This window comes from Lissotriton helveticus, chromosome 2_1 (assembly GCF_964261635.1).
Source record: "Lissotriton helveticus chromosome 2_1, aLisHel1.1, whole genome shotgun sequence".
Classification (NCBI taxonomy): Eukaryota; Metazoa; Chordata; class Amphibia; order Caudata; family Salamandridae; genus Lissotriton; species Lissotriton helveticus.
Window position 1 is genome coordinate 1,319,852,535 of NC_136059.1, and position 576,716 is coordinate 1,320,429,250.

Genomic DNA, 576,716 nt, shown 5'->3' on the forward strand with positions numbered 1-576,716 from the left:
GCAAAAAACAGAACACATATATATAAGCAACACATAACATTCCTTTTTCATTTCAACGGCACACCCTGGATCCTGATTGCACTGCTTAGAGCCTATTTGTGAAGTAAGAGGCCTAACAGACATGCTGCCTAAGATTCCCTACTAGTACATATGCTAAAGCCTAACTGACTTTAAGAAAACATGTATTTACATATTTTTAAACACATCAACTAAGCAAATTATTCACCCAGATCCATTTAAAATCAAGCTTGACTCACAGTGTGATCTTAGGCACATGACCAGGATGGTACATGTAATCTACCATGTCTGTCTCTGCATGCAATATGTGTGTCTGTGCTCATACTATTTCACTGTCTCTACTGGCAAAAAACAGACCGCATATATATAAGCAAGACATAATATTCCTTTTTTATTTCAACAGCACACTCTGGATCTTTATTGCACAGCTTAGAGCCTATTTGTGAAGTAAGCGGCCTAACAGGCATGCTGCCTAAGATATCCTACTAGTATTTATGCTAAAGTCTAACTGACTTTAAGAAAACATGTATTTCCATATTTTTAAACACATTAACTAAGCAAATTATTCACCCAGATCCATTTAAAATCAAGCTTGACTCACAGTGTGATCTTAGGCACATGACCAGGATGTTACATGTAATCTACCATGTCTGTCTCTGCATGCAATATGTGTGTCTCTGCTCATACTATTTCACTGTCTATACTGGCAAAAAACAGACCACATATATATAAGCAAGACATAACATTCCTTTTTCATTTCAACGGCACACCTTGGATCTTCATTGCACAGCTTAGAGCCTACTTGTGAAGTAAGAGGCCTAACAGACATGCTGCCTAAGATTCCCTACTAGTACATATGCTGAAGCCTAACTGACTTTAGGAAGACATGTATTTCCATATTTTTAAACACATCAACTAAGCAAATTCTTCACCCAGATCCATTTAAAATCAAGCTTGACTCACAGTGTGATCTTAGGCACATGACCAGGGTGTTACATGTAGTCTACCATGTCTGTCTCTGCATGCAATATGTGTGTCTCTGTTCATACTATTTCACTGTGTCTACTGGCAAAAAACAGACCACATATATATAAGCAAGACATAACATTCATTTCTCATTTCAACTGCACACTCTGGATCTTCATTGCACAGCTTAGAGCCTACTTGTGAAGTAAGAGGCTTAACAGACATGCTGCCTAAGATTCCCTACTAGTACATATGCTAAAGCCTAACTGACTTTAAGAAAACATGTATTTCCATATTTTTAAAGACATCAACTAATCAAATTATTCATCCAGATCCGTTTAAAATCAAGCTTGACTCACAGTGTGATCTTAGGCACATGACCAGAATGTTACATGTAATCTACCATGACTGTCTCTGCATGCAGTATGTGTCTCTCTGCTCATAATATTTCACTGTCTCTACTGGCAAAAAACAGCCCACCTGTATATAAGCAAGACATAACATTCCTTTTTCATTTCAACGACACACTCTGGATCTTGATTGCACAGCTTAGAGCCTATTTGTGAAGTAAGAGGCCGAACAGACATGCTGCCTAAGATTCCCTACTAGTACATATGCTAAAGCCTAACTGACTTTAAGAAAACATGTATTTCCATATTTTTAAACACATCAACTAAGCAAATTATTCACCAAGATCCATTTAAAATCGAGCTTGACTCACAGTGTGATCTTAGGCACATGACCAGGATGTTACATGTAATGTACCACGTCTGTCTCTGCATGCAGTATGTGTGTCTCTGCTCATACTATTTCACTGTCTCTACTGGCAAAAAACAGACCACATATATATAAGCAAGACATAACATTATTTTTTCATTTCAACGGCACACCCTGGATCTTGATTGCACAGCTTAGAGCCTACTTGTGAAGTAAGAGGCCTAACAGACATGCTGCCTAAGATTCCCTACTAGTACATATGCTAAAGCCTAACTGACTTTAAGGAAACATGTATTTCCATATTTTTAAACACATCAGCTAAGCAAATTATTCACCCTGATCCTTTTAAAATCAAGCTTGACTCACAGTGTGATCTTAGGCACATGAGACACATGTCATGACACACACACAGAGAGAGAAATGACACACAGAAAAAGAGAGATTATGCACGTGCAAAGTGACATGAGACACAGGCACAGAGTATCTTTTAAGCTAAGAGAGGCAAACTGTTAGAAGGCACAGGTGACATTATTGAAAAATGTGAAAATGTAATTCCTTATTTCACACAGACACTCAATGTGATCCTTGACCAAAATTTAAAAGCCAGACATTTTACCAGAAAACATTTTCCATAGTTAATCGTTTTTTGACACAAAGCACAGCCCATTTCAATGACCACTACAAAACAAAGCAGAAACCTAACTCATTTCCAAAATACATTTCCAATATGCACCGTTCAATTTTTTAACAACATTACAAAAAACATGACACACAATTCAAGAATAAAGAAGCACAATATGCTTCTTAATCTTCCCCATACTGCATACAGCAGTCTATCTTCATTAAATTAATCATATATCAGATAACACACAGGCACAGAGTAAGGTGAGACACAAGCACAGAGTACCCTTTAAGCTAAGAGAGGCAAACGGTTAGAAGGCACAGGTGACATTATTGAAAAATGTGAAAATGTAATTCCTTATTCCAGACAGACACTGTGTGATCCTTGACCAAAATTTAAAAGCCAGACTTTTTACCAGAAAACATTTTCCATAGTAAATCGTTTTTGACACAAAGCACAGCCCATTTAAATGACCACTACAAAAACAAAGCAGAAACCTAACTCATTTCCAAAATACATTTCCAATATGCACCATTCTATTTTTAAACAGCATTAAAAAAACATGACACACAATGCAAGAATAAAGAAGCACACTATGCTTCTTAATCTTCCCCAGAGTGAATACAGCAGTCTATCTTTATTAAAATAATCATTACTCACCTTTAAAAATGCTTTGGAAGATGTAGAACAGTGTCAGTCACACACACCAGATTTTCTTAAGCAGAATCCCAGAATAATGCTTCTGTCACTGCAGCCTCAGAATATTGGCACAGATTCCCTCTCATTTCAGGCTCATATTCTTGTACATAACCAATGAAAATGCTTCCCACACAAATTCAAAACCAAACTGCACATTTTAATTGGCTGTATATTTCAACACTTTGAAACTCACATAATATTCACCCATCACCCCAGTGCTCATTCACCCTGTTACCATGGTAACTCCCACCTAACTCAGCACACAGTTGAAAAGTTCATCATACTATGTTGCAAAAGAATCCAGCAAGGGTGTTTGACCTCTCAATGTACTAGCTAATCATGTGCAATGTTTCTTTAAATGACTTTTTATCAACCATTAAAATGACTTCTTTCAACAAAAAAAAGCATGCACCCTAATTTTCAGTGGTGAATTTTAAGAAAGCACCAATCATTTCTTGTTTTTCAAGTGCACTGAATCTCAACCACTTTTTTCACAATTCCTACTTTCAAACTGCCATTTCATTTCCACAACTCATCTGAATACAAGCACATCTACCTTCAAGATGCCAAAAGTCTGGTTTGTGGGTCATAGCTTTGTCTACTGGAGTGAAAAATTTGCAAGTAACAGAGGTATTTACAACCTTGATTTACCAAATGTGGACATAGTGTGGATTGGACAGAGAGGAATAAGAAGTCACCAATTGATACCATTGATAAAATCATTTATGCATCTACCACACCCTGACCTCATAATTGTGCACTGTGGTGGCAATGACCTGGGCACTTTGACTGGGGTAGGTCTGGAAATGATTTTAAAGGACATCTTTGGGCTATTGATGTCACTTTTTCCAAAAACTGCCTTGGTATTTTCTAATATATGCCAAAGGCAAAAATGGAACTGGTCCAACCAATGTTGTACACAGATTGAGAAAGCAAGGAAACATGTGAATAAAACAGTTTCTGCTTTCCTCAGAGACTATGGTATGGGTTCCATTTACCACAACAACTTGCGTTACAACATGCAAGGCATCTAAACGAGAGATGGTGTACATTTTACAGATGAGGGGAATAGAGTCTTCCTCTTGAATTTGAGACTCTGCATTGGTACCTACTTGTAGGTACAAAAAACACCCACATAACACAACAGCTCTTTTCAGAGCTACCCTACCTCTAAGCACTCTAAATTATTTTTTTACTCTAATTGTTTACACTGTTTTTCCCCGTGGTGTGCTCAGGGTGTGCCTACCGGTGAGCGTACATGGGAACGCACCCAGCGCTTACCCCGCGAACATTTTAAAAAAAAGTTGTTTTGCCTTTCAGGGCCCTTCTAGGCCCCCCTCAGAAAACCTAGGGGGTCAGGGGGTGTCTACCCTGCCCCCTTTTAATAATTTCCCCCTTTTTATTTTCACCTCTGGTGTCTCGATTCTACCAAGACACAAGATGGCGGACTCTCCGGACTGTTTAGAATGTTGACAGACACCCGACAGCCAATCAGCTTTCCGCTCATGCACTCCCATAGCGCGCGGGGTGCGCTCCCCGGTACGCGTACCGGTGAGCGCTCGGAGCACGCCTATAGATATATATGTGTTTTTTAAGTTAATTTTCAATAAAAACACTGGAGCAATTTTCACCAAATATAGCAAAGGCACTTCTGCATACCAGTCCCTACAATTTTGCAAAGTTTGGCGTAATTCCGTTCAGCGGTGCGGGCTGTAGCCTTGTCAATTCTCGGCCCCCACTTCACGAATCCCCCCGAAACTTGCAGGGAAGGAGCGGAGTGGAGCTGGCCAAAATTTTGGAAAATTACACGTAAATTCCTCAACCGGCGCCAAAGTTATTCCCAATAGAATGTTGCGGATTTCCTATGGTAGCTAGGTCCTAACTATAACTACCTACTGGCGACCGCCAGTAGGTTATATATATATATATATATATATATATATATATATATATATATATATATATGTATATATATATATATATATATATATTTCGCAACCCTCCAACTTATCCAAGTCGAAAAAGGCGAGCACACTGGAATCCGATTGAAAAAATATTTATTTGCAAACCCCCCTTCACCCCTGAAAAAGGTAAGCATTGCGTTTAACATAAAAGGTTTCCGTACATTAGCAACATTTGATTTAAATAATGAATCAAATGTAGATACATGAACAGTAATATACAAGTAAGCAATGGCAAAACAATTGGTTTGATGTTTGTATGACGTGGGTCGGGCTTGTGGAAGCACACAAATGTCAAACCTATTGACTCTTCAAATGCTTGTTTGCCCATCAGCACTGAGATGTGAGTCCAGAAAAAAGGATGTGAAAAACTGATCCCATAGAAAAATAGATTTGCTTTCTTTTCTGTAGCATCCATTTTTCGATGCTTGTTGTCTCACCAACTCATTTTAGATGTAAAAAGGTCCCTCTTGTTTAGCAACGGAGGAGAAGGGACACATCCAAGCAGCCAATAAAAAAGTGGAGGGACTACAATAATCCTTTGGGCTTATCCAAGAGATGATTTACAATGTCTCATGCCAATGTCTGGATCAGGAGAAAAAAGATGATAGTAGAGGGAGGTTGCCCTGAGACCCTAAAAGTAAGTGCAGAATAGATTATGATTGACATGAACTGCATATCTGCCATACATGACAATCCTAACAAGTATTGGCAAAGCCAATAGGTCTCACATGTTCGAGATCTATTGGCTTTGTCAATTATTTTTTAACCATGTTGTAAAACCCTTGCACAAAAGGATTAATATAGTGTAATATATTATTTATTTCATAATGCAATATATATTTATACTATAATATCATCATAAATCTATGCTAGCTGTCGTATGGGGTGATATGATATGGCATGGTATTTATGGTATGGTGTGGCCTCTCATTATGTGGCATGGTATGGCTTGTTAGTGTACAATATGGTTATAGTATGGTATGGCATGGTATCGTATGGTATGGTATGTATGACATGGTATGGTATGGTATGTATGACCTGTCATTGTATAGTATTGTATGGTATTGCATGTCATTACAGTGTATGGTGGTGTATGGTATGGTATTCTATGGTATGGTGTGGTGTGGTGTGGCATGGTATGGCATGGTATGACATGCCATTATATTATATGGTATGACATGGCCTGTCATTGTGTAGGAGCATAGTTAGGTGTGGTATGGCTTGTCATTGTATAGTATTATATCTGATGTTAAGGCATTGCCTGTCGTTGAATGGTATGGTATGGTATGGTACTGTATGGTATTGTATGGCCTGCCATGTTAAAGTATGGTATGGTATGTTGTATGGTATGTTTGGGATTGTATGGTATGTTCTGCTAGTGTATAGTAAGGTGTGGTATGGTGTGGACTTTAATTGTATAATATTGTATGTCCTTTAATTGTATGGTATGGAATGTTATAGTATGGTATGATATGGGAATAGGAATGAGATGACCTTTCCATGTAGGCCATTGTATGGTATGGTACATACCTTCATTGTATAGTATGTTATGGTATGGCCTGTCATTGTGTAGTATGAGATAATATAGAAGTCTGTGTTACAATGTACACATTAAACTACAGGAGGAAGTGCAATAGAAGCATCCAAACAAGTAAAGAGATGCTTTACCTTCACATTAGAATGTTTTATCCTAACCCAAATTATGCAAACATCGACCAATTTGAAACACACCCTGTGTTTGCTTAAAACATTTGAATCATGCCCAAGTCATCCTATAAATCATGAGACACGTACCAGAATAGCACTTTGTTACAAGCTAAACTGGTGAGTAGTGAATAGTGATAACATCAAGCCATTATGTATTTTGAAATCATTGTTAAAAGCACCATTAACAACCTGTGGGCTGCTGGTGTTGTTATGCTGCAGCAAAGAGTAAAAGGGGAGATGACTAACAGGAAAAGAAAACAAACATGAATACGGAACATGAGAGGTAAAAGCAACAGCGCAACCCAAAAAACAGGAAGCCATACTTGCTCCATGCTCCAAGGGATGGGGCACAAATAGAAAGCGAAACAAGCACATGCTGACCAAACCGGATCCAGAAAATAAGACTGACAATGAATCTAACGAATGGTAGCTAGGCTGTCTCTAAACACTAAACAAAATGTCTCACAAGCACAGGTGGTAGATGGTAAATCTTATGAGTTATAGTCTTATTTACTTATCCTTTGTACTGTTGCAATTCGGTCACACAGTAATGTCTGCAGGTTTGCCAATACACCTTACGGAACAAAATTAAAAGCACCTAGAAGGCTGACTTAAAGCAAGTACGCACATACAGTGTGCAGGGGAGAAAACATGCTACATGCTGCGGTAGGTTCACAGATGTGCTGCAATTACGAGTATTCTGCCTTAAGGAAGCACGGTTTTGTTGATGCCCAATATAGTCACTAACCAGGCAATAACACTCAATCTTACAACATGGAACGATGCAGATGAGGCCTGAAAAAGAAGAAAACAACTTTTATGTATGGCTCAAGGGAAGACGGGTAAATTGCAAACTCATTGTACACTTGCATTCGCTAAGGTTCAATTTTAAATTTTATTTTTTCAGACATGCAAATTATTCCAAAAAGCCTATAAATGTGGATGGTTTAAACTCGAATGGATTCATCCATTCGAGCTTAAACTGACAACCACATCATTTCGTACACATTGTGAATGTAGCTCAGTCCTCGACCTTCACACAACAGTATTCTGCGTGTTCGTCTTTACAGTAACATTCAGAGTGAGAAACAAGTCTGCACAATGCTTCGTGCTGTGGGCATAAGTCATGGCGGAATTTTCAGCAGTACAGATGACCCGGCCCACTGTGTAAAATCGGCCTACTTATTTGGAGTTGGCGCGGGCAGTGGAGTGCAAAGGCTGCCACAGCCTTAAGCAAGGGAAAGCCGACCTTGTCAATAACACCAAAACCATCCAAGGCCTCTGTTCAACCCTGCCAGGCAAAATCTCTACCCTCCACTTTGCCACTTCATTACTCACCCAAAAATCTCTACATACGTTCAGAGGTAGGTAGTTGCATCTTGCCAGTGATGTGTGCTTCACCAAGAAAAGCACTGTAGTAAGGTCAGTCACAGACACCCTCAGGAATGAAAGTGTAAAAATGGTATTCGCCCTTGAACAGTGACCTTGCTATGAAGTACTTGATTTAATTGGGTCAATGTTCAGGAACCTGCACACCTGTAGGAAATATAAGACCCCAACACATCCTTGATAGAGATGCTGTGGGAAGTTGGCCTGATATATGATGCTCACTAGTTCTAGTGATCACCTTGTATCAGTCCAAACAACCCTTGTGGTGATTAGTTGTAAGTCAACCTTATAGACCAGCTATCCTAATGGTAGCATGGACAAAGCAGTCTTAGGCTAAACTCTTTTGGCATGTGAAGCCAGCTGTTTTACCACAATATAACCCCTTGAATACCAGATGAAAGGACACCACACAGGTTGTTATGAAAATAAACAGTATATTTATTAACAACAACACCTCTGAACTCTTTATGAGGTCAGAGGGCTAAGCACATGACAATCTCTTAAGAAAAATACGATAAGTTGCACAAAATTACAATGGTGCCCTAGGGGCACGACAAACCATATACTAAGTAAGTGGAATGTGAAAGTCGATAAAAGGAATGGAACTGTCCAGAGGCTATAGGATCGATGGGACCACGCTACACTAACTCTAGGTAAGTAATAGGAGGCCCACGGAACGCGTGTACAGAGTGTGAACTCACACGCGAGATGCGTAACAACGTCTATGGACAGTACAGTTCAAGTAAAAGGTGAGCACGGACAATCCTGACTAGTTAGGACAAAAACGACTGTGGAACTGGACACTAGGACAGTTAGACTACCCTTGAGCACCAAAATGCTCTCGTTACCTCACCCACGGGCTGCGGGTGCATAGGTGCCAAAGTGTGTCGGGTTCTCGCGTTGAAGTCAATGGAGCCTGAAAGAAAAGATGCTGCAGGCGACCAGGAGGAAGATGTCCGGTGTGATCCAAGGGTGGATCGGTGAAGAAGAGGACCTGAAAGCAGAGGGGACAGTGTTCAAAGTCACTAGCCAGTGACCGGTGTGGAACCAGGAAGGAACCAGATGCTGTCATCGCGATCAGGTGAAGAGTGGACGCTTGACTCTGCAGCCACGTGGACCAGGAGGTGTCTTCGACAACCAGGATGGAGGCACGAGCTGTCCCACGCAGGCTCTCGCTGTCGGCGGTGTCGGATCCGGGATTGGAGTCAACAGGCCCCGGCAAAGGCAACCCACGCGGTGAGTGTAAAAGACGTCTGGTGCGGACTAGGAGAGTCCGGGGTGCCCCTCTTTTGGAAGGGAGCAAGGGCCAGTCTGGAGCAACCAGACCAGCAGTAAAGATTCAAAGGTGCGTTGTCTAGGAGGCCACTAGCCAGCCGGCAAATGACCAGACAATGCGTCAAGCAGCAAACAAGCAGAAGGGCCCCACGCAGATCTCGTGGAAGCTGGAGGGCTGATCTTCGGTGCAGGGGCTGCTCGGGGCTGGGGCTTCTCAATCCCCAAAGCACTTGGTCGAGTTTACCTCGGGAGTTGTGCTGGAAGCGAAGTGCAGGTTCGTTCAAGATGGCCGGTCCCACGTGTCTCGTCGCACCCACGGGTCTCAGCTTTGCTGTAGAGGTGAGTTGAGGTCGGAGAGGTCTGGGAATCCGGTTCTCGTCGGGCTCTGAAGTCTGGATCCTCGAGGGAAGACGACAAAGTGAAGCTGCTGGACGCTTGATGGTGCCTGCAGTTGCCGGGTGGACACTCCTTGTCCACAAGGGAGATTCTTCAGTCTTCTGTGGAGCAGAACGTCGAAGTCCAAAGTTTCTTCTTGTAGAATTGTTCAGGATAATCTAATTTGGAATGGGACCAGCTCCTACCTTTATCCTGCTAAAGGGGGCTGCACTACTGACTAGGTCCCTCCCCTGGGTGGGACAAGGAAGGGGGGTGGTTACACCCCCTATCCTTTGTCCGGTTTCCCGCCAGGGCTGGGGCTGGAGTGCCCCAGCCACTGGTTTGAACCGGTGTATGCACAGGGCACCTTGTGTGCCCCAGGCATGTCTCATTCCTTTCAGGCCTATCCTACCCAATACACAGAATCCTGTCTGGGGTGGTGCTAGCAGCTCCCAAGGCAGGAAACCCTTTGTCCAAGCCGCCCTCGCTAGAAGGACTCCCAGCAGCAGGAGGTCAGACTTGTGTCTGTGGTGGCAGTATCCATTTTGTGATGCCAAGGCTGGAGTTAACTTTAACCGGGGTTCACAGTTACATACATGTCGTGCCCCTCTAGAAGGGTGGAATGCTACCCCCGTCGCCAGAATTGGCGAGGGGGTAGTATTCCAATTCGTATGACACCTTACTCGACATGTTTTGATAATGTTATACCAGAGCTAGCATTTAACCGCGAGGTTGATAATGCACTTAAGAGTATATGGTATAGCGTTATCATAGAAACATCTAAAGGACTTGGTTCCGAAAGCTGTAGACAGGCTCAGCTCATGCTAGAGCACCATCTCACATAATTCCAAGCACTCTGCCTTCAGGATTGATAAGGCCTGCCATAGGAGTGACTGATAGGAGTATATGTGTTCATTTTAGGGTTAGATATAGGTATACTATATCTATAGCAAAGGGTGATTACACCACCTTGCCCCAGCTGTCATGCAGCCAGTTGTGTCAGTTTTAGATGGCCAGCCAGGGGTGGCATAATACATGCTTCAGCCCCTGGTAGGCCCTGGGTACACCTATGCCCTGGATACCTAAGGTACTCTGTACAGGGACTGATAAGGTGGCTCAGTACCAATTAGATATGTACCTAAGGTACATAGAGTTCATTTTAACAGAGAGAGCAGGAAGCCTGGGGTCCTGAATAGCAGGATCCCAGGCCAACTAAGTCAAAAACCAGCAAAACACTAGGCAAAAAGTTGGGGGCAACCATAGTCAGATATCCATCTTCCTACAGATGCTATATCATATTCATTCATACATTCAGTTACAGACAGAATGACTAGAGTCTGGTCCTCATATTGTTGATCTGTGAGGGGGAACCTTGATTTCTAGGAGTGTGTGAAATTTAAATTATGCCCACCGAGAATGGAAAACATCCAGTTTTACGGAGTTTGAAAAGTGTGTCTGGATTTCAACGTCACACAAGTCTTTTCTCAGAGATTTTGTCGGGTGCCTTCTTGAGCAAGATTTCTCCCATTTTTGGAAATCAGCTACTTATTGTTTCCAATATACATATAATGGACCATAGGTAAGGCCCTTGCTTCTGATTAGGATTATTTTTTCTCTAGCTTAGTTGACTCCACTTGGCTCAGTGGGTTTACACCATATTTTAGTGTTTCTCCCGCTCAGGACCATTTTGGTCTCGCAGTGATCTGACTGGGATGCTTGCTTTCAGGGAACTACTTTTTTAATCTTTAAAGGACTCCATGGCAGTACATGTTGTTTTTTAACTTTATTCCCTTTGTTATCCTTCTCCTCGCCTTCTGTGTTGCTTCCTCAAACACCCAGCCTACACATTCCTACACACACCCAGCTGTTTGACTTTTTAATTAGAACCCACCAATTCCTTTGTTGTCCCCTCCCTTGCTCTTGCTGCTAGGCAGAGTTTTTATCCATCCACACCAGCCTGTCCTACTGTTTATTTATTTATTTATTTTGAGGCCCCTCAATTTGCGGCGGGGCCACTCCTTTTGTAAAATGTGCATTTGAGCTCGTTATTCATTTTTTAATGTACCGTTCCAAAACTGGTGTCACCATCTTGGACCAGCAAATTAAAAAAGCAAAATGGCTGCTGCATCATGATGCATGCATAAGCATGCATCATCACACATGCTTCTGCATGCATCATGATGTACACATGCGCACACATCATGAAGTACTTGTATGCTATCATCATCATGTATCCACCAATTTGCGTTTTCACACGTACCATGACAGATGTATGCGCATGCATCACGATGCATGGTGGCCATTGTGAATTATACTTCCTTTAATAAGAAATTCATTCCAAAATTGCCAAACATGCATGTGTCTTCATGCATGCTTTTGCATGCCTGTCCAAACAAACCTTTGCAAAGCCAATAGCTCAGCTGTTTTTTTCGCCGATTGGCTGTACCAATAGTAATCATTTACTACTTCACAACCTTAATTTCCAAAGATTCTGAAGTTTAAAAAACACTTCACAAAGTTTCAAGGCAAAAAGTTGCATCATCGCGCATCCGTACTGAGGGCCTGATTGTGATGACAGTGGGACTGCCACTGAGAGCCCGTCGGTGGTGGTCCCATCTCCATTGTATTGAGGATTCCCACTTGCCACATTCGGATGGGTGGCGGATGAGTGGCGGTCAGAGAGACTGACCGCCATGGATCCGACGGGCTCAAAGAGCCTGTCAGACCGTCGGAGGGAACTTCAACCCTACAATGGTGGTGGTGCCTGCCGAGCACCGCTGCAGGGATTAGGATGTCTCTCCCCACTGGCTGTTTCATGGCGGTTTACCCGCCATTCAAAGGCTGGCAGAAAGGGACATTGGACCCCGTAGCGGGCCCCCTTCCCCCCTGGCCCTCAGCTTTGGGTTTTGGAGGCATATCCCTGAACCATGTGCTGAAGCCTACAGCACCCACTGCAGTCCAAATATAGACATTGCGACCTCTGTGGTGGTGGTCGCATCCTAGTGCCTATGGAGGTACCACCGAAAGCCGGGTCGTGCGGTCTATTTTATGAAAGGATGGCGGTCGGACATGAGGCTCCTAGTTTCATGTTTAGAAGATAATTCCTATGCCTGCAAAAACAGGAGTTTGCTCAGGGCTCAGAATTATGACTTTTCAGAAACACCTGCACCTTGTGATTTTCCCCTGATGAATTCGGCAGGTCAAACCCGCCGAAATTTATATGGGAACAATTTAAAGAAAGCTACCATACATGCAGACAAAGATGGTTAAACACCTCTGTTAGCGTGTAATGCCCCATTTTACCATCGACATTTCAGAATCAAAGGTAATTACCACACAATAAATATCTCACCCCTGGGTGAAGGCTGCTCGCAGAGTGTGCCAATATTCCTCGCACCCCCTTCCCCCTATCTGCACCACAGAAGTGCCATATGTAACATGCTAATACAATAATCACATTTTATTATATAATACGTAATTGCTATATCTCATGACGCAAACAATTGTGGTGGGCAAGACTGCGTTGGGGGCGAGGTGAGATAGTGGGTGCGAGGCGTACAATGGCACACTCACCCGCAACTGCGTTCTAATATTGACAATACAGAAGGGGTGTTTATGTACACGATAAGGCGAGAACACGTGTACTGAAGTGAGCAACAAAATCAGTTTGGCTCCCGAACCAATTATACAAAAATAAGAGCACGCAAACTGCATCCCCACACTGGAAGGAAGTAATGTGTTTTTCAAGCTGAGCCGGACTTTAAAATTGCATTCGCCACCTTTAATACATTTGCACACATATTAAAATTCCACTATGGCACGAGGCGCAGTGTTGAGGTGGTTCACATATTGTTCTTCCAGTAATCTTCATAAATATCAAATCAATGAATGTTCTTTAATGCAACGCGCTGACCAGGGAATTGAACGGCGTCGAAAATCCATTTGTTTGAAGAAGTAATTTTATTGCACAGCTTCGGAGATCAAGGGAACCGTTTATCATAAATGTCAACCATCAAATATTTCACCGGAAGTAGTATTTGTGTTACTAGTGCTGTGGAGGCTGTGGGCTTCACACATACAAACACCTGCGCACCTACAACAATTACTTTTAGAGGCAACAATCTAGCCCCTTTGAATTAGAAAAGCAGTTCAACAATCAGAACATTTCAGAGTCCAGACCAAACTGCGAGACCAGGGTTCTCTGACCAGAAACACAAAATATCACCAGACCGCTTTTAGCTTATTCGGGCGTTATCAGTGTAGTGCAGGGTGTGTTCTGTGGCACAGTGAGCACGGGACCCAGCCTGGGCATACTTGTCACACTTGGGACTTCCCACTGAGTAACACAGAAAGGTGGTGGATAGAATGATCTCAAAATCTCAGCCCCTGGCAATCACTCCGGCTGCATTCCAGTCCACCATTTTCACCACTATGCCACTCAGTCAGTGACCAGTTTATGCAAATCATTCAGAGGTGACCTGGCCTGGCACTTTGGCCTGGCACTTCGGGCTGGACTGTTCCTATTAGATCAGGACCAAGCCTGTGTTAGATAAGTTTGTTTCTGTCTGAAGGGTCATAGTGGCAGTTCAAGTATTAGTTAAAAGGTGCAGGGAATGCAACAGTCGCTGGCATGTCATCCAAATGATTATCGGTGGCAGGGGCAGCTCCTCCACTATGGCGGAGGAGCGTTGCCCCACTGCATTTAAGCAGTGAGAAACATAAAATAACAGTAACTTAGAGTTATTGTCATTATATGTTTCCTGTCCTGCTGCTTTGCAGCGTTGCGGGTGGGCGAGGCTGCTCTGCTCTCCGAGCAGGACAGGGAGGAGTGGTGTGCCCACTCCTAAGTACCCAATGACTGATTGGTCGGCACTCTCGGGCCGCCCAAACAGTAGGGCAGACCAAACCAGTCATGTGCTCTTTCCTGTTCGCCATGCAGGCTGCATTACAGCCTGCATGCAGAACATGCCCACCCCTCCAGCTCCTGGCTGAGCGTCGTGTCACGGCAATCAGACCAAATTCGCAACACTTCATTACAGCATTGTGATTGGCTTAGGGTAGAGAGCCTGGCTGCCTGCTTCCTGTTCTTGTCGGAGGCAGGAGAGCAGGAGGAGAGAAGACGCAGGTCTCATCCTCGAGATACGTTTATTTATCGTTTTATTTCCGATACCAACACCGATCCCACCACCCGCCCAACACCCAGCCCTCCCTACCCCCCACCCTGCCACACGTGAGCCATGCCAGCCACGACTGATCCGTGGCTGAGGTTTGTACAAGTATTTCACCCATCATTGTTGTGTATTCCTAATTAAGGAAGAGCCTGCACTCAATTCAGGTTTTCAGTTGCTGTTCCTGGGCCATATTTTCTTCCCCATTCCCCGGTTTCCTCTGCTTTCCATGTGTTTCCATTATAGTGCAGCTAATCTGAGGCAAGCAGCAACGTTTCTGTGGTCTACAGTGTTGGACTGGCCTATAGGTGCAAACAGGCAGTGCCTGGTGTGCTGGTCTGACAGATAATGTGTGGTCTGGCTTTTTGGCTGTTTTGGGCCTGTTTTATGGTCAGGTGGGACGTTTTATTACTGTTGCTTTCCCTAACATTACGTCTTTTTTTAGCTATCTGCTTCGCTAAAGGGTACACTTATATTTTGGTGCTCGGGCCTATTTTTTCTCCCAGTTCAACCCTGATGGCCTACACTGGTGTATCATTGTTTTGTATCATCCATTGTTTTGTACCATCTGTCTTGCTCACTGCCGCTATAGCATCATGTTGAAGCTACTTGGAATGGTTCCGTCCATAATGCAACTACATTTTTGTGTTAGGGAAGCTTGCGCTGCTTCTGCTGTTATACTGCTCCTTGTACATATGGAAGCATTCACTGCTGCTATACTTTCTGTGCTTGTCCTGCATGTGTAATACATTTTTCTACCTTCTGCTGTGCTATTGTTCCTGTTGTGTGTGGGTGAAATATTGGATGCCATTTATACAAACTGCACCTGTTGTGTGTATTTGAATGCTTGGGAGGTTCACTGCCTCAGCTAGGTGTTCTTCTGCTCCTTTGCATGTGAGGGAAGCTTGCACTGCAGCTTAAGCTTTCTCCTTTCTGTTTGCAAATCGAGTTTGCATTGTTGCTGTCCATGATGCACAATTACACAAAAGGCTTGCAATAGGTGATAAGACATTCCACAGCTTTTTGATTGATCAATGCTTGTCTTTTTAGACAAAAATCTCTTAGCGACCAAATCTCATGTCATTCGTCAGTCGTTTGTGCAGACCATTTTCTCTCTGCTCTTATCTCGATAAGACCTTACTTTAAATAAAACAGCAATCTAAGGCCATTTACATTATGGCTAAATGTTAAGTTCAAGGGTCCACGAAGTTTATTTTCTTCATCTTTTATTCAATCAGCCAACAAGATCGGAAGTTTCAACTCCAACTGCTATATTAACATTACACTTGGCCCAAGTTCTGTTCTATTGTTACTATAATAACATCCTATTCACACTCCTCAGGACGCATCATGGGTGTGAAGGAACACAAAAGAAGGAAACACAGACGTAAGTGATAGCACATCTCCCTTCCTACCCTTCCTAAAGATAAAAAAATATTATTCAGTTTAAAGCATAAACTGAAATGCCACAACCTACCCAGAAAAAAAACAAGAAGGAAAACACATTAAACACATTACAGGAACAAACAGCAACAGATTAAACAGAGTATGTCAGAGATGGACAATAAAATGACCTAGGTAAAGAGACTAATACAGTTCATAGTCTCTTAGATGTAAAGATCTTACTCTGTCATGATAACTCCTATAATCAGCCATGTCACTGGCAACCGTGACATCAGCTAGAGAATCACTGGATTCACCAGAAACACGTGATGGTGATATATATGGTCAACCCCAGAGAGGGTTATGTTCAAGTCCCTGTGCATAGCCTTTAAGGCCCTCGATTCTGAACGCCCACCTTCAACTATGCAACTCTTCCATCGTTACATCCCTGCCAGAACTTTAAGATCGGCTTTCCAGGCTAGCTTGGTTGTTCCCAAGTTTAAAAGAGCTACCTGGGAAGGTAAGAGTTTTGCAGTGGCCACTGCCAAACTCTGGAATACGATGCCACTAACACTCAAAACTTTAAAAAATCTATACGCATTTTGGAAAGCTCTTAAAACTTGGTTATTCAACGACTAGTTCATTATGCTTTTCCACCTCTCTTGCTTCACTAGATCTGTTGTTATTCTCTACTCAGACCCACTTTGATTTGTTAGTCAGCGCCTAAACACCCGCGGGTAGTAGTGCGTTTTAGAAATCATAATTTCATAGATCCCTAATTAGTGTTACAAGTAGATCCCTAAGTGCTTTTCCTTCAGTGTCCTATTTGGCTGAATGAGACATGCTCCACACCTCCCCGTCACTAAGTACAACCGTATTTTTCTTATATTTGATGATGCGCTTTGGTCCATTAAAGTTTGATTTACCTTTGGTGGTCCAACTCGGTTTCTTCTAATAAACGGATTCTCCCACCCTCCATTTTCGATTACTCACAGCATGCTGATTAAAAAGCCCCCTTTTGTATCTACTCTGATAATGTACAACAACAAGTGAGTTTTCTCCATATGTATCTCTCCTGCACTTTAACCACAATGGGTTAACCTAAGAACTTGACAGTGTGCCCTACAGGCACCTAAGTGATGAAACATTAGTCACAGCATTAGGAGTGTTACAGTGTGCCATACTTTCCCCCTCAAAATCGACCTGAGAGGCAATTTCATTTAGAGTGTAGATTGTGCACATGCTCTTACATGATAATTCATGCTTTTTACAAGACCATTGGATTGAGCAGAATATAAGGCACTGCGATGATGCACAATGCTAAGACCGTCTCTACTTTTCTGGGAGGATGGTGTGGGTATGAAATCAGATACAAAAACATTGCTTTAGAATTCCATTACACATATGGTGATCACAGAACTCTCAAAGCAAGCTGAGACCCACTTCAATGTATAATCACCCAAAACCAGAACATATCTCTAATTGGGTCGCAGCAATTCAAGTGGACCAATTATATCCAACGCTCATTTCCTCCAAAGTTCATCAGGAATTTGAATAGTGGACAGAGTAGCTGTCCTCACAGACTTGGATTTATTACTGCTGGGACACTTAACACAATCCTTAGCTAGGCTCCCGGCATGTCTATCTAAACCAGGTCACCAATAATGCTCTCTTACCCTTGCTTTCATCAAGTCCCTTCATAAATGTCCTTCATGAGCCAAATTGATAATCTTGCCCCATAATCTAACAGGAGGGCTCAAACAAACTCCTTGGTAAAGTTCACCATTCACAATGCTCAATTTGTCTTTTATATTCCAGAAAACTTTGATATCTTCTTCCACAAACTTAAGATTGGGCCACCCTGCTATTACATTGTCAATTGCTACCTTCCTTACATCATCCTTAACCACTTCTGATTCCCATTCTGACCTGGAAAGTGCTGTTTCCTTGACCCACATAACAGGAATATCAGTTTCCATCATAACCAATCTGTTCTCTGGTAACCTAGGTAAACAATTTGCAGGAATATTTTTGATGCCTGGACGGTACTCTATACGAGAATTGAACTCAATGAAGCTCTCAAACCAACTTTTAATGTGTGGAGCAGTAGTGTCAATGTTCCTGAAAGCCAGTGATTGAACCAAAGCCCTCTGATACATTTTTAAAACGAATGGCCTTCAATAATAAAAAAGTTAAAATTATGTACTTCCCACATACCAGCCAAAGTTTATTCTTCAGTAATAGAATAAAGCTCCTCAGCTACATTGAGTGAGCGAGAAGTGGGGGCTACAACATTTTCTTCTCATTCATCATTTAGATAAGGTTTCAAACTGTTGTCAGTCGTCACAATTGTTTTTTTTAAACATCACAATGGTCAAAAGTTGGCATTTTAACAATCTCCCACTTAATGCTCTTAAAATCTTCTTTACAATCTTTGAACCAATCAAAAGTAATACCTTTATTTAGCTGCAATCTTAAAAGTTGTACAATACTAGCCAAATTTGGGACAAACTTGTTGCAATACTCCACCAGAACTAAAAATGACCAGTCCTGACCCTTGTTCCTTGCAGAGGGTGCTGAGATAATAGCATTGGCCAACTCCAGTTTGGGACTGATTCTATCACCTGATATAGTATAGCCAAATAAGAAACTGTTCCCACTCTAAATGTGCCCATTCCCTTTTTAAGAGTAAGGAGTAAGTCCTCTTTCTCACAATCTGACCAACACCTGTCTCAATGTGATGTCCTGACTTTGTCTGTCTCTCCCATACACTTAGATATCATCTTGGAAAAACAGTAGTAAATCAGTCCCCTTAGGCACTTCCTTCGTACATCTTTGAGAGCAAGTAGCTGCAGAAGCCCGCCCAAATGGCATTCTTACAAATGTAAACACACCCAAAGATGTGAAAAAGAGAGAGAATGCCCTAAAATCTTTGTGCAGGAGCACCTAGTGGTAAGCAGTTGAAAGATCCCTCACTTTGAAAATACACACATCCTTGAGTAATGGAACAGCTTCTATGATATTTGGCAAAAGTTGGTGTTCAACCCAGAGACACCGATTGAGATCTCTCAGATTAACACACATACATAGCTTTGTGTAATTGTCCTAGGAGCCAAAACAATGGGGTGGAATAACTCTGAGGTTTCTATACCTTCTATAACCCCCATGTTTAATAACTTACCTACCTCTTCCAGCAACAGCTTCAACATAAGATTTGGAGATAAGATTGTTAGAAAGGTGGTTAGGGCTTCCACACTTAAAAGATTTAAACTTTGAAGTTTCTGTAAAATTAAAGTCATGTGTAAGGTTAGAATTAACCCTTGGCCCATCATAGGTCAACTTATACACAAAAGTCATGTAGCCTTCATTTATGTCCGCTTGATTGATAACGCTCTCCACGGTGTGTTGTCAGGATGCACATTTCTCTGACTCTAACAGAAGCATGTTCCATGCTTTCCACAATGTCTACAACTTCCTTCAATATGAGATTCTTGAGCAATAATGTTTCCTGAACTTGGTATCATTGGTGCATCACATCAACAGATTCACACAAGTTAGGGCCAAACATTGAAGCAACATAATTTCCCAACTTTTCTTGCTTAGTTTGAGTCATTGTGAATATAATATTTGTCTCCCCATAATTATATTATTACATAGCCGAAACTTTTTCTCCAACATCGCCACCAACATTTCATGTAAATCTCTAGGATACCTCATTTCCATTCCCTATGACAATTTCATCCAAACTTTCATAGATATTAGGCACCTCTATACCACGGTAGTGTAACAAGACTCTTGTTTCCTTGCTGGAGAAAACCTTTCTCCACCAATCACTATCAAAAAACAAAAAGTTGTTTCCATTTTTTCTAAGGTAGTAACAGTTCATCATATTCAAACAGGACTCTTGGGGATTGATAGATGCCGAAACAAGCCATTCTTCAATAACTCTGTGGAAATGAATAAAAAAATAACAAACTAAAGGAATAAACTGACACAACTAGCTAAATTAAAAGGTTAAATTAATAAACTATTATAATATGATAAAACAACAATCACGTTCAAGTTCAAATAGAAGATTTGTAGATTACAGTTTCCAGTGTAGTGTTCTCTTCGGGGCAAGTCTTAGTGCAACTTAACATGCATAAAGGAGCAAGGAACAAGGTTTGAGTTGGCGAAATGCAAACTTTAAGATTAAAAACTTTAACAATTGGTACACATTTTTTGTTGAAAAGATAGTTTTGTATCTGTTCCTCTTTACAGTCCACCACAGTCAAGAGTAGAACTCCAAAGGTGTATCGGGGTAAACATCGCATATGATTCCAGTCTACTTTAAGGAAACCAGCAGTGAGGCATCACATGATTGCATGATCATAGTGTGTGAGTATGCAGGTCACTGCGGCATCCTGCTTCGTTCCTGAGTCAATTATGTGATCATTCCTCAGCTGTATTCCAACCCACGATTAGCTCTCAGATAAACACTGGCTCACGTGAGAGGGAGTACAGTTCAAAAAGAGACTGTCACAAAATTATCCTATGCTAAAAAATAATCTGTGCCTCAGGCTGCCTCGATGTAGCCTGAATGTAGAAATACTGTCACAAAATCCATCCAATTACCAGAAGTGAAACTTACTCACATTCAGATCAGCCAATGGAAATTTCACCTGTTTAAGTTCAGACACTACAGATCACTAAAATCTCACTCTGGGTTGTTGAGGGATGTTGGTGGATAGGTCAAATTTAAGTTCAAGGACCCCACAAAGTTTACATTCTTCAACTTTTATTCAATCCAACATCAAGATTAACAGTTTCAAATCCGGCTGCTATTTTACCACCACACTTGGCCCAAGTTATATTCTATTGTTACTATAGTAACATCAGGCTAACACTCTATAAGACTTGTTATGGACATGAAGAAACACAAAAGAAGGTAACACAGACATAGGTTATACCAGTAATTGTGTTTATTTTTTAGGGGGAAGGTGAGGTGTTGCAATGGAAAACACTATGTGAAAGTCTCAGAGGGTTCTGAATGGGCTAAGATGGCCAGTGGGGGAGAATTAGTTCAAGTCTTGTGACTGAAGGGCAGAGAAACAGTGGCAAAGGGATTGGTATTGTCAGTGATAGAGCAGAATTGTTATCTTTCATCTATTTATGAGAACTTTACACAGAGATGATTTGCAAAACCATTATGCGATAATGAAAAAAAATGTGTGTTAGGATCCATGTAACAAGAAACATACACATGAAGTTTCCTTTATTTACTGCAAAGGCAAAGTAGCTCTCAGGAGGCGCACTCTTAGTGTGCCTCCTGATGGCAACCCTCTGGCAGGGGAAAGGGTGTCCCATGGACCCCCAGACATCCCCTTGCAGGTGTGGGCAGTCACCACCTGCGTGCATGGGGATCTCTAATTCCCTTTAAAAGTGCAGGCGGGTTACCACCTGCACTGTGAAAACTGGGAGCGGCTGTACGCCACTGCTCCAGTTTTCACATGAATGCCCTGCTCCCAGGGCAGCATGAGTTTGAGACTGCCCTGGGGGCAGCACATTCATGGTAATACAGTGCATTTCCCTTCATTGCGCCGGGCGCACTCTTCATTGCACCTGACGCACCCAGTGCAATGAAGGGGAATATGCTATTATGTGCTTTTGACAAAGATTCTTGCAAAATGATATGTGAAATAATAGTGAGTATTACAATTTTTATAGGAACCCTATACTTACATTAATTAATTGCAATTCATGGTGAAACAATATTAATATGCTTAATTTAAGAAATTAACGTACTGTTCTATGCAGTGTGAGATTCAGATTCTAGCACAAATTTATCGTATATAAGCTGTATTTCATAAAGGCCTCAAACTTTGCTTCCTTTCCTAGTATGAACTTATGAACTGAATAGTCTGAAGCCTATGGGAACCTTTCATAAAGTTTCCACTTGTGTGCTAACACTCAGTTGTCTCCTTTCACATTTGTAGCTTACTTGACTAGATTTTAAACCAAAGTGTTACTCACTAGAGTAATGCTTGAGGAATGGACAGACACAGGATGAGGGCATAGACTTGCCTACTTTCCAAATGCTATAAATGATTATGCCTAAACTACTCGTAGTTCTTAGGAAATTTCGAGCAATGGATCACTTAATTCTTCCGGATCTGTCTAGTTTTTACTTACCACATCATCTCATCCTATCAAGAGTGACCAATGGGACAGAGTGGTCTGACAAATTTGATGATGTCAAGGGGTGTAAACTTGGAATAAATGGAGTACAATTGCCCTCAATTTGAACATGGGTGCGTCATCCCTTTACCAATCTTGCAGTACAGAGACTGACGATTTGGACTTTCAGAAACAACACAAACTGTGATGAAATACTGCCTTTGCTGCCGGCTGGTATGCTATTGTAGTGAAACCTTTTCAGCTTAAAGAGTTGGCGTCAGAGCAGCTGTGGCACTGAAGCTGCAGTGTTGACAAACGGTGTTGGATCTAGCCCTGATCTCTTGACTGGGTGAGAGTATTCTGCTTAATTCAGAGACTCTGTCCCTCACCACCCCTTGTTGTAAATATTTTTGTCCGCCCTAAGCGTGGAAGGGTATACTCAGACATGAGTCCCTTGCTCATTGCACCATCAGGATTCAAGCAAGCCGGGCCGAAGACGGCTGTAATGCCAGAAACCGGTCCCCGGAAGCTTGTTTCCTTCCCAGTGTAAGAATTGGCTTTTGTAGTCTGGTCTGCCCTGTTCCCATGATGCACTGGGCCAGGGACAGACTAATTTGCATACAGCCAGGTTCTGAAACTGGGATGGTGCAATGAGCTAAAAAACAGTGTTGGATCTAGCCCTGATCTCTTGACTGGGTGAGAGTATTCTGCTTAATTCAGAGACTCTGTCCCTCACCACCCCTTGTTGTAAATATTTTTGTCCACCCTAAGCGTGGAAGGGTATACTCAGACATGAGTCCCTTGCTCATTGCACCATCAGGATTCAAGCAAGCCGGGCCGAAGACGGCTGTAATGCCAGAAACCGGTCCCCGGAAGCTTGTTTCCTTCCCAGTGTAAGAATTGGCTTTTGTAGTCTGGTCTGCCCTGTTCCCATGATGCACTGGACCAGGGACAGACTAATTTGCATACAGCCAGGTTCTGAAACTGGGATGGTGCAATGAGCTAAAAAACGGTGTTGGATCTAGCCCTGATCTCTTGACTGGGTGAGAGTATTCTGCTTAATTCAGAGACTCTGTCCCTCACCACCCCTTGTTGTAAATATTTTTGTCCACCCTAAGCGTGGAAGGGTATACTCAGACATGAGTCCCTTGCTCACTGCACCATCAGGATTCAAGCAATCCGGGCCGAAGACGGCTGTAATGCCAGAAACCGGTCCCCGGAAGCTTGTTTCCTTCCCAGTGTAAGAATTGGCTTTTGTAGTCTGGTCTGCCCTGTTCCCATGATGCACTGGGCCAGGGACTGACTAATTTGCATACAGCCAGGTTCTGAAACTGGGATGGTGCAATGAGCTAAAAAACGGTGTTGGATCTAGCCCTGATCTCTTGACTGGGTGAGAGTATTCTGCTTAATTCAGAGACTCTGTCCCTCACCACCCCTTGTTGTAAATAGCAGTGTTGACAGAGGCAGGAGATTCTGTCCATGAACTGTAACTGGTCTTTTGATATTTGCTGAATTTTCCTAAAGGGCTGCTATGAGACTCAACAGATTTCAGGCTAATTCACTAATCTTGAAATAATAAAATCTCCCTCGGCTGAGGAACATAGCTCCTTCATATCTGAATCTCGCAGAGTTTGCAAATGCACATTAAACCTGATCTAATTTAATTTTAAGCTCTATGCTATTCACTGAAACTCAAATAGAAATATATAAAACACTCTGCTGGTTCTGATTCATGTATTTGTTTGTGACTACATTTATTTGGTGATTAACTAAGAAGTGGGTTTATTTGGAAGATTGCCCCCGATACTGAATGCTAGCAATTATCTTCTTACAGGTCCAGGCATGATAATTGCTCATCCTCTACATATTCCAGTCCCTTTCAGCACAGAACAAGATCCATTGGAGGACTTAGGAGATTTTGATGGTAGCTAAGGTTAATCTGGGATAGGATAAACTAAAATAAATGAAATTGTTTATGAGGCCCAACTCAGTAACGCTACAACAGTTTTCCCGTTAGCGTGTCGGATGGTTTACTGTTTGAAAAATCTGGGATAGAAAGGTGGATGTGTAATAAGATCAAGAGCACTTGTTAACCACGGGCTTACCTGAACAAAGGAGGAGGTCCTGACACACTGCATTGCGCCGTGAGGTGAACGGCATTTACAGCACTTGGCAAACGCCGTGAGGGGAACGGCCAGCACGCTCACAAACCGGAGCGAGAGAACAACATTACCCAGAGGCCCCAGCCCAGGCGCCTGGCAGCAGCGTCATCAGGCGGCGCCTGGGCCACAAAAGAGCAGCCGGTGCCCCGCAGCGCGGGACGCACTTGTTAACCACGGGCTTACCTGAACAAAGGAGGAGGTCCATTACAGATTTGCCCATACCCCAAGTTCAGCAAAATTTGACTGAATGGCAGTTCTGAAGACGACGAGATGCCGAGACAAGTGGGGTGAGTATCAAGAGGGTTGTGAATTACATGCTGTTTAAATGTGTCACTAATGACAATTGGTAGATAATTGTTGGTGTGCTTTATGTTGAATATGGTATTGTTGTATTGAAGTTGTTATCAGGTCTGAAGTGGCCTAAGATCCCAATATATACCACTCAGGGTGGTCTCAGTAGGGCATACGCTGAGTGTGCTTTTTCAAACGTGCTGCGTGTGAGACATCATCGGCAGTACCACAAGGAAGGCAACTTTGTGCGGGGATTAAAAGAAAAACAGTGTTGCGGTTTTTCTCAAGTGCAATGAGTTTCAAATTGTAAGGATTTTTAGGCAAAGTCGCAGTGGTCAAGATTTTTCTTAGGTTGGATGAATAAATTCTGGCTGTATGGCGATCTATAATTTATTTTCGTGAAGCAGACAAGAATTTATTTGTGTTTAGTGGGTTGTTTAAGATCAGAGTTGAATAGGATGAATTGTGAAGGAGGGGTCAGTTGCTGCAAGGAGTTGGTGTGACGTCATAAAGTGTCGTGCTGCGATAGGCCAGTTGATGTATAGCCGCGCGGAGATTGGTCAAGGGTGACAGAGAGAGCCGCGCAGTGATTGGGAGCTAGAACGAAAATAAGGAAGTGTATTTCCCTGGAAATACGCATGAAATTATTGTAAAGGACATTACATATTCCCTTTGGATTCATCAACATTTTAAAGAGTTTAAAAACATTGATCCATGGAGACATTATACCTACTAGAAAAGTTGCACCGATAGCACCTGAAGTTGTGCCTGCTTTGTATATGACTTTAGAGAAAGGATATCATACATGTACTTGGTTAGAAAATTGGATGAAGTACACTGAGAAAGATGGACTTTTAGCTTCCCCTCAACATGGTACCTTTAACATAGAAATTCCTTAGAATTTAAGAAGACAAATAAATTATATTAAGTCACCACTAATACCTATGCAATTCAAAGCTCTTGGAGAATGAGAACATGAGGCTCATCAGAAAGAGAAGGAAAAATACCAGGGAAGGCATAAAAAAACCTTAAACAAGTTTGTAGAGGCTAAGTGGGATGCACAGCAGAAAATGTGGAGCAGAAATATTGCAGAGGGAGCACAAATGCATCCTGTATTAGTCGCAGAAAAGAGTGAAGAAGAAAAATGTAAGGAGAAAAAGAAACATCTTGAAAACTCTCAAGCTCTCACGTTAAATAATGAGAGTTATGATGAGATCAATGAGGGATTTGTGAGAGAATTACTGATAAATCTACCTCCACCCAATGACGAAGAACAGTCACAGACAGGGTCAAATTCACTTGTGGGAATTCAACCAGCTGCACCTGCAATACCAAATAGTTTAAATCCAGTAAATCCTTTTCTGATTGAAAAGCAAATGCTCAGAGGAGTAGGGTTTAGTAACCCCATGATACCAAAAGCTCCAGAGGCTCTTTCAGTTCCAGTAACCATAGGACCTGTGGTTTCTTTATATCAATCAGGTATGGGAGGCCAGCAAATACATGCCTTAACTGTTCCCACTGGATTGTGGGGAAGCCAATACCATTGCAAAGGAATTGGGTTGAGGTCAAATAAATTGCCATTTGACATTTCCGAATGTAGATACCTTTCAAAAGGGAATGAATCAGGAGCTAGTGCAGTGACCATTCAAAACGTATCTAATAATGCAAAATCCCATTATCTAATAATGCAAAAGGGATTACAGAGACTCCTAATAGGGGGCCAAAGGCTATTGCAGAAATGACTTTACAAATGGAAACTTGATGTTCTGAAATTCGTGTCACTCCACAGATAGAGGGAACCAGTGGAGAACCCACAGGAGTGTAGTAAATTAAACAGTAAGGCCTACCCCAACGGAGCTCGGTGATTGGATAAAGGATATTGCTTCTTCTACTGTTGACAAGGGTGAAAAAAACAGGAAACTTCAGGGATGAGTAATTTAAGCGGAAACTCACTTGAGGTAGCTAAACCTAAGGTGGAACTAGAAGAAAACATTTTGGGACCCATTAGTCCTGGAAGGATTGTTAATTATCGGGATGATGAATTATTGTTCATGTGTAAGGAGATATCTAGGAGAGCTAGAACTACTCATGAGTAATTGGCTGAGGTTGCATAGAGGGAGCCTGTATTTGCCTGTTTCCGCCATCACCACAGCCTGTCAGGAGCCCATATGCTCCGCTGCCTGGCACCACTCTTGCCACTGTTGCTGAGTTAGCGAGGGGGCAGGAAACTACAAGCCCCAGCTCGCTCTGTGGCAAGGACGCCGCAGCTGCATCACTTCATGCCAGTAGGCACATTTACACTGGCAAGTACTACCGCAGAGCGGGAGCCCGAATTTGCCTGTTGCTGCCATCACCACAGCCTGCCAGGAGCCCGTGTGCTCCGCTGTCTGTCACCGCTCTTGCCACAGTTGCCCTGTTAGTGGGGGCAGGAAACTACAAGCCCCAGCTCACTCTGCGGCAAGGATGCCGCGGCTGCATCACTTCGCGCCAGGAGGTGCATCTAAACCGACCAGGGCTTCCGCAGCGTGGGAGCCTGTACTTCCCTGTTGCTGCCATCACCGCAGCCTGCCAGGACCCCGTGTGCTCCACTGACTGTAACCAATCTTGCCACTGTTGCTGTGGTAGCGTGGGGTCAGGAAACTACAAGCCCCAGCTCGCTCTGTGGCAGGGACGCCGCGGCTGCATCACTTTGCGCCAGGAGGTGCATTTTCACTGGCCAGGACACCCGCAACAATGGAGCCCATATTTGCCTGTTGCTGCCATCACCACAGCCTGCCAGGAGCCTGTGTGCTCCACTGCCTGTCACCACTCTTGCCACTGTTGTCGGGTTAGCGTGGGGCAGGAAACTACAAGCCCCAGCTCGCTCTGTGGCAAGGACACCGAGGCTGCATCACTTCACGCCAGGAAGCGCATTTAAACTGGCCAGGGCTCCCGCAGTGTGGGACATGAGCGGGCTTGCCTGGTAAAGCCTAGGCCAAGGGCGGGCCCGTCTGCACCCGTCCGTGGCAGGACAAGGCTGGGCTGGAGCCATCCCCCTCGGTCTCAGGACCTGATAACCTTCGGTAATGAGATATATTGCATCACAAAAGCTTTGGTGTCCTTAAAAATATTTGCGGAAACATGGGGAAAAGGAAATTAGCGCTCACCAGAGGAAAGTTATCGACCAAAAGTGTGCCTATTACCACATTTTTGAAAAATGCCTTGGGGATGATTAACAGTAGGATATCTCAAGTTGAAGAAGAACTTGCGGCCACAAAAATCACTTTAGTCGCTGTAATACAAGAGTCCTTACCAGAGGGTGGGATAGACCCTTCAGCGTCAATGAACAAAGGGAGAGAGAAAGACTCTGTGTTAGAGACAATTAGCCTCAGTGGAAAGAATATAATTACCTTACCGGACATGACTAACCCTTGTGTCTTAATGTCCTCCTTGGACATCTCTATGCTATCTAATGCTACCGATTTGGTCTCTCCGCCAGCTCAAAATTTGAAACAACTCCACCAAACAACTAATATACCTCTAGTTAATCGTGCAATTAAAGTAAAACCTAAGTCAAAGCCAAAAAAAGCAGGAAAAAATGTAGGGGTGGCAAAAGGCCTGGGGGGTACCTACGTGGAAACCCACATCCAAAACCACCAAACCTGGAAATTCTTTTTGAAAAATTGCATGGCAAAAAAGATAACATCGAACGCTGATTGATGTCAGAAATCAAACTAGTCCAAAAGAACGTTAATTATTTAACGGATTTGGATTCTGAATTACTGCCACTAAAAACATCAAACAAGGCACTTAGTCAAAATGTATTAGTTGAGGAACAGAAAGAAGGTCCAGGGATTCCTATCTGACCAGGCAAAAATCAACCAAGGGTGACTCCCCCGCACTATTTCAAGGGCCCGCCCAAATACACAACCTCGTCATGAAACAAGGGCTAACAAAGACATAATATGAAATCTCTGAATTCAGCAAAAGCAAATCAGTCGGACAAAATGATTAGGACCTATTATCCAATTAATAACACTGCGGACTCATTACATTTACCTCCACAGGCGACTCCACATGTTATTATACTGAAAAATGTTCCAAAATTATCGTACAATAAAAGGGAAACACATGAGTCATTAATACATCAAGTTGTACATTGGATTTCTGCAAGGACTAACTTTAACACCAACCTACTACAACACAATATCATAATGTTGAGAAGAGTGAATTGGATGGTAGTTCCAGGAAAATTCTGGAAAAACATTGATCACCCTTTTTTTAAAGATAGTTCAGCGATGAAGATAGATGTTTTAGTTCCACCGGAAGAATGGATAACATACTTCGAAAGTATTTTTAACCCAGGAGCTGCAATAGTTAATAATAAGGAAAAGAGCAATTTTATCATAGTTGAGCCCTTTAGGTCACTCCTGTTAATCCTGGAAGAGATTAAAACAGCCCTAAATAAAAGTGCTAATGGCAAAGCTGCAGGACCTGATGGGGTTCCTATTGATGTTTTTAAACACAACATCAACTTTTGGTCACCCAATTTATTAAATGTTTTTAATGCAGGGTTAGGTGGAACCCAACCAGTATCCGGGGTAGAAAGCATAATAGTACCCATTTTTTTAAAAAGGGACAGAGGAAAGGCCAATATCCCCTCTAGATTCTACCTCGAAATTGATGGATAGAGTCTTGCTAGGAAGATTGGAAAACTGTCCCTCTGAGAACAACATCCTAACCAAGGTCTAAATTGTTTTAGAAGGGGTATTGGGATGGTGAAACAATGTGTGAACCTGGATTTATTGGTAGGAAAATATACCCTAGCCAAGGAAGGAGCTTTACATCTCTGTTTTGTTGAACTTACCAGCACTTTTGACCTGGTTAACCATGTCAAATTATGGCAAACATTGGATGAGTTAGGCGCCCCCAATGACATTGTTGTTAACCTATCCCAGATTTATACCCTTTTAACATCTAGAGTGCGGTTTGGTAAAAAGGGTGAATGTACCCCAGACATAAGGGTAACCCGCGGGATATGACAAGGCTGCATTTTAGCTCCCCTTTTATTTTCATTATATATAAATAATGGTGATTATTTTTTTCAAAATTTAAAGGTAGATGCTCCAAGGGTAGGTGCCCGTCCCACCCCAGTACTTTTATACGCGGACGACGATGTCCTGATTTCAGGGACAGCGAAAGACCTGCAATGTCTTATAGAACAATGTACGCATTTCATGACTGAAAAAGATCTACAGTTGAATCTTTCAAAAACGTTTGTAATGACCTGCGGTAAAAATAGAGTTAGGAATAGACAGCATCATGTGGGCAGCACTATAATTAATAGAGTCTCAAGTTTTACATATTTGGGTTTACTGTTCAGTAGGAATGGTATCTGGGGCTCCCATATAGAATAATCTAATCTGAAATTTTTACGAACAATCGAGGGCATTTTTAGATTTTCCACAAAAATAGGAAATAACCCCATAAGGGAAATCCTTGCCCTATATAGGAGTAAATCTATCACAACTGCAAGCTACGGGGCAGCAATAAGGGGAAGGGCCAACACTACCTCTTTACAAACCCATAAGGGGCTCATTATGATGGCAGGCGGATATCAGTCTGCCCGCCATCAAAACGGTGCTGTGACCACCCACCGCACCTGCGGCCGTCCCACCAGTGCAATTAGGATGCATCCAGGCCTTTTAACATTTCAGACGGTGCTGCTGGCTGCAGCACCGTCCACAATGTCAAAAGACCATGCACAGCATTTCCCTGCACCATGTGGCAGGCACCACATGGTGCCTGCCACTTGGTGCATGGAACTGCAAGGGGGTATGGACCCCTAAAGCCAGTCTCGGACTGTCTTTTTGCGGCGGGATAGCTGCCGCAAAAAGACAGGTGGAAGGGCATACCATAAGCACCGCCGCAATGTTGCCCTGGTTTTGGATTTCGCAAGGTGGGCGGAAAAGGACTGCCTTGCGGAACCATGGCGGACTGACTTTTCATCCACCGCGGAACCATTGTGATTCCCACCGCCATCCTAATTTGGTGGTGGGAATTTTCAGTATGATGGTGGAAGGACCGCCACAGCCCCCACGTCGGAGGTGGTCCTTCCTTCATCATATTGAGCCGCTAGTTCCTAAAATGATTGTTGGCAGTTCCAAGCTCCACAACTAATTATATAATCCATAAAGAATTGTCCACTTCTTATATTAGCGACCATATAGGTATAGCAGGACTTACCCTATGGCATGGGATATGGATGAAAGAAGAGACAAAGTTTACCAAGGACCTAATTATGGATTGTCTGGCCCTTGATAACAGTAGGAAAATACCCTGGCTAGAGTATATCTACACCATCCTAAAAGGTTGTAAGGTAGCTCTAGACCGAAAAGTGCTTTCATATATACAGGGTTACAGTAAAAAGAGCTGAAAACACAGTTTATTGCTTCTATGGAATCGGTACAAGAGGTTGAAGCAAGTTTAATAGAAAGTATTATCTCTTACTGTGAGCGCCCTTTTTCTATGAACACACAACCATATCTTAATATGGTAAGAAATACTCAGCAAAGGTTTTACTTATCGAGGCTCAGGCTTGGCACCCTACATTATTTAATTGCATTCCCCAGATTGGGAAAGTGGTGTCATAATCTTCCGAATCGTCCATGCAATGGAAAATCTCTTCAGTCCAAGCTGCAATTCAGTCCAAGATGCAATTTATACTATTCTGTACCTTTTACAGGGCAGCTGTATGGGGAAGGGCCAACCATACCTCAGTAAATTTGTATTGAAACCACTGTTTTTAGCTAATAACTTTTATCACTATAAACAAGCTTTTAATTTCATCTGTAGTCTGGAAAGTGTGAATATCACGAATACAGTTGTCAGTTTTATACAAATGTCTATCAGGAGTAGAAAGGATCACTCCAACCTAGATGATCTAATTTATGAACAACCTGATGATTGAACTTGGAGTTGAAATGCCCTCTTAACTCTGGTGTATGCTACCATCTTGTACTCCATGCACTTTAGGAGAATCCTCTCTAGCAAACGATGATTGTCATAAGAAAGTTGAATATCTTTCTTCTGCTATATACATAATGCACTATCTTGCACTTATGGACATGCAGTCTGCCCATATGAATATGAAATTTGTTGTTTTTAAAGTGTACGGTTTTAAAAATGGTTTTAAAAAGGCTCCTATCATCAAAAACTGTGATTGACTAATTATCCGGAATTATCAATTTAAAATAGACTGTGTATATGAATGTAAAACATATTTGACTTAGCACACATTTGAATGCTTTTAGAAACGCAAATTGTTTTTTGTGATTAGAATGCTTTTATGGTCGTATACTATGTATCGAATAAAGCTTTTTTAACTTTGATTTTGGCACAGAAATATGGGGTGGATATACAGAAATCCAAAACATTACTAAAAAGGTATCAATTGGATTTCAGTGATAAAGATCTTGAGAGTCAACACCCATCAGGAAAAAGATTACAGATCATAGACTTACTGTAGACACTTATGAAATGGAGCGAGTTAGAAAGATGGGAAGGCAGATAGGCTCAAAAAGAAGGAAGCCAAGAGCAACCATGCCAATGTATCCAATGTTTGAGGGGGAAACTGGAAATTCAGAAACAAAAATATTTCCAATGAGAGAAGTGCCAGGAGGGGGGTATGGTCATTTTCCCTGGACTACACCAGATATATTGTCTCTTACAAATGATTTTCTGAAATTGAGAGAAAAAGCAGTTGTAAGGCATAGAAAAGTTGAGATATTTATGAAGGTTTCAAAGGCTTTATTAAAGGATTGGTTTGACATTGCAGTCCCAAGTGATGTATGGACTGAGTGTAAGATTGCACTGGATTGGCCAGAAACAGAAACTGTAAGAGATTTGAAAACTGGTGCACTGTCAACTGAAGTAATGAAAAAATATAATCAAGTCATTGCTTAACTGAAAGGAAAAATTTCTCTAAAGGAAACTCATTGGGTAAAGATTGAGAGGGCAATTCAAGAACTGAAAGAGACAGTGCATGCGTTTTGTGAGAGACTTCTCCAGGCATTTAAACAGTATAGTCGAATGGAAAACGTGTCAGGGAAAGGTATGGGACATTTTTTATATCCATTTGTGTATGGATTAAGACCCAGAATAAGTGCGACTATACAGCAGCATTTGATGTGTTGGCAATGCAAGCTCATAGGTGAGATTCTGTGGTATGCAAAATATTGCGGCGATTAAGTGAATTCAAAGCATTAGAGATTGAAAGAAAAATTGATGTTGGCTCAGATGAAGGCTGCAAAGAAAGGTTAAGTGGGAGTCAGTACTGATTGTTCTGTTATAGTGCATAGAAATGGTCTGACGAATGGCAGAATGCGAGGAGTCGCAGGAGGGCAACAACAAAATGTGCTGACTCAGGGTAGAGGAAGAGGAATTTCAATAGAAATGCTGAAAAAGACTTATCCATGTCATATTTGTGGCAAGTTCGGGCACTGGAAGCAGAGTGTAGGTTTAATCCACTGAATCAGATGATGTGACAACTAACACAGGGTAAAAATACACCGGCTCAAGCAGGTTATATGATGCAGAATCAGTAGGTTTACAAGGCAGAAGAAATTAAATTTTATTATGCCACAAGCTCTGATGGCCCACATGAATGGTCAGGTACAGAATAGGTACAGAAATATTATATGAGCATGGGATTCTATACAAATTACCAAATTGACACAAATCCAAAGGTTACCCTGCAATATTTATTACAAATTGATGAGAGTGATTCTGATTTGTCCCAATGATGGTGCCCGAGAGGGGGGAAGGAGGAATGTGTGCTTAGAGCATCCTTAGAGGTAGTCCAGAATGGTCCTTATGTGGATAACAAGGTGAATGGAACATCTATTTCACTTCTTGTCAACACTGGTGCTACCCGTTCCACTGTGAGAACAGCGGAAGTTCCCAACCTACACCGCTCAGGAGAAAGAATCCAAGTTGAAGGAGTTTCAAACTGATTAATGTCAACCCCTGTGACTGAACCTGTTGAGGTAAAAATTGGATCGTTTGAGGATATGAAAAAAATTGTGATATGCGATTCTAGTCCAGTAAATCTTTTGAGTCGAGACGTGTTATGCCAAATTGAATTGCCCTATATACTGTACTCCAAAAGGAATAGAGTCCACACCAATAATGAAGAGATTGTACTTAAAATAGCAAACCAAGAGCCTGAAATTGGGAGGTTATTCCCCTTACTAATCAGTGATGATTTACCCCTAGAATTCAGAGACACCGTGCTACCTGAGGTTTGGGATTTCATGGGAAGGATATTGGGCTTTTTAAAGGAGTAGCTACAATATGAATCACTTTGAAACCAAATGCAGAATTTCCTCTAATTCCACCATAAAATCTGAGTCCCGAGACCATTGCCAGTATAACACCTCTGATTGAATCATTGTTATAACAGGGACTTTTGAGAGAGATCATGAGGAGCCCATGCACTTCACCTATTTTGGGAATTCAGACACCAAACGGGAAGTATAGGATTGTGCAGATTTTGCTCAAAGTTAATCAGATTGTGATACCATGTTGTCCAATCGTGCCCCATCCAGCCTTTCATACTATATTAGATTCCCTGTGAAGCTGAGTGGTTCTCTGTGATTGATTTGTGTCCAGTCTTTATAGTGAATACACTTAAGCTTATTAATTAAAATAAGTATTTATTGCATGACTTAACCGGACACCACAAGATGCATGTCGCACCACGGCATAAAAGGAAAATTAACTGCTATTCCAACGTTCATACTTTAAAGATACACAATACAGTAGTGTGCAGCGCGAGGTAAACTAAGCGCGAATTTACATTTTAAAAGGAAACACCATCTGGTTTCTGCCTGTCCTCGTGCTCTACCAGCCGGTCGAGTCTCGAGAACAAGCAGAACACTACAGTCTTCTTCTCCATTCCCTTGCACCAGGATAGCCAATTTTTATTTGCTTTCCAGTTCGGAGACCATGTCTTGTGATGGTGCCGAGTTCCACAAGCAGGAGTATCTACAATATGAATCACTTTGAAACCAAATGCAGAATTTCCTCTAATTTCACCATAAAATCTGAGTCCTGAGACCATTGCCAGTATAACAGCTCTGATTGAATCATTGTTATAGCAGGGACTTTTGAGAGAGATCATGAGGAGCCCATGCACTTCACCTATTTTGGGAATTCAGACACCAAACGGGAAGTATAGGATTGTGCAGATTTTGCTCAAAGTTAATCAGATTGTGATACCATGTTGTCCAATCGTGCCCAATCCAGCCTTGATACTATAATAGATTCCCTGTGAAGCTGAGTGTTTCTCTGTCATTGATTTGTGTCCAGTCTTTGTAGTGAATACACTTAAGCTTATTAATTAAAATAAGTATTTATTGCATGACTTAACCGGACACCACAAGATGCGTGTCGCACCACGGCATAAAAGGAAAATTAACTGCTATTCCAACGTTCATACTTTAAAGATACACAATACAGTAGTGTGCAGCGCGAGGTAAACTAAGCGCGAGTTTACATTTTAAAAGGAAACACCGTCTGGTTTCTGCCTGTCCTCGTGCTCTACCAGCCGGTCGAGTCTCGAGAACAAGCAGAACACTACAGTCTTTTTCTCCATTCCCTTGCACCAGGAGAGCCAATTTTTATTTGCTTTCCAGTTCGGAGACCATGTCTTGTGATGGTGCCGAGTTCCACCAGGGTATACAGAGAGTCCTTCCATTTTCAATCAAATACTGAAAAAGAACTTGGAATCATTGGTAATGCCAAATCATTCTGTTCAGGTACAGTACGCTGACGATTTGTTGGTAGTGCCAGGTACTAAGGAGGCTTGTATATGTGACACCATTGCATTAATGAATCATCTGGCAGTGAGTGGACATAAGGTGTCATCAACAAAGTTACAGTTTTGCAGAATGGAGGTCCTTTACATATGACATCACATTCAGAAAGGAGCCAGAAAGGTGTCACAGGATCAGATTACTGCCATTCTGCAGAAGAATTAGCCCAGCACCCAAAAGGAAGTGTGCATGTTTCTGGAAATGGTTGTCTATTGCTGCCAATGGATTCAAAATTTCTCATTGACTGCTAAGCACCTTCAGAGGCTTACACACAAGGATGTGTCAGATCCAGTTCCATGAAACGATGAATGCATGTGCTCTTTTAATAAACTGCGAAAGGGTTTGTTTCAGGCTCCAGCATTGGGAATGTCCAACTTTAACAAAAGCTTTACTCTGTTCTCCAGTGAGCGCAAAGGCTGCCCATTATCAGTTCTAATGCAGATGCATGGAACTGTGCGTAGACCTGTTGCATACTTCTCAGCTACATTAGATCTTTCAGCTACAGCCTTGCCTGGATTTCTAAAGGCAGTTGCTGTCACCTATGTGAGTTTGGAACAGTTTGAGAGCATTGTGCTGGGTCATCTGCTGAAAGTGCATGTACCACATTCTGCCGAGATTTTGCTTACCTATACTCGAATACAACTTCTAACAAGCAGCCAGTTAACCAAGTTCGAGCAAGTGAGTCTGGGTGCCGAGAATGTGTCATTGGTGTGATGTACAAGTTTGAATCTAGCTACATTGATGCCCTTACCCGGAAATGAGATTGTGATTCATGAAGCAGATCATGATTGCTTGAATGTGCCTGAATTATGTACCAAGCCCCGTCTGGACATTCTAGATGTCCAATTGCCTGAATCGGATCATGTGTTGTTCATAAATGGGTCAAGCTTGAGAGATGCAAGAGGAAATTTGAGAGCTGCATATGCCATTTGTACAGTTAACGGAAGCTTCGTAGTTGCAAGTAGTGTATTCATCCCAGGTGGCTGAGTTGATCATGCTAACCAGGGCTTGCAACATTACTGAACAATTGAGAATCACTATTTTCACAGACAGCCAATATGGTTTTGGGGTTGTCCATGATTTTGGGCAATTGTAATCTCAGCGTGATCTCATGACCTCTTTGGGTTCACCCATCTGAAACCTAGAGAGTGTGAAAAATCTATAGTCGTTATAGTTGCCCGCCCAGATTGCAGTGGTAAAGTGTCCAGCCCATCAACAGGAAAATTTTTATGTGATGGTCCGTAACCACTATGCCGATGAGACCACCCGCTATTGCGCCCTAAATTCTTACATCTTCAATGGAGATCCATTAAAAGAACAAACTGATATCACAGAATGCAGGCTGATATTTTCAATTGTGGAAACATTGGAAGAAATAAAAGCTTTACAGGATGAAGTGTCAGAAACAGAAGGACAGGGATAAATTAAAGCAGGTTGCACACAAAGACAGGAAGATGAGGTGTGGGTGTACACAGATGGAAGATCAGTTTTACCTGATCATTTGTTTCCACCAATGGCAAGAAACTATCATGGACTCACAAATGTTGGTAGAGATGCAATGATGTGTCTTTTCCAACCGACATGGTTCAATCCCCAATTCCGAGCTGTTGCTGAGGTGTTCTGCCAGAGGTGTGTGATATATCAACAACAAAATTTGGAAAAAAACACTAGTCACAATGAGTCATGTAGGAAGATCTGAAGGACCTTTTAACTGGAAGCAGCTCGCTTTTATTGAGATGCCCCCTTGAAATGGACTGAAATATGTTCTAGTTATTTTGTCTGATCTCTTGTTGAGTGGAATCCTATCCAACCAGGCATAATGACAGTTTAACTGTAGCTAAACTACTTCATAGAGAGCTTATACCTCGGTTTGGATTTCCGACCTCTTTGGAATCGGAGAGAGGGACTCACTTTAACAATGAGGTGATGCAAATGCTTTGTGCAGCATTACAAATTGAGCAGAAGTTACACTGTGCCTACCCACCAGAGGCGTCTGGAGTAGTTGAGCACGTGAATGGAACACTAAAGTCCCACTTGGCAAATGTGTGTGCATCCCCGTCTCTGAAATGGCCTGATGCTTTGCCCTAGGTGTTCATGAGTTTGAGAAGTACCCCAGACAGCATAACTGGACTGTCCCCCCATGGAATCATAATGGGGTGGGCTATGGGATAGCCTACAGTCCCAGCCAATCAGCTAGTGATTTTAACTGATGATTTGGTACTCGATTACTGTAAAGGATTGGCTGATGTGGTCTGTTCTGTGTCTCAGCAGGTTGGAGAAGCTGCCAAACCACCACAACAGATGCAGTGCCATGACCTTTGTCCTAGTGACTGGCTCCTAGTGAAGAAACATGTGCGCAAATCATGTTTGAAGCCTTGTTGGTGTTGGCCATATCAAATGATCCTTGCTACCACACCCGCTGTCAAATGTGGTGGTCTGCCTAATTGGCTACATGCTGCCCATACTTCTGAGTCCCATGCCCCCTTGAAAATGAGGTACCTGTAGTGGATGTGCCAGTGGTTACATGGAGACGTCAAACATAGGTCAATCCCAGAGTAGAGGGGGCCCCAGCTACTGAATCTCGAAGCACTGGTTCAAATGAGGGTCCGAGAGAGTCAGTTCCTGTATGTACGAGGGTCATACAGAAGAGGACCTGACTAGGCTAAGCGTTGACCTGACTTGGCAGTGCACATGAGAAGCAAGTGATAAATAGACACTGTTGCCCCAAAAGAACAAATAGATTGAGGGGAATCTTGGCAGAAGGCAAAGTACCCCTAACTGTAATAGAGGTCTCAAGTCAATCTGCACAGAGTGATACAGATGATGAGAGACCAACAGTGAGAAAGTCGAAAAGAGCTAAAGTACCAAATCGGAACTACGCTGCACCTGAATGGACAGATCTAGCAGCTGCTAATGATTTGGGGAAAGCATATCAAGCTTTCTGTTTCAAGGATATAAACTCAAAAAAACTACCTTGAGAGACTGTTGAAATAAGGGAATTCTTCTTCAAAGCAGAAAAACAATGAAAATGGCCAAAGAATAACTGAAGAGACAAAATACACCGGATTAATGCAAAACATGAAACCAGATGAACTGTAACAGTGGGAGAAACAAAGAAAATATTGTTCCAAGAGCTCTATAGAAATATTTTCCGCAAATCCTGCTTTATAAAGCATTCTAAAAATTTGACAAATAAACATGAGTTCCCATTCTGGAGAAATGGGAGATCCAAACCTGGTTTCGTTAAAATGCAAATGCATATGTGCTTGCTTTTTAGCTGTTTTTTCTATAATTATTGTGTTGTTACTTATTGTTTTAAATCTTCATCATCATCATGTCTATGTGAAGCATGGCATTAACCGTACCCCTGCTACTAAACTGTTGGAGGAAAAGAATGATGAAATTATAACTAATGACCTAACTGATAAAACTTTGCATCATGATCAATCTATTTTCTTTAAATGTCTTTACTAAACTTCTGTATGAGTACGTCAACACTATGGATGCTAGAGAATGTTATGTGTACATGCATTTACCTACTTTGGTATCCAAGGGAGTGACTTATCATCACCTTCCCCTAACTTATGGCATTTCCTGTAGTTTATTCTATTGCAAGGGGCCATTTCAATATTATTACTCTAATTAAGATTTAATCTTTTCTGAAATACTAATTAAGAAAAATAAGAATACTTTACTGCATACATGAACTGCTCAATCGAACTAAAAGAAAGACAATGTGGGCACTATGATGAATTGAAAGCCATAGAACAATCTAGGCTAAAGCTTATGAAGACATCCGCCTTATAATCGTGACATCAGATAAAGATAAAGATAAGAGTGTGATGGCTCAATTCGCCATCAAAAGGGGAATTGACAGAGCAGAATTGTTATATTTTATCTATTTACGACAATTGTACACAGAAATGATTTACAACAACTTTACATGATAATGACAAAATGTGTGTTAGGATCCATGTATCAAGAAACATACAAAATGAAGGTTATTTTAGTTACTGCATCGTAAAAGCATGCAGAATGTTAGAGGTAGTTTTCTAATAACATACCAGAAAATAAGTTGGTGTTAAATCTCTTATTTTAGTAACATGTGATCTTATGCTTCGGTAAATGTGATAAATAAACAGTAACACAGAAGACTTTTTAGGTAAGAGTAAAGTTGCTTCATGTGTAAAAAAATGGAAGTTAATGTTAAAATGTGTAACGTGAGCACTGACATTGACAAGACAAGTAGATGTTACATAAAGTTATGTTATAACTTGCATTTCGTGAAAGCTCATTTCTGATGTGCTTTTGAAAAAGAGACTTGCAAAATTATCTGTGAAATAACATTGAGTATTAAACATTCTATACATACCCTATACCTATATACATTAATTTCAATTCATGTTGAAACAATATTAATATGCTTAATTTAAGAAATTAACGTACTGGTCTTTGTAATGTGAGATTCATATTTTAGCACAAATTTATCATGCATAAGCTGTATTTTATGAAGGCCTCAAACTTTGCTTCCTTTCCTAGTATGAACTTATGAACTGAATAGTCTGAAGATTATGGGAAACTTTCGTAAAGTTTCCACTTGTGTTCTAACACTCAATCGTCTTCTTTTTCTTTCACGTTTGTAGCTTACTTGACTAGACTTGCAACAAAAGTGTTACTTCCTAGAACAATGCTAGAGAAATGGACAGACAAAGGATGAGGGGCATAAGCTTGCCTACTTTCCAAATGCTACAAACGATCGTACAACTAAACTACAGTGGTTCTAAGGAAATTGCAAGTAATGGATAACCTAATTCTTATGGATCTGTATACTTTGTACTTACTACATCATCTAATCCTGTCGAGAGTGACCAATGGAACGGAGTGGTCCCAAAAGTTTGGTGATGTCAATGGGTGAAAACCTGGAATTGAGTATAATTGCCTAAATTTTTAACAAGGAGGCGTCAACTCTTAACCCATCTTGTGGTATAGAGACTAAAGATTTGGACTTCCAGAAACAACGCGAACTGTGACAAAATACTTCGTTTGCTGCCGGCTGGTATGCTATCGTAGTGGAACGTTTTGGCTGAATGGGTTCGTATCAGAGCAGCTGTGGCACTGATTCTACAGTGTGGACAGAGGCAGATTATGCTGTCCATGAACTGGAACTGATCATTTGATATTTGCTGAATTTTCCTAAAGGGTTGATATGAGACTCAACTGATTTCCCGCTAATCTTGAGATAATAAAATCTCCCTCGGCTGAGGAAGATAGCTCCTTCAAATCTGTATCTTGCAGAGTTTGCAAATACTCATTAAACATGATCTAATTCAAAATTAGGCTGTATGCCATTCATTGAAACTCAAATACAAATATATACAAATATATAAAATACTCCGCTGGTTCAGCTTCTTTGTGACTAAGTTGATTTGGTGATTAACTAAAAACTGGGTTTATTTGGGATATTGCCTTCAATTTTGAATTTTAGTAATTATCTTATTCAAGGTCCTCATATGATAATTGTGCATCCTCTACATATTCCAGTTCCTTTCAGCACAGAACAAGATTAATCGGAGGACCTAGGATATAAAGTATGGTAGCTGAGGTTAATCTGGGATAATGTAAACTGAAATAAAATAACTTGTTTATGAGGCCCAACACAGTAATGTTATAACATCAGTCTGGCCTATAAGGCAATCAAGCAGTGACTCTTAGGCTGGCATCACAGGTCAGTGTGTGGGCCAGTTTTGTGCCTGTGTGTGGGCCTGTTTTATGGTCTGCTGGGGCAGTTTTTACTGTTGATTTGTGTAATTTAAAACAAGCATTGCCTGCAGAAAGCTCAAATACACTGAGTCTTCTACAGCATGCCTTTACCAGTTCAAAACTGCACCAATTACAAGCACGGGACACTTGTTTTTTAACTTTCAAGTTCACTAATGAGGGCCACTTTTATTTTGATGCCCAGCCCTATTTTCTGTCCCAGTCCGAACTTGCCCCTGATCTGAGTACTCTTCTGATAAATTGAGGTGCAATATTTACCTCATGACAGGTCTAAGTTCACAATTTGTGTCCTGGGCAAGATTTATTCGCCAGTATGAGCAGAAGATTAATTTGACAGAGTGGATGAGCAAATGTTCTTTGAAATCAGGTCTAATCATAGGCTAGACTGAACAGCTGTGTTTTAGACACTTTCTGAATTTAAGAAACAATCATGGGTCTTATCTGAGGTGTAACTGTGTGAATTTCCAAAGAGAGGAACCTAAGTGTGAAAGGATCTTCCACCAGGTTCCTTGTAGAATGTTCGCTGATATGTTGGTAGATTTTGATTGACAGCTAGCCTCGCTTTTTTATTGTGAAAATATTTTGTTAATGCCAATAAAGTTTTAACAGTTGATTGTTAGCAAATTGTGTTATATAGACACATATTTTGTTACATCTAATCTCACAGTTTACAGTAGTAGGTAAGGGGTTTGGAGCTTACAAGCTATGGGGTTTTCACTGTGATAACTCACATTAGGCCCTGTTGAGGGGGGGGGTACATTGTTTTGCAAACTGCATTTTTCTAGATATTTGTAATGTTACACCAGTATGCATGAGGGTTGCCGGTATATTTGCACTTGAATGGGTTGCATGTGGGTAAGGTGTAAAGCCACTGGTAAAGGGAACTATTTGAGACTCGGCACCTATGTGTACTATTCGTTTTTCTGATTGTCTATTTGTATTATTGGTTTAGCTGATTGACTATGCTCCCCCATGTACCTACTCTATTTTGCTACTCATTTATTACCTACAACTATTCTTTGCTCAAAAGTCTGTTAATCACTTTCTTGTTTTCTTACCCCTTGTTTTTGTAAAGCGCTCTGATATCTGCAAAGATCTTGTTCGCACTATATAAAACTTTCAAAATAAATAAATAAATAAATATAGGCTTCACTTGTTCACTGGGAAAAGTTATGTCAGACTTCATTGGTTCAATCTGTTTATCATGAAATGTTATGGCAAAGCCAGTAGGCCTGACCTAGTTATTGTGAAAAGCATGTGTCAAAGGCAGTACATGTCTATGGATGAATTGTGATTACACTGTGTTAAAGAGGGGTAACCTATGTTATCGTGATCTCTTCGGACTGAGAGGTCGGTTGCGGGGTGCTAGTATATTTCAAGAAAATGAAGAACCCGCACCCAGGTGAATTATTGCGATCCTGGCATCTTGTGGTTGTTTTTGTAGGATCCATGCTTCATCATTAGATCCTCACACACAATGCCAAGTGTGAGTGGGTGGGCACGACACACTTTGTAAGCAGGGCTCCTATAGAGTAAGCCTACTGACTCTTTGTGGCGTACTATAGGCCGAAGCAAGTCAACCTATTGATGTTTTGGGTCATAATAGCCACGAAACATCTCACTGTTTTTATCTCTGCCAAAAGACTTTTATATTAAAAGGAGCTAAAATCTGGAAGGCAATTTTAATTAATTGATAATCCCTCATTCTTAGACTAAGAGCTCGGCTTACAAACTGCGTTGAGCTCACCCATCGCACAGTTTGCAAGGGTGCCGTGTGGTATGCAGTGGTTCATGTTGATGAATTAAGGGTCGCCAGGGCTTGCAACTGCGACCGTTGAGCAACCCATTGTGACCCCTGGTGCTTTCCATGTGACCCCTGGCCCCAATTAACCTTTGCTAGGACACTCTGTAATTTTATTAGCCTCAAAACTATTTATATGCATTAACTGGCTTCTTTGCCATAAAATAAATTGTTATATGGGAGGCTCTCAAACTCGGAGGGCAGAGTCTGAGTCAACATGAGGAAGGAGGTTCTGTGGGGTGAATTTGCAACATGCACTAACTTGTGCGCATGCGCCTTCATGGACGTGGAGGCCCTCGGAACATCTTTAGCTCGGTTTCGCAGCTCAAATATGGCTACTAGTGTGCAGGGGGTCTTCTGTGGCTGTCCCAGGCCTAGCTGTTATAATTTGCAGCCACTCTTAGAGTTGGAGCATGGTAGTGACGTTGATGTGGCATGTGTGCCCTATCCCGGCGCTGAAGAAATGTCCCTGCATCCAGCCCTGGAGGTCACGCCAGCTTCTAACTCACACACAGGTAGGCCGCTGGGGAGGAAAGACATATGCAACAGAATTAGGTGCCTGCTTCAGATTTAAAGGGAATTGCAATCTCACAGGTTTCAGTATCCTGTTTGTTAGAAAATGTCCTTAAAGTCACGTCTGCGTCAATAAGCATAGATGTTTTATATGAGCAGGTTTAATGTTTAGTAGTCAAAATACATCATTATATAGCGTACCTACTCTCATCCTATCTTGCCACAGCCGGAGAGCAAGACTGATTGTTAGGAAGGAAAATATGAAATGACTTAAAAAGTGTTAAAATAGCTTACTTGTAAGTACCAGTAAGCATGCTGCTTTTAAAAGCAGTATTTAAGCATGCATACAACAACAAGCCAATTCATTAAAAGCATGCCTGCCTCTTTTCAGAATAAAAGATCTCGGTGCACAAACTGCAGGAGGCCTAGGTGTGAATGTAAGGCACTTGTTGCAGTCCGTGGCGCCTCTTTATACTGTCCCTGGTTACTGCTAGTAGGACTTAAGTGGCACAGTTTTGAAATGGGTCCCACGTTCTATATCAGGCCCTATTTTCAAATACCCAGCTTTGTAGGCATAAGCACTGATTAATTTCCCAACAGTGACTATAACAAGGTAATTGATTGCAGAGATGCAGTCCCTGTTCACATTTCACATGTTTTACTTCTTGCATTTTCTAAAAGTATTTGCTTTTTCTAGGCGCTAAATGTCATTATTTTTATTTCATGCAATATATGCCTTTTTATACTGCATACTTTTAATTCAATCCTCTCCAGATGTCTGGGTGAGAGATGTGGAGTGGGATGAATGCAATACAAGATTGTCAAGTCAATTTAGTCTTTATTTCGATTGTAATAATTATTAAATACACATTAGATCTACATTTAGAATAAATGACATAAAAAGATTCATGGTATAAAAAATTATCTTACGATCTCAAAGCCAATAAAAACATTTTGGGAAATAAATACACATTAATATATAACAACACATTATGATAAAAATATGGTTATAAATTAAAGAGAAATGAATATGAAATACATAGGCAAGGGAACACCACAAACAGATAATTGCACAACTATTGACAGTTACTGTTTGACCCTTCATTGGAGCAATAACCAAACAAGTGCGTTGTTTAGATTACAGTAGCGCCTGCCCGAGCTAAAGGTGGGACCACAATACTACACCACTGAGACTTATATTAAAAATAGGGCCTAGCAGAAGTTAATGTGCCCTCATCATAGTGGCTCGGATGCCCACATCCAACTCAAAATTTTTGCAACAGCAATCACTATGAACTCATGTGTGTTGGTCTTCAAAATCCTTAGCGCCTCAATACCAGATCTTGTGCCCAGATTCGAACAAATTGGTGTCAACCATTTGTTTCTTGGAAACTTGTAAGCTGGACATACAAATAAGATATGTGCTAATGTTTCAACCTGAGCTGGGCATGTATAACATTTATCATCCGTCAGAGAATGCCATCTACTTGTAAATGATTTTATTGGGAGGGAACCCACCCCACCCTAAACTGGTGGTACAGCTTCCTATCACTTGGTTTAGTAATGAGGTCTAAATAAACTTCAAACTTGGTGTCTTGTTTGAGCTCCAAAAATACCCCGGACAAGGTAGACTTCATATTAGATAAAAACGTATTGGTCTTAACCATATTACAATAAGCTGCCTTAAACTTCTTTTTTAGCTGGAATAGGCTGCTTGCTGGGTCCTCCCACAAGTTGCTCATCCCCATATTAATTAGTGTACTTTTATCTTATTTAACCAGGAGATCTTACATGAACAATCTGCCCCTGAACATCAGAAAGTGCTTTAGCATATGTGGACAGCTCAGGGGTTGACCAAAGCCTTCTACAGAATCCTATGAGTCTATAACATGCTGTGTCCTCTATGGTATGGCAGCCCAGATCGAAATAAAGGGGCATGAGCGGCGTTGATTTCGCCTATTAAAGCTCTCGCAAATTTGTTTTGTGCTGTAGCCAGCGGTGATACATCATCAAAGCCCCAGAGCTCTGCGCCATACAGTATTGAAGCACTGATTTTAAAATTATAAATCTTTAGGGCAGGCCTATTGGCTTAGTCTGTGAAAGCCTCTGTTCTTTTACGAGTTCACCGGCTAGTTGGGCATGTTTAAGGGCCAGTATGTCAATCTGTGGCTTCCAATTTGGTTTCCTGCCTAGTGTTATCCCCAAATATGTGAAGACATCAGTCTTTTCTAGGAGTATATTATTCATAAAAACCCTCCCTTTTATAGCTTTGTTTTTATGGAGAACAATAAACTTGGTTTTCTCCACATTAACCACTAGCTAATTATCACAGCAAAATTCCTCGAATCTAGACAGGGCAGACTGCAACCCTTTTTGGGTCTGTGAGATTATCAAGGTTTCGTCTGCGAACATGATCAAGGGTATCTTCATGCCAACTAATGTAGGAGCATCTGTAGGGTGAGAAGAAAAATAATGAACAACCCTATTATTAAATAAAGAAAACAGAGTAGGTGCCAAGACGCACCATAGACGTACCCCTTAGAAACAGGGAACCTGTCCGTGACATTCCCGTGCGGGCCCTAACGAACCTGTGAGTAGTAAGAGTCATGGAGTTTAACTAAACTTATCAATAGTTCCAATGGCATCCCCATATCCGTAAAAGCTCTCCACATATTATTGCGGTAGACCAGATCAAATGCAGATTTGAAGTCAATAAAAGCTGCAAAAATTGTACCTCCTCTGATGATAACAACACACCAGTAAATTAACATGAACCTGAAGACTTGGTCTATGGTACCAGCGTGTAGGCGGAACCCTGCCTGAAGTGGAGTCAAGATGTCATTCTCAACTATCCAGGTATGGATTCTGCGCAACACTAACCTGGCAACGATCTTTTGAATAGAGTCTATAAGGCTTATCAGCCTATAGTTGCCTCGTAGGGAACGATCTCCCTTTTTATAAATCGGGAAAATTTCAGCACCACCTCATATATCAGGGATGGATGCATAGCTGGCTATTGCATTAGCAAGTATCTGAATGTAAGTGCCCCAATTATTTTTGTCATGCAAGAACAGGTCTGCCGGTATACAATCAAGACCTGGGGCCCTACCTCTCTGGATTGATTTTAGTACAGATTCAACCATTGTGCTAACAAAATTCAGGATGGTGTCTGGGATTGGCAGTTGGAATTGATCTTTACTATTGCTAATAGCAGCAAACTGGCTCTCATAATATGAAGCCCACAGCTTGGGGCTACATGGTTAACAGATATTTGAATTGGTGCACAGACATAATATCGACTACAAAATATCGTTTGGACATAATATCGACTCCAAAATATCGTTTGGAGAAAATATCGACAGGACAGAATATCGACAGCCAAAATATCGTTTTTAAGGTAAGTGAAGTAATATCGTTTTTAAGGTAAGTGAAGTAATATCGTTTTTATTTTTAGGGTTCAGGGTCAGTTTTGGGTTTTTGGGTAAAGGGGTATTTTTAGGGTTCAGGGTCAGTTTTGGGTTTTTGGGTAAAGGGGTATTTTTAGGGTTCAGGGTCAGTTTTCAGTTTTTGGGCAAAGGGGTATTTTTAGGGTTCAGGGTCAGTTTTCAGTTTTTGGGCAAAGGGGTCTTTTTAGGGTTCAGGGTCAGTTTTCAGTTTTTGGGTAAAGGGGTATTTTTAGGGTTCAGGGTCAGTTTTCAGTTTTTGGGTAAAGGGGTATTTTTAGGGTTCAGGGTCAGTTTTCAGTTTTTGGGTAAAGGGGTATTTTTAGGGTTCAGGGTCAGTTTTCAGTTTTTGGGTATTATTTTATTATATTTTATTACTATATATATATGTTTAATAAATATGAAATAAAAAAATATTTATTTTACTTTCATTAATTATTTAATTATTATAAGTTAATTTAAGTAATTTTAAGTATATTTTAGTAATTAATTATTAATATTAATTTAATTTAACACTGTTTTTAGTAAATACGATATTTTTTACAACTATATTTTTGTAAACGATATTTTTAACTCGATATTTTTGTACTTACCTGTTTGTAGATAGAAACTCGATATTTTGACTGTCGATATTTTCTCAACGATATTTTTGATGGTCGATATTCTGTCCGTCGATATTCTTTCAGTGATCCATTTGAATTGTATCACCACTACCTCATTTACCGAACTGCCAACATTTTACTATATTTTTCACTTTACTGGCTAGAAGAAGGTCTTGCCAGCGTTTCTAATCCCAATCCTTCTTTGCTTGTTGTCGAGTTTTTTTGTACCTTGCCATAGCTTCTTTGATTTGTCCAATTACTTTTGATCTAATGGCTCTAGATAATGACTTGCAGGCCTCTCTACAAGATTTATTGTACCAGGAGGCTACCTTGGAATGAGGTTTCCAATTCGGTTTTTGGGTTTTTATAAAAAAGTTGTTAAGTTCAATAAACATGTCATTATGAACCTGCAAAGTAATAGAACTAATGTCCTCCTGTGCATCACAGTTTTGAAGGGTAGCTAGAGTATGGGCAACCACAGCCTTCATATGTTCAATAGCCCTATCATTGTCAATAATCATGGCCCATCTAACTCTCCTCATATCATTAGTGAGCATGACATCTGCTGTTACCTTCTCAGCTATCTTGTGCTTAGGGTTAGATAGACCCAAAACCTGCAATGATAGTATCAGTGGGTTGTGGTAGCTTTCATTCCGCTCCTGTGGTACCACGTCTAAAAGAGAGGACCAAAATTCTATATTAAGAAATATATAGTCTACACCCGGGGTCTCCAACCGGTCGATCGCGAGCTACCGGTAGCTCGCGGAGACCCCGGGAGTAGCTCACCTAGCCCTTCACTCTGATTGGGCATAATGTGTGGATGGGGCGGGCGAAGAGGATGACGTGATGACGCTCCTCTCCTGGAGCTTCCGACGTCTCTCGTGAGAGTCTGACGTCATTACCTACTGAAAATGCGATGGCATCGCACTGACTGCCATTGTGCGACGGGTGCCAGCGCAAGCAGTATGAGACGTGACTTCCGCCGCCAGAATCAGCCACTGCAGGTAAGCTCGTTTTTTTGTGCCTCTCCCCCCTGATTGTGCCGTTTTTCGTGCCTTTTTTGTTAAAATATGCAGATGCCTCACATCTGGTGCCCCTCTGGGCTCCAGCAGCCAGGGCCCCTCCCGCTGACCCCCGCTCGGGCTGCTCTGCTGCCCCGCTCCCTCCCTTCCCAGTAGCCAGGGCTGCTGTTTTGGCCTCCTCCTTCCTTCCACTCCTCTTCCCCTCCAGGGCTGCTGTTCCCTTGCCCCCCTCCCTGCGACGGAGCTAGTCTAACACGCTGCAGTTTATTACTTGTCGGGGATTGAAGTCCACGTTATTTGAACTAACACTGCTGCAAACGAGCACCTTTAAAAGAAGAATTCAGAACAGGAGTACTGCATCCATGTGAGATGAAGCCATCTGATAACCTAGGTGTAGAAACGTGTTGTCTGTGCCTGTTATCCAGCACCGTTTGTTAGCATGTTACAGCCCGAATTTTCAATAAAGACTTCCAAATTAAATTGACAATGACCTTTCATCTGGTTTAAAGGTTGCTGTACGTCAGTTCCTGTACGTCAGTTCCTGTAGTGTTCTGACTGCATGTGCAGTAAGGTTTGCAAGCTTCATGGTTCTGTTGAAAGAGGTGCCCTGGGTCAGGCTCTGCACAGCCACCCCAACATCCAATGAGGCTGGAACAATGTTCTCAGTGGGTTTGGTACCCAGAGGCTTCAGCTCACTAATATGACAGAGGATCTGAAAATCCAAGTATTACTGAAAAGTGGGAGCAGCAAATGAGCAAACATATTTAAACGGGGCGCGAGTGTTTGTGAGAGGTAGGCTGAGATATTTTTTGCAATAATGTGGCTCAAAGGTATATTACGTTGCAATAGTCTTAAATGTATGGAGTTTTATTTTTAATAAACGAGTTGTTGAAAATAGGTCATTGGTACATTAAAGTTGTTTTAGCCACACGAGCCCTAAAGTGTAAAATTAATATGTATTTGTTTGTTTTCTCACCCTATTTTGAATCTTGCCTGCCCTACATTCCACAGTTAAAACGCCCTACATTCCACAGTTAAAACAACTGAATGAGCCTAATTTTTTTATACATATATGTAAACTTTGAAAAGGATTTTATTTTTACATTGGTGCCTGCCACTTGGCTCACCCCACAGGTCTGAATTGGAAGATTGACAAAAGTTTGTAATCTCTTGTAAGCCATAAAATGTAACCTTAAATATACATAACAAGGCAATGTAAAGTGCTTTGTACATTTTTTTAGTGGGCTCTCCTTAACCTCCACTGACCTTGAACTAAATTTGAACAATCAGCTAAAGCTGTGTGAGAAAAAACTGGCTGAAGGGCTTCATTGGTCTCCACTTTCACAGTGTCTCCAGGTCTGGGGGTGCAGCAGCACCTGCGGCACCTCTCCTTCCAAAGCCCATGCTAACCCCTTATGTTACTTCAGGTTAACTGAGACTCAACATATTGTATGACATTAAGACAGGCATATGCCATATTTGCACTTATTATGTATGCCCCTTGAATATCGTAGCTACACTATTCCGATATACATATATGACGTGTTCTGGTGGTTCAGTGGTCTAAGGCCTTCATCATTGTAGGGGCCTGTGTTTGACCTCATAGTCGCAGGTTGAAATCGCAGCCGGCCACTCAGCCTCTCATCCTTCTGAGGTTGATAAAATTGGTACCATTGAGTTGGGTAACAATAAACATCTGCTAAATGAGAGTGGAAAGAATGGCAATGAGAGGAGAGTGACAGAGATGGAGGTCAGAGAGAGGAGGGAAGGGCAAAAGGGAATCGAAAGATTGACAGCCAGGAGAGAGTGAAAGGATAAACATGAAAAAGGGTGCAATTCAGGCAGAGCTGTAGGGGGAAACAGGAGGTAGAAAGAGTGATGGGGAGACCCAAAGGTGAGGGGGAAGTGCAGAGGGCAGCTGAGGAGAGGGTGGCGGAGATGGTGAAGGGTGTGAGACACAAAGACACCGAAACACAGAAATGAGTGGGATGCAGAAAAAGGAAGGTGGTCATTTTTTAACACAAAAGGACACTCGACTTGCTGGGACAAGCACTCACTATTTCCTCATCCAGCCCAGTGAGTCTCATGAAAGGTCCCAGAAAGGGGAGGGTGTGACTAGGGGGGTGCTTGTGAGGTGGCACCGGGCACAGTATGTCTGGCTTCGGGTTTTGTGTTTGTCACTATGTGAGTAAATCGAGTATTTCAACAGCTGCTTGCAGCTGCAGCGGTCTCTGTGTACTTTTGTGAGTACAGGTCTTTAAGCCTAAACAAATGTTTGTGAGTCTTTCTTTATGTGTGTACTTGATAGTGTTTGAGTATGTGTTTGTACTTGTGTTGGGGTGAAGTTGATGGATATAAGGATGTTGTTACAGATCCTGTCATAACACTTTCGCAAGTGCTTTATCAACCTTCCTGCTTCCTCAAATTTGCTTGAAAATGCTCAATTTATCCACTTTTTTTTCCAAAATTTTCTCGGGGGAGAACCCCCCGAACTCCTCGTAGGTCACAAATCCAAAGTCATTCCTTTTGGTGTTCTAGGGAACTCTTAAGTCAGGCCTGTCTTGGGTATTTTGTTCAAACCACAGCATGGGCTCTGATGAAATTAGGCTTAAAGTCAATGAAACTGGCCGTGGGGGGTCTCTCGATAAAATGAGCGAGTTGATTCGGGTTCAGTAGCTCACGACGATTTTCACTGGCCAGAAGTATCTCAGACTACATAAAAGGTTGGAGACCCCTGGTCTTCACGACTACTTCTCAAACCATTGCTAAAAGTATGAGAGCCTGTTCTCTCCGAATGGGACCTCCCATTGACTGCCCTAACTCCCGCTTCAAACACAGACCTTTTAGTTGCAGAGCAGCCTCAGTCCATTTTTTAATTGGACATATGGATGGAATATTCCACTGAGCATCCTCCTCTGCACTAAGATTACCATCGTCTTGATCTAAAGTCTCAAAAGAACAGTTAAAATCTCCTGCAATTATCAAATTGCTGCATCCCTAATTGTTTTCTAAAATGCTATCAAGAAGGGTAACTATGTTGGTTCCTTTACCATCCGGCAACCCTCTTGCATATACATGAATGATCAGTATGTCAGGTACATTTATCAGGTGAAGCCGTATAGCCATAATATCTGGACTATCGATAGATACTTCTTCAACCTTGGAGCCTGCTTGCTATCTTAACCAGAGAGTAAGTCCATGTGAAGATCTGCCTCTCTCTCCCCCCAGTGCTACTTTTAAAAAGTTTAAAAAGCCAGGATATTGAATTTGTTCCATTGACCGTGTTTCCTGAAATGCCCAAATGTCATGATCTTCAATAAATGCTGACCATTCTAACTTTCCGTCACATGAACTCTTTTATAGCTGCATTTCACATGGTCCAAGCATGTAAACCCCCTGGATAATTGATAGGCCCTTGCATTAATGTGTAATACAAGAATTAATTTCTGTTATATGTTTTTGTAGATTTTCCCTGAAGAAGGGTGCAAGTAGCACCCGAAATGCAATGTGAATTGTCATTAACAAGCTTGTAATCCACGCTACTTGAAATACATGAAGTTCAAGCAACTGTGCTTTTGGATAAAAGAAGAAATGTACTATGCTGGAAGAATTGTTTTCTTACAAATATTTTTTCAAATTGCTTTTACACTTTTTTTATCGATTGTACACATGTTGCATGTCAGTCTTAACTGATTGATTAAACTGTGCTAAAAATATTTTTCACTCGATAGGAGTGAATCAAGGTAGTTCAGATTCTGTCTAGGGCAGGTTGTCCTAGTTTTCATGTTCGACCATTCTATTGAGGCAGTTTTCGAAGATAATCCCGCTATATCCAGGAAACTATTGACAAGCTTGACTTTGGGTGCCCTTGTGTCATAGTATTAAAAGTTACCTGGGTGTTAGGTACATGAACATTAACCAAGACTTCGAACTAGAGACACAGGTGAGCATTGGCAAACTTGCTGAAGGGATTTTTATGGGACCTTTCTCCCTCACCTCAAAACTCATTTCCGTCCCACTTAGGCAATCACCCTCTAAAGCACTATTACTGCAAGCAAGTTCGCCCCATTCCTTTATAGGATACCTATTATGGGAAGATGGGTAGAAATTCCTTAACCTTCAATCAAACCTCTCTAAAGAGGACCCTTTATTGCCACATACATCTGATTTACTACAGCAATTACTAGTGTTATCTATGGGAGGGTTGATTTTAATCCAAATATTGGATGTGCTCATATGGAAAGTTCTTAGGTCAAATGCCAATAGATTCTGGGCAAGATCTTCAGACCTAAGTAGTAGGCTATCACAGTTAGTAGGAAGTTCCTGAGACTCTACCTTTTGGCAGAAATGATGTCATCTCTAATTATTCAACGACAATTCCTCACATGTCCGAGCCACTGTTTTTTTTTGTTGATTAAAGACTGCTCATCTTCTTTGAATGAACTGAATGATGCTTTTGGAATTTTAATCAAAAAAGACATGACCCTTTGAGTACCAGTAATAGGCTCTATTTGCCTACTGATAGTCTCCTGCGGCAATAAACTTGAGCTCCTAAGAATGGACGAATAAGACCTTGCTTGGTCAGCGGGACCCTTATTCTGATCATGGTACCCATTGCGACTGGCTTGGTTTACACCTGCAGAAACATACCGTGTAACCTGCCTTGGTTGTTGGCTAGCGTTATTTAATGGGCAGGGAGTTAGCTGGGTGTTTGTTAAGTCCTTACTAAATCTGCCTTTATCAGCGCTACTGGAAATACTATCAATTGAGTTTATAGTCTGGAGGGAAGTAATTAAATTAGCTACATTGTTAATATTAGCTAAAAGGGGAGAATCCTTGTGTAGAATAATTTTTATGGTATCAGATAGATGTTTTATCAATTCCTTCAGGTGCCCACTAACTCCATAAACCTTCCTGTCTGAGCAACTAGGTCTACTGACTGGGTGTTTAAAAGACCCAAGCACTTACATGTAAATGTACATTTACATGTCACTTGAGTTGTTATGTCAACCAATTCGTCTGGTGGCACAGTGCTTGTGTTCGATTGGACAAGCTTATTGTCCTCATTTATACTCATCAAGGGGGTGAATCTAAGGGGGTGAATCTATTTGTACATACTAAAGCAAACTCGGACTGGGATTCACTACCTAGCATAGGTTGAGAGGGAACTTGTAAGGGCGAGCCTACACTTACAGCAACCCTTGTGTCGGATCCATAGGTGTTCGCTGTAGTGACTTTTTAAACATATCAGGTATACGTTGGGAAAGGGCATAATTAGCAGCTGGAGCTATTGGTGTACCTATACCAGATCCCATAGGAGATATCAAAATCTCTTCACACTCACATATTATATTATCTATATGATTCATGACACAATTATTCCTTTTAGCCACGACCCCTTTAATCAACTTCTTAGGCTTCTTACCCTTTTCTGCCCCTCCCCTCCCCACATCGTACACAGCCTTTCTTTTACCCATACTATTTAAAGGCTATACTGCTGTTAAAAGATGATACTTATTAACCGGAAACAAGATAAATACTACAATGAATAATACACGGTTATAGCACAGTCGTAGTCTGATGGGTCAATACTGCTCCAGGTAATTCAGGGGACAGGTTCAGAGGGCAGTTGATACATAGTTTCTATGGTGAACAATAGAAAGATGGCTAACAGTACCTTTGATGAAAAGCAGAAATAACCTAAAGCAAAGTTTGGAGGTGTGACCCAGCCCAGCCTCCCCCAGTCTCTGACGGGCTAAATTGGCCCCGCCCTTGGCCCGGGCTTCGCCCGATTGCGCCCTGCAATTGATTTTAAATGCCTCTGGGCACAAGATAAAGAGGCTTTGGTGCCTCCTGGCGGATTAGCAGGACTTGCTGGGGCTTGGAGTCCCCTGGTGAAGTGTAGCAGCTGGTGGCAAGCGGCTCCTCAAATTGTCACTTCGGCTGTCATTGGGTTATGAGGATGTCCAGGCTACTTGCACATCCATTTGTTGGCCTCTCTGCAGTGGGCACAGAGTAATGGTCACATATGAGCTAATTATAATTGTGGAAAAGTATGTGCAAGAAGTACACAAGAGTAGATATATTGACAACACCGAAGAAAAAGAAAATGCTGTACCAACAGGTTAGTGGGTGAGGGATGTATGACGTTACAACGCACACTTTTACAACACATACCTTTACAACGCATTTTTTACACTGCAACATCCATTATAACGCACACCATTACAACGCATGCCATTACAACGAATTCCTTGAAACTACCTTTACAACGCATTCCATTACAACGCATACTACATTTACAACGCATACCATTACAACGCATTACATTACATTGCATATAAGGTAAGTGTTGGATAGTGTAGGGGTAAAAATTACTATTCTAACTCCAGGGGGCGCAACAGTAGGGTAAGTGTTGGATAGTGTAGGGGTAAAAATTACTATTCTAACTCCAGGGGGCGCAACAGTAGGGTAAGTGTTGGATGGTAAGTTATGCATTGTAATGGTATGCGTTGTAATGACTGCGTTGTAATGGTATGCGTTGTAGTGGTGTGCGTTGTAGTGTCATGCGTTGTAATGACTGCGTTGTAAATGCATGCGTTGTAATGGATTTTGCGTTGTAAAAGTTTCGTTGTAATGGTAGTGCGTTGTAAAGGTTGTATACCGTGGGTGAGTTGTCTGCATGGAGAAGTGGAAGAGATGAAACTAGGTACCCACAGCAGGAGTGAGGGAAAATACACTGCTGAAGAGGAAAGAGATACAGAGTTAGAAATGGAGATAAATGCTTTAAAAAAGATGTGAAGAGAAAAAGAGCATACGTATCTAATAAAGTGAGAGATTGTAGAGGAAAGTGGTATTCCGGCGAGAATGGTAATGTCCGAGATCCTCAGAAGACCACTTCACCTTCCACATAGCTTGATATTGCTTACTTGACGGTATTTTATTCAGAATTGAAATATTTTCAGAGTAAAATTGTGATTAGTTTATATTTTGATAGTGCTAACAACCATTTAAAAGCTGCTTGTTTTACGAATAGGTCCACTGTTGTCCTATATGTCTGGTTGTAATGAGGGGAAACTCACCAAGAGATTGTGGTGCATTAAGGAATTTACCATCCCTCTTTCTTCCCGCTCACCCCTGACATCAATGAGCACCTGCAGGGAAGCACAGTACCTGTCCTGTTCTACTAAATCTGTGAAACTTCTGACTAGTGCAGGGTAAGGTTTACCAGTCCGATCCCTTGTTCGGGGGTCTTCGCGGTGCTCCTCTGTTAGGCTGGCAGGTCACCTTCTTCAGTCGAGGGCATTAAACTTATGCCTTGAGCCTGCACCATTGTGGCGCCTGCTCCTGCCTCTGTTCAGGCATGCTTGGTGGGGTCGGTCCCTCCATGTGATGTGCTCCTTGCTTGCAGTACGATGTGGCATCCGGCAACGTGTCGCATGTCTTTGGAGCACATGTTGCGGTGGCAGCTTGCCAGGAATTTGTTACTCTCCTCTTGCCTGTCTTGGAACACTGGCAACTCTGTCTTGATGCAGTGTGAGGGATTACCCACTGTGTTGTCTTTGGCCCACTGCGGGGCTATGCTGGTGCACTGGAGATGTAGAGGCTCTCCCTGCTGCCTTCAACCTAGCTTCTTCTTTGTGGGGAAGTCTCTCTTTCCTGGGCGCCTGCCTGTGCCATCAGGTTTTCGAATGCGGCTCTCTACGCACCTCTGACTTCTTCATGGTCGCACTCTTCTGGTGCTTGGCATGCCCACTCACCATTGAGGGCAAGTTGTACCGTTTCCTTACTAGTGGTGGTGCCAGACAGCCACTGGGGGTTGCACGCACTGTGCACATTCTTCACATACTGCAGGTGGGGGTTGCTGTGTTCTTGGGCTTTGCCGCGCTTGTCTATTTGACACTTGTCTGGGCTGGTGCAGTTTTCCGCTTCTTGGGGTTCTTAGTGGGGTGTGACATATTTCTCCTTCCAGAGGAGAGGCAAACCACTAGGGGCACTCAGCATCAGTCCTGGCTGTGTCTCACACTGTAACTCTCCTTTTGAATTTGTTAGGTCCTGTGGGGCGGTAGGGTATTGGCTTACTCTTTTCCATGTGTAGATGTAGGTCGTGGCAGCTTGATTGATTAACGTTAGTGCCTTAGCACTGTGCAATACTTCACCACTAGGTGTCGCTGCAGCCACCTCTTCTATGCTACGGCTGTTCTCCTGATGCTGTAGGGTCATTTTGCTTATGCGAGGGGATGCAGGGATGGTTATTTCCTGCCGGTGCAGCCTCACAAGAGGATGCAGGGTGTGGTCAAGGGGAAGCAGGGTGTGGTGTAACAGGTAACCGCTAGGTGACACTGCAGCCACCATTCAGGCAATGGCAGTCTTGGACGCAGGAAGGAAATCCAAGAATGTGGCCTGCAGGCGCACGGCCCTTGTAGGGAGCCTTCCTTGGGTGGGGGGCAGCATGAGAAGGACAGTCCATTCACAGCCAGGTAGGGCTATGCAGTAGTGCAAGCCACTACCAGGTGGCGCTGCAGCCTCTCGATGTCGGCAGTCTCACTTATACCGGAGCAGATTGCTCCTGCGGGTCCTTCTGCCCACACTGGCACTGTCGGTACGGTTGGGTATTTAGAGCTTGTGGTGCGGCACTGCATTTGACCGCTAGATGGTGCAGAAGCACTTCACAGGGCAGCAGCAGCCTTCTTCATGCTGAAACAAGAGTGGGCAAAATTATTTACAACAAGGGGTGGTGATGGACAGAGTCTCTGAATTAAGCAGAGTACTCTCACCCAGTCAAGAGATCAGGGCTCGATCCAACACCGTTTTTTAGCTCATTGCACCATCCCAGTTTCAGAACCTGGCTGTATGCAAATTAGTCTGTCCCTGGCCCAGTGCATCATGGGAACAGGGCAGACCAGACTACAAAAGCCAATTCTTACACTGGGAAGGAAACAAGCTTCCGGGGACCGGTTTCTGCCATTTCAGGCGTCTTCGGCCCGGCTTGCTTGAATCCTGATGGTGCAATGAGCAAGGGACTCACATCTGAGTATACCCTTCCACGCTTAGGGTGGACAAAATTATTTACAACAAGGGGTGGTGATGGACAGAGTCTCTGAATTAAGCAGAGTACTCTCACCCAGTCAAGAGATCAGGGCTCGATCCAACACCGTTTTTTAGCTCATTGCACCATCCCAGTTTCAGAACCTGGCTGTATGCAAATTAGTCTGTCCCTGGCCCAGTGCATCATGGGAACAGGGCAGACCAGACTACAAAAGCCAATTCTTACACTGGGAAGGAAACAAGCTTCCGGGGACCGGTTTCTGCCATTTCTTGCATCTTCGGCCCGGACAGACTAATTTGCATATAGCCAGGTTCTGAGCTGGGATGGGGCAGTGAGATAAATAACGGTGATGGATCAAGCCCTGATCTTTGGACTGGGTAAGAGTGGTCTGCTTAATTCAGACACTCTGTTCATCACCACCCCCTTTTCTGAATCGTTTTTGGCCACTATAGGTGTGGCAGGGTATACTCAGACATGAGTCCCTTTCTCACTGCTCCATCAGGATTCAAGCAAGCCGGGCCGAAGAGGCTGAAATGCCAGAAACCGGTCCCCGGTAGCTTGTCTCCTTTCTGGTGAAGAATTGGCTTGGTAGTTTGGTCTGCCCTGTTCCCATGATGCACTGGGCCAGGGACAGACTAATTTGCATATAGCCAGGTTCTGAGCTGGGATGGGGCAGTGAGATAAATAACGGTGATGGATCAAGCCCTGATCTTTGGACTGGGTAAGAGTGGTCTGCTTAATTCAGACACTCTGTTCATCACCACCCCCTTTTCTGAATCGAAACAAGAGTGGGGGCATTTCGTGCAGGGTGAGCTGTAAGAGGGAAGGTGAGTGCTTTGCTTTTTCTTGGTGCCACTGCTTGGGTGTGGTCATGGGGGCACTGCCAGCTCCTCTTGATGCTGTGATCCGGGCTGCTGGCTCTTTTGCCGCTCCCTGTAAGGGTGGTGGTGGCACTCCTTATTAGTGGCAGTTGACAGGTGTTTGCAAAGAGCTCTGCGGGGCCTCTACTTCTTGTCCCATGACTTTTCCTGAAGAAGATCTCACTGCTAGTTGGGCAGTGGTACATGCCTCTCCTTGAGGGCTCAGACGCTTCTGCCATCGGTGTTTTGCCCCCAGTGCTACATAGACCTACTTCTGCGGGCTGGCAGTGGCAGTGGGTACGAGGGTGCCGCTTACTCTGGCTCATCTTCGCTCCTTGAGGAACATTGGAGTCTCTTGCAGCAAGCAATCTGGGTCAGACCCGCCTCATCACCATTGTACTGTTGTGGGTCCTAGGCCCACATGCTACTAAAGGTATTGATGCAGACACAAGCAGTATACTTAGTAAACTGGCCACAAGCACATGCACCTGGGCCCTTTTATTAGCAGGGTCACATCACTTGTGACGCTTGTGGTGGATGGGTGTGGGGTGCATGTGTGTCCACTCCCACAAGGGAGCGGCTGTCCAACTAAGGGGTCCATTAGGATGGCGGGCGGATTGCCCCCGCCAGGCTGGCGGTAGCCACCGCCAGCCAGGCACGGGCAATCCGCCCACCATCCTTCCCTGTATTCCCCCCGCCATATTAGAATGGCGGGGGGGACCACGGCGGAGCAAAACACCGCCCGCCACTTTTCCGCCCCGGTGGCATTGCGGCTGGGCGGAAAATTATTAATATGGTGGCGGTGTCAAGCAGACACCGCCAGCCATATTATGATGGACTGAGGGTGATGCCTTTCCGTGGCGGCATCGGGTCTTCACTCTGGGGGCCCCCTGCGGGCCCCCAGAGTGAAGGAGGGGGGGGGTTTGCACATGGGGGGGTACCTGTGGTACCCCCCTTCAGTTGCGTTAACAAAGCGGCAGGCACCGCGCGGTGCCTGCCGCTTTGTTAATGCAAATGCAGAAATGCATTTCTAGCATTCTGGCGGGCGGTGCTGAGAGCACCGCCCGCCACAATGCTAGAATTGCAGGATGTGCCCGCCACTGTGGCGGGCACATCCTAATGCTGGCGTCGGGACCCCCGCCCTTAAGGCGGGCGGTCCCGTTTACCAATAGGTGGCGGTTGGGCAAAGCCCGCCCGCCATCCCAATGGACCCCCAAGTGTCTGCTGAGACACTAGAACGTGTCCAGCACGACACTACAGATTTCGGCACACCTTGAAGCATTCAATTCCAAAGCTCGAAAGTGAGAAATATAGACTGCAAACATTTTTTTACATTGTGTATAATAGATGAAGATCTTATAAAATATTTGATCAAACCATCACTTTGTGCACAAAACATGGTTCAACATTAAAAACAATTTGGTTGGAGCAGAAGAATTAATATGTTATTCTCAGATTTACGAGGCAGATTTGCGAGGAAGTGCCGCAGCGCGGCACCGCTAGCCCTTTGGCTGCACCACGCTGCTGCACTTCCAAAGCCCATGAATGCAACATATTTACAATAATATGTTGCATTCCTGTGCCCTCCCCTGCGCTGGCACACAAACAGCTGCCATGCGACAGTGCAGGCACCCTTGCACCATGGTGCAAGGATGCCTGTGTCATGGGGAAATTATTTGTGCGCAGGAAGGGGCACATTCCTGCACAAAAACAATCATTACAGGCATTTTCCTCTTTCAATGCGTACTGTAGAATGAAGCACACATTGAAAAAGGAAAAAACGAGGAAATGAAAATATTTCTCCTCGTTGCGCCTCCCTATGCCTCCCCATTTCCAGATTCACGATTCCTCGTAAATCTGAAAATGTGTCTGTTTCCATGGGTGTTACGTGGGAACACCCACAGCAACACCCATGGAACACCCCTTTCATGCAAAGTGCTGAGTGTAAATATAGAGCAGTAAAATACGCCACCTCTACGTCACAGAAAGTGACGTACTGGTGGGCAGGGGGTTTGTAAATCTGCCCCCGGTGTTTGTATTTTGAAAATTGTGCAAATGTAATCAGATTAAAAAAAGCAGAAAACGTCACACATCCATAAACTGGCAAGGGTTACCAAATGTAGGACTATTCCAGTTGAGACACAGCCTTTTGCATCATGATTTTGCAGTCTGAAGGTGAACGAACGATCCAATTTAAATGTACAGATTTTTAATCTCGTGTTTCATTGAAAATTGATGTGAGCGTTCTAGGAAACCCCTAAAGACAGGTGAGTCCCAAAGTACAATGAGTAATCACGGCAATAATTAAAGGGAATGAGTTGGTCTAACAGATTTTAAAAAATGATAAATGATTCCAAGAAGTTTTAAAATTGTCGAATGAAGTTTAAATGTGAGTAAAAGAGGAACAGTATAAAACTAATTGGGAAAAGTGGCATTGAGAAAGTGAGCATTGGTTTAGAGGCAGAGATACCGCTGATTAATTAACCCATGAAATATGTTATGATTGGGGCATTATACAGCAAATGAGAGAGAGAGAGAGAGTGTGTGTATGTGTGTGTGTTTGTATGCGTGTGTGCGTTTGCGTGTGGCGTCCGTGCACATGTGTGTGTGCGCGTGGGTCTGTGTATGTGTGTCAGTCAGTTCTGTCCCAAAATATTAAACCCGTGCATATTAAAGGTCCACTGGCTCTGTGCTTCTCCTTGGTTGGTTCCAAAATTCCCAGCGAAGCCAAAATTATTCAGCAAGCTTTAACTTTCTTCTTTGGTGTTATCTGTGATTCCAGAATAAATATACTAGGAGAACACACAACGAGAGATAAAGACCCAGACCCACGCAAGTAACCAGGTCAACCTAGGTAGGAAAATGAATAAACCCTTTAAAAAACACATACAACATACTCAGATTACCACACATAACATCTCACGCAAACATAAACATATACAATAATAAACACACGCGTATTCACATGCATAGCGAGTGACTACCTATTTCCATTCAGAAGGAGTTGTGTTGGGCAAAAATAAATCCCATACCAGAAATTCTAAGGGGAATATTCCGAAGAATGTGTGATAACCATCGCAAAATTAGCTTAATGCAATTCTCCTTACTGCAGTCTATCGGGAAAATAACGCTGTTTTAACGTAGCATTCACAAGACGGTTGTACCATGCGATAGGCCACGATAACACATCAAATGTCCGCGATAAACTCAATGCGATGTCGCAAAAATGCAAAACACGAGCGCAAAAAATGTTGCAATGAGGCCATTTGCGATACAAAATTCAGCGAAAACCAGCAAAAGGACTGCAATTTACACACGTCAGGTAGGAAAAATCACCCTAAAAGTAGAAAATAAACAGACAAGCAAACGCCAAACAACAGCGAAGCACAATGGATGTTGCCGGAGCAAGTACAGAGGACAACCAGAACCCCACAAGCCCCACGGAGGACCAGCCCGGGACCTTGTGGTCAGGGAAGGCCAAGGAGAAGAAGAGTAGGAAGAAGCGGTTCAGTCCTCAGGAAAACAGGATCCTGATAACGGAGATGATAGAACACTATCAACAACTGTTTGTCACCTCCACTGTGTCATTGTCAATAAAAAATGGACTATGGCAGTCCATCGTGGACAAGGTGAATGCAGTCGGAGTGCTGAAGAGGACAATGGAAGAGGTCAAGAGGCGCTGGATTGATGTCAAGCGCAAAATCATCTGATACTCGCCAACAACCGGAAGGCAGTAATGCAGACTGGAGGTGGGAGCCCTGCGCCACAGGGGGAGCTGGACGAGATGGAGGAAATGGTGTCCATAGTCATCAGTGGGGAGACGGTGGCAGGAGTTGTGGGACTGCTCAACATGACCAGATAGAACCGCACCAGGGTGAGTGACGACCAGGGACTGGGGGGATGGGGGGAGATGGGCACAATAGCACACATGTACAATTAAGTAGAGTACATCTGCCGACTAACCATGCACCAGCCCCCAACTCCCACCAAGAGACCAATGTACCCAAGTATGCAACACCTCAGCACTGTTTAAGCATAGAAGTCAAAGGCACACCGCATGAAAAGGAGAAGGGGCAGCAAAACCAGAGCTGCAGAGGCGACTCCCCCTAAATGCAGCACACACACACATAACATGCAGAGCACCTCAACCTTGACAACAATGTAGTACAAACCGCAACACTTCAACAATAGAACACAAGACGCAACTGGTGCCCCTTGTGTGTAGCAACTGGCCAATCACATATGGCATTGCAGGAAAATGTGAGTTGATAATGTACAAGTACGAACACACATTTGTTATGTTGTCGAAATGTCCACTGTCCCCCATCAAGTAGGCAACTCCTCCCAAACAGCCACAATGTACACAGTCATGCAGTCTGTATGAAAACATGTACAATGCGACAACATACATGTGAACACAATGTTAAACTGCATCTCCCCTTCACATTGCAGAGGAAGAATCAACACCTCCTGCAGAGCAGCCCGAACCTCTCTTCTCTGATGACGAAGAGGACCACCACAGCTTCGACCCCGATGCCCTCCAATAGCTTGTGGAGAGCCTCCGCAACCCACTTCCAGGAGCAGGACAGCCCAGTTGCAACGAGGAGACCCCATTCCTTGCAAATACCACACAGCAGGCAGGACCCACCACCGCAGCTACCTCCCAGGACCCCAACAAAGAACACATGGCCTTCCAACGCCATGTTTTGGGGTGCCAGGAGAATCTGGCTGAACAGGTGCGGGTGGTCTTCGACCGCATGGCAGCCAAACTAGATGCCAAACATGGGTGTCTAAGTCCCATAAGGGACTACTCACGGTCCCTTACGGAAACCCACAGTCTGCTCCATGCCTTTCAATGGACCATGGCTGACATCGCAGGAGCCCTGACTCAGAGACTAGAACAACTGTCCAGTGAGAGTGGCTCTAGCGATGTCACACAGGAGTTGGGACACATGCGGAGGTCAATGGAGACCATGGAGTGGACGCAGGCGGAAAGAGCAGCTGCCACAGCTTCACACCAGCGAGAGGTAGCTGGGTTTCTCAATGACCTCAGGACCATCCTCATGGCATTGCTGCCACAAGGCCGGGCGCTGATGGATGTTGCTGCTACCACTACATCACATCTCTGCCCCCTAAAAGGTCAGTGCCACACAGTGCGGCAGACATTCCACCTCCAGCCCCTGAGGTATCACTGCCACACAGTGCTGAGACAGAACACCACCACCCACACGTGCGGCACATGAAACAGAGAGGACGAAGATGCGGATGAATCTCCCTTTGTGGTATGACCAACGTAGTAGCATTCTCCTCTGCCATATTACCAGTTTCTGCTTGGTTCTGCCCTCTGCATCATCACCTTCCACTGTCCCCTGATACACTCTGCGACACTCACCTTGGACTTTGACATGGACTGCCATATTCTGTTTGATCACCAATGACACAGCAATCAGACTGCGGTCTGAACACTTCCTCTTCCTTTGGACTTGTCATTCCCTGCAGGACTCTGGCTGGCCCTCCACGGGACAACATTGTAAAGTGGGGTTTGCATGGCCCTGTACTGCTCCGGCTGCAACACTCCACTGAATGTGCATTAAACATTCATAATCACACCGATGTGTCATTTGTATGATCTTGCAAGTGTGGAAGCATGGATGAATGTAGGGTCTGTGATTGCCCCTTACGTCCATGTTGCTCTGTCATTGGACTGGGTCACAGTGTGCCACATTGCCGAATGCGGTCCGGGTGGCGCCGACACAACAACAGGGGCACATGCATTAGTTACTTCCTTGTCCAGCCCAGTACGGAACCACTCCCAGAGCCCCTGGGTCATTGTTCAAACCCTTATGCTGGACTGGCATACTCCAGGCCAGCCCACTGCACTCACGCTCACACGGGGGGACAACAACGCTACATGTGTCAGGTATTTCCTGTAGTGATCTGCAGATAACAGGTCTAGTTGTCAGCATGCCACAGCCACTCCCTCACGGCTGGTTTACACTCACACCACACCCATCCAGCAGACACAACACAGGACATGTGACCCTGCCAATAAAAAGGGCCAGGCGCATGTGCATGTACTCTCTATCTGGATGTATCCGTGTGGTGTTAATGTAGGCATGAGTGCCTCAGGCCCTGCATATCTCATTCCCCAGGGCCAGAGGTAACATGATGTTGTCCGCACCACGATACTAAATCAGAGAGGGTCCATGACTTGCGGGGCACAGACTTGGTGGCACCGGATACAATGCGGCCGGCACAAGCGCACCGTGCGGGACAGTGACTTTCGGTGCACTGAGTTAGGGGCACCTTAAGTGCTGAGCGGGTGTGCAGCCTGCGATGATGCCCCATCCTGGCGGTCCAGACTGCTCAGGATTTGTGTGCCCTGCTGGACCGCAGCATAGGCCAGAGCCAGCGGGCAGCGCGGGCCTACCGCCACGTGGCGTTTCCTACGGATTACAGATTTGGTGTCACCTAAAGCGCTGAGTGGGTGTGCAGCCTGTGATGATGCCCTGTGCAGTGATATCGTCAAACAACAGGGGGCTGGCTCTGATCAGTAAGGCTGAGCTAAAAGTTAACCAACAAAACAAGAGTGCCAATATTGATATGTGTGATTAAAAAAAAAACAAGTTAATCCCAGGAACCGAATGATAAATCAGGAGCGGGAATTACTATTTAATAGTATTTTATTCGTATTATTTGCAACATTTAACTACACATTTTAATTCATAGTACAAAAAAGGGAAAACAGGAAATATTTACAATGGACACTGGAAATAACAATTCTGACATTCATTCAAGGTGCAGGCATATCACAAACAACAGTCTCATGTCATACATACTCAGGGAAAAAGGATTGGAAAAAACAACGAACAGCAAATACCAAGGTCTACAAATTTAAAAAATGTTTGTACTAAATGTTTTTATAGGTACATTCCTAAAGCTTTGCATAGTCAAATAAAGTTCATTGGAGTAAATATGGTAATGTACAGGATTAAGCAATGGGTTCAGACTGCTCAGGATTTGTGTGCCCTGCTGGACCTCAGTGTAGGCCAGAGCCAGTGGGCAGCGCGGGCCTACCGACATGTGGCCTTGCCTACAGATCACAGAGTTGGTGGCACCTAAAGGGCTGAGCGGGTGTGCAGCCTGCGATGATGCCCTGTGCAGTGATATGTCCTCTGCCACAGCGAAATCAAGACCCACAATCAAGAGTACGACCTGGTGGCCTGAGGTAACAACAAGGGGTGGTGAGGGACAGAGTCTCTGAATTAAGCAGAATACTCTCACCCAGTCAAGAGATCAGGGCTAGATCCAACACCGTTTTTTAGCTCAATGCACCATCCCAGTTTCAGAACCTGGCTGTATGCAAATTAGTCTGTTCCTGTCCCAGTGCATGATGGGAACAGAGCAAACCAAACTACAAAAGCCAATTCTTACACTGGGAAGGAAACAAGCTTCCGGGGAACGGTTTCTGGCATTACAGCCGTCTTCGGCCCGGCTTGCTTGAATCCTGATGGTGCAAGGAGCAAGGGACTCATGTCTGAGTATACCCTTCCACGCTTAGGGTGGACAAAATTATTTACAACAAGGGGTGGTGAGGGACAGAGTCTCTGAATTAAGCAGAATACTCTCACCCAGTCAAGAGATCAGGGCTAGATCCAACACCGTTTTTTAGCTCAATGCACCATCCCAGTTTCAGAACCTGGCTGTATGCAAATTAGTCTGTTCCTGTCCCAGTGCATGATGGGAACAGGGCAAACCAAACTACAAAAGTCAATTCTTACACTGGGAAGGAAACAAGCTTCCGGGGACCGGTTTCTGGCATTACAGCCGTCTTCGGCCCGGCTTGCTTGAATCCTGATGGTGCAATGAGCAAGGGACTCATGTCTGAGTATACCCTTCCACAGACGGCTGTAATGCCAGAAACCGGTCCCCGGAAGCTTGTTTCCTTCCCAGTGTAAGAATTGGCTTTTGTAGTCTGGTCTGCCCTGTTCCCATGATGCACTGGGCCAGGGACAAACTAATTTGCATACAGCCAGGTTCTGAAACTGGGATGGTGCAATGAGCTAAAAAACGGTGTTGGATCTTGCCCTGATCTCTTGACTGGGTGAGAGTACTCTGCTTAATTCAGAGACTCTGTCCATCACCACCCCTTGTTGTAAAGATTTTTGTCCACCCTAAGCGTGGAAGGGTATACTCAGATGTGAGTCCCTTGCTCATTGCACCATCAGGATTCAAGCAAGCCGGGCCGAAGACGGCTGTAATGCCAGAAACCGGTCCCCGGAAGCTTGTTTCCTTCCCAGTGTAAGAATTGGCTTTTGTAGTCTGGTCTGCCCTGTTCCCATGATGCACTGGGCCAGGGACAAACTAATTTGCATACAGCCAGGTTCTGAAACTGGGATGGTGCAATGAGCTAAAAAACGGTGTTGGATCTTGCCCTGATCTCTTGACTGGGTGAGAGTACTCTGCTTAATTCAGAGACTCTGTCCATCACCACCCCTTGTTGTAAATATTTTTGTCCACCCTAAGCGTGGAAGGGTATACTCAGATGTGAGTCCCTTGCTCATTGCACCATCAGGATTCAAGCAAGCCAGGCCGAAGACGGCTGTAATGCCAGAAACCGGTCCCCGGAAGCTTGTTTCCTTCCCAGTGTAAGAATTGGCTTTTGTAGTCTGGTCTGCCCTGTTCCCATTATGCACTGGGCCAGGGACAAACTAATTTGCATACAGCCAGGTTCTGAAACTGGGATGGTGCAATGAGCTAAAAAACGGTGTTGGATCTTGCCCTGATCTCTTGACTGGGTGAGAGTACTCTGCTTAATTCAGAGACTCTGTCCATCACCACCCCTTGTTGTAAATATTTTTGTCCACCCTAAGCGTGGAAGGGTATACTCAGATGTGAGTCCCTTGCTCATTGCACCATCAGGATTCAAGCAAGCCGGGCCGAAGACGGCTGTAATGCCAGAAACCGGTCCCCGGAAGCTTGTTTCCTTCCCAGTGTAAGAATTGGCTTTTGTAGTCTGGTCTGCCCTGTTCCCATGATGCACTGGGCCAGGGACAAACTAATTTGCATACAGCCAGGTTCTGAAACTGGGATGGTGCAATGAGCTAAAAAACGGTGTTGGATCTTGCCCTGATCTCTTGACTGGGTGAGAGTACTCTGCTTAATTCAGAGACTCTGTCCATCACCACCCCTTGTTGTAAATATTTTTGTCCACCCTAAGCGTGGAAGGGTATACTCAGATGTGAGTCCCTTGCTCATTGCACCATCAGGATTCAAGCAAGCCGGGCCGAAGACGGCTGTAATGCCAGAAACCGGTCCCCGGAAGCTTGTTTCCTTCCCAGTGTAAGAATTGGCTTTTGTAGTCTGGTCTGCCCTGTTCCCATGATGCACTGGGCCAGGGACAAACTAATTTGCATACAGCCAGGTTCTGAAACTGGGATGGTGCAATGAGCTAAAAAACGGTGTTGGATCTTGCCCTGATCTCTTGACTGGGTGAGAGTACTCTGCTTAATTCAGAGACTCTGTCCATCACCACCCCTTGTTGTAAATATTTTTGTCCACCCTAAGCGTGGAAGGGTATACTCAGATGTGAGTCCCTTGCTCATTGCACCATCAGGATTCAAGCAAGCCGGGCCGAAGACGGCTGTAATGCCAGAAACCGGTCCCCGGAAGCTTGTTTCCTTCCCAGTGTAAGAATTGGATTTTGTAGTCTGGTCTGCCCTGTTCCCATGATGCACTGGGCCAGGGACAAACTAATTTGCATACAGCCAGGTTCTGAAACTGGGATGGTGCAATGAGCTAAAAAACGGTGTTGGATCTTGCCCTGATCTCTTGACTGGGTGAGAGTACTCTGCTTAATTCAGAGACTCTGTCCATCACCACCCCTTGTTGTAAATATTTTTGTCCACCCTAAGCGTGGAAGGGTATACTCAGATGTGAGTCCCTTGCTCATTGCACCATCAGGATTCAAGCAAGCCGGGCCGAAGACGGCTGTAATGCCAGAAACCGGTCCCCGGAAGCTTGTTTCCTTACCAGTGTAAGAATTGGCTTTTGTAGTCTGGTCTGCCCTGTTCCCATGATGCACTGGGCCAGGGACAAACTAATTTGCATACAGCCAGGTTCTGAAACTGGGATGGTGCAATGAGCTAAAAAACGGTGTTGGATCTTGCCCTGATCTCTTGACTGGGTGAGAGTACTCTGCTTAATTCAGAGACTCTGTCCATCACCACCCCTTGTTGTAAATAATTTTGTCCACCCTAAGCGTGGAAGGGTATACTCAGATGTGAGTCCCTTGCTCATTGCACCATCAGGATTCAAGCAAGCCGGGCCGAAGACGGCTGTAATGCCAGAAACCGGTCCCCGGAAGCTTGTTTCCTTCCCAGTGTAAGAATTGGCTTTTGTAGTCTGGTCGGCCCTGTTCCCATGATGCACTGGGCCAGGGACAAACTAATTTGCATACAGCCAGGTTCTGAAACTGGGATGGTGCAATGAGCTAAAAAACGGTGTTGGATCTTGCCCTGATCTCTTGACTGGGTGAGAGTACTCTGCTTAATTCAGAGACTCTGTCCATCACCACACCTTGTTGTAAATATTTTTGTCCACCCTAAGCGTGGAAGGGTATACTCAGATGTGAGTCCCTTGCTCATTGCACCATCAGGATTCAAGCAAGCCGGGCCGAAGACGGCTGTAATGCCAGAAACCGGTCCCCGGAAGCTTGTTTCCTTCCCAGTGTAAGAATTGGCTTTTGTAGTCTGGTCTGCCCTGTTTCCATGATGCACTGGGCCAGGGACAAACTAATTTGCATACAGCCAGGTTCTGAAACTGGGATGGTGCAATGAGCTAAAAAACGGTGTTGGATCTTGCCCTGATCTCTTGACTGGGTGAGAGTACTCTGCTTAATTCAGAGACTCTGTCCATCACCACCCCTTGTTGTAAATATTTTTGTCCACCCTAAGCGTGGAAGGGTATACTCAGATGTGAGTCCCTTGCTCATTGCACCATCAGGATTCAAGCAAGCCGGGCCGAAGACGGCTGTAATGCCAGAAACCGGTCCCCGGAAGCTTGTTTCCTTCCCAGTGTAAGAATTGGCTTTTGTAGTCTGGTCTGCCCTGTTCCCATGATGCACTGGGCCAGGGACAAACTAATTTGCATACAGCCAGGTTCTGAAACTGGGATGGTGCAATGAGCTAAAAAACGGTGTTGGATCTTGCCCTGATCTCTTGACTGGGTGAGAGTACTCTGCTTAATTCAGAGACTCTGTCCATCACCACCCCTTGTTGTAAATATTTTTTTGTCCACCCTAAGCGTGGAAGGGTATACTCAGATGTGAGTCCCTTGCTCATTGCACCATCAGGATTCAAGCAAGCCGGGCCGAAGATGGCTGTAATGCCAGAAACCGGTCCCCGGAAGCTTGTTTCCTTCCCAGTGTAAGAATTGGCTTTTGAAGTCTGGTCTGCCCTGTTCCCATGATGCACTGGGCCAGGGACAAACTAATTTGCATACAGCCAGGTTCTGAAACTGGGATGGTGCAATGAGCTAAAAAACGGTGTTGGATCTTGCCCTGATCTCTTGACTGGGTGAGAGTACTCTGCTTAATTCAGAGACTCTGTCCATCACCACCCCTTGTTGTAAATATTTTTGTCCACCCTAAGCGTGGAAGGGTATACTCAGATGTGAGTCCCTTGCTCATTGCACCATCAGGATTCAAGCAAGCCGGGCTGAAGACGGCTGTAATGCCAGAAACCGGTCCCCGGAAGCTTGTTTCCTTCCCAGTGTAAGAATTGGCTTTTGTAGTCTGGTCTGCCCTGTTCCCATGATGCACTGGGCCAGGGACAAACTAATTTGCATACAGCCAGGTTCTGAAACTGGGATGGTGCAATGAGCTAAAAAACGGTGTTGGATCTTGCCCTGATCTCTTGACTGGGTGAGAGTACTCTGCTTAATTCAGAGACTCTGTCCATCACCACCCCTTGTTGTAAATATTTTTTTGTCCACCCTAAGCGTGGAAGGGTATACTCAGATGTGAGTCCCTTGCTCATTGCACCATCAGGATTCAAGCAAGCCGGGCCGAAGATGGCTGTAATGCCAGAAACCGGTCCCCGGAAGCTTGTTTCCTTCCCAGTGTAAGAATTGGCTTTTGTAGTCTGGTCTGCCCTGTTCCCATGATGCACTGGGCCAGGGACAAACTAATTTGCATACAGCCAGGTTCTGAAACTGGGATGGTGCAATGAGCTAAAAAACGGTGTTGGATCTTGCCCTGATCTCTTGACTGGGTGAGAGTACTCTGCTTAATTCAGAGACTCTGTCCATCACCACCCCTTGTTGTAAATATTTTTGTCCACCCTAAGCGTGGAAGGGTATACTCAGATGTGAGTCCCTTGCTCATTGCACCATCAGGATTCAAGCAAGCCGGGCCGAAGACGGCTGTAATGCCAGAAACCGGTCCCCGGAAGCTTGTTTCCTTCCCAGTGTAAGAATTGGATTTTGTAGTCTGGTCTGCCCTGTTCCCATGATGCACTGGGCCAGGGACAAACTAATTTGCATACAGCCAGGTTCTGAAACTGGGATGGTGCAATGAGCTAAAAAACGGTGTTGGATCTTGCCCTGATCTCTTGACTGGGTGAGAGTACTCTGCTTAATTCAGAGACTCTGTCCATCACCACCCCTTGTTGTAAATATTTTTGTCCACCCTAAGCGTGGAAGGGTATACTCAGATGTGAGTCCCTTGCTCATTGCACCATCAGGATTCAAGCAAGCCGGGCCGAAGACGGCTGTAATGCCAGAAACCGGTCCCCGGAAGCTTGTTTCCTTCCCAGTGTAAGAATTGGCTTTTGTAGTCTGGTCTGCCCTGTTCCCATGATGCACTGGGCCAGGGACAAACTAATTTGCATACAGCCAGGTTCTGAAACTGGGATGGTGCAATGAGCTAAAAAACGGTGTTGGATCTTGCCCTGATCTCTTGACTGGGTGAGAGTACTCTGCTTAATTCAGAGACTCTGTCCATCACCACCCCTTGTTGTAAATATTTTTGTCCACCCTAAGCGTGGAAGGGTATACTCAGATGTGAGTCCCTTGCTCATTGCACCATCAGGATTCAAGCAAGCCGGGCCGAAGACGGCTGTAATGCCAGAAACCGGTCCCCGGAAGCTTGTTTCCTTCCCAGTGTAAGAATTGGATTTTGTAGTCTGGTCTGCCCTGTTCCCATGATGCACTGGGCCAGGGACAAACTAATTTGCATACAGCCAGGTTCTGAAACTGGGATGGTGCAATGAGCTAAAAAACGGTGTTGGATCTTGCCCTGATCTCTTGACTGGGTGAGAGTACTCTGCTTAATTCAGAGACTCTGTCCATCACCACCCCTTGTTGTAAATATTTTTGTCCACCCTAAGCGTGGAAGGGTATACTCAGATGTGAGTCCCTTGCTCATTGCACCATCAGGATTCAAGCAAGCCGGGCCGAAGACGGCTGTAATGCCAGAAACCGGTCCCCGGAAGCTTGTTTCCTTCCCAGTGTAAGAATTGGCTTTTGTAGTCTGGTCTGCCCTGTTCCCATGATGCACTGGGCCAGGGACAAACTAATTTGCATACAGCCAGGTTCTGAAACTGGGATGGTGCAATGAGCTAAAAAACGGTGTTGGATCTTGCCCTGATCTCTTGACTGGGTGAGAGTACTCTGCTTAATTCAGAGACTCTGTCCATCACCACCCCTTGTTGTAAATATTTTTGTCCACCCTAAGCGTGGAAGGGTATACTCAGATGTGAGTCCCTTGCTCATTGCACCATCAGGATTCAAGCAAGCCGGGCCGAAGACGGCTGTAATGCCAGAAACCGGTCCCCGGAAGCTTGTTTCCTTCCCAGTGTAAGAATTGGATTTTGTAGTCTGGTCTGCCCTGTTCCCATGATGCACTGGGCCAGGGACAAACTAATTTGCATACAGCCAGGTTCTGAAACTGGGATGGTGCAATGAGCTAAAAAACGGTGTTGGATCTTGCCCTGATCTCTTGACTGGGTGAGAGTACTCTGCTTAATTCAGAGACTCTGTCCATCACCACCCCTTGTTGTAAATATTTTTGTCCACCCTAAGCGTGGAAGGGTATACTCAGATGTGAGTCCCTTGCTCATTGCACCATCAGGATTCAAGCAAGCCGGGCCGAAGACGGCTGTAATGCCAGAAACCGGTCCCCGGAAGCTTGTTTCCTTCCCAGTGTAAGAATTGGCTTTTGTAGTCTGGTCTGCCCTGTTCCCATGATGCACTGGGCCAGAGACAAACTAATTTGCATACAGCCAGGTTCTGAAACTGGGATGGTGCAATGAGCTAAAAAACGGTGTTGGATCTTGCCCTGATCTCTTGACTGGGTGAGAGTACTCTGCTTAATTCAGAGACTCTGTCCATCACCACCCCTTGTTGTAAATATTTTTGTCCACCCTAAGCGTGGAAGGGTATACTCAGATGTGAGTCCCTTGCTCATTGCACCATCAGGATTCAAGCAAGCCGGGCCGAAGACGGCTGTAATGCCAGAAACCGGTCCCCGGAAGCTTGTTTCCTTCCCAGTGTAAGAATTGGCTTTTGTAGTCTGGTCTGCCCTGTTCCCATGATGCACTGGGCCAGGGACAAACTAATTTGCATACAGCCAGGTTCTGAAACTGGGATGGTGCAATGAGCTAAAAAACGGTGTTGGATCTTGCCCTGATCTCTTGACTGGGTGAGAGTACTCTGCTTAATTCAGAGACTCTGTCCATCACCACCCCTTGTTGTAAATATTTTTGTCCACCCTAAGCGTGGAAGGGTATACTCAGATGTGAGTCCCTTGCTCATTGCACCATCAGGATTCAAGCAAGCCGGGCCGAAGACGGCTGTAATGCCAGAAACCGGTCCCCGGAAGCTTGTTTCCTTCCCAGTGTAAGAATTGGCTTTTGTAGTCTGGTCTGCCCTGTTCCCATGATGCACTGGGCCAGGGACAAACTAATTTGCATACAGCCAGGTTCTGAAACTGGGATGGTGCAATGAGCTAAAAAACGGTGTTGGATCTTGCCCTGATCTCTTGACTGGGTGAGAGTACTCTGCTTAATTCAGAGACTCTGTCCATCACCACCCCTTGTTGTAAATAATTTTGTCCACCCTAAGCGTGGAAGGGTATACTCAGATGTGAGTCCCTTGCTCATTGCACCATCAGGATTCAAGCAAGCCGGGCCGAAGACGGCTGTAATGCCAGAAACCGGTCCCCGGAAGCTTGTTTCCTTCCCAGTGTAAGAATTGGCTTTTGTAGTCTGGTCGGCCCTGTTCCCATGATGCACTGGGCCAGGGACAAACTAATTTGCATACAGCCAGGTTCTGAAACTGGGATGGTGCAATGAGCTAAAAAACGGTGTTGGATCTTGCCCTGATCTCTTGACTGGGTGAGAGTACTCTGCTTAATTCAGAGACTCTGTCCATCACCACCCCTTGTTGTAAATATTTTTGTCCACCCTAAGCGTGGAAGGGTATACTCAGATGTGAGTCCCTTGCTCATTGCACCATCAGGATTCAAGCAAGCCGGGCCGAAGACGGCTGTAATGCCAGAAACCGGTCCCCGGAAGCTTGTTTCCTTCCCAGTGTAAGAATTGGCTTTTGTAGTCTGGTCTGCCCTGTTCCCATGATGCACTGGGCCAGGGACAAACTAATTTGCATACAGCCAGGTTCTGAAACTGGGATGGTGCAATGAGCTAAAAAACGGTGTTGGATCTTGCCCTGATCTCTTGACTGGGTGAGAGTACTCTGCTTAATTCAGAGACTCTGTCCATCACCACCCCTTGTTGTAAATATTTTTGTCCACCCTAAGCGTGGAAGGGTATACTCAGATGTGAGTCCCTTGCTCATTGCACCATCAGGATTCAAGCAAGCCGGGCCGAAGACGGCTGTAATGCCAGAAACCAGTCCCCGGAAGCTTGTTTCCTTCCCAGTGTAAGAATTGGCTTTTGTAGTCTGGTCTGCCCTGTTCCCATGATGCACTGGGCCAGGGACAAACTAATTTGCATACAGCCAGGTTCTGAAACTGGGATGGTGCAATGAGCTAAAAAACGGTGTTGGATCTTGCCCTGATCTCTTGACTGGGTGAGAGTACTCTGCTTAATTCAGAGACTCTGTCCATCACCACCCCTTGTTGTAAATATTTTTGTCCACCCTAAGCGTGGAAGGGTATACTCAGATGTGAGTCCCTTGCTCATTGCACCATCAGGATTCAAGCAAGCCGGGCCGAAGACGGCTGTAATGCCAGAAACCGGTCCCCGGAAGCTTGTTTCCTTCCCAGTGTAAGAATTGGCTTTTGTAGTCTGGTCTGCCCTGTTCCCATGATGCACTGGGCCAGGGACAAACTAATTTGCATACAGCCAGGTTCTGAAACTGGGATGGTGCAATGAGCTAAAAAACGGTGTTGGATCTTGCCCTGATCTCTTGACTGGGTGAGAGTACTCTGCTTAATTCAGAGACTCTGTCCATCACCACCCCTTGTTGTAAATAATTTTGTCCACCCTAAGCGTGGAAGGGTATACTCAGATGTGAGTCCCTTGCTCATTGCACCATCAGGATTCAAGCAACCCGGGCCGAAGACGGCTGTAATGCCAGAAACCGGTCCCCGGAAGCTTGTTTCCTTCCCAGTGTAAGAATTGGCTTTTGTAGTCTGGTCGGCCCTGTTCCCATGATGCACTGGGCCAGGGACAAATTAATTTGCATACAGCCAGGTTCTGAAACTGGGATGGTGCAATGAGCTAAAAAACGGTGTTGGATCTTGCCCTGATCTCTTGACTGGGTGAGAGTACTCTGCTTAATTCAGAGACTCTGTCCATCACCACCCCTTGTTGTAAATATTTTTATCCACCCTAAGCGTGGAAGGGTATACTCAGATGTGAGTCCCTTGCTCATTGCACCATCAGGATTCAAGCAAGCCGGGCCGAAGACGGCTGTAATGCCAGAAACCGGTCCCCGGAAGCTTGTTTCCTTCCCAGTGTAAGAATTGGCTTTTGTAGTCTGGTCTGCCCTGTTCCCATGATGCACTGGGCCAGGGACAAACTAATTTGCATACAGCCAGGTTCTGAAACTGGGATGGTGCAATGAGCTAAAAAACGGTGTTGGATCTTGCCCTGATCTCTTGACTGGGTGAGAGTACTCTGCTTAATTCAGAGACTCTGTCCATCACCACCCCTTGTTGTAAATAATTTTGTCCACCCTAAGCGTGGAAGGGTATACTCAGATGTGAGTCCCTTGCTCATTGCACCATCAGGATTCAAGAAAGCCGGGCCGAAGACGGCTGTAATGCCAGAAACCGGTCCCCGGAAGCTTGTTTCCTTCCCAGTGTAAGAATTGGCTTTTGTAGTCTGGTCTGCCCTGTTCCCATGATGCACTGGGCCAGGGACAAACTAATTTGCATACAGCCAGGTTCTGAAACTGGGATGGTGCAATGAGCTAAAAAACGGTGTTGGATCTTGCCCTGATCTCTTGACTGGGTGAGAGTACTCTGCTTAATTCAGAGACTCTGTCCATCACCACCCCTTGTTGTAAATACTGGTGGCCTGAGGAGCAGGGCTGCATGATGTGGAGGGTGACATGTTTGCGGGCCCTGGGTTGGGGCTTGCGCCGGCACGTGGTGGGCACTCTTTGCGACTTGCTGGTGGCGGAAGGTGCGGTGTGTACAAAAGGGTCCCAGAACATAGGAAATCAAAAACTATTTACAAACACATTAGTGAAAAAACATAAACCTGAACTTCTTACACAATTGTCATTTAATTACAATGTGTAAATGTATTAAATCATGTTAGACTCATAAGATGCAATCAATTATTTGAACAGCATTAGTGCCCCGGAAAAGGGGAGGGGGAGGGAGAGTGACGGTGTTGGAAGGAGTGCAGAATGGTAGGAATTGTGACATAACATTGGTCAAATCGACCTCAGTAGACAACACAATAAATCGGTTTTAGAAAAACATTATGGACCAATGGTTCAAAAGACTATTACATGTATGTCATACATCCTAAATATTTCACTCAATGATACATAGGGAAGGAAGGTGACAGGGGGGAGACTGTCGACGTTTTGACCCACGAGTAATTGCAGGTGATTACTGGAGCCTTGTTAGGGGGTCTTCATCAGGACGGAATGGAGAGATGGGGCAGATTACTTAAATACAAAATGTAATAATGTAAACGTGGTCTTCAAAAGATCCAAATTACTCTAAACTAGGCAACAGGTTGAGTGGGTGGTTACCATAAGGTGATCAGAGTTCTGGTCATGGTACAGAGTTTTCATGATAGGCGAGGAGCATCGTGAAGGTTATTTTCTGCGGGGGAACAAGCAAACATATATTAGTATGGCATCCTGATAGGATGTCTGGAAACGTGAGCTTTCAATGGGTAGTAGCAGACTTACAAAATGACTGGTAGTCAATAAGTATTCCACAGCAGTGGAGACAGAACGTTATTTGGTCCGTGTGCAAGAATTCACTGTGGGAAATAAGCAAACAGGACCGCAAGAGGTTAGAGAATGTGGAAATTAGCTCAAGTCGAAAAATAGTGTAGAGAGAGGAGCCAACACTCACATGGATTAAGTTATCAGTGAGACATGGCAGACCCCGCCGCCAGATCGGGAATCTGCAAGAAAGAAAGGCATACGATGTAGTACTAATGCCCAATAGATGCAGTATCTGCGAGTTGGCGGTACACTCGAAATCAAGGAAATTAAGTACCTGTTTGATTAACAAGCCAAGGCGTGTCTTGTTGGTCCCGTCGAACCGATCGGGAATCTAAAGAACAAAAGAAGCCCAAGGGGCGAAGCCACCGTTAGGAAAGGGCCTTCAATTGACCGTAAAGGTGTTCAGACCAATATCACATTTGGTGGACGCTCAGAAAGCATACCTGGTATCGAAGAGCAATCCTCCGACGTAGTGTTCGTGTGGGTAGCCGGCCAAGTGCTTGGCCCCGGTATCTAGGCAACCCGGGATCATGTGACCCGGAAGCCGTAATCAGTACAAAAGACGGACTGCCATCTTACAGGGTTGCCAATTGGTTGCAGTCGACAGGTGACTCCCGGTATGAGCAAAATGCTCATTGATTGGGTGCCAGTTGCCAAGTGATAGACAACAACAATGGGTGTGTTCTGTATATCGTCAGTAGACAATTACATGAGATCGGCAAAAAGAGTAAATCTAATCTGGACACATAGTAGGTCAGGTTACTGTGGGGGTATAGAACCTAGGGAAATAATAATAAATAAGACCATAAACATACACGAACCAGCGTACCTATCAAGCATGATGGTAAAGGCAGGTCCTTTAATACGTATTACAACACATATGCGTATGTTGGAGTACAAATTCAAATACATCACTAAGGAAAAAAGGGAGAGAGATGAAAAACGTCATTGTTCACATTAACACTGGCCATATCATAGCGATGATGTGTGGTTGTACATATAACAAGATATGTGAATTAACAAAAGTGAGTCCAAAATGGTCTCAATGTCAGTGTGAGTTAGCTCAAAGTAGCTAATTGTGCAAAAGTACTGTAGTTCTCATTCAGGCCCTCTTGTACAGAGTTGAAAAAGAACATCCATTTAGACTCTCGGATGTGAAGTATGTACCCAATGTTACCGCCCCTAGGACCCAAAGTAACTTTTTCTAGGATGAGCCATTTGAAACTCTCTGGTGAGTGTTTAGCTGTTTTAAAATGATCGACCAGTGGTGCTCCTGGTACTTGACATCTAATGCGGCTGGAGTGCTGCAAAATCCTGGTCTTTGCCTTCTGTTGAGTTTGACCTATGTAGATCAAGTCACACTGACACACAATCGTGTAAATTACATTGCTGGAGTTGCACTTGGTGTGGGATTTTAATGATATTTTATGATGTTTGTACTGAAATTCCTTTGTTTGGATAGCAATAGGACAGGCTTTGCAGTGGCCACATCTGTGATGACCTTTGATTGGAGGGAGATTCCACAGGGACAGAACCGTGTTAGTCTCAGGTGGCTGCAAAAAAGATCTCACAACATGGTCCCTGATACTCTTGGCCTCCTTGAATGCATGGAGCGGGGGTGTGGTTTGTCCCATATCGTCTGAAATCAAATTCCAATGTTTATTGATAATTTTCTTGACTCTTTTGCTTTCTGTAGAAAAAGTGGTTACACACACAGGGGCATATTATCAAGGGGGTTTATCTCCTCTTTTTTGGCTTTAAAAGCAAAGAAAGCGGAGATCAAATTATCTCCCTATTACCTAGCTGTCGCTAACACCAGTTAGCGACAGCTAGTAGGAGATAGCGACCATCTTGGGCCCCGCTTTGCATGTCAGTGAAATTTATCACTAATGACATGCAAAGTGGGCATGCCAAGATGTTAGCGACTGGAAACAGTCGCTAACATCGCTATCTCCTATTACCAACTTTTGGAGATATTCGCGCTCTCCAAAAGCTAACACCTGGCCCTGAGCAGTTCTTAGCCATGTTATCCAATGGTAGGTGGATAACATGGCTAAGAGCATTAGCTCGGTAATGCATGAATATCGCTGACTTTTCAGCGATATTCATGCATTTCGGCCGATTTTTATCGCTTAGGAGATAAACCTTGATAATAGCAAGGTTCCTAAGCGATTGAAATCGCCGCAGCTCGGCGATAAAAATATTGCCGCTAAGCCAACATAGCGATAATTATCGCTAGTTGTTGGTAATATGCCCCACAATTCTCTCATCTTGTTTGTTTGATCTTTGTTTTGGTTGGAGTAGCCACTCTCTGGGGTTGTACCAAGCGCGTTTTTTCGCCCTTTTTACCAATCTGCGCGGATATCCTCTCTGTATGAGTGGATTTGATTGGTGGCAGAAGGTGAGCAGTGAGACCTGGGTGAGCAGGGGCGGCCATGCACCGCTGGACAACGGGAGGGCTTGGAGTGCAGCTGCCTGGGTGTGCAGGGGTGGGAATGAAGGGCTGGGCGGTGGGAGGGGCTGGGGTACAGCTGCCTGGGTGCGCTGGGGTGGACAGACAATGATTGCGTGTGCAATAGTATGTACTCTGCCATTCATGTATCTGGACTCTGTTTTAGATGAGGGATCTGTTTCCGATGAGGGACCTGGTGGATTGCAGTGCCTACCGTCACATGGTTGGAGTCATACCGGTGCCAGCAGGTGCGCAGTGAGGCATGGGTGCACAGTGTCAGCACTTTCTCTCCCTTTCCCTCTCTTCTTTTCACTGTGTGTCTCTCACTCTCTTTCTCTCTCTCTCTCTCTCTCTCTCTCTCTTTCTCTCTCCCTCTGTTTCTCTCTCTCTCTTTCTCCCTCTCCTTCTCTCTCCCTCTGTTTCTCTCTCTCTCTATCCCTCTCTTTCTCTCTCTCTTTCTCTTGCTCTCTCTCTCTCCCTCTCTGTCTCTCTCGCTCTCTCTCTCTCTTTCTCTCTCTCTGTATCTCTCTCTCTCTCTTTTGCTCTCTCTCTGTCCTTTGATATGCGCATGACACACCTTCTTATCTGGAATTTCGTCTTGCAGGCAGTGACCTACAGATTGTCCTGAGGAGACCCTCCATTAGTCTTCAAAATTGTTGTTTTGAGTTTTGTTGAATAAAATGTTTAGTTTGGTAATTCAAAAGCGAATGTGTGATGATCATTTTTATGACGACACATGCATGTTGCCTTTTGTGGTTGTGCGACATCAGGAAAATTATTTTGTATCTGATTACGTGAAGTTGATGTGACATGTCTTCGCCCTGGGGGTGGTGGCAGTGGGTGTTGTGGATCTATTGGGGCTCCCAGCTGCATGGTTAGTGGCTCCATGGCATCTGTTGCCTTTCAGATGTGGCTCTGGCCTGGGCTCTCTTTTCTGGTGCAGGCTGTCTTCCGACTTTACACCAGGTCAATTTCCTGCTGCTAACACACCATATCCCGTGTTGTGTGATATTATCGCCGATTTGGCTGGTCGTTGAGAATGTTACAGACTGGTGTTATCGCAGCCTTTGGCACTGGAACGCCTACTCTCCATCTCATTAGCGATAGTTGCCGGGTCATCTGTGGCGATGTTTTTTGCGGCCGCTATCGCAGGTAAACTGGTGTTATGGACTGTTAGCACCAGCTTGCGAATGGGGAGATACATTTATCGCCACTTAGGCTGCAATAAAGTGCCGATAGTTCCTTGAGAATATGCCCCTAAAAGTTCTCTGTAATCAATCTTTCTTTAGAAGAAGGGAGTTAGGTCGAGAGGGAAGTGACATTTCTGTGTGAAACATAATGCAGGAACTTGTAACACAGTTAGCTTGGGCCATGTACATGAAACTTGAAGCACAATGGGGCATATTCTCAAGAACGTGTGATAACCATTGCAAAAGTTACTTAACGCACCTTCCAACATCGCAGCTTACCGCGGGAAAATTACGTTGTGTTAAACAAGCATTCTCAACACGACTGTACCATGCGATGGTCTACAGATAATGTGTCAAATGTCTGTGTTAAAATCAACACCACGCCACAAAAATGTGAAGCGCGAACGCAAAAAATCTTGCGATGAGGCCAATCGTGATACAAAAAGCACCGAAAACCAGCGACCGGCCTGCAAATCCCACGCTTCTGGCGGGAAAATGCACATAAAAGCAGAGTAAATAAATGGTGAAATGACAACGTGCTAGCACAACCCCACAGCTGTGACGCAGAGCAAATGACCATTGTCCAAATCAGATAGGCAATTTACCACAAACAGCCACAAAGTACATCGCATTGCATTCAGTATGTAACTTGCGCAAATTTGAAAACAAATGTGGTACACACCGTGAAACCGCATCTCCTCCTCACATTGCAGAGGGACAAACAACACCCCCTGCACACCAACGTGCCATGTCCATGCTCAAACAAGAATAAAAGCACTGACTAATGTAGGGGCAGTGACTCCCCCTTAAGTACATGTTGCCCATGTCGTGGGACTTGAGACACAGGGTGCATCCCTGCATCATTGTGGAACATATCAGAGCACAAAATAATCCCTGTTGTCACTTGTAGGCCACATATGACAGCCAAAATGGAATGATTTGGGACACATGTGAAATGTTGACGAGTGGTATCCCTTAACAACTGTGACACATAGAACTGGCAGTTCAAATATATGACACCATAAGCAGCCTCACTGCACAGAGGTGACACACCCACCATCCATTAGCAAATCCCTCAATTGACAGCACAACATGTTGCACCCACACTTGTCTGAGTGAAGTGCCTGTACAGATGAGTGACATGCACGCAGGGAATGTGTATCGGAATGCTTTTATTAGCACATGCAGTACTTGTGGTCATTCAATATACTGTGCCATGACTGCTAAGGACCCACACAATGTGACGTCAACCAGAGAAGAAATTGTCAATGATGAAGTCCCTACAGGCTTTTCCTGCTGCAGCGGCAGTGAGGTGTGGTCCACCTGCCTAATCTTCATCATCATCCACGTCCGGTGCATCTGGCACTCGTATCCATGGGGCCTTGCTGCGCCCACATATGTTGTGCAACAAACAACATGCAACAATCATCTTGCATACGAGGTCTGGGCTTTACTGGAGCTTACCACCTGGGACGTCCAGGCACCTGAAATGTGGCTCCAACACGCCAAATGCGCGCTCCACGATGCCCCTGGTGCGTTTGTGGGCCACATTGCACTGCTTCTGGGTCTGTGTGTTCGGGGTTCGGAGGGGTGTCATCATCCAAGCGCAGAGTGCATATCCTTGGTCACCTGTGACAGTGCAGAGAGACATGAGTCACGACTACGTACTGCTTGATGTGTGGGCAGGCTCACTGGTACATTGGTGTGTGATATATTTGACCTAGTGATTCCTGATTGACATGTACTGCATGTTGCAGATGAGCTGCATCACTGTGTACTATGTAGCCTCACTGCTGCACCTCCCCCCGAGGACATTCACTTGTGTGCGCAGCGCGATTACATCACATGCACCCCTAGGGCACACCATTGACATGCCTGTCTGTGCATGTCTACAAGCCTGAGTACGACACAGTGATGATGCTGCGCAGAATGTGGCCACCCACATTTGTGTAGGCATATTGCAAGGACAGGGCTGACACAGATGTAGAGCACCTGCCTGGCTGCACTCGACATGCAGTTGAGGGTACATCTTTGGCTCATGCTGTGCTAATAGCAACACACACAACAGTTGGCATGTGTGATCCCTGACCCAGAGCGGGCATGCCCTCCCTCATGTACCCCTTAGGCCGACCACGCACACCAGGGGCATGCCACATAGCAACATTGTCCACTGCAAGAAGGGAGAGCTGAGCGTGTACTCGTCAATGTCCAAGGGAAATGTTGTGGAGGGTTGCGGCGGACAGTGGAAGTGTCCCTTCAGGGCATGATGCAGAGGGCAGAAGCAAGCAGGAACAGGCAAATGGCTGAGTTGAATGCTACAGACTCCACTTTTCCACCTTGTCAGTATCAGCTACATGTAGAAAAAGACAACCTCCAGCCCATGGGCCCAGATGCTAACGACGTACAAATAGAGATCAACGATGAATTTCAGGGCACACACTCAGGGGCACCAGAGCTGGAAGGGGATGCAGTCTGCGTTTAGGCCTGTACGATGACATTGACTCTGCCATGTAGAGGGCAAGACTCAGTTCAAAATGTTCGACCTATTCCACCACAGTGTGTGCCGGAGCCTGCGGTCATCAGGGGCCCACAGCCACGTGTGGAAGGCATGTGCAGCACAGAGTCAGTGGCACCAGTGCAGTTGTTGGTAGTGTTCCATCACCTCCATAAAGGTGAGCCTTTTCTCCTCCGGACTGAAGCGCGTCTTCCCCTTACTCATCTCCTTGCGTACAGTGACATGTACACTGCCATGAAGATATCAAGACTCAGTTCCAAAAATGTGACCTAGTTGGCCGCAGTGTCGGACGGAGGCAGCGGTCAGCGAGGGTTAACCACTGTCCAGCTTTCTCCTCCTGGATCTCCAAAATACGAAGTTGGAACGAAATTTGTATTAGATTTGTGGGTGACTTAGGTTGTGGCACCAGAGCTGAGTGTGTGTTTAGCCAGCGACGATGCCGTGTCCGGTCGGTAATGGACTGCATTGGATTGGTGTGAGGCCTGCAGGACCACAGTGTAGGCCGAAGGCCGCAGTCAGCAAGTGCACACGGACACGTTTGGTGGGAGTCCTATGCACAGCCTTGGTGGCACCACATTGAAGGGAGTATAGTGACAGAACCTCAATCTTAAAAAAAATTCTCGCCATGATATAATCAAGACTCAGTTCCAAATGTGTTTCCTACTTGTCTGCTGTGTATGCCGGTAGAGTACGTCAACGAGAATGCAGTTCTGCTGGCCTGTGTCGCGGAGGCCGTTGTGGTCCGAGGTGGTTGCCAAGGTCGTAGGCCTCGGTACTGGAGCTTGCACGGGCACGTGGTGGGCCCTCTCTGACACACACCGGTGTTGGCAGTTGGGCATTGAAGCCTGAGTGCGCAGGGGCGTGCAAGACGGGTTTGGGGACCAGCGGCCCAGGGTGCAGCAGGCGCAAAGGATCGCAGGCAACACCGCTCACGGCGACGACGACGGCATCATGGCGGAGTGAGAGGCGCTGCCCTGGCAGACACATTGGGCATTTCGGAAGAGAGCCACGCCCAGAGCTATGTGCTTTTTATTCACACTCCTACGCTGGCCTGGCCTCTGTGGAAAGGTTTTTTGCTTCTGCTATCGCAGGTAAAATGGTGCTATGGGCTGTTAGCACCAGCTTGTGAATGGGGCCATAACTTTATCGCGACTTTGGCTGCGATAAAGTGCTATTAACTCGGCGATAGCTCCTTGAGAATATGCCCCAATGTACGTTATCAATATTAACAAGATCTTAACTCTTCCCACACAAACACCCATGGAACTTGACACATTTCCAGATTTACAAGAAATAGAAATCGTAAACCTGGTAATGCATCTGACTGCTACGCCTTCACAGGTGTGGCGTAGGGAGGAGCAGCGGGGAGAAATCACCTCTGGTGATTGTTTATGTACAGGAAGGTGTCCCTGCGACGGAGCATGGCAACAGTTTGTGCTCCAGCACAGGGGGACCAACAATAGAACACCACTACTGATAGATACTTTAACCTTATTTTTGAAAAAGCCACATAGACCTAAACAGACGTGACTACCTGGTCTTTTTAATTCTCAGTTTTTTGTTTTTTTTTAAATATTTGAGCCATAGTTTTATTTGAATCGATTATCCGACAACATTTTTCATAATTTGTACATTAACAAAATACATTACACAATAAATCCTGCATTCTAACAATTTACATTTCACATAAAATTCCAATCACACTTTCAATATTGAATTCACACTCCAAATAACACACTCTTAGCAGCAAACACACACATTCATCCTTCTCACACTCCCTCAATTTTACAGTTTTTTATATTCAACATAAACATATTTGTTGAAAACAATGGCAAGACCTATGGTGCATAAGTAACATAATTATTGTAAACATCCAAAGAAATTAAAATAATTCAAAACACTCAATCGGTCACGACTAGCAGGTCGACGCGTTTCGAACACCCCAACTGAATGGTGTTCTCCTCAGGACCAACAAGCTGCAATGGCATAAACAGAATGAAACTCTAAATTACTCTTTTGAAAAATGTACGCTCCTACCTCCCTCTCCCACCCCTGCCAGGGGTCTCAGACTTACCTTGCTCTCTTTTGTTAGATCAGCCGATCTCTTTATCTATTGAGGACTTGATCCAAGTTCTTTAATAACAAATTGTATTGAAAAGACTCTGAAAAACTGTTCAACAAGGCTACTTCCACCATCCGATAAACATACTACCTCTTAATGCCACTTACTCATAGCCTCACGAACTTCCAAACAACTCATGGGAGACTGTTCTGTGTATACTTGACTCTGCGCCAGAAACAAAAGAAAGTCGATTTTGAATCAACTCATCTCGATGAAAAACCTTTTGATTTATTTATAAGGCTTGCATCAATCCTACACTTATTGTGATAAATTCTCTGCGGGAAAATTGACACCGCCACAGCCTCTTCCCGGCAGTGGAAACAATCACATCAGCGCCGCGCTGTAACACATAAAAAGCGGCGGAGGACGCCTGTTATTAACCGCGTTGTAGGCGATCAGCCTGCCTTCAATGCGCTATTTATAATTGCCCCAAGAAACCTTCATTTCGGGGTGGCGGTCATTTCGTTCATTTCCTGGGTTTGCAATCCACAACGCATGAAACTGCTTCCGGGTTAGTGCACTCGAGTAGTTCTTTTTTTAGCGCTCTTAGCGGAAACACGTAATTACGTTCTCTTTGTGGGCTGTTGTGATGAATGATGCTCCCGGCATTTTGGCCATTGTAGTCCAAATTGGAGATACTTTGTGTTTTCTGATATCGATAAAAGGGGGCATTTCATGAAAACACATTATAGTACCTTTTCAGAAGAGGGTTAATGGCGCATCGTATTAAATGCTCGTTGGTTGTAAGAATTCTTATGACCATGCTCGTTTTAGCACGATAAATCATAATATGTGTACTTATTCTGGATCAATGTGGCAATGTGGCTTATTAGTATGCCCAGGCTGGGTGCAGCACAACTTATTGTGAACAAGGTCCTCATCCTAGCTTGTAGATTTCGGATAATTTGTTTAGTCCATTTACTGCTGAGTTAAATTTAACAATTGATAGAGCTTCTCTGCGGGTCAATTCAACTCCAAATCTCCACCTCTAGTATCTAGTTCCACTTTTGAAATCACTGTCCATTTCAGATCTTTTTCGACTTGTTTAGTTTCCAATGGTTTACCAGGGGTGCTGTTTGTACATTTTTCCGGATCCATGATTTATGTTGAGAGATCCTGAATCTTACTTCCTGGTTTATCTTACCGATGTATAATTTCTTGCTCGGGCAAGTAATCCCGTACACCACATTTTTCGATCTACAGTTGGTGAAGGAGTCATGTTTCCAATAGATGGAATTATGTATGAACAGCGCTCCTTCTTGAGTAGAGTCACTGCATGAACACGTGCCACATTTATGGTGGCCTGTTACCGGGGGCAAGCCCACGTAGTCTCGCAATGTGTTTGGCTTTGGTTGAGCTACTGAAGCTCGTACAATCTGATCTTTTTTAAAAGCAAAAAGTGGTTTTGAAGACAACGACCTATCTACATGTTTGAACAAATGCCAATTCTGATGTAAATTTTCTTTAGGTGGTTTGAATTTGGGCAAAAAGTTGACACACATACGATTCTGTCCATAGAAGTCTTTTCTCTTCTTTCCAGCAGTGTCCCCCGTGGGGTCCACCACGCTCTTTTTATTGCTTTTTTCAGCAATTTTCTTGGATAGCCTCGGTCAATCAAGTTTCCCATCAAGTTGGTGGCGTGCAACATATATTCATCCTTATAGGTGCAATTTCTTTTTATCCTTAGAAATTGGCCATATGGCAAGTTGTCTTTTAAGCTTTTCGGATGATTACTTGAAAAATGTGTTGTGACGAGTCTGTCTTCTTCCGCATACACCTCTACATCAAGAAACGGCATTCTAGTACTAGAATGACTCATGCTAAACTTGATGTCTGCAGATCTATTGTTCAACCACTCATGTAATTTAAGTAGATCCTCTACAGAACAGAACAAGCACAGGGGGAAGCACAGAGATGCAACATATTGTTGTAGATATGTCACATCCCTATGCTTCCAAACTAACGCAGCATGGTGCAGCAAAATGACTTGCTGCACATCGCTGCATTAGTTTATTGTAAACCTCCCTTGCTATAAGTATCTGTGACGCAAGTGCAGCGCTGTGTGTATGGTGGAGGGCATGACCTTACAACTTCACACAGAGAATCATAGTGATGGCTCATCAACCCTTCCCTGCATTAGTCACAGATTCATGCCTCCCATGCTTGTTCCAAAATGTTAGAATACATTTTTTATCAAGCAAAAACATTACAAATCCATGGTTGTTAACTTCAACAATTCCAATTAGTAAAAACTACAAGTTTTAGATTCTGCACTTCACAATGTATAATATTTGAAGCTCAATTCAGAGGTTATCAGTCAAGCAGGTGAGTGGTAGGAAGTATTGATATGGTCCCAATCATAAGGCCACACACAGAGCATGGCTCAGTTGTGCCTCAGCTCAGTTTGAGATATATAAATACTAAAAGCTACTTTAATCAGTGTAGTCTAAGATAAGCTCTTGCAAATATGACCCATAGTTCTTAATTTGTGTCGGTGTTTGCCGGTACTCGGCACCGGCACTTTATTCTTAACACCAGCAAAACCCATACGCACCCTGAACCCCCAAATTACCCCTTGCACCCCTAGACCCAACCCACCTGAACCCTAAAAATACCCCTGGCACACCAAACCCCAAACCCACCCAGAACCCTAAAATTCTCCCTGACACCCCAAAACCCATGCCCACTGGAACACTAAAATTACCCCTGGCACCCCAAAACTGAAATCCACCCAGAACCCCAAAAATACCCCTGGCAATCCAAACCCCCAAACCCACCCTGAACCCTAAAATTACCCCTGGCACCCCAAAACCCATACTCACCATGAAACCTAAAATTACCCTTGACACCCCAAAATCCAAACGCACCCTGAACCCTAAAATTACCCCTGGCAACCAAAAACCCATACCCACCATAAACTCCAAAATTATCCCTGGCACCCAAAAACCAATACCCACCCTGAACCCCAATAGTATCCCTGGCACCCCAAAACCCAAACCTTGAAGCCTAAAATTAACCTTGATACCCCAAAAACCATACACACCCTGAACCTTAAAATTACCATTGGCAACTCAAATCCCAAACCCACCCTGAACCCTAAAATTACCCTTAGCACCCCAAAACCCATACCCACCCTGAACACTAAAATCACCCTTGGCACCCCAAAACCCATACCCACCCTAAAACCTACAAGCCCATACTTACCTAATACTTACATTTCAAAAGCATATCCCTTTACCATTCATGCCTTTACAACGAAATTCGATGTAAAGGCATATGTTGTAAAGGCACATGCGTTGTAAAGTTTGCATTGTAATGGCATTCTTTGTAATGCCATTTGCGTTTTAACAACTGAGTTGTACAGGCAATGCTTTGTAACATCTGCATTGTAATGGTTGTTTCCCCTATGGCGCAAAACCCCCAACCTCACGCTTTCATTCACCTCTCCCCCCAAATTTTCATTCCAAAACATCATACCTCGTTCCATCCTTCCCTAACAAGGTACCGCCCCGGCATTTTCTCAAGCACTCTGTTCTTCTCCCCCCTTCCCCCAGGGTTGTGGAAGAGCCTGCACGTGACTCCCCACCCCCCAAGTCTTCCACCACCCAGAATAAATCATGTATGGTGTTTTCTGTACCCCCTTCCTCCGTTCATTCTTCCAAACCATTGAAAGGTGATCTCTCTTACATCATAAGTTCTCATGTCACAAACAGCCAACTGTTTCCCTCAGCTCCATCATGTAGTACGCATTCTCTAATCTGGACAAGTGCTCCCCATCATCCCGGATCAGGCACCCTTCTTGCTCTTGAATAACCACAGGCAAGATCACTGTAATCCCCACATCTCACAGAAAACTCTCATAACGCTGTTCAAATTTCTGCGGGTTCTGTCTATTGGCATGTGCTGTAATGACCCCTGCCAGCTGCAGTGTGGCACAAACTCCGTCCAGACAATACAAGTCCCTGCAAAGTTCCACTTGATGGCCTCAAGGTCCCTCTACATGTGATGTAGGAGTGTCAATCCCGATAACTTCAGCAAATAGTTTTCCCCAGATGAATTAGCAGCATGTCCAGGCAGAACCATTGTGGAATTAGCTTTGTGAAGCAGGGTAGCCAATTTCCCACCGCATTACACTCTTTCCCTACCACACTACTTTGTGTCGGACGCTATGCAATCCCAGGTTCCTGCCGTATATTTGCTTATCAGCATATTTGGCTGCCCAGTGCAGCAAAGAATGTCCCATGATCAAGGTCACCGTCTTGGCCCCTGGACCGCTCTCACAGCCTGAATTAAAAGAAAAACAGCATTAGTCTGGCATCCCCCAGCCCATCTCCCCTTTCACTTCACCCCCCCTTTTGCCCGCTGATTCGTTGTTGCCCTTACTTCCTGACAAAGTGCTCACAGCAACGCGACTGCCACCTACCAATCCTCCATATGCTTTCTCATCCCCAACTGAAGTTTGCCGCGGCTATTGTTGCTTCTATCCGGAAGGAGTGGGTCCAGAAAGCTGCTTTACCTCTCCCCAACCATCGCAGCCCCATGCGTAACAGCTGTCCAACTTCCTCACCGGGCACACTCAGTCGCTCCATCCCTTGTTCAACCAGACCCACTTTCTCCTGCCCTGCTGATCAGTTTTTGAACAGCTCAGCCATAACCCCAAACACCAGGATCCATGCGCACTCCTCATGCATTAAACCTGTTGACCTTGCTGATCCCAATAGTTCCAATACTCGAAAATGCCCCCAAAAACATCCACACCATGCAAAGCCGGAAAATAGCTAATTCAAACTCATCATAACAACAGGTGGGCAGCACCACCAACAGATCTTTCAATAATTCAAAAGTTATGGCCTCCCTCGTTGCAACCCTCCCCCGCCCCTTTGATTGCCCCAACCTTTTAACATCCGGCCTATAATCTCTACCCTGGCAGGTTCAAACCCCTAATGCAGCTTGCTATAAAACGAAACACCAGTCAATTTGTCTCCAATTGTGATTGGCGATACATTTTTTTCAATGCAGAACAATATGAAACACAATACTCTCCTTTTTAACTCCTCCCGATCCTGATCATAGCCCTTCATTGCATTTCCTTCAAACGCCCCAAACTCCATCCATGCCAGCCTGTAGGATGCTGCCAAAGCTCCTTCCACCAGGCTGACGACCCTTATTCGCCCATCCGCCAGACCTCTTCTTGGAGCTGTGTCTTGACTGCGTCCGAACTAGGTGCCAGTGATCAAAAACGTTGCCACTAGAACAGGATAAAGCATACGCAATGTCATTCTTGGCTCTAGGTACATGTTGTTTGGTGCCCGGCCCTATTTTCTGTCCCAGTCCAAACTTGCACCCTGATCTGAGTACTCTTCTGATAAACCCAGGTGCAATGTTTACCTCATGATAGGTCTAAGTACATAATTTGTGTCCTGGGCAACATTTAATGGCCAGTATGACCAGGAGAATTATTTTACATGGAGAGAGTGGATGAGCACATGTTCTTTGGAATCAGATCTAATCATAGGCTAGACTAAACAGCTGTGTTTTAGGCACTTTCTGAATTTAAGACAATCATGTTCTTATCTGAGGTGTAACTGTGTGAATTTCCAAAGAGAGGAGCCTAAGTGTGAAGGGATCTTCAACCAGGTTTCTTGTAGAATGTTCGCTGAGATGTTGGTGGATTTCGATTGATAGTTAGCTTAGCTTTTTTATTGTGAAAATGATTTGTTAATGCCAATAAGGTTTTAACAGTTGATTGTTAGCAAACTGTGTTATATAGACACATATTTTGTTACATGTAATCTCACAGTTTACAGTAGTAGGTAAGGGTTTTGGAGCTTACTAGCTATGGGGTTTTCACTGTGATAACTCGCATTAGGCCCTGTTGGGAGGGGTGGTAAATTGTTTTGCAAACTATATTTTTCTAGATATTCGTAATGCTACACCTGTATGCATGAGGGTTGCCAGTATATTTGCACTTGAATGGGTTGCATGTGGGTAAGCTGTAAAGCCACTTGTAAAGGGTATAGGCTTCACTGGTTCACTGGGAAAGGTTATGTCAAACTTCATTGGTTCAATCTGTTTGTCATGAAATGTTATGGCAAAGCCAGTAGGCCTGACCTAGTTATTGTCAAAAGCATGTGTCAAAGGCAATACATGTTTAAGGATGAAATGTGATTGCACTGTGGTAAAAAGGGGTAACCTATGTTATCATGATGTCTTCAGACTGAGAGATCGGTTGTGGGGTCCTAGTATATTTCAAGAAAATAAAGGACTCGCTCCCAGGTGAATTAGTGCGATCCTCGCATCTTTTGGATGTTTTTGTAGTTTCTCACCCACAGGTGCCACCTGTGGCATGCTTCATCATTAGATCCTCACCCACAATACCTAGTGTGAGTGGGTGGGCGCAATACAGTTTGTAAGCAGGGCTCCTATTGAGTAAGCCTACTGACTCTTTGTGGCGAACTATAGGCCAAAACATGTCAACCTGTTGATGTTTTGGGTCATAATGCCCACGAAACATCTGACTGTTTTTCTCTCTGCCAAAGGGCCTTTATATTAAAAGGAGCTAAGATCTGGAAGGCAATTTTAGTTCACTGATAATCCCTCACACTTAGAAGAGCTCCTCTTACAAACTGCGTTGAGCTCACCCATCGCAGAGTTTGCAATGGTGCCGTGTGGTATGCAGTGGTTCATGTTGATGAATTAAGGGTCGCCAGGGGTTGCAACTGCGACCCTTAAGCAACCCATTTTGATCCCTGGTGCTTTCCATGTGACCCCTGGCCCCAATTAACCTTTGCTAGGACACTCTGTAAGTTTATTAGCCTCAAAACAATTTATATGCATTAACTGGCTTCTATGCCATAAAATAAATTGTTATATGGGAGGCTCTCAAACTCGGAGGGCAGAGTTTGAGTCAACATGAGGAAGGACTCAGGAGGTTCTGTGGGGTGAATTTGCAACATGCACTAACTTGTGCGCATGCGCCTTCATGGACGTGGAGGCCCTCGGAACATATTTAGCTCGATGCGCAACTCAAATATGGCTGCTAGTGTGCAGGGGGTCTTCTGTGGCTGTCCCATGCCTAGCAGTTATAATTTGCAGCCACTCTTAGAGTTGGAGCCTGGTAGTGACGTTGATGTGGCATGTGTGCCCTATCCCGGCGCTGAAGAAATGTCCCTGCGTCCAGCCCTGGAGGTCACGCCAGCTTCTAACACACACACAGGTAGGCCGCTGGGGAGGAAAGACATATGCAACAGAATTAGGTGCCTGCTTCAGATTTAAAGGGAATTGCAATCTCACAAGTTTCAGTATCCTGTTTGTTAGAAAATGTCCTTAAAGTCACGTCTGCGTCAATAAGCATAGATGTTTTATATGAGCAGGTTTAATGTTTAGTAGTCAAAATACATCATTATATGGCGTACCTACTCTCATCCTATCTTGCCACAGCCGGAGAGCAAGACTGATTGTTAGGCAGGAAAAGAGCAGAATTGTGGAAGCTAAAAACCCTACCAAGGAATTATTCGGTATCTACAAAGAAATCACCACACCTTCTCGTCTGGATACTAAAGATACCTACTCCACAGAGATATGCAACCAGATAGCCGACTTCTTTGTGGAGAAGGTAGAAAAAATTCATGCTACATTTTCCAGCAGTACCAGATCAGATAAAAATAAGGTGGAGATTCTAGATTCTTGCCCCCTTAAATCCCAGTTTACCAACTTCAGGACCCCTAATAAACAGGAACTTATGAAAATTATAAATTCTATTTGCTCTGGCTCCCCCATGGACGCCTGCCCACCGGAACAGTACAAAGCGGTCATGGAAAGCCTATTATTGGATCATATAAGCAGCATGATCACAACCTCATTCCGGGAAGGCAATGTCCTGAGAAACTGGAAATCTGCACAGGTACTACCATTAAAAAAGAAACCGAACATTCCTATTACTCAGCTCAAAAACCTGCGGCCAATCTCCCTTCTCCCTTTCTGTGCTAAGATCATAGAGAAGGTGGCCAATCTCCAACTCATGGAGTTTTTGGAGAAAAAAGCACTCCTCCACCCTTCCCAATCAGGATTTAGATCAGGCCATTCTACGGAATCAGCCGTTCTATATTCCACCGAACTGATTCGGAAACTGGTGGATGAGGGAGAGACAGCAGCGCTGGTCCTATTGGACCTAAGTGCAGCATTTGACACCGTGCTGCACTCAACGCTGCTGTCTCGGCTCTCAGACATGGGAGTAAAAGATTCGGCTCTCACCTGGTTTCAGTCATACCTCACTGACAGAACCTTCCAACTTCATTGCCCACCCTTTAAATCATCTCCCCGCAATGTCAGCCATGGGGTTCCACAGGGCTCTAGTTTGAGCCCTACCTTATTCAACATCTACATGGAGCCCCTGGCATACATCGCGGAGGAATTTGGGGTGGGCATTGTCAGCTACGCTGACGACACCCAGTTGGTGTTCAAAATAACGCCAGACAGTAGAGACCTAGCTTCCAACTTCTCTAACTGCATGTTAAAGATAGCGGCATGGATGAACGCCAACTGCCTCCGGTTAAACGGAGATAAAACAGAGGTACTGATAGTGGGGAAGGAGACCTCGGTCTGGTCGCAAGCATGGTGGCCCAGTGAGCTGGGAGAATTGCCCATGCCTGTAGAGAAAGTGAAGAATCTCGGAGTCATGCTTGACACCGATCTCTCAGGCAGAACCCAGGTAAACAAAGTGACAGGCAAATGCTATAGCACTTTAAAAGTACTGCGTAAAGTACTAGACCTTCTTCCGACCGAAGCAAGAAAGACCATAGTCCATGCCTTAATATCTCCCCATTTGGACTATGGCAATGTTCTCCTACTTGGTCTCAATCATAAGAGTCTACACCAGTTACAATGCATACAAAACGCTGCAGCACGACTGGTGCTCGGTCTCCCCAGGAGAACATCCACTAAAAATGCGCTTGCCAAGCTTCACTGGCTACCTATAAAAGAGAGGATTATATTTAAAACTCTCTGCTACGCACAGCGCATTGCCCATAACAAAGGTCCTAGCTATCTGAGAGGCCTCCTTACTATCCATAGGCCGATCAGAGATCTTAGATCAGCAGGCATGATGTTATTCAAAATCCCTCGCATCACTAAAGCTAAAATGGGAGGAAAATCCTTCCGCTATTTAGCCACCAAGCTTTGGAATGCCTTACCGATCCAGCTCCGGATGGAGCCATCGGAAACTAGGTTCAGAGCCAAACTCAAAACGCATTTATTTCCCACCGATTAACTCTATTACCTGATCTCTGGCTTCTGGACGGGTTGAATTTGCAGTCAGCGCGGGGACACACAGTTTTGTGCAGCCAGGCGCTCAATAAATGATTATTATTATTATTATTATTAAAATATGAAATTACTTAAAAAGTGTTGAAATCGCTTACTTGTGAGTACCAGTAAGCATGCTGCTTTTCAAAACAGTATTTAAGCATGCATACAACAACAAGCCAATTCATTAAAAGCATGCCTGCCTCTTTTCAGAATAAAAGATCTCGTGCACAAACTGCAGGAGGCCTAGGTGTGAATGTAAGGCACTTGTTGTAGTCCATGGCGTCTCTTGATACAGTCCCTGGTTACTGCTAGTAGGACTTACGTGGCACAGTTTTGAAATGGGTCCCAGGTTCTATATCAGGCCCTATTTTCAAATGCCCAGCTTTGTAGGCATAAGCACTGATTAATTTCCCAACAGTGACTATAACAAGGTAATTGATTGCAGAGATGCAGTCCCTGTTCACATTTCACATGTTTTACTTCTTGCATTTTCTAAAAGTATTTGCTTTTTCTAGGCGCTAGATGTCATTATTTTTCTTTCATGCAATATATGCCTTTTTATAGTGCATACTTTTAATTCAATCCTCTCCAGATGTCTGGGTGAGAGATGTGGAGTGGGATGAATGCAATACAAGATTGTCAAGTCAATTTAGTCTTTATTTCGATTGTCATAATCATTAAAGACCCAATACATCTACATTTAGAATACATGACATAAAAAGATTCATGATATAAAAAATTATCTTACGATCTCAAAACCAATAAAAACATTTAGGGAAATAAAAACACATTAATATATAAAAACACATTATGATAAAAATATGGTTAAAAATTAAAGAAAAATTAATATTAAATACATAGGCAAGGGAACACCACAAACAGATAATTGCACATCTATTGACAGTTACTATTTGACCCTTCATTGGAGCAAAAACCAAACAAGTGCGTTGTTTAGATAACAGTAGTGCCTGCCCGAGCTAAAGGTGGGACCACAATACTGCACCACTGAGACTTATATTAAAAATAGGGCTTAGCAGGAGTTTATGTGCCCTCATCATAGTGGCTCGAATGCCCCACATCCAACAGCAATCACTACGGACTCATGTGTGTTGGTCTTCAGAATCCTTAGCGCCTCAATTCCAGATCTTGTGCCCAGATTGGAACAAATTGGTTTCAACCATTTGTTTCTTGGAAACTAGTAAGCTGGACATACAAATAAGATATGTGCTAATGTTTCAATCTGAGCTGGACATGTGTAACATGTATCATCCGTCAGAGAATGCCACCTATTAGTAAATTATTTTATTGGGAGGGAACCCACCCTAAACTGGTGGCACAGCTTCCTATCACTTGGTTTAGTAATGAGGTCCCAATAAACTTCAAACTTGGTGTCTTTTTTGAGCTCCAAAAATACCCCGGACAAGGTAGGCATCACAGATGAAAACATACTGGTCTTAACCATATTACAATATGCTGCCTTAAACTCCTTTTTCAGAGGGAATAGGCTGCTTGCTGGGTCCTCCCACAAGTTGCTCATCTCCATATTAATCAGTGTACTTTTTATCTTATTTAACCAGGAGATCCGACATGAACAATCTGCCCCCAGATCATCAGAAAGTGCTTTCGCATACGTGGACAGCTCAGTGGGGGACCAAAGCCTTCTCCAGAATTCTATGGGTCTATAATATGCCGTGTCCTCTATGGTATGGCAGCCCACATCTAAATATAGGGGCATGAGCGGCGTTGATTTCGGGAGGTCTATTAAAGCTCTTGCAAATTTGTTTTGTGCTGTGGCCAACGGTGATACATCATCAAAGCCCCATAGCTCTGTACCATACAGTATTGAGGCACCGATCTTAACATTATAAATCTTTAGTGCAGGGCCTATTGGCTTAGTCTGTGAAAGCCTCTGTTCTTTTAGGAGTACTCCAGCTAGTTGGGCATGTTTAAGGGCCAGTATGTCAATCTGTGGCTTCCAATTTAGTTTCATGCCTAGTGTTGTCCCCAAATATGTGAAGACATATGGAGATCAATAAACTTGGTTTTCTCCACATTAACCACTAGCTCATGAACACAGCAAAATTCCTCGAATCTAGACAAGGCAGACTGCAACCCTTTTTGGGTCTTTGAGATTATCAAGGTATCGTCTGCGAACATGAGCAAGGGTATCTTCATGCCAGCTAATATAGGGGCATCTGTAGGGTGAGTAGAAAAATAATGAACAACCCTATCAATAAATAAAGAAAACAGAGTAGGTGCCAAGACGTACCTTTGACGTACCCCCTTAGAAACAGGGAACCTGCCCGTGACATTCCCCTGCATGCCCTAACGAACCTGTGCGTAGTTAGAGTCATGGAGTTTAACTAAAGTTGCCAGTAGTTCCAATGGCATCCCCATATCAGTAAAAGCTCTCCACATTTTATTGCGAGGGACCGGATCAAATGCGGATTTGAGGTCAATAAAAGCCGCATAAATTGTCCTCCTCTGATGATAACAACCCGCCAGTGAATTAACATAAACCTGAAGACCTGGTCTATGGTACCAGGGTGTGGGAGGGACATTGCATGAAGTGGAGTCAAGATGTCATGCTCTACTATCCAGTTCTGCACAACACTAATCTGGTAACGATCTTTTGAATAGAGTCTATAAGGCTTATTGTCCTATAGTTGACTTGTAGAAAACGATCTAACCTTTTTATAAATTGGGAGAATTTCAGCACCACTCCATATATCAGGGATGGGTGCACAGCTGGCTATTGCATTAGCAAGTATCTGAATCTAAGTTACCCAATTTGTTTTGTTTTGTCATGCAAGAACAGGTCTGCCGTTATACAATCAAGACCTGTGGCCCTGCCTCTTGGTATCAATTTTAGTACAGATTCAACCTTTGTGCTAACAAAATGCAGGATGGTGTCTGGGATTGGCCGTTGGAATTGATCTTTACTATTGCTAATAGCAGAAACTGGCACTCATAATATGAAGCCCACAGATTGGGAGCTATATGGTTGACAGAAGTTTGACTTGTATCACCACTACCCCATTTAACAAACTGCCAACATTTTACCATATTTTTCACTTTACTGGCTAGACGAAGGTCTTGCCAGCATTTCTCAACCCAATCCTTCTTTGCTTGTTGTTGGGTTTTTTTGTAACTTGCCCTTGCTTCTTTGATTTCTCCAATTAATTTTGATCTAATGGCTCCAGATACTGACTTGTAGGCCTCTCTACAAGATTTATTGGACCAGGAGGCTACCTTGGAATGAGGTTTCCAATTCGGTTTTTGGGTTTTTATAAAAAAGCTTTTAAGTTTAATAAACATGTCATTATGAACCTGCAAAATAATAGAATTCCTGTGCATCACAGTTTTGAAGGGTAGCTAGAGTACGGGCAACCACAGCCTTCATCTGTTCAATAGTCCTATCATTGTCAATAATCATGGCCCATCTAACTCTCCTCATATCATTAGTGAGCATGACATCTGCTGTTACCTTCTCAGCTATCTGGTGCTTAGGGTTAGATTGACCCAAAACCTGCAATGATAGTATCAGTGGGTTGTGGTTGCTTTCATTCCGCTCCTGTGCTACCATGTCTAAAAGAGAGTATCAAAATTCCATAATATAGTCTACACGACTACTTCTCAAACCATTGCTAAAAGTATGAGAGCCTGTTCTGGCCGAATGGGACCATCCATTGACTACCCTAACTCCCCGCTCCACACATAGACCTTTTAGTTGTAGGGCAGCCTCAGTCCATTTTTTAATTGGACATAAATCTAAGGATGGACTATTCCACTGAGCATCCTCCTCTGCACTAAGATTACCATTGTCTTGCTCTACAGTCTCCAAAGAACAGTTAAAATCTCCTGCAATTATCAAATTGCTGCATCCCCTATTATTTTCTAAAAAAACTCTCAAGAAGGGTAACTATGTTGGTTCCTTTACCACCAGGCAAACCTCTTGCATATTCAATAATGATCAGTATGTCAGGTACATTTGTCAGGCATAGCTGTATAGCCATAATATCCGGACTATCGATAGATACTTCCTCAACCAAGCAGTAAGCACCTACCTGCAGCCACGCCGAGAGCTGCTCCTGGGTGGGGAACGCTGTGTGTCTCGCCGCCGCTGTTCCATCCTCGCGGCTGGAGACTACAGCTCCCAGTGAGCTTTGCGGGCACTTCCTGCCTCCCGCCCTCTTCGTGCCCGGAGGCGCTACAAAGAACGGACGCTCCCTCGGTGGAGCGGGGGGACAACCAAGCAGTAAGCACCTACCTGCAGTCCCGCCGAGAGCTGCTCCTGGGTGGGGAACGCTGTGTGTCTCGCCGCCGCTGTTCCATCCTCGCGGCTGGAGACTACAGCTCCCAGTGAGCTTTGCGGGCACTTCCTGCCTCCCGCCCTCTTCGCGCCTGGAGGCACTACAAAGAACGGACGCTTCCTCGGTGGAGCGGGGGGACAACCAAGCAGTAAGCACCTACCTGCAGTCACGCCGAGAGCTGCTCCTGGGTGGGGAACGCTGTGTGTCTCGCCGCCGCTGTTCCATCCTCGCGGCTGGAGACTACAGCTCCCAGTGAGCTTTGCGGGCACTTCCTGCCTCCCGCCCTCTTCGCGCCCGGAGGCGCTACAAAGAACGGACGCTCCCTCGGTGGAGCGGGGGGACAACCAAGCAGTAAGCACCTACCTGCAGTCACGCCGAGAGCTGCTCCTGGGTGGGGAACGCTGTGTGTCTCGCCGCCGCTGTTCCATCCTCGCGGCTGGAGACTACAGCTCCCAGTGAGCTTTGTGGGCACTTCCTGCCTCCCGCCCTCTTCGCGCCCGGAGGCGCTACAAAGAACGGACGCTTCCTCGGTGGAGCGGGGGGACAACCAAGCAGTAAGCACCTACCTGCAGTCACGCCGAGAGCTGCTCCTGGGTGGGGAACGCTGTGTGTCTCGCCGCCGCTGTTCCATCCTCGCGGCTGGAGACTACAGCTCCCAGTGAGCTTTGCGGGCACTTCCTGCCTCCCGCCCTCTTCGCGCCCGGAGGCGCTACAAAGAACGGACGCTCCCTCGGTGGAGCGGGGGGACAACCAAGCAGTAAGCACCTACCTGCAGTCACGCCGAGAGCTGCTCCTGGGTGGGGAACGCTGTGTGTCTCGCCGCCGCTGTTCCATCCTCGCGGCTGGAGACTACAGCTCCCAGTGAGCTTTGCGGGCACTTCCTGCCTCCCGCCCTCTTCGCGCCCGGAGGCGCTACAAAGAACGGACGCTCCCTCGGTGGAGCGGGGGGACAACCAAGCAGTAAGCACCTACCTGCAGTCACGCCGAGAGCTGCTCCGGGGTGGGGAACGCTGTGTGTCTCGCCGCCGCTGTTCCATCCTCGCGGCTGGAGACTATAGCTCCCAGTGAGCTTTGCGGGCACTTCCTGCCTCCCGCCCTCTTCGCGCCCAGAGGCGCTACAAAGAACGGACGCTCCCTCGGTGGAGCGGGGGGACAACCAAGCAGTAAGCACCTACCTGCAGTCACGCCGAGAGCTGCTCCTGGGTGGGGAACGCTGTGTGTCTCGCCGCCGCTGTTCCATCCTCGCGGCTGGAGACTACAGCTCCCAGTGAGCTTTGCGGGCACTTCCTGCCTCCCGCCCTCTTCGCGCCTGGAGGCACTACAAAGAACGGACGCTTCCTCGGTGGAGCGGGGGGACAACCAAGCAGTAAGCACCTACCTGCAGTCACGCCGAGAGCTGCTCCTGGGTGGGGAACGCTGTGTGTCTCGCCGCCGCTGTTCCATCCTCGCGGCTGGAGACTACAGCTCCCAGTGAGCTTTGCGGGCACTTCCTGCCTCCCGCCCTCTTCGCGCCCGGAGGCGCTACAAAGAACGGACGCTCCCTCGGTGGAGCGGGGGGACAACCAAGCAGTAAGCACCTACCTGCAGTCACGCCGAGAGCTGCTCCTGGGTGGGGAACGCTGTGTGTCTCGCCGCCGCTGTTCCATCCTCGCGGCTGGAGACTACAGCTCCCAGTGAGCTTTGTGGGCACTTCCTGCCTCCCGCCCTCTTCGCGCCCGGAGGCGCTACAAAGAACGGACGCTTCCTCGGTGGAGCGGGGGGACAACCAAGCAGTAAGCACCTACCTGCAGTCACGCCGAGAGCTGCTCCTGGGTGGGGAACGCTGTGTGTCTCGCCGCCGCTGTTCCATCCTCGCGGCTGGAGACTACAGCTCCCAGTGAGCTTTGCGGGCACTTCCTGCCTCCCGCCCTCTTCGCGCCCGGAGGCGCTACAAAGAACGGACGCTCCCTCGGTGGAGCGGGGGGACAACCAAGCAGTAAGCACCTACCTGCAGTCACGCCGAGAGCTGCTCCTGGGTGGGGAACGCTGTGTGTCTCGCCGCCGCTGTTCCATCCTCGCGGCTGGAGACTACAGCTCCCAGTGAGCTTTGCGGGCACTTCCTGCCTCCCGCCCTCTTCGCGCCCGGAGGCGCTACAAAGAACGGACGCTCCCTCGGTGGAGCGGGGGGACAACCAAGCAGTAAGCACCTACCTGCAGTCACGCCGAGAGCTGCTCCGGGGTGGGGAACGCTGTGTGTCTCGCCGCCGCTGTTCCATCCTCGCGGCTGGAGACTATAGCTCCCAGTGAGCTTTGCGGGCACTTCCTGCCTCCCGCCCTCTTCGCGCCCAGAGGCGCTACAAAGAACGGACGCTCCCTCGGTGGAGCGGGGGGACAACCAAGCAGTAAGCACCTACCTGCAGTCACGCCGAGAGCTGCTCCTGGGTGGGGAACGCTGTGTGTCTCGCCGCCGCTGTTCCATCCTCGCGGCTGGAGACTACAGCTCCCAGTGAGCTTTGCGGGCACTTCCTGCCTCCCGCCCTCTTCGCGCCCGGAGGCGCTACAAAGAACGGACGCTCCCTCCGCGTGGCGGGACGCGCGCGGGCGTCGCCGGGCGGAGCCCGGGCAGAGGGCGGGCCGTCTAAGGCCGTCCAAGGCCGTCCAAGGCCGACCAGGGACGGGACGGGCCACGTCCTTTTCATCATGGGTAAGCGAAAATTAGTAACATCTGCGGTGGGGGAAGTGAAAGCCAAAGTTCCTAAGTACACCACCAGCATTATCACTTACCTGACTACTAAAGTGGACGAACTCTCTACCCAGATTGCGGTCACTGAGCGTGAGCTGGGCCTTGAAAGTACTCTAGTGGGCTCAGGCACACCTAATACTTCTACCATCAATTGTTTACCGCTGGAACCAAGGGTCATTATTGAGACATGCAGACCAAATATGCCCCAGTCCCCCACTGTACTTCCTATCCCAGAATTGCCAGAAACAGTGATACCTCCCATATCTGTGGTCCCTGGTGACAAAGAGAATATACCAAGCAACCAGATTGGGGGTCAACGTGCTATTTACATTACAGAGGAGGGAATTTCGTCTCTACTAGAAAAACTTTTTTCTGACAGACTGGAATCTGCCCTAATCCAGATTGCCACTGATATAACTGAGACTTTGAAGGATTGTGTTAAGGACCTGTTGGTGAAATGCGACCGTATCAATGATTTCTTAAACAAACAGGTCCCTACACCCTCCACACAAACAGTGATATGTCCACCAGCTTTACAGGTTTCTGCACCCAAGGTTGGCGGTCCCTTGATCAACATGGTCACTGATAACTCCGTGTCCAATAAAGGAAACGTTGAAAAGGGTAGATCTACGCCTATTTTGGAAACTGTGCCTAGTTCCACTCCATTGGAAAGGGCTCGAGGCTTTCAGGGGGGGGCGGTCAGTTAGGGCACCCCCAGTAAATTTACCACCAGATGCAACACCTTTTGTAGCAATATTGGTAAATGTGCCCAAACTTGCTGACGGGGAGGTAGAATCACACGAAACCCTTCTTAATCATATCAAAAAATGGTGCAATGCGAATTGTTCGGGCGAAAGTAATATTGCAGACAATATACTGACAGGCAGAAGGGTTAATTGGGTGGGCAAAACAAAGAAATGTGTGGCAGGTGACTGTGTAATAGTCAATTTTAAATCTCGCAATACAACTAGCCGCCCTTCTGGGATGCTTCTCCCCTGGACCCAGTAGGTAAGGGCGTTCGCCCTATGCCCCTGGGTTTTTTCTATCCTCCAGCACACATGTCAGTTGGCGGCGAAAAAACTAGGCCGCAGCATAATAATAACCCATGGGAAGTAGATAAAGCAATTACGCCTTTACAAGCCAATCAATGGGTTACAAAGCAATTCCAGGGGTGGAGTTACAGCTAATATTTCAAGGAATATGCCCAGAGACGATTTAATCTTGTCAAATAGATTTACGGGTCTTGCCATTCAGGCAGATACTGACTGACTAGAGCATGATCAAACAAGAAAGAAAGTCTATGGTCATGATAATGTTATTACTATTTCACCTTGTAATATATTATCTAAAGCTTGTGATGGCCCAACAGACCCTGGCCGGGGAAATGTCAGGCTACTGTCCTGGAATATTGCGGGTTTACGCTCAAAGAAGGAAGACCCGATTTGGTTCAAAATGCTAAAAGAGTATGATGTAGTGGCCTTACAGGAAACTTGGTCAAGGGACAATGGTTTTTGGTTGGATGGCTATACATCATTCTTTGTTAAAGCCCAGAGTTCCCCGGTGGGAAGGGACAGAGGGGGCCTGATGTTTCTAGTGTCCGTTAATGTAGCGGGTAGTATTAAGGAGATTTCTAGCTCCTCACACTACTTTCAGCTGTTGGAAATCCTTCTTCCAGATAAAAATAAGATAGTTCTGATAAACTGCTACAATTCAATGCAGGGGGGTCCCTGAAATTTTGTTTTAGAAGGTTTATCTTCCTTTTTAACTGATTATGTGTCAAAGCAAACCACTTTTGTGCAACTCATATTAATGGGAGATTTTAATGTTCATTTGTGTGGGTTACATTGCCAGATTGAGGTTGTTGATGGTCCTGATCACACGATTTTGCCACATTTTGAGCATAGCTCAAAGGGTTCAGCTATGGAAGATTTGTTATCATCAAATGATTTATATGAACCAGGCTTTTTTGATTCAAATGATCGTGTGGTCACATATAACGCAAGGGGAAGTGAGTCGATTATTGATTATATTTTTATGTCTTCAGGTCTTCTCCATTATGTATTCTTTTATAACGCCATAGTAAGCGGGTTCAGTGATCATAATCCGGTGTCACTAGTCATGGATGGGTCTCTGGGTTTACTCAAAGGTGCCTTGTTGGCCACATCTGTGAAGGATGTTAAGAGCAAAGATCAAGGGAGGCGACTAAAATGGTGTAGAGTGTGCCCTGAGGACTTTTTAGGTCTGATTGAACAAGAACTAGCAGGGGAACTTGACACATGCAGGGATCCAGACATGGGGGGGAAAGAGGTAGTCGCCGCCTTTGAGGCTATCTGTTCTAGAGTGGAAAACAAGCTCACAGTTAGCCCAAGGAGGGGACCGGCCCCAGTCCATGGATGGTTTGATCATGCATGTTCTAAAGCTCACTCTGCACTGTTGAGAGCGCTTAAACATACTCCTAGAGATAAGTCACTGGTAGCCAAACTGAGGAAGAACTACGCTGAGGTGGTGAAGGCAAGGAAAAAGATTATAAAAGAAGAAGCCTGGTACTCTTTAATGGATTCTACTACCCTTAAACAAAGCTCTAAATTCTGGTCAATAATTAATAACCCTCTATTTGCCCAATCACGAAATACAGATCTTGAAGTAAATATCCCTGAAGCAGACTGGCTTAAACATTTCTCTGCAATTTATGGGAGTAATGAAGTCATCGAGACATTTCACATGCCTTGCCACTCCGATTTGCTACCTAAACTAGAATTTAGCATAACTGAAGTTGAGGTAGCGATAAAAGGCTCTGCTGGGAACAAAGCCCCTGGTCCGGATGGGGTTCCTTTGGATCTTTATAAATTAAATTCAGGGATGTGGGCAATGATATTAGCGAATGTTTTTAATTGTGTACATGTTGGGGGTTTTCCCAAAACCTGGTCATGCTCAATCATAGTCCCTATTTTTAAAAAAGGACAAAGAAGTGACCCCAAATGTTACCGCCCTATATCCTTGTTGGATTCTTCTATGAAGATCCTGGGCAAAGTTTTGCTCGCTAGAATTAATAAGTGGTCAATGGATAATGATATCCTGTCCAATGCCCAGTATGGTTTCCGTTCAGGAAGAGGCACAGAGGATCAATGTTTAAATTTACATTTGATAATTTCAAAATACACAAAGGCAGCAAAGGGGTCAATTTTTGTGGCCTTCATGGACCTGTCAACAGCATTTGACCTAGTTAACAGAGCTAGGCTGTGGTCCATGTTGTTAAAACTGGGCCTTGACCCACCTCTTGTCTACTTTCTGGCTGAACTTCATAAAGATTTAAAGGCATCCATTAGAATGAACCAAGAAGGGAATCGCACAGCCTGGTTTAAATCGAGCAGGGGTGTGCGCCAAGGCTGCATGCTCGCCCCCATGCTGTTCACTTTATACATAAACTCTCTGGAGCAAAATCTTTTAACTGCTTCTGTGGACATACCGCGTGCAGGAGATACTCGTATCCCTGTTCTCTTGTACGCGGATGACGCTGCATTAATAGCCCGGACACATTTAGGTCTTCAAAGACTATTAAATACTTTTAGTGATTTTATGTCCTCACTTGACCTAGTGGTGAATAATTCTAAATCGCATGTTATGGCATTTGGGGCTGTTAAAAATAACACCAAATCCTTTTTTTGTAACGGCGAAGCGATCACTAGTGTCAAAGTTTTTACATACCTTGGAATAATTTTTGATACTAAGGGGAGCTGGCTTCCACAAATAACAGCTAAAACTAAAGCGGTGAGGAGCTCGGCAAATGCAATTTTAAGCTTTTCAAGGAGACTTGGCGGGAAACCAAGCTGTGCACTATTAGCCTTGCACAAGGCAAAAACACTAGCAATAGCAAGGTACGGAGCAGGTCTGTGGGGTTATGCGAAAAGTGAAACTATCCAAAGGGAGGAAAACAAGTTTCTTCGGTCTATGTTAGGGCTCCCCCAGTCGACAGCCACTTTTTCAGTTCATCAGGAGCTTGGATTAGGGTACATTACTGATATCCTTTCCATGGCACCTATTCTCTTATGGATTAGGGTCTGGACTAACAACAACTTAGGTCTGAATCATAAAATATTGAAGGATTGTTTAAAACTTGATAAATTCAAAGATATTGACTGGCTGTCATATATTTACAAGTGCTCAATAGAACTTGGACGCCCTGAGATTTTTTCCTCCCCTTTGGGTTTAAAAAAAGCAGACCTAGAGTGGGTCAAGCTTAACTTTTCTAAACTGAAGAGCCTGGATCGGGAGGAAAATCAATTAATCAAATCCACGGTCAGAGCCCATTTCTTGACGATTACTTGTTTAGCTATTCAACCGTACCTTGTTGTAGTAAATATTCCTTTTCACAGGTGGCTTCTGGTTAAATTACGATTTAACCAGATTTACATGGTTCTCTGTGACAGCCATGGCTGGTACAAGCCTGAGGATGCACCTGTGTGCAAATGCGATAATTTTTCCGTACAAGACAATATGCACCTAATGTTGTTCTGTCCAGTTTATAATACCCCAAGACAGAAGTATTTGGTCCCCCTATTGAAAGGTAAAGCTTTCTTACAGGCAAAACCAGCTCTCTTGTATTTACAAATGGTAGAATCACCCTTGGTTATGTTTAGTGTGGCTAATTATCTTGTTGCTGCTGTTAGGATCAGGAGGAGGAGAATGTAAATGTAACATTGGGGTCCGTGTTGGAGGTTAAACTGTTTTTATACATGGCAATTTTATCTTGTAAATATTTTAATGTTTGTTTTAAACTTTGTAAAAATAAATAAATTGTATTGTATTGAATCTGTAATGTCCTTTTCTTGATTGTAGCATGCTTTTATGATTTTTAACTAAATCGAATAAAGTGGTTTTTGACTTGACTTGACTACATCCTCAACCTTGGAGCCTGCTTGCTATCTTAACCAGAGAGTAAGTCCATCTGAAGGTCTGCCTCTCTCTCCCCCCAGTGCTACTTTTGAAAAGTTTAAAAACCCAGGATAATGAATTTGTTCCACTGACCGTGTTTCCTGGAATGCACAAATGTCATGATCTTCGATAAATGCTGACGATTCTATTGATTCAGAAAAGGGGATGGTGATGAACAGAGTGCCTGAATTAAGCAGACCACTCTTACCCAGTCCAAAGATCAGGGCTTGATCCATCACCGTTTTTTAGCTCACTGCACCATCCCAGCTCAGAACTTGGCTATATGCAAATTAGTCTGTTCCTGTCCCAGTGCATGATGGGAACAGGGCAAACCAAACTACCAAGCCAATTCTTGTACTGGGAAGGAAACAAGCTTCCGGGGACCGGTTTCTGCCATTTCAGGCGTCTTCGGCCCGGCTTGCTTGAATCCTGATGGTGCAATGAGCAAGGGACTCACATCTGAGTATACCCTTCCACGCTTATGGTGGACAAAATGATTCAGAAAAGGGGGTGGTGATGAACAGAGTGCCTAAATTAAGCAGACCACTCTTACCCAGTCCAAAGATCAGGGCTTGATCCATCACCGTTTTTTAGCTCACTGCACCATCCCAGCTCAGAACTTGGCTATATGCAAATTAGTCTGTTCCTGTCCCAGTGCATGATGGGAACAGGGCAAACCGAACTACCAAGCCAATTCTTGTACTGGGAAGGAAACAAGCTTCCGGGGACCGGTTTCTGCCATTTCAGGCGTCTTCGGCCCGGCTTGCTTGAATCCTGATGGTGCAATGAGCAAGGGACTCACATCTGAGTATACCCTTCCACGCTTATGGTGGACAAAATGATTCAGAAAAGGGGGTGGTGATGAACAGAGTGCCTGAATTAAGCAGACCACTCTTACCCAGTCCAAAGATCAGGGCTTGATCCATCACCGTTTTTTTAGCTCACTGCACCATCCCAGCTCAGAACTTGGCTATATGCAAATTAGTCTGTTCCTGTCCCAGTGCATGATGGGAACAGGGCAAACCAAACTACCAAGCCAATTCTTGTACTGGGAAGGAAACAAGCTTCCGGGGACCGGTTTCTGCCATTTCAGGCGTCTTCGGCCCGGCTTGCTTGAATCCTGATGGTGCAATGAGCAAGGGACTCACATCTGAGTATACCCTTCCACGCTTATGGTGGACAAAATGATTCAGAAAAGGGGGTGGTGATGAACAGAGTGCCTGAATTAAGCAGACCACTCTTACCCAGTCCAAAGATCAGGGCTTGATCCATCACCGTTTTTTAGCTCACTGCACCATCCCAGCCCAGAACTTGGCTATATGCAAATTAGTCTGTTCCTGTCCCAGTGCATGATGGGAACAGGGCAAACCAAACTACCAAGCCAATTCTTGTACTGGGAAGGAAACAAGCTTCCGGGGACCGGTTTCTGCCATTTCAGGCGTCTTCGGCCCGGCTTGCTTGAATCCTGATGGTGCAATGAGGAAGAGACTCACATCTGAGTATACCCTTCCACGCTTATGGTGGACTAAATGATTCAGAAAAGGGGGTGGTGATGAACAGAGTGCCTGAATTAAGCAGACCACTCTTACCCAGTCCAAAGATCAGGGCTTGATCCATCACCGTTTTTTAGCTCACTGCACCATCCCAGCTCAGAACTTGGCTATATGCAAATTAGTCTGTTCCTGTCCCAGTGCATGATGGGAACAGGGCAAACCAAACTACCAAGCCAATTCTTGTACTGGGAAGGAAACAAGCTTCCGGGGACCGGTTTCTGCCATTTCAGGCGTCTTCGGCCCGGCTTGCTTGAATCCTGATGGTGCAATGAGCAAGGGACTCACATCTGAGTATACCCTTCCACGCTTATGGTGGACAAAATGATTCAGAAAAGGGGGTGGTGATGAACAGAGTGCCTGAATTAAGCAGACCACTCTTACCCAGTCCAAAGATCAGGGCTTGATCCATCACCGTTTTTTAGCTCACTGCACCATCCCAGCTCAGAACTTGGCTATATGCAAATTAGTCTGTTCCTGTCCCAGTGCATGATGGGAACAGGGCAAACCAAACTACCAAGCCAATTCTTGTACTGAGAAGGAAACAAGCTTCCGGGGACCGGTTTCTGCCATTTCAGGCGTCTTCGGCCCGGCTTGCTTGAATCCTGATGGTGCAATGAGCAAGGGACTCACATCTGAGTATACCCTTCCACGCTTATGGTGGACAAAATGATTCAGAAAAGGGGGTGGTGATGAACAGAGTGCCTGAATTAAGCAGACCACTCTTACCCAGTCCAAAGATCAGGGCTTGATCCATCACCGTTTTTTAGCTCACTGCACCATCCCAGCTCAGAACTTGGCTATATGCAAATTAGTCTGTTCCTGTCCCAGTGCATGATGGGAACAGGGCAAACCAAACTACCAAGCCAATTCTTGTACTGGGAAGGAAACAAGCTTCCGGGGACCGGTTTCTGCCATTTCAGGCGTCTTCGGCCCGGCTTGCTTGAATCCTGATGGTGCAATGAGCAAGGGACTCACATCTGAGTATACCCTTCCACGCTTATGGTGGACAAAATGATTCAGAAAAGGGGGTGGTGATGAACAGAGTGCCTGAATTAAGCAGACCACTCTTACCCAGTCCAAAGATCAGGGCTTGATCCATCACCGTTTTTTAGCTCACTGCCCCATCCCAGCTCAGAACTTGGCTATATGCAAATTAGTCTGTTCCTGTCCCAGTGCATGATGGGAACAGGGCAAACCAAACTACCAAGCCAATTCTTGTACTGGGAAGGAAACAAGCTTCCGGGGACCGGTTTCTGCCATTTCAGGCGTCTTCGGCCCGGCTTGCTTGAATCCTGATGGTGCAATGAGCAAGGGACTCACATCTGAGTATACCCTTCCACGCTTATGGTGGACAAAATGATTCAGAAAAGGGGGTGGTGATGAACAGAGTGCCTGAATTAAGCAGACCACTCTTACCCAGTCCAAAGGTCAGGGCTTGATCCATCACCGTTTTTTAGCTCACTGCACCATCCCAGCTCAGAACTTGGCTATATGCAAATTAGTCTGTTCCTGTCCCAGTGCATGATGGGAACAGGGCAAACCAAACTACCAAGCCAATTCTTGTACTGGGAAGGAAACAAGCTTCCGGGGACCGGTTTCTGCCATTTCAGGCGTCTTCGGCCCGGCTTGCTTGAATCCTGATGGTGCAATGAGCAAGGGACTCACATCTGAGTATACCCTTCCACGCTTATGGTGGACAAAATGATTCAGAAAAGGGGGTGGTGATGAACAGAGTGCCTGAATTAAGCAGACCACTCTTACCCAGTCCAAAGATCAGGGCTTGATCCATCACCGTTTTTTAGCTCACTGCACCATCCCAGCTCAGAACTTGGCTATATGCAAATTAGTCTGTTCCTGTCCCAGTGCATGATGGGAACAGGGCAAACCAAACTACCAAGCCAATTCTTGTACTGGGAAGGAAACAAGCTTCCGGGGACCGGTTTCTGCCATTTCAGGCGTCTTCGGCCCGGCTTGCTTGAATCCTGATGGTGCAATGAGCAAGGGACTCACATCTGAGTATACCCTTCCACGCTTATGGTGGACAAAATGATTCAGAAAAGGGGGTGGTGATGAACAGAGTGCCTGAATTAAGCAGACCACTCTTACCCAGTCCAAAGATCAGGGCTTGATCCATCACCGTTTTTTAGCTCACTGCACCATCCCAGCTCAGAACTTGGCTATATGCAAATTAGTCTGTTCCTGTCCCAGTGCATGATGGGAACAGGGCAAACCAAACTACCAAGCCAATTCTTGTACTGGGAAGGAAACAAGCTTCCGGGGACCGGTTTCTGCCATTTCAGGCGTCTTCGGCCCGGCTTGCTTGAATCCTGATGGTGCAATGAGCAAGGGAAGTCCAAAGCCCTGATCTTTGGACTGGGTAAGAGTGGTCTGCTTAATTCAGGCACTCTGTTCATCACCACCCCCTTTTCTGTATCGTCTTTGGCCACTATAGGTGTGGCAGGGTATACTCAGACATGAATCCCTTTCTCACTGCTCCATCAGGATTCAAGCAAGCCGGGCCGAAGAGGCTGAAATGCCAGAAACCGGTCCCCGGTAGCTTGTCTCCTTTCTGGCGAAGAATTGGCTTGGTAGTTTGGTCTGCCCTGTTCCCATGATGCACTGGGCCAGGGACAGACTAATTTGCATATAGCCAGGTTCTGAGCTGGGATGGGGCAGTGAGATAAATAACGGTGATGGATCAAGCCCTGATCTTTGGACTGGGTAAGAGTGGTCTGCTTAATTCAGACACTCTGTTCATCACCACCCCCTTTTCTGTATCGTCTTTGGCCACTATAGGTGTGGCAGGGTATACTCAGACATGAGTCCCTTTCTCACTGCTCCATCAGGATTCAAGCAAGCCGGGCCGAAGAGGCTGAAATGCCAGAAACCGGTCCCCGGTAGCTTGTCTCCTTTCTGGTGAAGAATTGGCTTGGTAGTTTGGTCTGCCCTGTTCCCATGATGCACTGGGCCAGGGACAGACTAATTTGCAAATAGCCAGGTTCTGAGCTGGGATGGGGCAGTGAGATAAATAACGGTGATGGATCAAGCCCTGATCTTTGGACTGGGTAAGAGTGGTCTGCTTAATTCAGACACTCTGTTCATCACCACCCCTTTTTCTGTATTGACGATTCTATTGAGGCAGTTTTTGAAGATGATCCAGCTATATCCAGGAAACTATTGATGAGCATGACTTTGGGTGCCCTTGTGTCATAGTATTAAAAGTCACCTGGGTGTTAGGTACATGAACATTAACCAAGACTTCGAACTAGAGACACAAGTGGGCATTGGCAAACTTGCTGAAGGGATTTTTATGGGACCTTTCTTCCTCACCTCAAAACTCATTTCCGTCCAACTTAGGCAATCTAAAGCACTATTACTGCAAGCAAGTTTGCCCCTTCCTTTATAGCATCCCTATTATGGGAAGATGGGTAGACATTCCTTAACCTTCAATCAACCCTCTCTAAAGAGGACCCTTCATTGCCACATACATCTGATTTACTACAGCAATTACTAGTGTTATCTATGGGAGGGTTGATTTTAATCCTAATACTGGATGTGCTCATCTGGAAAGTTCTTAGGTCAAATGCCAATAGATTCTAGGAAAGATCTTCATACCTAAGTAGTAGGCTATCACAGTCAGTACGAAGTTCCTGAGACTCTACCTTTTGGCAGAAATGATGTCATTTCTAATTATTGAACGACAATTCCGCACATGTCGGAGCCACTGTATTTTTTTATTGATTAAAGACTGCTCATCTTCTTTGAATGAACTCAGTGATGCTTTCGGAATTTTAATCAAAAAGACATGACGTTTTGAGTAACCAGTAATATGCTCTATTCGCCTTCTGATAGTCTCCTGCGACAATAAACTTGAGCTCCTAAGAATGGACGAATAAGACCTTGCTTGGTCAGCGGGACCCTTATACTGATCATGGTACCCATTGCGACTGGCTTGGTTTACACCTGCAGAAACATACCGTGTAACCTGCCTTGGTTGTTGACTAGTGTTATTTAATGGGCAGGGAGTTAGCTGGGTGTTTGTTAAGTCCTTACTAAATCTGCCTTTATAAGCGCTACTGGAAATACTATCAATTGAGTTTATAGTCTGGAGGGAAGTAATTAAATTAGCTACATTGTTAATATTAGCTAAAAGGGGAGAATCTTTGTGCAGAATATTTTTCATGGTATCAGATAGTTGTTCTATCAAACCCTTCAGGTGCCCACTAACTCCATAAACCTTCCTGTCTGAGCAACTAGGTCTACTGACTGGTTGTTTAAAAGACCCAAGCACTTACATGTACATGTCACTTGAGTTGTTATGTCAACCAATCGTCTGGTGGCACAATGCTTGTGTTCGATTGGACAATCTTATTGTCCTCATTTATACTCATCAAGGGGGTGAATCTATTTGTGCATACTAAAGCAAACTCGGACTGGGATTCACTGCCTAAAATCGGTTGAGAGGGAACTTGAAAGGGCGAGCCTACACTTACAGCAACCCTTGTGTCGGATCCTATAGGTGTTAGCTGTGGTGACTTTTTAAACATATCGGGTATAGATTTCACAATACGTGGGGAAAGGGCATAATTAGTGGCTGGTGCTATTGGTGTACCTATAGCAGAGCCCATAGGAACTATCAAAATCTCTTCACACTCACATATTATAATATCTATACGATTCATGACACAAATATTCCTTTTCGTCACGACCCCTTTAATCAACTTCTTAGGCTCCTTAACCTTTCCTGTCCCTCCCCTCCCCACATCGTACACAGTCTTTCTTTTACCCATACTATTTAAAGTCTATACTGGTGTTAAAAGATGACACTTATTGACCGGAAACATGCTAAATACTGCACTGAATAACACATGGTATGGCGCAGTCGAAGTCTGATGGGTCAGTACTGCTCCAGGTAATTCAGGGGACAGGTTCAGAGGTCAGTTGATACAGAGTTTCTATGGTGAACAATAGAAAGATGGATAACAGTACCTTTGATGAAAAGCAGAAATAACCTAAAGCAAAATTCGGAGGTGTGACCCAGCCCTGCCTCCCCCAGTCTCTGACGGGCTAAACCGGGCCCGCCCTAGGCCCAGGCTTTGCCCGATCACGCCCACGCGGGTCCCGCAGTGCGGAGGCCCAATTGATTTGAAATGCCCCGGGCACAAGACACAGGCATTGGCGCCTCCTGGCGCGTTAGCAGGGCTTGCTGGGGCTTGGAGTCCCCTGGTGAAGTGCAGCAACTGGTGGTAAGCGGCTCCTCAGATTGTCACTTTGGATTATGAGGATGTCCATGCTACTTGCACATCCATTTGTTGGCCTCTCTGCAGTAGGCACAGAGTAATGGTCACATATGAGCTAATTGTAATTGTGGAAAAGTATGTACAGGAGGTACAAAAGAGTAGAAATATGGACAACGCCAAAGAAATAGAAAATGCTGTACCAACAGGTTAGTGGGTGAGTTGTCTGCATGGAGAAGTGGAAGAGATGAAAGTAAGTTCCCACAGCAGGAGTGAGGGAAAATACACTGCTGAAGAGGAAAGAGAGAAAGAGTTAGAAATTGAGATAAATGCTTTCAAAAAGATGTGAGGAGAAAAAGAGCGCATGTGTCTAATAAAGTGAGAGATTGTAGAGGAAAGTGGTGTTCCGGGGAAAATGGTAATGACCGAGATACTCAGAAGACCACTTCACCTTCCACATAGCTTAATAATGCTTCATTTACGGTATTTTTTTCCGAATTTAAATATTTTCAGACTACAATTGTTATTAGTTAATATTTTGATAGTGCTAACAACCATTTTCAAGGTCTTTGTTTTACGAATAGGTCCACTGTTGTCTTATATGTCTGATTGTAATGAGGGGAAACTCACCAAGAGATTGTGGTGCATTAAGAAATTTACTATCCCTCTCGCTTCCTTCTCACCCCTGACATCAATGAGCACCTGCAGGGAAGCACAGTACCTGTCCTGTTCTACTAAATCTATGAAACTTCTGACTAGTGCAGGGTAAGGTTTGCCAGTCCGATCCCTTCCTTGGGGGTCTTCACGGTACTCATCTGTTAGGATGGCAGGTCACCTTCTTCAGTCGAGGGCATCGAAATTGTGCCTTAGCCTGCGCCATCGTGGCACCTGCTCCTACCTCCATTCAGGCATGATTGGCGGGGTCGGTCCCTCCATGTGATGTGCTCCTTGCTTGCAGTACGATGTGGCATCCGGCAACGTGTCGCATGTCTTTGGAGCACATGTTGCGGTGGCAGCTTGCCAGGAATTTGTTACTCTCCTCTTGCCTGTCTTGGAACACTGGCAACTCTGTCTTGATGCAGTGTGAGGGATTACCCACTGTGTTGTCTTTGGCCCACTGCGGGGCTATGCTTGTGCACTGGAGAGGAAGAGGCACTCCTTGCTGCCTTCACCTTGCATCTTCTCTGTTGGGACGTCCCTCTTCCCTGGGCGCCTGACTGTGCTGTTAGGTTTTCAAATGCAGCTCTCTACTCACCTCTGACTTCGTCATGGTCGCCCTCTTCTGGTGCTTGGCATGCCCACTCACCATTGAGGGCAAGTGGTGCTGTTTCCTTACTTGCAGTGGTGCCAGACCGCCACTGGGGGTTGCACGCACTGAGCACATTCTTCACATACTGCAGGTGGGGGTTGCTGTGTTCTTGGGCTTTGCTGCCCTTGTTTATTTGACGCTTGTCTGGGCTGGTACAGCTTTCCGCTTCTTGGGGCTCTTAGTGGGGTGTGACTTATTTCTCCTTCCAGAGGAGAGGCAGCCCACTGGAGGCACTCGGCATCAGTCCTGGCTGTGTCTCACACTGTAACTCTCCTTTTGAATTTGTTAGGTCCTGTGGGGCGATAGGGTATTGACTTATTCTTTCCCATGTGTAGATGCAGGTCATGGCAGCTTGCTTGATTGACGTTAGTGCCTTATAGCAGTGCAATACTTCACCACTAGGTATCGCTGCAGCCACCTCTTCCATGCTACGGCAGCTCTCCTGATGCCGTAGGGTCATTTTGCTTATGCGAGGGGATGCAGGGACGGTTATTTCCAGCCGGTGCAGCCTCACAAGAGGAAGCAGGGTGTGGTCAAGAGGAAGCAGGGTGTGGTGCAACAGGCAACCACTAGGTGACACTGCAGCCACCATTCAGGCCTTGGCAGTTATGGACGCAGGAAGAAAATCCCAGAATGTGGCCTGCAGGTGCACAGCCCTTGTAGGGAGCCTTCCTTGGGTGGGGGGGGGGGCAGCATGAGACGGACTGTCCATTCACAGCCAGGTAGGGCTATGCAGTAGTGCAAGCCACTACCAGGTGGCGCTGCAGCCTCTCGACATCGGCAGTCTCACTTATACTGGAGCAGCCTGCTCCTGTGGGTCCCTCTGCCAACACTGGCACTGTCATCACAGTTCGGTGATTACAGGTTGTGGCGCGGCACTGCATTTGACAGCTAGATGGTGCAGAAGCACTTCACACTGCAGCAGCAGCCTTCTTCATGCTGCAGGCCGTACCGTCCTGTTGGCGTTGTGGAAACAAGTGTGGGGCATTTCATGCAGTGTGAGCTGTAGGAGGGAAGGTAAGTGCTTCGCTTTTTCTTGGTGCCACTTCTTGGGTGTGGTCATGGGGGCACTGCCGGCTCCTCTTGATGCTGTGACCTGGGCTGCTGGCTCTTTTGCCGCTCCCCGTAAGGGTGGTAGTGGCACTCCTTATTAGCGGCAGTGACCACTTCAGGCTTGTGCAGTGGTGAGGCTCATGCAGGTGATGGCCCTCGCACCAGCAGCAGAGGTGCGGGTGCTCTCTGCAAACACCTGCTGACAGGTATTTGCAGAGAGCTCTTCGGGGCCTCTTCTTCTTGTCCCATAACCTTTTCCTTGAAGAAGATCTCACTGGTAGTTGGGCAGTGGTACATGCCTCTCCTTGAGGGCTCAGACGCTTCTGCCATCGCTGTTTTGCCCCCATCGCTACATGGGCCTACTTCTGCGGGATGGCAGTGGCAGTGGGTACGAGGGTGCCGCTTACTCCAGCTCATCTTCGCTCCATGAGGAACGTTGTAGTCTCTTTCAGCAAGCAATCTGGGTCAGATCCGCCTCATCACCATGGTACTGTTGTGGACCCTAGGCCCACATGCTGCTGAAAGTATTGATGCAGACATAAGCAGTATACTTAATAAACTGGCCACGAGCACATGCACCCGGGCCCTTTTATTAGCAGGGTCACATCACTTGTGACGCTTGTGTTGGATGGGTGTGGGGTGCATGTGTGTCCACTTCCACAAGGGAGCGGCTGACCAACTAAGTGTCTGCTGAGACACTAGTACGTGTCCAGCATGACACTACAGATTGCGCTCGCACACATACAGCTGCCAGCGCAGGCACCCTTGCACCATGTTGCAAGGATGCCTGTGTCATGGGGAGATTATTTGTGCACAGGAAGGGGCACATTCCTGCACAAAAACAATCATTACAAGGAAAAATTAAAACATTTCTCCTCGTTGCACCTCCTCACGCCTCCCCATATCCAGATTCACGATTCCTCGTAAATCTGGAAATGTGTCTGGTTTCATGCGTGTTACGTGGGAACACCCAGAGCAACAACCATGGAACACCCCTTTAATACAAAGTGCTGAGTGTAAATATGGAGCAGTAAAATACGCTACGAGTACGTCACAGAAAGTGGCGTACTGGTGGCGCAGGGGGCTTGTAAATCTGCCCCCGGTGTTTCTATTTTATAAATTGTGAAAATGTAATCAGATTAAAAAAAGCAGAAAACGTCACACATCCATAAACTGGCAAGGGTTACCAAATTTAGGATTATTTCAGTTGAGACACAGCCTTTTGCATCATGATTTTGCAGTCTGAAGGTTAACGAACAATCCAATTTAAATGTACAGATTTTTAATCTCCAGTATTTCACTGAAAATTGATGTGAGCGTTGTAGGAAACCTCTAAAGACAGGTGAGTCCCGAAGTACAATGAGTAATCACAGCAATAATTAAAGGGAATGAGTTGGTCCAAAGGATTTAAAAAAATGACAAATGACTCACAGAAGGTTTAAAATTGTTGAATGAAGTTTAAATGCGAATAAAAGAGGAACAGCAGTATAAAACTAATTGGGAAAAGTGGCATTGAGAAAGTGAGCATTGGTTTAGAGGCAGAGATACCTCTGATTAAATAACCCATGAAATATGTTATGATTGGGGCATGCTACAGCAAATAGAGAGAGAGCGAGAGAGAGAGAGAGAGAGAGAGAGTGTGTGTATGTATGTGTATGTGTGTGTTTGTGTGCGCGTGTGCGTTTGCGTGTGTGCGTGCGTGCACATGTGTGTGTGCGCGAGGGTCTGTATTTGTGTGTCAGTCAGTTCTGTCGCAAAATATTATACCCCTGCATATTAAAGGTCCACTGGCTCTGTGCTTCTCCTTGGTTGGTTCCCAAATTCCCAGCGAAGCCTCATTTATTCAGCAAGCTTTAACTTTCTTCTTTGGTGTTATCTGTGATTCCAGAATAAATATACTAGGAGAACACACAACGAGAGCTGAAGACCCAGACCCTTGCAAATACCCAGGTCATACTAGGTAGGAAAATTAATACACCCTTCAAAAAACACATACCACAAACTCAGATTACCACACCATAACATCTCACGCAAACATAAACATATACAATATTAAACACACGCACATGCATAGCGAGTGACTACCTATTTCCATTCAGAAGGAGTTGTGTTGGGCAAAAGTAAATCCCATACCAGGAATTCGAAGGGGGATATTCTCAAGAATGTGTAATAACCATCACAAAATGAACGTATCCAATTCTCCTTATCGCAGTCTATCGTGGGAAAATAACGCCGTCTTAACGTAGCATTCACAACACGGCGGTACCATGCGATAGGCCCACGAGAATGCGTCAAATGCCCGCGATAAACTCAATGCGATGTCGTAAAAATGCGAAATACGAGCGCAAAAAATGTTGCGATGAGGCCAATCACGATACAAAAATCTGCGAAAACCAGCAACAGGCCTGCAATTTACACACGTCAGGTGGGAAAAATCACCCTAAAAGTAGAAAAGAAACAGACAAACAAATGCCAAACAACAGCGAAGCACAATGAATGTTGCCGGAGCAAGTACGGAGGACAACCACAACCCCACAAGCCCCACGGAGGACCAGCCTGGGACCTTGGGGTCAGGGAAGGCCAAAGAGAAGATGAGTAGGAAGAAGGGGTTCAGTCCTCAGGAAAATAGGATCCTGATAACGGAGGTGGTAGAACACCATCAACAACTGTTCTCACCTCCACTGTGTCATTGTCAACAACTATGGCAGTCCATCGTGGACAAGGTTAATGCAGTCGGAGTGCTGAAGAGGACAATGGAAGAGGTCAAGAGGCGCTGGATTGATGTCAAGCGCAAAACCATCTGAAACTCGCCAACAACCGGAAGGCAGCAATGCAGACTGGAGGTGGGAGTCTTGCACCACAGGGGGGGCTGGACGAGGTGGAGGAAATGGTGTCCATAGTCATCAGTGGGTAGACGGTGGCAGGCGTTGTGGGACCGGGACACTGCTCAACATGACCAGATAGAACAGCACCAGGGTGAGTAACGACCAGGGACTGGAGGGACGGGGAGAGATGGGCACAATGGCACACATGCACAATTAAGTAGAGTACATCTGCTGACAATCCATGCACCAGCCCCCAACTCCCACCAAGAGACCAATGTACCCAAGTATGCAACATCTCAGCACTGTTTAAGCACAGAAGTCAAAGGCACACTGCATGAAAGGGAGAAGGGGCAGCAAAACCAGAGCTGCAGGGGCGACTCCCCCAAAATGCAGCACACACACACATAACATACAGATCACCTCAACATTGACAACAATGTGGTACAAACTGCAACACTTCCACAATGGAACACAGGACACAACTGGTGCCCCTTGTGTGTAGTAACTGGCCAATCACATGTGGCATTGCAGGGAAATGTGAGTTGACAAGTACAAACACACATTCGTAATGTTGTCGAGATGTCCACTGTCCCCCATCAAATAGGAAACTCCTCCCAAACAGCCACAATGTACACAGTCATGCAGTCTGTATAAAAACATGTACAATGCGACAACATACATGTGAACACAATGTTAAACTGCATCTCCCCTTCACATTGCAGAGGGAGAATCAACACCTCCTGCAGAGCAGCCCGAACCTCTCTTCTCTGATGACGAAGAGGACCACCACAGCTTTGACTCCGACGCCCTCCAATAATCGTGGAGAGTCTCTGCAGCCCACCTCCAGGAGCAGGAAAGCCCAGCTGCTACGAGGAGACCCCATCTCCTGCAAAGACCACACAGCAGGCAGCACCCACCACCACAGCTGTCTCCCAGGACCCCCACGAAGAACACATGGCCTTCCAACGCCGTGTATTGGGGTGCCAGGAGAATCTGGCTGAACAGGTGCCGTTTGGCTTCAACCGCATGACAGCCAAACTAGATGCCAAATGTGGGTGTCTAAGTCCCATCAGGGACCACTCATGGTCCCTAACGGACGCCCACAGTCCACTCCATGCCTGCCAATGGACCATGGCTGACATCGCAGTAGCCCTGACTCAGAGACTAGAACAACTGTCCAATCAGAGTGACTCTAGCGATGTCACACAGGAGTTGGGACACATTCGGAAGTCAATGGAGACCATGGAGCGGACGCAGGTGGAAAGAGTGGCTGCCACGGCTTCACACCTGCGAAAGGTAGCTGGCTTTCTCAATGACCTCAGGACCATCCTTATGGCATTGCTGCCACAAGGCCTGGCGCTGATTCATGCAGCTGCTACCACTACATCCACATCTCTGCCCCCTGAAGTATCAGCGCCACACAGTGCGGCAGACATTCCACCTCTGGCCCCTGAGGTATCACTGCCACACAGAGCTGGAGACAGAACACCACCGCCCACACGTAAGGCACATGAAACAGAGAGGACGAAGATGCGGATGAATCTCACTCCATGGTACGATGGACGCAGTAGCATTCTCCTCCACCATATGGCCGGTTTCTGGTTGGTTCTGCCCTCTGCATCATTACCTTCCACTGTCTCCCGATACACTCTGCGGCACTCACCTTGGACCCAGACATGGACTGTCATATTCTGTTTGATCACCAATGACACAGCAATCAGACGGTGGTCTGAACTCTTCCTCTTCCTTTGGACTTTTCATTCCCTGCAGAACTCTGGCCATCCAAGAGTCAACATTGTAAAGCAGGGTTTGCATGGCCCTTTACTACAACACTCCACTGAATGTGCATTAAACATTCATAAATACACAGATGTATCATGTGTAGGATCTTTCAAGTGTGGAAGCATGGATGAATGTAGGGTCTGTGATTCCCCCTTACATTCATGGAGGAGTGGAGGAGTGTGGCTCAATGGTTAGAGCGGCAGACCCTGATGCAGAGTTCTGGCCAGGGACCAGGGTTCGATTCCCGCCTCGGCGGAGTCTCGGGCTCAATTTCCTCGGACCGGTTAATTCTCGCCTTGGTGCCTATTCTAATCATGGGCCCCACGCTGCAACTCTGGGCAATAGCTTGCTTAGCCTCCACACCAGCGGTATGAGTATCAGCGCCAGGAAGCCGAATAGGCGACACCGCAAGGTGACCGTCTGGTGACAGTGCGCTCTAAAAGTACCAGGACATTTACATTTACATTCATGTTGCTCGTGTCTTTGGACTTGGGTCATAGGGTGCCACATTGCCGAATGCGGTCCGGGTGGCGCCGACACAACAACAGGGGCACAGGCATTAGTTATTTCCTTGTCCAGCCCAGCACAGAACCACGCCCAGAGCCCCGGGGTTATTGTTCAAACCCTTATGCTGGCCTGGCATATGCCAGGCCAGCCCACTCCGCTCACGCTCACACGGGGAGACGACAACGCTACATGTGCCAGGTATTTCCTGTAGTGATCTGCAGATCACAGGTCTAGTTGTCAGCATGCCACAGCCACTCCCTCACGGCTGGTTTACACTCACACCACACCCATCCAGCAGACACGTCACAGGATATGGGACACTGCCAATAAAAAGGGTCAGGCGCACATGCTCGACACCATTTCCATGCTCTATCTGGGTGTATCCATGTGGTGTTAATGTAGGCATGAGGTCGTCAGGCCCTGCAACGTCACATTCCCCAGGGCCAGAGGTGACATGATGTCGATGGCACCACGATACTCAATCAAAGAGGGTCCATGACTTGCGGGGCATAGACTTGGTGGCACAGGATACACTGTGGCCGGCACAGGCACACCGCCACGGGACAGTGACTTTCGGTGTACTGAGGTAGGGGCACCTTAAGTGCTGAGTGGGTGTGATGCCTGCGATGATGCCCCGTCTTGGCGGTCCAGACTGCTCAGGATTTGTGTGCCCTGCTGGACCGCAGTGTAGGCCAGAGCCAGTGGGAAGCGCGGGCCTACCGACATGTGGCCTTGCCTACAGATCACAGAGTTGGTGGCACCTAAAGGGCTGAGCGGGTGTGCAGCCTGCGATGATGCCCTGTGCAGTGATATGTCCTCTGCCACAGCGAAATCAAGACCCAGAATCAAGAGTGCGATCTGGTGGCCTGTGGAGCAGGGCTGCATGATGTAGAGGGTGACATGTTTGCGGACCCTGGGTTGGGGCTTGCACCGGCACGTGGTGGCACTCTGTGCGACATGCCGGTGGCAGAAGGTGAGCAGTGAGGCCTTGGTGCGCAGGGGCGGGCATGCACCGCTGGACAGTGGGAGGGCTTGGGGCGCAGTTGGCTGGGTGCGCAGGGGTGAGCATGAAGGGCTGGGCGGTGGGAGGGGCTGGGGTGCAGCTACCTGGGTGCGCTGGGGTGGACAGACAGGTGATGACTGCATGTGAAATTGTATGTACTCTGCCATTCATGTATCTGGAATCTGTTTTAGATGAGGGATCTGTTTCCGATGAGGGACCTGGTGGACTGCAGTGCCTACTGTCACCAGCAGGTGAGCAGTGAGGCCTGGGTGCACAGTGTCGGCAATCTCTCTCACTATCCCTCTCTTCTTTTCACTGTGTGTCTCTCCCTCTCTTTCTCTCTCTCTCTTTCACCCTCTCTTTCTTTCTCTCTCTCTCTCTACCTCTGTTTCTCTCTCTCTCTCCCTCTCTCCCTCTCTTTCTCTCTTCCCTCTCTTTCTCTCTCTCTCCCTCTCTTCTTTTCTCGCTCTCCCTCTCTTTCTCTCTCTCTCTCCCTCCCTCTCTTTCTCTCTCGCTCTAACTCTCTTTCTCTCACTCTGTATCTCTCTTTCTCTTTCGCTCTCTCTCTGTCCTTTGATGTGCGAATGACACACCGTCTTATCTGGAATTTCGTCTTACAGACAGTGACCTAAAGTTTGTCCTGAGGAGACCCTTCATTAGTCTTCAAAATTGTTGTTTTGAGTTTTGTTGAATAAAATGTTTAGTTTGGTCATTCAAAGGTGAATGTGTGATGATCATTTTTATGACGACACATGCATGTTGCCTTTTGTGGTTGTGCGACATCAGGTAAATTATTTTGTATATGATTACGTGAAGTTGATGTGACATGTTTTTTCCCAGGGGTGGTGGGGTCCGGGGGGGCGTACTGGGGGTGGTGGCGGTGGGTGTTGTGGATCTATTGGGGCTCCCAGCTGCATGGTCAGGGGCTCCATGGCATCTATTGGCCTTCAAATGTGGCTCCGGTCTGGGCTCCCTTTTCAGGTGCAGGCTGTCGTCTGACTTTACACCAGGTCAGAGCAGGTGTTAATTTCATGCTTCTAACGTGCCTTAGCGCATGTTTTGTGATCTTATCGCTGATCTGGCTGGTCATTGAGAATGTTGCAGACTTGTGTTGTCGCAGCTTTTGGCACTGGAACACCTACTCTCCATCTCATTAGCTTATTTGCCGGGGTCATCTGTGGCAATGTTTTTTGCGGTTGCTATCGCAGGTAAACTGGTGTTATGGATTGTCAGCACCAGCTTGTGAATGGGGAGATAAATATATCTCTAAATCAAAAGAGAGAGTCAGGGAATTTTACATACACTATGTGAGGTGGGAACTCCTGGTCCCCGAATTAGTTTAAGAAAACAATGGAGGAGTATCCCCTCATCAAGGAAGACAGAGAGAATTCTCTGAGTATAGGGTTAAGTGCTTGAGTCAGCACTTTATGCCTCAACCCATTGTCGGATAATGCATATGCCTGTAGAAGACCCCTCACTCACCAACCTAGTTGGTGACATGCTTCATCATCGGGGTCCCACCCCATAGGCCGAATGCCCATAGGGTGTGCTTCGACACCTGACTACAGTGGAGCTGGTTAAGTTTTTCTTTCATGTGTGCATAACTAACAGAATTAATGAGTGTATTAAAAAGGGCCAAAACTACTCACTTCAAGTGTTTATTCTTGAGTGCTTGAACCCTTATAAAAACATTGTGTGGCACCTGTGCCTAATTAGGTAGGCTTTGGTGTCTAGAGAAGTATGGTGTGTTAAAAATAGAGAAGTGTGCTATGTGAAATTTTACAAAACTACTGATAACTAGGTCTACATGTTTCAACCATTGAAAAAATTCTTTGGTTTTCGTCAGGACCGTGAAGTATGAACTGGGTGGTCCGCACACGCTAAGGTGCGTCCTGCCCTAGTTCAAATAGGAGATTGCAAATTGCGATCTCATGTAAAAAGGGTGTATTTTCCTTAATCGGGAAAAAAACCTGTAAGACAAACGGGAAAAGAGAAGGTTGGGATCACATACCGGGGTAGACAAAACAATGAATTACATTTAACACATATTCCATTGGTCGAAGTCACAACCGGAGGATCAATAGATGGAGTCATGCCAGCGTTTGTGTAAAACAAAAGGGTCCATCTATTGCGTTCAGAATAAAAAGTGCATCCGTGATTTACCGGACTGTGCCTGAAGTACAGAGCCAGCGCTAAAAGGTGTCGAACTGGTTTGGCAGCTGGGAATCTGGTGTAAAAAGGGGGGCCGTGATATGGGAGAGTGATTTCTATCGTGCTGTGTTGTGGGCGGCTATACAGGTGGGTTTTTGTACGTGCAGTGGAAATGTCGCCATGGTGGATCCCAATGGCGACGTTGTTAAGCTTACGCTTGAGGCGGTGACTACCGCTTCATCGGCATCCACATTTCCAAGACAGCAAGTATCCGTCACCTGTAAGTTTCGAAAACAGAGGAAAAGTGAGCTACGAGCTGTCCAGATTGGACAGAGAAGTAAAACCAGTGGTATCGTGCGGGAGATTGTCGAGATTGTCGTCCCGCACGTAGGTCGGCTTGATTACACTTACTTGCGTTTTCTGTTCGTCTAGCGGTAAACCTACTTGGTTACTGCTGGAGGTGCCCCGTGGAATGACCAGATCCTCTCCGGGACATCGGTAAAGTAAGCCATTCGCATTTCCTGGTTGGGCGTGGCCTCGTTTCGAGATTCTACGAGAGCCAATTAGAGTGCGTTCCGGGGGAGGGAGCTAACTTCTCTGCACGAACGCGTGTTGGCTTAAGCCTATTACGCGATATCCTGGTTGTCATGGAGACTATGCTCGCTACTTGTTTTTAGGGATAGTGTGATTGTAATATCGCACGGCTTTGGGCCACAAAAATAGGTAAAAGGGATATTATGACAGAGTGATCGAGGAATAGAAAGAGAGGTAAACTGCAAGGGGCAGTCTCATTATATTCGATTGTTAATTCCGTCGGGAAAAAAGATGTATATAGCCTGCTGGTTCTACAGAGCCCCTCCTGGTTAGAAAGAGCTTGCTCGTCTATGGTTGACAAGGTTGTAGGAAAGAATGCTTATCCCATCACGGTATTCCACGGGATATTGTCGTTCAAACCAGACTTGTGGGTGGAAAGTCTGTACACCCACCTCTGTTCCTTCTCGAGCAGGCGTTGATTCAGATTGGCTCCTGGTTTGATCTGTTCAATGATTGTCCACTGAAGGTCGTCAGGTGTATGTCCCATTGTGAGATAATGTTCAGTGAGTTTTGTATTGGTTTTTTTACACCTAATTGAGCTCCTGTGCTCTCCAATACGTAATTGACTTTTCTACTAGTCATTCCCACATAGTGTAGATTGCAAGGACATGTTAGTCTGTAAATAACGTTTTCACTGTTGCAGTTAGTGTGTCCTCTGATTGTCCATGTTTTGTTGGGTTCCAATTGTAGTGTCTTGGTATTATTGGTATATGGGCAGACGCTACAACTCCCGCATTTATAGTGGCCTGTCACTTTTGGTAGACCCCAAAGGTTGGTTATTGTTTCTCTCTCTGGTGTCTCTTTCTTAGGCCTTGTGTTGACAATTGCATCTTTAATGCTCCGTGCCCTCCTGTATGAGAAAAGAGGTTTCTCCCATCTCAGGTTGCCTGTGTTAATAATGTTCCAGTGCTTCCCTATTATTTTGGTTACTTCATTGGAAATTGTGTTATATGTAGTAACACAGGTCAAGGGGATTTCGTCCACTGTTTTTGTTGTGTTCTCCAGTAGCGCTGTTCGTGGTTGATTTCGCGCTCGCTTCTGGCTTTTGTTTAGGATCCTTTCCGGGTACCCCCGGTTCCGCAATTTCTGGGTGAGGTCCTGGGCTTGCTTCTTATAGTCCTCCAATTAGCTGCAATTTCTGCGGATCCTCAGAAATTGCCCGTAGGGTAGGTTTTCTCGTAGTGGTCTCGGGTGGAAACTTTCAAAACAGAGTAAACTGTTTTTGGCAGTGGGTTTATAATGAGTGACAGTTGTCTATTTTCCGTTCTCTTTTGTGATCGTCAGATCTAGGAAGACCAGTGTGTTCATATCTTTCTCGTATGTGAACCGTAGGTGGTCATCACAGGTGTTAATCCAGTTGAAGAAAGATGTTAGGCTTTCTTCTGTACCTTTCCATATGGTCAGCACATCGTCGATGTACCTTCTCCATAGTAGGATATTAGAACTGTAGGGGTTGGTATTGCTGAGGATGTACTTCTCCTCAAAATCATGCACATAGAGACCCGCTACGCTCGGCGCAAAAGTGCTGCCCATGGATGTACCCCCAATTTGGAGGAATATCTTGTCTTCAAACTCGAAATAGTTTCTTTTGAGGGCTAGTCTGGCGCACTGCATAATGAACTGCCTAGGGGTTCTCGATGTCCACTCCTCCTTTTCTAGCGCCCTCCCAAGTACTTCCAAAGTGGCATCTTGGGGGATACTGGTGTACAGACTCTCTATATCAAAACTCACCAGGATGGTGTCATTATCCACGGTGAGTTGATCCAGAATTTGTAGTAAGCTTTTGGTATCTTGTAGGTACGTGCTGGTTTTTTGCACCAAGGTCTTGAAGAACACGTCGCAGAATTGCGAAAGAGGTCCCAGAAGGGAACCTAATCCAGAGACAATTGGTCTACCAGGGGGGGGGGGGCATTTTGTTTTTGTGTATTTTTGGGAGTGTGTAAAAGTAGGGTATCTTCCCCTCGCTTTTGCACAAAAATCTGGCTCCTGTTTTGATATATATCCTTCAGTTTCCCCATACTCCACAAGTGATTTTATCTCGCTTTTCAAATCTTCCGTTGGGTCCACTGGTAGTCTACGGTAGCTGTTGTGGTCTGCCAGTAGTCTGAGGCACTCATTCTGGTAAGATGTTCTATCCTGCACGAAAATTCCTCCGCCTTTGTCTGCGGGTGTTATTATGATTGTGTAACAGTTTCGTAGATTGTCTAGTGCAGTTCTCTCCTGTTTTGTGAGGTTCATGAATTGTTTTTTGGGGGTGGCATTTTCAACATCATTGAAGACGGCTTGCTCGAAGGTGGAAATTTCCACCGGAGTCTAATGTGGTGGTGGGGTAAAGGTGGATTTATTCCTTAGCCCGGTTTCATTAGTATCGAAATTCTCTTCAGTGTTGTTTCTTTTCTCAAAAAAAGCTTTTAATCTCAGTTTTCGGAAGAAGGATGAGAGTTCACAGTGAAGCCGAAATGTATCTAGATTCACTGTGGGTACGAATCCAAAGCCTTTGTTAAGGACAGATTCCTCGTCACTGCTTATAGGTCTGGTCGAGAGGTTGGTTACTAGGTTCTCCGATTGCTCGGCCCTGCCTGTTGCGGTTTTTGCCTGTTCTGGGTCGCATTCGGATCTTCCGGTGCCCAGTGTACTTGACCCCCCTGATTCGTTTTTTTTTTTTTTTCTTCCCCGCCCCCTGCCGTCCCGGTATAAAAAAGGCGGTCTATAGGGGTTCGGTGGAAAGAATGGTTGCTGAAAGGGTGGTTGCCATCCGTACATCGGGACATTCTGTGGGTTGTAGTAAGGGTCAGGGAACCCTTGCATGGGCATTGGGTTGAAAGCCGGCCAATTGCCTTGTCCTCTGCCACGTCCTCTGCCTCTTTGTTTAGTGTTACCTCCACTTGAGTTCCCACTAGAGTTCGACGTGTTGCTTGATGCATTACTGGAGGCATCTGAGTTATCTCCTCCTTTAGATGGTGGTACGAACTCCGGATCTGAATATGGGTATGCTTTAACCATTGAGAACCTCTTCAAATCCTTCTGGAACTTTTGCACTTTTTGTTGTGTCAGATTATCCTTATAATCCCTCATCTCCTTGTTCAGCTCATCAAGCTTCTTCTTATAACCTGTGATGGTGCTTTTTATATGGCCCTATGCCAATCGAATCTCTATCTGAATTTTTTCAGAGAGTCTTAGGGCAGTCTTTAGGATTAAGACTATCCAGTCGTGCGTGCAGTGCCATGGTATGGCTGACCAGTCTTTACGGAATGATTCATCTTCAAGAAAGATGCGGGGAGCGTTGGAAACCAATAGTCCCTTCGGTGCCATATTGTTGTTCAGATATTGCTTGAGTATCGTCCCATGTAGAATGGTCCTAATTCTATTCCTCTTGAGTTCTGTCAAGTTTTCCCAATCTTCTGTTGTGGAAATGCTCTGCGCTATGTTCGCGTCCGCAAACACAGATAGATAACTCATTATCTCCTCTATCTCGGCTGAGGTATAGGAGAGGCCCTGGTTTTCGGCCATGTTTGTGATATGTTGTGCCAGTGTTGTGTAGCAAGGAAACTATTGTGTGTATCTCTCGCAGCTGTGGGCTGCCTAAATCTCTAAATCAAAAGAGAGAGTCAGGGAATTTTACATACACTATGTGCGGTGGGAACTCCTGGTCCCCGAATTAGTTTAAAAAAACAATGGAGGAGTATCCCCTCATCAAGGAAGACAGAGAGAATTCTCTGAGTATAGGGTTAAGTGCTTGAGTCAGCACTTTATGCCTCAACCCGTTGTCGGATAATGCATATCCTTGTAGAAGACCCCTCACTCACCAACCTAGTTGGTGACATGCTTCATCATCAGGGTCCCACCCCATAGGCCGAATGCCCATAGGGTGTGCTTCGACACCTGACTACAGTGGAGCTGGTTAAGTTTTTCTTTTATGTGTGCATAACTAACAGAATTAACGAGTGTATTAAAAAGGGCCAAAACTACTCACTTCAAGTGTTTATTCTTGAGTGCTTGAACCCTTATAAAAACATTGTGTGGCACCTGTGCCTAATTAGGTAGGCTTGGTGTCTAGAGAAGTATGGTGTGTTAAAAATAGCGAAGTGTGCTATGTGAAATTTTACAAAACTACTGATAACTAGGTCTACATGTTTCAACCATTGAAAAAATTCTTTGGTTTTTGTCAGGACCGTGAAGTAAGAACTGGGTGGTCCGCACACGCTAAGGTGCGTCCTGCCCTAGTTCAAATAGGAGATTGCAAATTGCGATCTCATGTAAAAAGGGTGTATTTTCCTTAATCGGGAAAAAAACCTGTAAGACAAACGGGAAAAGAGAAGGTTGGGATCACATACCGGGGTAGACAAAACAATGAATTACATTTAACACATATTCCATTGGTCGTAGTCACAACCGGAGGATCAATAGATGGAGTCATGCCAGCGTTTTTGTAAAACAAAAGGGCCCATCTATTGCGTTCAGAATAAAAAGTGCATCCGTGATTTACCGGACTGTGCCTGAAGTACAGAGCCAGCGCCAAAAGGAGGTGTCGAACTGGTTTGGCAGCTGGGAATCTGGTGTAAAAAGGGGGGCCGTGATATGGGAGAGTGATTTCTATCGTGCTGCGTTGTGGGCGGCTATACAGGTGGGTTTTTGTACGTGCAGTGGAAATGTCACCATGGTGGATCCCAATGGCGACGTTGTTAAGCTTACGCTTGAGGCGGTGACTACCGCTTCATGGGCATCCACATTTCCAAGACGGCAAGTATCCGTCACCTGTAAGTTTCGAAAACAGAGGAAAAGTGAGCTACGAGCTGTCCAGATTGGACAGAGACGTAAAACCAGTGGTATCGTGCGGGAGATTGTCGAGATTGTCGTCCCGCACGTAGGTCGGCTTGATTACACTTACTTGCGTTTTCTGTTTGTCTAGCGGTAAACCTACTTGGTTACTGCTGGAGGTGCCCCGTGGAATGACCGGATCCTCTCCGGGACATCGGTAAAGTAAGCCGTTCGCATTTCCTGGCTGGGCGTGGCCTCGTTTTGAGATTCTACGAGAGCCAATCAGAGTGCATTCCGGGGGAGGGAGCTAACTTCTCTGCACGAACGCGTGTTGGCTGAAGCCTATTACGGGATATCCTGGTTGTCATGGAGACCATGCTCGCTACTTGTTTTTAGGGATGGTGTGATTGTAATATCGCACGGCTTTGGGCCACAAAAATAGGTAAAAGGGATATTATGACAGAGTGATCGAGGAATAGAAAGTGAGGGAAACTGCAAGGGGCAGTCTCATTATATTCGATTGTTAATTCCGTCGGGAAAAAAGTTGTATATAGCCTGCTGTTCTACAGAGCCCCTCCTGGTTAGAAAGAGCTTCCTCGGCTATGGTTGACAAGGTTGTAGGAAAGAATGCTTATCCCATCACGGTATTCCACGGGATATTGTCGTTCAAACCAGACTTGTGGGTGGAAAGTCTGTACACCCACCTCTGTTCCTTCTCGAACAGGCGTTGATTCAGATTGGCTCCTGGTTTGATCTGTTCAATGATTGTCCACTGAAGGTCGTCAGGTGTATGTCCCATTGTGAGATAATGTTCAGTGAGTTTTGTATTGTTTTTTTTACACCTAACTGTGCTCCTGTGCTCTCCAATACGTAATTTGACTTTTCTACTAGTCATTCCCACATAGTGTAGATGGCAAGGACATGTTAGTCTGTAAACGACGTTTTCACTGTTGCAGTTAGTCTGTCCTCTGATTGTCCATGTTTTGTTGGGTTCCAATTGTAGTGTCTTGGTATTATTGGTATATGGGCAGACGCTACAACTCCCGCATTTATAGTGGCCTGTCACTTTTGGTAGACCCCAAAGGTTGGTTATTGTTTCTCTCTCTGGTGTCTCTTTCTTAGGCCTTGTGTTGACAATTGCATCTTTAATGCTCCGTGCCCTCCTGTATGAGAAAAGAGGTTTCTCCCATCTCAGGTTGCCTGTGTTAATAATGTTCCAGTGCTTCCCTATTATTTTGGTTACTTCATTGGAAATTGTGTTATATGCAGTAACACAGGTCAAGGGGATTTCGTCCACTGTTTTTGTTGTGTTCTCCAGTAGCGCTGCTCGTGGTTGACTTCTGGCTTTTGTTTAGGATCCTTTCTGGGTACCCCGGTTCCGCAATTGCTGGGTGAGGTCCTGGGCTTGCTTCTTATAGTCCTCCAATGTGCTACAATTTCTGCGGATCCTCAGAAATTGCCCGTAGGGTAGGTTTTCACGTAGTGGTCTCGGATGGAAACTTTCAAAACAGAGTAAACTGTTTTTGGCAGTGGGTTTATAATGAGTGACAGTTGTCAATTTTCCGTTCTCTTTTGTGATCGTCAGATCTAGGAAGACCAGTGTGTTCATATCTTTCTCGTATGTGAACCGTAGGTGGTCATCACAGGTGTTAATCCAGTTGAAGAAAGATGTTAGTCTTTCTTCTGTACCTTTCCATATGGTCAGCACATCGTCGATGTACCTTCTCCATAGTAGGATATTAGAACTGTAGGGGTTGGTATTGCTGAGGATGTACTTCTCCTCAAAATCATGCACATAGAGACCCGCTACGCTCGGCGCAAAAGTGCTGCCCATGGATGTACCCCCAATTTGCAGGAATATCTTGTCTTCAAACTCGAAATAGTTTCTTTTGAGGGCTAGTCTGGCGCACTCCATAATGAACTGCCTAGGGGTTCTCGATGTCCACTCCTCCTTTTCTAGCGCCCTCCCAAGTACTTCCAAAGTGGCATCCTGGGGGATACTGGTGTACAGACTCTCTATATCAAAACTCACCAGGATGGTGTCATTATCCACGGTGAGTTGATCCAGAATTTGTAGTAAGCTTTTGGTATCTTGTAGGTACGTGCTGGTTTTTTGCACCAAGGTCTTGAAGAACACGTCGCAGAGTTGCGAAAGAGGTTCCAGAAGGGAACCTAATCCAGAGACAATTGGTATACCAGGGGGGGGGGGGCATTTTTTTTGTGTATTTTTGGGAGTGTGTAAAAGTAGGGTATCTTCCCCTCGCTTTTGCACAACAAATCTGCCTCCTGTTTTGATATATATCCTCCAGTTTCCCCATACTCCAAAAGTGATTTTAACTCGCTTTTCAAATCTTCCATTGAGTCCACTGGTAGTCTACGGTAGCTGTTGTGGTCTGCCAGTACTCTGAGGCACTAATTCTGGGAAGATGTTCTATCCTGCACGACAATTCCTCCGCCTTTGTCTGCGGGTTTTATTATGATTGTGTCACAGTTTCGTAGATTGTCTAGTGCAGTTCTCTCCTGTTTTGTGAGGTTCATGAATTGTTTTTTGGGGGTGGCATTTTCAACATCATTGAAGACGGCTTGCTTGAAGGTGGAAATTTCCACCGGAGTCAAATGTGGTGGTGGGGTAAAGGTGAATTTATTCCCTAGCCCTGTTTCATTAGTATCGAAATTCTCTTCAGTGTTGGTTCTTTTCTCAAAGAAAGCTTTTAATCTCAGTTTTCGGAAGAAGGATGAGAGTTCACAGTGAAGCCGAAATGTATCTAGATTCGCTGTGGGTACGAATCCCAAGCCTTTGTTAAGAACAGATTCCTCGTCAGTGCTTATAGGTCTGGTCGAGAGGTTGGTTACTAGGTTCTCCGATTGCTCGGCCCTGCCTGTTGCGGTTTTTGCCTGTTCTGGTTTGCATTCGGATCTTCCGGTGCCCAGTGTACTTGACCCCCCTGATTCGGGTTTTTTCTTCTTCCCCGCCCCCTGCCGCCCTGGTATAAAAAAGGCGGTCTATAGGGGTTCAGTGGAAAGAATGGTTGCTGAAAGGGTGGTTGCCATCCGTACATCGGGACATTCTGTGGGTTGTAGTAAGGGTCAGGGAACCCTTGCATGGGCATCGGGTTGAAAGCCGGCCAATTGCCTTGTCCTCTGCCACGTCCTCTGCCTCTTTGTTTAGTGTTACCCCCACTTGAGTTCCCACTAGAGTTCGACATGTTGCTTGATGCATTACTGGAGGCATCTGAGTTATCTCCTCCTTTAGATGGTGGTACGAACTCCGGATCTGAATATGGGTATGCTTTAACCATTGAGAACCTCTTCAAATCCTTCTGGAACTTTTGCACTTTTTGTTGTGTCAGATTATCCTTATAATCCGTCATCTCCTTGTTCAGCTCATCAAGTTTCTTCTTGAAACCTGTGATGGTGCTTTTTATATGGCCCTCTGCCAATTGAATCTCTATCTGAATTTTTTCAGAGAGTCTTAGGGCAGTCTTTAGGATTAAGACTATCCAGTCGTGCGTGCAGTGCCATGCTATGGCTGCCCAGTCTTTACGGAATGATTCATCTTCAAGAAAGATGCGGGGAGCGTTGGAAACCAATAGTCCCTTCGGTTCCATATTGTTGTTCAGATATTGCTTGAGTATCGTCCCATGTAGAATGGTCCTAATTCTATTCCTCTTGAGTTCTGTCAAGTTTTCCCAATCTTCGGTTGTGGAAATGCTCCGCGCTATGTTCGCGTCCGCAAACACAGATAGATCACTCATTATCTCCTCTATCTCGGCTGAGGTATAGGAGAGGCCCTGGTTTTCGGCCATGTTTGTGATATGTTGTGCCAGTGTCGTGTAGCAAGGAAACTATTGTGTGTATCTCTCGCAGCTGTGCGCTGCCTAAATCTCTAAATCAAAAGAGAGAGTCAGGGAATTTTACATACACTATGTGAGGTGGGAACTCCTGGTCCCCGAATTAGTTTAAGAAAACAATGGAGGAGTATCCCCTCATCAAGGAAGACAGAGAGAATTCTCTGAGTATAGGGTTAAGTGCTTGAGTCATCACTTTATGCCTCAACCCGTTGTCGGATAATGCATATCCTTGTAGAAGACCCCTCACTCACCAACCTAGTTGGTGACATGCTTCATCATCGGGGTCCCACCCCATAGGCAGAATGCCCATAGGGTGTGCTTCGACACCTGACTACAGTGGAGCTGGTTACGTTTTTCTTTTATGTGTGCATAACTAACAGAATTAACCAGTGTATTAAAAAGGGCCCAAACTACTCACTTCAAGTGTTTATTCTTGAGTGCTTGAACCCTTATAAAAACATTGTGTGGCACCTGCGCCTAATTAGGTAGGCTTTGGTGTCTAGAGAAGTATGGTGTGTTAAAAATAGCGAAGTGTGCTATGTGAAATTTTACAAAACTACTGATAACTAGGTCTACATGTTTCAACCATTGAAAAAATTCTTTGGTTTTCGTCAGGACCGTGAAGTAAGAACTGGGTGGTCCACACACGCTAAGGTGCGTCCTGCCCTAGTTCAAATAGGAGATTGCAAATTGCGATCTCATGTAAAAAGGGTGTATTTTCCTTAATCGGGAAAAAAACCTGTAAGACAAACGGGAAAAGAGAAGGTTGGGATCACATACCGGGGTAGACAAAACAATGAATTACATTTAACACATATTCCATTGGTCGTAGTCACAACCGGAGGATCAATAGATGGAGTCATGCCAGCGTTTTTGTAAAACAAAAGGGTCCATCTATTGCGTTCAGAATAAAAAGTGCATCCGTGATTTACCGGACTGTGCCTGAAGTACAGAGCCAGTGCCAAAAGGAGGTGTCGAACTGGTTTGGCAGCTGGGAATCTGGTGTAAAAAGGGGGGCCGTGATATGGGAGAGTGATTTCTGTCTTGCTGCGTTGTGGGCGGCTATACAGGTGGGTTTTTGTACGTGCAGTGGAAATGTCGCCATGGTGGATCCCAATGGCGACGTTGTTAAGCTTACGCTTGAGGCGGTGACTACCGCTTCATGGGTATCCACATTTCCAAGACGGCAAGTATCCGTCACCTGTAAGTTTCGAAAACAGAGGAAAAGTGAGCTACGAGCTGTCCAGATTGAACAGAGACGTAAAACCAGTGGTATCGTGCGGGAGATTGTCGAGATTGTCGTCCCGAACGTAGGTCGGCTTGATTACACTTACTTGCGTTTTCTGTTCGTCTAGCGGTAAACCTACTTGGTTACTGCTTGGTTACTGCTGGAGGTGCCCCGTGGAATGACCGGATCCTCTCCGGGTCTTTTTTCCAGACGGAATTAACAATCGAATATAATGAGACTGCCCCTTGCAGTTTACCTCTCTTTCTATTCCTCGATCACTCTGTCATAATATCCCTTTTACCTATTTTTGTGGCCCAAAGCCGTGCGATATTACAATCACACCATCCCTGAAAACAAGTAGCGAGCATGGTCTCCATGACAACCAGGATATCGCGTAATAGGCTTCAGCCAACACGGGTTCGTGCAGAAAAGTTAGCTCCCTCCCCCGGAACGCACTCTGATTGGCTCTCGTAGAATCTCGAAACGAGGCCACGCCCAACCAGGAAATGCGAACGGCTTACTTTACCGATGTCCCGGAGAGGATCCGGTCATTCCACGGGGCACCTCCAGCAGTAACCAAGTAGGTTTACCGCTAGACGAACAGAAAACGCAAGTAAGTGTAATCAAGCCGGCCTACGTGCGGGACGACAATCTCGACAATCTCCCGCACGATACCACTGGTTTTAAGTCTCTGTCCAATCTGGACAGCTCGTAGCTCACTTTTCCTCTGTTTTCGAAACTTACAGGTGACGGATACTTGCCGTCTTGGAAATGTGGATGCCCATGAAGCGGTAGTCACCGCCTCAAGCGTAAGCTTAACAACGTCGCCATTGGGATCCACCATGGCGACATTTCCACTGCACGTACAAAAACCCGCCTGTATAGCCGCCCACAACGCAGCACGATAGAAATCACTCTCCCATATCACGGCCCCCCTTTTTACACCAGATTCCCAGCTGCCAAACCAGTTTGACACCTCCTTTTGGCGCTGGCTCTGTACTTCAGGCACAGTCCAGTAAATCACGGATGCACTTTTTATTCTGAACGCAATAGATGGACCCTTTTGTTTTACAAAAACGCTGGCATGACTCCATCTATTGATCCTCCGTTTGTGACTACGACCAATGGAATATGTGTTAAATGTAATTCATTGTTTTGTCTACCCCGGTATGTGATCCCAACCTTCTCTTTTCCCGTTTGTCTTACAGGTTTTTTTCCCGATTAAGGAAAATACACCCTTTTTACATGAGATCGCAATTTGCAATCTCCTATTTGAACTAGGGCAGGACGCACCTTAGCGTGTGCGGACCACCCAGTTCTTACTTCACGGTCCTGAGGAAAACTAAATAATTTTTTCAATGGTTGAAACATGTAGACCTAGTTATCAGTAGTTTTGTAAAATTTCACATAGCACACTTCGCTATTTTTAACACACCATACTTCTCTAGACACCAAAGCCTACCTAATTAGGCACAGGTGCCACACAATGTTTTTATAAGGGTTCAAGCACTCAAGAATAAACACTTGAAGTGAGTAGTTTTGGCCCTTTTTAATACACTCGTTAATTCTGTTAGTTGTTTACACATAAAAGAAAAACTTAACCAGCTCCACTGTAGTCAGGTGTCGAAGCACACCCTATGGGCATTCGGCCTATGGGGTGGGACCCCGAGGATGAAGCATGTCACCAACTAGGTTGGTGAGTGAGGGGTCTTCTACAAGGATATGCATTATCCGACAATGGGTTGAGGCATAAAGTGCTGACTCAAGCACTTAACCCTATACTCAGAGAATTCTCTCTGTCTTCCTTGATGAGGGGATACTCCTCCATTGTTTTCTTAAACTAATTCGGGGACCAGGAGTTCCCACCTCACATAGTGTATGTAAAATTCCCTGACTCTCTCTTTTGATTTAGAGATTTAGGCAGCGCACAGCTGCGAGAGATGCACACAATAGTTTCCTTGCTACACGACACTGGCACAACATATCACAAACATGGCCGAAAACCAGGGCCTCTCCTATACCTCAGCCGAGATAGAGGAGATAATGAGTGATCTATCTGTGTTTGCGGACGCGAACATAGCGCAGAGCATTTCCACAACCGAAGATTGGGAAAACTTGACAGAACTCAAGAGGAATAGAATTAGGACCATTCTACATGGGACGATACTCAAGCAATATCTGAACAACAATATGGCACAGAAGGGGCTATTGGTTTCCAACGCTCCCCGCATCTTTCTTGAAGATGAATCATTCCGTAAAGGCTGGGCAGCCATAGCATGGCACTGCACGCACGACTGGATAGTCTTAATCCTAAAGACTGCCCTAAGACTCTCTGAAAAAATTCAGATAGAGATTCAATTGGCAGAGGGCCATATAAAAAGCACCATCACAGGTTTCAAGAAGAAGCCTGATGAGCTGAACAAGGAGATGACGGATTATAAGGATAATCTGACACAACAAAAAGTGCAAAAGTTCCAGAAGGATTTGAAGAGGTTCTCAATGGTTAAAGCATACCCATATTTAGATCCGGAGTTCGTACCACCATCTAAAGGAGGAGATAACTCAGATGCCTCCAGTAATGCATCAAGCAACAAGTCGAACTCTAGTGGGAACTCAAGTGGGGGTAACACTAAACAAAGAGGCAGAGGACGTGGCAGAGGACAAGGCAATTGGCCGGCTTTCAACCCAATGCCCATGCAAGGGTTCCCTGACCCTTACTACAACCCACAGAATGTCCCGATGTACGGATGGCAACCACCCTTTCAGCAACCATTCTTTCCACCGAACCCCTATAGACCGCCTTTTTTATACCGGGGCGGCAGGGGGCGGGGAAGAAGAAAAAACCCGAATCAGGGGGGTCAAGTACACTGGGCACCGGAAGATCCGAATGCGAACCAGAACAGGCAAAAACCGCAACAGGCAGGGCCGAGCAATCGGAGAACCTAGTAACCAACCTCTCGACCAGACCTATAAGCAGTGACGAGGAATCTGTCCTTAACAAAGGCCTGGGATTCGTACCCACAGCGAATCTAGATACATTTCGGCTTCACTGTGAACTCTCATCCTTCTTCCAAAAACTGAGATTAAAAGCTTTCTTTGAGAAAAGAACCAACACTGAAGAGAATTTCGATACTAATGAAACAGGGCTAAGGAATAAATCCACCTTTACCCCACCACCACATTTGACTCCGGTGGAAATTTCCACCTTCGAGCAAGCCGTCTTCAATGATGTTGAAAATGCCACCCCCAAAAAACAATTCATGAACCTCACAAAACAGGAGAGAACTGCACTAGACAATCTACGAAACTGTGACACAATCATAATAAAACCCGCAGACAAAGGCGGAGGAATTGTCGTGCAGGATAGAACATCTTACCAGAATGAGTGCCACAGACTACTGGCAGACCACAACAGCTACCGTAGACTACCAGTGGACCCAACAGAAGATTTGAAAAGCGAGATAAAATCACTTGTGGAGTTTGGGGAAACTGAAGGATATATATCAAAACAGGAGGCACATTTTTTGTGCAAAACCGAGGGGAAGATACCCTACTTTTACACACTCCCAAAAATACAAAAAAACAAAATGCCCCCCCCCCCCCGGTAGACCAATTGTCTCTGGATTAGGTTCCCTTCTGGAACCTCTTTCGCAATTCTGCGACGTGTTCTTCAAGACCTTGGTGCAAAAAACCAGCACGTACCTACAAGATACCAAAAGCTTACTACAAATTCTGGATCAACTCACCGTGGATAATGACACCATCCTGGTGAGTTTTGATATAGAGAGTCTGTACACCAGTATCCCCCAGGATGCCACTTTGGAAGTACTTGGGAGGGCACTAGAAAAGGAGGAGTGGACATCGAGAACCCCTAGGCAGTTCATTATGGAGTGCGCCAGACTAGCCCTCAAAAGAAACTATTTCGAGTTTGAAGACAAGATATTCCTGCAAATTGGGGGTACATCCACGGGCAGCACTTTTGCGCCGAGCGTAGCGGGTCTCTATGTGCATGATTTTGAGGAGAAGTACATCCTCAGCAATACCAACCCCTACAGTTCTAATATCCTACTATGGAGAAGGTACATCGACGATGTGCTGACCATATGGAAAGGTACAGAAGAAAGCCTAACATCTTTCTTCAACTGGATTAACACCTGTGATGATTACCTACGGTTCACATACGAGAAAGATATGAACACACTGGTCTTCCTAGATCTGATGATCACAAAAGAGAACGGAAAATTGACAACTGTCACTCATTATAAACCCACTGCCAAAAACAGTTTACTCTGTTTTGAAAGTTTCCATCCGAGACCACTACGCGAAAACCTACCCTACGGGCAATTTCTGAGGATCCGCAAAAATTTTAGCAAATTGGAGGACTATAAGAAGCAAGCCCAGGACCTCACCCAGAAATTGCGGAACCGGGGGTACCCGGAAAGGATCCTAAACAAAAGCCAGAAGCGAGCGCGAAATCAACCACGAGCAGCGCTACTGGAGAACACAACAAAAACAGTGGACAAAATCCCCCTGACCTGTGTTACTACATAGAACACAATTTCCAATGAAGTAACCAAACAAATAGGGAAGCACTGGAACATTATTAACACAGGCAACCCGAGATGGGAGAAACCTCTTTTCTCATACAGGAGGGCACGGAGCATTAAAGATGCAATTGTCAACACAAGGCCTAAGAAAGAGACACCAGAGAGAGAAACAATAACCAACCTTTGGGGTCTACCAAAAGTGACAGGCCACTATAAATGCGGGAGTTGTAGCGTCTGCCCATATACCAATAATACCAACACTTACTTTTTTAGCGGCAGTTCCTGGCTTTTAACCTCCGAGGCAGTATCATTGCAATCAGCACTCCAGCGCACCGGCCCACCGGCCCACCATCCCACTCCTCGCCGCACCCGCTCCGCGGGTGCTGCTTCGACGTGTGCAGCGGACACCAGCACTGAGGGGCATTGTTTGTGGCGGCAAGGCGGCTGTGGGCGCGAGGCGACTGCGGGGCTGCGAGCGTGCGGGGACTTCATTTCCCAGAAGTCCCTGCAAGACCGACGGAGAGCTTCCGGTCCGCTCTCCCTGCTGGCCCGCCCCCCGCCCCTCCCGAGGCTTTTAAAAAGGTGCACTTTGATTCAACGTGTGGGACACTTACTTTTTTAGCGGCAGTTCCTGGCTTTTAACCTCCGAGGCAGTATCATTGCAATCAGCACTCCAGCGCACCGGCCCACCGGCCCACCATCCCACTCCTCGCCGCACCCGCTCCGCGGGTGCCGCTTCGACGTGTGCAGCGGACACCAGCACTGATGGGCATTGTTTGTGGCGGCAAGGCGGCTGTGGGCGCGAGGCGACTGCGGGGCTGCGAGCGTGCGGGGACTTCATTTCCCAGAAGTCCCTGCAAGACCGACGGAGAGCTTCCGGTCCGCTCTCCCTGCTGGCCCGCCCCCCACGCCCCCTATATTACAACCTCCGCCTCCCGCAGCGCGGGACGCAGCCCGGGCGAAGACTGGGCAAAGACTGGGCCGTTTGAGGCCGTTCGAGGACTAAGAGGACTGGACTGGCCTACCCTCTTTCGCCCTTTTTCTTTTTTCCTCTATTGATTAAGTGGGGTTGATGTTGTAATCTCTTGCATTCCCTAGGAGGCTTACCCGGGTCCTTGCCCTTGTTGAACTATGTCCACCAGGATAACTCGTAGCAAGGCCGGTAAGGGAGGCACATCAATTAGTGGTCCAATGGATGATTTTATTACTCGTACTAATCTTGCAATTGACGAGGAAATTTCCAAACTGCAGACTCGTGTCTCTCTTGAGTTGGCTGCCGCTAGAAGATTATCGGAGGTAATTGCAGTTTCCAAAAAATCTTCACTGGGGCATATAGCTACGGCTGTTACCCCGGAGCGACCTGCCAAACTCAGTTCTTTAGTCCTGCAGGCAGAAGTCCACCAGGCTCCGATTTTACAACTCCCCTCCCCTGCCCTAGGGCCAGCTGTTGATGCAGGTGACTCGATCCTGCCTGTGTTGTCTCCCATGAAGAATGCCAGTTTTAACTTTTCTACCCCGGTAACTTTAAAATCACTCGCTGGCAAGCAGGATCCCAGCTCTAATTTCCCCGCCCCAGTAATTTTTAATTCTTCTAGGATTAATACAAATCTGGGTAATTTACCCAAAAGGAAAAAGACCTCCCGGTATACTTATTACCGCAAGAAGGCAAGAGTTGCGGTGGCACAGAAACCGAAATTGCCCAGTGTACCACTACCCAATATAACAGAAGGGATTATCCCTAGGGATCAGCCATATCGAGAGGGGGTTTCTGAGGGGACAGATCCTGCTTCTACCACCACCACAGTACAGGAGGGAGGCTTACTTGTTGAGGGTCGGGAAGGGAAGGATGGGGAATTCATAGGTATAGTTTGGGAAACACTCAAGAAACTTCTTTCCCCCCTTGCTCTGAGACTCTCATGCATTGAAAACAGCTTGCTGGAGATGGAGAAAAGCATTATTGCTTTGGCCACTCTTGGCTTGAGAAGTCTAGAAAACCAGGGCTTCGGGGTTGAGGACCCAACTCCACAAGCACTACATCTTCCTCCCCCTGTACCACCACCTGAACGCCCGGTTCCCAAGCCGCGAACCCTGGGTGTGAACCAAATTCCTGCTATTTTTAAACCTGAGGTCCCCACCCGTCCTTTTCCCCGACCAACTCCAAAGCCTACTACAGGCCCTCCTGTCAAACTTCCCCCCAGTGAATCTCGTCAGCAATACTCTCAGGGCACCTCTGCTAAGAATAACTTTAGAGGGGGTTACATCGATCTTCCCCCAGAGGCCAATGATTATGTGGTTGTTTTGACGGGCGTTTCTCAGATTGAAGGCGGCCATTATGAGAACCACTGGTCTTTAAAGAACAAGACAATGCACTGGCTTAATGCGAACCGTCCAATTCCCAACGGTCGGAAGAGCAGAGTCCTGATGGTGCGTCGTGTCCCCTGGGTGGGTCCTACAAAGAAATCCGCGGTTGGGGACTGTATAGTGGTGACCTTCGAGGACCCACATACAGCACGTTACATTTGCTCTTGCCCCACCAGTGAAGGTTCCCGTGTCATACCTAGGCTTTTGCCTTTCTTCTATCCGCCACCTCCCAAAAAGTCACGGGAAGACGATTGGTCCCTGGTACAGCGCCACGCATGGAGGATCCATCCCTCCAATTACCAAGATCCTTTTGTGTGCTGGAATGGTCTATCTACCCAGAATAGGTTTGGTAGCCTTGAGGAGGTAGACTGACTTGCAAGGCAACCTACCGTTGATGTAGTGGCAACGGCCTCCCTACCCCAGATTGCAGGGCTTACTGATAGTCTCATCATAGTGTCTGATCATAGTCTCGGACATATGGAAAGTCATTCAGTTTTGACTTTAGTATGTACCGATACAGTTGAGGATTGTACTGGTGGGAAAATCAGTACTTCAACAGGGGCACTGATTATTGATGAAGAGATCAAAATAGATGACCCATACCGAGACAGAGTAGTTCCCCCTTTGGCACCAGTGTCGCCTACTGCCGAATGTGATTCTTCTGGTAGTGGGCCAATTCCACAGTTGTTTTTCCTGTCATGGAACATTGCAGGGGTAGGCAAAAATCTGAAAGATCCAGAATGGGCAGACTATGTCGATTCCAGTGATTTCTGCCTACTACAAGAAACCTGGGCATTGGATATCCCGCATAGGATGGGATATAAAACCTTCGGCATTGAGGCCATCCAGTCTAATAGGGGAAGGCCATCTGGGGGATTGATCATATGGCTTAAAATTACCCTAGCGATAAAGGTTGAACCCATAGATACAGGAACCCCTGATATTTTGGCTTTAAAAATTGCATCTGTAAAAGGGGGTGTATACTACATTGTTAATGTCTACAACAGACCTACAGGGCATTCCAAGGTCTCGCCCACTTTGGAAATCCTGGACTCTTTTTTGAAAAGGGTGGTGGGCGAAGTCCCTGTGATACTGGGAGGTGACTTGAATTGCAATTTTGAACCGATCCTCGGGATTACTGATGTTTTCCAAGATGAAGATCAAGCTTATAATATTCCTCAGCTTGAAACTTCTAACTACGTCCCGTGTACCACTTTGGCGGTCCAACTACTGAGGCTAACAGTTGACCACGGTCTTAGAGCGTGCAATGGTCGCTTTCCCTCAGACCTAACCAAACAACCAACCTTTGGGAAATCAAATAGCAGGCTAGATTTTATTTTTGTTTCACTAACTATTTGGCACTTTATGATCGATTTTAAAGTATCAACAAGGGCCGAGAGTGATCATTATCCTCTGGAACTTTATATTGACGTACACATGATCAGAGATATCCCCGCCCCTACGTCAAGTGAGATAGCTACTGATGATTTATGCGAACATGCACATATAATTAATAATAATAGACGTGCTCTAAAATGGCCGCATCTTTTATCTGAAGGTAAGACCTTAGCTGCAGTCTACTCACTGTTTGATAAGACTTTTGCACCTTTAGTAGGACAACCCTTGTTAACTGATAGCTGTGATCATTTTGTTGAGTTACACAAGGTTTTCTTTAATGAATTGAGAATTTATATGTCCAAAATGCCAAGGAAGAAACAGCAAAATGTACGACTGGGATGCCATGGGAAAATCTGGTATGATCATTCATGTAAAATGGCCAAGAGGAAGCTTTTAAATGCTATTAAAAACAAATCCCAAGATGATGTTAGACTCGCCAGGGATGAGTATAAGCATGTTCAAAAAGTTTCGAAAAAAACATGGGAAGAATTAATATGGGCTGACATGTTGACTGCTGCAAAACAAAATGATAATGTTGGCTTTTGGAGGTTGGTTGCAAACGGGGGGCATGCAGGAAGACCTGTGAAGGACATGTTCATTGATGAAATGACATGGGTGACACATTTTACCAATTTGTATAAACAATATGACAGTGGTGATGAGGAGTTCCCATGTTCACTTCCACTACCTGTATGCCTTGATTTCACCCTGGACGAAACAAATAGGGCAATCAATGAATTAAAAAATAACAAAGCTCCCGGCCCAGATAAAGTACCGGGTGACCTCTATAAACATGAATCCGAAGTCTGGGCCCCCTATATTAATCGTCTGTTTAATGCTCTGTCCGTAAGTTGCAAATTTCCTGATAGTTGGCGCGCAGCAGAAGTTGTCCCAATTTTCAAAAAGGGGAATAGATCTGTCCCCTCAAATTACAGACCTATTAGTTTAATGGACATTCTGCAAAAACTCTATGCCAAACATTTGCTATTTAGGATAAATGATTGGCTGGAGGAGTCAGCTATACTTTCCAAATTTCAGGCAGGCTTTAGGTCTAAGATCAGCACCATAGACCAGGTCTTCAGATTTTGTTGTCTGTATTGGAAGTATGTTCACATTAGGAAAGGTCATTTGTATGTAGCCTTCATTGACTTGAGAGCGGCATTTGACCTTGTTCCTCGCAACTTGCTCTGGAGATCTTTAAACAAAGCCGGCCTGCCAGGAAGCCTCTTGGTCCACATAATTGAGCTACACGCTAGAAATCATGCAAACATCAGATGGGGTCCGAATGGCGAACTGACGCGTGACATCCCGATTAAGCGTGGTGTCCGACAGGGATGCGTCCTGGCCCCCACCCTGTTTTCTATTTTTGTCAACGATGTTCCTGATTATCTTAATGCTTGTAGCAATGATTCACCTCAGCTCAATGGAGAAAGGGTGCCTGCGTTGCTCTTCGCGGATGATACCATCTTAATATCCCAAACCAAGAAGGGCCTCCAGGCACTCTTAAACTCCTTTAGTAGCTACTGTGTGACCAAAGGGCTTGAAATAAACGTTGATAAAACCAAATGTATGGCTTTGAATCCTAGTAGGCCGGACAGAGGGAACCTGATCTTGAATGGGGAAACTCTAGGTACCGTGGAGAATTTTACCTATTTGGGGGTAGTACTTGACTCTAAGTTAACATGGAAGGCTCAAATCGAGAAAAGCAAGGTGTCATATGCTCATAATGCCAAACCAATAATTTGTAGATTGAATGCTAGTACAAGTAAAAGTGTAACACCTGTACTTGAACTCTTTAAATTCAAAATTCAATCTGCTGCCCTATATGGGGCTGAGATATGGGGACCTTGGGCCAGGGAGAGTTTTCAAGGCCTGGATAATAAATTTATGAGAACAATTGTAAGGGTCCCAACTAGTACACCACTAATTCCCCTTCAGCTCGATTTGAATTTTAAACGAACCGACCATCTAACTACTATAAGACCGTTAATGTTCTGGATAAGGATTTGGTCCACCCCAGAATTGATAGACTACAGGAATGGTCTTCGAGAAGTAATGAACTTACAGCCTGATTCATGTAGGTAAATTGCACTCGCAAAGGGCCAGATTCTGAGAATCTGGCCCTTTGCGAGTGCGATTTTTGCATTTGGTATTCATGATACCAAATGCAAAAATCGCTATTTAAGAAGTCGCAAATATGCGAGGAATAGCATTTAAGGAATCTCTAATAGAGATTCCTCAAATGCTATTCATGAAACATCAAGAAATAGCGATTTTGAACTTTTGGGGCCGCTATTTACCGACAGGTCAGACCTGTCGGTAAATAGCAAAAACTCAGAAAAATGCTTTTAAAAGCATTTTTCAAAGTTGCATGTTGCACACACACATGTCCTTTGGACATGTGTGTGCGCAACACCTGTCCAAAAGTGCATTTTAGGGGTGCTACAGGGTGTCCTTTGGACACCCCTGGCACCCTTAAAATCGCTATCTTAGTTGCGAGTAGCAAATTGCTACTCGCAAATCCCCATTCATTCCTATGGGCCTCTTGGCCCATAGGAATGAATGGGGAGTATTTGCGAGTAGCAAATTGCTACTCGCAAAGAAAGAACATGTAGGAATCGCTATTTAAGTAGCAATTCCTACATGAATGCCGTTTTGCGTGTCCTCAATAGCGAATCGCTATGATTCGCTATTAGGGACACGCAAAACGGCCCGTACATGAATCAGGCTGCAAGATTCTTTTAATTCCCTTCGGTGGTTCGGGCATATTAAAAAATGGCTCGTAATTCTGGGCTTGCATTCGTTCTGGGAAAACCCAGAGAACCTACCTTCCTTTGCTAAACCCATGGTAAAAAGAGCCTACTGGTCCTTTATGAATAATAGGCATGCCCATGAAAGCAGAATTGGCACTCTAACCCAAAACTTTTTGTCCTTTAAAAATGAACCTTGTTTTGAATCCTTCTTGGACGAAATAGAGCCCCCTGTTGCGAAGACTCTCTTCTTGAAATTCAGGTATGGGAATCTCATGCTGAATTCCAACATAGAGCGTTGGTCAAAGAATAAACCGGATTGTCTGAATAGTATAAGTGAGAGATGTCCTATGTGTTCAGATTTGTGCAAGGAGAATGAGGTCCACATGTTGTTTATATGCAAAGCGTATCTGAAAGCTCGGAAAAGATGGCTTAAACCCATGTGTGTACTTTTAGGAACCAGATCCTGTTTAACAGCATACAGGATATTAAAAACTAATACTGCTCAGTCTATTGTATTCAGCATTAGTAGGTTCCTCTACTCTGTGTACATTGCCCGAAAGAAATTGGGACAGATGCTTTAAGTTGGACTAATTCTAAAGACTCAACCTTGCTGCTAAATGAATGATGTTTTAAATTGATTGGTTAAAATTAATTCCGCACTATATTTTAGAATTTGTTGTTTTAAATGAATTGATGCATGTATACTGTTACGTTTTTCTGTTCCATGTATGTATATACGTGTGTCTTTTATGGCCATTCGGCCGAAATAAATAAATAAATAAATAAATAATACCAAGACACTACAATTGGAACCCAACAAAACATGGACAATCAGAGGACAGACTAACTGCAACAGTGAAAACGTCCTTTACAGACTAACATGTCCTTGCAATCTACACTATGTGGGAATGTCTAGTAGAAAAGTCAAATTACGTATTGGAGAGCACAGGAGCACAATTAGGTGTAAAAAAACCAATACAAAACTCACTGAACATTATCTCACAATGGGACATTCACCTGACGACCTTCAGTGGACAATCATTGAACAGATCAAACCAGGAGCCAATCTGAATCAACGCCTGTTCGAGAAGGAACAGAGGTGGGTGTAGAGACTTTCCACCCACAAGTCTGGTTTGAACGACAATATCCCGTGGAATACCGTGATGGGATAAGCATTCTTTCCTACAACCTTGTCAACCATAGCCGAGCAAGCTCTTTCTAACCAGGAGGGGCTCTGTAGAACAGCAGGCTATATACATCTTTTTTCCCGACGGAATTAACAATCGAATATAATGAGACTGCCCCTTGCAGTTTCCCTCACTTTCTATTCCTCGATCACTCTGTCATAATATCCCTTTTACCTATTTTTGTGGCCCAAAGCCGTGCGATATTACAATCACACCATCCCTAAAAACAAGTAGCGAGCATGGTCTCCATGACAACCAGGATATCCCGTAATAGGCTTCAGCCAACACGCGTTCGTGCAGAGAAGTTAGCTCCCTCCCCCGGAATGCACTCTGATTGGCTCTCGTAGAATCTCAAAACGAGGCCACGCCCAACCAGGAAATGCGAACGGCTTACTTTACCGATGTCCCGGAGAGGATCCGGTCATTCCACGGGGCACCTCCAGCAGTAACCAAGTAGGTTTACCGCTAGACAAACAGAAAACGCAAGTAAGTGTAATCAAGCCGACCTACGTGCGGGACGACAATCTCGACAATCTCCCGCACGATACCACTGGTTTTACGTCTCTGTCCAATCTGGACAGCTCGTAGCTCACTTTTCCTCTGTTTTCGAAACTTACAGGTGACGGATACTTGCCGTCTTGGAAATGTGGATGCCCATGAAGCGGTAGTCACCGCCTCAAGCGTAAGCTTAACAACGTCACCATTGGGATCCACCATGGCGACATTTCCACTGCACGTACAAAAACCCACCTGTATAGCCGCCCACAACGCAGCACGATAGAAATCACTCTCCCATATCACGGTCCCCCTTTTTACATCAGATTCCCAGCTGCCAAACCAGTTCGACACCTCCTTTTGGCTCTGGCTCTGTACTTCAGGCACAGTCCGGTAAATCACGGATGCACTTTTTATTCTGAACGCAATAGATGGACCCTTTTGTTTTACAAAAACGCTTGCATGACTCCATCTATTGATCCTCCGGTTGTGACTACGACCAATGGAATATGTGTTAAATGTAATTCATTGTTTTGACTACCCCGGTATGTGATCCCAACCTTCTCTTTTCCCGTTTGTCTTACAGGTTTTTTTCCCGATTAAGGAAAATACACCCTTTTTACATGAGATCGCAATTTGCAATCTCCTATTTGAACTAGGGCAGGACGCACCTTAGCGTGTGCGGACCACCCAGTTCTTACTTCACGGTCCTGACGAAAACCAAAGAATTTTTTCAATGGTTGAAACATGTAGACCTAGTTATCAGTAGTTTTGTAAAATTTCACATAGCACACTTCGCTATTTTTAACACACCATACTTCTCTAGACACCAAAGCCTACCTAATTAGGCACAGGTGCCACACAATGTTTTTATAAGGGTTCAAGCACTCAAGAATAAACACTTGAAGTGAGTAGTTTTGGCCCTTTTTAATACACTCGTTAATTCTGTTAGTTATGCACACATGAAAGAAAAACTTAACCAGCTCCACTGTAGTCAGGTGTCGAAGCACACCCTATGGGCATTCGGCCTATGGGGTGGGACCCCGATGATGAAGCATGTCACCAACTAGGTTGGTGAGTGAGGGGTCTTCTACAGGGATATGCATTATCCGACAACGGGTTGAGGCATAAAGTGCTGACTCAAGCACTTAACCCTATACTCAGAGAATTCTCTCTGTCTTCCTTGATGAGGGGATACTCCTCCATTGTTTTCTTAAACTAATTCGGGGACCAGGAGTTCCCACCTCACATAGTGTATGTAAAATTCCCTGACTCTCTCTTTTGATTTAGAGATTTAGGCAGCGCACAGCTGCGAGAGATACCCACTATAGTTTCCTTGCTACACGACACTGGCACAACATATCACAAACATGGCCGAAAACCAGGGCCTCTCCTATACCTCAGCCGAGATAGAGGAGATAATGAGTGATCTATCTGTGTTTGCGGACGCGAACATAGCGCAGAGCATTTCCACAACCGAAGATTGGGAAAACTTGACAGAACTCAAGAGGAATAGAATTAGGACCATTCTACATGGGACGATACTCAAGCAATATCTGAACAACAATATGGCACCGAAGGGACTATTGGTTTCCAACGCTCCCCGCATCTTTCTTGAAGAAGAATCATTCCGTAAAGACTGGGCAGCCATGGCATGGCACTGCACGCACGACTGGATAGTCTTAATACTAAAGACTGCCCTAAGACTCTCTGAAAAAATTCAGATAGAGATTCAATTGGCAGAGGGCCATATAAAAAGCACCATCACAGGTTTCAAGAAGAAGCTTGATGAGCTGAACAAGGAGATGACGGATTATAAGGATAATCTGACACAACAAAAAGTGCAAAAGTTCCAGAAGGATTTGAAGAGGTTCTCAATGGTTAAAGCATACCCATATTCAGATCCGGAGTTAGTACCACCATCTAAAGGAGGAGATAACTCAGATGCCTCCAGTAATGCATCAAGCAACACGTCAAACTCTAGTGGGAACTCAAGTGGGGGTAACACTAAACAAAGAGGCAGAGGACGTGGCAGAGGACAAGGCAATTGGCCGGCTTTCAACCCAATGCCCATGCAAGGGTTCCCTGACCCTTACTACAACCCACAGAATGTCCCGATGTACGGATGGCAACCACCCTTTCAGCAACCATTCTTTCCACCGAACCCCTATAGACCGCCTTTTTTATACCGGGGCGGCAGGGGGCGGGGAAGAAAAAAAAAAACGAATCAGGGGGGTCAAGTACACTGGGCACCGGAAGATCCGAATGCGAACCAGAACAGGCAGAAACCGCAACAGGCAGGGCCGAGCAATCGGAGAACCTAGTTACCAACCTCTCGACCAGATCTATAAGCAGTGACGAGGAATCTGTCCTTAACAAAGGCTTGGGATTCGTACCCACAGCGAATCTAGATAAATTTCGGCTTCACTGTGAACTCTCATCCTTCTTCCGAAAACTGAGATTAAAAGCTTTCTTTGAGAAAAGAACCAACACTGAAGAGAATTTCGACACTAATGAAACAGGGCTAAGGAATAAATCCACCTTTACCCCACCACCACATTTGACTCCGGTGGAAATTTCCACCTTCGAGCAAGCCGTCTTTAATGATGTTGAAAGTGCCACCCCCAAAAAACAATCTGAACCTCACAAAACAGGAGAGAACTGCACTAGACAATCTACGAAACTGTGACACAATCATAATAAAACCCGCAGACAAAGGCGGAGGAATTGTCGTGCAGGATAGAACATCTTACCAGTAAGCATGGGCGGATTTTGCGGATCCACGATCCGCGGATTTTGTGGATTTGCGGATCGTGGATCCGCAAAATCGGCGGATTTGCGGATCCACGGATTTGCCCTGCTGAATGAGTCACTGCATTTGAGCTTCAACTAGTTTCAGCGACCATGTGTGTGTTACTATGCAATCGCCCCGAGGGGCGCAGGGGTCCCTTGGGTGAGCTGTCCATCATAGTGGGTCAATGGCGGGAAGACGGTGCACACTGCGAGTGTGTGGGGGGGGCTTCCATGCGAGTGCACATGCACAGCTGATTTTCGACGGTAGATTTGGGAAGAAGGCACACCTGCCCAGCCTCGACGACGCTCACGATTGTTTTTGGGCTGATGAATGAGTCACTGCATTTGAGCTTCAACTAGTTTCAGCGACCATGTGTGTGTTACTATGCAACCGCCCCGAGGGGCGCAAGGGTCCCTTGGGTGAGCTGTCCATCATAGTGGGTCAATGGCGGGAAGACGGTGCACACTGCGAGTGTGTGGGGGGGGGGGCTTCCATGCGAGTGCACATGCACAGCTGATTTTCGACGGTAGATTTGGGAAGAAGGCACACCTGCCCAGCCTCGACGACGCTCACGATTGTTTTTGGGCTGATGAATGAGTCACTGCATTTGAGCTTCAACTAGTTTCAGCGACCATGTGTGTGTTACTATGCAACCGCCCCGAGGGGCGCAGGGGTCCCTTGGGTGAGCTGTCCATCATAGTGGGTCAATGGCGGGAAGACGGTGCACACTGCGAGTGTGTGGGGGGGGCTTCCATGCGAGTGCACATGCACAGCTGATTTTCGACTGTAGATTTGGGAAGAAGGCACACCTGCCCAGCCTCGACGACGCTCACGATTGTTTTTGGGCTGATGAATGAGTCACTGCATTTGAGCTTCAACTAGTTTCAGCGACCATGTGTGTGTTACTATGCAATCGCCCCGAGGGGCGCAGGGGTACCTTGGGTGAGCTGTCCAACATAGTGGGTCAATGGCGGGAAGACGGTGCACACTGCGAGTGTGTGGGGGGGGGCTTCCATGCGAGTGCACATGCACAGCTGATTTTCGACGGTAGATTTGGGAAGAAGGCACACCTGCCCAGCCTCGACGACGCTCACGATTGTTTTTGGGCTGATGAATGAGTCACTGCATTTGAGCTTCAACTAGTTTCAGCGACCGTGTGTGTTACTATGCAATCGCCCCGAGGGGCGCAGGGGTCCCTTGGGTGAGCTGTCCATCAAAGTGGGTCAATGGCGTGGAAGACGGTGCACACTGCGAGTGTGTGGGGGGGGCTTCCATGCGAGGGCACATGCACAGCTGATTTTCGAAGGTAGATTTGGGAAGAAGGCACACCTGCCCAGCCTCGACGACGCTCATGATTGTTTTTGGGCTGATGAATGAGTCACTGCATTTGAGCTTCAACTAGTTTCAGCGACCATGTGTGTGTTACTATGCAATCGCCCCGAGGGGCGCAGGGGTCCCTTCAGCTCCTGGCCACAGGAACAGCACGAGGATTGCGCTCGTGAAAGTCAAGGATGCAAAGGCCTCTATCCTGCATCACAGCTGATTTTCGACGGTAGATTTGGGAAGAAGGCACACCTGCCCAGCCTCGACGACGCTCACGATTGTTTTTGGGCTGATGAATGAGTCACTGAAGTCACAGGAAGGGCATGTTGTAAATATTTTACGATGGCGCCGGCAAGCTGCCAGCGCCATCCTAAAATAGTTACTAAATTAGCTTCAACAGGAAGCTCTAATAGATAAAAGAAAGCAGGTGCTCGAGCACCTGCTTTATTTTATCTATTAGAGCTTCCTGTTGAAGCTAACTTAGTAACTATTTTAGGATGGCGCTGACAGCTTGCCGGCGCCATCCTAAAATAGTTACAACAGGCCAGCCAGGCTTCAACTTTTGCCCCCGGAATCCGCCGCTCGCGGATTTGCGAATTCTCGGTAAATTCGCGGGAGTTCGCGGATCGCGAATTTACCGAAAATTCGCAAAACCCGCGAGCAGGACGGATTTTGCGCTCACCCCTACTTACCAGAATGAGTGCCTCAGACTACTGGCAGACCACAACAGCTACCGTAGACTACCAGTGGACCCAACGGAAGATTTGAAAAGCGAGATAAAATCACTTGTGGAGTATGGGGAAACAAAACAGGAGGCAGATTTTTTGTGCAAAAGCGAGGGGAAGATACCCTACTTTTACACACTCCCAAAAATACACAAAAACAAAATGCCCCCCCCTGGTAGACCAATTGTCTCTGGATTAGGTTCCCTTCTGGAACCTCTTTCGCAATTCTGCGACGTGTTCTTCAAGACCTTGGTGCAAAAAACCAGCACGTACCTACAAGATACCAAACGCTTACTACAAATTCTGGATCAACTCACCGTGGATAATGACACCACCCTGATGAGTTTTGATATAGAGAGTCTGTACACCAGTATCCCCCAGGATGCCACTTTGGAAGTACTTGGGAGGGCGCTAGAAAAGGAGGAGTGGACATCGAGAACCCCTAGGCAGTTCATTATGGAGTGCGCCAGACTAGCCCTCAAAAGAAACTATTTCGAGTTTGAAGACAAGATATTCCTTGGGGGTACATCCATGGGCAGCACTTTTGCACCGAGCGTAGCTGGTCTCTATGTGCATGATTTTGAGGAGCAGTACATCCTCAGCAATACCAACCCCTACAGTTCTAATATCCTACTATGGAGAAGGTACATCGACGATGTGCTGACCATATGGAAAGGTACAGAAGAAAGCCTAACATCTTTCTTCAACTGGATTAACACCTGTGATGACCACCTACGGTTCACATACGAGAAAGATATGAACACACTGGTCTTCCTAGATCTGACGATCACGAAAGAGAACGGAAAATTGACAACTGTCACTCATTATAAACCCACTGCCAAAAACAGTTTACTCTGTTTTGAAAGTTTCCATCCGAGACCACTACGCGAAAACCTACCCTACGGGCAATTTCTGAGGATCCGCAGAAATTGTAGCAAATTGGAGGACTATAAGAAGCAAGCCCAGGACCTCACCCAGAAATTGCGGAACCGGGGGTAACCGGAAAGGATCCTAAACAAAAGCCAGAAGCGAGCGCGAAATCAACCACGAGCAGCGCTACTGGAGAACACAACAAAAACAGTGGACGAAATCCCCTTGACCTGTGTTACTACATATAACACAATTTCCAATGAAGTAACCAAAATAATAGGGAAGCACTGGAACATTATTAACACAGGCAACCTGAGATGGGAGAAACCTCTTTTCTCATACAGGAGGGCACGGAGCATTAAAGATGCAATTGTCAACACAAGGCCTAAGAAAGAGACACCAGAGAAAGAAACAATAACCAACCTTTGGGGTCTACCAAAAGTGACAGGCCACTATAAATGCGGGAGTTGTAGCGTCTGCCCATATACCAATAATACCAAGACACTACAATTGGAACCCAACAAAACATGGACAATCAGAGGACAGACTAACTGCAACAGTGAAAACGTCGTTTACAGACTAACATGTCCTTGCAATCTACACTATGTGGGAATGACTAGTAGAAAAGTCAAATTACGTATTGGAGAGCACAGGAGCACAATTAGGTGTGAAAAAACCAACACAAAACTCACTGAACATTATCTCACAATGGGACATACACCTGACGACCTTCAGTGGACAATCATTGAACATATCAAACCAGGAGCCAATCTGAATCAACGCCTGTTCGAGAAGGAACAGAGGTGGGTGTACAGACTTTCCACCCACAAGTCTGGTTTGAACGACAATATCCCGTGGAATACCGTGATGGGATAAGCATTCTTTCCTACAACCTTGTCAACCATAACCGAGCAAGCTCTTTCTAACCAGGAGGGGCTCTGTAGAACCAGCAGGCTATATACATCTTTTTTCCCGACGGAATTAACAATCGAATATAATGAGACTGCCCCTTGCAGTTTACCTCTCTTTCTATTCCTCGATCACTCTGTCATAATATCCCTTTTACCTATTTTTGTGGCCCAAAGCCGTGCGATATTACAATCACACCATCCCTAAAAACAAGTAGCGAGCATGGTCTCCATGACAACCAGGATATCGCGTAATAGGCTTCAGCCAACACGCGTTCGTGCAGAGAAGTTAGCTTCCTTCCCCCGGAACGCACTCTGATTTGCTCTAGTAGAATCTCGAAACGAGGCCACGCCCAACCAGGAAATGCGAACGGTTTACTTTACCGATGTCCCGGAGAGGATCCGGTCATTCCACGGGGCACCTCCAGAAGTAACCAAGTAGGTTTACCGCTAGACGAACAGAAAACGCAAGTAAGTGTAATCAAGCCGACCTACGTGCGGGACGACAATCTCGACAATCTCCCGCACGATACCACTGGTTTTACGTCTCTGTCCAATCTGGACAGCTCGTAGCTCACTTTTCCTCTGTTTTTGAAACTTACAGGTGACGGATACTTGCCGTCTTGGAAATGTGGATGCCCATGAAGCGGTAGTCACAGCCTCAAGCGTAAGCTTAACAACGTCGCCATTGGGATCCACCATGGCGACATTTCCACTGCACGTACAAAAACCCACCTGTATAGCCGCCCACAACGCAGCACAATAGAAATCACTCTCCCATATCACGGCCCCCCTTTTTACACCAGATTCCCAGCTGCCAAACCAGTTCGACACCTCCTTTTGGCGCTGGCTCTGTACTTCAGGCACAGTCCGGTAAATCACGGATGCACTTTTTATTCTGAACGCAATAGATGGACCCTTTTGTTTTACAAAAACGCTGGCATGACTCCATCTATTGATCCTCCGGTTGTGACTACGACCAATGGAATATGTGTTAAATGTAATTCATTGTTTTGTCTACCCCGGTATGTGATCCCAACCTTCTCTTTTCCCGTTTGTCTTACAGGTTTTTTTCCCGATTAAGGAAAATACACCCTTTTTACATGAGATCGCAATTTGCAATCTCCTATTTGAACTAGGGCAGGACGCACCTTAGCGTGTGCAGACCACCCAGTTCTTACTTCACGGTCCTGACGAAAACCAAAGAATTTTTTCAATGGTTGAAACATGTTGACCTAGTTATCAGTAGTTTTGTAAAATTTCACATAGCACACTTCGCTATTTTTAACACACCATACTTCAAAGCCTACCTAATTAGGCACAGGTGCCACACAATGTTTTTATAAGGGTTCAAGCACTCAAGAATAAACACTTGAAGTGAGTAGTTTTGGTCCTTTTTAATACACTCGTTAATTCTGTTAGTTATGCACACATAAAAGAAAAACTTAACCAGCTCCACTGTAGTCAGGTGTCGAAGCACACCCTATGGGCATTCGGCCTATGGGGTGGGACCCCGATGATGAAGCATGTCACCAACTAGGTTGGTGAGTGAGGGGTCTTCTACAAGGATATGCATTATCCGACAACGTGTCGAGATAAATATATCGCCACTTTGGCTGCGATAAAGTGCTGATAACTAAGTGATTGTTCCTTGAGAATATGCCCCTAAAAGTTCTCTGTAATCAATCTTTCTTTAGAAGAAGGGAGTTAGGTCGAGAGGGAAGTGACATTTCTGTGTGGAACTTAATGCATAACTTGTAACACAGTTAGTTTGGACCATGTACATGGAACTTGAAGCACAATGGGGCATATTCTCAAGAACGTGTGATAACCATTGCAAAAGTGACTTGACGCAACTTCCAACATCGCAGCCTATCGCGGGAAATTTACTTCGTGTTAACCAAGCATTCTCAACAGGACGGTACTATGCAATAGTCTCCAGATAATGCGTCAAATGTCCATGTTAAAATCAATGCCACGCCGCAAAAATGTGAAACACGAACGCAAAAAATCTTACGATGGGTCCAATCGCGATACAAAAAGCACCGAAACTCAGTGACCGGCCTGCAAATCTCACGCGTCAGCACCATAAAAGCAGGGTAAATAAATAGTGAAATGACAACGTGCTAGCACAACCCCACAGCTATGACGCAGAACAAATGACCATTGTCCAAATCAGATAGGCATTCCCACACAAACAGCCACAATGTACATCGACATGCATTCAGTATGTAACCTGCGCCAATACGGAAACAAACATGGTACACACCGTGAAACCGCATCTCCCCCGCACATTGCAGAGGGACAAACAACACCCCCTGCACACCAACGTGCCATGTCCATGCTCAAACCAGAATGAAAGCACAGACTAATATAGGGGCCTTGACTCCCTCTTATGTACATGTTGCCCATGTCATGGGACTTGAGACACAGGGTGCATCCCTGCATCATGGTGGCACATATCAGAGCACAATAGAATCCCAGTTGTCACTTGTAGGCCACATATGACACCCAAAATGGAATGATTTGGGACACATGTGAAATGTCAAAGAGTGGTATGCCTTAACAACTGTGACACATAGAACTGGCAGTTCGAATACGTGACACCATAAGCAGCCTCACTGCACAGAGGTGAGACACCCACCATCCATTAAGAATCCCTCAATTGACAGCACATGTCGCACCCACACTTGTCGGAGTGAATTGCCTGTACAGATGAGTGACACACAGGGAATGTGTATCGGAATGCTTTAATTAGCACATGCAGTCAGTCAACATACTGCCCCTTGACTGCTAAGGACCCACACAATGTGACGTCAACCAAGGAAGAAATTGTCAATGATGTAGTCCCTACGGGCTATTCCTGCTGCAGCTGCAGTGGGATGTGTTCCACCTGCCTCATCTTCATCATCATCGTCCGGTGCATCTGGCACTCATATCCATGGGGCCTTGGTGTGTCCATATATGTTGTGCAACACACAACAGGCAACAATCATCTTTCATACGAGGTCTGGGTTGTACAGGATCTTACCAAACAATCAATAGGAACAGAATAGAACCCTGGCAAGGTTTTTTTGCATTTGGCCCTATAAAGGGTCGTTAATATTGATCAAGAAAACGGAACAACCCTAAACAAGTCAAAAGGCAAACACCATGATATATAAACAATTACTTTTATTATTTATTTTTCATTTTCTCTTTTTTTCTTGGAGTTCAAGATTGAGTGCAAACATGCTACAATTTTTTGGGGGGGAAAACATTTCATTACGTAAACAATAGATAAAACACACACATCCAATTATCAAAATATCCAGTCCCACATACACCGTTCAATCTCACACTCATAAAGACTCATTCTTCACTCATACCCATACACCAAATCTCATTGGCAACTCTGCATATAGTCACAAGATTACATTAACGCCATTAGATGAATAGATGACCAGATGACAAACAGATCATCCAACAAAGCAAAGGTGGGGGCAGGGAACACAAATAGGACTGGGGATGGAAAGAACAATCCTGTTGCCCGCAAAAATAACGCCATCCCGCAAGACGTAGTAACGACTTGCGTTGTAAGGGCTGCGTAGTAAAGGACGCACGGTGTAAACACCACATTGTAAAGGATGTTTACCCCCTCGTGCATACATAATGACCACACAGACACACTGAGTGACTTTGTGGGACTTGCTATGGGCACGTGCGCCCGGCCCCTTTTATTGCCAGGGTTGCATCTACAGAGATGCATGTGCTGTATGGTTGTTGGATAGTGTAAGGCACCATTCAGGGGTTGGGTGATGCTGGCAACAACCACAACAATGAGCAGACAATCAGCAGTACAAGGTACGGACATCATGTGCCCCTGACTTGAGCAGCACAGACTTTGTGGTCCCAGATCCACAGCGGCCAGCACAGGCACACCGCCATGGGAAGGTGACTTGCGGTGCACTGAGGTAGGGCCACGCGAGCTGAGCGTGTACTCGTCAATGTCCAAGGGGAATGTTGTGGAGGGTTGCAGAGGACAGTGGAAGGTGTCCCTCCAGGGCATGGTGCAGAGGGCAGAAGCACGCAGGAACAAGCAAATGGCGGAGTTGAATGCTACAGACTCCACTTTTCCACCTTGTCAGTATCAGCTATATGTAGAGGAAGACAACCTCCAGCCCATGGACCGAGACGCCACCGACGTACAAACAGAGAACGACCATGAATTACAGTGCACACACTTAGGGGCACCAGAGCTGGAAGGGGATGCAGTCTGCGATGAGGCAAGACTCAGTTCAAAATGTGTGCCCCTACCATGCCAAAATGTGTGCCCCTCCCCTGCCAAAGTGGACTCACCTTGGTCCTTTCTCCCCCACCCTCTGGGAGGCAGGCAGTGATAGCGGCAGCCACGTCACCTGCGGTGACACGCGAGGGCTGGGCCAGGCCCACCTATGCCTCTTCCAGAATGCCGAGCCGCAGGAGGTTGTGCTGGCCTGCCGCGCCCATCATCTGGAGCTCGGCACAAATCTCGTTTGCAGAAGGAGTCGCCATTGCCTCCCTGCCACGAATACCACAGGCCACGCTGCACGGTAGGCACAACTCTTCCACCAAAACTTTTCTTTACCCCGAAAAACCCCCAACTCCCTTCCCTGTGATGCACAGGGTCCGGAAGAGGCAGGTCACGCCACTCCGGACCCTTATATCAATCCAGCATGATCAGCCCCTTCCCCCCTACCCCCCTATCCCTAAAAGCAACACAGGTAAACACTTCAAGAAAACGCATAAAATCTGATATTTTCCCCCTTTCAAATATAAAGTTGTACCCAAACATACAAGACAAAAGCTCATCAAAAGTATTGTAGAATAAACTAAATTATTCCTAAGGTTTGTAAAGCAAAAATAGACCAGAAAGCAATCTTATAAAAGAATACAAAGGATTTTATAGAAAGTATTTTAAGCATGATGTTATCATCCATCCGAAACCTTACATTGTGTTTATATGTTCAGAATCTTTCTCTGATAAAAGTGGCAAAGCTAGTTGACGAGCATCCCAGTTGCTATCAATTGCCATGAGCTTTGTCTCCCTCCCTTTGAGTCCCATAAACACTTCCACCCCTGACCCCTCACCTCAGCCTATGTCTCAGACGTGGCTTCTCTTTCAAAAGCACTATTAAGGACTCTTGGCCTGCGTGCCCTGCTCAAGTAATCTGGCCCACATAAAACTTCGCAAAGCTGACGCAGGTCACACAAATTTAGAACAGGAGAATGTGCCATCCCGTGACCAAGTTGACAATCTTCAGGTTCAAGCAGCGCTAGGAAAAGTGCAGTAGTCAGGGATTTCTGTGGGCACAAGAGGCAGCTCTAGACATCCACATATGTCTCCCAACGCTAACAGAATTACATTCAAGACAATTGATTGGCTATGAGCACACATACGCCACAGCTGCAATCTACACCTTGAAAATCTTCAACAAAAAACACCCTTAAGAAGAACAATTAACAACAAGGGGTTTTAGCATCAATCATGGATGGATCATGTTAATAATATACTGGGTAAGCAGCCACCCTTGTTGCGCTAAATGTAGCTATCATATAATGATGAGATTACTAGGGATGCCCAAGGGTCGCTCCGCTAATCGAAATTAATCACTGTTATGGGAATGATACTTTGGAGTCTCTAAAAGGCACATCATGCTACTCAAACTGGGCACTCAGCATGGAAAGGATTGTACAGTGACAGCAACATAAAGTGCAGAAGGTGGTTTTGGAGACTTAGATAATTGGGAGGCAGTGGTGGAGCAGCATGACAAAATGGAGCCAAAACTGTTTAATCTTTATTAAAACATTGGAATTTTGGGTGCTCCATTGAAAACAATGGAGTGCTCCGGGCTTCTAATGGCCGGTAGAAGCCCAGAACTCCAATTTTCCAATGTTGTCATTCACAGCTTTTGCTGTGAACAAAGACCTCATGGAGCCTGAGGAAATTTCAATCCTATCGGGCTCCGTTAGGCCTTTGTTTTATTTGTAAGAACATTCTGCCCTCTGGAGGTAGAATGTTCTAATAGCCTAATTGCCGTCCATAGCTGGGATATACCGACATTAAAGTCCAGCTCCCCTGTTAACTCCTTCCACGCTGATGACGGAACCGCTCCGTCATCAGCCGCGGTAGCGCTGTGCTGATGACGGAGCGGTTCCGTCATGGCCCACCCGACGCGCCTGCGCGGCGCTGATTTCGCGCCTGTGCGACAAGTTCTATTGAGCGGGCGGGGCCATGACGGAACCGCTCCGTCATGAGCACAGCTCAACCGAGGCTGGTGACGGAGTGGTTCCATCACCAGCATGGGCGTGCCGCGCGGCCCCCCGCCCCCTTAGCGCTGCGGCAGAATAGCCGCCGCAGCGAAGGTGTTAAAGGTCCCAGCCGAAGTGGGCCTTTAATGCCCAGTGCAACCAACCCCATTCAGCTATAAGGCTGTAATCAACCTGTAACAACTGCAAGAACAGCGTTATTGCTCATCATCAAAACAATGGGAGCACAAATGGGACACTTTAACCATGTATAAGATACATAGATTTGATGGATATCTCAGCAAAGCAAAGGCACATCATGAAAACATGTGTAAGTCAACGGTCTCTTTTTACTTGATTCTATTGTAATTTCTGAAGAATTGATGATGTCAGGTCTTCTAGTCTGGGAAGGTGGTCTGTGACCAAACCTAAAAAGGCCCAACTTGCACACAAGAATCATGTATATTTTAGGCTAATTCTAACCTACAATTGGTTGAATTGGAAGCCATAGTGGCCCATATCAAAAAAAGAATGTGCTGCTCCATGCTCCAAAATATGGAGGGCCTAAATAAGAGTGATATATGGAGGGTACATACTAGTTAGCGAGTGAATTCATTCACTATGCCTGTGCACATGATATGTACTCTAGGATAGATTTTGTACTGATGGACAGAGACCATAAAAAACATAATCCAAAGATACAACACATAAGCAATACTTTGTCCGATCACTCACCTGCGTATTTCGCTTACACATACGAGCATGTACAGATCTAGGGTACATTACATCTTATTGCTATTTGGTTTGCACAAGCACAGAGCACAGATAAGGAAAGGTTGTGGGGGCTGGTGTCAAGGGAGGACCTAATAACTTACTTCTTTGTGACAAGTAAGATGTCGCTGAATGTCTTCTGACAGTCAGAGATATGGTCCTGGTTTGGAAAATGTTATTTTTTATGGGGGGGCCAACAGATGCCACATACATGGATTTGCCACTCTGATTGACACCAGAATCTGACCAACTAAATAAGAGGTTAGACATGTCTAAATGGAAGTGGTAGGCCGTACAACGCTCTGAAGCAAGTGTTCTGGGTACATAAGATGGACAGAGGATGTTTCCCAGATGGCTACGGGTCAGTTCCTTCACCACAATGCTTTATTTAGAACCACGAAACAATTATGGGGCAGTACCAGGACATGCAAAGAAAGTCAACTACATTAGGACTGCTGATCAGAGCACATCAGGGGCATGGCTGTATCACTAGGTTCTATATCACAATAAGAGATGATACACCTAAACAATCTCTCAGAACAAGAGCACAATAGGAATCGGATTGCAGATAAACAATGGCAAGGAGCTCTCAAACTTATACGCGAGGCGTAAAGCCATTCAAAGTCTTTCTATTCCACATTCATTTTATACTTTAAACAGCAATAACCCCAGCAATGCTTTAGAGAATCTGAGTCTGAGTGAATTTCGGGATATAGCTCAGTGATAGAGCATGTGACTGCTCCAGATCCACATGCCCCAAGTGTAAAGAGCAGGAGGTCACGTATTTTCAAATTCAAATCAAATCATATTCAAATAAGCTTTATTGCACAATACATGTCATAACAGCATTGTCACAAACGATAAAATAGTGTCATATATTTTAATATATGTAAAAACATTTAAAATCATGTACGAACGATCATAGGAGAAAATTAATTTGTCCTAATTACATTAAGACGACAAGTTTATAAAGTAGTAAGACAGCAACAGTGAAGATTATAGGCAAATGCTACGCACATTGCGCAACAATTCGATCCAGCACTCCTTTTCATATCACTTTAAAGCATTTATATCTAAATTGCATGAGTAAGGCTTCCTTCAAATATTAAAACACAACATCAATTCAGCAGGTGTGTTTCTGTCTCTTTATTCGTGAATTCTCCTTCACATTAGATAAAACCGTAGCCAACGTGTTTCGTCCTCTCTGACTTCTTCAGGGCTAACAATGATATACATGAACACAAATTATATTAACAATATTTACAAAACAACTACAATAATTTTTGTAAAAACATTTATGCACATACATACATTAACATCAAACCTCCATTACTCAATTACATTCATCAGTTTCTTGGTTCAGGAAACAGATTAAATCAACACACTCAATATTCAAGACAGGACTGCAGCTATACTCCTTTTGGTAAGAACCCTTTTTTATGTGTAGTATGTGGGTATCCTTTGGAGGAGAAACAATTGATGAGATTGAATCATGTAAATAATAGTTTAGTATTGGTGCTTCATTTCACCTGGAAGTGTAGAATGGTACCTGAAGCTTCACTATTGCATCTGGCTTTTTTGAGGAATGACGTGTACATAAATGGCATAAACATGTTCGAATTCAGCAGGGATACGAATAAAATGTGTGTCTGTGTAATTGTGATCACATCAAACGTATGCAAAGTGAATTCACAAATGCTTCAGAATCAAACTGATGAATTTAATTGAGTTATGGAGGTTTGATGTTAATATATGTGCATAAATATTTTTTTTTATTGTTTTTTTGTAAATGTTTTGTAAATATTGTAAATATAATCCTTGGTTGGGTATATCATTTGTAGCCCTGATGAATTCAGAGAGGATGAAACGCGTTAGCTACGGTTTTATCTAATGTGAAGGAGAATTCACGAATAAAGAGACAGAAACACACCTGCTGAATTGATGCTGTGTTTTAATAAATGAAGGAAGCATCACTCATGCAATTTGAATATAAATAATTTAAAGTGATATAAAAAGGAGCGAGCGCTGGGTCAAATTGTTGCACTTTGCTATTGAGGGGTTTTATCCCAGGAGGTTCAGGTCCTGTGCACCAAAAGACACAGTACATTACCTCACTTCTAGATAGGTGCAATCACGGTTGCCTTAATCCCCTCAAAATTGTTTAAAAAAATGCTACGCACATTACAAAATGTTTATAATGGCCAAAGCTCAGAAATAAGGTGCCAGCAGCACATCCACAGGTAACCATAGTTGCAAGTTTATCGGTTCACAAACAGTGTATGTGATCTAATAGTCCACATCCAGCTCAAGAACTTGGCTACTGGGATTGAATAATGGGGTGATGGATCAGTGCGCAATATTCTCAAGTCAACGCTACTTTGTCTCGGAGCACACCATGCTTTACGGTAGGGCAACATAAGCAGGGCAAACAAACATTATGTGGGAGTAAGTTTCTTCTTGATCCATGCAAGTGGGACATTTACTGTCAAGTGATGTGGCCCATTTTGCGGTGAATTACTTTAATGGCAAGAAAAACACTCTAAATTGAAAGTACAATTTGCAATCATAAGGTTTAGATATTACATCCCAATAGTGCTCTATGCTTGGCCAAGGTTTGAGTACTAAGAAGCCCCCCGTCAGTGTTGTGTTATCGCTTCTCCTGAGTGTATTTTGAATCACCAGATCCCAGTATCTTTCCTTTATTAGATATTTTGATGGAAACTGGGTACTAGATGGACATTCCCACAAATTTGCCAAACCCATGTTGATCAGGGAGTCTCTGACATCACGTAACCAGCTAATTTTGTGAAAATGGTCTGTCTTAATTATATCCCTGAGGCCATCTGCATAAGTTGCCAGTTCCGGTGTACACCATATTCTGCGTCAATACAAAATGGGGCGTTACCTAGCTATATCAATCAACGCTTTCCTGCCTAAGTTATTCAACAATGGTAGTACCGGGTGCTTCATGGTATGCTGGTGATCAATCGGAAAAACCTATTTTCTGTAGTGGCTAACTGGGTATGGTTCTCAAATCCCCAAAGTTCTGCCCCATAACCCTCTACTTTCATGTTATAAATCTGTAGCACCGGATTGACTGGCCTAGTCATGGAGGTATTAAACTTATTGTGTAGAGCACCAGCTAGATGAAGATGTTTCAATGTCATAGTGTCAATATGATGACTCCATCTCAGTTTTTTCTGCAGGATGACTCCCAGATAAGTAAATGCATTTACCTGTTCTAGTGGCCACTACTCCAAGAGTATGCCACCCCTGAATGTTCTGTGCTGTTTAAGGGTCATGAACTTGGTCTTAGCTGCATTAATTGTCAAGCCCATTATGAAGCAGAAGTCTTCAAAAAGTAGCAACACACACTGTGAACCACTTGGGGTTTTTGAGATAATGAGAGTGTCGTTGGCAAACATTAGGATAGGAATCTTTTTGCCTGCTAAAACCGGTGCAATAGTGGGGACGGTGGTTAAAAACTTTGCAATTCCATTTATAAAAAGAGAAAATAGTGTAGGCACCATAACACATCCTTGGTGCACTCCCTTCTCTATGGGAAAAGGATTTGTTATGTTCTCCTGTGAGCTCCAGTGTATTTGTGCAATGTGTTTCTCGTTGAGGCGGGCCATAAGGGAGAGCAACTCTGTGGGTATCCCCAGCTCCTGTAACACCACCCAAAGTTTGCTACAAGACACCAGGTCAAAGGCTGACTTGAGGTCAACAAAGGCAGCATACATGCTACCCTTGCCTATGACCACAGTCCGCAAGTGTGTTAGAATAAATCGAAAGATCTGGTCTATGGTGCTGATATGTTCCCGGAAGCCTGCCTGTAGTGGAGTAAGGATGTTGTTAGCGTCTATCCACTCTTGGCCCCGACAAGGTGAGCAACCACCTTTTGGATGGAGTCAATTAGGCTAATAGGCCTGTAGTTTCCTGGCAGGGATTTGTCACCTTTTTATACACTTGAATGATCTCCGCCCCTCTTCAGGAATCAGGGACAAGGGCATCAAGGGCAATCTCATTTGCCAGTAGCATAATACGCCTGCTCCATTGATCCTTGTCATGTAGGGAGATGTCAGCAGGGATAACATCAATACCTGGCACTCTGCACCCGGTTATTGCACTAAGAGCAGTGCTAATGCCAGCCAGATCTAAGACTGTGTCAGAATAATACGAGTGGGATGGAAATGGCACATTGACCACATCATCATCTCTAGCGTATTGTAATGCAAAGTGATTGACCCATGAGTCCTGAGCTACATAGTTTTGTGGCGGCGATGGTACTCCACCCCTACCTCATTTAACCAGTTTCCAAAAGCGGTGTGAAATATTACTGTCATATGCTAGTTTGAATTCCTGCCATCTATTTTCATCCCATAGATTTTTGGCATTTTCCTGCACCTTCCTATATATTTTCCTAGAATTCCATACTCTACACGATTCTCCCCATCTGATGGCTTCCCCTTGGAGTCTACATGCCAATTTGCATTCCTTATTGAACCATTGATAGGGGGCTTGAGAGGAGTCTCCATAGCCCTATGAGGTTTTAAAAAGTATGAGCGCAATTTGGCAAATAACGTATTGTGAAGTATGGTTATTGCCCCAGCTGAGTAGGAATCAATGAGGAAAGCCTCAATTTCTACTAAAGTATGCTCGGCATCCATGGCAATGTTAGACAAGGTGTCTGGTTTCTCTAAGATCATTGCCCATTTAAGTCACCGCATATCATTGGCAGTTTGCAGATCTCGAGTAATAAGTAGGTTATGAGGTTGTGTTGGTTCGCATAGGTTCTTAAATTCAAATACTGAACATAATGGGTTATGGTGGCCCGCACAACCATATCCTCAAGAGCGTGCCATCATTTAAAATTAATTAAAAGATAATTGATGGGGCTTGCATTGTGGCCATTATTAAATGTTTTTGCCCCTTGCCTATCCGAGGTGTTTCTACCATTTGACGCCCTTAAGCCTTTTCCTAGGCAAATAGCTTTGATTGGGATGGCCACTTCTGTCCCTCTTATGATTGGTAATATTTCAAGACTTGGAATACCCCACTGTGCTTCTGCCTCCCCCACCAGGTTGTGTTCCTCACTATCAAGAGGCTAATAAGTCAAGTTAAAATCCCTCGCTACTAACACTAGGGAGGTCATCTAGGGCCATTAAAGTTTCCGATTTCAGCCCCCCACTAAGCCCCCTCACATATACATTATAGACATCGATGTTACTGTAAGGGCCCATCACCAACTGAATAGCAAGAATTCCACTATTCTGAGTCGGGAGCTCCTGTATCTTGAGGCTAATGTCCTGGCAAGCCCAGATTGTTACTCCCCCGATGGGCGACCATTACCACCATGAGTAGCCGGGATACAATTATTTAGATACCCTGGATGTCTTAGAGGGTCTACCAGCCATATTTCCTGGAATGTGCAGATGTCATATTGTTCTATAAAGGTATGCCAATCGGGGAAACACCCTTGGACCTCAACCCAGCATTGTTCCATGACATATGTGCTAATCTATGTGAGGTTGGGTGGTTTCTAGCATCTTGCTAATCCCTGGATCTGCAGTCCCTGTTGTCCCCAACATCCTCTGGGATAGTTGTTTTAGATTGGTTTGTCGACACTGAGGGAGATACACCCATTAAGAGGGGTGCAACAGACTCACTAATGTGTGTTTGCAACATATGCTTCCCATAACACCAGCAAGTGAGGGTAACCTTCAATCTATCTATCGTAGTGGTAACGTGCCATGGTGGGATAGCATAAAATGAGCTGGATTAGATTGTAAGGCCATTTCTGGGTGTTATATTTAAAGCGAAAATTGGATCTGGCGAGATGTTGAGTACGGATATCAAAATTCACAAGGTTCTCAGCCAACTGACGATGTTAGACTGTCAGAGCAATATAGTCTAAAGTGGCCCTTCCGGATGAGTGTCTTTTGTCCCTGATAATGTCATCCCTTATTAGAGGCTGACAGCCCCTTACGTGGTAAATCAAGTGGGTACACTTATTCAGGAGGGATCCCTCATCTTCCTTGAGCGAACTTCCTGATTGCTTTGGTACGTTTATCATATATATAATGTTACTCGCGTCTAGAGACCCAGCAGCACTACCTGGCGCTCAAGTCATGCCAGCCCATGGGGGACGGGAATTACAAGAGGAACAGATACCGCAGTGGGATGTTCGATTTACCAATTGGTTGCCTTACTTGTATGCACCCTGTCAGGTTGTATAGGGCCTTTGTTAGCACACTTCAATAAATTACCCCTATCTGGTCTATTTATACTCTGTCTTCCTTGAGCTCCGTTGTTACCTGGGGGCTGACTTACATTAACCTTGTCCCCTTGGGAGCTAGCCATGTGCTTTGTGTGTACTTCCAGTAACATTTTTACTTGCTGCACATCAAAGTAAACATTGCCTAAGGAATCAGAGAGACTGCTGATGGATTCTTTGATTGATCGATCATCAGCACAGAGGATGAATCTCTGTAGCATTGATGGTGTTAAGAGGTCTTATTTCTCTCGCCAGATCAGTCATCTGCATGGTATATGGTCTGTGGGAAGGGTCCTCAATAGACATGCTTGACTTGCCGTCAGTACCCCTGCTATCTAAGCTATTTTGGTTTGGTTACTTGGCCCTCTTTAGTGCTGCATGTGCTGTTCTCTACGCCCACCCTATTCACCTGGCTCCCAGTGCTAAAGGGAGTATACAATGACTCTGGGTGAATTCCCCAACTTTCAGGACTCACAGGGAATATGTTTGAGGGTTTAGACGGTAGAGACCTGCTAACTGACTTTTTGAACATTGCTGGTATGTGCCAAGTGCATATGGGACTACTCAAAACCTGTGAGGTGCTATTCTTAGGTAGAGTATCACTTAGTGTTGTGTCAAGAAGTTGCTCACATTCAGATATTAAGTTATCTATTCTATCCAATACACCAACCCCGGCCGCCGGACTTGGACTCAAGGCTTTCTTTTTCTCCTTCTTGGCCTTTTTCTTGTTACCTTTACCTGTACCTCCCTCGCACACTTTCCTCTTCCCCATTATGGATCCAGATTCTCAAGAAAGGGAGCTCAAGAGTAACACTACCAAGAGACCTTCAGGAACGGCACCAAAGTAGTTTCCCACAGTGTCTCTGGTACAGCATCAGACCTTCTTATCTTGCCAGAATAATGTCGTCTTCGGGGCAAGATATCAGGGGGGTGGACCAGACCACCCTCTTCCGGAATATGACTGGCACGGATGGGCCCACCCTTGGCCCGGGCGCATCTCACGCAGTGGTGCTCCCGAGCTGCTAATGAGCGCCTCCTGGCGCGGAAGGATGAAGCGGGCTGGAGGTGGGCGTACCTGTTGGAGTCTGGGGCCTGAGGTCCTTACCTTGCTCTAAAGAATGGAGTCCCGCACAGTGGGGCTTCTGTGCTGCTGATGAGTGCCTCCTGGCGCGGAAGGATGGCGCGGCCTGGAGGTGGCCATTCCTGGTGGAGCCTGGAGACTGAGGTCCTTGCCCGGCTCTGAAGAATGGAGTCCCTAAGGCATTTTAGATTTTCTTTCAATGTGACAACATCCTCAGTAGAGGTATCTATGATGTAGAACATCCGAAGTAGCTGCACCTCGAAGAAGTTTATCTGAGTTAGTGGGGTACACCTGTAGTACTTCCTATGTCAACCCTATTGATTTGTACAATATTCCGATGAGCCCCACCTAAATACGTGCAGCACTCGGGCAAGTAATTCACCGGCTGCAAGTCCAGCCTTCCAACCACTTACGGCCTTCGCCAGCTTCCCACTGGATAGGTTTACCTATCCCTCTCCCTGAACTTCTGTGAAAGTCCAAACCGGTCTGCACCAGTACTGGTGAATTACAGTGAGTGTAACGCTTCGGCGGATGCCTCATAATAACTTTCAAATGGAAGGAGTGCTGTCATTAGATGTCTCATTAGCAAATGGTAATGACTGAAATACACATATTTTCTTTTGGTCTGGGACTGTCCTCATTTTAAATATAGCAGACGGATATGCAAACCCTACACATCATAGTCCGCTTGCGAGGCATAGATGCACAGGGAAGGCTCGAGCAGTTGTTTGGCTGGATGCAAGGAGTAATGTGGGTTGTCTGATTGTCCAACAGCCATCCGTGCATGTACAGAGAAGAACAAAGTGCCATTGAAAATGGCTATGATGGAGGGCCTGCAAATAGGTGACACAGCCAATGAGACTCCTTCCCTTGACAGGGCATATTGGGCCAACACCCAAACACAGGCTCCATGGTCAATAACTTAGGTTTGTAGATTGAAACTCAGCCGTTATTCAGCGAAGCATAAACGCATTATGTGAGAAAGGAAGTATTGCAATTCTGGAGCCTCATTTACAAGAAACTGACGCATTGGTATTGATGCGTCCTTGCACCTGCGCCAAATGTCCTTGTGACACCACGGATGTGCTGTATTTACAATGCAGGGCTCCATGGCTCAAGGTTTTAACCGATGCATCAGAATTTCTGACACATGTGTTGGCGCAAAAGTGATGAATTGCTGGAGTTGGCTATAAAACTGAAGCAACTCCAGAAATGCGTCAGAACACATAGGCGATTCCCAGTGTAAAAGCCCCGCATCGATTTTTATACACCTGTTCTGAGCAGGTGTAAGTATTTTGATGCAGTCAAGTTGTAGACTGACGCAGTGAAATGTTGTCAATTTCACTGCACCACCCTTACATGGGAACGCCTACCCTGCATTCATTATACCTGGCAGTGGTATAAAGTGACGCATTGGACCCAATCCGTCAGTTTGTCGATATGGGGCAGTGTGGGGCACGGATTGTGTCAGCGCAGAGTATAAAAAACGTGACACAGCAGCAGCAGCACAAGGAGCTTGTAAATAAGCCCCCCACTATCTAAAACACTGCAAGAAGAAAGAAACATATACATTCAGACTTATACTGCGTAAACCACGCTAGGAAGCAACAGTATATTGATCATTGTGGAGGGCAGGGTGGGATTGGTTTATAGGGCATTTAAGCAGTGCCTGATGGGCTGGGCTGGTTTTTTAGCAGTTTGTGGCCCTGTTACATGACCAGGCGGAATGATTTTTACTGTAGATTTCCTTGATTTTACCACAGATATTGCCTGCAGTAAACACAAACGCATACAGTTTCCCATACCTTGGAAAATACCCATGCAACGCGCTCGACAAGTTCAAAACTGGCCTGATTTGCAAATGTGGGCTCTTTTTTAGCTCTCTTGTTCGCCAATGGGGGACACCTTTATTTTAGTTTGTGGGGTCGATTTTTTTGTGCTATAGACTGTGGTAGAGTTTGTTAGGTAATTATCTACTTTTTGTACAAAAACTAGTTTGAAATGCAAGCTAGAACCAGGAAGATGCCTTTTTTTTATAGTTTGGTCATGGAGAGAGAAGCAGCGCAGAGTTTTCTAGTAGATAAGAGAAACAAATCAATATTGTAAAAACGATCAGTCATCTTTTGCATTTTCTAAAACACATTTGGGCAGATTTACAAGCCACTTGCAATACTTTTATGCATCATTGCATCACTTTTGCGACACAGTGACGTCGTAAACAATGTGCCGCATTGCAATACATTTACAACGTGGGGCATCTAGGGAGATGCGTCACGTTGTAAAGCTGTGCGTCACATTATACCTGCATCAGGTATAATGTATGTAGGGTGGACGTTCCAATGCACGAAAGCCTCATAAAAGTGACGCAGTGAAATCCACAAGATTTCACTGCGTCATTTCTACGATGCCAATTCCTCAAAACCTTACGCAGGCTTGAAGCAGGCTTAAGGAGTGACGCAGCACAATAGGATTAGGCATTCCTAAGCATTGCTGGAGTTGCTTCGCGCTTGCAACATGACTCCAGCAATGCGTTACCTTTATGACAACAGATTCGTGACGCATCAGTCAATCCTTGCACCACGGTGAACCTCATTGTAAATGCGACGCATCCATGGTGGCGCAAGGTTTTTTTGCGTGATGCCATTAAATTGACACATCTCTGCTAAAATGCAGAGATGCGTCAGTTATTTTAAATCTGCCCCATGACTTCTTTTCTGGAGACTCGCAGGGGCTTATTTACAAGGCCCTTGCACCACTTTTGCGTCAATTTTCCCATGTTAAAAATGACACAAAATTGGCGCAAGGGGCTTGTAAATCTGTCCCGCAATACTTTACAAGGGCAGGTTATATCAGGTTCCGAGTACTCACCTTTTTAATTTGGAAGGAATAGTACCGGCACTGCTCAGCATTGCTCCAATTCTTTAATGAGCGGTACTGGCACTGCTCAGGTACAAACAAAACAGGTACTCTGACACAAGGAGTACCGACACTTCTATATTTCTCTTTCAAGCATATGCGTTTTGGTCTTTTCATTTTCGGAATATGCTAATGCTTTGTATGCTTGGTTGGCATCCTATGTCATTAGTCAGTATAAGCAGAGACTGCCTTCACAGTACAGACTGCGGGCACCACATTGTGCTATAATACAAATCATTGGCTGCCTCCACCCTGAGACAGATAGAAGTGAATGAACAGTGCTATACTGTAGAGCCTTCTGGGCAGCGCCTTCCACATCTGAGGAGCATCTTTGTGCACTATCTCCTGTCTGTGCCCAGCCTTCAGCTTCTAAGCGCCAGAATCGGAAAGGTCAAGTTGGATGGATTTGTACTGGTTGCGAAGGGTGTAAGGTTCTCGAAAGTTCTACCTACAGCTCAATGCTCTGCTTTTGGGATGTGATCAGACTACGTGGAGACTGCATCACACTCCACTGTAGCATCACAGTCCTCTGGCGCTGTGGGTGAAGTAACCCAACTTCATTTTTGTGTACCATGATGCATACAAAGCTCGCCTAACGATATAACCGTCTGCACAGATTGTCCTCCAGGCTCGGCATTCCTGAAACATCCCTGTTAAAATGGAAAAAAATGTTGTGGCTGCGCACGAAAAATCAATTATAATCCGAAGAAAAAAACATTAGTTTTGAGAGGAGATGACTCCATTGAGTACCATTCTGAGATATATTGCTATGCAGCCACATCATTAAGGTGTTTAATGAATTATTGGATTTTTTATTAGTATGAGTAGCTTTGTCTCTATTAATTTACACATCCTGGCATTGCGTGTCACTTTTTATTTTTCTTCCCATGCCTAATTAATCATCCTCTCAGTTCAGGGTACTGTAATTTGCGTCTCTGCTTCAACTCTTTTTCAGATAATTTCACCTTACTTGAACTTACGATGACAGGAATGTCGAATGTCCTGAAATTCTAATGTTCTTTTGTACCAGGGGATAGGTGGAAAAAATAACAAAATTTGCTCCGCTTATGATTACCAGATCTGTCTGTACATGCAAGTCTGAAATTGTCTTGATTATCTAAACCTGAATGCAGATTTTTCAGGCACGCCAAAAAGTGCAACTTGCTCTTATAAGCCCCCCCCCCGCACCCCACTCCGCCCAGATTTCCATGCAAGAATTTGCTTAAGGATCACGGGGGCATATTATCAAGACAGGCGATTTAAATATCGCCGTTTTAGCGGCGATAATGGGCTTGATAATATGCTCTATGGAATTCCAATTGAAGCCCATGTTAAATGTGAAGGACATTTAACATGGGCTTCAATTGGAATTCCATAGAGCATATTATTTAGCCCATTATCGCCGTTTTAGCGGCATTTTCCGCCGCTAAAACGGCGATAATTGTATCGCCTGTCTTGATAATATGTCCCACAGCTTATATACTCCTAGTGAGTGCTAATTGGAATGTCAACTTTTTAATGGCTGGAAAAAATCCTTCCAGGCCCCTGACTAATGACTGAACAGTTTGAAACCGACTTTTGACAGCCGTTCCTGGCCACAGCTAAAGCGCCAAAGACGGGATTGCGCCTCCACTCTAAATCCAAGGGGCCTCATTTATGAGGCCGTGCGTCACTTTTACGCCGCCAGTGCGTCACTTTTTGTGCCGTGCTAGCAGCGTAAAAAATGTGCCTTGTTGCACCATATTTACAAAGTGACACATCTAGGTAGACCCCTGCGCTACATTATATCTGCGCCAGGTATAATGTATGCAGGGGGCTTTCTGACGCAAAAAAAGGTCCTAGAAGTGATGGAGTGAAATCTATAAGATTTCACTGCGTCACTTCTAGGACGCAAATTTGTCAATTTCTTACGCCTTCCTCACAGCAGGCGTAAGGCTGACGCAGGCCCTTTCACATCGGGCTTGCCCCATGTGAAAGGACACATTGCTGGAGTTGCGTCACTTTTGTGACACATTCCAGCAATGCGTCACTTTTGCGTCATACAGATACGTCAGAAATACTGACGTATCTGTAACTCCTTGCGCAATGGTGCGTCATACTGTAAATATGACGCATCGCAAGGAGGGCGCAATGAAAAGTGACACATCGCTGTTTTCACAGAGCGATGCGTCACTTTTCATAAATGAGGCCCAAGATTGCGAGCAGAAGTAGTCTCCGGGCAATTAACACACCAACAAGCAGCCATTTTAGTACATTTCATTACTTAAACGCACTTACTTTAAGGGTTAGTCTTGGTAGTATTGCGGGAACCAAAACCAAGAACTTGTGTGGCCCATCTGTAAAGTGTTAGGCACTTGAACAGAGCTGGCACAGGCACAGCCTAGAAGATGTGTTTTATGAAGTGGAGACTTCCAAGACATGCCCAAAAGTGTAAGACCACATTGTAAAGCTGACACACCTAGATCCCAATCTGAGTGAACATTTGTGTTCTTCTCTAGATCCCACCTTCTGAGTTAAAAGGTGATTTTCGAGCCCTGCACAGAGACCTTAATTCCACGCTATGCAATAACTATGACAATGTTTGGACAAAATACAAGGGGATTTATTTACAAGCCCCTTGCGCCGCATAGATGTCATTTTTCCCCAAAGTAAAACATTTCGGAAATGACAAAAATCATTTACAGATACTGTGATTTGAAAATAATGTGCTTTACAATATCGTTGTCAATAACATCATTTGTTTTTTGGAACAAATATTGTTTCCAAGAATATTGTTGTTTTTCATATCGTTTATATTAATATTCTTGCAAAAAATATTGTTTTGTAATCATTTTAATGTGTTTCAGTTAATACATTAAATTGAGGTGTTAGCATTATTGGTATAACTATTATTAATTTTATAAAATATAATTCCTCATTTTAAGTGCAGTAGTTTTTAAAAAAATGTTGGTAATTTATATTTTTATAGCGGGTTGTTCGGTTTGTAGGGGGATAGGATGGAATACTATTTAAATTATAAACATTTTTAATTCAATGCTAATTTGCTTTGTATTGTTATTTTTTATTTGATTACTAATAATGTAAATATTGTACATGTCATATTACATTTATAATTTTAAATGTAATATTAACATTTTCATTTTATTATTTATGGTTAGGAATATTAAGTTATAGTTTAGTTGCATGTTGTTGGGTTTGTAAGGGCATAGGGTGGGACATTAATTAAGTAATAAATAATTAAAAAACGTTGATATTTAGTTTTTTAGTTCTAATTAATTATTTAATTGATAGGTAATTATGTAAACAGTTTAATCCTGATTTATTTAGGTTATATTTTAGTTGTAGGGGAATAGGGTGGGAAGTTAAATAAAATGAAATGTGTTTTAATTGAATGCATTTGTAAAATTACCCATTGACCACGGGGCGAATTCCGCCACGGTGCGGGTGAATTAATGAGTGGGCGGTGGGCGTGTTTCGGATGGTCCCCCCCAGTCGTCCTCCACACATGCCCAATGTGACGTCGGACGGCCCACCGAACGGGTTAAATATTATTTGATTAATAATGATGTAAATCACTTCATTTAATAATTATTGTGTAACTGTTGTACTGTTTGTTCCTTTTATTTGTATTTAAGTTTTCTTATGCTTATTACACATGCAGCCACTGCCTTTGCAGGTAAAAGTGGTGAGGCAGTGGTACCAGGTGAGGGGGGATTTCAAAAGACGACTATGAGGGAAAATTAAATAAATAATTACTATTCCTTCGTAGTCGTCTCTCGAAATCCCCCCTCACCTGGCCCCACCACCTCACCGCTCTTACCTGCAGCGGACACGGCTGTACACATGTGTTTTAATGCTGTTATTATTTCTACATGACTATGTGGGGAAGAAAATTAATATATAATATTTTGTTAATTTAATTTATATATATGGGTACTTTATGAATTAGTAATTCATTATGCATGTATACTTTTTTATATTTTTTATTTTTATTTTCTAAAAAATGTGTATTTATTTAATGGTAAGTGTTTGTGAAATGTTGTGCAATGATATTTGTCATTTCAATTTTATTTGTTTATATAAATAATTAAAATTGAATAAACATGAAATGATTTCATAATTTTGTTATTCTTTGGTAGTTAAGGAAGTTGATGTTATAACATGTCATTTTTTTCCCTTACTTTTTAAATGTATATGTTAAATATTTTGTTAAAAATCTATGTATTAATTTCTTTATATTGTAATTTAATTTACAAAATTTTCACTAAATTAATAGAACTTGTATTCATATAAGTGATCCTTTTGAGGTGAAACACTTACCCTACTGTTGCTTGGACTGGAATAGAAATAGGAAACCTAACTCCTCCAAAATCCAAAACTTTCCTTACTGTTACTAAGATTTGAGTGTGAATAATAAATTGCACACCTCTGGTGTCCTATTACATTTATGGCGCACTTTCCCTGTTTGTGACACAGCGCACCTTTAAACAGCTGCGCCATGCGCAAACAGGAAAAGTGTGTACTATTATTTTGAATTCGCCCCTTCAAGGTAACCTCAAACTCATGCTGCCCTGGGGGCAGGGCATTTAAAGGAAATAAGGGGCAGCTACTTTATAGCTGCTGTGTATTTTACTATGCAGGTAGCAACCCGCCTGCACGTTAAAGAGATGAGAGGGGTCCTCTTGCAGGCAAGGGCAGTGAGTGACTGCACCTGGCTGCAAGGAGTTGTCGGGGGGGGGTCCATAGGGCCCTCTTGACCCTTTCCAAGGGGCTGCCATCACGGGGTTCACTGACAGTACACCCCATTTTGTGGCACACTCTCATTGCACTTCTTGACAGCTTCTTTGCCTTTGCGGTCGCATCCATAATACTTCACAGGTGCAGAGGTAGATTCCCTCATTTGGATGGGGCCATGCCCACATGCAAATGAGGGAATGTGCTCTGACAGCCCTGGAACTACATGCACGTCAGTGCTATCTCTACTATGGAAGGGGGTGCACAAATGTCTGCAGCCCCTTCTGTGATATCAAAGTGCCCTGGGGTGCACAAAGCAGACGCACTTGCGAGTTGTGCCCCCGGGGCACTTTCTATAATACCGCCCCTGGAGTCCACCACTAGTAAATGTAACTCCTCCAAAATCCAACACTTTCCCTAGTGTTGTTTAGACAAGAGTGAGAATAGTAAATCTAACTCCACTTAAGTAAAATGCTTTCTGTATTGTTGCTTAGACTGGAGTGGAAATAGTAAATCTAAACCCTCCAAAATCCAACGCTTTCTCTACTGTTGCTTAGACTGGAGTGGGACTAGTAAATGTAACTCCTCCGAAGTCCAACACATTTCCTAGGGCTGATTAAACTGGAGTAAAAATAGTAAATCTAACCCTCTGAGGTCCCACACTTTTCCTACTGTTGTTTAGATTGGAGTGGGAATAGTAAATCTAAACTCTCCTAAATTCAACACTTTCCCTACTATTGCTTAGAATGGAGTAGGAATAATAAATGTAATCCTTCCGAAGTCTGGGAATGTTATATCAAATATTTCTGGATGACAAAGGGGTCGATTCCGTTTCGGGAAAAAAAAGTCTTACGATTCGTATTTGTAGCCGTTTCCGTACGATTCGTAAAAAAACGTCGGAATTGCATAGTACGATCAATTTCCAAAGATTCCGTATGAATGTTTACGAACCGTACGAAAAACAAGCGAAGACCCGTACGACACGGACTCGGCTAGTGACCCGTACGATTTATAAACATGGCGTACGACCCGCCAAGTACGATCCTGACCAGAGAACGTAACCGCGATTCGTACGGGAAAACGTCGTCGCGTATGAGCTGTGATTTGTACGGAAAACATCGTGTATGAGCGAGCCGCATAATAAAGTAAGACTCGAACCCCACTTCAACCAAGCGCACGTGTACCCTGCCAATACATCGCGTATGATAGAGCAACACAATAAAGTACGATTCGAACCCCCATCAACCAAGCGCACACGTACCCCGCCAATACGTCACTTATGAGAGAGTTACACAATAAAGTACGATTCTAAGCCCCCTCAAAGAAGCGCACGTGTACCCCGTAAATACGTCGCGTGTGAGAGAACTTCACAATAAAGTACGAGTTGACCGCCCTCAAAAAAACAGACAAGTAACCCAAAAAAGCACAAGGAGTGGTCAAAAGAGTCACAGAACACCACTAAACATATCTCCTGTGTACAAAGCAATGTCGTGGACAGTTAAAAAATGGCAAATTGAGGGCCCAACTCAGACCCACCCCTTATGACACTCCCACCCAAAAATTCAAAATAAGCCACACCCACTAATGGACCAATAAAAAGGGCCCACACCCACAAACCATCAGCCTTTGCAACATAACCATTTTCTCACAGAGACTGACAACAAACCAACAACTGCACACATCCACCTTCACACATACCCACAATCATATTCAGACCCACACACCCCCTTCACATTCTGACCCACATTCTGACCCACACCCCCCATCCATACTCACAGTCACCACCCCATTCACATTTTCCCCACTCCATGACTGCACCAAAGAATCCAAAGTTCACTAACCAGGAGATGGAGATTCTTGCAGATAAAGTCATCAGAGTTGAGCCACAGCTGTTTGGTATATTGGTCAGACAGACCAGCATAGCAGAGAAAACACACATGTGGGATAGGATTGTCGATAGGGTGAATGCTGTTGCACCCATCAGGCGCACCAGGAAGGATTGCCAGGCCAGGTGGTACATTCTGCGGAGGATGGTCAAGCGCAAGATGGGCGAGGACCACGCCAACGCTAACCACACCGGAGGTGGTGGTCCCCGCAGACCAGAACAGTTCCAGCCCTGGGAGGAGAAAGTCATGGCCCTGCTACCACCGGTGGGAGTACATGGAATTCCAGGAGTCGTGGAGCCTGGTGAGTATACAAACAACTCAGGTAACATGGGTGGACCTCCAGCACTAGCCAGACACAGGAGGGGTGTGTGGATATGACTCTCAGCAGTGCCCAGACATGACAGGGGTGGCTGGATATGACTCCCAGCAGTGCCCAGACATGACAGGGGTGGCTGGATAGGACTCCCAGCAGTGTCCAGACATAGGAGGGGTGTGTGGATATGACTCCCAGCAGTGCCCAGACATGACAGGGGTGGCTGGATATGACTCCCAGCAGTGCCCAGGCATGACAGGGGTGGCTGGATAGTACTCCCAGCAGTGCCCAGACAAAGGAGGGGTGTGTGGATATGACTTCCAGCAGTGCCCAGACATGACAGGGGTGGCTGGATAGGACTCCCAGCAGTGCGCAGACATAGGAGGGGTGTGGATATGACTCCCAGCAGTGCCCAGACATAGGAGGGGGGTGTGGATATGACTCCCAGCAGTGCACAGACATGACAGGGGTGGCTGGATAGGACTCCCAGCAGTGCACAGACATAGGAGGGGGTGAGGATATGACTCCCAGCTGTGCCCAGACATAGGAGGGGGGTGTGGATATGACTCCCAGCAGTGCCCAGACATAGGAGGCCGGTGTGCGTGTGAGGAGCCTGTGCCTCATGGGAACAGTCCAGCCCGAACTGCCAAGCCATGCCTTTCCTGGACTGGAAACAAGCTTCCAAGGACCGGTTTCTGGCATTTCAGCCGTCTTCAGCCCGGCTTGCTTGAATCCAGTGGCAAAGTGAGCAAGGGACTCACGTCTGAGCATACCCTGCCAACTTATGGCGAACAAAGTGGTACAAAAGGGGGTGGTGATGGGCGGAGCATCTGAACCAATCAAACACTCACACCCAGTCAACAGATCTGGGTTTAATCCATCACGTTCTTTAGCCCACTCTGCCACCCCAGTTCAGACATGGCCATATGCAAATCAGTCTGACCCTGTGCCTCATGGGAACAGTCCAGCCCGAACTGCCAAGCCATGCCTTTCCTGGACCGGAAACAAGCTTCCGAGGACTGGTTTCTGGCATTTCTGCCGTCTTCAGCCCGGCTTGCTTGAATCCAGTGGCAAAGTGAGCAAGGGACTCACGTCTGAGCATACCCTGCCAACTTATGGCGAACAAAGTGGTACAAAAGGGGGTGGTGATGGACGGAGCATCTGAACGAATCAAACACTCACACCCAGTCAACAGATCTGGGTTTATTCCATCACCGTTCTTTAGCCCACTCTGCCACCCCAGTTCAGACATGGCCATATGCAAATCAGTCTGACCCTGTGCCTCATGAGAACAGTCCAGCCCGAACTGCCAAGCCATGCCTTTCCTGGACCGGAAACAAGCTTCCGAGGACCGGTTTCTGGCATTTCGGCCGTCTTCAGCCCGGCTTGCTTGAATCCAGTGGCAAAGTGAGCAAGGGACTCACGTCTGAGCATACCCTGCCAACTTATGGCGAACAAAGTGGTACAAAAGGGGGTGGTGATGGACGGAGCATCTGCACCCATCAAACACTCACACCCAGTCAACAGATCTGGGTTTAATCCATCACCATTCTTTATCCCACTCTGCCACCCCAGTTCAGACATGGCCATGACTCCCAGCAGTGCCCAGACATAGGAGGGGTGTGGATATGACTCCCAGCAGTGTCTAGACATGACAGGGGTGGCTGGATATGACTCCCAGCAGTGCCCAGACAAGACAGGGGTGGCTGGATGGGACTTCCAGCAGTGCCCAGACATATTAGGGGTGTGTGGATATGACTCCCAGCAGTGCCCAGACATGACAGGGGTGGCTGGATAGGACTCCCAGCAGTGCCCAGACTTAGGAGGGGGTGTGGATATGACTCCCAGCAGTACCCAGACATGACAGGGTGGCTGGATAGGACTCCCAGCAGTGCCCAGACATAGGAGGGGGTGTGGATATGACTCCCAGCAGTGCCCAGACATGACAGAGGTGGCTGGATATGACTCCCAGCAGTGCCCAGACATGACAGGGGTGGCTGGATATGACTCCCAGCAGTGCCCAGACATGATAGGGGTGGCTGGATAGGACTCTCAGCAGTGCCCGGACATAGGAGGGGGGTGTGGATATGACTCCCAGCAGTGCCCAGACATGACAGGGGTGGCTGGATATGACTCCCAGCAGTGCCCAGACATGACAGGGGGTGGCTGGATTTGACTCCCAGCAGTGCCCAGACATGACAAGGGTGGCTGGATAGGACTCCCAGCAGTGCACAGACATAGGAGGGGGTGTGGATATGACTCCCACTGTGCCCAGACATAGGAGGGGGGTGTGCGTAGGACTCCCAGCAGTGCCCAGATGACAGGGGTGGCTGGATATGACTCCCAGCAGTGTCCAGACATAGGAGGGGGTGTGGATTCCAGTCTGACAATGAGGAACGCGGTTTGGCGGGTACCCAGGAGATGGCAGACAACACCAACACTGTCAACCCTCAGGGGTCCCGGCGCCCTGATATGCCCACATAAAATGGTGGCCTGAGCACATGTTATAACCAAATATGAGTCTCCTTATTTCCTTTTGATAATGTTGTATACATATCATTTCTAATTGCCTTTGAATAATACCAGTTGGGATATTATATGTCTGTATATCATACTGATGTGCCCACAACGTCAGGCCTGGCTCGTGTGGGCAGGGGTGGTGGAAGTGGCTCAAGGCAGAGGTGAGAACCTGACCAGCAAGCTGCAGGGCCCGGTATGTCTGAACTCAGAAACATCATGGAGGATTACCGGCGGGACACCAGGGAGTTCAGCAATGGAGTGGGGGCCCTCATCGCTTTAAAAGACCAGAAGGCCCAGCAACCAGCCAGTCAACGCCGACAACTTGGACGGATGGAGGCAACACTGGCTGAGCTGTTGGCGGTGCATAGGGACATTAGCCACTCACTCTGTCGGATTGCTGACAACATGCAGCACCTTCCCTGTGTCACCAGGCCAGAAACATCGAGGCAAAGACTCCAAAGAGGCACAGGGAGGGAGGAGGAGGTGGAATCATCTACGGAGAATCCCAAGCATCGTCAAGGCCTGCACATGAGGGTCCCCCAAGAAAGGTGGGTCGTCCACGGAGAAGACGTTGAGAGGCAATGGGCCATGTGCATCTCCCAGGTCACCTGGTCTGGCATCTTGCCATTGTGTGCAACTGCATCACCTTATTGACTGTCTGACTCTCCCACATGAACTTGCTGGTTTCAGTGTCACCAATGATGCCAAACGCTGTGGTCTTGACTCTGTTGACTAAAACTGCAAGGCATCACATCTCCCTCTGTGAGCTTTGGATTCCCCACATGTTTGTACAGCACCTAACCCCTACTCACAATTCACTCACAAGATGGAGAATTAAAAATACTTAACACAATACGTATTGATGTTGATTCATTTTTTACGTTAGTCAACGACATACGTGTAGAGATATCTCAAAGTATGCCAGAGTGCTGAACAAACTCAAGCCATCCATTCCGTGGGATCTGAGTCTGGTTGGGACACACATAGGTCACAATGTATGATCAACTACATCCATGGAGGGAAATACTCACACGTGATGGTTAATATCTGTTGTGGGGGGGCTGGCTTGCCATACTGCTCCATCAGACAGTTACGGAAGAGTCTCATGAAGTTGTACAGGGAATGGGTAATGTGTCTGTCTCCAGTGAGCGACTTCCAGGTCTCTTTGTTGTTGTGTGCGAAATATCACCCGCATGCATTTGGACTGTGGAAGTGATGAATGTTGCACAGGGCAAGGCAGGCTGGATGGACTACAGGCAACGGGGTGTTGGACGCGAGATGTCCATATATTGTGTTTTTGGGCCAGTGGTTGTGGAGTGCCTACTGAGTGTGTCTGAGGAGTATGAAGGTGATCCTGCAGTTAACAGTGGGACTCTCAATCAATCAGGATATTAGTAAAGTACGCTACATACCTGTGAGCGTTTCAAGGGGCTGGGGGGAGGGGAGGGGACTGCTACTGATCAAAGAGTCAGGTCTTGAGGAGTTCTCTGGAGGCCAACATGTCCTGGGTCTGACATAAGTTGGTTTGGAGGGTGTTCCAGGTATTGGCGGCGAGGTGGGAGAAGGATCTTCTGCCGACGGTGGTGTTGCGGAGGTGTGGAACTGTTGCAAGGGCGAGGTTAGCAGAGTGGAGGCTGTGGGTGGGGGTGTAGAAGCTGAGTTGGTTGATGAGGTATGCTGGTCCAGCGTTGTGTAGGGCTTTGTGTGCATGGATGAGGAGTCTGAAGATGATCCTCTTGTTGACGGTGAGCCAATGCAGGCCTCTCAGGTGGGGTGTGATGTGACTGCGTTGGGGGGTGTCCATGATCAGTGGTGCCGAGGCATCCTGGATGCGTTGCAGCCGTCTCAGGAGCTTGTTTGTTGTTCACGCATAGAGGGTCTACCCGCAGTCCAGTGTGCTGGTTAGGAGTGCCTGGGTGATGCTTATTCCTGTGTCGGAGGGGATCCATTTGAAGATCCTGCAGAGTATTCGGAGGGTGTTGAAGCATGACGCGGAGATAGCGTACACTTGCTTGGTCATGGAGAGGGTGGATTTGAGGATGACACCCATGTTTTGTGCGTGGTCGATGGGCGCTGGGGCTGTTCCTAGTGATGTTGGCCACCAGGAGTTGGCCAAGGATGATGGGGTGGTGCTGAGGATGAGGACCTCCGTCTTCTCTTAATTTAGCTGCAGCCTGCTCACCTTCATCCATTCTGCATTGGCCTTCATTCCCCTGTGGAGGTTGGCTTTGGTGGTGTGAGGGGCATTGGTGAGGGATATGATCAGTTGGGTGTTGTTGGCGTAGGAGATGATGTTGAGGCTGTGTTGTCGAGCGATGTGGGCGAGTGGTGCCATGTAGATATTGAACAGAGTCGTGCTGAGGGGTGATCCCTGTGGGACGCCGCAGATGATCTCGGTGGTATTTGAGCGGAAGGGTGGTAGGCGGACGCTCTGTGTTCTGCCACAGAGGAAGGATGTGGTCCAGGCCAGGGCCTTCTCTTGGATCCTAGCGTTGTGGTGGCGTGCTGTTAGGGTGCAGTGGCACACCGTGTCGAAGGCTGCTGATAGGTCCAGAATGATGAGTGCTGCTGTTCCTCCTTTGTCCCTCAGGATCCAGATGTTGGTGGTGGTGGCGATGAGGGCGATCTCGGTGCTGTGGTTGCTGCAAAAGCCGTTCTGGGATGGTTCCAGGATGTTTTTCCTTCGAGGTGGTGGGTCAGCTGTCTGTTGACAATTTGCTCCATGACTGTCGCCGGGAAAGTGAGCTAGGAGATGTGCCGGAAGCTTTTGAGGTCATTGGGGTCCACCTTGGGTTTCTTCAAGAGGGCGTTGATCCGGGTGTGCTTCCAGCTCTCCGGAAAGGTTGCAGTCTTGAAGGGGAAGTTTATTGTCTATTGGAGATGGTGTGCGATGGCTGTGCTTGCTTTGTTGAAAACATGGTGAGGGCATGGGTCAGATGGGGATCCAGAGTGGATGGAGTTCATGGTCTTGATGGTGTTTACTTTGCTGATGTTGGACCAGGCGGTCAGGCGAATGGTGCGGGTGGTGGTTGCAGGGGTGGTGGTCTTGGCGGATGATGAGGGGGGTGTCGTGTTGAAGCTGTTGTGGATGTCGGAGATCTTGCGCTCAAAGAAGCTGGCCAGTGAATCGCACAGGTCTTGTGATGGTGGAATGTCGTTGGTGTTGGAGCTGGGGTTGGAGAGGTCTTTCACGATGTAAAATAACCCTTTTGTGTTGCGTGCGTTGTTGAGTAGGCGGTCCCTGAAGGCGGTCCTCTTGTTAGTCCTGAAGAGTTGGTGGTGTTTGTGGGAGTTGTGCTTATGGGCTGTGCAGCTGTCTGCTGTTCGGTTGTGGAGCCAGTTCTCAAACACTTTCCGAAAGGTGTGTTTTGAGGCCTGGAGGTCTACGGTCAACCAAGTTGGTTTCTTGTTGGTGTGATTGGTTGCGGAGGTCTTGAGAGGGGCAAGGGTGTCGGTGCAGTTGTTGATCTACTGTTTGAGTTTGATGGCGGCGGCGTTGGGCTTGGTGGGGTTGTTGGTTGGTCCCAGGGCGAGGCTGGTGGTCTGATGGTCCTTGGTGAGCTTGACCCAGCAGAGGCGTGGCAACTGTTGTGTGCAGTGTTGTTTGTTTGGCTTCCTTAATGTGAAGTGGACGCATCTGTGGCCAGTCCAGTAATGTTTGGTGTTGTTGTTGAATGAGACGTGGTGACTTACGGAGAACATGGGGTCCAGTGTGTGTCGTCACGAGCTGTTTGAGTCAGAGTTTTGCGAGGTTGTCAATAAGGGCAGTGGAGTTGGCGTTGTTGTTGTTTGAAGTTCATGTCCCCGAGGAAGATGTAGTCTGTGGAGGTGAGGCCGTGGGTGCTGATGAGGTGGGTGATGGTGTCGCTGAACTGTGCTCGGGGTCCGGGTGGTCTGTAGACGACAGTTACTCAGAGGGTGATGTTGGGGTTGGTGTGGTCTGGAAGTGCATATGCTCAGCGGTGGTGAGGGTGTCGTCTGTGTTGGTCGTGACTCCGAGGGAGTCCTTGTGGATGATGGTGATTCCATCTCCCACTATGTTGGTGCGGTATCTGAGGGAGATTTTGTACCCCTCTTGGATGTCAATGGTGATGTCTGTTGCAGATGTGACGTTCAGCCAGGTCTCTGTCAGGAAGGCAACGTCGGGGGTGGTTGAGTCTAGGAGGTCCCAGAGTTTGATGGCATGTTTGCAAGTGGAGCGGGTGTTGAGGAGGATGCAGCGGAGGTAGTGGGGTCTCTCTTCGATGTTTTTGTGGTCCGGATGCTATATAAGCTGCAGTTGCGGCAGGTGAAGGGCCCTTGGGTGTGCTTCGGGGTAGCCCGGTAGCAGGAGGGATTGCGCCAGGGGTTGAGTGCGTGGAGGGTGCTGGATTCGTAGTGCAGTCTGATGTAGTGGGCACTTTGTGGTCCAGGGGTTCTTGCGCTGTGCACGGTCCGGGCGCAGACGGACCTGCCTTTGCCATGGAGATGTTGCAACTGGGGCACAGACAAGCTGCGGCCACCATTAACAATGGATGGAGGAGCATATTGGAGGCGTGTGTGTGGCACAATCTGGGCACTGGGTGTTGCAGTGTCACTGGGGAAGCTGCATCAGGAATGTATGAACACATGATGGCTGGAGGTGTGAGACACCATGTAAAAGTGGCACTCAAAGACAAGGATATTTGCATAGCAGCATGTTACATGTGTATGGAAATGAAGGAGTGTCTGGTTACTCATGGGTCACTGCTACAAATTGTGAAAACAATCAACAAATATGACGGCCACAGGACCAGGCACCAAAAGGCCAAGCGGGGCACAGGACAAACAGCGTCAGCAAGGGTTGCATGTCCGTTGTGGGTATTAAGCTCAAAGAATACATACATAACCATGTATGTCAATCACAATATGGACCAAGACCTATTACAAACACCATACATGTTGAACCCGTACACATAACCACATATGCAGATTCATTGTAAAGTATACCATAGATGACCCATGCAGACTGGCAACAGATCTGCGGTGACAGTAATAGGGCACAATCTACACTTTTGAAAACATTACATACATAAATGCTGCAATTTTGTTGTGAGGCCATGCTGCTTCAGGCAATGTACATGGCCCGTAGCATTGCTCAGATGAAAATAACTGTCATGCAATGAGTGTACCTGTAATGCTGGTGAAACAATCTCCACACAACTGCCAGGGACTGTTGGTACCTTTGATCCTCGGATTTGTGCGATGCTCAAAGGGGTCCATCTCCAGATAGCCCCTTGGTCTGAGTAGGAATGAAAGACTCAAAAGGGAGATCAGGCGAGGAAAGGAGAGGATGGGAACAGCAGGGAGGGAGATCTGAAACATAGGTAAACAAGCATTACAGTGCAACTAGTCTTGGCACAAATTCACATGATACTAAGGACCTATTCTGTAACTGTTACACCTGTGTACATTAACCACAGCCACTGTATCCAATTTGTCTGCACATGTATAGAACTGATAGTACATCACAGTTTTTAACACGGACACATCAAAGGTAGCAGAGTTTGTCTCCAAAATGAAGGGGGTCTAACGCTCACCAGGCTGATTCAATGCAATTAGAACGATGTGCTCCCAAACTTACTCACAGTGTATGAATGTGGCTCAAAATATTACAGTGAATTGAATGTGTAGCAGTGCTACTCACAATAATCAAATTACTATATGGTCTCTCGCAAAAGAGATTTGATTCTATGTTCATTGAATGGAAGGATGGACTGCATTGTTGGGAGCTCTATTGTTAAAACCCCCCAGCCGTATGTTCTATGGAACCTGGAACACGGAGTTCGTAGGGTGATTTTGTTGTTAAGAATGAATTTATTACCCCTAAGAATTGTAACAGGTGCCTGGGAGGGTATTCCCAAAAATGAAAGATATTGTCATCTGTGTAATTGCGGTATACAAGATCTGAATCATGTCTTGATTGTGTGTCCTGCACTCCACTCAATACGACGAAGATATTTAAGGTTTGCTTTTTTAAAGTATAATATCTCAACAGCTGAACAGACCCGTAATTGTCTTCTATCCCCTCCATCCGAACTGATGTGTTTTAAAAAATTTCGGTTCTTTAAAGAGTTTTTAAATATTTATTAGGATTCGAACATTTTTAAGTGACTCGAGATCTTATAATATCTCGATGTTAAATTATCTATACTGCTGCTAAGGGAGGGTGGGAAATAATTGTCCTAAGAAATTGCACAGAGCACTTGCACTTTTTGTATGACATGTAAATGGTCCTTTTTAATACTTTTGGGTTAGATTATTTATATAGCTGCTAGGGGAGTTTTGGTAAATTCTCCCCCAAAGATTGCACAGAGCACTTGCACTTTTGCATGATAAGGTAGTGCCTTTTCCTTTTCCCTAAATCCTGATTACAACTGGTATAAATTCTTCTGTGTACCTCTTTTTAAATTAGGTTTTCCTGACAGCCCATAGTGTGTTTTATTTGTAAGACGTTCGTTTAAGTGACTCGAGAACTTATAATATCTCGATGGTAAATCATCTATACTGCTGCTAGGGGCAGGTGGGAAACATTTGCCCTAAAAAAAAAAATTTGCACAGAGCACTTGCACTTTTTGTAGGGGTGCTTTTGGTAAACACTCCTCCGGAAATGGCATAGAGCACATGCACTTTTGTATGATAAGGTAGTGTTTTTCCCTTTTCCCTAAATCCCGATTATAACTGTTATTAACTCTTCTGCGTACCTCTTTTTAATTAGGTTTTCCTGATAGCCCATAGTGTGTTTTAACTGAAAGAAGTCTTTTTGCATTGATATGATGTTGCCCAGTGTATAGCTGAGTCTACTGAAGGAGCAGTGTTCTTTTTTAATTGTTGGTATCTTAGTATAACATTTTACTTGTATTGTTACTCCGCATTCTTGTATGTAATGAATGATGTTTTATTTATGTACTTTATGTGGAATTCTTCGGAATTCTAAATCATAATAAATACTAATTGAATTGAATTGAATTGAATTGAATTGAATTACTATAGTCACCCATGGGAATCAGTGAGGCTCATGATTGCAATATACACATCACCTGCTAGAGCCGTACTTAGCTGATGCAACGAGGAAGGGTATTATCTAAACACAAGGAAGCCTAGCAAGAGCCAAGCATTGGCTCATCAAACTGTGCCTTACAATGTCAAACATGACAAGCAGGTGTGAGCAAATTCTACAGAGAGTAATGAGGAACAAACCCAGTAAACCACCCCTACCGTGACCATGATATGCAGCACGGCACAAGACTTGTCTGCAATTAACGGCAACCGACTGGTGTAACGGAAGTGTTAACATTACCTACACCTCTACATTCCTACGTCATCAGTTCAACATTCCTGGAATAATGGGAACAGAAAGTTGACATAAAGTTACCAAGAAGGCTTGCAATGCAGTGGTCTCCACCGGCACAGATGTTGCGACCTGACAGTGACATTACATACTGGCACAGGGGGCAATGCATCCATACGAACACACTTACTGGACAATTGTCAGAACATCCTGCTGCACACAGTGAGTTTGCAAATCCACACATAGCCTGTGGTTGTGATGTTACACACAATGTAAACCGGTCACATCCGCAATGTCTCAGGACCATGGTTTACACACATTGATGCATTGCCCAGAGTCATCAATCAACAACAGATGACTGAGAAGAAGGGTGACTGTCCAGTAATGGGAGTGTTGCAACAGGTATCTTGATCCATGTTAATGACACATGTATGGATGCTTCAACAACAAGCACAGTAACAGCTCCCACACATTCCCATAGCATACCAACCCAATTAAAATATGTTAAGATATGTTACCAAAACTGACATTTCTACAGGTCTGTGCATGGAACGGTGATTCGACACACATTGCAATCATCATGATCAATAGCAGGAGAACCCAGATGACACGAACAGACAACAGGCAGAGCGACCTGCGAAAGACAGGCACACAAGGGGACACATTAATAATATTTGCATACAGACATGGTCATGTGACAATGCATCACAATGTAGTACATATGTACAGTACAAAATCACTCATTGCACATATGCGTGTGTCATTACATCATCACTTGTGTGACACATCACAACAAACATCAAAGTTCATTGACATACAGTCAGCTGGACACACAGTATGCAACACATGCCACTCCATGCCACAAGCTTGCACACGACTACCAAGTGACTCACCATTAAGAGAAGAAGTTGCGTATGAGCTGACTCAGAATATCCCCCTCCTCCTCCTCATCACTTGCATCGTGCCCAAGCCCTTCATCTTCAACGGGTGGATGTTCCAGCTCATCAGGAGCCAGGATGAGTGGCACAGCCTTCTCAACTGCCATGTTGTGCAGCATGCAGCACACAATGAAGATGTTACACACCTTGACAGGGGAGTATGGGAGGGATCCGCCGGTCTTATCAAGGCACCGGAATCTGCTCTTCAGGAGTCCAAACGTTCACTCAATCACACGCCTGGTCTGCCCATGTGCATTGTTGTACCAATGGTCTGCAGCTGTCCTTGGGTTGCGGAGCGGTGTCATGAGCCACTGCATGTTGGGATATACTGCATCTCCTAAAAATATACAGCTTGTTGAAATGTAGGGTAAATCAATTTTGTCAGAGCAATTTCAAAAGTTAAACATACAGGACGAACAGAATATACCCACCAACAAGACATGCCAGATAGTTGCGCAGCTGCAGCATCATCTGTGGTACCCTGCTACACCTCATGATGAATGCATCAAGGCACGATCCTGGAAAACGTGCACAAACATGGGAAATCAGCATGTTAGCAAGACACACCACAAGGGTATTAATTGAGTGGTAATTCTTCCTATTGCGGTAAGCGTGCTCCTGAGCCTGTGGTGGCACCAAAGCCACATGTGTACCATCAATTGACCCAATGACATGTGGCATCCCTCCCAGGGCATAGAATTCACCCTCCACATCTCTCAACTCTTCAGGGTTTGGACATTTGATGTATTCATCAATGTGCTCTAACATGGCAGCTAAGACATCACGTAGTACACGGCTGAACATGGTCTGGGACATACCCCCCACATCTGCAATGGTAAATTGAAACTTACCTGTGGTAAAAAAATGTAGGGCTGCCATCACCTTTAGCTTTGGTGTCAGCGCAGTTGGATACCTGTGTCGCGGTTGGAGATGTGGTTCCAGCCTGTCCGTCAAGTCCTGAATCAAATCTCGAGTGAATCTGTATCGTCGGATGCAATCACATTCCCTCATGCTCTCCAAGTCAGGAAAAGGCCTTGGGAGAGTCGGTGCCCTGCAGGACATATTTTGGAAGAATTCAGAACAAATGTCATCCAAATACTATTCCAATGTACATAGCACATGCAACCTTGCTACTGCACATCAAGGTACTATGGGTTCTGGTGTAAGCAACACATCCTGGATACATGTGGCATTTTCATGGCACTTTAAAAATTACCAAGATACATCTGTTGCAATAGTAATGCACTTTACATGCACACAAAAAAAAGTGCAGGGCTGCTCTGAGTGAGCAGAGCAAGATATCACTGGAGTGACACACATCACCAGACCTGCATTAGAAGGTTGTCATCCCATACAGACAGCTGACTGCAAGGCACAGACCCAGGTCACATGGAATGTCTATTGGACATATCATACAACTTGCTAATGAGGTGTTTATGTGACCATGCAAGACCACAGCAATTGTCAAGATGCAGACATGTATGCATGTGGATCATTGATGTATGATGCCATCACACACAAAAAGACCTTGAAAAGGCACATGTGCCATGGTGTGCGTACATGTAAAACCATTTAAGTCACAACACAGACCCATTACCAATGCACCCGCAGCAGATGAATTACACGGACCCCAAACTTAAAAATCTGCATTAAGAATTACACACACAGTACATTGTTACATAGGGACTTGATTTGAGTCAAAATGACAACTGAGAAATTGCCACAGTCCCTGTCATCATGTGACAGGTTCCGGAAGTGATGACTGTGCAATCCCAGTGCTCATGTGCATGACAACATGTGCATGATGATACACAGGGGACAAGTGGAAAGTTGATGTGTACCACATAGTGCCCCATCACACATCACATGTGTCACCAGGTCATCAGACAACAATTGTGCAACATGAAATGATATGCTGTGCTATATCAGTGCCTGCCACACCTAGGGCCTAGCTCATGTCAGTATGCAATGACAAGAACTTGATAGACATCCTTGTGTTAACCGTAATGCTACATCCCTGCCATGTGTGTGCTTCGTATCACTGGCCATACATGCCCGTGTGCAACGTACCATCCCCTGCTTTGACTCCAGCGTGTGAAACGCACTGTGTAAAATGCACCGTACACCTGCATTCATATGGGCGTGTGAAATGCAGTGTGTATAATGCATCATACCCCCAGAGTGCGTGCGTGTATGCAAGACGTTTCACCATTGTAATGGTGCCATACGCGAGCGAGGCGTAACCCCAGAGTGCGGACGTGTGTGCCGGACGTTTCACCATTGCAATGGTGCCATACGCGAGCGAGGCGTACCCCCAGAGTGCGGGCGTGTCTGCGGGACATTTCACCATTGTAATGGTGCCATACCCGAGTGAGGCATACCCACAGGCATACCCCCAGATTGCTGGCATGTGTGCGGGACGTTTCACCATTGTAATGGTGCCATACGCTATTGAGGCGTACCCCCATAGTGCGGGCGTGTGTGCGGGACGTTTCACCATTGCAATGGTACCATACGCAAGTGAGGCATACCCCCAGAGTGCAGGCGTGTGTGCGGGACGTTTCACCATTGTAATGGTGCCATACGCAAGCAAGGCGTACCCCCAGAGTGTGGGTGTGTGCGGGATGTTTCACCATTGCAATGGTGCAATACGCGAGTGAGGCATACCCCGAGAGTGCGAGCGTGTGTGCGGGACGTTTCACCATTGTAATGGTGCCATACGCGAGCGAGGCGTACCCCCAGAGTGCGTGGTGTGTGTGGGACGTTTCACCATTGTAATGGTGCCATACGCGAGCGAGGCGTACCCCCAGAGTGCGGGCGTGTGTGCGGGACGTTTCACCATTGTAATGGTGCCATACGCGAGCGAGGCGTACCCCCAGAGTGCGGGTGTGTGTGCGGGATGTTTCACCATTGTAATGATGCCATGCGCGAGCAGACCGTACCACGCCATTGCGTGTATGTGTGCGCATCGTTTCACTATTGAATATGTGGCATTCGCGACGAAAAACGTACCGTACTTGTGTGGGGATCCCAGGAAATACATAGGGAACACCTAGGGGACGAGTAGAATGCCCAGAATGCAGGCTAGTTGTCAAGGAAACAGAGATTTGAGTGTGTGTTACAGGTGTCCTAAAAAATTCAGTTGGGCAAAACTATACAATGTTGCAAAATTTGTTGTTGAGCTAAAGCTCAATTTTTAAACCATGCAAATGTGTGTCAAGGCCTTATGTGGAATGGGATTGGATAAAACATAGGATGCTAAGTAATCTGGCCTATCACACTGTACTCATGATACTGAAAGCCCCTCAGCAGCACTGGTTTAAGGCTGCATGTGTCTGGGAGAGGGCACTTGTCTGCACAACATTGGAGTGGACCACACTGCTGCTGTCTCTGCATACCGTGGACTCTGATTTTGCTGACCATGGAGAGGGCACCTGCATTCAGTGAGGAGGAGAAACAGGCCCTGCTGGATGCCCTCCTACCAAAGTACAGCAAGCTGTATGGGACACCAGGGGAGCAGGTGAGTGACGACTGCACTACCTAGGACTGTGCACCTGTTGTGTGTGTGTCACTACAGCCATTGTGTATTTGTGGAACAGGCATGCAATGTGGTTTGGCATTGAGCGCCGGGTGTGTACATTGTGTTATCTCCCATGTAGTGAATGATGTAGTTAAATAGTGTTCACTGCTTACCAGCATTGTGCTAAGTGTGACATTCAATGCAATGTGAATCACACATTCTGCTGTGTCACACCTTGCATGTTTTATTTCCATGATTTACTGAGGTGTTACAGTGTTCCCCCCAGAGTGACAGAAGAATGTACTCACTGTTGTTAATGGTTTTTGGTGTCCTGTGTGGATGCTGGACAAATGCATGGTTTGAAGTCATGGACATTGAAGAGTGTGAATGTACGTTGTCACCTGGCAAAGTGTGTATGTGATATCTTGCAACATAGCTGCATGGCGTATGCCACAGCTGTAGCCATCTGATGTGACAAGTATGCAGTGTCGTGTGCATGACTTGGACAGTTAGCATGACGCCTCTGTCACATCTTTGTCAAGTGTGACATGTGCAAAGCGTTGTATACACTGTTGACACTGACAAGCAAATGATCTGTGCCAGGGTGTGTATGTGTGGTTTGCTGAGGGTTCTTAGGTGTAGTGGGAAATGTGACAGCATGTCACGTGCTGTCCAGCACCCTGCAGTTGCATGTCTTGTGCAGTGTGTGCCATGCTCAGTGAGTGGTTTGCACCCCTTATGGCATCTGTTGCCTTTCAAAGGCATGTAGTGCATTTGTGTTTGGTCACAGGTCACTTTCAGATGAACAATGATGCAAGTCCTGTCAGCATCCTATGCCCTGTTGTAATAGTCTATGTGGTGCAAGTGTGTGTCTTTGGGACATGGAGCAGGTGTAGTGATGTTGTTTCACTTTGTCTTGCTGACAGGCAACGGCCAATGAGAAGGGGGATGTCTGGTTGGACATTGCCAGGGCTGTCAGGTCTGTGGGGGGACCTCTGGCGAAAGCCGATGAACATCAGAAAGAGGTGGCAGGACATCCGGTGCTGGACCTGGCGTATTGCCCGGGTCCAGCTCAAGCTTGAAGCTCCACGCCGGCATGGCGGCCGCCGTCACCTCACCCCCCACATGCTCCGGGTCCTGGAAGTGTTTTTTCCGGACCTCCACAGGCAGTTGCAGGAGGGACAGCAGCAAAGAGGGGGTAGGTACCTGTGCGTTTGTTGTCTTGTGTGTCACATGCTACCTGCGGTGCTCTGAAGCCTGGTAACACTCCGTCATTTGGGGGGTCTGGTCAGACAGGCAATTTATGCATTGTAGTTTCAATTCCCCATATTCAGCTGATGGTCTTTTACATCCCTTCCCCTCATCAACATGTGTCCCCTGCTTTGCGTATTTTCACTTTGCACATGTACTCCTAGGGGGCAAGGTATGAGTATGCACATTGCTTAGCACATCATCATGTTGGAGGGAGGTCTGTGACACGTGTTGGTCCCTTAGCTCTTCCACGACCTGTGCACTGTGTTTGGCCTTCATGATTTTGGGCACTGATCATGAGTCTCAACCTGGTGTTCAGCATGGGTCTGCCTCAGTGGCATTTGTCCCTGGCATACTTTGTATTACTCATGTGTCTGCTACATGTGCACACTGACCATGTATACAAAATTTGGCTTGTGCATACTCACACTGGCCAGTGCCTGTGTGCCTGTTCACATTAATATGTAGTTGGTGGTTTGTTACTGATATGGATGGACAGCCACACAAGGTGACCTTGGGTTTATTCAAATTGCTGCTCAGTTATTGATGACCTGATTCTGAGTTTACACTTCTTGAGCTGTATCACTGACATATACGGAGTGATGGGGGTGTTGTGCAGGAGAGCTGTGATGGGCCTGCCTGTTTAGCCTTGACAGTGGTGAGCTGTGTATGTAATTTCTGATGTGAATTCATCACTATACGCTTACCCTGTGATGCTGGACAATGAGGTCATTGGGGGCTTTGCAGGCTATGTTGTTATCTCACAGAGATGTTTGTCACTCATAGATTTGTGCAACATGTATGTATTGGTGGTGCAACGCTGTTTTGTCTTCGTGTGCCCACTACAGTGTTCACATTTTCCATGTGGTTGAGGGTGTGTCAACAATGCAGCAATTATATTTATATACACAATTGCAGGCACATTAACTTAGGCATTGTCAGGATTTGGGAAATGTGGGCCACTTCACTTCACAGCCAGTGTGTGTTATGTACTACCAACTGTATGATCTACTGATAGATGCCCCTGTGAGGAGTGTCACAAAAAGGGGTGGTGATGGAGGCAGCATCTGTACCAATCATGCACTCACACCCAGCCAACAGGTCAAGGTTTTATCCATCACCGTTATGTTGCCCACTCTGCACACCAACTCCAAACATGGTCATGTGCAAATCAGTCTGACCATGTACGTCATGGGAACAGTCCAGCCAGATATGCCAAAACATGCCTTGCCTGGACTGGAAACAAGCTTCCTGGGACCGCTTTTTGGCATTACAGCCATCTTAAACCATGCTTGCTTGAATACAGATCTTGGTTACACGCACGCCTGGCTGAAGATGGCTGTGATGCCAGTGATCAGTCCTAGAAAGCTTGTTTCCAGTCCTGGGATGGCATTACTTGCCAGTTCGGTCAACAGGTCAAGGTTTTATCCATCACCGTTATGTTGCCCACTCTGCGCACCAACTCCAAACATGGTCATGTGCAAATCAGTCTGACCATGTACGTCATGGGAACAGTCCAGCCAGAGATGCCAAAACATGCCTTGCCTGGACTGGAAACAAGCTTCCTGGGACCGCTTTTTGGCATTACAGCCATCTTAAGCCATGCTTGCTTGAATACAGATCTTGGTTTCACGCAAGCCTGGCTGAAGACGGCTGTGATGCCAGTGATCAGTCCTAGAAAGCTTGTTTCCAGTCCTGGGATGGCATTACTTGCCAGTTCGGCCAGGACTGTTCCCATGTGGCACAGGCTCAGACTGATTTGAACATGACCATGTCTATACTGGGGTGGCAGAGTGTGCAACGGAACGGTGATGGAAAAAAACAGATCTGTTGACATACAGTGGTTCATTATTCTGACTCTCATTCAAGTTGTGGCCTGGTCTGTTACTTGTATCTTTGTATCCAAGGAGCGTTGTGTCTATTACAACTGCACAGTACTAGTCTTAAATATGTGCAGAGTTATGTGGCATGTTACTAAAGATGCATGCCACGAATTGAAATGTGTCCAAATGATTTTGTGCTCATTTGTCTGATGTGTACAGGTGACTGATATATTTTTTGGCTTTCTCCTTGCCGACAGCATCATCAACCGAAACGGGAGGAGACACAAGCACAGACCAGACAGAGGGACCCAGCCACAGTGCCAACAGCTTTGAGGAGTCCGAGGGAGGCAGTGGAACAGAGGGTGAGGGGAGTTAGGCGGCCGGACCCATTGAGCAAGACACTTCATATCATGCGGATGGCTCAGCTTCAGACTCCCAGGAGGAGGGGGAATACGCAGCAACTGCATCTGCCACCACTATGTGTGTCCCCTCCTCCTCCACACCCATCTCCACCCGTCCAGTTGGTAGGGTCCTTTTGGTTCGTGCTACCCCCCGTGTCTCCTTTGTCCCCGGCACCGCAGCCCCTGCCCCTGTCTCCCCTGCTGCCCTCAGTGCTGAGTCTGTGGACCTACTCCCGCAGATTCACGTTGGTCAGACGTCCATGCTGACTGTCCTCCATGGACAAACACATATCTTGACACAGTTGTTGTCATTCATGGAGGGCATGTCATCTGACATGTCTGATCAACGTCGGAGTTTGTCGTCCATAGACTCTACACTGACGGCAGCACTTGCCCTCCTGCAGCGTCCCACACCCCCCCTTCAGGCCCATCCACATCCCCTCTCCCATACCTGTCCACCATACACGTAGACGCACCAGATCACACACCCCAACAGAGACACCCATCACACCCGCACGGAAGTCAAAGCGCAGACCTCCAGGCACCCAATCTCAGGGGGATGTAGGCACACCCACAGGGAGAGGGGACAGACATCACACACGCAGCCACACACATATTCCACCAGAGGCAGAGCCCTCTACCTCCACTCCCATTTCGTCCCCGGGTGCAGGTGGTAGTCTGTCGGAGCTGGCAGCTGTGTGCAGCAGTTTATATGAAACCACATTTGCTGCTGCACTCTTCACTGAGGATGATTCCTCCCCCCCTGCACCCACAACACCTACCCTTCCCTCTACTGTCCCTATGGTGCTGGTCCCTGTCCCTGATGATGCCCCCCACGGGTCACCAACCCTTTGATTCTTCCGTGTGCAGGCAAGTTTGGGGTTGTGATACTCCTCTATGACAGAATTTATTTTGATTTTGTGGACTGGCCATTCGCCTTGTTACATCCTGGACTAATTTGCATATTAATTTGCTTTTATGCTGAATAAAGCATTTTATTTTCCTTTCTGAAAATTGGCATTTCAGGTACTTGCTTTGGGGGGCTGGCTCTCTAGGAATTAATGTCATGTTAATGTGTATGGATTGTGGAAGATGTCTATTTCATGATGGTGATGATTTGGACCATGGTATCTATGTGCCATCACAATGTTGCAGCAATTACTCTTTGTTTGAGTGTGTTCAGTTTGCATACAGACATAGTCCCAAAGAGTGTCCCTTCCTGAGTGACACATGAGATCTTCACTACAGGCATTTGCACAATTGTTGTGATGACTTTTGTGTATATTTCCTCTATATTTGTACGTTCCCTTCAGCAATGGCCATACATGCTCACAAATGAGTTCTGAGCATTGGTCTGTGCCAGCCATGCTACTCACTGTGCTTGGGTGTGTAGTATGTAGTGATGCCTTCAGGGAAACAATCATACTTTTTTAACACTATGCATGAAAATGTTATCAGCCTTGACCTTATGTTTCTAATTGTAATGCCGGGAATTTGTGCACACAACTCACATTTAGGTGCTTTGTATCAAAGGGTTTTCAACCCTGTTCCTTCCATGAGGGAGGACATGTTTCACCACCTGGACATTCACATCATGGACGGGATGTACATGACACTTCATTTGTCCATTTGTGCTTTATTTGTTTGGTGGGCTGTTACATGACTAGACACAATTGAGTCATGATGGAGGGGTGTGTGGGTGCCTGCAATCTCCATGGGTGGATATGCATGTGAGATCTGACAAAAAATCCACATGTGGTGTGTCACGCAGTGTGTGACAGGATACCACCCTCCGTGGAGTAGGTCACTGCTGTGAGTGATGTGTTGATATGCAGCTAGCATGAGTGTAACAGGTTAGGGATGTACACATACAGGTTTGTAGTTTTGGATGATGGTGGAAATGCACACCCCTATGTCTGGGCACTGCTGGGAGTCCTACGCACACCCTCCTCCTATGTCTGGGCACTGCTGGGAGTCCTGTGCACACACCCCTCCTATTTCTGGGCACTGCTGGGAGTCATATCCAGCCACCCCTGTCATGTCTGGGCACTGCTGGGAGTCCTACACACACCCTCCTTCTATGTCTGGGCACTGCTGGGAGTTCTACGCACACCCTCCTCCTATGTCTGGGCACTGCGGGGAGTCCTACGCACACACCCTCCTATGTCTGGGCACTGCTGGGAGTCCTACGCACACCCACCTCCTATGTCTGGGCACTGCTGGGAGTCCTGTGCACACCCCCCTCCTATGTCTGGGCACTGCTGGGAATCATATCCACACCCTCCTATGTCTGGGCACTGCTGAGAGTCCTACACACCCCCCTCCTATGTCTGGGCACTGCTGGGAGTCCTACTCACCCCCCTCCTATGTCTGGGCACTGCTGGGAGTCATAACCACCCAACCCTGTCATGTCTGGGCACTGCTGGGAGTCATTTCCAGCCACCCCTGTCATATTCAGCCACCCCTGTCATGTCTGGGCACGGCTGGGAGTCATATCCTGCCACCCCTATCATGTCTGGGCACTGCTGGCAGTCCTACGCACATACCCCTCCTATGTCTGGGCACTGCTGGGAGTCATATCCAGCCACCCCTGTCATGTCTGGGCACTGCTGGGAGTCCTACGCACACCCTCCTCCTATGTCTGGGCACTGCTGGGAGTCCTACGCACACCCTCCTCCTATGTCTGGGCACTGCTGGGAGTCATATCCAGCCCCCCCTCTCATGTCTGGGCACTGCTGGGAGTCCTACGCACACCCTCCTCCTATGTCTGGGCACTGCTGGGAGTCCTACGCACACCCCCCTCCTATGTCTGGGCACTGCTGGGAGTCCTGTGCACACCCCCCTCCTATGTCTGGGCACTGCTGGGAGTCCTACGCACACCCTCCTCCTATGTCTGGGCACTGCTGGAAGTCCTACGCACACCCCCCTCCTATGTCTGGGCACTGCTGGGAGTCATATCCACCCACCCCTGTCATGTCTGGGCACTGCTGGGAGTCAAATCCGGCCACCCCTGTCATGTCTGGGCACTGCTGGGAGTCCTACGCACACCCTTCTCCTATGTCTGGGCACTGCTGGGAGCCCTACGCACACCCTCCTCCTATGTCTGGGCACCGCTGGGAGTCCTATGCACACCCCCTCCTGTGTTTGGGCACTGCTGGGAGTCCTGTGCACACACCCCACCTATGTCTGGGCACTGCTGGGAGTCATATCCACACCCTCCTCCTATTTCTGGGCACTGCTGGGAGTCCTACGCACACCTCCCTCCTATGTCTGGGCACTGCTGGGAGTCATATCCAGCCACCCCTGTCATGTCTGGGCACTGCTGGGAGTCCTGTGCACACACCCCTCCTATGTCTGGGCACTGCTGGGAGTCCTATCTACACATCCCTCAGATGTGCGCAACGAGCCCCAACTTTAATGTCGTGTGTGCGGCTTGTATCACTATTGCAATGGTGATATACGCGAGCGTGTGACACACCGTCCCCCAACATTAATGGCATGTGTGCGGCTCGTATCACTATTGCAATGGTGATATACGCGAGCGTGTGACGCACCGTCCCCCAACATTAATGGCATTTGTGCGGCTCATATCACTATTGCAATGGTGATATACGCGAGCGTGTGACGCACCGTCCCCCAACATTAATGGCGTGTGTGCGGCTCGTATCACTATTGCAATGGTGATATACGCAAGCGTGTGACGCACCATCCCCCAACATTAATGGCGTGTGTGTGGCTCATATCACTATTGCAATGGTTATATACGCGAGCGTGTGACGCTCCATACCCCAACATTAATGGCGTGTGTGTGGCTCGTATCACTATTGCAATGGTGATATACGCGAGCGTGTGACACACCGTACATGTACACTTCCGTTGTTGTGGTACGTTGTACTCACCGTCTCCGCCGTCGTCGGTTTCTGTGCACCAGGTTGTAGGCGTACAGGACTGGGATGACACGGTCTATGGGGTTCATGGCGTGTCTGTCGCGCACCGGGGTGCGGTTCGACCGGACTCAGCTTTTACGGTAGTTTTCAGCTCCCGTAGCAATAGGGTCGTACGGAGTATCGCCGAGACGAATCGTACTTGCTGAGCCGGCAACTGCTGCCTGTTTACGGACGGACGGCGCGTGGAGCGTGACCTCGATATGAATCGTATGTATTTTTGGTTCGTATGGTGTTTGGTACAATTCGTACGTAGATATGCTTTGGGTTAAGATCGTACTTCATCGTACGTACAGGGACGTTGTAGGTGTACGAATCGTACGGGAAACACTCTCCGAACGGCGAATCGTAGGGGATTTTGCCGGATCGGAATTGGCCCCTAGGTGGGAACACTTCCACTTCTCTACTAGATGTCTACTATCATGCCCCTAAACTGACAGTGCCTTCAGCAAGCACAGGAACCCACAAACATGTCTATGGGTCCCACTATTTTTTTTAGGTATTTGCTGCTAAATCCCAGGTGTCTTGCCTCAGCTGCACAAACATGCTGTTTGGATCTCGGACAATGCGTTTGTTCCTTCATTTTGGCTGTTCCTTGTTCCTTTATGACCCTTACCTTGTCTACTCTTAGCTGGACTCCTAGTACCAGGTGTGAGCATGTCACTTCCTGTTGGCGAGGGTTGGGATTCTGGCTTTGAGTGGATGACCTGGTGGTTGAAGATTGATACCCAAAATTGTAAAAGTAATTGCTGTTAAAACCAGTTTGAATTGCTGCAATTACACATACACACTTTAAAAAGGCTGGAAAACTTGATACCAACAAACCTTAGTTGAACTCCCAAATAAGAAAGCATACAATCTTCTTTGTTTTATTGTTTAAATGAATCAACTCTTGATGTATCCTCTGATTTCAACAAGGAAAAACAGTGTCTTCTGTTGGTGATCCAAAACTAACTTGTGACACACTCCTTCTTCTCGACTCTGTGCGCTACTTCAAGAGACTACTAAGAAGGGGGACCCCTGGATAGATAAGGGCAGGTAAACAGGGGAACAACTGAAACACCTACAACAAGAACTACCTGCCCCGACCGATGAAGCAAGGCCCCAAGAAGGGGGTCCTTAAATAAACACACTGTCACCAGAGCAATTTAAGTGCAAAGAAGATCAGTCACACCAAGATATACAAAAATATAAAGTTTCATTGATTTTTAACAAGTATTTCAAAAAGATAAGATGCTTTACATAATACAAATCAGTACATCAAGCACAGAGTATTTCAAAATGTCCAATCCCACAGTCCTCTTTCATACTACACATTCAGCCCTTCACATATTACCAACACTCAACACACAGCTCCATATCTCAATCACACAATTCACCACATTCACAAAGACAGAAAATAGAAAAACTCCACAAGATGGTCCTGAGACAGAATAGTACAGCTCATCATGGCATAGGGGATAGGGGTAGATATCATCCAGCTTTCCCTTCACGAAAGACGCCAACGCGCATTTCGGTGTTTTGCCCCAGCCGGGGCTACACCTTCATCAGGGAGAAAAAGGAACAAGGAGTAGAGGGAGGGGACAAGAATCCTGTAAATATGAATAAGACAGAATATAAATACACACTTTCATAGTAGTGACTGAACTTTTTTTTTTTTTAAAAGGCTTATATAAATTCATAGTATAATGCATACATAGGGGCCGATTCTGATCCTGGATTGTTATTTTTCATACAAATAGGATTTGTATTTTTTACCATACAAATTGTAAAAGTCCCTTCCAACCCGTGTGGTACGATTCGTACGGGAAAAATACATAGAGATCGGCCCGATCCTTACAAATCGGATCGGGAAAAGCTGTATGACACAGACTTGTAAAAAAGACCATACAATTTGTAAAAAGGCTGTCCAACCCGTCAAGTACGATTTGTAACGGGTTGTCAGCATACGATTTGTATGGAAAAAGGCTTGTATATGGGGAATGACTCGTACCGGGCAACGAAGCGAACCCGTTTGCGCCTCGTACCCTGGTATGACTCGTTCTGGGGGTATGACTCTTACCGGGGTACGGGTCGTATAGGGGTATGAGGCGTTCAAGGGTCCCCCCACATACGAGGCGTGTGTATGGTGCGTACTCCAACATCGCACATGTACGCACCGTACGTACGCGATTTTGGGGTACGGTGCGTACATACACGATGATGTGGTACGGTGCGTACATACACGATTTTGGGGTACATATGGGATTTTGGGGTACGGTGTGTACGTATGCGATTTTGGGGTACGGTGCGTACATATGCGATTTTGGGGTACGGTGCGTACATACACGATTTTGGGGTACGGTGCGTACATACGCGATGTTGGGGTACGATGCGTACATACACGATTTTGGGGTACGGTGCGTACATACGCGATGTTGGGGTATGATGCGTACATACACGATGATGTGGTACGGTGCGTACATACAAGATTTTGGGGTACATATGCGATTTTGGGGTACGGTGTGTACGTATGCGATTTTGGGGTACGGTGCGTACATATGCGATTTTGGGGTACGGTGCGTACATACACGATTTTGGGGTACGGTGCGTACATACACGATGTTGGGGTACGATGCGTACATACACGATTTTGGGGTACATATGCGATTTTGGGGTACGGTGCGTACGTACGTGATTTTGGGGTACGGTGCGTACATATGCGATTTTGGGGTACGGTGCGTACATACGCGATTTTGGGGTACGGTGCTTGTACGGTGCGTACACGACCAGTACCCCTTCATCGCGTATGTACGCACCATACCCCACTTTCCATGGCATCCGTACGCACCGTACATACGCACCGTACCCCTGTAGTCATGGGGTGTACGACGCGTACATGAGGGGGTCTGTCTCGTACTGTTTTCGGGGCGTACAAGGTTTTTCGGCACTTTTTGGCTCCTGTAAAAAAAGAGCTGTACGGAGTGCCGTTTGTACGAATCGTACTTGCCGGGTTGTAAACTGCTACCGGGAATACATGGGAACGTCGTGTACAGAGCAATCCGAATCAGAATCGCTTCTATATACGAGTTGTATGGTCTTTTTTACAATTTGTATGGAGTGCGACTATTTATACGGATCGTACTTCCTAGGTTGTAGGGGCCTCCTTACAAGTATGAGTTGTATGGGGAAAACGCTCCATACCACGATTTGTACAGCGTTTTTCCAGGATCGGAATCGGCCCCTTAATATGCTCCGGGACCACCATAGTATAATACAACAAATAAGAAATCAAAAATTGAGAACTGGAATAGTACAAACAACATGGCTCATAGACAATAGAGTAATATACGGTCATCCACCCAAGATCACATACAGTCTCACACATAAGTGTTTGCACATCTACACTTGCATTCAACACAATAGTGAAATAGATGTCACACACCCATTAGAGGGGAACAAGAAATAGTTGGTCATCGGTGAGAGATCAAGGATAAAAAGGAAGAATAACGCTAATATCTGGTGTCCCAAGTAGTATTAGAGGGATCACTGAAACAATATCGATGACACAAATATAGAACTACCTAAATATCGAGAAAAAAATATAGAATACAAAAATATCGACTTGTAAGTGCAAAAATATCGAATCAAAAATATTGTTGTAAAAAATATAGATAGTCAAAATATAGAATTTTTTTCATGCTTTAAAGTAATGAAAAATTAATGAAATAAATATAATTAACTTAAACATACTTAAAATACTTAAATAACATTAAAAGTAATAAATAATTAATGTAAGTTAAAAAAACATACAAATTGATTTAATAATACATATATATATATATGAACGTAATATTAATACAAAATATAAAATATTTTTACCGTAGGATAGCGGAAAGAGTAAAATTTGCTATTACCATTCCAGTGAGTGCAACAGTAGAGAAAGCGTTGGATAGCGCAGGGGTAAAAATTACTATTCCCACTCCAGTGAGTGCAACAGTAGGGAAAGCGTAGGATAGCGTAGGGGTAAAAATTACTATTCCCACTCCAGTGAGTGCAAGAGTAGGGAAAGTAAATACTTCATATATTAATTAAAAATATATATATTATTACCAATTAACAATTAATTAAAAATACGTACAAATTTAATATAATATAATAAATAATCAAATAAAAATGCAAATAAAAATTATTTATTAATAATCATTACCTATTAATACAAATTAATTACCAATTTACAATTAATTAATTAGCAAAGGAAAAATAATTAACAATTAATTAAAAATAAAGACCAATAAATAAATTTATAAATGTAATTAATAACAATTAAATTACTTCCCTCCCTATTCCCCTATAAAACCACAACCCGCTACAGTAAATAAATTAATAAAATTACCATAATTATCAATTAATCAATTAATAAAAATTAATTATCAATTATAATTTAATTAATTACCAATGAAAAATTAATTAACAATTAATTCAAGATAAATACCAATAAATAAATTAAAACATTTAATCAATTATAATTAAATTACTTCCAACCCTATTCCCCTATAAACCCACAACCCGCTACAGAAAAAAAAATAATTAACATAATTATCAATTAATAGAAATTAATTACCAATTATAATTTAATTAATTACCAATTAAAAAATATTTAACAATTAATTCAAGATAAATTCCAATAAATTAAAACATTTAATCAATTATAATTAAATTACTTCCCACCCTATTCCCCTATAAACACAAACCTGCTACAGAAAATAAATTAATAAAATTAAAATAATTATCAATTAATCAATTAATAAAAATGAATTACCAATTATAATTTAATTAATTACCAATTAAAAATTAATTAAGAATTAATTTAAGGTAAATACCAATAAATAAATAAAAACATTTAATCAATTATAATTAAATTACTTCCCACCCTATTCCCCTATAAATCCACAACCCGCTACAGAATTAAATTACGCAAAAATTAAATATCATAAAATTCATTACGTAAAATAAATTATAAAATAAATATACACTTTTCACACATATACTAACATAATAAATACTTTAAAAAAATCGATATTATTAAAAAATCAATATATTTTACATCTATATTAAATACTTCAATATTTTGACTTTTTATATTTATGTAACTCGATATTAACTTACTTACCTCAAATTCGATATTTTTGTTGTCAATATTCTGTCCATTCGATATTTTGTCCATTTCATTCGATATTTTTGTTGTCTATATTCTGTCCATTCGATATTCTGTCCATTCTATATTTTTAACTCAATATTAAGGTAGTTCTATATGTTTTACTCGATATTATGACTGTATACCGTATTGGAGAGCAAATAAGCCATTACCTTGGATTTAAAGAACAAAATGATAACTATTCGAGAGTCCCATGAGAGACCCTAATAGTTATCATTTTGTTCTTTAAATCCAAGTTAACTCCACAGAGCAGAGCGTCTTTCCTCGATACCAAGTGAGGTTCCCCCTTCAGTGCCTCTTACTTTGTTTCAGGCGTCTGGCGGATTAAAACTTTCCCGCCTTTTGGTAGGCGCCCCTTTTTGAGACTACATTTCACCTAGCTCCCCTTTTTCATTTCTCCGGTTTCACCCATGGGTTTGGTGACGGGGCGGTATTTGTCCTGTTGTTGCCACGGCCTATTTGCTCTCTAATACTACTTGGGATCTTTTTGAACAGCCCTGGGCTTCAAGGAGTGGTTCCTCCTGGGTCCCGCACCGGTCGACTCCCCGTTTCCACTTCCGTACACAACCAGTCAATTTTTAATAAGGAATGTTGGAACTCTCCAGCTAATTATTGGTTGATTTCACTATTGGATGTTATTTCTAAATTCTATGCTTCAATGGTCCTGATTCTCCTTTTAGAGTGGGCAAGCTGATCTCTCACTCTATGAACAGGGGAATCCAGACATAACATGCAACAGTTGACTACTGTAGCATGCTATGAGTTCTCACCGGACTCACAACTAGACAATAATTAGTCTTAAGTGTTCTTTAATTGACTTTCAGTCAGCCTTTGGTCTGTACACAGGAACAGCAGCCCTGGCAATTTATTTGGCCCAGTCCCTGGGAAAAGTGCTGCCTGGCTCCGGGAGGCTGGAAACGTTTGCTTGCTGCTTTTGAAACTGGCAGCTGATATAGCAGCACCGCTGCAAATCCAGCCCCCACCCTCCAGCCTCCGGGGGAAAACCCCATGCCCGGTGCGGCCAGTCCGGCCCTGGTGGAAAGTGTTTCTCCTCGGTAAAAAGTGCTTATACCTCGGCGAAAGAAACAAGAGCATGTGAACATCAAGGATTTAATGCATGCATTTCCCCAGTGCTGAGTTGTACCCTGACTTAAAGGGCACATCAGCCCTTTCCATAGTGTGTGCAATTATCATGGTTCGTTAGACATCATCGTATGCATTTAAAAAACTGTTTACAGTGTTTTATTATTTTTTTATAAATAAATACCTACCAAGGGAATGGGCCACGATTTCTGGATCTTGGTTAAGGTATGAAGGGGTGGGAGGACCGGGGTTTTAGTGACATTAATCCCACCTCCATCTCTTTCCATTAATAGACCATTTGATGTGCGATAATGAGTGGTGACATACACTTTCAAACTAATCTGCAATTTCATAATCTTATCTTCAGGTCTGTCGTCTTCACATCCATCTACTTCAGGTGTGTCATCTTCAAGTTCAAGACTGTCATTTTCAAAGTCGCTCTGCTCAAATATGTAATTGTCGAGTGTCACCCTCATCACTCCCGAACAAAGAGGTATGAGGGAAATGTGCATTCATTTCACTAGCTTCTCATTCCACTGCCTGATTTGCAATTGCTCGACCTGGGCTGAACTACCTCAGAAAATGTTAACACGTGCTTCAATACTACAAAAGAAGAAAACAACAATTAAACTAAGCCAATTACCTCTTACAATAATACAACACAAAAATAAGTATGTGGTCTCTTTCAACTGAAACAAGCAGAATTGGCATCAAACATATCAGTGAAAAACAAACATCTCATACATTCGGGGGATGCCACATTGGCACATTTGGGCTGCATAAAGTTCTGAACAAAACAAACATAAACATGAAAATCTAGAGTTGCCTGAAAAAGTTCAATGAAAACTTATAGTTAACGTTTCAGACATCCAGCAAAATGCGAATAAATGATACTTTGAGCACATATTATATGCAGCAATGTGCGAGAACACTTTGCAATGTTTTTAGCAACTTGTGATGGGTTTGAGCTAGAATGTTCTGTTGTTAAAATATGCAGATATGCAGCAAATGACAGATTATGTGGCTAATGTGACAAATCAATAATTATGCTGAAAATGGCACAGCCGCAAAATCGCAAAATTCCACTGGCCATGGTTAGAGTTAAGTGAAAATGTCAGTTAAAACAATTATTTAAACTAGCAAAGCCACTGAAATTCACCTATAATATATAGTTAAGTCAAGTAACTACACCTTGTGCCCTAAAGTGGCTATAAAGAGTGCCACATAAATTATGTAGCAAGGTCAGGGAACACTGGGTAGCTCCTACGTTTTAGGTGGAGAGCAGCTCCTTTGTATGAATCACTTTATTCTACAAAAAAACTGACACTCCTTAACAGCTCACCTCAAATGTCTGTTTTCCTAGCTGATCTTTTAGGCATAGGATTAGATTCGAAAAACGGCATTTGAGTTGAAAAGTTTTTAAGTGTTGGTGGTGAAGATTTTCGAGTTCTGGGTTGGGAGCTGATGCACACAGGAGTAAGTCATGCTCAGGCAGAAAGGCTGAAGACAGATCCAAAGTAGGACATCAAAGGGTGTTATTTGTTATCTAGACCTTAGCGTGCATGTGCCTCACTATGAACTACAGATCAGTACTGAAATGTTGTAAGAAGCTGATGAGTATATTGACTGTTAATTATAATACAAAAACAACCGTCAATTATAATAAACACATTTCTGAGTGTCATCATCATTTTGGGACTGCTTGGTGAGTGAGCAGTGTAGTGGTCATATATATGAGTGTGCTTGAGTGGAAGACAGTGCACTGGCACAGAACTTTCGTACTGCACCTATACCATTACAAAATCAGCAGATCAATGATTACACTTTGCAATGGCTACATTATCACCTGAAGATGATAAGCCCATCCTCACTACAGGTACATTTTCGAGTGACTGTCCATCATCACTACTCCTGAGTCACTTTCCATTGGAGTGCCCCAGCCCTTCAGTTTGGTTGACACCAGCAATCTTGGTTCCAGATGGTGCCGATGCCGACAACCTTTGAAGCACAGGCAAAAGCAGTGGCAGGTGCCTGTTTCCGGCTGCTATGTGGGCTCAAACCCATTCTGAGCTTCTTTGATCCCCACATTCGTCAAGTCATTGTCCAGGCCTTATCCTTTCACAGCTGGACTACTGTAACATCCTTTTCCTGGGAGTAAACAAACCTGTGCTTAGTAGGCTACAGCTGGCTCAAAATGCAGCTGCAAGGTTGCTGTTTTCAAGTACTGCTCAGCTGCGGATGCCATTCACAAATTACACTGGCTCCAGGTGGCTCAGCGTATTCAATTTAAGGCTCTGTACATGGCCCATAAGATTTTCTTTTCTCTGGGGGCCCCCATACTAGCCAATTTGCTGATTCCATACCTCCCTCAAAGGTCCTTGTACTCTGCTGATCATAATTTAGCCTGTGTGTCACGTGTTAGAAAAGCAAGAATGAAAGGGCGGTCCTTTCTCACTAAAGCCCCTGCCCTCTGGAATGCCTTCCCTCTTCCTTTAAGGCGTATCCAGAACCACTTGTCTTTTAGGAAATCGCTGAAGACCTGGTTGTTTACCATTTTTCCAGGTCTCACTTTCACGGTTGTGGCTTTTTGATGAAACTAGCACTGGAAACACCCCATTGCTGAGGCAGCCATGCGCTTTAAAAATCATATAACATAACATGACATGGATAGGCACCTTTGATATTACACAGGAACACTTCAAAGAAAAAAAACTGAAATGTGTCTCATTTATTTTCTGCTGCATAGTGCCGGTTTGATACTCTTGACATCATCTACCAATTCAATGAGAATGAAAGATCATCCTATGAAGCCCAGAATAACAGTTTAATGGTGTACTTTCTGCCCCAAAGAAATATTGATTATGTACGCTATTTGTTTCACTCGACGGTGCAGAAACAAGACGAGATAATTGACTCCTTTGGCACGAGATTGAAGCAACGTGTATGGCTTTGTGATTTTGGCAATTACAGGAGTAAAGAACCTCTCAGAAGGCAAATTATAGCTAGCTGTCAATCTGTTGCTTTCAGACAGAATCAACTACAGAAGCTCAGAAAGCTGGTTGCAATCCCTCGCATTGCACAAATGTCCAGACATGTGGAGTATCACGCATAAGTTATGAGCCGACATAAAGTCAAGACTAAAGTGGAGGAGTCTCTGTTTCTTGTCAAAGGCATGCACATTCTCAACAGCAGCTCCAAACATCCTCGATCATGCTATCTCCCACCTACAAGAGCATGTCCTGAGTCACAGGGCACATGACATTCTTGTGGCAAAATTGAACCTTTTTAGATTGTTTACAGGAGTTGTGGCAAACGAAAAATGGAAACAAGTGATTTAATCAGGACGGAATCTACATCACTATAGTATAACGCATCAGTAGGCACCAATAGTCTTAGATACTGAATTAGGAAAGTGGCTGTTCAACTACAAGCTCTATGAACACTTGAATCAACGTCAACGTACCTCAAAATCTACACAAGACCGAAGTTTTCTCAATATGACAAAAGACGATGAAGAACCTTTAGCACTTGTCCTGTACATTACCAATCTCCTTGCACCATTATGTGACCTTTTGAGAGCCAGATAGTTTGTGGTGTTTTGAGTATGACTGCCAAAAAAAACAATGGTTCAATTAGACAAGCAGTAATTGACTCTGTGCTATCTCAGCAATATCTGGCTTCTGGTCGCATCATTCACAGCACAGTGATATCTTTCTGGTTCTGGATTGGGAGCTGATGTGCATGGGAGTGGGGTGACCCCAGGAAGAAAGAGCGAAAATGGCACCCCTGTTCCTGGCCATAGCTTGTGCACACCTCACTCTGAACGACACAACAATAAGGCTTTGGGGGACAGCCTACTGCAGGAAAGTCTGCCCCCAGGGTTATTGGGAGTGGGTGCAGGCAAAATGACTGCCTGCCCCACTTTTTGGCTTAGACCCTATTGGAGCTCAATTTCACCCAACCAGGTTTATATAGAGGACTCCTTTTGAGCTCCCTGTCACTATTTTAGGTTTCAGGTGAACTGATGACTGGTGGCAGGGAGCAATGATAGTCTTTTTTTCCCAGCAGGTTTTTAAATTCAGGGTGGAAGATGGTGCCTAGTTCCAACAAAGTTGCTGAAATAATGCACTTACTCCGTGAAGCAGGGCACATGGACCTAGAGGTGGAGGGCGGTGACGTGGCTGGCAAGTTGAGACCAAAACAGCGGGCCTCTGACCTTCATGGCTGCGAACATGATTCCCTGTTCACCACCCTGCAGGTTGTGGGTGGCCTCACCACAGGTAACAGTGTGAGGCTGCTCCGTGCCACAGTGGGTGGCCTTGCGTGGTGTACGGGGTGGGGTGGCCTTGTTGCAGGGCTTGAGAGAAACCCCCAGGTGCCCCATCGGCCTACATCTGTGCTGCATGGGCAGTCAGGGCAAGGAGGCAGACACAAGGGAGGCGTCCGCACTGAGCAAAGTGTGACCTCCCTCTGAGGAGCATGCAGCAGCCCGTCTGTGTTTCAGATGCCTGCTCGGGACCGCTAAATCGAAGCAGTTTGGCGAGTGGGAGGCCGATGCAGTGACTCCCGCCTCCCAGGGGCCACCAATGAAGTGGGAGGTTTCAGATGAGCCTCCTACTGTACAAAACACGGTGAGGAGCAGGAGGTTGCTGCAGCGCCTCCCACTGGGCAACAATTGAGCAGCAGGAGTGAGGGAGGTGAGGGCGGGACGGGAGCTACTGATCAGTTTTCTGGGGCCCCTGTGAGGTTGCGTCCCACTAGGTAGGAAAAGGGATGATGGGAAGGGGGTCCCCGGGGATGAAGGATGACCCCTGTTTGGGGCACTGAGATTGGCTCGAGAATCCAGCAAGGCCTGCAGGAATGCTAGATGGAGGAGGGTGGATCCTGTGGGGGCCCCCTGCTACACTGGGACTGGCCACTACATTTGAGGCTGCCATGCTAGACAAGAGTGAGGAGGAAGAGGGGACAGAAGGAAGGGGGCTTTTTTGAAAGGGGGAAAGGGTGAATAGGTGAGGGACATTAGGGAGTACTCTTCTAGTGGCAGGAGTGTGAGTTTTGGACTGGGCCTATGCTCTTGCTTCCCGGAGGTAGACATGGGTGAAGATAGGAGGGCATGGATGCCAGCACACCAACCCTGACAAATCTACATAAGTGTCCCCTAAGGCATTTTTTCTCAATTATTTCTTATTTGTGAATAGTCACAGCAAGTGAACATATGTTAAACAGTACATGGGATTCTTCTCAAATATCATTATTTATTCTGATCAAGATTCATTATGGCAACAACAATACTACTAACATTTCAGATCTTATTGTAAGTAGTATAAAACATCTTTTGCTTCATTTGCATGGACAAACAAATTACCATACATCACAGATTTTTCCCAAAAACATATGACCTTTTCAAAATAACACAAAGGTTCATTTGTAAGCAAATCGATGTTTAAGCGTCGACGTTTCGGTCCAATATTGGTTTAAACATTCCCCAGGAGCATCTTCAGGATGAAAACGTTGCACATCCCTAATTACAATGCAATGTAAACATAATCAATAAAAAACACTTTGTATCCCTGTAGAAAGTATTGTCTGCTCACCACAAAAGACACCCAAAAGGTGAGAATATAAGATATGAATCTTGCGACACCGTGTGTACACATATTCAACCGTCTATTTAAAGAGTGCTCCCCCAAAGTGTGACTCATAACACGTACAAGCCAGAAACCCAGTATTTATAAAAACTTACCTAATACTTCCAGCCGGAAGTTTAAATTAGCCAAGCGGACCTCAATGTCCAGAAATCTAGAAAATATTGAAAAAGCCACCTACTAATTACAAAAGAGCTTTTCCATATGCTTAAAACTGGTCTAACTCAAACACCTCAGTATCATACTCACTCTCATTCAGAGCTGGTGTTCTCAGTAGTCGACCCTATACAATGAAACCACAGACAAACATTTATACTCTACTCATAAACGACTACTCCTGAGAAAACAATCAGAGGAACCCAAAACACGAGGAACTTCCAAACTCAATTTGCAATTTGCTACACCCTGTCGTTGGACATAGAAATCACGGTCAAAGAGAAAATAATTTTCTTCTAGGGCAATTTTGGCACATTGGACAATGAAGTCTGTATTACCTGATGGGGGCGTATACGTTTCTCTAGTGTATTTCTGATCACAATAAGAGCCTCATTTTGAGGAATACTTGAATATAAACTTTCAATGTCCATTGTGATCAGGATATACGCGAGAGGGTCTGGGGGAGCACTCTTTAAATAGACGGTTGAATATGTGTACACACGGTGTCGCAAGATTCATATCTTATATTCTCACCTTTTGGTGTCTTTTGTGGTGAGCAGACGATACTTTCTACAGGGATACAAAGTGGTTTTTATTGATTATGTTTACTTTGCATTGTAATTAGGGATGTGCAACGTTTTCGTCCTGAAGATGGTCCTGGGGAATGTTTAAACCAATATTGGACCGAAACGTCGACGCTTAAACATCGATTTGCTTACAAATGAACCTTTGTGTTATTTTGAAACAGCTTATATGTTTTTTTGAAAAATCTGTGATGTATGGTATTTTGTTTGTCCATGGCGATGAAGCAAAAGATGTTTTATACTACTTACAATAAGATCTGAAATGTTAGTAGTATTGTTGTTGCCATACTGAATCTTGATCAGAATAAATAATGATATTTGAGAAGAATCCCATGTACTGTTTAACATATGTTCACTTGCTGTGACTATTCACAAATAAGAAATAATTGAAAAATAATTCCTTAGGGGACACTTATGTAGATTTGTCAATATTGTACCCAGTCCTCGAGGGATAATTGGGTGGCTCTGTCTCTTTTATAATTAGCACACCAACCCTGTCCTCTTTTTTGCAGGTTGAAGAACATCACAAATTTCCAGACTCGGGAGAGCTTGGCGCGGCTCACAGGCACTGAGGTGAAGAGATGTCGGGTCCCAGAGCGATATGACGGATGTCTGTGAGGGATCCATCGAAGCCAGCAGATGTAGGTCCAGGACAAATGCAAAAACAACAGGTGATGGACAGAATGCACAACAATGTCATACATTCACCCCAGTACAGAGGCACAGGGTCAGACTGATTTGCATACGGCCATGCCTGAACTGGGGTGGCGGAGTGAGCTAAAGAATGATGATGGATTAAACCCAGATCAGTTGACTGGGGGTGAGTGCTTGCAATGTTCAACACTCCGTCCATCATCCCCTTTGGTTTTGCTTTGTTCGCCTTAAGTTGGCAGGGTATGCCCAGACGTGGGTCCCTTTCTCACTTTGCCACTGGATTCAAGCTAGCCTGGCTGGTGATGGCTGATTAGCCAGAAACTGGTCCCAGGATGCTTATTTCAGGTCTAGGGAAGACATGGCTTGGCAGTTCGGGCTGGACTGTTCCCATGAGGCACAGGGTCAGACTGATTTGCATATGGCCATGCCTGCCTGGGGTGGCGGAGTGAGCTAAAGAATAATGATGGATTAACCCCAGATCAGTTAACTAGGGGTGAGTGCTTGCAATGTTCAACACTCCGTCCATCATCCCCTTTGGTTTTGCGTAGGGCCAGGACAACCTTGTTGGCTCCAACAGTGGATAGATCTTGGACAAACATCAGCCCATTCGGTGCAGAGGAGGGGTGGGTGATGTCAACAGTTCATATGGCCCCCCTAGACATCAGGTGCCAGCCCACTGCACAGGCAAGAACAACAGCAGCAGGACAGTCTGCGGGGATAGACCCAAGTTGGGCCACGATGGATGGCACAATGGGGGTGTCAAAGGTAGATTACGAGGAGAAGATGGGGAGGATCCTGTGAAAGCACAAATTGGGGCACGGGTGGGGGGGCACCGCTAACGCATTTTTGTATGGGTATGGACGGGGCACTGGCAGTTCCGCAAAAGAGATGGGAGCAGGAGTTGACAAACAGAAGGACAGCGGGGCAAAAGGTGGGGAGAGTGCCCGGGGCACAAGTGCCACAGGCATGTGGGAAGCAGGTGGCAGTAAGGCCGGAATGGACAGCAAGGAGCTGAAAGTTAAGCAGCTACCAAACATGAGGATGACAAAGCCTTTGAGAGCACACTTAATGTTTGCAACAAAGTAGAAAACTTGAAAGAGGAAATATCTGTAGATGTTTAAGCTTCTTCATATCCAAGCTGACCAAGAGGCTGAAGGTTCCCCTGACCATAGAGAATTTGACCACAGCATTTTTTATTTACTCCAGTGTCTACTGCGAGAAGTTTTCCGAACGTTATGTTACCCTGTTCAAATACATGACACTAATACTCAAGGTAAACAACAATGTTGATGTTCCCGTTATTGGATCCAAAATTGAAGATGACAGATTGTCATACACAGGAATGATTTAAAAAAAAAAAAAATTTAAATAAAATCTCCCCCACCAACTGAGTTGGTGGCATGCTTCATCATTGGGTTCCCAGCTCGGCTGCTGAAGGCAACCCAGCTGTGCTTTGCTGCCTGAATTACAACTGAGCTGTTTTTTTTGTGTAAAGAGATAGTGCTGGACGTGAAATTAAAAGTGCCTCTAGAATGCGCAATAACAGCCTTTATGCTCGAGTTTGTAGGGTATGGTTAAAAACACAACAGGGATAAAAGGAAGATACATATGGTCTACCTTATCCTCTCTCAAGCAGTCGACATGTTTCAGCCTCAACAGGGGTGCTGAGGCTTTCTTCAGGACCAGACTTAATGATAAGTGTAAATAATAGCACACACGCTAAGGTGTGCTGATGTGCAGTGAAATGACTGTACTGACGGTTTCCACTGTCTAGATAAATACCTGAAACAACAAAACACAACATAAACAGACATACACAATATACTAAAAGGGTGGGTGATTGTGCAGTAACCCCCTACGGATAGTGAAATATTGTTGGTGGTTAACTGACGAGTGCTGACATCAATCAGGGTATTAGGATCCAATAAAAGCCACTTCACACATGGGCATACAAGAATACACTATATATGCAAAAAGTAGGGCAAAGTGAGTAGTGCACGTAGGTATGCCACATAGTGAAGTGCAACACATGTGGTAGTAAGTGCCCCCATTGGGAGAGATGCAGTGGTGTCCAGTCGTGTACTTGAAATACTGGACAAAGAAGAGAGTCACACTAAGTGATGCTTTCAAGACCTACAAGATTACTTGTTTGCATTCACCCCTGAGGCGGAAAGCCGGGGGCACTTTCTTTCTCTTTGTGGCTTGATATTATGATTATTTTTAAAACTTGAATACGAGTGTGTTGTATGCGTGGTGATTAATACCTGTGTACAGCTGCCACCAGACTTGCGCTTTTAAAAAAACTGTGTATATTTTAACTGGAGCTATTTTATTGAATATCAGACCTCTTTTGCCGGTCCGGACGAGATTGCTTCGTCCCAGGGGCCCGACCTTGATCTCTCTCCCCCGGCGCAGCTGAGCACAGCGCTCTCGCCGGCCGGGAGAACGCGGAACCGCCATCTTGGGGGGAGGCAGGGTAGCGCTCCAGCTCCTGGACGCCTCCCGCCCTCCCTCACTACTTAAGTTCTCCCGTCCCCACACCTTACAGATTACTTGTTTGCATTCACCCCTGAGGCGGAAAGCCGGGGGCACTTTCTTTCTCTTTGTGGCTTGATATTATGATTATTTTTAAAACTTGAATACGAGTGTGTTGTATGCGTGGTGATTAATACCTGTGTACAGCTGCCACCAGACTTGCGCTTTAAAAAAAACTGTGTATATTTTAACTGGAGCTATTTTATTGAATATCAGACCTCTTTTGCCGGTCCGGACGAGATTGCTTCGTCCCAGGGGCCCGACCTTGATCTCTCTCCCCCGGCGCAGCCGAGCACAGCGCTCTCGCCGGCCGGGAGAACGCGGAACCGCCATCTTGGGGGGAGGCAGGGTAGCGCTCCAGCTCCTGGACGCCTCCCGCCCTCCCTCACTACTTAAGTTCTCCCGTCCCCACACCTTACAGATTACTTGTTTGCATTCACCCCTGAGGCGGAAAGCCGGGGGCACTTTCTTTCTCTTTGTGGCTTGATATTATGATTATTTTTAAAACTTGAATACGAGTGTGTTGTATGCGTGGTGATTAATACCTGTGTACAGCTGCCACCAGACTTGCGCTTTAAAAAAACTGTGTATATTTTAACTGGAGCTATTTTATTGAATATCAGACCTCTTTTGCCGGTCCGGACGAGATTGCTTCGTCCCAGGGGCCCGACCTTGATCTCTCTCCCCCGGCGCAGCCGAGCACAGCGCTCTCGCCGGTCGGGAGAACGCGGAACCGCCATCTTGGGGGGAGGCAGGGTAGCGCTCCAGCTCCTGGACGCCTCCCACCCTCCTCCCACCGCCAGAGGGACATGGATATAAAGAAGGGACCATCCCGTCCGCGCAGCGGGCGGGCGCAGCGGGCGCGCCTAAGGCAAGCCCGTCTGCGCCCGTCCGCGCCGGACCCGCGCCTAGCGCCAGAACCCCTGCTCCTTGTAATCCAAACATCTCCTGGACCTCTGATCAACTATTACATCTTCGGCACAATACATGTAACCCTATTACTTGCTGGAAATCTAACTGTTTGGAATCAGCGGGCTACTCCTGCTCACAATGCAAGTTTACCATCCCTGCTGTACTTAAAGCATCTCTTCCTCCCCCGAGTGTTCAACATCAGCCCCCAGCTATTTTAAAAGCTGCTTTAATTAATTGTAGATCGCTCCCAGCCCATGCCACGGATATCTGGCTCTCACTTGACACCCATAAATGGGACATACTGTTCCTTACAGAAACGTGGATCAAAGACTCGTCTAATCCGGATATTAACCTGGCTATTCCTCCTGGTTACTGTTTCACTGGCATTAACCGAGAAAACTCCAAGCCCGGGGGGGGGTCTCGCCATAATTGCCAAATCTCACTTGAAACTGAACCTTACAAAAATTCCCAATCATGGCCACATCGAAGCCGCTTACTTCACAATTTTGGACTCGGCAAGTATTATCTGTGCCGGTATCCTGGTCTATAATCCCCCTGCAGCTACCGTCTCTTCTCTCAATGCTTTGATGCATTCTATTGCTGACTTCTCTCTTAAACATTCCCATTTTACTGTGCTGGGAGATTTTAATCTCCATATTGATAATCCCTCCTGTACTAAAGCCTCCTCTCTGTTGGAAACTTTACAAGGACTTACTTTGCCCCAATTAGTTATCGGCCCGACTCACACTGCAGGTCATACTTTAGACCTTATTTTTTCTAATCATCCTGGTATATCTGCCCTGTCCCCTTCTCCCCTGACCTGGACTGATCACTTCCTTCTTCCCTTCACCATTACTTCCCTCTCCCTTCCTTCCCCCTCCTTTCTTCACAGAGACAAAGGTCGTAAATGGACCAAAGTCACGTGTGAGTCCTTAGAAGCTCGTCTTCAATTTCAATTTAACCAGCTGGAAGACCTCGACAGTGAAACTGTTAGATTTAATTCGTCCTTTGCCACGGCTCTTGATTTGGTCGCCCCTCTTGTTCCGTTGTCCTCCTCCAGATCTCGTCCCTCCGCCCCCTGGTTTTCCCCCCTGCTTCGTGAGGAGAAGAGCAAATGTAAACAGTTGGAACGCAAATGGAGACAAGACTATGATCCTTTTGCTAAACTTGCTTACAAATCTGCCCGGAACAAATTCCACAAACTGAAACGCTCTACGATGAGAGCTTACTTTTCCAATCTTATCCAACAGGCGCAGAACTCTTCTAAGACTCTTTTTTCCATCGTGAAAGATTTTGTAAACCCCCCTGCCACGAAAACCCAATGTATCCCTACCCAAGATCTGTGCAACGGACTTTCGAACTTCTTTCAGGACAAAATAACTAAACTCTCCTCTTCCTTTGATAATGCCTCTCCTCACCACCTTCCCGATATATCCAGCCCCATTCACTGCTCCTTTAATTCCTTTAATGAGCTTACTCCTGACCTAGCTTTATCCCTGCTATATAAAGTCAAGTCCGGTTCCCCTTTGGATCCAGTCCCTGCCAAAATCATGGGCAATCTTGCCCCTGTTTTAGTAAACCCTTTACTCTCAATCTGGAACTCCTCCTTGTCCCGTGGGCTTTTTCCTTCAGTTTGGAAACAAGCCAGACTAATCCCCATTTAAAAAAAATCTGGCGCAGACCCCTCGCTATTCAGTAACTACCGGCCCATATCACTCCTGCCTAAAGCTGCTAAGATATTGGAGAAAGTGGTACAGAATCAGTTAGCCCAGTATCTTGCAGCAAATCAGCTGTTACATGACTCACAGTCTGGCTTTAGAGCCGGCTACAGCACCGAGACGGCGCTGCTAGAAGTCTCAGAAATTATCAGGGAATCGGTGGATAAGGGCGAGGAGGCCATGTTGGTCCTCCTCGACCTATCCGCCGCATTTGATACTGTATCCCATGACATACTCGCAGCCCGTCTACAACAGCTTGGGATTGGGGGTACAGTGCTGGCTTGGATCAAATCCTTTCTGTCCAATCGGTCTCAGAGGGTCACGATGCACCCATTTGAATCAGAGGATAAACCCCTTCTATGTGGCGTACCCCAGGGCTCCGCCCTAAGCCCTCTTTAACACCTACATGGCCCCCCTTGCCAAGGTAGTAGAATCTTGGGGTGTCAGAGTGGTCTCTTATGCTGACGATACTCAGCTTATTTTCTCATTTAGAGACCACTCTGACTCCTGCTTTTCCAACTTCAGAAACTGCCTTGGCAATATCTGCACGTGGATGTCAGCAAATCACCTTGCTCTTAATACTGACAAAACTGAGGTCCTTTTCTTTAGCCAGAAATCTCCCCCCCCTGCTATTCTATGGTGGCCCACAGTTCTGAACCCTCCTCCTATGCCAGTACAGGCTGCCCGCAACTTAGGTTTCACATTTGATAACTCCTTGTCTGGTAAGTCCCAAGTCAACAAAGTCGCAGGGGCTTGTTTTACGAAAATGCGCATGATCAGGAAGATCTTCCCCTTCCTTCCCCAATCTTCCCGTAAAACGGTGGTCCAGGCACTTATCACATCACATTTAGACTACGCTAACAGTCTCTATGCAGGTGCCCCCCAATATCTGATTGACCGCCTGCAAATTGTCCAAAACGCCGCAGCTCGGCTCATTGGCAATATTCCTGCTCGTTCTTCGGTCAGAGCTTACCGGGATGAGCTTCATTGGCTCCCCATAGCCCGGCGCATCGATTTTAAGATCTTGATTCTGGCATTTCGTGCAATCCATGGAACTGGCCCGTCTTACCTGAGTAAACGCCTTAAAATTTCATCTTTAATTAGACATCTAAGATCCAACAGCCTTCGTCTACTGATCGTCCCAAGATTCAGGCTTTCCCGCAGCGGCGGTAGAACTTTCACCGTCATAGCTGCCAAGCTCTGGAATAGCCTACCTCTGGATCTCAGGTTCATTGAATCCGAGTCAGTCTTCCGACGTAAACATAAAACCTGGTTGTTCACTCAACGGTTATAAAGTTTTGCAGCATCTCTTATTCTTCTTAGTGGGATTCATACTGGGCTCCTTCCTCTGGGGACATTCAGGTAATCATAGCGCCGGGACACCTCCGCCGCAGGTAGCCGTGCGCTTTATGAACTTCTAAATAAATAAATAAATAAATACAAGCTGCTCGCAGAGGCGATCGTCTCTGAGTAAATCAATTACTATGTAGCGCAAGTAGGCATGTCTGAACAATACATAAACACAAAATGGCAAAGAAAAGACTGCTTACAAGAGCTACAGCGAATGGGTTGCTTTTAACAATCCCGGAGGGGGTGGACTCCTGTAGTTACACACTGCAGGAGAAATAAGGGGGAGAAAGCCTTCGGGTCAGATCATGGCTGGGATACCGAAGGGAGGAAGATCCATAGAATCTGTGATATGGCACTTACTTCATCAAGGATGTCTGTTCACCTGCAATATCTACTTCGGTCCTGCATGGGATCACAATGGTATTGGAGTGTGGCGGCAAGCTTGCTTAAAAGTTACTTGTAGGAAGCCAAGGGCATGTCCACACCCGGCATTGTAATTTGTGACGTCGGGGTGTCAGAGCATGATCCGGTTGGGAGCACTAGAATGGGAACCTGTCTGTTGGGAAAGTATGGCAGGAAGTGAGGCACAGACTGTATTGTCAGGTGCCCGTGCAATGGGAAACTTTTTTTTACAACAAATGCGGCAAACAATAGATGAATTAGGCTCATCTGGATGTGAAAAGGATAAAAATAGAACAAAAAAAAATTCATATTGGATGGTGTATAGGTCGGTAAAAGGATTTTATTAATTATATATTAATGGAAAGCGACCCACTAGGCCGTGTACAAGGCTTATATGGTGAGGACTAGCATCCAACAAGAAACCGTCTAACCAGATTGTAATAGATGGTGTGTGTTAAATCGTGCAACACAGCAGATCGTATGTAGGACAATATTAGAAGTGACCCACTTGGCACTGTGCATGGCTAGTACGGGTGGGGGGATAACCATGCTAAAAGAAAGCCTTCAATACAGTCTGTAGCAAACCTATGTGTGCATCAGGATAGTTTCTAATATAAGTGCAAACAATAAGAAAGGTAAAGAGGCAGGCAGCGAGTGAAGTTGATTAGACCCGTGAACCTATGTGGTCTTTGCTCAGGGTGGAAGTCTGTATCTGTAGTTTATATTCTACATAATGGACTCTATGATATACAGATGGGGCATATCAATATAGATGGGGACCATTTATATGTCCTTCTATAGCCCTTAGGCAGAGATTGTTCAGTGCGTTCCAGGGTATATTGTCGTTGAGGCCGTTTCTGTTGGTGGAGAGACAGTAGACCCACCTTTGTTCTTTCTCAATGAGGCGGTTCTGAAGATTGGAGATGCTGGTGTCTAGTTGTTCAATTATTACCCAGTTCAGATCATTGGTGGTATGACCTGTTTCCAAATAATGGTCTGTCATTCTGGTTGTGCTCCGTTTGCACCTGATATTGCTCCTATGCTCACAGATGTGGATTTTGATCTTACGCGTTGTCATTCCGACGTAGCGTACACCTCAGGGGTAGGTGATCAGGTAGACTATGTTGCAGGAACTTTTAATTTCACTTCCAGCACCATCTCCTTACACAATAAACCTGTTCCACTATCATTCAGGTGTCGCAGCATAGCTAGGTTGCGTTCGGCAGCCCGGCTGGGAACCCAATGATGAAGCATGCCACCAACTAGGTTGGTGGGTGAGGGTTCTTTTAAAAAACCTAGTGTTTTTTTTTATCGTTCCTGTGTATGACATTCTGTCATCTTCACTTTTGGATCCCCGAACAGGAACGTCCACATTGTTGTTTACTGATTAAACCCAGGGAAAGGGATGCTTCCTCAATGTTTCCTTGCTCTCTCTTTTGTTGGAATTTCGAATACACAAGAACCAACTGACTTTTGGCAGGGTATGGCTGGCTCCAATATGGCAAGGAATTTAGGGCACGGTCAGCTTAGGATCCTGAGGCTAAGTGGATACAGATATGTGACAGCATACCATTGGCCATGCTAAGTTCATGAAGCTGATTTTCACTTCCAGTGACTTCGCTGATAGTATACAAGCCCTCTCAGGGGCATCCCACACCCGGGGGGCAAACATCTAATGGTCATGGAGGTGGAGGGGGAGCATGTTGAGACTTCAACAAGGGAATGTGTACTCATGACTACTCCAGATCTCGGCATGAGTGATCCAAGTGCACAGGCAGATGTGCTTATCCACTGTTTTTGGAACACAGGTTGGTACAGGGACAGAGTACGGGCAGTCACAGTCGTATGTAGGCAGTCAAGGACCACACCAGCAGCAACAGTAATTCAGTAACAGACGGGAAAGAGGGGCTCGGGGACCTAGGGTGAAAGGCTCCTACTCTGGTTAAATTGGACAGGCTAAAACACTGACTGGGGTTCTACGATCGGTCACAGGAGGCAGAATTCTTGAGTGAAGGTTTCAGAATGGATTTTCAACTGGGTTAAGAGGGCCCCGGGTTCAGGGGTGGGCATATAATTTGCTCCCCCTAAGCACGGCTGCAATAATTTTAAGGGAGGTCTTATTAATGCCCGCTCACTGTGCTGCCACAGCCAAGATATACACGATTTAATCATGTGTTATGATCTTGACGCTCTTTTTATAACAGAAACATGGCTCAACGACTCCTCTAATTCCGATTTGGCTACTGCCCTTCCCCCTGATTTCACCATCTTCAGGCAGGACAGACCAATCGGGCATGGAGGTGGGGTTGCTCTCATTGTAAAAAAGTCTTCCCCGTGCCACACATTTGATTTAGGCCCTCTTAAGGGTAGTGAGAGTATCGGCTTTTCGATCAAACTCAATGCCTCTACCTCTTTTTCGGGAATCTATCGCCCTCCAGGCAATGCCACCTCCTTTCTGGACTCCCTAGATGAAGTACTTGGGTCACTCATGTTACGCTACCCTCACTTTACTCTATTAGGAGACATGAATATGCAACTGGAATCGTGCGTCAACCCACATGCCACTTGTTTCCAACATACCCTAAATATCTTTGGACTGGCTCAATTAGTGACCGCTCCTACCCATCAAGCCGGCCACATTTTGGACGGTATCTGTTCCAACTTAAGTACAATGACTACGTCCCCTCCCATTTCACAAATCTGGACCGACCATTGTTTCATTCCCTTTGACATTGAGCAACAAGTCCCAGTTTCATCAACAATAAAGCGTTCCCAACCCTCCTTCTCGGTAAATGGAGAAAGGTGACCGACCGTATTAAGCTGGATTCCCAGCCACTGGCACAGGCACCTAAGTTGGTGGGAGACATATCGGTTGATTCTCGCAACTTCCACGTCTGGAAGGATCAGATTATCTCGGAAAACTCTAATTCCAAAGGCGACCGTGTGAAGTGTCCCAGAAGGAAACTGAGCACCCCATGGTACACCCAGGCCTTAACTGAGAGCCACCTTCTTTGTAGAATAAAAGAAAGGAAGTGGAGGAAAACATACGATGAGGCTTCAAGAGCCCTCTATGTTCAGCAGAGGAAATTATACCTCTCAAGCATAAAGTCCGCCAAAAAGGAGTATTACACAAAAGCTATCAACGACGCCCATCAGAAGCAAAAAACGTTTTTCTCTATTGTCAAATCCTTCACTCACCCCAAAGCTCTTCAGCCCGAAATCCTCCCCTCTGAAACTCTGTGCAACCAAATTGCAGATTTCTTTGGAAAAAAAATTGCAATCATTCAAAAGGATTTCCCGCCCTCCCTGACCATTCCCACTCTTGGACCCCAGAAACTGGTAGGCGATCACCATCATTCCCTTTGCGGCTTCCAACCTGTCTCCCTCCAACAGACCCGCGAGGCGATTCTGGCCTGCAAATCAGGAGCACCAACTGACTCCTGTCCCCCTCGCATACTGCATCATCTAATTGAGGTAGTCAATCCTAACATCAACGCTATCATAAATGCTTCCTTAGACTCAGTGGTAGTGCCGAACGAATGGAAAAAGGCCATCGTGAAACCCCTGATGAAAAAGCTGAATAAATAGCCTTCGGATCTGACGAACATTCGCCCCATCTCACTCCTGCCTGTTCTAGGAAAGATCATGGAACAGATAGTGCACTGGGAGCTAAAAGCATTTGTGGAGAACCATAACATTCTGCACCCACAGCAATCTGGCTTTCGCCCCAGCCACTCTACCGAAACGGCCCTGATAGAACTCTCCGATTCTATCAAGTTCCTGCAGGATGAGGGAAGGAAAGCCGTCCTCATCCTGCTCGATCTCACAGCAGCGTTCGATACAATCTCTCATGTCATCCTGATTGATAGGATGCGTGAGATTGGCGTGACAGACACAGCTTTGGCATGGGTAAAATCTTTCCTGACCAATAGGTCCCAATCTGTGTCTTTGGGTCCCCACCTATCCAGCGAAAAAACCATTACATCGGGAGTACCGCAGGGGTCCATATTAAGCCCATTACTTTTTAATATCTATATGGCACCCCTCCTGGCTGTGTTAGAGTCTCATGGGATCCTTGTCACGTCCTATGCTGACGACACCCAACTCGTCGTCTCTATCGACAAAAACTGCACGGATACAGAGCTGCGGTTTCAGAATTGTCTCATGGAGGTATTTCAGTGGTTGAATACAAACCACTTGAAGTGCAACAGCGGGAAAACCGAAATCATACCATTAGGGAAAGATTTACTCTTTTGCCCTAAGGATTGGTGGCCCAAAGATTCAGAGGCCCCGCCTAGTGCAGTGACTTCTGCTCGCAACCTGGGCGTGCAATTTGATGCAACCCTCTACTTCGACGATCACGTCAGGATTACGGCCGGTTGCTGTTTCGGACTCATTAAATCTCTAAAAAAAAAATTTGACTTCCTCCCCATTGCTTCTAGGAAATCGGTCGTGGTTGCATTAATACTCTCCCGACTCGATTACTGCAATGGGTTGATGGCCGGAGTGAAAAAGTCCACTCTGAAGAAGTTGCAAAGTGTACAGCACGCTGCTGCAAGATTAGTGTTAAAACTACCCAGGAAATCTTCAGCCTCAGCATCATTAAATTGTCTCCACTGGTTGCCTCTGCATAAGAGAATCCTTTTCAAACTCTTACTAACAGTTTTTAAAGCCCTGAAAAACATAGGTCCTAAATACCTCGCCAACCGTTTTATCCACTATGACCCCGCACGCTGTCTGAGATCCTCAGGGACCAACCTCACCAAGATCCCAAGGTATAAGTACAAAACGAGGGGTGGAAAAACTTTCACAGTCCTTGCAGCAAGGGCTTGGAACAACCTGCCCGTAAACCTCAGACTGATTGAGACTGAGAGTCTTTTCAGGAAACAACTGAAGACTTGGGTCTATCAGCAATCCGATACCTATGTGATGGCAGCCATCCTCTATCATCCAATCTTACACACGCTCGCTTAGCGCCAAGATGCTCCCTTCGGAGCGAAAGGCTGCGCTTAATAAATACCCACAAATAAATAAATAAATAAGTCTGCAGAAGAACACAAAAACACAATGCAGGACAAACTCACCAAAGAGGTTACAAAGGGTGGAATAGTGGGCCCCTTTGAGGATTGGCCAAAGGCAGACTGTATTGCATCGCCTATAGTTGTGGTGCCCAAAACGTAACAGGGGCAGTTTCGCCTCATCCAGCATTATTCATGGTCCGAAGGCAGGTCGGTATATTATTTAATTCCTGAAGAAGGGAAAGAAGGGCAAGGGGCACAGATTGCTAAATGCAATGTGAAGTCAGATTTTCTGCTGCTTCCTGTTCATCTGGATGATTTTCAAGTGTCGGGCATGCCCTTTGAATGAAAATGGTATGTGGACAAGGCTTTGTGGATAAGATGTTCTATCTCATGTGCAATTTCTGAGTGTTTCAGTTCCTTCCTGCAGTGGCTCTTCACATAGGCTTATGACTCATTACTTTGATGATTTCTTTTTCGTGGCCGCTCGACAGACTGCCAGCACGCATTGGGCGTTCTGCTGGCCCCTGAAAAAACAGTGAGCCCAAGTACAATTTTGACCTTTTTGGGGATTGAACTTGATGAAGAGAAAATGGAGGTGAGTCTTCCGCAAGACAAAAGTATGCTATGCTGGCATTGTTGGTAAGCATGAGCTTCAATAGCAATTAGATACTTGCGGGTGGGGTATTGTGGGGGGACAGTAGGGGTAGAGGTAGGACATTGGTTAGTTAATTGAATTTTTAGCAATATTGTAGTTTTGTAAGGCGGTTTGCCCAGGAATAGGCTGTTAATGTGTACCTGTTTCAATAAAGATGTCTTTTCGACACTTTGCAAGATGTTCATTGTTTCTGTGCCTCTATCTCCCAATACTGTAATGATGTATGCAGCTGAATAAATACATTGCTGAGAATCGGGGCTGGCATTTAGCATGTGTGATGTTCGTGACCAGGTCGCCAACCTCCAATTCAGCGCTGGAGGTTCCAGCAGTAGTCTTCTGAAGACTTGGGTCCAAAGAAAAATGTGTTTAGGCACTATTTCTGAAGGCTGCAGGCACCCTCATCTGCTCTTTGTCATTGTTGTAGGACAAAGCCACCTTGATAGTGTGTGCCCACGGCTGTCTTACAGTTCAATCGTACATCAAGCCCTCACCCCAAGCTTATCTACAGACAGGCTTCTCCAAAAGAACAGAAGAGAAGTTCCTGAAATTTTGCCTAGGTTTACTGCCGTCAGCGGCCCACCTACCACTGTGGTTACGCCTGCAGCTACCATTAACATGTCGACTTTGTGGGAATGGCAAAGAGAACACAGAACATCTCATCGGCATCTGCAGAGAACTCTTGAGACCACTTTTTAACAACCGCTGGATACAGACCTGCAGGCAAGCGGTGCTGGCTTGCTTCAAAGGCAACGACATCCAACTGAGCTGACAAATGGTAAAACTCCTTGAAACGGCAGAAACCAGCCTCAAAATGCTGAAGGATAGCCCAAAACCTAGCAGCACTACAAAGGACCAGAGGATCAATCCACTCTAACCCTCAAAGAGTAAGCACCAGCTGGCACTGGCAAAGAAACAGGTGGCAATATGTCGGCATGAGGTGCATCCAAATACTCCTAAGCGTCCACAAACCAACTCTAGGAGAGTGTGGCCCCGGCAGGGAAACTGATAGGCACCAACATTTACTGCTTTAACCATTATGAAAGACAATAGTAGCACAAAGAGAGAGAAACACACTAGCAGCTCATCTAGGATGCAAGTGTATATGGACCCAACTGATGGACCATCCAGTCTCCATCAAACCATCTGCTGAGAACACCTAGGAACACTGCACCACACTTAATCGCATCAGCCCCTTGAGTATCGAGATTCAAAGCGCGCTTGCACTAAGGTCTCACCTGGGCCAGACATTTGGTGAGGCGGAATAAATATGCTGCATCTCTTGGTCCAATTCAAGCAGAAGGGCCATATTCAAGGCCCCTGAATTTTACCCAAACCTCATGTTGCCACCCACCAAGCCTTGATTTTAATTAGGTGGAGGTCAATACTGAAAGCAAACAGACACTTTGAACTATACTGAATAACACTGACCACATCACAGGGATAGCCCGAATTGTCAAAATAACTAATCCCTTTTTCTTTTTTAACTCAAATATGTTTTTTTTTAAGTGTCCCTTTCTATATTGCTCTTATTGCACTGGCACTTTACTATATTACCCCTCTGATGGCAACAAGGATCAACTTACAGCACATCTTACTATGACAAATATGCTGTCTAACTGAATTCATACTTAATTTTAACTTTGATGATGCGGTCTTAGTATGTTTTTTACTGAAGGATTTATTGTCTTAATATGTACGAACTTGACCTTTGTTTTATTAACTGAACTATTTTCTACATTGTAAAGGTTTTAAATAACCATGTACAATAAAGCACTACTTACATACTTACTCATCTGCTCTTTGTGTTTTTTTCATGGTGCTCCTTAATCTTGACCTCCCTCACCTTCCTCCTCCCAAATTTTCAACACATCACCTTCCTCCTCCCAAATTTTCAACACATATACAATTAACGAGAACAAGTTGGAGGTAGGATGCCAAATTTGGTTTCGCTCAGTGCGCTTTCTGAGCAAAGGCCAGAATCGCCATCATCTTGTGACTGCTTGGTGACTAAACTGTGTAACTATCATATTGCCCATCGCCGTACACCTGCCCTTTGAAGTCGGCGCCAGCCATGGGGGCAAAGACCACACAAATATCCAACAATCGTTATGCACTCGAAAAGGAAGCGGCACGGCGTTTCTATCCACAAGTAGTTGCGGCACACCATTTCTATGAACAAGTAGTTTTAATGTGTACATTAAAACTACTTGTGGATAGAAACAGCGTGCCGCTTCCTTTTCGAGTGCATAAGGATTGTTGTACACATATATATACATATATATATATATATATATATATATATATATATATATATATATATATATATATATATATATATATATATATATATAATGGAATATGTTGTATATGTCCTTGAGTGTCCCTGCAGGCTTAGGTACGTGGGAAGCACCAAGCTGCAGGGGCACAAAACGATTTTGCAACATATTAGAGCAATTAATAACCGTGACCCAATGTACCCAGTGGCTCGCCATTTTAATGAAACTCAACAAACAGATTCCAAGCTCTTGAAATACTATATCATAGACAGTATACCCTTTAATAAAAGAGGAGGAGACAGGGAAGGTGCTCTGAGAAATCTGGAAACAAGATATATTCTAGAACTTGATTCAAAACATCCAAATGGCCTCAATATTACAGAAGATTTATATACCTGTCTATAAAATGATCAGACAAAAAGACTTTAGAACTAATGAATCCTTTGAGGTCAGCTTTAGGTTAGAGTTTCATATTTTAGAAAAATCTGGCATTACAAGAGAGAAAACAATGTAAAATATGTATGACAATAGTAAAAGAGCTTTATGAAAACATGTCCATAGGTGGGGCTGTAAGGGTAGTCATCTTTTAACTGATATTTTTATGGTATTCAATTCACATTTATCAAATTCCTTTCACATATTGCACTTTATAGAGGACAGAGATTCCTGTTGCTCAAAAAAAGTGGCAAACACTTTTTGCATGAACAGTGGACCAAGAGTATAGTAGGAACTAAATACCTAGGTTAAATGCAGTCAGGATTTAAATCAGGTCAAGTGGATGTAAATAGATGTATTTTGGAAAGTATTTTATTCAAAAACTTTTTAAAGAAATATATGGATATCTATGTATTGACTTATTTATTCCCTAAATCTAATTTTATATTAACATATTTATGTATTTTTATATATTTAGTGTATATCTATTGTTTGCATCTGCACAAATGTATATACTGAAATCATATTATATTGCACTTAGCACTTTATGAAATAAGGATGTTATATTGCTTAAATGAATTTGACTGCATCAGAACAACTAACAGGAATATGGTATTTATACCACAATCTTCGAAAAAAATACTCTTGTGAGAGGGAAGGAAAAAAAAGTGAAAACTAAGCATAAAAAGAAAAGAATGTTCATGCAAATTCACGTAACGTAATGTGTGCAATGTCACTTTAATTGGTGTGATTACAAAGTAAAAAAAATTATTTAAAATCAGTCAGGTGATGTATGTATGTGTCATGTGATCAAGGCACTTTGGTGCTGAAATGCGTAACGGCCAACTGAGCACAATCTGAATAAACGATTCTGTGCACTTAATGGTGGTCCGTGCTCCTGCTTTTTTGTGGAATTGCAAACGCCGGCTGGCAGAGGAGTTGCTGCAGTATATATATATATATATATATATATATATATATATATATATTATTCCAGTTTTCCCAGGGGAAGTTTGTCTCTGCGCACTCCCGGATATTTGGTAAATAACAAGGTCATAACATCCAAATTGTAGTTCAGTCTTCAGTTTATTTTAGCAAGCCAGCTGCACCTGACGCGTTTCGGTCTCTACGGAGACCTTGCTCACAGGAAAACATTACCACATTTTTTTAGTGTGTTTAAATAAAGTGAAAAAAATTGAAATTTTTTTTGTAAAGAGTGCAAACATCCTGTCACATCACTTCCTGTTAATAGCACCGGAATTATGGGACATGCAGTCTTTCAACTTATTTCTATATCACAGAACGTTTTCGTATTTGGATTTAGCTGTAGGTAATTGAGTTTGAACCAATAATATTTCTCAAACACATTTTTATCAATTTAACCCTCTGGTGGGTATGAATTAAATTTACCACAGCCATTATCATCACATAATTAACTTGATATATAAGTTAAATCATTAAACTCGATTTTGCTCATACAACCCTCTGGTGGGTGATTAGAAATTCAGAAATTATTCATAATTTCATTCCTTATATCTCATGTTTGCAAACGAAGAAATTTAAATAATATACTTTTTAAGAAAAATTAATTAGTGAGTTTAAAAGGTTACTAAGAGAGATAGTTTATATTTGTTCCCTTTTCAATACAGTTTATTGGAGGTTCACAGATGGCAATGAAGTTCTTCATCCAAGTTGATCCCGAAGGGGTTCATGGTTCGAAAGTTCATAATATGTTTTGACTCCTTTTGTCTCATTACTTTCTCACGATCTCCTCCTCTTTGATTTGCTCCCACACTTTCAATCCCATAGAATGTTAGTTCTTTCCAGTTGCCTTTGTGTTCCTTTTCCATGTGCTTAGCCATGGCGTTACTTCTGTCACTGTTGATCGTTGCACGGACATGTTCAAGTATTCGTAATTTGAGCTCTTTTTTTGTGCTCCCAATGTATTTGAGTGAACATGGGCACTCTAGCACATAAATTACAAATTGTGTTTTGCAGTTAATCAATTGATTGATTGTCCAGGTTTTGTTGTTTGCCATTTTTAGTTCTTTGGTATTTTGGGCAATGCAGCACACCTTACAATTTGAGCATTTGTAGAAACCTTTGGACTTATACCAAGCCTTTATTTTCGTCTGCTCCTGGAAGTGGCTTGAGATTAATTTATCTTTTAAGTTTTTAGCCCTGCGATATGTTACATTCGGATGGTCTCCTACAATTTCTGCAATTTTTGGGTCCATGTGCAAAATGTGCCAATTTTTTCTCAGGATTTTAATTATGGAATAATTTGCTGTTGAGTGTGTGGTGATAAACCGGATCTTTTGGTTCTCAGTTTCCGATTTTGATTTTTCTTTCAGCAAATCAGCTCTGTTGATAATGGTGGATCGTGTCACTGCATTTTGAATTGTAAAAGGCTTGTATTTGCGTTCTTCAAATCTTTTTCTTGTCAATTTCTGGTTGATAATCCAATCCTCTTCTTTAGAGCATATCCTTTTGATTCTCAAAAACTCTCCGTATGGAATATTACGGATTAAAGATGGCTGGTGAAAACTTTGAGCATGCAATATTGCATTCGTCGCTGTGCTTTTGCGGTGCAAAGTTGTTTGTATGGCATTGTTCTCAATGAAAATTTCCGTGTCTAGGAAAATCACTTTCGATTCACTGATTGTATAGGTGAATTTGAGACCAAAGTTGGAATTGTTTAACACTTCAAAATAATTTGCAAACTCCTCCTCCGTTCCATCCCAAATCAAAAGCAAGTCATCGATGTATCTCAGCCATGCTATGGTTTTAGATACTGATACATCGTTTTCACATCTCCAGGCCCATGTCCTTTCCCAATGGCCCATCGTGAGGCAGGCATACGATGGACTAAAAGAAAAGCCCATTGCAGTGCCCTTAGATTGTCTATACAATTCATTTCCAAACAAAAATACATTTTGATTCAGGCACATTGAAATCATTTCGAGCAACATCTTGTTGTGCTCAGCAAATTGAATGTTCCTATCCATCAAGAAAGACTTGCAAGCTGCTATGCCAATTTCATTCTGGATGTTAGAATACAGGGATATTACATCCATTGCTATCAGTTTGTAAGAAGGTTGCCAAGGGGTGTCTTCCAGTCGTCTTAACAGATCCCCCGTGTCTTTCACATAAGAAGTTAAACCCTTCACATAGGGTAATAGAAAAACATCAAGATAATTTGCAATTGGCTCCAACAATGCACCTTTGGCTGATATTATTGGCCTCCCTGGTGGTTTCGTGGGGTGCTTATGTATCTTGGGAAGGAAGTATATGGTTGCCATTTTCGGGTATGGTGTCTGGAGATATTTATATTCATCAATGTCTAATAAGTTTGACTTAAACCAATTTTCCAGCTTGGTGTCTAGTTCCTCTTTAAGTTTCACTGATGGATTAGCCTTCAATTTTTCGTAATATTCCTTGTTGCGGAGTTGGGAATATGCTTCCCGCATATATGCTTCCTTGTCTTGGACGATGACATTGCCCCCCTTGTCCGCTATTTTTATTTCAATGGTGTCATCTTGTTGTAATTTGTTGAGCGCTTGTCGTTCTGCCCTCGTAAGATTGTCCTTTTTGTGAGGGATTTTTAGATGGTAAAGATCTTTTATTACACACTCGTGGAAAAAGTCTATTTTATTTCCTGGTGGCAATTGTGGATAAAATTTGGAATTGGGTTTCATCTTCGAAATACCAGCTCCTAATTGCACTGTGTAGTCCTGTATTTCTCCTCCACTTTGTTGTGGATCCTGAGTTCCATTAAGTTCACAAAGTGTTCCGCATCCCTTACTGGTAATTGCATAGTTGGTTGCGGGACAGATCTTCTCCAACTAGCCATGTCAGGTTTATCCACAAATAGTTTTGCTAACTTGATCTTCCTGATATATTTATATAGATCCACACGTGTTTCTGCTAGATTCATGCCGCTTGTAGGACAAAAATTCATGCCTCTTTTCAGTAAGTTCAGTTCCACATCGTTTAAATTTTTTGAGGATAAATTAATAACCTGTAATTCATAATTGATGGTATCCATATTTAATGATTCCATTTCTTCCTCATGTTCCGTGTCATGGTTCCCACTTGGTTTGCGCCAGTATTTTGTGCTGCGTTTGCGCCTGCCTCTTCTGGTTTGTTTTGTGGCGCCTTTCCACGGCCTCTCCCTCTTCCTCTTTGAAATGGTTGACGGGGCCCCATTGTTTTCTCCCAATTCTTTTGATGAAAAGCCATTTTCATTTCGTCTAAAAAAGGAACTTTTGCTCCAGTTCCTCTTTGTTCCTCTTCTCCACCACTTGCGCCCGGTTCTGTCGATAAACTAGAGGCTAGAGAGGACATGCTTCCCATGGTTATTATGTTTTCCAGATTATTTTGTCTAAAATGATCATATTTTCTTGCATATGTAAATATGCGACCTTCTTCGTAGTCCTCTTTGTCGCGTTGGAATTTGGACATCTTTCTTAGGCGTACACTTTCTTCGTGTTTATCGATATATTGTTCCAGATCTTCTTTGAATTTTTTCATTTCAGGATTTAGATCAAGTGTTGCCAGTTCTTTTTCTAGGTCTTTTAGTTGTTTTGTGGTTCGTTCCAGTGCAATTTCAATGTGTTTCACCAATATTTGCATTAAACCTAGCGATGAATTTAAAATAAATTCACCCCATTCACTTAAGAGTTCATTGCTAGTATCCTGATGATTGGGCATCAGGCTGATGCGTAAGCCACGAGGCACTCGTTTCACGTCTAGGTATTTTTTTAATGCTGCAACCTCCCACCATTTATTGATTTCCTTTTTGGACAGTTTTTCCCAAGTGCGTAATTTGTATTTTAAATCCGTTTTGCGGACACTACCACTTGCTCCTGTGGCCACTGTTTCATCCTCAAAACATGATTGAATTAAAGTATTCCTGGATACCTCTCTTTTATCCATGGTGAGCTGGCGACTGTTTATTAAGCTTTATGTTGTAGTTTTTCTTCTTGACAGTTTAAATTACAATTCTTAGTTGGAGATTATCCGGTTTGTTTTGTGTCAAACTTAAACCTAACCAGGTTCAATTCTGTGGTGTTTGTATTACAGAGAAAAGTTCCTCGAGTTGTACTTCACTCGAATTATTCTCACGGTGACACAAAGTTCAAAACCAACCGACTGTGAGTAATCACTTGTTGTTTCAGAAAGATTGTTTCATCAAAGCAAAACGAAGCGGTCGCTTACCGGTTTCAGGGTACTTCGGTTGACGCGCCCCCTCCGGAGAGATCGTCTCCCGTTTCCAGCCCGTCACCGTCGGCTCCCTCCGTTGCTTTAGTCCACTCAATCCACAACAATTAAAGTCGGCGTTCACCCGAGCCCTTTGCAAATCCAATCTGTTAGGTCCAAATTGTAAGGTGTGCTGCATTGCCCAAAATACCAAAGAACTAAAAATGGCAAACAACAAAACCTGGACAATCAATCAATTGATTAACTGCAAAACACAATTTGTAATTTATGTGCTAGAGTGCCCATGTTCACTCAAATACATTGGGAGCACAAAAAAAGAGCTCAAATTACGAATACTTGAACATGTCCGTGCAACGATCAACAGTGACAGAAGTAACGCCATGGCTAAGCACATGGAAAAGGAACACAAAGGCAACTGGAAAGAACTAACATTCTATGGGATTGAAAGTGTGGGAGCAAATCAAAGAGGAGGAGATCGTGAGAAAGTAATGAGACAAAAGGAGTCAAAACATATAATGAACTTTCGAACCATGAACCCCTTCGGGATCAACTTGGATGAAGAACTTCATTGCCATCTGTGAACCTCCAATAAACTGTATTGAAAAGGGAACAAATATAAACTATCTCTCTTAGTAACCTTTTAAACTCACTAATTAATTTTTCTTAAAAAGTATATTATTTAAATTTCTTCGTTTGCAAACATGAGATATAAGGAATGAAATTATGAATAATTTCTGAATTTCTAATCACCCACCAGAGGGTTGTATGAGCAAAATCGAGTTTAATGATTTAACTTATATATCAAGTTAATTATGTGATGATAATGGCTGTGGTAAATTTAATTCATACCCACCAGAGGGTTAAATTGATCAAAATGTGTTTGAGAAATATTATTGGTTCAAACTCAATTACCTACAGCTAAATCCAAATAAGAAAACGTTCTGTGATATAGAAATAAGTTGAAAGACTACATGTCCCATAATTCCGGTGCTATTAACAGGAAGTGATGTGACAGGATGTTTGCACTCTTTACAAAATTTTTTTCAATTTTTTTCACTTTATTTAAACACACTAAAAAAATGTGGTAATGTTTTCCTGTGAGCAAGGTCTCCGTAGAGACCGAAACGCGTCAGGTGCAGCTGGCTTGCTAAAATAAACTGAAGACTGAACTACAATTTGGATGTTATGACCTTGTTATTTACCAAATATCCGGGAGTGCGCAGAGACAAACTTCCCCTGGGAAAACTGGAATAATTTAACTCGTGGCTTGGTTCTGCCACGCTCTGAGCGCACCGCCCTGAGAGCGCCTGGAAGCCCGCCTTTGGACCTAACAGATATATATATATATATATATATATATTTTTTTTTTTTTTTTGGCACGCAGGTTCTACCCACCGCCACTCCACTCGTCCACGGGTGCCTCTATCGCACGGTGGTGTGCGTTAAATATTTACACAACGCAGAGAAACCCCCAGTCCTCGGGATTTCAAAAATGAGAGCACTCAAAGCCAGTATGGCGTAGGTTCACCAGAGTTTATTTTCAGAACCTCCGCAAACTCAGTCTACAAACGCGTTTCGGCGTGACCGCCTTCGTCAGTCACTGACGAAGGCGGTCACGCCGAAACGCGTTTGTAGACTGAGTTTGCGGAGGTTCTGAAAATAAACTCTGGTGAACCTACGCCATACTGGCTTTGAGTGCTCTCATTTTTGAAATCCCGAGGACTGGGGGTTTCTCTGCGTTGTGTAAATATATATATATATATATATATATATATATATATATATATATATATATATATATATATATATATATATATATATATATATATATATATATATATATATATATATATATATATCAATCAAACAAAGGATCTCTGCCAGTTTTTAGAGATGAAGAGACGCACACGGCACACAGATTGCAGGCAGCATATTTATTGAACAGTATGAGGCACCTGACGCGTTTCGTTTATCTTAAAACTTCTTCAGAGGTATCGCCTCGGTTCGTGAGAGTTCTCCATGGGTTCCAGGTGAGGTTTTATACATTTATGCCGGCCCCCTGGTGGACACACCCTTTGTGACCTTTTGCTCGGCATCATGGTACCGGAAGTCCCCCTTACGTTGTTAGTTGTATGACTCTCATTTCCTGTTTTTTCAGAGAGGGTGGAATTGTCTTCCTCTTTTTAGCAGAGTGCCTTGTGGATTGCAGTGACAATTATTTCCGCCATTACCAGTTTCCTCCACACGTGGTTAACTCGGCATGACGATTACTGCAAACCCTCGCTTCTGTGTTGTTTTTTGGCATTCTGCGCGATGATCGGTGAGGTCCTTACTGTCTGTCCTGGATCGTCATATTGTCACTTATCCAGGTCTGTGTGCCTCCCTGTTGCTTCCCAGTCTTTAATGGGACTGCGAGGGATCCATGCCCGACTCCGGTGTCAGGCGGCAGCCTGTCTCCCCTGGATTTCGGTTTGGCCGAGACAATGCTGTGGTGGTTCAGATCGGGGAAACTTACGGCGCTCTTGCTGGTGGTGCGTTTTCTCTGCGACAGAACCAGTCGCTCCATATCAAACAAAGGATCTCTGCCAGTTTTTAGAGATGAAGAGACGCACACGGCACACAGATTGCAGGCAGCATATTTATTGAACAGTATGAGGCACCTGACACGTTTCGTTTATCTTAAAACTTCTTCAGAGGTATCGCCTCGGTTCGTGAGAGTTCTCCATGGGTTCCAGGTGAGGTTTTATACATTTATGCCTGCCCTCTGGTGGACACACCCTTTGTGACCTTTTGCTCTGCATCATGGTACCTGAAGTCCCCCTTACATTGTTAGTTGTATGACTCTCATTTCCTGTTTTTTCAGAGAGGGTGGAATTGTCTTCCTCTTTTTCGCAGAGTGCCTTGTGGATTGCAGTGACAATTATTTCCGGCATTATCAGTATTCCTCCACACGTGGTTAACTCGGCATGACGATTACTGCAAACCCTCGCTTCTGTGTTGTTTTTTGGCATTCTGCGCGATGATCGGTGAGGTCCTTACTGTCTGTCCTGGATTGTCATATTGTCACTTATCCAGGTCTGTGTGCCTCCCTGTTGCTTCCCAGTCTTTAATGGGACTGCAAGGGATCCATGCCCGACTCCGGTGTCAGGCGGCAGCCTGTCCCCCCTGGATTTCGGTTTGGCCGAGACAATGCTGTGGTGGTTCAGATCGGGGAAACTTACGGCGCTCTTGCTGGTGGTGCGTTTTCTCTGCGACAGAACCAGTCGCTCCATATCAAACAAAGGATCACAGCCAGTTTTTAGAGATGAAGAGACGAACAGGGCACACAGATTGCAGGCAGCATATTTATTGAACAGTATGAGGCACCTGACGCGTTTCGTTTATCTTAAAACTTCGTCAGAGGTATCGCCTCGGTTCGTGAGAGTTCTCCATGGGTTCCAAGTGAGGTTTTATACATTTATGCCGGCCCCCTGGTGGACACACCCTTTGTGACCTTTTGCTCGGCATCATGGTACCGGAAGTCCCCCTTACGTTGTTAGTTGTATGACTCTCATTTCCTGTTTTTTCAGAGAGGGTGGAATTGTCTTCCTCTTTTTAACAGAGTGCCTTGTGGATTGCAGTGACAAATATTTCCGGCATTACCAGTTTCCTCCACACGTGGTTAACTCGGCATGTCGATTACTGCAAACCCTCGCTTCTGTGTTGTTTTTTGGCATTCTGCGCGATGATCGGTGAGGTCCTTACTGTCTGCCCTGGATTGTCATATTGTCACTTATCCAGGTCTGTGTGCCTCCCTGTTGCTTCCCAGTCTTTAATGGGACTGTGAGGGATCCATGCCCGTCTCCGGTGTCAGGCGGCAGCCTGTCTCCCCTGGATTTCGGTTTGGCCGAGACAATGCTGTGGTGGTTCAGATCGGGGAAACTTACGGTGCTCTTGCTGGTGGTGCGTTTTCTCTGCGTCAGAACCAGTCGCTCCATATCAAACAAAGGATCTCTGCCAGTTTTTAGAGATGAAGAGACGCACACGGCACACAGATTGCAGGCAGCATATTTATTGAACAGTATGAGGCACCTGACGCGTTTCGTTTATCTTAAAACTTCTTCAGAGGTATCGCCTCGGTTCGTGAGAGTTCTCCATGGGTTCCAGGTGAGGTTTTATACATTTATGCCGGCCCCCTGGTGGACACACCCTTTGTGACCTTTTGCTCGGCATCATGGTACCTGAAGTCCCCCTTACGTTGTTAGTTGTATGACTCTCATTTCCTGTTTTTTCAGAGAGGGTGGAATTGTCTTCCTCTTTTTAGCAGAGTGCCTTGTGGATTGTAGTGACAATTATTTCCGGCATTACCAGTTTCCTCCACACGTGGTTAACTCGGCATGACGATTACTGCAAACCCTCGCTTCTTATTGTTTTTTGGCATTCTGCCCGATGATCGGTAAGGTCCTTATTGTCTGTCCTGGATTGTCATATTGTCACTTATCCAGGTCTGTGTGCCTCCCTGTTGCTTCCCAGTCTTTAATGGGACTGCAAGGGATCCATGCCTGACTCCGGTGTCAGGCGGCAGCCTGTCTCCCCTGGATTTCGGTTTGGCCGAGACAATGCTATGGTGGTTCAGATCGGGGAAACTTACGGCATTCTTGCTGGTGGTGCGTTTTCTCTGCGACAGAACCATTCGCTCCATATCAAACAAAGGATCTCTGCCAGTTTTTAGAGATGAAGAGACGCACACGGCACACAGATTGCAGGCAGCATATTTATTGAACAGTATGAGGCACCTGACGCGTTTCGTTTATCTTAAAACTTCTTCAGAGGTATCGCCTCGGTTCGTGAGAGTTCTCCATGGGTTCCAGGTGAGGTTTTATACATTTATGCCGGCCCCCTGGTGGACACACCCTTTGTGACCTTTTGCTCTGCATCATGGTACCTGAAGTCCCCCTTACATTGTTAGTTGTATGACTCTCATTTCCTGTTTTTTCAGAGAGGGTGGAATTGTCTTCCTCTTTTTCGCAGAGTGCCTTGTGGATTGCAGTGACAATTATTTCCAGCATTATCAGTATTCCTCCACACGTGGTTAACTCGGCATGACGATTACTGCAAACCCTCGCTTCTGTGTTGTTTTTTGGCATTCTGCGCGATGATCGGTGAGGTCCTTACTGTCTGTCCTGGATTGTCATATTGTCACTTATCCAGGTCTGTGTGCCTCCCTGTTGCTTCCCAGTCTTTAATGGGACTGCAAGGGATCCATGCCCGACTCCGGTGTCAGGCGGCAGCCTGTCCCCCCTGGATTTCGGTTTGGCCGAGACAATGCTGTGGTGGTTCAGATCGGGGAAACTTACGGCGCTCTTGCTGGTGGTGCGTTTTCTCTGCGACAGAACCAGTCGCTCCATATCAAACAAAGGATCACAGCCAGTTTTTAGAGATGAAGAGACGAACAGGGCACACAGATTGCAGGCAGCATATTTATTGAACAGTATGAGGCACCTGACGCGTTTCGTTTATCTTAAAACTTCGTCAGAGGTATCGCCTCGGTTCGTGAGAGTTCTCCATGGGTTCCAAGTGAGGTTTTATACATTTATGCCGGCCCCCTGGTGGACACACCCTTTGTGACCTTTTGCTCGGCATCATGGTACCGGAAGTCCCCCTTACGTTGTTAGTTGTATGACTCTCATTTCCTGTTTTTTCAGAGAGGGTGGAATTGTCTTCCTCTTTTTAACAGAGTGCCTTGTGGATTGCAGTGACAATTATTTCCGGCATTACCAGTTTCCTCCACACGTGGTTAACTCGGCATGTCGATTACTGCAAACCCTCGCTTCTGTGTTGTTTTTTGGCATTCTGCGCGATGATCGGTGAGGTCCTTACTGTCTGCCCTGGATTGTCATATTGTCACTTATCCAGGTCTGTGTGCCTCCCTGTTGCTTCCCAGTCTTTAATGGGACTGTGAGGGATCCATGCCCGTCTCCGGTGTCAGGCGGCAGCCTGTCTCCCCTGGATTTCGGTTTGGCCGAGACAATGCTGTGGTGGTTCAGATCGGGGAAACTTACGGTGCTCTTGCTGGTGGTGCGTTTTCTCTGCGTCAGAACCAGTCGCTCCATATCAAACAAAGGATCTCTGCCAGTTTTTAGAGATGAAGAGACGCACACGGCACACAGATTGCAGGCAGCATATTTATTGAACAGTATGAGGCACCTGACGCGTTTCGTTTATCTTAAAACTTCTTCAGAGGTATCGCCTCGGTTCGTGAGAGTTCTCCATGGGTTCCAGGTGAGGTTTTATACATTTATGCCGGCCCCCTGGTGGACACACCCTTTGTGACCTTTTGCTCGGCATCATGGTACCTGAAGTCCCCCTTACGTTGTTAGTTGTATGACTCTCATTTCCTGTTTTTTCAGAGAGGGTGGAATTGTCTTCCTCTTTTTAGCAGAGTGCCTTGTGGATTGTAGTGACAATTATTTCCGGCATTACCAGTTTCCTCCACACGTGGTTAACTCGGCATGACGATTACTGCAAACCCTCGCTTCTTATTGTTTTTTGGCATTCTGCCCGATGATCGGTAAGGTCCTTATTGTCTGTCCTGGATTGTCATATTGTCACTTATCCAGGTCTGTGTGCCTCCCTGTTGCTTCCCAGTCTTTAATGGGACTGCAAGGGATCCATGCCTGACTCCGGTGTCAGGCGGCAGCCTGTCTCCCCTGGATTTCGGTTTGGCCGAGACAATGCTATGGTGGTTCAGATCGGGGAAACTTACGGCATTCTTGCTGGTGGTGCGTTTTCTCTGCGACAGAACCATTCGCTCCATATCAAACAAAGGATCTCTGCCAGTTTTTAGAGATGAAGAGACGCACACGGCACACAGATTGCAGGCAGCATATTTATTGAACAGTATGAGGCACCTGACGCGTTTCGTTTATCTTAAAACTTCTTCAGAGGTATCGCCTCGGTTCGTGAGAGTTCTCCATGGGTTCCAGGTGAGGTTTTATACATTTATGCCGGCCCCCTGGTGGACACACCCTTTGTGACCATTTGCTCAGCATCATGGTACCTGAAGTCCCCCTTACGTTGTTAGTTGTATGACTCTCATTTCCTGTTTTTTCAGAGAGGGTGGAATTGTCTTCCTCTTTTTCGCAGAGTGCCTTGTGGATTGCAGTGACAATTATTTCCGGCATTACCAGTTTCCTCCACACGTGGTTAACTCGGCATGACGATTACTGCAAACCCTCACTTCTGTGTTGTTTTTTGGCATTCTGCGCGATGATCGGTGAGGTCCTTACTGTCTGTCCTGGATTGTCATATTGTCACTTATCCAGGTCTGTGTGCCTCCCTGTTGCTTCCCAGTCTTTAATGGGACTGCAAGGGATCCATGCCCGACTCCGGTGTCAGGCGGCAGCCTGTCTCCCCTGGATTTCGGTTTGGCCGAGACAATGCTGTGGTGGTTCAGATCGGGGAAACTTACAGCGCTCTTGCTGGTGGTGCGTTTTCTCTGCGACAGAACCAGTCGCTCCATATCAAACAAAGGATCACAGCCAGTTTTTAGAGATGAAGAGACGCACAGGGCACACAGATTGCAGGCAGCATATTTATTGAACAGTATGAGGCACCTGACGCGTTTCGTTTATCTTAAAACTTCTTCAGAGGTATCGCCTCGGTTCGTGAGAGTTCTCCATGGGTTCCAGGTGAGGTTTTATACATTTATGCCGGCCCCCTGGTGGACACACCCTTTGTGACCTTTTGCTCGGCATCATGGTACCGGAAGTCCCCCTTACGTTGTTAGTTGTATGACTCTCATTTCCTGTTTTTTCAGAGAGGGTGGAATTGTCTTCCTCTTTTTAGCAGAGTGCCTTGTGGATTGCAGTGACAATTATTTCCGGCATTACCAGTTTCCTCCACACGTGGTTAACTCGGCATGACGATTACTGCAAACCCTCGCTTCTGTGTTGTTTTTTGGCATTCTGCGCGATGATCAGTTAGGTCCTTACTGTCTGTCCTGGATTGTCATATTGTCACTTATCCAGGTCTGTGTGCCTCCCTGTTGCTTCCCAGTCTTTAATGGGACTGCAAGGGATCCATGCCTGACTCCGGTGTCAGGCGGCAGCCTGTCTCCCCTGGATTTCGGTTTGGCCGAGACAATGCTGTGGTGGTTCAGATCGGGGAAACTTACGGCGCTCTTGCTGGTGGTGCGTTTTCTCTGCGACAGAACCAGTCGCTCCATATCAAACAAAGGATCTCTGCCAGTTTTTAGAGATGAAGAGACGCACACAGCACACAGATTGCAGGCAGCATATTTATTGAACAGTATGAGGCACCTGACGCGTTTCGTTTATCTTAAAACTTCTTCAGAGGTATCGCCTCGGTTCGTGAGAGTTCTCCATGGGTTCCAGGTGAGGTTTTATCATTTATGCCGGCCCCCTGGTGGACACACCCTTTGTGACCTTTTGCTCGACATCATGGTACCTGAAGTCCCCCTTACGTTGTTAGTTGTATGACTCTCATTTCCTTTTTTTTCAGAGAGGGTGGAATTGTCTTCCTCTTTTTCACAGAGTGCCTTGTGGATTGCAGTGACAATTATTTCCGGCATTACCAGTTTCCTCCACACGTGGTTAACTCGGCATGACGATTACTGCAAACCCTCACTTCTGTGTTGTTTTTTGGCATTCTGCGCGATGATCGGTGAGGTCCTTACTGTCTGTCCTGGATTGTCATATTGTCACTTATCCAGGTCTGTGTGCCTCCCTGTTGCTTCCCAGTCTTTAATGGGACTGCAAGGGATCCATGCCCGACTCCGGTGTCAGGCGGCAGCCTGTCTCCCCTGGATTTCGGTTTGGCCGAGACAATGCTGTGGTGGTTCAGATCGGGGAAACTTACGGCGCTCTTGCTGGTGGTGCGTTTTCTCTGCGACAGAACCAGTCGCTCCATATCAAACAAAGGATCTCTGCCAGTTTTTAGGGATGAAGCGACGCACACGGCACACAGATTGCAGGCAGCATATTTATTGAACAGTATGAGGCACCTGACGCGTTTCGTTTATCTTAAAACTTCGTCAGAGGTATCGCCTCGGTTCGTGAGAGTTCTCCATGGGTTCCAGGTGAGGTTTTATACATTTATGCCGGCCCCCTGGTGGACACACCCTTTGTGACCTTTTGCTCGGCATCATGGTACCTGAAGTCCCCCTTACGTTGTTAGTTGTATGACTCTCATTTCCTGTTTTTTCAGAGAGGGTGGAATTGTCTTCCTCTTTTTCACAGAGTGCCTTATGGATTGCAGTGACAATTTTTTCCGGCATTACCAGTTTCCTCCACACGTGGTTAACTCGGCATGACGATTACTGCAACCCCTCTCTTCTGTGTTGTTTTTTGGCATTCTGCGCGATGATCGGTGAGGTCCTTACTGTCTGTCCTGGATTGTCATATTGTCACTTATCCAGGTCTGTGTGCCTCTCTGTTGCTTGTATGACTCTCATTTCCTGTTTTTTCAGAGAGGGTGGAATTGTCTTCCTCTTTTTCGCAGAGTGCCTTGTGGATTGCAGTGACAATTATTTCCGGCATTATCAGTATTCCTCCACACGTGGTTAACTCGGCATGACGATTACTGCAAACCCTCGCTTCTGTGTTGTTTTTTGGCATTCTGCGCGATGATCGGTGAGGTCCTTACTGTCTGTCCTGGATTGTCATATTGTCACTTATCCACGTCTGTGTGCCTCTCTGTTGCTTCCCAGTCTTTAATGGGACTGCGAGGGATCCATGCCTGACTCCGGTGTCAGGTGGCAGCCTGTCTCCCCTGGATTTCGGTTTGGCCGAGACAATGCTGTGGTGGTTCAGATCGGGGAAACTTACGGCGCTCTTGCTGGTGGTGCGTTTATATATATTTAGTGTATATCTATTGTTTGCATCTGCACAAATGTATATACTGAAATCATATTATATTGCACTTAGCACATTATGAAATAAGGATGTTATATTGCTTAAATGGATTTGACTGCATCAGAACAACTAACAGGAATATGGTATTTATACCACAATCTTCGAAAAAAATACTCTTGTGAGAGGGAAGGAAAAAAAGTGAAAACTAAGCATAAAAAGAAAAGAATGTTCATGCAAATTCACGTAACGTAATGTGTGCACTGTCACTTTAATTGGTGTGATTACAAAGTAAATTTTATTATTTAAAATCAGTCAGGTGATGTATGTACGTGTCATGTGATCAAGGCACTTTGGTGCTGATATGCGTAACGGCTAACTGAGCACAATCTGAATAAACGATTCTGTGCACTTAATGGTGGTCCGTGCTCCTGCTTTTTTGTGGAATTGCAAACTCCGGCTGGCAGAGGAGTTGCTGCAGTATATATATATATATATATATATATATATATATATATATATATATATATATATATATATATATATATATATATATATATATTACTGGTACTAATATAGTTAGGATTTTTTCCCTATGGGATTTTTGAAAATTCTATGTCTAATAACTTTGGCGTTTGTGGACGGAATTGGCTGAAATTTTCTGGAAAATTTAACATTTTGTTTCTGAGCAGCCCCTGGAAATTTGGGGGGGGTTCGTCAAGGGGGGGGGCCGAGAAAAAAGGGGGGTCCCAAAACGTGTTTTTAACATTGAGTTTTCCATAGGGCGGTTGGCCTCACTTTTAGCCCGAACGGCTGAATGGATTTCCACGAAACTTGGCAAAATTGTAGGGACTAGTAGCCCGATGTGCCTTTGCTAGGTCTCAATATATGTGCTTCAGTGGATTTTGAGAAATTAACGTTCAAAAAAAGATATATATCTGTAACAGCGGACCGGGCAGCGCTCCGGTTCGCGGACTTTACGCGTAACGGAACTTCGCGTAGCGAAGCTGATTGGCTCTCCGGTGTCTGTCAATATTCTAAACAGTCCGGAGCGGCCGCCATCTTGTCTCTCGGTAGGATTGAGAGACAAGAGGAGGCCAAAACAAAGGGGGAAATGACCATAAGGGGGCATAGTAGATCCTCCCTGACCCCCTAGGTTTAATGTGGAGGCTTTAAAAGGGCCCCGCGGGGCAAAAAAAAATAATTTTTTTTTGTTGTTTTTTTGCGTGGGTAGCGCCCGGTTCGCAAACCGGGAAGCGTTCTGGGCAGCGTACTATAAGGAAAAAAGAATGATAGACTTTTCAAATACTGTATGTTAATTGATTGTTGGTTTTGTTGATTATTTTTTAATTTTTTTATTTTTTAAGCAATTATTTATTATTGTGATTGTGTTTCAAAATTTAATATCATTTCTAACATTTAACTAGTTTATGAATTACATATAAAAATGATTAAAGACTCAAACAATTTTTTAATATTACATACAATTTTATTTTTCGGATTGTTTTTCAAAATGTAATAGAACGTCTAGCATTTGACTGTCCGATATGTCCTCTTGTTGAGTGAACATAAGTTCCCACATTTGACCGTCATCATAATGAAGTAAATGATCCACAGATTCTACACATTGAACTAATTCATGGTCCCGTGATTCATCCATGAAATCTGAGTCATCATTGCCCTCAATATATTTTTCTGTGTTGTTCTCCAGAACAATTTCGAAGGAAACATTCTGCTCACCTTCCATTTTATTGCTGTAATTTGCATAAAAAATAAATATATCAGTAGAGATAGGGCACTGTTGGGTTTAAGTTCAGACAGGTACTTGTGAGTTTATAACAGAGAAGTAATCTATGGGCACTGTATGGTTTCAGGCGTGAAGTAGTACTATTAAAAAGTGCCTGTGAAGAAGCCTAAGTAAATTCATAATTATACCACAGAAACCTAAATCAATCCATAATTATAATAAAGAAGCCTTTCTCAATGTCTAACTCTTACAGAGGGATAGTATATAACTATCTGAAAATGTTTTCAAATTTATAAAATAATATCTCACCTTCTAAAAACAAGTTTAAGTTGTGAGTGAAAATTATCTTGCAATGTAGTTCAGGAAGTAGTAGTCAAAATGGCTGTGTTTCTCTCTCTTCCTTTATATATATTCAGGTACATAGCCAATCAAATGTCAGGTAAAAAAAGTAGAAAATGAAAGTAACATTTTAATTGGTTGTCAATTCCAACACTTCAGATGTGTTTTGTGAAGTAATTTACCTCAGGGTATTTAGAGAGGTCTACAGGCTAAATGGTTAAATGGAATTTGAATCAAATTTGTGAAAATGGTAGGCATTAGTATGTAGTATGAGCTAATCTATATTTGGTGAAATTGTCTCCAATCGCTTTTCTGTAAACTACTTTCCCACCTTTTTTGATGGTGCGCTTCCCAGGGAGCGACCCGGTACGCGAACTGGCGAGCGCCCCGGTTCGCGAACCTTAAGCGTTACGGGAGTCCACCATTTTGTGTTTCGCTCGAATTAAGATACAAGATGGAGGGCAAATAATGTTCAGAATGGGTAGAAGGGGGCACGGTAGACTTATCTTGACCCCCTAGGTTTTCTGAGGGTGGCTGAGGAGGCCCATATGTGCGGAAAAAAAACATTTTTTAAAAAATTTAGCGCGGTTAGCTCCTGGTTTGCGTACCTGGTAGCGCCCCAGGGAGCGTACTTTGTTGAAAATTAGTGAAAAATGTTAGAGTAAAATAATAATTGTGAGTGATCAGATGTAGGGTAGCTCTGAGAAGAGCTTTTGGGTTTATGGTACATTTAGGTACTTATAAGTAGGTACCAATGCACAGTCTTAAATTCAGAATGAAAATTCTGTTGCCCTCATCTGAGAAGTGAACTCCATCTCCTCTGTAGATATCTTGCATGTAGTAACGCAAGTTATTGTTGTACACGGAGCCCATTCCATGGTCTCTCATGTAAGCTGAAACAGATTTGTTTACATGCTTCCTCGACTTCTCAATTTGTGGACAAAATTGGTTTGACCACCTCCATTTCTGTCTTTGGCATATATTTGAATATACCAAGGCAGTCTGAGGAAAAAGTGCCATCAATTGCTCAAAGGTGTCCTTTAAAAGCATTTCCAGACCTACCCCAGTCAAAGTGCCCAAATCATTACCTCCACAGTGCACAATTAACAGGTCAGGTTTTGGCAAATGCATAAAGGTTTTCACCAATGGTATCAATTGGTGACATTTTAATCCTCTGTGGCCAAACCACTTAATTTCCACATCTTGTAAATTGAGGTTAGGTAAATTCCTGTTCTCAGCATACCTCTGAGCCCAATAGATGTAACTATGTCCAACAATCCAGACAAAAAACATGGTGAGAGAAGGTTCTCCTGCAGTCAGATGAAGTGTGGCAATGAAATGGCAGTTGAAAAATAAGAGTTTAAAATGAAAAAAACTGTGGAGTTTCTGTGTTAATGAAGCAGTAACAGTGATTGGTGGATTTTGATTGCTGAAAACAGAAAGTTAGGGTGCATGGATGAGTTGTTTGAAAGATGTATTTTGAGTGGTCAAGAAAAAATCATTAAATGAAAGAATGCACTGGATATGAGGTGCACTGAGAGTTCAGAGTTCAATTGCAACATTGTTGTGTGAACTTGCAAACACCAGAGGTCTTCCAAGAGGTGGTTGCCATGCAAAAAAGGCAGAAAGGGCAGAGGGGGGAAGGGTTTTCATTTGAAAAAAAGTGAGGGAAGAGTTTTGATTGGGTGACATGAGAGATATGTGTGAAGAATTACAGCATTTCTGTGCTTTTGATAGCTGCAGACTCTGGAGTGCATACCTTTTGCTCTGCTGAAGACAAATTGGTGTGTTTCTGAGACTGTTTTGAAACTCAAAGTATTTGCTAAGGTGAGAAAAGATTTCTTTAATTTAGATAGAGAATAGTGTGCTTTAAGGAGAAAATTATGAAGAAAGTTGTGTTTTTCAAATGTTGCTTTGTCTCAAGTGTTTTACAAATAGATTTTGTTTCTTTGAGAAAATGTAATTGGAGAAAATGTGAAGTATTAGTACTGACAGGGTGTTTTTGTGCATAGGAGCTGTGGAGTCTTTTCAAATTATGACTTGAAAATCGTTTTTGAGGAAAATGAATGGTTATAATATTTATGACAAGGACATAATGGTGTATGCTTCTTTATAGGGCAATTGAGTGTCTCTGATGTTATTTTTCCCATTTTAATGTAAGACCTTTCTCTGTGGAGCAAATTGCTTGTAAATATGCTCCCACCTGTGCATGGCAAATTTAGATTTTGAATGTTTGCGTTACATAGCCATGTTAAAAGTGACACAAACATGCTGCAAAGGCAATCAAAAAACGCTTTTATGTGTCTTAAGGACATTTTAAGTCATTTCTCCATGTGCAGTGTTTTGAAATTATGATTTGAAAATCGTTTTTGGGGAAAAGGAATGGTTTTTAAATTTATGACAAGGACATAATGGTGTATGCTTCTTTATAAGGCATTTCAGTGTCTCTGATGTCATTTTTCCCATATTACATTAAAAGACCTTTCCCCGTGGGGCACATTCCTTGTAAATATGCTCCCACCTGTGCATGGCAAATTTAGATTTTGAATGTTTGTGTTACATAGCCATGTTAAAAGTGACCCAACCATGCTGGAAAGGCAATCAAAAAACGCTTTCATGTGTCTTAAGGACATTTTAAGTCATTTCCCCATGTGCAGTGTTTTCAAATTATGATTTGAAAATCGTTTTTGGGGAAAAGGAATGGTTTGTAAATTTATGACAAGGATATAATGGTGTATGCTTCTTTATAAGGTATTTCAGTGTCTCTGATGTCATTTTTCCCATATTACATTAAAAGACCTTTCCCCGTGGGGCACATTCCTTGTAAATATGGTCCCACCTGTGCATGGTAAATTTAGATTTTGACTGTTTGAGTTACATAGCCATGTTAAAAGTGACCCAAAAACTTGCAAAGGCTTTAAAAAAACACTTTCATGTGTCTTAAGGACATTTTAAGTCATTTCCCCGTGGGCAGTGTTTTCAAATTATGACTTGAAAATCGTTTTTGAGGTAAAGGAATGTTGTTAAAATTTATGTGCGCCATATGCCCCCAAATTTCTTTTTCAGGGGTGCAGCAGGGTGTTCTTGAGACACCCCTGCACCTTTGGAAAAATTCCTAATTTGCGATGAGCTAATTGCTAATCGCAAATTGCACCTTCATTCCTATGGGCCTCCTGGCCCATGGAAATGAATGGGTAATTTGCAATTAGCAATTTGCTCATCGCAAATTAGGAATGGTAAAGAATCGCTATTTATTCCTTAAAATTCGCTATTTTGGAAATGCAAAATAGTTTGATGATACATATGGCGGTTCATCTCTAACAAGATAAGAAGCTTAGGGATACATTTATGATGACTGGCGCAATGAAGTGGACATCACTTACTTCATTGGTAGAGCTTTACATGTATTATCTCCTCTGTATTCTTCATCAAGCGTAACTTTCATCTGCAATCCTGAGTAGGCCTCACCTTAAACAAACCTCTGGATAGGGCACACCTTATCGTCATCCTGAATTAATCGTTTAAAATGCTAGGGACAGATTTATGATAGGTGTATGCCTCTTTTGCGCCACTGTGCGTCACTTTTGTGATGCAGCGGCGGTGCAAAAGATTTGCTATGAGGCGACAAAATTACAAATTGATGCATTTAGGCAGATGTGTCATGGTGTAAAAAACACCGTGCCACATGAAACTGATGCAGCAGTGATGCAAAAGATGCACCATGTTGCAAGACAGGCCTCACTTGGGGCCATATGTATGAAGCTAATTAGCATTTGCAAAGGCCGAAGTTCTGTGAATTTCGGCCTTTGCGAATGCTAATTAGACAAATGGTATGTATCAAACAAGTTTGATGCAAAATAAGGAATAGCAAAATTTGCTATTCTTTATTTTGCGATTGCACTAAAGGATTTGCAAATTTTGTGATTTCTTAAATGCAATGTATCAAACAAAAAATATGCAAAAAATGCCATTAAGGATTTGCAAATTACCACCAACTTCTAGTTGGTGGTAATTTGCGAATTCTTTTCAAAAAGCTTTTTTTCCAAAAAACAAAAGGTGACATATGACGCCCATACATGCCCTTAGGGCATGTATGTGCGCCATATGCCCCCAAATTTCTTTTTCAGGGGGTGCAGCAGGGTGTTCTTGAGACACCCATGCACCCTTGGAAAAATTCCTAATTTGCGATGAGCTAATTGCTAATCGCAAATTGCACCTTCATTCCTATGGGCCTCCTGGCCCATGGAAATGAATGAGTAATTTGCAATTAGCAATTTGCTCATTGCAAATTAGGAATGGTAAAGAATCTCTATTTATTCCCTAAAATTCGCTATTTAGGAAATGCAAAATAGTTTGATGATACATATGGCAGTTCATCTCTAACAAGATAAGAAGCATAGGGATAGATTTATGATGACTGGCACAATGAAGTGGACATAACCTACTTCATTGGTAGGCCTTTACATGTATTATCTCCTCTGTATTGTTCATCAAGTGTAACTTTGATCTGCAATCCTGAGTAGGCCTCACCTTAAACAAACCTCTGGATAGGCCACACCTTATCGTCATCCTGAATTAATCATTTAAAATGCTAGGGACAGATTTATGATAGGTGTATGCCTCTTTTGCGCCACTGTGCGTCACTTTTCTGATGCAGCGGCGGTGCAAAAGATTTGCTATGATGCGACAAAATTACAAATTGATGCATTTAGGCAGATGTGTCATGGTGTAAAAAAACCGTGCCACATGAAACCGATGCAGCAGTGATGCAAAAGATGCACCATGTTGCAAGACAGGCCTCACTTGGGGCTATATGTATCAAGCTAATTAGCATTCGCAAAGGCCAAAATTCTGTGAATTTCAGCCTTTGCGAATGCTAATTAGACAAATGGTATGTATCAAACAAGTTTGATGCAAAATAAGGAATAGCAAAATTTGCTATTCCTTATTTTGCGATTGCACTGAAGGATTTGCAAATTTTGCGATTCCTTAAATGCAATGTATCAAACAAAAAATATGCAAAAAATGCCATTAAGGATTTGCAAATTACCACCAACTTCTAGTTGGTGGTAATTTGCGAATTCTTTTCAAAAAGCTTTTTTTCCAAAAAACAAAAGGTGACATATGACGCCCATACATGTCCTTAGGGCATGTATGTGCGCCATATGCCCCCAAATTTCTTTTTCAGGGGGTGCAGCAGGGTGTTCTTGAGACACCCCTGCACCCTTGGAAAAATTCCTAATTTGCGATGAGCTAATTGCTAATCGCAAATTGCACCTTCATTCCTATGGGCCTCCTGGCCCATGGAAATGAATGGGTAATTTGCAATTAGCAATTTGCTCATTGCAAATTATGAATGGTAAAGAATCGCTATTTATTCCTTAAAATTCGCGATTTAGGAAATGCAAAATAGTTTGATGATACATATGGCGGTTCATCTGTAACAAGATAAGAAGCTTAGGGATACATTTATGATGACTGGCGCAATGAAGTGGACATTACTTACTTCATTGGTAGGCCTTTACATGTATTATCTCCTCTGTATTCTTCATCAAGCGTAACTTTAATCTGCAATCCTGAGTAGGCCTCACCTTAAACAAACCTCTGGATAGGCCACACCTTATCGTCATCCTGAATTAATCATTTAAAATGCTAGGGACAGATTTATGATAGGTGTATGCCTCTTTTGCGCCACTTACAAAACACTGCCCACGGGGAAATGACTTGAAATGTCCTTAAGACACATGAAAGTGTTTTTTTAAAGCCTTTGCAACTTTTTTGGGTCACTTTTAACATGGCTATGTAACTCAAACAGTCAAAATCTAAATTTACCATGCACAGGTGGGAGCATATTTACAAGGAATGTGCTCCACGGGGAAAGGTCTTTTAATGTAATATGGGAAAAATTACATCAGAGACACTGAAATGCCTTATAAAGAAGCATACACCATTATGTCCTTGTCATAAATTTACAAACCATTCCTTTTCCCTAAAAACGATTTTCAAATCATAATTTGAAAACACTGCACATGGGGAAATGACTTAAAATGTCCTTAATTCAAAATTTGCTATTCCTTATTTTGCGATTGCACTGAAGGATTTGCAAATTTTGCGATTCCTTAAATGCAATGTATCAAACAAAAAATATGCAAAAAATGCCATTAAGGATTTGCAAATTACCACCAACTTCTAGTTGGTGGTAATTTGCGAATTCTTTTCAAAAAGCTTTTTTTCCAAAAAACAAAAGGTGCCATATGACGCCCATACATGCTCTTAGGGCATGTATGTGCGCCACATGCCCCCAAATTTCTTTTTGAGGGGTGCAGCAGGGTGTTCTTGAGACACCCCTGCACCCTTGGAAAAATTCCTAATTTGCGATGAGCTAATTGCTAATCGCAAATTGCACCTTCATTCCTATGGGCCTCCTGGCCCATGGAAATGAATGGGTAATTTGCAATTAGCAATTTGCTCATTGCAAATTAGGAATGGTAAAGAATCGCTATTTATTCCTTAAAATTCGCTATTTAGGAAATGCAAAATAGTTTGATGATACATATGGCGGTTCATCTGTAACAAGATAAGAAGCTTAGGGATACATTTATGATGACTGGCGCAATAAAGTGGACATTACTTACTTCATTGGTAGGCCTTTACATGTATTATCTCCTCTGTATTCTTCATCAAGCGTAACTTTAATCTGCAATCCTGAGTAGGCCTCACCTTAAACAAACCTCTGGATAGGCCACACCTTATCGTCATCCTGAATTAATCATTTAAAATGCTAGGGACAGATTTATGATAGGTGTATGCCTCTTTTGCGCCACTGTGCGTCACTTTTCTGATGCAGCGGCGGTGCAAAAGATTTGCTATGAGGCGACAAAATTACAAATTGATGCATTTAGGCAGATGTGTCATGGTGTAAAAAAAACGTGCCACATGAAACCGATGCAGCAGTGATGCATAAGATGCACCATGTTGCAAGACAGGCCTCACTTGGGGCCATATGTATCAAGCTAATTAGCATTCGCAAAGGTCAAAATTCTGCGAATTTCGGCCTTTGGGAATGCTAATTAGACAAATGGTATGTATCAAACAAGTTTGATGCAAAATAAGGAATAGCAAAATTTGCTATTCCTTATTTTGCGATTGCACTGAAGGATTTGCAAATTTTGCGATTCCTTAAATGCAATGTATCAAACAAAAAATATGCAAAAAATGCCATTAAGGATTTGCAAACTACCACCAACTTCTAGTTGGTGGTAATTTGCGAATTCTTTTCAAAAAGCTTTTTTTCCAAAAAACAAAAGGTGCCATATGATGCCCATACATGCCCTTAGGGCATGTATGTGCGCCATATGCCCCCAAATTTCTTTTTCAGGGGTGCAGCAGGGTGTTCTTGAGACACCCCTGCACCTTTAGAAAAATTCCTAATTTGTGATGAGCTAATTGCTAATCGCAAATTGCACCTTCATTCCTATGGGCCTCCTGGCCCATGGAAATGAATGGGTAATTTGCAATTAGCAATTTGCTCATCGCAAATTAGGAATGGTAAAGAATCGCTATTTATCCCTTAAAATTCGCTATTTAGGAAATGCAAAATAGTTTGATGATACATATGGCGGTTCATCTCTAACAAGATAAGAAGCTTAGGGATAGATTTATGATGAGTGGCGCATCACCAGGGATGTGCCAGTCATCCTGCGCTGCTGTTCCGCCACCCATGGTGTGCTGCATTTACAATGCGGCGCAGCATGGGGCAAAAATGGCACAGATGCGTGACGCATCTGTGCCATAAAGGTGGCGCATTGCTGGAGTTGTATCGCAAGTGTGATGCAGCTCCAGCAAGGCTCAGGGGTGCCCCATCTCCACAATGTTGCGTCAAGACCTATGCCTGCTTCAAGCAGGCGCAGGGTTTTGACGTAGCTTTCTCCTATCTGATTGTAAATGCGGCACACCATGGGTGGCAGAGCAGCGGTGCACGTTAACTAGTGCATGCCTGGGGATGTGCCATTTAACATAAATCTGCCCCTTTACATTTAAGTATGTGCAGGGGACACAGAGTCGGTGAGGCTTATCCAAGGTTAAGAAGAGATGAGTCCTGTTCACTGAAAAATTAGACATAGGCTTCACCTGCTCAGCATCGCTGGACATGGCTATATAATAGCTGCAAAATGTTACTCTTGTTAAACAATTTTACTATTATAATCTCTGAGATTTGTCTCTTACTCTGCAACATCTCATTGTTGTTATCTTTCTTTAAAGATAAAGACAACATCAACATGAGCGACAATCAGCAATCAGTTGATTTTGACCTCATCATTGAACTCGTAATTGAAACATCAGTGGATGTTGATCCCTTGGATGATTTAAATCCTGAGGATGAAGAAGAACGTGATGAGGATGCAGATTTGTCCGAATTATATGACATAGGATGGGAAGCTGACGTGCTTGAGCCTATGGAACTATAAACATTTATTTTAAAAATTCATAATAAATAAAAAGTAAAAATGTAAACCGTTTAATTTAAAAATAAAGACACCTTCAAAAACAGGTTATGTGTAGTGTCTTCAATAAAATATTAAAATATGCTCATAAAATTAGATCAGATTCACATATAAAATAGCACAGGTAACATGAATATAAATTCCATTTCTTTTCTGCTATTTCTGTATTCTAAATTTGCCAAGCACTAAAAAATCTTCTATGTAAAAATGTAAAGTAGTGTTTTAAGTTTTTGATTACTGTTATTGATTTACTGTTGGGTAATAGTGGTTAATAACATTTTTTAATATATTTTACCACAGATTCAACTGCAGATCATTTCAAGATTTCACCATGCCAACGAAAGAAAGACTGAGAAAGGCTGCAAAACGTCAAAGACAGCAGGTGAATGAAAAAAAGCAGCAGTCCTCTAATAAAAAGATTTGTCAAGTCACCAAGAAAGCACCGGGTAAGAGTACAAAAACATTCATAAGAAATATTTGTAGTAAAAAAAATATTACTACAGAAAATGTTTCAGTCCAGAAAAAGAGAAGCAATTCAAACGGAAAGGAAAGGCCAATGAAAAATGTTACTGGTAGAGCCAGAGATAACTCTGTGCATGATATTAGAAGGAAACAACAGTTTAGGGACATTCGTAAACGAATGTTCCGCAACAGGATAATTGGCAATTTGTTAAAAAATATTAAGAAAGGTCAACAGAAAGTGGTTTTTTATAAGAGAAAAAAAAAGTTGAGAAAGTTATTGATCAGGCATTTGAAATTAAACGTAAGTTATTTATTTTGATAATCAATAGAATTAGGAAGCTAAACAAGGCAATTTATGATTTCAAAAGAAATAGTAGATGGAAGAGAATAGTTAATCGTAGTAATTTTTGTGAAGTTTTTTCTGGAGAATGGATGCATAGTTCAAGCTGTGAGGCATTTTTTAATGAGGAGAGTTATTTCCAGGATAATGATTTGGTGCATGCAGTTGACACCAGTGGTCGTGCTTATGAAGTGAAAGATGGTTGTCCAGTTGAAAAAGAAAAACTTGTGACAACAGAGGCAGAAGAGGTGTTAGGTAATGAGGTTTTAGGAAGACGTGCTAAGGGTCCTGTGTACACCTGGAAGTGTAGTAGTATTTGCAGTGTGCGACAGGATTCCATCAATTTGCTTTGTGATTTTGTACGGTCATTTAATAAGAAAAGTTTGAAGCAGAAAATGAGGTTGTTGCAAGAATTAGATCCTTGCAGAGTGAGAGAAGTGACAGGTTTGCATGGTCATTCACTGGCTTGTCTTTCCAGGAGAGTATGCCAGAGTGTTTTTCATCATTTCAGGATGCTAGCAGTGCATCATAATAAAGTGAGGAAATTAGTTAGAATGTTGTATTATGCTAAGAGTCCAGCAATTATGCTTAAACAATTATGCGCTGCTCTTTTGCATGGTTCTGAAATAGATGTGAAGAATATATGTGAAGAAATTGAGTTTTGTTACTTTGGAAGTAAAGAGGAGAATGTTGAAATTGACCAAGAAGAAGCGGGTAATGTGGAAGATAGTGTACAGGTTTCCAGTACAGATAATTTCCAGAGGGAAATTGCGACGTTTCAGGTCAAATCAAGTGAGAGGCCAAATTTCACTTGTGTGTGTTGTCGACGCACTTATTATAAGAATCAGACTAAGTTAGTGGATTTATATGCAAAAAGTGAAAGGGAAAATAATAGTGAATGGAAGGATTTCACAACATACTTGATGGCAGAAAATTGTTTTGATTTGGGATTGGATCAACGTGTGTGTACTTATTGTTGTTGCAAATTAAATCAAAACCAGATGCCTGCTAGAGCAGTTCATAATAATCTGGAATTGGTTGAGATTCCTTCTGAATTGAAGGATTTAAATACTTATGAATCTATTTTGATTCAAAGTATCCATCCCTTTCAGGCTATTGTAAGAATGGAGCCAAAGACAGGGAAATTGCCTCCATCAGATTTACAGAGAGGATTAAAGGGAAGAGTTGTTTATTTGCCTCTAGATTTGAAGAAAAACATTAACACAATTGGAGTAGAAAAAGTGGAAGAGGAACCTCTGGTTATCTTAGTTAATGGGGTTCCGACAAAGAATAAGAAAATATGGCAAGATTTAGTGGATGTTAGGAAAGTTAAAAAGGCAACATTGTATTTGAAAAAAAATAATAAATACTATAAGAATGTATATGTTGCAGAAGAGGAAGTAAGTGAGGAAGAGGATAGCGATTTGTGTGCTGGTCAAATTGAGAAAGTAGAACCCTCTACTAGGGAAGAAATATATGAACATTATAGTGTTCATCCTTTGCATTCCAAGGAAGTCATGGGGAATGCTATTGAGTTGTTTCAAATGAAACAAGCCAAAGGGAGTCCCATTAGTGTTTGGGAGGAAAGTTTGGAAGCTCGGTGTTTCCCACAGCTTTTTCCAACAGGTCAGGGAGGAAGATATGATGAGCGACCTCATCAAATTCCTGCTTCTGAATACCGGACTTTGCGATTGTATGCAGGAGATGCTAGGTTTCGACAATGCATTCCTTATTTGTTTCATCTCCTGTTTGAAAGCGATCTGTCTGGACTGTCATATGCAGTGAACCACATCTTGAAAAGTGGTATACACATGCAAAACATCTCGGCAAGTGACTTTATGGATAAAGTCAATGTCCAAGACAGTATTTTGGATTCTCACCTGATTAATCTCATGGCGTGTCAGCGTGGTACTAATGAGTACTGGTACCGTCGTCATGGTGATTTAAAATGTATGCTGAGGAACTTAGGAACTCCCACATGGTTCCTCACTCTGAGCTGTGCCGAGTATGGCTGGGAAGACTTACTTGAATTTCTACGAGAGGCAAATGCTAACGTAGAAAACATCGAATTCAAGACACCCGGAGAACTGTGCTCTTTGGATCCAGTCAATGTATGTAGGTACTTCAATCATAGATTTGAAGCTATGATGTCTTTCATCATGAGTAAGAAGAATCCACCTCTTGGAGAGGTGTTGGATTTCTTCTGGAGAAAGGAGTACCAAGCAAGAGGTGCTCCTCATATACATATGTTGCTGTGGATCAAGGATGCACCTAAATTTGGAACGGATCCAGAAGACTCAGTGATGAGTTTTATACAACAGTATTCTACGTGTGCTGTTCCAAACGCAAAGGAGAAGAAAAGCCTAAGAGAAAAAGTTCTGCGTTTCCAAAGCCATCGATGTGGAAAGTACTGTCGTCGTAAATTCCGAAACAAGGACAAGTTCTACACCAAATGTCGTTTCGGCTTTCCACGACCGGTGATTTCTAAAGGAAGAGTAAACAGTTTGATGTCTTCGCTGCGACATAATGTGATGAAGAAATCACCTAAAAACACATACAATTTGAAGAGGAACGAAGAGTCCAAGTACATCAACGACTACAACCCGGTGATTTTGTCCATGTGGAATGCTAACATGGATATACAGTTTGTGGCTGATAACTGTATGGCTGTGGCTCGGTATGTGACATCTTACATCACCAAAAAAGAGAAGACAGAATTGAAGGATATGTGGGAGGACATTTCCCATGAAAAGAGCCTCAGCAAGAAGTTGTACAGTTTCAGTCTGAAGATGTTGTCGCATCGAGAAATCGGAGCGTACGAATGTTCTGACCGGTTGTCTTCAGCAAGTCTCTATGCCAAGTCCAGGAGTATCGTTTGGGCGAGTCTTGGTCTTGCTGCAACGCATAATCGAGTTCTCAAACCTGTGCGGGAAATTGAGTATTTGGCGGAAAAGGAGCCAAACAGTACCGACATTTTGAAGACCAACATGTTGGATACCTATTATCCAAATCGAAGCATTCACCTCGAGAATGTTTGTCTGTATGAGGTTCTTCAAAATTACATATTCAAGAGGAACATCAAAGAAGATACTGAGAAAGGAGTGTATGCTGTAATAGGAAGTGAGGGATGTCTGGTCAAGCAAAGAAAATGCCACTTGGTAAACCATCGAAAATTGAGTGGCGAATCTCCTGAAAAAAAGGAGTTTTTCTATTTAGCACTTTTGCAACTTTTCAAGCCTTGGCGTGCAGAAGAGGAACTGCTTGGAGATTTTCTCTGTTACGAAGACTCTTTCAATGCCGCCAAGGAGACCATAGAATGTCCTGCTTTTCCCAAATATGTAGAAATGTTGAATGCGGAAATTGAGCAGGAAGCAATGATTGCAGCCGAGATTGCCAGAGACAGTTCTCAGGACAGTCAGAGTTCTGCTTCATTGAGTCAGGATCCACTAGGAGGACCTGTTATCGAAAATGAAGCTGCCACTGCTATGAATGAAGTGGAAAGAGCCATGGCACATGCTCAGGAGGATGCGGTTAACTTAGAAGAGTTGGAAAGACAACTCAACATTGAGCAGAGGAAAATATATGACGAAGTTACCATGCAAATTGATCATGGATTAAGTCATGACAAGAAAGAGTGCTCATGTACGTCGTTGAAGCCTGTCCGACTGTACGTGAGTGGAGAAGCGGGAACTGGAAAAAGTTTCCTTATTAAATCAATTTCATGTTATTTGCAGGAAAGGACAGAGTCATCGCTGTCTTGTGTTGTCACCGCTCCAACTGGACTGGCAGCACATCACATTAAAGGGATTACTTTACATCGTTTACTGATGCTGCCAGTGGAGCATGACAACAAATTACAATATCACAACCTATCTGGAGATGCTTGTTTTGAAGTTTCAAGAATCTTGAGGAAAATGAAACTTCTTATCATTGACGAAGTAAGCATGGTTTCCAATGTCATGCTTGCCTTTGTGCATTTGAGAATGCAAGAAGTTCTCAAAACAGAGTATGATGTGTTATTTGGTGGCAAACACATCATTGTTTTCGGAGATCTTCTGCAGCTGACACCAATGAAAGGGCAACCTGTGTTCAAAATGCTCACGCATGAAGATACCAGGAAGTGCCTAGGCAGCATTGGCAACGTCAATATATGGTTAAACTTCAATTATGCTGAACTGCATGAAAATATGCGTCAGGCGAAGGATGAAGTTTACAAGACTATTCTACAAGATGTTAGAATTGGAAAAGTGACCGAGCATGGGAAAGAATCTTTGCATGCACGATTACTGTCAAATTTATATCCAGAACAAGATGTTGTGCCTGAGAATATTTTTCAGAAAATTACTGAGAAGAAATCTGGAATATGTTTGATGCCAACTCTTGCAGAATGTGCCAAATTCAACAACAAAATGTTGCATTTAGAAAAGCAAGAGATTGTGAAACTGGAAGCTATTGACAGAGTAGAGCATATGGGATCAACAATTATTTTGTCTGAGAATCTGAAAACAAAATTGGATTCATTAGAGAAGAGTATATCTAAAACTGCAGGTTTTGAAAAGACTCTGAATGTGTGCTTGAACTGCCGTATAATTTTAAGAAGGAATTTACATGTTGAAAGAGGTCTGGTAAATGGATCAATGGGTAATGTTGTTGATTTTGTAAAATACAGAAATAGAGATGGAATTGAATTTTTAAAAATTAAATTTGATGGCATTGAGGAAGTACAGCTAATTGGTCGTTGTTCTGCTAGATTTTTGCTTGTAAAAGACTTATATGTTCGCCGTAAGCAGTTTCCTGTTTGCTTGGCATATGCGGTGACAATCCATAAATCGCAAGGTTTAAGTGTAGACAGTGCATTGGTGAATATTGGCAGTTCTGTGTTCAAGGAGGGTATGGCATATGTGGCATTGTCACGAGTTAGAACTTTATCGGGATTGTACTTGATTGAGTGTGATGTCACAAGCATTTGTGCGGATCTAGATTGTGTTAAGGAATACAATAGGTTAAGAAGAGAGTATGCGCCACATTTGCCTCAATATCCTTTGTTTGAGAAACGTGTGATAGGCCGGAAACGAAGAAATGTGACCAATACTGGGGAGGTTGTAGCAAAAAGACGAAAAGTCGATGAACCTGAAATTATAAGCAGAAACAAAAAGGATTCTGTTGAAGATGTTGTTGGTTTTCAATTTGAAAACAGTTCTGGTGTCAACTGCTATGCTAATGTAGTGGTTAATGTTTTGTTTTCTCTAGAAAATGTAAAAGAAGAGATTGTGGTCAATTCTGATCAAAGATTTTGCAGTTTGTTAAATTCTGTCTTAGAAAAATGTAGCACTGATAGAACAAACATAGAAAGTGTGTCTGAAATTCGAAATCTGTTAGACAGATGTTCAGGCCAAACACAATTCTCTCAAAATATTCAGCAAGATTGTCAGGAGTTTTTAATGTATATGCTTGATGTATTGCATGCTGAAGGTGTAGATGTAGATCAGCTGTTTGGGCTTTCTTATCAATGGCAGCATGACTGCGAGAACTGTAGGGTATCAAGTACTACTAGTGTAGACTCAGAAAGATTTATATATTTAACTTTGCCAGACAGTAAATCAGTCTCCTTTAATAAGCTAGTAAAAGCAGCTGATCACAACATGGAGTGTAGCCAATAAATGATGTCCACATTATTTATACAAACATATGGCCAGTATGTCATTTTAATGTTCCAACGATGTAGGCCTGATGGAACAAAATTGACAACTTTAATTAAAAATGTTGTGGCTTCGCAGTTGTCAATATCAGGAAGGACTTTTGTAACTGCAGCAATTATATATCATGACGGTCCTTCAATAACAGCAGGACATTACACAGCTTATTTAAAGTCTAGAAATGGCTGGTCATTCTGCAATGATTCTGTTTTCATTTTCAAAAAAAAATTGCCGTATGACCTTAAAAACTCTTACCTGGTGTTTTTAAAACCAAAATTTTAGGGAAAGAATCTCGGGATGTGCTCTGAGGAATTTCAAGAAGTTCTAATGGCTCCTACACGATTTGGCCTTGAGGATAAGTGTAGTTCAGAGACATAACTTCTAACCATAAGACTGGACGTCATGGAGAAATAAGTGCACTTTGAATGAGTTCAGAAAAACTATTTCTTTTATAAGCTAATTGAAGCAGCCAATCAAAACATAGAGTAGAGGGAATGTAAGTCTGCAATGCTGTCTACTGTTTTACATTGCTTTGTGATTAAAAGTGATGTAGAGAATTAAATAATTGTAGTAGTCATAGAGGTAGTGTAAGTCTGCTTCATAGTAAGCAATATCAGTGTCATAGGAAATGTAGAACATGACTGAGGAAGAAGGGGAAGATATTACTAGTCCAGGATTGTGAAAATGATCTTCAACATTTTAATTCTGAAAGTTGCGGAAATGCCAATGGACGGGATTGGCTTACAAGAAATCCAAGAGTTATAAATGGCTCTGACAAGATTTGGCCTTGTGGAAACTTGTGGTAGAGAGCAAGAAGTCATTTATTGTATGTAACATGTTTTTCAAAACGATGGAGGTTTTCTTTCAGAAAGTGGCGGGCTGAAAGTAATAACAGCACAACAGAGTGTAAGCTGTTCATAGGACATCCTTCGCCGTCATGGAACGTAAGTTAACTTTAAGGAGTTCTGAATTCTGATTTGTTATGTTGTATGAGTTTTTTAAACACAATCATTTTGATTGTGGTTTTTTTTCCCCGCTGTTATATGATGAATACCTTCAAGTCACTGTTTTTAGTGAAATTTGATACATTCTGAGAACAGCAAAAATAAACCATTTAACATGTATAATTAATTCTGTACTGTTTCCATTTATGATGTACATTTAGAACTGTGTAGGAGGCATGGAGAAGGAGAGGCTTCTGTAAGTGTCAAAGTTCTTGCATACAGTGCTCATATTCTACGTAGTCTTTCATATGATAGACTACATTTCCACAATGAGATACCTAAGCAAAGGAAACACAGGTCATATGATTGTGGAATGAGCAAAAAAATGTGCATGTTTTTCAATTATATTACCTGTGTTTCCTAACATTACACACCACATTGTGTAGACGAGGTTTAGGCCTGTTCCTGGAGACAGAGGAGGTCTGACATTTGTTCAAGAGTGCAGTGGACATTACTCACTTCGTTGGTAGGCCTCCACATGTATTATCTTCTCTGTATTCTTCAACAAACCTAAATTCCATCTGCAACCCTGAGTAGGACTTACCTGAAACAAATCTGTGGATAGGTTACTCCTTATTGGCATCTTGAAACAATCATTTAAAATGTTAGGGTCAGATTTATGGTGGCCGTGCGCCTCTTTTGCTCCATTGTGGGTCACTTTTGTGTAAAAGATGCACCATGTTGCAAGATAGGTTTCAGTTCATCTCCAGCAAGATACCATCAGTTTAAAATGTATATAATTAGCATTGTGTAGGGGGCATGCAGAAGCAAAAGCTTTTATAAGTGTCAAAGTTGTTGCATGCAGTGCTGCACTTCTAGGTACTGTTTAATATGCTGGACTACATCTGCACTATGAGATACCTAAGCAAAGGCAACACAGGTGATGTGATTGTGAAATGAGGAAAAGAAACTCCACATTTTTCAATTACATCACCTGTGTTTCCTAAGTTTATGAATGACATTGTGCAGATGAAGTTTAGGTCTGTCCACGGACACAGAAGAGGTCTGGCCTTTGTTCAAGAGTGAAGTGGACATGACTTACTTCATTGGTAGGCCTTCACATGTATTATGTCCTCTGTTCTCTTCAAACAACTCGAAATTTCATTTGGAACCCTGAGTAGGTCTCACCTCAAACAAACCTCTGGATAGGACACATCTTATTGGCATCCTGAAGCAATCATTTAAAATGTTAGTGTCTTGCGACACTTTTCTGAGACAACAGCAGTGCAAAAGATGCACCATGTTTTAAGATAGGCCTCACTTCATCTGCATCAAGATACTGTTAGTTTAAAATGTATATCTTTAGGACTGTGTAGGGGTCCTGGAGAAGCAGAAGCTTCTGTCAGTGTCAAAGTTGTTGAAAAACTGTTTGTCCTTCAATCTTTTCCCTTGTCTTTTGTAATTTTTAAATACATGTTTTAATATTTTTCAAATGTTTGTTCTCTCTTTCACAGATTGAAAGTATAAAAACAAAAAGTGAGTAATTTAACGACAATTATAAGGTAAATGTTTTGTATTCTTTTCGTTACATTTCTATCACATTCACCTACTATTAGTTCCACAGCTTCATTTCTTTAACCCTCAGTTTCCTGCCTTTGCTACTTTCCTCATTCCTTTCTCTATTACCTACTTACTCAACTCCTTCCACTCTTTTTCTCAGTCCCTCTCTTCTCATAGTTCCTCATTCTTGTTCACTCACTCCGTCTCTATTACTCTTAGTGTCTTTGACTGATCACTCTTTCACTACTTGTTCATAATGCTTTCTCTGTGTAGTTGAAGCACACTAAGGGGCATATTATGAACACAGCCAATAAAATTATTGCTGTTTTTATTGGCAGAAAACTGGTGCAAAAGTGGTTTTAGCGGCAGTTTTCTGCTGCAAAAGCGGCTTTGGTGACATATTTCTGCCGATAAAAGCTGCAAAACTTTTATTGCCTATGTTGATGATATGGCTCTATGTTATTTACATTTCTTTGCTGTTTCAATTAATCTTTTTCTGTTACTTCTTCTTTTCTGTTTTCTATTTTTTCTCTCTGTTATTCCCCATGTTTTAATCTTATTTTGAACATTCACTCACATTCTCCAAGAAACTCTTCTTTGTTATTGTTCTACTCTCTTTTTTTTCTTTCACTTCCTTAACTATTTTGTTTTTCACAATTATACCCTCTTCCGTCTTTTCTTCGGTAAATAGATCTATTAAACAGTATCTCTGGTTTACTCCCTATAGCTGTCTTTCTTTTAACATCACTCTCTGTTTACTTTCCTTATACTTACTCTTCTTCTTTTTTTTTTTTTACTTTTTTTTTGGTTAGCTCCCGGTTCGCGAACCGGGAAGCGAACTGGGAAGCGAACTAAAAGAAATAGAGCTTGCCAGAGTGCTAAACATTCTAGCAATTTTTTTTGAAAGGGGAGGTAGTTCTGAAAAGAATTTTTTTTTAATGTTTTTGTTGTTTTATATTTTTTTTATTTTTTGAACATTTTTTGTTTTTTTTGTATTTTTTGAACAATTTTATATTTTTTTTGTTTTTTTTGGGGGGGAAACAACAAAAAACAGGCATTGAAAAGGGCTCAACAGGAGCAAAAAAAAAATTACTGTCTGGGGCGGTTAGGACAATTGTGATTGTTATAAGCTAGGTTGATTGAATTAATGCTCATGTTACCACATGATATCAATGCACCGCAGTGCAGACAAGTATATTTCATATGCCCAAAATTCTCCTGGATGTTTGGCACGGTTTCCCGTGCCTCTGCTGCTGTCAATGATATTAACGATGTTGACCTGGCCACAGGAGTTGCTGTTGGGTTTTCTTCCATGTCACGTATCTCCGCCCGGCTGTAATTCAATGGATGCCACCTGTTCATGTGCCGATGCATGGTATAGTTCCCGTAGCTATACTTTTTATCAGTCCCTCTTGATAATTTCTCTTTGCAAATGAGGCAGGTGACATACCTCGCATTTACTTTCTTCTGCCCTGGAGGGATTGAAAAAAACTGCCAAATGAAACTGGCTTTCCTATGGGAAACCCGGGGCACCTCTTCCAAGAACTGTGGTCCTTCTCTCTCCTCTTCCTCTAGTTCTTCCTCTTCCTCCTCTGTGTTGGTGATGACCTGGGGAGGTGGTCCTCTCTTCCCATGAGGAGGTGGAGGTGGTGGTGGGGGTGCACCAGCTGAAGCAACTACTGAAGCCATTGCTCTACTATGAATAAAGGTCTTCCTCTCACAATGATGAAAGTCAGAGTGAGGAAAGAAGGAGGGGTTTTCATCATTTGGGAAAAACAATAGTTCTAAACCAATGAAAAGTGTTATTTTTAGGTCACCTGACCTAGCCTTACATGATTATGAAACCAAAAGTTAAATGAACCAATGAAAAGTTTTATTAACAAGTCACATGACCTCTCACGCTTATGTTACGCGCTGCGGAACGCGTCCCGGATCGCTTCCGGGTCGCTGCGCTTCGCGCCTCGGTTCGCGCCTCGGTTCGCGCTCCGGAGCACTTCCGGGTGCGCTAATGCGGCGCGTCATAAGATGCATTACGCGGCAACGCGATACGTCGCGCTTTCGCGACGCGCCGCGGATCGCTTCCGGGGAGCTGCGCTTTGCGTCTCAGTTCGCGTACCGGAGCACTTCCGGGTGCGCTAACGCGGCGCGTCATAAGACGCATTACGCGACAACGTGATACGTCGCGCTTCCGCGACGCGTCACGATGTTGATTTCTAACGCGGCAGTTGCGCTAACGGAACGTTTACCGGTTCGCGGACCGGGTCGCGGCATCAAATTGAGCTAACGGAAAGCTTCCCGGTTCGCGAACCGGGAGCGAAACAAAAAAAATATTAAAAATTTTTTTTTATTAATAAACATATAAAATATATTTTGGGATTTAAAGAAGAATACATTTTACAGCTATAGATATTAGCTTTTAAAAAACCAATGAAATTCACTGAAAAAACCATAGGTTATAGACCATATATAGTTAGGAATTAGCATTTACAAAACCTTGAAAATTCACTGAAAAAACCATAGGTTATAGACCATATATAGTTGGGAATTAGCATTTAAAAAACCTTATTTTACTCACACAAAACCATTGAAATTCCATATATAGTTAGTTGTACTAACTATATATCGCGCACCCGCAATCCACTGCTGATCATGTCACATATTACATCATTCATGACATGGTCAGTGACATCACTGATGACATCACTGATGACATCTCAAATGACATCACTGATGACATCACTGATGACATCTCAAAGGACATCACTGATGACATCACTGATGACATCTCATTTGACATTACTGATCACATCACTGATGACATCATTCATGTGATAATACAATGAACCTCTTCAGACTCTAATATAACCTTAGATACACTCAGTGTAAACATACACTCACAGACTGTCACTCATCCATGGAGTTACTCAGACACCTAGTCAGTCATGCAAAGAATCAATCACACCTCCATTTTCTCAACTATACAGTTATACACACCTTACTTATTCAAACATATACTAAAACATATTTACTCTCTTATACAATCCTGGATACAAGTTCACAATGATGCATACAGCCACTCACACATTCACTGGCTCCTATGCACAGTTATTTATATATGTCAACTCTCACATGTACTGTATTTTACATATGTACTTACTTTGACATGTAGCACTGAGATATCCATTCACTCACCAATACACTCATGCACACAGTCAACCGCCCATACAGCTGTTTCCACATGCACTTTTGAACCCATACATCTAGTGAATCAACTGCTCACACATATATGCACAGAGTCATACACCTCCCAGCCACCCACACACACACTCAGTCTCCCATACAAATGCTTGGGCAACCAATCAATAACCCATATAGTTACTCATATAGCTACTGATCAACACATGCAGCAGTTTACAGAACAACAGACATAATGATGCACAAATTAATACAGTTTAGTCACTAACCCATGCATTCAGTGAGACACATTTAATCACTCACTCATACAGTCAGTCACGCACCTACTAAATCCTTCATCCAGACACTTCTACATCTACTCATTCTTCAATATGTAAAACATATTTAAACTTTACAGAAACACACAGTCACTGGATGATGTCATCAGTGATGTCATCAGTGATGTCATTTGAGATGTCATCAGTGATGTCATCAGTGATGTCATTTGAGATGTCATCAGTGATGTCATCAGTGATGTCACTGAACATGTCATGAATGATGTAATATGTGAAATGATCAGCAGTGGATTGCGGGTGCGCGATATATAGTTAGTACAACTAACTATATATGGAATTTCAATGGTTTTGTGTGAGTAAAATAAAGTTTTTTAAATGCTAATTCCTAACTATATATGGTCTATAACCTATGGTTTTTTCAGTGAATATATATATATATAAAATCGGACTGTGAAACAAAATGACTGGGACAAATAAACAACCACAAGTCCCACAATACATTTCAAAACGGAAGTGATTCCATAAAAGAATGCCATTGGAGGCAAACAAAATGAATTTAAAACACTGGACTGTGGTTGGTTTTAGAGCGAGGCATACCTTTGAAGAAGTTCCAGGAGGAATGAAACATGTTGGAATTGTGCCACAAGCTGCTGAAATTCCGTCAATAAAAGAAGCAGAAGCAGAGTTTTCAGGTGTGACCAAAGTTTTTTTTCCCTCCGGGAGTTAAACGTTGTTGAAATATATATATATATATATATATACATACATACATTACCTACTGGCGGTCGTCTGTAGGTAGTTATAGTTAGGACCTAGTTACCATAGGAAAATCGCAACATTCTATTCCCAATAACTTTGCCGCCGAATGACGAATTTTTGTGAAATTTTCCAAACAAATTCTTTGTTGATATCAGCTCCTATGTTGAAAGTTTAGGTATGATTCGTAAAGGGGGGGCCGAGAAAAAAGGTGAGTCCCAAAACGTGTTTTCTTCATGTTAATTTCCATAGGAAATTTTAGACAAGGCTACAGGTCGAACGGGTGAATGGAATTACCCCAAATTTGGCAGGGAGAAGGGTCTTGATCTAGCAAGCACGCTTTTGTTTATTTAGGGTAAATCCATTCAGTAGTTTTTGAGAAATATTGAAATGTACAGATATTGATATTTGGGAATTCTGCCATCTGATTGGCTGAGGTGTTACAAGCACGAGCTTGTTGCTGATTGCTGCGAGCAGTGCAAGCGGGGGTAACTAGGAAGTGTTGGCTGCCGTTTTGTGATTCTGTTGAAGCAAGTAAGGGGAAAAAAGGGAAAGAATGTGGGAAAGAGGAGGGTAGGAGCACTGTAACCTCTGTGGGGTGTTTAGGGTGTGCTATAGAGGGTGAGCGAAGCAAAGTATTCACCCCTAGCGGTGTGAAAGTGGTGGGCTATGGAAATTAAGTGAGGTATTGCGTAGAGTCTGATGCTGGTAAGGTGAGTTGGTGCGGGACTCGGGATTAAATCGTGAGACCAAACTGTGTGTCCTATGCTGTGAAGTCATCAGCCCTGGCCCCTGCACCACAGCTTTGGAAGTAGTGTCAGCATGTATTTATACCTACTTGAATAAAGTACTGACCCGTACTGGTGTGAAAGTCCTGGCGTACGGAAAATATGTGAGGTATTGTCTAGAGTTTCATGCAACTAGGAAGTGTTGGCCGCCATTTTGTGATTCTGTTGAAGCGAGTAAGGGGAAAAAAGGGCAAAAAAGTAGGAAAGAGGAGGGTAGGAGCACTGTAACCTCTGTGGGGTGTTTCGGGTGTGCTATGCAGGGGGTGCAAAGCTAACTACTCATACCTAGAGGTCTGAAAGTGCTGGGCTATGAAATCTAAGTAAGGTATTGCCTAGAGTCTGATGCTGCTAAGGTGAGCTGGTGCAGGACTCGGGGATTAAAGCATGAGCCCAAATTGTGTGTCTTATGATGTGAAGTCATGTGTCATGGCCACTGCACTACAGCTGTGGAAGTAGTGTCAGCATGTGCTTATACCTACCAGGACGAACTACTGACCCGTTTTGGACTAAAAGTCCTGGGGTACGGAAAATATGTAAGGTAGTGTCTAGAGTCTTATGCTGCTAAGGTGATGTGCTGCCGGACTCGGGGATGAACGAGTGATCCCAAACTGTGTGTCATATGCTGTGAAGTCATGTGTTCTGGCCGCTGTGCCACATGTGTCCAAGTAGTGTCAGCATCTAGTTATACCTACTCGGAGGAACTTTTGTTTCGAACATTGTAACTCGTGTATGGTGCTTAGGGGGTGTTATATAGGGAGTGCGAATGCAAATTTGTGTGTATGAAATTAATTTGGTATTTGGAAAGTAGAAAGCACTGACTCCTACGGGTCTGATGGTGCTGGGGGCGTATGCTGAGATGCTGCTGGAGTTGGGGATAAAGCTGATGAACTACTGACCCCTATTGTGAACCTTTAACCTGCACATGCCGTTAAATGTTTGATAAAATGTTGCAAAGTATATCGTTAGGTTACAAAAAATTGAATGAACTTTTAACCTGTAGGTGTCGTAGAATGTTCCAGAAAGTCTGGTGATAAAATGGATTGAACTTGTGACCTGTATGTGGCGCGGAATATTAAGTAGCTTTTCGGATGGAAAATTCAAAATTAACCAATGGAGATAAGTTTTGGAATGTCGTTGAATGAATAAAGTACGCTTATTTGCTCTTTACCTGTATTTATGTGTGGAGAGACAGAGAAATTGTGCCATTCTTGGTTCCATTCTTAATGAAATCTGTGCTTTACTTGTACTATGTGACAAAGAAAGAATTGTATGCGTGTGTGACATTTGAAATCTGCATACCAACTACAAAGGTGAGTCAGAAATTAACAAGGTGTGTTATGTGTTCTGTGATGTTTTTAAGTTTGAAAGTATTTTTTATTTCAAAGTAATATAGTGTTAATAAAGTGTGGTGTTCGATATTAGTTATAAAATATGCATAAATTTGACCTGTTGTTGAATAAGTACTTTATATATGTTTAGGAATTTTTCACAAAGAAGAAGTGTAGTTTGTCATCTTATATATTTGAAAATTAGGTAAAATTTGGGTTTGTAATGTATTCGTGCGAGATCATTAAAATGTCGCACATTTGCAAACTATACTTTTTGTGAGAATTGTGGGGTGGTGGTAGGAGATGTATGTGTTATTAAGTTAAAAGCGATAAAACGAAACCCAGAAATGCTATGTGGGCAGGTTGTGGTCTAAATTTTGACACTGAGAGGTAGATTTGAATGTAAGTCGAGGTAGGTTGTTGTACTGTGAGGCTGTCTACAGTGTTTGGAGATTAAATGGAGAGGATATGGAGATAGGAAAAGTGATACGTTCCTTTTATATGTACGCATAGTTTGAATCATGTGATCATAGTTTGAGATATAATATGAACATGGTTTCTGGTTTGCATTTGGGTATAGTTAATAGTTTTTGTAATTTCTTACTAGTGATTAATAAAAAGGTAGATATACTAAAATATATGGTAGTAAACCTATTAATTATTGTCTGTTCTTATGGAATAGAATTGGTTGGGGAGTGCTTCTTTAGAAGAGATGTTTTATACATGTGTGAGAGATAAGAAAGAAATTAAAATGTGCGGTATATTTTCTGTATGACTTTGTTGACATTAGAGAACTAAATGTGACTTTAAGTGATACTATTCTTTTTTTCTTTTTATATCTTTATTTCGATCACTTGGATCATAAAAGATGTACATCATAGATTAAAAAACATTCGTGAATAATATATATAGTTAAAAAAGAATCGTTACAATTGTCATCTTATTGTACAGGTTCAAGGTGCTAGTGCAATTTGCAAATCCGAGTGCTTCCTACTATGAAAATCATATTTCTAGTTATTGGTAAAAGCAATTACAGATCATTCCAATTTGGGCTAGTCTATGCAATAAATGATTATGAGGCCTGTACCAATGCTGTATCAGAATTCAAAATGTAACGAATGCGCATATGCCACATCGCAGTTAAAAATGTAGCTATCGCAAACACAGTTGGGGGTGATAGATTCGTCTTTAGTATTCTATAGGCTGGGGTGGAATGCCTGAAACCTAAGTTTTTAAGAAGGGGAACAAGCGAGTACTTTCTGGGTTTTTGATAAGCTTTACAGAAGAATGCAACGTGTATTTCATTTTCTAGCCGAGATGGGCACGCAGGCATTGCTTAGCGGAGGGAGAAAGGGACCAGGTGCTTGTAAATACTCTGAGGGGAAGAGTGCCAAACCTCCACTGTAGAAACAATTTCCTAGTCAAGGCTGGGCAGATGCCATCAAGGACATGTTCCAAGTGGTAGGAGTCTTTAAATTGGATAAATGACCTTGTCAAAGAGTCCAACCGCACGTTCCCTAGTAAAATGTTTAATTTTCAATCATAATATTCCTTGGATAAATGTTTGCGTGTAACCTTGCTATAAGCATTTTCAGGGTCTACCCAAAGCTCTGGCCTTCCCAGGTTCTCGCATGTATTTTTTATATATTTTAACCAGGGAGTCTTCGTTGCATTTGTTAAGCTTAAAATTTCCTTCAGCTCCATCCTATATGTCAAGAGCTCTGGAGTAGTCCAAAGTCGTTGCCAGAATGATAGTGGTTTTAAACCCAATTCTTCCTCTATTGATCTGAGGCCCAAGTCAAGTCTAAGAGGGAGAAGCGGGGTGCTGGAAGGTAAGGCTGCCAGCTGCCTAATGAACTTGTTTTCTGTGATCATCAGATTTAATACAGGTGTGTGCCCCCACAGTTCTCCGCCATGTGTAACTGCCCCCCTCGCCTGCATTTTGTAAATTTCGAGCACTGGGCCAAGGGGTTTGTAAGTCGATCTATTTGATATCCTGGAGATACCACCTGTAAGCTGCGCCAATTTAAGATTGACCTTTGTTCGGTGAGTGTCCCAGGCCATATTTTGATTGAGAGTCACCCCTAAATACTCAAATGTATGGACCCTCTCTAGTCTCGATGTGCCTATAGTTGGGTTAGGGCGAGTTGAGGATGGGGGGTTGAAAATCATGTATTTAGTTTCCAGAGCATTAATCTCCAGCCCCCGCTCCCCGCAAAATGCCACGAAGCCATCCAGAACTCATTGTATCCCCATCGGGGATTTAGACAGCAGCAGGGTGTTGTCCGCAAACATGATTGCGGGCACCCTGCTGCCATTAAGCCTTGGGGCATCAATATCATTGATCCTAGTTAGATGGGCGATTACCCCGTTGACAAAGAGGCAGAACAGCGTAGGTGCGAGCACGCAACCCTGTCTCACCCCTCTGTCAACGGGGAATCTTGCTGAAAGCATCCCGTTCCTACCACACCTGACCCGTGCAAAGTTTTCTTGGTGGAGTCTTATCAAAATATTCAAGATGTCGGGTGGAATACCCAACTCCGCTAGCACGGACCACAGTTTGTGTCTTAGCACCAAATCGAAGGCGGCACGCAGGTTTACGAAGACCGTGTGTAAGCTGCCGCCTTCGGTTATAGCAGTTTTCCAGAATAGGACATTAAGACGAAAGATCTGATATGTTGTTGAGGTTTTCTTTCTGAATCCTGCCTGGTAAGGGCTCAGAATAGAAAACTCTTAGATCCAATCTTGGAGGCGATCTAATATCAGTCTCCCGCATAGCTTTTTTGACACATCGATGAGACTGATAGGCCTGTAGCTGGCTGGGAGCAGAGGTGAACCCTTCTTAAATATAGGGACAATCTCTGCGCCCAGCCAAGTACAGGGCACCTCCATGCCCCTTAGTACCGCATTGAAAATCGTCAGCAGGTAGGGCACCCATACGTCTGGCTCTTATTTAAAAAGGTCACCCAGGAGCCCATCCAGGCCTGGAGCTTTACCAGATGCCATCCCAGAAATAGCAGCTCGGACCTCTTCCTCGATAAAAAGGTCCCCCTCCAGTTGTGGGCCAATAGTTGGCAATGGGCAAGTTAAAGCCCCATCTGCATCCACATCAGCTCCCGTATAAAGAGCTTGGAAGAGTTCTTGCCAGACCTTGGCTGAGATACTTGGTTCAAAGGCCGATGGTGGCTCACCGGACCCCGTGTTTACAATCCGCCAAAATTTACGGGAATCCCTGACTGCTAATGTAGTGGTAAGATTCTCCCATTTCTCCTGATCCCATTCTGCATTGGCATGGGCGATCAAACGCCTGTAGTCCCTTCTCCTTGCCTGTATTGCAGATCTATTGTTACCTTGCTTTAGGTAAATCAATAGATCTGTTTTAGCCTTACGACAGGCAGCATTGTACCACTTAGAACAGTGGCACGTGCTACCCCCAATTTTTACTGGGGAAAAAAGGACTTCAGCGGTGTTCTTGATAAGGTCCTCATGAGCGGACCAAAGTTTTTTGTGCATCTCATGGGCGTTGGATTGCACCACTAGTGCACTCACCTTTTCTAGTGTGGGAATAACACAGCCATACAACTTTGAGAACTTTTCTGGGTTAGTGGCTAGTTTTTCCCACCTCACTCTACGTCTGTTGTTTGCCAGGGACAACCCTGTAGCGGCCACGTCTTCGCCAGCCCTATGTTCATTAACTAGACCAGGGAGAGAGTATTCTAAATCAAGTGCATTATGATCGCTATCATCCCTTGCTATCACCCTGAAGTATTTGATTTTAGACCAGGGGGAAAATTGGACTAAAATATAGTCCAATCTCGACTCCATCCCCACTTTATTATATGTACATTTAGAGGGGATGTCTGAATTCAGGCGCCCATTGCAGGCCCTAATAGCGTGTTTGAGGGTTAGAGCGGTGATCTGAACTGCTAAAGGTGTTTAGGCTCTGGGGGGAGGGGCCACTGAAGGAGGTACTAGCCACAGCGCATCCTCCTCCATTGTGGTTCCGTCTGGTAATCCTGTAAGAGGCTCAAAATGGCAGTTCAGATCGGCCCCCACCACGAAGGGTATATCCTTGGCAATATCATTGAGGAAGGTGGAAAGTTCCTCAATGATACTAGACTCCCTAGTAATGTTTACCGGCCTGGAGTAAACTTTTACCACTGCCAGTTTGATGGAATTGGGCCATTCCATGACGACGCATTGGACGTCCTCGGAAGCTGTGGAATAAGATGTTGCCTTGCAACCCAGGTGGGTTGCCACCCAGATGGCAAGGCCACCTGAGGGATGCCCCTTGCCCCCCCCATCGACCAGGAATGGAAAATACTGCAAAACCAGGGCGAGTATGTTCCTCTCTTGCCCAAGTTTCTTGAAACATACATACATCTTTCGAGTCTATAAATGTGCTCCAGTCTGTGGAATCGAGCTTATTTCCCAAGCCAGCCAGGTTCCAAGACAGTATCTTTAATGGAGCTGAATTGGGATTAGAAGTGGAACTTGGAGTAACCCCCTGGCCGGGTGAGCTAACCGGCAATGCTACGGTTTGATTTAGTTCCCCCAGCCTAGCTAAGGGTAGCATATTTCTAGATAGTGGCCCAGATGGTTTGGGATTAGAAGTGGGACTTGGGGAGACCCCCTGGCCGATTGGGCTAGCCGGCGATATGACATTATGAGTTAGATCCCCCTGTCTAGCTGAAAGTTGCAAAACAGATGTTGTGCTTGGCAACTTTTGCATTACGACCCCCAGGATTTTGGGCCCCTCTCTTCCTTTTAGGTACTGCTCCTTCCCTAACTCCACGTTTCAGATGGCAGTCTCTAACGCTAGGGGTTTCATTATTTGGAGTAGTTGATACGAGGGAAGGAGAGGTAAGATGTAGTTGGCTGGGGGGAGGGGTTAATTGGCGTGTGTATTCGGTGCCTAGGTGTTCGTTATCCCTATGTTGCGGAGCCGCGATGGATACAGTAGGCAAACCCACCACCCCACTATCCCGTCTTTCATGGTACTTATGATCGTGTCCATTCTCGGGAGATCTGGCATGCGCTATGGTACCCATCAAGGATCTTCTTACCCATTCAATCTCCTGGGATATGCACCTTTCCAGTATGGTGATTTCATCAATTAGAAGTGAACCAGCTTTGACAAAATAATTGTCCAGTACCTGTTGGATGACCGCCAGCCTGCATGGTTTTGCTCCTCGTTTCTCTAGTAGCCATAATACTTAGGGCGAAATCAGAATGGGGTAAAAAAGCGGTGGCAGAGAAAAGCCAAGGAAGGTGGCCCGGTCCGGTCTCGCCCGTGCTCGAACGGGCTCAAACGGGCCCGCCCTTGGCCCGGGCTTCGTCCGCGCGCGTCCCGCGTCGCGGGAAAATTACGTCAATTTCAACCTTCCTGACGTGGGCGTGACCACCGGGGGAAGAGGCACCAGCTGTGAGGAAGTGTAGCCTGCTGGTCCTCGCAGTCCCCGGTGATATGTACAGCAAACAGCAAACAGCATTCACCCACACGTCACCCGTGAAGCGGTGACCGACGATCCCAGGCAAAGTTCGCAATTCAGGGCACGGGTCCTTCAATGTTTAAAATTCTCCTCCCAGACACGTTCTGAACAGGCAGCGAAGATAAAAGGCTGTGAGCGGCACCCCTACTATGTGTTAGGCTGTGTCTCTGTGTTGGATATATGTAAGTGTAGAAGTGGTCCGGGTTTTACCAATGCTCAGCTTCACTATCCCTTTTGAGACACTTGTTAATTTATTCATTCCATTGTTGCAGGGTTTCTGTACTCACACAGAACTGTGCACAGAGGAGTGGAACCTCGGCAAATTAGGATGTCCCAAAACTTACCTTAGCAACCAACTCACCCCTTACCGAGCTAGCTACAGTGTCTCATTGGACATATCAAACACCCAATGTTTAGACAAACCAGAACATGAACTTACAGTACCTCAGGGTACGTGGGACTCATGAACACTCTTTCGTTATATTATCATTACAAACCAGAACATGGAGTAAAGAAGACACATGTGCATTTGAAATGTTTATTTACTAATGCCGTCTTCTCAGGCGCAGTATCTTTGATAATACAAGTATACTTATTATCAGTAGCAAAATTATCAGCATAGTTACTAAGACATAAAAAGCGAATGGTGACAGCATGTTAACATGCTGTAATGAATAAGAGTTAACCACACTTATATCTCACCCTCCCTAACACATATATTATATTATTATCTAAGAAGGTCTCTTTGGGTTGTTTTAGGGCGGGCCCATACCTTAGTTTCCTAGCATGAAGGAATCACATCAGCATACACCAGCTCTCTCTGCATGTGCACCGCATCAAGTGTGTTAACAATTCTCGTGCAAAGCAATATCAATCCCGCCTCAAGCCCAAGTTGGCAAAGGCTGCACTTGTGTTATGACTATGAAGGCGTGGAGATCAGACCTCATAACAATTCCATATCGTGTTGCTCCTGAAACTTCAGCACTCTCCGTGCAGACATGTTTTATTAAACATAGCAGATATCAGAGCAATAACATATTATTCTCACATTCACCACGGCAAACCACTAGGTTGAAAGCTAAGTCAACAATTAAGGGTCGTGTGCAGAAGTTGCAAGAAAGGAAAAATGGCGTTTAAATCTGAAATGTACCTATGCTAACTTAACACGAAATATGGATATATAGGAGCTATACAACACCCCCCCATGATCCGAGAACGGACTAAATAAGGTAACAGAAGTGCCATCACATGAGAGCAGAATCCATTTATAAACGAGCATGAATAAAAATTCAATTATAAAAACTAATGCTAAAAAATAGCCCACAAATATAATGTGGCTCAAGCCAATAGGCAAGCAAAAATAAAATGTCTTGACCAAAAGTCAATAAAATCAAGGAAATGCTATCAATCAGCATGTCAATTTGGGTCAGTGTCTATGATAAGACTGTATATGAAAAGTAAGCTGCAACAGCCTCCAGGAGGAAGTCACTGTCCTCATCCGAAAACAGTTCAGCCATCCAATTTAAAAGATGAAAGGAACATACGTGATCTTCCAGCACCGGATCCTCTATAACCATCAGAGGACAGCTCGGTGGGTTCTCAAGAAAACTTAGTTCCAAGAAATTTTGCGCTGCCGACAACACATCCCAGGGACCCATTAGTCCATGTGCCACCGCCAAGGCCATAATCCTTTCGTCAGAACAAACCAACTCGTGAGCAATGATAGGACTCATCAGTTGATCAAAATCGACGTCAGAAGATGCTGGTCCGCAGAGACACAAATCAATGGCCCAAAGGAAATCGCAGGTCAGACAGCGAAATACAGGCTGGACACAGGTGAAATAGGAGAACCGAAAAGATAATCCAAACGCCGTGCTTAGAGTCGCTAACGGCAGTGTGCCATAGTAATCAAGCATGCGGTTGCGAAACCGCGTCAGTAGTAGCTGTGCGTGGTCTTGCACAGGAAGGGCATCCATATTTAAAAAGGCAGAAAACCACCAATGCGCCAGCCGCTAATGCAAGCAAAAACGGGAACCCTCCAAATAAGGATGAAAAAATAGAATGGAAGAAGGCAGGGATGACTCCAAAAATCTTCTCAAAGGAAGTCACGAGACCACCGCTAACAACTTTAAAAAAATGTGCTAGGCCCGTTGTGGAGGATGCGTTAAAGATAGAACGGACCATGGCCCCGAAATGCAAAGGCAAATCAGTGTTTAATAGAGCCTGAACCTCCGTACGGGTGTTAGCAATGTGAAGCACGAAAGTTTCACGGGCCGAGCTCAAGGCCACCTCTTTCTGGGACAATAGAGCTCTTATTCTAGCCATGCCGCTGAATTCTGCTCCCAAGGTCGGTATCTGTGGCCAAATGGAAGACTCCCTATGTTCACGTGTGGGAGGATAAAGAACATTTCTGCAGCAAATAACTCGCTCACTAACCGTTACTATGAAAGCTATACCTCTAATTAAACCACAACAGTTTTCATTATTGAGCATTAAATAACTACCATTCTCTAACAATTTAAACGTGGGGATGATAGCAGGAACTGGCGTGCCCTGTAAAACGCAAGCCATATTCGGTCTGTCCTTGTTACATGAACCGTGTAACTGTATGTGTCTACACATTAAAGAATGATCTGGCGTCTCAGTACACTCATCCCCTGTTAGATAAACTTCTTGTTCATCCTTGAAACATCTGTATGTGTATGGGAGTGACCAGACCTCATGAAGAAAACCGCTACCTAAGGGTTCAAAACGACCTATTGGCACATATTTCATACAATTTGAAAACTTATATAAAGCAAAAGGCAGCGTTATTAAACCGTGGATAAGCCACGTCGCAGCAGTGGTCTCTGCCACAGAAAAAGGTAAAGATTCCAATCTTTCAATATGGAGCATAGAAAAGGAAGCATCACGCATTGAAAGCAAGCGTTGTTTGTCTGTCAAATTAAACGGTGCAAATAAAGAGGAAACGTTCATGTATCCCCAGGGAACTTTACCCATTTTTAGAGTCTGTAGTGTCCATGCAAACTGCATGATTGAACGTAATTGATTTTGACCATGGTATAATACAGACACTTCATCATGCACAATATCAACAACAGACGACACAATATTATCTAATGTGTAAATTCTAGAGGAAAGCACGTTAATGCTATTGTCAACCACTGCAAGCACTTTCTCAAGATTTGCCTGATCAATAGCCCTAAGGCGTGAAGCAGCCTCAATCTGTGAGAGTTTCCAAATTTCATTGTAAACACCATATAACCACCTTTTCGACCTGCCACTAGCTGGGCCCTTAATGAAATCATTCAAATCCACGTCTGCATTCAGTTTGGAAAGGTGATACTTAACCGCAGGTAAAGTTGAATGTTTCAGCCAAGCTTGACACAACTTGCCCACTGAGTAAGAGGTGACAGTATGACTCAAATCAAAACGGGGATCAGATCTAACAGTCTTAAAACCGTCAGTTATATTTAAAAATCTCTTTTGGCAAGAATCAGCACTACGGTGCCAAAGCAGCCAACCCTTGGGATTCATACTGGAAATGTTAAAGGAGGAATTCAGAAGCAGAGCCTGTATATCTCTAATGGACAATTTAGTAAAATTACTCCAATTCTCATATTCCTCCAACTCCGGGAAAGACGGGGTGTTCAACCTTTTAGATGTAGCCAATCCAAAGCATGTGGTCTGGGAAATGGTTTCATTTAAAAACAACATATGATTTGGGATGAGACATGCACGGTGCAAAGCCTCAGTGCCTTGTACCTGCCAGGCCCTTGAGCCCCAAACTGATTTAAGGTCTATGGTATCCTTCCATAACTCATACCCTCCAGTAACTAATTGATCCAGGAAGGCCTTTGAATATAACAATTTTGTATTTGTAAGTCGAACCTTGGACAGTGGCTGTTTGTTAAATTTAAAATAAAAGGACTCGGGATTGGACTGATTAAAGTCAGTGAAATAAGTATACTTTTTAAGAAAAGTTTCTGAACTCCCTTGTGTAGGTGCTGGGCAATGTTCCCACTGAGTAAAATTAACCGCATCCCTTCGGGAAGATGTCTTGTGTAAGAAGTGATTGCCATAATGTTGGTAACAGAACAATTCACCGTAATTAGCAGATTCTAAATATAAATCCTCAGCATCAAAAGCAGCATAATATTTCAAATCAGAAAACAAACTTTCCACAGCATTAACATCCCAATCATCAGAACGAATGTTTTGTTTCACCACATCCCCCATATTAACTCTTAGTACATTAGGGACATTAACGACTTCCGTTGGGCCATGAATCTGAAAACGAACTGCATCCCACGCGATTCCATCCAGAACAGGCCACGCTGTGATGTTAACCAAAGTCAAGTCTCTTTTTAATCTATGTGTAGAATGTGAAGAGGAAAGTGGGGCCAAAGTTCCATTTAAATGAGTAATGCAAGTTCTCTCCTCGACATAGTGTCCATTCATAATCCGAAAAAAATAAAACACAAAACCAATTGACATAAAAAGGTAAACTGAAAAAAGGACCAGCCAAATGTATATCCAAGGAGGTATCAAAAAATGTTTTTTAAACAGGCTAGCATATAATGCAATTTTAGAGGGTTTTTTCGAGGCAAGGGAAGCAGAGTCAAATGAAAATCTGGATTCCGTGGCTAAACGAGCTTGCAGGTCAGGCATGGACAAATCAGTGGGGTATGTATAGTCTGTCTCATCAAGGTTAGTTCCTGGTAAATTATTCAATAATGGACTGGAAACAGCAGGTAATTCGATGGCCACCTCAGGTTCATTATTAGAAGCAGTGGGCATAACTGAATTTCTCACAATGGAAGGACAGGAAACAGCCGGTGTCATGCTAAGAAGAATCGGCCACTCTGTGTATCTTGACATTGTCAATAGAAATAAACCTGTTTTCCTTACGACCTGGAAGTGGTGGTAAAATGACTGTTCTTGTGCCCTTCACTCCAAGCACTGGGACCGGAGCTCGATAGGAGGGACCAAACTCTTTCTTGTTGTCGATCTTCTCTCGAACCAGTTCTCCAACTTGGGGTAGCCAGCCAACTACCGGGATCTGCAACGCATCATCCGATGTGGAGGGCAAATGTTCCTTTGCAAGAGCGTCTCTCGTCTTTTGTAGATTCTGTAAAACATTGCAATGTTCATCTGCGTCAAAGGAAGTGGCGCGAACCACCGAGTCTAGACCGTCAAGGTCAGGGACGAACATCTTGATGCCAAAGAGCATTTCGTATGGGGTCCGCCCACCCAGAGACCTTCTAGGGAGATTATTAAGAGCACGCTGCACGCCATAGAGGTGAGCCAGCCAGTTTCTGCCAGTGCCTATAACTCGGGCTGTCAAAGATTGCTTTAAATCACGGTTCATTCGTTCAACTACACTATTACCCTCGGGTCTGTAGGGTGACGAAAACTTGACTTGGACCCCCATCGAAGTCATGGCATCCTTATACGCCTTAGAGGCGAAAGCCGGACCCTGATCCGAATGGAAGGTACCACAGGCAAAAATCCCTATAAAGATACGCAAATCTCTGATGACAGTCCGGGAATCAGCGCTGCGATGTGGCCATACCCAAACAAAGCGTGTGCATGAGTCAACTGCTACTAAGATGTATTTATACGCAGTATCAGATGAAAATGGACCGCAGTGATCTAAATAAACACAGCCTAGTGGTTTATTAGAAATGTACAACTGAGTCTGAGGCGGACGCGTAGCAGTAGAAGGTTTAATCTGCTGGCATATGTCACAAAGAAGGACATAATCACGCGTCTGTTTGTACAGTCCCCGCCACCAGAAACGTTGTTGTAGTTGCGTTACAGTGGCTGAGACGCCCGCATGCGCAGACGCCACACCTTCATGAGCCGCTGTAATCAAGTCTGTCCTGCGATCCGTGTTGGGAATCAGCCGTTCCCCAACATCAGGAATTGTCACAAAAGGAACCTTTTCGGGACTTAAGTGGTATTTATACTTCGAAGGGAATCCCGAAGGATGTTTACTTCCCTTCTCAGAGGCAGCAACCGCTGCCAAGATGTCGCTATCAATCTTGGTTTTAGACCTAGTAACTGCTGCAACTAAGTATGTAGATACTGCTGATTTCGCCGCTTCATCAGCAAGCGAGTTGCCAAGAGCGTGTACTCCCACGCGCTGATGACCGAGAGTATGAATCACATAAACGAGTGGCAATATAGCCTTAAGCTCTGCCACTCGAACCCAGATCATTTTATGTTTTATTGTGCTACCCTTGGAATCATGAAAATCATTTTGAATCCAAAAGAACAAGTTTTCATTGTAAGACTGGACACAGTAGTAAGAATCACTTACAATTAGAGTAGTAACACTTGGATCTGCGTACTCCAAAGCTAGTAAGAGAGCACGAAGCTCAGCCAATTGTGCAGTGCAATCGCCCAGGGGCAACGTGTGTACCTCCCTGGAAATGAACTCATCATTCAACATAGCACCGACCACAATGGCGCATGCGGAAACGTAGGCATGTTTAGAGCCATGCGCAACCTGCGCCGACCCATCAGTGTAAATGATGCAATGGAAGTCCTCCAAAGGTCGCATCGCCAGAGGAGCAGGGTGAACGAATTCATACTGCAAGAACTCCTGCGACCGTAAGGAAGCGTCAAAAATAAACATGACATCCGAGGATGACAATGACGCAGCCCACTGAATCCACCGAGGGTGCAAAGCTTTTGAATTTGGTACACTGGCTTTCGTGACTGCCTCCAAATGAGGACAGGGTGTTACCACTAGCATGCGTTTCCCCTGTGACAGAGCTCGTTCCTTTAGAATAGCCATCTGTACAGCAGTTAAAACCTTTTCTATGGTGGGAAACCGCATCTCAGCCGAGGTGTACAAGTGTGACTTGTAAGCAATAGGTACTGTGTCACCTTCATTAAAAGTGAGGTATGTGAAACCCACCGTCCCAGGAATTATTCTTATTACCAGGTTGGTGTGGTTATCACGAGTCAGTAAATATTTAGAAGCGAGCAGATCAGCCTGCAAGGATTGCAAAATGGCTGAATGCTCAGGCAGCCAGCATGATTTTGAGAAAGTTGGTTGTATCAAAGCATACAAAGGCTTGATACGCTGGGCATATTCCGGAATGTAAGTTCTGCCGAAATTCAAAAAGCCCAGTAAGGATTGTAATTTTTTCAGAGTTGTTGGTGCGCGCAATTGTGCGCACTTCTCCAAGAAGTGAGGAGCCAAACCTCTACCTTCATTGTTGAGCTCATAGCCCAAAAACAACACTGTGTGTTCTGCAATGTGCGATTTTGCAAAGTTGAATTTGTAACCCATGTCTGCGAAGTTGCAAACAAGAGAATTTACACGACACAGATGCTCCCAAATATCGTCGTCTGTGAGATATATGTCATCCACATACGAAAAAGCATCAGGGTCGAGTGCCTCCAGAATAGAGACAATCCGAGCGGTAAATACACCAGGACTATTCTTGTAGCCCATTGGAAGACGCCGGAATTGCTTTTGGACTCCAGCGCTTGTAAAACTGGTCCATTGGGAGCTAAAGCTGTCCAATCTGTGGGCATAAAAACCATTGGATATGTCAAGCGTTGTCTTGAAACGCTTACGCACGAGACTATCCACTAGGGCAGAGCCGTGGGTATTCTGTACTGCACAGTTACGGCAATGCGAGTTCAAATGCCGGTAATCCAAAACCAAACGATATGATCCGTCAGGTTTATTCACAGTAAAAAGGGGATTATTCATCGGTGACACACACGTTTCAATAACTCCCTGATATTCCAATTGTTCAAGGATTTCCGCGACGGAAGATTTTGCTTCACGCCGAATGGGATATTGAGGTTGAGGCTGCGGCTGAGACCGCAACGGAATTTCGTGGCAAGGCGACAATTTATCCCAACCACATTGGTTACGGTACAGAGCCGGCGCGAGAGCCCGAGCCCACTCTTCTGCAAAATGCTGTGCATGCTCTTTCGAGACAGTGTTCGCGAAACTGGGTAGGATTACCTCCTCCCCTCGCGGCGCCGCGAGCACAAAAGGTGGGGGCCAGTCAGCCTCCGAAAGCAAAATATCATATGTAGAAGACAGATTCTCCCAAAATACACCTTTAACGGTACGCTGTATGTCACCTTCAATTAACAGGACAATTTCAAAAAGTCTTTCAGGGGGAGCCAATCTCGTATCGGCTGTTTCTATAACAACAAAAACTTCAGTCGCTGTCACCCTCAGTAGTGGACGGAGCGCCTCTCTGACTATGGTAATCTCCGCCGCGCTGTCCAGCAAGGTCAGAGCCCACGTCAGATTCCGAAGCCGCGTTCTCACTATCTGTGGCATATCGATGCGCTGTTAAGGCTGCGACTTTCTTTTTCGCAAACTGCGGACGCTTAGGCGTAGAATCCTCCTGCTTCACTGCGCCGTCCGTCTGGCGGGACTGACCACGTCCTTGTTGGCCACCACGTCCACGTCCACCCCCTCCTCCTCCACCGGTCTTCGGGGCCGATGTGTCCTGAAAGGAACGAGGAGAGCGTTGATCAGAACCCTGAAAACGATCAGGCGATTTAATCATCGCGCGGTCGCGCAAATCATAAACTTTTTCGGGTGGCGCAGGAGCTTGTATTGCAGGAAAAGGACCCTGAGTCTGCACTGTCTGCTTCCCCTGTGTCTGTTTTTTAGGCCAATTCTGTTTTTTGGACTTGGGCTGGACATCTGTCACTGCAGATTGTCCCTGTGGTTGTTTTTTCTCCTTCACTGGAAAATATTTCAGACCTCTACTTGTGCGGCCAATCGTTTTATAAGCGGCCACCACAATCTTTGCTAACTGGCGGGGTTTGTCGGCATCGGGCAGAGCAGCCAAAGCATTCGACACCTGAAAGTTAACTGCATCTCCTTTAACATTGGAGAGAATGAGATCACTTACAATCTCAAATGAACCACACAGGCGCATACCCAATTCAACCGCTGCCTCTGGACCGTGATCATTCTGAACACGTCGAACGATTTCAGGCAGGGCAGTCATAGACGGGGTGCCGAAGCACCTTGTATAAACTGCCGCAAATGTTTTTCCCCAGCTGTCACAGTCAGCAAGTTCAGGAGTAATATCCTTCGGTAGAGTAATCGTCAACATTCTATGTTTATCAGCAGGAGTAGAATTCGGAAAAACCGCCTCCAGTTGATCAAACTTCTCTGCTAGCCAGAATGGGAAGTCATCGTTGTCAACTGGACGCGCACCAAAAACCGAATTTACCATCACTGGATTGAGACGCATTCCGCCTCGTTCCACGGGAGCGGCCGCACCCCCCTGGGGACCACCAGGAAGATGTCGACCGATGTATTGCACTAAAGCACGAATCACGGAAATGGAAACTACATGCAGCCTGCGAATTTCTGCCAGGGTGCAAGCCCCGTGATTCGGGTGCGGGGTAAAGCCACCCAACGCAGGCCAATTAGTACCTGGAATTGAGAGTGGGCCTAACCTCGCAGGGGACATAGAGTGGGGGAGGGCGCCATCAAACCAAACTCGATGCTGCCAATGATCAATAGGTATTTCCAATGCCCTGTACGGCGTATATTCAGCCGGGACATCCGAGGCGGTGTAGGAGTGGAACAAACCAGAATTAGCGTCCACAGCCGGAAACGTAACCCAAGAGTAAAACAACTCGTAAGGAAACGCCGGATCTGCACACACCACGAAAATCACAGCCATCCCATCTACTGGGACCTGGTACGTCTGAAGATGGTTGCGTACCGCTACGCGACTATGCTGCGCAATAGCCACCGCTGCCGCCATTACAGAATTGGAAACAAGAAAAAACAAAGAATACTTTGTAGCACAACTGGGTAGTAATTCAAAGAAACCGTTTGAGAAAGAATCAAGCTTGAATAAAGACCTATTTCAAAAAATAGGTAGGTTTCACCGACACCCCGTTTTCCGGAAACGGATGTGAAGGGGTTAAGGCATGAACGATAAACTACTCGAGTGTCATGATATAAGACCACCGAAACCGTTGGGCGCCATGTTGCAGGGTTTCTGTACTCACACAGAACTGTGCACAGAGGAGTGGAACCTCGGCAAATTAGGATGTCCCAAAACTTACCTTAGCAACCAACTCACCCCTTACCGAGCTAGCTACAGTGTCTCATTGGACATATCAAACACCCAATGTTTAGACAAACCAGAACATGAACTTACAGTACCTCAGGGTACGTGGGACTCATGAACACTCTTTCGTTATATTATCATTACAAACCAGAACATGGAGTAAAGAAGACACATGTGCATTTGAAATGTTTATTTACTAATGCCGTCTTCTCAGGCGCAGTATCTTTGATAATACAAGTATACTTATTATCAGTAGCAAAATTATCAGCATAGTTACTAAGACATAAAAAGCGAATGGTGACAGCATGTTAACATGCTGTAATGAATAAGAGTTAACCACACTTATATCTCACCCTCCCTAACACATATATTATATTATTATCTAAGAAGGTCTCTTTGGGTTGTTTTAGGGCGGGCCCATACCTTAGTGTCCTAGCATGAAGGAATCACATCAGCATACACCAGCTCTCTCTGCATGTGCACCGCATCAAGTGTGTTAACAATTCTCGTGCAAAGCAATATCAATCCCGCCTCAAGCCCAAGTTGGCAAAGGCTGCACTTGTGTTATGACTATGAAGGCGTGGAGATCAGACCTCATAACAATTCCATATCGTGTTGCTCCTGAAACTTCAGCACTCTCCGTGCAGACATGTTTTATTAAACATAGCAGATATCAGAGCAATAACATATTATTCTCACATTCACCACGGCAAACCACTAGGTTGAAAGCTAAGTCAACAATTAAGGGTCGTGTGCAGAAGTTGCAAGAAAGGAAAAATGGCGTTTAAATCTGAAATGTACCTATGCTAACTTAACACGAAATATGGATATATAGGAGCTATACAACACCATTTAATGTCTTTATTATAGATACAGTAAAGGAACGGTATATCAAAAGTTTGGGAATTCAAACTTTGTTTACTCTCCCCATCCCCTGCTATACACTCTACAGAGTGTTAAAACGACTTTAGTAACATAGATGTCTATCTAGTAAAGATGGTGTAGTTCCACTGGGCCCATTTATAGACTCTGTTATGGGATGGTTTATGTTTTACCCTCTAATTTGGATGTTTGACTACTTTTTGCTGATAAGTGTTCCCGGCAGACACTTGTTAAAATTAAGGTCATATATGGGTATAGTGGCGGTACTGGGAATGGTGGGGGTTTCTGTTTGATTTGGTACAGTTGACCCAGGGTGGGGGGTGGGGGAGGTGGGTATGTTGGTGATTAAAATACAGAATTTAGTAACATGCAGATGTCGAGGTACTAAAGGTGATGCAGTACCACTGGGAGCACTTATAAAGTACCCTATGGCATGGGATATGTTTTAGTCGCAAATTTGCATGTTTTAATACGTTTTGCTGATGAGCGTTTCAGGAGACATATGTTGAAATTAAGCCTCTGTATGGCTATAGTGGCGCTTCTACATTTGCTGGGGCTCTTTCTTTTATTGCGTAAAGTTAAGCAAGGGCAGGTGATGAGGTGGTGTAGTGGTACTGTGACTATTTATAAACCGTCTTATGGTATGGTGTATGTTTGAGTTGCAAAATGGCAGGTTTTAATAGCTTTTGCTGATGAGCGTTCCGGCAGACATCAGTTGACATGAAGTCTATGTATGGCTATAGTGGCTGTAAGGGGAGTGCTGGGGCTCGTTGTTTGATTTTGTAAGGTTAAGCAAGGGCATGGATGGGGTCGGGGAGGTGGATATGTTGCTGATTATAACACGGACATTTGTAACGTGGACATGTGTAGTTAGTTAAGGTAATGTCGTTTCACTGGGCCCTTTTATAAACCGTGCTATGGGATGGTTTATGTTTTTCCCGGCAATTTGCATGTTTGAATAGTTTTTGCTGATAAGTGTTCCGGCAGACACCTGTTAACATTATCCCTGTGTATGGGTATAGTGGCGCTACTAGGAATGGTGGGGGTTTCTGTTTGATTTTGTACGGTTAACCAAGGGCAGGGGTGGGTGTAGGGGAGGTGGGTATGTTGCTGATTAAAACACAGAATTTAGTAACGTGCAGATGTAGAGCTATTAAAGGTGATATAATACCACTGGGAGCACTTATAAAGCGCGTTATGGCAGGGATATGTTTTGCTCACAAATTTGCATGTTTTAATACGTTTTGCTGATGAGCGTTTTGGGAGATATCTATTGAAATGAAGCCTCTGTATGGCTATAGTGGTGTTTCTACGTTTGGTGGGGCTCTTTCTTTTATTGCATAAAGTTAAGCATGGGCGGGTGTGGTGGTGGTGTAATGATACTGTGCTTATTTATAAATCGTCTTAGGGAATGGTGTATGTTTGAGTTGCAAAATTGTAGGTTTTAATAGCTTTTGCTGATGAGCGTTCAGACAAACACCTGTTGACATTAAGTTTATGTATGGCTGTAGTGGTGCTAACGGAGTGCTGTGGCTCGTTGTTTGATTTCGTAAGGTTAAGCAAGGGCATGGGTGGGGGAGGAGGAGGTGGGTATGTTGCTGATTTTAAGACAGGCCTTTATAACATGGACATGTGTAGTTAGTAAAGGTAATGTAGTTTCACTGGGCCCATTTATAAACCGTGCTATGGGATGTTTTATGTTTTACACACCAATTTGCATGTTTGAATACTTTTTGCTGATAAGTGTTCCGGCAGACACTTGTTAAAATTAACCCTGTGTATGGGTATAGTGGCGCTACTAGGAATGGTGGGGGTTTCTGTTTGATTTCATACGGTTAACCAAGGGCGGGGGTGGGTGTGGAGGAGGTGGGCATGTTGGAGATTAAATCACATAATTTAGTAACATGCAGATGTCAAGCTACTAAATTTTAAGTATGGGTGAAATTTGCGAATTCGGGGTCCGCGAATTAGTGCGAAAGTGAATTCGCGATCCGCAAAATCCGCGAATTCGTACGAATTCCCGGATTTTTTTTGCGTGTTCGCAGGGTTTTTGGGTATTTGCTGGTCGCTTGCAGCGCACCGTCCGTGAAGTTACCCATGCGGTCGTACATGGGCGCGGCCATCTTGTGCGCATTGCGTATTTCCGTTTCCGGGTGCTATTTGCAAGCTTGCGCTGTGTGCGGGGCGCGATCACATGTTCGTGTGCATTTTTGCGTGCTCGCTGGGGAAATATCGCGCAAACTTACCCATGCGGTCCTCTTGTTTTTAATTCATTGCTATGGTTCTGGGCATGCTTTTTGAATCCTCCCCTAATCCCTTTGAATTTTTTAAAAATCTTTTCTACTCAATATCTATCCCTTTCTTTTTCTACATCTATATTTTGTGTTTTTTCTACTTTTGGTTACTTTTAAAGCTACTATTGAAACTCTTTTCTTTTCTTTACTTTTTCCCTATTCTTTCCTATTTATTTTTCCAGCTGTCCAGGACCATGGCAAAGGGAGCCGGGAAAAGCAAAGGGAAGGGTCCCGCACCCCGTACCCGGCTCGCATGCGGGCGATTGAGGGGGGATTGAGGGGGGAGGATGTAGTGGCCAGGGAAATTTTCACCGCGGTGGAGGTGGCCGCTCTTATATTTTTTGTTCTGCGCCACCTCTCTAAGACCGTGGCAGCAGGGGGCAGGCCCGGTCAAGAGTATGGACCTCGGGAGCGTCGCCAGCGGTGGGATAAGGTGTGACAGACATTGGTAGCCAATCAGAATGCAGCTTGCGCACTAGAGGTACGCGTACCGTACGCGCACGTATGCGTACCGTAAGCGTACGGGTAAGCTCACAGGTAAGCTGCTATAGATATATATATTTTTTTTAACCTAAATTACTCAATATCCACTGGAGCACATATCTTGAGACATAGCAAAGGCACATCGGGCTACCAGTCCCTACAATTTTGCCAAGTTTAGTGGAAAACCATTCAGCCGTTCGGGCTAAAAGTGAGTCCAACCGCCTATGGAAATTAACATGGGGAAAACACGTTTTGGGACCCCCCTTTTATCTCGCCCCCGCTTGACGAATCACCCCGAAACGTTCAGGGAAGGAGCGGAGCGCAGCGAGGCAAAGTTAAGGAAAATTACAGGCAGATCCCTCAACCGGCGACAAAGTTATTCCCAATAGAATGTTGCGATTTCCCTATGGAAAACAATCCTAACTATATATACCTATATGTATATATATATATATATATATATATATATATTCACTGAAAAAACCATAGGTTATAGACCATATATAGTTAGGAATTAGCATTTACTAAACCTTGAAAATTCTCTGAAAAAACCATAGGTTATAGACCATATATAGTTAGGAATTAGCATTTAAAAAACCTTATTTTACTCACACAAAACCATTGAAATTCCATATATAGTTAGTTGCACTAACTATATATCGTGCACCCGCAATCCACTGCTGATCATGTCACATATTACATCATTCATGACATGGTCAGTGACATCACTGATGACATCACTGATGACATCTCAAATGACATCACTGATGACATCACTGATGACAACATCCAGTGACTATGTTTCTGTAAAGTTAAAATATGTCTTACATATTGAAGAATGAGTGGATGTATAAGTGTCTGGATGAAGGATTTAGTAGGTGCATGCCTGACTGTATGAGTGAGTGATTAAATGTGTCTCACTGAGTGCATGGGTTAGTGACTAAACTGTCTTAATTTGTGCATCATTATGTCTGTTGTTCTGTAAACTGCTGCATGTGTTGACCAGTAGCTATATGAGTAACTATATGGGTTATTGATTGGTTGCCCAAGTATTTGTATGGGAGACTGAGTGTGTGTGTGGGTGGCTGGGAGGTGTAGGACTCTGTGCATAGATGTGTGAGCAGTTGATTCACTAGATGTATGGGTTCAAAAGTGCATGTGGAAACAGCTGTATGGGCGGTTGACTGTGTGCATGAGTGTATTGGTGAGTGAATGGATATCTCAGTGCTGCATGTCAAAGTAAGTACATATGTAAAACACAGTACATGTGAGAGTTGACATATATAAATAACTGTGCATAAGAGCCAGTGAATGTGTGAGTGGCTGTATGGATCACTGTGAACTTGTATCAGGGATTGTATAATAGAGTAAATATGTGTTAGTATATGTTTGAATAAGTAAGGTGTGTATAACTGTATAGTTGAGGAAATGGAGGTGTGATTGATTCTTTGCATGACTGACTAGGTGTGTGAGTAACTCCATGGATGAGTGACAGTCTGTGAGTGTCTGTTTACACTGAGTGTATCTAAGGTTATATTAGAGTCTGAAGAGGTTCATCGTATTATCAAATGAATGATGTCATCAGTGATGTGATCAGTAATGTCAAATGAGATGTCATCAGTGATGTCATCAGTGATGTCATTTGAGATGTCATCAGTGATGTCATCAGTGATGTCATTTGAGATGTCATCAGTGATGTCATCAGTGATGTCATTTGAGATGTCATCAGTGATGTCATCAGTGATGTCACTGACCATGTCATGAATGATGTAATATGTGACATGATCAGCAGTGGATTGCGGGTGCGCGATATATAGTTAGTGCAACTAACTATATATGGAATTTCAATGGTTTTGTGTGTGTAAAATAAGGTTTTTTAAATGCTAATTCCTAACTATATATGGTCTATAACCTATGGTTTTTTCAGTGAATTTTCAAGGTTTAGTAAATGCTAATTCCTAACTATATATGGTCTATAACCTATGGTTTTTTCAGTGAATTTCAATGGTTTTTTAATAGCAAATATCATAAGCTGTCGAATGTCAAGTACGTGGTAAGTGAAAACATTTTCGTGTTTATGCACACTGATCTGCTTTGAATGGTGCCCCCCCCCTCATTTCTATTAGGAGTACTCTCTCTTTGCAGATAGTGAAAGGTAGTTAACGCAGGCCTTTGCCCCCGTTGTAATCCGTCGTGCCTGCTTCTCTCTCCATTTGATTGATTGTTATCCAAGTATTTACTGTTTTAGAATTAGTTCTCTTTGGTTCATTCTCTATTTACAAACAAACACAGAGTCGCAATACTCTGTTTAGTCTTTGCAGATAACGAAAAATCGTGTAAAAAAAAAGAAAAGGAATCGAGTAAAATCAGTAGGCCACTAATGGGATCTCTTTTTGACCTCGCTAAAATAGAAACATTAGGAACAACCCCTCATGACAAATACAAAACTAGTGAGATGAACTGAACTCCACACAATGATGGCTGCAAAACAGCTCGGCTCCGCCACCCATCCCGCCCAAAATAACGATAAAGAGCGGCTGCCATGATTGGTTGCGGAATGGCCACAACGGAGCTACGAAATGGTGGTGCACTCATGCTAACCCCAGCTTCAGTCTGAAACATCCAGAAACACTGTAGACTACCAATTCGATCAGTTCCGGTAGCGCCCCAATGTAACCCGGTAGAGAAGAACTAGCCCTCCCCTCTTTGACTGATGGTTCTTGTTGCCTGTCCCTTCTGTTGTCATTTAACAGAACTATTTAGCCTGCTGAAAGGGGTTGTGTTTCGACCGCTGGTTGGTGGAGACATTTTGACTATATTCTGGACCTGCGTTGTCGCGTAATGCGTCATATGACGCGCCGCGTTAGCGCATCCGGAAGTCATCCGGGGCGCGCAGCGCGTAACGTAAGCATAACAAGTCATGTGACTTGTTAATAAAACTTTTCATTGGTTCATTTTACTTTTCTTATTCTAATGATGAAAGCCTTGGTCATATCACCTAAAAATTACGCTTTTAATTACTTCCGAACATTATTTTTTCTTAAATATATGTTATAATGTTCCAGGCTAATGTACTTTCCCGGAAATTTTACAACTGTCCTGCAAGTAAAATATATTCTTTTTTCGAGAAAAAGAGCGTTTCTTCGTCCCATGACGGAGCCGTTGAGCAAAAGAGGGTCGACCTGCTGTCTTAGTCGCCGATACGCCTGAATATGAGATTCTTATCGATCACTTTATGTTGCAGGAATAGAAAACACAACAGCCCTTGACCATTTATCTTTACTGCGTTCCTTCGTATTATACCTTTTACCCTTCATGTAATTGGTCTGCTTTATTTCACTTGCCTTTTAATGATTCTAAAACAGTGACTATTATTAAAAACTTTACCAATGTATATACTACTACCATGTTTTCTTTTAAAAACCTTTATTGTGAAAATTTCATTATACAAATACGAGCCTATAACCACGTGGGCCTGCCACGGAGCAAACTGTAATCGTATATGATGAATAGACATTTACACTGTAGAGGAACGTAACGGGCGGGCCATTAGGTTGCAAGAACTAAGGTGTCTAACAGTTACGGAATCGGTGGACGTACATTTTATAATTAAAATACGACAGGGCCAGTTACAATAAAATTATCTAGATATACATTTGCGGGCAAGTACCATGGGTGACGTTAATTCGAATTTTCAACAGTACAGTAATCAATAACACATCAGAACTTAATATCAATAGGGATGTCGAAATATTCAATCAATTCTCGTCCCCGCCCGCCATGTGCTTCAAAACTGCATACGTATCTCGTGATTTCAAGGTTCTGCAACCAGTACACAACAAGGAGTTACGAGTCCCATTTATTCCGGGGCCATTTTGGGCGAGGACGGGCAGGTCCAGGATATAGTCAAAATGTCTCTACCAACCATCGACTATGATGATGTTCATATGCTGTATTTATTAGAGTAACACTCATCTGTCCACATGAAATTAATTTACCACAATCTAAACATGTCATTTTAATCTTTCCAAAGTTCTTCTAAATATTTGGGACCGTTTCCCTTGCCTCTGAAGCTCTCAGTGCCACTTCTTTGATGAATGTACTAGCAGGTCAGGGGTTCTCCTCCAAATCTCTCTTTTATGCAGCACTATAATTAATTGGTGCCACCTCTCCATATGACGATGCATGGTATAGTTACCACAACTATATTTTTTTTCGGTTCCTCTGGAGAGTTCATCGTGGCAGATGAAGCGTGTAACGTACCGAGCATTTACCTTTTTTTGCATGTACAGGAAAGGAAAAAAAAATCGAGCGTCCGAGTTCTAAGGTGTCCCAGGGCCATTTTAGTGGACCAGGCCCAAATCCAAAGAACAGGCCGCCATTTTGAGAGTCCTCTTGCAGCCGCCTGTCGCTGTAGCATCAAGAGCAGCCGAAACTCAGCTGAATGGCAACTGAAACGGTAAATGGGCGCCCCACTACATTTCAGCATTGTAGGATGACCACACCAGTACAGCAACTTGCTAGACATCACCTCGGTGCCATCCGGATCTCGGCGCCCCACTGCAGATGAAGTGCCTCTCAACTATGAAACCACCACGGTGACATCCGGATCTTGGCGCGTTGTGCTGCCTTCGGCCTATTCGCACATCGGTCCGCTACTGACGCCATCTCACAGGCTAATTGGGTGACCCACGCCGAGTTTCAGCATTGTAGGATGACCACACCAACTTGCTAGACATCACCTCGGTGCCATCCGAATCTTGGCATCTCAACGCCTAGTGGTATCTTCCATACAGAAAATATTGTTACGCTGCCTTTGGCCCCATTCGCACATCAGTCCGCAACTTAGACATCACCTCGGTGCCATCCGGATCTTGGCATCTCAGCGCCTTGTGGTGTCAGTCAGAAAATATTGTTGCGCTGCCTTTGGCCCCATTCGCACATCAGTCCGCTACTGACACCATCTCACAGGCCAATAGGGCGCCCCACGCCGACTTTTACCATTGTACGATGGCCACACCAGTGGCACAACTTGCTAGACATCACCTCGGTGCCATCCGAATCTTGGCATCTCAACGCCTAGTGGTATCTTCCATACAGAAAATCTTGTTACGCTACCTTTGGCCCCATTCGCACATCGGTCCGCAACTTAGACATCACCTCGGTGCCATCCGGATCTTGGCATCTCAGCGCCTTGTGGTGTATTCTCTTCAGAAAATATTGTTGCGCTGCCTTTGGCCCCATTCGCACATCGGTCCGCAACTTAGACATCACCTCGGTGCCATCCGGATCTTGGCATCTCAGCGCCTTGTGGTGTCTTCTACTCCGAAAATATTGTAGAAAATATTGTTGCGCTGCCTTTGGCCCCATTCACACATCAGTCCGCTACTGACACCATCTCACAGGCCAACAGGGCGCCCCACGCCGACTTTTACCATTGTACGATGGCCACACCAGTGCCACAACTTGCTAGACACCACCTCGGTGCCATCCGGATCTTGGCATCTCAGCGCCTTGTGGTGTCTTCAAATCAGAAAATATTGTTGCGCTGCCTTTGGCCCCATTCGCACATCGGTCCGCTACTGACGCCATCTCACAGGCCAACGGGGCGCCCCACGCCGACTTTCAACATTGTAGGATGGCCACACCAGTGCGGCAACTTACTAGACACCACCTCGGTGCCATCCGGATCTTGGCGCGTTGTGCTGCCTTCGGCCTATTCGCACATCGGTCCGCTACTGACGCAAACTCACAGGCCAACGGGGCGCCCCACGCCGACTTTCAGCATTGTTGGATGGCCACACCAGTGCGGCAACTTACTAGACACCACCTCGGTGCCATCCGGATCTTGGCGCGTTGTGCTGCCTTCGGCCTATTCGCACATCGGTCCGCTACTGACGCAAACTCACAGGCCAACGGGGCGCCCCACGCCGACTTTCAGCATTGTAGGATGGCCACACCAGTGCACCTTACTAGACACCACCTCGGTGCCATCCGGATCTTGGCGCGTAGTGAAGCTGCAGCAGCTGCAAATAAGCTTCAGACAGTGTTACAACCGCTGCTCAGAACTCTCAACTATGACACCACCTCGGTGCCATCCGGATCTTGGCGCGTTGTATTGCCTTCGGCCTATTCGCACATCGGTCCGCTACTGACGCCGCCTCACGTGCCAACGTATTTTCTCCGCATTTTCTACCCTATGCCGCATAACAGGTCATGTGACTTGTTTATAAAACTTTTCATTGGTTCATTTTACTTTTGGTTTCCTAATGATGGAAGGCTTGATCATGTGACCTAAAAACAACACTTTTCATTGGATGAAAACTTTTTTTTTTTCCCAAACGATGAAAGCCCCACCTTGTTTCTGGATGTTTCAGACTGAAGCTGGCGTCAGCATGAGAGCACCACCATCTCGTAGCTCAGTCGTGGTCATTCCGCGAGCAATCATGGCAGCCGCTCCCCACCAGAAGCCTGCAGGAGTCGGAGCCCCCAAAACTTTGATGAATTCTCAAGGCGGAGGGGACGCTTTCGAGAATGGGGTCCAAGACCTAGCAGACAAGCGTCCGATTTCCAAGGTGTCCCAGGGCCATTTCAGTGGACCAGGCCCAAAAAGGAAACAGCCTGCCGCCATTTTGAGAGTCCTGTGACAGCCGCCTATCGCTGCACCGCAAGAGTGGGCGCAACTCAGCTGAATTGCGGCTTTTGACACAGTGGACCAAAAACGAACGGAATGGCAACTGAAACGGTAAAGGGGCGCCCCACTACAACAGATGACACTCCACCTGGAGAAGCCCGTTCACGCCGCCTCCCCCGGGGCGCCCCACGCCGTTATTCGGAGCAGCATTGTAGGATACCAAAACCAGTGCGGCAACTTACTGGACATCACCTTGGTGCCATCGTTCTGCTGCCTTGGAACTATTCGCGCAACAGTTTGCTACTGATGACCCACCCCCCGCGACGCCCCATGCCGTTATTTGCTGGGTGGCAACTTACTAGACATCACTTTCGTGTCATCTAGATTTCAGCGCGTTCTGCTGCCTTGGAACTATTCGCACAACAGTTTGCTACTGATGACCCACCCCCCGCGACGCCCCACGCCGGAAATCTGGACGTTGTGTTGCGTTGGGACTATTCGCACAGCCAACCGCTACTTCGTTGTTTTTCCCTAAAAATGTTTATATGTTATTACTATTTTTGTTTTCTTGTATATATTTATAAATTATTAAAGTTTTATAATCTTACTACTTTGTCGGAGTGCTATATATTTTTAATGTGACACATAATTGTAAAAACTTTGATGTACAAAGAGTCATCCCTGGAATCTTCCGCTTCAGGCTCGGTCCCCTCCCCAATCACAATACAGGATGGTTTTCAGATAATAGCAACGCTTCTGCTGTGACGGATCTCATCGAGTGTGGGCCTTGATCTACTATAACTCCTTTGAAGAGGGGTGATTCTTTACAGCTGTGGCCATAAACTACATCTGCAGGGCTAGCTGATACCCTAGGACCAGCCTGGACAATCGGACACAGAGGAAAAGGAGTGTCAGAGGGTGCGGTAGTGAATAGGGCGAAAGGGAGGTGTCGGGCGGGCACAGGGTGTGATTCTCAGGGAAGAGCAGCGCAGATGGGGGGAGGTTTATTACCCATGCATAAGACAGAGAGCGGGGGTGACCACTGCCTGGGGGAGATGCTTGCGAGGGTGGGGAGCCATGCTAAGGATCGACAGCGTGCACAGAGTGGGTCTGGTCAAGGCATCTAAAATGGCTGCCGTGCACGACAAAAGTGTGGCATTTGAAAAAAGACAAGATGGCGCAGACAATGTTTTTCAACACTTCCTGATTTCCTTCGAATCGAACGTTAACAGACGTTGGGGCATATTACCAAAGTTAAGCGATATTTATCCCTAACGATGCTTAGCAACGATTTTTTTACCGTCAGAAATTATCGCAGATAAACCTTGCTATTATCAAGGTTTATCGGAAATACGATAAAAAACGACCGCAATGCATTAATATCGCTGAAAACTCAGCGATATTCATGCATTACCGAGCTAATGCTCTTAGCCATGTTATCCACCTCCCATTGGATAACATGGCTAAGAACTGCTCAGGGCAGGTGGTAGCTTTTGGAGATATTCGCGCTTATCTCGAATATTTCCAAAAGTTGATAATAGGAGATAGCGATGTTAGCGACTGTTTCCAGTCGCTAACATCTTGGCATGCCCACTTTGCATGTCAACACGCTCCTACTCATTCCTCTGAAATCCCAGAAACTCTCAACATCGAGCAAATCCTTCGCGGGCAATGCTCCCAAAATATGGAACTCCATTCCACCACACATCAGAATGACCACATCCTTCCCGAAATTCAAGAAGCTACTCAAAGTCCTCTTCCTTGAGCGCTCCGGAACCAACTAGAACTAAACCTAGACTTTATTGTTTCATGTCCTCGCTCACCCCTGAGCTGATTGACTTGCCTACGAATCTCCACCTGGGTCACGCTTGGCTGCTATTGTATAGAGTGTACTCACACCTGTGTGCATTGACCTGCTTTTTGTCCGCATTATCTGTCTAACCCATGTATATTTGCTGTGAAGCGCTCTGATACCCTCGGGTCCAGCCAGCGCTATATAAAACTTTAATAAATAAATAAATAAAAATTAGTGATAAATATCACTCACATGCAAAGTGGGGCCCAAGATGGTCGCTATCTTCTACTAGCCGTCGCTAACTAGTGTTAGCAACAGCTAGGTAATACACATATAATTTTATCTCCGCAAAGCGGAGCGCTGTTACAGATATATATCTTGTTTTTGAACGTTAATTTCTCAAAATGCACTGAAGCACATATATTGAGACCTAGCAAAGGCACATCGGGCTACCAGTCCCTACAATTTTGCCAAGTTTCGTGCAAATCCATTCAGCTGTTCGATCCTACCGAGAGACAAGATGGCGGCCGCTACGGACTGTTTGGAATGTTTACAGACACCGGAGAGCCAATCAGCTTCGCTTCGCAAAGCTCCGTAACGCGAAAAGTACGCGAAGCGGTGCGCTGTTACAGATATATATCTTTTTTTGAACGTTAATTTCTCAAAATCCACTGGAGCACATATATTGAGATCTAGCAAAGGCACATCGGGCTACCAGTCCCTACAATTTTGCCAAGTTTCGTGCAAATCCATTCAGCTGTTCGATTATTATTATTTTTATTTTTTTTTGCCCCGCGGGGCCCTTTTAAAACCTCCACATCAAACCTAGGGGGTCAGCGACAATGTACTATGCCCCCTTATGGTCATTTGCCCCTTCGCTTTGGCCTCCTCTTGTCTCTCGATCCTACCGAGAGACAAGATGGCGGCCGCTACGGACTGTTTGGAATGTTGACAGACGCCGGAGAACCAATCAGCTTCGCTTCACAAAGCTCCGTTGCGCGAAAAGTACGCGTCCTGGGGCGCTGCCCGGTCCGCTGTTACAGATATATATCTTTTTTTAAACGTTAATTTCTCAAAATCCACTGGAGCACATATATTGAGACCTACAAAAGGCACATCGGGCTACCAGTCCCTACAATTTTGCCAAGTTTCGTGCAAATCCATTCAGCCGTTCGGGCTAAAAGTGAGGCCAACCGCCCTATGGAAATTAACATGGGAAAAACGCGTTTTGGGACCCCCCTTTTTTCTCGGCCCCCCCTTGACGAACCCCCCCAAAATTTTCAGGGGCTGCTCAGAAACAAAATGTGCCATTTTCCTGAAAATTTCAGCCAATTCCTTCCACAAACGCCAAAGTTATTAGACATAGAATTTTCAAAAATCCCATAGGGAAAAAATCCTAACTATATATACCTACTGGCGACCGCCAGTAGGTAATATATATATATATATATATATATATATATATATATATATATATATATATATATATATATATATATATATATATTGTTGCAGCAAATGTCCCAATATGAGAGGAGCAAACAAAAGCTGGTGCTGGCGGCGAGGTTCGGGACACCCTCGCAAAACAATGAATACAGCAAAGTTTCTTCAAAAGAAGACGCCGCACACTACCTCAATTGTGTGACTTATTCGTTTATTTCTTGTAGGTTCCCCACCTACGCGTTTCAGACAGGTAAACTGTCCTTGATCACGGTTACAAACACGTGTCCATCATTTGTGTTTACCATTTATACTGACAAACTCCACTTGGCTGTTAGGATGCATTGTGGGTTCAGTAGTTCATTTTTGCATTTGTTTAACTTGCACTGCGCTTTTACCAGCCGGATCGCGGCATTGTAGTGGCATTAGTGAACGTTTATTTATTGATATTATTAGTCAGCGCTATGACTGCAAAGACCATAACATTATTTATACTTTGTGTATATTTCTTATGCAGTTTGCGCGACCATGGGGGAGAGATCATGGACTGAGTGTCCATGTTTAACATTCAATGGCTAAGTGCCCAGACCCTCGATTTACTCATGGCGATTTGAGGCTGAGTGCCTCCGTCGATAATGTCATTCAATGCTTTGATCAACAGCCGGGTTGGCGCAGAGTTAAAAACTGTTAATTTCATTTTAGTCACTTAAATTGCACTATCAATCAAATTGTCATAAAGCTTTTGGAATCAGAGATTGATTGTCTACAAAATCAGTGTTCAGTTCATCAAAAATTATAAGTGTACGCTCAGTTCTTCGTCCATGTTAAGACCCCATGGCTGTCTGGTCTTAAACCTGATAATCAATTTGGATTCCAGGCGTCTCAATCTTGTTACTCGATCACCTCCTCTTTCATTTTCTCCCACCATGGCAATTCCTGCATATTTCATATTTTTCCATGTTTTGCCAGGATGCGTCTTTAAATGTTTTGCCGTTGCGTAGCTCATATCACTGTTCTGAATGGCTCTAGTATGTTCGAGTATTCTTTTTTTGAGTGGGCAGATAGTTGAACCAATATATTTTTTACCGCAAAAGCAGACAATTTGATATACCACGAATGATGACTCACACGTTATCTTGTCCTTTATTTCAAATGTTCTTCCTTTTGGATCTTTTAAGGTTTTGATGTTCTGGCCGATGGTACATGCTTTGCATGTTGTGCATTTGCTGAATCCCAGTTGTCGTTTTTCTAGCCAACTCAAAGTTTTAATTTCCTTTTTGAAGTGGCTATTGACTAGTGTGTCTTGTAATGATGGCGCTTTGCGATAAGTGATTATGGGTCTATCACCTATTAGCACTCCTATCTCATTATCCTTTTTCAGCACATTCCAAAATTTTAACAAGATTTGGCGGATTTTGTAACTTTCTCTTGAGTATGTTAGAATCAGTCGTGGTTTTTCTTCATCATTGTTCTTTATGGATTTGCCTTTGGGTATCAGAGTGTCAGCTCTCGTTTTTGCTCTTGCTTTTTGCTCGCCCTTGGTTATGTCCGCCTGTTTGTATCCTCGCCGGATGAAGCGATCTCTAGTTTCTGTGAATTTATTTTCCATTTCAGTCTCTTCCGAGCAATTCCGTTTCATTCGTAGGAATTCCCCGTAGGGGATACTTTGTTTGAGTGAAATGGGATGGAAACTTGTTCCATAGAGCACACTGTTCGTAGATGTTTTTTTTCTGAATACTGTAGTTTCCAGTTTGTTGTTGTTAATGTAGATCTTTGTGTCAAGAAATTCTTTTTCTTTCTTTTGGATGTTCGATGTGAACTGTAATCCTACCTCGTTCACATTCAAAATCTCAATATATTCCGTCAGTTTTTGTTTGGTCCCTTTCCACAGGAGGAACAGATCATCTATGAATCTGAGCCAAACAACCACATCCGTAGTGTATGGCTCATTCTCCTCTCTCCAAGCTATGTTTTTTCCCCACCAACCCATGGTAAGGTTGGCATAGCTCGGAGAGAAGGAGACTCCCATGGCACAGCCACAGACTTGTTTGTAAATTTTCTTGTCAAAGGTGAAAACATTATTCTCCAAGCAAAACAACATCATGTCAATTAGCATGTTTGTGTGTCTTAGCTCGGATATCGGTCTCTGATTAAGGAAGTATTTTATTGCGTTCATACCTATATCATGTTGGATCGATGTGTATAGTGACACAACATCTATAGTTGCTAGCCAATACTCTGGTTGCCATTCCACTCCCATGATGATTCGTAGGAAGTCGCCAGTGTCTTTAATGAATGAGTTCAGAGTCGGAACTATAGGAGCTAAAAAATAGTCCACATAGGAAGATACATTTTCGCATAAGGAGCCACAGCTCGATATTATGGGGCGTCCAGGTGGTTTGATCAGAGTCTTATGTACCTTGGGAAGGAAATACAATGTTGGCAAAATCGGATGGTTAACTGTTAAGAAGTTCTTTTCTTCTTTGCTTATTAAGCCATTTCCATGCCATGCCTCAATTTGTTTATGTAAAGTCCTTGTCATATCCATAGTTGGATTACGCTCCAATAGTTGGTAATTGGTCCCATTGTTTAGAACAGGACAGAATTTTGATTTATTTTTTAGATTGGTCTTTGGATGTGTCCCTATCATATGGCCCATTTGAGACTAGAAACCTTTGTAGTCGCGGATGCGACGAGCCTACAAACAGCGTTTGAACTAGTTCATCAAGTGGAGCAAACAGACCTGACCAACACTCAACTTCTGTCTCAAATGGGCCATATGATAGGGACACATCCAAAGACCAATCTAAAAAATAAATCAAAATTCTGTCCTGTTCTTTACCCTGGCAATCGTATTGATGTATTTCATGATCTGGTAGTGGCAGAACTGGAGACAATGAAAAACACAACTAACAACAAAGAAAATGTAACCAAGAACGAACGCATTGCTCTAAAAAATCTCCAGTCAAATCCAATGATTGAAATAAAGCCCGCAGACAAGGGTGGAAACATCGTAGTTTTGAATAAAACTGATTATTTAGAAGAAGCACATCGCCAACTAAACAATGGGACCAATTACCAACTATTGGAGCGTAATCCAACTGTGGATATGACAAGGACTTTACATAAACAAATTGAGGCATGGCACGGAAATGGCTTAATAAGCAAAGAAGAAAAGAACTTCTTAACAGTTAACCATCCGATTTTGCCAACATTGTATTTCCTTCCCAAGGTACATAAGACTCTGATCAAACCACCTGGACGCCCCATATTATCGAGCTGTGGCTCCTTATGCGAAAATGTATCTTCCTATGTGGACTATTTTTTAGCTCCTATAGTTCCGACTCTGAACTCATTCATTAAAGACACTGGCGACTTCCTACGAATCATCATGGGAGTGGAATGGCAACCAGAGTATTGGCTAGCAACTATAGATGTTGTGTCACTATACACATCGATCCAACATGATATAGGTATGAACGCAATAAAATACTTCCTTAATCAGAGACCGATATCCGAGCTAAGACACACAAACATGCTAATTGACATGATGTCGTTTTGCTTGGAGAATAATGTTTTCACCTTTGACAAGAAAATTTACAAACAAGTCTGTGGCTGTGCCATGGGAGTCTCCTTCTCTCCGAGCTATGCCAACCTTACCATGGGTTGGTGGGAAAAAAACATAGCTTGGAGAGAGGAGAATGAGCCATACACTACGGATGTGGTTGTTTGGCTCAGATTCATAGATGATCTGTTCCTCCTGTGGAAAGGGACCAAACAAAAACTGACTGAATATATTGAGATTTTGAATGTGAACGAGGTAGGATTACAGTTCACATCGAACATCCAAAAGAAAGAAATCGAATTTCTTGAGACAAAGATCTACATTAACAACAACAAACTTGAAACTACAGTATTCAGAAAAAAACCATCTACGAACAGTGTGCTCTATGGAACAAGTTTCCATCCCATTTCACTCAAACAAAGTATCCCCTACGGGGAATTCCTACGAATGAAACGGAATTGCTCGGAAGAGACTGAAATGGAAAATAAATTCACAGAAACTAGAGATCGCTTCATCCGGCGAGGATACAAACAGGCGGACATAACCAAGGGCGAGCAAAAAGCAAGAGCAAAAACGAGAGCTGACACTCTGATACCCAAAGGCAAATCCATAAAGAACAATGATGAAGAAAAACCACGACTGATTCTAACATACTCAAGAGAAAGTTACAAAATCCGCCAAATCTTGTTAAAATTTTGGAATGTGCTGAAAAAGGATAATGAGATAGGAGTGCTAATAGGTGATAGACCCCTAATCACTTATCGCAAAGCGCCATCATTACAAGACACACTAGTCAATAGCCACTTCAAAAAGGAAATTAAAACTTTGAGTTGGCTAGAAAAACGACAACTGGGATTCAGCAAATGCACAACATGCAAAGCATGTACCATCGGCCAGAACATCAAAACCTTAAAAGATCCAAAAGGAAGAACATTTGAAATAAAGGACAAGATAACGTGTGAGTCATCATTCGTGGTATATCAAATTGTCTGCTTTTGCGGTAAAAAATATATTGGTTCAACTATCTGCCCACTCAAAAAAAGAATACTCGAACATACTAGAGCCATTCAGAACAGTGATATGAGCTACGCAACGGCAAAACATTTAAAGATGCATCCTGGCAAAACATGGAAAAATATGAAATATGCAGGAATTGCCATGGTGGGAGAAAATGAAAGAAGAGGTGATCGAGTAACAAGATTGAGACGCCTGGAATCCAAATTGATTATCAGGTTTAAGACCAGACAGCCATGGGGTCTTAACATGGACGAAGAACTGAGCGTACACTTATAATTTTTGATGAACTGAACACTGATTTTGTAGACAATCAATCTCTGATTCCAAAAGCTTTATGACAATTTGATTGATAGTGCAATTTAAGTGACTAAAATAAAATTAACAGTTTTTAACTCTGCGCCAACCCGGCTGTTGATCAAAGCATTGAATGACATTATCGGACGGAGGCACTCAGCCTCAAATCGCCATGAGTAAATCGAGGGTCTGGGCACTTAGCCATTGAATGTTAAACATGGATACTCAGTCCATGATCTCTCCCCCATGGTCGCGCAAACTGCATAAGAAATATACACAAAGTATAAATAATGTTATGGTCTTTGCAGTCATAGCGCTGACTAATAATATCAATAAATAAACGTTCACTAATGCCACTACAATGCCGCGATCCGGCTGGTAAAAGCGCAGTGCAAGTTAAACAAATGCAAAAATGAACTACTGAACCCACAATGCATCCTAACAGCCAAGTGGAGTTTGTCAGTATAAATGGTAAACACAAATGATGGACACGTGTTTGTAACCGTGATCAAGGACAGTTTACCTGTCTGAAACGCGTAGGTGGGGAACCTACAAGAAATAAACGAATAAGTCACACAATTGAGGTAGTGTGCGGCGTCTTCTTTTGAAGAAACTTTGCTGTATTCATATATATATATATATATATATATATATATTCAAGAGCAATGCGCCAATCGCTTTTGGGAGGGCTCACCACGGCACATCAAGACTATCCGGCCTTTTCCTGGTCCCGAAAAGCCTCACAGCCTCCCACCTTGAGATTGTCAGAAGTCCGACGCGTTTCGGGGCAACCACGCCCCTTCTTCATGGACATTAACACAGAGGCACTGCGACTCACCAGAGCGATTCAAATGCGGTTTATTTAAATCAGGGCCACCCTAAGTGGGTGTGGCTCAAGAAGCTCTCCTGTCAGGAATGCTGGTCGTTGTAGTTTGTAGGTGAGTAAGTAAGTAATCCTTAAGTAGGTTGTGCCTGTTTGTGCTCTTTAAGTCTCAATTAGATTCCTTGAGTAGGAGATTGGGGGCAGACTCCGAGGTTGCAATCGTTAGATGAATGTGTCGCGCTGGCAGGCAAGGATGGGTATCTTCGCCACAGTCTTCACCAGGCTCGGCATTTCTGGATCACTGGCGAAGCGGAGCCCCTCCCACGGTTAAGGCTAACCGTAATTATGTTCAAGAGCAATGTGCCAAGCGCTTTTGGGAGGGCTCACCATGGCACATCAAGAGCCTCCGGTCGTTTCCTGGTCCCGAAAAGCCTCACAGCCTCCCACCTCGAGATTATCAGAAGTCCAACGCGTTTTGGGGCAACCACGCCCCTTCTTCATGGACATTAACACAGAGGCACTGCGACTCACCAGAGCGATTCAAATGCGGTGTATTAAATGTTGAGGAATATTTATTTTAACATATTTATTTATTTATATGTTTTATATTTATTCTAAATTGCTGCTATGTGATATTATTCAGTTAAACCTGTGGACTTCTGATTAACTAAATTGATTTAATCATTACAATGTTTTTGCAAATATCTGCACTACATCAGTGATCATGTTAGCATGTCTTCTATGTTCATGATAATGTTATTGTGAGAATATGACATGTTGCACGTTAAAAGGAGTACTCCTCCCTTTCTAACGTTGTCATGTGATCAAGGCCTCTTCCGGCTGAAACGCGTTATGGCGGTTTGGTGTTGAGCACAAAAATAAATATAAAATGCACCAGTTCCTGGGTTCGTCCTTCTGCCATATATATATATATATATATATATATATATTCACTGAAAAAACCATAGGTTATAGACCATATATAGTTAGGAATTAGCATTTAAAAAACCTTATTTTACTCACACAAAACCATTGAAATTCCATATATAGTTAGTTGCACTAACTATATATTGCGCACCCGCAATCCACTGCACATATTACATCATTCATAACATGGTCAGTGACATCACTGATGACATCACTGATGACATCTCAAATGACATCACTGATGACATCACTGATGACAACCTCCAGTGACTGTATGTTTCTGTAAAGATAAAATATGTCTTACATATTGAAGAATGAGTGGATGTATAAGTGTCTGGACGAAGGATTTAGTAGGTGCATGACTGAATGTATGAGTGAGTGATTAAATGTGTCTCACTGAGTGCATGGGTTCGTGACTAAACTGTCTTAATTTGTGCATCATTATGTCTGTTGTTCTGTAAACTGCTGAATGTGTTGATCAGTAGCTATATGAGTAACTATATGGGTTATTGATTGATTGCCCAAGTATTTGCATGGGAGACTGAGTGTGTGTGTGGCTGGCTGGGAGGTGTGTGACTCTGTGCAGATCAATGTGTACTTGTATCAATGATTGTATAAGAGAGTAAGTATGTGTTAGTATATGGTTGAAAACGTAAGGTGCTCTATGTTTAACTGTATAGATTAGAAAATGGAAGTGTGATTGATTCTTTACAGGACTGACTAGGTGTGTGAGTAACTCCATGGATGAGTGGCAGAGTGTGAGTGTCTGTATAGGTGTATGAGTGCATATGATAGTGTTGTAAAGATGAGTGATTGTATGTATGAATGATTGTATGGGTGAATGAGTGAATGTGTGTGTAGACGTAGGAATCAGTGAGTGCGTATGTAGTAACTAGTATTGGTGTGTCAATGGTTTCAAAAATTATACTCTGTATTTAACACTGGGTGTAACAGAGGTTATATTAAAATGTGAGGAGATGCATTGTATTGTCACATGAATGATATCATCAGTGATGTGGTCATTGATGTCAAATGAGATGTCATCAGTGATGTCATCAGTGATGTCATTTGAGATGTCATCAGTGATGTCAACAGTGATGTCACTGACCATGTCATGAATGATGTAATATGTGACATCATCAGCAGTGGATTGCGGGTGCGCGATATATAGTTAGTGCAACTAACTATATATGGAATTTCAATGGTTTTGTGTGAGTAAAATAAGGTTTTTTTAAATGCTAATTCCTAACTATATATGGTCTATAACCTATGGTTTTTTCAGTGAATTTTCAAGGTTTTGTAAATGCTAATTCCTAACTATATATAGTCTATAACCTATGGTTTTTTCAGTGAATTTTCAAGGTTTTGTAAATGCTAATTCCTAACTATATATGGTCTATAACCTATGGTTTTTTCAGTGAATTTCAATGGTTTTTTAATAGCAAATATCATAAGCTGTCGAATGTCAAGTACGTGGTAAGTAAAAACATTTCCGTGTTTATGCACACTGATCTGCTTTGAATGCTGCCCCCCCCCCTCATTTCTATTAGGAGTACTCTCTCTTTGCAGATAGTGAAGGGTAGTTAACGCAGGCCTTTGCCCCCGTTGTAATCCGTTGTGCCTGCTTCTCTCTCCATTTGATTGATTGTTATCCAAGCATTTACTGTTTTAGAATTGGTTCTCTTTGGTTCATTCTCTATTTACAAACAAGCACAGAGTCGCAATACTCTGTTTAGTCTTTGCAGATAGCGAAAAATCGTGTAAAAAAACAAAAGGAATCGAGCAAAATCAGTAGGCCACTAATGGGATCTCTTTTTGACCTCGCTAAAATAGAAACATTAGGAACAACCCCTCATGAGATATACGAAACTAGTGAGATGAACTGAGCTCCACACCATGATGGCTGCAAGACAGCTCGGCTCCGCCACCCACCCCGCCCAAAATAACGATAAACTCTATGCAAATATTACAAATATATACAACACACCAGCAAAGTAACAGGGTAGAACATTTTATTAAATAACTATTTACATAACTATTTTATACTTTTTGTTGCCCGATCCGGCTAGCTCAATCGATCGAGCATGAAACTCATGCACTCTGATAGTTCAAAGTTTTGAGGAGTGCTTGTTAGACTGTCTGAAGCTTATTTGCACCTGCTACAGCTTCACTATTCTCAATGTAAGTGGGGGCTGTTTGAGGACGTGACTGCATTTGAAAACAATGTGATGCGGTGACTCCCTGAACCGCTTGACGGAGGCCCCCGAGGGACGGTGTGATGGCGCGGACTCGGAGGGGGCGCTTGGCTCCGGCCCCCTCCCCAAGTCGTGTTGCCCTGGTGTGGCCTGAGATCGCCCCGACATAGGTGGCCGGCTCCCGGGGTCAAGCGGAACTTTTTGCCTTTTGGTGACTCTTCCATTCTTGACCTTTTCCCACAATCCGTTTGACCTAAAGACACGCTGTAGTGGGGCGCCCCTTTACCGTTTCACTTGCCATTCCGCCCGCTTTTGCTACACTGTGCCTCTTCCGCTATTCAGCTGTTTACCGCCCGCTCTTGCGACTACAGCGTCTCGCTCACCATGTAGTTGAGTTGCTCCCGCTCTTGCGGTGCAGCGATAGGCGGCTGCCACAGGACTCTCAAAATGGCGGCCGGCTCTTCAGATTTGGGCGTGGTCCACTAAAATGGCCCTGCGACACCTTGGAACTCGGACGCTTGTCTGCTAGGGCTTGGGCTCCATTCTCGAAAGCGTCCCCTCAGCCTTGAAGATTCTACAAAAGTCTTGGGGGCCCCCGACTCCCGCAGGCTTCTGGTGGGGAGCGGCTGCCATCATTGCTCGTGGAATGGCCACGACGGAGCTACGAGATGGTGGTGCTCTCATGCTGACGCCAGCTTCAGTCTGAAACATCCAGAAACACTGTAGACTACCAATTCGATCAGTTCCGGTAGCGCCCCAACGTGACCCGGTAGAGAAGAACTTGCCCTCCCCTCTTTGACTGATGGTTCTTGTTGCCTGTCCCTTCTGTTGTCATTTAACAGAACTATTTAGCCTGCTGAAATGGGTTGTGTTCCGACCGCTGGTTGGTGGAGACATTTTGACTATATTCTGGACCTGCGTTGTCGCGTAATGCGTCATATGACGCGCCGCGTTAGCGCATCCGGAAGTGCTCCGGTGCACGAAGCGCAGCTTCCCGGAAGCGATCCGGGGCGCGGCGCACAGCGCGTAACGTAAGCATAACAGGTCATGTGACTTGTTAATAAACCTTTTCATTGGTTCATTTTACTTTTCTTATTCTAATAATGAAAGGCTTGGTCATATGACCTAAAAATTACACTTTTTATTACTTTCGAACATTATTTTTTCTTAAACATATATGTTATAATGTTCCAAGCTAATGTACTTTCCCGGAAAATTTACAACTGTCCTGCAAGTAAAATATATTCCTTTTTCGAGAAAAAGGGCGTTTCTTCGTTCCATGACGGAGCCTTGAGCAAAAGAGGCTCAGCCTGCTGTCTTAGTCGCCGATACGCCTGAATATCAGATTCTTATCGATCACTTTATGTTGCAGGAGTAGAAAACACAACAGCCCTTGACCATTTATCTTTACTGTGTTCCTGCGTATTATACCTTTTACCCTTCATGTAATTGGACTGCTTTATTTCACTTGCCTTTTACTGATTCGAAAACAGTGACTATTATTAAAAACTTTACCAATGTAAATACTACTACCATGTTTTCTTTTAAAAACCTTTATTGTGAAAATGTCAGTATACAAATACGGGCCTATAACCACGTGGGCCGGCCACGGAGCAAACTGTAATCGTATATGATGAGGAGACATTTACACTGTAGAGGAACGTAACGGGCGGGCCATTAGGTTGCAAGAACTAAGGTGTCTAACAGTTGCGGAATCGGTGGACGTACATTTTATAATTAAAATACGACAGGGCCAGTTACAATAAAATTATCTATATATACATTTGCGGGCAAGTACCATGGGTGACGTTAATTCGAACTTTCAATAGTACAGTAATCAATAACACATCAGAACTTAATATCAATAGGGATGTCGAAATATTCAATCAATTCTCGTCCCCGCCCGCCATGTGCTTCAAAACTGCATACGTATCTCGTGATATCAAGGTTGTGCAACCAGTACACAACAAGGAGTTACGAGTCCCATTTATTCCGGCGCCATTTTGGGCGAGGACGGGCAGGTCCAGGATATAGTCAAAATGTCTTCACCAACCATCGACTATGATGATGTTCATATGCTGTATTTATTAGAGTAACACTCATCTGTCCACATGAAATTAATTTGCCACAATTACCATAACTATATTTTTGTTTGATTCCTCTGGAGAGTACATTGTGGCAGATGAGGCAGGTAACGTACCGGGCATTTACCTTTTTTGCATGTAGAGGAAAGAAAAAAAAATTCGAGCGTCCGAGTTCTAAGGTGTCCCAGGGCCATTTTAGTGGACCAGGCCCAAATCCAAAGAACAGGCCGCCATTTTGAGAGTCCTGTTGCAGCCGCCTGTCGCTGTAGCAGCAAGAGCGGGTGAAACTCAGCTAGACGGCGCTCCACTGAAGGAACATAGACTTGCTGTGGACCTTTCATCTTTTCAACACACACCAGTGCGGCAACTTGCTAGACACCACCTCGGTGCCATCCGGATCTCGGCGCCCCACTGCAGATGAAGTGCCTCCACATGGAGGGAGAGACTCGTTTGCGCCGCCTCCCCCCCGCTTCTCAGAACTCTCAACTATGACACCACCTCGGTGCCATCCGGATCTTGGCGCGTTGTGCTGCCTTCGGCCTATTCGCACATCGGTCCGCTACTGACGCCACCTCACAGGCCAACGGGGCACCCCACGCCGACTTTCGGCACAGCATTGTAGGATGGCCACACCAGTGCGGCAACTTGCTGGACACCACCTCGGTGCCATCCGGATCTCGGCGCGTTGTGCTGCCTTCGGCCTATTCGCCGCAAGTACGCACGCAACTCAACTGCATAGCGAGTGAAACACCAAGGAGCGCCCCCCTGCAGCCGAGGAACCTCCATCTTGGGGGCGACGCACAGCATCACATTGCTTTCCAATGCAGTCAGATCCTCAAACAGCCCCCACTGACTGACGCGAACTCACAGGCCAACGGGGCGCCCCACGCCGACTTTCGGCGCAGCATTGTAGGATGGCCACACCAGTGCGGCAACTTGCTGGACACCACCTCGGTGCCATCTGGATCTTGGCGCGTTGTGCTGCCTTCGGCCTATTCGCACATCGGTCCGCTACTGACGCCGCCTCACGTGCCAACGGATTTTCTACGCTTTTTATAGCCCTATGCCGCATAACAGGTCATGTGACTTGTTTATAAAACTTTTCATTGGTTCATTTTACTTTTGGTTTCCTAATGATGGAAGGCTTGATCATATGACCTAAAAATAACACTTTTCATTGGATTAAAAAAAATTTTTTTCCCAAACGATGAAAGCCCCACCTTGTTTCTGGATGTTTCAGACTGAAGCGGGCGTCAGCATGAAAGCACCACCATCTCGTTGCTCCGTCGTGGTCATTCCGCGAGCAATCATGGCAGCCGCTCCCCACCGGAAGCCTGCAGGAGTCGGGGGCCCCCAAGACTTTTGTAAAATCTTCAAGGCTGAGGGGACGCTTTCGAGAATGGGGTCCAAGACCTAGCAGACAAGCGTCCGAGTTCCAAGGTGTCCCAGGGCCATTTCAGTGGACCAGGCCCAAAAAGGAAAGAGCCTGCCGCCATTTTGAGAGTCCTGTGGCAGCCGCCTATCGCTGCACCGCAAGAGTGGGCGCAACTCAGCTGAATGGCGGATTTTGGCACAGTGTACCAAAAGCGGGCGGAATGGCAACTGAAACGGTAAAGGGGCACCCCACTACAGCAGACGAGCCTCCACCTGGGGAGGTCCGTTCACGCCGCCTCACCCCCCCCCCGGGGCGCCCCACGCCGTTATTCGGAGCACCATTGTAGGATACCAAAACCAGTGCGGCAACTTACTGGACATCACCTGGGTGCCATCCACATCTCAGCGCGTTCTGCTGCCTTGGGACTATTCGCACAACAGACCGCTACTGACGAGGCCTCCCCCCGCACCCCCCGGGACGCCCCACGCCGTTTTTCGGTGCAGCATTGTAGGATGGCCACACCAGTGCGGCAACTTGCTGGACACCACCTCGGTGCCATCCGGATCTCGGCGCGTTGTGCTGCCTTCGGCCTATTCGCCGCAAGTACGCACGCAACTCAGCTGCATAGCGAGTGAAACACCAAGGGGCGCCCCACTGCAGCCGAGGAACCTCCATCTTGGTGGCGACGCACAGCATCACATTGCTTTCTGTAGTGTATGAAATGATGAATGGTCAGTAGATTCTTGAAGCTCTTTATTTCAAGTAAGATGAACAGGAATAATACCCCACCAGGAACATGATGGTCACTGCTCAGCCCTCTCTCATCAACTGTCATTCCACATCCACACCAGGCACACTAACGTTCTATTCACTCTGTCATCCATCATTCAACATTCCATACATACTGGCTGAGCAGGAAGCAAGGAGATAATATAAAGCACAACATATCTCCTTTTCTTCAACGAAAAATAAACATAATAATATAATACATTGCGAAAGATAAAATTTGCAATATATATGCATATTTAAATTAAGACTAGAATGAAATAGACTAAGTAAATATAGGTAAACACAACCTAAGCAAATAATATATATGTACATTTAAATTAAAACTAGAATGAAATAGATTAAGTAAATATAGCTAAACACATCCCCTTCCCTTGGGAACATTATAATTGTAAAATGCAACAATACTAATGTATGTATAGAATAACCACTGCAAAGAAGGCACAGCTGAAGCTAAGTAAAAGATTATGTAGGGTATAAACAGTAGGAAGGGCGTGCGCACACCCCACTCTGAATATGTATAGAGACCAGCTCTGAACTACCCTACGAAGAAAATAACCTCTAAACTTAAAGTGTCAGCAAAACAAGAAGCATCATATCATGAAGCTAAATTTGCAGTACTAAATTCGTAATATATAAATAACAACAATAAATTAAATCATGAAGGTAATACAGACTAACTGCTGTATCAAGCATTGAGAGTAATACAGATTCATATGAATTGCTGTACTTAGCATTGAAAGTAAAACCGTCTTGAAGCACTGTACTAAGCATATAACGAAACATATGCATACCTGAATTGTTGTATAAAGCATAAATATATAACATACTTATATGAATTAGTGTAAAAACATTTAAGTAACACATATTTGAAATACTGTATGAAGCATAAAACGTAATACATACTATTGGATTACTAAATTATAAGAATAGCTGTAAAAACACCTTGCATAAAATTTTGTAAATATCAGTATAAATTATTTAAACATAGCTGTATAAATTATATAAACATCACTGCTACCCTATTAACGGATGTAATTTTGTTAACATTGCATCTGAAGGGGAAAAGCCAAGTTAAAATTCATAAAAATATTGTAAGGCAATTCTGATCCTCATTAACCAAGCAAATGAAAGAGAGAAAGCAAAAATTGGAAAAAAGAGAAGAACAGAAGAAATCATTCATAAGAAATGTGAAAAGCATCTGAAAGGGGAAAAGACAAGTTAAAATTCATAGAAAATAATGCAAGGCAGTTTTGATCCTTATTAATCGAGCAAATGAAAGAGAAAAAGTTAAAGATGGAAAAAGAGAAGAACAGGAGAAACCACTCATAAGAAATGAGAATAGAGTGTAATAAATAGATTAAGATAGGTGAAGATTGTATCTTGTTAAACTTTAAAATAATTCCAACATTTCATAAACAGATTGCAGATTCAACACGCTGAATAAAATTAGGATTAGGATGTTAATGCTAGACACAAAATAAACCAAGAAGGGTAGAATCAGTGTATAGGGTGTGCACTACCCACACTGTAGATTATTAGAATGTGAAGAGACCGGCTCCAACACAAAAATTACCCTAAATGAATCAAATAATGCCTAGAACCTTCAGTAACGGGAATCTAAACTAATAAATAAAAAATTTTCGTTATGTGGTTGTATTATGAGTAATTTCGCCAGGTAAGTATGTAATAGTATGTATAACATTTACTCAATGTACTAAACAGATCGAATAAAAGCTGTAAAATGTGAGTAAAAGCAGTAAGGTACTCTAACTTAAATCGACTGAACTCAGTAATGCAGATAAAGTAATGTCATATGATTCCCAATGAAACATATAACTATATTAAAATATGGTAAAATATCGAAGTAATGTGAAACTAAAATTCTTTAACCAAGTAATGTTTTCCATGGTGATCGGTGTCTCACCCGATCTCGAACAGAGTTAGAGAATTTTCAAAATGAATTTTGTGAGCACTTTTAGTCCATATGAAGATACGAACCAAAGTTGGAGGACTCAATCTTTACTAAAGACTCCTTCAGTCTCCAAAAACGTCATTGTAGTGGTGATCTCCAGGGTAGTAATGCATGGCACGTCATGAAAGCACTGAAAGATGTGTCTGAATCTCGAAATGGCATCACGTCTTCCGACGCTTGTACCGGCTGGCTTTCGGCAGATGCGTGCTCCTGCAGACTCCCACAACGTCATAGGAGCGGTGAACTTCCGGAGGATTGTACAGAGACTCTATTGAAGTAAGCAGATCGCGTGACAAGGCTCGAGGTAAGAATGCCCTCGTGTACGGTTCAAATGTCGCACGATATATGCCTCTAACTGTCAGACATTCCCAAGTACTGAAAATGAGCCCAATTTTAATATCAAAAACAAGTATGAATTGGAGCACAATCTGACCTGTACCAATTGGCAGTGACTTCCCAGGACTGTTTGTCACTGAGCATATAGTCCGAGGCTCCGTAATCTTCGTAGATTTACGCCTTGAATTATAAATCAAGAATAAATCTCGTATTTAGGATACAATTCCAATTGAATAAAAGTTCCTTTTATATCCAGTAGATGGCAGCAACCCTTAATTCTCTCTCGCTCAATGGATAAAATACATAACTCTGACCTGACGTTGAAATCGATGTCGAGTGAGCCAGATTACTTTACCGATCTCTCTTTAACTTGTCATTAGAGCTCCGCTGTGTCCTGGATTAGTCGGATTCTCCTCAGATGGGGTTCATACTGATCCAGGATTGTTGGGAGAGTGACAGATAAATCTGAAACTGGTAGGAACAGGTCCGGTATATTTACGGATCCAAAATCAGCAAACAATCAACTGTAGGTGTTGTCTTATGAAAAGCCCCGAGTCCTGAAATTAGCTCTGAAGTACAGGCTTCCACACAATAGAATTATAATGGGAATCACCCGTTTCTCAATGAAAACCACTCGTTTTTTCAGCAAACTGTAAAGCACTCATAGGACATTTGATATAAATTCCTTGCTCTCAGACTTCCACAAAAGTGAATTTTAAATGAAAGTAACTCGTTTTTTCTCTTTTGTAGCAAGAAAGGTTGTCAGACTTTGTGAATCTCAGTATTAAATCACTGTACTCCACTCAATCGAATTTTGAAGGAAATCTTTTGTTTTCCTTTTCTCTTAGCAGCACAGGTTTTCCCTTTTTCTTGTTGGCAAGTTAGAGTATTTGAGCTAGATCTGGCACATATGAGAGTTTAGGGCGACCGATTACGGGGTCACTGGTGGGGTTTTGGAGTGCCAGGTAGCTTGGGGAAAACTTTAATAATTTAAAAGTCCTTTACCTTAATTGAATTCTTCTCTTTAGGGTAGTACTGCTTGAAGGTACCTTGTAAATAGGATGTAGCACGCTGTGAGTTCTCCAAACGTCGCCAAAATGTAGTGTATGAAATGATGAATGGTCAGTAGATTCTTGAAGCTCTTTATTTCAAGTAAGATGAACAGGAATAATACCCCACCAGGAACATGATGGTCACTGCTCAGCCCTCTCTCATCAACTGTCATTCCACATCCACACCAGGCACACTAACGTTCTATTCACTCTGTCATCCATCATTCAACATTCCATACTGACATCACATACATACTGGCTGAGCAGGAAGCAAGGAGATAATATAAAGCACAACACTTTCCAATGCAGTCAGATCCTCAAACAGCCCCCACTGACTGACGCGAACTCACAGGCCAACGGGGCGCCCCACGCCGACTTTCGGCGCAGCATTGTAGGATGGCCACACCAGTGCGGCAACTTGCTGGACACCACCTCGGTGCCATCCGGATCTTGGCGCGTTGTGCTGCCTTCGGCCTATTCGCACATCGGTCCGCTACTGACGCCGCCTCACGTGCCAACGGATTTTCTACGCTTTTTATAGCCCTATGCCGCATAACAGGTCATGTGACTTGTTTATAAAACTTTTCATTGGTTAATTTTACTTTTGGTTTCCTAATGATGGAAGGCTTGATCATATGACCTAAAAATAGCACTTTTCATTGGATTAAAAAAAAAAAAAATCCCAAACGATGAAAGCCCCACCTTGTTTCTGGATGTTTCAGACTGAAGCTGGCGTCAGCGTGAAAGCACCACCATCTCGTGGCTCCGTCGTGGTCATTCCGCGAGCAATCATGGCAGCCGCTCCCCACCGGAAGCCTGCAGGAGTCGGGGGCCCCCAAGACTTTTGTAGAATCTTCAAGGCTGAGGGGACGCTTTCGGGAATGGGGTCCAAGACCTAGCAGACAAGCGTCCGAGTTCCAAGGTGTCCCAGGGCCATTTCAGTGGACCAGGCCCAAAAAGGAAAGAGCCTGCCGCCATTTTGAGAGTCCTGTGGCAGCCGCCTATCGCTGCACCGCAAGAGTGGGCGCAACTCAGCTGAATGGCGGATTTTGGCACAGTGTACCAAAAGCGGGCGGAATGGCAACTGAAACGGTAAAGGGGCGCCCCACTACAGCAGACGAGCCTCCACCTGGGGAGGTCCGTTCACGCCGCCTCACCCCCCCCCCGGGGCGCCCCACGCCGTTATTCGGAGCACCATTGTAGGATACCAAAACCAGTGCGGCAACTTACTGGACATCACCTGGGTGCCATCCACATCTCAGCGCGTTCTGCTGCCTTGGGACTATTCGCACAACAGACCGCTACTGACGAGGCCTCCCCCCGCACCCCCCGGGACGCCCCACGCCGTTTTTCGGAGCTGCATTGTAGGATACCAAAAACCAGTGCAGCACCCAGGTAACATCACCTGGGTGCCGTCCAGAACTCAGCACGTTGTGCTGCCTTGGGACTATTCGCACAAAACACAGCTACTGACCATTGTTGCTTCTTTTTCAAAAAAATGTTTAAATGTATTTACTGTTTTTGTTGCGTTGTATATATTTATAAGTTATTAAACTTTTATAATCCTACTACTTTGTTGGAGTGCTATATATTTTTAATGTGACACATAATTGTAAAAACTTTGATGTACAAAGAGGCATCCCTGGAATCTTCCGCTTCAGGCTCGGTCCCCTCCCCAATCACAATACAGGATGGTTTTCAGATAGTAGGAACGCGTGTGGTGTGGCGGATCTCATTGGGTGGGGGCCTTGATCTACTGTAACTCCTTTGAAGAGAGGTGATTCTTTACAGCTGGGGCCATAAACTACATCTGCAGGGCTAGGTGATAGCCTGGGACCGGCCTGCACAATCAGACACAGAGGAAGAGGAGTGTCAGAGGGTGCGGTAGTGAATAGGGCGAAAGGGAGGTGTCGGGCGGGCACAGGGTGTGATTCTCAAGGAAGAGCAGCGCAGATGGGGGGAGGTTTATTGCCCATGCATAAGACAGAGAGCGGGGGTGACCAGTGCCTGGGGGAGATGCTTGCGAGGGTGGGGAGCCATGCTAAGGATCGACAGCGTGCAGAGAGTGGGTCTGGTCAAGGCATCTAAAATGGCTGCCGTGCACGACAAAAGTGTGGCATTTGAAAAAAGGCAAGATGGCGCAGACAATGTTTTTCAACACTTCCTGATTTCCTTCGAATTGAACGTTAACAGACGTTATCTCTCCCACACTACCGGTCCCCCTGGGCTTAAACGCCGAGATGGTAGGGACTGCATCCCGTGGAGATAGGCCGAGACGTCACTCAGCAGAAAAAAAATAAAAATAAAAAAAAGTCTATAAACATACAATAGGTTAAAAGTCAATCATTCTTGTTTCCTTGTAGCACGCTCCCCAGACCGCTACCCGGTTCGCGAACCGGGCGCACCCCACGAAAAAAAATGTGTTTGTTTTTTTTTTGCCCCGTGGGGCCCTTTTAAAGCCTCCACATCAAACCTAGGGGGTCAGGGAGGATCTACTATGCCCCCTTATGGTCATTTGCCCCTTCGCTTTGGCCTCCTCTTGTCTCTCGATCCTACCGAGAGACAAGATGGCGGCCACTACGGACTGTTTGGAATGTTTACAGACACCGGAGAGCCAATCAGCTTCGCTTCGCAAAGCTCCGTTACGCGAAAAGTACGCGAAACGGAGCGCTACCCGGGACGCTGTCACAGATATATATCTTTTTTTGAACGTTAATTTCTCAAAATCCACTGGAGCACATATATTGAGACCTAGCAAAGGCACATCGGGCTAACAGTCCCTACAATTTTGCCAAGTTTCGTGCAAATCCATTCAGCCGTTCGGGCTAAAAGTGAGGCCAACCGCCCTATGGAAATTAACATGGGAAAAACGCGTTTTGGGACCCCCCTTTTTTCTCGGCCCCCCCTTGACGAACCCCCCCCCAAATTTTCAGGGGCTGCTCAGAAACAAAATGTTCCATTTTCCTGAAAATTACAGCCAATTCCGTCCACAAACGCCAAAGTTATTAGACATAGAATTTTCAAAAATCCCATAGAGAAAAAGTCCTAACTATATATACCTACTGGCGACCGCCAGTAGGTAATATATATATATATATATATATATATATATATATATATATATATATATATATATATATATATATATATATATATATATATATATATATATATTCACTGAAAAAACCATAGGTTATAGACCATATATAGTTAGGAATTAGCATTTAAAAAACCTTATTTTACTCACACAAAACCATTGAAATTCCATATATAGTTAGTTGCACTAACTATATATCGCGCACCCGCAATCCACTGCTGATGATGTCACATATTACATCATTCATGACATGGTCAGTGACATCACTGATGACATCACTGATGACATCTCAAATGACATCACTGATGACATCACTGATGACATCACTGATGACATCATCCAGTGACTGTGTGTTTCTGTAAAGTTTAAATATGTTAGATATATTGAAGAATGAGTGGATGTATAAGTGTCTGGATGAAGGATTTAGTAGGTGCGTGACTGACTGTATGAGTGAGTGAATAAATGTGTCGTACTAAATGCATGGGTTAGTGACTAAACTGTCTGAATGTTTGCTTCAGTATGTCTGTTGTGATGTAAACTGCTGCATGTTTGGATCATTAGCTATACGAGAGGCTATATATGTTATTGATTGGTTGCCCAAGTATTTGTATGGGAGATTGAGTTTGTGTGGGGGTGGCTGGGAGGTGTGTGACTCTGTGCATAGATGTGTGAGCAGTTGATTCACTAGGTGTATGAGTTCAAGAGTGCATGTGGAAACAGCTACATGGGCGGTTGACTGTGTGCATGAGTGTATTGATGAGTGAATGGATATGTCAATGCTACATGTCATAGTAAGTACATATGTAAAACACAGTACATGTGAGAGTTGGCATATATAAATAACTGTGCATGAGAGCCACTGAATGTGTGAGTGGCTGTATGGATCATTGTGAACTTGTATCAGGGATTGTATAAGAGAGTAAATATGTGTTAGTATATGTTTGAATAAGTAAGGTGTGTATAACTGTATAGTTGAGGAAATGGAGGTGTGATTGATTCTTTGCATGACTGACTAGGTGTGTGAGTAACTCCATGGATGAGTGACAGTGTGTGAGTGTCTGTATACACTGAGTGTATCTAAGGTTTTATTAGAGTCTGAAGAGGTTTATCGTATTAGCACAAGAATGATGTCAAATGAGATGTCATCCGTGATGTCATCAGTGATGTCATTTGAGATGTCATCAGTGATGTCATCAGTGATGTCACTGACCATGTCATGAATGATGTAATATGTGACATCATCAGCAGTGGATTGCGGGTGCGCGATATATAGTTAGTGCAACTAACTATATATGGAATTTCAATGGTTTTGTGTGAGTAAAATAAGGTTTTTTAAATGCTAATTCCTAACTATATATGGTCTATAACCTATGGTTTTTTCAGTGAATTTTCAAGGTTTTGTAAATGCTAATTCCTAACTATATATGGTCTATAACCTATGTTTTTTTCAGTGAATTTCATTGTTTTTTTAAAAGCTAATATCTGTAGCTGTAAAATGTATTCTTCTTTAAATCCAAAAATATATTTTATATGTTTATTAATAATTATTTTTTTTAAATATTTTTTTTTCTTCCCTCCCGCTTCGCGAATCGGGAAGCTTCCCGTTAGCTGGCCTTGATGCCGCGAAATAGTCCGCAAACCGGTAAACGTTCCTTTAACGCAACTGGCTCGTTAGAAAACAACGTGACGCCTCGCGTCCGCATGACGTTTCACGTTGTCGCGTGATACGTCATATGACGTGCTACGTTAGCGAACTGGTACGCGAAGCGAGGCGCGAAGCGCAGGTTCCCGGAAGCAAACCGGGAGGCGGCGCAAAGCGCGTAACGTAAACACAGCAGGTCATGTGACTTGGTAATAACACTTTTCATTGGTTCATTTCACTTTTGGTTTCCTAATGATGTAACACTAGGTCATGTAATGTAAAATTAACACTTTTCATTGGTTGAGAACTATTGTTTTTCCCAAATGATGAAAACCCCTCCTTCTTTCCTCACTCTGACTTTCATCTTTGTGAGAGAAAGACCCTTTGTTACCAGTGAGCAATGGCTTCTTTAGTAGCTTCAGCTGGTGCTTCCCCACCACCTCCACCACATCCAAGTAAGAGAGGACCACCTGCTGAAGTTATAATTCAGCAAGAAGAGGAAGAAGAGGAAGAGGAGGAAGAGCAGGAAGAGAGGCAGTTTTTGCCTGAGGAGCCCAGGAGGTCTCACCGGAAAGAAAACTTCATTTGGCAATTTTTTAAATTTCCCAAAGGCGAGAAAAAAGTAAATGCAAGATACGTAACTTGCCTTATATGTCAAGATTGACTGTCCAGAGGGACCGAGTAGAAATACAGTTACGGAAACTACACAATGCATCGCCATATGACTAGGTGGCATCCTAACAACTACAGTGCTGCACAGTTTCGTAACGAACTAGATAATCCCCCTATTATGGCCAGAAGATCTGTTGTACCCGAAGTGACGGGACCAGAGGGCAGGGAGATGGTGCCAAATATACAACTGAGATTTGGGGAAGTAAAACAAGTCTGCGTACTTTGCAATGGATTCATTTGCTACAGAGAAAGTAGCATCACTCTGATCAACAGAGCTATTGACAATCATCTTCCAATTTGTCCGAAACGCCGCAAACAATAAATTCTTTTTTTTTTGTTGCTCCTGTTGAGCCCTTTACAATGAATCGTTTTCGTTTCCCCCCCCCGTCCAAAAAACCCAAAAAAATATAAAACCGTTCAGAAAAATTCAAAAAAAGTAAAAAAATGTTCAGAAAAAAAATAAAACAATATAAAACAACAAAAACAATTAAAAAAAAGTTCTTTTCAGAACTACCTCCCCGTTATTAAAAAATTGGTAGAATATTTGGAACTCTGCCAACCTCTATTTCTCTTAGTTCGCTTCCCAGTTCGCTCGCCGGTACGCAAACCGGGAGCGAACCAAAAAAATTTTTTTTTTTAAAAAGAACAGTAAGTATAAGGGAAGGAAACAGACAGTTATGTTAAAAGAAAGACAGCTATAGGGGAGAAAACTAGAGATACTATTACCCGTAATCCACTGCTGATGATGTCACATATTACATCATTCATGACATGGTCAGTGACATCATCAGCAGAGGATTGCGGGTAACAGTATCCCTAGTTTACTCCCTATAGCTGTCTTTCTTTTAACATAACTGTCTGTTTCCTTCCCTGATACTTACTGTTCTTTTTAAAAAAAAATGTTTAGATCAGTCAGAAACAGTGAAAGTAATAGAGACAGAGTGAGTGACCAAGAGTGAAGAAGTATGAGAAGAGAGGGACTAAGAAAAATAGTGAAGGAGTAGAGTAATTAAGTAATAGACAAAGGAATGAGCGAAGCAGCAAAGGCAGGAAAGTGATTCTTAAAGAAATAAAGCAGTGGAACTAATAGAAGTTAAATGTGATAGAAATATAACAAAAAGAGTACAAAACATTTACCTTATAATTGTCGTTAAGTTACTCATTTGTTCTTTTTATACTAAAAAATCTGTGAAAGAGAGAACAAACATTTGAAAAATATTAAAACATGTTTTTAATAAATTAGAAAAAACAAGGGAAAAGATTGAAGGACAAATAGTTTTTCAAGAACTTTGACACTTACAGAAGCCTCTGCTTCTCCATGCCCCTACACAGTCCTAAAAATATACATTTTAAACTAATAGTATCTTGATGCAGATGAAGTGAGTCCTATCTTGCAACATTGTGCATCTTTTGCATGACTGCTGCATCGGTTTCATGTGGCATTGTTTTTTTACAGCATGACACATCTGCCTAGATTCATCATTTTATAATTTTGTCGCCTCATACCAAATCTTTTCAACCGCGACTGCGTCACAAAAGTGACGCACAGTGGCGCAAAAGAGTTATACACCTATCATAAATCTGTCCCTAACATGTTAAATAATTGATTCAGGATGACAATAAGGTGTGGCCTATCCAGAGGTTTGTTTAAGGTGAGGCCTACTCAGGGTTGCAGATCAAATTTACACTTATTGAAGAATACAGAGAAGAAAATACATGTGCAGGCCTACCAACCAAGTGTGTCATGTCGACTGCACTCTTGGACAAATGTTAGACCTCCTCTGTCTCCAGGAACAGGCCTAAACCTCATCTACACAATGTGATGTGTAATGTTAAGAAACACAGGTAATATAATTGAAAAACGTGCAATTTTTTTTCCTCATTCCACAATCATATCACCTGAGTTTCCTTTGCTTAGGTATCTCATTGTGGAAATGTAGTCTATCATATGAAAGACTACGTAGAATATGAGCACTGTATGCAACAACTTTGACACTTACAGAAGCCTCACCTTCTCCATGCCTCCTACACAGTTCTACATGTACATCATAAATGCAAACAGAACAGAATTAATTATACATATTAAATGGTTTATTTTTGCTGTTCTCAGAATGTATCAAATTTCACTAAAAACAGTGACTTGAAGGTATTCATCATATAACAGCGGGGAAAAAAAAACACAATCAAAATGATTGTGTTTAAAAAACCCATACAACATAACAAATCAGAATTCAGAACTCCTTAAAGTTAACTTACTTTCCATGACGGCGAAGGATGTCCTATGAACAGCTTACACTCTGTTGTGCTGTTATTACTTTCAACCCGCCACTTTCTGAAAGAACACCTCCATTGTTTTCAAAAACATGTTACATACAATAAATGACTTCTCGCTCTCTACCACACGTTTCCACAAGGCCAAATCGTGTCTGAGCCATTTATAACTCTTAGAATTCTTGTAAGCCAATCCCGTCATGTTGTATTTCCGCAACTTTCACAATTAAAATGTTCAAGATCATTTTCACAATCCTGGACTAGTAATATCTTCCCCTTCTTGCTCAATCATGTTCTATATTTCCTATGACACTGATACTGCTTACTATGAAGCAGACTTACACTACCTTTATGACTACTACAATTATTTAATTCTCTACATCACTTTTAATCACAAAGCAATGTAAAACAGTAGACAGCATTGCAGACTTACATTCCCTCTACTCCATGTTTTGATTGGCTGCTTCAATTAGCTTATAAAAAGAAACAGTTTTTCTGAACTCATTCAAAGTGCACGTATTTCTCCATGACGTCCAGTGTTATGGTAAGAAGTTATGTCTCTGTACTACACTTATCCTCAAGGCCAAATCGTGTAGGAGCCATTAGAACTTCTTGAAATTCCTCAGAGCACATCCCGAGATTCTTTCCCTAAAATGTTGGTTTTAAAAACACCAGGTAAGAGTTTTTAAGGTCATACGGCAATTTTTTTTTGAAAATTAAAACAGAATCATTGCAGAATGACCAGCCATTTCTAGACTTTAAATAAGCTGTGTAATGTCCTGATGTTATTGAAGGACCGTCATGATATATAATTGCTACAGTTACAAAAGTCCTTCCTGATATTGACAACTGTGAAGCCACAAAATTTTTAATTAAAGTTGTCAATTTTGTTCCATCAGGCCTACATCGTTGGAACATTAAAATGACATACTGGCCATATGTTCGTATAAATAATGTGGACATCATTTCAGATTTACATTGGCTACACTCCATGTTGTGATCAGCTCCTTTTACTAGCTTATTAAAAGAGACTGATTTACTGTCTGGCAAAGTTAAACATATAAATCTTTCTGAGTCTACACTAGTAGTACTTGATACCCTACAGTTCTCGCAGTCATGCTGCCATTGATAAGAAAGCCCAAACAGGTGATCTACATCTACACCTTCATCATGCAATACATCAAGCATATACATTAAAAACTCCTGACAATCTTGCTGACTATTTTGAGAGAATTGTGTTTGGCCTGAACATCTGTCTAACAGATTTCGAATTTCAGACACACTTTCTATGTTTGTTCTATCAGTGCTACATTTCTCTAACACAGAATTTAACAAACTGCAAAATCTTTGATCAGAATTGACCACAATCTCTTCTTTTACATTTTCTAGAGAAAACAAAACATTAACCACTACACCACTACATTACCATTGCAGTTGACACCAGAACTGTTTTCAAATTGAAAACCAACAACATCTTCAACAGAATCCTTTTTGTTTCTGCTTATAATTTCAGGTTCATCGACTTTTCGTCTTTTTGCTACAACCTCCCCAATATTGGTCACATTTCTTCGTTTCAGGCCTACCACACGTTTCTCAAACAAAGGATACTGAGGCAAATGTGGCGCATACTCTCTTCTTAACCTATTGTATTCCTTAACACAATCTAGATCGGCACAAATGTTTGTGACATCACACTCAATCAAGTACAATCCCGATAAAGTTCTAACTCGTGACAATGCCACATATGCCATACCCTCCTTGAACACAGAACTGCCAATATTCACCAATGCACTGTCTACACTTAAACCTTGCGATTTATGGATTGTCACCGCATATGCCAAGCAAACAGGAAACTGCTTACGACGAACATATAAGTCTTTTACAAGCAAAAATCTAGCAGAACAACGACCAATTAGCTGTACTTCCTCAATGCCATCAAATTTAATTTTTAAAAATTCAATTCCATCTCTATTTCTGTATTTCACAAAATCTACAACATTACCCATTGATCCATTTACCAGACCTCTTTCAACATGTAAATTCCTTCTTAAAATTATACGGCAGTTCAAGCACACATTCAGAGTCTTTTCAAAACCTGCAGTTTTAGATATACTCTTCTCTAATGAATCCAATTTTGTTTTCAGATTCTCAGACAAAATAATTGTTGATCCCATATGCTCTACTCTGTCAATAGCTTCCAGTTTCACAATCTCTTGCTTTTCTAAATGCAACATTTTGTTGTTGAATTTGGCACATTCTGCAAGAGTTGGCATCAAACATATTCCAGATTTCTTCTCAGTAATCTTCTGAAAAATATTCTCAGGCACAACATCTTGGTCTGGATATAAATTTGTCAGTAATCGTGCATGTAAAGCTTCTTTCCCATGCTCGGTCACTTTTCCAATTCTAACATCTTGTAGAATAGTCTTGTAAACTTCATCCTTCGCCTGACGCATATTTTCATGCAGTTCAGCATAATTGAAGTTTAACCATATATTGACGTTGCCAATGCTCCCTAGGCACTTCCTGGTATCTTCATGCGTGAGCATTTTGAACACAGGTTGCCCTTTCACTGGTGTCAGCTGCAGAAGATCTCCGAAAACAATGATGTGTTTGCCACCAAATAACACATCATACTCTGTTTTGAGAACTTCTTGCATTCTCAAATGCACAAAGGCAAGCATGACATTGGAAACCATGCTTACTTCGTCAATGATAAGAAGTTTCATTTTCCTCAAGACTCTTGAAACTTCAAAACAAGCATCTCCCGATAGCTTGTGATATTGTAATTTGTTGTCATGCTCCACTGGCAGCATCAGTAAACGATGTAAAGTAATCCCTTTAATGTTATGTGCTGCCAGTCCAGTTGGAGCGGTGACAACACAAGACAGCGATGACTCTGTCCTTTCCTGCAAATAACATGAAATTGCTTTAATAAGGAAACTTTTTCCAGTTCCCGCTTCTCCACTCACATACAGTCGAACAGGCTTCAACGACGTACATGAGCACTCTTTCTTGTCATGACTTAATCCATGATCAATTTGCATGGTAACTTCGTCATATATTTTCCTCTGCTCAACGTTGAGTTGTCTTTCCAACTCTTCTAAGTTAACCGCATCCTCCTGAGCATGTGCCATTGCTCTTTCCACTTCATTCATAGCAGTGGCAGCTTCATTTTCGATAACAGGTCCTCCTAGTGGATCCTGACTCAATGAAGCAGAACTCTGACTGTCCTGAGAACTGTCTCTGGCAATCTCCGCTGCAATCGTTGCTTCCTGCTCAATTTCCACATTCAACATTTCTACATATTTGGGAAAAGCAGGACATTCTATGGTCTCCTTGGCAGCATTGAAAGAGTCTTCATAACAGAGGAAATCTCCAAGCAGTTCCTCTTCTGCACGCCAAGGCTTAAAAAGTTGCAAAAGTGCTAAATAGAAAAACTCCTTTTTTTCAGGAGATTCGCCACTCAATTTTCGATGGTTTATCAAGTGGCATTTTCTTTGCTTCACCAGACATCCCTCACTTCCTATTACAGCATACACTCCTTTCTCAGTATCTTCTTTGATGTTCCTCTTGAATATGTAATTTTGCAGAACCTCATACAGACAAACATTCTCGAGGTGACTGCTTCGATTTGGATAATATGTATCCAACATGTTGGTCTTCAAAATGTCGGTACTGTTTGGCTCCTTTTCCGCCAAATACTCAATTTCCCGCACAGGTTTGAGAACTCGATTACGCGTTGCAGCAAGACCAAGACTCGCCCAAACGATACTCCTGGACTTGGTATAGAGACTTGCTGAAGACAACCGGTCAGAACATTCGTAAGCTCCGATTTCTCGATGCGACAACATCTTCAGACTGAAACTGTACAACTTCTTGCTGAGGCTCTTTTCATGGGAAATGTCCTCCCACATATCCTTCAATTCTGTCTTCTCTTTTTTGGTGATGTAAGATGTCACATACCGAGCCACAGCCATACAGTTATCAGCCACAAACTGTATATCCATGTTAGCATTCCACATGGACAAAATCACCGGGTTGTAGTCGTTGATGTACTTAGACTCTTCGTTCCTCTTCAAATTGTATGTGTTTTTAGGTGATTTCTTCATCACATTATGTCGCAGCGAAGACATCAAACTGTTCACTCTTCCTTTAGAAATCACCGGTCGTGGAAAGCCGAAACAACATTTGGTGTAGAACTTGTCTTTGTTTCGGAATTTACGACGACAGTACTTTCCACATCGATGGCTTTGGAAACGTAGAACTTTTTCTCTTAGGCTTTTTTTCTCCTTTGCGTTTGGAACAGCACACGTAGAATACTGTTCTATGAAACTCATCACTGAGTCTTCTGGATCCGTTCCAAATTTAGGTGCATCCTTGATCCACAGCAACATATGTATATGAGGAGCACCTCTTGCTTGGTACTCCTTTCTCCAGAAGAAATCCAACACCTCTCCAAGAGGTGGATTCTTCTTATTCATAATGAAAGACATCATACCTTCAAATCTATGATTGAAGTACCTACATACATTGACTGGATCCAAAGAGCACAGTTCTCCGGGTGTCTTGAATTCGATGTTTTCTACGTTAGCATTTGCCTCTCGTAGAAATTCAAGTAAGTCTTCCCAGCCATACTCAGCACAGCTCAGAGTGAGGAACCATGTGGGAGTTCCTAAGTTCCTCAGCATACATTTTAAATCACCATGACGACGGTACCAGTACTCATTAGTACCACGCTGACACGCCATGAGATTAATCAGGTGAGAATCCAAAATACTGTCTTGGACATTGACTTTATCCATAAAGTCACTTGCCGAGATGTTTTGCATGTGTATACCACTTTTCAAGATGTGGTTCACTGCACATGACAGTCCAGACAGATCGCTTTCAAACAGGAGATGAAACAAATAAGGAATGCATTGTCGAAACCTAGCATCTCCTGCATACAATCGCAAAGTCCGGTATTCAGAAGCAGGAATTTGATGAGGTCGCTCATCATATCTTCCTCCCTGACCTGTTGGAAAAAGCTGTGGGAAACACAGAGCTTCCAAACTTTCCTCCCAAACACTAATGGGACTCCCTTTGGCTTGTTTCATTTGAAACAACTCAATAGCATTCCCCATGACTTCCTTGGAATGCAAAGGATGAACACTATAATGTTCATATATTTCTTCACTAGTACAGGGTTCTACTTTCTCAATTTGACCAGCACACAAATCGCTATCCTCTTCCTCACTTACTTCCTCTTCTGCAACATATACATTTTTATAGTATTTATTATTTTTTTCCAAATACAATGTTGCCCTTTTGACTTTCCTAACATCTACTAAATCTTGCCATATTTTCTTATTCTTTGTCGGAACCCCATTAACTAAGATAACCAGAGGTTCCTCTTCCACTTTTTCTACTCCAATTGTGTTAATGTTTTTCTTGAAATCTAGAGGCAAATAAACAACTCTTCCCTTTAATCCTCTCTGTAAATGTGATGGAGGCAATTTCCCTGTCTTTGGCTCCATTCTTACAATAGCCTGAAAGGGATGGATACTTTGAATCAAAATAGATTCATAAGTATTTAAATCCTTCAATTCAGAAGGAATCTCAACCAATTCCAGATTATTATGAACTGCTCTAGCAGGCATCTGGTATTGATTTAATTTGTTACAACAATAAGTACACACACGTTGATCCAATCCCAAATCAAAACAATTTTCTACCATCAAGTATGTTGTAAAATCCTTCCATTCACTATTATTTTCCCTTTCACTTTTTGCATATAAATCCACTAACTTAGTCTGATTCTTATAATAAGTGCGTCGACAACACACACAAGTGAAATTTGGCCTCTCACTTGATTTCACCTCAAACGTCGCAATTTCCCTCTGGAAATTATCTGTACTGGAAACCTGTACACTATCTTCCACATTACTCTCTTCTTCTTGGTCAATTTCAACATTCTCCTCTTTACTTCCAAAGTAACAAAACTCAATTTCTTCACATATATTCTTCACATCTATTTCAGAACCATGCAAAAGAGCAGCGCATAATTGTTTAAGCATAATTGCTGGACTCTTAGCATAATACAACATTCTAACTAATTTCCTCACTTTATTATGATGCACTGCTAGCATCCTGAAATGATGAAAAACACTCTGGCATACTCTCCTGGAAAGACAAGCCAGTGAATGACCATGCAAACCTATCACTTCTCTCACTCTGCAAGGATCTAATTCTTGCAACAACTTCATTTTCTGCTTCAAACTTTTCTTATTAAATGACCGTATAAAATCACAAAGCAAATTGATGGAATCCTGTCGTACACTGCAAATACTACTACACTTCCAGGTGTACACAGGACCCTTAGGACGTCTCCCTAAAACCTCATTACCTAACACCTCTTCTATCTCTGTTGTCACAAGTTTTTCTTTTTCAACTGGACAACCATCTTTCACTTCATAAGCTCGACCACTGGTGTCAACTGCATGCACCAAATCATTATCCTGGAAATAACTCTCCTCATTAAAAAATGCCTCAGAGCTTGAACTATGCATCCATTCTCCAGAAAAAACTTCACAAAAATTACTACGATTAACTATTCTCTTCCATCTACTATTTCTTTTGAAATCATAAATTGCCTTGTTTAGCTTCCTAATTCTATTGATTGTCAAAATAAATAACTTACGTTTAATTTCAAATGCCTGATCAATACCTTTCTCAACTATTTTTTTTCTCTTATAAAAAACCACTTTCTGTTGACCTTTCTTAATATTTTTTAACAAATTGCCAATTATCCTGTTGCGGAACATTCGTTTACGAATGTCCCTAAACTGTTGTTTCCTTCTACTTTCATGCATAGAGTTATCTCTTACTCTAGCAGTAACATTTTTCATTGGCCTTTCCTTTCCGTTTGAATTGCTTCTCCTTTTCTGGACTGAAACATTTTCTGTAGTAATATTTTTTTTACCACAGATATTTCTTATGAATGTTTTTGTACTCTTACCCGGTGCTTTCTTGGTGACTTGACAAATCTTTTTGTTAGAGGACTGCTGCTTTTTTTCATTCACCTGCTGTCTTTGACGTTTTGCAGCCTTTCTCACTCTTTCTTTGGTTGGCATGCTGAAATCTTGAAATGATCTGCAGTTGAATCTGTGGTAAAATATAATAAAAAATGTTATTAACCACTATTACCCAACAGTAAATCAATAACAGTCATCAAAAACTTAACACATTACTTAACATTTTTACATAGAAGATTTTTTTGTGCATGGCAAATTTAGAATACAGAAACAGCAGAAAAGAAATGGAATTTATATTCATTTTACCTGTGCTGTTTTATATGTGAATCTGATCTAATTGTATGAGCATATTTTAATATTTTATTGAAGACACTACACATAACCTGTTTTTGAAGGTGTCTTTATTTTTAAATTAAACGGTTTACATTTTTACTTTTTATTTATTATAAATTTATAAAATAAATGTTTATAGTTCCATAGGCTCAAGCACGTCAGCTTCCCATCCTATGTCATACAATTCTGACAAATCTGCATCCTCATCACGTTCTTCTTCATCCTCAGGATTTAAATCATCCAAAGGATCAACATCCACTGATGTTTCAATTACGAGTTCAATGATGAGGTCGAAATCAATTAATTGCTGATTGTCGCTCATGTTGATGTTGTCTTTATCTTTAAAGAAAGATAACAACAATGAGATGTTGCAGAGTAAGAGACAAATCTCAGAGATTATAATGGTAAAATTGTTTAACAGGAGTAACATTTTGCAGCTATTATTTAACCATGTCCAGCGATGCTGAGGAGGCAGCCGCGGGCTGTGGAGGAAGTTACGGTGGGGCAGGGAGGCGGGAAGGGGAAGGGGCAGGGTGGAGGGACCTAAAAACTGGCATATGGATAATTGCAGGTAAGTACACAATTTAATTATTCAAACGAATTTCGTAGAGCGCACTGCATCGCAAAATGCGATGCTGTGCGCGCTACGAATTTCGTTTGAATAATTAAATTGTGTACTTACCTGCAATTATCCATATGCCAGTTTTTAGGTCCCTCCACCCTGCCCCTCCCCCTCCCCGCCTCCCTGCCCCACCGTAACTCCCTCCACGGCCCGCGGCTGTGAGGAGGTGAAGCCTATGTCCAATTTTTCAGTGAACAGGACTCCTCTCTTCTTAACCTTGGATAAACCTCACCGACTCTGTGTCCCCTGCACATAATTAATAATAAAAGGGGCAGATTTATGTTAACTAGCACATCCCCAGGGATGCACCAGTTAACGTGCACCGCTGCTCTGCCACCCATGGTGTGCCGCATTTACAATCAGATAGGACAAAGCTGCGTCAAAACCCTGCGCCTGCTTGAAGCAGGCATAGATCTTGACGCAGGTAGGCTGAAAGCTAAAGCAACAACTAAGTGTCGTGTGCAGAAGTTGCAAAAAAGGAAAAATGGCGTTTAAACCGGTAATGAGCCCATGCTAACTTAACACAGTGTAAAGATATCCAGGATCTACATCAGTTTGGGGTTCACGAACCTGGCAGGTACAAGGCACTGAGGCTTTGCACCGTGCATGTCTCATCCCAAATCATATGTTGTTTGTGAATGAAACAATTTCCCAGACCAAATGCTTTGGATTGGCTACTTCTAAAAAATTAAACACCCCTACTATCCCGGAGTTAGAGGAATATGATGGTTGGAGTCATTTTACTCGTTTGTCCATTAGTGATTTACAGGCCCTACTCCGTAATTCTTCCTTTAACATTTCCAGTATAAATCCAAAAGGTTGGCTGCTTTGGCAACGTGCCTTATCCACGGTTTAATAACGCTGCCTTTTGCTTTATATAAGTTTTCAAATTGTATGAAATATATACCAATAGGTCGTTATGAACCTTTAGGTAGTGGTTTTCTTCATGAGGTCTGGTCGCTTCCATACACATACAGATGTTTCAAAGATGATCAAGAAGTTTATCTGAATGGAGAGGAATGCACTGAGACGCCAGATCATTCACTAATGTGTACGCACATACAGTTACACGGTTCATGCAACAAAGACCGACCAAATATGGCTTGCATGTTGCAAGGCACGCCAGTTCCTGCTATCATCCCCACGTTCAAGTTGTTGGAAAATGGTAGTTATTTGATGCTCAATAATGAAGATTGTTCTGGGTTAATTAAAAGTATTCCTTTTATCGTAACAGTAAGTGAACGGGTTATTTGCTGCAGAAATGTTCTATTTCCTCCCACACATGAACATAGGGAGTTTTCAATCTGGCCACAAATACCAACCTTGGGAGCAGATTTCAACGGCATGGCAAGAATAAGGGCTCTTTTGTCTCAGAGAGAGGTGGCCTTGAGTTCGGCCCGTGAAACTTTCGTGCTTCACATAGCAAACACCCGTACAGAGGTGCAGACCCTTTTAAATACTGATTCGCCTTTGCATTTCAGCAAGATGGTTCGGACTATCTTTAACGCGTCCTCCACAAAGGCCCTGGCGCATTTTTTTAAAGTTGTTAGCAGTGGTCTTGTGACTTCATTTGAGAAAATCTTTGGAGTCATCCCTGCTTTCTTTCATTCTATTTTTTCCACTTTGTTTGGTGGATTCCCAGTTTTACTTGCATTAGCACCGGACGCTCTTGTGCTTTTTTACATTTTTAAATATGGATGTCCCTCCTGTGCAAGGTCCCGCCCTGCAGCTGCTAACGCTGTTCCGCAATCGCATGCTTGAATATTATGGCACAATGCCGTTGGCGATATTAAGCACGGCATATGGATTATCTTTTCGATTCTCCTACTTCACCTGTGTCCAGCCTGTATTTCACTGCCTGACCTGTGATTTCGATTGGGCCATTGATTTGTGTCTCTGCGGACCGGTTTCTCCTGACGTCGACTTTAATCAGCTGATGAGTCCTATCATTGCTCACGAGTTGGTTTGTCCTGGCGAAAGGATTATGGCTGTGGCATTGATGCATGGACTAATTGGTCCCTGGAATTTACTGGCGGCAACACAGTCTTTCTTGGAACAGAGCTTTCTTGAAAACCCACCGAGCTGTCCTCTGATGGTGATAGAGGATCCGGTGCTGGGAGAGCACGTATGTTCTTTTCCGCTTTTAAATTGGATGGCTGAACTCTTTTCGGATGAAGACGGTGACTTCCTATTGGAGGCTGTTGCAGCTTATTTTGCATACACAATTATGTCATAGACCTTTTTCATGTTTGATATGCTGAGTACTAGCATTTCATTGACAATTCATTGACTTATTTGTCAAGTTTTTATTATTTAGCTTGCCTATTGGCTTAAGCCTCGATAAACTAGTTGACTGTTTTATTTTTTCTTAGCATTAAATTTTGCTAGTTTTTAATGTTTTACCTTGCGGACCGTGCACATATAAAGTTGCAATCTGCTCTCATGAGATGGCACTTCTATTACCTTATTTTGTTCGTTTCCGGATCATGGAGGGGTGTCATGTAGATCCTGGATATCTTTACACCGTGTTAAGTTAGCATGGGCTCATTACCGGTTTAAACGCCATTTTTCCTTTTTTGCAACTTCTGCACACGACACTTAGTTGTTGCTTTAGCTTTCAACCTAGTAGTTCATCATGGTTTACATGAGAATAATATGTTATTGCTCTACTATCTGCTTTGCTTCTTAAACTATATCTGTACAGCGAGTGCTGAAGTTTCAAGAACAACACGATACAGAATTGTTATGAGGTCTGATCTCCACGACTTCATAGTCATAACATAAGTGCAGCTTCTGCCAATTCTGGGCATGAGGCGGGTTTTATATTGCTTTGCCGAACACACACATACACAACACTTGATGCGGTTCACATGAAGAGAGAGCTGGTGTATGCTGATGTGATTCCTTCAAATCTAGGACACTAAAGTATAGGCACGCCCTAAACTAACCCAAAGAGACCTTCTTAGCAAATAATATAATATGTGTATTAGGCAGGGTGAGATATAAGTGTTGCTAACTCTTATTCATTTACAGCATGTTAACATACTGTCACCATTCGCTTTTTATGTACTAGTAACTATGCTGGTAATTTTGCTACTGATAATTGTGGTAGCGTTCTAGTGTTCCTGCACAGGAACAGGATGTGGGGAAACAGAAAGCGGAAGGCGGCCATATTGTTTGCTTGGCGCCGACCGTTGAGCAACAGCTTAGCCCCGGCGCTCCGGAATAAAGATAACTAAAAAGCATTTAAAGACGTACGTTCTCACATTATTACAATGGCGACGAAGATGTGTACTTGTATTATCTAAGATACTACGCCTGAGAAGACGGCATTAGTAAATAAACATTTCAAATACACATGTGTTCTTCTTAACTCCATGTTCTGGTTTGTAATGAATATATAACGACCGAGTGTTCATGAGTTCCACGTATCCTGAGGTACTGTAAGTTCATATTCTGGATTGTCTAAACATTGAGAGTTTGTTATATCCAATGTGACACTGTAGCTAGCTTGCTAAGGGGTTTTTGGGTACTAAGGTGAGTTTTGGGGCACCCTAATTCGCCGAGGTTCCAATCCTCTGTGCACAGTTCTGTGTGAGAACAGAAACCCTGCGACAGGGGCACCCCTGAGCCTTGCTGGAGCTTCATCACACTTGCGATACAACTCCAGCAATGCGCCACCTTTACGGCACAGATGCGTCACGCATCTATGCTGTTTTTGCCCCATGATGCGCCGCATTGTAAATGCAGCACACCATGGGTGGCGGAACAGCGGCACAGGATGACTGCAGCCGCGGGCCGTGGAGGAAGTTACGGTGGGGCAGGGAGGCGGGAAGGGGGAGGGGCAGGGTGGAGGGACCTAAAAACTGGCATATGGATAATTGCAGGTAAGTACACAATTTAATTATTCAAACGAATTTCGTTTCGCAAAATGGGATGCTGTGCGCGCTACGAATTTCGTTTGAATAATTAAATTGTGTACTTACCTGCAATTATCCATATGCCAGTTTTTAGGTCCCTCCACCCTGCCCCTCCCCCTCCCCGCCTCCCTGCCCCACCGTAACTCCCTCCACGGCCCGCGATTGGATGACTGGCACATCCCTGATGATACGCCAGTCATCATAAATCTATCCCTAAGCTTCTTATCTTGTTAGAGATGAACCGCCATATGTATCATCAAAGTTTTTTACATTTCCTAAATAGCGAACTTTAAGGAATAAATAGCGATTCTTTACTATTCCTAGTTTGCGATGAGCTATTTGCTAATTACAAATTACCCATTCATTTCCATGGAGCAGGAGGCCCATAGGAATGAACGTGCAATTTGCGATTAGCAATTAGCTCATCGCAAATTACGAATTTTTCCGAGGGTGCAGGGGTGTCTCAAGAACACCCTGCTGCACCCCTGAAAAAGAAATTTGGGGGCATATGGCGCACATAAATTTTGAAAACATTCCTTTACCTCAAAAACGATTTTCAACTCATAATTTGAAAACACTGCCCACGGGGAAATGACTTAAAATGTCCTCAAGACACATGAAAATGTTTTTTTAAAGCCTTTGCAACTTTTTTGGGTCACTTTTAACATGGCTAAGTAACTCAAACAGTCAAAATCTAAATTTACCATGCACAGGTGGGAGCATATTTACAAGGAATTTGCTCCACGGAGAAAGGTCTTTTAATTTAATATTGCAAAAATAACATCAGAGACACTGAAATGCCTTATAAAGAAGCATACACCATTATGTCCTTGTCATAAATTTTAAAAGCATTCATTTTCCCCAAAAACGATTTTCAAGTCATAATTTAAAAACACTCCACATGGGGAAATGACTTAAAATGTCCTTAAGACACATGAAAGCGTTTTTTGATTGCCTTTGCAGCATGTTTCGGTCACCTTTAACATGCCTATGTAACGCAAACATTCAAAATCTAAATTTGCCATGCACAGGTGGGAGCATATTTACAAGCAATTTGCTCCACAGGGATACGTCTTACATTAAAATGGGAAAAATAACATCAGAGACACTCAATTGCCTTATAAAGAAGCATACACCATTATGTCCTTGTCATAAATATTAAAACCATTCCTTTTCCTCAAAAACGATTTACAAGTCATAATTTGAAAACACTCCACAGCTCCTATGCACATAAAAACCCTGTCAGTACTAATACTTCACATTTTCTCCAATTACAATTTCTCAAAGAAACAAAATCTATTTGTAAAACACTTGAGACAAAGCAACATTTGAAAAACACAACTTTCTTCATAATTTTCTCCTTAAAGCACACTATTCTCTATCTAAATTAAAGAAATCTTTTCTCACCTTAGCAAATACTTTGAGTTTCAAAACAGTCTCAGAAACACACCAATTTGTCTTCAGCAGAGCAAAAGGTATGCACTCCAGAGTCTGCAGCTATCAAAAGCACAGAAATGCTGTAATTCTTCACACATATCTCTCATGTCACCCAATCAAAACTCTTCCCTCACTTTTTTTCAAACCAAACCCTTCCCCCCTCTGCCCTCTCTGCTTTTTTGCATAGCAACCACCTCTTGCAAGACCTCTGGTGTTTGCAAGTTCACACAACAATGTTGCAATTGAACTCTGAACTCTCAGTGCACCTGCATATCCAGTGCATTCTTCCATTTAATGATTTTTTCTTCGCCACTCAAAATACATCTTTCAACGAACTCATCCATGCACCCTAACTTTCTGTTTTCAGCAATCAAAATCCACCAATCACTGTTACTGCTTCATTAACACAGAAACTCCACAGTTTTTTTCATTTTAAACTCTTATTTTTTCAACTGCCATTTCATTGCCACACTTCATCTGACTGCAGCAGAACCTTCTCTCGCCATGTTTTCTGTCTGGATTGTTGGACATAGTTACATCTATTGGGCTCAGAGGTACGCTGAAAACAGGAATTTACCTAACCTCAATTTACAAGATGTGGAAATTAAGTGGTTTGGCCACAGAGGATTAAAATGTCACCAATTGATACCATTGGTGAAAACCTTTATGCATTTGCCAAAACCTGACCTGTTAATTGTGCACTGTGGAGGTAATGACTTGGGCACTTTGACTGGGGTAGGTCTGGAAATGCTTTTAAAGGACACCTTTGAGCAATTGATGGCACTTTTTCCTCAGACTGCCTTGGTATATTCAAATATATGCCAAAGACAGAAATGGAGGTGGTCGAACCAATTTTGTCCACAAATTGAGAAGTCGAGGAAGCATGTAAACAAATCTGTTTCAGCTTACATGAGAGACCATGGAATGGGCTCCTTGTACAACAATAACTTGCGTTACTACATGCAAGATATCTACAGAGGAGATGGAGTTCACTTCTCAGATGAGGGCAACACAATTTTCATTCTGAATTTAAGACTGTGCATTGGTACCTACTTATAAGTACCTAAATGTACCATAAACCCAAAAGCTCTTCTCAGAGCTACCCTACATCTGATCACTCACAATTATTATTTTACTCTAACTTTTTTCACTAATTTTCAAGAAAGTACGCTCCCCAGAACGCTTCCCGGTTCGCGAACCGGGCGCTCCCCACGCAAAAGAACTAAAAAAACGATATATTTTTTTTTTGCCCTGCGAGGCCCTTTTAAAGCCTCCACATCAAACCTAGGGGGTCAGGGAGGACCTACTATGCCCTCTTATGGTCATTTTCCCCTTCGCTTTGGCCTCCTCTTCTCTCTCGATCCTACCAAGAGACAAGATGGCGGCCGCTACGGACTGTTTGCAATGTTTACAAAGAACTAAAAAAATGATATTTTTTTTTTTGCCCTGCGAGGCCCTTTTAAAGCCTCCACATCAAACCTAGGGGGTCAGGGAGGACCTACTATGCCCCCTTATGGTCATTTGCCCCTTCGCTTTGGCCTCCTCTTCTCTCTCGATCCTACCGAGAGACAAGATGGCGGCCGCTACGGACTGTTTGCAATGTTTACAGACGCCGAAGAACCAATCAGCTTCGCAAAGCTCCGTAACGCAAAAAGTACGCAAAGCGGAGCGCTGTTACAGATATATATCTTTTTTTGAACGTTAATTTCTCAAAATCCACTGGAGCACATATATTGAGACCTAGCAAAGGCACATCGGGCTACCAGTACCTACAATTTTCCCAAGTTTCGTGCAAATCCATTCAGCCGTTCGATTATTATTATTTTTATTTTTTTTTGCCCCGCGGGGCCCTTTTAAAACCTCCACATCAAACCTAGGGGGTCAGGGAGGATCTACAATGCCCCCTTATGGTCATTTGTCCCTTCGCTTTGGCCTCCTCTTGTCTCTCGATCCTACCGAGAGACAAGATGGCGGCCGCTACGGACTGTTTAGAATGTTGACAGACGCCGGAGAACCAATCAGCTTCGCTTCACAAAGCTCCGTAACGCGTAAAGTCCGCGAACCGGAGCGCTGCCTGGTCCGCTGTTACAGATATATATCTTTTTTTTAACGTTAATTTCTCAAAATCCACTGGAGCACATATATTGAGACCTACAAAAGGCACATCGGGCTACCAGTCCCTACAATTTTGCCAAGTTTCGTGCAAATCCATTCAGCCGTTCGGGCTAAAAGTGAGGCCAACCGCCCTATGGAAAACTCAATGTTAAAAACACGTTTTGGGACCCCCCTTTTTTCTCGGCCCCCCCTTGACGAAACCCCCCCAAATTTTCAGGGGCTGCTCAGAAACAAAATGTTCCATTTTCCTGAAAATTTCAGCCAATTCCGTCCACAAACGCCAAAGTTATTAGACATAGAATTTTCAAAAATCCCATAGAGAAAAAATCCTAACTATATATACCTACTGGCGACCGCCAGTAGGTAATATATATATATATATATATATATATATATATATATATATATATATGGCTCAATTTCTGTTCCCAGTTGAAACCACAGAAGTAACGGACCACCACACGGCTTGCAGAGTGTCACAGCGAACTTTTATTATCCATTTTGCAGCAGCAGTTCAGGTAGGCATGACGCGTTTCGGGCAGGGACTGCCCTTGATCACATGACGGAAATGCAGTTAGAGTCACTTTAAATAGAGCACACACTCATTTTTTTCATCTATAGTAATACCACGTGTTCTAATGATCAAAACATAGAAAACGGACTTTTTTTTTTTTTCTTTTTTTTTAAAAGTGTAAGGTGTTTTACATGTGCACAGAAAAATTGGTAATTTTGCCTGCATGGCTATAACCTTTTAGCAGCATATTATATATTGCACATAAAATAGAATATTTACAATTTAGTTCATTTTGCAATGAACATATAACCGCTTAAATGCGTTTTGACTTGTGCAAATTTAGACTGACAGCATAATTATTAAAAACCACACAATACAACTACAATATCATAGTAATTCAATATGTAAAACCATTGCAACCAATAAATAACATATAAATATGTTAAAATAATAAAAAAGACCTCATATACATAACAGGTCAATTAATGATTTACATGAATACATATCATATTTAAAATGATTGTGCAAATGGCAATTCACCAAACAAGTGGCTATACTCGTAATGTAGCTGACTTGTGAGTTACTTTTTCATACTGTCTCATAAAAATGTCACACTTAACTGTCCCGTTGTTACATAAAAACATACTATTCATAAAGTGCTAATGCTGAACTAATACAAGAAGGATAGTGCCACTACCCTTAAGCCAATGGTTCCTTCTAGAAGGAATGAATAATCAAATGTATTGTAGGCAAAATTACGATGTAAAGTGCTGAGTGAAATAGGTGCAACCAAAATAATATGTATATATATATATATTTTGCAAATTCTTCAAACCTCCACATGCAGCGGCAGCGGCAGTGGCGAGAGAAGAGACAGACCCCACGTTATCCAGGCAAGATGTTATTTATTCCAAGTGCCTTCCAAAATGCAACATTTCGGGTACTAACGTACTCTTGTTCACACACCACATTTAAAAAACGGAAAGTTCTTTTATCTGCACAGTGCAGGCCCACCCTATTGGGCCACACCTACCACACGTGAGTCACATGGTTGTGCCTGATACTAGATAACAGAAATTTAAAGACACAGTACAACTAATCACTATGTCTATATACATTTGTTGCATCAAGAAAACAACCACAGATTTGTACTTCATGCTTGAATACATATTGTTAGCAATCCTGATTGATTATTGTTTGTAAGTAGAAAACACAATTATGCGGGTGGCAAAATAGCTGCATGAATGCACTGATGTTGTTATACATCAAAATTTAAGATATATTTATAATATGCATGAATGCATAAGGCACCTCGCATTGCATCAGAAAAACAAATCTGGATCATTCACTAAACAAAAAGCATGAAAAAAGTATTGTAAAGATGCAAATCATGACTGTATAATAATAAATTGCTGCATGACCAGGCATAACTATATGTGGAGACAAAAAGTATATATATCACCAAAAAACAGCACCTTAGTGTAGAAAACACATTCTCAAGTTTGGTCCTATGTCATTATTATAAAAATTTATACGATTATAAATTTTATATATCATAAATATTTAGGGACTATTTACAAGACAATTATGTTTGTGAAAAAAGTGCTTTAGTAAATTTACAGTGACAAAAAAAACCACCAAAAGAAAACATTTCCCAAGTTACAGTTAAAATACTACACTGCTCAGAAACCTGAACAGCTACCTCTGGTTTAAGAGACGTGACTACAGATTTACCTGAAACAGGTGCTTGACTTCAAGATTTTGTGTGTATAAACATTGCAAGTATTGCAATGTAATATGTTGGATAATCTCATGTTGGAACTTAAATTGTGTGATATATATGGTGTATGCAGAATATATACAATAGATCTAATGCTCTTACAGAAAATTGTGCATATCCTCTGTCGCGTTCAACCCATTGGGTTGTGTGCTGTCGAGTTTGATGATGTACTGCGTTTCTAAACGGCGTAATAGTTTTTCACGGTCACCGCCGCGTCTTAGGGGAGCAACAGCATCAATAACAAAATACTTGAGGCATGACAGATCCCGGTTATGCCTGCTGTTGAAATGGCGTGCCACCGGGTATGCCCCGTCGTGATTAACTATGGCACGAAGGTGCTGCAGTATTCTAACATGCACCTGTGCGCCGGTACTGCCTACATAACGTAGACCACAGGTGCAAGTTAGGACATAAACCGCAAACTCCGTCCGGCAGTTGTAATTACCGTGAATCAAGAATTCAGTTTCAGAAAAAGGAGTGCGGTAATGGGTGGTATTTTGTCCAAACTTACATGCTCGACATGAGGAACATTTGTGGAAGCCTTTGCCTCCAAACCATTGAGTAATCGTAGGCAATTCAGGGCTAGATTGTACTAGCTTACTGCGCATGCTATATGCACGCCTGAATGTGACTACTGGTTTGTCTGGGGTCCTATCACGTAAAACTCCATCAGTTTTTAAGACTGCCCAGTGTTTATAGATTATAGATTTTATCTTGCGATGCTCTCTACTGTACGTGGTTATTAATCTGGTAGCATTGGATGTAGCGTCGGTGTCAGGGGGTTTGGGTGCCAATAAAGAGTCCCTAGATCTTTCTTTGCTCTTTTGCAATGCGGTGGCTAGACAGGTTTTACTGTAGCCCCTTGCCTCTAATCTCTCAAGCATTGCCGTTGCCCCCTCCTCAAACTTTTCCTGAGTATTACATATTCGCTTAAGGCGCAGCAGTTCGCCCAGCGGGATGCTCATGATGACATGTTTGGGATGACCACTGCTGGCATGTAAAATACTATTACCAGCAGTGGTCTTTTTGTGTAGGGAAATAGTAATCTTGTTGCCCACGATGTTGATAGAGACATCAAGAAAATCAGCCGTGGTATCGCTAATGTTGGAAGTGAAGAACAAATTAAATTGGTTCACATTGAGTGCATTCACAAAATTTTTAGCACTTGTAATGTCCCCCTCCCATACACAAAAAATATCATCAATAATATCATCCAATGCTTGACACGTTCAAATCCAAAAATGCCCGGTAAGTCCTGCTCCTCCCACAGTCCAACGTGCAAGCACGCGTAGCTGGGGGAGAAGCAGGACCCCATGGCCACACCACGTATCTGTTTCCAAATTTCCTTTCCAAACAAAAAGTAATTATTGTCCAAACACCATTGTACCAAATTGCAAATCATTTTGTTGTGGCTGTAATACATGCAAGACTTACGCCCCAGAAAATGTCTTATACCTTCAATACCTTTCTTGTGTTCGATACAGGTGTATAAGGACTCAATGTCCAGAGTGATAATGCACCAGTTCTTCTGCCATGCTATGGCCTCCAGTTTGGATAAAAAATCACCTGTATCCTTGATATAGCTGGGTAAAGATTGGACATGCTCTTGTAGATAAAAGTCAATGTATCGTGAAATGTTTTCACCCATGCTCCTAATCGCGGAAATAATGGGCCTCCCGGGTGTTGGATTCTGCATCTTGTGCACCTTGGGGATTAGATACATATGTGGTATCACTGGATGTTCAATCAACAAAAATGCACATTCAGTGGTGGTGATCAAATTTTCTCTTTTGTAGGACAAAAGCAATTTTTTAATACTCTCCTTTGCATGCTTGTATTGAATGCCATTACTCCGTATATAACAATCAGCATTGTCCAATTGGAGTGTTGCTTCTGTGATGTATGGTTCTTTTTGCCACAAAACAATATTGCCTCCTTTGTGAAGGACTCACAATGATTTCTTGATTTTTAGACAGTTTGGTCATTAAATTGTTGTATTCCTTAGTTTGGAAACTGGACATGTCTTTGTTGGAGTGAATTTGTTTATTGAGTTTTTTTAAATCCTCAATAATGCATTCGTGATAAATGTCCACTGCATCCTTGGGCATGACGGGGACAAATTTGCTCTTAGGTTTAAAGGGACTTTCACCAGCTCCTTTCTGCGGGACATCAATCTCACGTAATTGTCTTTGAGTGTCAGAGACATCCGTCTCCATGTTAAGTGGGAAAAGGAGGCACCTAGTCAGAAATAGTGTGTGCTGTCGTGGAATAAAGTTATGTGGAAATGAAATTACACTAGGCTGAAAAAATTCCCATCAGCCCACCATTGTGGCGGATCAATCGTCATCTGGGATACGGATTGTATATTCCTAGTCTCACCCAACACATCCATTGATGGTGTAGAGACAGGAAAATCGTGATCACCTTCTAGCCACAGTGTATTTCAGAGTGGTATGGATGAGTGTGCAGTGCTCAGTGAGAAAATGTGTGAAAGAAGTATTTAAAAATAACTACCAGAACAGAAAATATGTTTATTAGGCACTGTTCTAGTGTCATGATTAAAACAAGCGCTGTACAGTTCGAAAGTATAACTATAATATAGAGCTGTGCAGTGTGGTCGACATGTTTCAGCTGTCAAGGATGTTACCCAGCTTTCGTCAGGACCATGATGTCAGAAAGAGGCAACTGCAAATATAGAAAAATAATAACAATTCAAATAGTAAACAGTACTCCTACCAGGAACTTGGAGTCCCAATATTAACTGGAGGAAACTTTCAATGAATCGTTCTTCCCTAAGGAAACAAGTGCAAACAACAAGTGTAGTTTGAGAACTGCTATCCTTAGTAATCCACAATTAACAAAATAGCAAGACAGACAACACACATGTAGTGGTGAATAAGTATTCTCACCACTATATCAAGAGACAAAATGTTCTCCTGACTCAAAAGATAGCACAATGCTTATTAATTGAAAAAAAAATTTTTTAAGTGTACTCACCCAACATTGTGTGGGAAGTTACCTCCCCTCACCCGGCACCCACTCGGGAAGTTGAGGCCCCGCTGTGTAAGAATAGGAGACATAGCTATACTATAAGACTTTGCAGTGTGAACAAACTCCAAAGCAAAGTCTTGCTATGTTAGATTTTGTTTCCTATATTGAACATAACTCAGTTGTCTCAAAGAGGAAGAAAGGCTGACCCTTTATCAAAAATTGGCTAGCTATGGGTTGGTCAGAAAGAAAGGAGTATAATAAGCTCTAAGCAAAGCCTTATGATGCTGAAACTCAAATAACATTAAGAACAAAGTATAGAGGCAGTTCAATGAATGGCAAAGTATAGGGGGAGCGAGCCAACCTACCTATCCGTCGGTACCTCTGGCCGGCGTCCAAGAGGGAGTGGAGGTGACGGATAGGAAGGAGGCGCGCCCTTTTATACCTGTGCTAATTGGCCACAAGCGCCAAATTGCGTGTTAAACGAGCAATCAGTTCATGAATTAGCCCGTGTTGTGTCAGAGGAGCGCATGCTCGGAACTTGTGAAGCTCCCGACGCATGCGCAATAGCCGACAGTTAGCTACATCTCAGCGCAGGCGCCGAGCCAAGCGCAGGTAGAATATTTGGCTCGCGCATGCGCTGTCCAGATTAATGCGCGAAGGCGGCAGACATTGAACTACATCAATGCGCATGCGCCGAGCCAAGCGCAGATAGAGTATTTGGCTCCCGCATGCGCTATGCAGATCTATGCGCGAAGGCGGTAAACACCATTTATTAACCTCCACGAGCTAGGTCTATTGTATGGCGCTAGATCCATGTCTGATATTTTGCAGGATGAATCTATAGAGGAAAAGTATGTGGAAAAATTGGGGGAAACAAGGGAAAGAACTGCACAATGCTCCAGACTACCATTTATAAATAAGATAACAGGCCAAGTGCGCAGTGTACTTCAAGATAAGGTGCAAGCGATACATAGTTGGACCTACTTGCCGAAAGTCTTGGAAACAAATATTCAGAGTTGTGTAATCACAAATCAAGTCGTACGCTAGTACGTATTATAATGCTTCAAAGGCTGGCATATAAGTTTGTGAAATATTGCACAGGTTTATCCATGAATAAGGATAATTATAGTGCTGTCCATGTGATATCATCATTAAGACCCCTGCTGTCACTTTTAAGGGAAAATATCCATTTCTGTTCTTTAATGAAGAGAAATCTGGATGTAGCACTGATGTGTGGTGGAATGTGGGGCTGTTCCAAAACAACCCTCCTGAGGTCTTCTGCAGTGTGTTTCTGGTTTATGAAGTGGTCAGTGAGTCTGGTCGACTGCTTACGGCAACGGATGGTGCTTTTGTGTTCTCCGATCCTAAGTTTTATCTTTCTGGTTGTGAACCCTATGTATCTCAAGGAGCAAGGGCAGGTAATCATGTAGATCACTTTTCCTGTGTTGCAATTAGTGTGTTTCTTAAGCAACCACATTTTGCCTGTACCCAGATCTATTTGCTCAGTTTTTGCGGTTTGTGGGCAAACACTGCATGAGCCGCATGGGTGATGCCCCTGTACAGGTGGTAAATCCCAGAGCGTAGATGGTCTAGACTTCTCCTGGGATCTTGGTCTCGTATGTACAAGACTATCACGCAAACTGGGTGCTCTTTTGAAAGAGAACAAGGGTAAAGAGATCTTCTCATTGGTGATATTTAAAATATTCCAATGTTTGCGTATAGTCTTTTGGATGCTATTTGAAAGCACGCTAAAAGTACTAATGAATGTGAGTCGATCCAAAGGGGGTTTCTGTGGTCGTTTCTCCAACAAAGCGTCTCGATGGTTATTCGAGGCGCGTTTCGACGCTCTCTTAACCAGATTTTTGGTATAGTGTCTTGCTTGTAATTGTTGAGATAATTGATTAGCATGCTTGTCGAACAGACCTCTGGAAGAGCAGTTCCTTCTGAGGCGGAGAAACTGGCCTACTGGTAGATTGGCTCGTAAAGAGCGAGGATGATGGCTTTCGAACAATAATAGAGAGTTCCTAGCCATGGGTTTGGTGTACAGCTCGCTCTCCAATTTACCTGCCTCTGGAAAGATGGACAGATCCAGGAATGAGAGTCTCTCGTGGCTAAATTCAACAGTGAATTTTAAGTATGGATTTTGGGCATTCAACCATTGATGGAACATTTGTACCTCATCTGATGAGCCTCGCCAAACCACAAAAATATCATCGATGTACCTCTTGCATAGCAACACATGGTGTAAAAAAGGGTTGCTATGGTTGAGGACTCGATCTAGCTCAAATTGGTGGACGTAGAGATTGGCGAGGCTCTGAGCAAAAATACTCCCCATTGAGGTCCCAGAAATTTGAAGGAAGAAATCATCTTCAAATTAAAAAAAAATCTCACTCATGGCTATTTTGGCGCAGTCCATGATAAAATGGATAGGGGTGATACTGTCAAGATCGCGTAAAGACAGCAGCTGTCTAATAGTCTCTAGAGTCTCCAACTGTGGAATACAAGTGTAAAGTGACTCAACATCGAAGCTGACCAATAGGTCAGTCTCGACGTTGAATTCCACATCAGGCAGCATTCGCAGGACATCAGCCGGGTCTTGAAGGAACGTAGGCATTTCCTTCACAATTGGTTGAAGGAAACAGTCCACAAAAGTGGAGAGGGGTTCAAAAAGGGAACCAATGCCCGAGATAATGGGGCGGCCCGGTGGTGGCCTCGTGGCTTTATGTATTTTTGGTAAGCAATAAAAGCCAGGTGTGACCGGGGTATGTGTCACCAAAAATCTCACCTCATGAGGTGTGATCCAACCCTCAGCACTAGCCTCGTCCACCAGAGTCTTGATCTCGACCAGTAGCCGAGGGGTGGGGTCTATAGACAATCGTCGATAGAATTGTGGGTTGTTCAATTGTCTAAGACATTCTTATCGATATTGGGTGGTGTCAAGTATAACTGTGGCACCCCCTTTGTCCGCCGGTTTGATCGTAATTGACGGATCTTTGGATAGGGTGATTAGTGCATTTTTTTCTTTTTTCGGGAGGTTTTGGAAACTCTCTTGCGCTCCGTCATGAAGCCTCATGATATCATGGGTGACTGCTTGCTCAAAAGTCATAACATAAGATGGAACTTGATGACTGAGGGGGGTGAAAGTGGATTTGGGACGTAGCCCTGTATTGGTTTGATCCTCTTCTAAACTTTTATCAGAGTCAGTTTTGTCTCTGAAGAAGAAATGGAGGCGTATTTTTCTGAATTTTTTTTCCAGCTCAATCCTGAATTGGAAGGGATCGCCTTTATTTGTCGGGACAAACCCAAGTCCTCTCTCTAAAACCGTTAGCTCGTCTGGTGTCAAGACTCGCGAGCTCAAATTCATGGTTAGGTTACGGTCGGTTCTGTACTGGTGCTCTGTTGGGCAGCCCTCCTGCTCTGTGTATTCGGGAAGGATTGGTCGGACTCCCACTGGACAGCTTGTTGCCCTCTCCTTTTGCCGCGGTTTGATCCGCGGCCACGTCCTAAAAAAGACGGGTCAGGGAAAAACTGTGGGGGCTGCATGTAAGGGTTCATATGCGGTGCAAATTGCGGTGGTTGGAAACCCCAAGGGCCCGGGGGCCACCATGGTCCCGGATTCTGATATCCACCTGGGTGATTACCCTGCATGCCACCTCTCTGTCTATTACCTCTTCTGGAAGGCCTTGTTGTCCTCCGCCACGAAATTGTGGGCCGGGAAAGTTAGAATTGTCAGAGTCACTAGAGTCTGTACCTGAAGTAGAATAGTTGGAGCCCTAACGTCTCCCTCTGTCATTAGATCCACCGGCCACATAATTTTCACTAGTGTAAGGGTAAATTTCCACCAGTGAAAAGCGGGCTAGATCTTTATTAAATTTATCGATCTTACTAGACAATATGTTGTCTTTGTAATCTTTGTTGATTTTATTTGTCTCGTCAAGACGTTTCTTGAAAAGTGTTGTACAGGTAGCCTTGATCTGCCCTTCCAAAGTCTGTATCTCGACAAGCATTGTGTCAGCTATCCTCTTAGCGGAGCTCACAATCAGGATCAACCAATCCCGTGTGCATCTCCATGCTATAAGCGACCAATCTCAGATGAATTCTTTATCAGTTAAGAATAATCTTGGGGCATTAGTGACAATAAGCCCTGTGGGAGTACACTTTCCTCGTAAATACTCTGCCATGATGAGTCCATGGACTATGATCTGGGACTGTGCAGTCTTAAGATTAAGTAGAGTCGGCTAGTCATCTTTCGCTGCGCCTGCGGTGTCGGGCACGGAATCCAATATACAAGGATTATCTTCAAGGAGGGAATTGAGATAGTCATCATCAAAGGCAAGACCGGCAAAGTCAGCCATGATTGACAAAAGGGTGCCAAAAAAACTAGAGAGCAACTGAGTGAGCTAGACGATCAGGGAAAATATGAGCCTGATTGTGTTATAAGACCCGCAACCGAGGTTGCTCTAATTACCAAAATACCAAATTGTGGGGGGGTCTGAGTGGGTTAGTTTATTGACCATAGTGCCTCACAACCCTAGGCATACCAGTAAATACAAAAGGAGGCACCTAGTCAGAAATAGTGTGTGCTGTCGTGGAATAAAGTTATGTGGAAATGAAATTATACTAGGCTGAAAAAATTCCCATCAGCCCACCATTGTGGCGGATCAATCGTCATCTGGGATACGGATGGTATATTCCTAGTCTCACCCAACACATCCATTGATGGTGTAGAGACAGGAAAATCGTGATCACCTTCTAGCCACAGTGTATTTCAGAGTGGTGTTGATGAGTGTGCAGTGCTCAGTGAGAAAATGTGTGAAAGAAGTATTTAAAAATAACTACCAGAACAGAAAATATGTTTATTAGGCACTGTTCTAGTGTCATGATTAAAACAAGCGCTGTACAGTTCGAAAGTATAACTATAATATAGTGCTGTGCAGTGTGGTCGACATGTTTCAGCTGTCAAGGATATTACCCAGCTTTCGTCAGGACCATGATGTCAGAAAGAGGCAACTGCAAATATAGAAAAATAATAACAATTCAAATAGTAAACAGTACTCCTACCAGGAACTTGGAGTCCCAATATTAACTGGAGGAAACTTTCAATGAATCATTCTTCCCTAAGGAAATAAGTGCAAACAACAAGTGTAGTTTGAAAACTGCTATCCTTAGTAATCCACAATTAACAAAATAGCAAGACAGACAACACACATGTAGTTGTGAATAAGTATTCTCACCACTATATCAAGAGACAAAATGTTCTCCTGACTCAAAAGATAGCACAATGCTTATTAATTGATTTTTTTTTTAAAGTGTACTCACCCAGCATTGTGTGGGAAATTACCTCACCTCACCCGGCACCCACTCGGGAAGTTGAGGCCCCACTCTGTAAGAATAGGAGCCATAGCTATACTATAAGACTTTGCAGTGTGAACAAACTCCAAAGCAAAGTCTTGCTATGTTAGATTTTGTTTCCTATATTGAACATAACTCAGTTGTCTCAAAGAGGAAGAAAGGCTGACCCTTTATCAAAAATTGGCTAGCTATGGGTTGGTCAGAAAGAAAGTAGTATAATAAGCTCTAAGCAAAGCCTTATGATGCTGAAACTCAAATAACATTAAGAACAAAGTATAGAGGCAGTTCAAAGAATGGCAAAGCATAGGGGGAGCGAGCCAACCTACCTATCCGTCGGTACCTCTGGCCGGCGTCCAAGAGGGAGTGGAGGTGACGGATAGGAAGGAGGCGTGCCCTTTTATACCTGTGCTAATTGGCCACAAGCACCAAATTGCGTGTTAAACGAGCAATCAGTTCATGAATTAGCCCGTGTTGTGTCAGAGGAGCGCATGCTCGGAACTTGTGAAGCTCCCGACGCATGCGCAATAGCCGACAGTTAGCTACATCTCAGCGCAGGCGCCGAGCCAAGCGCAGGTAGAATATTTGGCTCGCGCATGCGCTGTCCAGATTAATGCGCGAAGGCGGTAAACACCATTTATTAACCTCCACGAGCTAGGTCTATTGTATGGCGCTAGATCCATATCTGATATTTTGCAGGATGAATCTATAGCGGAAAAGTATGTGGAAAAATTGGGGGAAACAAGGGAAAGAACTGCACAATGCTCCAGACTACCATTTATAAATAAGATAACAGGCCAAGTGCGCAGTGTACTTCAAGATAAGGTGCAAGCAATACATAGTTGGACCTACTTGCCGAAAGTCTTGGAAACAAATATTCAGAGTTGTGTAATCACAAATCAAGTCGTACGCTAGTACGTATTATAATGCTTCGAAGGCTGGCATATAAGTTTGTGAAATATTGCACAGGTTTATCCATGAATAAGGATAATTATAGTGCTGTCCATGTGATATCATCATTAAGACCCCTGCTGTCACTTTTAAGGGAAAATATCCATTTCTGTTCTTTAATGAAGAGAAATCTGGATGTATCACTGACGTGTGGTGGAATGTGGGGCTGTTCCAAAACAACCCACCTGAGGTCTTCTGCAGTGTGTTTCTGGTTTATGAAGTGGTCAGTGAGTCTGGTCGACTGCTTACTGCAACGGATAGTGCTTTTGTGTTCTCCGATCCTAAGTTTTATCTTTCTGGTTGTGAACCCTATGTATCTCAAGGAGCAAGGGCAGGTAATCATGTAGATCACTTTTTCTGTGTTGCAATTAGTGTGTTTCTTAAGCAACCACATTTTGCCTGTACCCAGATCTATTTGCTCAGTTTTTGCGGTTTGTGGGCAAACACTGCATGAGCCGCATGGGTGATGCCCCTGTACAGGTGGTAAATCCCAGAGCGTAGATGGTCTACACGTCTCCTGGGATCTTGGTCTCGTATGTACAAGACTATCACGCAAACTGGGTGCTCTTTTGAAAGTGAACAAGGGTAAAGAGATCTTCTCATTGGTGATATTTAAAATGTTCCAATGTTCGCGTATAGTCTTTTGGATGCTATTTGAAAGCACGCTAAAAGTTCTAACGAATGTGAGTCGATCCAAAGGGGGTTTCTGTGGTCGTTTCTCCAACAAAGCGTCTCGATGGTTATTCAAGGCGCGTTTCCACGCTCTCTTAACCAGATTTTTGGGATAGTGTCTTGCTTGTAATTGTTGAGATAATTGATTAGCATGCTTGTCGAACAGACCTCTGGAAGAGCAGTTCCTTCTGAGGCGGTGAAACTGGCCTACTGGTAGATTGGCTCGTAAAGAGCGAGGATGATAGCTTTCGAACAATAATAGAGAGTTCCTAGCCATGGGTTTGGTGTACAGCTCGCTTTCCAATTTACCTGCCTCTGGAAAGATGGACAGATCCAGGAATGAGAGTCTCTCGTGGCTAAATTCAACAGTGAATTTTAAGTATGGATTTTGGGCATTCAACCATTGATGGAACATTTGTACCTCATCTGATGAGCCTCGCCAAACCACAAAAATATAATCGATGTACCTCTTCCATAGCAACACCTGGTGTAAAAAAGGGTTGCTATGGTTGAGGACTCGATCTTGCTCAAATTGGTGGACGTAGAGATTGGCGAGGCTCGGAGCAAAAATACTCCCCATTGAGGTCCCAGAAATTTGAAGGAAGAAATCATCTTCAAATTAAAAAAAATTCTCAGTCATGGCTATTTTGGCGCAGTCCATGATAAAATGGATAGGGGTGATACTGTCAAGATCGCGTAAAGACAGCAGCTGTCTAATAGTCTCTAGAGTCTCCAACTGTGGAATACAAGTGTAAAGTGACTCAACGTCGAAGCTGACCAATAGGTCAGTCTCGACGTTGAATTCCACATCAGGCAGCATTCGCAGGACATCAGCCGTGTCTTGAAGGAACGTAGGCATTTCCTTCACAATTGGTTGAAGGAAACAGTCCACGAAAGTGGAGAAGGGTTCCAAAAGGGAACCAATGCCCGAGATAATGGGGCGGCCCGGTGGTGGTCTCGTGGCTTTATGTATTTTTGGTAAGCAATAAAAGCCAGGTGTGACCAGGGTATGTGTCACCAAAAATCTCGCCTCATGAGGTGTGATCCATCCCTCAGCACTAGCCTCGTCCACCAGAGTCTTGATCTCGACCAGTAGCCGAGGGGTGGGGTCTATAGACAATCGTCGATAGAATTGTGGGTTGTTCAATTGTCTAAGACATTCTTGTTGATATTGGGTGGTGTCAAGTATAACTGTGGCACCCCCTTTTTCCGCCGGTTTGATCGTAATTGACGGATCTTTGGATAGGGTGATTAGTGCATTTTTTTCTTTTTTCGGGAGCCAAATACTCTATCTGCGCTTGGCTCGGCGCATGCGTGTTGATGTAGTTCAGTGTCTGCCGCCTTCGCGCATTAATCTGGACAGCGCATGCGCGAGCCAAATATTCTACCTGCGCTTGGCTCGGCGCCTGCGCTGAGATGTAGCTAACTGTCGGCTATTGCGCATGCGTCGGGAGCTTCACAAGTTCCGAGCATGCGCTCCTCTGACACAACACGGGCTAATTCATGAACTGATTGCTCGTTTAACATGCAATTTGGCGCTTGTGGCCAATTAGCACAGGTATAAAAGGGCGCGCCTCCTTCCTATCCGTCACCTCCACTCCCTCTTGGACGCCGGACAGAGGTACCGACGGATAGGTAGGTTGGCTCGCTCCCCCTATGCTTTGCCATTCTTTGAACTGCCTCTATACTTTGTTCTTAATGTTATTTGAGTTTCAGCATCATAAGGCTTTGCTTAGAGCTTATTATACTACTTTCTTTCTGACCAACCCATAGCTAGCCAATTTTTGATAAAGGGTCAGCCTTTCTTCCTCTTTGAGACAACTGAGTTATGTTCAATATAGGAAACAAAATCTAACATAGCAAGACTTTGCTTTGGAGTTTGTTCACACTGCAAAGTCTTATAGTATAGCTATGTCTCCTATTCTTACAGAGCGGGGCCTCAACTACCCGAGTGGGTGCCGGGTGAGGTGAGGTAACTTCCCACACAATGCTGGGTGAGTACACTTTTAAAAAACAAATTTCAATTAATAAGCATTGTGCTATCTTTTGAGTCAGGAGAACATTTTGTCTCTTGATATAGTGGTGAGAATACTTATTCACCACTACATGTGTGTTGTCTGTCTTGCTATTTTGTTAATTGTGGATTACTAAGGATAGCAGTTCTCAAACTATACTTGTTGTTTGCACTTGTTTCCTTAGGGAAGAACGATTCATTGAAAGTTTCCTCCAGTTAATATTGGGACTCCAAGTTCCTGGTAGGAGTACTGTTTACTATTTGAATTGTTATTATTTTTCTATATTTGCAGTTGCCTCTTTCTGACATCATGGTCCTGACGAAAGCTGGGTAATATCCTTGACAGCTGAAACATGTCGACCACACTGCACAGCGCTATATTATAGTTATACTTTCGAACTGTACAGCGCTTGTTTTAATCATGACACTAGAACAGTGCCTAATAAACATATTTTCTGTTCTGGTAGTTATTTTTAAATACTTCTTTCACACATTTTCTCACTGAGTACTGCACACTCATCAATACCACTCTGAAATACACTGTGGCTAGAAGGTGATCACGATTTTCCCGTCTCTACACCATCAATGGATGTGTTGGGTGAGACTAGGAATATACCATCCGTATCCCAGATGACGATTGATCCGCCACAATGGTGGGCTGATGGGAATTTTTTCAGCCTAGTGTAATTTCATTTCCACATAACTTTATTCCACGACAGCACACACTATTTTTGACTAAGGGCCTCCTTTTGTATTTACTGGTATACCTAGGTTTGTGAGGCACTATGGTCAATAAACTAACCCACTCAGACCCCCCCACAATTTGGTATTTTGGTAATTAGAGCAACCTCGGTTGCGGGTTTTATAACACAATCAGGCTCATATTTTCCCTGATCGTCTAGCTCACTCAGTTGCTCTCTAGTTTTTTTGGCACCCTTTTGTCAATCATGGCTGACTTTGCCGGTCTTGCCTTTGATGATGACTATCTCAATTCCCTCCTTGAAGATAATCCTTGTATATTGGATTCCGTGCCCGACACCGCAGGCGCAGCGAAAGATGACTGGCCGACTCTACTTAATCTTAAGACTGCACAGTCCCGGATCATAGTCCATGGACTCATCATGGCAGAGTATTTACGAGGAAAGTGTGCTCCCACAGGGCTTATTGTCACTAATGCCCCAAGATTATTCTTAACTGATAAAGAATTCATCCGAGATTGGTCGCTTATAGCATGGAGATGCACACGGGATTGGTTGATCCTGATTGTGAGCTCCGCTAAGAGGATAGCTGACACAATGCTTGTCGAGATACAGACTTTGGAAGGGCAGATCAAGGCTACCAGTACAACACTTTTCAAGAAACGTCTTGACGAGACAAATAAAATTAACAAAGATTACAAAGACAACATATTGTCTAGTAAGATCGATAAATTTAAGAAAGATCTAGCCCGCTTTTCACTGGTGAAAATGTACCCTTACACTAGTGAAAATTATGTGGCCGGTGGATCTAATGACAGAGGGAGACGTTATGGTTCCAACTATTCTACTCAGGTACAGACTCTAGTGACTCTGACAATTCTAACTTTCCCGGCCCACAATTTCGTGGCGGAGGACAACAACGGCCTTCCAAAGGAGATAATAGACAGAGAGGTGGCATGCAGGGTAATCTCCCAGGTGGATATTAGAATCCGGGTCCATGGTGGCCCCCGGGCCCTTGGGGTTTCCAACCACCGCAATTTGCACCGCATATGAACCCTTACATGCAGCCCCCACAGTTTTTTCCTGACCCGTCTTTTTTAGGACGTGGCCGCGGATCAAACCGCGGCAAAAGGAGAGGGCAACAAGCTGTCCAGTGGGAGGCCGACCCCTCCTTCCCGAATACACGGAGCAGGAGGGCTGCCCAACAGAGCAACCAGTACAGAACCGACCGTAACCTAACCGTGAATTTGAGCTTGCGAGTCTTGACACCAGACGAGCTAACGGTTTTAGAGAGAGGACTTGGGTTTGTCCCGACAAATAAAGGCGATCCCTTCCAATTCAGGATTGAGCTGGAAAAGATTTTCAGAAAAATAAGCCTCCATTTCTTCTTCAGAGACAAAACTGACTCTGATAAAAGTTTAGAAGAGGATCAAACCAATACAGGGCTACGTCCCAAATCCACTTTCACCCCCCTCAGTCATCAAGTTCCATCTTATGTTATGACTTTTGAGCAAGCAGTCACCCATGATATCATGAGGCTTCATGACGGAGCGCAAGAGAGTTTCCAAAACCTCCCGAAAAAAGAAAAAAATGCACTAATCACCCTATCCAAAGATCCGTCAATTACGATCAAACCGGCGGACAAAGGGGGTGCCACAGTTATACTTGACACCACCCAATATCGACAAGAATGTCTTAGACAATTGAACTACCCACAATTCTTTCGACGATTGTCTATAGACCCCACCCCTCGGCTACTGGTCGAGATCAAGACTCTGGTGGACGAGGCTAGTGCTGAGGGTTGGATCACACCTCATGAGGCGAGATTTTTGGTGACACATACCCCGGTCACACCTGGCTTTTATAGCTTACCAAAAATACATAAAGCCACGAGACCACCACCGGGCCGCCCCATTATTTCGGGCATTGGTTCCCTTTTGGAACCCCTCTCCACTTTCGTGGACTGTTTCCTTCAACCAATTGTGAAGGAAATGCCTACGCTCCTTCAATACACGGCTGATGTCCTGCGAATGCTGCCTGATGTGGAATTCAACGTCGAGACTGACCTATTGTTCAGCTTCGACGTTGAGTCACTTTACACTTGTATTCCACAGTTGGAGACTCTAGAGACTATTAGACAGCTGCTGTCTTTACGCGATCTTGACAGTATCACCCCTATCCATTTTATCATGGACTGCGCCAAAATAGCCATGACTGAGAATTTTTTTTAATTTGAAGATGATTTCTTCCTTCAAATTTCTGGGACCTCAATGGGGAGTATTTTTGCTCCGAGCCTCGCCAATCTCTACGTCCACCAATTTGAGCAAGATCGAGTCCTCAACCATAGCAACCCTTTTTTACACCAGGTGTTGCTATGGAAGAGGTACATCGATGATATTTTTGTGGTTTGGGGAGGCTCATCAGATGAGGTACAAATGTTCCATCAATGGTTGAATGCCCAAAATCCATACTTAAAATTCACTGTTGAATTTAGCCACGAGAGACTCTCATTCCTGGATCTGTCCATCTTTCCAGAGGCAGGTAAATTGGAGAGCGAGCTGTACACCAAACCCATGGCTAGGAACTCTCTATTATTGTTCGAAAGCCATCATCCTCGCTCTTTACGAGCCAATCTACCAGGAGGCCAGTTTCTCCGCCTCAGAAGGAACTGCTCTTCCAGAGGTCTGTTCGACAAGCATGCTAATCAATTATCTCAACAATTACAATTAAGACACTATCCCAAAAATCTGGTTAAGAGAGCGTGGAAACGCGCCTCGAATAACCATCGAGACGCTTTGTTGGAGAAACGACCACAGAAACCCCCTTTGGATCGACTCACATTCGTTAGTACTTTTAGCGTGCTTTCAAATAGCATCCAAAAGACTATACGCAAACATTGGAACATTTTAAATATCACCAATGAGAAGATCTCTTTACCCTTGTTCTCTTTCAAAAGAGCACCCAGTTTGCGTGATAGTCTTGTACATACGAGACCAAGATCCCAGGAGACGTGTAGACCATCTACGCTCTGGGATTTACCACCTGTAGAGGGGCATCACCCATGCGGCTCATGCAGTGTTTGCCCACAAACCGCAAAAACTGAGCAAATAGATCTGGGTACAGGCAAAATGTGGTTGCTTAAGAAACACACTAATTGCAACACAGAAAAAGTGATCTACATGATTACCTGCCCCTGCTCCCTGAGATACATAGGGTTCACAACCAGAAAGATAAAACTTAGGATCGGAGAACACAAAAGCACCATCCGTTGCCGTAAGCAGTCGACCAGACTCACTGACCACTTCATAAACCAGAAACACACTGCAGAAGACCTCAGGTGGGTTGTTTTGGAACAGCCCCACATTCCACCACACATCAGTGATACATCCAGATTTCTCTTCATTAAAGAACAGAAATGGATATTTTCCCTTAAAAGTGACAGCAGGGTTCTTAATGATGATATCACATGGACAGCACTATAAATATCCTTATTCATGGATAAACCTGTGCAATATTTCACAAACTTATATGCCAGCCTTCGAAGCATTATAATACGTACTAGCGTACGACTTGTTTTGTGATTACACAACTCTGAATATTTGTTTCCAAGACTTTCGGCAAGTAGGTCCAACTATGTATCGCTTGCACCTTATCTTGAAGTACACTGCGCACTTGGCCTGTTATCTTATTTATAAATGGTAGTCTGGAGCATTGTGCAGTTCTTTCCCTTGTTTCCCCCAATTTTTCCACATACTTTTCCGCTATAGATTCATCCTGCAAAATATCAGATATGGATCTAGCGCCATACAATAGACCTAGCTCGTGGAGGTTAATAAATGGTGTTTACCGCCTTCGCGCATTGATCTGCATAGCGCATGCGCGAGCCAAATACTCTATCTGCGCTTGGCTCGGCGCATGCGCGTTGATGTAGTTCAGTGTTTGCCGCCTTCGCGCATTAATCTGGACAGCGCATGCCGGAGCCAAATATTCTACCTGCGCTTGGCTCGGCGCCTGCGCTGAGATGTAGCTAACTGTCGGCTATTGCGCATGCGTCCGGAGCTTCACAAGTTCCGAGCATGCGCTCCTCTGACACAACACGGGCTAATTCATGAACTGATTGCTCGTTTAACACGCAATTTGGTGCTTGTGGCCAATTAGCACAGGTATAAAAGGGCGCGCCTCCTTCCTATCCGTCACCTCCACTCCCCCTTGGACGCCGGCCAGAGGTACCGACGGATAGGTAGGTTGGCTCGCTCCCCCTATGCTTTGCCATTCTTTGAACTGCCTCTATACTTTGTTCTTAATGTTATTTGAGTTTCAGCATCATAAGGCTTTGCTTAGAGCTTATTATACTCTTTCTTTCTGACCAACCCATAGCTAGCCAATTTTTGATAAAGGGTCAGCCTTTCTTCCTCTTTGAGACAACTGAGTTATGTTCAATATAGGAAACAAAATCTAACATAGCAAGACTTTGCTTTGGAGTTTGTTCACACTGCAAAGTCTTATAGTATAGCTATGTCTCCTATTCTTACAGAGCGGGGCCTCAACTTCCCGAGTGGGTGCCAGGTGAGGTGAGGTAACTTCCCACACAATGCTGGGTGAGTACACTTTAAAAAAAAAAATTCAATTAATAAGCATTGTGCTATCTTTTGAGTCAGGAGAACATTTTGTCTCTTGATATAGTGGTGAGAATACTTATTCAGCACTACATGTGTGTTGTCTGTCTTGCTATTTTGTTAATTGTGGATTACTAAGGATAGCAGTTCTCAAACTACACTTGGTGTTTGCACTTGTTTCCTTAGGGAAGAACGATTCATTGAAAGTTTCCTCCAATTAATATTGGGACTCCAAGTTCCTGGTAGGAGTACTGTTTACTATTTGAATTGTTATTATTTTTCTATATTTGCAGTTGCCTCTTTCTGACATCATGGTCCTGACGAAAGCTGGGTAATATCCTTGACAGCTGAAACATGTCGACCACACTGCACAGCGCTATATTATAGTTATACTTTCGAACTGTACAGCGCTTGTTTTAATCATGACACTAGAACAGTGCCTAATAAACATATTTTCTGTTCTGGTAGTTATTTTTAAATACTTCTTTCACACATTTTCTCACTGAGCACTGCACCCTCATCAATACCACTCTGAAATACACTGTGGCTAGAAGGTGATCACGATTTTCCTGTCTCTACACCATCAATGGATGTGTTGGGTTAGACTAGGAATATACCATCCGTATCCCAGATGACGATTGATCCGCCACAATGGTGGGCTGGTGGGAATTTTTTCAGCCTAGTGTAATTTCATTTCCACATAACTTTATTCCACGACAGCACACACTATTTCTGACTAGGTGCCTCCTTTTGTATTTACTGGTATGCCTAGGGTTGTGAGGCACTATGGTCAATAAATTAACCCACTCAGACCCCCCCACAATTTGGTATTTTGGTAATTAGAGCAACCTCGGTTGCGGGTCTTATAACACAATCAGGCTCATATTTTCCCTGATCGTCTAGCTCACTCAGTTGCTCTCTAGTTTTTTTGGCACCCTTTTGTCAATCATGGCTGACTTTGCCGGTCTTGCCTTTGATGATGACTATCTCAATTCCCTCCTTGAAGATAATCCTTGTATATTGGATTCCGTGCCCGACACCGCAGGCGCAGCGAAAGATGACTGGCCGACTCTACTTAATCTTAAGACTGCACAGTCCCGGATCATAGTCCATGGACTCATCATGGCAGAGTATTTACGAGGAAAGTGTGCTCCCACAGGGCTTATTGTCACTAATGCCCCAAGATTATTCTTAATTGATAAAGAATTCATCCGAGATTGGTCGCTTATAGCATGGAGATGCACACGGGATTGGTTGATCCTGATTTTGAGCTCCGCTAAGAGGATAGCTGACACAATGCTTGTTGAGATACAGACTTTGGAAGGGCTGATCAAGGCTACCTGTACAACACTTTTCAAGAAACGTCTTGACGAGGCAAATAAAATTAACAAAGATTACAAAGACAACATATTGTCTAGTAAGATCGATAAATTTAAGAAAGATCTAGCCCGCTTTTCACTGGTGAAAATTTACCCTTACACTAGTGAAAATTATGTGGCCGGTGGATCTAATGACAGAGGGAGACGTTATGGTTCCAACTATTCTACTTCAGGTACAGACTCTAGTGACTCTGACAATTCTAACTTTCCCGGCCCACAATTTCGTGGCGGAGGACAACAACGGCCTTCCAGAAGAAGTAATAGACAGAGAGGTGGCATGCAGGGTAAACACCCAGGTGGATATCAGAATCCGGGTCCATGGTGGCCCCCGGGCCCTTGGGGTTTCCAACCACCGCAATTTGCACCGCATATGAACCCTTACATGCAGCCCCCACAGTTTTTCCCTGACCCGTCTTTTTTAGGACGTGGCCGCGGATCAAACCGCGGCAAAAGGAGAGGGCAACAAGCTGTCCAGTGGAAGGCCGACCCCTCCTTCCCGAATACACGGAGCAGGAGGGCTGCCCAACAGAGCACCAGTACAGAACCGACCGTAACCTAACCGTGAATTTGATCTCGCGAGTCTTGACACCAGACGAGCTAACGGTTTTAGAGAGAGGACTTGGGTTTGTCCCGACAAATAAAGGCGATCCCTTCCAATTCAGGATTGAGCTGGAAAAAAAATTCTGAAAAATACGCCTCCATTTCTTCTTCAGAGACAAAACTGACTCTGATAAAAGTTTAGAAGAGGATCAAACCAATACAGAGCTACGTCCCAAATCCACTTTCACCCCCCTCAGTCATCAAGTTCCATCTTATGTTATGACTTTTGAGCAAGCAGTCACCCATGATATCATGAGGCTTCATGACGGAGCGCAAGAGAGTTTCCAAAACCTCCCGAAAAAAGAAAAAAATGCACTAATCACCCTATCCAAAGATCCGTCAATTACGATCAAACCGGCGGACAAAGGGGGTGCCACAGTTATACTTGACACCACCCAATATCGACAAGAATGTCTTAGACAATTGAACAACCCACAATTCTATCGACGATTGTCTATAGACCCCACCCCTCGGCTACTGGTCGAGATCAAGACTCTGGTGGATGAGGCTAGTGCTGAGGGTTGGATTACACCTCATGAGGCGAGATTTTTGGTGACACATACCCCGGTCACACCTGGCTTTTATTGCTTACCAAAAATGCATAAAGCCACGAGACCGCCCCATTATCTCGGGCATTGGTTCACTTTTGGAAACCCTCTCCATTTTCGTGGACTGTTTCCTTCAACCAATTGTGAAGGAAATGCCTACGTTCCTTCAAGACACGGCTGATGTCCTGCGAATGCTGCCTGATGTGGAATTCAACGTTGAGACTGACCTATTGGTCAGCTTTGACGTTGAGTCACTTTACACTTGTATTCCACAGTTGGAGACTCTAGAGACTATTAGACAGCTGCTGTCTTTACGCGATCTTGACAGATTCACCCCTATCCATTTTATCATGGACTGCGCCAAAATAGCCATGACTGAGAATTTTTTTTAATTTGAAGATGATTTCTTCCTTCAAATTTCTGGGACCTCAATGGGGAGTATTTTTGCTCCGAGCCTCGCCAATCTCTACGTCCACCAATTTGAGCAAGATCGAGTCCTCAACCATAGCAACCCTTTTTTACACCAGGTGTTGCTATGGAAGAGGTACATCGATGATATTTTTGTGGTTTGGCGAGGCTCATCAGATGAGGTACAAATGTTCCATCAATGGTTGAATGCCCAAAATCCATACTTAAAATTCACTGTTGAATTTAGCCACAAGAGACTCTCATTCCTGGATCTGTCCATCTTTCCAGAGGCAGGTAAATTGGAGAGCGAGCTGTACCCCAAACCCATGGCTAGGAACTCTCTATTATTGTTCGAAAGCCATCATCCTCGCTCTTTACGAGCCAATCTACCAGGAGGCCAGTTTCTCCGCCTCAGAAGGAACTGCTCTTCCAGAGGTCTGTTCGACAAGCATGCTAATCAATTATCCCAACAATTACAAGCAAGACACTATCCCAAAAATCTGGTTAAGAGAGCGTGGAAACGCGACTCGAATAACCATCGAGACGCTTTGTTGGAGAAACGACCACAGAAACCCCCTTTGGATCGACTCACATTCGTTAGTACTTTTAGCGTGCTTTCAAATAGCATCCAAAAGACTATACGCAAACATTGGAACATTTTAAATATCACCAATGAGAAGATCTCTTTACCCTTGTTCTCTTTCAAAAGAGCACCCAGTTTGCGTGATAGTCTTGTACATACGAGACCAAGATCCCAGGAGACGTCTAGACCATCTACGCTCTGGGATTTACCACCTGTACAGGGGCATCACCCATGCGGCTCATGCAGTGTTTGCCCACAAACCGCAAAAACTGAGCAAATAGATCTGGGTACAGGCAAAATGTGGTTGCTTAAGAAACACACTAATTGCAACACAGAAAAAGTGATCTACATGATTACCTGCCCTTGCTCCTCGAGATACATAGGGTTCGAAACCAGAAAGATAAAACTTAGGATCGGAGAACACAAAAGCACCATCCGTTGCCGTAAGCAGTCGATCAGACTCACTGACCACTTCATAAACCAGAAACACACTGCAGAAGACCTCAGGTGGGTTGTTTTGGAACAGCCCCACATTCCACCACACATCAGTGATACATCCAGATTTCTCTTCATTAAAGAACAGAAATGGATATTTTCCCTCAAAAGTGACAGCAGGGGTCTTAATGATGATATCACATGGACAGCACTATAAATATCCTTATTCATGGATAAACCTGTGCAATATTTCACCAACTTATATGCCAGCCTTCGAAGCATTATAATACGTACTAGCGTACGACTTGATTTATGATTACACAACTCTGAATATTTGTTTCCAAGACTTTCGGCAAGTAGGTCCAACTATGTATCGCTTGCACCTTATCTTGAAGTACACTGCGCACTTAGCCTGTTATCTTATTTATAAATGGTAGTCTGGAGCATTGTGCAGTTCTTTCCCTTGTTTCCCCCAATTTTTCCACATACTTTTCCGCTATAGATTCATCCTGCAAAATATCAGATATGGATCTAGCGCCATACAATAGACCTAGCTCGTGGAGGTTAATAAATGGTGTTTACGGCCTTCGCGCATTGATCTGCATAGCGCATGCGCGAGCCAAATACTCTATCTGCGCTTGGCTCGGCGCATGCGCGTTGATGTAGTTCACTGTCTGCCGCCTACGCGCATTAATCTGGACAGCGCATGCCCGAGCCAAATATTCTACCTGCGCTTGGCTCGGCGCCTGCGCTGAGATGTAGCTAACTGTTGGCTATTGCGCATGCGTCGGGAGCTTCACAAGTTCCGAGCATGCGCTCCTCTGACACAACACGGGCTAATTCATGAACTGATTGCTCGTTTAACACGCAATTTGGTGCTTGTGGCAAATTAGCACAGGTATAAAAGGGCGCGCCTCCTTCCTATCCGTCACCTCCACTCCCTCTTGGACGCCGGCCAGAGGTACCGACGGATAGGTAGGTTGGCTCGCTCCCCCTACGCTTTGCCATTCTTTGAACTGCCTCTATACTTTGTTCTTAATGTTATTTGAGTTTCAGCATCATAAGGCTTTGCTTAGAGCTTATTATACTACTTTCTTTCTGACCAACCCATAGCTAGCCAATTTTTGATAAAGGGTCAGCCTTTCTTCCTCTTTGAGACAACTGAGTTATGTTCAATATAGGAAACAAAATCTAACATAGCAAGACTTTGCTTTGGAGTTTGTTCACACTGCGAAGTCTCATAGTATAGCTATGTCTCCTATTCTTACAGAGCGGGGCCTCAACTTCCCGAGTGGGTGCCAGGTGAGGTGAGGTAACTTCCCACACAATGCTGGGTGAGTACACTTTAAAAATAAAATTCAATTAATAAGCATTGTGCTATCTTTTGAGTCAGGAGAACATTTCGTCTCTTGATATAGTGGTGAGAATACTTATTCACCACTACATGTGTGTTGTCTGTCTTGCTATTTTGTTAATTGTGGATTACTAAGGATAGCAGTTCTCAAACTACACTTGTTGTTTGCACTTGTTTCCTTAGGGAAGAACGATTCATTGAAAGTTTCCTCCAGTTAATATTGGGACTCCAAGTTCCTGGTAGGAGTACTGTTTACTATTTGAATTGTTATTATTTTTCTATATTTGCAGTTGCCTCTTTCTGACATCATGGTCCTGACGAAAGCTGGGTAATATCCTTGACAGCTGAAACATGTCGACCACACTGCACAGCGCTATATTATAGTTATACTTTCGAACTGTACAGCGCTTGTTTTAATCATGACACTAGAACAGTGCCTAATAAACATATTTTCTGTTCTGGTAGTTATTTTTAAATACTTCTTTCACACATTTTCTCACTGAGCACTGCACACTCATCAATACCACTCTGAAATACACTGTGGCTAGAAGGTGATCATGATTTTCCTGTCTCTACACCATCAATGGATGTGTTGGGTGAGACTAGGAATATACCATCCGTATCCCAGATGACGATTGATCCGCCACAATGGTGGGCTGATGGGAATTTTTTCAGCCTAGTGTAATTTCATTTCCACATAACTTTATTCCACGACAGCACACACTATTTCTGACTAGGGGCCTCCTTTTGTATTTACTGGTATGCCTAGGGTTGTGAGGCACTATGGTCAATAAACTAACCCACTCAGACCCCCCCACAATTTGGTATTTTGGTAATTAGAGCAACCTCGGTTGCGGGTCTTATAACACAATCAGGCTCATATTTTCCCTGATCGTCTAGCTCACTCAGTTGCTCTCTAGTTTTTTTGGCACCCTTTTGTCAATCATGGCTGACTTTGCCGGTCTTGCCTTTGATGATGACTATCTCAATTCCCTCCTTGAAGATAATCCTTGTATATTGGATTCCGTGCCCGACACCGCAGGCGCAGCGAAAGATGACTGGCCGACTCTACTTAATCTTAAGACTGCACAGTCCCGGATCATAGTCCATGGACTCATCATGGCAGAGTATTTACGAGGAAAGTGTGCTCCCACAGGGCTTATTGTCACTAATGCCCCAAGATTATTCTTAACTGATAAAGAATTCATCCGAGATTGGTCGCTTATAGCATGGAGATGCACACGGGATTGGTTGATCCTGATTGTGAGCTCCGCTAAGAGGATAGCTGACACAATGCTTGTCGAGATACAGACTTTGGAAGGGCTGATCAAGGCTACCTGTACAACAATTTTCAAGAAACGTCTTGACGAGACAAATAAAATTAACAAAGATTACAAAGACAACATATTGTCTAGTAAGATCGATGAATTTAAGAAAGATCTAGCCCGCTTTTCACTGTTGAAAATGTACCCTTACACTAGTGAAAATTATGTGGCCGGTGGATCTAATGACAGAGGTAGACGTTATGGTTCCAACTATTCTACTTCAGGTACAGACTCTAGTGACTCTGACAATTCTAACTTTCCCGGCCCACAATTTCGTGGCGGAGGACAACAACGGCCTTCCAAAAGAGGTAATAGACAGAGAGGTGGCATGCAGGGTAATCTCCCAGGTGGATATCAGAATCCGGGTCCATGGTCGCCCCCGGGCCCTTGGGGTTTCCAACCACCGCAATTTGCACCGCATATGAACCCTTACATGCAACCCTCACAGTTTTTTCCTGACCCGTCCTTTTTAGGACGTGGCCGCGGATCAAACCGCGGCAAAAGGAGAGGGCAACAAGCTGTCCAGTGGGAGGCCGACCCCTCCTTCCCGAATACACGGAGCAGGAGGGCTGCCCAACAGAGCACCAGTACAGAACCGACCGTAACCTAACCGTGAATTTGAGCTCGCGAGTCTTGACACCAGACGAGCTAACGGTTTTAGAGAGAGGACTTGGGTTTGTCCCGACAAATAAAGGCGATCCCTTCCAATTCAGGATTGAGCTGGAAAAAAAATTCAGAAAAATACGCCTCCATTTCTTCTTCAGAGACAAAACTGACTCTGATAAAAGTTTAGAAGAGGATCAAACCAATACAGGGCTACGTCCCAAATCCACTTTCACCCCCCTCAGTCATCAAGTTCCATCTTATGTTACGACTTTTGAGCAAGCAGTCACCCATGATATCATGAGGCTTCATGACGGAGCGCAAGAGAGTTTCCAAAACCTCCTGAAAAAAGAAAAAAATGCACTAATCACCCTATCCAAAGATCCGTCAATTACGATCAAACCGGCAGACAAAGGGGGTGCCACAGTTATACTTGACACCACCCAATATCGACAAGAATGTCTTAGACAATTGAACAACCCACAATTCTATCGACGATTGTCTATAGACCCCACCCCTCGGCTACTGGTCGAGATCAAGACTCTGGTGGACGAGGCTAGTGCTGAGGGTTGGATCACACCTCATGAGGCGAGATTTTTGGTGACACATACCCCGGTCACACCTGGCTTTTATTGCTTACCAAAAATACATAAAGCCACGAGACCACCACCGGGCCGCCCCATTATCTCAGGCATTGGCTCACTTTTGGAACCCCTCTCCACTTTCGTGGACTGTTTCCTTCAACCAATTGTGAAGGAAATGCCTACGTTCCTTCAAGACACGGCTGATGTCCTGCGAATGCTGCCTGATGTGGAATTCAACGTCGAGACTGACCTATTGGTCAGCTTCGACGTTGAGTCACTTTACACTTGTATTCCACAGTTGGAGACTCTAGAGACTATTAGACAGCTGCTGTCTTTACGCGATCTTGACAGTATCACCCCTATCCATTTTATCATGGACTCCGCCAAAATAGCCATGACTGAGAATTTTTTTTAATTTGAAGAGGATTTCTTCCTTCAAATTTCTGGGACCTCAATGGGGAGTATTTTTGCTCCGATCCTCGCCAATCTCTACGTCCACCAATTTGAGCAAGATCGAGTCCTCAACCATAGCAACCCTTTTTTACACCAGGTGTTGCTATGGAAGAGGTACATCGATGATATTTTTGTGGTTTGGCGAGGCTCATCAGATGAGGTACAAATGTTCCATCAATGGTTGAATACCCAAAATCCATACTTAAAATTCACTGTTGAATTTAGCCACGAGAGACTCTCATTCCTGGATCTGTCCATCTTTCCAGAGGCAGGTAAATTGGAGAGCGAGCTGTACACCAAACCCATGGCTAGGAACTCTCTATTATTGTTCGAAAGCCATCATCCTCGCTCTTTACGAGCCAATCTACCAGGAGGCCAGTTTCTCCACCTCAGAAGGAACTGCTCTTCCAGAGGTCTGTTCGACAAGCATGCTAATCAATTATCCCAACAATTACAAGCAAGACACTATCCCAAAAATCTGGTTAAGAGAGCGTGGAAACGCGACTCGAATAACCATCGAGACGCTTTGTTGGAGAAACGACCACAGAAACCCCCTTTGGATCGACTCACATTCGTTAGTACTTTTAGCGTGCTTTCAAATAGCATCCAAAAGACTATACGCAAACATTGGAACATTTTAAATATCACCAATGAGAAGATCTCTTTACCCTTGTTCTCTTTCAAAAGAGCACCCAGTTTGCGTGATAGTCTTGTACATACGAGACCAAGATCCCAGGAGACGTCTAGACCATCTACGCTCTGGGATTTACCACCTGTACAGGGGCATCACCCATGCGGCTCATGCAGTGTTTGCCCACAAACCGCAAAAACTGAGCAAATAGATCTGGGTACAGGCAAAATGTGGTTGCTTAAGAAACACACTAATTGCAACACAGAAAAAGTGATCTACATGATTACCTGCCCTTGCTCCTTGAGATACATAGGGTTCACAACCAGAAAGATAAAACTTAGGATCGGAGTACACAAAAGCACCATCCGTTGTCGTAAGCAGTCGACCAGACTCACTGACCACTTCATAAACCAGAAACACACTGCAGAAGACCTCAGGTGGGTTGTTTTGGAACAGCCCCACATTCCACCACACATCAGTGATACATCCAGATTTCTCTTCATTAAAAAACAGAAATGGATATTTTCCCTTAAAAGTGACAGCAGGGGACTTAATGATGATATCACATGGACAGCACTATAATTATCCTTATTCATGGATAAACCTGTGCAATATTTCACAAACTTATATGCCAGCCTTCGAAGCATTATAATACGTACTAGCGTATGACTTGATTTGTGATTACACAACTCTGAATATTTGTTTCCAAGACTTTCGGCAAGTAGGTCCAACTATGTATCGCTTGCACCTTATCTTGAAGTACACTGCGCACTTGGCCTGTTATCTTATTTATAAATGGTAGTCTGGAGCATTGTGCAGTTCTTTCCCTTGTTTCCCCCAATTTTTCCACATACTTTTCCGCTATAGATTCATCCTGCAAAATATCAGATATGGATCTAGCGCCATACAATAGACCTAGCTCGTGGAGGTTAATAAATGGTGTTTACCGCCTTCGCGCATTGATCTGCATAGCGCATGCGCGAGCCAAATACTCTATCTGCGCTTGGCTCGGCGCATGCGCGTTGATGTAGTTCAGTGTCTGCCGCCTACGCGCATTAATCTGGACAGCGCATGCCCGAGCCAAATATTCTACCTGCGCTTGGCTCGGCGCCTGCGCTGAGATGTAGCTAACTGTTGGCTATTGCGCATGCGTCGGGAGCTTCACAAGTTCCGAGCATGCGCTCCTCTGACACAACACGGGCTAATTCATGAACTGATTGCTCGTTTAACACGCAATTTGGTGATTGTGGCCAATTAGCACAGGTATAAAAGGGCGCGCCTCCTTCCTATCCGTCACCTCCACTCCCTCTTGGACGCCGGCCAGAGGTACCGACGGATAGGTAGGTTGGCTCGCTCCCCCTACGCTTTGCCATTCTTTGAACTGCCTCTATACTTTGTTCTTAATGTTATTTAAGTTTCAGCATCATAAGGCTTTGCTTAGAGCTTATTATACTACTTTCTTTCTGACCAACCCATAGCTAGCCAATTTTTGATAAAGGGTCAGCCTTTCTTCCTCTTTGAGACAACTGAGTTATGTTCAATATAGGAAACAAAATCTAACATAGCAAGACTTTGCTTTGGAGTTTGTTCACACTGCGAAGTCTCATAGTATAGCTATGTCTCCTATTCTTACAGAGCGGGGCCTCAACTTCCCGAGTGGGTGCCAGGTGAGGTGAGGTAACTTCCCACACAATGCTGGATGAGTACACTTTAAAAATAAAATTCAATTAATAAGCATTGTGCTATCTTTTGAGTCAGGAGAACATTTTGTCTCTTGATATAGTGGTGAGAATACTTATTCACCACTACATGTGTGTTGTCTGTCTTGCTATTTTGTTAATTGTGGATTACTAAGGATAGCAGTTCTCAAACTACACTTGTTGTTTGCACTTGTTTCCTTAGGGAAGAACGATTCATTGAAAGTTTCCTCCAGTTAATATTGGGACTCCAAGTTCCTGGTAGGAGTACTGTTTACTATTTGAATTGTTATTATTTTTCTATATTTGCAGTTGCCTCTTTCTGACATCATGGTCCTGACGAAAGCTGGGTAATATCCTTGACAGCTGAAACATGTCGACCACACTGCACAGCGCTATATTATAGTTATACTTTCGAACTGTACAGCGCTTGTTTTAATCATGACACTAGAACAGTGCCTAATAAACATATTTTCTGTTCTGGTAGTTATTTTTAAATACTTCTTTCACACATTTTCTCACTGAGCACTGCACACTCATCAATACCACTCTGAAATACACTGTGGCTAGAAGGTGATCATGATTTTCCTGTCTCTACACCATCAATGGATGTGTTGGGTGAGACTAGGAATATACCATCCGTATCCCAGATGACGATTGATCCGCCACAATGGTGGGCTGATGGGAATTTTTTCAGCCTAGTGTAATTTCATTTCCACATAACTTTATTCCACGACAGCACACACTATTTCTGACTAGGGGTCTCCTTTTGTATTTACTGGTATGCCTAGGGTTGTGAGGCACTATGGTCAATAAACTAACCCACTCAGACCCCCCCACAATTTGGTATTTTGGTAATTAGAGCAACCTCGGTTGCGGGTCTTATAACACAATCAGGCTCATATTTTCCCTGATCGTCTAGCTCACTCAGTTGCTCTCTAGTTTTTTTGGCACCCTTTTGTCAATCATGGCTGACTTTGCCGGTCTTGCCTTTGATGATGACTATCTCAATTCCCTCCTTGAAGATAATCCTTGTATATTGGATTCCGTGCCCGACACCGCAGGCGCAGCGAAAGATGACTGGCCGACTCTACTTAATCTTAAGACTGCACAGTCCCGGATCATAGTCCATGGACTCATCATGGCAGAGTATTTACGAGGAAAGTGTGCTCCCACAGGGCTTATTGTCACTAATGCCCCAAGATTATTCTTAACTGATAAAGAATTCATCCGAGATTGGTCGCTTATAGCATGGAGATGCACACGGGATTGGTTGATCCTGATTGTGAGCTCCGCTAAGAGGATAGCTGACACAATGCTTGTCGAGATACAGACTTTGGAAGGGCTGATCAAGGCTACCTGTACAACACTTTTCAAGAAACGTCTTGACGAGACAAATAAAATTAACAAAGATTACAAAGACAACATATTGTCTAGTAAGATCGATGAATTTAAGAAAGATCTAGCCCGCTTTTCACTGGTGAAAATGTACCCTTACACTAGTGAAAATTATGTGGCCGGTGGATCTAATGACAGAGGTAGACGTTATGGTTCCAACTATTCTACTTCAGGTACAGACTCTAGTGACTCTGACAATTCTAACTTTCCCGGCCCACAATTTCGTGGCGGAGGACAACAACGGCCTTCCAAAAGAGGTAATAGACAGAGAGGTGGCATGCAGGGTAATCTCCCAGGTGGATATCAGAATCCGGGTCCATGGTCGCCCCCGGGCCCTTGGGGTTTCCAACCACCGCAATTTGCACCGCATATGAACCCTTACATGCAACCCTCACAGTTTTTTCCTGACCCGTCCTTTTTAGGACGTGGCCGCGGATCAAACCGCGGCAAAAGGAGAGGGCAACAAGCTGTCCAGTGGGAGGCCGACCCCTCCTTCCCGAATACACGGAGCAGGAGGGCTGCCCAACAGAGCACCAGTACAGAACCGACCGTAACCTAACCGTGAATTTGAGCTCGCGAGTCTTGACACCAGACGAGCTAACGGTTTTAGAGAGAGGACTTGGGTTTGTCCCGACAAATAAAGGCGATCCCTTCCAATTCAGGATTGAGCTGGAAAAAAAATTCAGAAAAATACGCCTCAATTTCTTCTTCAGAGACAAAACTGACTCTGATAAAAGTTTAGAAGAGGATCAAACCAATACAGGGCTACGTCCCAAATCCACTTTCACCCCCCTCAGTCATCAAGTTCCATCTTATGTTACGACTTTTGAGCAAGCAGTCACCCATGATATCATGAGGCTTCATGACGGAGCGCAAGAGAGTTTCCAAAACCTCCTGAAAAAAGAAAAAAATGCACTAATCACCCTATCCAAAGATCCGTCAATTACGATCAAACCGGCAGACAAAGGGGGTGCCACAGTTATACTTGACACCACCCAATATCGACAAGAATGTCTTAGACAATTGAACAACCCACAATTCTATCGACGATTGTCTATAGACCCCACCCCTCGGCTACTGGTCGAGATCAAGACTCTGGTGGACGAGGCTAGTGCTGAGGGTTGGATCACACCTCATGAGGCGAGATTTTTGGTGACACATACCCCGGTCACACCTGGCTTTTATTGCTTACCAAAAATACATAAAGCCACGAGACCACCACCGGGCCGCCCCATTATCTCAGGCATTGGCTCACTTTTGGAACCCCTCTCCACTTTCGTGGACTGTTTCCTTCAACCAATTGTGAAGGAAATGCCTACGTTCCTTCAAGACACGGCTGATGTCCTGCGAATGCTGCCTGATGTGGAATTCAACGCCGAGACTGACCTATTGGTCAGCTTCGACGTTGAGTCACTTTACACTTGTATTCCACAGTTGGAGACTCTAGAGACTATTAGACAGCTGCTGTCTTTACGCGATCTTGACAGTATCACCCCTATCCATTTTATCATGGACTGCGCCAAAATAGCCATGACTGAGAATTTTTTTTAATTTGAAGAGGATTTCTTCCTTCAAATTTCTGGGACCTCAATGGGGAGTATTTTTGCTCCGAGCCTCGCCAATCTCTACGTCCACCAATTTGAGCAAGATCGAGTCCTCAACCATAGCAACCCTTTTTTACACCAGGTGTTGCTATGGAAGAGGTACATCGATGATATTTTTGTGGTTTGGCGAGGCTCATCAGATGAGGTACAAATGTTCCATCAATGGTTGAATACCCAAAATCCATACTTAAAATTCACTGTTGAATTTAGCCACGAGAGACTCTCATTCCTGGATCTGTCCATCTTTCCAGAGGCAGGTAAATTGGAGAGCGAGCTGTACACCAAACCCATGGCTAGGAACTCTCTATTATTGTTCGAAAGCCATCATCCTCGCTCTTTACGAGCCAATCTACCAGGAGGCCAGTTTCTCCACCTCAGAAGGAACTGCTCTTCCAGAGGTCTGTTCGACAAGCATGCTAATCAATTATCTCAACAATTACAAGCAAGACACTATCCCAAAAATCTGGTTAAGAGAGCGTGGAAACGCGCCTCGAATAACCATCGAGACGCTTTGTTGGAGAAACGACCACAGAAACCCCCTTTGGATCGACTCACATTCGTTGGTACTTTTAGCGTGCTTACAAATAGCATCCAAAAGACTATACGCAAACATTGGAACATTTTAAATATCACCAATGAGAAGATCTCTTTACCCTTGTTCTCTTTCAAAAGAGCACCCAGTTTGCGTGATAGTCTTGTACATACGAGACCAAGATCCCAGGAGACGTCTAGACCATCTACGCTCTGGGATTTACCACCTGTACAGGGGCATCACCCATGCGGCTCATGCAGTGTTTGCCCACAAACCGCAAAAACTGAGCAAATAGATCTGGGTACAGGCAAAATGTGGTTGCTTAAGAAACACACTAATTGCAACACAGAAAAAGTGATCTACATGATTACCTGCCCTTGCTCCTTGAGATACATAGGGTTCACAACCAGAAAGATAAAACTTAGGATCGGAGTACACAAAAGCACCATCCGTTGTCGTAAGCAGTCGACCAGACTCACTGACCACTTCATAAACCAGAAACACACTGCAGAAGACCTCAGGTGGGTTGTTTTGGAACAGCCCCACATTCCACCACACATCAGTGATACATCCAGATTTCTCTTCATTAAAAAACAGAAATGGATATTTTCCCTTAAAAGTGACAGCAGGGGTCTTAATGATGATATCACATGGACAGCACTATAATTATCCTTATTCATGGATAAACCTGTGCAATATTTCACAAACTTATATGCCAGCCTTCGAAGCATTATAATACGTACTAGCGTATGACTTGATTTGTGATTACACAACTCTGAATATTTGTTTCCAAGACTTTCGGCAAGTAGGTCCAACTATGTATCGCTTGCACCTTATCTTGAAGTACACTGCGCACTTGGCCTGTTATCTTATTTATAAATGGTAGTCTGGAGCATTGTGCAGTTCTTTCCCTTGTTTCCCCCAATTTTTCCACATACTTTTCCGCTATAGATTCATCCTGCAAAATATCAGATATGGATCTAGCGCCATACAATAGACCTAGCTCGTGGAGGTTAATAAATGGTGTTTACCGCCTTCGCGCATTGATCTGCATCGCGCATGCGCGAGCCAAATACTCTATCTGCGCTTGGCTCGGCGCATGCGCATTGATGTAGTTCAGTGTCTGCCGCCTACGCGCATTAATCTGGACAGCGCATGCCCGAGCCAAATATTCTACCTGCGCTTGGCTCGGCGCCTGCGCTGAGATGTAGCTAACTGTTGGCTATTGCGCATGCGTCGGGAGCTTCACAAGTTCCGAGCATGCGCTCCTCTGACACAACACGGGCTAATTCATGAACTGATTGCTCGTTTAACACGCAATTTGGTGCTTGTGGCCAATTAGCACAGGTATAAAAGGGCGCGCCTCCTTCCTATCCGTCACCTCCACTCCCTCTTGGACGCCGGCCAGAGGTACCGACGGATAGGTAGGTTGGCTCGCTCCCCCTATGCTTTGCCATTCTTTGAACTGCCTCTATACTTTGTTCTTAATGTTATTTGAGTTTCAGCATCATAAGGCTTTGCTTAGAGCTTATTATACTACTTTCTTTCTGACCAACCCATAGCTAGCCAATTTTTGATAAAGGGTCAGCCTTTCTTCCTCTTTGAGACAACTGAGTTATGTTCAATATAGGAAACAAAATCTAACATAGCAAGACTTTGCTTTGGAGTTTGTTCACACTGCAAAGTCTCATAGTATAGCTATGTCTCCTATTCTTACAGAGCGGGCCTCAACTTCCCGAGTGGGTGCCAGGTGAGGTGAGGTAACTTCCCACACAATGCTGGGTGAGTACACTTTAAAAAAAAAATTCAATTAATAAGCATTGTGCTATCTTTTGAGTCAGGAGAACATTTTGTCTCTTGATATAGTGGTGAGAATACTTATTCACCACTACATGTGTGTTGTCTGTCTTGCTATTTTGTTAATTGTGGATTACTAAGGATAGCAGTTCTCAAACTACACTTGTTGTTTGCACTTGTTTCCTTAGGGAAGAACGATTCATTGAAAGTTTCCTCCAGTTAATATTGGGACTCCAAGTTCCTGGTAGGAGTACTGTTTACTATTTGAATTGTTATTATTTTTCTATATTTGCAGTTGCCTCTTTCTGACATCATGGTCCTGACGAAAGCTGGGTAATATCCTTGACAGCTGAAACATGTCGACCACACTGCACAGCGCTATATTATAGTTATACTTTCGAACTGTACAGCGCTTGTTTTAATCATGACACTAGAACAGTGCCTAATAAACATATTTTCTGTTCTGGTAGTTATTTTTAAATACTTCTTTCACACATTTTCTCACTGAGCACTGCACACTCATCAATACCACTCTGAAATACACTGTGGCTAGAAGGTGATCATGATTTTCCTGTCTCTACACCATCAATGGATGTGTTGGGTGAGACTAGGAATATACCATCCGTATCCCAGATGACGATTGATCCGCCACAATGGTGGGCTGATGGGAATTTTTTCAGCCTAGTGTAATTTCATTTCCACATAACTTTATTCCACAACAGCACACACTATTTCTGACTAGGTGCCTCCTTTTGTATTTACTGGTATGCCTAGGGTTGTGAGGCACTATGGTCAATAAACTAACCCACTCAGACCCCCCCACAATTTGGTATTTTGGTAATTAGAGCAACCTCGGTTGCGGGTCTTATAACACAATCAGGCTCATATTTTCCCTGATCGTCTAGCTCACTCAGTTGCTCTCTAGTTTTTTTGGCACCCTTTTGTCAATCATGGCTGACTTTGCCGGTCTTGCCTTTGATGATGACTATCTCAATTCCCTCCTTGAAGATAATCCTTGTATATTGGATTCCGTGCCCGACACCGCAGGCGCAGCGAAAGATGACTGGCCGACTCTACTTAATCTTAAGACTGCACAGTCCCGGATCATAGTCCATGGACTCATCATGGCAGAGTATTTACGAGGAAAGTGTGCTCCCACAGGGCTTATTGTCACTAATGCCCCAAGATTATTCTTAACTGATAAAGAATTCATCCGAGATTGGTCGCTTATAGCATGGAGATGCACACGGGATTGGTTGATCCTGATTGTGAGCTCCGCTAAGAGGATAGCTGACACAATGCTTGTCGAGATACAGACTTTGGAAGGGCTGATCAAGGCTACCTGTACAACACTTTTCAAGAAACGTCTTGACGAGACAAATAAAATTAACAAAGATTACAAAGACAACATATTGTCTAGTAAGATCGATAAATTTAAGAAAGATATAGCCCGCTTTTCACTGGTGAAAATGTACCCTTACACTAGTGAAAATTATGTGGCCGGTGGATCTAATGACAGAGGGAGACGTTATGGTTCCAACTATTCTACTTCAGGTACAGACTCTAGTGACTCTGACAATTCTAACTTTCCCGGCCCACAATTTCGTGGCGGAGGACAACAACGGCCTTCCAAAAGAGGTAATAGACAGAGAGGTGGCATGCAGGGTAATCTCCCAGGTGGATATCAGAATCCGGGTCCATGGTCGCCCCCGGGCCCTTGGGGTTTCCAACCACCGCAATTTGCACCGCATATGAACCCTTACATGCAGCCCTCACAGTTTTTTCCTGACCCGTCCTTTTTAGGACGTGGCCGCGGATCAAACCGCGGCAAAAGGAGAGGGCAACAAGCTGTCCAGTGGAAGGCCGACCCCTCATTCCCGAATACACGGAGCAGGAGGGCTGCCCAACAGAGCACCAGTACAGAACCGACCGTAACCTAACCGTGAATTTGAGCTCGCGAGTCTTGACACCAGACGAGCTAACGGTTTTAGAGAGAGGACTTGGGTTTGTCCCGACAAATAAAGGCGATCCCTTCCAATTCAGGATTGAGCTGGAAAAAAAATTCAGAAAAATACGCCTCCATTTCTTCTTCAGAGACAAAACTGACTCTGATAAAAGTTTAGAAGAGGATCAAACCAATACAGGGCTACGTCCCAAATCCACTTTCACCCCCCTCAGTCATCAAGTTCCATCTTATGTTACGACTTTTGAGCAAGCAGTCACCCATGATATCATGAGGCTTCATGACCGAGCGCAAGAGAGTTTCCAAAACCTCCTGAAAAAAGAAAAAAATGCACTAATCACCCTATCCAAAGATCCGTCAATTACGATCAAACCGGCGGACAAAGGGGGTGCCACAGTTATACTTGACACCACCCAATATCGACAAGAATGTCTTAGACAATTGAACAACCCACAATTCTATCGACGATTGTCTATAGACCCCACCCCTCGGCTACTGGTCGAGATCAAGACTCTGGTGGACGAGGCTAGTGCTGAGGGTTGGATCACACCTCATGAGGCGAGATTTTTGGTGACACATACCCCGGTCACACCTGGCTTTTATTGCTTACCAAAAATACATAAAGTCACGAGACCACCACCGGGCCGCCCCATTATCTCGGGCATTGGTTCACTTTTGGAACCCCTCTCCACTTTCGTGGACTGTTTCCTTCAACCAATTGTGAAGGAAATGCCTACGTTCCTTCAAGACACGGCTGAAGTCCTGCGAATGCTGCCTGATGTGGAATTCAACGTCGAGGCTGACCTATTGGTCAGCTTCGACGTTGAGTCACTTTTCACTTGTATTCCACAGTTGGAGACTCTAGAGACTATTAGACAGCTGCTGTCTTTACGCGATCTTGACAGTATCACCCCTATCCATTTTATCATGGACTGCGCCAAAATAGCCATGACTGAGAATTTTTTTAAATTTGAAGATGATTTCTTCCTTCAAATTTCTGGGACCTCAATGGGGAGTATTTTTGCTCTGAGCCTCGCCAATCTCTACGTCCACCAATTTGAGCAAGATCGAGTCCTCAACCATAGCAACCCTTTTTTACACCAGGTGTTGCTATGGAAGAGGTACATCGATGATATTTTTGTGGTTTGGCGAGGCTCATCAGATGAGGTACAAATGTTCCATCAATGGTTGAATGCCCAAAATCCATACTTAAAATTCACTGTTGAATTTAGCCACGAGAGACTCTCATTCCTGGATCTGTCCATCTTTCCAGAGGCAGGTAAATTGGAGAGCGAGCTGTACACCAAACCCATGGCTAGGAACTCTCTATTATTGTTCGAAAGCCATCATCCTCGCTCTTTACGAGCCAATCTACCAGGAGGCCAGTTTCTCCGCCTCAGAAGGAACTGCTCTTCCAGAGGTCTGTTGGACAAGCATGCTAATCAATTATCTCAACAATTACAAGCAAGACACTATCCCAAACATCTGGTTAAGAGAGCGTGGAAACGCGCCTCGAATAACCATCGAGACGCTTTGTTGGAGAAACGACCACAGAAACCCCCTTTGGATTGACTCACATTCGTTAGTACTTTTAGCGTGCTTTCAAATAGCATCCAAAAGACTATACGCAAACATTGGAACATTTTAAATATCACCAATGAGAAGATCTCTTTATCCTTGTTCTCTTTCAAAAGAGCACCCAGTTTGCGTGATAGTCTTGTACATACGAGACCAAGATCCCAGGAGACGTCTAGACCATCTACGCTCTGGGATTTACCACCCGTACAGGGGCATCACCCATGCGGCTCATGCAGTGTTTGCCCACAAACCGCAAAAACTGAGCAAATAGATCTGGGTACAGGCAAAATGTGGTTGCTTAAGAAACACACTAATTGCAACACAGAAAAAGTGATCTACATGATTACCTGCCCTTGCTCCTTGAGATACATAGGGTTCACAACCAGAAAGATAAAACTTAGGATCGGAGAACACAAAAGCACCATCCGTTGCCGTAAGCAGTCGACCAGACTCACTGACCACTTCATAAACCAGAAACACACTGCAGAAGACCTCAGGTGGGTTGTTTTGGAACAGCCCCACATTCCACCACACATCAGTGATACATCCAGATTTCTCTTCATTAAAGAACAGAAATGGATATTTTCCCTTAAAAGTGACAGCAGGGGTCTTAATGATGATATCACATGGACAGCACTATAATTATCCTTATTCATGGATAAACCTGTGCAATATTTCACAAACTTATATGCCAGCCTTCGAAGCATTATAATACGTACTAGCGTACGACTTGATTTGTGATTACACAACTCTGAATATTTGTTTCCAAGACTTTCGGCAAGTAGGTCCAACTATGTATCGCTTGCACCTTATCTTGAAGTACACTGCACACTTGGCCTGTTATCTTATTTATAAATGGCAGTCTGGAGCATTGTGCAGTTCTTTCCCTTGTTTCCCCAAATTTTTCCACATACTTTTCCGCTATAGATTCATCCTGCAAAATATCAGATATGGATCTAGCGCCATACAATAGACCTAGCTCGTGGAGGTTAATAAATGGTGTTTACCGCCTTCGCGCATTGATCTGCATAGCGCATGCGCGAGCCAAATACTCTATCTGCGCTTGGCTCGGCGCATGCGTGTTGATGTAGTTCAGTGTCTGCCGCCTTTGCGCATTAATCTGGACAGCGCATGCCCGAGCCAAATATTCTACCTGCGCTTGGCTTGGCGCCTGCGCTGAGATGTAGCTAACTGTCGGCTATTGCGCATGCGTCGGGAGCTTCACAAGTTCCGAGCATGCACTCCTCTGACACAACACAGGCTAATTCATGAACTGATTGCTCGTTTAACACGCAATTTGGTGCTTGTGGCCAATTAGCACAGGTATAAAAGGGCGCGCCTCCTTCCTATCCGTCACCTCCACTCCCTCTTGGACGCCGGCCAGAGGTACCGACGGATAGGTAGGTTGGCTCGCTCCCCCTAAGCTTTGCCATTCTTTGAACTGCCTCTATACTTTGTTCTTAATGTTATTTGAGTTTCAGCATCATAAGGCTTTGCTTAGAGCTTATTATACTACTTTCTTTCTGACCAACCCATAGCTAGCCAATTTTTGATAAAGGGTCAGCCTTTCTTCCTCTTAGAGACAACTGAGTTATGTTCAATATAGGAAACAAAATCTAACATAGCAAGACTTTGCTTTGGAGTTTGTTCACACTGCAAAGTCTTATAGTATAGCTATGTCTCCTATTCTTACAGTGCGGGGCCTCAACTTCCCGAGTGGGTGCCAGGTGAGGTGAGGTAACTTCCCACACAATGCTGGTTGAGTACACTTTAAAAAAAAAAATTCAATTAATAAGCATTGTGCTATCTTTTGAGTCAGGAGAACATTTTGTCTCTTGATATAGTGGTGAGAATACTTATTCACCACTACATGTGTGTTGTCGGTCTTGCTATTTTGTTAATTGTGGATTACTAAGGATAGCAGTTCTCAAACTACACTTGTTGTTTGCACTTGTTTCCTTAGGGAAGAACGATTCATTGAAAGTTTCCTCCAGTTAATATTGGGATTCCAAGTTCCTGGTAGGAGTACTGTTTACTATTTGAATTGTTATTATTTTTCTATATTTGCAGTTGCCTCTTTCTGACATCATGGTCCTGACGAAAGCTGGGTAATATCCTTGACAGCTGAAACATGTCGACCACACTGCACAGCGCTATATTATAGTTATACTTTCGAACTGTACAGCGCTTGTTTTAATCATGACACTAGAACAGTGCCTAATAAACATATTTTCTGTTCTGGTAGTTATTTTTAAATACTTCTTTCACACATTTTCTCACTGAGCACTGCACACTCATCAATACCACTCTGAAATACACTGTGGCTAGAAGGTGATCACGATTTTCCTGTCTCTACACCATCAATGGATGTGTTGGGTGAGACTAGGAATATACCATCCGTATCCCAGATGACGATTGATCCGCCACAATGGTGGGCTGATGGGAATTTTTTCAGCCTAGTGTAATTTCATTTCCACATAACTTTATTCCACGACAGCACACACTATTTCTGACTAGGTGCCTCCTTTTGTATTTACTGGTATGCCTAGGGTTGTGAGGCACTATGGTCAATAAACTAACCCACTCAGACCCCCCCACAATTTGGTATTTTGGTAATTAGAGCAACCTCGGTTGCGGGTCTTATAACACAATCAGGCTCATATTTTCCCTGATCGTCTAGCTCACTCAGTTGCTCTCTAGTTTTTTTGGCACCCTTTTGTCAATCATGGCTGACTTTGCCGGTCTTGACTTTGATGATGACTATCTCAATTCCCTCCTTGAAGATAATCCTTGTATATTGGATTCCGTGCCCGACACCGCAGGCGCAACGAAAGATGACTGGCCGACTCTACTTAATCTTAAGACTGCACAGTCCCGGATCATAGTCCATGGACTCATCATGGCAGAGTATTTACGAGGAAAGTGTGCTCCCACAGGGCTTATTGTCACTAATGCCCCAAGATTATTCTTAACTGATAAAGAATTCATCCGAGATTGGTCGCTTATAGCATGGATATGCACACGGCATTGGTTGATCCTGATTGTGAGCTCCGCTAAGAGGATAGCTGACACAATGCTTGTTGAGATACAGACTTTGAAAGGGCTGATCAAGGCTACCTGTACAACACTTTTCAAGAAACGTCTTGACGAGACAAATAAAATTTACAAAGATTACAAAGACAACATATTGTCTAGTAAGATCGATACATTTAAGAAAGATCTAGCCCGCTTTTCACTGGTGAAAATTTACCTTACACTAGTGAAAATTATGTGGCCGGTGGATCTAATGACAGAGGGAGACGTTATGGTTCCAACTATTCTACTTCAGGTACAGACTCTAGTGACTCTGACAATTCTAACTTTCCCGGCCCACAATTTCGTGGCGGAGGACAACAACGGCCTTCCAGAAGAAGTAATAGACAGAGAGGTGGCATGCAGGGTAATCACCCAGGTGGATATCAGAATCCGGGTCCATGGTGGCCTCCGGGCCCTTGGGGTTTCCAACCACCGCAATTTGCACCGCATATGAACCCTTACATGCAGCCCCCACAGTTTTTCCTGACCCGTCTTTTTTAGGACGCGGCCGCAGATCAAACCGCGGCAAAAGGAAAGGGCAACAAGCTGTCCAGTGGAAGGCCGACCCCTCATTCCCGAATACACGGAGCAGGAGGGCTGCCCAAAAGAGCACCAGTACAGAACCGACCGTAACCTAACCGTGAATTTGAGCTCGCGAGTCTTGACACCAGACGAGCTAACGGTTTTAGAGAGAGGACTTGGGTTTGTCCCGACAAATAAAGGCGATCCCTTCCAATTCAAGATTGAGCTGGAAAAAAAATTCAGAAAAATACGCCTCAATTTCTTCTTCAGAGACAAAACTGACTTTGATAAAAGTTTAGAAGAGGATCAAACCAATACAGGGCTACGTCCCAAATCCATTTTCATCCCCCTCAGCCATCAAGTTCCATCTTATGTTATGACTTTTGAGCAAGCAGTCACCCATGATATCATGAGGCTTCATGACGGAGCGCAAGAGAGTTTCCAAAACCTCCCGAAAAAAGAAAAAAATGCACTAATCACCCTATCCAAAGATCCGTCAATTACGATCAAACCGGCAGACAAAGGGGGTGCCACAGTTATACTTGACACCACCGAATATCGACAAGAATGTCTTAGACAATTGAACAACCCACAATTCTATCGACGATTGTCTATAGACCCCACCCCTCGGCTACTGGTCGAGATCAAGACTCTGGTGGACGAGGCTAGTGCTGAGGGTTGGATCACACCTCATGAGGCGAGATTTTTGGTGACACATACCCCGGTCACACCTGGCTTTTATTGCTTACCAAAAATACATAAAGCCACGAGACCACCACCGGGCCGCCCCATTATCTCAGGCATTGGTTCACTTTTGGAACCCCTCCCCACTTTCGTGGACTGTTTCCTTCAACGAATTGTGAAGGAAATGCCTACGTTCCTTCAAGACACGGCTGATGTCCTGCGAATGCTGCCTGATGTGGAATTCAACGTCGAGACTGACCTATTGGTCAGCTTCGACGTTGAGTTACTTTACACTTGTATTCCACAGTTGGAGACTCTAGAGACTATTAGACAGCTGCTGTCTTTACGCGATCTTGACAGTATCACCCCTATCCATTTTATCATGGACTGCGCCAAAATAGCCATGACTGAGAATTTTTTTAAATTTGAAGAGGATTTCTTCCTTCAAATTTCTGGGACCTCAATGGGGAGTATTTTTGCTCCGATCCTCGCCAATCTCTACGTCCACCAATTTGAGCAAGATCGAGTCCTCAACCATAGCAACCCTTTTTTACACCAGGTGTTGCTATGGAAGAGGTACATCGATGATATTTTTGTGGTTTGGCGAGGCTCATCAGATGAGGTACAAATGTTCCATCAATGGTTGAATACCCAAAATCCATACTTAAAATTAACTGTTGAATTTAGCCACGAGAGACTCTCATTCCTGGATCTGTCCATCTTTCCAGAGGCAGGTAAATTGGAGAGCGAGCTGTACACCAAACCCATGGCTAGGAACACTCTATTATTGTTCGAAAGCCATCATCCTCGCTCTTTACGAGCCAATCTACCAGGAGGCCAGTTTCTCCACCTCAGAAGGAACTGCTCTTCCAGAGGTCTGTTCGACAAGCATGCTAATCAATTATCTCAACAATTACAAGCAAGACACTATCCCAAAAATCTGGTTAAGAGAGCGTGGAAACCCGCCTCGAATAACCATCGAGACGCTTTGTTGGAGAAACGACCACAGAAACCCCCTTTGGATCGACTCACATTCGTTAGTACTTTTAGCGTGCTTTCAAATAGCATCCAAAAGACTATACGCAAACATTGGAACATTTTAAATATCACCAATGAGAAGATCTCTTTACCCTTGTTCTCTTTCAAAAGAGCACCCAGTTTGCATGATAGTCTTGTACATACGAGACCAAGATCCCAGGAGACGTCTAGACCATCGCCGCTCTGGGATTTACCACCTGTACAGGGGCATCACCCATGCGGCTCATGCAGTGTTTGCCCACAAACCGCAAAAACTGAGCAAATAGATCTGGGTACAGGCAAAATGTGGTTGCTTAAGAAACACACTAATTGCAACACAGAAAAAGTGATCTACATGATTACCTGCCCTTGCTCCTTGAGATACATAGGGTTCACAACCAGAAAGATAAAACTTAGGATCGGAGTACACAAAAGCACCATCTGTTGTCGTAAGCAGTCGACCAGACTCACTGACCACTTCATAAACCAGAAACACACTGCAGAAGACCTCAGGTGGGTTGTTTTGGAACAGCCCCACATTCCACCACACATCAGTGATACATCCAGATTTCTCTTCATTAAAGAACAGAAATTGATATTTTCCCTTAAAAGTGACAGCAGGGGTCTCAATGATGATATCACATGGACAGCACTATAATTATCCTTATTCATGGATAAACCTGTACAATATTTCACAAACTTATATGCCAGCCTTCGAAGCATTATAATATGTACTAGCGTACGACTTGATTTGTGATTACACAACTCTGAATATTTGTTTCCAAGACTTTCGGCAAGTAGGTCCAACTATGTATCGCTTGCACCTTATCTTGAAGTACACTGCGCACTTGGCCTGTTATCTTATTTATAAATGGTAGTCTGGAGCATTGTGCAGTTCTTTCCCTTGTTTCCCCCAATTTTTCCACATACTTTTCCGCTATAGATTCATCCTGCAAAATATCAGATATGGATCTAGCGCCATACAATAGACCTAGCTCGTGGAGGTTAATAAATGGTGTTTACCGCCTTCGCGCATTGATCTGCATAGCGCATGCGCGAGCCAAATACTCTATCTGCGCTTGGCTCGGCGCATGCGCATTGATGTAGTTCAGTGTCTGCCGCCTTCGCGCATTAATCTGGACAGCGCATGCGCGAGCCAAATATTCTACCTGCGCTTGGCTAACTGTCGGCTATTGCGCATGCGTCGGGAGCTTCACAAGTTCCGAGCATGCGCTCCTCTGACACAACACGGGCTAATTCATGAACTGATTGCTCGTTTAACACGCAATTTGGTGCTTGTGGCCAATTAGCACAGGTATAAAAGGGCGCGCCTCCTTCCTATCCGTCACCTCCACTCCCTCTTGGACGCCGGCCAGAGGTACCGACGGATAGGTAGGTTGGCTCGCTCCCCCTATGCTTTGCCATTCTTTGAACTGCCTCTATACTTTGTTCTTAATGTTATTTGAGTTTCAGCATCATAAGGCTTTGCTTAGAGCTTATTATACTACTTTCTTTCTGACCAACCCATAGCTAGCCAATTTTTGATAAAGGGTCAGCCTTTCTTCCTCTTTGAGACAACTGAGTTATGTTCAATATAGGAAACAAAATCTAACATAGCAAGACTTTGCTTTGGAGTTTGTTCACACTGCAAAGTCTTATAGTATAGCTATGTCTCCTATTCTTACAGAGCGGGGCCTCAACTTCCCGAGTGGGTGCCGGGTGAGGTGAGGTAACTTCCCACACAATGCTGGGTGAGTACACTTTAAAAAAAAGAAAATTCAATTAATAAGCATTGTGCTATCTTTTGAGTCAGGAGAACATTTTGTCTCTTGATAAAGTGATGAGAATACTTATTCACCACTACATGTGTGTTGTCTGTCTTGCTATTTTGTTAATTGTGGATTACTAAGGATAGCAGTTCTCAAACTACACTTGTTGTTTGCACTTGTTTCCTTAGGGAAGAACGATTCATTGAAAGTTTCCTCCAGTTAATATTGGGACTCCAAGTTCCTGGTAGGAGTACTGTTTACTATTTGAATTGGTATTATTTTTCTATATTTGCAGTTGCCTCTTTCTGACATCATGGTCCTGACGAAAGCTGGGTAATATCCTTGACAGCTGAAACATGTCGACCACACTGCACAGCGCTATATTATAGTTATACTTTCGAACTGTACAGCGCTTGTTTTAATCATGACACTAGAACAGTGCCTAATAAACATATTTTCTGTTCTGGTAGTTATTTTTAAATACTTCTTTCACACATTTTCTCACTGAGCACAGCACACTCATCAATACCACTCTGAAATACACTGTGGCTAGAAGGTGATCACGATTTTCCTGTCTCTACAGCATCAATGGATGAGTTGGGTGAGACTAGGAATATACCATCCGTATCCCAGATGACGATTGATCCGCCACAATGGTGGGCTGATGGGAATTTTTTCAGCCTAGTGTAATTTCATTTCCACATAACTTTATTCCACGACAGCACACACTATTTCTGACTAGGTGCCTCCTTTTGTATTTACTGGTATGCCTAAGGTTGTGAGGCACTATGGTCAATAAACTAACCCACTCAGACCCCCCCACAATTTGGTATTTTGGTATATATATATATACCACCAAAGTACTCCATTCAATCGAATAGAAGTCTCCGACACTAAGAAGTTGCTGTGCACGCCAATTTAATCAGCAGGAAAACAACGCCTTTCGCTTTACCGCTTGATCACTTTTAGCTGTAAAGCGAAACGCGTTGTTTTCCTGCTGATTAAATTTGCGTGCACAGCAACTTCTGAGTGTCGGAGACGTCTATTCGATTGAATGGAGTACTTAGGTGCATATAGTGGGTGACCGGGAGCCCTACTCCGACCCACCCGTGAACATGACTGGTGATTTACCGGAATTTGGTTTATATATATATATATATATATATATATATATATATATATATATATATATATATATATATATATATATATATATATATATATATATATATATATATATATATATATATATATATATATTATAAAAAAAACAAATGTGCTGCTTCCAGACATCAAACAAAATTCTAACTCCAGTTAAAGAGAAAATAGTTCACCAGTCGAGTGCATGCTAATTCATCTGCAAATCAGTTGTAGCAGCATTTTTGTCTACTGTGCTAAAGGAAAACGAAGGGGCATATTATCAAGACGCTGCGATAATTCTCGCTGAACGCGCATAACACGTTTTTTTCTATCACCGACTATCGTTGGATTATATTGCTATGATAGCGCTGAATTAACAACGCTTTTAACACCGCTTAGCGCATTGGCGATTTAACATCCAGCGATAGCGAGGAAATGGGCCAACATCGCTGAAAAACCAGCAAAAATCAATGCAAAACAGAGAAAAGCTTGCTGATACGACCATGTGGCCGGAACCCTATAATCCACCTCCCTTGTTAAGTAGGCCTTAGTCAGGAATTTGGCAGACGTTAGGTTTCTGCGATAATGGCAAGTTAGCGTGATTATTTTTATTGGTACGACGGTCGGGGCCTCGTTGTAAATATCCCAATGCTGCATTAGTGATATTTTCCCGTGAAGTTTTGCGAGGCATGCCTACTTTGTATCACATTAACAATGCGATTCCAGGCGTCAGATAAAACGGGTGCTAAATCATGGAAACACGTGTTAGCGTGTCCTTCATAATAATGCGATGAAATTATCGCCGCTATTCGGCTGAAAATTCATGCTAAAGCAGCGATTATTTTATCGCCCCCTCTTGATAAAATGCCCGATGACTTTTACTGCAGTCACGTACTTTGCACGCCCCTTCAAGAGAGCCCGTCAGGGGCGTAACACAGGCCCCGCAGCCCCTGCGGAGGGGGAGGGGGCGGGGAGGGGGACAGGGGGGGGGTCAAGCTCTAGGGGCTCTGGCTGCAAAGCTCCTGATTGAGCCTGGAGGAGGGCCCACCACGTGCCTTGCAGGGAGGCCCCCTCACGGTTCGTTACACCAGTGGAGCCCGTTGTTTCCTTACTCTTAAAAACCCGCCTCTTATCTCCAAGGGAAAGTAGACGTGATTTTACGGTCCTCAAAAAGTTGCTTATTTCTAATTACATTAACTTCCGGAAATATCTCTTTGAGTCTTTCTAGGTTTGAGTCTTCATCCTGTCACTAGCATACCCACGGCCCTATCCTCTCACACCAGTAAAGTGCGCCAGTGAGTGGTTTTTTTTTGCATTGTATTGCGGAGATGTTTAGCTTAATAAACACCGAGCCAAAGTGAGATAGGTATCAGCTGTGCTACCACCCAGATTAATGGCCCTTTCCCGCCAAGGCTCTAATGTGCACATAAAATGTCAGCTCCCGGGAAGAATTTACAGAAGATTAGCTCCATGGTGATTTTTGTTTGATAAGAATGGGTATTAATACTACCTCAGTGGACCCATTTGTACCCTGCCCGGCGTGTTGGTCATTTCCATAAAGATCGCTCAAGTGTGACTGATAAACTATCCTCGGGTCGGGCTCTTATTTTAATACCAGCTGCCTCTGATTACAGGCTCTATGTCTTGGTGACTTAATTTATTTCTCCATTACCGCTGCCCTGGGACCTGCTTTCCCAGCTAACACTGGCGGCAGTTGAGCCATATATATGCAGCCGTAAATAACATCCATACGTTAATTGCTTCCCAATATTTCTCCTTTAGCATCAAAGCAAAGATCGGAAAGCATTAGGCTGCTCGGAGAGGAGCCGACAAATGTTTCTCTGGTTTGAGGCAGATAAAGTTATATCTAACAAAATAGTAGGCGTAAAGAGAATACGCTAAACAGAATAAATATAAAGCGATCTAAAGATTAATGGAATGGAAGACTTGGTGAATTGTGCTCATTCAACCGGGGTCACGAACTACTGATCAGTTACACAGATCTCTGTTTGTGTGATATTTGGGACCACAGCCTGTTCCTCCTAATTTACCCCTCACACGTAAACATATTTTTTAAGTAATACCGGCCGTATACCTTAAATGAAAACCATTTTTACGTTTTGCTTGCACAGTGCTTGCGCTGAGCTTGGGAAGTCTTTTGTAAAAAAAAAAAATATCTTAAAAGGGGAATACAGCCGCCTTTACTTTCCATTAGGAGGGATGCTTGTCTCTCTGTTTCTCTTTTCTTGTTTTCTGTTGGTTGCAGCATGCTATTACTTGTTGTGTTCGCCTTTCTCTTTGTGTATTTTCTGATAATTGGGACTTTAACCAAATAATCCCTTTGAACTTTTCCTCCACCTTTTATGGCACTATTTTTTCCTTTATGCTAAAACATGTTTGGCACTACATGCTATTCGTTCAGCTCTGCCTTTAAACTTTTCCGCCTCCTTTTTGCAGTCCTTGTTTAACTTTTGTCCCCACCCTCCATACGACTACATGTGTGCATGAGCACCAGTTGCATTACAGAGTCCCACTTAGACTCGAACCCGGTTCCCCAGCTTCAAAGTCTTCAAAATCAGTGCTCTAGCTGTTATGCCATATCCTCTCTCAACCTATTCATTGGCCCATTCTGCCCCCCTCTCCTTCCTCACCCTCCTCATTGTCCACTCTTAACAACGGTTTCCTTTCAACATAAAAGAAGAATTACTGGTTATGCGTTGTACTTTACACATCTTATGGAGTTCAGCAAGCATGTATTTGCTTGAATTATGTTTAAAAAATGTTTGTCAACTCAAATTGATGTTAAAATGCTAATCATTAATATGCTTAGCTGTGCTGCATGGAGAACAGTCATGTGCAAAGCCAATTAGTTTCACTTCTTAGAAATCCTATGTTTTTAATAATGTTTTCCAACATTTGGCACAGCACTGCATGTTTTTAAGTTTAAAAAAAGGAACTGTGATGGGTCAACGGTGTCTGCAACATAACTCCTTTAAAAAAAATCTTTAAGCCATTTTGCACAAAAAACAGCGCCATAGTGCAAGAAATCTTTAAAAAAAAGCAATAGATTTCACAGAAGCAAAACCTATTGGCTTTGCCTATGATTGTTTTAAGCAGCACCGGTACTTTTAGGGAACATGGATGTCTTATTAAAAAAAATCCAGTTTGGGAATGCAAACATGGGGATAGCAGTCTGCTGTACATGAATGTTGATTATCCAAGAGTGCCATGTTTAGCAGAAGTGACGTCATACCAACATTGACCTCAATAACATCACAGGAAGTAAAATCATTTGATGGCCCTTTGGCACTGAATTCCAGGAATTGTGCCCTTATCTTGAGGACATCAACATAATTGAGGTCACTGAAGCCTAGTGCCTATTTAAAAAATAAAATGTATTGCTTAATTACATGGAGATGTACACAAAAGACATTTAAAAAACAATAATGAGCTGGCCCATTGCTACTAATTCGTGCAGACCACATAATACATATGAAGCACCTTATTGGTATGAATTAGTCCTTATTATTTTTAATAAGTTTTGATTAATGACTACTTGTAAGAACAATCACAACACAACTTTCATGTATCCAGAATAATGGATAGAGGCAACAACCTCTGAGACTAGGGGTCACAAAGGCAGTTCCAGGGGTGGCAGGAGACAACAGGGGCGTAACACAGGCCCCCGCAGCCCCTGCGGAGGGGGGGGGGGGGGGGGCAAGCTCCAGGGGCTCTGGCTGCAGAGCTCCTGATTGAGCTTGGAGGGAGGCCCACCACGTGCCTTGCAGGGAGGCCCCCTCAAGGTTCGTTACGCCAGTGCAACATAGGGGTCACAGCTGCAACACGTGGCGACCCCTAATTGTCGTCAATGCTGCTGTACCGTGCAGGCTACCATCCCTGGGTTTGTAGCCAATCACAGGAAGTCGTAAATAGCGATCTGCCTAAAAACATACATTAGGCAGACCGTTCTGCGACTGCTAGGGCCTGGAGATTTCGCACACTGACCGAGTAGTAAATAGGTCACATCTAAAGAAATAATAATTTTTATTCAATCAGGTTTCAGTTACTCAGAGTAAAACTAATCCTGATACTAGCTTTAAATGAAACTGAAGTACATTCAGATATTTAGTACTTACTAATAGTTTAGTGATATTTTTAGCACAATACCAAATATATTTTCCTTAAAGCCTTTTTCCTGATTCAATGGTGTAGCCCTACAAAATGCACACAAAGTAACATTTCTGTCTAAGCAAGGCAAGGAAATAAATGTCAGACAAAGTAAAGGGGGCGGTGTGAAGATCGGCTATTCTTCCTATCCTGTTTAAAAAGCAGGAGTTGTATACTGCTGTCTGTACAACCCAAATAGAAGTGGTATCAACGGAACTGGGCGTTATGGAACTGAGACACGAACAAGATTCTAAACTGATCTAGAAGCTTGTAAAAGAAAACATGATATTGGAGCATGGACATTTTTTAGAAAATTTGCTCTTTTTTTCCATTGCCCCATCTAGGACACCTCACATATCCACCCTGGTATGATATTCTCAGGTACATAAATGACTTCTCTTAAAAATTGCAATCTGGTTGTCAAAGCTACAAGAGACAACTCCTCGCGCAATGACATCCTGTTCAAGGGGCACATTGATATTCTGCTCTACTGGGCCTCACAAGCTGAAGGCCTGGCTTAGTCAGGAAGCCCAAGCTTGAAACATCTCCCAGATGTAAATCTGAATTCATCTTCATTTTAGGTAGTTGAGACCATAGCAAATTTAAGATAACCTGTCATCTAAAAATGCCAGGCCTGTGTCCTCAGTGGACTAATGCGCTTACTTTGGGACCTATATATGACCTCTTGAACCCAGGCTTGAATCCAGGTGGAGTCATTCAGCATTTCATTCTCCCACGGTCAATAAAACCAGTAGGAATGAGTTGGGCAACACTAAACATCTGGCAATTAGCACCAGGAAACCCATATGTGGATTTGTACGTAACATATACACACTTTTTTTATGCTGCCTACTAAAATATAGTGTAGAATATATTGACTATGGATGTTAGAAAGGCAGATCTCTAGTTGGCAGAGGTAGGTACCTTTGTCCAAGTAGCGACCCTCCTTCCTAGTCAGGGTAAGGGAGTAACACTCCTAAAATAACCCTTGCTCAACCCCTTGGTAATTTGGCATGTGCAGTCAGGCTTATCTCAGAGGCAGTGTGTAAAGCATTGCACATAACCAACAGTAATACAGTTAAAACAATACAAAAGGACACCACACCAGCTTAGAAAAATATCCAATATTTTTATATATCTAAAATAAGACCAAAACTATAAGAATCCAACATACAGTGCATATATGCTCTTTGCAAGAATACTTTAAAAACACAGTTTCTTCATGTCAGTAGCTCTGTCCGATGCTACAGCGGTGCTGTAAACAACGGAATCCAACAGTTCCCTCGGATCGCCTCAAGGGTGTCAACAGACTTGTAAACAGTACCTTTAATGTTGCGGCTTACACATTGGTGCGGGCCGGTCGTGGCAAACATCGCAGTTGCGGTGTGAAGCGGAGTTGTGCGGCATGCAATGCCCTCAAGTTGCAATGCTAGCAGCAGCTCGGTGACGGTCTTCCAGCAGCGTCAGTGTAACCAGGGCTGCGGTGCGGAGTAAAGGCAGTGATCATTGCGTTGCTGACAGATCATGGAGCTGGCAATGGAGCAGGAAGCTGGTGGTGGTCGGTCTAGACGGGGGTGTGGGATGGGGCGGTGTGACTTACGAGTAGTTCCCCAAGCCACAATGCAGTCACTGAAGTCGCAATCAGTGTGCTGCAATTGCATCGGTGAGACCAGAGCGGCAAAGTGAAGCGAGGTGGTGCTTAGTGCGGTGCCCACAGATCACAGTGCAGGCAGCAGCTTGGTGGTGGCAGTCGTTGTCGTCGGTGAGACCAGGGTTGCGATGCCAGATGTGGCGGTGCCCTCGGCAGAGCCTTCAGGACACAGAGCCTGCGACGGAGTCGGTGACTGAATTGGTTGCTTTTGCCATCTCTGTGGCAACTGAAACAGCGGTTTCAGAAGCAGTACCCAGAGGTTGGTGAAGACTTTGCAGTTCCTGAGACTTCAGAACAGGAGGCAAGCTCTACTTCAAGGCCCTGGAGATACTCAGCACAAGTAAAGAAAGTTCAGCCCAGTCCTTTTACTGCCCAAGGCAGAAGTAGCAACTGCAGGCCAACCCAACAAAGCAACAGCACAGTGAAGGGGTAGTGCCCCTCCTGGTAGCTATTTCAGCTCTTATTCTTGGCAGGCTCTTTGATTCCAGTGAGTTCTAATGTTTTGGGGTCCGGGCCCCAATATTTATACTCAAAATGCCTTTGTTCTCCCAGGCAGAGAGTATCTGCGCTTAGTCCAAACCAGTTTGTTCCTCTCTGGCCCAGCTTACTGGCAGGAGATGGAGACAGCATTGTCTAAAGTAGAGCAGGCCCATCCCTGACTCATCTAGTAAAGGCAGGACACACCTCGACCCTGCAGTGGCTGTCTGAAGAGAATGCACATCCCCAGCCCCTGTCACTCCAAAGCCAGACAGTCAATCCACAAACCCAGCAGAGGCACACAGGATGGGTTAGCAAGAAAATACCTACTTTCTAAAAGTGCTATTTTCAAACACAGAACATAAAAATCATCTTGACTAAAAGATGCATGTTTACATTCTGAGTCCAGGCATACTAAACTCTATTTCCCTATCTTGTTCCAATGGAAAGTTATGCTTATAAGATGTTATAAGTAAAACTCTCATTCTATCCTATGGGACAGATAGCCTTTCAATAGTGAAAAACCAAATGCACTGTAAATCACTACCAGAACATGCCACACACACCTGTAAATGTCTTACCTTTAACATACACAGCACCCTGCCCATAGGGGTAACTTGTTCCTACCTTAGGGGTGACTTATATGTAAAAACAGGGAAAATTAGAGCCTGGCAAGTAGGGGCACTTGCTAGTTCGACATAGCAGTACCAAACTGCGCACAGGCACGTCTGGGTTACATTTACAGGCTGCTCATGTGAGCGGTACAATCAGTGCTGCAGGCCCACTAGCAACATTTGATATACAGGCCCTGGGCACACACTGTGTACTGTATTAGGGTCTTACCAGTAAATCAAATATGCCTTAACCAATCCATAAACACAATTTACATGGAGAGCATATGCACTTTAGCACTGAATAGCAGTGGTAAAGTGCCCAGAGTCCTAAAACCAAGTTAAACAGGGTAAAACAGGAGGCCAAAAAGTCTGGGGGTAAACCCGCTCAAAAAGCCAAGTCTAACAACAGAGAAATGTCTTTGAACTGAGATCAGCTATCATAAGGAAACAGAACTGATAAGTTTAAAACACAAAATCTAGATTTAAAAGGAAGCCTCGCCTGGGTTTCTGTACAACAAGTCCTCCCTCACCTGGTACTGGACTTTTCGTAATTGTCACATCTTAGGCAGACAGGTTAAAGTAATGGTAAAGTGAGGCTGCGATGGAACAACCTGTCACCTGAAAAGACAAATATTTAAGCCTACTTTGTAAATTTATCACATACAGGAGTGGTGGCAACATTGCAGGAAGTCAGGGATATGACTAGCTGACAGCCAGCTTGTCAAGTAAGTGACTTTTAAATGTTTATGGTACAAATAAGCCGCCTTTCTGCAAACACAATATGATATTTGCTCAGAATTGTTTTTATATTAATTCCTCTTGTCCTTTAATTAAAACACAAATTGAAAAAAAGTTTCTCCTTTTCTAGAGGCAATTAGTTTCTTCTGTGTAAAGTCATCAGTGGAGTGAAAATCCAGCTATTGTCCACTAGCTTATTGACTGTGACAGTGACCCTGATTTCTGAGTTGGTTGGAGTTTTATGACCTTTGAGCCAAAACCTGTTTCTGGAGGGTCTGGAATTCTCAGTTGGGTGGAATTCAGCAAACCTGTTAATTATCAGGTAGATTAATCTGCTCACCTCTTGTTAAATTTCAGCAGGTCAAACTTGTGAGAGTTTAAGAGGGGAAAACAGCCAGGAAATTACCATTATATGGATTTTGGTGCAGTAAGTACCCAAATCCTCATGCTATTCTTTAGAAATAGAATACGTGCTTTTCATAGAACCCATTACATTCTGAACCCTGGGGAGCTGGATTTTACCTTGTGTGATGGGTAGAATATATCTATTTAGACCAGTAAGGGCTTTGCTCGTAGTTTAAATAGGATGGATTTCCATAATGAGGCTACAGAGGATAAATATAGATGTTGCGTGTCTCCTTCCATCAATTACTGATCTAGCGAAGAGCATAGTGTCCGGTTTGGTCTGTAAGGACTTTAGGGGCAGATGTATCAAGCATTTTTTGTCGCAAATGATGCGAATCGCAAAATAGCAGCGTTTGCGACAAAAAAACGGGAAATGCGATGCATGAAAAAAATCGCATCACAAAATTAAGGAATCGCAAAATTTGCGATTCCTTACTTTTGCGCTACCATTTAAGGAATCGCAAAAGCGATTCCTTAAATGGTATGTAAGAAACAAGAAAGTCTTGTGAATTCACACTAAGAAATCGCAAATTACCACCAACTTGTAGTTGGTGGTAATTTGCAAATTCTTTTACAAATGCACTTTTTTTGCAATTTGTATAGGTGGCATGTGACCCTTAGGGCATGTATGTACGCCATATGCGCACGCATGTCAATTTCAGGGGGTGCAGCAGGGTATCCTTAAGACACCCTTGCACCCTTGAAATTATTCTCAATTTGCGATTAGCAAATTGGAAATCACAAATTGAGAATAATTTCCCATTCCTTCCTATGGGCCTCCTGGCCCATAGAAATGAATGGGAAATTATTCCTTAATTGCGATTAGCAATTTGCTGATCGCAATTAAGGAATTTTAAGAAATCGCTAAAAAATAGCGAATTTCTACATACATACCATTTTGCAATTCTCAAATAGCGATTCCTTAAAAATCGCTATTTGAGAATCGCAAAAGGGTATCTTGATACATCTGGCCCTTAGTTTCGTTGAAGGTAATGGCAATTTGAGACATTTGTCTTTGACTCTTTCTTTCTCTATTAGTACCCATCTGGGAGTGTGTAGCAAATTATTAACCTCTTCGCTGCTAGGCCTTTTTGCCACCTTTGCTAAGCTTTTGTTTTGGCTATTTGGGTTAGTTTGCGCTAAGGCCCCTGTACCTTTTTTAACACATAAGGTATCCACGCCAAATCTGCGTTCTTTTTTTCCAACATCATGGGGATTCGAAAGGTACCCAGTGTTGGTGGATTGCCCTGGAGGGGACCCAGAAATCAGCCAAAATACAGCTACATTTTGTTTTTTGGGGGGAAAAAGTGTTGCAAATGAAGGCGTCTGGTTTTTGCCCTGCAATGGTATCAACAAAGGGTTTGTGGGGCTGAAATCAACATTTTCCCAGCTTTTAGGGACTGACAGAAATGGGTATGAAAGCAATAATGGATCCTGGAAAGCTATACATTTTAGAAAAGTAGACAACATTCTGAATTCAGCGAAGGGTCCTTTCTGTAGATCCTTCAAGGTTTCTGTATAGAAACTAACAGTTGAATATCAGAAAAAGTGAAAATTATTTAAAAAAAAAAAACAGCCATTTGTGCCAATGTTTTCACCTGTAACTTCTTCTACTTGTGACAGTTGTTTGAAAGCAATATACTGTTACATCCGCTCAACCTTTCTGGTTTTGAAGATATATAGGATTTGTAGGTTCACCCAGAACCCGCAAACCCAGAGCCAATAACTGAGCAGCGTCTTGCAATGGTTTTTTATTATGTACCGGGAATATAGCAATTTATTTGGGAAAATATATACATGGAAAAATCGATATGAAAGACACCTATTTATTTCTGAAGTTGGAACAAAATATAGAATTTATAACTAGTAGATATTTGCGCATTTCCGAAATTGTGAGTACCCATACTAGCATGAGAATTATAGGTCATTTTTAAAAATGACTTATTTTTTACACATTGTCTTTCATTTGGAAGGCAGAAATGCAGTGAATGTCAATAGGTAATAACAGTTGCTCTACAATTCTGTGTTACCCTAAGTTTCCTGATAAAAATGGTACCTCAATTGTGTGGGTAGGACTAGTGCCCGCGACAGGAAATGGCTCAATACCCAACGTGGAGACACTTTATTTTTACAGTGAAAACTAACCCTTTTTTTGCAAAGCGTCTAGCTGTAGATTTTGAAGCCTAGCTCTGCTGGCACCCAGGGAAACCTAGCAAACCTATACATTTTTTAAAACTAGACACACAGGGAAATCCAGGATGAGGTGACTTGACTGGCTCTCACAAGGTTCTGTTACCCAGAAAAAAACAATACATTTTCCTCACATTTCTGTGGTGGAAAGTTCTGGAATCTACATGGATCCACAAAATCCACCCCGCAATCCCCAAAGTTTTCCGAGAAAAATTGTACCTCACTTGTGTGGGTAGGCCTAGTGTCCGAGACAGGAAACGACCAGAAACGCAACGTGGACACACCACATTTTGACTATGAAAACTGACCCTTTTTTTGCAAAGTGTCTAGCTGTAGATTTTTAAACCTAGCTCTGCTGGCACCTAAGGAAACCTAGCAAACCTATACATTTATAAAAACTGCACATCTAGGGGAATCCAGGATTGAGTGACTTGACTGGCTCTCACCAGGTTCTGTTACACAGAATCCCTTGCAAACCAAAAGATTTGTCCCAAAAACATATTTCTCATATTTCTGTGGTGGTAAGATCTGGAACCTGCGTGTATCCACAAATTTCCACCCACCCCACATTTCCCAAATTCTTCCAAGAAAAATGGTACCTCACTTGTGTGGGTGGGCCAAGTACCCGCAACAGGCAAGGGCCCAAAACCTATTGAGTTGACATCAAATTTACCAATCACAAAACAACCTGGTTTTACAAGGGGGTCCCATGAGTTTTTGGCCCCGGGCTCAGTGTCCATCTAGGGAAACCTACAAAACCCACCCATTCCTGAAACCTAGACACCCAGGGGAGTCCAGCAAGGTATGGCTTGCATGGGTCCCCCAACTTTTTCCTACCCAGAATCCCCTGCATACCTCAAATTTAGCTGAAAAAAATCACTTTTTCTCAAATGTATGTGTGGGAAAGTTCTGGAATCTGAGTAGATCTAAAATTTCCTCCCACCTAGGGGTCGATTCCGATTCGGGAAAAAAACGTCCGTACGATTTGTATCCGGAGCCCTCTCCATACGAATCGTACCCGTCCGTCCGAGTCGCGAAGTACGATCCGTATTCCGTGAATCCGTCCGAATCATCGCGATCCGTACGTATTGCAAGGCTGAAACCGTGAACCGTACGACTCGTACACATACCGTACGACTCGTACACATGCCGTACGATCCCGACCGGGGTATGAGGACGCGATTCGTACGGTCCATGTCAGGTAAGGGCGAGTCGTACGGAAAAGCACACAAACACATACACACCGTACGGTCCGTACCCCCCATGATCGCAGGGGTATGCACCATACCCCTGCGATCATGGGGTGTACGAGCCATACCCCCATTGTACGATCAGTGTACGAGCCGTACCCCCATCATACAATGGGGATACGGCTCGTACACCGATCGTACAATGGAGGTACGGCTCGTACACCGATCGTACATGGGGTACGGCTCGTACACCCATCGTACAATGGGGGTACGGCTCGTTCACCCATCGTACAATGAGGGTACGGCTCGCACACCCATCGTACATCGGTATGGCTCGTACACCCATCGTACAATGGGGGTACGGCTCGTACACCGATCGTACAATGTGGGTACGGCTCGTACACCGATCATACAATGGGGGTACGGCTCGTATACCGATCGTACATGGGGTTTGGCTCGTACACCCATCGTACAATGGGGGTACGGCTCGTACACCGATTGTACAATGGGGGTACGGCTCGTCAGTGCTTAATTTGAGCAGGTGCTTTCAGGTGCTCAGCACCTGCACTTCTTTCACAGGGCCGGGGCTACAATTTCTGAACCTGCAGGTGGTGGTCTCCATATTAATTGTTCAAGTCAAAATAAAAAGAATAACATACATTGCATGGTGACTGGCTGGTAAAATTTTCATAGACAGGCCGGCATATGCCTGTCCAGGCAGGCATGATTGTGTATCACCACGTTAGTGATGATGTCATGACGCTGATCACAAATCCAAGAAGTCATCGACAAACTATGGCTTGCATTCTATTCCCCTGGTCTGCTTCATCCTGCCACTGCCTGAGCCTTAACCTCCCATTGGATAATTGTAGCTGGGGGTTGGCTCATGACGGAGTTGAGGCAAGAAAGCTGCAAGAGCTTATTTGAAACTTGTGAGTGAGGGCTCTTGAGGAAGAATAAATAAAAGTAACTGTGGATTTTTCACTTGTTGCGTACCCAAAGCATCATACCTGGCAGTCCTGCATTGCTGCTATCGTCAATGTGCTCGATGCGGCTGTGGCCCAACACAACTTTTGTGCGCCATGGCGTCACCAGTAGAATCTGTGCGCTGCACCCCAGCATTGTAACTGCTGAGTGTGAGTGAGTCCAGTAGGCATCACAGCCATACTTACTGGCATTTGCAGCATTACTGCTGGGGACAATGCCTGTGTTGTAGCAGGCAGGAACACAACAAGTTAAGCAGTGGATGCCAATGCCGTCGTCATGCCTGGACCTACTAATTACAGGCTGCACTAGCAGTGACATGACCTGCTGTGCTCAAGCAGCCGCCTGTTCCACAATAAACCTAGTGATACCACACTGATTAATATATGCAAAAAAGCATTTTCATTTGGTGTACATTTTGTTTTTTCACTCGGTGTAGGTAAGAAAGTAAAATACGTCATCTTCAGCTTCTTTAAGAATGACAACAAGAAAACGCAGAGTTCAAAATAGCAGGGGCATGTACAGGCTGACGACAGGGGTCACAGGCAGCAGCAGTGTTAGAGATGAGAGACAGCAACAGTACAGAGGAGAAGAAACAACAATAGAGGAGAGAGATAAAACGGAGCAAAGTAGAAGAAAAGGAGAGAGCAAATCAGATACAAAGAGAAAGCAGCCATGATGCGAAGAAGAGAGCATTAAGAAGAGAGAAGATAGAATGAAAGAATGTGGAGGACAGGACAGAGGAAAAAAAACAGACAAGTGATAAAATGGAGACACAGCTAATCACTGCTAGAGAGTGATAGTAAAGAGCCAAGATCGAGGGGAGAGAGCAGAGCATGGATAAAAGTGAAGAGAAAAAAGGGCAGGGCTAAAATGAATAGAGGGCAAATCAAAAATACAGGGTGTGACAAAGGTGATAGAAAACAATTGGAGCGGTGAGAGGATAGACTCTTAGAGCAAAGACTTGGGGGACAGACAACAGATCAAGGTTAGAAGATAGAGACTGAGGCAGTGAGAGTGTTGAAAGTGGGGCTCAACCGGAGGAGCGGTGGCCTCCGTGGCAAAATTTTCAGCACCTGCACTTCTTTTTTTACAAATTAAGCACTGCGGCTCGTACACCGATCGTACAATGGGGGTACGGCTCGTACACCCCATGATCGCAGGGGTATGGTGCGTACCCTTGCGATCATGGGGGGTACGCATCGTAACCGGGGGGGGCCGTTCCATACCTGTTTCGGCGCGAACTCTGCTTTTACGGGTGTTTTCAGCTCCCAGTACCCGACACGTATCGTACTTGCTGGGTCGTAGAAACCAGCCGCAAACCGTACAGATGTCGCGTACAGCGGGTTCCGAGGGAGAATTGTACGGAGATTAGAGACGTACGGTGTCTTGTACGACTCGTACGGAGTACGGCTCCTGGTACGAATCGTACTTCGTCGTACGTACGGGGGACGTTGCAGGGTATGATTCGTATGGGAAAAACACTCTGAACGGCTATTCGGAGCGGTTTTTCCCCGAAACGGAATCGGCCCCCTAGTGTTCCCCCAGGTCTCCCGATAAAATTGGTACCTCACTTGCGTGGGTGGGTCAGGTACCCGCGACAGGCTAGGGCCCGAAACCTATTGAGGCGACACCAAAATTACCTATCGCAAAACAACTTGGTTTTGCAAGGGGGTCTCATGAGCTTTTGGCCATTTAGGGAAACCTACCAAACCCATACATTTCTGAAAACTAGACACCCGGGGGAGACCAGCGAGTTATGGCTTGTATGGGTCCCCCAACGGCACACTAAGGAGAAACTTGTGGGGTAGGACATTTGTGCAGGCATAGTTATTCCACCCAATAATATGTGGAAAATATGTTTATTTCAACTGAATTTGAGGTTTGCAGGGCATTCTGGTTAGGGTGCCGTCCTCCAAAACCAGGTAGTTTTGGTACAGGTAATTTTGAAGTCTCCACAGTACGATTTGGGCCATTTCCTGTTGCAGCCACTATGCCTACCCACATAAGCGAGGGACTAGGTTTATCGGGAGACCTGGGAGAACCCTGGGTGAGAGGAAATCTCTGGATCCACGCAGATTCTAGAACTTTCCCACACACAAATTTGAGAAAAAAGTTATTTATTCAGCTAAATTTGAGGTTTGCAAGGGATTCTGGGTAGGAAAATGATGGGAATCCATTTAAGCCATACCTCGCTGGACTCCCACGGGTGTCTAGTTTTCACAAATGTGTGGGTTTGGTAGGTTTCCCTAGATGGCCGCCCAGCCCAAAAAATCATGTGACCCCCCCCCTTGCAAAACCAGGTTGTTTTGCGATAGGTAATTTTGATGTCACCTCAAAAGGTTTTTGGGCCCTTGCCTGTCACGGGTACTTGACCCACCCACGTGATTGAGGTACCATTTTTATCAAGAGACATGGGGTAACGCTGGGTGGAAAGAAATTTGTGGATCCCCGCAGATTTCAGAACCTTCCCACACAGAAATTTGAGAACTAAGTGGTTTTTTTAGCTGGAATTTGAGGTTTGCAGGGCATTCTGGGTCGGGAAACGTTGAGGGAACCGCGCAAGCCATACATCATTTGACTCCCCAGGGTGTCTAGTTTTAAAAAATGCGTGGGTTTTGTAGTTTTCCCTAGATGGCGGCGAACCCGGGGCCAAAACCCATGGTGTCCCCCACCAAACCAGGCAGTTTTGTTATAGGTAATTTTGGAGACTCCACAGTATGATTTGGGGCATTTCCTGTTGCAGCCACTATGCCTACCCACACAAGCGAGGTACCAGTTTTTTCGGGAGACCTTGAGGAACGGTGAGTGGGAGGAAATCTCTGAATACACGCAGATTCTAGAACTTTCCTACACAAATTGGAGATAAAAGTGATTTTTTTTCAGCAAAATGAGAGGTTGCAGGGTATTCTAGGTAGGTATATGTTGGGGGACCCATGCCAGCCATGCCTCGCAGGACACCCCTGGGTGTCTAGTTTTCAGAAATGGATGGGTTTGCTAGGTTTCCCTAGATGGCAGGTGAGTCCAGGGCCAAAAACTCATGGGACCCTCTTGCAATATCAGGCTGTTTTGCGAAATGTAATTTTTATGTCGCCTGAATAGGTTTTGGGCCCTTGCCTGTCGCAGGTACTTGACCCACCCACGCAAGTGAGGTACCATTTTTATTGGGAGACATGGGGGAACAATGGGTGGGAGGAAATTTGTGGAACCGCACCGATTCCAGTACTTTCCCACATTGAAATTTGAGAAAAAAGGTTTTTTTCATCTAAATATGAGGTTTGCAGAGGATTCTGGGTAGGAAAATGTTTGGGTACCAATGCAAGCCATACCTCACTAGACTCTCCCGGATGTCTAGTTTTCAGAAATATGTAGGTTTGGTAGGTTTCCCTAGATGGCCGCTGAGCCTAGGGCCAAAAACTCATGGGACGCCCTCTGCTAAACCAGGTTGTTTTGCGATAGGTAATTTTGATGTCGTCTCAATAGGTTTTGGGCCCTTGTCTGTTGCGGCTCCTTGACCCACCCACGCGAGTTAGGTAACATTCTTGTCAGGAGATATGGGGTAACGCTGGGTGGGAAGAAATTTGTGGATCCACGTAGATTCCAGGACTTTCCCACACAGAAATTTGAAAACAAAGTGTGTTTTTCAGCTAAAATGTGGGGTTTGCAGGGGATTCTGGGTAGGAAAATGTTGGGGGACCCACGTAAGCCATACCACGCTGGACTCCCCCGGGTGTCTAGTTTTCAGAAATGTGTGCCTTTGGTAGGTTTCCCTAGATGGCCGTCGAGCACAGCACCAAATACTCATGGGACCCACTTGCAAAACCAGGTTGTTTTGTGATAGGTAATTTTGATGTCGCCTCAATAGGTTTTGGGCCCTTGCCTGTCGCGTGTACTTGACCCACCCACGCGAGTGAGGACCATTTTGTATCGGGACACCTGGGGAACGCTGGGTGGGAGTACATTTGTGGATCCACACAGATTTCAGAACCTTCCCACAAAGAAATGTGAGAAAAAAGTAATTTTTTCAGCTAAATTTGAGGTTTGCAGGGGATCCTGGGTAGGGAAATATTAGGGGACCCATTCAAGCCATACCTCTCTGGACTCCCCTGGGTACTTCGTTTTCAGAAATGTGTGGGTTTGGTAGGTTTCCTTAGATGACCGCCGAACCCGGGGCCAAAAACTCATGGGACCCCCTTGCAAAACCAGGTTGTTTTGCGATAGGTAATTTTGTTGTCGCCTCAATAGGTTTTGGACTCTTGCCTTTCGCCGGTGCTTGACCCACCTAAGCGAGTAAGGTACCATTTTCATCCGGAGACCTGGGAGGAATGCTGGGTGGTAGGAAAAGTGTGGTTTTTCTGACAACAGAACATTATGACACAGTAATGCAAGGAAAATATGTGACTATAGTCACATTTTGAAGTTTGCATTGTGAGTAAATACACTTGTTGGGATCCATGCGAGGCACACAACCCAGCACTCCCCATTTTTTTAACTGAACAGAAATATCTAAAGTTGGTAAATTTTCCCTAGAGATAGACTACACCTTAGCACAGAAAGACAAATGAGACAAATATGACTGCCTATCGACGTGTTCCTCAAGTACACAAACATACTGGTTGGAATTGGTAGAGGGTGAGTGAAAAGTTAAAAATGTATATTTTATTAACAAGAGATTTCACAAAAAGAAAATGCACTGCTAATAATTAAAAGGTTAAACACCTGAAACAATGACTCACAGCTCATGAGCTGTAAAGCCACACCAAGGCACCAACCTCTTTACAGGCCATTCACACCTTTCATACTTGACACACACTTTCACACCACCAACTGCAGCCCCTGCACATTAAAACACTCATATCAAAAGACAATTTGGAGACAATGTACACCCTGGGAGAGAGCGAGAGACAGAACAGGCAAATATTCCTTCAAAATTAACAATTCCTTAAGAACTCACACATACTGGTTGGATTTGGCACAAGAGTGAGTAAAGGTTAGGAGCGTGGAATTCTATTAACAAGAGATTTCACAAAAAGGAATTGCACTGTTAATATTTAAAAGGTTAAAAACCTGAACCAATGACTCACAGTGTGTGAGCTATAAAGCCGCGGCAAGGCACCAACCTCTTTTCAGGCCACTCACACACCTTTCATACGTGACACACAAGACCATTCACACCGCAGGCCCAGCACATTACAACATTCACATCAACAGATAGCGCCATTCAAGGGCCCATCACTTTCATAAACCCACATGACTGACACAGCAATCACACCGACTGATGGTTGACATAGTGTCTGCAGTGGTGTTTGACTAGCAGAGTGTGTAATGATCAGCAGCAAATTACTGCTCATACACTGCAAAGTAAATGCCAGCACATGCATACAGCCAGCCAAACACCATCCCACCCGCACTGCCAGCCAAGCTCCAGTTCTCGCACACTGCCAGCCAAGCGCCAGGCCATGCACACCGCCAGCCCAAGCACACTGCCAGCCCATGCACACCGCCAGTCATGCACACCGCCAGCCAAGCGCCAGCCCACGCATACCGCCAGCCAAGCGCCAGTCCACGCACACTGCCAGCCAAGCACCAATCCATGCACACCGCCAGCCAAGCGCCAGTCCATGCACACTGCCAGCCAAGCACCAGTCCATGCACACTGCCAGCGAAGCGCCAGTCCACGCACACTGTTATTAATTTTTTTTAACAAGAAATTAAACACAAACTAATTGCAACTAGATACAAAACCATAACTGCAAAGCAACAGCAGTAACTTATGACATAATTCTACTGTCAAACGTGAAACTGAACAACAAGTATATGAAACCATGCAGACCAGGCAGTACACTATTAGACTCACGGTTGCTCCCAAAAACTCTTTTGAGTGGGATACAATCTGAAACATGTGGGCACACACAGCCCAGGATTAGAAGGACAATTGGCACAGTGCATAAAACTCTCCTTCCGCGTACCTCTTTGCAAGCAGACTCCACATCTCTTACTGGTATTGTTTTTTTTGGGCATGGGAGGAATTAAATCAGGAGAGTGGTGATCTTTCAATCTAGCCACATTGTCCACCACTCCAACTCTAGGAACGCGTGCCTGTTCCATTACAACAAGGCTGCCTATCTCAGACTCCTGAAACTGAACAAAAGTCATCTTTGATGCAGGAGAACACTCCTTGAACACAACAAAACCATTAAAAGTTGCTAAATTAAAGAGATGGATGGCCAACTTCTTATACCAAATGTAAGCTTTACGAACAGCAGTGTAAGGTTCCAGCCTCTGATCTACTCTATCGATACCACCCATGTGCTTATTGTAGTCTACAATGCACACAGGTTTGCGCACTTCAGCAACCTGACCCCAAACAGTCACAGGGGAAGTGTTCTCATCACAAATGGTAGTCAGCATGTACACATCTCTACTGTCCACACATTTCACAGCTAGCAGTTCCTCACTATGCAAGGCACTGCACTGTCCCCTCTGAAGCTTTTGCAAACAAGCTCTTGTTGGTAACATTTACGGTTAGAGCAGATTGGCCACAAGCAAAAGTGTCCACTTTGAACAATTCCTTAAACAATTGCACACCAGTGTAGAAGTTATCAAGGTACAAATGGTGACCTCTGTTAAACTGTCCTCTAGCGAGATCCCACACAATTTTCTCTGAATCTCCAAAAGTGGGCGGACAACAAGGGGGGCTCAATAGTGGAATACCTACCAGTGTACACTCGGAAATGATATACATATCCTCTCCTACTCTCAGACAACATATACATCTTAATTCCATAATGTGCCCTCTTGCTAGGAATGTACTGCCTAAAAACCAAACAGACTTGAATAGGACCATTTCTTTCCCTGGAGTTTAGATCTCTGTAAATCGATCTACAAAAAGAACAGGCCGAAGGGTGATCTCTTGACAATGCCAAAGCATTATCAACAAAATGCAGCATCTGAAGCAAAAGTAAATACCGATCATGACTCATAATTGCAGGAAAAATGGCCGTTGCCATCAAGGGACGGGTAGACCAATATTTTGCCAGGAATGGCTTCCTTATCAAGCCCATCAAAAAAGTCAAACCCAAAAACTTCTTCATCTCATCCAGATTTGTGGGAGTCCACCGGGTAGCTGTAGAGCGGGGCATAAATCAGGCACTGTTGTCAGCATACAAATTAGTCTGCTCAACAATCTCAGCCAAACATACATCATCCATGAACTACTGAAAATAATGTATAGGCAAAACATTTTAACAATCCACTCTACACCCGGCATCACCACTAAAGGCAGGCAACACCAGCTGCACCATGTTTGGATCAACCCAGAATCCAGCACTTCCAGTAGGAAGCCTTGCAGCCTCAGGCTGCAATCCTGATGTCTATTGCTGCACCATCAACACATCAGTGTCCTCCTCTAAAACAGGCACTTCATCCGCACTGAGAGTAGCTTCATCTGCACTGAGAGTAGCTTCATCAACAGATGATTCCTCGTGGACAGAAAACGCACTGCCAGAATCTTGCACTCCCTCCTCTCCCTTAGACGCACTGTCAATCTCATAATCATGATCAGAGGAAGATTCAAAAAGCATACCAACCACCTGCTGAGCAGTAATTCTACGGCTAGCCTTAATCCTTACTAATAAAGGTAACTTGTCAAACAAGTCAACAATAACAAACACTTTGTAAAATAAGTAATAAACAAAATGTGTCTTTAACACAAAGACCTATATACTCCAAAACTATACCACTCACTTGCCAGAAGCAGCTAGACTCACCACAACCTACTCTTCACAGACACAGTAAGGATCAACAATATCCCACTAAAAAAGAGGCAAAAAGAAAATTACACATAGGACAATGCAAAACACATCTCAAAGAATTTTATGCTCAAAACACTAACTAAATATGCTGCCATTCTGACACCACTTGCAAAATAATTCATTCATGCATGACAATAATACTCATTTGGAGTACATATAACAAAAAAAATGTTCTTACCAAAAAAATGCAACTACGCAAAACTGCAGAACAACCACAGCAGAAACCGCAAACAAGAATCAAAAGTTTTGCACTAGATTAAAAAGGAGAAAAAAACATTACAATCACATATCCAAATAATGCACCAGTCCACACACAATCCACCAGCCAAGCAAAGGGGTAGGTGGGCTTAAGAGTATGAATAAAATATTCAACCCCCCCCCCCGAAAAAGGGGAACAACCCTTGCCCTTCAGGCCACTCCCCAACATGAAAACTAAAAAAGAAACTGGTTCCAGTGGCTTCTCCCCCCCTTGGGGGCAGATGGGCCTACAACATACTGCTAATCTGACACCCAAAGAGGGCAGAAATGGCCACAATCATCCTCCCATAAAGGGGAGAGACCCTTGTTCAGGGGGCTTCTACCCAACATCAAAAAATATCCCTGGTGGCTAGTGGCTATAAAAAAAAAAATCAGCTGATCTACCCCCCAGGGGGGCAGAAATGGCCAAATGAATGCTTCCCAAAGGGAGGCAACCCTTGCCCAAGGGGCCACTCCCCACAAACAAAACCCTGGGGGTCTAGTGGAACTGTTTTTAAAAAAACCAAAATGCAAGATCTGCCCCCTTGGGGGCAGACACAGCCAAAAAGATTGCCCCCAAATGGGAGTCACTCTTGCCCAAGGAATCACTCCCTAGAAATAAATCCTTGTTGGCCTAGTGGCCATACAAAACAAAAAATCAGCCGATCTGCCCCCCAGGGGGACAGCAATGGCCAAATTAATGCTCCCCAAAGAAAGGGGCCTTGCCCAAGGGGCCACTCCCAACAAACAAATCCCTGGTGGTCTAGTGGGCCTGATTTGTTTTTTAAAAGCCGAGATCTGCCCCCCTGGGGGGGCAAACACAGCAAAAGAGATTGCCCCCAAAGGGGAGCAACCATTGCCCAAGAGGCCACTCCCCACAAATAAACCCCTGGTGGCCTAGTGGCCATACAAAATAAATCAGCTTATCTGCCTCCTAGGAGAGCAGAAACAGCCAAAAGACCCTTGGCCAGGGGGCCACTCCCCACAAACAAATCCCTGGTGGTGTAGTGGGCCCAATGTTATAATACAAATGGTGAGATCTGCCCCCCATGGGGGCAGACTGCCACAAACATTGCCCCCAAAGGGGAGCAACCCTTGCCTAATGGGCCACTCCCCACAAATGAATCCCTGGTGGTCCAGTGTGCCACTTAAAAAAGAAAAGGTGAAATCTGCCCCCAGGGGAGCAGACAAAGCCAAAAAACATTGGCCCCAAAAGAGGAGCGGCCCTTGCCTAAGTTGCAGCTCCCCCAAACAGTTCTTTCAATGTTATATTGAGAAACAAATCCCTGGTGTCTAGTGGGCATTCCTGCTGCACGATCGCACAATTGTGCAGCAGGAATGCTTAAAAGAGGCATCAGGGGAAAAGGAAACCCTTTCTTTTCCCCAATGCGTCATTTTTGTAAATACCCCCTCCCCGAGTAGAAACTCACCTCCTCTCTTCCCAGTGCGCTGGAAGCAATGGCTTCCAGCAAGTTGGCAATCCTCTAATGACATCAGTGAGCTTCGCGCGCTGACATCATTAGATGACGTGGAGGAATGGCGGGGGAGGCAAGGGAAGGGCTTCCCCCGCCTTCCCCGGTGGGGGCATATTAAAGGGTGGCCCGCGGGGGAGCACCAATTCTTCCCCGTGGGTGGGTGCTAGGACGGCCAGGAGCCGCTTGACGCACACTCCCACCGTGACATCAGGCGGCTCCTGGACGTCCGACACACGCAAAGGGTTAAACCACCTGCAGGTGGTTCAGAATGTGGTGGCTAGAGCAATTCTCATGGTAGAGCCCAGAGCATGAATGTCCATCCATCTGCATCCCTGCACTGGCTGCTGTTCCAGAAGAGGATTCAATTTAAATCTCTGGTCCTGGCTTTCAGTGCCCTCCATGATACTGGTGCATTCTATATTAGAAATAGGATTCAGCACTATGTGCTGCAAAGAGACCTGAGGTCTACATTGCAGTTTTTGACGACCATCCCCACATTTTCCTGCTCCCGTCTGGATGGCCTTTCCATTCAAGTGCTGGCCCCCCGTTTATGGAATTGTCTGCCATTGTCTCTTAGGCAGGTGTAGGATCTGCTTACTTTTAGGAAACAGCAAAAAACTTGGCTGTTCCAGCAATAGTCTTCAGCTTTTCTTTCTGACATAGTGCTGGTGCCTGTCTCGTGGTCCTTGAGCACCGGGACACTCTGTGGAGTAGCTGTGCACTTTATAAGTACCTATTTACATTACATTACACTCACAGAACCAAACAGGTACTCACACACCCATAACAGACCCACACAGGCACTCACAAGCCCAAACATGTACTCACACACCCACTCACAAATCCATTCAGGCAGTCACACACCCATTCAGAGTCCTATAAACCACTTGCACACCCATTCATACACTCATACAGGCACTCACACACCCACTTACAGACCTGAGAACTAGTCACACATCTACTCACAGACCCACACAGACAGTCAAACCCCCATTCACACACCCTTCACATACTCACTCATGCCCTTATATACTCACACAACCACTCACACACCTGACAGCCAGTCACACACCCATTCAGAGACCCAGGATACCACTTGTATACCCATTCACACACCAATACAGCTACTCACACACCACCTTACAGACCCAGAGCACCACTCTCACACCCATACAGACCCAAACAAGCACTAAGACACTCACTCACATACACAGAGCACAGTCACATACCCAGTTATTTACAAAAACAAAATACTCATACACCCACTCACACCCCAATACAGCCACTTACAAACCCACACAGCCAGTCTAACACCCAATCACACACCCACTCACAGACTCACAAAACCAATTAGATACCCAAACACTCACACACCTACTCGCACACCTATACAGCCACTTACACTTCTACTCACAATCCCAAAAAACACTCACACACCCACACATACCGCCACTAACGGGAAACAGCTTTCGCTGCCGGTACAGCGCTGTGCCATTACAACCCAGTCTACAACGACTGCATTGTTACCATACATACCATTACAACGCAAGTCAATACAACGACTTGCTGTAGGGGGCTTTAGGTGTTGGATTTGCAATCCAACACCTTACCTACTGTTGCACAGACTGGAGTTGGAATAGTACATTATACTATTCCAAACCCTGGCACCCCCTACAACAAGTCATTGTAATGACTTGCGTTGTAATGGTACGCGTGGTATCAACATGGTCGTTGTAGTGACCGCGTTGTAAAGGCATGCGTTGTAAAGGCATTTGCTGCAACATCATATATTCCCACTAACACACCCACTGACCCACCCATATAATGCCTCAGACACTCACACAATTACTTACACAAGTTCTCACACACCCACACACAGACAGTAATACAGTTGTATACATTGTTATAGAACATGTCTGTATTAAATGTGTTGCTGTTTTGTATTGACTTTGTGACTTTGGTTGGGAATGGATCTATGGATATGTCACGGATATAACTCCAACATAGACGGCAGACCCCTTATTTGGCTGAGGATCGACAAGGGATCCCTGGATCTAAGTGACAAATTAGTAAAAAGAATTTGAAAACAAAAAGAACCGGTTTCTGGAAAAAAAAATCCTCTATCTTTATGGTGTGTAGTTGATAATTACATATAGAACAGGATATCTTTTAAGTTGTTGAGGAACACGCTGTTGCCTGTGAAATAGACTCCATCTTTTTGATATATTACGTCCATGTCGATGCATAAATTACTATGGTATACAGAGCCCATGTTGGGGTCTCAGAGAAATGCAGAAACAGTTTTATTTACATATTTCCTGGTTTTCTCTATCTGAGGACAAAATTGGGTTGACCACTGCGACTTCTGGCAGCATGTGGGAAAAGTGACATTCATTTTCCAAAGGTATCATTCTTTAGGATTTCTAGTCCCGCCATGGTAATTGTGCCTAGGTCATTGCCACCACAGTGCACAATCATGAGGTCTAGATGTTGAAAGTTCACAATGCTATTAACTGAAGACAGCAATTGATGCCACTATAACCTTCTCTGGCCAACCTAACTAATGTCTGCATTAGGTAAACCTAGGCCCCTGTTAATGCCACTCTATCTAGCACTCTCTCTGAATAAGGCAGTTACAAAGATGGAAGGCAGTTACAACGGAGGCCAGCAAGTAAAATAAAAAAGAACATATTTGATTGGATGGAGAAGAAGTGCAGGGCACTAAAAGTAGGTACTGCTTTTAAGGAAAAAAGTGACTAACTCTGTGATTGGCTTAGGAAATATAAAAAAGTTATGCTGTTCGGGATATGCTTGGAAGTGTATACGGTCAACTACACCTGCTACAGTGAATGTGAAGCTAGTATGCTACTGAGAGAAAGTCTTCTGAACATTTGACCTACTGGTAGGCAGAGACTATTGGAAACATGGTTACTATGGAAACGAAGCTCAAATGAGTGGGGGGAAGGGAACAAACAAAACTGCAGTGTGACACTGAAAAGCAGACTAGTGTGCATAAATTGCTCGGTAGGGGGTGTATGTTTTATAATTGATAATATTCTACAAAATACAATATAAATGAAAATTTAACAGCAGATTGTTGAATGCTTTCAAGGGCTTTTGTGTGGATCAGGGGATTTTTCATGTAAACATAATTTTATTGGCATTTCTAATAAAACATGCAAAACAATACAATAACCTTACCTCTCCTACTCCGTCTTAAGTCCAGTCCCCATATCAGTATGTACAGATTCATCTTATTTCTCAACATACACTTTAGATGTATCCATATACATTTGCAAAGTATATTTCTAATTGTTTTCTTCCCCTGATTCATCACTCATATCCAAATTGTTAAAAAAATCTAATTAATGATCCGATGCTTGTACCCTTTGAATTGATCCTCTACCTTTCATTACTTCACTATATAACATTGAGCTCTCTTAACCCACCCACCGAGTCAGATCCTCTTTCCATTTTGCCACACTGGGAGGCCTCAACGCCTTCCAATTAATAGTTACATCCCGTCTAGCAAGTACCTACAGCCAAGTATGAATCCTGTTGGGTTTTTACACCTTGAAGGTCTGGGAAATACCCACATCAGACAGACCATAGGAGCATATTTAATAGATCTGTTCATTATTTCATTTATACAGGATACTAACTCCTTCCATTATTCCACCAATAATGAGCATGACCACACAATATGCACCACTTCCACCCCTTGTTCCCCACACCTAGGATATGCCACAGCCATCTGATAAATCTGACGTATTTTCCCCGGAGATGAATATGCCCTGTGTAAATTTTAGAAAAATCAATTTAAGTTTCGCATTTCTAGACACAGTACACAGCATAGATCTTAGCCCATTCCGGCTCTGGAATTGGAAGTACTAAATCCTCCTCCCATTTTTCTTTAAGACCTACATGATGCGCTATCATGTCACGTCTCGACACCTGATAAAACCACAACCTCGCATTCATGTTGCCCATTGTAGTACACAATATTTTACAAGCACTGTGTAATTAAGACTCTTCTAAAGCCAGCCCGTCAATGGTGGCCATAAAAATTGCCCTCTGGGAATCTTATAAGTTGCAGAAAACTATTTAAATGGTAGCAGCACCCCATATCTATACAGATCACCTACCCTATGCACCCCATTATTAGCCCCCTCAATCTTCCCCTTGGATTAACCTGCTCCAGATATCTCAATGGAATGTATAGAGAACATAGCTTCTGTTGCTTATGTTGCAAAATCTTCAACTCAGTGGGACTACTTCGCACTGTGCTTCTCCCCAGTGTCAAGAGTATTCTATACTATACAACACATCTAAAATTGGTAACATCACCAAATTTGCTTTGTCTGGAAATCTACGCACATTAATCCATTATATAAACCATTGTCCCTGAGCCGCTAGATAATAACTTTGCATATCTGTTGCAGCTAATCCTCCCTGTGAAGGGGGCCGTTGTAACTTAGCCAAAGCCACGCTTCACCTGCCAGTTCCCCACATTAGAGATACCAAGAGAGAATCAATTTCTCTAAAACCTCTACAATGTATCACCAAGGGCAGTGTTGTAAAAAAGTAAAGCAATTGGGGCAACACCACCATTTTTGCTATATCTATTATTTTTAGTGATAGGCTTTATTCGATAAAAAATTTACCATAAAAGCATTTTACAGAATAAAAAAGAAAATTATATAAAGATTTTTTTCCTTTTTTTTTTTTTTAAAAAAGACAGTTAAAAATTCAGCACAGATAATAAAATGTCATAGAGATAAGACAAAAAAAGAAAAATATCACTATCTATTCATCCAGCGATTAAAAGCAGCAGGGTTTTCCAGAAATCTACACATGCCCGTAGACTACTAATTGCCACACCAATATTGCCCTCCAGTAAATCAATGGGAGCGTGATATAATTGAACCCCCAGATATTTCACACAAGTTCCCTCCCAATTAATCAACAGGTTGCTGCACATCGCTCTGTAATGGGAACAAATATGATTTATTCCAGTTAATCCATAACCCAGAAGCTTACCCAAACCGATCTAGAAGGTGTATAGCATGATGCAAAACTCAATTTAGATCATTGTGAAATAACAACATGTCATCAGCTCTTAATGCTGAATAATGTTGAACTCCTTGTACCTGTAAACCCCTCCAGTACTCACCCAACTCGCAAGTGGCTCCATAGCAATTCTAAACTATAACAGTGAAAGTGGGCACCCTTGTCAAGCCTCTCCACCCAACACATATTTTTCTGAAATGTGCCTACCCGTTTTCACACGAGTAGCAGGTGTTGCATACAAAAGCTTAACTCATGTAATAAATTGATTACCTAATACCATCTTTTCTAGTACTTTATAAAGGAAATCCCAGTAAAGGCCATTGAAGGTCTTTTTAATATTTATTGCTGCAATCACCCCTTTTTCTTTCTCAAACTCCAATTCCGTAATGGCTAGTACACTCCTAATATTATGTGCCATATTTTGTCTCAAAATGAACCCACATTGGTCTGTATTTATTAGCTTTGGCATTAAGGGTGATAAGCGCATTGCCAAGTCTATACTCAGTATTTTATCATTCAAATGTAAGATAGAAAGAGGACGCTAAGCATGTACATCCTCAGGGGCTTTTCCTGGTTTTAACAATAGGATCACTATAGCTTCCGCATGGTGTGGGGCAACCGCCCGCCTCCCTAGCTGTGAAATAAAGGCTCACCAACACTTCCATATAAGTAAAATACAATTCTACAGGGAGTCCATCTGACCCAGGAACTTTCCCTCTTGTCATTTGGTTTATGGCAGGCTTCACTTCTTCAATAGTTACATCTTCACCCAGGTCTCTTGCCTCCAGGTCAAATCTACCAGCTCTAAAAACTCATTGATAAACTATGGAGGAAGAACCAATGGCACAGCATATCAATCTGTACAATATTCTCTAAATCATCTATTGATGACCTCCCATGTATAGAGGTGCGTGCCATTTTCAGAATCTTCCTCGAGTATCTGGGTGCCCCTATTCTTAGAATTTGTAAGCCATGCCAACAAAGTACCTGCCTTGTCATGCTTCACATGTGCTCTTCTTATATACTCTCTATAGTCAAAGCAACACAACCGCTACTCTCTCCCTTGTGCCCACATGCTGCTGCTTTAAATCCTGCTTTCCTGGTCTTGCCAACTCTAATTAATGTAACATTTTTTCATGCATCTCATTCAATTTCAATTTCAATTTGTTAGTCTTTATTTGGTTTAAACAACCTTAAAAGATACATGTTTAAAAACAATTTGACCTGTTTACCACTTCAGCTCTGGAACCCACACAGGCGATTGGGGGGGAGGATCGAGATTATACTGTAGCACGACCTAAATTAGATAACCCAACTAGTGCAATACCTCTCAGTAATAGCGGCAGTACTTCCAGTACCAATAGAACGCAATCTAAATCCTCTTCTTACCTCTCTTCAGAGGTTAAACCTAAACAAACCAAAAAAGCCAAAGAGGTTAAATCAGTTCTGGATTCTGGTTCCAAGATTACACCTTCTCTGCGGTCTTATTTCAAGGCCATACCTCAGGTCTTGAGCCTCCAACAGACCAGCTCCCCCCTACTTGTGTGCCTTCAAATATAATTTCTAACCCTGCTATATTTAGTTGCTCAGACGTGAGTCCCAGGCTCTCCACACCACTGGAGTCAAGCTATCCAGGCTGATGAAGGCTGATAGCCAGAAGCCGGTCCTTGGATGCTTGATTCCGGTCTGGGAAAGACATGGCTTGGTAGTTCGGACTGGACTGTTCCCATGAGGCACAGGGTCAGAGCTGATTTGCATATAGCCAGTGTCTAACCCAGGGTGGTGTGGAGTGCAAAAAAACGATGGATTTAGGCCCAGATCCTTGTACTGGGGTGAATGTATGACATTGTTCTACATTCTGTCCATCAACTGTGTTTTTTGCAATTTCACCCTGAGTGTGCTGGGAATGCTCAGACGTGAGTCCCAGGCTCTCCACACCTCTGGAGTCAAGCTATCCAGGCTGATGAAGGCTGATAGCCAGAAACCGGTCCTTGGATGCTTGATTCCGGTCTGGGAAAGACGTGGCTTGGTAGTTCGGACTGGACTGTTCCCATGAGGCACAGGGTCAGAGCTGATTTGCATATAGCCAGTGTCTAACCCAGGGTGGTGTGGAGTGCAAAAAAACGATGGATTTAGGCCCAGATCCTTGTGCTGGGGTGAATGTATGACATTGTTCTACATTCTGTCCATCAACTGTGTTTTTTGCAATTTCACCCTGAGTGTGCTGGGGATGCTCAGACGTGAGTCCCAGGCTCTCCACACCACTGGAGTCAAGCTATCCAGGCTGATGAAGGCTGATAGCCAGAAACCGGTCCTTGGATGCTTGATTCCGGTCTGGGAAAGACATGGCTTGGTAGTTCGGACTGGACTGTTCCCATGAGGCACAGGGTCAGAGCTGATTTGCATATAGCCAGTTTCTAACCCAGGGTGGTGTGGAGTGCAAAAAAACGATGGATTTAGGCCCAGATCCTTGTACCGGGGTGAATGTATGACATTGTTCTACATTCTGTCCATCAACTGTGTTTTTTGCAATTTCACCCTGAGTGTGCTGGGGATGCTCAGACGTGAGTCCCAGGCTCTCCACACCACTGGAGTCAAGCTATCCAGGCTGATGAAGGCTGATAGCCAGAAACCGGTCCTTGGATGCTTGATTCCGGTCTGGGAAAGACATGGCTTGGTAGTTCGGACTGGACTGTTCCCATGAGGCACAGGGTCAGAGCTGATTTGCATATAGCCAGTGTCTAACCCAGGGTGGTGTGGAGTGCAAAAAAACGATGGATTTAGGCCCAGATCCTTGTACTGGGGTGAATGTATGACATTGTTCTACATTCTGTCCATCAACTGGGTTTTTTGCAATTTCACCCTGAGTGTGCTGGGGATGCTCAGACGTGAGTCCCAGGCTCTCCACACCACTGGAGTCAAGCTATCCAGGCTGATGAAGGCTGATAGCCAGAAACCGGTCCTTGGATGCTTGATTCCGGTCTGGGAAAGACATGGCTTGGTAGTTCGGACTGGACTGTTCCCATGAGGCACAGGGTCAGAGCTGATTTGCATATAGCCAGTGTCTAACCCAGGGTGGTGTGGAGTGCAAAAAAACGATGGATTTAGGCCCAGATCCTTGTACTGGGGTGAATGTATGACATTGTTCTACATTCTGTCCATCAACTGTGTTTTTTGCAATTTCACCCTGAGTGTGCTGGGGATGCTCAGACGTGAGTCCCAGGCTCTCCACACCACTGGAGTCAAGCTATCCAGGCTGATGAAGGCTGATAGCCAGAAACCGGTCCTTGGATGCTTGATTCCGGTCTGGGAAAGACATGGCTTGGTAGTTCGGACTGGACTGTTCCCATGAGGCACAGGGTCAGAGCTGATTTGCATATAGCCAGTGTCTAACCCAGGGTGGTGTGGATTGCAAAAAAACGATGGATTTAGGCCCAGATCCTTGTACTGGGGTGAATGTATGACATTGTTCTACATTCTGTCCATCAACTGTGTTTTTTGCATATTTAGTTGTATGGCCTCTCATCCACAAATTATGGAAGGGGAGTTGCATAACGAGAGGTAGCCCAATGAGAGGGGGGCTTGCCCTCTGAAGATATTGCAGCAGCAAACGCAGCTCCAACACCAACACCAGAGGTAGCAATGGAGCAGTGTATTAACGTCAGCAATACCCCCAGTAGCTCTTTAAGTCTCAAAAAGTTAGACTTGACACCGGCCGTATCTACAAGTATCACAGAAGTGGCACACTCTAGCCTCTCCGGTAAACGCACCAGTTTGGAAACAGATGCAAATCTTGAGTCAGTAGATTTAGAGTTGGACAATCAACATCACCCAATAGTGGAGGCCCCTTTAAACGTGGATCAGAATATTCAAAATATTCAATTGCAACCAGCTCTCGATCCTTCTCATAGTTCAGCAACACATTCAATTGCAGATGCCACAGCCTCAGCCTCTCCTTTGGACCTCTCAGTCCTAACCATGATTTCTAATCTGTCGGCTGACATCAAACGAGGCTTCCAAGAGTCATCTAAAATGCAAAAAGAGATTAGAACATACTGTGAATCACTGGATAACAAAATTGACGGGCTCTTTTCAAGAACAGGGGTGTTGGAAGAAACAACTGCGGCAATGTCTTTAGAATTAGACAATGCCAAGGAAGAAATAGTGAAACTTAAAAAAGAGGACATTCTACTAGCCGATAGAATGGAGGCCCTGGAAAACAACGCAAGGCGCTGTAACATTCGCATCTTAAATGTACCAGAGGGAAGCGAAGGAACCAACATCAAGACATATATTATTCAACTCCTCATAAAATCTTTAAATTTAACACGTACAGAGGAGGATCTTAATCTAGACATCCAACGGGTTCACAGGGATCCCTTCAGGCGCAACCCGCAGCGGACAAAGCCCCGTAAGATCCTTGTGAACTTCCATACTTTTCTATTGAAGGACCACATTCTTAACCTTGCCCTTAAACAAAAATCACTGTCTGGAGAAGGCTTCTCTTTTCAGGTACGATCTGACCTGTCAAGGGTGACCCTCGAGAGGCAGTGGGAGCTGGGTAGGAGAATGGAGGCATTTAGAAATCTGGGGGCCCATGTGCAGTTAAACTTCCCTGCAGCACTGAAGATCATGTTCAACAATAAAATGTTTAATATCCGCACAGTTCAGGCTGCAGATGAGCTACTAATGAGCATAGGCACCTCTAAAAATTGATCGTAGGTTAGTCTGTAATCAATAATCTCGTGGGTTTCTTCATATTCCTTCATATTGTTTCCGTAGAGTTTTGACATAAACCTCCGCAGCAGAAGTGAAGAAGAGTAGAAAATAAGTTAATCTAGGAAAAATAAATAAACAAAAAAGAAAAAGGAGGATGAAAAAAATAAAAAAAAAGAAAACGAAAGGAAAACGAAAGGAAAATGAAAAAAAAAAGTGGGAAGAAAAGATTAAAAAAAAAATATATATATATATAAAACAGTAAAAAAATCTTAAAAAGTAAAACACAAGGTGCACGAATTTACACACATACCTCTAAAAACCTTCTCAGAGCTACTGCCAAAGCAACTCCACTAAATCTTGAGTACGACTATAATAGGCTTAATTGTTAGCAGATTTTCTTAGCCCTAAAACACCATTGTCACCAACGCTTTGCCTAAGCTTAGATAGGGTCAGGGGTATCACAAACCGGACCTGTACCGGTTGATTAATCAGGGGTTCCTCAGGGGAGGGGGGGGGGGGTGGTTTCACATGGGTCAGGGTTAGGGCAACAAAAAATAAAAAGTTTCTCATCTCCAAATTGGCGAACGACAACTGTATATGTGAAAAGTGGACGAATGGTGCATTTCGAAGTAGTATTAAGGTGTGTAAGTTAGTAGGGCCCAGCATCACTAGATATATCAACTATGAGTCACATTAAGCTCCTCTCTTGGAATGTTAATGGCCTGCGCACCAAACCTAGATCTAACACAGTTTTACAATACATCCGTAATTTTGATGCGCAGGTCATTATACTCCAGGAGACACATCTACTTGAAACTGAAGTATTAGACTTGGTTAAAAAAACAGGTGGATAGACTTTATTGTTGCCACTTCTCAAACAGCCAACACTAGAGGGGTTGCCATTTTATTTAAAAAAACTATCACAGCAAGACTTTTGAAACAGAAGGTTGACCCCTTGGGTAGGTGGGTAATTGCGGCCGTTATGTTAGGCGGCACATGCGTTACGTTGGTTGGATATTACGGGCCTAATTGAGACGATCCCTCCGCCTTGGCCTCGCTGTTTTCTGAGCTCTTGCACTTTTTAGAACCAATGATAATAGCGGGAGACTTTAACATCGTGCTTGACCCTTTGCTGGACAAGTCCACTTCTGGCCGACAACTCGCTCTCTCTAAATCCAGAGACTTTTTGCTTAAATCTATGCATCAATATGGATTTATTGATATCCAGAGAGCAAGATCGGGACAGAAAACTGGCTTTTCCTTCCGAAACTATAAGTATCGCCACAGATCAAGGATCGATTTTTTCCTAGTAAATAGAGCTCTGGATAAATCAGTTAAGAGCATAACTTATCTACCATCCCATCTGTCTGATCACTCGGTGGTACTCCTTGACCTTGAACTGCAATCCCAACCTCTGATTAGGTCATGGTCAATTGACAGGTCTCTCCTCACATCTCCTGATGACTTAGAGTATATTAGAGTGGAAACACAAGAATTCTTTAAAGTTAACATTGGTTCTGCTTGTTCTAGTACAGTATGGGACGCCTTCAAATGTTCTCTGAGAGGTGTCATTAAGAATAAAACTTCGTTTCGTAAAAAGCAGTACACCCAAGGGGTCGCGCTGATAGAGGCTAATATATCGATTGCCCAATTAGAGTTAGACAATCTCAACAATGCTCCCGAGCTGTCACACTGGCTAAACGTGAGGATTTGATAAAGCTTAAAGGGCGTTTAGCTTCTCTTCTAAACCAACGTATCTTGCAAAGGTGGGAAGCTAGTAAATTAGCTAATTTTGAATTTGGCGAAGGGGCGGGCAAACTATTAGCCTGGAAGTCTAGAACTGATCAGACCCGTAACAACATTGAGTCGATAATTACTGGCTTGGGTACAGTGTCCTCTGACCCAGAAATCAGGTCAGCTTTTAAAGACTTTTTCCAGGCTATCTACCGAGAGGACAATAACATCTCCTCTGATAATGTAGGAAATAGGCTTAATAAAATCTCACTTCCATCATTATCTATTGAACAAGCGGCTTTTTTAGATCAGCCCATAACGGTAGAAGAGGTATCAGCGGCCATACTCAACAGTAAGTGTGGGAAGGCGGCGGGGCCAGACGGCCTCCCGGCAGAGATTTATAAACACCTTGCAGCTGATATTGCTCCTTTTCTCACCAGGTTATTCAATCAAGTCCGGATAGATGGCGATTTACCGCCCGCAACATGGAATGAAGCTTCGATCACGCTAATTTTAAAACCAGGAAAGCCATCCACCGCCTGCGGCTCGTATCGCCCCATCTCAATACTCAACGCAGACTATAAGATCTTCGCGTCACTTTTAGCTAAAAAGGTTGGGCCAGGTCGCTCCTTCAGTTCTACATTTAAATCAAAAGGGCTTTGTCAAAGGCCGCCAGCTTTTTGAACTGACATATGACCTAATAGGAGCGATTGACATGGCAACTAGTTCATCGCTGCCTTTGGCTATTCTCACGCTGGACGCAGCCAAGGCCTTTGACAGGGTCAATTGGGTATACCTGTCGGGGGCCTTGGAAAAATTCGGCGTGGGTCGGGCCTTTCGTAGAGCGGTGGAATTGCTGTACCATAGCCCATCGGCCTCGGTACTGGTTAATGGCGGTCTGTCGGAACCATTTACCATCACAAGGGGTACGCGGCAGGGGTGCCCACTCTCACCCCTGCTCTTCGATCTCTATATTGAGCCATTTGCTCAAAAAATCCGGGAGGATATTAACATCATACCTTTTAGATATAGAGATTATACAAAAAAGTATCCTTGTATGCTGACGATATTATGATCATAACCTCAGATATCAACACTGCGTTTCCGACAGCCATAAATTTAGCACAACAATTTGGCAACATCTCTGGCTATGAAGTAAATGCCACTAAGACCGAGGTCATGGTGTGGAATGGCATAGCTGCGGGGCTTCCTGTGCATTCCTGTGACAATATGAGATATCTTGGCATAAAGATTATAAAAGATATCAAGTTGATTGCCTCTACAAACTTGACATTGGTAGCTAAAGAGTGTAGGAAATTAATGAGCTCCTGGGGTCATCTTCCATTATCGCTCCTGGGTCGGTCAAACTTAGTCAAGATGTCTATCCTACCTAGGTTGACTTTTATTCTTAATAGCTTGCCACTTTATTTTGATAAAACATTGATAGCAAAGATGCTGAGTGACATCACCTCATTTGTATGGAGGAATAAGAGTGTAAGAATTGCTTGGAGCAAATTGAGGCGACGTAGGGAGAAGGGTGGTTTGGCCGGTCCTGACCTCCAGATTTATGCCTGGGCCTTTCAGTTGACACATGCCCGAATGTTACTCAAAACTCCACCAGATCATGGCATCGGGTTAATGTTGTCAACATTATTGCACTGTGAGGGTCCAAACCACTCAGGTTTTTCATTTAAGTTCGGAGACCCAAAATTCTTCAAGAAGATCAAACTGAAGGTACTGCAGGATCTTGCAAGAACTTGGTATAACCTCCGAGTTGCTACCAAAATAGGCTACCACTCTAATAGATCTCCTATATGGGATCTGCCTGCTCCCCCTGGTTGGACCAAAGACACATTGATAAGCCCACTAAAAGACGTTGGTATATCAACATGGGGAGATCTCTTCTTTGAAGGGGATATGTTCTCTTGGGAACACCTAGTGAGCAAGGTAGGCCCTAATCTCTCTAGATTAAAATTCTTACACATTTCAAGTTGGGCACAAGCACAAAAAACTGGGCCCCCTCGTCGCCAACAATCACCTTTAGGAGGAAGTAGCCAATTGGAATCTTTTCTACTTGACAAGCCACCAGCACCCAAGGAGGTCTCCTACTTCTATAACCTAATTTTAGAGGAGATTGACGGGGAATTCCATCTTCCAGACCAGCTGTGGGGCTCCCTATTGCCTACAATAAATTTGCAGGAACTATGGTTAACCTCCTGCAATGTTCTCTGGGATATTGTTAAACCTGCCTGGCTTTGTAGAAACCACCTTTTTACCCTTCACAGGGCTTATTATTCACCTCAGAGGTTGTCCAAATTTGCATCAAGCATACCAGGGGCTTGTCCCCGTTGTGGCCAAGTGGCAGCCTCTGATGCGCATATGTTTTATGATTGCCCACGCCTAACATCTTACTGGCAATCAATAGGCAATAGATTAACATCCTCAATAGGTTCCATCGTGAGTATAGATCTCCGCCTGGCAATTTTTGGAGTAGTGGACAAAAAGCGCAATGCTAACAATAACCTTTTGTTCTACTCAATGCTGGTGGCTCGACGTGAAATCTGCAGGCGGTGGAAAGAGGTTTCTCCCCCGACGTTGCACGACTGGTGTTCCTCCATGCTACAAATATCTAAAATGGATCTCTCCAGGGCTGGAAAACCGGATAAAAGAGCTTTTTGGTCGAAACTTGACTGGTCCCAATAGCTTGAGCTGGTTTTTTTTTGGTTTTTTTCCCAGTTCCAATGATTACGAAGCCATGACACAATCTCTTCGCTCTATCACTGTTGTCCTTTTCTTAAGGCGAATTAGTGGTAACAGCAATGGTGGAATCTGGTTAATGGCAATCACCTGTCAAATGGTGCACAGGGGCCAGAGATTAGTTGAGACAATGACATAGCTGTAGGGTCTTGACGGATTCTCTTTACGATTGCACCCCAACCAGTTCTGCACTGAGACAGCATGTCTACTTCTCATATTTCTTTTTTACTTGTCCACGGTACCGACGGGCTAGCCATGGTTGAGAGGAGGAACAAAAAAAAAACAAAAAAACAATTTGACATACAAAAAGGAAAGAATGTCAACGATTTACAAGTCATTTCTTTTGGCAATCATATTGTACACATACGTAAATTATCTATCTATCTATATAAAAACGAATGTATGTCTGTCTGTCTGTTTGTCCTTTATGCATTACTACACCATTCATCCGATCGCCATGAAACTTTCGGACGTTGTTGAGTACACTCCCGCGAAGGGTTCTGGCATACATTTTTTTTAAATATCGGCCCCCAGGGCGCTCATAATCTTTCGAATACTGAATATTTCCAATGAATTTGCGAGCATCGTCGACAGTTATGCCCCCAAAAGGGAATCGATTGGTGTATATACATCTGAAGCACGAAAGAAAAAGGCATTACGAGCTTCAGAAACAGACGAGCAACGGGAAGCAAGATTAGAAGCTGTTCGAATACAAACTGATCAAGCCCGTTCTTCTCAAACGATCGAGCAACGAGAATCGCTCCGAAGGTGAATTCCACTAATGTAACCCGGCCCTCCTCGAGCGCAGCTACGCGCGTTGAGGGGGCCGGAGAAGCTGCCCAAACATTTCGAATCAGTCTTCGTTGTGCCGAGACGGAATGTTGGCGAGACGGTGCGGGATCGGGAATGAACCCGAGTCGTGATGGGGCGCAAGGTATGAGCGTGTAAGCGCTGTGCTCTCGCGCTCGCGTTCAAAAGTATACCACATGCGATGAGGCCTAATCCGGTTCGAAGTAGAACCGGAGGGGAAGTAGTCTAGGGTGAAAGACACAGGGGCCAATATCGAGTGCGAGACACAAGTATCATTGGAAAGCGTACACAAACCAGAGAAAAAAGTTAAAATGTCACCTTAAAAGGCCATTCTGAGGTATTCAGAAGATATAGGCCAATCCCAGAAAACATAGGAAACTCTTAATACTAAATAACATCCTATTTACATACATAGAAACTGTTAATACTAAATAACATCCTATTTACATATATCCAAGTATCAGATAAGCAAAGCAGAGTAAATCAATAACAAGGATGTCGGAGAGATACTTATCTTTCTGAGCAGCAGCAGCATTCCTTTCTTCTGAGATCGCAGCAACGCGCGACGGGGAAGCTAGTCTATATATATATAAAAACTAATGTATGTCTGTCTGTTTGTCCTTTATGCATTACTACACCATTCATCAGATCGCCATGAAACTTTGGGAAGTTGTTGGGTACACTCCCGCGAAGGTTTCTGGCATACATTTTTTTTAAATATCGGCCCCCAGGGCCCTCATAATGTTTCGATTATCGTGCAGAATTACAAAAATCATCAGTGGCTCAGTGCACGTGCTATATTAGCAGCTACGAACAACGATGTAAATGCCATCAATTTCAGCATTCAAAACAAAATACCAGGCGAATCGACAACGTATAAGTCCATTGATACTGTGATGAATCAAGACGAAGTTGTCAATTACCCAATGGAATTCTTGAATTCACTGGATTTGCCCAGTATGCCACCGCACATTTTGACATTGAAAATTGGCGTGCCTATCATTCTTCTCCAAAACATCAAACCACCACGACTTTGCAACGGTACAAGACTTTCGGTGAAAAAGATGATTAACAATGTCATCGAAGCTACAATTTTGAATGGGAAATTCGAGGGGGAAGATGTACTGTTGCCACGTATTCCAATGATCCCAACAGATATGCCATTTGAATTCAAACGTTGTCTCGCTTTTGCCACGACCATCAAAGCCCAAGGACAATCGCTGCTAGTGTGTGGACTCCATTTGGAGAATCCGTGCTTCTCACATAGACAACTGTATGTGGCCAGCTCATGCATCGGAAAACCTTCTGAATTATTCGTGTTCGCATCAGACTTAAAAACAAAAAATATTGTGTATCCACAAGCACTCGAATAAATAAATAGAATTAAAACGACACTTTCAAATGTTTTCCATATTAAAATGAATATGTTTCAATAAAAATGACACAATGTAAATTGAATGTTATCATAACAAGTTTCCTTGAAGTTCCTTTCTTCTCAGATCGAAGCAACGCGCGACGGGTAAGCTAGTTCTAGATAAAAAACAAACTCCTAATTTTAAAAAAAAGACTCTATAACAGGAAAGGAAAAAAAGACACAATCATTGACAAATTCAGCTGGTAAAAGGAGTTAAAAGTTTTCTTTTTTCTGAGCTGTATTCAGTGCTACGTAAACTAGCAAGAACATAATTAGAAAAAAACATAATATTAAAATATCTTCCCGAGTAAAGCACCAGTGTTATAGAGTACCAAAGTAATTAATGTTGCACCAAACCACTACACATATTTATACAGAGTGGCTGTCAATTAATTAATTTGAGATTAAAAAAAAAATTGCTCTAGTTCAAAAGGGGACATTTATAATGTGCAAAATACTGTGTCATACTTCCATTTGACTCATGAACATACATTAAATATAGGCCTAACAGATTTTTAACTAGAAATCAAGCCTACATAGGTTAATGTTTAAACATATGGTGTGATCAAAGGCTACCTGCAGCTCCAACATAACAAATGTGCATACAAGCTATTCATGGCTAACTGGTCATTAATGAAAGTTATGGTTTGGCTTAGTTAGAAAGCAAACATTTGTAGTGCAGGCATTTATAGTAAGCAGAACAATAAACTACTACATACATGCTAGGGTCTTGTTGCATAACACTGTGTTAGAACTTTAGTCCTTTCTTTATTCGTATTTTATTAACAAAGAATAGAAATCTACTAACACTAAAAACGATTATCTGTGTGGTATCACTTTTTTAGAATTCTAGTCGCATCGGCACATGACCTTATTCCCAAATTATGACACAGAGACTCACCAAAAATAACAGTGGTCTTAAAATTGCATGTTGATCTAGTCGCTTTAAGTTTAAGTCGATAGTAATAGGGATCATGGGTGTCCTTGTAGGAAACAGAGTAGGCTTCTGAGGAACTTGGGGGCATATTAGCAAAAACCTCATTAAAAGTATTGCAGTTTTAGCGGCAGGAAACTGCCGCTAAAATGGCGATAATGGGCTTGCTAATATGAGTTATAGAATTCCAATAGAAGCCCAGATTAGATGTGCAGGACATCTAACTTGGGCTTCTATTGGAATTCTAAAACGCATATTAGCAAGCAAGCTGATTATCGCCGTTTTAGCTGCAGTTTCATGCTGCTAAAACGGCGATAATTTTAAAGAGGTTCTTGCTAATATGCTCCTTGTTTTCTTCCACCATAAAGGAATTCTTGCAAGAGGCCCCCTATAATTCTGCTCCATAGAGGGCAGCAGATTGGGCTCTATACTTGTAGGGCCTCATTTATGAGGCCTTGCGGCAGTTTTGCGCTTCCGATGCGTCACTTTTTGTGATGCATCGGCAGCGTAAAACATGCCTCCTGTTGCGGAATATTTACAAAGTGACGCATCTAAACACCTACGTAAGGTATAATGTATGCAGGGGGGGCGTTCCCGCGCAAAATTCCTCGTAGAAGTGACGCAGTGAAATCTATGAGATTTGACTGCGTCACTTCTAGGACGCCGTTGCATCAAAATATTGTGCCTGCCTCACAGCAGGCGTAAGACGGACACAGGCCCTTTCACATGGGGCTTGCCCCATGTGAAAGGACGCATTGTTGGAGTTGCGTCACTCAAGCAATGCGTCACTTTTGCGCTTACAGATACGTCAGAAATACTGACGTATCTGTAACTCCTTGTGACATGATGCGTCATACATTAAATATGACGCATCAGGTATGTCGCAAGGAGTGCGCACTGAGAAGTGACGCATCGCTGCTTTTACGCAGCGATGCGTCATTTCCCCTAAATGAGGCCCGTAGACTTCAAGCGCACGAGAAACAGCCTTAGTAATACAGTGTTTGTGTTTTTTTATTATTGGACCTGCGTTTTGAGTCAAGATAGACCTGCTTTTGTGTATTTGGGAGGACTATGTGAATGAAATGAAATGAAATGAAATGAATGAAATGAAAATTGGGTTTATATAGCGCTGCAGTTGCCCTGAGGCGTCCAGGCGCTGGAGCTAAACCTAACAAACCTGGCCACTAAGGCTGTTAGTTGTTAAACAGGAGGGTTTTGAGCTGTTTCCTGAAGCTGGTGAGGTTTGTGTTGTTTCGCATCTGCAGCGGGAGAGTATTACACAGTTTGGCAATGTTGTATGAGAATGAGCGTCCTCCTGCTCTGGATCTAAGTATTCGAGGGATTGTGGCAAGAGTAGCAGTTGAGGAGCGTAGAGTTTTATTGGGTTGGTATGGGGAAATCAGGGAAGAGTTGATTTCTGGGCCCATTCTCCAGAAAGTCTGGTGGGCGATGCAAAGAGCCTTAAACTTTACTCTATCCCTGACAGGCAGCCAGTGCAAAGTTTTGAGGCCGGATTTTATTGAGGTCCTCCGAGGGATTCCCAGGAGCGCCCGGGCAGCACAGTTTTGAGTGCGCTGAAGTTTTTGTAGAGTATAGTCCGGGGCTCCAAGGTAAAGGGCATTGTTGAAATCCAGCCGTGATTGGATCAGGCCCTGTATGACAATTTGTCTGGCCTCGAATGGAAGGAGGGGAAGGATTTTTTTGATTACCCTGAGAAGGCCAATGCAAGTGGCTGACACTTTGGTGGCTATGTCAGATTAGTTTCTAATGTGATGCCTAAATAATTAAAATTCGTCACATGTTCTATTCTCTGTTCTGAAAGAGTGATGTTCTTCATAAATGATTTATGTCGTTTTACTGCCATGTATTTTACTTTACTAGAGTTTATATCTAACCCTTTAGTAGGGCAGTAATTGCTAAACCTATTTAACAGATTTTGGGAGTTTGCGACACTAAAATGGTGTCGTCGCTGAATAAAAGTGCCGGAACGGGGACCCCTCCTAGCTTTTATGAATCGTGGCTACAACCTAGTAAATAATTGGTGGCTGTTAGAACCGGGGGTCTCTAGTTGGCAGAGGTAAGTACCTTAGCCCAAGTAGGGACCCTCACTTCCAGTCAGGGTGAAGGAATAACCCTCTTAGATAACCCCTGCTCACCCTCTAGGTAGCATGGCGCGAGCAGTCTAGGCTAAACAGAGGCAATGTGGATAACATCTGCACTTGACACAACAATAATCCCCAACCCACCACAAACTGAGACCACACAGGTAAGTATATTTTATAAAAATATATAGCTTTATCTAGTTTCCGCAGGTAAATCAAGCATTTGCACGATAATAACTTGGTTAAGAATATGTTGCGCTTAAATCTTAATGGTTGCTCTTAATCTTTTTGATGGTACTTGTCAGTAGGCAGTTCTTAAAACGAAAACAGTCTCAAGTCTCTCAAATCAGGAGCTTAAAAAAACTAATGCCCCTTATTTCTATTAATTCAGCTCTAAAAAACGAGCAGTCCAAGGCTAAGTTATCACCAATCAGCCTTCCAGTCATTGAGCCCCCCCCCCAAGTGCGGCAAGCACGCCTCACCCGGTCTCCTCGGGACTCTTGTACCGATGCTCGGTATCTCCGCGTGCGCCCGATGGCTTCAGGCGCCTCGAGCCTGTCAGAGCGCACTCGCTCCTTGCCCCGGCCGGTCCCCTCTGCTCCACCCGCCCGCTCTCGACAATCCAACGAGCGGCGGGGGATGCAGCACTCCTCGGGGGCCGGTTGGCCAGGGGCGAGGAACACACGCAGACTCCCTCGGCGAGGACGGGTCCGGCGGCTGCTCCGGCTGTCGGCTCCTCGCTGGGGTAACCAGGTCACGGCTTCCTCGGCGGCTTGAAGGCTGCTCCACGCTGCGGGCCAATCAGGTCGCGGCCCCTCAGACGAGCCCCACTACACGCGAGGCCGCCACCCAATGGCAGCGCGGCCTCGCTTCTGACGCGGCGCTCCAGCCACCAATCACGGCACAATCCCGCTGATGACGCCGCGCCGCACGGGCCAATCCCGTCGCGGCGTTAGTGAGGGGGCTCGGCTCCCTCCACCAATGGGAGCACGGCGGATTCGTTCTTCGCCGCAGCAGCTCCCAGACCTCGAAGCAGGTTACGGGGGTTTGCTGGCCCCGGGCCGCGGTGGTGATTTGGCGGCAAAGGGGTTTTCGGGGCCGCTGATCACGGTCAGCCGGATTCTCCACCTGTAGATCAACAGGGGGAGCGTAGGACGCCGAAAACCACTCCGGGTCCCTCCTCACCCCCTGAATCTGTGCCGAAGAGCACAGCAATCAATCCTCACGGCTGGCAAGTAATAATCACACGTTGGAGCGGACCACAGCACGATCTCTCAGCAGTCCTTGGCAAAGTTTTAGGAACCTTTAACCCTGGGTTCCCAGCAGGAGGCCAGCTCTTCTCAGGCCCTTGGAGATTCCAGTTGCAGACACAGCACACAGCAAAGTCTTGGCAATTTCAAGTAGGCAGGGTCACAGCACACAGCAAAGCCCCTTTCTCCTCCTCAGCTTCCAGTCAAACAGCAGAACAGGTCAGCCCTTAGAGCACACAGCAAGGCAATATTCCTTTAGTTCTCTAGCCGTCCTCCTTCCAGCCGAGGTTCCTTCTTGCTTGTAGAATTTCAGAATCTAACTCTCTGTAGTCAGGGGTCCTTTCCTTATACCCCTCAAAGTCTTTGAAGTCTTTGTGCAAGCAGCCCTGAGTCCAGTCTAAACCAGTTCTGGGGGTTGCGGAGCACTGAGGTGTCTCTGGTTTTCTTCTTCCTGTCAGCTTCAGGGCCAGAGGTGTCAGTTGGCCGGCAGGCGGGAGCTAGCATGGGGGAGGCAGGCAGGCACAGCCCAGCACTTATCAGGCCTTTCTTCCTCCCACCTCCCGGGCAGCAGATGTGCCCTTTCATCCCCGGGCTGGCTCCGACCCTCTCCTCCAGGGGCTCTGCAGCCCCCCCTGTCACATCCAGACCAGGCAGGCATTCCACAAACCCAGGCACACAGAAAGGTTTAGACAAGAGAACAGCCACTTTCTAAAAGTGCTATTCTCCAACAGAGGATTTAAAAACACCCTTCACTAAAAGATGTGTCATTAAATTCTGAGTTCAGGGATATCTTTCACTTATGTCCCATCTTGTTCCTATGGGAAGATAGGCTGGTATCACATGGGCCCAGCCTCCTCCATGTTACTCTATGGAGCAAGATAGCCTTACAGCAGTGAGCACATAAGATGGCTGCAGCCCACTACCAGAGCATGTGACCTGCCCTAGTACATGCTCTACCTTATCCATACACTGCACCCTGCCCAGGGGGGTACCTTGAGCCTTCCATAGGGGTGACTGATGTGCACAGACAGGGAAGGGTTAGGCCTAGCCATTGGGGACACTGGCCAGGGGAACAGGCAGTCTCTGACTGCACACAGGCCCTGCACTGGCAGGCCTGAGTCACCATTTTAAAGCTACTCATGTGGGTGGCGCAATCTGCGCTGCAGGCCCACTAGTAGCATCTGTCATCACCAGCCCTGGCACACACAGTGCACTTTACTAGGGACTTTGTGGTGATACAAATATGCCAATCAATATCACAATTTACAGAGGGAGCACTTACACTCTGACACTGATCAGCAGTGGCAGAGTGTCCAAAGCATCTAAATCAGCAAAAGCGAAATCCAGCACAGCATCAAAACACATGAGTCAGAGGCAAAAAGATGGGGGAAGAACCACGCCAAAAGGTGTCAGGTCTAACACGTGTCCCCTCCAGCTGAAAGTGGGGAGAACTACCCAACCTCTTGGGAGTCCTCATCACTAAGGCGGAAGAATCTGGACAGACCGTCAGCATTGGCGTGTTCTGTACCAGGGCGGTGCTCCACCGTAAAGTCCATCCCCTGTAGGGAAATGGACCACCTCAACAATTTCGGATTCTCACCCCTCATCTGCATTAACCATCTGAGGGGCCTGTGGTCGGTCTGAACACGGAAGTGAGTCCCAAACAGGTAGGGCCTCAGCTTCTTCAGAGCCCAGACCACCGCGAAAGCTTCTCTTTCAATGGCACTCCATTTCTGTTCCCTGGGGATTAGCCTCCGGCTAATGAAAGCCACCGGTTGATCTCCTCCCTCATCATTGATCTGTGAGAGTACTGCTCCCACGCCTTGCTCTGAAGCGTCAGTTTGCACAATGAACTCATTGGAAGAGTCAGGTGCCTTAAGCACCGGTGCTGTGCACATGGCAGTTTTGAGGGTGTCAAAAGCAGTTTGACAGGCCTCAGTCCAATTCACTTTCCTGGGCTGATTCCTAGATGTCAGCTCTGTCAAAGGGGCCACAATGGTGCCATAGCCTTTGACAAACCGTCTGTAATACCCAGTGAGACCTAGAAAGGCTCTCACCTCAGTCTGGGTCTTGGGGGGTCCCAAGCCAGAATGGTATCAATTTTTGCCTGTAGGGGTGCCACCTTGCCGCTCCCCACCTGGTGTCCCAAGTACACCACAGATCCCTGCCCTATCTGGCATTTACTGGCCTTGATAGTGAGGCCTGCCTTCTGCAGAGCCTTCAACACTTCAGTGAGGTGTTGCAGGTGTTCCTCCCAAGTGGAGCTGAACACAGCAATGTCATCCAGGTAGGCTGCGCTGAATTGCTCCAGCCCCGCCAGTACCTGGTTGACCAATCTCTGAAATGTGGCGGGAGCATTTTTCAACCCAAAGGGCATGACACGAAACTGGAAGTGCCCCTCTGGCGTGGAAAATGCTGACCTCTCCTTGGCCCCGTCAGTTAAGGCAATCTGCCAGTACCCTGAAGTCAAATCAAAAGTACTCAGGTACTGGGCAGCTCCCAACCGATCCACCAGCTCATCAGCTCTGGGGATGGGGTGCGCGTCAGTCTTTGTGACCGCATTGAGCCCACGGTAGTCCACGCAGAACCGAAGTTCTGGGGTGCCACCGGGGGTAGCAGCTTTCTTAGGCACTAAGACCACTGGGCTAGCCCAGGGGCTGCTGGAGGGCTCAATAACCCCAAGCGCCAACATCTTGGAAACTTCTTCCTTGATGCTAGCTCTGACCTTGTCAGCCACCCTGTAAAACTTCTGTTTCACAGGCATGCTGTCTCCAGTGTCCACGTCGTGGACGCACCACTTGGTGACACCTGGGGTCAGGGAGAACAGTGGGGCGAACTGACCCAAGACTTGGCGACAGTCCTCCTGCTGTTCTGGGGTCAGGGTGGGGGAGAGGACCACACCATCCACTGACCCATCTTGCTCCTTGACTGCCAGGAGGTCAGGGAGAGGATCACTATCCTCCTCCCCTCCAACATCTGTAGCCATGAGCATATTTACTTCAGTCCTCTCAAAGTGGGGTTTGAGGCGGTTCACATGTAGCACTCTCAGGGGCTGCCTGGGAGTCTTCAGGTTAACCAAATAGGTAACCTCGCTCTTGCGCTCCACCACCTCATAGGGCCCAGACCACTTGTCACGGAGCGCACAAGGCTCCACTGGCGCCATCACCCACACTTTCTGACCAGGGTGGAACTCAACCAGAGAAGTGTTCTGGTCATACCACCTCTTCATTTCCTCCTGGCTAGCCTCCAGGTTCTCTTGAGCGAGCTTCCTGAAGCGCTTGGTCTGGTTACGAATGGCCAGCACATAGCTGAACACATCCTGAGGGGTTTTCCCACGGGCTTTCTCCCACCCCTCTTTCACCAGAGTAAGAGGCCCTCTGACAGGGTGGCCATACAGCAACTCAAAGGGACTGAACCCTAAGGATTTCTGAGGCACCTCCCTGTAGGCAAACAACAGGCATGGCAACAAGACATCCCATTTCCGCCTCATGGGCTCTTCCAGGCCCATAATCATGCCCTTCAATGTGCGGTTGAATCTCTCAACGAAACCATTTCCTTGAGGGTGGTAAGGTGTGGTGAATTTGTAGGTCACCCCACACTCACTCCACAGGGACTTCATATACTTAGAAATGATATTCGTCCCTCTGTCTGAGACGACCTCCCTGGGAAATCCCACCCGGGAAAAGATCCCCATCAGGGCACGGCCCACCACTGGGGCGGTGACTGTCCTGAGCGGGAGGGCTTCCGGGTACCGAGTGGCATGGTCCACCAAGACCAGGATAAACCTGTTGCCTAGGGCTGTCTTGGGATCCAGGGGCCCCACGATGTCAATGCCCACCCGCTCAAAAGGGGTGCTCACCACGGGAAAGGGTTGGAGGGGGGCCACGTGCTTCCCTCCACTCTTGCCACTGGCCTGACAAGTCTGGCAAGACTTACAAAAGGCAGAGACATGTGTCTTCATCTGGGGCCAGTAGAAATGGGTGACAAGCCTGTGATAGGTCTTGTCTTGCCCCAGATGTACTGCGAGAGGCACGTCATGAGCCAGACCCAGTAGGAAGCTCCTGAAGCGCTCCGGTACCACCAGCACACGGGCTGCACCGGGCTCAGCGAACTTAGGCTCACTATAAAGTAAGTCATCCTCCCAGTAGATCAAATGCTCCTTGGACCCCAGGCCTGCTGCCTGGTCTGCAGCCTGCTGCCGCACACCAATGAGAGAAGAGCACTCCTTCTGAGCCTGGCAGGATTCCTCCCTGGAGGGACCACCCTCTTGCTACACTGGGACAGCTCAGGCAATTCCCCTAGTTCGGCCACCTGCTCCCCTGTAGGTTCCAGGGCATCCCCTTCCGGGTCTGCCTCCTCCTGGACCGTGGGAACAGTGGGGGCCGGTTTCCCGCGCCCTCTACCCCTTCTTCTCTTGGCAGGTTCCTGGGCCATTGTTCCAGGCTCCAGTGCTGCTAGACTGCCCTCTCTGCCTGCCATTGCACGGGTGGACACACAGATCCACGCAGGCAAACCCAACATCTCCAAGTGAGTCCTGTGCTCCACCTCTTTCCAGGGGGAGCTCTCCAGGTCATTACCTAATAGACAATCTACAGGCAAGGCATCACTTACAACAATCTCCAAAATACCGGAGACTCCTCCCCATTCAAATGGAACTTTTGCCAACTTGCAGTAGCGCACTGAACTGTCAGCTGCCACCACAGGCCGGAGTACCTTGGGAACAATTTGCTCTTCAGACACCCACCGACACCTGACAGATGTCACGCTGGCCCCTGTGTCTCTCAGAGCCTCCACCTCCTGTCCATTGATGGTCACCTTCTGCCCGTATTTCTTAGTGTTTTGGGGCAGCAAGGTTTCCTGGGCCATCTCTTGGTCTCCTAGAGAGACAAGGGTCATCAAGGCTAACCCCTCCTCCCCACTAGAAATCAAATCCCCTCCCAAAGCTACACTGGCTAACGCCGGAGCTGGAGCTGGAGCACCAGTGGGTGCAGATTTCTTCTTTGGACAGTTTGGAGCAATTTGCCCCACCTCCCTACATGCATAGCAAGTGAGGGTCTTCTTGTCCTGCGGGCCCTTATGGGGCCAGGACTTCTTAGGCTTGGGGGGTTGAGACACCTTCTCCTGGGAACTACTTTGGGGCCCTTTAGAAGACTCAAAGTCAAAGTCAAAGTCAATTTTATTGTATAAAATTATTAAAAATCATTACAAAAATGCATGTCTGCCATCATAAGACATAAAACACTTTTTAAAATGTTGGCAATTAAACTGTTTGTCAAGTGGCAAAGTAAGTGTCAAATGTTTCAGTTTGGAGGTATAGTTCCAAGGTCAGCTTGCTGTAAGAGAGATTGGGCTTTCATCATAAATTTGACCCCCCTGCAGGCCAACATAGGACATGATCCATCTAGCCATCGGATTACGGCTTGCCTACAAGTCCGAATGTTCAATTTGTTAAAAATTTTCTTTAAAAGTCGTCTCCTCAGGTCTTTAAGTACAGGGCACACACATAGTAAGTGCGTTAGGGTTTCATTTCGGTATCCACAAAGACGACAATGGGGGTCAGTATGGCAATTTTTCCAGGTTGGTAGCAAGTCCTTTGAGAACTGTAGACCTAGTCGATGTTTTATATATCTTTGTTTTAACGAACTGTTAAAGTGGCTTTCTAAGTAGGTCTGTGGTTTTATCCAAGAATATGAATTAATCACAGTCCACCCGTGTCGTCTTTTTGCGATATTCATCTTGTCTTCGAGGTAGGATTTCCATTTTACCGCATTGTTTACCACATTATCAAAAGTGGATCTATCTGGCTTCGTGTCCCAAGTTTCTTCAATTCCTATGCAATTTAGGGATTGAGACAGGTAGCCTCCCCAACTGTTTGAAACTTGCTGTTCCTGCTGGGTTTCGATTTCTTTCCAGCACAGGTTGTCCAATGAATTGGCTTCCGACAAGCGTGTTTTATGGCAGAGTTTCACAAAGGTTCCCATACTGCGAAACTTCTGATTTAGAAGGCCAAATTCTAGACGGACCTGCGCCGGAGCCGACGAATTTGGTAGATTTAGGACTGCCTTGTATACTTTTGTTTGTAGGCTGTTTAACAGCCCTGCTTCTTTGCCACACCAGGTGGCCAATGCGTATGACAAGGTTGGTAAGGTTTGAGCTTTTATTACTTTCAGCAGGTGTGTATAATTTGGACAACTTAGTTTCTTTTGTAATTGCCGGTATGCTGGATCAAGGACTGTGCTTTGGCTTTTAGGTCGGTTTTATGTTCTTTGTTCGTCGGCCCTCGCCCCATTTTCAAACCTAAGTATTTGTATGATGTTTCCTCCTTTATTGGAGAACTATTTGCATACCATTTAAATATTTGCTTTTTTGGATCCACAATGCGAACAACTTTAGTTTTATCTTTATTCAGTTCCAGGCTTTCGTGCTCCAAATAAGTTGTCAAATTGTTGATCGATCTTTGCAACCCTATCGGTGTTTGGCTCAGAACAACGATGTCATCTGCATACTGCAGAAAAGGGATAGGGATTTTTGACATGTGGGGTGGATCTGCCATGTACAGGTTGAATAAACTTGGGGCCAGTACGCAGCCTTGTTTTAGGCCCTGTTGTGTTCTTATTTCGGCCGTTACGCTGCTACCGTCTCCCAGTTTTACTCGAGCCCAGGTGTTGCTGTGCAGGACTATAATAGCCTCCAATAACTTCTTCGGGATACCCCATGATCTTAGTTTTTCCCATAGCCGGGATCTGTTCACTTTATCAAAAGCTGCTCGCAGGTCTATAAAGCAAGCATACAGACTTGTTCCCCTTTATACAGCTTTTTTTTTCAAGAGCGCCAGGGTTGTCAAGTTTGTCAGTGTACCCGTCCTTGGCCGAAAGCCAGTTTGGAACATTGGTATTATGTTCGTATCTTCCATCCAGTCCTGAAGGAGTGATAATAGGCATGATCCATATAGTTTTGCTTCGACATCCATTAGCGATATCAGCCTGTAGTTCCCTGGCTCATTGTGGTCACCTTGTTTAAAAATGGGGTGAATTATGCTCCCGGTCCAGGATCTTGGTGGTTTGTTCTGATTGTAGACTGCATTAAAGAGTGGAGTTAAGTATTCTGCCCAAAATTCAGGTGAATATTTAAAGATAGCATTTGGAAGCCCGTTTGGACCCGCCGCACCCTCTTTTTTCAGGCGATTTATCTTGTCTTTGAGCTGGTCTGTTGTTACTAGGGTGTCGGTCACGGCATTCACTAGTTTTTCTGATTTGCTGGGCTGTGAGTGTTCAGGATTGTTCTCATTTCCACTACCCAACGGTTGCTTCAGCTTGTCTCCTAGTGCATTAGCTCGTTTACCTATCAAGTTTTCTGCATGTTCGCTGTTTCTAGTGCATACTTTGCACTCCAATTTACAGTATCTTTTCTCACCTCCCGTCCTGTCGCTGAACATCTTTTCGACATGCTGGGTCCATATACTTTCTCCAATACCTGCCTCCTGTTTTAGGGTGTTCCCCCTTGTCAGATTATTGATAATACCCCAAAATGTTCTGGCATTTTTTTGTTTGCTAGCGATTAGTAGGTTAGTCCACATTTCCTCTTGGTACAGTGTTTTTGCGCTACTCAGCATGATCTTATATTTCTTTCGCATAGTTTTTAATTCCGTTTTTTTTTTTTTCACTTTTTATCAATAGAGCCTGTTTGCGGACTTCTCATGCAATTTTTCTTTTTTCTTCCCTCAGGGTAGTTGTGTACCAAGGCTTTTTGCCAGTATTGAATTTTATTGAATTTTGATGTGTTCGTGGAGAGTTTCTTGTTACTGTTTCACATAGGTGTTCCCATGTTTTTACCAGATTTTCTTTTACTTCCGGTGTTAAACTACGCAGTTTATTTTTGAGTTTATCCATTGTTGGTTTTAAATCCTTTCCTCTCCATTTTAGTTTACGTAGGTTGAATTTTTCAGTATACTGGATGACGGTGTTTTGTTTTTCCGTCTTGGTAACCAACATTAACATTTTGGTAATTAGAGGGAAGTGGTCACTTTCCACACGTTGCTCCACTGAAAATGCACTCACTATTGATAACAGGCTGTTGCTCAGTATTGTGAAGTCTATTGATGACTTTCGGTTACCGCTTAAGAAGGTTATAGGTATACCACTATCCCCACTGACTTTTTTATTTAGGATAAAAAGGCCCAGTTCTTCAAGAGCTTGCATTGTTTTGTCATCTTTTGTTAGGTTGCTATTAAAATCACCTGATATAATCATGGAGTACGTCTCATGAGTGATTTGCAGAGCCCTGATCAAAGTTAGTAAAGTAATCAGTTTTTCATTTTTCTCCTTCTTTTCCGGATGAACATAAACGTTAAGCAATAGAAGATTACAGGAACTTGAACCTGAGACCAACTTTCCCGTGAGTTTTATTACTTGAATCCAGTTTACCATAGAGTCTACTTTTTTCCGTATGCCATCTGTGTTGTTGGGCGATGAACGTAGATAGGCCTCCTCTAGGGTGACCAAAGTTAGAAGGTTTTTCGGCGAGGACGTGAAATTCGATATATCCCGGGATGGAGATTTGGCGCAGGTTCCAGGTTTCTTGTAGCAGTATTAGGTCATGTTGATCCAAGAAGTTTGCAGTTTCGTGGTCATGACACAAGCTGTTCAAACGATGTACGTTCCAGGAACAGAGGCTGATCGTATGCGGTTTCGCTGCAATGGATTCCACTTGATTATCAACTATTATCCGTTGGTTTGACGTGGTGTCTTTTCCTAAGTGACTCGTCGTGTTAGGAGCATTTTTTGCTCAAGGCCGAAGCCACCCAGGTCCAGTCAGTTGCCTGTTCATGGGCGCCTCCTTGAGCCACTGCAATTTCGTGTCTACTTTGTGGTGTATTTTTTTGCGGAGATACTGCACACGCTCCTTTTAAACATGATTTTTGGCTATTCCCCTCTGTCTTTGACTTTTTACATATATTTATTTTTCCGATCGTCTCGCCTCAGTTTAATGCCCCAGGCTTCAAATGACAAACTCCTTTCACATATTCTATCAACTATTTCTTTAGTTGACCAGGTGGTTAATGACTCTTCCACCTCTGACATGTTTTTGGTGCATCTTAATTCTACTGACAAGAGATCTTGAGATTCTATGTCATTCAATTCTGGGATTTCTCTTAATAGCCTCATTATATTTCCTCTATTCAGAAAATCTTGGGGTCCTGATGTCTGGTATTCCGGTATAAATATCAATTTGTTATTTGTTTCTGCTTGTAATTGTGAACTCATTTTAACTTTTGTCTCTTGTTCTAGGTTTATATTTTTTGTTGGTGCCTGTCTTGTGATTATTCTTTTCCCTTGGCTTAGTGTTTTTATTATTAGATCTTCATATGGACCGTCCATTCTTTTCAGATAGGTGGTTGGTTCATTGATCATGTCCGTATTTTTATCGATGTTCGAATTTTGTGGTATGTGTGTGCACCTTATTTGTTTGTTTGTTTGATAGTTACTGCAGGTTCGTCCATATTCATTTAAGTTTATTTTTATTGGTGATCTTTTATTTACCTTTTCGTCTGCTCTTTTTATGGATTGACTTTGATTATATATATCTGTTATATTTTGTTCGGTATCTACGAAGATTGGGCCATTTTGGTGCCTTGGTTCCTGATTTGTTGATTTGGCCTGAAGTGGTTGCGTTTCGTCTGTCTGGTGGGTCATTACTATCTGATTTACATTGACTTCTTTATTTAAGACCCTTTCATCAGACTCATCTTGTCTTTTTCATATGTTCCCGGAGGTTTTTTTTGTTTCTTTATCTGATTTTTCAGTTGTGTGGTCCCTTGTATCTGGCTTAGTTTTGGGGAGGTTTGAAGGGGTGAGGATTCTGTACTCAGGCTGGTCCCTTTCACTGCATTTGACTGGTTTGATTGAGCCGGGGGCGTGTTAATATGTTTTGAAACAGTTTCTTCAGGTGTTGGTTTAATTTTCCTATTAGCGGTGTGATGAAAGATGGGATAGGTATGAGTATCTGTTGAAGGTTGGAATTTAAGTTGAACCCTCCCTTTTCTTGCGCGCTTCCTTTGTCTTTTTGTTAACTTGATTTTAGACTGGGTTATTGCATGTTGTGCTTCCTCTTTTTGACCTTGTTCGTAGTCAGATTTTTCTTTACACTGCTTGCTAGTTTCTTCCTCTACATAGCTGTTTTGGGTGGAATCTATTGCAATGAGTTGCCTTCCAAATTCCACATTTGGTTTTATTATCTCCATATTGCTCGTAGATTTGGTGATATGTTTTGTGTCCATTGATGACTGGACCGCCCTTAATATGTCATTTAGTATTAATGGTAAATTTGACATATTATCCACTAATTTCCCGCAAACACAGCTTGGTTGGATGGTCTCTGTACAAGGACCCTTATCGACCCTCCCTTGGAGCAGGGTTGCCATGTGGTCCAGCCTGGTGTTTATGCCAGAGATATGGCTCGCTATGAGATTTATTAGGTCAATTTGAACGTCCATTTTGTCCGACCGGAAGTTCAGAGCTTTAATTGCCTTTTCTAAGGTGTTTAGTAGTGTTTTGCTCCATGGGGACCTGGCTTCTTCTTTGGGCGATGTTTCCAGGACATTTATATCTTCATCTGACCTGCTCATTGAAGATATCGTAATTGGAGATTTCTGGTTTAGAATGTTATTAGTCCATCCTATATTTTTATTTCGGTCTTTGTCCCGTTCGTTGGAGTCGACACTTGGGTGCAAAGGTGTCGATTCCAGTCTTCCATTACACCCTGGTCCGTTTTTCACATGTTCTTGTAATCTGTGGGTGTCATGTGGACCTTGGCTGGGCTTTATGTGTGTTTGTAACTGGGGTTCAGTGATTTTTTTCCATTCCCGTTTGAATTACCAAGCTTATGTCGTCAGGTAGGGAGAAGGAAGTAGGCCATGAGTCTTCCTGTGCGGCAATTTGACCCACCAACAATTTGTTTCTTGGTGTTACTTCTTCCTCCTTGCCCTTGTCCATGGACTTTATTTCCTTGTCACTTTCCTGAGGTTGAGAGGCGTTCTTATTTATTTGGGCTATTACCACAATGCGATTACCGCGGACAATGTTATTTTTTTGCTTGTCTGGAGACTGAGAGGTTTGTTTTTTGTCAGATGAACTGTTAATTGGACAGCTCTCACTGTGGGTGTCCTGTGAATCCTTAATCTTCTCCTTTATACTATTTGATTGGAGTTGCATGTTCTCCTTTACGCATGGTGCCGGTGTAATTGGGCTTGATTGGAGCGCTTGTTCCTGCGTTTGCCCATAAGTTGACGTCATGTGGTCCTTTGGAGAAAAGAAATTTTGAATCCCTATATTACGTTGTTTTGAGCAAGGGGTTGATAGCTCAGGAGCTGACACCAGTCTCTCTCTTTGTTGTGCCATCCTCTTCCTTTTTTTACTTGACTTATTTGAGCCCTGGTTCCGGTCTTCTTCGTCTTTTCTTGTTCTAGCGCTTGTGTTAAGACGCAGTTTCCCAGATCTCATTCTCTAGGTCTATTAAATGGTAAGCCTGGCAGACTGGTACCTTGGTGACTTGGTATCCTGGTATCCTGGTGTCCGTTGTGCCACTTCTACCACTACACCTTCAGTCCCACTCCACCTGCACACCCCCACCTCCCAAGCCTATCTACCCCTCTAATAGGAATAGCTGCCGTCAGAAGACTCCTTTTGATTACCCGTGTCCCCCCCACTCTTCTGCTGGGGACCCTGTCCACCTTTGGCTGGGGTACTTACCACCCCCTTGTGGACCCTGGTGCTAGTCCACCGGTCCACCTCTTTAGCAAGCTCACTGGGATCAGTTACCTTGCTATCCAAAAGATGCTGGCGCAGCTCTGGGACACATAAACTACTTAAGTGCTCCCTACTAATCAAGTGACACAACCCCACATAATCAGTAACTTTGCTGCCCTTCATCCAACCTTCCAGTGCACGCGTGTACATACTCACACACTCCACCCACGTACTTGAATCAAGCTTCTTGAAGTTCCTAAACTTCTGGCGGTACTGTTCAGCAGTGAGCCCATACCTGAGGCACAAAGCCTCCTTCATGGCGGAGTAGGATAAAGCATCCTTTGCTTCTAAGGGTGCCAAAACATCCCTCCCAGAGGCCTCAAAATGCTTCCACAATCCTGCTCCCCAATTCTTCTCAGGCACCTCATTCATCTTTAAGGCAAGTTCATACGCTCTGAACCACGCATAAATATCCTCACCCCTCTGATAATTCTGTACCAGATCCTTTGGTATGTATACCTTACCCGCCTGTACCGGTTGTGCGCTGCCACCATTAGAACTGGACACCCTCTCTTTATATTTGATGTCCAACTCCTTCATGCTCCTCTCATGAGCCAATTGGAGCTTCTTTTCCTCCAAAGCGAGAGTATGTCTTCTCTCCTGCGCCGATCTCTCCTGCGCCTCTTTCTCAACTTCCAGACGCAGTCTCTTCTCATCGGCTTCCGCTCTGAGCTTCAAAAGCTCAATCTCATGGGCCCTAGCTCTCTGATTCTCCTCCGCTTCCTCTGGAGAAATAATCCTACTGGAGTGGGTGCTGCCGGCCCTAGACGCTGGCTTCCCCACTGGCAATTCACTGGACACAAACGCATTCTCCTGTGTGCCTCCCCCTCCAGTAGTAGCTTCTGGATCACCATGTTTGGCCTCCCACCAGGCCCTCAGAGCTTTCCTTAGCTCTTCCTTGTTTGCGCTGCTCCTTACTGAGCATTCAAGCCATTTGCAGAATTTTCTCAGTTGCTCCTTTTTATAGAGGAACAACTCCTGGATTTCAAATTCCACTTCTACTTCTCCATTCACGCTTGGGGCGTTCTGAGACATGGTACTCCCTACCCTTTTTCAACTAAAAAGGTTTTACCCAAAAAGAAAAAAAATCTTGCGCAACCCGTGCTGCTAAACTAGACTAGTGATGTACAAGAGATCACTGCCGGTCAAGTGCAATCATTAGCTCAAAATCCGCACCGCTGTCCAACAATGTTAGAACCGGGGGTCTCTAGTTGGCAGAGGTAAGTACCTTAGCCCAAGTAGGGACCCTCACTTCCAGTCAGGGTGAAGGAATAACCCTCTGAGATAACCCCTGCTCACCCTCTAGGTAGCATGGCGCGAGCAGTCTAGGCTAAACAGAGGCAATGTGGATAACATCTGCACTTGACACAACAATAATCCCCAACCCACCACAAACTGAGACCACACAGGTAAGTATATTTTATAAAAATATATAGCTTTATCTAGTTTCCGCAGGTAAATCAAGCATTTGCACGATAATCACTTGGTTAAGAATATGTTGCGCTTAAATCTTAATGGTTGCTCTTAATCTTTTTGATGGTACTTGTCAGTAGGCAGTTCTTAAAACGAAAACAGTCTCAAGTCTCTCAAATCAGGAGCTTAAAAAAATAATGCCCCTTATTTCTATTCATTCAGCTCTAAAAAACGAGCAGTCTAAGCAGTGCCAAGGCTAAGTTATCACCAATCAGCCTTCCAGTCATTGAGCCCCCCCCCCCAAGTGCGGCAAGCGCGCCTCACCCGGTCTCCTCGGGACTCTTTTACCGATGCTCGGTATCTCCGCGTGCGCCCGATGGCTTCAGGCGCCTCGCGCCTGCCAGAGCGCACTCGCTCCTTGCCCCGGCCGGTCCCCTCTGCTCCACCCAACCGCTCTCGACAATCCAACGAGCGGCGGGGGATGCAGCACTCCTCGGGGGCCGGTAGGCCAGGGGCGAGGAACACACGCAGACTCCCTCGGCGAGGACGGGTCCGGCGGCTGCTCCGGCTGTCGGCTCCTCGCTGGGGTAACCAGGTCACGGCTTCCTCGGCGGCTTGAAGGCTGCTCCATGCTGCGGGCCAATCAGGTCGCGGCCCCTCAGACGAGCCCCTCTACACGCGAGGCCGCCACCCAATGGCAGCGCGGCCTCGCTTCTGACGCGGTGCTCCAGCCACCAATCACGGCACAATCCCGCTGATGACGCCGCGCCGCACGGGCCAATCCCGTCGCGGCGTTAGTGAGGGGGCTCGGCTCCCTCCACCAATGGGAGCACGGCGGCTTTGTTCTTCGCCGCGGCAGCTCCCAGACCTCGAAGCACGTTACGGGGGGTTTGCTGGCCCCGGGCCGCGGTGGTGAATTGGCGGCAAAGGGGTTTTCGGGGCCGCTGATCACGGTCAGCCGGATTCTCCTCCTGTAGATCAACAGGGGGAGCGTAGGACGCCGAAAACCACTCCGGGTCCCTCCTCACCCCCTGAATCTGTGCCGAAGAGCACAGCGATCAATCCTCACGGCTGGCAAGTAATAATCACACGTTGGAGCGGACCACAGCACGATCTCTCAGCAGTCCTTGGCAAAGTTTTAGGAACCTTTAACCCTGGGTTCCCAGCAGGAGGCCAGCTCTTCTCAGGCCCTTGGAGATTCCAGTTGCAGACACAGCACACAGGAAAGTCTTGGCAATTTCAAGTAGGCAGGGTCACAGCACACAGCAAAGCCCCTTTCTCCTCCTCAGCTTCCAGTCAAACAGCAGAACAGGTCAGCCCTTAGAGCACACAGCAAGGCAATATTCCTTTAGTTCTCTAGCCGTCCTCCTTCCAGCCAAGGTTCCTTCTTGCTTGTAGAATTTCAGAATCTAACTCTCTGTAGTCAGGGGTCCTTTCCTTATACCCCTCAAAGTCTTTGAAGTCTTTGTGCAAGCAGCCCTCAGTCCAGTCTAAACCAGTTCTGGGGGTTGCGGAGCACTGAGGTGTCTCTGGTTTTCTTCTTCCTGTCAGCTTCAGGGCCAGAGGTGTCAGTTGGCCGGCAGGAGGGAGCTAGCATGGGGGAGGCAGGCAGGCACAGCCCAGCACTTATCAGGCCTTTCTTCCTCCCACCTCCCGGGCAGCAGATGTGCCCTTTCATCCCCGGGCTGGCTCCGACCCTCTCCTCCGGGGGCTCTGCAGCCCCCCCTGTCACATCCAGACCAGGCAGGCATTCCACAAACCCAGGCACACAGAAAGGTTTAGACAAGAGAACAGTCACTTTCTAAAAGTGCTATTCTCCAACACAGGATTTAAAAACACCCTTCACTAAAAGATGTGTCATTAAATTCTGAGTTCAGGGATATCTTTCACTTATGTCCCATCTTGTTCCTATGGGAAGATAGGCTGGTATCACATGGGCCCAGCCTCCTCCATGTTACTCTATGGAGCAAGATAGCCTTACAGCAGTGAGCACATAAGATGGCTGCAGCCCACTACCAGAGCATGTGACCTGCCCTAGTACATGCTCTACCTTATCCATACACTGCACCCTGCCCAGGGGGGTACCTTGAGCCTTCCATAGGGGTGACTGATGTGCACAGACAGGGAAGGGTTAGGCCTAGCCAGTGGGGACACTGGCCAGGGGAACAGGCAGTCTCTGACTGCACACAGGCCCTGCACTGGCAGGCCTGAGTCACCATTTTAAAGCTACTCATGTGGGTGGCGCAATCTGCGCTGCAGGCCCACTAGTAGCATCTGTCATCACCAGCCCTGGCACACACAGTGCACTTTACTAGGGACTTTGTGGTGATACAAATATGCCAATCAATATCACAATTTACAGAGGGAGCACTTACACTCTGACACTGATCAGCAGTGGCAGAGTGTCCAAAGCATCTAAATCAGCAAAAACGAAATCCAGCACAGCATCAAAACACATGAGTCAGAGGCAAAAAGATGGGGGAAGAACCACGCCAAAAGGTGTCAGGTCTAACAGTGGCATCAGTTATAAATAATGAGAAAAGGGTCTGTGCCAGCATGCAACCCTGTCTGACACCCCTCCTCATGGGAATTGCGTCTCTTACTTCCCCCCTTGGCCCCCACCTAACCTTTGCAAAATTATCTTCATGTAGTCTCATTTTTTGGATAAGTAGGTCCTTAGGTACGCCTAATTCATTTAAAGATTTCCAAAGCGAGTTTCGAGGGATCAAGTCAAAGGTCGCCTTTAAGTCAATAAAAGCTATATAAAGATGACCTTTCTTAAGAACCGTATATTTCCAGCCCAAACAAAGGAGTCTAAAAACCTGGTCAACTGTACTAGTTTTAGCTCTGAAACCAGCCTGAAATTGTGTTAAAATGCTATTGTACTCTATCCAATCATTTAATTTAGATAGGAGCTGTCTTCCATAAATCTTTTGTATAGTATTATTGAGACTTATGGGGGGATAATTTTCTGGTTCGTGTCGCTCCCTTTTTTAAAAAATCGGGATAATTTCAGCTCCCTTCCAAGATTCAGGTAGCGGCGCACCGGCTGCGACAGTGTTGCAAAAAATATTAATGTATGGGCCCCATACTGATTTGTTATGCTTCAGTAAATCACCTAAAATTTTATTGGGCCCTGGAGCTTTCCCTGACTTGACTGCATCTATAGCTGTCACTGTTTCTTCAATGCTAAATTTTATAGTACGAGTTTGAGTTTGTGCCATGGCTGTAGGGCTAGAGAGGGGTTCTGTGGCACTGCAATTTGTGTCTGCTGTTTCATCAGTGCTCTCGGCATAGAGTGCCGAAAAGTGATTTACCCAAGCACTTGTGTCCAGGGAAAGATCTATGGTGCTTCACTGTGTTTTATTACCTTTAGCTATTAGGCACCAGAAGCCTGAATGATCCTTAGTCTTTGCTGCTACAATTAGGTCAGACCATATACTATCATCCCAGTCTCTCTTTGTTTCTTTTGATAGCTTTTTGTATCTTGCCCTTTTATCTCTAAGTACCTCTATATTGCCTGACTTGGTCGCCATTATCAATTCTGTCTTTGCAGTTTGACAAGCCTTGTTATACCACTGGTTATGACCACTAGATGTCTCTATTTTCCCATCTCTTTGCTTCTGAGCATTTTCGTCATGATCATTTTTAATTTATCTGTCAAAGTTTGATGTAGGTCAACTATAGGGATATTCCCAGGGGGCAATTCAATGTCTGGGAGGATGATTTCTGTAAAAGTGTTATATATCAGAGTCATAGTTTCGGCCTTGCCCACTATGGATGGCCATTTCAAGTATCTTCGATTATTCATAATTAAGGGCTCGATAGAGAAGACTCAGAATCAATGGTTCTCTTATTTTAAGAATCGATAAGTGTATCAGCTATTGTTATGCATAGTGGAAGATGGTCACTATCTTCTCTAGCTTCAATGATAAAATCGTGCATGCTGTTCAAGGAATTAACTGAGACCAGTATAAAATTGATGTTAGTCTTAGAGGTCCCTTGATGAATGTGTGGGCACTAGGTCTATCGGAAGATAACCTGACATTGCAGGCCCTGAGTCCCTGGCCTGCCACTAGTCAAATAAGTTGGGCAGTGGCTACTGTGCACAGGACAGCGAAACCAGCCTCTAGCAAAGGTATATTATTTGCCATGTCTTCATCTTCAAAGATGTTCCCTAGTCCTACCACAAGTTCAAATTTCCTATTGAAATCGCCACCTATAATTACCGTGGACTTAGAGTCATTTGTGGTAAGAAACTCTCCAAAAGCTCTATTACTTTGGATTCTTTACTAGAGGAACTTGGTCTGTTGTAAATATTTAGTATCTAAGTTTCCCTTTTATCTTTGGTTAGTATCCTCATCCCAATTATATCTTGTGAGGCAATATTCGCTCTTGATATTTCTATGTCTAGAGTAATTTTAACCCATACGTACAAGGCCCCCAGACGGTCTACCTCTAACTGATGGTGTTGCGCTGATACTACATGTTTTATACCCTAATTTGTTTGGGGTTGTCTGTAACCAGGTTTCTTGAAACAGACATATATAGCTGGAACTAATGTACTCTTGCCATTCTAGATCTTTTAATTTTCTTTCAAACTAGCTATGTTCCACGATGTCACACGGATATGACAGGGTTGCTCTAGTAATCTTTGCATCTGATTGCTACCGATATCACAGTTGGTCACTTCAGTTTCCCTATCTGTGTTTATAATGGGAGAGGAGGGGAATAATGGATTGTCCCTATATGCTGTTGGAGAGCCCTCCCTTTGTATCAATGATGGAGACAAAATTATTTGTCAATTGACTGCCTCTAAATTGCTAGATGCAACCTCTGTATTGGGGCGTTGGCTAGAAATTGTGTTATTGAAAGGTCTCCCTTTGGATGGATTCCCGGGGATAAATGTTCTAAATCTCAGTGGTCTAGAATGATATGGTCCTGTCCTATGATCGAAGGCAATTCGCCCATCGGCTATGTCCTTTGATCTGAAGTAAGAAGCACATTGTGATAGGGAGTCTATATTTGTTAGACGCTCCACCTTCAGTAATTCTGAATGCAATATTGATAGGTAGTCACGTTTATGCCGAATCCAATGCGTAATTTTGTTCCTCAATGAATCTTCATCTTCCCATAGGAGGAAGGGCTAAGTTTTGAAATATTGGTCATAAGCACTCTCCATCCAAACTTTCTTCGTGAACTGCGTGATTCCCCTTCATGACTAGCATTTTCTCTCGTGTGAAATGTACTTTGAATGTTCACCAACTGTAAATCAAAGAATGTTGTTTACGGAATCCTATGTCCATGTCCAAAATTGTATGTGGGAAAAGCCAGTCAGGAAGTACGCCAACAAGTTACCCAGCATAAGTCGAGACTAAGGAGAAATGTTGTGAATGCCCCTCTAGTCAATCATTGGAAATCCAAGGAGCACGGGGAGAAAGATTTGAGATGGACTGTGATCTCCAAAATCGAGATGGACTCTCGAGGTGGCGACATTGAGATCAAATTAAGCCAACGCGAGGCTTTGCTAATCATGACATTTACCACAGCAATTCATGGATTAAATGAGGTATCTGAAATCTTTAAGTCATGAGAATGTCATTACATGTCTGTGGATAATCACATGGTGTTAATGGACCAGGTCATCGAGTTACGGTATTCGCTCCCAGTTGAATGTGCATCATTTTCATAGCACAAAAGAAAATTGGCGAAGAATTATACTAATGTCTGTTATGTATATGAGGTGATCCCCATTCTTAACACTGACCGTGCATCTAATAAAGCTTAATGTTTGCCTGGAAGGTGGCTCCAAACTCAAACTCAATGATGGTTCGCTGCACTAGTGTTTTATTACTGCCAAGTCTGAGCTTACAATGGGGAACTGGGAAATCGAGGAAAATCCCCGGCATATTTACAAGTGTTTTCCAGCCTTGAAACGGACCGCCAACGTGATCCATTCAGTAACTATATTACTGGGAAATGAAGACAATTCTGAATTTTACCTTGATAAAGACTTGCTGCACTAGCACTATAATACTGCCAAATCTGTTCCTACATAGGGGAACTGGTAAGCCGAGTGAAATCGCTGCTATATTCACACAAGTGTTTTTGAGTATCGAAACAAATCGCCAACGTGATCCTTTTAGCCTCTGTTATTGTTTTTCCTTCAGCTGTAGTACCGTGAAGCAGCAATAAAGTTTTGCGTATTCCGAGGGTCACCATGACAATGCGGGATGCCAACACGTGACCCAGCATACTGAGTAGACATTGGCTTATACCAGAAGTAGCTTAAATACTACAATTCCCTTCCACCCCGCTATCCCATCATTCATTGTGGGAGTGCGCGATACACAACAGACTTGGAAGACGTGTACGCGGCTGTGGAGAGGGACAGAGACTGTTGAAGGTAACCGGCATGCGGTTTATAAATATTTCATGTGTCTTTGTAATGGCATGAAAAGGATTTGAACGGATATCCTTCCTTCCTCTTACAGCGATTGGCAAACTGATAGATCGACTTTACGGTGACGGACTACACCGACGTGTGATTGAGGTGAGCCCCCGCCTCTTGAAGTTTAGCCAACATGCTGCAGTTGTTTAAGTTACATGGTGTAACAGTGGCCATTTTTTACAGGTGACCCTGACACCGGCAATATAATTACAGAGAATACACAGTCAAGTTCAGCAACTGGTAAGCGGACTAGAACGAGCCTCTCAGACACATGACGAAAATTGCCTGACTTTAACGTTAGGGTTATAGAGTGTGTTTTGTCCTGTGTTTGTCATTGCAGATTGCTAACATCCTCATATATGTGAAGTTACCAATTGGTTCTATTAAGGAAATAAGGTAGGCGGTTTGCACCGGTGAGTGTTTTTCTTCTGCTAAACTGCAGATGGAGGTCTTGTAAATTAGAATGTTTGTTTTTGTTTCTTTCTTTTTTAGAATGCTACAGTCCTGATGAGAACCCAACAAACAGTTGGGTTCGAAACGCGTCGACCTTGCGTGTCTCGTGTCAAACAAATCATGCAATAGAATTGTCTTTTTGATGCAATGATTTAGTTGTTCAATGTAGGAAATAGTGATTACTTTGAATCATCTCTACATCGCACTAGGAGTACATATGATCCATTGTGTCGTTTGACGTTGGGATTAAGAATATTGACCACCAGTTCTTGGGCCATGAAAAAGTATTTTTGACCCGCTCTGGTGTGTTGTTTGGATGAGATGAGTGTGTGTTATTAGTGTCTGGCCAAATCTGTATGAGGTATGTATGATGGTGTGCATTGATTGTCTGCTGGTGTCGTGTATGATGTAATGTAGTTTTTTGTATATGGCTTTTCCCTCTGTATTGTATTTATTATTGATACACATGTATATAAAGCATTAATGACAAAGTGATTTCTAAGCGAGTTGTCAAATAAACCAATTATTGGTGTAGTAAAAACGTGGACCTATATGTTTTATTCGTAGGGTCTAGCTAAAAAACAGTTTTTGGAGTTTTGCTCAGTATTGCCAATTGTGACGTTTTATAGACCCCCTCATTAGCGGCACCTGCAGAGGGAGCGATGCACACTGGGACTAGTAGTCCCCTGCCGGGTTGATGGACGCCATGGAGGTGCTGGCGGTGCTGGCGTGCGTGGACCATGGGACTCCAGTTCCACCAGGCCTCGAGAAGGAGAAAGGCAGTCTCCCCAGAGCAGAGGGACAGCAGAAATCAAAACAGGCTCCTGTGCCTTGGGGGGAGAGGCAGCGCTTAATGCGCGATATTAGTTCAGCGCCTCCCCTTCTTTAACAGCACCTGCAGAGGGAGCGATGCACACTGAGACTAGTAGTCCCCTGCCGGGATGATGGACACCACGGAGGTGTGGCGGTGCTAGCGTGTGTGGACCCTGGGACTGCAGTCCCACCAGGACACGAGAAGGAGAAAGGTAGTGTCCTCAGAGCAGAGGGAAAGCAGAAGGCAGAGCAGGCTCTTTCATAAGGGTACGCCTAAACCCCCTACTTCCGCTATGCAACGCCTTAAAATTACAACTTTAAACACATCCCACTCTGTCAGGGGGGACTCATTTTCCTGGAAATATTTTTCCACTACCACTACTACGATATTGCAAAACACGGGGTCTTCCAAAGCCTTAATCTTTAAACACCAGTCCAGTATTCGCGCCCATTCTCTGTTCCACCCCATGAAAATAGTACAGGATTATTGTCAGAGGTCATTCTGCATAAGTACTCCACATTTTGGACCTCACGATGCACTGTAGGCTGATACAAAAATGTTTCCAATCGCAGATGAAGGTCATGCAGTCCTGAGTATTTACTAATATCTGGGTGTGATCGCCTCCACAAGTCTACCAACCCCCATCTTTGTTGCCAATGTCTAAACTGCCAAGCCACATGATGCACAGATGAATCCAGCAGGGCTGGATGTGATCTATCCCGGTCTGGGTCAGCGATACAGTTGAAGTCGCCTTCCAAGAGAATACTATGCATCATGTTTGGTACTAATTTCCTCGTTAACTCCATTAGGAACCCACCTTGATCCGTATTTTGAGCATAGACCCCCACAATGGTCAAAATCCACCCAGCCAAGTGCCCTAAAACCACCACATATCTTCCATCTGGATCAATTATTTCATTTGTTTTCTAAAAAGGTACACCATGGAAAGCCCATGTCAAACCCCCCCTTGAAAATGCAGAAAATGTGGCAGACAACTGGCCCGCCATCTCTTACGCAGCGCTTCCCTCTCGGATGCTGAGAGATGGGTATCTTACGGTAGTGAAAAATGCACTCCCCATCTTTTTAAATGTGGATGGACTTTGTAATATTACGTAATGTAATGGGTTATGCTCATACATCCGCCTCCCCTCTGCCCATCACACCACCCACCTTACAATCAGAATACAGTCATACCACCCCAATATCATATTTTTACAAAACAATTCTATCCATGTGTGTGCTTCTCCTATCCTGAAATTTCAGTGTTTCTACACAAGTTTTGAAAAGATATAATCAGATGTGCCAGGTGTAATATGTGGCGGCAAGTCCACCTCTGACTCAGAACTAGAAATATTGGGCCCATCTGTGTCCGTTTCCTTCTCCTCGTCAGAATTTTGTGTACTGGTTTGCAATTCTGCCCCACCAAGGCCTGCCACCTCTCTGACCAGCCTTTTCAGATCTTGACTTGACTACAGCCTAGAGGGAGCAGCACCTCCAACTTTGTATCCCTTGCTTTTAAATTAACTAACTGGCTGCTTCTTGTTCTTGAGATTAGCACCCTCAGAACTATCAACTCAGAGAACAATAAAAAATGATGCCTCCCGACAATAAGCAACAAACAACTTAGCAGGAAACAGCATTGCATAAGTGATCTCTCTATCCCAAAGGCGCCTTTTGACTCCTGTGAAAGAAGTCCTTCGCTTTTCTACTTCCCTTGTAAAATAAGGGAATACCATTACTTTCTGGTTCTGTACAAAAATATCACCTTTCATTCCTGCCTGCGCAAGGATATGATTTCGGTTTCTGGAATATAGTAGTCTTGCAATCACAGACCTTGCTGGTTCTCGTGGCTGAGGAGGCCGTCCAGGCACCCGATGCGCCCTTTGCACTGCATAATGCTGAGATAGCCCCTTTGGGGCCACTACTTCCTTCAACCATGATTCCATAAATTAAGTCATCTTTCCATTGACCCCCTCCATACGTTCTGGATGCCCTATAATGTGAACATTATTTCTTTGTACCATGTTTTCTCATTCCTCTGCCCTTTGTCCAGCGCCTTTACTCTCTCTGCTAAAAGGTTTCTTTGTTTTCGCATACCACTTATTTCTGGGGTAATTTCCTCCAGCATGCATTCTGTACTCATGACCCTCTCCACCAAATGGCAATGATTCTTTCTCATTAGCCACTTCTCTGCTACCAGAACATCAATGTTCTTTTCTAATGCTTCTGGCGAAGCAGCAATGGACTGCAGAATAATGGTTAGAGTAGCTGCTGGGCATTCCTGTCTATTGTCTTTGCTCTCCCCTTCTCTACTACAACTGGTAGCAGGCCCTGTAATAGGCCCCCCTCTTGTTTCTTTTTTCTTGGTGTTTTTCACTATTCTCCTATTGACTCTTAGCTCTAAATTATCCATGGATGTGACCCAAATTCATATGGGGGGCGGGGGGGGGGGGCTCTGCTGAACGCCACCTTGGATCCACAAAACAAACTACCAAAGTGTGCTCCTTTACAAGAAATATGGAAAGGATTAGAAAAAAGTGACCATTTAGAAGTGGGAAAACAAAAATCAAAGATGAAAGAAACTGTGATTTGCTAAGTACAGAAGTATGACTAGGGGCACAGTGGGAAGGATAGCCATTATTGGTACTTTTGTACTGAGAGTGGAAGAGAATTGATAGGGTTCTAACCTGACATTTGCAGTGGAAAACAGATATTATCAGATATTAAAATAAAAGTGTAAAATCTCTTTCCATTTAGGAGTGGTATAACAAAAATAAATGATGAAAGTAACTCTGTGATTTGCTAAGTTCGGATGTAAGACTGAGAGCACAGTGGGAAGGGTAGCCATTATTGGAACATTTGTACTAAGAGTAGAAGAGAATTTAGAGATTTCTAACTTGAGATTTGCAGTGAAAACAGATATTAAAATAAAAGTGTAAAATCTCTTTCCATTTAGGAGTGGTATAACAAAAATAAAAGATGAAAGTAACTGTGTGATTTCCTAAGTATGGCCATATGACTGAGAGCACAGTGGGAAGGGTAGCCATTATTGGTACTTTTGTACTAAGAGTAGAAGAGAATTGATAGATTTCTAACTTGAGATTTGCAGTGGACAACACATTTTAAGAGGTATTCAAAAACAAGTTTAAAATCTCTTTGCTGCAAGCAAACTGCAAAGAGATTTTGCAGGTATGTTAATTAGGTTGTACTTTAAAAAGTATATTTAAAAAAAGCCAATGAGTGTATATAAGCTGAGAGAAAATGTGTAGCTTCTAGGCACTACAGTAAAAGGCAAAATAGAAAGGAGGTTAGACGAGAGAGTTAACTGAAAATATAGTGAGCAGCAAAGGAGGAAGATGAATTGCTATACTGAAAATATAATTGATTATTTAAGCCAATATGAATTAATGTGTCTGAAATTAGATGTGGGTGCTTGCTTATAGTATGTCGATTTAATAGTATGTAAGTTGCAACTATTCACACAGTCAGGCAAGCACTTACTCACCCAATTACATTCCCACAAAAGCACTCATTTACCCGTGACTCATGTGGCCAGACATTGACTGACACACTTGGTCACACACCCATAAAACCATTCACACACCCATTTAACTGCCTATATATCCACTAACATAGTCATTCATGCACCCATACAGACACATCACATCCACTCACACACCTATGCAGCCATTCATGTACCCAGCACTCAGTCAGTTACACATGCACTTACACACTCATAGAGCCAGTTTATACACCCAGTCACCCGCCCCTACAGCCACTCACATACCTCTTTACAAAACCATATAGCCACTCACACACCCAGTTAGACAGCAACAGAGGTACTCACACAGCACTTATGCATCCACCACTAACAGAGCCACTTGCACACACAATTACACACTCAGGCATCCACTATTACAGCCGGTTACCATTCCATACAGCCTCTTACATATAAATTTAGACACCCATACAGTCACTATCACACCTAGTCAAACACTCACACAGCTACTTACACATCTCCTGACACACCCACTGAGGCACTGATGCACTCACTCCCATATCCAATCAACCACTCACATACCAAGTCACCCACCTGTACAGCCACTCCTATACCCATTTATGCACTCATACTCAGACACTTACACAGGCTCTTACACACTGACATACCACGTAACTATCTACTCAGTTACTTATATTATATAATATAAAGTGAAACATACTCTATTTTTGCTTTTCAGATATCTACTTATGTTTCAAGAGGAGGATTTACAATGCTGGTAAGACACGAAGGAGAAAAAAAACTGAAGAAAGAACTATTTGCTAAAACTGAGAGTAAAAGGGACATGATAAGAAAGTAAAAAATGTTATAAAAACATCTAATTTGAAAAGGAGGCAGGAAGAATTTAGAGAAATAAGATTGAAACTATTTAGTAGTAGGGTAATACAGAATATGGGGCCATATTATCAAGAACGGCAATAACATTATCGCAGCTTTGGCGGCAGGAAACTGACGCTAAAGCGGTGATAAGGGGCTTGATAATATGCCCTTGTGATTTCCCATAGAAGCCCAGGTTCTGGTGTGAACCTGGGCTTCTATGGGAATTCACAAGGACATATTATCAAGCCCCTTATAGCCGCTTTAGCTGGTATTTCCTGCCGCTAAAGCTGTGATAATGTTATCGCCGTTCTTGATAATATGGCCCTAAGTATGAAACATGAGTGTAAGAGTGAAGCGCAACACTGAAACAAATACAATATATTGAGAGCCCTGATGTGCAAACTATTTATTTTGATACTAAACAGAATGAGAACAGAGGATAAAACTTAGGCGTCTATGAAGAATAGAAGCCACATAAAAGGCTTATTAATAAAAGTAATTTTTGCAAAATTTACAAAAGAGAATGAAAGCATACCTCTAATATAAGGGCTATCTTCAATTAAGAAAGCTACTAACAACAGAACAAATTAGTGCATGACGTTTAAACATCTTGCTGATGCTATGAAGTAAACCAAAAGGTACTCCCATTGGAAAATAGGCGATGATTGCTAGAAATGTAGAGGCAGAGATAGGTGAAGAGGTATGAGGAAGGCGCAGACATGCTCCTATGTATAAATGGGAGAGCAGTAGTATTTGTAGTATGTGCCATTATTTAAAAAGATCTATGTCAATTTCCAGATAGAAGTGTGAAGTGGAAAATTGCAATATTGCAAGCATTAGATCCATGCAAAGTGAGGAAATACACTCATTTACAAGGAGACTTATTGGCATGTCTATCCAGGACTACGTGCACAAGCACCTTTCATCATTTTCAAATGTTGACTGTTCATCATTCAAAAATATGACATTTAATTAGAAGATTTAACTTTGTAAAAAGCAATGCATTGTGTTTAGGAGAAATAAACAAAGCACTTCTTCATGGTGCAGTTCAGAGGTTGAAAATGTTTTTGAAGAAATTATGTTTCGCTGGTCCTGAAGTGCAGTCTGGGAAAAATGAGGAGGTGGTATGTGCAGGTGTAGAGGAACATAACACAGATATTAGAACTGAAGACTTTAGACAAGACGTAACAAAGTTTAATGCAGTTGCTACAGAGAAACTAAACTATGTTTGCATTTGCTGTCAGTGCTCCCACTACAAAGGCCAAATTCGAAAAGTTGATGTTTGCTAAAAAAACAGGAGAAGAAAACAGAGAAAGTTTGCTAGGATTTGTAGTGTATGTATTTATTTGTGGAGGAATGTTTCGACTTGTCGACATGCCAGATCATGTGCAAGTATTGCTATGGCAAATTAGAGAACAACAAAATACCTGCCATATCAATTCCCAATAAGTTAGAGGTAGTTGAAATTCCAGAGGAATTGGACATCTGAATGTTTATGAAGAAATACTCATACAATCTATACACCCTTTCCAAGCACTAGTTCATATAGAACTAAAGATTGGAAACTACCGCCCAATGAACTTCAGAAAGGGCTTAACCCCTTCCAGGCTGATGACGAGCTGAGCTCGTCATGAGCGTAACCTGCCATGCGCTCATAACGAGCTGAGCTCGTCATGTAACGCGGGATTTTTAAAATCGCCGCGCACAGCGGGAAAAGCCGCGGCAGCGATGCGGTTAAAGGTAGGGTTGTGTATTTACCTTCAGATTATGAACACAATATTGAAACTGTGGGTGTAGAAAGAGATTTGGATGAACTGCTTGTTAGTCTAGTGAATGATGTGACCACAAAAAAGCAAAACAATCTGGCAGGAACTAATGGATGTAAATAAGGTGAAGAAAGCTACATCATATCTTAAAGAGAATATGTGCACTATAAAGATGTAGATGTTGTTGAGCGTGAAAATTGCATGGAGGAAGAAATGTTGCCGTAAAGGGGACAGTTTGAAAAAGTGGATAGAAGTAAATCTGAAGAAATATATGAGCACTACAATATCCTTCCACTACATTCAAAAGAGGTTATGGGGGATGTAATTGAACTGTATCTGATTAAACAAACGAAAGGATCTCTAATGAGTGTGTGGGAGAAAAGTTTAGGTTGTCGCTGTTTTCCACAGCTATTTCCAGCTAGAGTAAGCAGATGTTATGATGACTACCTAGTGCAAATACCAGCAGCTGAGTATAGGTCAACCAGATTATATTCAGAGAACCATAGATTTTGGCAAGGTATTCCATATATATTCCATCTGTTATTTGAAAGTGATTTGTCTGGACTATCATACGTTGTTAACCATATTCTTAAGACAAGCATTAATGAACAAAATGTGTCTGTATAAGACTTTGTTGATCAAAATTCATGGAAAAGATGAGAAGCTTGAGTTCAATTTGATAAATTTGATGACATGCCAAAGTGGGACCAATGACTACTGTTATTGTCTTCATGCTGAGCTCAAGTGTATGTTGTGAAATTTAGGTGCACCAACTTGGTTTGTAACACTGAGTTGTGCAGATTATGTTTTGGATGATTTACATGAATTCTTGAGAGAAGCAAACTCGAACATTAAAGGTATCGAACTTAAGACACCATGAAAAATGTGCTTTTTCGATTCTGAAAACTTGCAGGTACTTTAACCACAGATTTCAAGCTATGTTGTCCTTCATCTGCAACAAAAAAATCCACCTCTTGGAGAAGTTACTGGTTGTTTTGGCAAAAAGAGTTCCAAGCAAGAGGGGCTCCTCATATCCATATGCTGATGTGGGTAAAAGATGCACCTAAATTTGGAACAGATAGAGATGACAGATGAGTCTGTATTTTCTTTCATAAAAAAGTATATCACATGTAGCATTCTAAAAGACACTGAGGAAAAAAGCCTAAAGCAGCAACTCCTGCATTCCCACAGAATTGATGTGCAAAGTAACTGTTGGGGGAAATACAGAGTAAAATGAACATTTTATACAAAAGGTCAGGAGTGAACAGTTTTATGTCTGCAGTGAGACATACACTTACTTGTAAATCACCCAAAAACACATACAACCTCAGGAGAACAGAGGCTTCAAAATAAATTAATGACAAGAATCCTGTCATTTTGAAAATGTAGAATGCCTATATGGATATTCAATTTGTGGCAGACAACTCTATCGCTGTTGCTCGTTATGTTACTTCATACATAACAAAATCTTACAAGACAAAGATTGAAGATCTGTGAGAAGGGATCACTGCTGAAAAGGCACTAACATTTTTTACAGCTTCAGTAATTAGATCCTATGATCATTTGAGTTCCGCTAGTTTATATTCTAAGACGAAAGTAATTATTTGGGTGAGTCTCAGCCTAGCATCAACTAGAAATAGAGTTTTGAAATCTTTTACAGAAATTCAATATCTTGCCAAATTTGAGCAAGATAATACAGACATTGTAAAAACAAACATGTTGGACTTCTATCCAAAAAGGAGTGTGCATCTTGGAAATGTTTGTCTATATGAAATACTCCTGTACCACACATGTACAAATGAAGTGACAGAAAATGTAGATGAAGGTACATTTTAAGTAGATGGTTGCAATGAGTGGTTGGTGTACCATAGCAAATGCAGTCTAATTAACCATAGATAACCGAGTTACCAGACTGCTTAGGAAAGAGATTACTTCTATTTGGCACTTTTCCAGCTGCTTAAACCTTGGCGTTGTGAAACAGAATTACCAGGATAGTTTGACTGCTATGAAGACTCTTTCACTGCTCTAAAGGATGGCATTGAGTGCTCAGTATTTGCAAGCTACTAAAAAATATTGAACAAATTTACAGCATATCCTGAGCTAGGACACAAATAGTAAATACAATCATGCACAAAGATTCTGGAATTTTTCGTTTCTTCTTCTATTCACAAATGTGTAGTCTTCCAAGACCCAGTCTAGACGCCGCCAACACGTGTTTTGTCTATTGTGGTTCTCGCCACAGACTTCTTCAAGGCTATAGCTAGGCTACCGTTATACTAACTTCTTAGGGATGTGGACAATTAATTGTAGTTACTCTTCTTTCCAATTTAAAGTAATGTTCAAGTCAGACGGACCAACAGAGTATGCATGAGAAACCGGTGCTACACGCTGGTTTCTCGTGCATACTCTGTTGGTCCGTACTCGGTTAGAGGTCAATTTGTGTAATTCCATGATATTGGAGTCCAGTGAAGAAATTGAGAAATTCACTATTGGAGTCTGACTTGAACATTATTTGAAGCCCATAGGAATGAATGGGCATTACCGATTTGGTATTCACCGAATCGGTAAATACCGATTTTCACAAGGGTGCAGGGGGTGTCACTTTGACACCCTCTGGCCCCCCCAAAACAGGCTCGGGTGCCATGTTGCAGGCATACATGCCCTAAGGGCAGGTCTGCCTGTCATATGGCATAGGTGTGCATGCACACATGTGCATGCACACCGGAATCGGTATTTTACCATCAAATTGGATTTGATGGTAAAATACCGATTCGGTAAGGCTTTTGGGACTCAGAAGAGTCCCACCTACATTTCAGATTTACCGAATCGGTAAAAATACCGATTCGGTATTTTACAGAATCGGTAAATTTACCGATTCTGTAAAAAAGTGCCCTTACATGCCAAATCTGTAATACCGGTCGGTAACGGCCGAAAATACCGATTTTCGGCCATTACCAACCGACCTACATCTGGCCCATGGTGTTTAAGGAATGTATGTCATATGTAGCTTGGACTCGAGTTAGAACACTGCCTGGTTTATCTAGTTGCATTTTATGAGAGCAGAGTAAACACAAACTCAAGTTGTTTTAAAGAATACAACAGATTAAGAATTCTGTATGCTCCTCATTTAGAACAGTATCCAGTTCATGAGAAACGTTCCATCTGTCCAAAGCGGAAAGTTTCAAAACAGCGTAGTGAGCTGTTGCCGGGAAGGAAGTGAAAAAAAGTTGTTAAGAAACAGAAGACTGAAAAGGAGATAGATATTGTTGGTTACAATTGTCCAATCCCTCTGATATGAACTGCTACACTAATGTTATGGTAAATGTATTGCTTGCTTTATCGTGTGTTGTAGATGAAATTCAAGAGAAATAAAAAGGTATTGTGTTCTGCACTGAGTGTGTTCTTTCCTCCGTCTCCATAATGACAGAACTAAAACGCATTGGGACTTATTTACAAGCCGTTTGCTCCACTGGTGTGTGTTACAAAGTGCCGACACATATCTACGAGGCCACGCAAAGCCACTTTGCGGTGCTTTTCATGGCCTTGTAAATATGGTGTAAGGCAACACAGTGCAAGTCACTATGTTGCCTTACACTGCGTCAGGGAGGAGTTCCATGGGTGTTGCATTCGGTGTTTCCATGCGACACCCATGGGTTTTGACACATCCCCAGATTTACCAGGATCTATAAACTTGGAAATGCATCAAAACTGTAGGAATTCCCCAGGGCAGGTGTAACGAGGAGAAATATGTGTATTTCTCCTTCTTCTTGTTTTTTCCTCTTTCTATGTGTTCTGCATCCTGCAGCACTTATAGAAAGAGAGAAATGCCTCCAACAAAGCCACCCATGCACCATCATGCAAGCGTACCCGTGTTGGTGCAAGGCAGCCAAAATGGCACCAGCGCAGTGGAAAAGGACGGAAATGCACTGAATATCATGAATACGGTGCACAGCTGCCCTTACCTTTTGACGCTGAGCAGCACAACATAGTGACCTGGTGCACTGTCCTGCATCAAACACTCATAAATAAGGCTCATTGTGTGTAAGACATTAAAGACATTGTAGATATATGAACTGGATCTGTACAGTTTACTCAAAATACTCAAGAGGATGCACAGAAGTTTCCAATGGTGGTTTTTTGATGTTTTAGAAGCAGAGGAGATACCAGTTAATGAGTTATTTGGACTTAGTTACTCATGGGACAAACATGTGAAGATTGTTTGTACACATCAACCAGACAAATAGAATTGGAGCATTTTATTCATTTAACATTGCCAAATTCCAAAAGTGTACTGCTGAGAGATTAGTGAAAAAAGCTAGACAAAATAATGTATGTCCAAATTGTCGAACAGATGTTCTGTCGACTTTACATGTAGCAAGAACTGGCAAGTATGTCATGTTAATGCAACAATGATGCAAAGCAGATGACCAACTTTAAAGCAGGACAAATATCTATTTCTGGTCAAACATTCACTCTTATTGCTATCATTGTTTCATGAAAATGTAGTATTAGTTCTGGTCATTCAACTTTCTTATAGAAGGTAGAAGTAAAGGGACAGAATATAATGATAGAAACCTTAAATTCAGGCAAAAATTGCCTTGGAATTTACCAAATTCCTATCTTTTGTTTTTGGAACCTAAGATCTAATGAGGACGACAGTGTAAAAGTAGAATAGTCTAGTTATTGTAGTTGTATTTTCTGGATTTATGACATCATGCGACCTTCCAAGGGTTAAGTCTTTATAAGGCTTTGCCTCTGCTGGTGTGCCTTATGTATCTAGTAGTGCTACTGTAGTACTTCTAATGATGAAAGTCTCATTTTCAGCAAAATAAAATTGGGATTAGTACAGCAAGAATAGATAAAACAAAAGTAAAAATGTTTTAAATAATTATAGTGTGTGTATTGTGAATGTGCTGTGTTGCCTATTTGTAGTGGTACTGTGCAGTCCTTGTTGGAAGTTTCTTCGATTACTTTCTCCTTTATAAAATCGCCGGATAGCTTGGCCACCCTGTTAAAGTTCCACACCCTAAGGTTTTCTGTTTTAGTGGCATTGCGGAAAACTTTGATCACTCTCATGGGTTGAAAAAACGTAGAAAAAAAAAATGCGACCATATGGATTTTTGTTTATTAAGGCTCCCTTGAGCCTGTTCGAGCTGACGAGCTCATGGTTATGCACCTGCGCGTCGCGAGAGGTATCAAGATCTGAGAACACTTTTGGCAATCTACGCAGCAGCCCCATGCACACGCCTATTCCCTGCAGATGAGAGGTAATGACCTCGAAACACGTGTCCAGGTATGGCCAGCACAACGGTGGATACACACAACATTTTTTCAGAAGCGCACACGCTGAAACGAACTGCATTTACCATAATGCAAAGGGGGTGAATGCGCTGGTAGGAGGAGCAGTGTGCGACCATATGGATTTTTGTTTATTACGGCTCCCTTGAGCCTGTTCGAGCTGACGAGCTCATGGTTACGCACCTGCGCGTCGCGAGAGGTATCAAGACCTGAGAACACTTTTGGCAACCTACGCAGCAGCCCCATACACACGCCTATTCCCTGCATATGAGAGGTAATGACCTCGAAACACGTGTCCAGGGATGGCCAGCACAATGGTGGATACACACGACATTTTTTCAGAAGCGTACACGCTGGAACGAACTGCATTTACCATAATGCACAGGGGGTGAACCAGCTGGTAGGAGGAGCAGTGTGCGACCATATGGATTTTTGCTTATTAAGGCTCCCTTGAGCCTGTTCGAGCTGACAAGCTCATGGTTACGCACCTGCGCGTCGCAAGAGGTATCAAGACCTGAGAACACTTTTGGCAACCTACGCAGCAGCCCCATACACACGCCTATTCCCTGCAGATGAGAGGTAATGACGTTGAAACACGTGTCCAGGGATGGGCAGCACAACTTTGGATACAAACGGCATTTTTTCAGAAGCGCACACGCTGGAACGAACTGCATTTACCATAATGCACAGGGGGTGAACCCGCTGGTAGGAGGAGCAGTGTGCAACCATATGGATTTTAGTTTATTAAGGCTCCCTTGAGCCTGTTCGAGCTGACGAGCTCATGGTTACGCACCTGCGCGTCACGAGAGGTATCAAGACCTGAGAACACTTTTGGTAACCTACGCAGCAGCCCCATACACACGCCTATTCCCTGCAGATGAGAGGTAATGACCTCGAAACACGTGTCCAGGGATAGCCAGCACAACGGTGGATACACACAACATTTTTTCAGAAGCGCACACGCTGGAACGAACTGCATTTACCATAATGCACAGGGGGTGAACCCGCTGGTAGGAGGAGCAGTGTGCGACCATATGGATTTTTGTTTATTAAGGCTCCCTTGAGCCTGTTCGAACTGACGAGCTCATGGTTACGCACCTGCGCGTCGCGAGAGGTATAAAGACCTGAGAACACTTTGGCAACCTACGCAGCAGCCCCATACACACGCCTATTCCCTGCAGATGAGAGGTAATGACCTCGAAACACGTGTCCAGGGATGGCCAGCACAACGGTGGATACACACAACATTTTTTCAGAAGCGCACACGCTGAAACGAACTGCATTTACCATAATGCACAGGGGGTGAACCCGCTGGTAGGAGGAGCAGTGTGCGACCATATGGATTTTTGTTTATTAAGGCTCCCTTGAGCCTGTTCGAGCTGACGAGCTCATGGTTACGCACCTGCGCGTCGCGAGAGGTATAAAGACCTGAGAACACTTTGGCAACCTATGCAGCAGCCCCATACACACGCCTATTCCCTGCAGATGAGAGGTAATGACCTCGAAACACATGTCCAGGGATGGCCAGCACAACGGTGGATACACACGACATTTTTTCAGAAGCGCACACGCTGTAAAGAACTGCATTTACCATAATGCACAGGGGGTGAACCCACTGGTAGGAGGAGCAGTGTGCGACCATATGGATTTTTGTTTATTAAGGCTCCCTTGAGCCTGTTCGAGCTGACGAGCTCATGGTTACGCACCTGCGCGATGCGAGAGGTATCAAGACCTGAGAACACTTTTGGCAACCTACGCAGCAGCCCCATACACACCCCTATTCCCTGCAGATGAGAGGTAATGACCTCGAAACACGTGTCCAGGGATGGCCAGCACAACGGTGGATACACACGACATTTTGTCAGACGGGCACACGCTGGAACGAACTGCATTTACCATAATGCACAAGGTGTGAACCCGCTGGTAGGAGGAGCAGTGAGCGACCATATGGATTTTTGAAAACACGTGGAACTCTGCATGGACAAATCTTTGTGAGGTGATTTTATCCTAACCAAATCAGCCACCTCCAAAACCGTCTTTTTGACAGCCTTACAAACATCGACCCTTTCCTTGTTCTTAATCATTTTCTTCATCTTCACCTCATCGTTCTCTTTCTTCTCTCTTGCGCACTCCACACCATGGGGTGTGCCCAAAACCCAGAGCGAACACAGAAAAGTACGTGCTTATCTCTTCCGAAGAGTTCAAATGAGGCCTTCCCTGTCATAGTAAAGGGCGTGAACCTGTAGTTTTTAACCCTATTGAAAACTTCTGTTTTTCAACATTTCTGATTTGCCAAAGCCATCTGGATGGTTTATTTCAACTCTCAGCTGAACCTCTCAACCATGCCATTGTCTTAAGGGTGATAAAGAGCCATTTTACTGTGTATAATACTCCTTGTATCTAATTAACTCTCCGTCTCCTCTGAAACAAACTGTACTCCATTGTTGGATAACATGGCCAATGGAAAACCCTCTTTCGCAAAGATATGCTCTAAGAAAGCCACAACATCTTTGGTTTCAATGGGATCACTGACATATTATAGAATGACAAAATATAGACTTAGCAAAATATAGTCACCAAAATATAGAATGCCAAAATATCGAATTCCTATCTACAAACAGGTAAGTACAAAAATATCGAATCCAAAATATAGTCTGTAAAAAATATAGTCAGTCAAAATATCGAATTTTTTTAAATGTCTTAAAAGTAATTTAAAATTAATGAAATATTAAATATAATTAACTAAAACATACTTAAAAATACTCAAATAACCTTAAAATTAAGATATAATTAATTTAAGTTATTAATAAAAAATGTACAATATTTTACCGTAGGATAGCAGGAGGGTAACATTTAACATTACCACTCCAGTGAGTGCAACAGTAGGGAAAGCGTTGGATAGCGTAGGGGTAAAAAATACTATTCCCACTCCAGTGAATGCAACAGTAGGGAAAGCGCTGGATAGCGTAGGGGTAAAAAATACTATTCCCACTCCAGAGAGTGCAACAGTAGGGAAAGCGTTGGATAGCGTAGGGGTAAAAATTCCTATTCCCACTCCAGAGAGTGCAACAGTAGGGAAAGCGTTGGATAGCGTAGGGGTAAAAAATACTATTCTCACTCCAGTGAGTGCAACAGTAGGGAAAGCGTTGGATAGCGTAGGGGTAAAAAATACTATTTCCACTCCAGAGAGTGCAACAGTAGGGAAAGCGTTGGATAGCGGGAGTGTGAAAATTACTATTCCCGCTCCAGATAGTGCAACAGAAGGGAAAGCTTTGGATAGCGTAGGGGTAAAAATTACTATTCCCACTCCAGAGAGTGCAACAGTAGGGAAAGCGTTGGATAGCGGGAGGGTACAAATACTATTCCCACTCCAGTGAGTGCAACAGTAGGGAAAGCGTTGGATAGCGTAGGGGTAAAAAATACTATTCCCACTCCAGAGAGTGCAACAGTAGGGAAAGCGTTGGATAGCGTAGGGGTGAAAATTACTATTCCCACTCCAGAGAGTGCAACAGTAGGGAAAGCGTAGGATAGCGTAGGGGTAAAAAATACTATTCCCACTCCAGTGAGTGCAACAGTAGGGAAAGCGTTGGATTGCATAAGGGTAAAAATTACTATTCCCACTCCAGAGAGTGCAACAGTAGGGAAAGCGTTGGATAGCGGGAGGGTAAAAATTACTATTCCAACTCCAGAGCGTGCAACAGTAGGGAAAGCGTTGGATAGCATAGGGGTAAAAATTACTATTCCCACTCCAGAGAGTGCAACAGTAGGGAAAGCGTTGGATATTGGAAGGGTAAAAATTACTATTTCCACTCCAGAGAGTACAACAGTAGGGAAAGCATTCAATAGCGTAGGGGTAAAAATTACTATTCCCACTCCAGAGAGTGCAACAGTAGGGAAAGCGTTGGATAGCGTAGGGGTAAAAAATACTATTCCCACTCCAGAGAGTGCAACAGTAGGGAAAGGGTTGGATAGCGGGAGTGTGAAAATTACTATTCCCACTCCAGATAGTGCAACAGAAGGGAAAGCTTTGGATAGCGTAGGGGTAAAAATTACTATTCCCACTCCAGAGAGTGCAACAGTAGGGAAAGCGTTGGATAGCGTAGGGGTAAAAAATACTATTCCCACTCCAGAGAGTGCAACAGTAGGGAAAGCGTTGGATAGCGGGAGTGTGAAAATTACTATTCCCACTCCAGTGAGTTTAACAGTAGGGAAAGTAATGATTTCATATATTATTAAAAATAAATTAAATATCAATACCAATAAAACATTAATTGAAATTAATAACCAATTTAATATTATGGAATAATTAATTCGAAATACAACTACATATTAGTTATTAAAAATTAATAACCTATTCATAATTATTTAAGAACTAATTAATTTTCAATAACAAAAACTAATTCATAATAAAAATTAATACCAATTAAAAATTAACAGTAAATTAATTATCAATACACAAAAAGTATTTTTAATATGTAATTAATTACAATTACATTACTTCCCACCCTATTCCCCTATAAACCCACATCCCACTACAGAAAATACATTAATACAATTATCATAATTATCAAATATTTAATTAATACAAAATAATTACCAATTAATAAAAATTAATTACCAATTAACAGAAATTAATTACCAATAAATTTAAAATCAATACCAATAAATGAAAAAAATTATTTACTTAATTACAATTAAATTACTTCCCACCCTATTCCCCTATTAACCCACAACCCGCTACAGAAAATAAATGTAGAAAATTATCATAATTAACAATTAATCAATTAATACAAATTAATTGGCAATTCATAAAAATGAATTACCAATCAAAAAATAACAATAAATTCAAAATGAATACCAATAAATAAATAAAAATATTTAATTAATTACAATTAAATTACTTCCCACCCTATTCCCTATAAACCCACAACCCGCTACAGAACTAAAAAGCAAAATTTAATTAAAAATTAATAATAATTGCTAAAAATTAATATTTAATTTAATATAATTAAATTACTTCCCACCCTATTCCCCTATAAACCCACAACCCGCTACAGAATTAAATTACGCAAAAATTAAATAACATAAAATTCATTACTTAAAATACATTAAACATACATTACAAAAATTAATATACACTTTTCACACATATACTAACATACAAAACACTTTAAAAAATTGATATTATTAAAAAAATCGATATATATAATGCCTATATTGTATACTTCGGTATTTTGACTTCGATATTTTGAAAATCGATATTACTTACCTTAAATTCGATATTTTTAACCACTATATTGTGTCCATTCGATATTTTGTCCATTCTATATTTTTACTTTGATAATATGTCCATTCTATATTTTGGAATCGATATTATGACTGTTTACCGTTTCAATGGAATATGTCAACCCAGTTTCTGGCCACCTTGAGTATATGTCCAACAGCACAATCACGTATTTGTCCATACTTGATATCTTGGTGGGACCCAAGATGTCTGTGGCAACATCCTCCCAGGCTTCTTGAGGAAGCCTTGTTTGGTTCATGGGCTGTACTCTGGGCTTCTAAACGTTGTAGCTCCATTTACATTCCACACACTCCCTTACCGCTCTTTCAATGTGGATGTCTATTCCTGGCCACCAATACACCTGCCTAAAAACTGCTTTTGTGTTGGAGATCCCCGGGTGTCCATCATGTCCAAAATCCACTAAGTGTTCTCTCAAACAGGTGGGAGGAATAAGTCTTGTGCCATCTAACAGTAACCCTCCTTCAAAGGCAAGTTTATTTCTTATTTTACTAACAACTTTCAATGGCTTGTTAATCTTCCATCTTTTCCCCAACCATCCTTGATGCTTTTTGTCAGTGCCTGTAGGATTTTATCAACACCTACTTCTCCAATCCACTCGTCCTCTTTGATCACCCAATACTTGATGAGACACACCGCATAGTCATCCTCCTTAAAAAGAGCTCCTCAACTGCATCATCATCTCTGGTTGCTAGGTTTTTATCTATTAAGCATAAGCAACAATCAGTTAGACTGTTTTTCACACCAGGGACATGCTCAATCCAAAAATGTAGCTCCTACAAAGCAACCACTCAGTTTCTTATTCTTGAGGAGATGTTATAAAGACCCCTTTTCTCCAAAATCTCTCCAACAGGTTTGGGATCCATCTTAACCTGTAACTTACCACTCCACACAAACTTACTTACTGGCCAAAAGACAGCCAATGTTTTTTTCTCTACAACAGAATAGTTGAGTTCCACATCTCTCGGAGACCTTGAAATTATTCAAATGGTTCTATCTTCACTACCCCGTAACTGTAACAGGACTGCACCCAGCCCTGTCCAACTTGCAATAGCCATGATGACAGTTTTGTGACCAGGTTCAAAACTGGCTAAGGAAGCTGCATTAGACAAAAGATTCTTTAGCACCAAAAAATCCTTTTCGCATTCCTCATTCCACAGAAAGCTTGTTCCCTTCTTTATTAACAATCTCATGTTCTGTGTTTGTCTGCAAACTTACGAATTAATTTGCCGTAATATTCTGACATTCCCAGAAATCTAACAACACCCCTCCTTGCTTTTCTGGTGTAGACATATTGACAATGGTGTCTATCAGTTCCTTCCTGGGTTCAATGACAGATGCTGTTATCTAGTGTCCATATTTGGTTAATATCTGACAAGTTAAATTTACATTTCTTTGCCCTCAATGTCAGACCCTCTCTCTCAGTGTTTTTAGTACCTTCCTGATCCTTGAATTGTGTTCCTTCACATCCCTTTGCTAAATTCTCACTCCGTTCACTCATCTGAGGATACTCTCCATTATCGTCTGAAAAAAAAAGCCCAAACAGCATTCTGAGAAACTTAAATGTGCTGAACGTGGTGACAAAGGCTGTCAAATCCTGCGATTCTAGGTGAAATTTCACCTGATGATAGGCAGAGATGATATCAATAGAAGAGAAATGTTTTGCCCAACACCGACAAGATTTCTGCAATATTTGGTAATTGGTAATGATCCTCCTCAATGATGCCACCAACATTTAACTTCTCCAGCTCCTCCTGCATTTTTCGTTTCACCTTAATGGGAATATCAGTACCTGTAACTTGAATTCCAGAGGAGCAGAAGAACCTTTCCCCAAATCCCAGACTCCACTGCAAGCTAAATATTTTAATTCAGCGTACAGTAAATGGGGAAAGTGATTGGGATAACAAGAGAGACTGCCACTAGACGTGACTCTTTCTCACTGGTTTCTAGTGAGAGTCTTCTCTGACACCTGTCAATATAAAGCATAGATTACCACTTCTAATAGTTTAATCCCTCTTGCAATATCACACTCTCTCACAGTCCCATTAATCACCATGTTTATTCAGTGGACTAGCTGCTCTCAAAGTAATTTAGGGATTGTTAGAAAATTACGTTGTCTCTTGGTTGCTACTGAATTGCATGGAGTTCAGATAATTTTCATTTCTCAGAATTAATAGCGTTTCTTCTTCCTAGTTTCTTGTAGATTCGAGTGACTCTTGGACGGTAAGTACAAATATATATATATTTATATCTACAACTTTCAACTCTTTATTTCCTTGTTCCTAGTTCTTTTCTTGTGTAATTTCTTTCCTTTAGAAAATAATTAAATTCAGTTTGTTATAACCTTTTCCTTTTAAAAAGACTTAGACTTACACTTCTCATTGAGTTGGCATAGAAGTAGAACTTAAAATATTGATTCTTTGTCTGTTCCACAAAACCTCCTAAGTTCTAATTGCTCTGAAAAAAATTAGTCGAAAATTACCACAATTGATCACTTACTTGAAATCCTCTTAAAGAATGAAGGGACGGTGGACACTCGATTGTTCTTTCTCACTATGATGTGGAATGCTGGGCCGGACTGGCTACAGGGCAGTTTAGAAAGCTGCCGAGCTGCTGGCTGATTTCACTGCGGTGGGGGCTGATTTCGTTCATGGAGACCTGCGTGTGCTTCAAAATAATTAATGCAAAACTAATTTCGTTTAGCACACGCAGGTCTCCATGAACAAAATCACCCCCCCAGCTCGGCAGCTTTCTAAACTGCCCGGTAGCCAGTCCGGCCCTGGTGGAATGTCTCAGTATGCTGGATCAAACTGCCATGACTAACTTCTAATTCACAATATTTTCAACTACTGGAAAAACCTCTATGAAAGAGTGCTTCAACAAATATCATGGAAATACTCTTTTGACAGGTGGAGTATACTTTAAGTAAAATACTACTCCCCTGAAGAAAATCTCTAACAAAGCATGCATGAAGGGAAAAACGCTGCTTCTCCTCAGCGCGTTGGGAGCAACACTTCCCCAGATGGCGAAACAGTAGACCGGCAACTGTGTAAGCCATTAACAGGTGCCACCATCTTGGAATTCCGACACTGGGACTTGTGAATTAACTTGAAGAGTACCAACAGAAGTCTCTGTGAAATGGATCGATAGCGCCTTTCAAATGGGTACTTGGGCAGCTTTGAAGGAAGATGCCTTTTACAAGGTTGTATCAGAGTTTTTGAACACCTCTAACCTTGCTAATGACTAGAATCGCAATTTTCTTTAATCTAATCCCGTGGACATATGTTTTAAGGCATCCTAATTGCTCACTAAAGACTTCCCAAAATTCAAACCCAGAACCGGGTCTCTGTGTGCCTACCTCGAACAAGTGGTCATCAGTTACTTTCTCACCAATATTTTTCTATCGCACTGCAGGTGTCCCATTAAAATACAAATAAACTCTGAGATCCCTCTGATGCACCCAGCTTATTTTGTTTGTTTTTATACAGTCTATATGTTTGCTTGCTCCCTAATGTTCACGGATGATTCTTTATATAATACATCATTTATGTTGTATAAGTATAAAGTCTGAGAACAGTCAAAAAGGGAAAATTAAATGTTGATTTGTATTATAACATAGCATTAGAGCATGCATGGGAAATGTGTAGTTATTTATTGCTATTATAAAGTTATGCATTGCTAACATTTCTAAGTTTACTTTATCATTTTATAAATTGTAATACTAATTCATTTTTTTCTTTTTTATACAGAAGAATGTCACCATCTGTTGGAGAAATGTGGTTTACAAATGAGTTCTTCCAGTGTTGTTGCTTTAGATTACTTTGTGAGGGTGTTCCAGACTACAATCAAAAAAATATACAACCATTTACATAGTCAGACATCTACTTACAGTCCCACACAGTCACTCAGGCACACACTCACACACACATACAGTCACTCTCAGACCCACACAGATACTCTCACACCTACTTACATACTCATAAACCCAGTTATATACCCACACAGATATTTACATTCCTACTAAAACACCCACAAAGCCCCTCAGACATCCACTCCAACACTCATATAGCCGCTCTTAAACCCACTCACAGACCTCACAGCCACTCACACACCACCACTCACACACCCACTTACACAGACATTTACATCCACACTAACACACCCATTCTGTCACTCACACAGCTACTGATGCAACCAAACAGCCACTCACATACCCACTCATACTCCCATACAGTCACAAACACTCACACATGAACGCATGCAAACACCTACTTACATAGGCAAATGTGTCACTGAATTCCTTTGTAAAAATATCCTATAAAATTAAGGGGTTCCCTGTTATGTTTTGCTTCTGTTAAAGTTGGTTTTTATCAGACTCCAGAAGCTTGTCTACTGAGGAGGAGGTACACTTTATCTGTCTGCTATTGGTGGTGAATACTGAGCTGGCTAATTCAATTGGGAGACAGAGAGGTGTAGCTGATGCTTTGAAGGTGACTTCTTGTAGTAGATGGCCACTCATATCTGTTGGGCTCAGAAGAAAAGAGGAGAATTTATGAAAGATGGGGAGGGTGGCAAAGGTGTAGTCAAGAAAATTGTTGCAGGTAGATTGTCATCCTGGAAGTGACCGTTCAGATCCTGAAAGCTGAGATGCTCCAGCTCCCTCAGAAAGTGGTTGCCAATCCTAGATTGTTTTCCTATTTTGTTGAGCCTCTGTTCAGGATACCCCATTGCAGTGTTTGGACAGATAATAGATATGTATCCGCTGTTGTGATAAGAAGGTGAAGATTGAAGTTCCGGATAGTACAAAGTTAGATGTTTGTTCATCTTCGAGGGACTTTTTTAATTCGCTAACTAGTTGTTTGGAGCCCTTAGCCCTGTCCCTGGAATCCAGGTAGACGTTTACTATCATTATCTTCAGTTCTTCTTCTTCACTCCTAAATGTCATACTTATTGCTGTTATTTTGCTTAGTGCTGTAGACTTCACCTCCAGCTCCTTAACAGGGCCAGTGGTTGCTATTGAGGCATATATTGCCAGACCGCCCATTTGTTAGTCAAATTTGTCTCCTTTCCCTGCCAGAACATGGTAATTCATGAAGCCCTGCACATAACAAGAGTGTTCAAGCCAGGTTTCCTGAAGGAGGATGTAATCAGGGAATTGTAAATAGGGTAAAAGCTGGGGCTCAATGTTTTGTTTGCTAGGCCGTTGATATTCCAGGAGCATAGGCAGAGTGGCTTTGGCCTGTTCAGCTTGGGCTTGGTGTCTTGAATGTTTTGTCAATAGGTGTTGTTGACACCATTTTTGTTACGGGTTATCCAGTTCTAGTTCAGGCTAGGTGCTTCTTCCGTTTGTGTATTTTTACCAGACTCGAGTTGCAGTTTAGCTTATCCATGTGAAGAGGTGCTCAATGCACCCTTGAGCACTGAATAGGAAGGATTGTGGGCTTTCAAGGCCGTCCTAGGTTGGTTTTCAGCAAGCATGGGTGTTGAGTATCTGGGGTTTTGATACAGAAGTAGCCTTACCCTCCAGCGCTGAATAGCTATCGCTGTTGCTGACCATGCAGCCTTAGTTGTGTAATTTTCCTGGTGGTTGCCCATTCTGACAAATTTTATGGACACGGCGTTGGATAAGCGCAGGTTCTCCATGCCTTTGATCATTCCTTAGGGACTAAACTGCCCATGCAGGGTTAGTTGCGTAATTTTCTTGGTGGTTGGGCATTTTGACAAGTTATATGGACACCCCGTTGGATAAGCGCAGGTTCTCCGTGCCTTTGATCATACTTTAGGGACATAATATGTTCCCCCTATTTAAAATGTCAAGTCTCCCCTTTCATTTGTTTTCAGGCAGAAAAATTGTAATGTTAGTGTCCAGCTGGTCACTGACTGGGAAGTGACTGTACTGCAGGATTCCACGTTGTTGCTCTTCTAGCTGAAAGAGTTCTGTAGGGTTAAGTTCTTTACTAATGCTAGTGTCCAACTGGCCACTGACTGGGACATGACTGGACTGCAAACTAGTGCATTGTTGCTGTTGTGACTGAAAATTTGCAGTAGTGTTAAGTTCTTTAGGTGTCTCAAGTGTAGAACCTGAATGCTGCATAACTGATAGTGTCGCTGCTGACGACATGATATGTTGGTCGGTCATGGTTACTTGTCCATTAGTTGTTAGCTTAAAATCTTGGTAGGCACAGCCCATTGGAGTAGCTTTTTTGCACGACGGAGGTGCCAACCAGGCCTCAGTGTTCAATAAAGCTGCCTGAGAAGTTTCTTTGCTCAGAACTGGTGCTTTGCAACTTCATGTGGTTGACCTGGCACTAGGTTTAGCTGGGTCCTGCCATTACTCCAACTTTCTTTTTCTGGTGCGGCTGCACATCTCCGAGGTAGTGGGTGCCAGGCTTTCATGTGACCCCATGACACTCTGCTACGACTCCAGCACCCTCCACGCACTCAACACCGGACGATCACGCACCTGCTGCCTGGTCACCCCGAAGCGCACCCAAGGACCCTTCTCCTGCCGGAACTGCAGCTTCACCAGCACCCGGCCCGCCAACCTTCTACCAAAGAACCCAGCTACCTCAGATGCATCCTTCTCAACACCCGCTCCGTACGCAAACACGCCGTGGAACTCTGGAACCTACTGGACTCCAAGCCCCCGACATCGCCTTCCTGACGGAGACCTGGCTGAACCCCTCCTCGGCACCCGACATCGCCATAGCCCTCCTGGGAGGCTACAAGATCACCCGCAGGGACCGCACCAATGGAGTGGGAGGAGGAATCGCCATCGTCCACAAAAACACTATCAAAGTCACAACCAACACCGACGACACCCTCAGCCCCACCGAACACCTGCACTTCCAGATTCACACCGATCCCACCACCACCCTCAGAGGAACCCTCGTCTACAGACCACCCGGACCCCGAGCACAGTTCAGCAACTCCATCACCGACCTCGTCAGCACACACACCCTGGCCTCCATGGACTACATTCTCCTCGGGGACCTGAACTTCCACCTCAAGAACAACAACACCACCAACTCCACCACCCTGATCGACAACCTCGACAACCTCGAACTCAAACAACTCTTCACCACATCCACCCACTCCGCCGGCCACAGGCTTGACCCCATCTTCTCCGCAAGCTGCCACATCTCCTTCAACCACACCACAAAACTTGAAAAAACTGGAGCCCTGAACGAACTCCGGAAAGCTACACAGCTCACAAGAATGCCACCCACAGACACCACCACCTCATTAGATCCACCAAAAGGACCTCCTTCAAAAACCGCCTAGACAACAATGAACACAACAGCGAAGAGCTCTTCAACATCATGAAGGAACTCTCCAATCCCAACTCCAACACCAGCAACATCCCACCTTCGCAAGACCTGTGCAACTCACTGGCCACTTTCATTCACCGCAAGATTGCAGACATCCACAACAGCTTCATCACCTGCACCACCCCGGCAATCACGGAGAACCCCGCCCACCACCCGCACCAGGCGCCTGCTCGCCTGGACCAACATCAACGACGACGACACCATCAAGATCATGAACACCATCCACTCCGGATACCCGGAAGACCCCTGCCCACACCACATCTTCAACAAAGCCAGCAGCACCATCGCACACCACCTCCGAAAAACCATCAACATCTCCTTCGATACAACGACTTTCTCAGAGAGCTGGAAGCACGCAGAGATCAACGCCTTACTCAAGAAACCCAAGGCGGACCCCAAGGACCTCAAGAACATCCGACCCATCTCCCTGCTCCCGTTCCCGGTGAAGGTCATCGAAAAGGCCGTCAACAAACAACAGGCCAGCTTCCTCAAAGAGAACGGCATCCTGGATCCGCCCCAGTCTGGGTTCCGCAGCAACCACAGCACCGAAACTGCCCTCATCGCCACCACCGACAACATCAGGACCCTGCTAGATAACGGGGAAACTGTGGCCCTCATCCTCCTGGACCTGTCACCCGCCTTCGACACAATCTGCCACTGCGCACTACAAACAGGCCTCTTCGACGCCGGAATCCAGGAGAAGGCCCTGGACTGGACCTCCTCCTTCCTGTTTGGCAGAACACAGAGTGTCCGCCTTCCCCCCTTCCGCTCTGAAGCCACCGGGATCATCTACGGCATACCCAAGGCTCATCCCTCAGCCCAACGTTATTCAACGTCTACATGGCACCGCTCGCCCACGTCGCACGATGGCACGACCTCAACATCCTCGCCTACTCCGACGGCACCCAGCTGATCCTCTCCCTTACCAAGGACCCTCACACCATGAAAACCAACATCCACGAAGGAATGAAGGCTATCACCGACTGGATGAGGAACAGCCGACTGAAACTGAACTCAGACAAGACAGAGGTCCTCATCCTCGGATCCACCCATTCGGCCTGGGATGACTCCTGGTGGCCGACTGCCCTAGGAACACCCCCAAAACCCACTGACCACGCACGCACCCTAGGGGTCATCCTTGACTCTACCCTCTCCATGACGAAGCAGGACAACGCTGTCTCCTCCTCCTGCTTCAACACCCTCCGCATGCTTCGCAGGATCTTCAAATGGATCCCCACCAAAACGAGAAGGACGGTCACCCAGGCCCTTGTCAGCAGCAGACTGGACTATGGAAACGCACTCTACACAGGAGCCCCGGCCAAACTTCTGAAACATTTCCAACGCATCCAGAACGCCTCCGCACGTCTGATCCCCGACATCCCTCGCCGCAGCCACATCACACCCCACCTAAGAGACCTGCACTGGCTCGCTGTCAACAAGAGGATAACCTTCAAACTCCTCACCCATGCTCACAAGGCACTCCACAACACCGGACCAGCGTACCTCAACATCTGACTCAGCCTCTACACCCCCACTCATCAGCTCCGCCCGCAGACCGCGCTCTCGCCACCGTCCTCTGCATCCAAAGTGGACTAGGGGCGGCAGATCATTCTCTCACCTCGCCGCCAAGACATGGAACACCCTCCCCACCCGCTTACGGCAGACCAAAGACCTCTGACCTTCAGAAGACTTCTCAAGACCTGGCTCTTCGAACAGTAGCTGCTCCCCTCCCTAGCGCCTTGAGACCCTCACAGGTATGTAGTGCACTTTACAAATGCTATGATTGATTGATTGATTGATGATGCAGACTGAGTGCTATGCTTGTCACTTTGTTGCCCTTGAGAGGTAATTTCACTTCAGGAGTACCTGGTGATGTCATTCTTTTTATTTCTGCCTTTCCTTCTTTGTTTTTGGTATGCTTGGGTATTGTTCTCCTGCACTGCTGGGAGGACAGCAGTTTGCAGCTTTGACTCAAGCTCTTGTTTTAGGTCTGCCTTCTTGGGTTAAGGAGGAGGGGGCATATAAAGACTGTGATGGATGAAGGAGATCAAGAGGTTCATTTGGGTTGTGAAATGTGCTTGTCCTATCATCCTCATCCTGAATCACTGCTTGAGGTAGTTCATGTCCAGTGGCTGGGGCCCCCTTATGTGAGGTTGGAGGACCAAGCTGAGCATCCTTTCTTGGTCTGGAGGTTTGTTTCAAATCCATTAGTAAATCTCCCAACATGTTAGGGAGAGTAGATAATTTCTCCACAACTGGGGCACATGTGCAGTCTGCCTTCTTTGCCTCAGGTTCGGACTGCACTCTTATGATCTGACCGTTCAATTCAGCGAGTTTCTCATCAATTCCAGAGACATACACTGTGAAAGAGCGAAGAAGTGAGAACTGAATATCAATTTTGTCTGACTGGTATTGCAGAACATTCACAGAGAGCTACATGTTGTTGGAGTGATATCCAGATGAACTTAGTCTGTTGTTCCTTCCTGTTACTAGGATTCCTTTTAGGGGCGTAGGGCCAGATGTAGGTAGGCATTTACCGGTCGGTAACGGCCGAATTCGGCCGTTACCGACCGGTAAATGCAATTTGAGATGTAGGGCCCTGTATTTTACAGAATCGGTAAATTTACCGATCGGTAAATTTACAGATTCTGTAAAATACCGAGTCGGTATTTTTACCGATTCGGATAAATTGATATGTAGGTGGGACTCTTCTGAGTCCCTGAAGCATTAAAAAATCGGTATTTTACCATCAAATCCTATGTGATGGTAAAATACCGATTCAGGTGTGCATGCACATGTGTGCATGCACACCTGTGCCATATGACAGGCAGACCTGCCCTTAGGGCAGGTATGCCTGCCACATGGCACCTGAACCCGTTTTGGGGGTGCTAGAGGGTGTCAAAGTGACACCCCCTGCACCCTTGTGAAAATCGGTATTTACTGATTCGGTAATTACCGAATCGGTAATGCCCAGTCATTCCTATGGGCTTCAAAGCCCATAGGAATGAATGGGCATTACCGGTCGGTATTTACCGAATCGGTAAATACCGATTTCTACCGATTCGGTAAATGCACATCTGTATTTACCTACATCTCGGTACTTATATTTTACCACTTCTTAAATACCGAATCGGTATGATTCGGTATTTAAGAGGTGGTAAAATAAAATTACCTACATCTGGCCATAAGCTACTGCCACCTTAGGGAGAGTTTTGTGTGTAAGAGGCCACTAGGTCTTCCCACTCCTGGGTTGCATGGTATGAGATATCACAGTCAAAGCCTGGGTGCTCCTCTTTGGTTTGGTGAGTAGAGGTTTCACCAGCGATCCAGGCCAATAAAGCCTCTATGGGCCAGATGTAGGTAAATCTATTTTACCGACACTTAAATACCGAATTTTACCGATTCGGTATTTAAGAGTCGGTAAAATAGATGTACCGAGATGTAGGTAAATCCAGATGTGGATTTACCGAATCTTTAAAAGTCGGTATTTACCGATTCGGTAAATACCGACCTGTAATGCTCCATTCATTCCTATGGGCTTTGAAGCCCATAGGAATGAATGGGGCATTACAGGTCGGTATTTACCGATCGGTAAATACAGATTTTTGGCAAGGGTGCAGGGGGTGTCACTTTGACACCCTCTAGCACCCCCAAAAAAGGTTCGGGGGCCATATGGCAGGCATACCTGCCCTAAGGGCAGGTCTGCCTGTCATATGGCACAGGTGTGCATGCACACATTTGCATGCTCACCTGAATCGGTATTTCACCATCAAATTGAATTTGATGGTAAAATACCGATTTCTTAGGCCTTGTGGGACTCATCAGAGTCCCACCTACATATCGATTTTACAGAATCTGTAATTTTACCGTTCTGTAAATTTACCGACCGGTATATTTACAGATTCTGTAAAATTACAGATCGGTAAATTACAGAACGGTAAAATTACAGATTCTGCCCCCTACATCTCAAATTCCTTTTACCGGTCGGTAACGGCCGAATTCGGCCGTTACCGACCGGTAAAACCCTACCTACATCTGGCCCTATATGTGTTATAATGTGTGCCGAGGTGCTTGGTGACTAGAGGGGCAATTTTGCTCTTATTTGGGTGCTGATGAGCGCTTACTGACCTATCCCTGGTGATGACTCTAGGTAGCCCCTGCAATTGTTTGCAGTTGACCGGGAAGAGCCTTGGTCAGGAGATGCAATGTCTAGCGTGCCTGTGTTGCTTAGATTAGTGCTAAAACCTGTAGGCTGGGGAGATTCAGGGCACAGAGTAATATCTACCCCGGTGTCTCCTTTCTTTACACCCTCGCTGTGAGTGGCGGTGTCCTATATTCTGATTTTGCCGTCTGGCATAATGGAGTAATATAGAGAATTTCACGTTTCAAGCATAATGTGGAATTCCCAACATTACTCAAAATATACCAGGCTAATTTGAATTTCACCTAGGGCCAAGACATATGTGTCTGTTTTCTTTTCTCAGAAAGAGATAACCGGAGAGAAAGCATCAGGGGACGACAAAAGGAGAATGTACGAGAGAGAGAGAGATAGAGGCAGAATAGTGAGTGTGGAGCACATAAAAGAAAGAAAGTGCAAGATGGAGAATACAAAAGAAAAAGAGTGAGAGAGAAAGAAAGAGAGGGTAGAAGTGTCCACAAGAGCACGCGAGTGAGTGACAGCCTAAGAGAAAGAGGTGGGTTAAAAGGGGGCATGAAAGAGAGAAAATATATGATTTTATATGTGGATAAAGACAAATGTATACACCGCGAAAAGAGAAAGAGAGAAAGTGCAATAGACAGAGAGAGCAGGAGGGAGAAGATGAAATTACAATTTACATCATTCTTCACATCATGATGCAGGTCACCCAGCTCAGAAATTGTACAGTCTAACGTGAAGGGCACGTAAATAGACTCGTCTGCCAAAACATCTTCTATTTTGCAATTTCTTAATTGACTTGAATGATAATGTGACAGCAACAATAATTTAGAGCAATGCATTTGTCCTAGCATGAAAATGAGTCCTCTGTTCCTGCGATGCTACTTACAGCTGCCAGGGATGTATGAACTATGCAACTGTAATAGAATCAAGAGCTGATTTGATTGAGATGGTTTTGTTAATCTTGCATCCCTGTACCCTTGAGGATTGATGATGACGCAAAGAAGTCTATATTAAGGCAACATCATTTGTAATCCTTATTTGGCAAAGCTGTATTCCAGGAACGTTTACAATAAAGCAATGCACAAAACATCCTTATACATCATCCTGAATGTTCATGACATCAAAACGAATTAAAGAAAAGTAATTTCTTATGTACCTGTCATCCATACTTCACATATTTCCCTTGTAACACAACGTACGACTGAACTTGGCAGAATAATTTTCTATGTACATTTATACATGTTGTGTCATAATCAACACAGCCTCTCTTGTGCTGGTTCCTGTCTCAATAAAAACAAAGGTTTTTAATTATCAATATTGACCCCATGTGAGAATGCTTTTTACGAGGGTTAAAAGTGTAATGCAACAGTAAAATATGAAGATGCCTGGTTGCAGCACCATGAGAATTTTCTTGATGATTTTCCTTCCAATTTCCCTTCAGTGACTGAGTAAGATTTTGGTACCAGAGAACGGGGGTGAACGATTCTTCAAGGGCAGGATTCCAGACCATTTCTTTACTGCGAGAAATTACAAACATTGAGGGGCATATTATCAAGGGGGTTTATCTCTGCTTTTTTGGCTTTAAAAGCCAAGAAAGCGGAGATAAAATTATCTCCCTATTACCTAGCTGTCGCTAACACCAGTTAGCGACAGCTAGTAGGAGATAGCGACCATCTTGGGCCCCACTTTGCATGTCAGTGATATTTATCACTAATGACATGCAAAGTGGGTGTGCCAAGATGTTAGCGACTGGAAAAAGTCGCTAACATCGCTATCTCCTATTACCAACTTTTGGAGATATTCGCGCTAAGCGCGAATATCTCCAAAAACTAACACCTGCCCTGAGCAGTTCTTAGCCATGTTATCCAATGGGAGGTGGATAACATGGCTAAGAGTATTAGCTCGGTAATGCATGAATATCGCTGACTTTTCAGCGATATTCATGCATTGCGGCCGTTTTTTATCGCATTTGCGATAAACCTTGATAATAGCAAGGTTTATCTGCGATAATTTCTGACGATGCTTAGCGTTAAAAAATTCGTTGCTAAGCATCGTTAGCGATAAATATCGCTTAACGTTGGTAATATGCCCCTTAGATCTTTAGTTCTGTTTGATTTATGTTTGAGTTTGTTAGCCCCTATAACACGCATTATCTGGATGGCTAACAACATTTCGCCCATTTGGTTACCCAGCACCAGATTTTGCAGACTTCTTGTTCTATATACTGTGGTGCATTGTTCAAAATGTAGCACCGATGTGTTAAAAGGCGATGCCAGAAGAAAGATAGATGCATCTAGATTTTTGCATTAAGCTTGAGTTTAATTTTTGGTTGATGATGCCAAAAACAAAAACAATTTCCGAAACCTTTTTGTAATTTAACCACTACCCTGGAAACCTGACGTCCCAAGGCACCGGTGTGATTTCAAGTCTGGTAAGGCTGGGACAGTCATTCATATGGCAGGGAACAGTAATAACATGACGGAAGGATCAAGTGGGGGTAATTAGGCTTCCAATTATTTAAATCTTTTTAGAGACTAGTAACTGTCCTTTTGCCTTTTGGAAGGACACGACCAAGAAATGGGGCCCAGCACCTCCAGAAATCTGTTTACTTGGCAAGAAAAGCCTTTGCTATAAAAGGGGAAATGGTGAGTTCCATTAGGATCAAATAGCCTTTAGGTTCATGGAATTTTGTTGTATTGAATGATAGTACATGAGTATTCAACAATACTGCTTTAAAGTTTGGTGGAGACACAGGCTGACACTAGTAACAATAGCACAGATACCCTTCTTTCCTCTCTACTATGCTACCCCTACAGATTTATTCCTGTCTCGCTTTGCACACATCTCACCTCCTGACTCCTCTCCCCCTGAAGAAATAAATACGTTCTAAGACGTTCACTGATAAGCCAGGGGCCAGATGTAGGTAGCCAAATACCGGTCGGTAACGGCCGAATTCGGCCGTTACCAACCGGTATTTGGCTACCGAGATGTAGGAGGACAGAAACTGGGCAAATCGGTAATTTTACCGATTCTGTAAATATACCGGTCGGTAAATTTACCGACCGGTATTTTTACAGAATCGGTAAAATTGATATGTAGGTGGGACTCTTATGAGTCCCACAAGGCCTAAGAAATCGGTATTTTACCATCAAATTCAATTTGATGGTGAAATACCGATTGAGGTGTGCATGCACATGTGTGCATGCACACCTGTGCCATATGACAGGCAGACCTGCCTTAGGGCAGGTATGCCTGCCACATGGCCCCGTACCTTTTTTGGGGGTGCTAGAGGGTGTCAAAGTGACACCCCCTGCACCCTTGTCAAAATCGGTATTTACCGATTTGGTAAATACCGACCGGTAATGCCCCATTCATTCCTATGGGCTTCAAAGCCCATAGGAATGAATGGAGCATTACCGGTCGGTATTTACCGAATCGGTAAATACCGACTTTTAAAGATTCGGTAAATCCACATCTGGATTTACCTACATCTCGGTACTTCTATTTTACCGATTCATAAATACCGAATCGGTAAAATTCGGTATTTATGAGTCGGTAAAATAGAATTACCTACATCTGGCCCCTGGTCCTTTAAACCAACAAAGAAGAAATTGGCATGGAAGCTGTAATATAAAACCAATGCATTTATTAACCTCAGATGAGGGAGATTGTGTCATACAGTACCCTCAGGCCACTGTAGGAGGCATTCTAAGGAGTACAGAGAACAGGGGCCTTATATATGCATAGGTTACATAGTCAGCATAAAACCAAGGGGAGGTCCTGGCACACACAAGCATGCATATTGACTAATATGGGTATTCAAAATTTGCTTGCTCAACAAAGTAGGAGGGGAGACTAAACTGAACACATCAGTAAGAATACCCTGACTGTTCTATATTAGGAGCAGGTGCATTCTGACAGCTAGGCCTTTCTGAGCATGTGCAAGGCTCTAGAAGAGGGAGAAAGCACATGGCAAGCACATGGCTAACTAAGACGGCTGCCAAGTACAAAATGGCTTTCAGCTCATGCTAACACCGATTCCTGCAATCTTTAACACCCCTCTCACACAACCTCCGTAAGTGCTTGATACTTCAGCCTCACAAGGGCCATTCCTAGCTGTTATGTTTTTTTAAATCAGGACGGTCCCTTCTAGAGGAAGTGTGAGCTATAAGATCTCTCTAACTGCAGCAGTACAGAAAGCAAAATGACTAATAACATAGCCCTGTGCATGCCTTCAGGCAATAGTTCATGTTATCCTGCCTCAGCCCTCTGCTGTGGTAAAAAGTGAGATGGGTGCTACCTTTCACAGTTCTACATATGGAAATGACACTCTGCGGTATATACATACATTGGCAATGATATACTGCTCATTTCTGTTAGCAATGTATCACAAATGTGCATTCATGTGTTGAAGAATATTTACATTTGCAATACATTTTAAGCAGATGTGGGCAGAAAATTCCTTTCCCTTGTTTCCATAAGTGGACTAATGATTGGGAAGGGGAAGGGGAAGTGTGTAAAACAGCTCTGCTCTGTAACAAGCTATGAACATTTTAGGTACTTTATATCTAAGGGTGGCAAATGGTTGGCCCTCTTTTACCCAGCTTTTACCAGTGTCATGTAGCGGTAAAATATGATGCAGCTGTAATTTTACTGCGGAACTGAACGCTCCCCCTGGGGTTGCATTGGATGCCACAGCCTAGGGACATTCATCGATTGTGGCAGGGAAGAGAGTGGTAATCATTGCAAAAGCGTGGAAGTTGTGCTAAATTAATGTAGCATGAAAATACCACTGTTTTGATGAAGTTGTGCAGTCAATGTGCAAAATGCAAAGGCTCCTTCATAATTGGGGTGAGAGCCATCCCCATGTCGCCAATTGAGCAAGGGAGATAGGCACATCAAAACTTTTGAATGGGTTTTTTGCCTCTAAGAGTTGGTTTTTTAAGATAGCTAAACGATAGAATTCATAAGTATATTTGCCAATATTCCTGGTCCTATCCACTGCCTTTGACAGAGTCCATCACTAATCCTTCCAAAGAAGGCTAAATCAACTTGGCACCCAAGGAAGCATCCAAGACTGGGGCTCCTGTTATCCTCTCACTTCCACTGTTTACAGCACCTCCATTAAGCACTGATTTTGATGTACTTGAAGGCTTAACCATCTCAAAACTCCTTTTCAACACCTACCTCAGCCCGTTACTGGACCCACAGAGTCCTACAGCCTAATCTGGTACAACTACACCAGTGACACTCACTATTCTCAATGTGACAAACACACCTTGGGACTAGACTGTTTCCTCCAAATGGTCAACCAGCGAATGATAAGGAACCACCTTAAACTTACAAAACCAAGAACCTAACATGTGTAGAATGGAAGAGCTAAAAGCCTATATGCATCTTGCCCAAGAACTCAGCCAGATAAATATAGGGGACGCTGACTGAAGTAAAAAAAATTGGGAGGTGTCATGGACTATTACCAGTTATAGGTGCACTGAGTCTATGCAGTCACAGAAAGCAATTTCAAAAGTATGCAAAGCCTTTGGTGCTTCTATCTACAATTAGTTTTCCCACAAAAGGCACAGGTTACCATTAGTCTTGCCATGTCTCGTGTAGACTATGCAGACAGTTTTTACCCAGGCAACCAGCTCTTCCTATTTTAAAAACTTCAAACAATCCAAAATGCTTTAGCAAGAGAACTCCTATACGTTTGCCCACATCAAAACATCCCTAAAAGTGTTTGACTGGCTAGCCATACCAGACAGTTCTCTTTCAACTCCACTATGGGAAGACCCATTATTCCTCCAAGTTAAACTACAAAGATATTCAGTCAACTTTTACTCCGTACATGAAGGAATGCATCAGTAGAACCCCTTTTACTATAGAGGCAGCACATTTAACCAACACTCTTCTGGCAAAGTTGAGAAATATTCAAGACCACTTGGACTTCAGGAAGGAAGTTAAGATATGACTGTTCCTTAACAGTTGCTGAAGGATCATACCAAACAAGAGAACATGGGTGCCAACAGGTGGCATGGACCACATGTGCAGCTATCTCTCACTCACTGCTGCGCTACTCCATGCAAAAGTGCAGACATACTTTAGTAGGAAAATGATTAGAGGAGGCACGGCCAATCAAATACAAGGCCAGAACTTTTAATGACAGGTCACCATTGTATTCTGATACCCCGATGACACATCAAGTCAAATAAGCTTAGGTGTCACATCACAATCATTTTCACTCCATTACTGGCCGTGGCACAACGGATCTAGCACAGTAAAACACAGTTCTGGTCATCACACACAACACAATCCCCTCACACTCAGACCACATTACAAATCCTCAACCTTCCAACCATGCACAACCAGGTCCGCAATTGCTTTGATCCCCATTGGGGTATGAAATGTTATATAAGTGCAATAGACAAAGCCAACTCCCCAACTCTTTTTTTTAGTTTAAGCATGCTTTATTGAGAGAATAAGTAGCAGTCTTAGGGTAAAGTCCATGGGAATAAGAGTATATTATCATATTTACATACATAGTGAAAATCATTTGATATACAATAAAATTCTGCAATAAACACTATATTGAGCAACAACAAACAAAGGGTAAGTTAACATAGTACACTAATGTACATAAAGAACCCAATCGATAAAGCATATTAATGTTAAGAAGCGAAACTGGGGAAAGAAAAAGAAACAGAAAAAGCAAAATTAATAAAAGAAAATAAATAAAAGCATGTCTATATAAATTGACTCGCCCCCCACTCTATACCCTCTCAACAATAACAGACCTGCCCCTAAGTGATGTGAAGTTAATAATCTCCCCAGTACGTTTACTGTCTACTCAACAGTTGGCATATATCTAAACCTAACTGTGTCAATGTGCTCATTGTGGTCACAGGTTTAAAGTTAAAAACGTGTGTGCGATAATACTGTGATGATCAACTACCCTCACTCTACCTTTCCAAGACGGTGTTTGCCTGTGAAAAAAGGGGGGAGGGGAGTTGGCAGAGCCTCTCGGGTGCAACACCCGGGGAGGAATGCACAGACTGGTGCCTGCCTGTGTCCTCACGTTCTCATCATCAGCATCTGGCAACTTACAACATAATGGGGATAAAAACTGTGCAGACAAAAAACCCATAAATGTGCTCTGTGTAAGTGACCTAATGTGGATGGCCAAACTCTATCATCGAGATCTGGTCCCACCACCGTTTAAAAAGAGCTAGGCTACACTGGCTAAACTAATTTTATTCCGTGCTGTGTGCCAACTCTACTAAAAACCAACATGTTTCATTGCCTAGTCATATTTACCGGCAATTTCATCAGGGTTTTTGGGTCTGCGCTATCTCTGCACGTCTTGATTCTCCATTTATTGTACCTGTGGTTGTACACATATAAAATCACACACATTCGTTAGCACAATGTATCTTGGTTAGATCCCCCACATCAGTTATGAAAGGCTGCTCGCTATGTCATTCAGTATTTACCAGGTGGCTGCTGTACTCACGCCTACCAGTGCCCCCGTAGAAGAATCTGGGTTATCAGGGCCCTGTCGCTTCGTTACAGGTTCTCAAGACTGCCCTCGGTCAGTTCTATGGCGAAAGAAAAACATACTCACTATTTAATAGAGATCTGGGCCGACTGTGCCCCTCGTATCGTCTCCTGTTTTTCAACTTAATGTGGTCACGCTTTCTCACATTCTCACCTGCCACTATCTCAAGCACCTCTGCACCCGTGTTTCTTTCATGCGAGATGTCTTGCTACCGGATAACTGTAGCTGGTATAGCTATGCAGCCCACTCTCACAATTAACTTTGTTGCTTAAGAAAAGGGAAACGGGATCTCTCTCTCCTTCATCCCTGGCTTCTTACAACCTCTCATTAACCTCCGTCTCGGGTGTATTTGCGCCCATACTTCTTTCAAAAAGGGTACGCTGCTGCCAAGCATAGAAAATATATAGTATAAGCCTGTGCAGCCACCTTGCATAGTGGAAGTAAAAGGCTCCTCTCATGTCTTTACCCGCGGTCTTCTCAACACTCATCCGTTCAGCCTTACCAGTCTCCGTGCAAGGTGGATGGCCTCCGCTCAAACCCCGTTGCGGTTTCCGAATCGGCTCCTCTCTTAAAGAACGCCGACCTGCATCCTCGTTGATCTGGAGTTCGCAAGTCCGCCCCCATCTTGTGGATGTGGTATACACAGATGGGGCTTGTGAGAGCCAGATTGCCGGCGGCCATCTTAGAAGGGAGCACATAGTCGTCAATATGGCTAGTGTCTCCACCAAAGTCGTTGTTAAAACGCTCCCACATGGAGCAAATCATATCAAAAATTACGAGCATTACCGAATAAAGCCTGGTTTCACAATAATTTAAGAACTTTACCAGTAATCTTATTTACAACCCAATTCATTTTGTATTCGTCTTTGTTGTGCCTCACAAGTATCAATATTCTCTGCTATTATCTCATTGTTTTTATCTCTGGTGATTGTATGCTAGGTCCAATGCAGAACCCTCGCACGGCTACCCTCACATTTACCTATGATGGTTCAGCTCTCAGCTAGTAATTACATGGTTGACATGCATAAAAACTTATTACTGCCGAAAAATGGGCACCCTTCTTGAACCAGAATGGTGATACCAGGCTTTATTTGGTAATGCTCGTAATTTTTTATATGATATGCTCCATGTGGGAGCGTTTTAACAACGACTTTGGTGGAGACACTAGCCATATTGACGACTATGTGCTCCCTTCTAAGATGGCCGCCGGCAATCTGGCTCTCACGAGCCCCTTCTGTGTATACCACACCCACAAGATGGGGGAGGACTTGCGAACGCCAGATCAACGAGGACGCGGGTCGGCGTTCTTTAAGAGAGGAGCCGATTCAGAAACCGCAACGGGGTTTGAGCGGAGGCCATCTGTCTTGCACAGACATTGGAAAGGCTGAACGGATGAGTGTTGAGAAGACCGCGGGTTAAGACATGAGAGGAGCCTTTTACTTCCACTATGCGAGGTGGCTGCACAGGCTTATACTATATATTTTCTATGCTTGGAAGCAGCGTCTGTGCATTCCTCCCTGGGTGTTGCTCCCGTGAGCCTCTCCCAACTCCCCTCCCCCCTTTTTTCACAGGCAAACACTGTCTTGGAAAGGTAGAGTGAGGGTAGTTGGTCGTCACAGTATTATCGCACACACGTTGTTAACTTTAAACCTTTGACCACAATGAGCACATTGACACAGTTAGGTTTAGATATATGCCAACTGTTGAGTAGACAGTAAACGTACATGGGAGATTATTAACTTCACATCACTTAGGGGCAGGTCTGTTATTGTTGAGAGGGTATAGAGTGGGGGGCGACCTGTTTAAACCTCGATATTCCCCCTTAGGCTCCTATTTGTTTAGAGTAATCAGAACACTAAACAAATATAATAAAGAAACAATGCAGTTCAAAATTGGGATAAGAAATCTTTTGTAAGGAATATGAATAGTTATAAAAAAATCTGAATGTAAACAGAAGAATCAGGGAGGTTTTCTAACCGCAGTATTAGATAAATCAATGTGTTAAGTACTTAAACTGGCTTTATTTATTAATAAGGTTAATGGCAACCATATTTGTTCTCATTTAAAAACTAAAGAGAGAGGTTGTGTGCATGGGCATCGATTGACAACACATACCATGTGACTCCACCGATGACACAGGAAGTAGCATCACACAATGTTTGACCTGATGACATCACAGGAATTGACATCACCTGCCCTTTGACCCACCCCAATGATGTCACAGGAAGTGACATCACACAAACTTTGACTTGGTGATGTCATAGGAAGTGACATAACCAGCTCTTTGGACCCCCATAAAATCAAAGGAAGCGACACTGCATGACCTTTGATTTGGTGCTATCACAGGAAGTGATGCATCCAACTTTTGGTTACTTACATCACAGACTAAGCCTAAAAAATCTCTACAGAGATCAAAAAAAAGTACCCTATAAACAGAAATACTTCAATTGGTATACAAAATGCAGCTTCATTCATTGTTTCAGATAGTATCTTCAGATATGCAATTAAGGTAATGTAGCCTTCATTAAGAACTTATAAAATAGTGTACAACAATGGAAAATACACTAGTCAAGTTGAAATCAGCCATTATCAATATCAAATAACTTAGAAAATGGGAAGGTTGATGAGGCTACAATGTTCAAAACAAGTCTTGGACTGTAGTTAACAGTGCTATTTAATGTAGGTCAAGTTCTACCAGCAACCTTCCTTTCAATGACATGGTATTCATACTTCAAAACATGTGTAGCCGTTGAAGTTTCAAGGTTTATCATCCTTAATGGTACAGTACTGGTGTTGATCAATGATATGCTTGTTGTGAATTAGCATGTTTAAAGAGTGTTAGGAAAATGTGGGCAGATTTTACTCACATGGACGAAGATACTGGCTGTCACGTTGATACTGCATTACTGAGAAGAAAAGATGCTGCTGCTCAGCTTCCTTGAACAACAAGAATGTGTTGACTTGGTAGATAGAAGGAGGCCAACAGTTCAAATGTCCCCATCTTGAATTGTATCTGCTGGTATTAGCAGCAAATGTTTCTAGTGAGGCTTGGGAATTAACCTATTAAGAGACTGACTTGAGGGAAAATTGATGCTCAGCTAATATGAAATCCATAATAGACTGACAGTGCCACAGATACGCCTTACAGATCTCTGAGCAGAATATTGGGTGGTACAAAGAATAGGCCCTGTACTGTTAATTGACAGTCCTGAAGATAGAACAAATAGGTGGACAGCAAGTGCTGGGCTGCAGGTAATCAACGTGGCTAAGGTTTTATCAGCTAGCACCACAAAATATTTTTGCACTTTTTTAACAATATGATCATGGCCAACACTGCCACCACAGATATCATGTCATTTTGGTAATCAGGAGAGGTATTGTGCCCATACCTCCCGGACACTTTTTCTTTTAATGTCTCATCTTTAAAATATATCATCTCAAACAATTCAATGAATTCTCAGTTTCATCCGTGGCACTTGACGACCTAGGAAACATACTACCTTAGGCAGCTGTTCCTCACATATTGTCTATTCTCCTCAATTTCCTGCTCTACACCTCTTACTATCATGGAAGAAACTGATTGCTGACGGTTTGTAGGCTGCTGTAGTCTTTTGAAGTTGGTCCATGCAACATTACCAGGCTCACACCCTCCCCCTCCCACAGAAACATCACTAAAATGCCTGCATGAAAAACGATTAACAGCATCTTCATGGACTGAATACCCTACCCACGGATGGGTTATGTATTCTTCATTAAACCTACATCATGCAGTTAAGGGGAATGTTTGAAGTTTTGGTTGCACTGGGTCACTATAATGATTCAGTTACAAGTTATCTGCCAAGAATTCACTTGCCGGGTGGGATTTTGATATTGGTGACTAGTTTCTTTGATTCGAGGTGCCTCTATTATGTCACTACCCAAAAAAGAGCTTGCTGTATTGTCATCATAGAATGATGAACTGCCAGCAAGGCCAGCCAGGGAAGTACTGTGATCTAAGCTGCCAATACACGAAGATGAATCTTCAACCTCAGTGTGAAATGAGCACTCAGCACTGTCAGGAGGTCAAGAAGTATCAGTAATGCCAACAATGGTAGAACTATCATCAGCACAGGGAGAAGCAGCTGCAATGGCAGCAGATGATGCTTCAGGGATGTCATAAGAATGTTAGACAAAGCAGCATCAGACAACTCTTTTGTGATCTTTCCTTCATTAGAACCTGTAGGCGGGTCTTTGGTACTCCTTTTCTTAGTGAACAAATCCAATATGGATCTTTGTTTTGGATCTTTGTTTTTGTTTGTAGGGAAATACATTTTAGTTTCTTCCTTTGTTTGCAGCTGAACTCAGCAATTCTAGAGCTAAAATGTCAAACATACAGAAAAAAAAGGTTAGGCCGGGGCATGGTACAAAGGAAAAATCGGACATCGGACAGTGAGGAAACATTGGACCATACTGGGTGGGAAACAGCATTTACAACGCTGTCAGCACATCGCAGTGCTGTCACAACACAGCTGTTACAACAACTGCATTGTTAGTACGCGATTTATTTATTTATTTATTCATTTATTTATTTTTACAATTTATAAAGCGCAACGAATGCCCATAGGCGTCTTGGCGCTATGACTCAAATTAGTGTCTCAGAGGAAACAGAAACGAATTCTAAAAGTGATGATAGTGAACGGGGAGATTACTGGTCGAACAACCAGGTCTTCAGCAGTTTCCTAAACTGAAACAATGAAGGTGTTGATCTAATCACCAGCGGAAGGGAGTTCCAGAGTCTGGCAGCAGTATTGGTAAAACATCTGTCTCCCCATGTAACAGTCCTGGTCCGCGGAACCACTAGTTGATGCATATTTGTAGATCTTAATTGTCTGGAGGGGCAGTAAACAATAAGCTTCTCTTTAAGAAACTCCGGCCCCAGTTTGTGAAGAGCTTTAAAAGTAAGACATAAAGTTTTGAATTTGATATGATTTTTAATCGTCAGCCAGTGGTAGTTCCTGATTATTTGCCTAATCGGTTTGAATTTGGGGGTCCCAGAAAGCAGTCTTGCCGCCGCATTCTGGATCAGTTGTAATTTGGCGACCACCCGGGATTGAGCATTGGCAAATAAACCGTTACAATAATCCAGTGATGAAAGTACCAGTGAACTCACCACAGTTTTTCCGGCACTTTCTGGGAGAAATGGGAATATTTTTCTTATAAGCCTCAGCTTATGAAATGCCTTGGACGCTGTTTGATTTGCATGACTGACAAAATTCAGCTTTTCGTCAAAGATTTTTCCCAAGTTCCTGACCTTCTGAACGGGAGTTGGTAAGACTCCGAGTGATGGAGGCCACGAGACTGATGACCACATCGAGGAAAGTTTCCCGAAGATGACCACCTCCGTCTTCTCGGAATTGAGCCTAAGACAATTGCAGGCCATCTAGTCTTTAATTGCTAGCATGCCTTCTTTGAATCGTGCAGCCACCTCTTCTCCATCATTATTGCTGGCAAGCACCAGCTGGGTATCGTCATCATATGTGGTAAGGCTCATCCAGTAGGTTTTGATAACTCTTGCTAAGTCTGACACATAGATATTAAAAAGTGTCGGACTTAGGAATGACACAAACATATGGGGAGAGCCTCAACGACTCTCCACACCAAGACGCACTGCATTATGCGGATACCAGATCCAATCGTTATTTCACCGTTTTGCCATTTTTCAAGTTAATCCAATTTAAATCCAAACTTTTCTCCAAGCTATAACTAGTTGTTCTCCTCCACGTTAAACCTTACAATGTTTTTAAAAACTACTCATATTCTCGTATGTCCATCCGGACCTTTTCGGAAATACGATTCCAAAACAGACAAGTGTTCAGAGCAGCATTTCTTTATTTTAAGAAACTCAATGCATTTTGGGCTTATTACGAGCCCTTCATCAGGGGTAGCTGTAAGGCAACAGTTTAAGAAGAATACATTATTACTAGGTTTGTTGAGTACACAATGAAATAAATAATTCATTATGCGCATATAACATTATTAATGAAACATATATTAGAAGTGACATTTTATGGCAATTATATTCAACGTAATGCAAAATCCCTGTGACCCGTGAGCAATTATTTATCTCCCCCCTCAAACATAAACAGTGCCAAATAGTATCGGATTTCTATCAGTCTTTTTTCGTGCCCTTACCCACCCGTCTACTCGATCCAGTTTGATATTCAATCATATTATGTAAACTGAATTAAGAGACAAATACATGTTTTATATATTTTTCCTCAAGTAAAATAATTCAACGTTTTCAATTGCATGCTTGCATCTGACTTCATATATATTTCACATGCCGTTCTCAAAGGAAAACCCCACTGCACGCGTACCTGCTCACTACTTTATCTCCTAGCAGTCAAGTTCCCAAACCGCTTTCATCTCCAGTGAACCGGAACCTTCTTTGTAACGCACATTTAAACTACGGGAGCTCCACCCCCTAATCATTAAAAAGTAATTCGTCACTTAATCCCCTGTAGAAAAGTGCTGAGAAAACTTCAATCCCCATGGTCCCCTGCGTCACGTTTAAAACAATTTATGCTAGCCATAAACATCACTCAAAACATAATACATATGCACGAAATGTTAACAAATTCCTTTGTGTAATACAATCAAAGTCACTCTGTAAGTATCTTCTTTCATTGCCGTCATCCTTGAATGTTGCTGAGAACCGAAATATGTGGAGTTCTAAAACGCGTATATATGCTTTGTTTTAATCTTCTTCTGCTTAGCGGGTGCAAAAACCAACGGGGGGCATGAAAGTTACACAACGAATGAGGTGGTATGCACACCATATTATTCACAATTTTTTCTACAGAAATCCGATTTGAATGGTCCCAATGTTACGGCCTGTCTTCTACCGGACAGAAAGAAAGCCAGTAGGTCCTTGGCTCTGGATTGAATGCCCAAATTTCCGACACGGCCAATCAAGATGGAGTGATTGACCATGTCGAATGCCGCGGACAGATCCAGTAATACAAGTACCGCCGTACCCCCTTGGTCTCTGATGACTCTGATATCATCGGCAGCTTTGATAAGAGCGGTCTCAGTGCCATGCAGTTTACGAAACCCAAACTGTTAGTTATCAAGAAGTTTATTTTGTTCGATATACTCGGACAGTTGATCATTCATTACTCTCTCAGCCACCTTGGCTAGAAACGGCAGGCTGGCCATGGGTCTATAATTCTTCAGCGTGTCCTTATCTAGACACGTTTTTTTGAGAAGAGGTTTTAGTAAAGTGTTCTTTAACCTGTCCGGATAGATCCCTGACTTGAACATCCCGTTACAGACGTACGTAATGATTTCACTTATCAAATCCATTACTGGAGGAAACATTTTTGGAGGACAAGGGTCTAGGGCTGAGCCAGTTCTTATGAGTTTAATAATGTCAACTATTTGATCCTCCTGTGTTTCTTTAAATTGAACTAGTGAGCAGTCACAGTGTTTACTGTGGGAAATAGGGGCAGGGGTAGTGGGTTTGTCGATGGCTGAAAACTCGGAGTAGATGTCATTTACTTTCAAGAAAAAGAAATTTGCCAAAGAATCACAAAAGGCCTGGGAGGGAGGTGGAACCAGATCTGGAGATTTCCCAGCAAATTGTTTCACCACATCATATAGTTTTTTACTAGAATTTTTGGCGTTGTCAATTTGTTCCCCGAAAAACTTCTTTTTAGCTTCATTGACCATCTTTTTGTAGATGACCAGTGTCTCCTTATATAGCAGTTTACTTTCCCTGTCGTAAGACCTTCGCCAGTTTCTGTCATGGTTCCTACACACTTGCTTTTGTTTTCTTAAATCTTCTGTGAACCATGGTGCGGAAGGCACCTTCCTATTTCTAGATATGGTCTTGAGCGGCACTATTGCGTCCATTGCACTGGCTAACCAGACGGAAAATTGTTTCGCAGCTATTTTAGAATCTGCGGAAATAGTAGGACGAGAACTGATCAGCAACGCTCTAAGAGCCGCGTTATCAATGTCCTTCCAAACTCTAAAAGACTCTTGGCTTAAGGGGACCTGTTTAAAGGCGATACCTTTACATCGCAAGTCATTAGAACGACTTGCTGTAGGGGGCGCTAAGGTATTGGAAATTAATTCCAGCACCTTCCCTACAGTTGCGCAAACTGGAGTAGGAATAGTAAATAATACTATTCTTAAGTCCAGCGCGCCCCCTACAGCAAGTCGTTCTAATGACTTGCTATGTAAAGGTATTGTGTACTAACAACACAGTCGTTGGAACGACTGCGTTCTAAAAGCACACAATGTAATAGCATGTGTTGTGACATTCTTTATTCGTGCTGGGCAGGAGGGAGGAGGAAAGTGCATGGACGCGGACAACAGGGGGAGAGTGGCAGTGGGCAGGGTCAGCAAGCTAACTGTATCGGGCAGGCAGGAAGGGCAGTGGCAGAACAGCCACACAGAGCTGAACATGGTGGAAGGGGTATGGACTTGGACACTGGACAACAAGAAGCCGGGGGTTATGAGCAGCAAGCTTGGAAGGGACCAGCACAATGGGCAATGCAACGCCAGACCCTGCATCCAGCCCCCCACCCTGAATCCAGCCCCCCCCACGGTGCATTCCGATAGACATCTTACTTTACATTACAAAAACCCTGGAGATTCACTGTAAAAAAACAAAGGTTAAAGTGACATTATAGTTAGTAATTGCAAGAATATCTGAAGTTACATTAACAAAACCTCAGAAATTCACTGGAAAAAATAAAGGTTAGACAGATATAATAGTTAGGTGACAATGTCAAGTAAAACTTACCATTTGAAACTAACAAAACCACTGAAATTCACCCTAAAGTAACTATTACTGGTGCCCTCGCCATGCACTGCTTTTTCCCTTGCATATTGTGACTCATGACATTCATTGACTACATTTATAACATCCCTACTCACATCTGAAATGCCATCATACTTCTACATATGACCTAAACATCGGGGGCTCCAAAAAATATAAGACCATCTCTCTTTGAAGTCCCCTATTCAAGAGGCAGAGTAGACGGTGCTGAGCTTGTATATATGCTGTGGATGTACCATGGCATTTGGAACTACTGGACAGCAATATTTGATATACTGTGGTTGACCACCAAGTGAAATCCAGAACACCTTCCATATTTATAGATATGGTGCTACTGATGGGAAAGCAGTAGCTGGTTATGATAAAGAAAGTTAACAGAGTGCCTGCAGTTAATAAGAGTCGAGTTGTAGTATCGAAGTTGGCAGAACTTGAAGGGGGTGCTTTGCGTATATATGGATGTGAAACTGCACATGGGGTGTGAATGTTCCTGGTATCAGTCCTACCCTTAAAAGACACATAACATGGGCCTTTGAACCCCTTCACCTCCGTGCCCATCAAGGGCTCTTACATAATATGAGGATCTTAGAAATATGCCACCATATGCTCATGAAACAGGGTCATATCCTGGATGAAAAGTATCACTCTGGTATTTGTTTGTCTAATTGTTCTGTTTACTGCGTGGAAGCAAGCTTATATCTTTTATGACAGCTTTATGACTACCGACTAAAGGTAGTCTCTGCGGCTTTAACAAAGCTGCTGTGCTTTACATCCATTGAATGGAATGGAAAAGTGTTATAAGGGAACTGAACTTTAGGGCAACATATATGATTTGACTCTACTTCACTTCGATACATACATCCAGGAAAATAAGGCACTGAGAACTACAGAGATAATACTAGCTGTATTGCATGTGTAATTGCAGTAAGATGTGGAGGGTATTAATGCAATCAAATGCAAAGCTATGCACCAATGCAGTAATGTTATCTTTCTGGAAATCAATAAATTGATGTATAAAGAAATGCAGAAGCAAAACGAGAAAGGCAGCACCAAAACACAGGGAAACAAATGACAGACAGGCTCAAGAGAGAATCACAAGTGTATTGGGGCTATATGCTCATGGCGGTGTCCAAGCAGGCTTGCTCCAGTCTACTATTTGCTCACAATCATGCTAAGCACATACATCTTGCAATGGGGGTGAAAGATTCTAGTTCTGACAAACTGTGCAGAATTTACGGGAGATGGGCAGTGGGCAGCCTTCTCACCAGGAATGCACTGCTATCAGCTTCAGCTAAGACCAAAACTGGTGTTTTTGTATAAAGCTGTTTTCTGAGTAAGTGGCAGCCATGGGCCAGCATGGATCGGACAGTGCTGTGGAGCAGAGGTGGAGCCACAACTCAGGTTACAATGCACTGCACTACTGGTCACAGTAGTAACCCTGGGTGAAGCACTACGCTACGCTCGCGTTTGCGCAACTTCGCACTACGCGAGCTGCACGTAGCACAGTGGGAACACGCGTAGCGCAGCGTAGCGTAGTGCAGTGGTCATTTTTTGCTTGTTCGCGGTCCTCAACATCATGTTTGCGACCGCGAGCAAGCAAAATGACATCCCGGCGAGACTCTCAACGCGGGTAGGTCAGGTTTCTCATTGCGAGTGGTCGTGCATGCTCGCGACCGCTCGCAATGAGAAACTACCAGTTCGCGTTGAGAAAAGCTGCCGCTAGAGTAAAAATCTACTCGAGCGGCAGAATACTACAGCTCGCACTGTGCAAGATGCCGTTTTCAATGATTGCACAGTGCCGGATGCTTGTTCGCACTGTGCAATCATTGAAAATGCATCTTGCACAGTGCAGACATGCTACTACGCAGCTCGTGTAGTGCTATGTGAAGTTCGCGTAGTGCGAAGTGCACTTCGCGTACCTTTGCGTAGCGCTACTTCGCGAACTACGCCCACTCTTACACAGTAGCCACTACCACTAGGGAGGATTATGTTCACATCATGATGCATGCACTGACAGTTAAACTTCTACAGAAGCACTTAGTTACCGATTGTGCTTGTACAGGTTTGCGGTAGCGGGCCAACACAAGTCATGAGTGAATGACCACCAACAAGGGTCCAACTCTGACCCAGTGAAGTCACTCATAGCCCAGGCGGGAGTCTCAGGAGTGGGACTCGAAGTCTGTTGCCTCACTGAGACTGATCAAAGTATGTAGAATCAATCACTTAAGTAAGTGATGACCCCCAAGTATGCCCGCACCAAAGAGACCAGCTTTGTGCATCATCACTGCTTTTAGAGAGCCGGTGGGTGGGGCTGCAAATCATTTTTGCTATGGCCGTCATTGGTAGTGCTTTCATGCACTATGAGATTGACTGCCCTGCGACCCAAACACACTGTACACCCACTGCACCAGTGGCACCAGTGCATAACTATACTAGGGTGGCTGTGGTGCAATGTGAACAACAGTGTCACTTGCAGTTACACAGATGTTCTGCTGGCTGAGCAGCACATGTATAGAGACTAGTTAGTCACTCAAAATTGTGTTCAATCATGCCCCATCCATGCAACATGCTTCACACTTATTAGCTGAGCTTGCACGTGCCACTGACAGGCATCATCATTGGCTACCAGTGTAATGAAGTGCTGCTGCTCAAGCTGATTTTATGCAACAAGAACTGAGGGCTTGCCTAAAGCTGACAAAAAACAGCCAGTGGTTGCATGCAAGATGGCAGGGTTTGCAATGGGTGGCTTAGGGGTCACAGGTGCGACCCCTAATTGACACCCATGGTTGGGTGTAGGCTCTGTCCAATAGATGAAGAAAACAAACTGCATTTCACCAACTTCTAGAAGAAGTTCTAACAGAATTGTTCACATTAGAAACTGTCTGGTGAAATGCCACAGCTAGCAAGAGAATCACTAAATGAACTTTATCAAGTACAATATTACAAACAGGAGAGATACTACCTAGGTATAAATTAGAGATTGATAAAGCAATCTGAAAATTAAAGAAGCTTGTAATGTGAGTCCAAACTTTAGCCCAAAAAGCAGATATATGCGGACATGTAAATAACATGATTCAAATCATTATGTGGAGTATTACCGGACCAACAATTATCATTAGAAACAAGTATCATTTTCATGAATGCCATTGGTGTTAGCAATAATCAATTTTAAACAAAGTAAAGTACATAAGTAGTGTTGGCTGCTCTAGACGTTTTATGAACTCTAGTCCTTATTTTGTTCCAACAAGATATGGACCAAACAGCTTCCCATTGAAGATCAACATTGGTTTTGGGCATAGATGTCAGTGGACAAAGAGGATATTTATACAAAATCCAAGCTTTAGATTGGTGTTGCAAAAAGGAGACCGTATTTACTTCCTAAGGGCACATCAAAGATGGGTTATCTAAACTTCGATGAAGCATTTGAGATCTTACGTGCTAATAAATTGTATTTGGTCAAATAGGAATTAGGGAAACCAAAAAGTGGTTTGGCTACAGTGGAGAGTAAAACAGTTTGATTCACTGTTAATGGATTGACTCACTTAAGTCAGTTGGTGAATCAGGTTTTCAGTGTAACATGTTTTTTGAGCACTATGGAAGAGAAACAAATTACATTTGGGCCTAGAGGGAGGGAATAAACAGAAGTGTAAGAGTTTATATACATGAGAGATGATCAGTAACTTCAGTAGAGTTCTCTAAAAGTTAAAGGCTCAATGATGGCTTTCCCTAGTTGAAGCCATATGGGCTGAGGAGTACTCTCACCATCAAGGAAAAGCCAAGGAGTATTTTGTTGAAGACAAAAAAGTTTTATGTAAACATAAAAAAACAGATAGATTTCGCCTCCTTCCTGTTTGGGAAATCTACGAGGTGATAAAGCAATTCTCTAATTTTTATTGCTCCATGAAAGCGTATTAAAATAGAATCTATATGCTTTAAAGAACTAAGAGAGGGAATGAGGACCCACAGAAATCAAATACATTATATGTAGTGAAAGCATCATTTTAATAGAACTGTGGCAAGCCCACCAGGATAAGAATAACTTGCTGCATTTAGAACACAGAATTTCCAATTTAGTGGCGAGAGCAGCACATTTTAACTAAATGGTCTATTTTATAGAATTATTAAACAAAACACATAAATATAAAAAAAATGGTAGGGTTTGAAGCAAAACCTAAACTCTAAAAGGAGTCTTTATTAAAGAATTTCTTAAAAGGAAATATTTCAGATTTCTTAGAGTTTAATTTATATCCTGAAATTTGAGAGAAAGCATCAATCAATGCTTGGAAAGTCAGAATTGATTCTGACGTGATTGAAAGATAGAAAAGAATGTCATCAATGTATACTGATTATTTTTGTTGAGATTTTTTATTAGTAAACCCTGAAAGTGCTGCATTTTGTTGAATGTTTCTTATACATGGTTCTGAGTTAAGGATAAATAAAAGTGGGGATACAGGGCATCCCTATCTGTATTGTGAAATACTCCAATACAATGCCCTTTGCAGATATAGCAGATTGGAATGAAGAAGATAACAGTGACTTCATGGTCCAAACTGAGCTATTTTAAGGTAGGGAACATAAATTGCCATCCAACACGATGAAATGCTTTCTCTGCATCCAATACAATGGCTGCAAAAGTGTAAGGTAATTTGGATGCATGACTGATAATATTAAAAAAACATCTTGTATTATTGGCTAAGATGCGTCCCTTGACAAATCAAACTTGTTCTAGGCCAATTAATCTAGGGTTAATTGTTTCCTTTTGAAGAGCTAGGATTTTAGCAAAAATCCTATAGTCTACATTAACCAAGAAGATCGGGAAAAAGGTTTTGCATTATTGTCGGTCTCAGTTGTCTTTAGGGATTAAACAAATGATAGTTTCTTGGAAATTACCAAATGCAGATTGGGAGAAATGAAAAAATTACTATAATTTAAGGAAATGAGGAAACAGAAGGGGAGAAAAATGAGAATAACATTCTGTAGTAAATTCATCGGGTCCTGGAGCCTTGTTTAGTTTTAAAAGTGTAACTGCATCAACACGCTTTTTATAAGAGGGATCAACTTCTAGTGGAGAAAATCAACACTATCTGTAAGTGCAGGAATAGATGAAAGATATTCATTAATTGATGAGGAGCACAGAATGTGTTCAGGGGTATATAAGCACTTATAGTAGTTCCTAAATTCATCAAGAATATCTTTATCTTTGGTGAGAATATTTGTGTCTAAAGATTTAATAGATTGAATTGTATTCTACTCTATTCTGGACTTCAGGTAATTTGCTCATGATTTCCCCATTTTATTTTGACTGCAATAATGTTTGGGATTCTGTCGTAATTGAAGAGATGAAGCATGATCAGTGAATAATTTATTAAAATGTACTTCAGTATTAATTCAATCTTGCAGTGTTAATTGGGAATCGGAATGGTAGTATTTGGGTTCTAAAGTTTTAATATCGTTCAATAAGAAAGCTGAATGTCTATCAAAGTGTCCTTTTTTCTTTTAACATAGTCTATAATGAACCCTTCAGCTGATACTTGGAATGCGTCCCATATATTCACAAGAAATGTATCCTGAGATTAATTAAATGTAAAGAATTCAGAAATAAAGGTGGGCTTTTGTAACTGATGCTGAGTCTCGAAGGAGTGAAATATTGAACTGCCATCTTCTGGGATGTGGTTAATATGGAATTAAATCAAAGTCAGGCTAAGTAGGAGCATGATCAGATAAGCAGATAGATCCAATCTCTACATGTAATAGGCTGTGTTAAAAATATGCAATCTATCTCTGATTGCACGTGATGGGTTGGTGACTAATTGCATATTCTCTTAATGTTGGATTGCAAATATGCCATGAATCAGTGAGAACATTTTGAGAGATTGCAGAGCAAATTGATCTGTGCATTTTGGTGTGTACAAATGTAACTTTAAACTTTCTGTCTAAAATAGAATCTAGAACTTGAGTGTAATTTCCTATTAAAATAAAATAATCCCCAGTCAGGTTTAAAATTTGGGTAGCAATATATTTTCCAAAAGGAACTGTGGACTGTAGTAGGACCATATACATTAAATATGGTTAGTGGAATCAGGTTAATGACCGAACCACCGCCCCCTACCACCACCCTCCGCGCCTGGACTCCGATCAGCACCGAAGACACCGTCCGCATGATGAACTCCATCCACTCCGTATCTCCAACCGACCCCTGCCCTCACCACGTCTTCAACAAGGCTGACGCTGTCATCGCACCCCACCTGCGGGACATCATCAACACCTCCTTCGACACCGCCACCTTCCCGGAGAGCTGGAAGCACGCCGAACTCAGCGCCCTACTCAAGAAACCTACAGCGGACCCCACCGAACTCAAGAATTACCGCCCCATCTCGCTCCTCCCGTTTCCAGCCAAAGTCATCGAGAAGATCGCCAACAAACAGCTGGCCACCTTCCTCGAGACGAATGGATCCCTCGACCCCTCACAGTCTGGCTTCCGAGCCAACCACAGCACCGAGACCGCCCTCATCGCTGCCACTGATGACATCCGAGCCCTGATGGAAAACGGAGAAACAGCGGCCCTCATCCTCCTAGACCTCTCCGCGGCTTTCGACACTGTCTGCCACCGCACCCTAGTGCAGCGCCTCAGCAACGTCGGAATCCATGAGAAGGCACTGGAATGGATCATCTCCTTCCTCAACGGAAGAACACAGAGAGTCCGTCTACCACCGTACAAGTCAGAGGCCACCGGAGTCATCTGCGGCGTCCCTCAAGGATCCTCGCTGAGCCCCACCCTCTTCAACGTCTACATGAGCCCCCTCGCGGCCATCGCACGCCAACACAACCTCAACATCATCTCCTATGCCGACGACACCCAGCTGATTCTCTCCCTCACCAACGACCCCGCCACCGCCAGAGCCAACCTTCACGAAGGGATGAAAGACGTAGCCGATTGGATGACAACCAGCCGCCTGAAACTGAACTCAGACAAGACGGAAGTCCTCATCCTGGGCTCCTCGCCCTCCGCCTGGGACGACTCCTGGTGGCCCCCCGCCCTGGGCACCGCACCCAAACCGACAGACCAAGCACGCAACCTGGGCTTCATCCTGGACTCCTCCCTCTCCATGACCAGACAAGTCAACGCCGTCTCCTCGTCCTGTTTCAACATCCTGCGCATGCTACGTAAGATCTTCCGGTGGATCCCCACCGAGACCAGGAAGACGGTCACCCAGGCCCTCGTCACCAGCCGTCTGGACTACGGCAACGCCCTCTACGCCGTAACCACCGCCAAGCTCCAGAAGAGACTCCAGCGTATCCAGAACGCCTCGGCGAGACTCATCCTCGACGTCCCCAGACGAAGCCACATCTCCAGACACCTGAGAGACCTGCACTGGCTCCCGATCAACAAAAGAATCACCTTCCGGCTCCTCACCCACGCACACAAAGCCCTACACAACCAAGGCCCAGGATACCTCAACAGCCGCCTCAACTTCTACGCTCCCAAACGCCACCTCCGATCGACCAACCACGCCCTCGCCGCCGTCCCCCGCATCCGAAGAGCGACAACAGGAGGAAGGTCCTTCTCCTACCTGGCCGCCAAGACCTGGAACTCCCTTCCGACCCACCTCCGCCTGACCCAGGACCACCTCTCCTTCAGGAAGAAGCTCAAGACTTGGCTGTTCGAGCAGTAGCAGCACCCCCCCCCCCTAGCGCCTTTAGACCCTCCGGGTGAATAGTGCGCTCTATAAATGTCTCTGAATGATTGATTGATTGATTAATCAATATGTTGATTAAAATCCATCTGCCTTCAATGTCATGCGATTGGAATTCGAGTTGGCGATTTAGATTTTTTTAAAATAAGGACGATAGTACCATTCTTTTTCTGTAACACAGCAGACACCAAACTCCAACCTACCCACCATTGTTTAGATTTCAACGCTTCTGATTCGGGTATATGTTCCTCCTGCAAAACAGCAATATTCACTTTTAATCTTGCCAGATGGGATAATACTCTTTGGCCCTTATTACGATGTCAGTCGGAGTTGCCTCCGGCCGACACCGTTTCAGTGAGGGAACCGCCGACCTTAAGTCAGCGGTTCCAAACTCCTACTTAGGATCCGACCGCACATAGTGCAGTCGGAAAATTAAATTTCTCTACGGGAGCTTGTGCAACGGGTGGAAACCGCCAACAGTGCAAGCTGCTATTGAGAAATGTAAGTTTGTGAACATCCCTGCACCGTGTGGCATGCACCTCAAGGGGCAGGGGTGTTCAGGGGGGCACCAAAGGTGCCCTCCAGGTCTAAATGGGGAGGCCCCAGAGGAAAGGGGGCCCTGCTAGGGGAATCAAATGTTGCTCTATGAAAGACTTTCCATGTTGGAAAGGCCAACATGGAATGGCTGTCGGAAACCAACATCATAATTCCGATGGCGGAAACGCTGTCCTTAAGGGATTATGGTGAGTTTCCAACCGACCGACGGGCTACATGAGCCCGTTGGAAAGCATCAGTCGATCCCTCTGACTGCTACCTCTGACTACACGCATCGTAATGCATTGGTCGGATCGCAGAAGTAGATAGTAGATGCCGGTCGAACTACAGCCGACGAGCCGTCAGTTGCGGTCTGACCTGCATCGTAATAAGTCTCCTAATTGAACTACCTAAACCTGTAACATTCCAGGAAACTACCCCGAATTTAGCAAAACAAAAACCAAGAATAAATGTATGCTTACAATAGCAAGATAATAAGAGTAACTATTAAACTTGCTTTATGTAGCAATATAGGTAGAAAAAGATATGTAAAAGAAAGGCGTGAAAGGGAGAAAGAAAAAACAGTAGGGAAGAGAGGAAAACAGGCAATAAAGTGGAAGAAAAACCAGAGAACAATAAAAAGAAGATATTACAAACCAAATAAATGACAATTGAAAGACATACCTATGCGGATAGCTCTTTGGATTTATAAGGGAAGGGTGGTTGCACAAGACAGAATGAGCACAAATCCTTGCCGGACAGTCATAACATAGGTACATGCGAAGAGAGCAGAGAAAATAGTATCGGAATTAGAGATCAGAGTAAATACTGTCCAAAGTAACATGCAAATAATCGTTAAAATATGTTTATGATGTGGCTTTTAACATGCTACATGCTACATCTGGAAAGAAAATATTTGAGTTGAATAAGACCCTCATATTTTACTGTTTTGTCCTTATAACTTACTTTGAAGTGGCTTGGATGAATTAAACCAAAGCTAGCATTCCCAGCTCCTAATTGAGTTCAAAGAGTGAATATTTGTTTCCTGCTATAGCTTTAGCCACATTCTGTTAGAATTAAAGTTTATGACCAGACCATGTGATATGTCTCTTTAATTTAGCCACATTGAGGACTTTAATAAGGTCAATGTGTTCCCAGTAGAATATGATGACACCTCTAGGTCTAGAAAGCATATTTAGGCCCAGTCTATGAGTCTGTTGGATATTCAGAGAAGTGGCGAGAGGAAGACCTACAGCCTGCGGAACAAAGTCTTTAAAGAAATATATAGGATCATTTCCCTCAACATTATCTGGAAGACCTTAATGTCTGAGATTATTCTTACGGTTTTTATTTTCAAAGTCTTCCGTGCGTCTTTGTAGGTCAATTATGTCCAATTGTATCTTGTAAATTATATGAGTAGTATCATGGATGTCACTCGGTCTCTGTTCTAGTTCAGAAACTCTGTTGTCCATAAAAATATCTATCCTCCAGATTGTGTAACATTTTATTAGTGTCCCCCACACAAGGCTTCAAGGCACATATTTCTTCCAATACCAACTCCATAGAAATAGGCAGAGAAGAGTTCACCAGAGAAGGGGGATCTTTTTTAGATATTTTATTAGTAGTCAACATACATTTATGTGGTATTTGTGAATTAGGAACAACTACAGGAACTTCAGATGTCTGGAGAGATGATTCTGCCATGAGTGGAATACTATTTATAACCCTTTTAGATGTAGCACAATGCTGAAAGCGTTAAGAATAACCTTTAAAAAAAATCTTAGGAGGAGGTTGTCCTCATTGTAGTCTTCCCATACACTTAAAGCAAAAAAGAGTTAGCAAAATTATTTAGAGAATCCTCTACAGAGAGTGAGCCAAATAGGTTGGATTGGTGAATAGGGAGATGTGTGTCATCAAGTAATAAAGTAAACCAGGAAAGGAATGATAAACAGGAGAATAACAGAACCATAAGAGCCTCAAGAAAGTCATGTGGTGAAAGGAAAGGTTTTGGCCAAAATGTTGAGTACTAAATATCGAGTTTATAATATCTTGTCACAGAAATATCATGATGCAGGAATATTATTGACAAAAATGTTGATTATTAAGGTAAGTAATATTCTTTTCAAGAATATCATTTTTGGTAATATCATTTACAGTAAAATTGTTGTAAAAAATATAGGGCCTTATTTTGATGACAGTCGGAAAGCCTAATTGCAATCCGCGGCAATCCAACCAAAATCCTAATGAGGCCCATAGTTTTTTAATCATCTTTATTTCTTTTAAATAATATTGTATATGTTATATATTGTTTGTATTATTGTCGTCAATGTTTTTAATAAGGATTATACAGTTTAAGATATTCATAATTTTAGTTAAAAAATGTTTATAGTAATTTATACTGTTGTAGCGGGTTGTGGGGGTTATAGGGTGAGAAGTAAATTAAGTATAATTAATAAATATATGTTTTTAATTCATATTAATGAATTCATTGACAATGAATTATGTACATTGTGTAATTATCATTCTTTTCAAATTATGTTTTAGGTGGGGTTGTTGGGTTTGTAGAGGCATAGGGTGGGTAGTTAATTAGGTAATAATTAATTAATTAATTATTCATTATCAAATTGATAATTCATTATGTAAATAGTGTAATTATTATCTTTTTAAGTTATATTTTAGATGCAAGTTATTGGGTTTGTAGGGGTACAGGATGGGTACTTAATTAAGTAATAATTGATTCATTATTATTTAATTATTCATTATTAGATTGATAATTAAGTATGCACATTGTGTAAATATTATTTCAGTTATGTTTTTTGTGTGGTTTGGTGGGTTTGTAGGGGTATAAGGTCAGAAGATAATTAAGTAATATTCTAATTTAGTTAATTAATAATTTTAAATGAGATGTGTAATTTATTTATGAATATGTAAATTATTAAATAAATATATTTTTAATGTTATATATTAGGTGTGTGTTGTGTTTTTAGGGGAGAGAACATATTTGAGTATTAATGAATTAACAATTAATTGTTCATTCTGTATTCATTATTTTATTTATTACTTTATATGTTAATTGAGTTATACTTTTGTATTTTAATCATATTTTAATTTTGGGCTGCTAAGTATGTGGAAGTGTAGTGCTGGAATGTAATTAAATGATCAATAATTGGCATTGTTTATTTGATATTATTTATTAAAAAAAATTATTATTATGTACATTGTTTAATTGTTTTAGAAATGTATATATATATATATTTAACTTTGATATCTTAATGTTTTTAATTTGAGTGCAATATATACATGATTTAAAATATGTATGTGTTTGAAATGAAGTACTTTCCCAACTGCTGCACAGACTGGAGTGGGAATAGTATTTTGTACCCCTCTTCAGTCCAACCCTTTCCCTTCTATTGCGCTGACTGAAGAGGGTATGGTAAATGTTACCCCTTCACAATTCAACGCTTTCCCTACTGTCGCTCAGACTGGAGTGGGAATAGTAAATTTTACCCCTTCGCAATTCAACGCTTTCCCTACTGTTGCACATATTGGAGTGGGAATAATACATTTTACCCCCCCCGTGTAATGAATTTTTATATATTATTATACTTTCCATTATATGTATAGAAAAACAATCTTTCTGTGATCATTATTTTGGATACAAAATTTTGGTAGCACAATGTTTATGGTTTCGATATTCTGTCACTGAACCGAAATGGGCTCCTGGGGGTGACACTCGCAGAGTGTTCACCCCCAGGCAGTTTCGGGCGGTGGTACGCCCCTACATTCGCGTGAGGGCAGGGGCTGCGGGGATTGGCAAGGCCGCTAGAGACGCGAGCGCCAGGTGCTAGCGTCTTCGTTGTCTGTCAGGGGGAGGCGAGTGAGGCGGTCGAAGTTTGGCCCACCCTCCCTCCCCCTTTTTTCTTTTGCTCCAGCTTTGTATTCATGTTTAAGTTGTTTTACTGTAATACATTTTTGTACTGTTGGTTGTCGCTTGGACAGGTGGCAGATTTGGAGGAAATCAGGACAGGCAGGAGAGGTTTGGGGGCATTAGGAATAGGTTTGGGCAGAGGGAAGCAGGGGAGAGAAGTTGGAGTCAAGAGGTAGGCAGGAGATTGAGATAGGCGTTTGGGGGAGGTTTAGGATGAACAAGGTGGGCAATTTAGTTGATAGGGGGCCATGGCTTAGGGGATTGGGCTGTTTGTTAGTTTGGGAAATGTTATATATGATATGTATGCATTTATACTGTACTGCCTACCTGTCCAATAAAGCGGCCTTTTACCCCACTCTGGTGTGAGGCGTGGTTATTGCCGGAGGAAGTTACTATTATCTGTAGCCATGTCCTCTGAGGAAAAATCGGCAAGTAGGTGACAAAATTGCAGTACAAAATGTTGGTTTGACTATAGATAGCCAATTGGTACATACAGTGTAGCAGACGGTGTACTATGATAAAAAGGAAAATATATGCTGACAAAAGACATATATATATATAAATGATTCCCTTAAAGAGGTTTCCCAAAATGTTCATCACATCTAAAAACAAGATGGTGGACGCGGGTACTGAGAGAAAATCGGCGTCATACAAAATCAAGTATTTCAGAGGATTTTTTTTTAAAAACTGCAAGATCGGCATATCAAAAGCTCTGGAGACATTCAGCCATGCCTCCCTTCAGGTATTATCTCAGCCTACGTTCGTCGAAGGTATCAGCCAAGACTTCCGGCACAGAGCACCGACATTACGCGTTCATCCTGCTCTGCATCTAGAGCACGCACGCCTTACAGACCCAACTCTTTGAAGGGATGCTAAGGAGATTTCCCTCCCTGGGCATTTTGTTCATTTAGACAGTCACAAGGTGCATTTTAAAGCAGTCTATCGGTGACTGGAAAATGGAGCCTAGGCATATGAAGCAATTCACATCACTGCATTGAAATTTTGAATGCTGCATTGCATGAACAGCAAAAAATGTGAAGGGCCATATTATCTACCATGAGTTGCACTCCCGTGAGGTCATTGACCACATTTGTTCCAAAAATGCTGCTTTTTGTGCAAAGCTACTCATGATTTAACTTTTTACTACAATGCAAATATTTGTACTCGGAAGCATAGCCTTCCAGTACAAATTTCTACATGCAATTACCCAAATTAATTACGTGATATACTTCATTTTGCGGAAATTGCACATATTATATTTGGGAAAATTATGTTTCAAGTTGCAAGTTTTGAAACTTAGAAAATGACGTAAGTTTATTTTTGTCTGTGCTTGTTTTTATTTAGAGCTCCCACTTTCCTTGAATGATTGGGGTTATGGCACTACATGATGCAAAGCAGTTCAGAGTTGGGCCTGCATCAATGTTCTGCTAAAAAATCCTTGTGTGTGCATAAGTTGAACAACACTTTAGTTTGCGTCACACGAGTGCCCATACTAATGCTTAGTAAAGGTGTGTGAGGGTTTGTGATGCAATAAAAACATTCACAAACATAAACATTGATGCAGGAGAGGCAACGTCTCTCAGAATTCTGTGCTCAGCAGAAAAATGTACACAACATCAGAACTTTGCCATAAATAAACTACACACATTGTTTATCCTTTTCACTTCATGTGATAAATGAATGCGAAGAACGTGGGGAGAATGAGGTAATTAATGCTAATGGCTAAGTTAGAGAGTCGGGAGGTACTTTAGAGCACTACGACTAGGAGCCACCCTTGGTGCGAGGTAGAAAACCTTAAAGTCTTAGTAAAAGGGTTGATAGTCCAACACATTTAACCACCAGTAATAGTAGGTGAAACCCAGTGTCCAGAGATGGATTCCCATCAAAGTCTTGTTAGTGATCTAGTATAATCATCTGGTCATCCAAAAGGTTGGGATGGGTCGTCTCTAGATCATCGAGACTATCTCCATTCCCACCAAACAGGACTCGGTTACAGCCCACAGTTACTCGCAGACCATGCGTGTGACCGCTAATTGGGAATAAGCGCAGTGCAAAAAGTGAAGTGAATTAGTGACTGTGATTTAAAAATAGAATAGAAGACAGCCAGCAACATTTCTTTAATAGCTGTAGGTCTCTTTCTAATTTAAAAGCAAGAACAGCGCAAAAAAGCAGTTTCATCAAATAGCTGCATATGGGCCGACATGTTTCTGCCAAAAGGGGGGGCGACCTCCCAAGGCTTTCCTCAGGGCCTCTGTTCTAATAAGCTTTTGTCACTGCATGTACGTGCTATTAAACAAAAAAAACATTTATAAAACATGACTAAATCGAACCATAAAGGATATACATTATTGTTCCTCCATGTCAAATGGTGTATTGCTCACCTACAATAAACAAGATAAAAGATGGTGTAAATGCTTTGGATATATCATTAAACCTGAAGTGTACACTGGAATACACAATTCCTTACTCACCCATAGTGACAGGGGATAAAACCTCACCTCACCTGGACCTGTCTCAGGATGAAGGAGGCCACGCACTGTGGAGGTAAGGTAGGATGTTTAGTGTAGGGGAAGGATTAACCATTATACTCCTTTCCACAACAGTCCATCACCCTTTTGTTTGCCCATCTCACAACTCTCCCATAATCCAGCTCACCACAAAGCTCACCCACAAACCAGCTGACTACAGGCACCCTCAGTACGGTGCTTTAAATAAACGCATATGCAAAAGAGAGAGGGCAAGAGAGAGCTAACATTCTCATTCTCTTCCCTCTCACAAGACAGTATCTAAAAAGCCCGGACCCTCCTTACCTCTCCGTCGTTGCCTCAAACTGAGCCTGAGTAAGGAGGAGGTAACATGGCAGAGGAGGAGGATCTCTTAAGTAAGTGGTGCAAATTGGGCGCCACTATCGAACACTCAAAGGTGTCTGCCAATCCACGCACACTTAGTTCGTTGCAACAAGCATGTTGCTGATTAGTAACTCAGCCCTTTCGCATGACAGAAGGTGGAATTTATTACGTCAATATTACTATAACTTAATAAGAGTTAAGGAAAGAGACGCTACCTGCATTTGAAAAAAGATTAACCTCGTCACGTACTCTTGTGATAGTTCCGCGGGACGTTAATGGACTACAGAATGACGTCCTCATGGTCGGAAATGTAGTTCCGAACTGTCAATGCCATGTGTTAGTGACGCTTACTGTGCCTTACTAGTTAGCAATGATCCATGAGTACAATCGAAGCGTTAACTCTAGCTTAATCAGTCTGCACAGAATCGCGAAGGCTCGCGGAGTCCACTGGGGGGATGTATGACATTACAACGCATGCTTTTACATCGCATGCCTTTACAACGCTGTTTTTACAACACATGCCTTTACAACGCATAGTGCTTTGGGGCGCTGGATAGTGAATAGTTTAATTTACTATTCCAACTCCAGTCCCCGTGGATAGTAGGGAAGGTGTTGGATAGTAAATTAAACCTATTCCCTATCCTAGAGCGCCCCCCAGCGCAATGCGTTGTAATGGTTTGCGTTGTAAAAGTTGCGAAGTAAAGGCACTGCGTGGTAAAAGTTGTGTTGTAAAGGATGTTTCCCCCACTGGGGATAACTTCACCTCCCCCATAGTGAAATGAACTACAGAGTGATTTCAACTTTAAAAATAAAAATGATGTAGTTCAGAAACAGCCAACTAGTGTGTTGGTGGCCCTTGTTTATCTTCATAACTTAAGGGGATGGTACATGCATGTCAGGTAAGAGGCGCTATCAATGACTTCATAAGATTGAGAAGCGTCACGTCAAGTCGCGTAGTGATGATCCCAAACCCGCGAGAGGAACAAAACCACAGAATGACGTAACGACTCTCAAATCTGTAGTTCCAAGCTGGCAACGCCAGATCTTAGTGACTATGGCCCATCTTCATAACTTACGCTGATGGGTCCATTCATGCAAACTAATAGGCACTGCCAATAGCTTCGTAAAGTTGCAGAATGTAACGCCCACCAGCGTAGTGTATTATAGGTACCTAAACAATACTGTGAGATACACAATGCAACAGAATGACAACAGGTATGTCAAATATGTAAGGAATGGTGGTTAGTAATGGATCTACAAAGGACGTGTAAGGTCTAACTTCTCATTGGTCAAGAGAAGAATCTCTAAATATCAGACTCCTCATCACTTGCAGGAAAACTGTGGCAGTCCCAACCAACCAAATTCTCGCAAAATATGACTGTATCTACGCATATCTCGTTGGAGACCTCCCTGGCTGGTGAAAGGCGTACAGCTCACAGAGTGGTCCAGGGAATTTCGTCGTTCAGGCCACGAGTATCCGTGGATAATTTGTATATCCATTTCTGTTCTTTTGCAAAAAGGTATTTCGATACATCACCAATGTATGACGGTATATAAGGTTTTCTAGAACCGTCCATTTGAAGTCAGTTTCACTGTGATTCTGCTCAAGAAAATGTTTAGTGAGCTTAGAAATGCTTCTCTTACATCTGAATGCACTTTTATGCTCTAGCATCCTGGTTCGTACCTTTCTGGTGGTCATGCCTATGTATTTTTCTAGGCAGGGGCATGTAAGCAAATAAATTACATTTGAACTGTTGCAGTTTGAGAACTCTTTCAAGATCCAAGGACGCTCCGTTCCTATATCGATCTGGGTGACCTTTGATGTCTGGGGGCAGACGGAACAATTACCACACGGATGGTGTCCGGTCACTGCCGCTAAATCCCATAATGTCCCTACAGCTCTCTTGGGGGTTTCCCTCGGTCTGGTGTGTATTAACCGGTCCCTCAGATTACTGGATCTTTTAAAAGCAAACAGTGGTTGTTCAATTTTATCATTCCCACAGTTTAAAACTCGCCAGTGATGGCGTACTATGCGTTGGACTTGATTTGATTTAGTGTTGAATGTACTCACGAAAGTAAGACGTTCAAGGGGGACCTTTGGGCCTCTCACCTCCAAAAGTGCCTCACGATGATTATTGGCTGCTCTCTTCCAAGAGCGTTTAGTGTAGAGCAATTCCACCGCAATCTTAGAAATTGCCCATAAGGCAAATTCTCCCTAAGGGCTTTAGGGTGCTGGCTCTCGTAAAGCAAGAGCGAGTTCCTGGCCATCGTTTTTTTATATAGCTCTGTTTGCAACCCTGTTGGTGTCACATAGATTGATAAGTCCAAAAAGGATATTCTCTCTTTGCTGCTCTCTAAAGTAAATCTCAAAAACTGGTTGCGAGTGTTCAGCCATTGATGAAACGATACAATAGAATCCATATCACGTCGCCACACCACGAGGATATCATCTATGTATTGTCTCCACCATTGTATGTGTGGAAAGACGGGCTTGTGTTGGTAAGAACATGTTCTCGCTCAAAAGTGTGGACTTACAGATTCGCCAGGCTGGGAGCGAAAATGCTTCCCATGCTGGTCCCTGATACCTGCAAGTAAATGGTGTTCTCATACTTAAAGAAAAATCTCTTTCATGGCAATTCTCACCAGGGCCATGATAAACGGGACTGGCATAATTGATTCCAATTTGGTTGCCTCTAGGATGGAAGTGATGTTCTCCAAAGTCTCATCCTGGGGGATGGAGGTATAGAGAGACTCGACATCAAACGAGACTAGATGGTCTGTCTCAGCATTGAAGTCAATCTCGGGAATTACCCGTAGAACATCATTGGTGTCCTTCAAATAGGTGGGCATGGTCTGCACCAAGGGTCTGAGAAAGAAGTCTACAAACGCCGAAAGCGGTTCTAAAATTGAGCCTTGACCAGATATTATGGGTCTGCCCGGAGGTGGTCTTTGGGCCTTATGAACATTCGGCAGAGTGTAAAAATACGGCACTGTGGGACTCTGAGCTTGTAGAAACAGTGCCTCATGGGCAGTGATCCACCCTTCATTCAGGGCTTCATCTACCAGATTCCTAATCTCAGCTGTTAATCGCTCTGTAGGGTCAATGATAAGGGGAACATAAGAATTAATGTCCCCTAGCTGTCGGATGCATTCCTCTTGATATGTCTCTGTATCCTGAATCACTATCGATCCCCCTTTGTCAGCGGGTTTGATAGTGATCAGAGGATCTTGAGCTAGGGATTGTAGAGCCTGTTCTTCCAATCTGGACAAATTCTTAAAAGTGCTCGTCTTTGTGGTCCAGAGCTTTTCCACATCATCTTTGACTGCCCTCTCAAAGGTCGCCACTTGTGGCGGTACAGAATGTGCTGGAGGTGCAAAGGAAGATTTGATCCTTAGTCCTGTGTTGACATCCGACTCCTCTTTGTCAGTATTAGTTTTATCTCTGAAAAAGTAATGTAGACGTAGTTTACGGAAAAACTGAGCTAATTCCACTTGTAGTCTAAAGGGGTTGCCATTATTAGTGATGACATACCCTAAGCCTTTGTTCAGAACCACCTCTTCAATGGTGGAAAGAGTTTTCTTACTGAGATTGACTACTAAGCTGGGTTCAGTATGACCGCTTGCTCGCGCGGGGTCCCCCGCGTGTGGCTGCGTGTCCCTGTGTGTGGTCCTGATGAATCTTCCCAGTGTACCTGTGTTTGCGTGTTTCTCCTTTTGCCTCTCGATCTGCGAGGCCAAACCCTAAAAAAGGTTGACCATTGTAGTTCTGATAACCTGGGAATGACCCCCAGGTTTATTTAGTTGTGCAGTTTGGCGAATAGGGGATGTTAACCTGGGCTAGGTCTTTAAACTTCCCTTAGACCCTCTACTCCTCGGTATGTTGTTAGTAAGTTAGAGAGTCAGCATAAGGAGACCTGCATTGAATCCCCTCGTGATCAAACGGTTTGATTTTCGGCAAAGGCTTTAGTTTTTTTTTTAATCTTACTAGCTCTACATGGCATTCCGGTTTGCAGTGTGAGCTGTTGTACTGTATCTGTATTAAAAGTGAGCAATTCTTTAGCTTGGCGAAGGTCATAAATAATGCAGCACTCACTGCAAATTGTGTACTATATAACTACTAATAACATAAAACAAAAGCAGGCACAGGAAAAGTGCTGCTCAGCGCTACATTTTCCATAATTGACACTCTGGCAGGAATTTGGGGTCTTGGGTGTTAACTACAAGTGGCTTCCCAGTTCCCTTAGCTCCTTCTACACCTTATCGCACACATCTGCACCCCTCATCTCCTACTCTCATCCAAGACTGGTCTGTTCCATGTCAGGTGCCTGACATGTATGTTCTTGAGTAAGCTGTGAGTGGCGCTTTTACACCTCATGCAGAGCTCTTTAATTTTCCCAGGAGCATGTGTGAGTAGCCATACCATTCCATGTTTTTCTTTGCATTCTGGAGCTTGCAGTCCTGATTTTATAATACCATTTAAAGGACTATACATTAGAGAATGCAAAGGAAAATCCCAGACTGATTGAGTTACTCATACATGCAACTGTGAAACTTGAGAGTTCTGTGCAGGCTGTGTTGATGCTCAGAGAATCCCTCGGAAGCTTAGACTCACAATGTCATCTTAGGGTACCTGGAGTACATAGCTTTGGTATTACAAACATTACAGCCCCTCTGTTTCAATCTTCTGGACTAGGGTGTCTGCTGCGCCAAATAAATGTTTTTTTTATTTGTAAAATGTAGTCAATCATCACTTGAAGTGAATTGAAGCCAAAGAGGGGGCACAACAGGAACAATAAAACAAGCAGGGGTTGGGGAGAAAGGCACCCTTTGCCTCCCAATTAGCTCTCCCAAAGTCTCCTTTCCTTTTCCATTGAAATGTGAACTTGAGTGAGATTCACAAATATTTGTAGCCACTTCCTAAACAATATGCAAGGTCCAGGCATTTTACTTTTTCTGTATAGTTGTTGGTCGGCTGAGACAATGGTGAGTCTTGGTGAACAGGTTTCCATTCATGACTTAATCATCTTAAAATCATGAAGGTGGGCCCTGAAGGATCAATCCTTAGGATTTCAGTACCTAGGCCCAGATTGTGAGTTGTGTGGTACGGGAAGGGTGCAATCTTCACCCCCCCAAAACACCAGTACTTTGCAAATGCATTCACAAAGAACTGTTTAATTTTCTCACTATAGGGAATTCCTTGTGGTCATATTACACAAAGAATTCTTGATTCAATGCTAATTAATATGCTCATTAACTAGGAACTCTGAGTAGGTGATAAATGGCAGCCAGAGTAATTCGTAGGGCTTATGAGGTAGGTGGGGAGAGTGTCAGTGGGCAATAGAGGCTGGAGCCAAGTGGGATAGCCATGCATGTTCTACTGTGCGTGGAGTGATGTGGGCGAAGGCTAGACCGTGTATGGGTCTGCAGGTATCTGCAGCCCCTGCCTAGTCCTCTTGTGACTTTTCCAGCCAGATTTTCCAGCTCATAAATTTGGGCCTGGTTTTATTACTTCTCATGTTAGCACATCGGAGTCACCTTATCATATCTCCAAATCAATATAAGGGAGAGAGATGCAGAGATTCATTCAGCTTCCAGTATTGATGAGCTAATAATCATAGGGGAATAAATCACTTGTGGCAAAGAACCAGTCTCACATGTGCTGTAATGGAGACCCTCAACCACACTAACACAGTGCACGGTATATGTTTTCTCTGGTCAGATGGATAGTGTCATCATCGGGTCATAATCACATGAGTGTTCGGTTCTCCAAGTGATTCTCCAACCTCCACCAGGAGGGTACTGTCTGTGTGGTTCGCTGTCGTAAAGCATAAGTAGTGATTAAGAATGTCTTGTAACCTGTATAAAGAAACTTTATTCGGTCAGGACAGGGACATGATTAAAAAAAAAAGCGTTGCGTAAGTGGATTGGTAACTGGTCCACTGCACCTAGTGAGGGGTCGACATGTTTCGGCCTAAGGATTGTGCTTATGAGTCAGGTGGCCTTCTTCAGGACCATAGAGTGTTAGGTGGTCTTTAAATTTTGGAACACCTTTGTTACAGGCGGGGTGAAAACATTCACTTACCCTTATTCGTAAGTGAGCTCAATGGCTCACAGTTTATGTTGTCATTGGTGCAGTCTTTACCTATGACTTGACAAGAAAAAGAAGAAAATTCATAATGGGGTACATAACAAAGTGATTTGTACAGTGTTAGAGTTCTTTCCAAAAAGATCTCAGGTGGTGGCGCACTATTGCATACTCTATAGGTATTTACAGGTGTGTTCCATTCTATCAAAAATAGGGGGGGTTAAGGCATGAGCAAATAGGTCTGGAGATATTATATACATGTGTGTGCACCACATCTCAAGCGTAAGGTTCCTGTTCTGGGTGTGAAAGAAGATTCCTACTACATTGATAGTTGTAAAATGTAGATAATTCTTCACTAGTTTGTAATGTCACTGAAAAAATATAGTTGGTAAGGTCTTTTATAATGGCAATTGTTGCAATTTCCATGATGCTGTGTCTTTAGCAAAATGCGGAAAGTTTATACATTGTGGTATGGAATTTATGCCTTGATATCTGTTATTTTTAGTAAAAGGGCTGTCCTCCTGTGGTAGAAAGGAGGATCTATATTAATCATTGTTAGGATTAATTTATGATCATCGTTTTTGGTAAATGCTACATGTGTTTCCTGACAAATTCTGAAAACCATATTATAGCCTGACTACGAATACCCCTAGAAGTGTATAAATGCACTCTAGAGATATCCCTTAGTTTGAATCAAAATTACCTTATAAAGGAGACTTCAGTACTCCTAGGATGCGAGAAAAGTTGGCAGTCCTACGGAGAGTATTTAAAAGTAACCTTCAATTATGGCTGAAGTTTCTAGAGGGGAAGGTTAAGAATGGCTAAGTTCTATAAGGGAGCCATAATTCTTACCTTCGTTAAGGGCAGCCTCGTCGTACAGTGCTGCAGTTTCCCCCGATCCCGAACAGTAAATGGGAGGGGGGGGCGTGCTTAAATAGTCAGGAGTTGACCTTAATTGAAAACAGTTAGGTCTGACAGGGGAACAAGCTGCAGTGCCTCCTCTCCGTCGTCTTCGTTATCAATGGAAAAAAGCCACAATAGAAGAAATACTTTGGAAAATATATGTAGATACATAGTGGTTGATCAGTAAGTGAGCTTAACGTTCAAAAGGATATATTTTACTTGGAATATATATTGATCACTGAAGTTTAATCAGTGGGAATGTCAGGTTGTGAAAATAACATACAAGGTGGAAGTTCAATTTAAACATTATAGGAATTTTCAATTCTAGGTCCACAAATATAGCTTAGAATGTGTGTACATGAACTGTGGTTGGAACCCAGGTATAATACTGAGCATAAGGGTATGATTGATTATGGTGGCATTTTGGATGTGTTTTTAGTATGAAACTTAGGTTGGAAGGTGGCCTACTGAAATATCTTAAAACAGTGTTTTTTTTTATTTTTATTTGTTGTGAACTAGTGGGGCTTGGGTTTTATTGTGCGTGATGAGTTGTCATTTCTTAAGTGTAAATGTGAGATATTTAGGTTTATTTCGTTTTGATGAAACTGCTAGAGGTATTATCTGGCATGTTGAGGTGAATAAACCATGTTGTTTGTTCTTAGTCTGGTCTCTTACTGCAGGAATACTGAGACGTTCATATGGAGACATTGTGATGTTTTAATGATTAAAAGAAAGCCAGGGTATATTGTCATAAGTTTTGAGGCGGTACACCCAGCACTGTTCTTTTTCAAAAAGTTGGTGTTCAGCCTCATTGTTCACTATGTTCAGAGTTTCTAGAACCACCCACCTTAGGTCATTGGTGGTATGGTTTGATGTCAGGAAGTGTGGTTGCCTTACCACATCTAATGCTGCTTCTGTGTTCTCCAATGCGTATTTAAATTTTGCGAGAAGTCATGGCAATGTACTTCAGATTACAGGGACAGGTAATCATGTAGATCACATGTGGTGTTGCAGTTTGTATGTCGCGTATGCCGCGTAAGGGTCCAATTAATGCTGTCCATCAGTTTTAGATCTTAAGTTGTTTTGGTGAGGTGAGAGACTGAGCATGATCCGCAGGGGTAGTGTCCTGTTATCGGTTTCATGCCCCAGGTTGTTAATATGGTGCTTATATCTGTTCGTGTTTGGGCCTGTCTAGTGTGCACCAGGAGGTCCTGTAAGTAATTACTTCATTTGTTAGCAAACCTGGGTTTTGGTTACGACCCGATGATGACACTATCCACCTGACCACACGAGCGAAGAAAACATATACCGTGCACTGTGTTAGTGTGGTTGAGGGTCTCCGTTACAACACATGTGAGACTCTGGTTCTTCTCCACTAGTGATTAATTTCCTGATGATTATTAAGTCACCTTATCATAGACATTACATTGGTAGTCACTACATCGGGAGTACCTTCACATTACAACTTTGCATATACGTTTTTAATGAAGGTACATCTGTAGATATCTAATTGTAGATATGTATATGCTTTGCCTGGGCAGTGAACTCCGCTCCATTCGTGGAGTTTGCAGAGTTTTCCGCACTCCACGGAGCATGCAGAGTTGCAAAGTTTTTTCTCGCGCGCTCTAACAAATGTTAAGTTGGTGAGCGAGGAAAATCCAACGCTAGACCACCTCCCAGCAAGATTTCTCAACTTAGGCGGTCATGGATGGTTGCAACCGCTTGCGTTGAGAAACCCTCCGCTCGCGTTGAGGAAGCTGCCACTCGAGGAGAAAATCTCCTTGAGCTGCAGAAAGAAGCATCACCCTCTTGTGCTGCAGATTATGCCGCTCGTGCTGATTTTCCAGCGCGGGGCAAACACCCGGCACTAAAATCAGCATGAACGGCACGACCTCACGCACTCTGCCACTTGCACAACTCCGCGTACGCCTAGTATATATACAGAATCACCACCCACTGATTTAATCCATCAACTCCCAATGTATTCACAAAGAAAGGAATGCACATCAAAGCATTGAGATTGCAATGAGTTAATGTGCAAGGCAGCAAAAAGAATTGACGCATTCACCTTGCCTTTTGATCACATCACTGAATGCTTCCTTAAGCACCGTTTTGAAAGTGTAAAGAACAAATGAAGGTGAGAAACGATTTACTTCCACTTACAACAAATCCTGACAAAATATTGATCACATACAAGCATCTCTAAGAAAACCAACTCACAGCACTGTTAACAAGATCTTTGATATTGCATCAACAAATTTTGTCCTGTTATTTGAGGATGATCGCCAGTCAATATTGTCATTCCCCTTATTGTCAACATTTTTTATGCATATAGTTGTTACTACACTTCAAATCCATACTGAGCATGCTCAGATTAAACCATTCATGCTGGCCAGCTGCAAGAGCCATCATGTATTACAGAGGTGCACATGTACATACACGATGTGCCTAATTTTCTGTATTGCCTATTTTGTTCTGGATAATTTCTACTCCTCGCCCTAGTAGGACATTTTTTAAATCTTACTTTGACATGATATACCACACCTAAGACAGAAAACATATCAGGAAAATATATGTAATCAACCTGCATTTCAGAAGAAACTCAAAGAGAAACAACAGTGGATGCCTATTGCTATAATGCCATTCCTAGAAGTTAGTTGGCAAACAAATACACTGATAACTCTTCATCGGTATTAGTTTCCTTTGGCTCCCAAGTATCCATTTCTAGGGTATACCAAGATGTCGTAAATCAAGTGTCATATTGCCACCCCTAGTAGGTTAGGGTAATCAATCCACAAAAAGTATTTCAACAGGTTTACATTGTTATGGGTTACCTGAAAATTTCTTGCCAATAAATAACTGCCATCAAAATTACAAATTGCTTGCATATTTTCGAGAATCCATTTTTGAGAAGTGATACCCACATATCCCTCTGCATGCAGACAGATACACTGCACATTCAGTATATCCATCTTTGCTTCTTAAACTTTTACGAATCAGTCTATTTACTCCAACCAATGGCCTGTCGTAAGCAGTACAGGATATTCCAATTCAACATACTTTGTATTTGTAGCATTTAATAGAACCAGAAGGCTTTTTTACGAAATGTGCCTATATTTTTACATCAAACAAATGACTTTGTTAAAGGGCATCTCTGAGGCTTCTACTTCTACTGAAAGTTATACATGTACCCATAAATGTAATGGGTAAGTATATATAAAAAACGACATATTTTATAATACTTATGTCTCAAGGTGAGGCAAGATGGCGGTCTGGCAGTAGACCGCGATGCAGCACTACGCCTGAGCTCCGCTTCGCTATGAGCAGAGGGAGATAATGGCCATCGCCGCTTGCTTTTTGTACTCTGATTTAGCAAAGATACCTTAATGGCGTTTCTGAAACGAGAGCACAACTAACTAATTATGCACAGTATATCATTTTAAAAAGAAATTACTGGAAGCTAAAAGAAATAATCAGCGCTACTGGAATGAGCCAGCTTGGTACAGGCTCACAATCAATCCCACCAGAGGATCAGCCGTTGGAAGCACTGTACACGCTGCTCGGCTGGGCAGTGTGTCGGATTGTAGCCGCGTCTGGATGCTCTCGGTGCTCCCGCTTGGCGCTTCTTCCCCGGCTGCAGCGTAGCAGTTTCGCTGCGGATTCCGAGGCGGCTCTTGATCCGCCGCTTCCTGGAACAGGACCTCACTCACCTCAGTTGGAGGAGCATCTGGTGAGAGCCCCGAACACACTGCTTGGTCAGGCAGTGTGCGGGGTCGTATCTGCGGCTTCTTACCCCCAGCACTTTAAAACCTCCTCTGCCAAGACTGCTTTCTCCAAGGAGCCTGTCGACATGCCCTCGAAATCGGCATCTGCTGCAGCGGCCCGAACAAGATTGGCGAAAGCCGCTAGAGCTCTCCGCGAGGCGAACTGCCGAATGGAGCTGGGCCAGTCAGTACTCCCCATGGGAATTCTAAAAACAAGAAGCAGCCTAATCCCGCACTGGGGAGTTCCTTGAGGCAAGAGGTACTCGCCTCTAGAAGGGGGGTCGGTAAAGACAGCTCGCTGCTAACAGCCACCCCAGGGAGCACAGTGATGGACCTGCTGATGAAAAAACAAGGGGCTCATGCTCATGCTAATCTTCAATCACCCTCTTTAAAGTTGCAACCTCTGGCTCCAGAATCCGTTCCTATTTCTCTAAATGTTTTGAATCCTGGCTCTAGTGTTGAGCCACTTGCGCAGCAACCGACCACCCTCCAGAGCCATCCAGAAGGGCATCTATGTAGAACACTGAATTCTAGACTATAGGGTATTTTTAATCCATTTATTACGTGCACTTTACAACTTTTAATTCTGGTCCTGATGAAGCGCCAACGACCCTTAAGGCGACGCAGGCGCGAAACATGTTGACCTATGTCTCTCTATACCCAGGCATAGTATGCCACTGAGGCTAGATTTTATTTAGCAGTTAAGTCTGGTCAGGGTACATGATTAGAACAATTGCTGCATGGTTACCCATTACGAATTTCACTTTACACTAGCACGCATTTTATTACCCTATTGACCCACCACACAAACACCCCCCCCGCACACCCGCATGCACCATCCGGCAGTCCTACAAAAGATCTCCAATAAAGAGACCCTTCGGGGAACCCGTAGGGGATTGCAGCGCCGGCCCTACGAGGAGCAACTGCCCGATGATGAAGCATGACACCTTTCGAGGTGTGTGAGGGCAACAGAGGACACAAAATGTTTTCCCTGTTTTCTGTAGGTCCCCTTACCTAGGGATTCTGTTCCTTCTCCCCTTTTCTTTCTTTTTTTCATATATGGGTGACATTACCACCCTCATGCATTGGTGACTTTTTGCACCCTGCATTAGGAACAGTGTCCCTTTTTGGTAATCAAAATATACATACACATTTGTGATGTTTCAAATCAACAAGAGCTATAACAAACTTTCTAAATGACAACAATAAGCAAACTTAAGACAAAATTAGTCACAAATTCTTCATTTTTCAAATAATCTGTAAACAAAATCAGCAAAGGTTTTATTTTTTATTCTACGTTATACTTTGTTGCAGACTGTTCCATACTTGAACACCATTTAGCTCTTTTAGTTTCAGCCAAGCATAAACCATCGCAACCTTAAACAGTATTGTTATATCGCTCAAGAACGACGTATCACGACCCGAACTATCATGTAACTTACTTTCTGGTGTTGCTGGTGCAATGGTTTAGCCATTGGAGACGAGGACTCGCATATGCAGTGTTGGCACAAGCAAAGCCAAAAAGTAACTGCATCAACTGATGATCTCGCTCTTGTCTTTCCTTTTGTCAAAATTCCTTGATTCACATTGCACCTCTTGGTTCTTTCTATTGTATTATGTTTTTACCCTGCATGCTCTAAGGCACTGTTGATACCCCCTACTCTTTAACTTTGAATGTTTTCCCACAGGTTGTAACTTCACTTACTTTCATTATGTTTTGTAAACTTGTTGGCACCAACTTTGTACAGCGCTCTGATACCCCTGTGGGTCTTGTTCGTGCTTTAGAAAACTTTTCAAATAAATAAAATAAATAAATAAATAAGTTACACGATCGTCCGGCCCGTGATTTGTAGTGATTAAGCACCTGACCGAAAGCTGCATAAACTGCTTCATACCATCTATATGAAGAGTTCCAGCATAAAGAAGGTACTATTGATCACATAGTAGTAACATATCTAAGAGGAGTTAAAGTGTCAGTGAAAGAAGCTAATCACAATCCCAGTATCATTATTTGCAGAAGAAATCCAGTCATTGTCCTAAGAAGCCCAAGAATGACAATGGGGTACAAAAACTTCGGCACACTTAGATCTCTTGGGGAACACGATCATACGATTAGGATCATCTAGCGGAATGGTTAAGAACTCTCAACCCTAAGAACAGAGATATCAGTCCCCTTGAGCTATAAGCAGCATAATAGATCCATCTTTGAAAAAGGGGATTATGGCAACTGCTGCTTGATTATGCAAATAGATGACTGGTTAATTTCTGGTTCATTTCTGTGATAAATTTTACACATGTATTGTTGTTTTTTACGCCCTATTTTTGTCTTGTTTGTTTATTGTTGTCATTTAGAAAGTTTGTTATAACTCTTGTGCATGTGTATATTAAAACAAATGACTGTGGCCTCCCTTTTTCTCTGACAAAAAATATAAGGTGAATTCACTGAAAATGTAAAAGACTTAAGGTTAATAAATACAAGGGCTAAGAAAATGGCTAATTGGTCCTAGTCTGTTTAAGTAGATAACAGTGCAAAAAGACAAATACAACAACCACTTTATTTAGCACTTTTTGAAAGTTCGCATTTTCTTGCCATATCCATTTAGTGATTGCAGCCTGTACCTGGGTCACATGACTAGGTCTAGTCTACTACTCTGTGTCACTGCACTCTACACCGCTGCACTCTTCACCACTGTACTCTGACATCCTCCACTCTATAGGCTTTATTACAAGTCTGGCAGTCCACAGACCACCAGACTCATGAGGGCACAGTGGTGGCGGTCTTCTCACCACCCCTTTAGTACCAGGGCTGTTGGGCCACCCTGGGACCACTGCCAGGAATCAGAGATTCCTGGCCATGGCCTGGCAGTATTGAGGCCGTAATATGCTTGGTGGGGCTGCTACGGTCTCACCAAGCATATTATGAGTTTGCTCACCGCCACACTATTCATTGAGGTACGACCACCATGAAAAGTGTGACAGTGAAGAAAGAATAACCATAAAAATTCAATTAAAAAAAAACAAGGTTTGATATAAATTATAGTTAGAAAAACATAATGTTTTATTTACTTATAAAACCATCTCAAACTACAAAGATTATAAATTCTAATGTTATAGTTATAACTTAAAGTCAAAATGTTTGCACTACCTAAAACTTAATATTACTCACACACCTCTGTACACAGTGCTGTGGACTCATTAGTCAGACTAAATTAACAATAACTTGTGTCATTTTCATGCACTGCTTAAACCCTATATTTTACATCACTTATAACATGCTAAATCGTACCACTCATAACAACATCAAAAATTACAATAGAGTTGATTTTGCTGAAAGGAGGAACATTATAAGAACATGCAAACAAGGGCTAGGAAGAATTGGGAGGAAATGTTATGGTGGCTAGAGCTTTTATATTGAAAGACTGCAGGACTTTCCTGCACCTATTTGCTAATGATACACCACTAGCTACAAGATTTATATATCCATCCACCTAAATGGGTATAACACTTTACCAAGCTACATTCCAAACAGGACAACGGGGAGGGTTCAGACGCTGAGGATGGTTTTTTATTTGTAGCTCAGGAATGGGAAATTGCACCCACAACTACCTCTACAATCGAAGAAGCACTATCTGCTTTAGATAGTATGAAAAAGGGGAACGCCCAAGGTTTAGATAAGTTTCCTGGTGATCTATATTGTTCTGAGCCAGTAGGATGTGGCCACATTTTGAATCTGATATCCAGTGTCCAGTGCCATCGCAAGGGGGGAGAGATACTGGAAACCTGGAGGGGTGTTAAAATAATTCCTGTTTATAAAAAGTCAATAAAGAAAAACCAGCCACCCACAGGCCTATGTGCTTGATAGACAACACACACAAAATATGGGGCACACAGTTACTAGTAAAAATCCAAACTTGGAAGGAGGAGAACCACGTTTTGTCACACCTATAGCTAGGCTTCAGCTCAAGGCAGAAGCCACAACATTTAAATGCCTCCCACTTTAAACCAAAACTTTTAGGACACCAAGCGAGTCATCACAACCCTCCCAAAAGAGCTTGCTTGCCTCTTCCATCCAAGCACCAATCCATTCATCTTTTCATCTTTAAATTCACCTGCTTATAATCACCATTTCACCTCTACATTCTGTCATTCATTCAGTCATTCATCCAACATTCAGTCTGTCACCATTCTGTCCTTCCGTCTGCCCATCCATATCCGAGCCTATTCATCTATCTTCAAACCAATCAATCATACATATCCATCCTTTCACTCAGTCATCCGTCCTTTCACTTATCCACCTTCCTTTATCCATTCATTCATCCATCCTTTCCTTTATCCAGTCAGCCTTTTACTTGTCCATCCACCCTTTTACTTATCCATCTATCTTTTCACTCCATATATCCATCCATCTTCCCTTTCACTCATCCATCGAACAACCCTTTCACTCAACCATCCACCCTTTCACCCGTCCACCCACCTTTCAACCTATCCATCCACTGATCCATCTATCCTATTATTCACTCATCCATCCACCCTTTCACTCATTTGTCCATCCACTCCCTCTTTCGCTCATCCATATATCCACTTATCCATCCATCGAACCCTTTCACTCAGTCCAACCATCCACCCATTCATCCCTCTGCTCATCCGTCCATCCATCCATCCATCCATCTATCCATCCACCCATCCATCCTTCTGTTTACCCTTTCACTCATAATCTCATTCTTTCCATCACTCATCCACCCTGTCATTATCCATCCACCCTTTCACTCATCCATCCTTCTTTCCATTCAGTCATCCATCCTGCATTATCCATCCATTCACTCATTCATTCATGCATCTATCCATGTACCTTTTTACTCACTCACACATCCATACATTTATCTTTTCACTCATCCCTCCTTTCACTCACTCATCCACTCATCCATCTATCCACCCTCTCACTCATACATCCGTCTATCCTTTCATCCAGCAATCCATCTATCCTCCATTTTACTCATTCCTCCTTTCTTTCATTCATCCGTCCTTCCTTTCACTCATCCATACATCCACCCTTTCAAACTGGCCATCTATCTAGCCATGCATTGATTCCATCCATCCACCCAGCCTTTCACTCATCATCCTTCCTTTCACTCACTTATCCATCCATCCTTACACTCATCATCAATTAATCTATCCTTTCAGTCATCCATTCCTAAATCCATCCATGCACTCTTTCACCCATGTGAACCATGTATCCATCTACCCACCCATCCACCATTTCACACATCCATCCATCATCATCTTTTAGTCACTCAACTTTCCACCCTTTTGTGTTAATTTGAGCCTTTGTCTGCCGAGCTGCAGACAGAAGACACTCATCAAAAATCCCACCCCGCTGTAGCTGCTAAAGTGGAGGGGTTGATGATGCCCCTGCCATTTCACCTTTACATTCTGTCATCCATTCAGTCGCTCATCCAGCATTCAATCTTTCACCATTCTGTCAATCCGTCCACCTAGCTATATGCAAACCTAACCAATCATCTTCAAACCTTTTCATCACATATCCATCCTTTCACTCAGTCATCCGTCCTTTCACTCAGTCATCCATCCTTTCACGTACCCATCCCCCTTTAATCCATTCACCCATCCATCCTTTAAGTAATCCATCCATCCTTTCAGTAATCCATTCATCCCATCACTCAACTATCCATAGTTTCACACATCCATCCTTTCACTCCATGATCTAAACATCCTTCCTTTTACTCATCCATCTAGCCACCCTTTCACACATGCATCCATCCTTTTACTCATCCATCCATTGTCCAACCCATCCATTTACCTTTTTACCCATCCATCCTTGCTTTCACTCACTCACTCACTCACTCACTCACCCATCTATCCATCCTTTTGCTCATTCTTCCATCAATTCAACCTTTCACTCACTTATCCCTTCGCCCTTTCATCCAGCCATCCGTCTGCCCTACCTTTCACTCATCCATCCATTATTTCACTCATCCTTCTTTGCATCCATCCTTTCACTCAGTTCATCCACCCATCCTCTCATCGATCCATCCATTTATCCTTACATTCATCGATTCATCTTTACACTCACTCATCCATACTTTCTCTCACCACCCAACCAGCCATCCACCCTTTCACTCATCCTTCTATTCACCTTTTCACTCACACATCATCCATCAATCCATTCACCCTTTCAGGCATCCATCCGTCCACCTTTTCATTCTGCCATCCATCTATCCTCCCTTTCACTCATTCATTCATTTTTCCATCATCCATCTTTACATCTATCCTTTCACTCATCCATCTATTCTTTTACTCGTCCATCCATACATCCTTTTAACCCAGTCATTCATCCAGCCTTTCACTCCATCCATTCATCCATCTAACCTTTCCCTCATCAGCCATCCTTTCACTGATTCTTACATTCATCCTTTCTCTCATCATCTATCCATCCACCTTTCAGACATGTGTCCATCCATTCATCCATCCTTCCCCATTCACTCATCCATCTTTACCATCCATACTTTTACTCCTTCATCCATGCATATATCTATCCACCCCTTCACTCACCCATCCATCCACCATTTCATCCATCCGTCCTTTCACTCACTTAACTTCACATCCTTTCACGTTAAATATGAGCCTTTGTCAGTCGAGTTGCAAAGAGAAAATGCCCATCAAAAACCCACCCCTGCTTAAGCTGCTAAACTGGGGAAGGGGGGTGGGGTGGAGTTTGACGACGCCCCTGCTTCAGGTCACACACAAGTAGCATAGATCAAGTGTTCCGTTTATGTTAATCTAGTAGAAAATTGTTGTATTAAAAAACTGTCACTTGTATGCAGTGTTCCTTGATTTGCATGATGCATACGACCTGATACCTCAAGAGAAATTGGAGGCTGAACTTAAAGGTATGGGGATGGCAACAAATTTGTTACACACAATAATACATTTGCATAGCAGAAATTATGCCCAAGTAAGATTGGGCAGAAATGGCAAGTTAACAAAGCATATCAATATCAAATATGGTTGTTCGCCAGTGATGTGCCTTAGCGCTGCCCTTGTTCACACTCTATATTAGCAGGGTAATTAACACATTGTACAATTGCAATGGTGATCCACCTGAAATTAGCAAACCAAAGAATCCCTCCTTACTTTTTGCAGATGACACATTGCCAATTTCAAAACCACCGATTGGACTGCGGAACAAAATTAACCAGTTTGTGAGTTCCTGCAAGAAGTGTGGCTTGGACATTAATGTCTCTAAAACAAAACTGATGACCTTTCGCCCACACAGGTCATTTAGAGGGAAATTTAAGTTAGGCTCCACCAACCTGGAGCAGGTAAAATATTTTGATTACCCAGGGGTGAGGTTTACTAGTTCACTGTCATGGGCTCCCCAAATAGTGAAAAGCCAGTTGACCTTATAATATGCTGGTTCAACGGTTGTGAAGAAATTACACAAATCTAACTGATGACCGATGAACTTCTGACCGATGTCACCTGCACCAGAAATTTGCAATGCAAGAGGTCTTGGCGCTGTATTGTATGGAGCAGAACTATGCGATGTAGGTTAACCCAGGAGTTTAGAGAAAATAGAGAATAGGTTTTTACGATCAGTACTTGTGCTGTCACACAGTTGCCCACTTACACCAATGCATTTAGATTTGGGCATAAAGAATGTAACACAAGTTGCAGCCCTGAAACCCTTGATCTATTGACTAAGGGTCTGGATAATTCAAACCGCGACTCCTCTCTGTCTAGCTGTCTTGGATGTGAAAACACAGGACAATTCCGGGTTACTACAATGGTTTGGACGCATCAAGACATGGATGGACAAGTTGGGCCTGCACTTATTCTAGAATAACCCAGAGCGGATTACTAAGGAAATGTGAGGGCAACTCAAGATAAGATACTGGAAGTACATCGATGAGAGCTGGCAGTTCATACAAGATATTGGTACTTTCACAGGGAGATTTTTAAACTTTAAGTGCAATATGGGATTTGATTCATTTTTGTATCGAATCGAGTCACCTCGAACAAGATCCATATTTTCAAAGTTCAGATATGGTATTTTGCCATTGATCAAATTTGGAAGTAGGTGGTGAGAAGGTTCTGTCTCTCCTACCTGCCCTGTCTGTGATGCAAGTACTGAGCCGGAAGAGCACTTTTTGTTTTTTTGTCCCTCCTAATGTGAACTGAGGAAGACCGGTAAAATTTCAATTCCCCGCACTTTGTTTAAAGAACGTCTAATGGATGCTATTCAGATATTAAGATCTGAAACTACCGAGTGAATTGTATAGTGTGTTTCCAGATATTTTTTGTTTGCCTGGCGTGTAAGATGTAACATTTTACAACTGTGATTCTGGTGCAGTTGCAATGAATATATGCATTACAAAGATTTTATTGTTACTTAAAATATGGGGGAATGTTGTATTTAGCATATTTATCCTTATTTATTATGCATGTATTTGTGATTTTATCTTTCTATTTTATGGAGTACTATCCCTGAAATAAATAAATATATAACACTCATGGTGTAAGATGCTTCCTCTATATATAGTGCTCTAAAATGAAGTACACTGTGCAGAGAATCCTGTGAGTCCCAGACTAATACACAGAGGCAAAAGTACTAATACTAATGCTCAATTTGAGGTAGTGTGCATGAGCAGTTAGGCTTATAGGAGGGTAGTGCTAAGCATTTGTTCCACTCACAGAGGCAATAAATGAGACACACACTCAAGAATAAATCTGAGACAATTTACAACAATAACACAGATTTTTATATAATTTTTCAGACCAAGAACTTTGTTCTACAGTAACTACTTGTTAAAATAGCAATTTTCAAAGTTCCCAAAATGAATTACTTTTGTGTGCAATACACACCATTGAAATCAATCGAAGAAAATAGAAAAATGCATATTAAACCACACATTTGGATATCAAAGTTCATCTTCGGGATTTAAGGCAGTAGCAAGGCCAGGACCAATATTTCATCAGCAGATTCTCGGGAGCATCCCAGATTCGGTGGGGAGCAGGGCGCTGAGGTCGTGGGTAGCATTGGTGCGCTACGAAGATAGGGGCCACTTCAAAACATACATCACAAGCACAAAGGGACTGAAAGATATGTCTGAGGGGTCTCATTCAAGGGAGCAGGTCACAAGGGCTTCCAGACCACTGGAGAACAGGAGCACAGCTGGATCATTGTTACCAAGGCTAGTTGGGCTAGGTGCTAGGTCAGCTAGGTAGCGTGTGTCAAGATGTCTTTGTGGTCAGGGGCAGGTAGATTTGAGAGGCGATTTCAGGACAGCTGGGCCACTCACAAAGTGGGTCTCAGGGGTCTCGATGTCTCTCGATGGGTGCTTGCTTCCTGTACAGTTGGAGTCCGGATTGGACTCTTCATCTCACCATATGCTGTTGGGGGTCTGGTACTCCGGGTATTGGAGCAACACGGGTCTGATAGAAAATGGTGTTTCAAATCTTTGTAGAGGAGACAGATCTGATCCTCCAAAGCTGGTGTACCACTTTTGGTGTGGGTGCTACCTCAGAGACACCATGGAGAAGCAAGTCACCAAACCAAACTTCATGGGTTCGGTGCCTGTGGACTGCAGGGTAGTAGTACCTCTACTCCAAGGAAGTTCTTTGGCAATTTGTAGAAGGCTGGGGTTCTTGGAGATCTCACAGTTGCAGGACGAGACAGCACACCATGATTGTTGAATCCATAAGGCAGCAGGCTGGGTTCAGCACCAATTTTCTACAGCAGGGCTTCAGTCTTCAGGTCAGCAGCTCTTATTTCAGCTTTTCTTCTCTATGTTTGTTGATTCTTTGTTCAGGGTCCAGGAATGCCACTGATGGAGCGAGATATAGAATGAAATTTCGTTCAAACTCACAAAGTTAAACTTCCATAAAACCATAACCATATTAATAAGCATGAGATGAAAAGTATCAACCAACATAGTTTAAAAATGCATCTACACAGAAACACGAGGGACTAACTTATGTTCTCTATGTTGCAGTAGCAAGTTCGTTGAAAAATAATAAACTAACCTTGTCTATTGTCTTTGTCAGTATTAAATGCAGCTGTTTAACTAATGGCATGTGCTTATTTATGTGCTTATATTACGTCTTTTCTGTGGCAAAAGCTCGTGGAGGATTCTTGCGGCCTAAATGAAGAAGGTAGATATAAATGCTGCTTTGTGTGCTAAAGCTAGGTAACATAAATTAATGAGTTAATAATTAGCAAAGGGGGTGGGTAACAGAATGGGTTTTAATACTCAAATTAATTAATGTTTTGTGTTTGTTTGAATACAAGTTTCCGAGAGAGAGGTCTAGTTTGTAAAGATGGCGTTTAGAACCCTGTCCAGAGAAGAGCCTTGCACAGAAGTGGAGACTTTTACCACGTCGACAGTTTTGTCAGAAAATACAGTTAAATAAGTTGTGCTAAACGTGCTCTCGGAGAGAAAGATTCAAGGACAGGAAGCGGCAAGATTGCCAAAGCCTAGGAAGTCATGAACTGTACTCGTGAAATGTTTCATTTTCGGGGAAGCTAAAAGTCATGAAGCTAAAAGACAATAGAGCTTAAGAAAAGGCTTGATTTTGGATTGAAAATGGTGATGACACGTTATGGACTGACATCAGACAGCCAATGAAAACTCTGGATGGCAAAGAAAAGTATACATTTGTAGAAAGTTTAGCTAGATAGAAAGGTATAAAACCTGGCCCCATGGGCAGGAGGGCGCTTCTTGCTTTCCGATTCCTGAAGGGCGTGACGTGCTGTTGGACTCTTTGGCGCACGTAAGGACAGCAGTCTTTAATGACTATTTCTTTTAGGTGAAGTGAGTTTTAGACAGGGAAAATAGAATTTAGGGAATGGAAACTTTATTTTGCTTTAAATCATGCTAATTGATTTGCCTTTAAAATGTCAGTCTAATAAGTCTTTCCTTAATAAAATGCTGTTATCACTTTGCTAATAAAATAAAGAATCATATTTGAAAATGCTCTTTCTTTGAATAATAAAGTAAATAAAATTAGATTTTGAAACGACAAGCTGGTCTTGTTTATTCATGTCTAGTTACCATTAGTTGATTCATTTGCCTTAGTGACTTAATTAAATGATAAATGTTTAAAAACCATGGTTAGAAATGATAAATTGCAGATGTATATAAATATGTAAATAGTTTGTAAATAGCTCTGATTAATTAGGTCACATGATTCAGTCGCTCAAAATTGTCTCATAGGTTTATGGGCCTTGGTAAGTGATTCATGATTAATAGTGTGTATTGTGGAGATAGGTAGCGTTGGTGAGACAGTTTTTCATTAGGAGCGCTGGATCAATAACTTGGTAGCAGAGGATGGTTACTATGGTAACTGACATGCTACATGGTAATTACATAGGATTCATGTCTAAAACATGTTAAGTTTGTTTGGTTGTTATATGTTGTCGAAAGGTTTTGTCCAGCAGTGTGAAAATTCCTGGGATGCCGGCTAAAGTGTAGTGTAACAGGTGAAGTTGCACAGTGCATTTGTTCTGTTTCAAAATAGTGGTATTATTATATATCACTGGTGTTGTGGACGTACAGCACAAGTTTAGGGATTTTAGGTGTGCTAGGTAGAATGTATAGTGGGGATTGTCTATGAAATCGTAGCTTTCGAGTATAGGGACACCTGTCCTGTTTTAAAACTTACTGCGAAAAGAGTAGTAGAATTATCCAAGCTTGAGTGAAGGGTAAGGAAGCGTCGTCTATCTTACTGGCGAGTGTGGGTTTCTATGGTTGGTTAAAGTCCTACTTAGATTCATGTATACATGATTAGGGATTCTTACGTTTGAATGTGCGTAAATGATTTTGTAATTATGATCGAGTAAAACTTTGAATTGTCACTATATGTGCATTCAGAGGGAAACAAGTTTGTTATTACCTGTTAGAAGGGTAGAGTAGCCGTACTTTATCAACGAATCTGAATATTCTGTGAGAATAGCGTTGTCTATTTCACGCAAAAGAATACTTGAATGACTGTAAAAGCTATCACTTTATTTTAGCGAAACAGACAAATGGTTTGTTTTTGTGTAGTTACTAACTGATTTCCATTGAAAAGATTTATAAAAATGGCGCTGTGAAAATATTTTGTAAAGGAGGGGTTAGTTTAAGGAGTGAGAGACAGCGGAGCTGCAGCGGCAGTGTACGTCACAGGGTCCGCGCTGTGATTGGTTAGCATACGTCACAGTAGACGCACTGATTGGTTCACGTGACTAAGACGAGCTGACAGCTGATTGGTTCATTCTGAAAGCAGTAATTCTATTGGTTGAGCAAGGTGGTGACGTAGCTTAACCTGATTGGCTTGTTCGTGAGTTTCGCGCACGGATTGGTTAGAGTTGCGGAATAACAATTTCCTGGTTGTGAAATACTTACGATCTTTCCCGAATCAAGCGGAATCGTTTTAAAACATGGATTATTATTACATGAAAGAGGAAAAGAAGCTTTCATGGTTTCAGAAATTGAAAAATATATTTAAACTTGACAAGAAAATTGAAACGCGAGGTGGAAGGTTACTTCATAAGTACAAAACACCTGCAGCCTATATGTTAGGTGAATATGGTTATCATACTTGTCTTTGCATTGAGAATTGGATGGAATATACCAAAGATGATGGTGTATTAGCATGGCCGGAAGACGGATCATTTAACATTAAGGTTTTAAAAAATTTAAGAGAAAAGATGATGACTCTTGTACCAAAGCCTAGACCTACTCAATTTGAGGCTTTAGCTGAATGGGAGGATGAGATGTTTGAACTTGAACGAGAAAGCAGAGGTGTAACAAGAGGTCCAAAATTAGATATTAACAGGGAAACTCATGAGGATAGAATGCGTCGATGGAGACGTGCAGACATGTGAGATGGTTTGTACCCAGTAAGAATGATGGTTACAGAAGTACCAGGTCAAAAGAATACCCAAAAGAGAAATAATAATGATGAAGAAAATGACTCAGAAGATGTGGTTTTAGAAGAAATTTATATCACAAAACCGAAACCGCCACCTTACCAATATCGACCAGTTTGTTCATGGTCTTCCCCAAGAATTCCAGTCACACCAAGAGTCTCCCCAAGTGCTCCTCCTCCTCCAAAAGAAATTATTGATGAGACATCTCTCATATCAAATCAAAATTATGGAAAAACACCTGAAAGAGTAGAGATAAGATCTAATTCTAGCATATCAGGATAAAATTGAAATTATAATGAAACTCCCAGAAATAATTTTGAAACTCCAGTGCAGAGAAATGAAGCCCCAAGGAATGTAATGAGAACAGAAAGATGTGATGAATTACCAAATTCTTCAGAATATTTTCGATCGAAAGATGAGTTAATACAACAGTTAACTAAAAGCATGGAAGCAGTAACAGTACCAGTAACAATTTGACCTGTTCTTCCAGTATTTGATCAAAGGGAAATTAGACATTCAGCTTTAACTGTTCCATTAAATGCAGATATTCAAAAAGTAGCTCAAACATTTTATTCAGATTTATCAGAGATTCACCGAGAGAAAATGATGCCTGACTTAACTTTTAATCAAGGTTCACCATGTAAAACTCCATTTGGTGCAGAATCTGATACTGAAACTCCAGAAAAGAGCATAAATAAAATAGATTTAACGCATACCCCACAAACTCCTGAATTTAAATTACTTGATGTTGCAAAGTTGAAAGCAGATTTGGAGGAATTGATTATTGGTACAATTGGACCTGACAGTTTAAAGCTATATCAGGATGATGAATTATTGTTTATTTGTAAAAGCATACAATGGAAAAAGAAAAATAAGTATGACCAATTAGAAGAAATGGCTAATGAATTAGAAGTAGATTTAAGTAGACAGAACAATTTGCAGAAACATTATAGAGTGGATTTCTCTGAAAAAGACATTGAGAATATGAATACCACAGGAAGAATAATTCATGTAAAATAATTAATTGTGTTCTTAAAAAGATTAGGTGAATTAAGTAAATGGAGAGTAAAATGGACAAAGAAAAGAGAGGAAGAAAGAAGAGATAGAGAAGAAGTAGTAAATCAGTTTCCAATGAGAGAAATAGTAGGAGGTGGATATGTGCATGTTCCTTGGACAAGACAGGGCATTTTATTGTTCACAAATGATTTCCCTCGGCTGAGAGAAAAACCTGTGGAATGGTATCGACAGGTGGACAGATTTGTTAAGGATTCAAAAGTTCTGTGGATTGATCTTGATGGATTCTTTGACATTGTTGTCCCATCGGATCTTTGGACAGAATGTAAAATTTCTATAGATTGGCCCAAAGAAGAACCTGCTCGAGATAAAGTAACAGGTGCTCCTTCAGCAGTTGTTATAAATCTATACGATAAGGTAATTGTGTGGTTAGAAAACAAGATTCCCCCAAAAGAAGTAGATTGGGTTAAAATAGACAGAACAAATCAAGAGCCAAAAGAATCAGTACATTCATTTTTATGAAAGATTGCTGTTGGTATTTAAAAAATACAGTGGTTATGAAAAATTGAGTGAGAAGGATATGAGCCACTTCATATACAGATTTGTTTATGGTTTAAGACCTGAAATTGGAGAAATGATAAGAAATGGAATAGTCGGCTGGCAATATCTTACAGTGGATGATCGTTTGAGAAAAGCAAAATACTGCAGTGATAAAATAGATGCTAAACAAAAGAAGCTTAAAGAAAAAGCTATGTGGGCACAGGTGAAAGTGGCTGAACAACAAATAGCAACACTAGAAAACAAAAATGTTCATCAGAATCAAGGAAAATTTAAAGGTAATTTTAATAAGCCAAAATTGATGGGAAATATTGAATAATTAAAACAGAAACTCCCATGTTTTAATTGCGGCGAAATTGGACACTGGAAGCGCGAATGTAAAAATCCGCCCAGAAATTTTAAAAATGCACCATTAAATCCACAGATGCAGAATGAGATAAATCTGCAGCAACAGCTACAGCGAGAGGTAGTGAATCAGCAAAGTCAAATTCCACAACCACCACCTCCAAACTGTGTAAATGTGCAGAGATACAGTACAGAAACAGGATTCTGCGGAGGTGAACAGGTAAACAGACCGTCAAGAGTGAATGTGTCAAATGTTTCTCAACAATATTGGTTGAAATAAAATGGAGGGAGTGATTCTGAGGATTACTTATGACGGTGCCTAAGAGAGGAGGAAGAGTGTGTGCTTGGAGCCACTCTTGAGGTAGATCAGTCTGGTCCATTTGTAAATGGAAAAGTGAATGATGTAGAAATCACTTTCCTAGTGGATACAGGTCCTACCCGTTCTACTGTTAGATCAGTGGAAACAGAAAACCTACCTCTCTCCGGGGACACTATCCAAGTAGTTGGTGTAGCTAATCAACAAATTAAAACAGATTTAACAGAACCAGTTGAAGTTGAAATTGGCAAATATAAAGACAAACATAGATTTGTAGTTTGTGACAGCAGTCCTGTAAACTTGTTAGGAAGGGACATACTTTGCAAGATGAATTCTAAAATATATTGCTCACCGGATGGTATTGAGCTCCAAACTCAAGAGGAAGATGGGCTTTACAAGCTAACAATGTTAATGGTTGAAGCAGAAGAAAGTAAATTATTTCCTGCATTTGATAAAGATAATCTACCTGAAGAATTAAAAGAGAGAGTCAATGCTAAAATTTGGGATTTGACTGGAAATGAAATGGGTTTGATGAAAAATGTAGATCCAGTGAGAATAACAGTAAAACAAGGAGTAGATTTCCCAAACATTCCTCAGTATAAAATGAAAGCAGAAATTATTGAAGGTGTCATACCTGTAATTGACAAATTCATAAAACAAGGTGTTCTAAAAGAAATTGAGAGTAGTCCATGTAATTCACCGATCATGGGAATTAAAAAGCCAAATGGAACTTTCAGGATTGTTCAAGACCTGAGAAAGGTTAATCAAATAGTTGTTCCATGTTGCCCTGTTGTGCCAAACCCAGCGGTAATTTTATATCAGATTCCACATGATGCAGAATGGTATACAGTTATAGACCTTTGTAATGCATTCTTTACTGTTCCATTGCATCCAGATAGCCAACAAATTTTTGCGTTCAGGTTCCAAGAGCGTATATTAGCATGGTGTCATATCCCTCAAGGGTATACAGAGAGTCCATCTATTTTTAATCAGTTGCTAAAGAAATCTTTGGAAGATCTAGATTTACCTGGAAAATCAACATTAGTGCAGTACATAGATGACCTCCTTGTGGCTGCAAAAACTCGAGATAATTGTGTAACAGATACCATTACTCTTTTAAATCATTTGGCAGATGAGGGACATAAAGTGTCTCCTGCAAAATTACAGTTTTGCAAACAAGAGGTAAAAAATCAGGCAGGTAACAATTGAGAGAATAAAAATGATTCAGGCAATGCAACCCCCAAAGACACAAAAACAGGTCAGAATGTTTCTAGGAATGGTTGGTTATTGTCGTCAGTGGATTAGTGGATTCTCAGTAATTGCAAAGCCTTTGCTGAGACTGACAAAAGCTGACATAAAATACCTGATTACCCTAACAGAAACTGAGTTAGAGGCCTTTGAACAGTTAAAGAAAAGTGTGTGTGAAGCTCCAGCATTAGGAATGCCAGACTACGAAAAGGAATTTGAGCTGTATTGCAGTGAAAGGATGTGCATTATCAGTTTTGATTCAAATACTTGGAAGCTTAAGAAAACCTATAGCATACTTCTCAGCAGTTCTTGACCCTGTTGCAAAAGCATTACCAGGCTGCTTAAAAGCAGTAGCTGCAACTAGTGTAAGTTTAGAGCAAAGTGAAGGGATAATAATGGGATTTCCTGTAAAAGTATATGTACCACATTCAGTTGAAATTCTCCTCACTAGAAGCAAAACACAGCATTTGACAAGTAATAGGCTAACAAAATATGAGAAAGTTATTCTGGGATCAGATAACTTTTCTATTGCAAGATGTGTGAATTTAAATCCTTCCACATTATTGCCTGATGGTACTATAACAAAAATCAAAAATGAAAATTATATTGACCATGAATGCTTGGATGTTTTAGAATATTGTATCAAACCTAGGCAGGACATTAAAGATGTCCCATTAGCTGAATCAGATTTTGTTTATTTTTTTGATGGTTCATGCTTAAGAACAGATGAAGGTGTTCTGAGCGCAGCATATTCTGTCTGTACAATTGCAGATGTAGTTGAAGCCTCTTGTCTCAAAGGAATTCGTTCAGCTCAAGTAGCAGAATTGATTGCTTTGATTCGTGCATGTGAAAGAGCAAAAGAGTTAAAAATTACCATAGTGACTGATAGTCAGTATGGATATGGCGTAGTCCATGACTATGGCCAGCTCTGGTCTCAAAGAGGTTATTTAACTTCAGCGGGAACTCCTATCAGGAATGCAAAATTGATCCAAGGATTGATCGATGGTATTCAGTTGCCAGAGAAAATTGCTGTTGTGAAATGCACAGCACACAAAAAAGGTGAGGACTATATGACGAAAGGGAATGCGTATGCTGATGAAATTGCGAAATTTTGCGCAAAGAATAATATGTCCATTAATCGGGAAAAAGACAATGAACATGTTTTGAACTCACTTATGCTAACATCTGTAGTTGAGACATGGCAAGGAGTAAAAGATCTACAAGATGAGGCAGATGATGAGGAAAAAGACACATGGTTAAAAGCAGGTTGTAGACAGTGAGAAGAAGATGAGATTTGGGTTTACAAAGATGACAGACCAGTAATGCCAGACTGCATGATTGCTGATATGGCCCGAATGTATCATGGTCCAGGACATTTAGGAAGAGATTCAATGATCAGGTTGTTTAGGCAGACATGGTACAATCCAAAATTCAGAATAATTGCAGAATCTTTTTGTCAGAGATGCTTGGTTTGCCAGCAGATGAATCCAAACAGAAAAACTGTTGTGAGCATGGGAACCATAGGACGGGAGGGAGGTCCTTTTACCAGATTACAAATGGATTTCATTGACATGCCACCACATAATAAGCTAAGATATGTATTGGTGATAGTCTGTCTGTTTTCAAGATGGGTGGAAGCGTTCCCAACACGTCACAATGATTCATTTACTGTGGCAAAAATTGCTTTTAAGAGAAATCATACCAAGGTATGGATTTCCAGTGACGGTCGAGACTGATCGTGGAACACATTTTGAAAACAGATTGTTACAAATGATTTGTGAAGCAGTGAATATAAAACAAAAGCTGCATTGTGCTTACAGACCAGAAGCATCAGGTGTTGTTGAACAAGTGAATGGCACAATCAAGAATAGGATGGCAAAAATGTGTTTAGCTACAGGAATGAAGTGGACTGATGCACTTCCACTTGTTTTGATATCTTTGAGAAGTACACCAGATAGAAAAACAGGTTTGAGCCCCCATGAGATCCTAATGGGCAGAGTCATGAGACAAGCATTTGTTCCAGTTGACAAGCTATTGAGCATTAATGATAGTGTCATATTGGAATATTGCAAGAAACTATCTGATGTAGTGACTTCTGTGTTCCATCAGGTGGGAACTGATGTGATTACAAAAGAAAAGGAACAAGCTCATGATCTGTTACCCGGAGACTAGGTAAGGACAAAAGTACACCGAAGAAGAAATTGCCTAGTACCTAGGTGGCAGAAGGCAAGACAGGTAATACTTGTCACAACAAATGCAGTAAAGTGTAAAGGTTTAAAGAGATGGATTCATGCTAGTCTCACAATTCGAGGGCCACCACCTGAAAATCCTGACGAAGGTGACACAACAGCTGATTCAGATTCTGAAGAAGAACCTGAAAGAAATCCAGATTCTGAAGATCGACAAGAAGGTCGACATCTGGAAGATTCGAATTCAAATGCGAATGAGGCATTCAATGATGAAATTGAAGAGATTGTGATACAAGACTCTAAAAATGATGAAGATTGCTAGAAAAAGAAGCAGAAAAGGAGTTTGAACGAGAAGTGAATCAAGATCAGGACGGTATTGAAAAGCAGATTGGAAGCTCTGGAAGAAGGAACGAAAATTCTGAAACTGGGAAGTTAGAAGTAATTGAAGAAGAAGAAGAAGACGAATTACCAAGTACCAGCTGAAAGGATGATGTTCCTAACAGAGTGAAGCTGCAGAGTAAAGAAGTACCTGAATCTAAAACTGATTTTAAAACAGTGAAACAGATGAAAGTGATGATGAATCCAGAGTGAAAAGATCAAGAAAAAGAGCTTGGAGAGTAGAATGTAATCTAACTGAGCCAAAAAAGAAATCGTTAAGAAAAGGAGATAATTGGCCAAATGTAAATGAAGGCCTGAAATTCAAAATAGCAAAGGAACAGGTTAATGAAGTCTCAAGTCAGAAAGGAGACTGAGATAAAAAAGATCAAGCTGGAAAGAAAATAGAAGTAATTAGCAATAGAGCAAAAAGAGTAGTAAAACCAACCCAGAAATACAAGTTCCCTGAGTGGACCTACATTATCATCCCACCAGTAGTGGAGGTAAATAGTAGCAGTCAGAAAGATTTGGATGATACAAGTGACAATGATTGATTTTGTTTCCACATTAGGTTGAATTGGCACAAAGCTGAAGAAACTGTGTTAGGTGACACAAGGTCGAAGAAATTGTGTTAGCTGGATAAAACACATTGATGTAAGACATAACGTTGAAGAAAAGCTGTTAGAAAGTAGGGTTTTCTTTAAAAAAAAAGTAAAAACAGGGGGGTGAATATTTAGTGATTTTTAATTCTTTTTTTTTTTAAAGGTTCTTGTTTCAAGAATAAAGATGCCTTCTATTAATAACAATTCAAGATGTTCTATTTTGAGTAGATGTTGCAAAATGTCTTCAATTTGTGTTATTCTAATAATTTTAGTTTGGTTAATTTTAGCTGTCATTTTTCCTTTTGGATTTGACAAAGAATTGTACAAAGCTAATATGACAAGTAAAGTTGTGGCTAAACAAGATAATCATGGTGTAGTAGGTAAAACTAACAGAGTTATTGAACACAAACCAGAGATCCATCAAGATAGATCTGTTGGTGATTTTTCTAGTAATACCTTTTCAAGACTTTTATCTGAATATGTTAAGGTGATGAATGTGAAAGATTGTTATATTTGTGTGAAATTACCTACTTCTGTTTCGAAAGGGGTTACCTATAATATGCTTCCTCTTACTTATGGCATTACTTATAGCGTAATAGCTGGTTTGTTTTATCAAACAGGTCGTCTAGAGTATTATTACTCTAATTATGACAACATTTTTGCAAATTTAAAAGTTGACAACAACTTGAATAAACTGAAACATGCTAAACAGATGAGGGAATTTTTCATAGTAACTAATGAACTTACTTATGAGTATGCTTTTAGAAATAATCTAACATGCAAGTTGAGGTCGGAAGAAAAATCTTTCTTAAACATGGTTGAAGAGAGAAGGGCAATTTATAAACGAAATGAGATGTTGAAACAAACCAAATCTAAGTTTTGGCAGATTGAAGATGAAAAGCTCAATGGTAGAACTGAGAATGTTGCTATTCACATAGATAAACCTATTAGTGGAAAGCTTTGTATTAGGAGAGATAACACGTTATTTGACAATTGCTTTGTAGGTGCTAGTCAATGTGAGGATACTTATCAAATCTTAGGTGGATGGGGATTCAAAGGTGGTAAAGATCCAATTTTCCCTGGAATTTATTTTGTGTGTGGGGACAAAGCTTATTACAATCTCCCAGACCACTGGTATGGGACTTGCTACGTGGGTTTAGTTTTTCCCAAAAATTTTCATGTAGATAGAAATGCGAAAGGTTCATTTAAAATTGGCAAACACCTGAATAGGTTCAAGAGGGAAAGCTTTTCAGAAATCTTGGGTGACATATTTGGTGCAGTAATACCTATGGTGGGTATAACTCTGAATGCAATTAAAATCAGAAAAATGTCTACAATTGTTGATAGATTGTCAACTGATACTGCTAGTGGATTTCAATTAGTTAATACAGAACTTATTGCCATGAGATCGATGGTAATGCAGAACCGTCTTGCTCTAGACATTCTGCTAGCTAAAGAGGGAGGAGTCTGTGGAATTTTGCATGTCCAGCATTGCTGCACATATATCTCAGACAAGAGTCAGAACATAGAATCATATATCAGAAATATTACAGAATTACATGCTGCGATAGAACCTATAGAAGATGAAGATTTTTCAGAACGTTTGAGCAAAAGATTTGCAGCAATCAAAAACTGGTTTCAAGAGATTGGTAGTTCAATTTTAGGCAAAATATTGTGTACTTTATTAGTCATAGTCTTTGTGATACTTTTGTTAAAAATTAGTTGCATGATACACAAGAGAAAGAAATATCTAAGGGAAAAGAAAATTATTTACAAACTTAGAAGAGAACAGGAAAAAGAAATAGAATTAGAAGAGTTTCGTAGATCTCAATATGAGAGTAGCAGACAAACAGCTGAGTCAAGAGTTTAGAAATACTAATATTGTGAATGTCCAAAACATGTTCAAGGGTTAAAAAAAATTTGTTAAAATTTTGGGTGTAGTTTGGTGATTTTTAAATCACCAGATGAGGGAGTTGATGGAGCGAGATATAGAATGAAATTTCGTTCAAACTCGCAAAGTTAAACTTCCATAAAACCATAACTGTATTAATAAGCATGAGATAAAAAGTATTAACCAACATAGTTTAAAAATGCATCTACACAGAAACACGAGGGACTAACTTATGTCCTCTATATTGCAGTAGCAAGTTTGTTGAAAAATAATAAACTAACCTTGTCTATTGTCTTTGTCAGTATTAAATGCGGCTGTTAAACTAATGGCATGTGCTTATTTATGTGCTTATGTTACGTCTTTTCTGTGGCAAAAGCTCGTGGAGGATCCTTGCGGCCTAAATGAAGAAGGTAGATATAAATGCTGCTTTGTGTGCTAAAGCTAGGTAACATAAATTAATGAGTTAATAATTAGCAAAGGGGGTTGGTAGCAGAATGTGTTCCAATACTCAAATTAATTAATGTTTTGTGTTTGTTTGAATACTAGTTTCCGAGAGAGAGGCCTAGCTTGTAAACATGGCGTTTTGAACCCTGTCCAGAGAAGAGCCTTGCAGAGAAGTGGAGACTTTTACCACGTTGACAGTTTTGTCAGAAAATACAGTTAAATAAGTTGTGCTAAACGTGCTCTCGGAGAGAAAGATTCAAGGACAGGATGCGGCAAGATTGCCAAAGCCTAGTAAGTCATGAACTGTACTCGTGAAATGTTTCATTTTCGAGGAAGCTAAAAGTCATGAAGCTAAAAGACAATAGAGCTTAAGAAAAGGCTCGATTTTGGATTGAAAATGGTGATGACACGTTATGGACTGACATCAGACAGCCAATGAAAACTCTGGATGGCAAAGAAAAGTATACATTTGTAGAAAGTTTAGCTAGATAGAAAGGTATAAAACGTGGCCCCATGGGCAGGAGGGCGCTTCTTGCTTTCCGATTCCTGAAGGGCGTGACGTGCTGGTTGACTCTTTGGCGCACGTAAGGACAGCAGTCTTTATTGACTATTTCTTTTAGGTGAAGTGAGTTTTAGACAGGGAAAATATAATTTAGGGAATGGAAACTTTATTTTGCTTTAAATCATGCTAATTGATTTGCCTTTAAAATGTCAGTCTAATAAGTCTTTCCTTAATAAAATGCTGTTATCACTTTGCTAATAAAATAAAGAATCATATTTGAAAATGCTCTTTCTATGAATAATAAAGTAAATAAAATTAGATTTTGAAACGACAAGCTGGTTTTGTTTATTCATGTCTAGTTATCATTAGTTGATTCATTTGCCTTAGTGACTTAATTAAATGATAAATGTTTAAAAACCATGGTTAGAAATGATAAATTGCAGATGTATATAAATATGTAAATAGTTTGTAAATAGCTCTGATTAATTAGGTCACATGATTCAGTCGCTCAAAATTGTCTCATAGGTTTATGGGCCTTGGTAAGTGATTCATGATTAATAGTTGGTATTGTGGAGGTAGGTAGCGTTGGTGAGACAGTTTTTCATAAGGAGCGCTGGATCACCACCTAAATACTGAATTTCAGGACTTTACAGAGGGGGTCAGGTAGTAGCCAATGGACTTCCTACCTTTGGGGTGGCTACACCCTCTAAGGGACCACTTCCTGTGGGAAGGGGTAGTACCCTAAGCCTAATTAGTTCATTTTCATCACAAACCAAGATGGAGCCAATTGAAAAGTGTGGTCCTCATCACCTGCCCCACCTCAGGTATGGTGCTGGCTGAATGGGGACCTACCTCCTAATTTAACTAAATTTCCAACCTGTCCTACCAAATGTGGAGCAGGAAAGGGGTTGGCATCCTCCACTAGTTGGAGCTGTCCGGGTCGCATTTCAAAGGTGGCATCACCTTTGAAGCTTCCTGCCCTGAAAGACCATCCTGGTCCGCAGGAGGTGTGAAGCACGTCTGACCAGAGCAGGCTTTGTTTCTGGCATCTGAGAGCACTGCTTCTCATCCCAAGAAGTCAGGAACATGCCTGGTGGTGGCAAGCTCGCTAAGACTTGTCAAAGACCACACCAGCGTTTGGTAGTTTTTCAGGGGATCCTCTAAAGGGTCTCCTGTGTTCAGTTTATTAATAAATCTAACACTGGCATCATGAGGATTTATTAAGAAGAGATGTTTGGCATCAAACATCTTAGGGTACAGTGAAGCCATCGAGTTAGGAAACTTGTAATGACAAGTATCCACCCCATGCACTCTCTATGGCTTCCCTGTGCACTTACAATATCTAAGAAAGGGCTTGATATTGCAGGGTCATATCTCCTTATGCAGATATGTGCACACATGGGGTATGGTGCACTGTGCCTTAGGGCTATAAGGTCTGTATTAGGGGTGTCTTACCTATACCTCATGCAGTGTAGGTGGGCATGGCACACAGGGCTGTGTGCCCTGTCGACTCCTCAGTTTTCTCTGCACCAAGAATCACAGCCTGCAAATCCATAATCCTCTAAGTGCAACTTTTAGCTGGTTCCAGTTTTGGAAATCCAGGACGGAGAGAGCCAGGGGGATACTCAAGGCCAAAGACCAGGGTAGAAGGTTAAAGTGGTAAAGATCATACCGGATTCCTTTTAGGATTCCCTCCAAGTAAGGTGTAGTAGGAAATTAGATATTTGTGCAAAAGGACAGGCAGCCCCAGGGATTATCCTTGATGCTTTTTCAGTTATCTCTGGCTCTATCAGGGAGTTATTGAGGGGCCCATCTTGGTGCCCGACTGTTCAAGCACCAAGATGGTTTGACCATAACTGCTCCAGAGCAGCTAAGAAATTGAGAAGAGCACTCGATATTAAACCCAGGGATCCTGCCATGGTAAAAGTTTGTAGAGCACAATATAAAGCTGAAGTAGCGAGGCGCAAGGCCGAGCTGAGAGATGAGGCATGGAGCAGGCTCATGGAGGCCAGCACCTTAAAAAATAGTGAAAACTTTTGGAGCATAATTAACAGCCCGTTCCTGGAAGGAGAGGCCGGCTCGGCTCTCAAAGCACACATCACAGAGGAGGAATGGGTTGGTCACTTTGTAGAAATGTTTAGTAGCTCACACAAAGCTAGCTTAGCGGATTGTGGGGAGTCAGGACAGTTGACTCTTGTGGTTACAGCTGACGAGGTCAGCAAAGGCATTAAGGTATTAAGGTATTGTCTAGAAATAAGGCCAGCGGGCCAGATGGTATACCCCTGTACCTCTACATCTGTAACTCCCAGCTGCAGGTGTCAGTTCTCACTGTGACTATTAAAGCAGCGTTAAGAAGGCTGCCACCTAGCACCTGGGCCATATCCATCATCGTTCCAGTTTTTAAAAAAGAGAGTCAGGGCAGCACACATTGTTATAGGCCCACCTTATTTTTGGACTCTATGGTAAAGGTGGTGGGACGTATCTTATTGGTTAGACTAGCCTAATGAGTGGATGATAATAAAATGTTAGAAGATATTCAATATGGTTTTCGCCCAGGGAGGTCGAAAGTGGATCAATGTTTGAACCTGTACCTGATTATAAACAAATATACAATTGCGCACCCTGGTAGGATTTATCTGGCCTTCATGGATTTGTCCTCAGCTTTCGACCTGGTGAATAGAAGCACGTTATGGACGTCCCAATTGAGCATGGGAGTTGACAAGGAAATCGTCCTCTTTTTACAAGAGCTTCACGGTGACACCAAAGCGGTGATTTGCTATATTAATGACTGTAAGGTGACACAACAGTTCCCAATCCAGAGAGGGATACGGCAGGGATGCATACTGGTCCTGTTTTTATTTAATTTATATTTTAACAACCTGGAGAGGGAACTGATAACTCTACACAATTAGATTTTCCTCGGGTGGGACGCCGTGGTCTGCTGCTTTTATTGTATGCGGACAATGCTGTCCTTATGGCCCGGACAGCCAGGGGGTTGCAAACATTGCTTAATTCCTTTGTGACATTCAAGGAAGATCAGGACCTGTTAGTGAATAACTCCAAGTCATATGTGATGCAGATAGGTCCTAGTTTAAAGAAATCTTTTCATTTTAAGGTCGTGCCGACCCCTGTCCCTAAGACAAGAGTCTTTTTTTATTTAGAGGTTATGCTCGACGTCGAGTTAAATGGGGGCCCGCTGGAAAAAACAAAGATTAGATTAGATTAGACTAAAGCTTATAAAGCGCTATGGTGACTCCAATGGAGTGTCCAAGTGCTAAGCCATCTCAGACCATGACAAAAGAAACCCTAACCCCCCCCCCCCCCCACAGCCCCCAAGGAACCTCAGGCCCTAGCATACACAATACATTCGCAAGCCAGAGCACTTAACACCAATCCCCCGGGGATGACTGAAAATAACAGGTTTTAAGTTTTTTTACAAAACATTACTTCAGTTGGATACATCCTCAATTCCATAGGTAGGTTATTCCAGGCATTAGCCGCGAGTAAACCGAAGGATCTACCTCCCAAACGTGCCTTTTGAACTTTTGGCACTACCAACTTAGACCTAAGATAACGAGTAGGTCTGTAAGTAGTAAGTAGCGGGAGCAAGTACCACGGCCCTTTCTCATTGAAAATCCTTTGGCAGAAACACAACTATGCAGCTGCATTTTGGACCTGCTGTAGAGTATTCAAGTTACTGTCTGTAACCCCTAGAAAGAGGATGTTGCAGTAATCCAGATGAGTTGTAACCAGGGCTTGCACAATGGTCTTTTTGGCATCTAATGGTAGCCCGTGGTACTCCTTGATACAGAGGACATATCTTGGACTTAAAAGGACCTGGCAGGATCTATTCTGTAGGAAGTGCTCGATGCATTCCCATGTGTTCCCTCTGACACCGGCCTGCCACAGACGCACCAAAAGAAGTCCGTGGGAGACCGCATCAAACGCTGCACTCAGGTTCAGCAAAATCAGTGCTGTTGTCCTTCCCTCGTCCGTTGCTATTTTTAGCGCCTCAGAAGCCAGGAGTAAGATCGGTTCAGTGCTGTGAAATGCCCTAAATACAGATTGAGTTTTGTGGAGAACTTGTTTTGCTTCCATGAACCCTAGTCAATTGGATATTTAGAAATGTTCCTGCAATTTTAGCATCATAAGGAAGCAGGGATATAGGTCTCAAATGTTCCGGGCGAGCTGGATTCCAAGATGGTTTCTTTAGTAATGGTACCACCATTGCGTCTTTCCAATCGCTTGGAACCTGCCATGAGCTGAACGACATCTTCAGCAGATTAGTAAGCACTGGTGCAATAGCTTCCTTCCCTCACAATAACAATATAATATTAGGGGGAGCCTGATTTGACTACTGACATGGGTTGTAATACATCACTTTCCTCTGGAGGATGAAAAGTGAAGCTTCCCTCACTCACTGTTCAACTTTTTGGTGGTGCAAATATATAGTTTCTGCTGGTCCCTGGGAAGGTAGCATATATTTTCTCTAACTTTATTACAGTAGCCTGCAGACAGAGGCAATACTGCTGTGGCGAGTTCTAGGTAAGTGAGTTGTTTGACAATACTAAAGATGTTCTTTGGGGTGTTTTTTTCTGTTTCAATTTTCTCAGTGTAAAACTCCCTACTTGTTTTCCTGAATTTGTTTGTGATAAAACTTGATCGCTTCTAAATATTTCAACTTATTCTCAGTCTCATAATTCACCCTCCAACAGCGTTCAAGGCGTTTGCATTCCGTTTTAAGCACTGCCAATTCCTCTAAAAACCATTCCACTGACGGAGTTTGGCGGGCACTCTTGCAGGGTTTCAGAGGTATTAAAGAGTCCACTGCCACCTTGATCCAAAAATACACTTGTTTGTCTGCTATCTGGGTGTCGGCCACTAATTCTGGTGCACTTGAGGTAAATTTGTCCCCGAAAGAGTAGTGAGTGAGTAACGTCCATTTCCGGGTCATTATGGACTCTGGCTGCTTTCTCATATTGCTGGAGACCTTTCTAGGATTCACAATCCTAAATGGGAGGATCGAATGGTCAGACCAGACTATAGCACTGGGGACAATAGCAAAAAAACAATAGGTTCTCTTCTCCAGAAATTCAGATCTAAGAGTTTATCACATGTAATGTACGGTAGAGAGATTTGGGGCTACACCTCTCATGATGAGCTTTAAACCATCAAAAACAGGTACTTGAGACGTTTGTTATGTGTTTCTCAGGGCACTATCACTTTTATTGTCCATGAAGAATTGGGGATGCCTTATTTGTCAGATCAGTTGTCTTTTTGCCATTTAGCCCATTGGTTTAAAGTATCGCTAAGCAATGGGATAGCTCTAAAGTGATCTTAAGAAATTGGCTTGTCCTAGACAGTGCACACCGTTTGCCGTGGTTTAAATACATACAGGATGGATTCAGGAGTCTTGAAAGACCCGGATACAATCAATAGGGAAGCAAGTGTGTCCTGCTTTCACCTTTTTAATAATGTTATCAGGCAGCATGGTATGGCATGTTCTTATCTTTTTGAAGGTAGCAGTAAAGCTTTGATCAACCTGTGATCAACCTGTGATCAACCTGTGATCAAGCATTGCTGGGGTGAGCAACACTGGAAATATAATCTTCTTTTAATCTCTTATTTGTTTTAGCTGTATTTTATTGTATGACTTTCTCGTGATGTACTCCCGACTTTTATGTTTTTTTAATATTTTTACAAAAGCTGAATAAAGTTTTGTTGCTGTTGAGCCTTTGATTTCAAACTGGATTTTCACAAACAGTTGTGAGGACGCATGAAACATATCTTTCAAGTCTGTTACTTTCTAGTTTTCAACTATGCAGACATTTTAATATTTTTAAGACATGTTTATCATATTTTCGGATTATTAATGCATATTTATTTGTGATGTCCAATTTTGTTTCTTCACTAGTGAACATTCCTAACTAAGCCAACCTTTTTCAATCACCTCTCCCATCCATATGCGTAAAATTTGTGTGTAGGTAACACGTATTTTTGGCTTAACATATTATGGCTTTATACCTATCTAAGAGCTCAGCAGATTTTAATATCTCTGGTAAAAACGTACGCAAAAGTATTTGACCGTGAATACGCCTGGCTTATTTATATTTTCATTTGTGATTATATGTGCACGTTAAGGGCCAATTTATTTTTTTGTATACAATTTGCATCTTTTTAGAACACTAGAAGCTAACCGGGATGTGTGTGATTGCGCCACCTGGTATACCAACGGGAGTTCCCTTCTTAAAGCTTCCTCTATATTACTGACATTTTCTAAAGGAATTGAAATTAACTTTCATCATTGCCCTTGTGCAGGGAATAAATACATGTTGCTGGTCTCCTTTTAGGTCTGGGTTTTGACAGCGCAGCTGTCAACAAGACCTGTTGATTTAAATATACACAGAGTGGGCTTTGCTTCTGTCCCTTTGAAACATTTGCTTTAGCGGACCCCTCCATTGGTTTGAGACTTTGTCAATCATATCTTTGATCTTCAATGTCCAGTGTTTCTCTCTCACCTCATACTATTGTCTCATGGAGGTATAAATAAAAATGTGCAAACATACGTGACAAGAATTTTCAATACTATTAAGGACAGGGAGGTGCAGATTATGCTTCTCATTTTCTTTACTGAAAATTCTCAGCAGCCAGTAAGATGAAAGTAAAACAAAATACCCATGAACACTCACTAAGTACCACATGACAACCATAGAGTAACCCCTATATAAAGAGTACAAGAGAATACCATATTGTTAGATTTGGGGGTCTCTAGTTGGCACAGGTAGGTACGTCTGACAAATAGGGACCCTCTCCTCTAGTCAGGATAAGGGGATTACACTCCTAAAATATACCCTGCTCGCCCCCTTGGTAGCTTAGCATGAGCAGAAGGGCTTTACTTCAGAGGCGTTGTAAGTTAAGCAGTTGTGACCACATACAGTGACCCAGTGACAACACTACAAATGGACACCACACAGGTTTTATATAAAAAATAAGTAGACTTTATATAGAGTTACCACAACACCATAAACGACAAAAGTACACACTATGATTACTTTAAGAGGGTAGATTTAAGCTTAGTTCAGTTTGGTTCTCAGAAGCGACACTCTGCGTCAATGTACCTTAGGTTGCGTTGCGTTTCCACGACAAGCAATGTCTCAGCGATGGGAAATGCGGCAAAGTTCAGATACAAAGAAATAAAGACATGAAGATCTTCCAGACGCTTCTCGGGGATGAGAGAAGTCCTCGGTTCGATGCGTGTACTGCAGCGGCGACACCCTTACGATGCGACGACAATAGCTCCAGCGGCGATGCTCTTCTCCCACGATGCCTGAAGCTTCCGCTCGATGCGACACCTACAGCGGTGACATCCAAGATGCGACGGCAGCAGCTCCGACGGTGGCATGCTTCTCGCGGATGTGAGGTGCTCTGGGTCGATGCGGTGCAATGCGACAGTTCCAGTGGCGACACCCTCCTTCGGAGTTGCGACGGCAGGCACAGCAACGGGGACACGCTCCGACCTCTTTGCAAGATGCTTCTCCTGATGCGGTGCAGTGCGACAACTACAGCGGCGACACCCTCCTTCGGAGTTGCGACAGCAGCAGCAGCGACGGCAACACGCTTCCTCTTCGTTGCGGCACGCTTCTCTCCGATGCGGTGCAGTGCGACAGATCCAGCGGCGGCACCCTCCTTCGGAGTTGCGACGGCAGGTACAGCGACGGCGACACGCTTTTTCTTGTTGAGTCCCGCTTCCAGCTCCTTGCGACACGCAGTTCCTCAGAAGGCCCAAAACAGCAGCAGGCACTTCCAAAGAACCCAGGGGAGCTGGGGGAGGGGAAGTCTGTTGTCCCTGAGACTTCAGCAGGAGGCAAGCTTTTTCCCAAGCCCTTGGAGATCCTTCACAAGTTGAACGCAAAGTACACAAAGTTCCTTTCTCCTTCCTTTGGCAGTAAGGCAATCACTGCAGGCCAATCCCCCAAGCAGCACTTCAGCTTGGGAATAATCTCTCCTCAGTTTCTTCAGGTTCCTCTTCTCAGTAAAGGTTTCTTCTTGTAGTCCAAAATCATCTAATTTCATGGGATCAGGGTCCCAATATTTATACCCCAAAATCCTTTGTTCTCTGAGGGGAGAGGGGCCATTGCCCAGTCAGAACCAGTTCTGAAGCACTCTGTTTACCAGATTTCTCCTTTTCTTTCACAGTGCAGGGCAGGCACATCAGTCGATCCACAGGAGGTGGAGCCAGCATTGTGGAATGCAAGTACAGTCCTGGAGCACTTTGTTTACAGGACTCCTTCTCTTCTTTCCGTGTGAAGGGCAGAGACATCAGCCGTTCCCCAGGGGGTGGATCCAGCATTGTGGAAGGCAGGCACAGCCCTATTCAAGGTTCAGGTGCAACTCCTCCCTCCCATCTAGATGCATATCTCTCCATTCACCACTGGGTGACTCTGCCTGTCTCTTGGAATACTCCAGCCCTGTCACTCACAAAACCAGACAAAGGAATACACAACCTAGCAGAGGCAGGTTTGAATGGTTAGACAAGCAAATACCTACTTTCTAAAAGTGGTATTTTCAAACACAGAATGTTAAAACCAACTTCACTAAAAGATGTATTTTATCATTCTGAGTTCAGGCATACTAAACTCGAATTTCTACCATGTTCCCTGAGACAGTTAGGATTATAATCATATATTAAATCTAACAGCCCATTCTGGCTAATGGAGAACAGGTAGCCTTGCAATAGAGAAAAAAACGAAAATGGCTGTAATTCACTATTAGGACATGCCACACACACCAGGGCTTGTCCTACCTTATACTTACAATGCACACTGCTCTTGGGGCTACCATAGGGGTGACCGATATGAAGAAAAGGGAAGGTTTAGGGAGTGGCAAGTGGGTGCACTTGCCCAGTCAGTGTGACAGTACCAGACTGCACACAGGCTCTGCAATGGCAGACCTTGAATACATCTTACAAGGCTGCTTTTATGGGTGACACAACCAGTGCTGCAGGCCCACCAGCAGCATTTGGATTTACATGCCCTGGGCACACTCAGTGCACTAGACTAGGGTCTGACAAGTAAACCAAATAGCCAAACATGGAACCACTTATTAATACATCAATTTACAATGGGGAGAGCATATGCACTTTAGCACTGATCAGCAGTGGTAAAGTGCCCAGAGTCATAAAATAACCAACAACAGGTCAGAAAAAATAGAGGCAAAAAGTTCAGGGATGACCCTGCAAAAAGGGCCAAGTCCAGCACATATCCTCTTTCTTTTTCAAATAAACAGGTAACTCCATGAAAAACAGTCCAACATCTGCGAACAATATGGAAAGGAGAATAAATCTTCTGAATGCAAACAGCAGTCCAAAGGGCCATAGAAAGCGGTCTTGAAGCTTGCGTCAGTGATACAGTCTGAACATGTTGAAACCATAAAGAAAATCTAAGGAGGAATACCAGCGAACTCTACTTGAGATCCGATCCTGAAATGAAAATATAAAGCCTTAGTACTTTACTCCCCAAAAGAGTAACTTACATCAGAAATAAGGGGAGGGAAAAACATACAAACATAGACACAGTATAAAATATATACTCAAAGCAGATAATGCAAATTATCATAAACAATACAGTAATACCTGGGTGGGATAATCTGCGTCTCCGTGTCCTTAATGTAATTGAAAATTCTTGTCACGTATGTTTGCAAATTTGTAATTCTATGTCAGGACCGGAGGCTTGATTATGCTTGTTTAAAGCTGTGCCACCACGACAGATGTAATATCCACAATAGGTTTATAATAAAAAGACTTAAACGTAGAGGCAGATGACCAATCAGCTGCATTCATAAGATTGGATAAACTGACACCCATAGAAAAAGCTTTAAAAGTCATAGCCCCAAGAGCTGAGTGTGCACCATATTTAGAAACATCAATTCCTGCCTCTCCCATGAGCCAACACACCCATCTGGATAAGGTAGCTGAGGTCACTGGGCGAAATGGTTTCTGCAGAGCAATTAATAACTAACCTCTAATATCATGTCTGAATTCAGCAGTACTTACCTCATAATCCAAAATATATTGTACCCCACAATGTTTACGATTATCAGGAAAAACCGGATAGGTAATAGTAGCAGTATTACATTTGGTGCATCTGGTGATCACAAAAGTAACACCCTCTGGTGAAAATATACGACCAGCTAGATCTAGAGCACGGATATCAGAAACCTGTTTACAAGACACTAAACAAAGCAGCATAGTCAATTTCGCAGAAAGCTGCTTACGGGATCAATATTTATTGGAGGGCCATGCTTCCAAGAAGCGTAAAACAGTTGACGGTATACAACCTTTACAACGCAACTTTTACAACGCACTACCATTACAACGAAACTTTTACAACGCAACATCCATTACAACGCATGCATTTACAACGCAGTCATTACAACGCATGACACTACAACGCACACCACTACAACGCATGCCATTACAATGCAGTCATTACAACGCATACCATTACAACGCATAGCATTACAACACATAGTACCCTTACACTATCCAACACTTACCCTACTGTTGCACCCCTTGGAGTTAGAATAGTAATTTTTACCCCTACACTATCCAACACTTACCCTACTGTTGCACCCTCTGGAGTTAGCATAGTAATTTTTACCCCTACACTATCCAACACTTACCCTACTGTTGCACCCCCTGGAGTTAGAATAGTAATTTTAACCCCTACACTATCCAACACTTACCTTACATGCAATGCAATGTAATGCGTTGTAATGGTATGCGTTGTAAATGTAGTATGCGTTGTAGTGGAATGCGTTGTAAAGGTAGTTTCAAAGAATTTGTTGTAAAGGCATGCGTTGTAATGGTGTGCGTTGTAATGGATGTTGCGGTGTAAAAAATGCGTTGTGAAGGTAGGCATTGCAAAAGTATGCGTTGTAACAACATACATCCACAGTTGACACATCCCTTAACACAGAATATTTAGGACACTGTGGTTTTACCAACCGGATACCCCTGAGCAATTTGCATATATGAGGATATTCACCAGCTGGTTTGCCGTAGATCGCTACATGACCTGCAGAGATGGCAGACTGGAAATTATTTACAGTTCTATCGGCAAGACAGGAAGAGGCAATGGACGCGAGAAAATTCACTATCTAGAAGACATCTGCTGTAGCAGGATCCACCTCCCGTTGAGAGCACCAACCACACCATCGTTTCCAGGCTGAAGAATAACACTTGTGTGTGTTGGGAGCCCAAGCCTCTCCGATAAATTTGGTAGTGTCTCGTGAAAGGCCTGGGATTTTCCAGAGATCCCTGAAATCCGCCAAGCAACCAGGAGGAGCCTTCTTGATGTTATCAGAGGATGCCGAGTTTTGAGAGGATCCAGCAAAAAATTCCACCCCAGAGGCAGGAGGAGTGGTACCACTCAAATCATTTCCAGAAGAACAGGGAACCATGCTTGAGCCCTCCAAAGAGGAGTGATCAGAATCAACTCCGACTGATAACGTTTGGTTCTGGCAAGAACCCTGGAAATCATCACAAACGGGGGAAGGTTGTATGACGAACCATCGCGCGCAATGGCATCGCGGCACTTTAGATCGCGGCCACGACATCGCATCGGCCGTTACACCGGCCATTATTTCGTCGCAAGCATTTGCGCCGCAAATGCGGCAATTTCATTGGATCGCGTGTCACATCGGCGATTTAACATCGCGCGACATGACAACGCGATGTGTACAAAGAACAAGAGTTGCAATATCATATATGAAATCTATTTAGGTCATAACTACACTTTCACAATTGCTATAATAACCTTCTTGCTTTCTCAAATCTGCTTGAAAATGCACCATTTGCCGCAGTTTTCTTTATGTTAATGCTGAACGAGACTTTTAAACGTTTCAATCGCAAAGCAAAACGTATCAGCGATTAGATACTTCAGACAGCAATACAATTAACACAAGATGCATATATCTAGCTGGGTATGTTCAAACAAGTATTCTATGTGCAAGAATTTACTACTGATCCATGCTACGCCGGACAGAAGCCACTGTGAACAGACAACTAAAATCGCACACAAAAATCTAAAAATCCAGCACTATATCCAGTGGAAGAAACAAGCTTGCTGGGATGTAGGCTAAATGACACCCCCACCACCATAGAGCTACCAACTATGGGACTCTTAAACTGCTGAAAAGAATTTAGATGTAATGGCCTGTGGCACTAAAAGAAATACAATTTTTAGAGTGCTATAAAACCCGTATGCCTCCCAAATGTGATCGCGTGCATCCCGTGGACAGACTTCCCACACATCCGTCTTTAGCAAAGAATACGGTGTACAATGAAACGAGACCAACAGCCCCCTAGTCTTCAAATGGAACACCTCTGACATGCTTGGAATCTGCGAGAGTGAAATAAACGTGTCTAAAATGAGGAAGTGTTAGCTGGTGTGAAAGAAGGTGCGGCCTGCTGCATTGTTCTGCGCCTACCACATCCAAATATCCCCGTGGGAAGTAAATAACAGGAGACTGGAGTCCCCCGCGGTACAGGCAGCACGACAAGGGCTTGTGGAATGCGGCTGGTTCTTGCGAGAAACCTGCCTCTGCTTTCTACACTAATGTCCAATGTCACGGCGATGCCTTACCGCCCGGAGGGTACTCGTGGGTACGTCTGGAGGCCCCGACCCAACCCAGGTGTCCAGATACCCGGATAAATAAATGGAGCACGTTTCCACAGCGCATCTCCTGGAAACCTGGCATGCACACTGCTCCCCGGGACCTGCACTGGATTTGACGGATAATCTGACTAGCAGATATTGTAGTTTGTTACGAATTGTACAGATCTGCTGAAAATAGCCCTGCGCTCTGGTCACGCGTTGGTGCCTCGCCGTAATCCTTGGGACACAACAAACATTGCAAGTCACCTTTCACACGGTCCTGATCCCTGCCTGGCAAACCTGCCCCCAGGGCACATTTAAGATTCCTGAGACTTCGAGGTCCTCACCGAATCTCAGAAATGTGTGCGCAACCTCGCTGTTAGATGCCATTTTTGAGACTGCATGGAACTAGTCAGAAAATATTCAAAAATGTTTTTATTTATTATTAAGATGAATACTGCGTTCTTCAAGGCAGGATTCTCAGAGGCATCGCGCGCAATGGCATCGCGGCACTTTAGATCGCGGCCACGACATCGCATCGGCCGTTACACCGGCCATTATTTCGTCGCAAGCATTTGCGCCGCAAATGCGGCAATTTCATTGAATCGCGTGTCACATCGGCGATTTAACATCGCGCGACATGACAACGCGATGTGTTAGCCTACAGTTAAAAAAAAATTCGGCCTATGGGTTTGTGGGGGGGTGGGGGTATATATAGTATTGCCCACCGCGTCTGCATCCATTTGTGCCTGTGACCCTGTCGACATACTTTGGAATAAGTAAGTCTTCTGCCCTCTGTTTGAATCGTTCCCCCCATGTTTTTTGTGCCTTTGACTCGTTTCTCGTGCCCTTCTGTCCTCTCTTCCCCCTCTTTTTCGTGTCCTTCTGCTCTCTGTTCCCCTCGTTTTTTGTGTCCTCGGTCTGCCTCGTTTTTTGTGGCCTTTTGCCCATCCCACCCACCCACCCATCCATCCACCCACCCACCCATCCATTCATCCACCCACCCATCCACCCACCCATCCAACCACCCACCCATCCATCCATCCACCCATCCCACCCACCCATCCATCCACCCACCCACCCATCCATCCACCCATCCATCCATCCACCCACCCATCCATCCATCCACCCATCCCACCCATCCACCCATCCCACCCACCCATCCATCCATCCACCCATCCACCCACCCATCCAACCACCCACCCACCCATCCATCCATCCATCCAGCCATGCATCCATCCATCCATCCACCCATCCCACCCATCCATCCATCCATCCACCCATCCCACCCATCCATCCATCCATCCACCCATCCACCCATCCATCCATCCACTCACCCAGCCAGCCATCCATCCATCCATCCACCCATCCCACCCACCCACCCATCCCACCCATCCATCCATCCAGCCATGCATCCATCCATCCATCCACCCATCCCACCCATCCATCCATCCATCCATCCACCCATCCCACCCATCCATCCATCCAACCCACCCATCCATCCATCCATCCATCCATCCACTCACCCAGCCAGCCATCCATCCATCCATCCACCCATCCCACCCACCCACCCACCCATCCCACCCATCCATCCATCCATCCATCCATCCAGCCATGCATCCATCCATCCATCCATCCATCCACCCATCCACCCATCCCACCCACCCATCCCACCCATCCACCCATCCAGCCATCCCACCCACCGACCCACCCATCCCACCCATCCATCCATCCATCCAGCCATGCATCCATCCATCCATCCATCCATCCACCCATCCCACCCACCGACACATCCCACCCATCCATCCATCCATCCATCCAGCCATCCACCCATCCCACCCACCCATCCCCTTAAATGTGCGTGCTAAATACACTTGCCATCAAAGTTTTGTAAAAAAAGAAGCATTCTTCGTAATATAACCTAAATAAACATTGTCAAAGTTTTGTAAAAAAAGAAGCATTCTTCGTAATGTAACCTAAATAAACATTGTCACCACCATTAGTAAAATCTGTTGTTGCAGTGTCATAACTAAATTAAAATACTTAAATAAACATTACTAAAATTATTGCCGGCGCGTGTCATAAGTAAAATAAAATACTTAAATAAACATTACAAAAATCATTGCCGTCGCGAACCGTGTCTGTCAGCACCAAAGTCTGTCTATGTTTCCGTTAGTCCACCTGTAGTTGCAGTGTCACTGCAACGGAAATAAACATTAAATAAACATTGTTCATCTGCGCTTCATATTGTCATTGTCTAAACATGAGTAAAACATTACGTAAATAAACATTAAATAAACATTGTTCATATGCGCTAAATAAACATTGTTCATCTGCGCTTCATACTGTCACTGTCATATGCGCTGCTTCTGCGCTTCCCATTTGAACCTAATTCGATGTAATCGTTAACGATGTATTAGCTAATGCGATGTACTTGCATGCGCCCTGATGACATGCGATGTGATGACGGGAACGATGTAATGGCCGCGTTGCAAAGTCATCGCGATGCGATGTATCCGATGTAAGGGGTGCTTCCCACGGGGGAAACGCAGAACACAGAGTTGGTGGCCAATCCTGCAGAAAAGCATCTGTGGCCAGAGCCTCCGGATCCGGACGCCAGTTGAAAAATTCAGGAATTTGCTTGTTGAGGCAAGAAGCAAAGAGGTCGATCTGACAAGTACCCCAAAACCAATTTAGTGACTGGAACACTCGAGGATGGAGTCTCCAGTTGCTGAAATCCCAGAGATGATGAGAGTGCAAATCGTCAATCTGGTTCCTGCTCCCTGGAAGATATTCCGCCACGACCAATATCTTGTATGAAGGTAAAAGTGACAGAAATCCTTGGCAATTTCCACCAGAATCTGGGACCTGGTTCCCCCGAGCTTGTTCACTTAACAAACCGCTGATACATTGTCCATGTGGAGAAGAATGCAACAATTCGTCTTGTGGGGAGCGAATCGCAAATGAGCCCACCAGAAGCTCCAGGATATTGATGTGTAAATTCAATTCCTCCTGCAACCAGCAGCCGCCTGTAGATAACTGACCGCAATGGCCTCCCCAACCCCACTGACTGGCATCGGATTTGATCACTACTTCCAGAGTGGCTCCGAATAGGGCTTGTCCATCCCAGGACTCCATATGCTCTAGCCACCACAACATCTCCCACCTCGCCTCTGCTGAAAGAGGAATCTGATTAGAATACTTGAGGCCTTTCTGGAGATGCTGGATCTTGAGCGTTGTAATGTCCGGTAGTGAAGGGGACCCGGAAAGATCGCTTGGATGGATGAAGCTAACAGTCCTACGATCCGGGCTACAGATCGCAATGATACAATCTGCTTGTTCAAAATCAACCTCAATTCTCACTTGATCTACACTGTTGGGGCGGGCTGCACTTTTCAAAATGCTGGCCCTCCCTTGTTTCTTTACGTACTCCATAATTGTCCACATAGAGACCCTGATTCATATTTTAGAGCAGTTGAACACGAAATCCATACACTGTTGTGGGATGGGAAGGCCCCCAGTATAGCACAAAAGAAATTGACTAAAGGCTGGTACGACGGAGGCATAGCACTCCCAGGCCTGCAGTTATATTACTGGGTGGCGCAACTGGTGATGGTTAATCACTGGATGTATCACCCCCCTAACGACCCAGCATATGCTCTAGAAACTGATCACTCCGGGTATCTGGGGGCCTCTGTACAGCATTGATAGGAAAAATAAGGGGAGATTTTTTTGGACCTACGCAGCATACATTAGAGATATGGCGCAAAGTCAATTCCCAGTTGGGGTGGGCGGGAGTCCTCTCACAGGGACACCGCTATGGTACACACCGAAAATGGCCATGTTAAAGTCCACATTTGTAAAGCGCACAATCACCCGTAAGGGTCTCTAGGCGCTGGGGGCCATCGGGAAGATTAAGCGAGCTATTGCCCAGAGTCACATGGTGCTGGGCTAACCTGCCGCCGGAGCCGGGGATCGAACCGTGGTCCCCAGATTCCAGCGTCAGTCGCCCTGGCCGCGGCGCCACACCTCTCCCACATGTTGTGCCATCAGCCCGGGTTTGACAAGTATGACCTCATAGATATCTCAGCGGTGAAAGACTTGGTGAAGAGGGGAGCTGTACTAACATTCTGCGACCTTCAAAAGCAATACCATTTGGCTCAAGGAGAAGTATACAGGTACTTACAGATCAGGCATGCGCTACAGGCGGCCTTTCCGTCTCTCAAAGATTTACCAGAGTCGTCAGCATTGGAGGACCGTTTACTAGAAGGGCCTCTCACTTCAAAGGCAATATCTCTAATGTACAAGAAGTTGAGTAATAACGTACCAGGCACCTTTCCGAAGCTCAGAGAGAGGTGGCAGGACGACTTAGGTCCGATAGACAATGAGGATTGGCAGTCGGCTCCTATGTCCCCCCGAGAAGCGGCCATCACTCCCAGATTCAGGCTGTTACAGCTTACGATGCTCCACCGATCATACATAACAGGGAGAGGGTGGGCGAAAATAGGAGCTAGACATGATGATTTTTGTCTGAGGGGATGCGGACAATAGGCCACATTTTACCATACGCTGTGGAGCTGCCCAAAGATATGTGCCCTGTGGGAGTGAGCCTCAGACCACATGCTGGCGGCCTTGAGAAAGTAAATAGCATTGAAGCCACAACTGGGTTTGTTGAACATTTGGGAGGCGACTGACCTTACGGAAGTCGAACAGCAGTTTACAACACTGGGGTACACATTGGTGAAACGAGAGCTGGCGAAAGGCTGGGGGCGAGCGAACCTACCGCTCGTCACTTTATGGGCAAAAGAAATGGATAGATGCATGCTGGCTGAAACTGAGGTTTTTAAGGCTCGGGGTGCCCCAAGAAATGGAATAGGAAGTGGTCGCAATGGAATAGATATAGAGGGGATCCGTGTGTGTCGCCTACTGTTAAAATGGAAATGCATAGACAAGCGGAACAAGAAAGTACTGTATGCGATGCAATGTAAACCAATGTCTGCTCAGTTAAAATGTTTATTATCTTGAACTTATCGTCCAATAATGTGAGTATGGCTGAATTTAAAACCAATAAAGAAAAGGTTTTTTTTTAAAACTCTCTCTTGATCAATCCGATCTTGTGATTGGGTAGGAGGAGTTGACAAGTGAGGGAGTTAATCAGGAAACCCAGAAATTTGATCAACTGAGATGGAATCAGGACTGATTTTGACGTGTTCTCCAGAAACCCGAGAGCCTGCAAAAGGTCTATGGTCCAATGCAGATGAGGTAACACCAGACGAGGACAACTAGCCATGATGAGGATGTCATCCAAGTAAATATTGGGACGAACACCTCGGGCTCGTAGAGATTCTACTACAGGCCTCAGAAGTTTCGTGAAGCACCAAGGTGCTGACGAGAGCTCGAAGGGGAGGACTTTGTACTCTTACTAGATTCCCTGCCATTGGAATTGAAGAAAGCGATGAAGAGGTGGGTAAATGGGCAAAGACAGATACGCATCCTTCAGATCCAGACGGACCATCCAGTCCCCTTCTTGAAGAAGGTTGCGAAGAAGATGGATCCCCTCCATCTTAAAGTGTCGATATACGACCCTTCCATTGAACTCCCTGAGATTTAAAACTAGCCTGGATCCACACCCCTTCTTCTGCACTAGAAAAGTGTTGCTGATGAAGCCTTGGGGGTGAAGAGAAGCTTGTACGACTGCTCCTTTGTGAACGAGAGATTCTATTTAGCTGGAAATGAAGTCCTGATCCTGAAGGGAAAATATCATCGGGAGTGGATTAAGAGTTTGAGAGGGGGAATTGAAGAACTTTGTTTTGTAACCCTGCACAGTATCCAGAATCCACGCATCCTGTGAGATCTTTTGCCAATTGTGGAGAGTTTTTTTTATTCTGCCCCTCAACATCACTCCGGAAAATAAAATCAGGCTAACCTAAAGCTGAGGTATCCTGTTGCCCTCCCTGGTTACCTCCATAACGACCTTTCCTGAACTTGTTTCGAGCTCTACATGTGGTATAGAAGGAGGAGGAAGAGTTAGAGCCGGAATCCTGATATCCTCCACGCTGTGATTGAGAGCCACGCTGGGCGCCTTGATGGAAACCACGGCCGAACGACCGTCCACGAAATCGACCAGCCCGCCCAAAAAACGGTCGAAGAGCACGCTTGAGGGAACCTTGCGCTTTGTCGAGGCCACTAAAAGTGGAGACAAATTTTGTCAACTCTTTAAGAAAAGGCTGACCAAACATCAGACCTTGAGCTAAAGGACCAGACTCAGATTTGGAAAGCTCTGCCAATTTTGGATCGAGTTTCAAAAGAATAGAGCGACGGCGCTCACAAGACATAGCGGAATTTGCATTCACTAAATGACAGATGGCCCTTTGCGCCCATCCAATCAGCTCATCTGGATCAATAGCGGAAGTGGACTCTTTCGCTCAAAAACCCAGATCCAAGAGGGCCAGTTAAATCCAACAACTTGTCCTGACAAGACCTCCATGCACGATCGATCCCTTTCTTAGGATCCTTAGAGTATTTTTTAAGGTAGGTGAGCATGGAGGGGTCCACCTCCGGAGTATCTGCCACCTTGTCAGCTAAGTCTGGCCGAGGGCATTCCAAACGCAACCACATTCTCACACTTTGATCAGCAACATCGGAAGATGGAAGCCATGAAGAGGAATTAGGATGGACAATCTCCTTGGAATCAAAAGTGAGGAGCCTAGGATGGGAGGGCGCATCCACATACCGTTCTTTTCGCAACTTCTTTGCAGGGGGAGAAGAGTCTTCCGGCTCTGAAGAAGGATCAGAGGACGTATCACCATCATCTCCGTGAGGAGAACCAGAAGCAGGGGCTTGTTTAGAAGAAGAACCACAGGAGTGATCAATAGATAAAGCTTTGGCTAGCCTGGCGAAGTCAGAGGCGTGAGGATTAAAAGCACCTTTCCCACTAGTGGAGGGACGACTGGTGGTACCAGAGAGCCAGCCCTTTTGCAAAGCGTAAGAACATAAGTGGCGTTTCAAGGGTTCAGTAGCCCAGACCAGGGCTTTGTTAACGGACTGTTGAACCCCCACATCAAGAGCTTCAACAAGCTCCTGCTCAAGTGACCCCGAGGGTCCATCATCAAGGTACTCCTCATCAAAATAGAAATCCAACATGGTGACAAAATAAAGTGACACTTATACCCACTATGTGCGCCGAACACTGAACCAAGTGTAACCCAAATAGAGCAACAACTCAGTAGGGTGAGTGGCGAACCCCAGACAAGCCAATGTACAAGACACTGAGAGAGGGACAGTGCATGTCAATTAATAAAGCGTGGAGGGGGGGCTAGCCAAGAAAGACCACTCTAGGGAATGCCTAAGCAATAGTTATACAGCCTAATTCCTCAAATACAAAAACGAGCGTTGCTTGGGTGTGGCACAGGCAAGTGGGTGTAGAGCAAGTACAGCGCTGCTCCCGCGCTCCTTCAAACCCAGTTGCAAAAGTAAAACCGGAAAAATGGGCACCGCGTATGCGCGGGACGAGCCGCCTGTGAAAACTAGAAAGAGGACTGTGCGTCAAAACGATGCGCACCCTCACACCCCTACTCTCCCACTCCACAACAGGATAGCGCAGGCGGCAAGCGCCTGAACCGACGAGGATAAAACTCTCCCAAAGACACCGCGAAAAAGCTGCGGCCGAAGGAAGACCACGCACCCACAGGGACACGAGAAGAAGGTAGGTATAAACAGAAAGGCGGCTGTGTGCTGATTACCCAACACGCGATCCGAGCAGGCTGAAAGCCACGCTCCGTCAGCTGAGCCAAGCTGCCTGGAAATGGTGAGGGTAAAAGGGACACAAAGCAAAGCGATACAAAGTAACTGCAATTGAAGGCCAGCGCAACAGTATTAGAAATTCCCTAGGATTAAAATGGTATTAACTTCTGACATGCAAATAAGCAAGAAGGCAATAACATCTGAAGTGTAAATAAGCAAAAGGTAAAGAGGACTTAACTGGCTGTGGAGCAGCAAAGAAAGAGGATATGGTATTCTCTTGTACTCTTTTCATAGGGGTTACTCTATGGTTGTCATGTGGTACCCAGTGAGTTTCATGGGTATTGTAGTGTTTATTTGTTTTACTTTCATCTTATTGGCTGCTGAGAATTTTCAGTAAAGAAAATGAGAAGCATAATCAAGCCTCGGGTCCTGACATAGAATTCCTCCTCACTCTTGTTTCCATTGCAAATCATGGGGAACTATTTTATAACTACCGACCTCTCCCTGTCTATTTCTTGTCACTTGTCCCCTCCCATCTTCCCTCTTTCACATGTGTGTCTTTACGTATCCTCATCTCTTCTGCCTTTTGAGAACTCTCAAAAATTCCCATGTCCCCTCCCTCTTTCCCGTGATGCCCTAATTGAAGCCTTGTACACCTTATAATAAGTTCTGCCTGGGTTGAGTATTTTTTACTTTATTAAAGCGGACAGTAGGGGAGAAATATTATGTTTCTGTTTATTTCAAAGGTTGCCTTGCTATTCCTTCTATTTCTTTGAATGAAATAGGGGGGTGAATAGAGTGGGTATATGGAAGGCTCCTTTGCCTGTATACGTTACTGTTTTTGTTTCTGTGTAAAATGAGGGATGGGTGGGCAGTGAGCCTTCTTCATCGTCCTTCGTTTTGTTCCATATCATGGACAATATTGAGGGCTCCCTTCACATCGTCCTTTTATTTTATGTACAAAAAAGTGGACTGATGATGATTGCCAGAAGAAATATAGCACAGAGATGGGGAGGGACGGAGGTACCGACCCTAGTGGCATGGAGCAAGGATATGGATGCAGCCATGATTGTGGAGAGAGTGATATATCGTAACAGGGGTTGCCCTAAAAAATGGAATACTTTGTGGGGGGCATGGAATAAGTACAGGGGTGAACTTTATGATCCACTATCGGACCAAGAAGACAGTGACTCGGAATCGGAGGAGGTCTAGTGGCCAAGGACTATATAAAGAACGGAGGGTCTCAGTTATTATAAGAATGCATAGTTTGGAACTGGATAAAATTACAAAAGTGTATATTAACGCTGTGAGATGCTGTACTGTATGTTTTTGTCGCAAATTCTTGAAATGTATGATTAAAAAGTTAAAAAATATATATTAAAAAAAAGTGGACTGCATTGAAGGTAAGGGTGCTTTCAATTTAGAGCGACTTTTGTTTCTTATTAGCTTTTAATAGATTTATAGTCCAAGTCTGCATACATTAGTACATTAAATCTAGACATATTGACATTGCTGATGCTTGTTTATGGGCAAACTATGGCCATCTGTGTTTTTTACATGGTCATTCATGACTGAACGATCCTTACATCTTTTTATTTGACTGCATACTGTGCCAGACTGGCTCCCTTATATGTAGTTCCATATCATAATACTGTTTCCCAGCTAGACTTTGCTATGTGAAACGACTCATATTTGTTGAATATGTCTTACTTACTGGTCTAAGCACTCCTCTTCCTGTCATAGATTTGTAGTCCTTACTGTGATATTAAAGTTGCCATGAGCAGTTTTTCTTTTTTCGCTTAATTTCTAGCCTTCGAATTACTTTTCCCAGCTGGTATGCCGTGGCTGCTATTACAGGTAGTTCAACTCCTCCATTAGAGCTATTGACAATATAGATTACCTTCTTAGCAGCAACAACTGGCTGTGGGCATTTGCTTTTCCGTGCTCAATATTCTTCAGTCTGCACACTTACTCATTATGTAACCCATGTTCAAATGGTGGTCTCCAACCAATTCCCTTGCTGATGCTGGCAAGCTATATTCTCTTTTCTTCCAATAGGATGGGGCTTTTCCCAAAGCACTTAAAAGTTCTGCCTGTCTCATTTTGATTTTTGAAGAAACCAGCTCTGATAAAGTAGCTCCCAATTCAATACAGAGTTGAACTTAAGGTCACATGCTTAATGCATACAGACTTTTGAAATCAATGACTGAAGAGATGGAGAGAGAAAACCTAAATATAATGCTCTAACCCTTCACTTTCAGTCCACCCAGGCAACCCTGTAGTAATATGCTGATTATGATTGGTGGAAAGCTGCCTCACGGTTAACATGCACTGGCAATGCTAATAGATATGGCTATAATGTGTTTCACCCTGCACTCTCACAGTCACGCCACTCACCCTGCACTGACACAGGCAGTCTTCTATCTCTGGGAGCCGTAGTCATAACCCAGTGCGAATGGAACAGGGGCACAATCATGAGAGTTTAAGAAAGGTAATGAAGCATGAGGGAGGACACCCAAGGCTGAAGCCGCTAGTTTATCTACTCAAGAAAAGTCCCAGCAGCTGCTGTATTGAGCATGCAGAGTGTCTTAAATATGACTTGCTTATTCCTTGGTAACCCGTGGGGCAAGTCCAATTGGGTTTTAGTAGAAGAGTGCTTAAGTAAACTACATAACTGACATGGTGCCTGAATTTTGTTCAATTTGAAGGTAATAGATAAAATACTTCATAAGCCAAACAAGGCTGTATTTCTTATATCAAAGCAGATTGAGATCTTTCCCAACCGATTTCTGACAGGATTAAATCCAAACTTGAGCTATTATGGGAACAAGACTTAGCTCAAGAATTTTCCTTACAGGTTTGAGACAATATTTGGTCCACAATACACACAGTTCCTCGATCTACCAGCACCACAGAGACTTTTTATTTTTTCTATAATAGGCTCTTCTTTACTCCTTCTGATTTATTTAAATTCAAGCGTCTTGAGTCTAAACAATGTTGGTCCTGTTCTCATCAGAACAGTGATTTTCTACACATGTTTTTTCATTGTCCGTTAGTTAAGTCCCTTTGGTCAAGTATTTGGGTAAAATTAAACAACATTCTAGCCACTGATTTCCCCTTTGAGATTGTACACAGTTTCCTGGGTTGTTCTTCTCCTATTTGGAAGGTACATTGCAATGTTCGTAAATTTATTGATCTTTTTATAGCAATCTCCTTTCAGATAATTACTACCAATTGGAAGGATACATCCAAGATATCATATAATGCCTGGTGGAACTTGTTATGTCATCTTCATAGGATGGATCGTGCTTATGCCACCACTGTTCCTTTATTAATCAAGAAACATTTGTTGTGGTTGCCGTTAACTGATTTTCTTTCCAGGAATGTCCCTTGATTGTTATTTTTTTCTGTTTCTTTTCTTTTTCTTCCAATGACGTTTCCTGCGGTTTTACATTTATAGAAATGTTAAGTATTGAGTTTATATTCTAAGTTGTCCTTCTTTCTTTCTTCTTCTCTCCCCCTCTTTTCTTTTCTTTCTTTTTTTTCTCTTCCCCTCCCTCCCTCACAACAAAAAAACCTTTTTAAAAAAAAGCTTGTTTCCTTGGTACAGTTTATTTACCCCCTTTGGGATTGTTGTTTCAATTGTATCATTTTAATACTCTTATACTTTTTTTCCCTATCATTCTTCTTTGTAATGATGTTGTACTTTGTATTTCTCATTTATTAAAGCTTTATAAACTAAAAAAAACTGATTGGGATATCTGCCAGAACCCCCAACCATCTACCTCCAACTCAGAGGCAAGGAAGAACTTTCCTGAAGGTCATCAAAAGAGAGTAACATGTAGCAGCAATCTTATTGACATGATCATTGAAGGTAAGTTTAGTGCTAATATTATACCAATATAGGAAGAGGTGTGGCGCTGCGGCTAGGGCGACTGACTCCGGAATCTGGGGATCACGATTCGATCCCAGGCACCGGCGGCAGATTAGCCCAGCACCATGTGACTCTGGGCAATAGCTTGCTTAATCTACCCAACAGCCCCCAGCGCCGAGAGACCCTTACGGGTGATTGTGTGCTTTACAAATGTGGATTATTATTAATATTGTTTGTCATAGTAGCAGAGGGAAAGAGTGAGTCAAATGTCAATGACTACCAACCATAGATTCAGTTGTAAGGATAATGCCTCAGAACAAATATCTCTTTTTCATCTGCATTCAACTTCAAAAGGTTATTTGTCATCCAACATGCAACTGAAGTTTAAGGGGAAAGTCAGAGTTGCCACAACTCTGTCATGTGAGAAACTGAGTATCATCAGTCCATTAAAAAAAATAAAGCCACAAGAGCAAATTAAAGCCCTAAGAGTGTTAAATAAAGATAACAGAACTCCACAAAGTACACGTTATTTCTTATTAAATCAATATCCAAAATGTTTACTTTTAAAAAGAAAAGGTACCTTATTTCACATACTATGAAACACTAAAATTAAATTCAGATATGCACACAATGAAAATGAGACCTCTATAACACACCCTGAACTAGAGCTCTGTGTAGAAAGCCTCTTACTGTTAAACAATGCATATCACCCTCCATAGGGTGTTCATCAAAGAGTTCACAACAGGAATGCCTTCCTATTTTAGTTGCACAGAGTTCTCATGTGAAACCCTTTCTGCTTGCATCTGTAAGAGAATTCACAATGTAAAACCTTTTCCAATTACATTTGTCAAAGAGTTCACAACGTAAAACCTGATTATCCAGGCATTGCGTATACACAAACAAGCGAGGAAAGGACGTTTAAAAAGGTGAGCTGTGTAACTCCTAAGTAAATCAAGCACTCATATTTCAGACCTCGAGCCTGAATGTCAACTGTCCGGTGCTCTTTTTGGGACTTCTTCTTAACAGGACAGAAAGTTCTCACCCACCTTCATAGGTGGTATACTTCATCATTGGAACCATCCAGGCATCAGGTGTAATCTATAATTTTCAAGAAGCGACCTCAAGAGGTATACTTTGTACACCAGGGAAGTAAAGGGTGCTACGGTTGGATGAAAAGAGTCAATGGGGGTGTGAGGCTGGATGTGCAGTGGGGATTGGGGCTGAACGTAAAACTGCCTCTTGGCAGATGTAAGTAGTTGTTTTTTTAGTGCCCAAAGGGTAGGTTTGAAATCATAGGATATTAACTTGACCCATTCTGAGAGGCCAACTTGCTTCTTCCCTCTCATACCCTCTAAGGAGATGTTAGATTTGGGGGTCTCTAGTGGCAGAGGTAGGTACCTTTGACCCAATAGGGATCCTTGCGTCTAGTCAGAGTAAGGGGCTACACTCCTAAAATAACCCCTGCTCACCCCCTTGGTAGCTAGGCACGAGCACGCAGGCTTATCTCAGAGGCAGTGTGTAAAGCATTTGTGAACACATACAGTAACACATTGACAACACTACAGATGTACACCACACAGGTTATAATATAAAAATAAGTATTTTTATATAGACTTAACACTATGCCAAACGACAAAAATCCACAATACTGTACTCAAGATATGCTTAAAAATAGGTTGTTAACTTAAAATCAGTCTCTAGCAACAGATAACTCCAACGTGAGTTATCACAATGTCGTGACAGGAGAAATTCCAAAGTACAGCGCTGACCGCGAGGTGCGCGGCGTCGGGCCCGGAGTCAAACAGACCCCCCAAACAACAGTACCTTGGAAAAGCGATGAAAAACAAAGATAGCTCATAGCGTCGGGGAGGTGCAGCTTCGTTGGCTCTGCGCAGCGTTGGTTCCTTATGACCCCAGGTGAGGTGTAGACTAGGTTCCTTACTGCAGCGCAGGGGAGGTGAGACGACGGTTCCATACTGCGTTGGGGAGGTAATGTCACGATAGCGCCAAAATCACGGTTCATTACGATGTTGTGCTGTTGGTGGAATCTCGGTCACCCACATCAAGGATCGGGTCCGCGATGTTAATGTCGATGTCAGCTTCGGAAACGATGCAGCCCAGCAGCAGGCGTCAGGACCACGGCACAAGTCGGAGCAGCGCTCATTGCTGCGGGCAAGTTGCGGCGGCGCTCGCTGGCGTCGATGTGGCACGGCGGTCGGCGTCAGGTCTACGGTGCAGTCAGAGCAGCACTCACTGCTTCGGTGCAGAAGACGGGGTCGATTGCCGGCGTTGGTGTTGCAATTTCCTTCTGCAGCAGCTAAAACCGATGCAGGCAAGCAGAAAGGTTGAAGTCTTGTATCCCTGAGAGTTCAGGCAAGCTCAAGTTCAAGCCCTTGGAGATCTTCTTCAAGATAATAAAAGCACAGTCAGCCATTTTTCTCCTTTCTTTGGCAATGAAGCAACCACTGCAGGCCAACCCCAACAACACGCAGCATAGGGGTAGTCTCCTCCTCCAGTTTACAGATTCTTCTCCTCAGCAAAGGTTCATCTTGATTCCCAGAAGTGATCTAAAGTTATGGGGTCTGGGTCCCCTCTTTTATACACCAAAATCCTTTGTCTCTGAAGGCAGAGTGTCTGTGTCTAGTCTAAACCAGTTCTGTTCAGTCCTGGAGCACTTTGTTTACAGGACTCCTTCTCTTCCTTTGACAGTGTAGGCCAGCGACATCAGACGCACAATGGGAGTTGGAACCAGCATTGTGGAAGGCAGACACAGCCATATTCAGGTCCCAGGTGCTTCCCTCCTTCGACTCTACATGCAGGCAGATTTATTCAGCCCTGTGCCGACTCACCCTGTCTCTTGGAATCCCCCATCCCCTGTCACTCACAAACCAGACAAGGAATACACAACCTAGCAGCGGCAGGCTTGGACAGTTAGGCAAGAAAATACCTAATTTCTAAAAGTGGTATTTTCAAACACAGAATGATAAACCCAACTTCACTAAAAGATGTATTTTATCATTCTGAGTTCAGGCATACTAAACTCGAATGTTTACCTAGTTCCCTGAGTCAGTTAGGATTATAAGATGTTATAATCAAACTGGCCATTCTGGCCTATGGGGAACAGTTAGCCTTGCAAAAGTGAAAACCTAAAATGGCTGTAGATCACTATCAGGACATGCCACACACAGCAGGGCATGCCCTACCTTTTACCTACAATGGACCCTGCCATTGGGCCTCCCTTTGGGTGACTAATATGTATAAAAGGGAAGGTTTAGGGACTTGCAAGTGGGTGCACTTGCCCAGTCAACATGGCAGCACCAGGCTGCAAACATGCTCTGCAATGGCAGGCCTGAGACACACTTTACAAGCTGCCCCGGTGGGTGGCACAAGCAGTGCTGCAAGCCCACTAGCAGCATTTGATTTACAAGCCCCACGCATACACAGTGCACTGTACTAGCGTCTGACAAGTAAACCAAACAAGCGAATAATGGAGTCAGTAATCAATACATGCATTTACACAATAGAGAGCATATGCACTGTAGCACTGATCAGCAGTGGTAAAGTGCCCAGAGTCATAAAACAGTCAACAACAGGTCAAACAAAATACCGGAGGAAGGCAAAAAGTTCAGGGATGACCCTGCAAAAAGGGCCAAGTCCAACAGGAGTTGTTGGACTTTCTTTATTGCCAGTGAACCTCTTTGCGTAGGAAGGGTGAAAGTTAAGAAAAGTAATACGAGAAATAACCAGACAAAATATGGACCCTGCATCAACTGGCCCACCTCTTCTACACATTGAGCCCCACACCAGCATTGACTCTTCTCATTTACCCATAGGCACCCTTTGCTACCGTGGCATAACAGATACACCTGTTCAGCTTCATTCTTGAAGGTTGTAGCTCACTTCTGGTTCTATTCAAACGGTGCCACAGCGCGCATGATAATGATGTATGCCACCTATTGGGTTGGTGGGGGCTTTCAGTACTGTTGACAGGAATTCCCAATGAAATACCTGACAAATGGACATTGAGACTCGAGGTCTGTCATATCATATGTGTGTTTTATCTAGGCATTCTCTGGGTGTCCTCAAGCGGATGCGCTTGAGGACAGACATCCACTTTGCTGGTACTGTAACCAGGAGCTCCTGGGAAAGGACTCCTGTGACACTACATTTAGCTCACTTGAAAATCAATTGTTTAAAAAAATTAATCGTTTTTACTTGTAAATATTTTGAATTGCTCACAATTTGCTCTATTTGCTCAGTACTCACCTAGCTTACTGGCGCTTTCCCGGTCCACAGCTAATTGTATAGTTTGGGTGGAGGGAATTCAGACGCGCACAGGAAGTGATTCACAACTTCCGGAATACTCACGCAGGTCAGCAGACTAGCAGCTGATCTCTCACCGATAAATTTGAGATGCCTGTCGCAACGCGCAGCGGATGTGCTTGAGGACAGACACCCACTTTGCTGATATTGTAACCAGGAGCGCCTGCGAAAGGGCTCCCGTGACTCTATGTTTAGCTCACTTGAAAATCAATTGTTTAAAAAAATGTATTGTTTTTACTTGTAAATATTTTGAACTTCTCACAATTTGCTCTAATTACTCAGTACTCACCTAGCTCACTGGCACTTTCCCCGGTCCACCGCTGATTGTTCAGTTTGCGTGGAGGGAATTCAGATGCGCACAGGAAGTTATTCACAACTTCCAGAATACTCACGCAGGTCAACAGACTAGCAGCTGATCTCTCGCCCATAAATTTGAGATGCCTGTCGCAATGCGCAGCAGACGCACTTGAGGACAGACACCCACTTTGCTGGTGCTGTAACCAGGGGCGCCTGGGAAAGGGCTCCCGTGACTCTACATTTAGCTCACTAGAAAATCAACTGTTTAAAAAAAAAAATTATCGTTTTTACTTGTAAATATTTTGAATTGCTCACAATTTTCTCTAATTGCTCAGTACTCACCTAGCTCACTGGCACTTTCGCCGGAGCACCTCTGTTCAGTTTGCGTGGAGGGAATTCAGACGCGCACAGGAAGTGATTCCCAACTTCCGGAATACTCACGCAGGTCAGCAGACTAGCAGCTGTTTTTTCGCCCATAAATTTGAGATGCCTGTTCCAACGCGCAGTGGACGTGCTTGAGGACAGACACCCACTTTGCTGGTACTGTAACCAGAAGCGCCTGGGAAAGGGCTCCTGTGACTCTACATTTAGCTCACTTGAAAATCAATTTTTAAAAAAAATTATTGTTTTTACTTGTAAATATTTTGAAATGCTCACAACTTTCTCTAATTGCTCAGTACTCACCTAGCTCACTGGCGCTGTCTCTGGTCTACCGCTGATTGTTCAGTTTGCGTGGAGGGAATTCAGACGGTCACAGGAAGTGATTCACAACTTCCGGAATACTCACGTAGGTCAGCAGACTAGCAGCTGATCTCTCGCCCATAAATTTGAGACACCTGTCGCAACGTGCAGTGTATGCGCGCCGCGGGCACGCCAAAGGCGTGCCAGAGGCAAGCCCGTCTGCGCCCATCCGCGCCTGGACCGGGCCCACGGCCATGGCCCCTGGCCCTTTCAAACCAACCTCACACAGCAAAGCGTTAACCTAAACCAGCAAGCAACTTAAAGACATACATTGCGCCTTTAATGACAAACAGACCTGCCCTCGATTCAACTTGGAGACTTTAGTCACCCAGTCCACCACCTGCTGCCCAAACTGTCCCTTTACACTAGAGGCTACCGAAAGGTCATTGCCCACTTGCACTCATTCTATGTCTACAAACAACGAAAAAATCCACTCAGCACTCATAAATGTATGTTCCCTCCCCACAAATACCAAATACGGAACCTCTTAGAAGACTACAAACTAGACCTTTTATTCATCACAGAAACTTGGGGTGACCCCCTCCTCTGGTCCGGACTTTTGCACTGTAACCCATGCCGGATTCTGTGCTCAAAGATTTGATAGAACCATCAAACAAGCATTTACAATGCAACGGTTTCGCCTTTGGAGAAGTTAGAGCTATTGGCATTGTAAATGACAAAATGTGTATTTATGTGTTGGTTTTGAAAACAGATAAATAAATGGCATTGTCATTTACATGGCCAATAGCTTAATCTCTCGCAAATGTGAGAACTATTGTACCCTACGGACGAGCTCAGCAGACAGCAATTACTACCACCCACACACACACCCAGAGCCACACACACACACCCAGAGCCAGCCACACACACCCAGAGCCAGCCACACACACACAGAGCCAGCCACACACACCCAGAGCCAGCCACACACACCCAGAGCCAGCCACACACACCCAGAGCCAGCCACACCCAGAGCCACACACACACACCCAGAGCCCCCCACACACACACAACCAGAGCAGTCACATACACACACCCACTGGAGCAGTCACACACACACACACACACACTGGAGCAGTCACATACACACACACACACACACACACACTCTGGAGCAGTCACATACACACACACACACACTCTGGAGCAGTCACAGTGGTATTGTTTGTGAGCTTTTCCACCAAAAATGTCCCTCATGGTAGGTATGTATTTATGTGGCCTTTGTAAAGCATGAACCTAGCTGACAGGCGGTGGAGCGGTGTAGGTCAAAGGCAAAGGTAGAGTCAAGGGGTGATTTCTGTGGTAGCTCGAGTCAGAGAGGGGAAGTGGATGTTAGTGCGTAGCAGTGGTATCCCGGACAGAAGATGTTCTCACTGAATGATGTGATTTTGCCTAACGTACTTGCTATAATAAACTGCGGCACAGTTCTGTAAAGCAGGGTCAGTTGAAGTTACGAGAACCCATAAATAAAAAAGTGTATTAACATAAGAGAAAATATGCTGAGAAAGTATGCGGCCAAACACAGACAGCGAGCAAGGGTTAACGGAAAGCATCTTTTAATGACGAACAGAGTCCTTCTCACTGAAATGCATATTCCAAGATACTAGCCAGATAGATCCTTGCAGCTAAATGGGTTATGCTATTCATAATATCCCTTGCAGAGTGAGCATGATCTTCACTGTGAATGCCCCATCCTTTTGCTCCTTTGATCATGGAGAAGGCATTGTCTGCCAGAGAATGGATGAACGGACAGCGGGAGGCACACGGACAGCGGGAGGGGGGCGGGCAGGCACACGGACAGCGGGAGGGGGGCGGGAACGGGGACACGAATGGATGAACGGACAGCGGGAGGCACACGAACAGCGGGAGGGGGGCGGGCAGGCACACGGACAGCGGGAGGGGGCGGGAACGGGGACATGAACAGCGGGGGGGACAGGAACGGGAAGACGGACAGCGTCCTCTTAGCTATTACAACACTGTGCACTGTCACAGCAGCACTGCCCTCTTAGCTATTACAACACTGTGCACTTAGTCATGACAGCACTGCCCTGTCAGCTATTACAACACTGTGCACTGTCACAGCCACACTGTCCTTACAGCTATTAACACACTATGCACTGTCACAACAGCACTGTCCTCTCAGCTATTACAACACTGTGCCCTGTCCCAGCAACACTGTCCTCTCAGCTATTACAACACTGTGCACTTAGTCATGACAGCACTGTCCTCGCAGCTATTACAACACTGTAGACACAGATAATTTCTTGCAGCTAAATGGCTTCATGCTATTCATAATATCCCTTGCAGAGTGAGCATGATCTTCACTGTGAATGCCCCATCCTTTTGCTCCTTTGATCATGGAGAAGGCATTGTCTGCCAGAGAATGGATGAACGGACAGCGGGAGGCACACGGACAGCAGGAGGGGGGCGGGCAGGCACATGGACAGCGGGAGGGGGGCGGGAATGGGGACAAGAACAGCGGGAGGGGGGGAGGAACGGGAAGACGGACAGCATCCTCTTAGCTATTACAACACTGTGCACTGTCACAGCAGCACTGTCCTCTTAGCTATTACAACACTGTGCACTTAGTCATGACAACACTGCCCTGTCAGCTATTACAACACTGTGCACTGTCACAGCCACACTGTCCTTACAGCTATTAACACACTATGCACTGTCACAACAGCACTGTCCTCTCAGCTATTACAACACTGTGCCCTGTCACAGCAACACTGTCCTCTCAGCTATTACAACACTGTGCACTTAGTCATGACAGCACTGTCCTCGCAGCTATTACAACACTGTAGACACAGATAATTTCTTGCAGCTAAATGGGTTATGCTATTCATAATATCCCTTGCAGAGTGAGCATGATCTTCACTGTGACTGCCCCATCCTTTTGCTCCTTTGATCATGGAGAAGGCATTGTCTGCCAGAGAATGGATGAACGGACAGTGGGAGGCACATGGACAGCGCGAGGGGGGCGGGCAGGCACACGGACAGCGGGAGGGGGGCGGGAACGCGGACAATTTTTGTTTGCTGCAGGCACGTTGCCATGGTGACGAGATGAGCGGTAATTGCCATTAAAGACTCGGCTATTCATGTTAATTTTGGTTATTAGGGCACTGCCTTTTGCTGCAGGTCACCAGCGGCGTGCGCTCTCAAAGGAAGGGCTCCACCCCCCGTGTCAAGGGAAAGCTGAGGGCGAAAGAGGGGAAATCTTAGCGAGGACTTGACGGCACTTTGCGGACTGATTCGTTTAATTTTCCAAGGAGTGGGGTTTATTTTCGACGTTTGTCGGGTTAATGGTGTGGGTTGAAGACAGCGTTGTCCTGAAATCCGTGAGAAGAAAAGGGGGAAAATTGAGCTGCAAGAGAGCGTGGCATAGTTGTCTTGACTACTGGCCAATCATTGAAACTTTATACCTTTAAAGAAGTTTTTAGCCTTGTTTTGGAAATATTTCCCCTCTCCAGAGAGACTGTGCTGACAGGTAAATCGGCGGGTGAAATGTTAAACATCTGTGATTTGATTTACTTAAAGCCCCACAAAAGATGCATGAAGCAAATCATATTAAAGAGAAATAAAATAAAATATTCGAAAAAGCTGGAAGGTTCTAGGTTTGCTGTCAGGTGAAGGGGCACCATTTAGTTTAGCCGTTTGCTCGGGATCCTGTACCCCCTTTGCTAGGGATACTCTAACAATCCTGTCCGCCATACTTTGGGAACTCATCTGAGAAGTTAACCCGTTCGTTTATAAGAGCCATATGCACCGCCCTTGTGGCGTAGATGGGAAAGAGGACATGAAGTGTGCAATCGACAGATCAATGGAGATTGTGTGCACTTGCAAAAGGCGTAGAAGATTACCACAAAATATCTTGTAATTTAATGACAGGGAACGGGGACACGAATGGATGAACGGACAGCGGGAGGCACACGGACAGCGGGAGGGGGGCGGGCAGGCACACGGACAGCGGGAGGGGGGCGGGAACGGGGACACGAACAGCGGGGGGGCAGGAACGGGAAGACGGACAGCGGGAGGGGGGTGCGGGAACACACGGAAAGCACTCACCTGGACCTGGACTTCCTCCGGCGGCGGTCGGCCGCGGAATGGCGAAAAGAAACCTCGACGAACACAAAAATAAACCCCGCCCACCGCCGCACTGACGTGTCCAAAGGGGCTGGATGAGAAAAACATCCCAGGAACGCCCACGAGTCGCCTCGCAGGATGACGGACGCCTCTGTTTGCCAATGGCTAGCGTCCATTTATGGAGCTAGCCAATGGGAAACAGAGGCGGGACGAACATCCATACTGTAACTCAAAAGATTTCGCCCTGGGCGGAGCACTGCTTTGCAGTGCTCTCGCCAGGTCCAAACCTAAAAAGGAGGAGGCCTGGCACTTATTTATAGAGACAAATACTCAGTCAGGTCAGAGTTAACTCACTCTAAGATCTGTGAGGCATTTATCTTCACGATAATGCTTACTAACTCCCAATCCTTCAAGGGCATCCTTCTGTACCGCCCCCCGGGCTCACGAGTGGAATTCCTCTCAGCCATGGGCTATCTAATAGAACCCTTAGCAGGAGAATCCAATTTTACCATCCAGGGAGTTTTCAATTTCCACCTAGAAGCCCACGATGATCAGGCCACCTCAGACCTCATAACAGAACTAAAGGCGGCAGGCCTCTCCCAATTAGTGAACAGCCCCACACATTCCAATGGCCATATGCTGAATGGGCGGTTTTCTAACAACCAGCTAATTTCCTTAGACAACATCCTCCCACTATCCTGGAATGACCACTGTGCGGTTCTCTTCGACATTCAGACAGCAAGGAATACCCCCTGTCATGCCAGCCCCCTTCCCCCCAAGCAGTTCAAGGCTTGGGGTAGCATTGTCCCCCATGTCCTCAAATCACACTTGCTATCTACTCAGCAAGACCTGCTGCAAGATCCTGAACTGGCAGTCATTACCTACACACAATGGCTCCACAACGCATTTAGCACCTTAGTACCACTTGAAAATACCTCCAAAAATAGAAAAACCCCATCCGTCCCTTGGTTCTCTGAGACACAAAGACTAGAGAAACAAAGGTGCAGGAATCAAGAAAGACGCT